The sequence below is a fragment of the Ambystoma mexicanum genome, chromosome 9 (assembly GCF_040938575.1).
Source record: "Ambystoma mexicanum isolate Mex_15411 chromosome 9, UKY_AmexF1_1, whole genome shotgun sequence".
NCBI lineage: Eukaryota > Metazoa > Chordata > Amphibia > Caudata > Ambystomatidae > Ambystoma > Ambystoma mexicanum.
The window spans coordinates 1,476,254,580-1,476,755,365 of NC_090931.1; the positions used below are offsets into that span (position 1 = coordinate 1,476,254,580).

A 500,786-nucleotide genomic window follows, 5' to 3' on the forward strand; every position below is an offset into this window, starting at 1 on the left:
AAATTATAAAATATTCGATATGTGTTAATTTTTTATAAAATATTTGATATAAAGATTGCATACCAATATTTACATATGTTCTTTGATTAGCAACGTCATATAAAAATGCAATCCACTGTTATTTTTCATGTTGATAATTTCCAAAAGTCTAAATTGCAATTTCTTTCATTAGGAAAGAGCAGTAATTTAAATGGTGTACGTTTCATTTTACCCATGTTCACTTGTGACGTCACTACATAGCGTAAGTTGTTGGGACATCACTTCATATTGTAGCGACCCTACCCACCCCCCCTTACCCCATTTATTTTTCAGGACTTGTGCACTGATGTCATCTGAGGCAAGAGTGGTTCCAAATGCACTGTATTGTACGAGCCTTCTCAGTGAACTGCAGCCTTTATTTAGGCCTAAAATAGCATCTGACAAAAAAGAATGCACAGACATCTCCCTGGAAGCAGCCGGAGAGGGCTCCCCTCTCCCTAGTAACTGCTGAACCCATATGCATGCAACTTACATTGGCCGACCCCTTACCCTCCCAGTGAATGAGTTAGAGCACACAGTTTGTCAAGTGTTGGCAATAAAAGGCTGTTTATTGTGCAGATATGGTTATGGAGACAATAACAATGATCGCATATCATAATAATATCATACTTTTGGGCACCGGGTCCTGAGGTTACCCCCTCTGGCCCGTGCCGCCTTGTCCCACGACTTGTAGTGGTCACCGTCCAGTGTCCTCCTTTGTCTTTTCTTTGTTCTTCTCCCTTCTTTTGTAGGGTGGGAGGGTTTTGTGGTAAAGAAACAGAGTGGAAGACGTTGAGTGAACAGAGAACCTCCTGTTCGTTTGGGTCCCTGTTCAGGGTCCACAGATTGTGTTTTTCTTAGCGCTTGCTGCTCTTATTTATGGACCCAGGCAGTGTTCCAGATAAGATTTTGAGGTAGGAGTATTTTACTCCCTTTTTTTAAACTTTAAGAGTACATGTGATTTTAAGAGAGTAAAAATGACTTTTCTCCTTTGCAAGAGAGTAAAATGTATGTGACGTCCAGCGACGCATGCACTAACTGTATGGAAATCCTTACCGTACGGCAGCTTTCTGCACTGTGACAGAATACACCTTTTATTATTTCTCTAAGGTCTGTCCATTTAATCTCTCCTGTATATATATTTAAATGTTGAAATCGCAAAAACCTAGCCGGCTTCAGAGAAATACATTCTGTTTCAGAGGTGGCTTGCAATTACGTCCATGTAGATAAAAATCAAAAGAAGCCTTCTGGTTTCTGTCAAGTAACCTGACCTTTGCACTGCCCTCTGCTCTAAATCTGTGTGTAAATGTACACAAGAAAATAATAAAGCTGTCGTATTTGCAAGATTTTCATGCGTAAAAAGGCCTCGTACACACCTTATCTGGAGGCCTGGACCCAGGGGAGCCTTGGGTCTTTGATGTGCATAGTGGGGGCTGTAGTCCAGCCCCCAGGCTGGTGTACCCTACTGTCTGGCCCCCTGAGTGGGGGCGGGGGGGCAGGTCCTTGAACCTGTGCCCTGCCTGACTGTTGGTTTCTTTCTAGGTGCTTAGCACCTTGTTGCTTAGAGGAAGGGTGAGGTGATTGTTCACACCTCACCCTTCCCAGGCTTTGTGTGGCAGAGACTGCATGTCTCTGAGTCCATGGGGGAGAGGAGCAGGCTTGGCGGTGGGGGCTGCCCCTCTCCCTGCCCTGCTGAATGGTAACAGCAGTTACCCTGCCTTGCCTTGGGCGGACCTGCTGCATGACCCATATGTGTCGGTGCATTTGATCTGCACCCACCTGCAGGCCGCGGCAAGCGCTGCTCGTATTGAGCATGCAACAGGAGGCTGTTTGCAGGTGCTTCCCCTTAGTTAGGGTACCCAGATGTCCCGGTTTTGCTGGGACTGTCCCAGTATTTGGTGCTCTGACCCTTTATCAAAGATATGTTCCCACTGGAAACTGCAGTGGTGCCGGTTTTTGTTAGTCGGTCATTATAGCTGACAGGCAGGAAAGCACAATCTCGCACAGAAGAAATGCTACATTTTACAACTTAAGATGGTGTTACTTTGTGATAAATTAATTATATTTGTTTCTTTGAACAGTCACACTTAAACCCCCTTCTCCTGCAAACGCTACAGAAGTGTAGCGCCTTGACAGCCACTTTCAAGAGTCAGTCCTCCTACTATGGACACCCTACCCTTAGTGAGCCCCCGGCAACTGTCTGAGGGGCTGTGCCGCCTCCAGGTGCTGCCGTCCATGTTGATTCGGCGATTCCCTTCTTCGGGGCTCTGTGTCTGGCTCGAATTGTTCAGAACCCTGCTTTGTACGTGGTCTAAACTGGGTGTGTGGTGGCTGGGCTGGGCCTGACCGGGTTCTGCTTTCGTTTTTGATAGTTACGTGATTTCTTGGAAACTAGGCCGCGTCTGTTCCAAGAAATCGCGTGACTTTCTCAAAAACGAAAGCATAACCTCGAACGCCCCATCCTCACTAACACTTCGAAAAGGGGTGTGGGGGTAGATGGGCGGGCGGTAGAGATAGTCCATGCCCTATTAGGTGCTTATAAGCAGGTAAGGGGGGTAGAGCAGCCTCATTCCCAGCTGCTGAGAAGCAAGAAATACCAGTGAGAGGAGTAGGAGGTACGCGTGGGGGAGGGATGAGGAACAGGCCTCTTCCTTGGAGTGCGGCCCATATGGCCTTCTGTCAGTACCCACCTTCCCTTGCTCACCTCATTTGGAGTGGGTTGCATGTGGGATTTTATAGTCAGGCGTGTAATTTTAAACAAACCATGCACCAAATGAAGCATGCTGTGTAGTGTGTGTGTGGGGTGAAGGACGTATGCGCAGCTTGCGGGGGGCGCCCTGCCGTGGGGGAGAAGTGATTCACGGGAGGGCCTTTAATTTAATGTATGCTTGTGGCTTTGAACTGTAAAGCGAGTGTATAGCATATGCTCTCAGGTCGCTGGAAGGGTCGCCCAGCATGAACGTGTTAGTGACAAAGTATAATTTCTAATGGGGCACCGTACAGCATTAGGAAAAGCACAGGACACACGCACAGCAAAGAGGCCAATCCTCGTATGGGCAGCTGTTAGGCAACGGGTGCCGTAATGCGCTGAGGTGCTTGGTAGGTAGAGGGCGATATTAATTAAGGACTATGACAGGGTATACAAGGGCAGGGTGGATCATCACGGCATGTAGTGGGGAATTATAGCCATATTTACAATATTCTTAAATGTGGAACCATTAAGGAATTGCACTGCTTGTGGGAAGGGGACGGAAGCGGGCAATCGGGAGTGAAGGGGGAGTATGCTTTTGTGGACTGTACTCGGCACAGGGCTTGGGTGGGGGACGCCTGCCAGTGAACAGCGGGTCTCGGTGCAGTGTACTGTACTGAGAGGTCGGTTTCAAGGTGCCCCTTGTGTGGTAACCAGTGGACCCATATGCCCTCAAGGTGGTAACATGACCTGGGTGGCACTGGGCCCAGTCCCCATGCTATTCCCGGCCCCCCAGGAAGAACGCAATTATTGGGTAGGTGTTGGCAATAAAAGGCCGTGGGATGTTAATGCACAGTTATTTTATGGTCATAACAAAACATAATCATAATTACAGTAACCATAATATGTAGTACTTTTGGGCATCGGGTCCCGAGGTTACCCCCTCTGGCCTGTGCTGCCACAACCTGGATGGGTTACCGGCTGTCCAGGTTTCCCCCAAAAATTGTTGCTTGTTTTTTCCTAGCTGCATTGTCTGTTCCCCTTTAGTTTAGGCTAGTCCTTTGATATGCCTGGCACTGGCCCCTGTAGGGGTTTGGCTTGTAGTTATGTGTGGGACAGCATTGTGTGCTGGCCTCTGGATTCCCTTTGTACGGATGCTCTAAGTTTTTCTTTTTAGTGGCACAATCAAGGCCTGTATGTTTGGAAAATTTGACGTGGGCTGCCCTTTGGGTGGGATGGATCCTGCTCTGACTGCAGTCTTAGCTGGTTCTGAGCCCCCGTCTGTTCTCTCCACTTGCCGCAGTAGTTACATATCGCCCTGCTCGGAGGGGCATTCTGGCCCGTCCGCGGAGTTCTGCTTTGTAGTTCGATTCCCACCTAGTGTCTGCAGATGTTCCCGACTAGCCCCGCTTGGTTCCCCGATTTTCCAGTGTTTGCTCATAAAACTAAACGGTTTGAATTAATCTGTAGTTTAGCTGCCTTCTGGCCCCGGCCTTTGTGGCGTTGGCCTGTTTATCTATTTTTAAAAAACGTTATGGTTTGAGGCTTCTAGAAGCGTGGCCCCGGACCTTTGTGGCATTGGCCTGATTATTTATCCTAGAAACATTATTGAGGTGGATTTTTGAAGAGGGGGTGGAGCCCTGGGAGTATTTGTTCATACTGGACCCTGGAACATGTTTCCAATGACCAAGGTAACTATATCTTAACTTGGTGGGGTAGCTCCCCCCTGTACCCTGAGGTTCGGTAACCATTGTGGAATTTCACAGGTTTTCTAAGGGACGGTCCACCCCTGTTTTACTCATGTTTGTTAACAAAAGGTAGTTTTGTACCTGCCTTTTGGTTCCGAGCTACGTTGTAGCTCCCTGGCCCTCGCCCTCGGGCATTTGTTGTTCCCGTTGTATCATGCTGTGTGGTGCTTTCCCTCCACTGCTTATTAATTTTGTTGAACCTGTTTTCCGGTTCCGTGCTACTTGCAGCATTCTGGCCCCCGCCCTCGGGCGTTGGCCTGTTGTGCTGCACAGTGTTTATTCTGCACTGCTTATTAATTATGTTGAACCTGTTTTCAGATTCGGTGCTGTTTGTAGCACCCTGGCCCCGGCCTTCTGGCATTGGCCTGTTGTGCTATGTGGTGTTTGTTCCCCACTGCATCCTAATTTTGTTGAAACCGTTTTCAGGTTCTATGCTACTTGCAGCACTCTGGCCTCTGCCCCGGGCGTCGGCCTGTTGTGTTGTGTGGTGTTTCTTCCTCACTGCTTATTATTATTGTAGAACCCGTTTTTGGGTTCAGTGCTACTTGCAGTTTTCAGGCTCCAGCCTTCGGTTGTTGGCTTTTTTTGTCTTCTTCTATTTCTTGCTCGTATTTTCCTCTGAGTATTTTTGTTGCCTTGCGGGCTGTGTCCCCCTAAACTCTGACATCTTGATGTACTGTCTGCCTGACTTGTGATGCTACCCATGTGTTAATGGTCTTTCTTTGTGTCTTGAAACATGCACTTTTCCTCTTGTATGTTTCGCTACCTCTTTTGTTTTCTTTCTCTATTCTGTTCTGCAAGCACATGCTTTACATGTTTTGTTTTTGTGATTTATCTGGCGCTACGGACCCTCAGGCATCTGAGCGCTGCTAATTTCCCACGGTATGTGGGCTCATTTCTTGACCTTGGAGGGAATTAAAAGGCTGGGTTCGGCCCTGCCGGGGTTCGAAACTGCGTCAGCAGGCTCAGCCTTGATGTCAAAGTGAGCGCTCTACTTGCTGCGCTGTCTGCTAGCTGTACCGTTTTAGAGGGTGTTGACTATGTTTTGGAAATATATCCTCTGTCTGTTACCTGGGCTGGGCTGGCCTGGCAGTAAGTCTGGGCTTTTATTCTGGCCCCTGGTTTGTGTTTGTTTGTCCTGTTATCTGTGTTGATGTTGTTTCTTCTCCTGCCATGGCCACCTCGAACCGCTGGAGAAGCTGGTCATCCGCTTGTGTACAACCTGCATGTTGCGGGTGGTCCTGATGGTCTGGAACACTTCTCGTTTGTTGGCGCCTTAGTTTGTGGGTTTGTTGTAATCCTTCGGCTCTCACTTTGGTTATGTGTATTTATTATTGCCCCTGAACTGTGGCGCTGTTTTTTTTGCCCTTGTGAGGGGTGAAGGCTAAGGGTTGACCCAGCCGGGTTTTTGAAATTGCGTGGCCGGCTCGGGCCGATGTTAAAGGGAGGGCTCTGATAGTTGTGCTAAAAGGCCCTGTTCTGTCTTTCTGTGCGGGTTTAGACCTATGAGATGGATACATCTTTTAATTTGTGGAGGCTGTTTCGGCTGTGTTTGGTATGGCCTGGGCTGGCCTCTGAACCCACCGTCTAGTGCGGGATGTAAACTGTAAAACGCTCTGTTTACTGTGTTACCTGACTGTTTAGTTCTGTCCTGTTTTAGCTGTTTGTTTCAGCTCTTTAAACTGTTTGTATGGCTGGCTCGCTATTCGCCTGCCTGCGTATGTCTCTTTGGGACCCTGGCTGGTTGGGTGAACCAGCGGTGGGTGTGCAGGATCGTGTGTCTTCTGGTGCCCTCTTGGGGTTTTCTCTTACCTTGCAGTGGTGACTTTGGTGTCATCGCCCCTTCTTCACCTGGCTCCTTACTGCTAGCCCCCGATGTCCTGAATGCTTGTGTGCGTGCATTTTTGCAGTATTTTCGTCGCCTCCTTTCATGCCTGTGGTCTGGTTCTGCTGCACTAACTCAGTAGTGTTGTTGCAACTGGGTCCCCTGAGTACAGGTTTTGCCCTTGTTGTGCGATGATTTGAACCCCGTTTCAGAGTTCTGGTTTATTCTGCGTACACAGAAATATTTGGCAAGCTCCCTTTTGAATAGCGCTTGTAGTTGGAGATCCCTTTGTACGGGTTCTCCTTTTCATGCCTTTGTTACTGGCTGGTGCTGATAGCTTTGGTTTGTGTTGGCTCTGCCAGGCTTCAAGCTGCCTCAGTAGGCTATATCCGGGTGTACAAAATGCGAGTGCTTACGCCAGTTTTTGTACGTATAGTTTCCCAATTCGTTCCTGAGGTCCAAGGTATCCTCTTGTCCCTTGGTCTGCCCTCAAACTTTCTGTGTTATGAGGGAGTCTTGCGTCTTACATGCTGCTTTGCTGTAGTCAAATTTTCTGCTTCGAGAAACTGCCATGTTTGGTAATTTTGGCAGTTGCGTGCAGAGCATGGTCTACCCCAGCTTGCTATGTGGCATGTTCCCTGCCTTGCTGTGTCCCGAGTCAGGGTACTGGGTTGTAGATATAAATTTGTCTCATGGCTGGCTACCCTGCTTTGTAGTGCTTGTGTAAGGAAACTTGCTCCGTGTGTGATTATTCTTGGTTTGACTAATCGATTTGCCCTTCCTCTGTCATTTTAGGTTTCCTTTGTCTGTGGGGTGGCTTGGCACTTGCATGCTGTTACTGATCAACCCCTGGTCTAACTGTTAGTTATTGGGGAACACCCAGGGATTTGATTATTGAAAGTTTGTGTTTCTGACACTGGTTGTGTTTCCGATATTGCTCAAATGGGCACACTGTAGATGGTGGTGCCCCCCCCCCCCCGGAATGGGTTTGTGCGCTACTATGATGACTGTTGAGGTTAATCTTTCCTAATAACCAACAGGCGGACTGTTTTGGTTGGTTGTCCTACCGGTTGGCTCTGTGGTCAGCCAGCGCGTGGACCAACTAGCACTCCTTGACAAGCTATGGACCGGTAGGTGCCCAGATGATGGTAAGGATTTAGTATTTATGTACCCAGCCGGAAAAAGCGGGGGTGGTTGTTGTGGGCGATATTCGTTGCTTTTGTCTCTAACTTGCTTAGGTGTTCTGGGGTGCTGCACGTGATTTGGAGCTTTCCGCTGTTTATATTTCTGGGTGACATGGGTAACTGTTTCCCTTCAGTCCCTAACTGGAGCGCCCTTGGTACGCTCGTTTCGGTGCTTGTACTAGAGGGTTCAATCACCCCAAGGTCTAACATCTTGTTGACCTCGGTCTTAATATAAGACCGTACTTTATCCGACATCCTGTATCCCCTACTTTTGGTAGGTACACTGTCTCCTGTGTCAATGTTATGCTTGCACCAAGGTGTCAAACCAGGCGACTGTGAAAACAGGGGGGAAAACTGCCTAAGCAAACTTTTCACCTCAGCCTGCTGATCAGAAGTCAGGTGAGAGGCCACTCGGACACCCTCAACGGAGCTATCTGAAGGACCGCTTTGGAACAGGTCGGGAAGAGGTTCTGACTCCTCTTCCTCAACGTCTGACGCCAGTAGCAGTGCTGCGATTTCGACTCTTGGGACGAAAGCCTTCAGCCTATTTACGTGGAACACTTTTGGAGCCTGTCCAGGCCTTCCAAGGTCCACTAAATAGTTCACCTCACCCAGGGGCTCCACCACTGTGTAAGGGCCTGACCATTTGTCCTGTAAAGCGCGAGGCCTTATGGGGTTCATGATCAGGACTTGCTGACCAGGTGTAAAGTGAATTAAGGAAGCTTTCTGGTCGTACCAATGTTTCACCAGCGCTTGTCCTGCTTTCAACTTTTCACTAGCCAAGCCCATCAGGAGTACCATCCGTTTTCTGAGCCCTAGCACATAGTCAACTACATTGGTAGTAACAGGGGGAGTGGGCATCTCCCATCCCTCTTTGACGATGGCTAAGGGTCCCCGTACGGGATGACCGAACAGAAGTTCGAAGGGGCTGAAGCCAACACCCTCCTGTGGTACCTCTCTGTAGGCAAACAACAAGCATGGTAAAAGAAGGTCCCATTTCCTCCTCTGGGGCTCCTCCAGAGCCCCAATCATGCTCTTTAGCGTTCTGTTGAAACGCTCCACCAGACCATTGGTCTGGGGGTGGTATGCAGAAGAGAACTTGTAGGTGACCCCACATTCTTTCCACATAGCCTGCATATACTTCGACATAAAGTTGCTGCCACGATCTGACACAACTTCTTTAGGGAAGCCAACCCTAGTAAATATGCCGAGTAACGCTTTTGCAACTGACTTGGCAGTTACAGTCTTTAATGGGATGGCCTCAGGATACCTGGTTGCATGGTCGACCAGCACCAGGATAAACCTATTGCCTGAGGATGTTTGCGGGTCAAGGGGACCAACGATGTCGATCCCTACCCTTTCAAATGGTACCCCCACAACTGGGAGCGGTACCAACGGAGCTTGGATTGTCGCGCCAACCTTACCAGACAACTGGCAGGAGGCACAACTCCTGCAGTGACTTTCTACTTGCACCCCCATCTTGGGCCAGTAGAAGTGCATAGATAACCTTTGCTTGGTCCTCTTCATTCCAAGGTGACCAGCAAGGGGAACTTCATGCGCCAACTGCAGGAGGAAGGGTCTAACAGAAAGGGGAACCACCAACCTCCTATGGTCTCCTTCTGTAGACTCTGTGGGCTCACTGTACAGGAGTCCACCTTCCCAATAAATCCGATGCTTCCCAGGAGGTTCACCCTCAAGCTGGGAGCAGGCCTGTCTCCTTAGGCCTTCCAGAGATGGGCACTCACGTTGGCCCTTACTGAAGTCGTCCCTATCAGGACCTCCTTCAACTAACAAGTCTTTTAGTTCAGGATGGTCGTTGGGGTCGAACACTTCAGGCATCGCCACCTCCTCGTCAGGCTCGGGCGATTGACCAACTCCCTCCACCGCAGTGGTAGGCGAGTTCGGGGGAATATTCTCTTTCCCCCGTCGGGACTTGTTGACTCCTTTCGCCTTGGGTTTCCCCTTCGGCTGGGGCGGCGTATTGGACTTGGCCAATGCTGCCCGTGCTTGAGACCGTGTGTAGGGTCTTTCGGCAGTGTCTCCTACGAGCCCTAGAGCTCTGAGATCATTGCCCAACAAGACCTTTCCCGGGACGTTTCTCTGAATGCTCACTGGAATCCTAACTGCTGTACCATTTAAAGTTAGATTAACAGGGATCACGGGAAACATACGGAGGGGGCCGTCAGCCAACTTAGTGGGCATCAGAGTAGCTCTGGCAACTTCCTCTGAGTCTACCAAGGTAGAATCCACTACAGTTCGACTGCACCCACTATCCCTAAGAGCTGGAGTATCCACTCCATTGATCAGCACACTGTCTTTAAAGTAGTGCTTGGTATTATCCGGAATCCTAGCATACGCCTCTGCGACTTTAGGCTCCCAGGAACCCAGGGACACTAAAACTACCTCAGCCTCTATTCCGCTGGGAAATGAGTCTGAGGAGAAGGATGCTCCTGTAATCTCTTCTTCCTCGTAGGAGGAGAAGGCCAGATTAGCGGAGTGGACCCCCAAAGGTCTAACCTTACAACGGGGATCCCCCTTCACATGGTCAGTTGCTCCACAAGAAAAACAAGCCCCATTGGGTCTGTTTACGTAGGGAGGCTTATTATAACCAGAGTTCTGTTTCGGAGGCGAACCTCCACTACCCTGTGAGTTCTCGGATGGCTTACCCTTATTTTTCTTTTTGTGGCCCTTATGGGAAGAAGATTTAGCAGATTCCCCACCCTCCACATCTTTGGACTTTTTCCCTTCCTCCTGCTTACCAGGATGAGTTTTGTCCTTATGGGACACTCGATGTGACACCCATAAATCTGCTGCAATGGCCAGCTTCTTAGGATCTATCTCCTTCGAATCGGCCAAATGCTGCTTAAGCTCCGGGGAAGAAGAAGCAAAAATGTGTTCCAGCATGACCAGATTGATCATGCCTTCGAAGGTAGAAACCTTATAACCTTCAACCCAGCCAGTCAAGTTTTTCAGGGACTCAGCTACATACGACACCCAAGTACCACCTTCCTTTTTCTTATACTCTCTAAACCTTTTCAAATATTGGGTCGGAGTCTTCCCAAACTTTAAAATGAGAGTCTGCTTCAACATTGCAAAATCAGCGCGCTCAGCCTTCGACATTTCCATAATGGCACTGCAACCAGAATGGGGCAGTCTGCTGAGTAACCATGCAATCTTATCCGCATTATCAACCTCTTGAACCTCGCATGCATACTCAAACGCATTTAACCAGTCCATAATGTCATTTCGTTCCTCATACACACTGAGCAGATCTTTTGGAAACCGTGGATGAGAGGAAGCCCCAGAACCATGTCCAGGACCCTTGGACCCATTTGCGAACTGAAGCTTGGCCAGTTCCAACTGGTGATCCCTGTCTTTTTGTTTTTCTGCCTGGTCGATTTTCAGTTTGGCTATGCTGAATTCAAGCTCCTGCTGCCTAAACCGCAGCTCTTGCTTCTTGAATTCAAGCATAGCCTCCCCATCAACACTGGCAGAGGAAACGTTAGACATTACATCCTCCCTGTCCTCGTGGTCGTGATGGATCAGTGCAGCGGCAGAACCGTCGGTTCTGCCAGTGAGAGCAGCCCCACCACCTTCTGCACTGTCCTCGGAAGTTATAGCGTCAAGCTGCGCTTCTTGCCACGCCACGATTCTCTGGATCATTTCCAATTTAGTGCCTTGAGAGGAAACCCCTCTCTCCGCACACATCTTCTTCAATGTTTCAGATTTCGAAGCATTTAAGGTTAATAAAGTATTCGTTTCCATACTGTCGATAGGACTATGGCCTTTTTAACGTTATATTCAATACTTTACTGCGTGTCCTGGTTGGAATAACCTGAAAACGCCTTAGCTCGTGCGCAACACTGGATACCTTCAGTCGTATCCCACCGCTGCCACCAATTTGTTAAGACGGATTTCTGAACTCTGTCCTGGTGGCGCAGAGGTTCAGAAGGCCAACCTAATTACTTGGAACAGGGTAACCTCTGGACAAGCCAGACCAATCAAGGTAGCGATCGCGGCGGTCAAGACTAGGTCTCAAGAGGGGTGAGGGTGACTGAAAGCCCGCAATGAGCACACAAAGCAAGAGCGCTTACAAACTACTCCAAACAGTTGTTTATATCAAAAATAGATACACATTTATTATAAGGCCTTGAAACTAATAACCACAGTAAAAGCAGCAATATACAACGATATTAAACCAACACATACACTATCCACCCAATATATATACAGAATACACAGTTTCACAGCATTAGCAGCACGAAATATGTTATCCACCTGCAGGGGAAGGAAAACAGGCAGTGCGAACCAATGCGAGTGATATGTCCGCCTTCTGAGGCCCCTAACTGGATGGTAGTCCAATCCCTACGAAGAGTGGAGCCTAGCGCTCAAAAGTACCTGCACACGCCGGTGCCAATGGGCAGAAGGTGAAGCTCTTCGGAGGACGTTGAACAGCTCTGTAGGGAGCTCTAATGAAGGAGAACACGGTCCGCGACTCTAGCGCAGCCTCCACTGTGAGGCAGAAGCAGGGCGCGAGTACGGACAAGGGGTGCTGTATTTACAGCGGGGAAAAGCAAGAGGCACTGCAGGAGGGCGACCAGATCCTAGCTAATCTACTCACCGGTCCCCGAAGCAAGCAGGCCCGAGCTCCTCCTCGATAGATGCAGCTTCTGGCAGGTTCTGAAGAGCAGGGAACGTCTCGTCGTCGTGCAGAGTAAAAAGACGTCCCGATCGAAGAAACAAGCACAGTTTTGTCGCCACAGCAGGGCAACGGAACGGCCGGGTGTATTCAAGCCAAACGAGCACTGCTCACCTCTAGCTTAGGACTGCTAAGCAAACGAAGCGTGTGAGCATGCCCCGGACTCAGAATACCACCCAACCTGTCGGCGATTACAGAGCAGGCCTCCTTAGTAAGCTGGTCAGTCAACTGGATGGCCCAGAGACACTTCCGAAGGCTTACAGCAGGAGTTGATGAAGGTGCCGGGAATAGCTGGTCCTGCTATTCCAATAGGTCGAAGCGCCAGTACAGGCCTTCTTGTTCGATCTTAGGTGGAAAGGGCTTCACCGGACGACAGCAATGAGGAGCAGAAGTTCTTCAGGGGGTCACCAGCGATTCCTCGGTCCAGCCTCGTGTTCGCAGGATACTTGGCTCCTGTATCCCTGGGTTCGTAAGAACTCAGGAGATCGACATGGTAGTGGTGTTTCCAGCTCCCTCTTATCCACGGTTCCCTTCGCGCCAAAACGGAGGGGAGCCAATGGGAGATCCGCTCATCAACACACATACCATACGTGGACCAATCACGGACCACAGTGGTCCCAGGCATTCACACCACCCTAGACTCTCTGGCACCCAGGATGTGTATTGGGACCAGACAGCCCAGCCCACATCCTGGGGGCACTCAAACGACATGTAGAAGCCCGCGAAAGCAACCGTGTTTCGCGGGAAACTACATGCCCAAATAAGGAAGGCCCCGGGTCGCCTGACCCGGGGGAAGGTAAAGGGAGCAAGACGGACAGTGGACGAGACAAAGGAGCCTCGTGGTCCGGCCATTTTGGGTAGCCGGGCCACCCTTTTGTGTTCGCGGCAAAAAGGTGCTCAGAACGGCAAAAGGAGCTCAAAATAAACCAAATGATCGCTGCCACCAGCCCAGTCCCTGAATGACTTGCACCGATCCAAAAACCATCCTATAAGAGTGTCTAGGGTCTGTAGAAGGCTAGAGACCCAAGAGAGCTGTAACTTAGCTTACAGTGCCCTCTTGTGTCGTGTTGCACTAAAATGGCGACACGATAAAAGAAACTACGGGAAACAGCGTTCCCCGGTACTGACTGTCTTAAGGGCATGTCAGTTTCCCCGTAAGAAAGGAGCGAAAGCCCAGAGGAGTACAGCAGAAGGCTGCACTTCTCTGGCAAAGTCAAGACAACAGGTTGAAAACAATAGCAAAAAGTTTAGGGGTTGCCACATGGAAGGAAAGTTCCCTACAATAACGAAATCTTTCCTAACAAGGCGCTTCCTGGATTTTTCCATGCCGGGCAGAGAGATGGCGTCTCTCCACACCCGCCTTTGCACCATTTCTGACCAGAATATTTCCATGCCTGGTAACTCGTGCGCCGCTATGCGCAAAGTCACCTGTATTTGAGCGAGCAGGCGTCCACGGCCCAATTTAGCCAGATCATTGCCCCCCAAATTAATCAACAGCCACCTTGGTGCACTCCTCCACTGTAGCCGCCATTGAATGGCCGGTATCAAGGAATGCCACTTCATTCCAGGAGTGCCCAGCCACACACACTCGGTACCCTTGAATCCCAAGTTGTGTCCGATCGTCCATTGCCTAGCCCTTTTTTCCGCCCGTGTCACAAATGAGTGGCCGATCAGCCACACCACATCATCTGTGGGGAAAAACATACCATAACATAAGTTTTGTGCCTACCTGTGTCCAAACCGCCCCCCTTCCTTGCCCTGGCCCCTGAGTGCTTTTGGTATCTAGTTTTCTTCTGGGCATGCACTGTGCTGGGGGCGGACATAAAGTCGATAACGGCCAGACTCCCACCTACCCACCTTCATGATAGCCCGGGGGGACATGCCTTGTTGAAAGGCTGTGGTGGCTGCCCCTATCCTAAAACTATGTGTGGACCAACCTACACCCTGGATGCCCAAGGCTCTCAATGCTATTGACAGCACCTTGCGGAATTGAAATATAGAAAGTGGGGACGTATCCGCGTGAATTAGCAGGGGGCCCGCACCTGTGGTTCTTAACTGTACAAATGCCTTAAAAAGGAGCACCGGGCAACATTCTGCCTGGGGGGCCCCATGCAAGACTATGTTACAACCTTTCCCTTCCTGGTCCGTTTTGCTTTTCCTTAATAATATACTGACCCCTTCACCGGTTTCTCTTTGGAAGAGAGATACATCCCTTAAAGCAGTGGTTCTCCCCGATGTGTCTTTCTTGGATGAAGAAACTAGCTCGCTAATCCTAAATGCCCCAAAAAAGGCCCAAGCAAATGCCAACCTGAATAGTGCAATTTCGTACTCACTGAAGCATATGCTATGTAACTTGTCCAACAACTTCACCAATAACCCAAACTCAATTGGTTTGCGCACATCCTTAGACCTTGGTTCCGAACGGGCACAGCCTTTCAACTATTTGTGGGGTCACCCCTCCCCTCCAATTTGAAGTGGAAGGCAACTGCAGCCAACTGGGATGCTGTCCAACTCCTTGACATGCCCTCTGTGTGAGCCCAGACCACAAAAGCGCGTATCTGATCCTCTGCAGTATGTCCTTCCACCTGCAGCTGAGAAATCACGCTCTTGAACTTACCATAACCTTGCTGGTATCTATGTCTTACTCCGGGCGTGAGTGAGCGCTCACTCAACTCAGCGAGCGCCCTGTCCACACCACCAGCTGCCACCACTCCTTTTTGAACTGCGCCCCCTCGAGTCTGGCCACCAGGTGGGCCTTCCGGAACTTGGACCACTGAAAGCGAGAAAGAGCGTCAGCAGCAATATTTGACGTGCCCGGCACATGTCGAGCTCTAAATTCAATGTTGTGGTACAGACATATTTCCACCAGTTTTCTCAACAAGCTCAACATTGCAGGGCAGGATGCAGACTGTAAGTTAATGGCTTGAACTACAGCGTTGTTGTCCGACCAAAAATGAACCCTCTTGTTGGCCAGCACAGTAGGCCATAACAGCAGTGCAACAACAATTGGAAACATCTCTAAAACCATTATGTTCTTTGTTCTGCCTTTCTTATGCCACTGCTGTGGCCACTTCTGCGCACACCACTCAGGCCCTAGGATTACCCCGAAACCTTCACTCCCTGCAGCGTCTGAAAACAACTGTAATTCAGTGTTGGTTTCCCAAGGGGTTCGCCAGATTTGTACGCCATTGAAGCTGTCTAAGAATCTGTACCACATCTTTAAATCTTCTTTAAGGGCGGTGCTCAATCTAATATGGTGTTGCTTCTTAACCACACCATCTGTTGCCCTGGCCAGCCTTCTTGCAAAGACCCTGCCTGCAGGTATTACTTTGGCCGCAAAATTCAGCTTTCCCAAGAGTTGTTGCATTTTTTCTAGGGTGGTCCTCTCCTTTGACAAATTATTTTCAATCTCAGCCTTCAATCCAACAACCTTATCGTCAGGCAGCCTACAAGCGCCCTTAACTGTGTCTATCTCAATGCCAAGGAATGTCAGAACCTTGCAAGGGCCCTCTGTCTTCCCAGGAGCTAAGGGAACACCCAACTCTCCCATCAATTGTTGGAAAGCAGACATTGCTATTGCACAATCCTGTGACCCGTCCTTGCCAGAAAATAGAAAGTCATCCAGATAGTGAACTATTGTTTCACACCAGGCGGGAGCTGCTGGAACAAGGACTGATGGCCAGCAGCTCCCGCCCTTATAAGTGCCCCCGGGGTGACCTGGCCGGAAGCCAGGTGTCGCAAAAGGACCCCCCCTTTACGCCTCCCCAAAAAAGGGGGAGGGGGATGGGGAGGAAGAAGAGAGGCATGACCTGCGCCCGGAAAGGGGTGGCCAGAGGGGACAGCCCGCTATGTAGGCTGTCCCTCTAGCGCCCCCTGCGGGGGCCGGTCAGCCTCTAACTTTGTGTAAGGGGGGCCCGGAGAGGTGGGCTAAGCAAATGAAGATGCTGAGTCCACAGCAAACTTCAAAAAGAAGAGATTGAGTGCACAGAGTACTCTTTGATTTGGGTCCCGTGCAGGGTCCACAAACTGATTAGTTTTTGGCAGCAGCAGCCATTATATAGGACCCAGGGGCTGTCCCTTGGGTCATTCTGTGTGGTGGGGGCTGTGGTGCCAGCCCCCAGCCACCCTCTGCTGACAGCTAATTGCACCTTATGGTGCCTCAGCCTAGCTCCCCGCCCACTTCCTGCCTTTGGTGGGCCTAAGGTTTTGCATCCCTGTGTGGGGAGGGCAGGGTGTTGATTAACACCCTGCCCCTCCCTCTGTGTTTCCTGGTGCAGTGACTGTGCTTGCCTTTGTAGTATTGTGGGGGAGAGGGGGAGTGCTGGCCCATTTGTTGGGCTGCTGCTCCCCCTCTCCCCTGCCTAGGCAGCCATGGGGCACCGGTTACCCTGCCTCACTTTGGGAGGCCCTGCAGCATTGCCCATCGCAGGCAGTGTTATTTCATTTAGGTCTGGGGGGCCGAGTGGTCCAGTGTTGCCAGGTCCGCTTATTATAGGCGACCTTGGGCTTCTTTTTACCCAAAGTTGTGTACAATTTCTGCTGGTCGCTTGTTGCGGTTTTTGTCTGCTTATTACCCCTATTAACCGCTTATTGTTGTGCTTGTTCAGGTCACTGATTAAGCGCTTAATAGGGGTAATGAGCCGGCAAAACCGTAACAAGCAGAATTACTTCACCGCCAGGGCCCTGCTGCATGTTGCATGTCACCCCTGTAAGGGGACATGGTGTCTTCCAGTGTGTTCATCCTGGTCACGTGGGGAACCACGTGACCAACATAATAAAAAGGACGAGCCGTTTCCGGGCTCGTCAGTCGAGACCAGCGAGACTCCGTGTGTGTTTTGTGTCCGCGCCATGGCGGCGCCCCACCACGTGCGCTGGGCCCAAGGAAGGGGCCCAGCTGCAGGACGGTGCCCCTGCCGGGCAACGCCGTCCGGACGGTGCCCCTGCCGGGCAACACCGTCCCTGTGTGTTTCCCTGGCCCTGTGAGTCGGGCCAGGTAACCTGAATGAAATTCCCTGGGCCATCAGCCTTCCTCATTCCAATCCTCCCTGCTGCGCAGCGACCCCTGCTGCTAAGTTTCATTAGCAGAGGCGCTGTGAAGAAGCGCTACCATAAGCCACGGGGGAGTGAACTCTTATTTAAATCATGGTCTAGGAGTTAACATCCCTGTGGCTCACTGGGGCGGCTTCACTTTTCCAGATGCAGAGCGGCTTTTGGATTCTACGGAAGTCCTGCTTTTTTGTCATCTACCCGTGACTTGCACCGCATTGAGAAGGTTAAGGACACTCTCCTGGTACAGAGGGTGGTGTGTCTGAGTTAAGCTCTCCCTGGGTGGGTGCGTTAATATAAGTCTAGGGAAGAGTCATGGTCTGTTGGGAGGATAACTCTGTGTCCGAAGCTGGAGACCCCCTCCAAAAGGGGGCGAGTTCAGATGTGGGCCGATAGGTAGCAATGAGACAGGAGCGCGGTGGCTTAAGTGGCACTACAAAATGAGCCGGGGCTCAGCAAGGGGACAGAACCTAAACGCAGGGGTCCTGCTGGCCCGTGACGAGCCAGGCAGCCTTTTGTAGAGATCAGCACCCTCGCCCCATGGGGGAGAGGGTGCTGACCTCTGCATTTATTTTCTACAGGCTTGCCTGGCAGGGGACAGGGCCTCGCCTTTTCAGCCTTTATGGTGGCGCTGCCTCTCGCCAGCTGTGGAGGGGCAGCGCCACCATTAAGGCTGAAAGGGTGAGGCCGCTGGAAGCAGAGGCCTTTTTCCTAAAGACTGAAACTCCCGCAAATGAGCGGGAGCTTCAGTATTTAGAAAACAAGGCCTCTGCTTCCAGTGGCCACATGTTTCTCTCCATAATGGTGGCAGCGGCCCACAGGCATCTCTTGTTTAAAGGGATTCCTCGCAGGTGCGGCGCCACCATTATGCCTGTAGACCACTGATATTGACTTTTTACTAACTCTTCTGTCTCTTTCAGAAACTTGTAAAAATCGCTTTCGGCGATTATAATCTCGTAAATAAAAAAAAATGTAAAAAGTCCTTTTTTTCCTGAAGCTCTCACACTAGTGGCTGTGACAGCCAGAGGAGATTAGTGAGCCCCGGCAGGACCCCGCCTCAAAACGAGATTTTGGAGCCTGCTGTGTCTCAGCCCCGCCAGGCCCCGGCACACTTAAAGCCCTGGACAGGAGAGATGGGTTACCTGGCGGGCATTGTTGGGATTTCAGGGTGTGAGACCTGGGCAATAAGAGGGTGTTGCCTGGGTATCTGGGGGGTCGGGGGGAAGTAGCCTATACATGTAGCAGGGCAGTCGCAGGAGAGGCTGGCAGCTTTGGCATGAGGATTGAGTGCGATGGGTTCCCTTGAGGTTAGGCAGTGACAGTGAACCGGCGCCCTAGGTTTGAAGCATGGGCTACTAGGGCATTCTGATTGGCAGGGAGAGAATTGACACACAAACTGGCAGGAGGTTGCATGGACAGAAGGCAGGATAGTGACAGAAGTGGAAACCACCAAAACAGGACACGTGACAGGAGAGGAATCAGCCTGTCAATGTTGGCAACCTGGGCATGAGGCTGTACAGTTTTCGCCGCCTTGGTACGAGGCAGTGCTGGTTGTGGGTCTGCTGGGCAAGTGATGAGCATCTAGAGCCGAGGTATGATCGTGAATCTGGGCAGTAAGGTGTAGCCTAAGTAAGTGGTGGGGGCTGCAAGCAGTGAGTATGGACATTCTTTGTAGAAGCACAGGGCGTGAGGGGGACTAGCATAGCTCTCGAACTGTAGGTTGACGGTGCAACATATGTGCAGAGGTTTATCCAGGCAAGCAGTATGGATAACCAGTCAGTGACAGGGCAAGGATGAATCTTTTAGTAGGTACAGCATATCATAATCAGGCATTAGGGTCTAGGAGCATTCACTTATGGGGAAGGAGAGTGATTACTAGTAGGAGCAGTGGTTAGCTTTGGCAGTAAAGGCAAGCGGAGGGCCCTAGGACCTGTCACTCACTGGAATGGAGGTCAATCCCAGGTAAGGGCGAGATGCAGGCAGGTGCTGTCGTACTAACACAGGGCTTCTCTTGAGAGCATCCTACACAAGAGCACCCAGGATAATACCAAGGCACACTTAACATGTGTGGCCAGCCCTACATAAAAGGGGGTATATTGGCCACTTTTACACCCTAAAAAATTGGCAAATACTCCAAAAACAGAAAAATGAGTAAGTATACTCCGAGCAAAAAATAATGATGAGGATAAGGTCAACGTGTGTTTGTGCGTGGGAGTGTGACGTCTCAGGCAGTAGACTGCAGAATGATGGGACAATTAAGAAATTACATAATTATAGCCAACAATGAGATATGTTAATGCGTGCTGGTTTTATACGAGGGTGGGAGTAGAAGCAGCCTTTGACAGTAAGGGCCATTGTGTTCCATGGGCTGGGGAGCGACACGTGTGCGGCCCTCACAATTGGCGCAATAGGTATGCAGCTGCGTGAAATACTCGCAAGACTTATTACAGCCCAGGCTGGGATGTATTCACAAGGTATGCGGTTCCACGTAGTTGCAAAAGCTCAGCGTGACACTTCACCACTGCACTATATAACAGATGAAAAATAACGACCTCAAGGTGAAATGTCTCATTTGGTACTACAAGTGCCAGGGAAATAGGTTGTATTAGTTCTTGGAGTTTAAAACATACACACCTTTAAAGTGTTCAAAAGCACTATTAGAAGGAAATATCCTCTCTTGTTTTGTTTGGAGGGAGAGGCCACGCCTAACAGAACAATTCAGTATAGTCCCCTACGCAGCTGGTTTTGATAAACAATTGAATAATTCAGTACAATCCTAAAACACAGTTAGATCTGAGAGTTCTCCAAAGTGGGAGAGAGGCCTACGGCTAACAGAAGAATTGAGGTTGTAGCGTGGTGCACTCCCTGTTTGTTTATTTGTATTACGCACCAGACCCGAAGGTATCAGGGTGCAGAAGTTGCAAGGAAGTTCACAGCTTAGGTTACAGAAATAAACTACACATGGCAAATATGGAACAAAGTCAGGCAAAAAGTAGCAATTGCACGTCATCACAAACAGAAATAGGAGCACGAGCAGGAACACTATGTCTAAAACCTAGTAGCAGCATCTTAGAAGACTATGTACAGTGTGGTGAGGGTAGCAGGCATTAGTGGTCTGTTGTCTTAAGCCAGTTAATGCAGTTAAAGCTAAAGTTCTGGTATGATTAATCCGCTCGGAGTGAAGGCGGCAAGGAATTCCGAAGCTGGGCTGCTTTGACAGGAAAGCTGCTGCCCCCAACCTTTGATAGTTTAAACCTGGGAATAAAGAGGCAGTTAGTGTTGATCAGTCTAGAACGTCTAGTAGAGGTGCTCCTGTGGAATCTCTCAGAGAGATAGCTTGGCCCAGCATTATTCAATGATTTGTGAATAAGCAAAGCGGTTTTGAGCTGGATTTTGTCATTGGTAGAAAGCCAATTGTTTTGTCGCCTAATCTCAGATATGTTCTCTCCTGGCTATGCCGAGGGCCGCTCTGAGGGCATTATTTTGGAGAGTTTGGATTCTCCTAATGATATATTTGTTGGAACCAATGTAGAGGGCGTTACAATAGTAAAGTCTGGACATGATGAGGGTTCTGGCCAGGATGATGCAACTGTTATTGGAAAGATGGTTTGCCGGTTCTGATAAGTTTACAAGTGTAAGCGGTAGCGGAAACCATGGCATTAACTTGTTTAGTAAAGGTGAGAGTGGAGTCGAGGTAAAAGCCTAGGGTTTTTACCTCGTAGGCAACTTTGATGAGGTTGCTATCAATTATGAAGGAGGTATATTCATGGCCTAGTTTTTTGAGGTTAGTTGGGGTACCCAAGATGATGAGCTCTGTTTTGTCATCATTCAGGCATAGACCGTGAGTTGCCATCCATGCCTGATTGATGAGGTAAACTCTATTCACTAAGGCCAAATCCTTAACATAATCCCCTGAAAGTGGGAGGAGAATCTGATTATCATCTGCATAGTTAGTGTAGGTGATACCAAGATGGTCCAGATCGTCGGAAAGGGGCTTAGTGAATATGTTATACAAGGTGGGAGGGACGCACGATCCTTGGGGCACTCCGCAGGTAATAGGAATAGGGTCTGCAGCTGCTGAGGGGGAGAAGACTCTCATGGTCCTATCGCTTAAGAATGACTCGATCCATACTATTGCCTCCTTAGAGAAGTATACGGCTGAGTCTAGATGGCTACATAAAACCATATGGTTCACAAGGTCAAATGCAGCCGAGAGGTCGAGGAGGAGAAGGAGGGCTGATTTCCTCTTGTCCCTTAGCTCGTCGACATGGAACAGAAACTGCCCTCATCGACCTGAATGCCCGTGTTGGGGACGGAAGCCTGATTGGCGAGCTCCTAAAAGGTGTTGTAGTTCCAAGTACTTCTGAATTTGTAGATATGCAACATTAGCCAAGATTTTTAAGAGAAAAGGTACTGTCGTGATAGGCTGGTAATTAGTTGGTATCGTTGGGTCTAGGTTTTGTTTTTTTATCAGTGGGAGCACCTACGATTCTTTGAGGTTGCTGGGGATGGTGCCAGAAGCGAATGAGGCATTGATGAGCTTTGATATGAAGGGAGCTAGATCCCTCGCTGCATCCTTGATAAGCTGGGCTGGACAAAGTTCACCCTAGCAATTAGAGGGTTTGAGTGATAGTAGTACTTTTTCCACCTCAAGAATAGAGGTTTTAGAACAATTGAAACGAGTGGGTGGGCAGTCAGAGGTCCGAGGGGTATTGTTAGGAGGACTTAAGGTGGTTAGGGATGCTTTTTTTTGTGGCTATTTTGTTTTGGAGGGTGGTCACTTTATTAGCTAGCGCGTGCTGGATGTCAGAGTACCAGGTTTTGTCTTTGGTGCAGGTGTCTGGCGTGGGGGTAGGGGTCTCTAATTCTTTTAAGATCATAAATAATTCCTTCATGCTGGAATTGGCTTGTGAGATGCAGTTATTGTAAGATTCTTGTTTGGCCCAGCAGATTTCTTTTTTGTAAAGGGGTGAGATCTTGGTAAGTTTGATTCTGTTTTCTTCTGAGGGGAGTAGTCTCTAGGAAGCCTCACAGCTTCTTTTTTTTAGCCGTAGGTCTTTTAAATGGGGGTGAACCACTTGTTCAAATGAGCTTTGGGCTTATACTTTGTCTCAAATTGAGCGGGGAAATGGTATCTAGAGTTGTTGCCATGATTTTATTAATCTCATCGACAAGCATGCCGGGATCGGTGCTGTCTGGTAGAGAGTTGAGGGTGGGGAGAATAAGAGGAATTAGTCTATCCGCTGTAATATTCTTTTTGTTCCTGGTTAAGGTAGGTGGAGTGGTGGGAGTGAGTATGGGGAGGGGTTTGGTGGTGATAAGTGTAAATGACAAAAGGCGGTGGTCAGTCCACGCTTGCAGGGAGATAGAGGTGGTATTGTATTCTAATGAACTATGTATAGTGTTGAATTCTAATGAACTATGTGTAGTAAGGCTGGAGTGTCTGTTTTCCTCCTCGGATGTCAGAGCAGGAGTTGTGGTGTCCCCTTTCCTACTATCTATGTGAATTGTCTGCTGGAACTTCGGGGGTGGTACAGGCCGGGATGCTATGGGTGAGTCGTCTGTGTTCAGTCTTATATGTCCTCCTCTTGTGGCTATCTCTCATTATGTCTTATTGTATGTCGTGGAGTGCGTTCCTTGGATTCTGTTCGTGTTCGGTTGTTTGGTGGGAACCGGGATCGGTATTTTTATTCATCGTTGTTTTAGCAGTGTGGGCGTTCTTGTGGTTGGTCTTCTAATTATGCAGTGAAGAGCCAGAATTTGAAGTTTCCTGAATAATAGATGGTTTCTTATGTTCTGTATATTCGTTGGTAAGTCATTCCAAGTTTTCGGGGCCTGGTGAGGGAAAGAGGATCCTCTGCATTTTCTTCTGTTGTAGGGTGTCGGTTCCAGGCGGATGTCGTTGCTTGATCTGAGCGTTCTTGTTGGCTAGTGTAGGCGTAGTTTATCTCTCAGGAATTTTGCGCCTTGGTTGTGTATTGCTCTGTATGTGATGCACATTGATTTGAATTTTATTTGTTGCTTTATTGGTAGCCAATGTAGTATTTTTAGAGCGGGTGTGATGTGTTCTCTTCGGGGTAGTTTAAGGAGGAGTCTGGCTGCTGCATTTTGTTTGCATTGTAGTTTTTTTAGAAGTCGTTCAGGTACACCCAGGTATAGGCTATTGGCATAATCTACTCTGGACATGACCAGAGCGATGATGGTAAGTGTTTGTTGGCGAATGACAGGACCGGTAGGATTCTTTTTGCCGCTCACAGGAGGAAGAAGCATTTCTTGAGTAGAGCATTTACTTGTGGCTCTAGAGTGAAATTATTGTCCATCGGGACCCCCAGGTTTTTTACAATTGACAATGGCGCTGGGGTCGTACCGAGTTCTCTTGGCCAAGGGATGTAGTCGATGTCTCCTCCGTCCTTTGTGACTATCATTATCTTTGTTTTGCCTGGGTTATTTTTGAGGTTGTTCAAGTTCATCCAATTGAATATATCACAAAGGCATTTCTCTAGTGTTGTGTTTTCTTCTCGGGTGTCTTGTATTTTGAAGATAATTTGTGTGTCGCCGGCGTAGTTGTAGCAGGTGAGGCTGTGTCTTTTGATGATTTTGATTAACAGATATAGGTAGATGTTGAATAAAAGTGGGGAGATAGATGATCCTTGTAGTACTCCGCATGTGGAGTCTCTTGGGTTGGACTTGAAAGGTTTCATCCATACGGTTTCCGTTCTGCTTGTTAGGAAGGATTTGATCCATAGTAGGGCGGTGTCTGTTATTCCCAGTCCTTCTAATCTCATTATGAGGATGTTGTGGTTGACTGTGTTGAATGCTGCGGATAGGTCTAGAAGTATCAAAGCAGTACTGTTGTCCAAGTCTGCGTTTGCTTTTAGATCGTCCCATATTGAGAAGCGAGCCGATTCCGTTCCTCTCATTGGTTTGAAGCCAACTTGTGCTTGGTCTAGTAGACTGTGCTCGTCTATCAATTCTTGGGTATTTTGTAAACATATGTTTAAAGCAGTTTGGCTATGTACGGGATATTGAAGATGGGTCTGTAGTTGGATAAGTCCTCTATGTTTCCTGCTGTGTCTTTGAGTAGCGGCCTGATGTACGCCGAAAGCTTGTGGTACTTTACCTGTTGAGATCGAAAGGTTAAGGACATTCCTATGGTATTCCATGGGAGTTCCTTGTTTGAGAATGGATTTGTATATGTCCGGGGAGCAGGGGTCTTCGGGAAAGCCTGATTTGTTGCTTTGATTTACCAGTTTGACGAAAGTCTCCACTGATATTTCGGGAAAGATTTGTAGCTTGTTTGCATGTTCCTCGTGAGGAAAGGTGGGGTCTGTAGTGTGATCGCGTGGTCTGCTTTGTATGGTTTGTAGGAAGGTAATGATTTTATTTTTGAAGTGGTCTCCTAGGTCATTGCATAGTTTCATCGATGGAATTGGCGTGTTGTTGCATCCCGGTGGGTTTTTGATTTCATTTCTGATTTTGAAGAGTTCTTTTTGTGTGATTGGTGCTTTTGAAGATTCTGTTATCATAGTGTTTCCTTTTTGCTTTTTGTATTTCCGTTTTGTATGAGCGGATCTGTTGCAGAAATTTCAGTTTGTTTGCAGCGTTGTTGATCCTTCATTTTGATTCTAGTTTTCTTTTATTTTCTTTTCATGGTGCCGAGTAGTGGGGTGAACCATTTTGCCATTGTTTTATTATGTAAGGGAGTGAAAGGTCTTTCTTTGGCAATGTCATCTAGGGTTGTTATGATCCAGGTGTGGAGTAAAGCTACTTTTATTTTCCAGGTCAGCTTCTTTCATAGTTGTTTCTTGTGGTTTGATTAGTTGCAGGAGTTCATTTAGGTTGGAATTTTTGATGGTTCTTCAGTTTCTTTTCATGGTAATCGGGGGTTTGTCTTGTTACTTGTTTATTGGAACAGCCATTGTGATTATGAATGGAATTGAGGTGGTCGCTCCAGAGTATTTGAATTGGGGGTGCCGTGGTAATGTGTTCTTTATTTGCGAAGTTTGCATAAAGTGTATGCCCTGCCGAGTGTGTCGCTCCTTTGACTAGATTCATTGCTGCTAGTTGGGCGGTAAAATATTTTTTTGTGGTTGTGGTTTCTTCATCAAACCAGATGATGAAGTCTCTGAGGATGATCAGATGCTTGTGCTTGATGGCTAGGATGGTGATAGTTTCCATGAAGGCGTCTACGAAGGTTGCGTCATAGGTTGGTGGTCTGTATATCAGTATGTAATTCAGATTTGTTTTGGGGTTTTAGGCATAGAATTAAGGATTCACGTTTTTTAGTGGATCTTCCAGTTTGATAGCCAGGTGTTCCTCATGGATGACTGCCAGCCCCCCCGCCACTCCTTTAGTTTTCCTGTTTGCTTGGATGCATTTGAAGTTATCAGGCACTCAGTTGTCGAGGGTGACCTTGTAGATGTCGTCTAGCCATGTTTCAGTTACAAATAGGATGTCGATACCTCCGTCAGATAGGTCGTATATTTCAGTTGAATGTCTGGACATTGACCTAGCGTTTATTAAATTACAGTGCATTTTCTTGGTGTGGTTTTGTTTATTGGTTGGTCCTTGTTCCGGTTTGTAGTTCCTTCATGGTGTTTCTGTATTGATGTTCATTGGATGAAGAATAGCGACGGCTGCTTCTTCATTGAGGCGGTCCACTAGGTTGATAGCATGGCTGTTAATTGTGGTACTTTTCCAGTGGTGACGATTGGTTGAAGATCAGCGATGGCTTCTTCGTTGAATCGGGCTGTTAGGTTAATGGTAGGGTTGTTGGTTACCATGGCTTCATCGTCTTGTCTGGTATGCTGTGGGTATCGATGGTGCCCCTCTGATCTTGTGATGTATGGGCTAAGGGGGTTGGAAACTTCCCCATCTCTTATTGGGGGCTTCCTTCTTTTTTCCTGGTGTTTCAGGGGATCCTTTGTATGTGTGATTTGCTCAGGATCACACCATTTTGGTAAAGTGGGTCATCCAGTTTTCTGATACATTTTTCCTGTTGCCAAATTACATGCATGCACCTTCAACAGTTTGGCACAAATATCCCATAGACCCATTCAAATAGGAGGCATTGTCTTTCGAAGACCCACTTGTTCGGAGAAGCCTCATGTCTCCACCTCTCTACCTTCACGTCTTCTTTTACTCCTTTTGTTAACATGAAGAGCCTAGCTTCGCTGGATGACATCATACATTTACAGGCATTGCAGCTCTTGGAATTTCCATGCATGGTTACAGTGTCCAAGAAAACTTGTTATGTTTTGAGACTAGAATATGAGGGCATGAGAAAAGCTCCAGGGTTAGCGAGTGGAGAGGAGCTCCCAGAGGCTGCGGGTTGTCTTACCGTTTATACTGAATAAACTCCTGTCGCACTATGCAAAGAAGTAGAAAGTGAGTTATTAAGGATGGAGAGTGAGGGTGTTATAGAGAGTACAAACTTCAGAATGGGTTAGCCCCATTGTAGTGGTCAGGAAGGCCAATGGACAAATAAGACTGTGCATTGACCTCAGACATCTCAACAGCATGGTGGTTGCTGATATATTTCCCCTCCCGAGGATTGACAATTTGCTAGTGGGTGTGTCAGGTGCGACAGTTTTTCTGATACTTGATTTGAAGTCGGCGTATCACCAGGTAGAGCACCATAAGGACCTGACAGCATTTATTTATTTATTTTACATTTTTAAAGCGCTCACACAGCCTGCAGGCATCGAGGCGCTGTTACAGGAATTGTTTTTTTGTTTATTTAGTTGCATAATAGGTTTTTTTTTGTCTTAGTTGCGTATCTATAACGCACATAAACACCCATAGGTTTCTAAGCGCGGACCCGGGTATCGAACCTGTGTTGCTTCGTGTAGTCTTGCTTCCAAGGTGTGGACGTTGCCGCTGAGCTATCCTCCCGGGATTTATAATTCCTATATGATTGTACAGGTGTGTGAGGATGCCTTTCAGACTAGTGCCTGCCGCTAGTGTCTTCTAAAACATAATGTACAGGCTGTTGGGGGGGTGAATTGGTAGTAATGTGCTACCAAGATGATGTGCTGGTCTGATTCACGGTTAAAGAGGGTTTTGAGAATTCTGGAGGAGGCTGGGTTGACATTTGCTAAGGAAAAATGTACTTTCAGAGCAAGTAAGGTGGTCTACCTTGGGCACAAGGAAGATGCGGTGGTGATTAGAAACATGATGTCTCCCAAGAGCAAAGCTGATGTATTGTCCTTTCTGGGATTAATTGAGTTCTATGGGAAGTTTATTAGAGGTTTGGCAGACAAAACAAGAAGCATGTGGAGATTGACAAGGAAGGGAGTGAACTTTAGCTGGGATGAGAAATGTGAATTAGAATTCAAGGAGATAAAGGCGTCAGTGGTCAATGCCATTCTGGAAGGATTTGAGGAAGGTAGGAAGACCATTCTATTTGTTGATGCAGTGATCACGTGCTTGGTGCAGTTTTGATGCAACAAGACAGTGCAGGTCTACATACCATTGCTTTTGTCTCCAGGAGCCTCAAAGATCCAGAGACCAGGTATTCGGTGGTAGAAAAAGAGGCACTGGCATGTGTGTGGGGCGTAGAAAAATTCAAGAGGTTCTTGTGGGGGAGAGAGTTTGTGATATGCAGTGACCACAAACCATTGGTAAGCATATTCTCGAAAAAGGGATTAGAAGGCGTATCTCACTGCATAATGAAATGGGGGAGTTCTATGCAAGGATTGAGGTTTTCAATAGTGCACATTTGTGGTGAGAACAATGTTGTGGCAGATGCCGTGTCAAGGTGTGTTGAACAAGACAAGACTGATGCTGGAGAGATGAGTCAAGAAGAAGACTCAGTAGAAATTTTTCAGGTTCAGAACAGCATTCAGAAAGCTGTGTGGGATGCTGCATGTAGGAAGGCTGGGTTGTACATGAAGGTTCTCAAAGTGATAACAAATAATATCAGGGGGCAGGATGCCAGTTTGGAAGGATTTGCCAAAGTGAAGGAAGAGTTGTGGGTAGAAGGTGACTATCTGTATCGCGGACATCAACTAGTAGTCCCGACCGGCATGAGGAGTGCAGTGATCGACCATGTGGGCCATTTGGGCTACCATGTGGGCCATTTGGATGTGGCAAGAACCAAGGGGTTAGTGAGAGTTGATTTTTGGTGCCCAGGGTTAGATAGGGAGGTGGAGGCACACGTTCTAGCTTGTTAGGAGTGTATAGAAGGTGACAAAGGACTTACTGTCCAAAAGGTTCCCACGGTTGTTCGGGACAGTCCCAGACTTCCGTGGGATGAGGTGGCACTCGATTTGTTGGGGCCCTTTAACATCAGGGGTTATAGGGACATTTATTTGCTGGTTGTCATTGACCTCCTTTCAAAATGGCCCGAGGTTTGCGTACTGAAGGAAATCTCAAGTTTCAAGATTATTCAATTCTTAGAACAGTTGTTCTGGAGGGAAGGTTTTCCCAAAAAATGCATAACAGACAATGGCACACAGTTGGCGTCTAGAGAATTCAGAGAATTTTCAGGAAGTATGGCGTCGAACAAGTGACCACGGCACTATACCATCCCCAAGGGAATGGTTGTGTCGAGCGGTTCAATAGAACTTTCATGGAAGCAATAAGAATAGCAGCGGCCACTGGGGGGGATTGGCTCAGGATGGTAATGGAGAGAACATTTCAATATCGTCTGGCTCCTCATAGTGTCACTGGTGTGTCTCCTTTTGAGGTTTTACGCGGAAGGAAGCCAAATACCAATCTGTGTCCTGGCTGGATGAGGAGGTCAAGGATGGTGAATGTTGATGTGGAGAATGTGAGGGACAGGATGCAGCTGAGCGGGAGGAAAGCCAAGCTTTGTTATGATCGAGTAAATTGTTGCAGGAGGTTAACAGTCACGGAAGGTGATTGGATCAAGGTAAAGTTGCCCACCAAGGTGCGGAAAGGATCAGCTGTGTTCTCGGAACCCAGGCTCGTGGTGAAGGATTTGGGTTCATCTGTACTTGTGGAGGGAGGAGCTCTATGGAACAAAGAAAGAGTGGCAATCGTCAGGAACAGTGTGAAAGGCAGGGAAGAGGAAGGATGATGTGGAACAAGTTCACAGGTGACCCTTGGTCCCATCCGGGCCATCACTACTTGGGGCACCTGCAAGCTTTATGTTTGTTTTATTATTAAGCGTGCAATTGTTGTTGTGTTCAATTATTGTTTAGGTAATGTTTATTGTTTGCTGCATTTGGAAAGAAGGGAGGTGTTAGGAGAAGCCTCATGTCTCTACCTCTCTACCTACACGTCTTCTTTCACTCCTTTGTTAACATGCAGAGCCTAGCCTCACTGGATGACATCATACATTTACAGGCATTGCAGCTCTTGGAGTTTCCATGCATGGTTACAGTGTCCAGGTAAACTTGTTATGTTTTGAGACTAGAATGTGAGGGCGTGAGAGACGCTCCAGGGGTAGCGAGTGGAGAGGAGCTCCCAGAGGCTGGGGGTTGTTTTACCATTTATACTGAAGAAACTCCTGTCAAGCGTTTCTCCTGTGTGGTTCCTGTGTCAGCATGATTGCGTCCCAACACCACTTTACAGAAAATCTCCCCCAACAAACACAGCAAAACATTTGGTTGGCTTTTCTTGGGAACAACTGAGGCTCATATGTGAATCTGGCAATATACAATATAGAAGGTTATGGAAACATGTTATGCAAAACATGTCCAGTTTGTTTTTAGAGGAGAAACGACCACAGGAGGAAATGTATATCTTCAAACGTTACGCCGTAAATAACTCTACCAAGTGGCATGTCAAAAATGAGGAAGGACACATGCTGAGAATTAAAATTTGAGAAGCAGACAAACTTAATGAAACAAACCCCACCTCCACATTTCAAAAAAGATTAACTGTTCATTTTTTTTTTAAAGAACTGAGTAATGTTAAAGCATGCTCCCAGGTTAAAGGGCTGAAGACAGCTGTTGGCACTTAACTCTCATTGAATTGCCCCCTTTCCGCCCAACCACACCCTCCACAGCCTTGTGTTCACGAGGTGTGAATTGTCCTGCTGGAGGGGCTGACTATTAGGCAAGCATGCATAAAAAGAAATCAAACGAATGTGGGCCAACTCAAAACAGCAGCTCCAGGTGCCAGATTTGCCACACCACCAAAAAAAAGAAACAATTATTGGCAATGCCAAAGGTTTGGGACTTTTAGCAGACATGGGAAAGGCATTTGCCAGGCACTACCGTAGTGGTATTACCTGGCCATTGATGGTAGCAGGTGCAAATGGTGCGAATACCTGGGCATATAAGTGCAGTGCCTGGCAAATGCCTAATACACGAGTCAAAACTGTTGACTTTGCCAATGCTTGTTTTTAACAGGACTTCAGTGAAGGAGAGCATAGTGCTTATAAATTGAGTGGCGGTAGGCAGGCCTGGTAAGAAATGTTTATTATATCAGTAGCACATGTACAGCTCAAATTAAGTGAATAACTCTCAGAACACTGCTTTGAAAAAACATTGGTAGGCACTACAAGTGCAAAGTTGTATGGTAAGGCTTGAGTAAAGCGAGCTCAAAAACATCCCAGGAGTGGATGCGTTTGGGCAGGAGTTGGGTTGGCATGGCCATAGGGATTAGCATGGCCTTGGGTAATCAATAGGAGGGTCAATAAGCAAACAACACCAACAACCTTTGTGTCCCATCTCATACGCCATTGCTCCCCACTCAGATGCAATAGTTTGGATTATCGGTGGTGCTTTCCAAAACAAAAAATACATGCTCTCATCACATGGCCTGCGTAAAGTCCAGGACTGCAGGACAACTGCCCCTTCTGCCCGCCACCTCCATCACCATTGTGGCAGGCCTGGGCCAGACTGCATTTTATTCTTAAAGAAATTGTAACCAAATCTACAGTTACCATAAAGTATCAGTTGACTGAAAGCCCGGGGCTTGAAAAAAAAAGGGCAAACAGGCACAGACAGGCTCTTTGCCTGGTGGGGCATGGAGGAGTTGTAGACGTGGGTATCTTCTCAGCATCCCCCCTGCATGTAATCTTGTGGGTTGTCGTGGACCGTGGTAACCCTAAGATTTGCTTATTGCTAAGCCACCTCTCCTTCCTTGTAGCCGGGCAGCAGTCGCAGGGGACATGGAAGCTCAAATGGCCACTCGTGTCCCACGCAAGCAGATGGGGCCAATCGGCCCACCCGGCATGACCATTGCAGAGGAGATTAGATTTACCGGGCATTGGATTATCGTATTAATAGGTGAGAGGGCAATGGGTCAAGGAGGGGGGCATTGCTGTGAGATCTGGGAAGAAAACAGTGGGAACAGGACAGGAGGACAAGAACAGGAAACAAGAGAAAGAGAAAGGGGGGCATTGGAAACATGAGGGGATCAGACAGGGACACACACATCAAGGATGATGCAATGGTAATATGTGGATAGGGCATACGGGCAGGTGAGTGGCGGCAGAAGTGGCTGGACAGGGGGGTGCACTAAAAGACACCGGGATGAAAGGTGGAGACAGAAAGGCATATAGACTAACGAAAGGGAGATGGCATCCCAACCACACTGTTGTGGACACGAAGATGTGGCAGAAGGACGGATGGTGTTAGGCAGAGCCACAAAGGCACGTGGACAGAAAGACGAAATAGGGGAATGCAGTGAGTACTAAGGGCAAGGGAGGGTGTGAGTAAAGAAGGAAATGCACAGGCGGTAGAGAACGGGAGAGGAGTGGAACAGTGACAGAAGAGCGGAGGCGACTGGGACGAGTACACAGGAGCAGGGCACATAGTGGGCAGCCAGGCAGTGACAGGAAAGTCGACATGCTGCATTCAAGAATAGGGTCGGCCGGTGGCAGCGAGGACCATGAGGTGGGCAACTGAGAGGAGAGCAGGGGTTGAGTGTCCTGGCAGGAGCAAGGGTAGAGTCATAGCAAGGTACAAACTTCCGTCCGGGCATAAGGATTATGCAGTCTATGCCAATGATGTGAGCAACTCATACAGCAAAAGCTCTATAATAACAAATTATCAGTAAATTTCGTAAAAAACAGATTTCATTATTTTCCATAATATTGCTGTAAGCCACAGCGGCAGACTTGAGGCCACCACCCGCCCCCTGAGGGGCTCTTACTGTTAGAGCCTGCAGCCTGAGCCATTGTAGGCCAGGCATTGGCATAACATTTAATTAAGACAGAGGGTTGGGGGGCACTGCATGCATGATGCACCGTGGTGTTGGTCGGCAGTAGTCGGCGATGCACCTCGGCCCTCAGCTGCGTCGGACTGTTATTCTCTCACTCTCTCAGCACTGCACAGCAATGGCCTGGCCCCGGGCTACTCTCACAGGCGCAGCAGGGGCCGCTGCTGCCACAATGGGTTGGGTAGCCTAGTACGGGCACTGGACTGGCGCGCACCGCACAGCAAAAGGCTGCTGCAGGCCTGCAGCTAGTGCAGGGTGCACAGACGGTCACCACATCTGACAGTTGGACCAATTCAAGTTAATAGGCTCAAGGGGCTCAGCAAGGCTGCACAGTGCACTGCAGCATTCACTGGCTCATACCATCGAATCGACCATCGGTTGAGGGGGCACGTGCAGTGCTTTGTTGTGTGCTAATGCGCAGGTGCCAGCGCTGCCATGCCAATGCCACTCGTGACCCTGTCCGGACCCTGAGTCCCAACCTTCATGGTGCCAACTGGTCTGCTGCTTCTGCAGCCAGCCTGCATACAGTGTAACTACAGGGCAGGGCCGGTGCTATCACAGGCAAGTCAGTCATTTGTGTGGAGGTGTTAATGCAGCATTTTGCTGCTCTAACATTTCCAACATATAGGCAAGCACCTAATCTTACCTAGTGATAGCACCGGCCCTGCCTACAGCTAGATTTGAGAGCCCTGTATAGTGGGCGAGAGGCCTATGCCCAATGCAGAGTAAGTTAACCGCTTCCTGGAAGGTTAGGCGCATCACAATGTCAGAGGAGAGAAGAGTCATCCAGGGAACCGGGCAAAAGTCCACATGAGCTGAAGCACCTTCCGCAGGCAGGCAAGAAAAGTCTTTGCACAATGTTCTAGAAGTCTTCGAAGAAAATTAAGAATCAGTGAAGGGCCACAAGCTTTGAGACTTGTGAGTGGTAGAAGATGCAAGCAACTCTACAATAAGAAATTGTACATTTTTGGAAATTAAAAACCTATGAAACACAATAGATTGCATTTTTATATGACGTTGCTAAGCAAAGAACGTATGTAAATATTCCCATCCTGCAAAGAGAAAGACTAGAATGAAGCATTTTGTGTGCTTTGATATCTTCGTTTTAATGTGGTGAAGAGTTCAGGCCTATGTCCCAGCGATCTGGGTTCGAGTCTTGGCTCAGCCGTACACTAAACCCATTAATTAAGTTAAACGGAAATGAAATTAAACAGAGCAAGAGCAAACTACTGTTTTGTAATGTATTGGTTGAAGGCAGGGCTAGGACTTAAACCCTAGTCGTTGTGCTTTGATGCCAGAAACATGCACACTAGGCCCCCTGGGAAATATGATGACTGACACTGGTGACAAGGCATGTCTTGTTGGCATAGTGCTATGCTGGGACTGTGAAAGGACTGTGTTAATATTGAGATTTGGGCTAAGAAGCTGCTGGGATTTTATACTTTCCATGCAACGTTTTTATTAGGTCAACAGAATAAACTTCGCATATTTCCCTTTTAAAATATGTTAACGCCCGGAAAATCTCGTAACATTGTGTTTTGTATTGATTCCTCCCATTTTAATTTTTTATTTTACGAATTGCGCCATTCTGCATGCAATTTACTCTTTTCAGTTATTGTTTACAAGTACATCACATGGACAGGAACCAAAGTGTATGTGTGCATAGGGCTATGCATGAAAGCTTGCCTTGGTGTGCCTGCTCGTGTGTTTTTTTCATAGGTAAAGGGTACTGAAAAGGGGTTCTCTTTGAGTATGACACGGGGCCAAGCCTGATTTGCATATGGTTGCTCACCTTTTCTAATGGCTTGGCAAGTGAAGAACGCTGCTCTGGAGGGTTGCCCAGAGCAATGGCAGCAGTTAAGAATTATTCTAAACCTTCCAGCCATCACCTCTTTGTTTTGCTTTGTCACCCCGAGTTGGAAGGCTATGCTCAGATGTAGGTCCCGTGCCTGCTGGGCCTGGAGACCCAAGCTACTCCTCACTGATGATACCCAACAAGGCTGAAACATGTTTGGGGATGCTTGTCAACTAGTGCAGAAGGGATGTGACCAAGCAGTTTGGACTGACTGCCCCTTTTGGTGTTGGACCAAGCCTGATTTGCATATGGTCGTTCCCCCTTCTGTAATGGCTTAGAAGCGTAAATACATGACCTGGAGCGTTGCACAGGAGAAATGCCAGAAGTTAAGATCAATTCTAAACCTTCCAGCCATCACCCCTTTTGTTGTGCTTAGTACTGGCCAGATTATTTTAGTACATCGGTTAAGAGCTTGGGTGTGAAGCTCCTCTAATCAGGGTCTAGTGAAGCACAGTCCACAAAAGTTTGTAGCACTGGCTTTGCTAAACTTAAAGTACTTCGGAAAGTTCTTCCGTTCCTACCCACGGATTGTCAGATTAAGGTGGTCACCTCGTCAATCATGGGATCGATAGTCTACTGCAACAGGATTTACTTAGGCCAACCGGCTTTCTAGACCCAACGCTTGCAAGTGCTCCAGAATTCTGCAGCAAAACTAGCTCTGGATGCCCCTAGACTTACTCCCTCTGTTGCAGAAGCTCCATTGGCTGCCTGTGAAAGCTGAAATTGAGTTTACAGTTTTATGTAATACTCATCGAGCTATTCACAATACGGGTGCTGCCTACCTACAATCTAGACTTGAGCGCTACCAGCCCACTAGATGTTTACGCTCAGGATCCCAAATGCTGCTAAAAATTCCACGCTTTCAGAAAGTGCGGATTGGGGGCCGGTCCTTCTCAGTCCTTGCCCCCACTATTTGGAACACTTTGCCTTTCATTCTCCGGGCAACTACACAGGATATACAGTTTCGAAAAGCCTTAAAAACTCACCATTTCTAGGTTTTACCCATGACTGTTGAGTGCACCACTGTTCTTCTATGGCGCTTAGATGCCCTTGGGCCATGGTCTGCGCTACAGTACATTACATCACTAAGCGATGGCTGGTGCTGAGTGCAAATATTGCACCCTGTTTTTAAGTATTGAAAGTCGGACATTCAGAACTATTTACACCTTGCTGCAAGAGCAGGGAAATAATGTGAATTTGATTTAGTCTAAGTTACGAAACTACTGACTGGGCTGTGAAATCCCAGCTATACCACTTAATAAAGTGTGTGTGACCCTCAGCAACTAATCGTATAAAGCTTTTGAAATTGACTTAAAAAAGTATCGATGAGGCCACCAGGGGACGCAGGCGAGATGGCCGCCTGAGCCCACAGCTCCGTCCACAGCCCCGGTAATTCAGTGGAGTTACTGCGGAGAGATGGACCCACCCCTCGTTACACCTTGATAAAAGACTGTTGGAATATAGGACCTGCACGGGGGTGAAACTCTGGTGTCCGAAAGTGCCCCCTACCCTGAGATACGCAACTCTTGCTGCAGGGGCGTTGCTAGGGGGGGGGGCTAAGGGGTCTATAGCCCCTGATCTTTTGGTTGTAGCCCCGGATAGAATCTCAGGAGCTACAGCCAAAAGGCTAGCTAGCCCCCAGTCCCAACAGTTCCGACATCAGCGTAGCCCCGGGTCTTTTCCAGACCTAGCAACTCCCCTGTCTTGCTGTGAGACTGCCCTTCCCCGGCCCGCACTCCACGCGGCGGCCGCTGAGAAGCCATCCATACGGACGCCGGCCGGAGAGAATACAGCGGGCAAAATCCACATGGTTATCCTGTTGCAACGCAGGATCTGTTGGCCTGCTGCATTGGGGATCAGGAGTGGTCTCCTCTGCGGGTGAAGTCACCTGCTCACCCGATCCGATCTTCCTGCTCTGAAGGTGGCGCAGAGGCATTGAGGACTGCACCTGGTGCCCACCTCCGGAGAGAGCGAGAGAGGAAGTCGCGGGACGAGGAGCCGCTCTTCGGGTGCAGCGCCACACTGTGAGCGGCCCGGGGGTGCCCTTTGGGGAGTGTGCCCCAGGCCCAGCGTCATGCAAAGCACGACGCGATGGAGGGCCTGGGGAGTTAGGCGCGGGGTGGGGGGACAAACGGCGCGAAAAACAAGGGGAGGGGCAGCCAGGCGGCGCCCCCACCCTTGGTGCCATCCGGGGCAGGACAATGCATGAGAGGCTAGGTGTGAGGAGAAACAGCAGGGGGGGGGGGCACAGGAAGTCCGGCCCCACAAGGAACAACAAAGGGGCTGGGGGGTATAAGAGACCCCAAGTTAGCCAGGTAAGCATAACCAGGCCAAGGAGCTCACCTCACTCGGGTAGGCTCCAAGACCTGGCGAAGAAGGAGCAGGAAAGGTTTTTGCCTCTACGGGCTTATTTCGTTACCTCCTTCATTTAAAGGACCAAGTTTGCCTCTGTGGGCTTATCTGGTGCGGGTCTGCAGGAAAGCGAGCAGCGCGGCGTGGCAAGGAAAGGAGGACTCGCCGCGGCGGGGAGCAGCAAACAGGAAGCTACGCGGCGGGCGGCGATGCGGCGGGCTCCAGCTGGAAGAGGCGGCCGAGTGAAAGCGGAGGATCAAGGACACGACCGCGTGCAGCAGAGGAGCCGCCACAAAAACGCCGCGGACCAGACCAGGAAGAAGCAGGACGACGAAGCGGGCGCATCGGAAGATCGTCCCGGGTAGACCGAAAGCAAGACGGAGTGGCGGCAAGACAAGGGGGCGTGGCCGAAGGGAGGAAAAAGTTCAACAAGGAGCGGACGCGCTGGGGATTTAAAGAAACAGGCGCACACGAGAGGTCACGAGGCTGGTGGCACAAAACACTAAGTGCCCAGACCAGTAATCGGAAAGGGGAGGTTCAGGCCAGACCCCCGGAAGATTGCCAAAATTCTAAAAGGGCTATATAAAAAAGTAATCTACTGGCCAACAGAAACAGGAACAATAGATAACGAAATATATTTTTTTAAAATGGCGGAAGAGAGAAGAAAAAGAGCAGAAGAATTCACACAATGGGCCAGGAAAGCGGCAAACGAATATGGAGCACAATGGGTGCAGGAAGTAATGAATAAGGAAGGTAAGGCAAGGGCAACTTCGCCTGTGCTATTAGAGGAGTCCAGCACCAGCGACGAAGAGACAAGGATAACACCAGGTCAGAAAAGGCCAATAGAGGTGGCAGGAGGATCACAACAGCAGACGGAGGAGGCAAGGAAGAAACAGAAGAAAGTCAATAATACAGGTACCGTAAAATTCAATAAAACAATGGGTAACAACATTTTTAAGATGTTAAAAACATGCATCACGGTTCAGGGTAAGTCACCCAGAACTCAGGGAGCAAAAAAGAAAAATGGCGGGAAACGCGCAGAGGAATGGGAAACAAGCGAGTCTGATGAGAGTGAGGACGAAGAGAGGGAGCATTTAAAGGCATGGGTGAAAGGGAAGGCGAAGATACAGAGGAGAAGAAAAGAAGGGGGTGAGGCACCAAAGGACAAGACAAATAATGATATGGTCCCAGTAACTAAAGGGGTGGGCACAGAGATGACAAAGTATGGCAGGCCTACAATCGGGAAAGACACAGTAGGGCGGGCCATGAAGGCCCAGACTTGGTATATCAGTGAAAAGGTAAAAGAGAAAATATGGAGAAAGGAATTTATTGACATATATTCACTGTTAGATTGCCAAAAAAGGGGTAGCGATATACCATTGGAAGACCTAAAAGAGGATGAGAAAAGTTTGTTGAAAAAACCAACAGTTACTAGCAACTTTGACAACTGGTTGGCAGCATTCCAAATAATGTCCAATATCATATTACTAAAATTCCCAGAGGATGGGGGAGCATTGATCACATACCAACAGAGAGTATTGAGGGTATACAAAGCATTTGGGGGGGACGCTTGGAAGGAATATGACCATGAGTTTAGAAAGGATATGGATTGCTTCCCAGACATAGGGTGGGACGAGGAGAATTACAATCTGTATGTATTCAATCTTTTGAAAGAAAAATGGGACACCAAGGAACAGAATGGACAGCAGAGAAGGCAGTATGAGTACAGAAGAGAGTACAGGTATAACAACAGGAGGTATGAGAACAATTATGATGGGTCAAGGGAACAACATTTTCGGAGTAAGCAATATGACACTCAGAGAAGTTGGCAGAGCAGCTTACCCCCAACAGCGCAAGGAGGGGGTAGAGGTTCACAGGGGTCAACAAGATCTGAGGCAGGGCAATGCCGAAACTTTGAGAGCGGGACACCATGTAGCTGGGGGAAGAAATGCAAATTCAGCCACAGGTGTGAGAACTGTAAAGGAGAGCATAGTACAGCAAAATGTACCCGGGCAAGAACAAGCACACCCAGAGGGACCGAGAAGAGAACCTAAGGGAAGGGGGGAGATTGGAGCCACACCTGTCAAGATTAAGAACATGGAGAAGTGGTTGCAGAGTTTTCCAGATCAAGAGGGGGCCGAGATAATCAGGAGAGGTTTCCTAGAAGGCTTTACTATCCCATTCAAGGGTCAGGGTTCCCAAAACACCCCAAAAAATCTAAAATCTGCTCTGGAAAACAAAATAATAGTCAGCATGAAAATCAAAAAGGAAAGAGATCTGGGCAGGATCGGGGGCCCATACAAATCCCCCCCATTTGATGAATACATTTGCTCACCATTGGGCTTGGTCCCAAAAAAGGAAACGGGGGAATTCAGATTAATTCACCACCTATCATACCCCCCAGGGGCATCGGTAAACGATGGCATCCCACAAGAGGTTGTATCAGTGAGTTACTCAGACTTTCAGGAAGCAGTGGAGGTGGTCAGAAAAGCAGGAAAGGGGGCATGGATGGCCAAGGCCGACATAAAGTCAGCATTTCGGCTACTACCAGTTCACAGAGAATCACAGAAATGGTTATGTATGCACTGGGAGGGAGAATATTTTGTGGACAAATGCCTCCCGATGGGATGCGCAATATCATGTGCATACTTTGAAAAAGTAAGCTCCTTTTTACAGTGGGCAGTGACAAAAAACATGGAAGCAGCACAGGTAGTGCATTACCTGGACGACTTCCTATTTGTAGGCCCGCAGGACTCGGACCTCTGCAAGGCCTCATTAGACGAATTCATAACAGTAGCAGAGGATTGGGGCTTCCCCTTAGCGGATGAAAAGACCACAGGGCCTACACAATCAATCCAATTTCTAGGAATAGAGATTGATTCAAACAAGGGATTGTGCAGGATACCAGAGCAAAAGGTGGTGGATTTGTTAAAAACAATCAAAGACATGAAGGGGAGAAACAAAGCAACAGTAAAAGAATTGCAGTCATTGGCCGGGAAATTCAACGTTGCAGGGCGAGTCATCCCACAAGGAAGGATATTTCAAAGGAGCATTGAGTTAAGAACCAGAGGGGCAACCAAAGGACACCACAGGGTAAGACTAGGTGGTGGGATTAAGAAAGACCTGGGGGTATGGGAAGACTTCTTGAGGTCCTTTGAAGGGGCAGTAATCTGGCGGGTACCAGTAAATGAGGAAAACAAGAGGGTGTTGTTCACAGATGCTGCAGGGGGTTTTGGCTTTGGGGCGATCATGGGCAGAGAGTGGTGCGCAGATAAATGGCCATTAGAATGGCAGGAGGCGGGTTGGACAGACAACATCACATTGCTGGAGCTTTTCCCAATATGGGTGGCACTATGCGCTTGGGAAGGGGACCTAAAGAATACAGAATTAAGCATATGGTCAGACAACATGGCGGTAGTGCAAGTGATAAACAAAGGATGCGCTTCATGCCCCTTGGTACTAGAACTAATGAGGGCAATAACACTGGGCTGCCTGAGGAATAATGTAAATCTGAGGGCGAGACATATCGCCGGAGAAGTAAACATGGTTGCTGATGCCTTGTCTCGTTTCCAGTGGGACAAATTCAGAAATCTGAGATCAGATGCAAGATGGATAGGAACGCCTACGCCAAAGAAGGCATGGGTCCCACTAAGAAAGCTGGAAAAAACACGGTCAACTACAAGGTTGACACAGAAGAGGAGAAGAAGCAAGGCCAGGTGATTGAATGGCTGGCATCAAACGCCATAACATATAAGACTGGTAAGCAATACAGAAAGCATGTCATGGAGGTCTTAAGTGAAACTGGTATAAAAATAATTGGGGGTGTTACAGCGGCCACTATGTGTGATTTTGTGGAGAAAGCATTTGCTTAAGGGAAAAGGAAAAGTTGGGCTGCAGCACACTTAGCAGCAGTGGCATACACAGCAAAAGTAGCCGGGCTGCCAGACCCAACAAATGGGCCACGCTTAAAATACGCTATGAAAGGTTGGGGCAAATTGGAAGGGAAAAAGGCAGACAGCAGAAGGCCATTGAATTTTAAGAAAGTGATAAGGCTGTTACAATTATTGCAGGTCACATGCAGTGATGAGTATGAAACACGGTTGTTTAGGACGGCATTTGCACTAGCGTACTACGGGGCTTTCAGAATCGGGGAACTGGTAGCCAGTAACATGGTGGCAGGTGATGGGCTGACAAAGGATGACATAAGCATAGGGTCAAAGGGGATGTCAATACTACTCAGGAAGTCAAAAACAGACCAGGAAGGGAGAGGGAGGTTAATAGAGTTGAATTGCATAAAGGAACGTGACCACTGTCCCAGATGCATAACACAAGAATTTCTGGAAGCAAGACCAGTGGTCAGTGGCCAACTATTGATCCATAAAGACGGAAGGGCGCTCAGCAGATACCAATTTCAAGCAGTATTAAAGAAGACTATTACAAAAGCAGGCTGGGACGCGGCAGAATTTGGTACCCACTCATTTAGAATAGGGGCAGCCACATCAGCATGGGTAGGAGGTCTAGGAGCAGAAAGGGTGAAGTTGATTGGAGGGTGGAGATCGCAATGTTTTAAAAGATACGTAAGGGAAAGCCTAATATGATTATCCCCCTCTCACCCCCCCACAGATATGGGCCCATACAAGTCGGCATGGATAGTCGGCCACTCTTTCGTAACAAGGGCAGGCAGGTGGATTGAGGACTACAAAGAGGGGCTACATTTTAACAAAACAATCACCTCCTGGTGGGGCCTCCCAGGGATGCACTGGGAGGACATCCACGACAGACTATCCGATCTGATTGGGTTCAGGGATCCACCGGAATACCTAGTGATACATCTGGGGGGTAACGACTTAGTCAAAACCAGCAGAGCAGAGCTGATGCGCAGCATGTGCGAATCACTAAAAGCCATCGCGTACTGCTGGTGGAAAACTGAGGTATTCATGTCAGAAATCATCCCCCGCAGGCTATGGCACGGAGCGCATAGGAGGCACGCCATCGAGACATCGAGAAAAAAGCTGAACAAAACAATAGAAAGGTACTGCAAAAGCACCGGCCTCCACTTTATAAAACACAGTATGTCACAGAACAATCCAGAATGGTTCCACCCTGACGGGATACACCTATCCAACAAAGGGATGGCACAATTTACAGAAAACATTGTCCAGGCGCTAGCGGAACGGGGCTGCAAATAAGCGGTTCGTTTTGGGGGGGACCTGAGCGGCCGAGGCAACACCCACTCAGGTGTGGCGGCACGTGGCCAGGAACGGATGCCCCAGGGCAAAGAAGAACAGCCTAGGACAAGGCTGGGCATCCAAAAATCCTGGAGACGAAGTGCCCAAAAGCGAATTATGTAATATTTGGTTTTTGTTATGATATGCGAGTGGTTGTTATTTTCTGTAGAAAATAAAACAAGCCTACGGCCTATAATTTTCCACTTACAAAGTGTCTGTGCTAATTTATGCCCATAAACAGGGGTTGGGAATGTAATGCATGTGGGGAAGTACGGGAGCCAGGGGGGGCCCACACTACTCAGCCTATGCGAGAGTCCCGTGAGCACACCTGTGCACCGTCAGTGCCTGCCGAGGTAGTTCCCCTGGCCTGGACCGTTGCTGGAGCGCGCCCTGAGCAAGGCTGAGGGGGAGACCGCCTCTGGAGATACAGGTGATACGGCCCAGAGGAGGCCCCTGCAACGGCAGGGACAGCCCGCACACGGTGATCAGCCCCCGCTCCCAGTGCTAACGTGAGCGGCAAGGGGCTGTCCGGTATCTGCTGGGAGAGCCCTGTTGGGCAAGAGAGGAGGAAGAACGAGGAGCAGGACTGTGGACCTGCCCAGCTGGTTCCCCACATATGGGGAGTAGTCCCTGAGGCCTAGACTACAATCACACCGGAGCATCAACCAGGGCTATCTCCCCATTACCCGGGCTGCCGCGTGAGCGCGCCCGGGGCACCAAATGAGGGGGTGAAGGCAAACATCCGTACACATAGGGTGAGAGGGTTCTGGGGTCCGCACACCTGCCCGCCTGCAAAAAGAAGCTCAAAGACTCCTCCAATGCTGCAACCCCAGAGGGGAGCAGGGCCAACGTTGGGACTGGACTGATGTCCTGAGGGGAATCCTCGGGCCTGGTGTCCCCACACCCTAGGCACAGGAGTGAACAGTGAGGGCCTCCCAGACAGAAATCGAGGCGGGAGCCTCAGCAGTCCTGCATCGGCCGGCAATGGGGGCTGCAACCGGACGGAGAGGGCCTGCCCAGTGGAGGTGGGAACGCTCCCCCCCTGCCATATACATAGCGCAGGGGGGTCGTGGGGCCCCAGCTGCACCAAGGGAGAGAGTCTGGTCACCCATGGTGGGAGTAAGGAGTTGGTAGGAGTCCACCCCTGATGAATGCTCCTCGCCCGGGCTGTCACGGGAGCGCGCCCAAGGCACTATGCACAAGAGAATCAATAGGAACCGGACAGACAGGGTGTAGATCTGCTGGGGACTGGGACAACCCCCCTCTACCCCCTCTTTCTTGGACACTGGGTTTCGCTGCCTACACTTGTCATATCGGGTACCAGAGACCAGACCCACACCTTAGCCGGATTGAGGTACAAACCCCTGGTGAACACAGGAGCCCCAGGGGGAGGCGACCTATCAGTTGGAACGAGGCCCTTGCTATATATGAGTTCCAGGCAGGAGATATCGACATGGCAGCTGGGGCCCCATCAACACCTGCACCAGACCTGGGCACCATGCAAAATAATATCCAGATGTTCCTAGAAGAAATAAGGGGGATACAAACAGAATTGGGGGCTAAATTGGCAGACCTCACGACTAAGGTGTCTACATTAGAAGACCGAATGAATGGAGTTGAGAATAACCAACTGTCCACAGAACTCCTGGAGACTCAGATAGAGGTGAGATTCATAGAGATGCAGCGCCGCGAGGAGGAGCTTTGTTTTAAAGTGGACGACATGGAAAACCGCGAGAGGAGAAACAACCTGTGCATTTTCGGCTTGGTGGAAGCAGAAGGCAAGACCCCGTTGGGTCTGAAAGGCAAGGTGCAGGACATAGTAAGGATAGTCCTAGGGGTTGACGCTGAAGAAGGAGCCATGATGGATAGAGTTCATAGTGCAGGGGGGGGCGAGAGAGGACCCCGCACAGTGCTGGCATGGCTGCACTACTATAGAGACAAAACCAAGATTTTGGAGAAGGCAAAGAACCTTCGGGACATACAATATGGAGACTCCAGAGTGGCCATCTTCCAAGACCTCTCGGCCCTAACGCTACTGATGAGGAAAAAAATGTGGGGCCCTCGCCAAATGGCTACAAGAGAAGGGGGGTCCCATTACTGCTGAGGGCACCCGTTATATTTGGCTTTAAAATGGCAGGGGGCGAGGCATCACCTTGTAGCCGAGGAAGACATCCAAAGAGTTACGGAAGACCTGGTTGGCGGCCGTGCGGGCGCCTCGGGTGAGCGGACAGAGGTAGACACGGGGAAAACATAGGGAGAAAGGGTCCTGGAAATTAAAAAAAACTAAACACCCCATTGATGCCCCTGGAGTCCATTTGAAGTGAAACAAAGTTGCTTTATATATGTTCTTTATGCTATTGTGCTCTCTCCCGTTCCAGAAGGGACACTGGAGGCGAGGTGGAAGGCATTGCCCAGGCGAAGTGCCCCAGATGGCTTACTGTACCTTCTATGTTTAAGTTGTCACCGCTGGGGTTGCTATGGCGCTATTTGTAGGGTCCCAATAGTTGTTGTTCACGTGATGGACCAAAAAGTTTTGTGCTTTGTTGCCCTTGGAGGGACCCCAGTGGGCTAGGGGGGAGGTGGGGCACAGGCATATAACCTTAGTTGGCTTGTCTTTGTGGTTATGTTAGTACCGGCACCGCTGAGACCGATGGGGCACTGCTCGAAATGTTTGTACGGTGGCACAAGTAGTTGATGATGGAATGGGCCAAAAAGTTGTTTGAGTGGGGTAGGCGGAAGGGATGTGGGGACTGAGAGGCGATATCCTGGGAGCCACCACCCAGGGCCATTGGGACATGACAGTCTTATTGGCATAGTCTAGAAGTTGGGGAGCGAGGTCCCTATTAGACAAGTAACCCGGGGCTTGGGACGAGCCACTGATGGTTCGCCGACCGATCCCAGGAATCCTGGGTGATGAAGGCGGATGCCTCAACAAGGGGGAGGTGGGTGTGGGGTGGCAAAGGTGGAGGGGGTGGGGGAAGGAGGGTTGAGGGATTGGAATGCAGGGGGAGGGACTTTTTAGGGTTAAGCCATGGATCTTTGAAACACAGAAGCCCTCGAGTCAAGCGGACGCGTGGAGTCTCTTGAGAGCAGGATTAGCGACGACAATGGTTGAAGGACGGGTGGGTACACTGAACGTTAAGGGCCTGAATTCACAAAATAAATGGTCCCTCACCGGCAACATGTTCCGCAAAAAAACTGGTGTTCCTTTTCCTACAAGAAACGCATTATAGGCAGGGGGCTGAATCGACAATAAGGGGGAAGGAAATCGGGAGGAACTTCTGGGCTTGCCATAAATCCTCCCAAAAAGAGGGGGTGGGCATACTTTTGGGTAAATCTTTGCACCTTACGGATGTTGAGACAAAGAGGGGTTTCGGAGGGTGATTCTTGGGTATTAAAGGAACATCCAAGGGCGAGCGGATCACCCTTGCCACTCTTTATGCGCCCACTATGGGTCAGATAAAGTTCCTGCGTAGGGTGTTTAAGGTAATGGATGAGTGGACAGAGGGAGCCATGGTCCTTGGGGTAGATGTCAACCTCATAGCAGACCCCTGACTAGACTGGTGGTATGCGAAGGGGGTGGGGTGAAGGAAGCTACAAATGACAACTTGGCCATGAAGGACCTCCTGCAGGATTACTATTGGGTTGATGTGTGGTGTAAGTCGTGGCAGGGCCCTGTAGGTTACACTTTCGTCCCCCCCCACATCAGATATACACAAGAATAGACTTTTTATTGATATCGGAGGAGGGGGTGGTGGTAGGGGTCTCGACTGTAGAGGCCATTACCTGGTCGAACCATGAGCTCTTAGTGGTGGATTGGCTGAGGGCCACGAGCAACTACAGATGGCGATGTAACGATACCCTAACGAGGGACCCAGTATTCAAAGAATTGATGAGGAAAGAAATGGAGGCACAGTTTGAGATTAATGACAATGGGGAGACAGAGATGGCGGTAGTATGGGAAGCAGCGAAGGCCACCTTCCAGGGCCGCCTCATAGCGGAGGATCATAGTAGAAGCGCAAAAGGGCACTGGTTGAGAACGGACTCCGTGAGGAGCTGCGGGCCATGAGGGCGCAGCTCACCCGCAAGGATGTGAACTGGGAGGCTCTTCTGGGAGAAATGTGGGAGAAGAGGCAGGCTCTCCATACAGTCCTTATTGGGGAGGTAGTTAAAAAGATGCAGTACACGCGGCAGAGGTATTATGAACGGGGGATATGGTGGGGACCTTGCTAGCGCACAGAACTAGAGTCAGTAGGATGAAGAGGAGGGTGGGAGGGATTAGGGTCAAAGGGGGGTGTCGGGGGTCTTGATCCACGTTTGAGTCATTAAGCTGCAACATTTGGTGCTGTGGGCTTAGAAAATCCAAGATGGCCGAAAAGCCCACATTGCGCCAGAATCCGGGAAAACCGTGCAGTTTTGCTCACACCAAAATGGTCGCCTAACCTGCCACCCACCAGTGCGAGCGTGATGGACCGGAAGCGCCATGGGTGAAAGGTGGTGCCAAAGGAAAAACAGCAGTGCCTGTTAGCTCAAAAGTATTTTGAAATCCCCTCTGTTTCTCTGAATGCAAGCTCAAAATGCCCATTTCAAACATTGCAAGATAGCTAATACAGGAGACCATCTGTTTAAAATCTGTTTTTATTAATGTCATAATTTGCGAAAATCATGGGCATGAAACCACCAAACAAAAATCCAACCCTGGTTGAGTGTTCTACTTTACTCTACTGCAGATCCACATCAATTCCATGTTAAGCAAGGATCATATACTATCAAGTAAAATCCCCTTTTGGAAATGTATTGATTCAAGACAGATCCCAAAAATGGGTGCTGTACCGGCATTGGACACAAACCGGCGCTAGCAGTCTAAACTCTGACTGGGGACCTGTATTGCAGAAGCTAAACAGCATCCTGAGCTAGCTGGGACTTCAAAGGTTTGTTCCCAGGAGGCAGCCTGATTCAATTAAAACAGTTCAAAGGGCCTCTGTCCATGGGAAGCATTCACACCAGCCATTACCAGCAACAGCCCAAGAGATCACATGGTCATGCTTACCAAATGCAGAGTGGCCCCCTGGTCTGCTGACCTCAGTCAACACAGTAGACCCTTTCTATTGAATAGGGTATGCTGATTTTGGGTGTTTACTGTCAACACACTGCTCTGGGAGAAGCCAGACATAGGATCTCTGACTCGCCAAGCTTCTGGGGGCGGACCCAAACATTGAAGTGAATTGAATTGAAGGCAAATATATGTTTTTATAAGAATACTGATAACTAATTGTAACCAGATGACAGAAATGTACAACTTTGGGATCTTTAAAATGACACATTCACTCCCAGTTCAAGACTAGGCTGGTCGCTCTGTGATGTTCTGAGGCAAAACCCCGGGAATTATGAATGCTGCAGACACTGTATTTATGCTAGAGACACGATAACTTAGATTAATATGCTCAGGGAGAGGGTACAGGTCTGTGTAAAGATTTGATGAAAAACCAATGTTGCAAACGCTACCAAAAACGAAAAAATGTTGTCATTTCTTAATCCAAGCTCTTAGAAACATCAGAGTTGGAACAGAGACTACCTTATGTGATATATGATGTGTGTATGTAATTTCAACAAATTGTGTATCTGGGAAATATGTATTTGGATCAGAAATAGATTTGTGTGCAAATTGACATGGGGAGTGTTCTTTCTGTATGCCATAAAGATGACTCACTCTGACTCACTCTGACACACTATCCCTTCTCAAATCAGGGACCAAAGAATCCCTTGACCTATCAAATCATGAGAGGGTTGGGCATGCAGAATGAGCCAACCCCCCCCCACTTTCAAAACACATAAAAGGAGACTGCTTTGGACAGGCAAGAGATTCATTTTTCATTTTCTTGCGGAGCATTTTGATGGACGACTTCACATCCAGACACCAGAACTTAACTCCAGAACTTGTAGCAGAGAGGCCTAGTCCACAAACTGAATCCTTTTCAGAGGCCACAGCATCCAGCAAACCTAACCAAACTATTCTACAGCCGGGCGAGCTGTTGGATCCTTTGCCAAGAACTTTTGCCAGAACCGGTAGCAGACCCAGAAAGCAGTGCTGTATCCAGAACCACAGACCAGAACCAGAGACCAGACCGCTGTGAAGTGCCGCTAGCAGACCCAGACCAGATTGCTGTAAACAGAACCAGTACCAGAAACCGCCCGGAGTCCAGTCCAAACCTGACCAGACCTTGACGGCCTATTTCAAATTTATAGTGTGAGTACTCAGCCAGAACTATGCAACACCAATCTCTTAGTTTAAAATAATCTAATTCAATCCAATTTAACCTGTCCAGAACTGCATCATAGAATTGTGTGTCCATCCTGTTGATCCAAAACCTTCCACAGTGCATCTGTCATTCTGAAACTGTAATTTCATTTCTGAATATCTACCTTCACTAAATCATCCGTATCTCTGGAACCGTTTGTGCTAGAAGCGCGTTTTAACTGTCATTCTAAAGCTAAGAACCAACTTTCTGTTCCTTATACTTTTTCCATAATCGCGCTCGACGCACTCGTTAAAAGTGCCGCGATTTGCGATTTGGCTCAAATTTCTTCACTTGTCAAAATAGCAGCTTCTTGCTTTCCTTTGCTGAAATTCGTTTGCAACCTGATAATCATTCATAGAGCATTGCTAAAGTGATCCTGAACTAATACAAAGTAGCTGTCACCCACCCTGAACCTCTAGAGGGAATTAAAATCATTTTAGCATATTTTTCACTTCATTGCACACCACATCTAAAGTATTTGTGCCTGTGTTTAAAATCATCCCTGTTTCTCTAAGCTTGCTGGGGGGAACAGGAACTGAATTGCATTTGATTGTATTCCTGAAAACTGTGGGCTTTACTTCCATCTCCTTAGATTGCATAGGGGGGAGTGACTTGCCACAAGGGGAAAAGTGAACATATTAGCTCTTGTTGAACCCATATCAGTTTATTCCTGTGTTGCATTTTTTCCATCACTGCATTCCTTGAAATCATGAAAGTATTCTCAGCTACCTTGTCCTTTCCATACCAACTCCTAAGTAATAAAATAAGTGTGCTAGTATAAGATTATCCATTGTTGAGCAGCATCAAATTCTTAAGTGTGATATCAAATATTAATTTATTATAAAAGTGTGATATATATATTGTTTAATTTTCAATAAATCTTTTAATTGCAAAACAAACCTACTTCTTGGCTCAGTGAGGTCAGGGGGATTCAAAGAGAGGGGCGTTATATAAGGGTTTATCATCCAGATTATTACTTGTCATAAAAATATATAAATAAGGGCTTCCCTTGAGCAATCCCAGACAAGGCACTGACTTAGTGGGAGTGCTTGATTGGAGTCATTAACAGGGGGGTGTGGAAGGAGGGGGTGAGTGTAGCAGAATGTTTTGCGGACTTCTACTAAACAGAAGGGTGAATCGCTAGAAGAGATCCGCAATTATCTGGAGGGGCACCACCTACCCAAACTTAAAGAGGTGGAACGGGAAGCCCTGGAGGGGGAGGTATCTGAAGAAGAGGTGAAGGGGGCGATTAAAAAGCTGAGGACAGGAAGGGCCCCGGGGCAGGGGGAGGGGTTGATTGTTACACGCCGACTTTTTTTAAACACTAGCAATCCGTCCTGGTGAAACCAATGGCCAAATTGTTTAACCAGATCAGGGGGCAGGACACAATTCCACCGACATTCTTGATCGCAGTGATACTTAAACCGGTGAAGGACCCGACAGACTGTGGCTCCTATAGGCCTGTCTCCATCCTAAACATGGACGCAAAGATCTTTGCGAGGATACTGGCAACGTGTCTGGAAAAATGTCTTCCCCGACTGGTCCACCCGGATCAGGTGAGATTTGTGTCAAATAGACAGGGAGTGGACAGCATGTGAAAGACCATCCATGTGCTGAATACAAGGGCGGTCCGGGAGGAAGGGGCTCTTCTATCTTTGGCCACTGAAAAGGCCTTCGACAGGGTGAGCTGGGCTTTTATGGGGGAAGTTCGGACATCCCTGGGAATGGGCCCGAGATGGTTGGGCTGGGTGTCGGCCTTGTACTCCGACCCTTCAGCAAGGGTAGTGGTGAATGGTAATGAATCAGGGTCGTTTCCATTGGGGAGGGGTACGGACAGGGCTATCCCCTCTTTCTGCTCATATATGCATTGGTGATGGAACCATGGCAGATATCTGTCTGGGAGGAGGAGGAGGGGATCAGTGGGGTGATGGTGGGAGGCACACATTTCAAGATCAGTCTGTTTGCGGATGATGTGTTACTTAATGTGACCAACCCATCCCAGTCGGTGCCCCGGGTGCTTAAAAGTCTGGAACAGTATGGTAACCTGTCGGATTATAAGGTTAATTTGGGGAAATCAGTGACGTTCATGATAGGAAATCTATCTGAAGTTGAAGGGAAATACGTGGAGGGGCTCCCATTTAGGATACAGAGGGATAGGTTTTGCTACCTTGGGATACAAGTAACACAGGACCCCAGCAACCTCTTTCGCAGTAATTTCCTTCCCTGGTGGTCTGCTGTGAAGCGAGATATTGAAAGGCGGCCGGGGTCGGGCCTCTAATGGATGGAGCGTCTTAAAGGCATGGTCTAGTAAAATTTTGTATTGTCCCTATGGGTCGGCCATGTTTTTTTAAGCCTAAGTGGCTCGATTTTAGAAAACTTTCCTATGGACCTTACCCGAGTTTTCGTCCATTAAACGCACGCGAAAACAAGCACCAGGGAGCCACCATTTTCTGATAATCCTATCTTTTCCCCGATCGCCCTGGCTGACCTGCTTTTGCGGCACTAAATCAATTCCCCCGCCCCTGAGCCTGTCATAAGCAGACTCGTACCGCCCATTTCCCAACGCCAAAGCACGTCTCGTGTCAACATTCGCTGCGCTTCAGCTAATGACGTGTCGCCATGGAAATGGCAGGACGCCTCTCTCCTCAATAAGTATAAACAGACCGTTTCACAACACACAGCAGCCGATTTTTGATTCCATTCCTCTCTCTGTTTTACTTTGAGTATTCTGTGACTCGTTTCTGTGCTCTGGTCAGCTACCTTCGCCGCTTGTAGCCCGTGTGAACACCTGTACCATCTCTGTAAATTATTTTACTTTGTTTACCACACAATGGCTACAATAATGCCCTACATGTACGAGCCCGAGTATACGGAGGAGGAACTACTGGAAAGGGAAGCACGCGAAAACGATGGGGATTCGGACGGCAGTTGGGAGGACGATTCAACAGATGAAGATCCTGGGCCTAGTCGCATGGACGGCGTCTCCACCTGGTGCACATGCAATCGGTGCAAGCTAATGCCAACCGAGGATGAGAACTGCTGCTGCCGAGAAAACTCGGGATGCCTGGCCTACATTTCGGAAGGCGAGCCACGACCGCAATGCATCACCGAGCTGCCAGACTTCAGGGCAGCCTGCCTCACACGGGCCGTGTTGAGAATAATGATGGTGCTTATGCACGAACTTCGAGCAACTGTTCGTCCTCGTAATCCGAGTAACGAGTAAGTATACTCTGCTTGTCATGCCACTCCTATTTCATGTTCTTCTGCTATATCCAAAATTACATCTACATATCATTGTAACGCATGTAAGTCATTCAATAGTGTGCATTGTCTAGATAGCATTTGTCTGTGTAAAATGCTATTAGTTACAAGAATTGTCATTGACAACAAACGTTTATTAAACTTATCTGGGTCATTTAAAAACAGTTTGTTTCATTCCTTTTCACAGGTGGTACAGGCTGGTGGCCTATCGTTCCTTTACATGGTGGATTCACGGGAGGCTTGGACACCGCGTTCGAAGAGTGATACCCGCCTGTGCCGTTCGTGCCATTAGAGACACGTTCCCGAGTGACAGCGGTCAGTACAGGTCAGTACAGGGGATTTTCTCTCGCTGTGCTGTAACCTGACCTGTATAACCTTTAAAGTCTTCTATTTTTGTGTCATGAAAATAAGATACAAAATAAAACCACCACATTTATTTTAACAACGTTTGTCTCGATGTTTTAAATGAATCAAGTGTGTCTCCATTCAAGGATGGACGTCAGACACCTGTGCAGGGTGGTCACTATCTATCTAAGCTAACATAACATATTATCGATAATGCATGCACCAAATAACACTTGTTCAAAGTCTTTCAGTAGGTTATGTCTATATAAAAGTCACACATATATCTATACTATCAATTACCATTGGATTATACATGCCCTAGGGTCTTGGCCACTATAATACACCGGTTGAAGTGTGGGTCTGTGCTCACAAGAATCTCCGGTATGTGGCATTTGTTATTGATAAGCAACGATATACTATCATTGATATAAAGGCGATATACTGTATATTGATATAAAGGCGGTTCGAGCCGGTGGATGCGCGCTGGCATGGGGGGGCTGTCCGGGGCACGAAAGGCCAAGGTGCCAAACTGCATGTACACTTCAAAAGGTGTCCCACGCCAAGGGGCCATCGGTCACATGGCCTACTCAGACCCCGTGTCTACAGGCAGGCCTCCCCCGAGGCAGGCCGCCCCCCTGCAATCCACATAAGTGTGTCTCCATTCAGCAGTCTTCCTGTGCCTTATCTGCACGCCCCAGGGCCATCCATCCCACCCCCCTGTATCAAAGGCGGTTCACACCCGGGGATGAGCGCTGGCATGGGGGGCTATCCGGGGCGCGAAAGACCAAGGTGCCAAACTGCATGTACACCTCAAAAGGTGTCCCACGCCAAGGGGCCATCGGTCACATGGCCTACTCAGACCCCGTGTCTCCAGGCAGGCCTCCCCCGAGGCAGGCCGCCCCCCTGCAATCCACATAAGTGTGTCTCCATTCAGCAGTCTTCCTGTGCCTTATCTGCACGCCCCAGGGCCATCCATCCCACCCCCCTGTATCAAAGGCGGTTCACACCCGGGGATGAGCGCTGGCATGGGGGGCTGTCCGGGGCGCGAAAGGCCAAGGTGCCAAACTGCATGTACACTTCAAAAGGTGTCCCACGCCAAGGGGCCATCGGTCACATGGCCTCCTCAGACCCCGTGTCTCCAGGCAGGCCTCCCCCGAGGCAGGCCGCCCCCCTAATACCACGACATACATACGTCATTCATTCCCAAACACACCCCAGTTTCTAATACTTTAAAAACCACTCGATATGTCTCATGAGAACATCTTTGTGCTTTGCAACTCAACTCTTGAACGTGCTACCTGGGAACCACTGAGATCTATGCTAATCTGCTTGTCATCGTGCTATCCGTGAACTCTGTGACCGACCGCTTCGAGCATACCCATCAGTGCGCTACCTGTGGCCATCCACCTATTCTCCCGCAACATACTGCTCTGCTTGCTGAACCCAACTGTTTGTTGGTCAAGGTAAGGCCATGTATCCTGGTTATATTTCGCAGATTTTTAAATTTCTATCTATTTTCCAGTAGAGTACAAAATAGTGCTATGTTCATTGGTCTCATTGGTATTGACTTCAGTTTCCATTGCTATGCTATCAATAGATCTATTTATTTTCATCTGTGACTATTGTGATTGAATTGCATCCTTCGGGGGTCCAGTCAATAATGTTAGCATGTTTCCTTCTCGTGCAAGACAGAACATCCAAGGAACGAGTCACATGTTCAGATGTCAGACACATCAATTATACATTTCTGCAACTTATGCAAATACTAAGCAGCACATAATGAACTGGTATAGTTCCTGCGACCAAAACAAACCTTGCATTGATCATTGTATGATTCATTTACTTTTGTATCAAATCTTTACTCTTGAAGATTGTATAATAATGTCGATATTTACTTTTCAGATTTATCAACAATGCCTGCCTGTTCGATTAGCGGTTGCCCTTCGAAGACCCATGCGAAATCTGAAGGAACTACAATGCATGTATTCCCGAAAACTGTTGATCGAATAAGAGAATGGGTCAGACATTGCGGATATCCACTGGATGAGCTGGAAAGTAGAGTCCAACAAGTCTTAGAGGACAAGAGGGGTGATCGATACCGCATCTGCAGCCGGCACTTTTCCTTGGACATGTACACAACTTCTTGGGTAACAAAGAAGAATAAACGGCGAACGACACGGAAATTGCGCGAAATCGCTATTCCCACTCTATTCGTCCACATTCCGCCACCGGTGAGTCAAGTGTCCCGATTTAGCTTTAGGCCTTGCGGTAGTGTGTAGCCGAATGGATTAATAGATATTGTAGGTGTTCTATCCCTTGTAATAATTTCGATATTGATATGAGTGTATAGTTTTTTGAATAATGACATTTATCAATATTTTCTTTTTCGATTTCATAACCCACAAACGCAATGTATATATATATGGGGACAGGGAACTGTGCTGTATTGAGCATTTTTCAAGTATTCTGTCGCCTTACATGGCTATTTTTAATATTGGCATTTCATTATCAATCATTAATTGACCTTTACAACTTCTTGACTATCCCTTGAATTTGAAGCAAGAACATTCTACATCCTTGACGTGGTCGCAGTTATCAACCACTTCTAGCGCGTATCAGGTAATCTTACTAGGCTAATCCGCTACATACTTGTTTTATGCATGTCAAGTAATAGTTTTATTCTATCGTGTAATTATTTTACCGAATGTTTGGTTACTGCTTTCCAATTAATATACACCTTAGTTATCGTCCACTGGTGTTTGTTTTCAGTTATAATTAGTGTTATCCATACTAATGCAAGTACTGTCTTTCAGGGAGATGCTGAAGCGTCCGCCACATCTACAACGTTTCTAGATGTTCCTCACCAGCAGGAGGTATGGATACTGACAGCTCCATCGAGCGTCATCATCAGAGCTGGAATTCTTGTCGTTTGATTGTTCTACACAATGTTTCATTCGTGGTTAGCCGTTGATATGTACCTGTGCTGTCGACCCCAGGTGTATGTTATGTTTTCACAATTGTAATCCTCACTAATGCAAGTACTATGTTTCAGGCAGTTGATGGAGCGTCAACCCCTACACTTGATGCAGAGCCTGACATTCAAGTATACGAATCGGCGCAACAGCTTTTCGGAAGTGCGCACTACATTTGCAACATCCATAGATATTCTTCAGCAGCACGAGGTATGGATACTGACAGCTCCATCGAGCGTCATCATCAGAGCTGGAATTCTTGTCGTTTGATTGTTCTACACAATGTTTCATTCGTGGTTAGCCGTTGATATGTACCTGTGCTGTCGACCCCAGGTGTATGTTATGTTTTCACAATTGTAATCCTCACTAATGCAAGTACTATGTTTCAGGCAGTTGATGGAGCGTCAACCCCTACACTTGATGCAGAGCCTGACATTCAAGTATACGAATCGGCGCAACAGCTTTCGGAAGTGCGCACTACATTTGCAACATCCATAGATATTCTTCAGCAGCACGAGGTATGGATAATGACAGCTCCATCATGTGTGATCATATAACGTGATTCCATTTGCTATACTTTCTTCCCTATTAACGCAAGTGCTGTGTTTCAGGGAGACGACGAAGCTTCCACCACAATCACATCTCATTTAGATGATGCAGATGTAAAGAAATCGTTGAAATAAGTCGATGAAATGTGATCATATTTGGATTTTCCTTGATTCTTTTGGACAATGCATCTTTCGCGGTTATCTCTTTATATGTACCTGTGCCGTCGACCCCAATTGTGTGTTGTGTTTCCAATATTGAAAAGCATACTAATGCAAGTACTGTGTTTCAGGGAGATGCGGATGCCTCCTCTCCAATACAACCATTCATGGCAGTCCATGCAGAGCCAGAGGTATGGATACTGACAGTTCCATCGAAATAGATCATCACTGGTCGAATACTTGTCGTTTGATTGTTGCACACAATGTTTAAATCGTATTTGGCTATTGAGATGTACCTGTGTGTTCGTCCTCACGTGTTTTATGCTAACAATATTTTGATACATAGTAATGAAAGTACTATGTTTCAGGGAGACGATGGAGCCTCATTCCTTGCTGTCTATGCGGATACAGAAAATATAGTCCTTGTAGCGCAAGAGGAAGGGAGGGCATGCGGAAACTAATCGGAGCTACAGCGTGCAGATGTTGAAGGTCGAGTCAAAAAAGTTGCAAAGAAAAAAAAACAAAAAAAGGTTAGTTACAAACAGTTAATATCTTTAAAAAAAATTTTGTGGTGGGGACTATTTTATGTTTTTTTCCAGTCAATTCTACTACACTCCATCTTGTGTTTAAACTGAACATCCCTTTTCCAATCTCTCCTCCAGTTTCCCGTGGGCGTCAGAACTATACACAAACAGACAGTGAAGCGAATGAGAGATGTGGCTTGCCAGACCATGTACACTATGGAGGAACTATTAATTGAGGCAAGGCGTGTTCAGGCTCGAGATGCTCATGTCCAATGGCCAGAACATGAATTAGCTGTGTTTGGAGACTACAGCAAAGTTGCATTGGACCATAGCTACAGTGCGACCGGACCACCACAAGAAGATGTTATTGAATGTATTGAAGATAGCTCTGAAGTAGTTGCAGATCAATTTACACAATCTACACCCGCCAAAAAATTGCTACCAAAAAACATGTCGACATTGTTGTGTTCTCCCATCAATGTTGAATTAGCAGATGTTGAAATGAGAGAGAATGAGCCAGCCGCAGCATCCATATACGCAACAATACTTGATAGCAGCGATATTACTTTCCAATGTGTTGACATCTCCACAACGTCAAAGGCCGAAACAACGTTCACGCAGGATGACAGTATAATGAAAGAGAGCAAATACATTGTATTCGACAGTTGTTTGATGGAAATTATAAGTATGCTGAAATGTGTATGTGGGAAGCCATTGATTAATGTGACTCGTCAAATGAAAGGCAGAAACGTCAAAATAAATGCCGCCTGTAGATTAAATCATAGGTTCTCATGGTCTGCACAACCAATGCTGGGGAAAATGCCAGCAGGCAATCTACTGTGTGCAGCTGCATCACTTTTTAGTGGCTCCAGTTTTAGAAAGTTAGAGGCTTTCTTTCAGTTTGTGGGACTCCATTTCATTTCTAAAGCGCTGTACTACACATACCAACGTGATTATCTGATTCCGGCCATTAGTGATGCTTGGAGAATTGAACAATTGTCTCTAGCAAGTACATTCGAAGGCAAACGATTCAGGCTAGCCAGCGATGGACAGTGCGATAGCCCTGGAATTTCTGCCAAGTACTGCACCTACCACTTTCAGGACATGGATAGTAAGAAAATTGTGAGTTTGGAGGTCGTTCAGGTAACACAGTGTACATCCTCAGTGGCCATGGAGAAACTAGGATTTATAAAATCAGTGGAACATCTACAATCGAGGGGGATGCACATCGACCTCATAGCCACGGATAGACACGTTTCAATTGCCAAGACAATGAGAGAGCAGTTCCCACATATTAAACATCAATTTGACGTATGGCATCTTGCTAAATCAATCAATAAGAAAATCTCGGCTGCAGGAAAAAAAAAATGGTTTTGAAAGTATTTTGCAGTGGTCACATTCTATCACCAACCATCTTTGGTGGAGCTCAAAAACTAGTGAGGGGTCAGTGGAAATACTACTTGAAAAATGGCGGTCACTGATGCACCACTGTACCAACGTTCACCGCTGGACAGCTGTCATGATCTCTGCTTCCAAAAGGTCAGGGTTTTCCCAACTCCCTTGGAAGCAGATCCATAACCCAGGTTCTGAGTGCCAACCAGTCCCAATTGGGACCTTTTGGACCCAGTCCTGGCGCCAGTGGCACCAGGCTCATAAATATGCCCAGTCCCAGCGCTGGAAGCGCCGGGCTCATAATGCTTGGGTGGACTTACCTGCAGCAGACCATGCTGCTTACTTGCCTGCCAGTTGAGCCTCTGATCCTCTTCTGTTTGGAACTACTTTTCCTGTTGGGTGGGGCAGGAGCCACTCCCTAGATTCAGAACACTGGAACTCTTCTGGAAAGCAGGAACTCTTTTCTTACCTAGGCGTGGCTGTGGAAGGAGACACCTAAGCACTACAGGAGGCTATTTAAACCACACCCGATGGATGAATCTTGCTTTGCGTTATTCTGCATCCTCTGCAGCAGAACGCTCATCGTGTCTTCTGCATCTGATCCTGGGCCTAAGGGAAAAGGCTTACCATCCTGAATCCAGTCTTCAGCAACACCTATAAAGACAAGAAAGAACAGGTTAGCATTACGGTCTTCAGTGTCAGCTCTTCACTTACCTGGTCCATCGGCTGTCACCAACGCCTCGCGCTGCATTCCGGAATCTGAAAGACAAAGGCTTACCTACTCTTCGTGCGCTCCGGAGGTCTTCACACTGCATTCCGGCATCTGAAAGACAAAGGCTTACCTACTCTTCGTGCGCTCCGGAGGTCTTCACACTGCATTCCGGCATCTGAAAGACAAAAGCTTACCAACTCTTCGCACGCTCCGGAGGCCTTCGGTGCTGCATCCCGCATCTGAAAGACAAAACAAGGTGCGTTTAAAGACATTGGGGAACTTGAATACTCACGTGCCATTACTCCTTTCCACATCTAACCCAGTGGGTATTCCGGCACCCTGCAGCCGCTCCGAACTCTTTCCTGCAAAATAAAAAGACAGTTAGAGCGCATCGTGAAGCAGGCAACAAGCGCTTACTTACGTGCTTCCAGGCGCTTCTATTCATCACACGGGCTCCATTTTCAACTCACTTCAGCCCGTCATCCGCCATCGCCGGAACCCTGCAAAACAAGAGACATCATTACTAAAGACTTTAAAGACATTAGAATTACTCGAAACTTACCGTTCGTGCAGTAAATGACGGACAGCAGTCCTCTGAAGTCAAGAGGCCTGCTCCCCTTATCCAGTGAAGAAACTGGTTACAGCACCCTGCCCCGAGGCAGATGGAGAGCACGACGTTCACTTACCTAAGGTGAGAGCGTTAACCTTTGGGGTTCTACAGGAGAAGAGAAAGGGAAGAAGAGAGAGACATTCAATAACCCAGTTCCTTAATCCCATATTTTCTATCTGCAGACATCTTACCCTTCGAGTCAGACATACAGTGCACAGAGGTCCAGCCCAAAGAGCCAACCGTGTGTTACACATCACCTTTCAAGATACGGTATACGCCCAGTCAAGACCGGCGCCTCTACGGGAATCAGGTGAGCGTTACAGAACGCAAAGCCTACCACAAAACTCTCGTCCAGGCGCTATGGAAACCTCGGATACCGACCAGCTAGCCCAGTTACTTGGGGAACTAAGGGCAGAAGTGCATGCAGCCCGTCAGGAAACGAACGCTCTAAGAAGGGAACTGATTATTTCCAAGGAGCGAACAGATGATCTCGCTAGACAATTGCTACAGTCACAAGCCGGACAGACCCCGTTACCCGCATCTGGGGGAAATCGTCCTTCTACATCCTCTATGAATCCAGTGCAGATCAACCTACCTGGGAATGTACCTCTGCCTCCGCCCGAATGATTTTCTGGTGACCCAAAGTGGTTTGCAGTATTTATCAATCAGTGCCGGTTGCATTTCTTATGCCGGCCAGCAGCCTTTCCAACTGATCAAGCTAAAGTAGCTTTCGTGCTTTCGTACCTTATTGGCAATGCGGCAGACTGGTCAATCCCTCTAGTAAATCAAGATGATCCGGTCCTCCATGATTTTCAAGCTTTTCAGCTCAGTATGGAAAAACTGTTCGCAAGACATTCACAGGGGCAGGCCTTGGACAATGAGCTTCTTTCGTTGCGACAAGGTAATCAAGACCTTTTGGCTTATATTGCGTCTTTCAACAGACTGATAGTGGAAACTCAATGGCCTGAGGACAAAAGGATTACGCTGTTTTATAGAGGTCTACGTGGAGAGCTCAAAGATGTGTTAGCCCAAGTAGTGAATCCCCCACAAGATTGTTCGGACTATATAGACTTAGTCGTTCAAATAGATCACAGACTGCAGAACATGAAGGCCGATCGTTCCAAGTTTGATGCTCGAGTATTTTCCAAACCACCAACTCCTTCCAAAGGAGTAGACTCCGGGGAACCCATGCAAATAGGGGGTCTGAAAGGTCCTCTAACACAAAAGGAGCGGGAAAGGAGAAAACAGTTGCAATTATGCCTCTATTGCGGAAACTCAGGGCACTTTCTTCAAGACTGTCCGGTGAAACCTGCCAAGAAGGCAGTAGGAGCTGCAGTTACCAAAGTTACAAACTCTGAGCAGGGAAACGACCTCGCCCGACAAGAATAGAGGTCCTCTTGCCGAGCGTGAAAACCAGTTCCGTGACCTCGCATTTCGTGATACCTATGGTCCTCATTAGCCCTGATAATCCGGATCGATTACATGCAATTGATGCTTACGTCGACAGCGGTGCCATCGGCAATTATGTGGATCATGAAATGGTTTTGAGGATGAATCTAACTCTTTGTCCCAAGGCTGTAAAGGACGTCATTACTACGGTGGATGGTACGGAGATAGCCTCCGGGCCAGTAACGCATACCACTCAAGAAGTGACACTAGTAAGTCAAGATGGACACCATGAGAAGATCGTGTTCGATGTGATCAAGGCCCCTCAGTTTCAGATTATTCTAGGAATACCTTGGTTAGAGAAACACAATTCTCTGATCGATTGGCGAGCAAGAACGGTCCAGTTTCCAGAATGTGTCTCTACTTGTCACCCTCCACCTGGTGTTGACCTGGCAGCAATTTCTTCAGAGACTCCCCAGTTACCTCCCGAATACCTAGAATACCAAGATGTTTTCCGGAAGGATCAGGCTAACTCTCTACCTCCTCATAGGTCTTATGACTGCCAGATATACCTGATACCTGGATCTACTCCTCCTTGTAGTAGAATTTATGCCCTCACCGAGCCTGAGAACCTTCACCTTCGACAATACCTGGATCAATACCTGGCAAATGGGTTTATTCGTCCTTCCAAGTCCCCTGCTTCTTCAGCTTTGTTCTTCGTTCCAAAAAAGGAAGGAGACCTTAGAACTTGTAGAGATTATCGCTCCCTGAACCAGATCACCGTTAAGAATAGATATCCGTTACCTTTGATCCCTGAACTCCTGGACCAAGTCAGAAAAGCATGCATATATACAAAGCTAGATCTTAGAGGAGCTTACCACTTGGTACGAGTAAAAGAGGGCGATGAATGGAAGACGGCCTTCCGCACCAAGTATGAGCTATTTGAATATCAGGTCATGCCCTTCGGACTTTGCAATGCCCCGGCCGCCTTTCAATATTTTATGAACGATGTCCTCAGAGAGCTCATAGATGTGTGTGTTGTTGTTTACATTGACGACATCCTCGTTTATTCTTCATCGGAATCTGAACATCGGAAACACGTGAAAATGGTCCTCGAAAGATTGCGTCAACACAAACTTTTCGCTAAGTTGGAAAAATGTGTTTTCAACGTGACTGAAGTTGAATTCTTGGGATTCATATTATCACCTGGCGGAGTGCGTATGGATTCAAAGAAGGTCGATGCAGTTCTCAAATGGCCATCACCATCCTCCGTAAAAGGTGTGCAAAGCATGCTAGGCTTCGCTAACTTTTACCGCAGGTTTATCCCCGAATTCTCTCGAATAGTCCAGCCCATCACTGCCTTGTTAAAGAAAAACAAACGTTTTGAATGGTCTACCGAGGCGGAACAAGCTTTCCAGGATTTGAAGACTAAATTTATCTCTGCACCAATCTTAAAACACCCTCGCCCCGAACTCCCCTACATCGTGGAAACTGATGCTTCAAGCCTTGCCATGGGGGCAGTTCTATCACAAAAGGACCCGGTAACCAATCAGTTGCATCCCGTGGCATTTTGGTCCCGCAAATTCTCGCCTCCTGAAATCAATTACACGATTACTGACAAGGAACTTCTGGCTATCAAGTCTGCCTTTAAGGCTTGGCGGCATTATCTGCTGGGGGCCCGACACACCGTTACTGTGATTACGGATCACCGAAACCTGCAATATTTGAAAACCGCAAAAGCCCAATCCTCTAGACAACTCCGTTGGGCATTATTCTTTGCCGAGTTTGACTTCATAATTACCTATCGACCTGGTACAAAGAACGGTAAAGCTGATGCCCTTTCTCGATGGGAGTGGAAGAACACTTGATCAACCCTAAACCTGTACCAATCATTCCCGAACAAAGAATTCTGGGTGTAATCGCCACAGAATCCATAGAGGAAGTTAAGGATAAAGCCAGGCAACTTGTAACTCCAGCAGACATACAGAATTGGCATCTGCAGGGAAAGGTCTTTGCAGTAAAAGACAACTTATTGTATTTCCAAGAACGATTATACCTACCCAGCACAGATTTACAGAAAAAAGTAATCTCTTGTTATCACGATTCTTTAATGGAAGGACATCCCGGTATGGCCAAGACCTCAGAAAAGATCAAGCGCTACTTCTGGTGGCCGTCTTGGAAAAAAGATATCAGAGACTTTATAATGTCCTGTGGAGTATGCGCCCAAAACAAGAGTCAAAAGGAAAGACCAGCAGGCCTCTTACGCCCTATTGACATCCCACCTCGCCCTTGGCATACGCTTTCTATGGACTTCATCACCGATCTACCTCCATGCTCCGGATACAATACGATTCTAGTAATCGTGGACTTATTCTCCAAGATGGCGCATTTCATTCCGCTCAAAGGCTTGCCAACAGCAGCAACTCTGGCCTGAGAATTTCTCGAAAACATCGTCCGACTGCACGGTTTTCCTTCGGTTCTAATTTCGGATCGAGGTAGTCAATTTATTTCTCATTTTTGGCGAAGTTGCTGCCGGTCGGCTCAAATTGATGTGAGACTATCGACCAGTCACCACCCTCAGACCGACGGACAAACCGAGAGGACCAATCAAACTCTGGAACAGTATTTACGCTGCATGCTGCAACAAACTGAAAAAACCTGGAAAGACATCCTTTGGATAGCCGAATATGCCTACAATAACTCTGTCCATTCGGGAACTGGGAAAACCCTGTTTTTTGTTTTGTACGGCAGTCACCCTCGAACCTCAGAGTTGGATCCCCTCCAAGATCTTGAAACACCAGCAGTAGACTACCTGCATTCTACAATCACCCAAGCCTTTAAGGAAGCTGTTTCTCACCTTCAAAGGGCTAAAGAACAATACAAGAAAGGAGCAGATCAACATCGGAAGGAAGCCCCTCAATATCAAGTAGGGGATCAAGTCTGGTTATCCACCAAGTATCTACCTCTAAAAGGCCCACGCACATTCAACCCAAGATACCTTGGTCCCTATTCCATCACTACCATAGTAAACCCAGTAGCGGTAAAGTTGGACTTGCCCCCGCACATGAAGATACATCCGGTCTTCCACGTCTCTCTATTAAAACCCGTGCAACCTCAAACCCGACTAACTAAATCTCCAAAACCTATCCTAGTTGATGGAGAACTCGAGTTTGAAGTCAAAAGCATTCTGGACTCCAAGATCTCCAAATCTAAACTATTTTACCTAATTGACTGGAAAGGCTACGGCCCCCAAGAGAGATCCTGGGAACCTGCTGAATATGTCCACGCTCCTCGCCTAATCAAAAGATTTCACCGAACATTTCCTGACAAGCCAAAACCCCCGGAGAAGCCCGGTTTGGGAGGGGCCTTGAGGGGGGGTACTGTCATGATCTCTGCTTCCAAAAGGTCAGGGTTTTCCCAACTCCCTTGGAAGCAGATCCATAACCCAGGTTCCGAGTGCCAACCAGTCCCAATTGGGACCATTTGGACCTAGTCCTGGCGCCAGTGGCACCAGGCTCATAAATATGCCCAGTCCCAGCGCTGGAAGCGCCGGGCTCATAATGCTTGGGTGGACTTACCTGCAGCAGACCATGCTGCTTACTTGCCTGCCAGTTGAGCCTCTGATCCTCTTCTGTTTGGAACTACTTGTCCTGTTGGGTGGGGCAGGAGCCACTCCCTAGATTCAGAACACTGGAACTCTTCTGGAAAGCAGGAACTCTTTTCTTACCTAGGCGTGGCTGTGGAAGGAGACATCTAAGCACTACAGGAGGCTATTTAAACCACACCCGATGGATGAATCTTGCTTTGCGTTATTCTGCATCCTCTGCAGCAGAACGCTCATCGTGCCTTCTGCATCTGATCCTGGGCCTAAGGGAAAAGGCTTACCATCCTGAATCCAGTCTTCAGGAACACCTATAAAGACAAGAAAGAACAGGTTAGCATTACGGTCTTCAGTGTCAGCTCTTCACTTACCTGGTCCATCGGCTGTCACCAACGCCTCGCGCTGCATTCCGGCATCTGAAAGACAAAGGCTTACCTACTCTTCGTGCGCTCCGGAGGTCTTCACACTGCATTCCGGCATCTGAAAGACAAAGGCTTACCTACTCTTCGTGCGCTCCGGAGGTCTTCACACTGCATTCCGGCATCTGAAAGACAAAAGCTTACCAACTCTTTGCACGCTCCGGAGGCCTTCGGCGCTGCATCCCGCATCTGAAAGACAAAACAAGGTGCGTTTAAAGACATTGGGGAACTTGAATACTCACGTGCCATTACTCCTTTCCACATCTAACCCAGTGGGTATTCCGGCACCCTGCAGCCGCTCCGAACTTGTACCTGCAAAATAAAAAGACAGTTAGAGCGCATCGTGAAGCAGGCAACAAGCGCTTACTTACGTGCTTCCAGGCGCTTCTATTCATCACACGGGCTCCATTTTCAACTCACTTCAGCTCGTCATCCGCCATTGCCGGAACCCTGCAAAACAAGAGACATCATTACTAAAGACTTTAAAGACATTAGAATTACTCGAAACGTACCGTTCGTGCAGTAAACGACGGACAGCAGTCCTCTGAAGTCAAGAGGCCTGCTCCCCTTATCCAGTGAAGAAACTGGTTACAGCACCCTGCCCCGAGGCAGATGGAGAGCACGACGTTCACTTACCTAAGGTGAGAGCGTTAACCTTTGGGGTTCTACAGGAGAAGAGAAAGGGAAGAAGAGAGAGACATTCAATAACCCAGTTCCTTAATCCCATATTTTCTATCTGCAGACATCTTACCCTTCGAGTCTGACATACAGTGCACAGAGGTCCAGCCCAAAGAGCCAACCGTGTGTTACACATCACCTTTGAAGATACGGTATACGCCCAGTCAAGACCGGCGCCTCTACGGGAATCAGGTGAGCGTTACAACAGCAAATGAACATTTCCACCAATGTGAACATGGCCCTTTGTCCCCAGAGGAGGCACGGAAGAAGAAGTGGTTGATTCCATCTTCACCGACACACAAAGCCATTGAGAAGATTGTTTTCGACAAAACTCTATCAAGAGATTTGAGAGGACTGACAGAATTCTGTCACACAGGAGATTTGGAGTTGTTCCACAATATGTGCCTAAAGTACAGGCCAAAGCGCTTGCATTTTAGCTTTCGGGGCATGAAACACTGCACTCTACTAGCGGTCTTGGCCCATAACAGCAATGCCGGACGTGAACAAACTAGGACTAGGGGTAAAGTAAGGATGCCTCGCTACACTAAGGTGTTTTCAAAACGAAGTAAGCAATGGGTGATCAAACCAGTCTATGATGAAATGCAGTTCGACTTTGTGAAAGGCCTTATTGTTGCTGTGTTAGAGAAGCACAGATATGGAATTTTGGACGGTTCTGTATAGAGCAGTGATCCATTGCCACCAAACATTGCGACTGTGCCATGCCCACCCGATGCACAGCTGATTGTGAAGTACAAATCGCGGTTTAAATAATTGCAATACGATTGTCTTTTTGTAAATAAATGTTATTGTACAGTGTACCTGTAAACCTAACCCCTAACTTCACCATCATGGGTGGCGAACAAGCTGGGTGTCATCTTTGAATTCTCTCTATTCACCTCACATATGTGTATGTATATATTTTTCTCATGTCTCATCTCATGTAAATGTAAATGCTGCGCACTGTTAACGGAGGGGAGGCTTGCGTATTGCAATTAATAAAACAAACAAACAAACAATAAATCTCACTTTTAACTCAACTCCTGTGGTACTTTATACTTTCCCTGACCTTCCGCCAAAAATTAAATGTCTCAATTTGGGCTGCAAAGCTCGCAGACAACGGGGACAAAATTGGGGCACTTAGAACGTGCAGGCCAAGCGGGCCGTGGCATTTGGGAGAGAAGCCAGTTCGCATTTGCACATTGAGGTGCACTACATAGACGGATTCTAAACTTCATGTTCTCATAGATGCCTATACTACGTGATGTTGCAAATAAAGAATGCGAAGGACAGTGCCCAGATGAGGCCCACAAGTCGCACTGGAAGTATAAGGGTCTATTGTTTTTTGACCTTGAGACAGGGACCATGCCGAAAGAACTACATTTGAAGGGAGTGCGCAATAACGTAAGCGACGATAAGGCAGAAAATTCTGAAACTAGACCGAGTTTCAGTTTTAGGTCAGTATACGAAAAATCATTGTCAAGAGCACGGTCCGTTTTACAGACTGCATTACGAAGAGACACAATGGAAATTTCAAATATAATGTAAGTAAATCTTTACACGCTTTTATACCGGAATGAAGATTTAATGAATGGATGCATGAATAAATGAATGAATAAAGAGCTAGGAAAAGCAAGTAAAACTGTTCGTAGTGGGCACATGGGCATGCAGGTCCACTGGTCTCACCGATCTCGCTCCTTGGCCCAGCCACTTTTCCCTGCACTACGGGACTGTCTCATTATCCTTCAGCCCCTTGTCCCGACATTTACCTTGCACTTGCCACCAGCTGGCCCTATTATTTAATTTGTATTCAACTATCCTTGTACAGCCCATCCCCATGCGCGATCAGAAAGACACCTGGCCTAGTAGGATCGTTGTCTGTCTGCCCTTGTTCCCCACCTGCCTCGTCACGCCTAGAAACACTTGAGTATACGCGCGTTACAAATGCCATATCATATATCATATCATTCCTCACGCATGTAGACTGTCGTTTATCATTGTGGGTTGGCCTCGATTTATCTCGTTACTTTTCGCATTTATGTTAGAGACGAACATACTCCATTGAACTACCCTTGCAAGCAAATAGTTTCTGATCGGCCGTAATAAATAAAATGAGTAATATTAATGAAGTTCGGCTAGCGAGACTAATTATCATTTTTTTGTTTTCATAACAGGTATTTGATCCCTTACTGCCACTGCCATCTATTTGAGACACCGGCGGATGGATTCTTCAGCAGACACCTGCAGCTTCGTGTCAACAACTGGAGCACGATCACCATATTATGGGACGATCGCCAAGGGCCCACATGCCCTTACGCTGTACTAGTGGCTAGAAGCAACATAACAACCTTTAGGCTGGACTAGTGCCTAGTTGATGGAACAGCCTTGCGGTTCACCGGGCTTCCAAAGTGATTCTTTTTACGAAAATGAGCACCCTGTGTGCCATAAAGGAACAGCGCGTGACTCAAGATGAAACGGAACAGTTATTGCGGATACAGATAAAAGAAAATAAATGGCTTCCGGAGTTCATATGTCAATTGCTGAATATTCTCTAAACATTTAATGCCAAATAAATGTACTTTACCAAATGTACCGTGTTGCTGTTTCATTGTAAAGTACAGTTTCATATTCCGAATTGTGGCGCGCTGTGTTGTGAGTTGATCTGTGTTGGTTTCCGGGTTCTGTGTGGAGTCGCGCAGAAGACGACTGGGCGCGTTTGCCTACGCAGCACAGTAACGTCACGGGGAGAGGCGGGGAATATGAATGTTTTGATAATGTCAGGCTCAGGGGCGGGGGAATTGATTTAGTGCCGCAAAAGCAGGTCAGCCAGGGCGATCGGGGAAAAGATAGGATTATCAGAAAATGGCGGCTCCCTGGTGCTTGTTTTCGCGTGCGTTTAATGGACGAAAACTCGGGTAAGGTCCATAGGAAAGTTTTCTAAAATCGAGCCACTTAGGCTTAAAAAAACATGGCCGACCCATAGGGACAATAAACATTTTTACTAGACCATGCCTTTAACTCAGTGAAAATGGTTGTCCTCCCCAAGTTCCTGTTCTTGTTCCAAATGCTTCCAACATAGGTGCCTAAGCCATTCCTGGCGGAGGTTAAACAGGCCCTGGTATGCTACCTCTGGGCGGGTAAAAAGCACCAAATTTCTTATGAGGTACTGACGAGACCAAAGGAGGAAGGGGAAGTGGGATTCCCGGACCTTGAAACATACTACAGGGCCTCCCAGTTAAGAATCTTGGTGGACCATATCGCATCCGGATACAGGGAAGCAATGGGTGGTAATGGATAACAAGCTCTTGTCGCCAGTCAGGCTGGACGAATGGCTGTGGGTTGCCAAGTCCCGCATTCCAGGGAGGGTCGTGCGACATCCTGTGCTGGGTGTTTTATGGTCAGTTTGGAGGGAGGGAGGTGACTACAGAGGGCTCACAACATGGCCCTCACGTTTGAGCTGCATCTGGGCTCCCCCGCCTCGGGACAGGATAGTGGAACCACTTGAGTTCCAGCAGTGGTATGAAGCAGGTCTCACTAGGGCTGGACAGTTATGGGTGGAGGGGACATTCATGTCTCTAAAGGAGTTGGAAGAGGCCCTGGGTTTGGTTAACCTTTCGCCTTTTTGCTATTTGCAACTCAAAGTGGCTCTCACTGAAGGCAGATGGGGTGACACTCTGAGGAGGGAACTGACAGACTTTGAAAAATTCTTGATTTCATATAAGGGGTCCAAGGGTGTAATATCCAGGCTCTACAAACTACTAGCGACCCCGAGGGACCAGGCTCTGAAACTGCTGCACAGATGGCACTATCCCCTACAGTGGATAGCCCGGATGATTGAGGGGTACGGCCCGCATTGCTGGAAGTGTCATGTCTACCTGCACATGTGGTGGAAATGTCCAGTGGTGCAGATGTACTGGGAAGAGGTCCTGTCCTGGATAAAGGGGGTGGATGGAATAGGGAGAACCTTGTCCCCGTGGCTTCTCCTTTTTGGGATTGAAGGGCAGGGGGACCATGGTGCGACACATGACCATATGCTACAGGTCATGTTGGTAGCAGCTAGGTGCTGCCTTGCCCAAAGATGGAAAACCCCTCGAATGCCAGGGGAAAAGGAGTGGGTCACAAAAGTTCGAGCAATTTATGACATGGAGTTTCTAGCACACCTCATGGATGAATCCAGGTCGAATATTGATGTAATGTGGCTCCCCTTCTTTGAAAAATATGGACGGTCTGCATGATGTGCCGGGGGAGTACCCAAGGAGGGTTCTGAGTACTGCACATGAATGGGGGGACATGGTTGATGATGGACATGTTGCCTGTGATAGAAATGAAAAGTGGGGGTTGCCCAGGGTTCTAGCGTACAAAGAGGAGCTATCCTGAAAGGGATGTGAACCGATGTGTAATGCGTCTGACTTTTGATGTAATAACAAGTGAATGGTACATGGCGCTGAGGAAGGGGGAGGGGGAAAGTGTTATAATTGAAATCAAACAAACTGTTGTTTGTTAGTATATGATGTTATAACTCAAATGCTAATAAAACTTAATTTTCAATAAAAAAAGTATCGCTCATGGTTCGAAATTGGAGGGAGCTGGGTGCTGTTGCCTAGAGGATCCTGGTTAGCTTTATACCAACCTCTACCAGGAGCTACTTTTGGCTCCCTAGGCCAACTAATGTCTAACAAACGCACCTATGTGAAGCCTTGGAGTGGAATTACTACTATTGTGCTTCTATATCTTTATGGAAATGAAGGCAAGCGCCCCCAAAACAGCACGATACTCCCCGCAATGAGAGACAATAAAGGACTCTCCCGTAATGGGAATAAGGCCAAGACAGAGTGCGGGTGAGCGTAAGTGGGAGTTTATCAATTAGAATAGGGCATGCAAAGAACTCTGCAACCTCCGAGAGCGCTCTGTCTGACAATCGCAAAGACAGGCGTATATCTAATACAAAAAACGTCATCAGAACCTACATACTATAGGGGGCACAAGTTCATTGGGATTGGGTAGCGACGTCTAACTATAGGTGTTGCTGCAGCGTGGTTGGTCTTGGCGGGAAGACGTCACTGGTCAGCCTCGTGGGTTGGGCTGGGCCTGGCAGGTCGGCTTGAGTTCATCCGGGCGGTGTTGGTGTGCTGGGGCAGCCTGTGACAAAGATGAATACCTTCCCTGACTTATTTGCCCTAGGCCATGCACATTGCAGTTATTCAATTCAATGACATGTTAGTCTCTGGAGTAAATCTTTCAATAGGATAGGTTATCTTACAAATAAACGCAACACAGGAGGAATGCACCTTGTGAAGGGTCTGGTGGCTGTTCGTCATGGCGTGATTTACCTGTGTCCTGTTGACCGGTATTATAGGTCGAGGGGCTGGGCTCTGGGGCATGGGACGGGCGGTACATGTCTTTTTGTTTCGTTAGAAGTTGTTATGAATGGGCCGCTGTATCTTACCCCAGTGTTGGGGGTCTCGCTTGTACCGAGCCATGAATCTTAAGGTGGTCTGGGGGATAGTGGGGTTTACGAGGGGGTGCTGGTGGGTCTGTAAATTCAAACAGAGGTTTACTGCCGTGTTGTAAATAACGCAGGTGGCGGGCTGTGGCCTTGGATGCTGTAGTGGGGCTTACGAATCTTTGAAGCGGCTCCAGCTTGGTTGGGGGAGGTGGGGCAGCGCGGCGCAGGCCTCAGCTCTCTTGTCTGGCAGGCTTCGCAGGGTGGGAGGGAGAATGGCCTTGCACATATTCACAAAGGTATTTTTCTCGTGTGTTGCCGACTTTTGAATGAAGAACATTAATGACGTTTGAACATTCTTATAATACTTGTTTGAACTATTCGTACACACATATATTTCAACTTCATTAAACATTTCTTTTACACAGTCAGTCTGAGTACCTTATAGCTGTAAAGCATTCTATCCACTACATTATTTGATTATTTATATACATTTGCATTATGTGAGGTAGCACTTGGTCGTGGGACACAGAGAATGACGCCCGCCACTGTGAGTGACTGGGAGGACATATGAGGGTTGAGATGTCTGCCCACGACTAGAGTATGTACATGTCTACATTATAAGTCTCATGGCATAATTGTGTGCACCCTCCTCTGGTATCTAGCAGCGTTAGTTCAGTTATGGTGAAGGGCCGCGGGGCGTGGGCCCCTCATTGCTGGTATCATATAAGCATACACGTCTATTATCAATACACAATTTTGCAGGTTCTTTTTACGAGAAGTGGTTCTTTAACAATCATACTTGGATTATTTTCCTGCTTTTTTTCAGATGGCTATGCTGCAGTTCTCCCCGTCGCCCTGGCCTTGCTGACTGGGTCACACGGGGAGCAGTATTACATTGTGGAAGGAGAAGTGTTACAGTGTTAGTATTTCGTGTTAGCTCATGTCCCTCTTATTCGTGGGAACGTGCTCACAGCGGATCTGCCAGGGTGCTGCGGCGACAGGGATGCTTGTAACTCTCCAAAGGTGGGGGCCGCGCTACAGTGCGCTGAACTCGCGCCATCTTTACTAGACAAGATGGCTTCTAGGCCTGACTAAATTTTAGTACATGCGGACAATCAGTACGTGTGGGCAATGTCATCAGCGGGTGAACCCTCCACCACCTGGGCCCGGGTGGCATGAGGGGGCGCCCACTGAGCCATGGTCCTCACCTGCGGAGAAGATGCAGGCGAGGGGGGTCTCCAAGACCAGTCCTCCCCTACAGTAATCAGGGCCAAATGGGCTGGAGTCTGGTGAAGGGGTGTAGTCTGGCCAAAGGGACACAAAACCCTTTATTAACCTGGGGTGTGGAATTGCAACCACTGAATGACGCCATTGTTAGCTGCTGGCGCCATATAGAGCACACCTACAAGCTGCGGGATCACAGCATCACAGGATCACAGCATCAAACACGAGCCCTATTTAAGCAATTGCAGGACTGCCGGAGACCAATTCACTTTCCATCAGTGTCCGTCCACGATAGTCACTTCCACGGGTCATGGGCAGTCCATGGCACAATCCACAGGCCAGAAAAGCTGCACCTAGGGGCACCAGGGGCCACATCAGCCTAGTCCCTTGATGTTGGGGTAGAGAGCGAGACGCGGGTGGCATGGCGTCCAGGCTTCGCCACACGACTTTAACAGGGCATGGGGTGACAGGATGTTATTTACTCCCCTTTTCTCTGGCTACGTTCTGCCTGGCAGGAGTGTCTCTTCACCTTAGTGGGACAGGAGGGCGCACAAGCACTCGTCAGAGCTGCAACCCTCGACTGCCTCATAGCACTTCTTCCGGGTGGTGGGTTTGAGGGCTGTGAGATGTTGGTTTGCCAGACACAGATATCAGGGTGTCTGTATGGGCCACTTCTTCTCCCCCCAGGCACGAGTCACTGCTGCTGATGGTGCAGGTGATGTCCCAGTTTGGGGTTTGCAGGGATGGCACCCAGGGCCACATCGGCCTGGTCCATAGATGATATGATATGATATGATATGATGATATGATATGATATGGCATTTGTAACGCGCCCATACACAAGTGTTTCAAGGCGCGACGAGGCAGAGAGGGGGGAACAAGGGGAAGACAGACAACGATCCTACTAGGCCAGGTGTCATTCAGATCGCGCAAGTGCAGGGGTAGGGGGGAAGGGAAAAGTGCAAGGGGAGGGGGGAAGTGCAGTACAAGTAGATGGTGGGCCCGGCAGGGTGCACGCCAGTGGCAGGGCGATGAAGCCACTTGCAGTTTTCTCCCCAGGCAGGTATGCAGGCCAGAGGGCGCCCACCCGTGGCAAAAGGGTAACACTGGGGACAGGGTGTCGCTGGTGGCAGGATGTTAGGGCCACTTCTTATTCTCCCGTCTGGTAGGGGCCGCTAGCAGGGCACAGCTGGCATGGGGGCACACAAACCCACCTGTGAAGCTGCAACCCTCCCAGACTTCTGCCTTTTTTGATGGAGCTGTGCAGGGAGGTGATTACCATTTTCTTTTTCCAGTCCATTTCTACTGCAGATGCAGTGCGCACGAGGCTCATGTAATCATGGCCCGCAATGCTGATGAGCACAAGGGTGGCTGGTCCACTTTAGGAACAATGCTGCCACTGTAGGTGCTGCAAAGCCCTGCTCTGATGTTACATGCCTACTTTGAATGCAAGCGCAGAGTCCTTTTGTTTCCTTAGCTCCTTTCACCCACAGCCAGCTGGGCCCGGTATTCTATTGGGGCTTCTCGTCCCACATCCTCGACACCGGAGCATTATGCATTTCTCCTCGGGTGGGAGGCATGTTTATGTTCCCTTGTGCCTCCACACCCACACGATGCACGTCACCTTTTCACCTCCAGCGGCCCAGGATTTGATTGCAGATGGGGCGGCTAGCACAACGCTGCAGGGGTCTGCCTGCCCGGCTTCGGCAGGGCGGCAAACTGGAGGATCTTGTCACCGCTTACGGGGTGGGCGGGCACCACCTTCTCCTTCCGCTTTTGAGGAGTTCCGATCACGGTGGCGGGAGAAATCCGATGCTGGGTTACGGCAATGCATAGCTCTCAACCATTTGTGTCGCAAAGGCGGGTGAAAACACCCGATTTTAATTATGGCAGGTGAGAGGCCCATTGAAACGAATGGGCGTGCAGGAGGCTTGACGGGTGAGTCAGCTGTTTACAAGGCAGGTGACACTTGCCAAAAACGTGTGAGTTGAGAGCTATGGGCAATGCCACAGGGCCGCAGGCTTCCCCACTCTCTGGCCGCACGAGCACCCTCGCCACAGAGGGCCGCGAATGAGGAGGGGTCTGCTGGCCAGGTGCTGGCCATCCTTCACCTCCTGTTTCACGGTGATGGATGCTGCATACCACATTTTCCCTCCCCCAGCAGGGGAAGGCTCTTTTCCTCCTTTCCTCGTGGTCATGGCCGCTGTGGTGTCACGTGCCCTTTAGTTCCGGGTCACATGACACTAGTAAAAATAAAGGAATCACCGGAACTGGCGTGAGCGCGCCAGTCCGGGTTTATGCAGCGAACTTGGTGGTCCTGTCTTCCTTTGGCTCACGCTGCGCGCAACCCCTGGCCTGCCTTTGCCTACCACTGGAGGTTGGGACAACCTGCATCCCGGCTGCACAACATCACACTGGCGACGAGGAGCAAAGAATCCACGTGCGCCCACACTCCTGCCTCATCTAACGGCAGTCGGTGACTCCGCGGAGCCGTGTAGTCACACGCGGACAGCACAACATTCCAGCTCTCACTCCGATCGAGTGTGACACCGAGTGCCGAACATCGCACGCACGCTGGCAGCATACCACCAGATTGAAGGTATTTCTGCATTAACAACAGCATCTTCAAATATAAACATTCCGAATCTGACGCGCATCATACGCGCATGAATCATGCTCCAGGACGCGTGTCATACGCGATCCATCTGCACGTCTCCAGCTCCCCACGGGTCACAGGGGCAACTTTCAGGCCGCGTATCATACGCGCTCCAGCCCACACGTGTCTGCTGTACAGAGCACTGCTGCCCACTGCATATTTCAACTGTGACCGCGGGACAACACCACTGAAACATAAAGGGAAAAGAAACAATCCAGCCTGTGATCCCTCAGGAAATACCCAGACCTGGTTAAATTACTGGACCCAACAACGTGCCATGCCCTGTTCGCCTGCAAGACGCAGAGAGCAGAAAACGCCGGCAGGGATCCTCATCATAACATGTCCAGCTCAGAAACCAGCCCCCCGAGGGCCAGCACAAGTTTTTCCTCCAGAATGAGCCTCACCACAGACCACCCAGACCCAACAATGACCACGTTGATGCCGCCTTTCGACCCTTTCGCCACAGGTGCGGCCATCAGGTGGGAAATTTGGCTACAACAGTTTGAGATGCACCTTGATGCCAGAGACATCACTATAGCAAAGAAAAAAACGCACTTTTCTCCTGCTCAACGTCGGGGCTGCTACCCTACGCTTTTTCAACGCTATCCCAGACCGCGGAGACAACAACAACTACGACACAGCCAAGATGGTACTCACAAACATGTTCAAACCTGACCTCAACCCAGACTACGAATGCTTCCATTTCTGCATGGCTAGGCAACGTGAGAAAGAGACTGTAGATAAATTTCATGCTCGCCTTCGCGAAATGGCAGTAGGCTGCGAGTTCCCGGACGAAGAATTCGCAATTCGCCTCCAAATAATCAACGGCATATCCTCGTAAAAGCTAAGAAGAGCGATACTCTCAGAAAGAAACATGCGCCTGTCCCGCATCCTAGAAATGGCGCGCCTTCGAGAGCAGACGGAGGACCAGGTAGCGGTGATTGAGGCAGCGATCCAAAGACTCCCGTTGGACAACCCTAAGCCGACAGAAGATGTCGCAGCCATATTAAAACACCAGAACACGCGCATGAAATACGGCCAGAAAACACACGTGCCGCAAGAACGGAATAAAGCCTGCAAATGGTGTGGCGGCCCATGGCACAAAGGTGACTCATGCCCCGCATGGGGATCCATGTGCAGGAAATGCAACCGCCTCAATCATTACGCGGCAATCTGCCTGAACCCACCAAACCGGAGTGACAGAGAAACGGGGTCGAGACCTACACCAGAACGCCGGAAAAAGTTTGATCCGAGAGAACCTCCACACCAACGAGATCGGAGAGGAAAAGCCAGAGCCGTCGACAATTTCCAAAGATCCCCGGACACAAGTGACAGCGTCGACAGTGATGACAGTGGGTCTCCCGAGAGGAAAGACAGACGGAAAAAGGGAAGCAAACGGACACACCAGGTACACCTTATATCAGCCGTCGAACCGCACAGATCACGGCAAAGGAAGAGGCCATCGTGTACCGTCATCTCCAAACGAGAGCCACTGAAGGTAGTCATTGACACTGGCGCAACTGTGAACGTAATGCCTATGACCGCGTTCAGCAAACTGTGCCCGAAGCCCATGCTTCAAAAGAAGAAAGTCCGACTATACGCGTATGGATCCAAGAAATCCCTACCCGTGCAAGGATCTTTCAAGTCAGACTTCACCCACAAGAACGCCAACTGCCGGGCGCGCCTCTACGTGGTAGATGCTGGCTGTGAGACCCTGCTCAGCTGCAAGACAGCAGAAAAACTAGAGCTAATCCACTTTGCGTTCAACCTCCAACACAACGAGCTCGACGAACTACTACTTCAACACAAAAAACTATTCCAGGGCATAGGGTGCCTAAAGGGCCGAACCATCAAACTCCACATAGACCCCACTATAGAGCCAAAAGCCGTACGACACCGACGGATACCCTTCCACCTGAGAGAAGCTGTGGAGAGAGAACTGACTAAGCTTGAGGAAGCAGGGATAATCAAAAAGACATCAGGACCAACCCCGTGGGTATCACCGATGGTGGTAGCCCAGAAGCCCAAACAGCCCAACGCTGTTAGAATTTGTATAGATATGAGACTTCCCAATGCAGCAATTGGTAGAGAACGCCACATAACCCCAACAATAGACGAGCTCAATGTGGACCTCACCGGAGCGACGATCTTCAGCAAACTTGATCTAAGATCTGGTTACCACCAGCTCAGACTAGCTAGAGGCTCAAGATACATCACCACGTTCTCCTCTCACCTTGGGCTAATGAGATATAAACGACTCAACTTCAGAATATCGTCAGCGGCCGAGGTATTCCAACATGAAATCCGCAAAGTCATCACCGGCCTAGATGGCACTATGAACATCAGCGACGACATTCTTGTGTACGCAGCAAACGAGAGAGAACACCACAAACGCTTGGCAGCAGTCCCGGCCAGGCTGGAAGCGGCAGGTTTAACGCTAAATGCGGAGAAATGTGAGTTTGCGAAAGAAGAGCTATGCTTCTTCGGATACATCTTCAGTGCCAAAGGCGTGTCCCCGGACCCTTCCAAAGTCAACGACATTAAGAACACAAAAGCGCCCCAATCCGCCACAGAGGTGAGAAGTTTCATGGGGATGGCGACATATGGTGCGCGTTTTATTCCAGACCTCGCCAATATCGCAAGCCCACTCCGAAAACTGACCAAAAAGGACCAGAAGTGGGAATGGACATCGATCCACCAACAAGCCTTCCAGCAGGTTAAGGACACCCTGACAACGTCCACAACCATGGCGTTTTTCAAGGTAGAAAGGCACACCGAACTCCTAGTAGATGCCAGCCCAGTGGGCCTAGGAGCAGTACTGACCCAAACAGACAATGAAGGGAACGTGCTCCCCATCGCATTCGCCAGCCGGGCGCTCACCAAACCAGAACAAAACTATGCCCACATAGAAAAGGAGGCCCTCGCCATCCTTTGGGGATGCCGCCATTTCAAGGTATACCTGCTTGGCAAGAAAGCAAAGGTTTTGACGGACCACAAGCCGTTAATCCCGATATTCAGAGGTTCTGCTCCCCATCCGCCAGCATGCATAGAGAAATGGATGCTACAGCTGCAGCCCTACAACATAGAGGTTGACTATCGTCCAGGGGCAGACAACCCAGCAGATTACTTGTCCCGTCACCCGAGACCTGCCTCCGTGGAAGAACAAAACCAGTCAAAAGAAACTGATGAACACGTGTGCCATGTGGTTGCCTGCGCCCGACCATGGGCTCTCACTATACAAGAAATAGCCTGCGAAACAGAGGCAGACACCATCCTGCAACACACCACTGCTGCCATCCAGTCAGGCAACTGGAAGACCTACCTCACGTCCATTGCCCAACGCACCACTGCAGCTCAAACCAAACTCTGAGCACTGTTTGGCATACGACACAAACTCTCTGTCGCCCCCGAAGGAGTACTCCTCAAAGGCCACCGCATAATAGTACCAGAGTCTTTGGAAAAGAGAGCCCTCCGGCTAGCACACGGCGGACACCAGGGCATCATCAAGACAACGGCATACCTCAAGTCCAGAATGTGGATGCCCAATATACAACAAAGAGTTATGGAACTAGTAGAATCATGCGCTGCGTGCCAAGCATCCAGAAGACCAGAAAACCCGGAACCCATCAGCAGCGCTCCGAGAAGCCAAAAACGGTGGGATGCAGTCAGTATGGATCACTGTACAATTGCTGGCGAAGGGTACCTACTCGTAGTGATAGATGAGTTCAGCAGATATCCAGAAGTAGAACACGTCACATCCACAAACGCAGAAACCACGATCCTCACGCTGGAAAAGATCTTTGCAACACACGGGATTCCAAGAAAGGTGAAGAGCGACAACGGTCCATCGTTCACTAGCCAAGAACTACGAGACTTCTTCAGGGACATCAACGTCAAACACCAGCGCATCACCCCCAGGTGGCCTCAAGCGAATGGCGGCGCAGAAAGATTCATGGGGTCGCTGAACAAAGTAATTCGCATTGCCAAAGAGAAGGGGCATCCCTGGCTGAAGGCCGTCTACCGGTTCCTAAGAACGCACCGGCAAACCCCGCATTCATCCACCGGCGTCAGCCCCGCTGCCCTCATGCTAGGGGTACCAATACAAGCAGAGCTTCCTATACACCCCCTGTGGGTAGCCCCCGAACCAGATATTCCAGCCATGGACGCGACGCGACTGAAGCGGAACAAACAAGAAAGCTGTGCCCGGCGAGCCCGCCACAGAGAGCTAACTCCAGGTGATACGGTCATCGTCAGAAATCGAGCGACACCCAAGAAAATGTCAGTCAATTTTGAACTTCACCCATGGACGGTCAGCGCGACAAACCACAGCATGGTCACCGCCACCCGAGGAAGCGAGACTGTGACAAGAAATGTGTCACACTTCAGGAAGGTACCAGCCGAACTATGGGAAGATCAACCAGTGTCCCCAAAGAGCGATGCGACCACACCACACACACCCCAGAGCCAGGCATCGCCCCAGGCCTGCGCTACAACACCAACTTCCGAAACACAATTCCAGCAAGAAGACCCGGCCATGCATGCAACCCCAAGAACGAACGCGCCTGAAAGGAGTAGCACTCGGTACCTTCTGAGAGAAAGACCCAGACCGTCATCCCGTCTTCGAGGATACGTAGTGGATGGAATCTACGGACAGGAAACCCGCCAAAACAGATGCTGAAATGTTTAAACCAGTTATACCCTGTTATGAATACTCATGTTGAATAGTTGCGCAAAACACCTCCAAGTTGGGGAGGAATGTGGTGTCACGTGCCCGTTAGTTCCGGGTCACATGACACTAGTAAAAATAAAGGAATCACCGGAACTGGCGTGAGCGCGCCAGTCCGGGTTTATGCAGCGAACTTGGTGGTCCTGTCTTCCTTTGGCTCACGCTGCGCGCAACCCCTGGCCTGCCTTGGCCTACCACTGGAGGTTGGGACAACCTGCATCCCGGCTGCACAACATCACAGCTGCCACCCGCCGCAATCTCTTCCCCTAACGGGGACAGCTCCTACCCTCCTCCATCAAAGAAAAGGAAGGAAGAGAAAATAAACTTTCAAAACTCAGAGACCACAGGGACTGGGAGCCCTGCGGGGTCCATCTTCGTCGCCAATGTTGTGGGGGCGGCGAGGCCACTCGAGCCGGGCCCGTTACTGCTGGAGACAGCAGCACCTGGGTGGAGGCACAGTGCCTCAGACAGTTGCCGGAGGTTCACCTAGTATTGAAGAGAGGCAGGGCGAATCCTGCCTGGCCTGTGCGGACCCTGGCCATCATGCAGGCTACAGGGCACCACGGCACCATGGCCTGCAGGCCCATGCTCACACGGTGTGGGCCTGCAGGCCTGAAATGAGGCACAGACTCAAGTCATTCCATTTTGGAGTCTGAAGCCGGTCTACCCCACATGCCTGCAGGGGATCCTTTAATTTGATTGGGCCATGACAAGGTCATTGCCTATCTTAAAAGGGCAATACACGTGGGTGGGTCACTCATCACAGAAGGGAGAACTGCACAAAGGGAAACCAACAAGGAACACAGACATGCCAAGACACACACGAAAGTGCTGATGTCCTAAAACAAGGACCAATGAGTTGGAGTAAAAAAAAGGGCATTGCACTAGATGAAAAGCTGCCATTGCGAGGGAAAGCAGAGCTGGAGAGCAGATCTGAGCTAGATACTTAACACAGTGCCCTGAAGACATCCAAAGCAAAAGAGGTGAAGGTTTAGAATTAATCTTAACCTCAGGCATTGCTCTGGGCAACTCTTCAGTCCATCGTGCTTCGCCTGCCAAGCCACAACAAAAGGGGAAAGTCCAGCCCAAACTGCTTGGTCACATCCCTTCTGCAAGAGACACCACGCAATCCCAAAGATGTTTCAGCCTCATTGGGCCTCATCAATGAGGAATCAAAGGTCTGGTCCTGATGTCCTGCTTGTAGCCCCCAATATTAATTTCACAGCCATTTGAGGGACAAGCATGAATTTCGAGGAACTGAGCTCATGGCCACAGCTCCAGTTTTCCACAGTGCAGATCCCACTGGATTCCACGTGAGGCTGTCTGTGGAGTGCACGTCAACTGTCTCAGTATACAGTAAGGACTAAAGAGGGCTGACACTGAGCTTGTGCAATAGTAGTGAATCAGGGCGGTGCCTACCCCAAATTCCATCATTTGACACACATGATGGTGCTTTGTTAGTGGGACCGTGCTGGGCAATGTGCACAGGCCTTCTTGCCACAAGAGAAACAGACCAAGGCTTGAACCGGTCACTTTTACCCCTTTGCTAAGCAAAGTTGTTCATGAGGTGCCCTGGTCCTTGCTGAACACCAAAAATCACAATGACTATAGCGCAGCGACAGCTTTTCTCAAGGCGCTCTTTCATACACAGGTCCATTCCGAATGATTATTTTTATTTGTATTTATTCAGCAATGTGGATGCCATGATGCCATGCCCAAATGATGATGGAGTTCACTGGGTAGGGTTCCTTTACCATATGCAATGATTGTCTGGTTGAAAATACACCAGGTAGGGTAGTATAATGGGACACAGAGAGCGCTGAGGCTATGGAACAGACTTACATGTGATGTACATTAAGGGCCTAGTGCCAGAATCTGTCAATGCAATTGATATATATATGCATTTGTGTCTGACATTGTCAGGAGAGGTGGGCTGGGGGGGTCAGTTGTGGAGGGGTAGTGTTGGGTAGGATCCCCCTATACCCAGCTAGCAAGTGGAGCTTGAGTGGGGTCTTGAGTTCTTCCACTAATGGGCTGCTTTTGATGGCTGAGGGTGGGGGGCTTTCCTGGGGAAGGCGGTGAGGTGCGAGAAGTATAGAAAGATGGAGCAGGCACTTTGGGGTCAGGAGATAAAGGTTGTGGAAAGAGGAGGATCGCAGAAGTGGGAAGTGGTCCCATGGGCTAGGCTGGGTGGGGTGATGGGACTGGGGAGACCACCTGCTCCTTTATGAAGGGCCAGGAAGATATAGACATAGGATTCCCTCAGGCTCCCCGGTGCTCCCCAGTTCATCACTTGTTTAAGGAAAGCCACCCCTTCACTGAGTCCTTGGGGTCACCAAGACTGGTCAGAAGGGGAACATAACAGGGATGAGAACGATAAAAATAAGGAAAAACCGGGGTAGGAACAAGAGACCAATGAGCTCAGCAGAGAAGAAGCATTTGGTAGAGAAAGAAGGTGGCTCGTTGGGCCAGGGATTCATTCTCCTGGAGAAAGAAGCCCACCCAGTCACTCACTAGGAAAACACCCTGGCCACTTCCAAATCAGCCTGGCAACCCATGACCTGTTGGGCTTCGCCAAACCTCCCATTCCCAACATCTTAATGCCCCAGGTCCTCAACATGGATGAACATGGGAAGGCTTTATGTGGACATCCATGGTCTCCATCAAGCCAGCATCTACAACACTACCCAGGAATTTGCCAGCAGAACACTGGCCAGCACCAAGGATACAAACTGGCAGATGCTGGCTATTATTATGGCATTTATTGAGCGCTGACCTAGCTTCGAGACACAACAGAGCGCTTCACAGAGGTATACAACAATACAGATACATAACAGAGCACTTAAGAGGTATACAACAGTACTGCTGCATAACAGAGCTTTTCAGAGGTAACAACAGAACAGATATACACCGGGGGTAGGATACAGAGGGGCGCAGAGGAGGGGGGTACGGCTGTACAGGGTGGGAGGGAGGAGAGGGGCGGATGGCGTCTAGTGAGCCAAGTGCCACGAGGGGGCGACGTGATGGCCTAGGTGTTGAGGAGAGACTCTTTGAAGAGATGAGTCTTGACTTCTTTTATAAACTGTACAAGCATGGGGGCAAGTCTAATGCTGACAGGGAGGAGGTTCCATAGCCTTGGAGCGTAGGCGGAGAAGGCTTGTCTTCTAGTCCTTTCCTTTTTGTAGCAGCAGATTTCAAGTCTGGCTTCTGGTGCTGCACTGTCTGCCAGAGATGCAGAGTTTCTCTGCGAGGTAGCTGGGTGACTTGAGGGCAACTGCCTTATAGATAAAGCAGCAAGGCGTGAAGGTGATTTGGGCATGCAGTGAAGGTCCATGGGGGCCGGGGTGATGTGGTCATACCTGCGTAGACTCTTGATGAGGCATGCAGCCGCGTGTAGCACATTTCTTAGGGGCACAAGGTAAGAAAACGAGAGGCCTTCAAGGAGGGCATTGCCTCCATCCGGATGGAATAGGACCAGTACTTGAACCGTGGATCTAAAGCTGTTTGAAGGGAGGAAGGGCTTGACTTTGCGCAGGGGGGAGAGATGATACCAAGCTGTCTGAGGTTATGGGACCTTTATAGGAGGGAGCCAGCACAGAGGCCTGCAACCTGGACACAAACCACATTCTATAATTCTTTACCATAGGAATTGTCTGGCTGCCACTGAGCACATGCCGATGAGCCTGGAGACTAGGTGCTCCGCGGATGCCTGAGAGAGATCTGCTGGTCAGACAGCCAGAGTTCTGAGGTATAGCAGCGCCCAAAACATTGAAAACTTGACAAGATGGCAAACCGCTCTCATAGGCTCAGTCCACGCCACATTCACACGATCACAAACAAGCAATTGAAAAAGATGAGGAAACAAGTTTGAAATCCAAGCTCCCATTTCCAAGCTCAGCTCAATATCAAATGCAGACTTAGCAAGCAGGTCCACACAGCTATAAAGAGTGTTGGCGTGTTACACTAGGTTTGGTTGTTAGTGGATGGAGAGGCAGCAAAAGGAGGTGACAATACAGAGCAGTGTGGAGGTGTTATCGGAGAGCAAGGCGGGTGGGCAGGAAGAGAGGAAGACCTGTGGTGTTGGAGCAGTGCAAAGAGGCAGAGGGAATTATGGAGGTCAGGGAGAGAGCAAAGGGCAGTGTGATGAGCCAGGCATCGAAGACGGACAAGAAGACTTGGTTCAATAGGTTTTATTAAAGAAAAGAAAACCTAAACAAACCCTATATCTATGATGGTGGGGTTCCCCAACTTCATGCTCATCAGGATGTCTCACAACATTTCCATCCTCTGTCCAAACCTATTCTATCCTGTGTTCTACCCCTTCCACTAATAAAGTCAACCACATGAACTTGAATTGCCTAAGTAAGTTGGCTCCCGTTCACCTCCTCTTGAGGTACTCTGCAGGTTAGCCCCTTGGTTATATCATCTTTATTTTTATTTCTTTATTTATTGGGTATTTATAATGCACCTATACACAAGTGTTTCAATGAGCAACAAGACAAGAGAGTGGGGGGGAAAAGGAGGACAAACCAAACACGCTCCTACTAGGTCTTGTGACATTTCGGATCATGCAAGTGCAGTGTTTTTAGCACGGGACAAGGTGGGACTTTAGAGCACAGCACACGCTCCAGCCTTCTCAGCACGAGCCAACAGTTCTGTATCGGCTATCCGGTTCTTCGATGGTTGTCTCTTTTCAATAAAAGTCTCTTGCCTTCGAGGGCCTGATATTCTCAACAAACAAACACAAAGTTCTGTTCCACAAATACATTGGGTGATGGCTTCACCCATGGGCTCCTCTTCTGGGCGCTGACCCCTCACAATTCGTATTCAACAAATCCCAACAGTTTCTTTCTCAATGAACTTTGGGTGATGACTTTTGTACCCCTGGATCTCCCTCTGCCGGACTTGGACCCCAAATGACAAGGGGGACAATTCACTTCTCCTTGTCTTTCAATACTTCTTATTTCACAAATCTTAATGTTTCTTTAAACAGTTCCTCAGGGTTCACCCCTGTTGTTCGGCCTCCCTCTGCCGGGTTCACTCTGGCTGCCTTTTGCCCAACAGTTCACTGTGGACATATCTCGGTAGGGTTCACTCCTGTCAATACACTGTCATAGGGACTTTAGACTTCACCCCTTCTCATTAGCATCCCTCCACCGGGTTCACTTTTGCCAACCTTTATAAACAGTTCACTATGGGACTTTAGACGTAGCCCCCACTCGTTCGCATTTCTCCACCAGGGTTCACGCTTGCCAAACTTTATAACACACTGTTCATTTACTAATTTCACCAAGCAGGATTAATTTCCTTTCGCTTTACAATCTGTCGGTCAAAGACATTAGACGGTACAGAGGATTTTGCAAGACCCTTGTATGACCACTTTGACCCCCTTTTCACCTTCTTCCAAGGCCTTCTGGTTATCGTAGTTTTCAATAATTGGGTACTCGCCAGAGTTTCTTAAGTGAGCACCCACGTGGTAACGGACTCCTCTGTTGCTGGGTTTCCCACTCTTTTATCAATAGTTTCTTTATATTTTCCAAAGTTCAACATTAGCAGTTGGCTATTTTCCGTTCAACACAGTTCAGTTTCTTATCAACACTCCCCGCGAATCACCGGCTGGGATGAACCGCTTGGCTTTCTTTCTCCTTGGAGTCCAGGTTTGTACCACAGAGACAAACGTCTCTCACCGGCTTGGCAATCAGCAGAGAATGGTCTTGTGTACCGTTGACATCTTCAGCAACATATGCTTATTATTCCTTCTATGGAGTTTCCACGGGTCTTGGTCGGAAAGGGCACCCTCTCGGTCTGTGCCGTCTTTCTCCTCCCCTTGAACTGCTGTGCTGAGTTAGCTCTCAATGCGTGCAATCTGCCTTGCTCGTCGTGGGTTCCTTTGCTCCACCTTGTATCCCTGTGGGGAAGGGAAAGGGCCATCCAGTGTGTCTGATTCTGGTCAACTGTCTGACTTTGCCTGATCATTGTATTGGGACATGTCAGGTAACCGGTTCTGGTGTTAGTCCGTTGTCTTTCGTGTTGTGCGAAAGTGTTCGTGTCCGAAAAGGAGAGCAGCAGTTGTTTTGGAATAACCTGTGTGGTAGGATGCGGAAAAGGTGTTGAAAGACTGGGGTTGGTTGGTTAACTCGGAAGGATGAGATGGCTAGGGTTTGTGAAACATACGGGACTGACCGGGACTATCGTGAAACAAACATGGGGAATTGTGGGAATGGTAGTGTTTTGTCCATGCCGTTTGAGAGTTCGGAAAATGACAATCAGACGGACGGGATTGCTAGGGTTTTGTCAAGGTAGAATGGGTGTTTGGGAAAGAATAATCATAGGGACGTGGACCAGAATGGTTGGGAGTATTCGGGCGGAAAACAGGTATACAATGATTCTGGGAGTTGTGGTCTTTGAGGGTAACAGGGTTCCTAGTTGGTCTACCAGAGTAGTCGGGGTGGCAGGATTTTATGAAGGGAACTTCTTTGGTTGGAAGGGAGGTGGATGCAGAATAACCAAAGAAAGACTTCGTCCCTGCTAGAATTCTGCGTCTCTCCTGGGGTATTCCTCCAAGCATAAACCCAGGCTCCCCTACCCAGGTGATCCTCGCTCATACGCCCCCAGGGTTGGGATCTGAGAGCACCAGCCCTTCCCTGGCCACCTGAATAAGGGATTCTTGAGGACTACCTGGAAGAATACCCTTGGGTTTCTTACAGCTCTCAGGCCGTCTGATTCTCAGTTTGCCTTCACCCCCTCATGGGTTATTCTCTGGGCCAGCCCTTCATGGGTTCTCCATCCTCTGAGGTGGTCTGATTCTCAGGTTGCCTCCACTCCCTTGTGGGCTTCTTTGGTGCCTCGTCGCCCTCATGCCACTTCTTCCATTCCGCTGTGTACTTTTTCTCCTGAGGCAATGCTCATCGATGGAGGTGGCTTCTCTGGGTGCTGCGCAACCGCGACTTCAACGTCTTCATGGTTGGATCTTCACCCTTGGACTCCGGCGGGTGCTCATTTCTCCCTCGGGTAGGCAGCTTTGGGCTCTCTGCCTTCTTTCTGGAATCAGTAGCATTTCCTACGCCCACTATGTCGACAATGTGGACCTGCCTCCAGGCTCCTCCTGGAAGGGAGAAGCCCCCTCCTCTGCACTCTAGCGCAGACCGCTGTGTTTCGCCCTCAGGCTGGCTCTCTCCACCTCGACATGGCCTCCAAGCCTTTTTTTTCCTTCCTGGAACGAGAGACGAAACACTGTTGGTTCTCTTCTTGTAGTAGGGGCGTTAACATAACTGGGTCAGAAATCAATTCAGTCACCTTTAAAGGGCCCTGGACAATTAGGGTATTGCTCATTCCTCATAAATCCAATATGTGCTTGGGACTCAAGTAAAAGAGAGGTGTTGTAGCAGATCTTCTTGGGGATTCCTTGTACCCTCAGGGGGGCTCACTGCAGTGAAATCCCGCTTGCCCTGTTCCGTAGGAAGTGTTAAGCGTAGTGGGCTCGCCTCTCTAGTCCCAAAGGGGTTGCCTTCTCCTTGGGAGAAGGGATAAATTCCCTAGATTCGTCACAACTGGTTGTAAATGTCTGGGGAGAGTGGAACCAGAGGTGGAGAGACAAGAAACAGAGCAGAAAAGGTTGGACAGGAGTTGTTTTATCTCAAAGAGGAGATCAAGTATAAGGTTAGGAGAGGCAAGCAAGAAAAACAAGAGTGCAACAGTGTTAACATCGGCAAGGGAGGGAAGAGACTGTAAGGTAGGAGGAAGGAACGAGCACGTCCTCAAAGGCAAGATGGGAAGTGAAGAGGGCAGATTGTTGTGGGGAGTTGGGGAGGAAACAGGGAGGAGAAAGAGTAATGAAAGCCTGTAAGAGGAAATGTCCAAGCCAGGGACTCTCAACTGGTGGGGTGGCAACCACCCTAAGATTGGTGGAGACTGTGGCAGAGTCGGCCAAAAACACATTGCCACGCCATGCCCAGAGAGGTCTGGAGCTCATCATATCTGTGTAGAACCTTGGCGGATGTCCTAGGGGCTGCTGGAGCACTCACTGTTGTACTGTAACATCCTGTTTAGAACAGTTCTGGAGAAACTACTCTGCAAAGCCAAAAAGGAAATGTTGGCGCACTTAAAAACCAAAAGACTCCGAGTAACTTTCCTCAACTGCTAGCTGGTGGAGCCAAAGGGAAGTGAGGGGTGGACTCACCCACTGTGATCTTAAACCAACTGAAAGGCTTATCCGTGGTCTCTTTAACTATCATACAGTCTTGATTCCATTCCACCAAAACCATTGGCAAATTTTGTTTGAAAAATAAACCATTATATTTTCTGTGTAGTGGGTTTTCTGTTGATACCTTGCCAATGACCAGAGGGAGAGTAAAGAACAATGCGGTCAACAAAGTAATGGAGAGTAAGACCCTGGATAGCCATTTGACAAGGTGTCATTGTGTAGAGATGGGAGAGGATTTGTATAGGTTGTAGAGGGTGTGAGTGGCAAAGTTTAGAACTTTTTATGAGAGTGAAGGAGTAGAGAGGTAGAGTAAGGAGTAGGCTCGGGCAGTAATCCAGTTTGGTGAGCACAAGGGTAGAGAACAGAGTTTTTTTCGCTGGGTGATGGGTGAGGTATGGGCACAGCTCCCTTACATTGAGAAGCGTAAGCCTGGCAGCTGAGGTAGTGGCTGCAATAAAACGTTGACATCTTAGGTCCCTGTCAAAGTGAACCCCAAGGTGGCCAAGCCTTGGGTGAGGGAGTGATGAGAGGTGGAGATGGCGCTAGCATTGGAGGCATCGAGAATGATGACTTCATCTTAGAGGGTTTTAACATTAGGCAGTGTAGAGACGTCCAGTGATGGATAGCAACGAGGCAGCTGGTGATGCGCTCAGAGATAGCAGATGCAAAGCACGTCAAGGAGAAAAAGATCAGCGTATCATCAGCAAAGAGGTGGGAATGCAAGCCCAAGAAGAGGAGGTGTAGATGATGACAAGGGATGGCTGAGAAGTCATCCTTGAAGGACGTCTATTCGAAGGTGTGTGGGGAAGAAGGTGTTTGAGTTCCCTGAGATGGGCCATCATCGAGATAAGAGGCTACCCAATTGATTATCGCATCCGTAAAGATAAGGGAGGATGGGCTTTGCAGGAGGCAGCGGATGGTGTACATTGTTAAAGGATGTAGAAAGATCAAGTAGAACGAGGATGGATTTGAGTGAAGAGTGATGAGAAGTGGTTAGAATGTTAGAGGCGTGGGTGAGCCGTTTTGTTGGAGTGTTAACTAGGGAAATCTGAATGGGGGATCACATGGTGTGTGAGCCTCAAGGTAATTGACAAAATGGTTAATGACAACTCGCTGAAGGATTTTGAGGTGTTGGGGCCGGGGAGAGACAGGTCTGTAGAAAGAGAGATTGTATGTGTCTACGGTGCTTTTTTAAAATATGGGTATATATTTCCAAGAAGACCGAAAACACCATGTCCAACTCGATGTAAGATCATTAGGTTCTATTCCTGCTTATCTGATTAAATTCAGGAGTGTATACTGGTGCTTCCAGCTTCTGAGGTTATAGTTAAACCTTCTCCCTACTAGAGAAATCTTGGGGGCCAGGGAAAAGATGCAGCTGGAACACTGGACTCGTAGATTCTTTGAAATGGAGGGACACATTGAGACTTTGTTTAGTTTAGTTTCTTTATTTGTACCGCGCACCAAACCCTCAGGTAACTGGGTGCTTAAAGCTTATACAAGAGTTACAGACAATTTAGACAATAACCGCAAAGATAAACAGGAGAAATAAGTGCAGGTCGACCATGGTTACATGGTGATCGAACGATGAGAGAATCAGTTACAATACAAAGCAGCTAGTGTTACAATAGGCATAAGAAAGAATAAGCAGGCAAGGTGTACACAGGGTGAGGTAGCTGATCACTACTGTTTCTTACCGAAGAGCCAACCCTTTACTTTGGCTCTAAAGATCCAGAATGAGGGTTCCAATCTGAGGCTAAGGGGTAGGGCATTCCACTGTTTGGCAGCTAACACAGGGAAGCTTGCCCCCCCTGCTCTTTTTAGAAGAAATCTAGGAACGGCCAGGCAGTGAGAGTGCATGGCTATAGTTGGTCTAGTTGGTTCACGTTTGTGGACTTTATCTGGCAGATATTTGGGGGTGGAATTTGAGAGGCACTTGTGGGTGATGACGAGCGTGCAAAGGGCAATTCTGTCCCATCCTGGGAACCAGTGGGCATCTTGCCTGATACTGGTGATGTGGGTACATCTTGGTATACTTTTTTTTAAAAAACAATTTCTATTAGTTTCAACAAAACAAAACATAACCATCACGCCTGACATCTTCAGTTACAAGTTTTTGCCGTGCAATTACATGTCATTTATTGATGTCTTGCCCCTCTACCCCCTTTTAACTCGAGTTTCCACTTCAATCCTGGGCTTCCCCTCTCCCAGGGTTATTCCCCTTGCCGCTCTCTGGCGTGTCACAATCACTAGAATTGGTCTGGGAAGTACCTGACAACGTGGCTACCATTTGTCTCCATGCTATCAGAGGTCCAACTTCATCATCCTCCCCCCTGGTAGCTGCCTCGTAACATGCCACTGCCTCAGCGTCTGCCCATTTCAGGAGATCATTCCACCATGCCTCTAATCTGGGTCTGCCGCCTGCTTTCCAGCTCATAGCTATTCTTCTTTTGGCCAGGATGTAAGCCAGGTCTTTAAGTTTGCATACAAGTTTCAGATTGCGTGGTAAATCCCCCCAACATGCAAGCCCACACAGATTCCCCATCTAGGTTGATCCCCTTCTCAGAGAGTCGTACCTTGATCTCGTGCCAAAATGTTCCCACCTCCGGGCACGCCCGAACATATGGATCATCCTTGCATCCACCTCCCCACACTTGGGACATTTTTGTACTTTTGCAGTTCCAAACCCGGCGATTTTTCGGGGGGTCATGTACGCCCTATGGGTGACATATAACTGGATCTGCTGTAACCTTGCGTTCCCTGGACACCTTTTTATGGTATCTTTTTGCTCTTTCCCCCTGTCCGTTGTGATGGGTTCTCCCGCCTCCTCCTCCCATTTCTGTCTCAATTGGAGCAGATCCCTGCCCACTCTGGTCATTACCAGTTCGTAGATCCAGGATGTCTCATGCCCTCTGTCCGAAATATCATACATGGTTTCTATGGCTGTATCTGGTTCCTCTGCTGATGCTATTCCGGGCCACGTTTCCTTCACCCATCTAATTATTCTGGTATATGTAATGTGTTGCCCCATGTGTATTCCGGTTTCATCAACTAGCGTTTGGAAGTCCAGTGCCTCCCCATCTCGCCATATGTCGCCCAAAGTCGCTAGGCCTACCGGCTCCCAGTATTTGCAGATCCCTTTCCTAAATTGCTCTTCCACCCCGTGGAGTGCCACAAGTGGAGCCTGCGAGGAGCATGGGGTCAGGTTTCCTATTGCTCGACACATCTTTTACCACGTCTTCCATCCCATTTGCAACAATCTCGATCGCTCTTGCATCTCTGGTTTGGGTAGCCATATCAGTTCTTTTAGGAAATAAGGGTCGCTTTCACCCCTCAGCAATCTGGATTCTGCTGTCTTGTCTTCCGACAGCCACCTGGTGACATATTTCAGCTGCGCCGCCATATGGTACACTTCAAAATTTGGCAGGTTTATACCACCTCTGTCATACGGATTTTGTAGTTTCCATAGGGCCACCCTATTTCTGGAATTGTGCCACAAGAAGCCTCTACATAAACTCTGGAGTTTCTTAAAGAATCGTCTGGGTGGCATGTATGGGATATTCACATAAAAGTGTAGTAGCCTAGGCAATACCACCATCTTGAGCAGAGCAGCCCTTCCCACCATGGCCAGGGGGAGCTTGGCCCAGAATCTCATACTGTTCTCAATACCTTCCACTGCTCTTTCTGTGTTATATTTGTACTCGTCTTCTATGGTATATGTTGATCCCCAGGTATCTAAATGTTCGGGTATGCCAGGCTATCTGCAAGACAGGTAGTTTTTCTTGCGGGACTCCTCTGTACCTCCCCAGGGGGAGCATGCATGATTTTTTGGTGTTTACCGCTATGCCTGTGAGGGTCGCGTAGCGCTCCATCACCTCCAAGACATTTCGTAAATTTTCCTCTGGGTAACACGGGTACAACAGCATATCATCCGCATACAATTATATCAAGTGCGGTCCCCCCTTGGTATGGACCACTCTTTCTTCATACTGCTGTCTCAAGCAGATCGCTAGTGGTTCTAAGGCGAGGATATACAGCATCGGGGACCATGGACATTCCTGTCTCATGCCTCTACTGAGTTGCCATTTGTCTGATATTATCGCTCCTGTTTTGACCCTGGCTATTGGGGCGCTATACACCATTTTCACCCACCTCAGGTAACCTGTCCCATCCTGTACTTTTTCAGGGCCGCTATCATCCAAGGCCATCTTACAGAATCGCAGGCTTTCACTGCGTCTAGTGAAACTACCGCTATTTCACTTGGGTCTCCCTCTACCTGTTCTATGATATGGTGGAGCCTTCTGTGGTTATCAGATATGCTTCTACCTGGGACATAATCGGTCTGATCAGGGTGTATGAGTTTATTTATTACCCGTTTAAGTCTATTCGCCAGCACTGACTTAAGGATTTTGCTGTCCTGATTTAACGTGGACAGTGGTCTATATGAACCGCTGTCCGTGCCTGGCTTGTTGGGCTTAAGGAGAGGTACGATTACCGCTTCCCTCAGATTCCGGAAGTTTCCCCTTGTGGAAGGCCTCGTTTAACATTGCTAATAGCGGGGGGAGCACTTCCTGTCTATATGTTTTGTAGAATACACTGGGATGCCCGTCCGCGCCAGGGGCTTTGCTCGTGGGCAGTTGTGTTACTACTGTTTCTAATTTCTCTATTGTAATAGGGGCATCAAGGTTCTCCCTATCCTCCTCACTCAATTGGGGAAGTCCAATGTCTTCTAGCATCTCCCCAGTTTCCCGTTCTGCCTTCTCCCGTGTATCTTCATATAGGTGTCTATAGAATCTAAGGAATCCCTAGTTTACACCTTCCTGGGTGCTAAAGACCTGGCCCTCTTCTCCTGTTATCTCCCTGATTGCTGTCCTTGGTGTCTCATTCTTGTATAGCCAAGCCAGCAGACTCCCTGGTTTGTCTCCCCCCGCTTATTGTCTCTCGATGTATGTTTTATAGCTTAGGTTGCATAGTCTCTCCCAAAGCCCAGCGCATGCCTGTTGTAGCTGGCTTACCCGTTTGGCGTCCTCCTGTGAGGTACCCCTTTTTTCAGAAAAGCTTCTAGTGTCTTTTCTGTTTCCTGTAACTCTCGCACTATCCCCCCCTGAAGCCCTCTGGATTTGGATATAGCCGCCCCCCTCACCACCACCTTAAAGGCCTCCCACAGGGTACCCTCAGAGTCCACGCTCCCTGTGTTATTTTCAAAGTAGGCAAGTATCTCCTCCCTCAAATCCTCCCGGAAAGTGGTGTCCTTCAGTTCCTCGGCTCTAAGCCTCCATGTTGGGATCCTGGCTCTGGGGGGTTGATGCCGCCATGTCAGAACCAGGGGGGAATGATCCGATAGTATTCTCGCCTTATATTCCGAGCTCATCATTTCCCCCACCTGTTCCAGAGCGGCGAGCATGTAATCCAGCCTTGTGTACAGGTTATGTGGGGCGGACTAGTGTGAGTATTGCCTGCCCATCCGGTGCTGCTGCCTCCATATGTCTTCAAGCCCAAAGACTCCCAACTGGGCTTGTAACGTCTTTGCTGCGGGGATGGGCTTATCTAGTTTCGTGTCTGATCTGTCCATTTTGAGGTTTAACATACAATTGAAATCCTCCCCCATATAACCGATCCTCCCACGTGGGGGCTGATCTTATTATATAGTGTCTTGAAGTAGGCCACTGTATCCTGGTTGGGTGCATATGTGTTTATGATGCACAAATTCTGTTCTCTAGCAGTCCCCGGATCGCTTTCATCCTCCCATCCAGCTCCGCAGTGACCTGTAGCATCTGGCAGGGCACATGTGGCGCCACCCATATGATTACTCCCCTGGCATATGCTGAGTATGCTTCTCCCATGGTAGTCCCTCTCCACATTTTCTTCACTGCCTCCTGCTTCTCTCTATTGAGGTGGGTTTCTTGCAGAATGGCTATATCTACCCTTTGCCTTCTAAGGTACATCATGACTTTTTGCTCTTCAGGTAGCTATTAAGACCTCTGACGTTCCAGGTTACTATTCTAAGGTCTCCCATCATCGTCCAAGTCCTGTCCCTCCCCCCTCGACCTTTATTCCAGTTGTACTTGGAGTATACCATGCGATGGGGCCCTTGGGTGCAAGCTCGTTCCCTAACAACTACCCCTTCTACTATAACCATACACACTGCAACCCCCCAACACTCCCCCTCCCGCCTCCCTCCCATTCCCCAACTGTAGCCCAGCTCCACCCCTGGATCTCAGGCCTGCCCTCATCCGGTCCTGCCCTGTGTATCGGTGCCAGGAACCCAGCAGGGGGTTGCCGTACTACTGGCAACCCGACTAGTCTGTCTAGTGGGGTATAAGGTGGGTCCTCTGTGCCTCCTGCAAATAGCTTCAGTATTCCTGCCCGCCGTGTATACATCCTACCTTTTTCCCCAAGTCTATACAAAATTATATTCAACTCCCATTGTCCTTATATATACAGCACCTCAGTGTTCCAGGCTGATTCTTCACTTCTCATCTCGGCTCTCACGTTGTTCCTCTGCCGCCTGTGGGCCATTCTGTGCATCCAGCCAGTCCATAGCTTCCTCTGGGGTCTCGAAGAACAACGCCTTGTTTTTGTGAAAGACTTTCAGTTTCGCCGATTACATCAGCATGTATCTGAGGCCTGCAGCCCGCAGCCTCCTCTTGGCTACTCCGAGATCTCGGTATACTTAGTGCCGCTCTTAAGTCGTTATTTTGAAGGACCTGGAGTTTGTTGAGGTTCCTTTCAGATGTGCCTAAGTAGAGGGTGTTAACAGTAGTCAATCTTGGATAACACTAGATCCCTGGCTAAGGTAATGCTACTACTGTGCGAGAGGAATGACTTGCAAGCGTTCATTAGTTTGTTGGTGTAGGCCATGGAAGAGGCAGTGGCATTCACTTGCTTCTTGAGGCAGAAGGTGGAGTCTAGGGAAACCCCCAGGGTTTTGATTTCTTTGGCCACTTTGATTGGGTTTCCATCGATGTTGATGGAAACATAGCAGGGGTCTAATTTGTTGAGGCGGGTTTGGGAGCCGACTATCAAGAGCTCGTTTTTTTTGTCATTGAGGCAGAGGCAGTGTTCGGCCATCCACGCCTGGATTTCCAAGTAAATCTCGTTAATCCTTTTACAATCATCTACATAGCACCCTGAGAGTGTGATGAGAACCTTGGTGTCATCGGCGTAATTCGTGTATGAGACACCCAGGTTATCAAGACGGTAAAAAAGGAGCTTAGTAAAGATGCTGTAGAGCGTTGACGAGATGCTGAAGCCTTGTGGTGCGCCGCAGTGGATGGGAATTGGGTCCGCTGAGGCAGAAAGAGCAAATACCCTAGTGGTGCGATTGTGCGATTAGACAGGAATTATTGTATCCAGGTAGAGGCGTTGCCGGAGAAGGCAGCTGCTGTGGACAAGTGATCGGTGAAGATCTGATGGTCGACAAGATCGAATGCTGCCGATAAGTCTAACAGGTGCAGGGCAAGCTTACCCTTGTCCTTAGCCTCATACATTTGGATTTTGAGGTCCAGGAGGGTTGTTTCTGTTCTGTGTCTTGGCCTAAAGCCGGATTGTCTAAGAGCTAGTAAGTTATAATCCTCCAGGTGTTTCTGGATTTGCAGGTAGGCCACTCTATCCAGGATCTTTAGAATGTAGGGAACGGTGGTGATGGGCCTATAATTAGTGGGAATATTAGGATCTAGGTTGTGTTTTTTTTTTAAAGGGGCATGACCTAGGTCTCCTTAATGATGTTGGGTACCGTGCAGGTCTTGAAGGAGGATTTGATTAATGTCGAGATGAATGGGGCCAAATCCTTGGCGCATTCCTGAATGATGGCCGCTGGGCAAAGATCTCCTTGGCATCTGGATGGTTTGAGGCTTTTAATGATCTTTTCTACTTCAGTATCCGAGACTGGCGAGAAGAAGGGTGGGCAGTCAAGGGTGCCAACATGCAGAGAAGAGGTGGGGTTGGCGTTCTTGGCCAAGTTGATCTTTTTTTGCTCAATTTTAGATTGGAGCGTAGCAATTTTGTCTGCAAGAGCTTTCTGTATGTTAGCACACCAAACTATGTCTTCGACACAAGTTTCCGCAGGTGGTGCTGGGGACTCAAGTTCCCTGCAGGGCAGTGTGGGGAGTTGGTGTGTAAACCTGTTATATCTGAGTGCATGAAATGGTGATCGGACCATGCGGTAGGAGCATTTTGAAGGATGTGGTAGAGCAGTTGAGGTCTGCCTACCAATCTAGTGTTGTTCCTTTATTATGCATTGGGGTCATAACACAATGGTTAAAGCCATGGTGGGAAATAGTGGTTTTCAGGGATGAGGCATTGAGGTCGTTAGGATCAGAGAGACCCAAGTCAAAGTCACCAAGTAGGATTATTTGTGATCCTGGTTTAGTGTTAGTCAGTATATCAGAGATATCTTCCTCAAAGGAGGAGATATGACTTGAGGTGCATGAGGATAGTTTGGGTTGCTGATAGTGGGATCTTGACTGGTAGAAGTTCCGTAGATGTGGGGCTGGCAGCCGGGGTGACTCTGAGGCCTAGGGAAGTTTTGGCAATGAATGCTAATCCGCCTCCTTTGCTGCCCTCTCTATCTTTGCTTATTATTGAGTAGTCATCTGGGATGGCTAGTGATAAAGCTGTGCCTGCTGCCTGATGCAACCAAGTCTCAGTAATTGCTAGATATTAAGTCAGCAATGTCTAACGCGTGGCTGACCAGAAATCGGGCATTAATGAGTGCACCTCTAATGATAGGTTGTTTAGCTGGGCTAGGTGTTTCAGATGTTGTTTGTGGTGGGTGTCATGATGCCCGCTCCCGGGGAGCCGGTTCAGGCCCTTCGTCCCCGAAAGCAGACATCCAGTCCCCAGGGAAGGACCCAGCAACCCCTTATAGGGGCCCTTTGGACATTGATACCAACGCGCCCCTGCATCAGAAGCAGGATGGAGAGCTCGTCCTTTCAGACCCTAAGGTGAGACGCTACGGGGAATCACAGAAGGGTTTCGAGGAGGGTGAGAGGGGAAAGTGGGAGGCCGATTGCATTACCCCGCAGACAGTTAATCCCCTATTTTCGCCTACAGAAGGGTACCTCTGCGAGCCAGACAGTCAAGATTTGGGGGCCCGGTCCAGTCCGTCTTCCAAACCCTGCGCATCACCTTAGAAGAGGTCACAGCAGCGCAAACCAGGCCAGCGCCTCCGTGGGAGTCAGGTGAGCGTTACAGTGGGTGGGCGGGGAACTGGACTGGTGGGTGTAGATTTAGGCAGGCGTGGTAGGTGGACCCTCCTATGAGGAGTTCTACATTGTGGAATCCGAGAGCATAGTCTTAGGTTCCTTGCCTTCACTGGACAAGGAGTCGAAGGTGTGGGTGGTGATGCAAGGCAATGGATCCATTCAGCAGGGCTAAAGGTGGAGTTGGGTAGGAAGTCTGTTTTGCAATTATTGGGATCTGAGAACTCTCCATAGGGGTGATGTGAATGCACCAAAGAATATGGTTGCAATGGAGGAAAGATGTCCAGTGGTAAGAATGCATTGAGAAGCGGCAGGACAATTGCCATATTTATGGTGACACTGTAAAGGTAGGCCATATAGGCGGGGCTTCTCAGAGCGCTACTTCGATAGTGGAGCAAAGGCTAGCTCAGATCTAAGTGTAGAGCAGTTAATGCACTATGGACGTGGAGAGTGATAGTCTCGCAAATATGTTGTAGGATGAATCTAGGATCTCGGATCAATGGGTGGGCATGTTCACGTACAGAAACTAGTTCACTGGGCGTACAGTAGGTTAGTTTGTAAATAATGCAGTAGGTTCGTTTGTAAATAATGCAGTAGGCTAGTTCACTCACAGTAGGCTAGTTCACTTAAAATGCAGTAGGCTAGTTCACTCACAGTGCAGTAGGCTAGTTTACTTCTAATGCAGTAGGCTAGTTCACTTCTAATGCAGTAGGCTAGTTCCTTTATAGTGCAGTAGGCTAGTTCCCTTATAGTGCAGTAGGCTAGTTCCCTTATAGTGCAGTAGGCTATTTCCCGTATAATGCAGTAGGCTAGTTCCCTTATAATGCAGTAGGCTAGTTAACTCACAGTGCAGTATGCTAGTTCACTTATAATGCAGTGGGCTGGTTCTCTTATAGTGCAGAAGGCTTATTCACTTATGGTATAGTAGGCTAGTTTGCTTTGGGACAGAAGGCTAGAGCAGTACAGGCACAGTGTACTGGTTTGTTTTAAGCAATGGGCAGGCTAACGATGAACAGAACAAAGGCATAGTTGCTGTGACTACCGTGGACTAGAACAATGCTGTTATGCTCACCTGGCTCCCACAGAGGCGTCGATTGGAACTGGACAGCTGCGGTCTCCACCAATGTGACGCGTAGGGCCGAGATGACGGACTGGACTGGCCCACCTAGCTTCGTTTGCTTGGCCCGTAGGAATAATCTTCTGATGATTTGAAAAGATGAGCTCTCCATCCTGCATTGAGCACAGGGGCGCGTTGATAACCAGTTGCTTCACTGGCTTGAAGGAATTGGTGAGTTCCAGAACAATATTGACTCTGAGATTCCCGGCAAGACGCCGTAAGTATCAAGTTCGTAAGAGTTCAAATGCCTGACTTTCACTCTTGTCCGATTCCTTGCAGGTTGCAGCTTGACCCTAATGAAGAGTTCCTCGTGGCAACCGGTAGTATTCTGGTAAGGATTTGTATTTTCCAACACAGTTCGATAAAATAATGTCAATTTTTAACCTGTTGCTTTCTCCCTTATTCAGGCGCTGAGAGAAAGTATAAAGTCTCGTGGGAATAATACCTCCGGCGGTAAAATCAGGTAAGTCTATTGTGGTGAGGAGGGTTCCCCTTGTTAGTCCCTTTGTTTCACCTTGCTGTCCTTTTGTTTCCCCTTAGGGGCCGGGGTTCGGCGAAGATGCAGTGGAAGCTGCGCCGACCCGTGAAGAGGAATAGTACCCCCGGTGGTAAAATCAGGTAAGTCTATGGGGGGTAACTAATATTCCTCTGTGTATTCCCTTGGCTCACCTTGCTGTTCTTGTCTTCTCCTTAGGTGCTGAAATGTGCGGCGGGAACATGCAGGAGGATGCGGTGGAATGTGAAGATGCTGCGAAGGCCGGTGAGTTCAGTGCGGCGCTGCAGCAGGCGAGGCGACGCGCATAAATAGCTTCTTCCAGCTCGAAGACACGATGGATCGGGAATTCAGGTAAGGATCAAAGGTATTGCTCTTGTTCTAACCTTCTCTCTTTCTTTCTCCCTTTTTCTAGGAGCTCCAAACTCGATGCGGGCGTGGCAGAAGGCTGGATGCAGACTTGCAGGGAGGCGGGCGTGGCAGAAGGCTGGATGCAGTCTTGCAGGCATGGTGAGCGTTGCGCTGCTGGATGCAGAATAACGCGAAGCGTGTGCTGCTCTTCGGACGTGGTTTAAATAGCCTCCAAAGTAGTCCCAGGTAAGTATTCCTTCCCAGCCCCGCCGGAGTAAAAAATAGTCCCTAAGTAAAGTAGTCCCTTCCAAGCCTCTTTTGGCTTGGAGCTCTTCCAGCATGGTCTGCATCAGGTAAGTTTGCAGGATGGTCTGCATCAGGTAAGTTTTAATCTATGAGCCTGGCGCCTATGGTGCCAGGACTGACTCTCCATATGAGGCGCCATGACTGGACCCAAATAGCCCCTAGCAGGGGTTGTTGGGCTTGCTTGGGATAACTTGATGCCTGCTTCCGGGGTTGCTGGACTTGGTCTCGGTCCACGGGGGTAGGCATCATGACAAATGCGTGCGCACTAGGCGAGTGCAATTTTCTGCACATTATATTGGCACAGCCAGAATGCAATGGTCAGGTTTGGTGGTACAGAGGCCCGGGAGTGGGGCATGTATCAGTGAGCATATAAATATGGCATATGTGGCTATGGTAGACCAGTAGCTAGCAGGACTGGGGCGGTCCAATGTCTAGCGAGCGTGATGGACATATCATATATGAACAGAGTCAAAGAAAGTCTAGGTCTTAAAAGAGGCCAAGCGTGTGTGGCGGGATGAAGATTGCATACAGAGATGACTCGTGAGAGCACTTACCCCATGAAAGTTGGAGGCGGCTCACAACGGCAGAAAACAGGAGGCAAACAGGGCCTTTTCCTTGGCCTTCTCCCGCAGCTGGCTTCCGCCTACCGGTGCTGGGTATTGGGTGAAGAGAGAGGCGGTTGCTTAGCAACCAAATGCAGCCTCACTCCCCACCCACGATGCTCCCGCCATTTTGGGACAGGCGGCGCTCAGCAAAAACAGGTCGGTGGGGCTGGTTCGTTGAAATAAGCAGCTGTGCTGCTACAGACTTAAAAATCAACCTGATAAAGGCCACAGGTGATTGTAAATTGGGCTGTAGCTGCAGAGAGCGCATCGGACTTGGACGTCGATCGGTGCAGCTCAGATCAGCTGTGCTGATCAGCGGTGGAGATGGGCTCCTGCCCTCTCGCTGGTCGCTGAAATAAAGAGGCACAAAACATGGGAGAAGAGAAGAGCTTTATTTGAGGCCCCCAGGTAGCTGCAGTGGAAGCACCAACTGGCGAGGCACTCTCAAATGGAATCTACATGCACGAGGTTCTGAAGGAGACTCGTGCATGTATTACCATAACATCTCCCCCACGTGAGGCAAAAGAAAAAAGGAAAAACAGGTGGGGGAAAAGCGGGAAAGTGGAAGGGAAAAAGGAGGGTGTCAAGTGGGAGAGGCAGAGGGAAGATGGGTAAACTGGGGTACATTAGTAATAAACATAGTCATTGTTGAAGTTTTGGATGATTTTGCGGTTCCTTCTGGACATTCTTCCAGTGGGGACTCCTTGATGCATGGAGTGAGGTCTGTTATTGTCCACATGTTCACAGAAGGATTCTCTTGGGGAATGTGAGGTGTGTTGTGATGGTTTGTCAGGACTGCTGTCCTTAGATATGCTGGTCTCTTGGATGTCTTTTGTTACTTTTATGAGATCATCTCCAGACCATCTCTTTCCATCATCGAGGATGACAGACTTCCCATGACAACTCACAACTCTCTGTGGAGGTCTGAAGATGGATTCACCCTTGAGAGTTTTCTTCGGTTCTTTGACACATACCCAGTCTCCTTCAGGAACCATCATCTCTTTTACTCCATGTCTGGAGTCATATTGTCTTTTGTAATTTGCTTGTTTTTCTCTTACTGTCTTTTGCAGTAGATCCATGTTCACCCTTGCTTCTCCCGTGTATAAGAACATCCACGCCGGTCTAAATCGGTTAGTTGCAACCCTACCTCGCATGAGAGTGAAGGGCTCTATGTTTGTGGTGGTGTGTGGGGTAGTTCTATACGCATGCAAAGCTTCTTTGAGGGTTTCTGTCCACGGGAGGTTGTTGGCCGTGGCCAGTTGGACTACGCTCTTCACGACCCTGTTCATGCGTTCCACAAGTCCGTTGGAAATTGGATGGTACAAAGATGTTGTTATGTGGCTGATGGACCTTTTCTTGAGGAAATCAGCAAATTCCATAGACATGAACTGAGACCCGTTGTCCGAAACCAATTCCTTGGGGTCTCCCTCCCTGTTGAAGATCTCTGTCAGGAAATCTATGACTTTCTTTGAGGTCACATTGTCCTCAGCTATTCCCCATTCTGTCCATTTAGAGGTGTAATCGACAAGTACTATGATATATACTTTGACTGTTTTGAGGTTCTCGAATGGACCCATGATGTCGATTGCCAGTTTAGACCACATATGTTTGGGAGGTTCAATAGGCTGTAAGGGGGTCTTTCTTAAGATCTTGGACTTGTCACTCATGGCACACGTGGAGCAATTTTTGACCAGTTCTTCTGCTTCTTTCCACATTCCTGGCCACCAATAGTTGTTTCTCAACTTGTTTTTCGTCAAGCTTCTTCCTAGGTGACCTTCGTGTGCCAGTTGGAGTACTTTTTTTCTGAGTTGGGTGGGTGGGATTACTCGATCGCCTCTGAAGATATGCTCATCGTCCATGGATAATTCTTCCTTGAAGGGAATGAAGGTTGTTAAAGCCTCTCCCGTTTCTACCCAGTCATTAGCTATCGCTTCCCTGATTTCTCGCTGTTCCGGATCAGTATTGGCATTAATTTTCCATTCATCTCTCGAGATGGCAGGGTTTACGACAGCTATGATGTCCTCATCTGGAGATGCAATCTCAGTGTCGATGTTGGTCGATAATCTGGAAAGACAATCTGCTACTTGGTTTTGTGGACCAGGAGTATAGCATAGTTGGAGGTTGTATTGCATGATGTCGAGGAACCAACGTCTTATTCTCGGTGATATAAGGTGAGGAGTTTTGGACTGAAGGACATTTACTAGAGGTTTATGGTCTGTTTTCAGTATGACGGGTAAGCCCCAAATTAGGTTCCTGAAATGCTGAAGAATCCACCTCAGACCCAGAGCTTCTCTCTCAATGGTGGAATAGTTTAGTTCGGCTCCCCTCAGTACTCTTGATGCGAATGCGATCGTCACGATGTTCTTATCTTGTTGCTGTTCCAGGACACCACCCAGTCCGGTTTTACTTGCATCTACGGATATGATGGTTTTGGCTTTACAATCGAACATTCCTAAGGCTGGGGCTTGGTTAATTTGAAATTTGATTTCTTCGAATTCGTTCTTGCATTCAGTGGACCATATGAATTTGGCTGCCTTCTTCAAGATGTCCCTCATGTTTTTGGTCTTATCAGCATAGTTGCTTATAAACTTGGAGTAGTATTCTGTCATCCCGAGGAAACTCCTTAATTGGTCTTTATTTTGAGGCTCGGCGATATTCATTATGGTGTCCATGAGTTTCCTCTTGGGGCTGATGCCGTTGGCGTCAATGGAATGGCCCAGGTATGAAACTCGGTCGCACTTTATGTTGCATTTCTCTAATTTGAGTGTGAGCCCACTTTTTTGTATGACCTGTAGGACACCCACAAGTTTTGCGTTGTGCTCTTCTTCTGTACTGGCTGATATGAGGATATCATCTTGGAAGCAGTGTATGCCATCAAGTCCTCCAAATAGATGTGACATGAGTCTCTGAAAGACTGCTGCGGCTGAAGCGAGTCCGAATGGCATTCTGTTAAACATGAATGCACCGAGAGGTGTGACAAAAGATGTTAGGTTCTTTGAGCTCTCTTCCAAAGCAATCTGGTGATAGGCTGAGGAGAGGTCCAGAGTTGTAAAGTATTTTGCAGGTTTCATGGTCGATAGGAGTTCAGATATATTGGGAAGTGGGTGTCTGTCAACCCATATGTTTTTGTATAGGTCTCTCAAGTCGAGGCACATTCTTATGGAATCGTCCGGTTTTTTAACTAAGACAATTGGGGCAAGCCATTCTGAACTTTCGATGGGCTGTATGATATTTTCATCGCAGAGGCGCTTAAGTTCTTTCTTCAACGCCTCTTTTGTTCCAAAGGGAATACTGCGGACTCGGTGGGCCACTGGGACAGCACCTCTTTTGAGGATTATCCTGTGTTGGAAACCTTTTAGGAGTCCAATCTTGCCGCAGAACACCTTGGGGAATTGTTTTGCTAGATTAGATTTGATGTCCATATCATTATTGAGCACACTCAGCACAGGGATTTCTTCTCCAGGGTGTATTCTTAATCGAAGGGCGGCTTGTTCTTCCCATCCCACAACGGAGGAGCCATCTTTGGCTACAAAGAGTTTGCAATATGTTTCTCTGTCATGGAACTTGAGGTTCACCCACACATATCCCATTATCTCGATGGGCGTTTTTCCATAACCGGTAGCTCTTACACAAGTGCTTCGCAGGTCATGTATCTTGCCAGAGAGTACACTCAAAAAGGTCTTGAGATCCACGATGGTGTAGGGGGAGCCAGTGTCTACCATTACAGGTAATGATATGCCGTTGATTTGCATTTTGACCCATGGACCGTTGCTCTGTTGTTGGGATGTAACAGTGAGTATTTGTACCTTTTGTTGCATTGGACTGATAGATAACATGTCATTGTGCTCTTGGTTGCTTTCGATTACTCTCACAGAGGACGGTCTGATGAAAGGTCGCCTGGTGAGATTGCCATATCTGGTTGTCTTTCCCTGTGTGTTCTTGCAGACTTTGGCAAAGTGTCCAATCTGGCTGCACTTATAACACTCCACAGCGATGGCGGGGCATTCTCTGTCAGGATTTGCATGCTTGTACCATCCGCACCTCTGGCAGCGCGTTGGATTCTGGGAGTTGTATAGCCTCGCTCTGTTTGAGCCAAATTTCAAACCCCTTGATGGCGGAGCCTTTCTTACTGCTGCTACTAGAGGCTCGTAAGGCTCAGACTCAGGGCTGACACATTTGATCTCCACACTGGTCGTGTGGTCACATCTTTCCCTCATGCATCGATCTCCCAATTCCATGCTCCTTGCTATCTCCGTGGCTTGGTCCAGGGTGGGATTTTTGGTTTGCCACAATTTTTGTTGGATGCGTGGATCAGCCACATTCAGCACCAATGTGTCTCTCAAATACTCATCACAGACACCTGTGAAACTGCAGGTTGACATAAGCGCCCTGAGGGACGCTATGTATGAATCAATAGACTCGCCTTTGAGCTGCTTTCTGGAAAAGAACCTGTATCTTTCCAGTACTACGTTGGTCTTGTTGCCAAAATGACTGGTGAGTTTGGCCAATGCTATGTCAAACTTGCGGTTGCCATCTCCTCCTATGTTGCCAGGTTCGGGAAGGGTCCTGAACAGTCTCAGTGCTTCTGCCCCTATACAGTTCAAGAGGGTCGCCTCCTTGAGGTCATCATTGAATTTGCTGCCCCCAATGGCTCTGAGGTAGACATGGAATCCATCGATCCATTGTTCCCATGGGCAGGTTGGGCTCCCAGGGCATGGAAGAAACTTTGTGGGAGGCGGAACGCCCTGCATGGTGGTGTGCCTGATTCTAGGTTGTAAGTGGTGAGGAATGGCGTTGAGTGGCACCAGTTGCTGTAGTGTAGGCAGAGGTTTGCAGTACTGTTGGCAGTTAGCAAGGAGGCGCTGATATACAGCCTTTATAGAATTGCTTGCATGGCAGGGTGGGACCCGATTCAGAGAATGCCCAGGTGTACCTGTACTGCAGAGTCTTTAGGCTTCAGTGTATGGATGGTCTTTAGTACAGATTGTGACCTCACAATGAGCTGGGAGCGCAGGTTGGCTGGTTCAGGGAAGACCTGATGGAATGTTCAGTTGTGATGTCACAATGGACCAAGATAGTGAATGATTAGTCCCGGAAAGTCAGAGTAGCCATTGAGAGAATGAAGACTGCTAATGCTGTGTGTGTGTTGCTGGGCAACAGCTAGCAGCTTTTGAAAATGATGTAGGGTTCCGCTCAGGGCAGCGGTGAGGGTTTTACACAAAAAAAATGCCAATAAAAGGAAAGCGTACGCTTCATTTTGTCCGTTTTACACATAAAATGCCAAATGAAAGGAAAGTGTGAGTTTCACTTCGTCCTCCCCCCTCCTCTGACCTGATAGATGGACAGCTCCTGCTGTCTGAGGCACTTTTGGAGTAGGGCAGGAGTGCAATGTGCGCCGCTCTAAACTCCCAGCGGGGAGGAGCGGCACTCTTTACAGTGGAGAACTGAAAGGTGATGTTGAGGCCTCTCTTGGCTGTTCCTCTTGGCTGTCCACAGCTGACAGGCAGGCCGCTGCAGGCGCCGGCAGCAGAAGTCGGCGGCAGCGAAAAAAGGGGGGGGGCTGCGCCCAATCAGGTGACCTAATACGCTCCCGGGGGCCTCGGGGTACAGTGCCTCGTCGCCATATGAAATAAAGAGGCACAAAACATGGGAGAAGAGAAGAGCTTTATTTGAGGCCCCCAGGTAGCTGCAGTGGAAGCACCAACTGGCGAGGCACTCTCAAATGGAATCTACATGCACGAGGTTCTGAAGGAGACTCGTGCATGTATTACCATAACAGTCGCTGAAGAATGGGTCATTTATTTTGGGTCATTTATTATTAGAATGTCCGGTTCTAAATTAACAGCATTTGTTCTGTTTTAAACATTGTTTAGAGGACTTTAGAACGCTATTGAGTGCAATAGTGTGGCAATATGTCATGAATTCAAATAGTTAAACACATCTAAAGTCACAGTGTTAACACATTCTGTCTCAACCCACTCTTAGTATAACACGTCACAGACAAAACAAATGTATTCAAAAGTTATTCCTACGTCTAGGTGTTCTCATCTCCCTCAAAGAACATAAGAACATTGTCTATGTAACAACGCCAACTCAGGATGTTTTGAGAGTATGGATTAGACTGATAGTAAATGCTACAATTCGCTTTCTACAGGACTATATCTTTGGCCAATATGGTTACATTACAATACTAACATAAAACGGCTCAGGGTGATGTCCTGATCCCCGAGACTCATACATATTAGTAGTGAGCTTGGTTAAATTATATCATTTTATAAAAGAGTAAATACCAAGATACACCTGGAATGATTAATCTATCCATGCGACTGCTTTTTAAATAGATTTAGTAATGAAATAAGTCACGCAGAATGGAAGCAATATTAATAAACGTTAGATGAATTGACTTCCAAACAGTGTGCTCTATGTTTTAGCAACTCAGAAAAGTAGTGAGTTGGGATAGGGCGAGCCTCTCATCTATCACCTAACCTAGATAGGCGACACACTAGCGCTTTACTAGGGTAAGACTACACATGAAGGTGGTAGTGAGACTCTTTATAGCGACATTTAGTTAATTGTAGGGAATCTAGACGTAGGAATAACTTTTGAATAAATGTGTTCTGTCTGTGACATGAATTCCAATAGACCCAATCGCTGGTGCTTTGCGGCACTTCTGTTTTTGAAAGAGATCAACATTCAGGCCTGTAAAGAATTTTGATAATGGACTAATAGAGTTAAAAAAATAATCCATGCAGATCTTGAATTCCTTTGCTATTTCTCAACATTTGATTAATTGTGAAATTGTTTCCGTCTATATTGACCGGGATTTAAAAATGTCTATTCATATTGTACAAATCTTGTATGCTTATTCAGATGTGCGTTTTCTATGTATTGTTTTTTATACATTGATGAAATTGTATACAGGTTTGATGCTGAATTTGAATTTGTTAAATGTTTTCTTTTTCAACCAATCACTAAAATAAATTCATAAATATGGGTGTAGATGTGGCTATCTTGTAGCAAGCAAGAACTATGCTTAAAGAGGAGAGGAATGTGGAAGCTCTGTGATCTTTTGCAGTGTGAAGTGATCAATCGAACATCAGTTTGAGTTGGCTGATCAGACAATGGGTATGATTTCAGTCGAGAAGTGATAGAGAAGTGGGATAGTACGAGAAGCATGGGATGGTGTTAGGCAAGATTGTACGTAGTAACCCTGTAGGAGACTACACCAGCCTTGTCCTTTGGCAATAGATACCCAACTATTGGTATAGGTCCGTAGTACACAATTTGGTAGAGTGACTGAGCAGCCAGACTTTTCTCAAGAGGGGAAATTGTGAGCTGTAGAGGTGTACCATAGAGTTTCACAGATGCAAGTAGTCAAATAACACTTATACTCAAGCTTTTCTAGTAAAAATGATTATTTAATTAATTTAACGATCAGTTTTAAAATAAGTCTTCTTTAGAAAGGGCAATATGCAACAATAAAATACACTACACAAACAGTACCTCAGATTTAAGTTCAGCAAGTAGATACCATTTTTTGGATGTCACACAAACACTTCCTACACCCTGAGGTGACTTCAATAGCTAGGACACTGTGGACGTTTAACACTTAATGCAATACTGAGTTGGTGAAAAAGGAAAAGGTTAGCAAGTTCTCTAAACAGGTGAGTACTTTACAATGCCACAATGCAGTGTAGGTTAACCTTTTCCCAGCAATACAAGTAACATATGTACCACCTGCGAGGGATAGTTAAACACTGAGTCAATGGGTCAGAAGAGTCTTTAGGGAGCCAGGACAGCCAATGTCAATTGAAACAATGTCTAGGGGAGCTGAGGCTGCTCTTGTGGATAGCACAAAAGTCTTGCACAATGTTATATAGAGAGTTTGTAGAAAAGAATCACTGTTGGGCCACAAGCTGTAAGGCTTGTTAAAGCAAAGCTGCAAGCAACTCTGCAGAAAAAGCAGCTACTGTAATTCTCCAGTGAGACAGACAAGCTACAGACCAAAAAGGTAAGTATCCCTTTAGTCAAGACAGTACCTTAGGTGGGACGAAGAGGATCCAGCTGGCTTCTGTTCAGGTTGCAGTCCTGCAGTTCTTGGGCCTCAGTCGTGGAGACAAGAGGGAGGACTCCTGCACTGCAGTTTGAAGGTCGGCGGTGTCAAAGGCCTCTTTCCAAATCAGCAGCACTTTGTGGTTTCAGCTATCGGTCAATAGCACCACTGCAGTTGTTGGACACCTTGTGGGCTTCCTTTGCTTCTGGGGTCCAGCACTCTGAGGTGGCTCGGGTCGTCCTGATTAGAGAGGATACTTAGGCTCTTCCTGGGGTTCAGGTCCAGTGTAAAGATTAACTCGTTCCTGTCCCCTGGCGCGCAGTTTCAGTAGCAGCAAAAAAGTACAGCCAGCAGGGAGAGGGGTTCCAGTCAAGTTCGTCTTGGGGTCAGTTGGTCTCACTAACCCAAGGGAAGAAGTTGGCCGTTCTGGGCTTCTCTAGTCGATACGAAATGTGTAGCTTCAGCAGTGCAGCAGGGCTTCACCAGGCAAACCAACGGTCCAGGAGGGTGCAGCAAGCTTCTCTTCCAGTTTCTTTCTTCGGTTCCTTCGTCCAGTGGTTGACTTTGCCTTCTGTCCAAATGACCTCGCCTTTTATGCAGGTTTCTCCCATTCATTTGCAGCCTAGCTGTCACTCACACTGCAGGGTGGCTGTCCTCCAAGGACAGCCAGCCAATAACCTTTGGGTGCATTCGTGTAACCAAGGAGACTTAAGCACAGGGAGTTTCGGGAACCTCCCTTGCTTCCTGCCCTGCCAGACACGCTGGAGCCTGAGGCTGGTTTCAGCACTGCCACCGAAGACAAAATGAACAAAGGAAGCAAACCTGGTTTGGCATGCAGAGTAAAACCCAAGAAAGACCTCACGAGCAAGAAATGGCGAAAAAAGACCGGGGAAATTTTGACAAAATGGGCACCAATGGGTGCACTACTACAGCTGAGGATTCAGTCTGCGGTAAAAACGTACAATGGTAGGAATATTAAACCACTCCCACCAGCCATTTAAAGTAGTGAGGTTAACATAAAAATGTTATGAGTAAATAGAAAAAGGTGATACTAAGCAACCCCCCAGTACTTCCACATAAGATGTGCTATACTGGACCGACATAGAAAAAACAGGTGAGTAAATTCAATTTCACTTTACTACTCTTGGGAACAGTAGTTTACCCAAGAGAAGGTATCTAATTCTTAAGAGAAAACCCTAAGGACTTCTCTGTGACACTGCACTGAAGGTGCTGTGTGTTACAATAAAAAAGGTGATACCTATGGAGTTTGTCAGACTCCAAAACCAAAAGAAACACAGTCCAAATCAGATCAAAAATACGAGAGTATATCACTCCGGGATATAAATTAAAGTCCTACAGTCCAGCAAAAGAGCAGAGGGTGTCTAAGGTTGAAGGGCACAGAAATGAGAATTCTCCCTAACAGATGGTAGCAGCTGGTGAGAAGTAGGGAGGATGGAGAAGCATGTGTAGAAAGAGTGTCACACATTTCAGTGATTTTGGAGAAGAATTCGTGGCAACATTGTCACCAGAGGGAGAGGAGGACATGGAGTGAGGGAGTATTTCTTTGCTAAAGGCAGCATGGCAAGGAGGCTCATTGATCATTTGTGAGAGCGCATGCAGAGAGAGGATATTGCGGCAATTTAGCAGAAGAGTTCATCAGAGTCAAGTGCAGTGTTAGAGGCGTAGAGAGAGTCTTTGCAGGCAGCGATCGGGTAATGAAGGGATCTTCTTTCCAGTGACGTAGGTGGGGACACATGGTAGGTCTGAGCTCTTGGATAGCTGTAGAGATCCATGAATGAGGGCGCTGTCGAAGAGTAAAGAGAGAGCGGGATAGTGATAATCGAAGGACATAGCCAGTGCATTGTTGAACCCTTCAAAGGCGGGTTTGAGGGAGTAGGAAAGTGGAGCAGAGAGGGTTTGAAGGAAGTAGTTGTCTTGGTCCAGGTAGGGAACCATGGAGTCAGGTATGAATTTTGTTCTGGTGATAGATGAGGGAAGTGGGAATGGAGGCAGAGATGATGGGATAGGGGTGGAATCGTACAAAAATGTTGGCCTCAAAATTACAACGGCCGAAAATGCCAACTTTCTTTTTTTTGGGGACCCCCTTACACCACATATATATGTGGGTGGTATATAATATTAATATGGGGGGAGTCCTGGGGTCTCCCCCCACATATATATGTGGTGTAAATGGGTTGTTTTTAAAAAGACGGCCTTTTCGGCTGTCGCAATAATCACATAGATCCGATAGGGGTCAATGAGTGAGCAGAAGATTTAAGATTGGAGCAGAGGAAGATGAAATCAGGGGCGCTCTCTTGGGTTTGAGTAGGAAGGTTATTAAGTTGATTAGGGAGTAGTTGGAGAGAGTGGAGTACAGCTGTCCTTGGTGGGCCTTGATCCTATTGGAGAGATTGAGGTCACCCATTATGATGGCAAGGACCATGGTTGGTTTTGCCTATGTCCAGCATGAAGGATCAGGTGAAGTTGTGTCAGTTACCACATGCTGAAATTAAAATTCATGCTCAAATAATCCAAAGATGCCCGTCGACCCACCTCAAGAAACATATTATTTAGGAATCCTACATCTCTCTTCTGAAAACCCTAGAAATGGTGCACTACCATGAATTGTGACATCAGCCCATGAAGCACAGAGCAAGGGCTGGACTGACCAAAAAGAAGAGTGATTAACTACCCCCCAAAATTCTAGGGTGTTAGACACCCTAGGAGCACAACACACCTACTTTCCCCCTTCTATCTACCTTGGTAATGAAAGGCCCAACCCTACTCATCTGAAGTATCTATGCTGCACATGACCGGAGGCAATTTCTTTTGCAGCTTTTACAGCTTCCAGGTGGATGGTGCGGTCTGCTGAAGGAGATGCAGCTGCAGGTAAGGCGTTGTCACACTTGCGGGGATATCGGGCGCACTGTTGTAGGTTCATGGCCCCTTTGGGTACTTACTTTGTCGCATTTCTAGAAGACTGGGAAGTAGGGGGGTAAGGGCCCTCTTCTGTTCCCCAGGACCCAACCTGCCATCCTGCAGCACACAGGTACTCCTGCCCAAGGCGCAGACGTGTATGGTGTAGACCTTCCCTGTCATGTAATCCTGGCTACTTCATTGGTGTGGTGAGACTGCGCTGTTACAGGTACCTTTCCTGGGAGTTTGCTTTCTACAACCTGAAGGTATTCCCAGATTCTGGTTACCATATCTTAGCCAACCAAATAAGGGAGGTGCTCCCAGTGACAATGCTCCTGTGACCTAGCACTGGAATGGGTGTTTGGGCCAAAGTGTACAACTGAAAACACATATTTTATGCTTCTAGGTAAGAAGGCGTGGAGAGCTCATGACTTCCTCTTCATCATATTTTACTTGCATATACAATCACTGTTAACTAACATGCAATGTCCTCCAGTTTCAGAATCGTGGCATGTGCCAATGTTTCCAAATAAGGAAATGGGCAGTTATCATGGCTCATCACTTTCTTAATCATGCAATATCGAAATGTTTAGTAACACGCAGAGCCTGACCATGCATGTCTACTAGTTCCATAATCATGGCACGTCCTTCGGTTTTCTGGTTGTGACATGTCCCACCAATCATGCCATTCCCAGAGCCGCCATGTTACTTCTCTCTGCCTTTGCTTTGGCCCCATTTTCCTCCTTCACTTCGCCCTACTGCACCTACTACTCACTTTGCTTGGGCCTACCTTTGCTCGGTCTGGCGGGCCATAACCGCACACACTCCCTACAGCCCCACTCCTAGACCAATTTTGAAGAATTTGCAACCGCTGTAGAAGGCAAGCCGGTTCAGCACCTTGCTATAGTCCAAAGATCCAGATGTTAAGGACACAACCAGGGGGCAAAGTGGAGAGGGGAGATAAGGTAAAACCTTATGAAGAATGGACATTTGATAATGAACTGACTGGCAGACTGCGCTGACCTGGTCCTTCATTGACAGTGAGGCAGAGATCTCCACGCCGTGGTTCGAGACAACTGGGGAAGGTGAGGGCAGAGGGCCAAGTTCAGCAGGCCAGAAGGCTGAAAACCACCCAGAAGATTCAGGCGTCGAGCCAAATATAAGCGCACCTGTTTTTTTCCTCTCCATTAAGGCAGAGTCCATTTTTTTCCCATTCAACAGTTGACTGCCGAGAGACAGGAGCGGCACTGCTCAGCAGTAGCTAGCAGAGAGAGATCGAGCCGCACCAGAATCTGTGGATCATCAGCATAGGTAAAACAGTGACAACCAAAAGAGTGAATCCGTTTAACCAGTGGAAGAATATACAGATTGAAAAGATGGTGGGAGAGAGCAGAGCTTTCGGGAACAACACACGTGAGGAGTCTAGCAGCCGAAGGAAAGGGGAAATGGAGAGAGACAGAACGACCAGACAGGAATGACCCAAAATAGTTCAGTAACCCGGCCTGGCCTAAGATGCCAGCTGCAGACAGCATCTCCATAAGGATACCATGATCCACGGTGTCAAATGCGGTGGAGAGGTCCAGCAGGATCGGGGCCCCAATACCACCCTGATCCACAATCTGGGCTAAGTCATCAGCTACAGACACCAGGACCCTGACTGAAAAGGGTTGAGGAAACCAGAGTCCTTAAAAAAAGGAGCAAAGGAGGGGTTAACCAAGACTGCAAGGAGCTTAATAGGGAACGAGAGAAGAGAAATAGGCCGGAAATTAGAAGGAATGGAAATGTCCAGGTTAGGTTTTTTAGAAGAGGAATAATCGGAGCATGCTTGAGTGTAGCCGGAATGTGTGCATTGCGAAAAGATGCGAGGAACGGTGTCTTTAAGGATGCTGAGCAGATTGGCATCAGCAGGAAAACAGGATGGGGTAGCTTGGAACAAACTTTCTCTGGATATAAGAGAAAGTCAAGCAACACATTCTTTCAAGAAGAAACTGAAAACCCTCCTGTTTTGCTAAAGTTAGCAGAGGTGCATACAAATTACCGTAGCCTAGGGTCTTTTCCTGGTTTCCTCCTTGTCTTCCATTGCTCTGTATGTCTTGTTACATGTTGCGCCCTTAAGCCTACGGGTAATCGGTTCGGTGGGTAGAAATGTGAAAGTAAAGAAAAGTAAAGGGGTAGTGCCGAAGGCTGAGGGGTAGGAGAAACATTAACAGAAAAAGGGATGACCACATGGTCAGACTAAATAACTTGCAAGTGGGCAAAAAGCAAAACCGGAGGGGGAGGGGCAAAAATAAGATCAAACAATGTGTAGGCCCCACCACTAGCTGGGACAAACCAAGGTCTGTGAAAGCAGAGATAAGGCGGCCCGCCTGCACATCACGAGGGTCATTGGGGTGGAAATTAAAATCCCCAAGGACTATCAGAATCCCATACCAATGTCTAAGATCTGCCACCATCTCCGATATGGCAAGACAGAAGCCAGGGTCCAGGCCGGGTGGCCGATCACATGTCACACTACTTTTGCCTCCTGGACAAACCTCATAGCCCTCATCTTTACCTTCTTAGGGCACATGCATTCCACATTCCTGCCTTGCTCTCACCTATCCATCCCACCCTCCTTAATCACTCCCCCATTTTTACCTTCTTAGGGCGCATGCATTGCCAATTCCTGCCTTGCTGTCGCCTACCCATCCCATCCTACTTAATCACTGCCCTCATCTTCTCCCACAGATGTTCCTGCTACTACTCCAGAGGCTGCAGGAGGGGTGGAGTCCAGAGGGACAACTTGTGTTCTCTGTGCACACATGTATTACATCTTTGTCAATGTTTCTGGGGCTCTCACACCTGATGAGGTTGCTAGACAAGTCCGGTCTATGAAGGCTTCATCCAAATAGGCTGACCCCTGCCCCTCCGAAACCATTAAGGACAACATTGATATCTCGCTCCAGCTTTGGCTGATCTCTGCAATCTCTCTTTTGTCACTGGAGTTTTCCCAACTTCTCTTAAGCACTTCATTGTGCACCCCCTACTTAAACACTCTGACAAGCCCTTAGTTCCAGCAAATTACCGCCCCATTTCTATCACCTCTTTCCTTAGGCAAACTCCTGGAGAAGCTGGCTATCTCCCAGCTAACCCTCCACACTGAATCTGCTGGTTGCCTCCATGACCATCATTCTGGCTTTAGAGCATCCAGAAGCACGGAAACGGCTCTTCTGAACACCTGTGAAGACCTCCTCTCAAAACGTGTCACTAACACTCTCTGTCCTCATTCTTCTTGACCTCTCCTCTTCCTTTGACACGGTAAATCACAACATCCTGATTGCACATCTCTGTGACACCCTAGGAATCACTGGTCAGGCTCTGGCATGGTTAACGTCTTTCCTGTCTGACCGCCCATCTCAGGTGGAACTTGGGCCCTTTCTCTCCACTATCACTCTTTCAATCTGCGGCGCCCCCCAGGGCTCTAAACTTTCCCCCTCTCTCTTCAATGTCTACATGGCTGCTCTGGCATGTGAGATTGACAGTTTCACCTCTAATTTCCAGTGTTGTGCAGATGACGCGTAACGTCCCTTCAGGCTACCTTCAGCCACCTCCTCTACCTTGCCTCATATCTGACTGTCTGTCCGTAATTCAGTCATGGTATGCTGCAAACGACCTCTGCCTCAATGCCAGTAAGACTGAGATCATTTGCATTGGGACTCCTGCTCCCGCTTTACCACTCTCACTCTGGCCGGCCTCCCTTGGCCCTGCGCCCGCACCCACATGCGAGGCAAAAAACCTTGGGGTCATCTTCAACTCCACTCTCTCCTTCTCCACTCACACTTCGGACATCTCTAAAAAGTCCAACTACCAGCTGCACCTCCTCAGAGGTACTCTTCCTTTTCTCACTTTCCTCCAGTGGCTCACTGTCTCCAGAGCCCTGATTCTCTCAAGGCTTGACTACTGCTACAGCCTCTTTCTCAACCTCCCTGCCTCTGCTCTGTGCCCTCTGCAACACATCCAGAACAGAACAGAACAGAAAGCCTTATCCTTGGCTTCGAGCCCTGGGACCGCATCTCTCTGGTGCTGAAATTCCTCCACTTGCTCCCTGTGGCTGCAAGGATCAATTTCAAGACCCTCTGCATTGTCCACAAGGCTTTATGGGGTCTGGGACCCACCTATCTTCAGCAATGCCTTCCTAAATTACGACCACATGAGTCCTCCGCTCATCTACCTGCAACCTTCTGCGAGTGAGCCGGTTCTCTCAGCAGAGATTTCTTTATCCTCAGCAGGGGCCTCCCTCTGGAATAGCCTCCTTGCCGCCCTCCATCTCGAGTCTGATCTCCTTAAGTTCCGGAAACTCCTTAAGACATTCCTCTTCTCCTCTTCCTTCGTTCTCCCTCTACCCTGCTAACCTCTCTCTCCGTTCTATCCCTATCTCCTTCCTTTTCCACACAGCATGCCGACTGGCCGCCGGGAGAACCTTAGTCTCACAGGTCCCTGGCACCCTCGCCAGTCCTCCAGCACTTGCCTCAGGGCCTGCATTTGCCTCATTGCTACTGCACTCTATCAATTACCCATTAAGAATAGCGTCTCTCATCACTTACCCAGTTTCTAACCAACTGGGTTTAGTTTAGTTTATTATTTGATAATGCGCTCCAAACCCTGGGGTAGCCGGGCGCAGCGGTAACAAGAATACTTAAGCTTGGTTACATACAGTAGATGCATACATGTTATTACAGTATTTACAGTACAAATATACGAGCTGTCGGAGCATCACATCACACAGGGGGAATAGAGATAGTCTATAGTACAAGTTTCAGGATAGTACAGGTTTCAGAATATTTACATGCAGAAATCCAGGGTCTAAAGCCGGGGACCAATTTGGTGGGTGTCATTGGTCCAAAGCCAACTTTTCATTTTACATCTGAATCTAGAGTATGGCTGATCATCTCTTAATGCAGACGGAAGTGCATTCCAGGCACGGGCAGCTCTAACAGGGAAGCTCGCACCGCCCAATTTTGTGAGTCTGAACCTAGGGGTTTCTAGCAGAAGATGGTTAGAAGCTCTGGTGTGGTGATTGGAGGACTTTCTAGTCAGTCTAGCCGAAATATATGGTGGCGCAGTATTGTTGAGTCCTTTGTAGGTGATAGCGTCTTGAGGAGAATTCTGTCACTAATTTTTAACCAGTGGTGCTCTTTCCTGATATTAGATATATGCTCTCTACGGGGTATGTCCAAAGCTGCTCTAAGAGCCTTGTTCTGCATTATTTGCATTTTGTTTATGACAGTTTTATTGGCACCTGCATATAGGGCGTTGCAGTAATCTAATTTAGACATTATTAAGGCATTGGCTAATGTGATGCAGTTAGTTTTGGAGAGGTAGGGTCTACAGGCCCTGATTAATTTGCAGGTGTAGGCTGTAGATGAAGCCAGGGAGTTGACTTGTTTTTTAAGGGATAGTGTGGAATCAAGGTAGAAACCTAGTGTTTTTACCTTGGTTACCACCTTGATTATATTGCCATCTATATTGAAGGCCGTGTAGCTGGGGCTGAGTTTTTTGAGGTTAGAGTCGGAACCCAGGAACAGTATCTCTGTTTTGTCGTCACTCAGGCAGAGGCCGTGGGAGGCCATCCATGCCTGAATGAGGAGGTAAATCTTGTTTACTAGAGCTTTGTCTGTGACAAAGTTGCCAGATAAGTGGTATGAGGAACTGCGCGTCGTCCGCGTAATTAGTATAAGTTACCCCCAGTCTGTCAAGTTTGTCGAAGAGTGGCTTAGTGAAGATGTTGTACATTGTAGGGGAGACACATGAACCTTGTGGGACACCACAGGTGATTTGTATTGGGTCCGCTGAAGCTAAGGGGGAGAACACTCTCATCGTACAGTTGGCTAGGAAGGATTGTACACAGGCTATAGCTTCACTTGAGAAATGTGCAGCAGACGCTAGATGCTTGCATAACAGTGCATGGTCAACCAGGTCGAAGGCCGCTGATAAGTCGAGGAGGAGGAGCATAGCTGTTTTACCTTTATCCTTCAACTCGTCGATTTGTGTCTTGAGGTCAATTAAGGCTGTTTCAGTACTGTGTTGTGGTGTGAATCCAGATTGGCGTGATCCTAGTAGTTGGTTCGTCTCCAGGTACTTTTCAATATGGAGGTAGGCTACTCTGTCAATGATTTTAAGGAGGAACGGGACCATGGTGATGGGCCTATAATTAGATGGGCCTATAATTTTTTGAGGAGAGGCAGTACCCATGATTCTTTGAGGTTGGTGGGCACAGTACTGGATCTAAAGGAGGCATTAATTAGCTTAGAGATGAAGGGTGGTAGGTCTCTAGCTGCGTCCTTGATTACTTGTGCCGGGCAACTGTCACCCTGGCAGTTCGATGGTTTCAGAGATGCAATAACCTTTTCAGTTTCCAGTATGGAAATGTTGGTAAACCTAAAAGTTTACAGCTACTTAGTCCATCTGTACTTGGTGTATCTGTCAGAAGGGTGGTATTAGTTCCTGTGGAGCTCAAGATGGCTTTCTTCTTTGGCTTTCTTCTTTGCAATTTTGGACTGTAGAGTTATTATTTTATTTGCTAATGCGTTTTGGATGCTAGTGCACCATTGTTTGTCCTTGGGGACATTGTCCGTGGGAGCAATTGGGTTTTCCATTTCCTGGAGGATGGAGAAGAGTTCTTTAGAATTAGAGTTAGCTTTTCTGATTCTCTCATTGAATGTATTTTTTTGGTTTGGATTATTTCTTTCTTGTATTTGTTCGCAAGGTTGGCAAGTAGAGTTTTATTCTCAGCTGAAGGTGAGTGCCTCCAGATTGCTTGGAGTTTGCGTTTTTGGATTCGTAGTTCTTTGAGATTGGGGGTGAACCAAGAATTGAGGTGTGATTCTTGTTTACTTTTACGTAGTTTGATAGGGGCAATAGTGTCCAAGGCTTTGGACATGGAGATGTTAAATGTTCCAACTAGTGTATTTGGGTCAGAGTTGTTGGCGCTAGCAGTAAGAGCTGGTAGGAGGAGGGGGAGTCGTTTTTCAACTAATTTCTTTTTTGCTTCTGGTAGGCTACTATTTCACGAGTATCTGCTTTAAAGGGTTCTATGATAGATGAGAAACAGATAAGGTGGTGGTCAGTCCAGGTTTGAGGTATGATGTTAGCGATAGTGGTAGTGCAGTTCAGATTGGCTATCCAATCTAGTGTGCATCCTTTTATATGTGTGGGAACTAGGACTTTTTGTGTAAGTCTATGTTCGACTAAAATTGATTGGATAGATTGGGTCTGTTTGTCCTCAACATCATTAAATACCAGGTTAAAGTCACCTAGTAATAGGAGCTGGGTGGAATCTTTGATGTTGTTAGTGAGGAGGCTGGAAAGGTCTTCCTCAAAGTTCCCTAGAGGGCCAGGTGGTCTGTACACCAGGAGAATAGTTAGTGTACTATTATTGGAGATGGGTAGTTTAGCTGAGAGTAGTTCACAAGATGTGATGGCTGGTGATGGGGTAAGTCTTAATGCTAACTTAGTTTTGGCAATAATAGCCAGGCCGCCGCCTCTCGAGTTGGGCCGGTCGACTCTAAGTATATTGTAGTTGTCTGGTATGGCAATCATAAGTGCCGGACCTGCCACATCATGTAGCCAGGTCTCGGAGACAGCCAAAAAGTCTAGGTTATCCATAGTGAGTATGTCGGCAATTTCCGTGTTATGTGCTGTGAAGGACCTTGCATTGATGAGTGCTCCTGATAGGGTGGGAGTAGTATTTCTTTCTTGAGTGGGTTTTAGTTTGGGGTGCTTGGATCTCTTCTGGTTATGAGGAAAGTAAATCTGCGTTTTAGGGGGTCTTTCAACAGCTATGGCAGATGGGTTAGGGTTAGTGGCAGTTAGAATGGGTGTATCAGATTACTCCCTTCACTTATCCCCCTCCTCCTCCTCTCCTCTCCTGCACCGTCTGTGCACTTGCACGATCTGAACTTACCATGCCTTGAAGATCATCTATCTTTTCCTCCCTGACTCTCTTCCTGCATGGTTGGCGCCTCTATGCTCTTGGAAAAACTGCAGAATCGTCGTCAGACCAATTTGTTGTTATCTACACTGTTAACTGTATTATATGCACTTACTCTGCCTGGGCAGACTGGTTATCGTTCAGAAACTCAAGGGCTCTGAATGACTGTTGTTTTTCTCCCCTGTTCCCTCCATCCTTGAGCGCCTTGAAACACTTGCCTTGTGTATAGGCCCTTTACAAATAAACATTAGCATACTATACCATACCAATCCTGGCAGCTGCTCCCCAGGGAATGTGAATCTGGGTTGTACCACTCATCATTCCATGCCCTTCATTCAGTAAATGTAAATAGAATAAAAGCAGTTTCTCCACCCACACAATTTGAGGGGGTTCCGGGTCTAATGCTCGACCCATAGAGCTCGGTCCTGTAACTGCTCATCAGCAAGTAGTCGCTACTTTGGACTTGTAGACTCTTTAAGCAGGTAGGTCGACCTGTCCAGCTGGTTGATCACCTAGTGACAAGCAGGTATCCCAACCTAGAAGGTAAGGATGGGGCTGGTGTGGGAGGGCTGGGGGTAATGCATGTTGGGGGTATAATTGGAAGGTGGTGTGAGGAATACGACCATCCGCACAGGAAGAGTGTGCTCACCTGGGCTTTTTTGATTTTCTTTTTAATAATGAAAATGAATGATGGGAGATCAGCCTCGTAGAAATGTGCAAGGCCATTCTGCACACATTTCATCTGCTTCCCGCACAAAACACATAGGCACGTGTACTCCGGGAAGACACTGCCTACAGGCGCTGTCTTCCACTGTCCTATTCAGATGGTATGTGACGGCCCCGGGTACATCAAAGCATCTCAAGAAGGGGCAATGCCACACCTTCCTCCAGCCATGGGCAGCCTAATTTTAATGTCAAAGGCGCCATGGATCTGCATTCCTTTTATCTACTCCGACTAGTGGCAGTGCACACTAACGAGGTAATTGAAGCAAGCCTGAAGGGGCTTAGTTGCCGGATAGACAACCAGAAAGGCGGGGCTAACGCCCCTTTAGTAAGCAATGTGTCAACGTGAAGCTAGTTCTCACCTCTCTGTATGAAAGGCAGTGAATGGCCTGTCTGGGTCCAGCAGTTACTGCAGAGCAGACCCCTTTTAGAGGGGAGAAGTATGTGATTTGGGGGAAACAAGAAGCCTGCTCTCGCCACATACTTCAAGGGAAACCAGCGGTTTAATCAAGAGTCACAGAGGGCTCAGTTAATCAGAGAGACACTTTGATCTAAACAGACAGGAAGATGGGTGGGGTTTAGGTATATGTTGTCACCCCTTGTCCTGTTGCAGAGCACGCTGGTCCTGACCTCATGCATAAGAGAAGATTGTTGGTGGGGACTGTAAGGAACTTATGGTGGTAACAGTAAAGACAGATTCAAGTGATCACAGTTCTGTCATGACTCTTGCCCCTGGCCCTCACTGTCAAGTCAGCCTTCCAGTTAGGGCCAGGTCAAAGGCCTTAAAACCTCATCAAAGACTCTCTTGGAGTCAGTCCTGGAGCCTTTGGCGCCAGCCTCATAACCATCATGAAGACCAACATTAGAATGGGACTATTTACTTGGGGCTATTTAACTTGGGGGGGGGTTCAACCAACATGGAGGCACACACATAGCTCAGTTACAAGGAACTGAGCTATGCAGTCTAGTCTTTTGGGTGTGGCATGCCTGGGACTACTTTACCTGGACTACTTTGGGTGTGGCAGGCCTGGGACTATTTTACCTGGACTACTTTACCTGAGACTATTTAAACCGCACCCAAACAGCAGAACATGCTTTGCGTTATTCTGCTGTGGGCAGCGTAACGCTCACCGTGTCCAGTTCTTTGATGCCAGCTTACCTGAAAGCAAGGACCTGCAGAGAGAAAAAGAATACTACGAAACTTACCTGGAAAAGTATCCTGTCTTCAATCCATCGCCGACTTCAGTTCCACTCACCTGAAGGTACGAACTCCATCATCCGGCACTGCATGCATCCTGGAATACCATAACCTGGAAAGAGGAGAAAGAAAGACAGCATTAGTAAGCGTTTACTCACGTTTCCTCCCGAATGAAAAAGCCACACAATTCTTACTTGGGTAGTCATCTCCTGGTCAGTATCATTGCTGAAACATTATGGCGCTCAGCGAGGAACATCGCAACCCGCAAGGAGAGAAAAGACACAGGTTAGCAATATAAAAGGTGAAACAGCGCCGCTCTTTGCACATTACTCACCGGACAGCATCGCGCACACTGCTCTTAGGAGGGATTTGATTGTTACTAAGGAGGGTACCGATGAAATAAGTAGACAATTGCTCCAATCACAGGCAGGACAGACCCCATTGCCTGGTAACATTCCGCCAGCACCTGTACCAACTTCTTCCACCAATCCAGTACAAATAACCCTTCCTGGAGCAGTTCCTTTACCTCCACCTGAACGATTTACAGAGGACCCCAAGAAGTACGCAACATTCATGAACCAATGTCATCTTCATTTCCTTTGCAGACCTGGGGCTTTTCCTAACGACCAAGTGTGGGTTGCTTTTGTCTTGTCATATCTGAGTGGCAGTGCTGCGGATTGGTCAGTACCATTGGTAAGTCAGGATAACCGGTTGTTACATGACTTTGGGGGTTTCCAGATGAAAATGGAAAAACTCTTTGCTCATCATACCCAAGGCCAAGCATTAGACAACGAACTTTTGTCACTCTGTCAAGAACGTCAAGACTTGCTTACATATATAGCAACATTTAACAGACTAGTCGTTGAAGCTGGGTGGCCTGAGGAAAAAAGGACCACACTCTTTCATCGGGGTCTACAAGGGGAACTAAAGGATGTCCTTGCTCAAGTGGTTAACCCACCTAAAGACTGTGGAGAATTCATCAACCTTGTTGTGCAATTAGATCACAGATTACAAGACCGAAATGTGGACCGGATAAGGTTAGAAACTCGAGCTGTGTATGTCCGGTCAAAGGATAATGTTCCACATACATTGGAAAACACAGTAGAACGCATGCAAATTGGAGGTGTACGGCCCCCTCTAACTAAAACTGAAAGAGACAAGAGAAGGCAACAACAATTATGTTTATATTGCGGAAAATCAGGCCACTTCCTCAAAGAATGTCCAGTGAAACCACCAAGGAGAACTGTTGGAGCCACAGAGAAGGAAGATAATAACAAGGAAGTCAGAAAACTACCAAGCCCGGCAAGCATAGAGGTCCGCTTGTCGAGCTTGTCGAGCGAGAAGGATGAGCCACAGACCTCACACTTTGCATTACCAGTAATTTTGATTAATCACCAACAACCGTCTCGGATGCATGCTGTCCAAGCATACATAGAGAGCGGAGCAGTTGGGAATTATGTAGACCAAGATCTGGCAGCAAAGATGAGGCTTCCCTTATGCTCTAAGTCAACTACTGAAAAAGTTACTACAGTTGATGGGACAGAAATAGCTTCCGGACCAGTAACCCAAGGCACAACAGCACTAACCCTACTGTGCCAGAATGGACACCGAGAATCTATTGCATTTAACCTCATCAAAGCTCCTCATTTTCGACTAATGTTAGGGATGCCATGGTTGGTAGCTAACAACCCTCTAATAGATTGGCGTGCCAAGAAGTTGGCCTTTTCCGATGATTGTGCTTGCACCTGTTGTTACCAAGAAAAGGGGAAAACAGACTTATGTACATCTGCTACTCCCAGTACGGCGGTGATTGTACTAGGTGTGACCAGTACTCTATCAAATGAATACCAAGATTTTCAAGACGTGTTCCAGAAAGAACAAGCCAATACTCTACCACCGCACAGGCCCTACGATTGTCATATCGACCTTATACCTGGTGCGCAAATTCCTTGTGATCGAATCTATGCACTTACTGAACCAGAAAACCTCTATTTCAAATCTTATCTTGATCAGTACCTGGCAAATGGATTTATCCGCCCATCAAAATCACTGGCAGCAAGTCCCTTATTCTTCGTACCAAAGAAGGAAGGAGATTTGAGGACTTGCATCGACTATTGCGCATTAAACCAGATCACAGTAAAAAAACATTATCCACTGCCCCTTATTCCTGAATTATTGGATCAAGTCAAAGACGCCCAAATCTATACCAAACTGGACCTTAGGGAGGGCGTACCATCTTGTTCGAGTGAAGAAAGGAGATGAATGGAAAACCGCCTTTCGTACCAAATACGGCTTGTATGAATACCAGGTAATGCCTTTTGGACTCATTCCAGTACTTTATGAATGATGTTTTGCGGGAGCTAATCGACGTTTGCGCCCTGGTTTACATTGATGACATCTTAGTGTATTCTGCTACAAAAGAAGACCATGTCAGGCATGTTCGCTCCGTCCTTGCTAAACTCCGCCAACATAAACTGTATGCTAAACTTGAAAAATGCTCTTTTCATGTCACCGAAGTGGAGTTCCTCAGTTTTATCCTCACACCAAAAGGCATCAGAATGGATAGGCACAAGGTAGGTGCCATTCTTAACTGGCCGTCACCAACTTCATTGAAAGGAATCCAGAGTATGTTGGGCTTTGCAAACTTTTACCACCGATTCATCCCAGATTTTTCCCAAATAGTGCATCCAATGACATCACTATTGAGAAAAAACAATAAAAAGTTCCATTGGACCGAAGAAGCAGAGAAGGCCTTTCAAGAATTTAAGAAAAAATTCACTTCTGCTCCAGTTCTACGGCATCCTAGCCCCGACCTCCCTTATATAGTTGAAACCGATGCCTCTAGCATGGCTATGGGAGCTGTTCTCTCACAAAGGGACCCAGGAACTGGTCAGTTACACCCTGTGGCCTTCTGGTTATGTAAATTCTCACCTCCCGAACTCAACTATGCTATCACAGACAAAGAACTCTTGGCTATAAAATCAGCTTTCAAGGCATGGCGACACTATCTCCTTGGTGCTAGACATACTGTCACGGTCATAACTGATCATCGAAACCTGCAATACCTAAAAACAGCAAAGGCTCAATCATCCCGTCAACTGAGGTGGGCTCTTTTCTTCGCTGAATGTGACTATGTGATCACCTACTGGCCAGGAGTCCGAAACGGAAAGGCTGACACCTTGTCCCGCATTGGGTGTTGATGAAAAGGTATACATAACTCCAGATCCAGTAACCATCATTCCAGAAGACAAACTCCTGGGTCTTACGACAACATTGACACAGGGTGAACTCCAAAACAAGATCCAACTCTTAATGGATCCCACTTTCTCACAAGAGTGGTGTACTCAAGGAGAACATTACACCATTAAAGACCAGTTACCATATTTTAGGAACCGTCTATACTTGTCAAGTAAAGATTTACAAAAGCAGGTTATTTCAGGTTATCATGACTCCCTGATTGAAGGTCATCCTGGAATTGCCAAAACTCTAGCTAAAGTAAAACAAAACTATTGGTGGCCCACATGGCGTAAAGACATCATACAATTTATCCAATCTTGCGGTGTGTGTGCACAAAACAAGTCCCAAAAGCAGAAACCAGCTGGTCTTCTCCAACCATTGGAAATTCCTCCTGCACCATGGCACACACTGTCCCTTGATTTCATTACAGATCTACCTCCCAGTCAAGGATTCAACACCATCTTAGTAGTTGTAGACTTGTTCTCTAAAATGGCACACTTTATTCCTTTTAAGGGTCTTCCTATGCATCCAATTTAGGAAAAGTATTCCTGGAGGATATCGTACAGCTACATGGCTTTCCATCGGTCTTGATCTCAGATCAAGGTAGTCAGTTCGTATCCAACATCTGGAAGAAATGCTGTTCAATGGCCCAAATTTACATTCGACTTTTCACAAGTTACCATCCTCAAACAGATGGCCAAACAGAAAGAACAAACCAAACCCTTGAGCAATACTTACGTTGCATGTTACATCAAGTGGAAAGAAATTGGAAGGACTTGTTATGGATAGCTGCATATGCCTATAATAATTCATTACACACCAGCACTGAACAAACCCCTTTCTACACTATATATGGTAGACATCCACTTACTTTAGAATTGGATCTCCCAACCCCTTTGGAAATGCCAGCGGTTAAGACCCTACATACGACCATTTCCCAGGCCTTCAAAGAAGCAGCAGAACATTTACTCCAAGCCATGAACAGACAAAAGAAATTCGCTGACCAACATCGTAGTAAAGCCCCCGACTATCAAATTGGAGACAAGGTCTGGTTAGCATCAAAATATGTGCCCATAAAAGGGGCTCGGACCTTTAGTCCCCGATATCTGGGACCTTATTCTATTGAATCCATAATAAATCCAGTGGCAGTTAAATTAGCCCTACCACCCACTATGCAGATTCATCCTGTGTTTCACGTATCACTCCTGAAACCGGTACAATCCGGTAATCGGGTTACAACACCACCAAAACCAGTATTAGTTGACAGAGAACCAAAGTTTGAAGTAAAGGATATCGTAGACTCAAAATACACCAGATCCAAACTATACTTCTTAGTTGATTGGAAGGGATACGGCCCTCAAGACAGATCATGGGAACCTAGTGAATACATCCATGCACCTCGCTCAATTAAAAAGTTCCATCAGAATTACCCAGCCAAACCAGGGCCAGGCAGAAGTGCCACCGTGAGGGGCCTTGGGGGGGAGTGCTGTCATGACCCTTGCCCCTGGCCCTCACTGGCAAGTCAGCCTTCCAGTTAGGGCCAGGTCAAAGGCCTTAAAACCTCATCCAAGACTCTCTTGGAGTCAATCCTGGCGCCTTTGGCGCCAGGCTCATAACCATCATGAAGACCAACATTAGAATGGGAAAACTGAATTGAGGTATGTCGTTGACATGAGGCACTGGGACTAACGGTGAGTTAAAAAGAGTGAGATGATTCTTCAAGCAATACCTGAAAAATAATTGAACCAAGGGTTGCCGCAAGCATGAGGGACTGGCAGTTACCTCAAAACTGCTGGTTAGATACAAATACAAATTCAGATTTGTCACCTCTGAAACGTTGCGCAGCCCTAAAACTAGTCAGCTAATAAGCAGATATGCTGGATCAATTTCAAACAGTAAAGCACAATGCAACACGTAATGTAGTAAAAAAAAAAAAAAAGAAATTGTAAGCCAAAGAGCTATTTGAAGTAGTTTTATGAGTCAGTGTGAAACAGAGCTGGCGACACGTGTTTCGACCCTTAACAACAGGTCTTTTTCAAGGCAAAACTGTTACGAGTACAACATAAACATTACATAGTATCATTTACGCATGCTATAGAAGTTAAAAAGAACACAAAAAGTAAAATTGAAACAAAATTGGTACCAACATATGAACATCAAAGGAAGAGATGGGGCCAGAACCCATCAGGATAAGGCAAAAGAGAAGCAAATTAATGCATAGAATCAAAGAACCATGCAACGAAAGTAATAAAGGAAATATCAGGTTTGCAATTAGTAATAAAAAAGTTATTACCAAGAAGTGTCAGACATATAGTGGTCAGGTTCCAAAAATAAAATGTTCAAAAGATGCAACCATGTGAAGGGAACAAAACATATAAAACAGACCATGAGCTAAGTATCTTGGTATAAATACATTCTTAACAAATTTTGTGCCAAATCTCAAAATGCTGTGCATTGTACAAATTATATCTCTCACGAGTGTGTGGCCAGAATCCAAACTGTCCATCCGTTAACCACCAAAATGGGTGCACAACGTGATAAGAAATACCATGGTTACGACATTCCCCTAGGTGTGGTGAGAATCGATTGATGAGTTTGAAAAGGTAAGTAGATTACCGTATGGTAGATCGTCTGGGTTAGGCAATGCGAAGCGTGTCGTGACGATGCAAATAAGGGCAAGTATAAGGATTGCCTGCTTGGTCGAAATGTCACATTTATATGCTGTATAGCGAGGAGTTATGTTATCAAAATGCAATCTGTAAAGGGAACCAGAGCATATGTATCACAATTACATTTATGAGCATGTATTGAGGCCGAGATAAAGTACGATTTCTAATGTAATAGGTTTACCTTAATTATGAGTCGTATTTGTTTGAAATATGCTGGATCATTTCCCGAATCCAAGTTTTCAAACGAAGGCTGCAATCAGGAACAAATACATTTTAACAAAGTCTGGGCAAGTGGACTAATTTAACATAAACGGGCCGGTTGGCGTGCCACGTTCACACAGAGAAAAATGTAAATGCCTGCAAATACACACAAACAAATTCGTACCTTTGGGTAATGGGGTTAGATCCCCTGTGGAACTTTCCTGTCGGAAGGACGAGATGTTAGAAATACGCGGATGTTTTACCTGGACTACTTTACCTGAGACTATTTAAACTGCACCCAAATAGCAGAACATGCTTTGCGTTATTCTGCTGTGGGCAGCGTAACGCTCACCGTGTCCAGTTCTTTGATGCCAGCTTACCTGAAAGCAAGGACCTGCAGAGAGAAAGAATACTACGAAACTTACTTGCCAACTTTCACGACAGTGTACATGCTAGTTTCACCATACGGGACTCTCTCCCTTTCCTTCATCAGTATCTGTTGGTCAAAGACTTCACAAGTCTGAATGTCTTTTCAAACAATTATTTGTGGACATTCCTTCCGTCGTGTTCATTCTTGTCATTACACTGTTCATAAGACTTCACCATGCGGGATTCATTCCCTTAGCTTTCACAATCATCTATCGGTCAAAGACTTTCAACGGTACAGAGGATTTTACAAGACCCATGTATGACCCTTTTGACCTCTCTTTGCTTCTTCCCAAGGCCTTCTGTTTATGGTAGTCTCTATCTTCGGGTAGTCCAGAGTTTTCTGTCTGAGCACCCATGTGGTGCCGGACGCCTCTGTTGCAGGCCTTCCCCTCACTTTCTCAAAAGTTCCTTTAAGCTTTCCAAGTTCAAATTATCGGTTTGCCACTTTTTGTTGAACATGCCCCTGTTTCTTATTGACTCTCCCTCGCATCACTGGCTGTGGTGAACTGCTTGGCATTCTTCTCCTTCGAGTCAAGGTTGATACCACAGAGACCAGCGTCTCTCCCTGGCTTGGCTAACAGCGGAGGAGGTTCTCGTGTACCATCGACATCTGCTGCAACACAAGCTGGCCTTTGTTCAAGGTCTTATGCTTCCATCTGCAGAGGTTTCACAGGCCTTGATAGGAAAGGGCAAGGGTACTTCTCCCCTTGTCACCCTCTCGGTATGCAATGTTTTTCCGCCTCCTCTTGAACTGCTGTGCTTAGTTAGCTCGCACGTCGTGCGGTCTACCTTGCTTGTCCTGTGCGCTCGTGCTCCATTTATCCATGTGGGGAAAGGAAAGGGCCGTCAGGTGTGTGATTCTGGTCATTTGCCTGACTTTGCCTGACTCTTGTATTGGGACATGTCAGTTAAATGCTCGTGTGCTAGTCCATTGTCTTTCGTGTTGTGCGAAAGTGTTCATGTTGAAAAAAGGGGTGTGGTCAGTGTTTTAGAATATCATAGTTGATAGGATGGGGAAAAAAGGTGTTGAAAGAAGGGGGATACCGCATCTCACCCGTCGGCGTCACACTCCCCAAGGACCGCCCCTATCAAGGTGAAACTCCCTCACTGGTCCGCCCCAGGAACTGGATCCAATAGTGATGGTTTTGTCCTGGCCACCTCAATGACGAATCCTCTGGGACGAACTAGGGAGACACTTACAGGTTTCTCACAAGACCTAGGATTGGTTCATTGAGGTGGACTTAGCCTGCACCAATCACTGGGGCCCTTGGCTTTAAAAGAGAGCTGAACCCCTCACTTAGCAGATCATCCGACTACTTCGAAAGGAGTAAGAAGGACTCATTTGGACCCGAGCTGAAGGTACAGTCTACCTTACATCTTCCGCCAGTGAAGGAAGGCCCGGAGTTCCAAGAGGGAGGCAAGATTCCTCCCCTAAACATTTCCCAGGGAACAGAGGGAGATGGCAGACTCGGAGGACCTGTCCAGCAGCTCCAGAGCTGGTACCCAGCCAGCACGCAGCGTGCCCTGCTATGTTCTGCCAGCAAGCTTCTTAGGTGGGAAGTGCCAGAGAGTCTCTGGACAAAGGACAAGGCCATTGCCTGCAACCACTCTCCTGAGCTTTGGGCTGTCTGCCTTGAAAGGACATATGCACTGCGAAGAAGCTCGGAGGAGTGCCACACAAGCATCATCCAGCGTCCATCTTTTAAGAACATTTTCGAGTCCGTCGAGTCCTCAAACTGCATCAGTCTGTACCGCTGACTGTTGTCATGCCGCAGTTGCAAGATCCGTCAGAGCCGCCTCAACCAGCATCCAGATCCGCCAATCAGCACAGAGACAACGATTCTTGGCCCTGAGCTGCCACGCTGGACAGCCGCGCTTGCTGCCTGGTACCCGCAGCTAACTCCCCCCACTAATTCTGTCTCAAGGACCACAAAGCGCCTTGGAACCAGCTCGACACTATTGAGCACCAAGAACTTCTTCAGCACCAGGTACATTGTGGTTCTCTCCCCCTGGTCCTTCTCTGAAGGCCCCTAGAGACAGTTACAACCCTTTTCCCCCTTGGTGCTGGAACCAAATAAACTTGAACAGTAAGACTGATTACTGTACCAACTACCCTCCTGTCAGTATCCAGAGTGCATCCCTTTCCTTTGTGAAACCACCTGTCCTCTGTGTTCCTATACATGATGGTCATATTTGTAGTGTGAATTGTCTGTTGTAGTAATAGTAAAGTAGATAATTTTATACAACCTTGACTGGACAGTCCCTTTTATCATTGGGTAATAATTGTATGTTCGCTTTGTTGCAACTAACCTCGATTCACGACCTTGGTGGAAAGCATGTTGGGGGTCTGTCCATAAGGTGTGTGAGGGCATGGGTGAGAGAGGTGGCGTATTGCATGGTGGGGGTATGTTTGTATTGTGCGAGGGGGGCCTAGGTGGTAGGTTAGGGTGAGAGCTGTGGGTAACTACAAGGCAAGAAGGAAAGCAGTGATGCAGCTCAGGGGTAGTGGGTGAGGGGAAGAACTGTGGGTAACTATAAGGAGGAATGTGGCAGGGATGGAAAGGGGTGCTGCCACATAGGGGTAGTAGGTGAAGGAGTCTGGGTGCATTGAGAGTGGTAGGAAAGTGGGATACAGGTGGGGGACCTCCCTAAATGTAAAAGAACAGGGATGGCATTGGTGGAGAGTGATAAGAGCATAAGGGGAGTGGTAGGGATTAATTTAGGTGTGGAGGGCCGAGCAGTTGCATATGCCAACCACCTGTGGTCCACCCATATACAACTGCTCATAGGTAGTAACAAGGGGCAACAAGTGGCGGCCACCCACCCGAGGAGTCAAGTACTTAGTTGTGTATACTCAGACATGCAACTGTACAGGGGGTCTTCTTAACATCAAGCTTCTGGCATCTGTGAACACTTCTCAGAGGCAAAGGCAGAAGAAAATCAGGTACCTGGGAGTTTTTCTCAGAATTCTTTATTAAGTATGGTTACACGACACACTCTGGAAAAGCACTCAGCAACATTTTGCATTCAACCTGCTTATATAGGCTATTTGGATGATGCAACATTCTCGTGCAAATGACTACTTGTTTAGAGCATGTTTCTGATAGGCCCTCTTTAGCCAGAGGAGAAAACCTCACTGTACTATGATTGGATAACTTATCTGAAGCACACCAAGCCCACATTAGTCTGGCAGACACTATTTTTTTCTGATAAGCTAATCTTAGAACTGACTGGACACATTATGACAGTTCTCAACTCCTTCCAAAAACCCATTCAGTACACCAATGTTTACCCCTTATCTGATTCCCGAGGTCCTGCCAAGTTTAGTTAGTGTCTTATACCATGGAGAAATGAATAACCTCTATTTTATGAGGCCAGATACTGCAGCTGATCTTGTCAAATTGGTCTACACAAAGCACATTGCCCTTCCCATTATGAATCTTGTCTGCTTTTCCTGCCAAGTTCCAAGTTTAACATCTCAGACTCAATGATCTCACTGCAAGATACTGCCAAAGACCATTTCAGGTGTCAGCCTCTGTTGCTTATCAGCATGAGGCAGGGTTTCCACACCTGGCCTTAACACTAGACACCACTTTGTGCTTGAGGTATCCATTTTGAAATATATCTGTCTGGAGCCATTATTTAAGCATTTCTCACTCTGTATCCCATATTCATAATATATCTTTATATACTGTGTGATATTTAAAACACCCTTCATTTCCTGGGTCATTTTAACCCAACTATGCGCAGTGCCATGTGCACTTTTTAGCTTTAAATAAAGGCATTATAATCCTGATTTCTGCATTAATGGAACCATTTGATCCGCCTATCATGTTATCTGTACTCGGTTGAGTATCCCTATACACACCTCCCTCTAGTCAATATTCGACCACTGTTGAATATATGACCACTACACCCAGTGTCCACCCTCCCCCATATACAGTGTACCTATGCATCCCTAACCCTGGCTGTTCAGGTGGGCTAGATGTTCCTGTATTCTGACTCTGAGCTCCCAAATGGTGCTTCCTACATACACTTTCTTGCACTCACATCACCGCCTACATCACAAATGTAGTCTTGCAGTTCATAAAGTCTTTGATCTCAAACTCAAGTCCTCCATGGCAGGTGAAATTCCTGATGGGCGATAATGCATATTTAAGTGCCAAGGGTGAGGTATCTCATCCTTGGGATTACCTCCCTGTTGCCAAGGACGAGATACCTCATCCTTGGCACTTAAGGGGTTAATGAAACAGAAAACGTTAGAAGGCATTGAATGGCGAAATACCAAAATCGCCAAAAAAGGCCTTGGCACTGGGGGGGGGGGGGAACCCATGGCCGTTAAAAGGTTAAGCAATGTATAAATATTACTACTGTTACTTGAATATTTAGTAATGAAGTTAATGATGTCCAGAAAAGTACCTTTCTTGAAAGGTTCCTGGTTGAGTAATCGATGTCAGTTTTCATCAAAGCTTGATCAATAATTTGAGCAGGGTACCCTCGTTTCTTGAATTTATCGCTGAGCAGTGTACATTCTGTTTTAAAAGATGGATCTGTACTACAATTTCGTCTAGCCCGAGAGAATTCACCCTTAGGTATATTATTGATAATACCCTTTTGGTGACAACACGTCGCACGTAAGACTGAGTTCACAGCTGTGGATTTTCTATCGCTGCTGGTAGGCAGAATATTGTTCTTAATGTAAATGTTAAGATCTAGAAAAGTGATCATTGTCTTTTCAATTTGCCCTGTGAATTCAATCCCAAAAGTGTTATTATTGAGATATTTGAGAAAAGCATCAAATCTGTCTGTGGAGCCGTCCCACATGACCAGAACGTCATCTATATACCGTTTCCACAGGTCAATTTCTTGTGAGAATGTGTGTGCTTTGTAGATATATAGATGTTCAAAGAAAGCCATAAACAGGTTTGCGAGGGGCATATTTCGCTCCCATAGTAATGCCACTGGTTTGAAGAAGGTATTATTGGTTGAAGATGAATTGATTATGACTAAGGGTGAAATCTAAGAAGGTTTTAATAATTTGCACGTGTGTGATATGAAAAGCTGAAAAGGCCTGGAAAGAAAAGTCAATGGTATCTAACGCTAAATGGTGCTGCATTGAAGTATACAATGATTTCACATCCAAAGTGGCCAAATAGAATCGTGGTTCCCAGGTGATTTGGTGTAGCAAGTTCAGTGTGTGGGTTGTGTCTTTCAGATATGCTGTTATTTTGGGTACCACATTTTTAATAGCAGAATCAATGTATTTGGATAGGCCTTCGGAGGCCCAACCTTGTCCACTCATGATGGGTCCTACTGGAGGTAAACAATCATAGGCTATATGTACCTTTAGCAGGAAATAAATTGTTGGCATCATTGGTTTGGATCTGATTAGAAAAGCCTTTTCATGGTCTGTTAGTAGACCTTTTGTGGACCGATGTTGTACTAGTATTGTCAGATCTTGAACGGTTTGTGAAGTTGGATTGGAACTAAGTAGTTTATAACATCCTAGTGTTGATACATGGTTGTTGCCCACACGTATATGCTCTTGCCTATTTAAAAGGCTGATGTTGTCACCTTCATCGGCTTCATAACTATATTGGTGTCTTGAGCTAATTCACGTAGGGCTGTTCTTTCAATTCTAGTTAAATTGTGTTTTTTGCTTTTGAAACCTCTAGATTTGCCAACTATGTAGTCATGAATATCATTTGTAATCGCTTGATTAAATATGTCAACCACATTTTCAGTCGTAGAGGGTGGTGTGAATTTGAATCGCAAACGATGTTCTTGAATGTCTAGATTACTCTGATGTACTCACAACTCCTGTTGTATTTCTGCCATTGGTTTTGGTGCATCATTTTCTAAAGAGAGTAGTAACTGGGTGTTTTCAATGTCTGAAATACTCTTAAGCACACAGTGGTCCTGTCTGGTAGTTGGTTGGTACATTTCCAGCTGACGAAGATGTAGTTGCTGGTCTCCTCCTCTGATATGTGATTGAGCTTGCTGCATACACACAAATCTGATGTCTCTACTGTTGTCACTTTGATGGTGCATTTGCCAGTTTAGGGCATGGGCAAGGTTCGGGTCCTGGCTGTTCAGGTGGGCTAGATGTTCCCGTATTCTGACTCTGAGCTCCTGAATGGTGCTTCCTGCTTACACTATAGTCTATGCTGGGCACTGCCGCATTATTGCCATACGCTGTGAGATTTCCCTCTTTTCTATTTTCATCCAGTATGTGATGCTCATAAAAAACACCATTTCATCATCTGTTTGGTCTTCTCTAAACATGTCGTCATCAGTGATGTCAGTCAATCTATACCCTTCTTCTTTACTGTTCTCCATGGTCTTCCCTCATTGTCCATTCCATCGAGCATCACCATCTGACGAATCTGACTTTTTAGATCATGTATGTAACATAATTGATTCAATGGAAAGTGAGGAACAAGGAGCCAAGATTATATTATGTGGTGACCTTAACATGATTTCTCTTCATTTGGCAGATGCCAAAAAAGGCCCACTAGCTCAAACCCAAAAAGATCCTTATCTGATTAAATCAGCTTGGGTAGAGGAAATGGATGCAAGGAAAATGCTACTCCTGAATGGGAATGTAAATGGAGACATAACGCCTAGGAATACTTGAAGTAGTGGAAGACAGCATTCCATTCTGGATTACATCTATGCCTCAGAGTTACTTATTGGGCAAATAACAGCTCTAAACATTACAGAGATGACACAAAGCGATCATAATCTGGTAATAGCAACTATAAATGGATACCATTGTATCACAGCGGACCTTTGGCAAATCCCTATTACAATTGAACCAGGAAGACACAGAATTCGGGTGAATGAAAAGAAAATCTCGCAAATGGCAAATGCATTGAAAAGAGCCCGATCCAATGGACCCGATAATGTCGAGGAATACACAGCTTTGTTTCAGCAATACATTGAGAAAGTTAGCGGAAATAAAAAGCCACATTTTAACCACCAACATAAGTATGGCCAAAAAATAGTTCAGAAAAAACGCGAGCTGCGAAAAAATAAAAGACTCTTAAAGAGGGAAGGAAACCCTGAATGGTGGATTGAATTTAACAAAAGCAAAAAAGCATATAAAAGCTGATTAAAATCGTACAAACATAATATGCTGCAACACGATGCTGAGGGGATCTTAGGGTTAATGTTGAATAGGAACCTTAGCAAGTTCTGGACAATCATAAATAATGTTGCTGCACCCCAAAGAGCACTTTTGTCAAGTTTAGTGTCAGAATCCCAATGGTTTACCCATTTTACGAAGTTGTTACGTAAGCAAACTGAATGTGACTACAAACAACCTGAAGTAATGAAAGACTGGGACTTTGAAATCTCAGAAGATGATATTCTAAAGAACATAAAAGATCTTAGTTCTCCTAGAGCCCCTGGCCCGGACGGGCTCGCTAATTCCCTCCTTAAACAACATCCAGAAGCATGGGTAAAATTCTGTTATAATCTCTTCCTGACCATTCAAGTGAATAAGAGGGTTCCGGATTCTGGGAAGAGCATTATTGTTCCAGTATTCAAAAAAGGAGATCAAACCCAGCCCGTGAATTTTAGACCAGTAGCATTACTCGACGTAGTGAGAAAGATATTCCCTACACAGATTCTAAAACAGTTGGTCCACTGGATAAAGGAAACAAAGACATATGACACAAGACAAACATGGTTTGTAAAGGGAGTCGGGTGCTGCCTAAACTTGTTTATGCAAAATATCCTAAAGATGGAAGTAATTAAAACGAATAGCAAGATCTACGTATCATTTGTCGATTTAGCATATGCTTTCGACAGTGTTGATCGCCAAATCCTGTGGCAAAAATTAGAGCTCTATGATTGCCCGAAAAAGGTTATGACAGCAATCCATGCCTTGCACTCAGAGACATCGATTAGGATCAGGTTAAATCAAGCTGGTCTACTTTCTACTCCAATTTTGACAACAAGGGGCGTAAAGCAAGGATGTCTCCTGGGAGCCACCATATTCAACTTGCTAATTTCTGACGTTGATAAAGCCCTATCGGAAATTCAATCCTTCCCCCCTAAGATCAATGGGAGAGAATTAGGGCATTTGGTCTATGTAGACGACTTGGTCTTGTTAGATCTAACTCCTATCGGTTTACAGCGAAAAGTGACTGCTCTTAAATCTTACACCGAAAAAAATTGATGAATCATTAATCCAAGTAAAACGGATATCTTGGTCTTACAAAATCTGAGGTGTACCAACCGGAAATTATTTTTGAAAGAACATAAGTGGCATATTGGGAATGATCCAGTTGAGTGTGCCAAACAGGTACTATATTTGGGTGTAACCATCAACTCAAATATAACTGATGAGCCTATGCTACAAAGAATAAGACGGAAGTGCAGAATGCTGACGGCCCAAGGTGCTGTCATCAACAGAAAATATGGCAATTCAGCCGGTCATGGAATTTTATCGAGCTAAAGTGATCCCATCACTCATCTTTGGAGCTGAAACTGGGCTGCACATATAAAATATGGCCCTGGTGCGAGAACATCTTTTGGTCAATGATTCTCCGTCTACCGAAGCTGACACCGATTGCCTGCCTCAGATATGAACTCAGTATGCTCTCGATAAATGTATTAATATTAAAGGAATCAGGATGAGAGATCCAAGTAGAGCTGTGTGGTTTTTAAACTATTTTTTTTTATTTCAAACCAATTTTTTGCACAGATTATTTTTTTAATTATTTACAAAACTTTCGATAAGCACGAAAGTGACACGGACAGGTTTACATCAAAAATTTGTGGTGTCAGGTAGTGTTGGAGGTGTGTTTGTTAATTACCCCCCAGACTAAATACAGTCCTGGGTAGCACCTTGTTCAGTCTTGTTTTCACCCAATTGTCATATTTGCCTGTGCTCTATTTTGGAAATTTTACCTCAATATTACAGAGGTTGATACTTACCTGTATTTCCTATGTTTACCAACAAACCTGTCTGTGTCACTTTCGTGCTTATCGAAAGTTTTGTAAATAATAAAAAAATCATCTGTGCAAAAAATTGGTTTGAAATAAAAAAATGTTGTTTCAAAACCACTCAGCTGTACTTGGATCTCTCATCCTGATTCCTTTTCATATTATTACATGTACCCTCTAGATATATTGCTCTCGATAAATGCAAGAATCCAGTGGAACACCTTGACTTTATATCGGAAGATCATGGGTGCTGATAACTTAATGCAGTTCCGAATACTAGAACCCGGAAGCCATCAAGGAAAAAAATCAATTTTTGAACAATGGATAGAGTCATGTGAAAAAATGCTAAATTTCCTGCCATCCAATGTTGATATGTTAATTCAGAATCCCGATAAAATCAAATGGAAACTATGAGATCAGGATTGGTTTGAAACAGCTGAACAAAGAAGATCCCACAGATGTATGAAACATGCTCCTCCTGAAGCCCGAGAATGCCATAAATTACCAAATTACTTAGAGGTTTCCCGCTAAGATCAAGAGAAGAACCTTTATGATGTTTCGATTAAATCTTTATCGTACCAAAGAGAAAATGAACATTTGGGGCAAAACTCCAATCTATGATGATCAATGTCGTTTTTGTGAAACCTCCAATGAATCATTAAAACACCTAGGGCCTCATTACACGGTAGGCAGTGAGCCATGGCGCTATTAGCGCCATGGCTCATGCCAGTAAAATACCGGCACCGCCTTGGCGGAAAGGGAATTTATGGCCCCATTCCAAGGTTGGCGGGGCGGTAAATCCCCTTTACGCCATTGCCCTTCCCCATTCCCATTTCTGCCCCATGGGAATGGGGAAGGCGCTAATTACGGCACCGCAATTTTGCGGTGCCGTAATTAGCTCCGAGTTCCCTTTGCAAAAAGCAGGCGTTAAATTCCCCAACCCGCAAAGGGACCTCGTAGTAAGGCGGTAAGGATACCGGTACCGGTAAATCCTTACCGCCTACCGTGTAATGAGGCCCCTGGTCTTATACTGCACAAAATTCAAGGAACTGAGGCTAAGAATTTTTGGAAAAGTAATTGGATTAAAGTCCTGCTAAAATGCGGAAGATGTCTAGAGTCTACTGAACGAAGGAGGAAACAAACAAGTGATGTTTGCATTGACATTCCTTTTAGAAGAAATTGAAAGAAACTTGAGTAGCTCAGAAGAATGACATCTAAAATAAGAAGACTCAAGGATTCTGATGCCTTTTTCCTTTTTTACTTTTACTTTTTTCTTTTTCTTATGTTCATTTTTTTCTGTGGATTCATTTTTAAAGTTTGTAATTAACTAAATGAAAATAAATAAATAAATAGTGTATTCCTGGAGTGGAACATACTATCCCTTGGTCAGTGAATGAAATTGTCATGTCAAGTTTTGTCATTAAATCTCTTCCCAATATCAAGCTGAGGACACAGTGATGGAGCCCGGGAATGCCCACATAGCCCCGGCGGAGCTGGGCACTATAAAAACAGATATCCAGACTACCCTTGTGGAAATCAGGGGGATGAGAACAGATATGGGGGTACGACTGCCAGACCTCTCAGCCAAAGTTACTACGTTGGAAGACAGAATAGACAGGGTGGAAGCCAACCAGGTATCCACCGGACTCCTGGAGACACAGATGGAGGCATGCTTTATGGTAATACAACGTCGAAAGGAGGAGCTACGCCTCAAGGTAGACAATATTGAGAATCATGAGAGGAGGAATAATCTCTGCTTCTTCAGACTGGTGAGGGCGGAGGGCGAGACCCCGTTCAGCTTGGAACATAAGATACAGGACATAATAAAGATAGCCCTCAAGGCAGAGGTCGGAGAGGGGGTCACAATAGACAGAGTTCACCGAGCAGGGGGAGGAGCAAGAGGCCCCCACATGGTCCTGGCACACATGCACTATTATGGAGACAAAGTGAGGGTCCTGGATAGAGCGAAAAGCCTAAGGGAAATCGAATATGGAGACTCTAAAGTGGCCATTTTCCGGGACTTTTCGGCCCATATGATGTTGAGAAGGAAAAAATGATGGTGTCCTCAGGTGGTTGCAAGAGAAAGGGGTCAGGTATCTTTGGGTACACACATTCTGGCTGATCTTCTAATGGGACGGTGAGACACCATCTGGTTGCCAAGAAGGACATCCAGAGGATCACAGAGGACCTAGTTGGTAGTCAGGAGGGCACCACCGCAGAGCAGGATGGGGGGCTAGACCCCGTCCAGAGGCCCGGAATCAACCCAGGGGAAATGCAGGGCAAGAGGAGCCCGGAAAGTCCAGAAGCTGAACAGTCCCCGAAGCCCCAAGATCGAGGGACGCTTGAAGTGAAGGGGGGATATGTCAGGATGATGCTGCTCACCTACACTTTTCCCACGCGGCCCTCGAGATACTTGTGGGCCCAGCGAGATGAAGTTGACCAAGAAAGTTGCCACTGTTGGCTCATTTGCTTTTTTTGTTGCTGTGACGAGGGCCAGTAGTGCATTGTACACAAGGCCTCACCTTTTTAAAATGTGTGTGATGTTTGAAAGGATGTTCGCGTGTGGGTGGGAGGGGGGAAATGAATAGTTGTGTGGCCTCTGGGGCCCCGGCTCGTAACTAATGGGGTATGGGGTTCAGTGGGTACACCGGACTGGCCTGAATACATGGAGGTGACAGACCTGCTAAACAGGATACTTGGGGCGGGGGACGAGTACCTGGTGGTTCGTTGACCATGCCCGGTTACACTGGGAGATGGAGACAGATGCCTCAATGGATGGGGAGGAGGGAAGGTACGGATGTGGGGATTGGAGAGGGGTGGGGAGGGAGCTAGGGGGGGAAGAAAGGGGGAGGAGGACAGGGAATGCCATGGATTCTTAATAGGGGCAAGGCTTCGGGCCAAGCGGGATGCAAGGGGTGCCCAGGGCGCAGGGTGAAGAGAGATGATGGTTGAGGGACGGGTTGGTAGGCTGAACCTTAAGGCCTTGAATTCTCAAAATAAGTGATCCCTCACTAGTAACATGTTCTGCAAACAGAATTTGGTGTCCCTTTTCTTACAAGAAACACACTACGGGCAAGGGGCGGAATCGCTAATAAAAGGGAAAGGTTGTTAGATGCATCTGAAGGAGATGCGCCATCACTTCCCGTCATGCTTGCGGCATGGTCAAATGACATCACTTCCTGTGATTTCATCAGAGGTCAACGATCATGTGATGTCATGTCCGCTGCCCCATGCATTTTGGTGAAATGACATCCCTGGTCCGTTCCTGTCAAAATAGTCTTGGATCTGTGGAATATTGTCCCTGAAGAGCACTGTGATGGGTTCGCTGAGCTGTTGGGATGGTCTAGGTTCTGTGTTGCAAGCTGAAGTTTAAATCTTTAATCTTGAACATTTCCCTCTGGCTGTGCTGTGCAGGCTCTATATGGTGTGCATAGTGAGCTTTCCATACCGTGAATGTTTCTTTTCCTAATAACACGTAATTTTTTCATTGGTGGGTAGCTTTCTCTCCAGGTTTGTTTAAGCCTCCTGTTTTCTTTCTTGCGCTGGTTAACTTTGTGGGGGAACCATTCAGCACTTTGCACTTCAAAAGCTTCTTTGTGGCTCATGCATCAAGATTTGGAATGCACATGTGTGAATGTTATGCAGCCCTTCATCTGGTGTTTCTGACTGGTTGGTGTGTTGGGGGCGGTAGGGTTCGGAGGTGTCAGGTTGTTTAGGAGCATGTCTAATTTGACATACTTCAAGAACCCACCGCTTTTTGGTAGTGGTGCGAATTGGGTGAAGACAGTGAACGGGATTGCGAGGTGCTCGCCCCAGGGCACAAGTAGCGGAGGTAAGACAGTGGTGAAATTTGCATTCCAGAAAATTTCTCTCAAGGTTTTCTGGTGATGTATGTTGGTCCTTTTACTAATTGTTTAAGGTGCAGGGTGGCCAAGTACACAGAAATTGATTTTGTGGGGTCATGTGGTCCACTTTTTCGAGCCAAAGCTTGACATCTCCTAGTATGGTGAGATGTTGGTCGTCTACTGATAGTTTAGCTATGGCATGTAATAGGTTAGCCGGCGAGCCAGACTTGTATGATGGAGTCTGTAGATGAGCAAGAACCTCAGTGGAGTGGTGTGCGTGGTAGAAGTAGGAGTAGTGATTCGTAGACCTGGATGATGTCATTGGGAGACATTTCAAAATGTATCAAGTCTTTACCTATCAGGGCGATTCCTTCTCCTCCTCCTCTCTTGCCAAGTTTCTGTTGGTCACGTGAATAATCTGAGTAGTCATCAGTAAATCTAGTTTTTCTTACATGTATGCATGTTATGGGATTTATAAAGCGCTACATATTATATGGCATGGCACTGAGGGTTCCTATTATATCTGCAACACTTTTATTTGCTCCATAGAAGTATGAACATTGCTCTGCTGCTCAGAGATCGTTTCAGTGGCTTTCTGTTGCCAAACTGTTGCATTCACATCATACTCTGCGATTATTGCATTCACTTGCTGCTAAGAGACTGTTTCAGTTACTTTCCATTCCCAAATTACTGCAGTTGCCCTATACTCTGTGAATATTGCAGCTAATTACTGTTTAGGGATTGTTTCACTGGCTTTCTGTTCCAGGGTTTGTCCAAAGTCAAAGGTGCGCCTTTCTCCTTTGCTGTGGCCAAAGTAAGATCTAGTCCATTTTCCCGTATGCTCGGCCAAAGTTTAATCTAGGTGTTTATACAGCAGTGCCAAAGTTAAATCAAAGTGTTGTCCCCTGATGTGCCAAAGTAATTTCTGAGTATTCTGCTTTGCTGTTGCCGAAGTAAGATCTAGGCCATTTCTCCCTTGCTCTACCAAATGTTAATCTATGCGTTTATATGGCAGTGCCAAAGTTAAATCAGAATGTTTCTTCTGTTGTGCCAAAATTAAATCTAGGTATATCTATTGCAGTGCATTCCAGGCAACATCTAGCGGCCACCAGCATGACCCACACCATGTGCCCATCTTCCACCTCCTCCTGCTCCTTTAGCCACACCCCAAAAAGGAGGAAGCATGGTGAAAACCCCTGGTGTATCCCATCAACCCCATTGATCTATGACAGAACTTCTCTCCAATAGGCTTGCACCATAGGGCATCCCCACCACATGTGTCTGTAGTCATTTTTCTCCCTGTTACACTTCCAACAATGCAGATCGTATCCCTTACACATTTTAGCCAACACCTCCGGTGGGTAGTGCCACCTGTGTCGCAGTTTCAGGGCCTGATGTCTATACTGCAGAGGGATCGTCCAGAGAGAAACTATTCTACACATCAGCGCCCGCAAAGCCTCATCTATATCCTTCCCCAAATCTTGCCCCATCAAAGTCTAGCTGTGGCTGGGTCCCCAGGCTCTGCCAACAGTTTTGTGTTATACAGCCATGCAATAAGCCCCTTTGAGCCCTTCAAAGTCAGTCAGTCCCCTCCGTAGGGTCTCCCCCACTGACCGTCCATTAGTACACCTTTCACCTGTAGGTATTGGAATATCAATAGCTTTCCCACACCCAGTCACTCCTCCAACCTGCCCCGTGAGATAAAAGCCCCCTCCTCCCACATTTGACCAGACCTGCTCAACCCTGCCATCCCATCGCACAAGGATGCGGCCCATATACAGCTATGGGGTGAGGGCCATGTGGACAACCACCTTTTCTTCCCCCTTCCTTCCATAGGGACAACAGGACCTCCAGAACTGAATGATACAGCACTCTCTTCGGGATACAGGGTTTTGGCATCCAAAACCATTTTTTATCGGTGAGCGGATCCAGATGGCCCACCAATATACAAAGCTGGGCAGCCCTATAATAAGTTGAGAGGTCTGGGAACCCCATTCCTCCCTCTTCCTTCGGCAGTATCATTGTCCTATAAGCAATCCTATGCTTAGCCCCTGCCTAGAGGAATTTCAGCAGGGCTGCCTTAGCGCCCTCAATAAAGGATCTCAGAACCACCACCTGCAGAATTTAGAATAAAAATGGAAGCTTGGGCAACACCATTTTGATACACTTTATGCGTGCCATCTATGTAAGTCTTAACCTCTCCCACCTCTCCATGTCTTTCCGCACCACGGACCATAACGGTAGGTAGTTCTTGGAACGAGACCCCCATATTGGCACGTCACCTGCCTCCTAAATACCAAAAAGAGCCCTATTGCACCTGGAATGGAAACCCTTTTATGTATTCCCTCTCTGCCCCTGACAGCCCTCCGACCATGTAGACCACCGATTTCTCCATGTTGAACTTAAAGCCTGATAGCTCCCTGTATCGTACTAAAATCCCCATTAAATGTGGCACTGACTGCACCGGTTTAGTGATGTAGAGCAGAGCGTCATCCGCAAACAGACTGATTTTACACGTCAGCCCCCCTATTCCCTCATTCATCACCCCTACACAGCTCCATCACCCTTGGCTGGTATCCGTTGCAGCGGGAAGGCCTATGACATACCCCGTTCACCACCACCATAGCCATTGGATCTGAGTATAGTGCCACGATCAACCCCCCTCCATCTTGGCCCCATCCCTATAGATGAGAGGACTTCCCCCATGAAGGCCTAACTCGCCCAATCAAAAGCCTTCTCAGACTCTAAAGCCAAAACCAGGGCCCCTTCTCTCGCCACCACCGGGGTGTTAAGGATGTGTAGTGTCTTACGGAGATTGTCAGCACCTTGCCTTTGCTTAATAAAACCTATCTGGTCTGCATGAATCAGTCGAGGGAGGCATAGCTCCAGGCACGATGCCAGCTCTTGGGCAAACATTTTGGCATCCACATTTCATAGTGAGATGGGTCTGTATGAAGCACAATTGAGTGGATCCTTCCCTGGTTTTTGAATTATTTCTATTAAGGCCTAGAGGAACGTCAGTGGTATGGAGCCCACCCCCACTATAGAATTAAACAACTTGGCTAACCGTGTCACCAGGAGAGATTAGTGCTGTTTGTAGAAGTTTGTGGTGAACTCATCTTCTCCCAGGGCTTTACCTGCCTTTAGGTTTTGTATTGCACACAGCACCTACTCCTTGGTACCTCCTTATCAAGCGCTTCTGTGTCGGCCCCTGTACGTTTGGGGAGCTGCACACTCTCCAGGTAGCCACGCACCTCCTCCCCTGCCACCTCCACTGGTCTGGCATATAGGTCCTGATAATATGCAGCAAACTGGGCCGAATGGTTTCTCTCTCTACCATAGCCCCATCAGTCCCTCGTACGCTGTCTATTCTCCTCTCTGCACTACATTCACTCGTCCTGTTTGCCAGGATTGCACCAACCACATCTCCGCATTCATAATATTTCTGGCACGTGAACCTCATCCTCTTCACCACCTCCCCTATTGACACTGAGTGGAGCTCTTGTCTCTTATCCCTCATCTCACCCAGGAGCCTCTCCCTATCTGCGTCCTTTTGGACCAGCTGGGCTCTCAGCGCTTTCAAGTCCTCTCGAAGTCTGGACTCGACCAATCCCCTTCCCCTCCTCTTCCTTACCCCCCTCAGCATTGAGTAGTCCCCTGAACATGACCTTCACTGCCTCACACACTGTGGCCATACAGACCTCTCCAGTGTTACTGGTTTCAAAATATGCCCCTATTTCGTTCCCTAGGAAGTCTCACCAACATATCAGTACACTTACAGAGTGGCTGTCGCCGAGATGGCTTTACCAGCTTCCATTCTGCCACCATCAGCTCGTGGTCTGACCAGGTTACAACCTCAACTTGAGGTTCCCTCACCTCACCTGCCTGTTCCTCAAGTGTATAGCCCCTTGGCCTTGGACAGTGACCCTGCAAGAGATCCACCCAGTAGTAGTATTGCAGGAGATTCTGAAAAGCAATGTTTTCCTTGCCCGCCACCCTCGTCCTCCCTCCATTTACCGACCAGCAGTCCAATGCTGGGTCTGCCACCGGGTTAAAATCCCCCCGAAAATCATGGCCCCCCTCTGCCCAGCATTCCAGCACTGCAAATGAGCTTATGCCCCTTTGGTTAGTGCATATGTAATGGATCGGATTACACCAGAAAAATTCTGAGTCCAAATAACCAGACAAACTCAAGAAGATGGCAAGTCACTGTTTTATTAACAATTATCTAAAACAGGGAGGTTATAACGAACATCAAAGGACGTCCGCTCAGGCTCTCGATGTCCACAACAAAATACAATTCTTATACTCAATAGTGCATCAGAGTGACGTCATACTACGTGGCAATAGTGAAAAACCTGTCAAGAGTCGGGACTAGTTAAGGGAAACATCTAGATATACACTTATATAGGATCTAGGATTGTTATTGGCTGTCCTTTATCAGGTGGACAACTTATGCCTACCTCTTAAAACAGGTAATTTCAGAAACATTAGATACAGTTTCTCATTGGTTTTACCAGGGGCGTTGCTAGGGGGGGGCTAAGGGGGCTATAGCCCCTGATCTTTTGGTTGTAGCCCCTGATAGAATCTCAAGAGCTACAGCCAAAAGATTAGCTAGCCCCCAGTCTCAACAGTTCCAACATCAGCTTAGCCCCGGGTCTTTTCCAGACCTAGCAACTCCCCTGGGTTTTACAATCTATAAGGTCCTTCGCTATATGGACTAAAACAATTGGTTGGGACGCTTCTGCCATGTTGGGAACATTCGGTTCATTTAGCAGCACGTAAGCCCAGACCCAGGTGCAGGGAGATAGGACATGAAGCAACCTCACCACCCAATTAGCCCAGCACCTCTCATCACCCATGTCTTCTGCCATGAAATTGTCTTTGTACTTGGCCTTGTAGAGTATTGTAATTGGTTATTTATAACACGCTTAATACCCAGAGGTTTCTAAGCGTGGACCCGGGGCTCAAACCTGTGTTGCTCTGTGTCGCCTTGCTTCCAAAGCGAGCACTTTGCCCCTGCGCTATCCTCCTGAGAGGAGCTATCCTATTCTCGTCTTGGGGAATGCACTGGAGCGAGGGCACTTGCTATCATGTCTGGGACTCAAGTTCAAGCTCTATTTCCATCCTTGGCTGACGTGACAGGAGACCACTATCTGGTCCATTTTTCAGCTTTTAAATGCTCTAGATGAATGAAAACGTGGCATCCTTTGTGTTATTTCTTGCACCTTAACGTGAGAAAATTAATCCTCCACACACTTGTTCTTCTTCAGAGTAGATAGCTGACCTAGATTTCTACGATTACGATCTTGACTTCTGGCCAGGCAGCCTCGCCACACAGCTCCATGAGCCTGTTATTCTGCTGCATCACAGCTTTCCCCTCTCCCTTCATGGTTTCTGGCTTATTTATTTTATGATACCAAAGTCCAGTTTCTTTACAATGGCGGCTTCGCCTGCATTCTATTTACTACTCATAGGTAGCCTCTATAATGACTTGATCCACCTTGCGTTTCAGCATCTTTCCATTTATTGAACTTCTGTTTTCTGCAGCACTTAGTCAATGGCCCTCACAATAAGGGCACGGCTACCGCCATAGTTGTTTTTATTTCTGGCACCCGCGAATGGGCAGTAACCAGGTCATGCCGAGTTTGGCAGACCCGGTAATTGCCCATTAGCGGGTGCCGTTATGGCCGGCCTCCCGATCCCCATTCTGCCCTATAAGGCAGAATGGGGGTTGGGAGCATGGTTGCACCGGCTCCGTTTATAACTGTGCTGTGCAATCATGAGTTCTGCTTGCGGGTGGCAGTATACACGCTTGGTCAGACCAGGCGTGCAGTCCAGTACCGGTGAGCAGAACTCGAAGTGTGGTTGTTAGGCAGAATCCTGTGCAGTTCCCTTAGGGAGCACTACACAAGATTAGGACTACAGGTGAGAGCAATAAATCCCCTTTGGTATCAGTCTGTACCACAAAGATTTAGTTGGTAGCTGTGGCTGAGCAGTCAGACTTATCTCAGGCGGGAGATGAGCGGTATTCAGGGTTTACACAATAGGCCTACAGTACTATGGCACAAGAAACCACTGACCAAAGCCTTGCATTTAAAAAGTAGTTATATATTTATTTTATACACTTCTAATAAAACTCATGTATCACAGTCATCAAGCAAGTTAAGTTAAGTCAAAGGAAAAATATACACGCTCCCAAATTGAATTGTAGACCAAGTGAACCAGAGTGAAAACTGAGCAAAACGGCACAGTGACAACTACACACAAGGGATCCTCTAGCAATTCCTCACAAGGGAGGGAAAGCACAAGTTATCTAGAAATAGTCTCTTCTACACCCTAGCAATACTTCCCATTAGTTTGTGAACCCGTTCAGCAAGACAGTGCATCAGTATAGGCAATATTTAAAATGAAAACTGAGCAAAATGGCATTTCACAAGGTTTAAAAATGGGAAGCAAAGGGTAGTTAAAAGAAATAGGTGCACCAACACGGTTCTCAGTGAAAATATAAAGAAGGCAGATCTAACAAATGTGACCAGAGTCAGTAGGCCTGTGCCAGAGTCAGTGGTACAGGGCAAGGGCCCAGGAGCAAAAATGTTCTTGTAGCTGCAGTCAAGTCTTTGGTTAACGATTTTGAAAAGGTGGATGCAGGAAGCGCAAGACAATGTTACGAGAGAGGGGCGTCCAACCCAACAGGTAGGCGAAGGATTTAAAACACCTTTAGTGCTACCGCGAAGAAAGGGCGGCCTGGCGGAACAATGTACCTTTAAATGAAGAAGTGGCTCCTGCGGTGGCGGTTGTTCCTGGTAGTTCGGGTGATCCAGTGGAGGAAGAGGGGCTCTCGTCGTGAAGGAAGGTTCGAGTTACTGCACTACCCAGGGATGAAACCAGCCACGGTGCTGCCCGACAAATAAAAGGTACTCTCCTTTAAATCGCGGTCTGGGTGGACTGGTGCCTGGCTATCCGGCCTCCAAGTACAGGGTACGGGAGATTCGTCCAAGGCAGATCCAGGAAGGCGATTGGCAAGCTGGTTGGCCCCACCAGCTCAAGGGAAGAAGGCTCTTGCAGATGAAGATCTTCTCTCGTTGTGTGGAGAAAAGTGGTGAGACGCTGCAGCAGGGCTTCACCGGTGGTTGAGTCGTTGCAGGTGTCTTTGGCTTCTCTCCTCTTCGGCTTCTTAGTTCCAGTGGCGACGTCTTGCTCTTCCAGTCCTCAGGACCCTGCTTTTATGCAAAAAGATTCCCATTCATACAGCCTAGCTGTCACTCACACAGTGGAGTGGTCATCTTGGCGGGAGACCCTCCAGCCTATCAGGATAGAGTGTGACATGGGTTGCTGCAGCAACCCTGTCCAGGGGCCCTATTCCCCCTCCCACACAATGGACCCACCCCAGACTCAGTGGCACCGAAAGGAGGGCTTCTCGGTAGAAGCCCACTAAAAGGACGAACAAAGGATCCCCGACCTGGGTTAGGAGTTTAGAGAAAGACATGAGAAAGAAGTTATATTCAAGTTCTGGCAATAAAAACCTACCGGAGTAAAGTTAATATTAAAATACACCGGCGGTATGTTAGAGGCTGTCAGAAAAAGTGGTAGCCTCGAAAAATGGGATAATCCCATAGGGAAATATTTAGGGTTGAATATTTATGGTAGTAACCACTGCCACCAGCCAGAAACTTTTGATGGAGGGACTGTACGGTACACTCTTGAAAATGAACATAAGGGAAAAACTATTAACCCTTTTCAGTACCTCCATAGTAAGATGGGTTGTACTGGTTTAGTTCATAGGATTCGACTAGTAAAGTCAATGGGGACTTTACATGCCCTGGGAGACAGTAGTCCGTCCCAGGGTATGGAGTCTATGTTTGATGGTCGCCCCTGTGTCTGTGCTGTGTAACACACGTGAATAAAGATGGTTCCTACGGGGTTGAGAAAGATCCCATAGGCATTAAACACAAAAATAGCCTAGAACACACATAGCAGAAATGCCTAAGAGTGGGAAAAAAAGAGTCTCACTCTTAGCAGGTAAAAAGAAACAAACCCTTCAAATCCAGCAAAGCTGCTGGGGACTCTATAGGTAAGGGAAATTAGCCATAGAATGAGAATTCTCCCTAACAGTGTGGAGAGGTAACAACGGCGCCGGTAGCACTACAGCCGCCGTTGTTGCCTTTCCGCCACACTCATAATGAGGCCCAATGTGTAATATTTCTTTTCCACGTTGATTTAGTTTACTCGATTCTTTACTTCGTCATTTGTCTGGGATCCATACATTATCTTCAGTTAGTATCTCGGGACGTCGTGCACACTTTCTTATGATGTCATCCGTTCATTTTCTTAGCTCTTTCTCATATTCCTTCAGGGAGGTCCTCCTCTAGGTTGTCATCACTTTGGGGGTACATTCGATAGGGTTGTCTCAATGGGTATCTCCTTCAAAATACTTGCTGCACTATTGGTACGATAGCTGGTGTCAGGCAAGGCCCGGTCTCATGTCTCCAATACAGGGGATGTGGGGGGGGCGGGATATCCTGCAGATGTATACATCTGCTCCCCTATACAAATATCTGACGTAGGAATCTCATCTACCCTGCGTTGGGCGCATATAATGTGGCCATGTGACCCATACCCCTTCATAGAAACCTTTAACCCCCAGGAACCGGCCTTCAAACCCCCTCTTGATCTGGATTTTCTTCATCCTGAATGCCTTTCCTATCAAGATACCCACACCCTCCTTCTTGCGGTCCTTATTGGAAGCCCAGTAGGTTTTACTGATATTCTTACCCTTGATTCCGATCTCTGCCCACTGCCAATAGTAGGTCTCCTGGAGAAAGAGAACCGCCAGGCGTTGCCAATAGAACATATTGCTGGTTAGTGATCTCTAATTTTGGGGGTTGAGCCCCTTTACGTTTAACATGGCCACCCTCAACTCAGCCATAGCCCTCCGTTACTTTTCACTGCTTGTCCTTCCAGTATCCCCATAAATAGCCTACCCTCTCCTTCTGTAACATCCACTGCATTAAATCCCTCTCCCCCTCCTCCCGTACTTCCTCCTCTCTCCTCCCCCCCAAACTGAGGCGCTCGACCCATAGTCCAAGCATCATTGTCCCACCAGCAGAAACAGGGTACCTACTCTCCATTGCCGCAACACAGCTCATGGCCATCCGAGCTACTACCCTACGAAACCAATATCACCACAGCCCCATCCCAGCACCCCATTCTGTCGCCTTTCCTCCCTAACTATCCCACCCCACTTAACCTTAACACCCAACAACCCAACTTTGAGCACTCCAACATACCAACACCTCCCTCCCCACTTCCTTCTCCCCCTTCCCCTTTCCACCGAGAAGGAGGAAGACCCCAGAAGCAAAGCTGGGGCCCATAAAAGAATACAGGCATCGTCACAATCATCTACACAGCCTTCATGTACCGTCTGTCCACGGTGATGAGGTAATGAGTTTCTGCAATTTCACCCCCCCCACCCCTGAACTTTGCGTCTTCCCGATGTGGGCTTTGGTTCCCAGGGCTCTCGGCGCGGGTCTGCTCCACTGCTGCACTCCTCTTGGGGGGTTCCACTGCAAGTCCCCACCAGCTCCTCCGTGATACTCTTAATCTCCTCCTCCGTGACAAGATGATACCGATCCCCTTCCCATTTGAACATCAACGCAAACCGGTAACCCTATCTGTACCTTGCCCTCTCTCTTGAAGCCATCTGGTGAGGGGCCTGCATTTCTTGTGTCTCCATAGCGTGTAAGCTGAGAGGTCCTGGAAGATGGCCGCCCCAGAGTCTCCGTAATCAATGTCCCCCATACGTCATGCCTTCTCCAGGATTCTTGCCTTGGCACTGTAATAGTGCAACCATACTAGGAGCAAGCACGGTCCTCTGCTCCCCCCATCAGCATGATGCACTCTATCCAGGGTCACCTGTTCGCCCTCCTTGGAGCCCAGGACCATCCCTATTATTTCTTGGATTTTCTGCTCCAGGCCCTTGGGGGATTCCCCTTCCATCTCCCTCAACCCGAAGAGGCAGAAGTTGTTCCGCCTCTTGATTCTCGATATCGTCCACCTTGAGACGGGGTTCCTCTTCCAGTCGTTCCACCTCCAGGAAGCGGGCCTCTGTGTGTGCCTCGAGGGTTCCCATCGAGGACAGGGTTGCTTCCACCCTGTGGATACTCTCGCCTCCAGAGTAACCATCTTTGCCAAGAGATCGGCCACCTTTCCCCCTATGTCCATCTGCATTCCTCTGATCTCCTCCAGGATGGCCTGAATGTCACTCTTTATTGTACCGATCTCCGCCAAGCAGGGGTGTGGTCCTCCCTCTCCTTTGGCCTTCGCCATCTCCTCACCATCCTGATGACGATACTGCACGAGGGCACCTCTCCAGCTCATACGCCTCCGCCCTTCCTTATCCACACGGTGTGTAGGGGCCCACTCAGATGAGTTTGTTTCTTTCTTTGTCGCCTCAACCTCGATGTCTCTGCACTCCCCGGAGGGCGCACCAGCCCGAAGAGCTCTCCACGGCCCCAGCCTTCCTTTGCTGGGGAATCCCCTAAAAGGGGTTCCCAGTGCTTGCCCAACTCCCCCGACTTCCTCAACAGACCGGTCAACTCCACGCCATACCTGCGGCACAGGGGGGGCTCTGCTGGACCACCGGCCTGGGGAACTCACTCTGCCCTCCGCGCCTTTGGGACTTCACTGCCTTTAGCCACAACAGTACCTGCTCCTTGGTCCACCCTTGCCGTGCACCTCTGGATCATTCAAAACAGCCTGTCTAGGGGGTGCTTCTGTCTGCCACCCCTGCCCCCTGAAAGCACCCCAGGCCATCCCCCCAGCCGGTCCCCAGAGTTCTCCCCTGGGCCTGAAATGCACTGATAAGGCCAGCCAGCCCTTGCAGTGGTCTATTGTGAGGGCCAATTAATACCCACGTGCCAGTGATTCGGTGGCTGTGGTAAGCTCCCCTGGATCAGGGATCAGCTCTCACACCTTCTCAAACCGCTGAGGAGGGGCACCACCATTATGTCCCTCGCCGTTCAGCATCCAGACTTCCAGGGGGACTGGCTCCTCCACAGTTATCCTCCAAGCAGCCTCACACTCATCTTCTCGTCCTGTCTTGTCCCACTTGCTGCACCTTCAGCACCACCATCTCCAACCTTCACTTATGGCCAGTGTCTCCCTCAGAGTGTTTCTCCCTCCTGGGACGCTCTTTCTGCTGTGACTCAATCGCCTGGTTCTCCTCTTCAGCACTGCCCCTTTTCTTGCCTCCTGTAACACTCACTCAGGGACCGTGACTCTCTCAGGATTCACCCACTCGAGGTGCTCATGGCCTCCAGCGGGGCCTTCCACGCCGGGATCGTGGCCTCCAGTTGCTCCAAGGCAGCTCCCTCACTTCAGCTCAGACGCTGCCTGGGCTGCCCAATACTCTGCCTCTGCTCCGTGAATCCGACTCCACATGGCCCCCGGGGGACTGCCAGGGCCCTCTCCACAGCCGTTAATGCTCATTATTAAGCCGCCTCCTTCTCCACTCAGGCTCTGGCCAACATCTCTGGCCCCACTGACTTTTCTCTGAGCTCCCAGTTACCCAGGACGCTGAGAATCGTGCTGTGGGGGTATCCACTTGTGCCACCCGCTCTTCCTCCTTAGAAGCGGGCTGCTGCTTCAGCTAAGGTGGGCTCTCCCCGTCCTACAATGTAGGGTTGCCACCATTGTCGCAGTCCGCGACCGCCACCCAACGGCTCTCCCTATCTGCCCACGAGCTTGTGGTGTGCGGCAGCCCTCGCAGTGCGGGTGTCTGTTGCAAGGCATGCTCCTCTCCTGTTAGCGGAGAGTTTGCCTCTCCACCTCCACATCGTTTCTGCTACACCACTTCAGGCGCCTTTCTTTCAGGGCTCTGGGTGCTGCAACTCCGCCAAAACCCCATAGCGGTGTCAGCCCCCATTGGCCCCCCCGGCCCTCTTTTGTGGGGGTTACCAGACCTTGGAACATAACCTTTACTAACCAATGAGATACAGACACTAGTTTTACATTTGGAAACCACAGGTCACAATTTATTGGAGCATACAACACAGGGGGCAGTCCCAGCCATAAAGCATCATGGTTCACAACCATACCTTTTTAAAGTGGCCCAAAGCAGGGCAAAGTTCAAATTCTGAATGTTCTCGGTGTCCCCTTGCCGCCGGTGGCTTTCGCAAAGGCACCAGACACACTCCAGATTTGTACTGCACAGAGTACTTCCTACTCGGGCCACTGAATCTTGCAGGTGAGGAATCTCAAGTGTCCCTAAGAGACTCAGTGCCCATCGTCTGAGTTTGGCTTGAGTGCGGCCATTGGGAAACCTGCCCACGGTACAAGCCATGGCATTACTCTCCTCCCGGCAAGGACTGCCTGAACTCCGCCACACTTTGGGGGTGGCCCCCCCGCTCTCCCCAAAACCCCCATGCTACTTACCATCCTTCTAGCTGCACCTGGCCATCAAGGGTGCCCCAAGGATGGCCGTGAGCAGAGGCGTTGCAAGGGGGGGCTAAGAGGGCTATAGCCCCTGGTCTTTTGGTTGTAGCCCTGGATAGAATCTCAGGAGCTACAGCCAAAAGGCTAGCTACCCCCCAGTCCCAACAGTTCCGACATTAGCATAGCCCTGGGTCTTTTCCAGACCTAGCAACACCCCTGGCCATAAGAAACAGGTCGTTCCCTTTATCTGACAGATGTAGCCCGTCTGTTGTATAGTGGGAAGGAAGAGAATTTAGGTAAGTGTGCCTTACGAAACCAAAACCATCTGATTTTGCACATTTTTCAATCTCACTGTTGAGCCTGCGCCTGGACTTCTCCATACCCCTGTGCGAGTCTATCCCACGCCATTGCAGCCTGGGCACCACCTCTGACCACATGATTTCGGTGCCCAGCAATTCCTGTGCCAGTGCGCGCAGGCCTACCTGGATCTGGGCCCATAAGTGCCCCCTTCCCATGATGGCCCGGTTATTGCCACCCAAGTGCACTGCCAACACCGTGGGCGCAGGCCTCCACTGCAACCGTCTGTGCACCGCTGGTAACAATGAGTGCCACCTCATCCCTGAAGCCCCCAACCAGACAACCTTGTTCTTCTCCATTCCTAGGTTGGGGCCCAGGTGCCATCGCTGGGCCACAACCTCTGCCCGTGTTATAAAGGAATGGCCTACCATCCATATGGTCTCATCTGTAGGTACAAAAATTGTTTGGTCTGAGAAAACATTTTTGGGAAAACAACAAGTCCAACAACATCAAATACGTCCGTTACTGGATGCAGAAAAATTACCCTATGTCCCACCTGCCATGGACTCTACTCTCCTGTGGCCTTACATAAAGCTGAAAGCAGTTTGATTGCCATCTCCCTATTCTCTGAATAGCGGGTGCTGGCATGCCCTGCAGACAAGCCACTGTGGCCGCACCTATGTGAAAACTGTGGGATGACCAACACCGCCCCTTAACCCCTACTGCCCCCATGGTGGTTGACAGAATCTTCCTAAACTGGTAGTTGGTAAGTGGTGTCCCATTTAGGTGCACCAGGAGGGGTCCTGGCTGCTGGGATCTCAAAGTCAGGTACTCTTCTAACAATGTTTCCGGGCAGCTGCTGCCGTGGCTGGATTGGTGGAGCACAACAAGCTTCTCTTTTCCCCTTTGGTCAATTTTACATAGGCGCTATTTAATTGTCAAGACCACCCTGTCTGCTTTAGGACAGAACCGTACATCACCCAAAGCTAGACTCTACCAGAGAGGTCCCCTTTGCCCGCTGCCACCAGTTCACTGATCCTAAAGTCCACAAAAAATGCCAGTGAAAATGCTGCGCCTGAGGAGTGCCACCTCAAAACCATCAAAGCATATCTCGGGCAGTGCGCACAGCAATTTCTCTAGTAATTCAAAGTGAATGGGCTTCCTTCCGGGTGTCCTGCTTCGGGCCCCCTAACCCGGCCCCATCCCTTCAAAGCTGTGCGTACCACAAACCCTTTGTAGGATCCCCCAATCCCTTCAATTTGCAATGGAACGCAATGGCAGCCAGGTGACCCGTTGCCCAACACCTGCTCTTACCGTTAGCATGAGCCCAGACAACAAATGCCGGTACCTGTTCCTCCAATGAAACTCTAGCTATGTCCTGAATCTCAGTCGTGCGGACAAACTTACTGCAGCCCTGCCGGTACCGGGATCTAACGCCTAGTGTGAGCAATCGCTCTCCCAATTTCCAGAGCACCTGGTCCACGTCACCAGCTGCCACCACTCGTTCCTGAACGCCATTCCCTCCATCTTTGCAGTCGGGTGCGCTGCCCAGAACTTGTACCACTGAAAACGAGAACGAGCATCAGCAGCCACATTTGCAATGCCCTGTACATGCCGTGCCCTAAACTCAATGTTCCTTCTCAAATATGCATCCACCAACCTTCTGAGTAGGCTCAACACCGCCGGGCAGGAGGCTGACTGCAAGTTAATGGCCTGAAACACGGCCTTGTTGTCACACCAGAAACATACCCTGCAGTTGCCTGGGCCACAGTGTGAGTGCAAGGACAATGAGAATTAGCTCTAAAGCCATTATATTCTTAGTCCTATACTTCTTGTGCCACTGCCCTGGCCATTTCTGGACACACCACTCCTGTCCCAGTATGACCCAAAAACCTTCACTTCCTGAAGCGTCAGAGTATAACTGCAGTTCCTCACTGGTCTTCCAGGGGCCCCTCCATAAGAGTACCCCATTGAAACCACAAAGAAAGGCCCGCCACATGCGCAAATCCCCCTTCAAACCTGCCCCCAGGCGGATGTGGTGGTAGGCCAAAATCATCCCTGCTGTTGCCCTGGCTAACCTACGTGCGAATACCCTCCCTACGGGGAAGACTTTGGCCGCAAAATTCAACTTTCCCAACAGTTGTAGCACCCCTTCCAGTATGGTCCTGTCTTTTGCTAAAGCACCCTCTATTTCTTCAATCAGTTCAGATACCTTTTCTGGGGCAACCTGCAAGACCCCTTTATGGTGTCTATCTCATTCCCTAGGAAAGTCAACACTTCTGTGGGTCCCTGTGTCTTCTCTGGCGCCAGTGGGACACCCATCCTGGCCATCAAATTTTGAAATTGAGACAGTGCGAGCATGCAATCCTCGGATCCCTCCTTTCCCATAAACATTAAGTCATCCAGATAATGGACCGTTTTCCACCTTTTTTCTAACCTGCGGGCAGCCCACTCGAGAAACGTACTAAAGGCCTTGAAATATGCACAAGAAACTGAGCAAGCCATTGGCATGCATTTGTCCACATAGAAATTACCCTCCCAATGAAACCACAATAGGTGAAAACTATCCGGGTTGACTGGCAGAAGTCTAAATGCAGGCTCAATGTCTACTTTTGCCAAGAGGGCCCGTCGCCCGTGGCAGCGACTATCAGCATGGCCTGATCAAACGAGGCATAGTGCACTGAGCACCGGTCCTGGTCCAGCCAGTCATTAACTGAATCCCCTTTTGGGTAGGACAGGTGGTGGATTAACCTAAACTTGCCCTTCTCTTTCTTGGGCACAATACCAAGGGGGGAGACAATACAGTTTGGGAGTGAGGGGGTTGGTGGGTGGAAAATGGGCCCGCCACCCTACCCAGCTCCAATTCCTTACCAATTTTCTGTGTTGCCACCTGGGGTTGGTGGAGTGCAGGCGGGAGGTTCCTCGCGATCCGCCCCATCAAGGGACCTTCGTAGGGGTCCTAAACCCCTCAGAGAAACTTTCCCACAGTAATTCCCTATCCCCAACTTCAGGTACTCCAGTAGGAATTCCAGGAGCACCTCTCTGTCCACCCATCAACAGCCCACCGTTACTGACCCCCCCTTATGCTGTCCTCCAGCCCTGGGTGCCTCTTTGGTCTTAAAGCAGGACATTATCGAGTGGCTGCCTCCACACTTAAAACATTGATGGGGGAATTTGCACCTGTTCCCCCAAGTGCAAGACCATTTATTGAATGGTGTACATGGTTTACCGCCATGGAGCCCTTGCATGCCCAATTTTTTTATTTTTTACATTTTTTCCCCCCTTTCTGTCCTGGGGGGGCTGATTGAAAGGACCGACACTCGTTCTTTTTATTCTGTTCCCTCTTACCATAACATGGCTTCTTCACTCCCTTGTATACATCGTCATTTGGCCTGCTGGTCCTCTCCTTACCTCCAATGAAAGCAACTCATGCTTCCATACCCTTCTGAGCCCAAGTCATTTCTGGTGCCAGTGCCGTTTTCCTTCTAAACGCCCTATCATAGTCAATCCAACCCGTGGTCCCATATTGCCTGTATTCCATCGTGATCCCCCTTTCATATGTCAAAGCCTGGCCCTGGTTGGGGAATTTCTGCAACCAGACTGCTGCCAAAAGATCAAAAGCCAATTCCCAATTCTGTATATTCTCCTCTGGTTTGAACCTTCTGTGCCTCTTCTTGTCCTCTTCCTTGCTAATGTTAAAATCCGGGCCTGCAGTTTCGGTCTCTAATATGCAAAATATGTCAAATTGCTCCCTTGCCCAGATCATTTGTTTAAATTCCATGGGGATATGCCACGCTGAGGCGGATTTCAACCCGCTGGAGGGTACCCTCAACTCCTCCACCCACAGGATGTCAGCCTTGGTGGTTGCACCGGCTGTTCTCTCAGGCAGCTGGGCAGCCCTCAGTGTGGGTGTTGCTGTTGGAGGTACTAGGGCCTCCCCACTTATACCTGTACCTGAAGCGCTGCTCCCAGTGTCTACCCCTGCACTGACCCCCAGACTGCTGCACTGGCTCTGACCCAGAGGAACCAACCCCTTTATCAGCTAAGACTTGTAACCCTGTGCCCCTGAATACTGAATGGTTTTGCAGTGCCAGTGGGCCATGTTGGGTGAATCCCACAGCTGTCGCCCAGGTCCCAGTGATGACTGCTGGCTTTGGGGGGGCTCCCCACAGTTCCCCCATGACCGTGCTGGGTGCACCTGGCGTAGGAAGCATGGATCCCCGCAATAACTTCAACATTTCCCCCAATGTCTCATTCATTCTTGCGCTCATCCCCGCCATAACCGCTAGACAGGAGGAGATAAAGTACCTGTAGGTGTTAACCCTTCTATGTCAGAAGCAGGTTCCTGTGTGTTTTGGGGTGGATTCCCCTCACAGGTGGGTGCTTGTGGCGGGACCGCCTTAAGCGGTATGACCACTGACTGTTTTGCCCTGCTCTTTCTAGCCACCCGTTTCCTTGGGGTTGGTGTGGTCTCCACCCCCACCACCGGTTGCAATAACTCACCAATAGGTAAAACAGGCATTGTCTTGCCCTTTGTGCCCCTTGGTGCCCTCTTAGGTTTGGGTGTCAAGACAGCCGGTAACTCAGTAGGAGTTGGGGTGTCAGGAAACGCACACACTTGCGCCTGGACAATTTGCTGGTGAGGGAGCAGCCCTTGCCCCCCTTCCAGCATCTTTTCTGCCCAGTCCTTCCGTCTTTTGCGCATCTGTTCTTGGAACCTTGCAAACAATCTGGCCTCCTCATCGAACCCATTGCCAGAAGTGTCGAACGATGTCAATCCCAAAAAACATGTCCGGTGATCCCAACTGAGACATGACCGCAACCTGCAGTTTGGGCAAAAAAAATCTGTTTATTCTTGTTTATTTTTGTCAGGCCTACTGCCCTCTATGGATGACGCAATCTACAAGTTCTACTTTGACTATCAGTACCCTTTAATAACCGCCCTCTTGAGGCCAGTTAATGAAACCCTCTGTGGCCAGTCCTGTACCCTTGACAAATTCTTTTCCCGTTAAATGCGTGCAATTTATTTCAACAATCAAACACCTTACCGGCCTAAACCTGTTTATGGTACTAAAATAAATGTATTACTTAAACATTTTTTTAAAAGCCACTTTTTTCCACAGCTGCAAATAAGTAACTTGCAGGCCACTGCCGCATGGCGGCCATCCCACACCTAAATTTCATGAGCATTGTACAACTATCCTGTGCTGGTCAAATTAAAGAATAATAATCCGACCCTTGAAATAAATTCCCAGCGTGCGTACTTATTCCCTTTGCCATCCCTGTACCATACATTCGGAATTTTCCTGATGACATCCCATCGCCCACCCACCCGGGCATGAACATAACTGGTAAATGGTGGCATATCGCTTTGTGATTAGTAAACCACCTAAAAATTGCCAATCCCCATAAGCGCTGCCCCCTTGGCACGGTGGCCAGCCGGAGCACGAGCCTACACCTCCTTTTTTTTCTAACTGCTTTGAAACCCATTGTGTATAGGCGCTATATAAATAAACTGTCACGCATCTCATATCCCAACATGCTTAATCTTCCCCAATTGCAATAACATGTGTTACGGCTGCCGGTTGCTGTATTGCAAACGAACATAATAATCTATAACCGTAATTGCAAGGAAAAGAAAGACTCAACAGTAAATTCCCACGTGGCACCGCAGCTGTTCGTGGACCGCACAATGAACGGCTGACTGTTGGAGATTGATCCCGCAGTCAGATATTTTAAAACAAAACATCATAACAGATTTTCAAGATGTAACTAAAACAGTGTCTGAAATCCCCTCACCGACATGTCCAGTGCCTTGCAGTGCCCACATCCTGGTACTGTCAGTAAATACTAGTTCACCGTCAAGATCATCCCTGTAACTAATATCATGCGTTTACTTTTAAAACAAGCATAGCTATTCCCCCCTGGAGTTTACTGTCACCAGTGCACGTGCACGTGCTATCCAGAAATCAATTTTACGGGTTAATACGCACTGCTTTGCTCCTGGGTATCTAATTTTCCCTTTACCACTTCGTGACAATGCACTGAAAATGAAGGAGCAAGATTCTGCATTCTTCTCTTTTCCGCAGTCAACAACAACTTCGAGTGCCTATCAGGTAGTTTTATTTTGCTTTTTGATTACACAAATTTATTATGCATGACATTTTAAATAATATGAAATAGTTTAGGTGTCCGGTCATTTGTTTACATAGTGTTTTATTTTTGTGTTTTTATTTATATGTACCATTGTCTGCATCCGATTGTCTTTGTTCAATTTCAGTGTTTTCATCCATACTAAAACAAGTACTGTGTAAGAGGGTGATGCTGGTACCTCTACTACAATTGCAAAATCCTTTGGAGCTGTTCCAGAGTATGAGGTATGCGTACGAACAGTTCCCTTGAATGAAAGAAAGTAAATTCTACATCGGATACTGTTAGACAGTGACATTCATATAGACGTGCATTGCTTCAAACTTCTATCATTTCAGTTCTATCGTTAGAATTTCTACCCTAATGCAGAATGCAATGCAAAATGCTTGAGTGCAACATTAGAATCAGTTTGTTTTGCATGGTGATCTCTGAAAGAGTACACTTGCCATCAATCAGGTGAAATGTCTATTTTGACTAAATGACATACACTGTTTACGACGGCATGTATGTAAGTGACGTGTGTGATGAAAGAATTTGATTTCAAATATGATTGACTTTTTTTAATGAATATTCGATTCAAGGGATGTATACAGGGGGGGAATTAGAAGAGGCACAGGAATCAGAGGTGGTGGACCAGCTTGGTGGTGCGGTTGGCACACTGAAGAAGACGGCTGCACAGAAAATCAAGAAAACAAGGGTAACTTACAAACCAGTTTGTTTACGAAAAGGGTTTTGTGCTGGTGTTGTCTTCATAATATGTTTTTTTAATCTAAAGTGGATTTACATTGAACATGTTTTTACAACCCATATCCTAGAGGCCCAGAAGGAAAAGAAGTATAAAAACACAGACAACAAATTAAATCAAAGATGTTGCTTGCCAAACAGATCTCACAATGGAGCAACTATTATTTGAGGCGCAGCGTGGTCCAGTCAATAAGCAGACTAGAGATGCTTATGTCCAATGGCCTGAAAATGAATTGAATGTGACCGGCGAAGCAAGCAAAGTGTTGTTGGACCATTGCTACAATGCGAGAACTGGACAAGATGAAGATGATACTGAATATAGGGAAGATGCTTTTGAATTACTCACTGACCCCTTCACGCAATCTACACCCGCAAAAAAGGGTCACCCAATAAACAATCGACATTGGTGGTTTCTCCAATTTGTGAGCAATTAACACAAGATGAAATAACAGAGACTGAAGCCTCAACGGATTTGACCGAGGAACTTGCCAAAGATCTCGACTTCAGTGTGGGCAGTTTGCCGGATATGTCCACCACAGTTGAGTCAGAAACCATATTCACGCAGGGCGATAGTCTAGTAAAGGAGCACATTGTATTCCACAGCTGCCTGGTACAAATTATACTGACGCAGAAATGTGTCCATCCAGTGAGGGAGGTAGAATGCAGGAAGCCATTAATGAATGTTATTTGTGTATTACAAGGCACAAACCTGAAAATCCAAGCCACCTGTGCCCTGCTCCATGCTACATTTTCATGGTCTGCTCAACCGATGCTGGGCAAAGTGCAGGGCCGGTGCTATCACTAGGCAAGGTTAGGCACTTGCCTATATGTTGGAAATGTTAGAGCAGCAAAATGCTGCGTTAACACCTCCACACAAATGACTGACTTGCCTGTGATAGCACCGGCCCTGCCCTGTAGTTACACTGTATGCAGGCTGGCTGCAGCAGCAGCAGACCAGTTGGCACCATGAAGGTTGGGACTCAGGGTCCGGACAGGGTCACGAGTGGCATGGGCATGGCAGCGCTGGCACCTGCGCATTAGCACACAACGAAGCACTGCACGTGCCCCCTCAACCGATGGTCGATTCGATGGTATGAGCCAGTGAATGCTGCAGTGCACTGTGCAGCCTTGCTGAGCCCCTTGAGCCTATTAACTTGAATTGGTCCAACTGTCAGATGTGGTGACCGCCTGTGCACCCTGCACTAGCTGCAGGCCTGCAGCAGCCTTTTGCTGTGTGGAGCGCCAGGCCAGTGCCCGTACTAGGCTACCCAACCCATTGTGGCGGCAGCGGCCCCTGCTGCGCCTGTGAGAGTAGCCCGGGGCCAGGCCATGGCTGTGCAGTGCTGAGAGAGTGAGAGAATAACTGTCCGACGCAGGTGAGGACCGAGGTGCAGTGCCGACTACTGCCGACCAACACCACGGTGCATCATGCATGCAGTGCCCCCCAACCCTCTGTCTTAATTAAATGTTATGCCAATGCCTGGCCTACAATGGCTCAGGCTGCAGGCTCTAACAGTAAGAGTCCCTCAGGGGCGGGTGGTGGCCTCAAGTCTGCCGCTGCGGCTTACAGCAATATTATGGAAAATAATGGAATCTGTTTTTTAGGAAATTTACTGATAATTTATTATTATAAGCGCTTTTGCTGTATGAGTTGCTCACATCATTAGAATAGACTGCATAATCCTTATGCCTGGATGGAAGTTTGTACCTTGATATGACTCTACCCTTGGTCCTGCCAGGACACTCAACCCCTGCTCTCCTCTCAGTTGCACACCTCATGGTCCTCGCTGCCGACGGCCGACCCTATTCTTGAATGCAGCATGTTGACTTTCCTGTCACTTCCTGGCTGCCCACTATGTGCCCTGCTCCTGTGTACTCGTCCCAGTTGCCTCCGCTCTTCTGTCACTGTTCCACTCCTCTCCCGTTCTCTACCGCCTGTGCATTTCCTTCTTTACTCACACCCTCCCTTGCCCTTAGTACTCACTGCATTCCCCTATTTTGTCTTTCTGTCCACGTGGCTTTGCGGCTCTGCCTAACACCATCCGTCCTTCTGCCACATCTTCGTGTCCACAACAGTGTGGTTGGGGTGCCATCTCCCTTTCGTTAGTCTATATGCCCTTCTGTCTCCACCTTTCATCCCGGTGTCTTTTAGTGCACCCCTCTGGCCAGCTTTCAGTCAACTGATACGTTATGGTAACTGTAGATTTGGTTACAATTTCTTTAAGAATAAAATGCAGTCTGGCCCAGGCCTGCCACAATGGTGATGGAGGTGGCGGGCAGAAGGGGCAGTTGTCCTGCAGTCCTGGACTTTTACGCAGGCCATGTGATGAGAGCATGTATTTTTTGTTTTGGAAAGCACCACCGATAATCCAAACTATTGCATCTGAGTGGGGAGCAATGTCGTATGAGGAGGGACACAAAGGTTGTTGGTGTTGTTTGCTTATTGACCCTCCTATTGATTACCCAAGGCCATGCTAATCCCTATGGCCATGCCAACCCAACTCCTGCCCAAACGCATCCACTCCTGGGATGTTTTTGAGCTCGCTTTGCTCAAGCCTTACCATACAACTTTGCACTTGTAGTGCCTACCAATGTTTTTTCAAAGCAGTGTTCTGAGAGTTATTCACTTAATTTGAGCTGTACATGTGCTACTGATATAATAAACATTTCTTACCAGGCCTGACTACAGCCACTCAATTTATAAGCACTATGCTCTTGTTAGGAAAGATTTCGTTATTGTAGGGAATTTTCCTTCCATGTGGCAACCCCTAAACTTTTTGCTATTGTTTTTAACCTTGTTCTTGACTTTGCCAGAGAAGTGCAGCCTTCTGCTGCACTCCTCTGGGCTTTCGCTCCTTTCTTACGGGGAAACTGACATGCCCTTAAGACAGTCAGTACCGGGGAACGTGGTTTCCCGTAGTTTCTTTTATTGTGTCGCAGCTTTAGTGCAACACGACACAAGAGGGCACTGTAAGCTAAGTTACAGCTCTCTTGGGTCTCTAGCCTTCTACAGGCCCTAGATACTCTTTTAGGATGGTATTTGATCGGTGCAAGTCATTCAGGGACTCGAATGGTGGCAGCGATCGTATTGTTTATTTTGAGCTCCTTTTGGCGTTCTGAGCACGTTTTTGCACTGAACCCAAAATGGTGGCCTGGCTCCCAAAATGGCCAGGCCGCGAGGCTCCTTTGTCTTGTCCACTGACCGTCTTGCTCCCTTCACCTTCCCCAGGTCCGGCGACCCGGGGCCTTCCTTATTTGGGCATGTACTTTCCCGCGAAACGTGGTTGCTTTCGCGGGCTTCTACATGTCGTTTGTGTGCCTCCAGGGTGTGGGCTGGGATGTCTGGTCCCAATACACATCCTGGGTGCCAGAGAGTCTAGGGTGGTGTGAATGCCTGGGACCACCGTGGTCCGTGATTGGTCCACGTATGGTATGTGTTTTGATGAGCGGATCTCCCATTGGCTCCCCTCCGTTTTGGCGCGAAGGGAACCGTGGATAAGAGGGGGCTGGAAACACCACTACCATGTCGATCTCCTGAGTTCTCACGAACGAAGGAATACAGGAGCCAAGTATCCTGCAACCAAGAGGCTGGACCGAGGAATCGCTGGTGACCCGCTGACGGAATCCTCCTTTGCACTGCTGTCGTCCTGTGAAACCCTTTCCTCCTTGGATCGAACCAGAAGGCCTGTACTGGTGCTTCGACCTTTGGAATAGCAGGAACAGCTATTCCCGGCGACTTCATCAACTCCTGCCAAGTAAGCCTTCGGAAGTGTCTCTGGGCCATCCAGTTGACTGACCAGCTTACAAGGGAGTCCTGCTCTGTAACTGCCGCCAGGTTGTGTCGTATTTCGAGTCCTGGTCACTCTCCCACGCTTCGTACGCTTGGAGTCCCCAGGTCTGAAGGGAGGAGTGTACATTTGGCTTGAATACACACGGCCGCTCCGTTGTCCTGCTGCGGCAACAAACTGTGCTGGTTTCGTCGATTGGGACGTCTTTTTGCTCTACACGACTACGAGGCGTTCCCTGCTCTTCTGAACCTGCCAGCTGCTGAAACTAACGTGGAGAAGCCTGGGTCTGCTTGCTTCGGGGACCGGTGAGTAGTTTAGCTAGGATCTGGTCACCCTCCTGCAGTATCCCATTGCTTTTCCCTGCTGTGTAAAAACAGCACCCTTTTGGCCGTACTCGCGCTCTGCTTCTGCCCGCTGTGGAGGCTGCGCTTGAGTTGCGGAACCTGTTCTCCTTCTGCTGGGCACTAACCCGAACTGCCTGACTTCCTCCGAAGAGCTTCCCCTTTTGCCCGTTGGCACCGGCGTGGCAGGTACTTTGAGCACAAGGCTCCACTCTTCGCAGGGCTCGGACTTCCATCTAGTTAGGTGCCTCTGAAGGCGAACTGAGTCTAAAGCGTTATCGCACTGCCTGTTTTCCTTTCCTTTCAGGTGGACTGCATATTTCGTGCTTTAAACGCTTGCGACTGTGTATTTGTATATATATTGTGTTGATATGGTATGTGTTGGTTTAATATTGTGATATTGTGATTTTCTCGCTACGGTCGTTGTTTTAAAGGCCTTAAAATAAATGTGTATCTATTTTTGATATAACAACTGTTTGGAGTAGTTTGTAAGCGCTCTTGCTTTGCGTGCTCATTGCGGGCTTTCAGTCACCCTCACCCCTCTTGAGACCTAGTCTTGACCGCCGCGATCGCTACCTTGATTGATCTGGCTTGTCCAGAGGTTACCCTGTTCCAAGTAATTAGGTTGGCCATCTGAACCTCTGCGCCACCAGGACAGAGTTCAGAAATCCGTCTTAACAAATTGGTGTACAGCGGTGGGATACGACTGAAGGTATCCAGTGTTGCGCTCGAACTAAGGCATTTCAGGTTATTCCAAACAGTACACGTAGTGAATTGTTATAGTATAACTTTAAAAAGGCCATAGTCCTATCAAACAGTATGGAAACAAATACGTTGTTAACTTTAAATGCTTCCAAATCAGAAACGCTGAAAAAGATGTGTGCGGAGAGAGGTGTTTCCTCTCAAGGCACGAAATTGGAAATGATCCAAAGAATTGTGGCGTGGCAAGAAGCGCAGCTTGACGCTATTACTTCTGAGGACAGTGCGGAAGGTGGTGGGGCTGCTCTCACTGGTAGAACCGACGGTTCTGCCGCTGCACTGATCCATCGCGACCACGAGGACAGGGAGGACGAGATGTCTAATGTTTCCTCTGCCAGTGTTGATGGGGAGGCTATGCTTGAATTCAAGAAGCAAGAGCTGCGGTTTAGGCAGCAGGAGCTTGAATTCAGCATAGCCAAACTAAAAATCGAACAGGCAGAAAAACAGAAAGACAGGGATCACCAGTTGGAACTGGCCAAGCTTCAGGTTGCAAATGGGTCCAAGGGTCCTGGACATGGGTCTGGGGCTTCCTCTCATCCACGGTTTCCAAAAGATCTGCTCAGTGTGTATGAAGAAAGGAATGACATTATGTACTGGCTGAATGCGTTATATGCGAGGTTCAAAAAGTTGACAGTGCTGATAAGATTGCGTGGTTGCTCAGTAGACTGCCCCATTCTGGCTGTAGTGCCATTATGGAAATGTCGAAGGCTGAGCGGGCTGATTTCGCAATGTTAAAGCAAACTCTCATTTTAAAGTTTGGGAAGACTCCGGCCCAATATTTAAAGCGTTTTCGAGAGTATAAGAAAAAGGAAGGTGGTACTTGGGTATCTTATGTCGCTGAATCTTTGAAAAACTTAACTGGCTGGGTCGAAGGTTATAAGGTTTCTACCTTCGAAGGCAGGATCAATCTGGTCATGCTGGAACACATTTTTGCTTCTTCTTCCCCGGAGCTTAAGCAGCATTTGGCCGATTCGAAGGAGATAGATCCTAAGAAGCTGGCCATTGCAGCAGACTTATGGGTGTCACATCGAGTGTCCCATAAGGACAAAACTCATCCTGGTAAGCAGGAGGAGGGGAAAAAGTCCAAAGATATGGAGGGTGGGGAATCTGCTAAATCTTCTTCCCAAAAGGGCCACAAAAAGAAAAACAAGGGTAAGACACAAGAGAACTCACAGGGTAGTGGAGGTGCGCCTCCGAAACAGAACTCTGGTTACAATAAGCCTCCCTACGTAAACAGACCCACTGGGGCTTGTTTTTCTTGTGGAGCAACTGACCATGTGAAGGGGGATCCCCGTTGTAAGGTTAGACCTTTGGGGGTCCACTCCGCTAATCTGGCCTTCTCCTCCTACGAGGAAGAAGAGATTACAGGAGCATCCTTCTCCTCGGACTCATTTCCCAGCGGAATAGAGGCCGAGGTAGTTTTAGTGTCCCTGGGTTCCTGGGAGCCTAAAGTCGCAGAGGCTTATGCTAGGATTCCGGATAATACCAAGCACTACTTTAAAGACAGTGTGCTGATCAATGGAGTGGATACTCCAGCTCTTAGGGATAGTGGGTGCAGTCGAACTGTAGTGGATTCTACCTTGGTAGACTCAGAGGAAGTTGCCAGAGCTACTCTGATGCCCACTAAGTTGGCTGACGGCCCCCTCCGTATGTTTCCCGTGATCCCTGTTAATCTTACTTTAAATGGTACAGCAGTCAGGATTCCAGTGAGCATTCAGAGAAACGTCCCGGGAAAGGTCTTATTAGGTAATGATCTCAGAGCTTTAGGGCTCGTAGGAGACACTGCCGAACGACCCTACACACGGTCTCAAGCACGGGCAGCATTGGCCAAGTCCAATACGCCGCCCCAGCCGAAGGGGCAACCCAAGGCGAAAGGAGTCTACAAGTCAAGACGGGGGAAAGAGAATATTCCCCCGAGCTCGCCTACCACTGCGGTGGAGGAAGTTGGTCAATCGCCCGAGCCTGACGAGGAGGTGGCGATGCCTGAAGTATTCGACCCCAACGATCATCCTGAACTAAAAGACTTGTTAGTTGAAGGAGGTCCTGATAGGGACGAATTCAGTAAAGGCCAACGTGAGTGCCCATCTCTGGAAGGCCTAAGGAGACAGGCCTGCTCCCAGCTTGAGGGTGAACCTCCTGGGAAGCATAGGATTTACCAGGAAGGTGGACTCCTGTATAGTGAGCCCACAGAGTCTACAGAAGGAGACCATAGGAGGTTGGTGGTTCCCCTTGCTGTTAGGCCCTTCCTCCTGCAGTTGGCGCATGTCGTTCCCCTTGCTGGTCACCTTGGTATGAGGAGGACCAAGCAAAGGTTATCCATGCACTTCTACTGGCCCAAGATGGGGGAGCAAGTAGAAAGTCACTGCAGGAGTTGTGCCGCCTGCCAGTTGTCTGGTAAGGTTGGCGCGACAATCCAAGCTCCGTTGGTACCGCTCCCAGTTGTGGGGGTACCATTTGAAAGGGTAGGGATCGACATGGTTGGTCCCCTTGACCCGCAAACATCCTCAGGCAATAGGTTTATCCTGGTGCTGGTCGACCATGCAACCCGGTATCCTGAGGCCGTCCCATTTACAACTGTAACTGCCAAGTCAGTTGCAGAAGCTTTACTCGGCATATTTACTAGGGTTGGCTTCCCTAAAGAAGTTGTGTCGGATCATGGCAGCAACTTTATGTCGAAGTATAGGCAGGCTATGTGGAAAGAATGTGGGGTCACCTACGGGTTCTCTTCTGCATACCACCCCCAGACCAACGGTCTGGGGGGGCGTTTCAACAGGACGTTAAAGAGCGTGATTGGGGCTCTGGAGGAGCCTCAGAGAAGAAAATGGGATCTTCTTGATTCATGCTTACTGTTTGCCTACCGAGAGGTACCACAGGAGGGTGTTGGCTTCAGCCCCTTCGAACTTCTGTTCGGTCATCCCGTACGGGGACCCTTAGCCATCGTCAAGGAGGGATGGGAGATGCCCACTCCCCCTGTTACTACCAACGTAGTTGACTATGTGCTAGGGCTCAGAAAACGGATGGTACTTCTGATGGGCTTGGCTAGTGATAAATTGAAGGCAGGGCAAGCGCTGGTGAAACATTGGTACGACCAGAAAGCTTCCCTCATCAACTTTACACCTGGTCAGCAAGTCCTGATCATGAATCCAATAAGGCCTCGCGCTTTACAGGACAAATGGTCAGGCCCTTACACAGTGGTGGAGCCCCTGGGTGAGGTAAACTATTTAGTGGACCTTGGAAGGCCTGGACAGGCTCCAAAAGTGTTCCACGTGAATAGGCTGAAGGCTTTCGTCCCAAGAGTCGAAATCGCAGCACTGCTACTGGCGTCAGACGTTGAGGAAGAGGAGTCTGAACCTCTCCCCGACCTGTTCCAGAGCGGTCCTTCAGATAGCTCCGTTGAGGGTGTCCGAGTGGCCCCTCACCTGACTTCTGATCAGCAGGCTGAGGTGAAAAGTTTGCTTAGGCAGTTTTCCCCCCTGTTTTCACAGTCCCCTGGTTTGACACCTTGGTGCAAACATAACATTGACACAGGAGACAGTGTACCTACCAAAAGTAGGGGATACAGGATGTCGGATAAAGTACGGTCTTATATTAAGACCGAGGTCAACAAAATGTTAGACCTTGGGGTGATTGAACCCTCTAGTAGTCCTTGGTCCAGTCCTGTGGTGTTGGTTCCAAAGGCAGGCACTTCTGAATTGAGGTTCTGCGTGGATTACAGGGCTCTGAATGCTGTCACCAAGACACATGCCCACCCCTTGCCTCGAACAGATGAGCTGGTGGATACTTTGGGTGCCTCCAAGTACCTCAGCACGTTTGACCTCACTGCTGGCTATTGCCAAATAGCTTTAGCAGAACATGCCAAGGAGAAGACAGCATTTTCTACTCCAGACGGCCTTTACCAATTCCGGGTAATGCCGTTCGGGTTGAAGAATGCACCTGCCACTTTCCAGAGGCTTGTGAATCATGTGTTGAATGGGTTGGACGAATTCTGTCTTGCATATCTGGACGATATAGCAGTTTTCAGTGCCACCTGGGAAGACCATGTGAAACACCTCAGGATTGTGCTCCAGGCTCTTCAGAAAGCCCACTTGACCATAAAGGCTAGTAAGTGCCAGATTGGACAAGGCTCAGTGGTTTACCTTGGACATGAAGTAGGTGGAGGGAGGATACAGCCTCTACCCAGTAAAGTACAAGCAGTACAAGACTGGCCTACCCCCACTACACAAACCCAAGTGAGAGCCTTCTTAGGACTCACGGGGTATTACCGCAATTTTGTGGCAGACTATGGTACCATAGCTGCTCCTCTGACTGCCCTCACAACTCCGAAGAAACCCAAGAAGGTAACTTGGACCGACGAGTGTGAGAAGGCCTTCAATGGCTTAAAAGACTCCTTGTGCCAGGCCCCTGTGCTCAGGGCCCCTGATTATCAAAGACCTTTTATCGTGCAGACGGATGCCTCTGACACTGGGATAGGAGCTGTACTATCACAAGTAGATGAGAAGGGTAAGGAACACCCTATCGGTTTTATTAGTCGCCAGCTTAAGGACAGAGAGCTCAGGTGGTCCACGGTAGAGAAAGAATGTTTCTCTGTTGTGTGGGCCCTAAGGAAGCTGAGGCCCTACCTCTATGGGACCCACTTCACTGTGCAGACTGACCGTAAGCCCTTAAAGTGGCTAATGAACATGAAGGGGGAGAATCCAAAGTTGCTTAGGTGGTCCATAAGTCTTCAAGGCTTCGACTTCACTATTGAGCATAGGCCAGGTGTCCAACATAGCAATGCTGATGGGTTGTCCAGAATGTTTAACCGACCTGAACAAGAGACTCATCCAGGGGTGGATTAGTTCCCCCTGTCCATAGTCTGGGAGGGGCGAGTGTTAGGAAAGATTTCGTTATTGTAGGGAATTTTCCTTCCATGTGGCAACCCCTAAACTTTTTGCTATTGTTTTTAACCTTGTTCTTGACTTTGCCAGAGAAGTGCAGCCTTCTGCTGCACTCCTCTGGGCTTTCGCTCCTTTCTTACGGGGAAACTGACATGCCCTTAAGACAGTCAGTACCGGGGAACGTGGTTTCCCGTAGTTTCTTTTATCGTGTCGCAGCTTTAGTGCAACACGACACAAGAGGGCACTGTAAGCTAAGTTACAGCTCTCTTGGGTCTCTAGCCTTCTACAGGCCCTAGATACTCTTTTAGGATGGTATTTGATCGGTGCAAGTCATTCAGGGACTCGAATGGTGGCAGCGATCGTATTGTTTATTTTGAGCTCCTTTTGGCGTTCTGAGCACGTTTTTGCACTGAACCCAAAATGGTGGCCTGGCTCCCAAAATGGCCAGGCCGCGAGGCTCCTTTGTCTTGTCCACTGACCGTCTTGCTCCCTTCACCTTCCCCAGGTCCGGCGACCCGGGGCCTTCCTTATTTGGGCATGTACTTTCCCGCGAAACGTGGTTGCTTTCGCGGGCTTCTACATGTCGTTTGTGTGCCTCCAGGGTGTGGGCTGGGATGTCTGGTCCCAATACACATCCTGGGTGCCAGAGAGTCTAGGGTGGTGTGAATGCCTGGGACCACCGTGGTCCGTGATTGGTCCACGTATGGTATGTGTTTTGATGAGCGGATCTCCCATTGGCTCCCCTCCGTTTTGGCGCGAAGGGAACCGTGGATAAGAGGGGGCTGGAAACACCACTACCATGTCGATCTCCTGAGTTCTCACGAACGAAGGAATACAGGAGCCAAGTATCCTGCAACCAAGAGGCTGGACCGAGGAATCGCTGGTGACCCGCTGAAGGAATCCTCCTTTGCACTGCTGTCGTCCTGTGAAACCCTTTCCTCCTTGGATCGAACCAGAAGGCCTGTACTGGTGCTTCGACCTTTGGAATAGCAGGAACAGCTATTCCCGGCGACTTCATCAACTCCTGCCAAGTAAGCCTTCGGAAGTGTCTCTGGGCCATCCAGTTGACTGACCAGCTTACAAGGGAGTCCTGCTCTGTAACTGCCGCCAGGTTGTGTCGTATTTCGAGTCCTGGTCACTCTCCCACGCTTCGTACGCTTGGCGTCCCCAGGTCTGAAGGGAGGAGTGTACATTTGGCTCGAATACACACGGCCGCTCCGTTGTCCTGCTGCGGCAACAAACTGTGCTGGTTTCGTCGATTGGGACGTCTTTTTGCTCTACACGACTACGAGGCGTTCCCTGCTCTTCTGAACCTGCCAGCTGCTGAAACTAACGTGGAGAAGCCTGGGTCTGCTTGCTTCGGGGACCGGTGAGTAGTTTAGCTAGGATCTGGTCACCCTCCTGCAGTATCCCATTGCTTTTCCCTGCTGTGTAAAAACAGCACCCTTTTGGCCGTACTCGCGCTCTGCTTCTGCCCGCTGTGGAGGCTGCGCTTGAGTTGCGGAACCTGTTCTCCTTCTGCTGGGCACTAACCCGAACTGCCTGACTTCCTCCGAAGAGCTTCCCCTTTTGCCCGTTGGCACCGGCGTGGCAGGTACTTTGAGCACAAGGCTCCACTCTTCGCAGGGCTCGGACTTCCATCTAGTTAGGTGCCTCTGAAGGCGAACTGAGTCTAAAGCGTTATCGCACTGCCTGTTTTCCTTTCCTTTCAGGTGGACTGCATATTTCGTGCTTTAAACGCTTGCGACTGTGTATTTGTATATATATTGTGTTGATATGGTATGTGTTGGTTTAATATTGTGATATTGTGATTTTCTCGCTACGGTCGTTGTTTTAAAGGCCTTAAAATAAATTTGTATCTATTTTTGATATGACAACTGTTTGGAGTAGTTTGTAAGCGCTCTTGCTTTGTGTGCTCATTGCGGGCTTTCAGTCACCCTCACCCCTCTTGAGACCTAGTCTTGACCGCCGCGATCGCTACCTTGATTGGTCTGGCTTGTCCAGAGGTTACCCTGTTCCAAGTAATTAGGTTGGCCTTCTGAACCTCTGCGCCACCAGGACAGAGTTCAGAAATCCGTCTTAACAGCTCTCATTCACTGAAGCCCTGTTAAAAACGAGCATTGGCAAAGTCAACAGTTTTGACTCGTGTATTAGGCATTTGCCAGGCACTGCACTTATATGCCCAGGTATTCGCACCATTTGCACCTGCTACCATCAATGGCCAGTAAATACCACTACGGTAGTGCCTGGCAAATGCCTTTCCCATGTCTGCTAAAAGTCCCAAACCTTTGGCATTGCCAATAATTGTTTCTTTTTTTTGGTGGCGTGGCAAATCTGGCACCTGGAGCTGCTGTTTTGAGTTGGCCCACATTCGTTTGATTTCTTTTTATGCATGCTTGCCTAATAGTCAGCTCCTCCAGCAGGACAATTCACACCTCGTGAACACAAGGCTGTGGAGGGTGTGGTTGGGCGGAAAGGGGGCAATTCAATGAGAGTTAAGTGTCAACAGCTGTCTTCAGCCCTTTAACCTGGGAGCATGCTTTAACATTACTCAGTTCTTTAAAAAAAAAAAATGAACAGTTAATCTTTTTTGAAATGTGGAGGTGGGGTTTGTTTCATTAAGTTTGTCTGCTTCTCAAATTTTAATTCTCAGCATGTGTCCTTCCTCATTTTTGACATGCCACTTGGTAGAGTTATTTACGGCGTAACGTTTGAAGATATACATTTCCTCCTGTGGTCGTTTCTCCTCTAAAAACAAACTGGACATGTTTTGCATAACATGTTTCCATAACCTTCTATATTGTATATTGCCAGATTCACATATGAGCCTCAGTTGTTCCCAAGAAAAGCCAACCAAATGTTTTGCTGTGTTTGTTGGGGGAGATTTTCTGTAAAGTGGTGTTGGGACGCAATCATGCTGACACAGGAACCACACAGGAGAAACGCTTGACAGGAGTTTATTCAGTATAAATGGTAAAACAACCCCCAGCCTCTGGGAGCTCCTCTCCACTCGCTACCCCTGGAGTGTCTCTCACGCCCTCACATTCTAGTCTCAAAACATAACAAGTTTACCTGGACACTGTAACCATGCATGGAAACTCCAAGAGCTGCAATGCCTGTAAATGTATGATGTCATCCAGTGAGGCTAGGCTCTGCATGTTAACAAAGGAGTGAAAGAAGACGTGTAGGTAGAGAGGTAGAGACATGAGGCTTCTCCTAACACCTCCCTTCTTTCCAAATGCAGCAAACAATAAACATTACCTAAACAATAATTGAACACAACAACAATTGCACGCTTAATAATAAAACAAACATAAAGCTTGCAGGTGCCCCAAGTAGTGATGGCCCGGATGGGACCAAGGGTCACCTGTGAACTTGTTCCACATCATCCTTCCTCTTCCCTGCCTTTCACACTGTTCCTGACGATTGCCACTCTTTCTTTGTTCCATACAGCTCCTCCCTCCACAAGTGCAGATGAACCCAAATCCTTCACCACGAGCCTGGGTTCCGAGAACACAGCTGATTCTTTCCGCACCTTGGTGGGCAACTTTACCTTGATCCAATCACCTTCCTTGACTGTTAACCTCCTGCAACAATTTACTCGATCATAACGAAGCTTGGCTTTCCTCACACTCAGCTGCATCCTGTCCCTCACATTCTCCACACCAACATTCACCATCCTTGACCTCCTCATCCAGCCAGGACACAGATTGGTATTTGGCTTCCTTCTGCGTAAAACCTCAAAAGGAGACACACCAGTGACAGTATGAGGAGCCAGACGATATTGAAATGTTCTCTCAATTACCATCCTGAGCCAATCCCCCCCAGTGGCCGCTGCTATTCTTATTGCTTCCATGAGCGTTCTATTGAACCGCTCGACACAACCATTCCCATGGGGATGGTATAGTGCCGTGGTCACTTGTTCGACGCCATACTTCCTTAAGAATTCTCTGAATTCTCTAGACGCCAACTGTGTGCCATTGTCTGTTATGCATTTTTTGGGAAACCTTCCCTCCAGAACAACTGTTCTAATAACTGAATAATCTTGAAACTTGAGATTTCTTTCAGTACGCAAACCTCGGGCCATTTTGAAAGGAGGTCAATGACAACCAGCAAATAAATGTCCCTAGAACCCCTGATGTTAAAGGGCCCCAACAAATCGAGTGCCACCTCATACCACGGAAGTCTGGGACTGTCCCGAACAACCATGGGAACCTTTTGGACAGTAAGTTCTTTGTCACCTTCTATACACTCCTAACAAGCTAGAACGTGTGCCTCCACCTCCCTATCTAACCCTGGGCACCAGAAATCAGCCTACACTAACCCCTTGGTTCTGGCCACATCCAAATGGCCCACATGGGCTAAGTCGATCACTGCACTCCTCATGCCGGTCGGGACTACTAGTTGATGTCCGCGATACAGATAGTCACCTTCTACCCACAACTCTTCCTTCACTTTGGCAAATCCTTCTAAACTAGCATCCTGCCCCCTGATATTATTTGTTATCATTTTGAGAACCTTCATGTACAACCCATCCTCCCTACATGCAGCATCTGAACCTGAAAAATTTCTACTGAGTCTTCTTCTTGACTCATCTCTCCAGCATCAGTCTTGTCTTGTTCAACACACCTTGACACGGCATCTGCCACAACATTGTTCTCACCACAAATGTGCACTATTGAAAACCTCAATCCTTGCATAGAACTCCCCCATTTCATTATGCAGTGAGATACGCCTTCTAATCCCTTTTTCGAGAATATGCTTACCAATGGTTTGTGGTCACTACTTATCACAAACTCTCTCCCCCACAAGAACCTCTTGAATTTTTCTACGCCCCACACACATGCCAGTGCCTCTTTTTCTACCACCGAATACCTGTCTCTGGATCTTTGAGGCTCCTGGAGACAAAAGCAATGGTATGTAGACCTGCACTGTCTTGTTGCATCAAAACTGCACGAAGCACGTGATCACTGCATCAACAAATAGAATGGTCTTCCTACCTTCCTCAAATCCTTCCAGAATGGGGGCATTGACCACTGACGCCTATATCTCCTTGAATTCTAATTCACATTTCTCATCCCAGCTAAAGTTCATTCCCTTCCTTGTCAATCTCCGCATGTTTCTTGTTTTGTCTGCCAAACCTCTAATAAACTTCCCATAGAACTCAATTAATCCCAGAAAGGACAATACATCAGCTTTGCTCTTGGGAGTCATCATGTTTCTAATCACCACCGCATCTTCCTTGTGCCCAAGGTAGACCACCTTACTTGCTCTGGAAGTACATTTTTCCTTAGCAATTGTCAACCCAGCCTCCTCCAGAATTCTCAAAACCCTCTTTAACCGTGAATCATGTTCACTCATCAGAACTACAGACAAGCACATCATCTTGGTAGCACGTTACTACCAATTCACCCCCCAACAGCCTGTACATTATGTTTTGGAAGACACTAGCGGCAGGCACTAGTCTGAAAGGCATCCTCACACACCTGAACAATCATATAGGAATTATAAATGCTGTCAGGTCAGTGGATTCCTTATGGTGCTCTACCTGGTGATACGCCGACTTCAAATCAAGTATCGGAAAAACTGTCGCACCTGACACACCCACTAGCAAATCGTCAATCCTCGGGAGGGGAAATATATCAGCAACCACCATGCTGTTGAGATGTCTGAGGTCAATGCACAGTCTTATTTGTCCATTGGCCTTCCTGACCACTACGATGGGGCTAACCCATTCTAAAGTTTGCACTCTCTATAACACCCTCACTCTCCATCCTTAATAACTCACTTTCTACTTCTTTGCGTAGTGCAACAGGAGTTTGTTCAGTATGAACGGTAAGACAACCCCCAGCCTCTGGGAGCTCCTCTCCACTCGCTAACTCTGGAGCTTTTCTCATGCCCTCATATTCTAGTCTCAAAACATAACAAGTTTTCTTGGACACTGTAACTATGCATGGAAATTCCAAGATAAACAAAAGAGGGACTCCAAAACGTACAGGCACTCAAATGGAGCAGACAGACATCTATAAACACAAGGGTGTGCCTGAACATACAAAGTCAAAAAATATCATTTGTGGAGCTAACAGTATTATTCTCCTGGTAGCCTAAACAATAGATTAAATCAAATTCAATATTTTAATTTACTGGTCTCTCACCAGTCAAAGTAACCTTTATGAGAAAAAAAGGGGAAAAAAGAACATTGGCATAAAAAAATTATAAACTTGCTTTAATTGTTAGTTTGTAACAAGACAATGTGTCAATTTGATAAGTACATACAACATGAAAAACATACAAAAACAATGCAATTTACAAAGAGAAAAACAGGACTATTTAGTCCCTACAATCAATGCGAGCAGAATTTATGCAAAGGTTCACAGAAGTAGGGGTACAACCCCATTAGGAAATAAACATGGGAACCCAATATATGGGAACTGACAAAAAATGATTTGGTGTTAGCAGAACAGTGAATACATTTTAAATCATAAGAGTTTTCCGAGATAGCTCATAAAACTTAAACTATCCCTAGCTGACCCTTACTTGTCTAAAGGCTCAGATTGAACAATTTCGTGAAAATGGCACAGTACATGCGCCAACCAGAGCCTGATTGTGGCTACAACAAAAAAAATTATATATCACACAGAATATTGTCTGCTAAGCCTAATTTTGGCTAACCATATAAACAATGTCGCACAGTGCTGTGTGTTAAGCCAGATTTTGGCTGAAAAAAAATTCGACATATACAATGTCACCCAAACAGTCATTTATCTGCTGTGTTGTCACAGGCTGAAAGGGGGTGTACTACGCCTACCGCTATAAAGCGTGTATGTCCATGATGCCAAACCGCAGGAGAATGTAGTTCCTGCGACCATTACATAGGACTAGTTGGCGTTTCGTGGTATATTGATGGGTAGCAACCACCTTCCTCAGGTACTGGGATCTTCACATTCATCCTTAATACAGACAGCCTTAATGTAGGGGGTCCTCCTGAAAAGGTAGTAACAGGGGACATTTTGTGAACTCAAAAGGTTTAACTTTAAATGGGAAGAGAACTAGAGAATATACCAATATATGGTGAAGGCATCAGGCCTCAGTGCCCCAGAACCAAGTTGGCAGTACCCCCAGACAGAAAACTTGAAGGTTACCAGAAAGGCGCCCTTAAAGTGTAAAGAGCGTACCCAAAAACTAAGTCACCTCGTGAGAAAAATATGTGAAAGATGTGATCATGTAGTGAAAAATGTGTGTAATAGAAATTCCAAGAGCTGCAATGCCTGTAAATGTATGATATCATCCAGCAAAGCTAGGCTCTGCATGTTAACAAAGGAGTGAAAGAAGACGTGAAGGTAGAGAGGTGGAGACATGAGGCTTCTCCGAACAAGTGGGTCTTCGAAAGACAAAGGGGGTCATTCCGAGTTGGGTGGTAAGGGAAAAACGATGCCGGTAAAGGACTAACGGCATCGTTTCCCGTTACGGCCCATTCTGACCCACCAGACCATTATTTACGGCGTCGTAAAGTACGAGGCCGTAATTAGCGGTTTAGTGGCGCGCGCCCGACACGCCATGCCGGAATTAGCGGCATGGCGTAAACCGGAGCTGATCCCATGTAAAGCGGACATGGAAAAAACGGCCTCCACAAGACCGCAAAGTACCTTACCGCCATGGAGTAAATACCAGCATCGCCGAGAAGGTGTAAAGAACCCTGAGCAGTGTTTCCAAGAGTAACAGGTGCACTCATTCAGCACAGGTGGAGGCAATGGAGTCTGGCACAGCACCAAAAGGAGCACACCCACACACCACACCCCCTCCCACACCAAGATGATACCAAATGTAGCAGCATTCCAGGAGCTGGAGGCCCTGCTTGCAAGGCAGCAACTACAACAACAGCAACAACAACCACAGCCCCCACCACAGAGGATACACAGGAGGAGAAGGAGGGTGAGACAGGCCCAGCATGCCCTACCGGTGCAGCCACCATTACCACGCCTGCAGCTCCCAATCCCCCGCATCAGAGCCACCTCCTTCAAACTCACACCAGAGCAGATCCACACCCTGTACCAACTTGACTGGGACACCATTACCACCATAGTGGACCTGATACATGAAGATATAGTGAGCCGTATAGAAATCAGCACTGCCATCCCCCCCTCTACTGAAGGTATTGTCTGTGCTCCACTTCCTTGCCACAGGCACCTACCAGCATACAGTGGGGCACATGCATGGCATTTCACAGCCCATATTTTCACGGATACTCAACCAAGTGCTGGATGCCCTCCTCACCCACACAAGGGACTACATATCCCTACCCCAGACTCCCCAGGAGATATATGACACCAAAGTTGCCTTCCATGCACTGGCAGGCATGCCAAATTGCATAGGTGCCCTCGACTGCACCCACGTTGAATTAGTGGTCCCGCATGCCATGGAGGTGCCGTATCGCAACCGCAAGCAATACCACTCCATCAACGTCCAGATGGTGTGTAATGCCAGTAAAGCCATCACACATTGCAATGCTCGATACCCCGGATCAACTCATGACTCCTTGGTCCTGCGGAACTCAACACTACCACGCTACATGGAGCGACATGCTGGATGACATGCCTGGCTGCTTGGTGAGTAACCTGAATCGGCCATGGCAGTGCATTGGGGCTGTGAGTAGGTTGCCTGCATACTCCACCTGGGTGGGAAAGGGGGGGAGGGATGTATACTCCACCTGGGTGGGAAAGGGGGGGATGCATACTCCACCTGGGTGGGAAAGGGGGGGTGCATACTCCACCTGGGTGGGAAAGGGGGGATGCATACACCACCTGGGTGGGAAAGGGGGGGATGCATACTCCACCTGGGTGGGAAAGGGGGGGGATGCATACTCCACCTGGGTGGGAAAGGGGGGGTGCATACTCCACCTGGATGGGAAAGGGGGGGATGCATACTCCACCTGGGTGGGAAAGGGGGGGATGCATACTCCACCTGGGTGGGAATGTCCACGCCAGTGCACGATGTTCACCTCACAGCACACCGTGCCCCAAGGCAAGTGACACGGCACATGACCACATAACCACACAGTGATAATTTTTGAGCCGACACCTAACACTACATGAGTAACAGGAAACCTGGCCAGATACCACAACACATGCACCACTCATCGGCGGACCTTACACACCGTAGCGGCATCCATGCAGTACAATGTCGCTGACTCCTGCATCTCAACACACAGGACAGTCATCCCTGGGAGTGCATAGAAGTCAGTCTAACAGGGATCCCACAGCGTGTCACTGGTCCTGCACCCCCATAGGATTGCTGCAAGTCACCATGTTAGGGATCCGTGCAGAGTGACGAGTATGCTACCAAATACAGCCAACACCCCCTTACACCAAGTCTCACGCAAGACATCAATGAATGCAGTCCAACACTGCTGCATGCATATACGATGCACATGCAACACGACGTGAGTGCACACCATGACCCATCAGTGAGAAGGTACCCCCTCCATTATTCCATTGCACATGACACATAGCCGGTCCAGTAATGGGGTGACTGTATCCTGGGACATGTGTGTATGGCCAGTAATCACCTGCGGCCATGTAAGACTAGTACAATTCTCCACCATGAATGCACAAACACTTACCTTCATTCCACTCTCATGCAGGTGATGCTGGCTCCCCTTTGAAGCCGTGGCTCATGACCCCGGTCCGCAACCCACAGAACAGGCACGAGGAGGACTACAATAGATCCCATACCCGTACACGGCTGGTGATATAGCAGACCTTCGGCCTGTTGAAGGCACGATTTCGTTGCCTCAGCCGGTCGGGTGGGGCACTCATCTACAGCCACGAGAAGGTGTCCAAGATCACCATGGCATGTGTAATGCTACACAACATGTGCATCTGTCGGAACGTGCCACTGCCCCCTGACGTGGAACTGCTACCACCAGATGATGATGAGGGGGAGGAGGAAGGAATGGCAGGACAGCATCACGGTGCCGATGCACAGGAGGGACGTTCAGTGCGTCAATCATGGATTGGACAATATTTCTGACTCACAAGCCAGCTGAGGGTGTGAGGATGACAGGACATTGGGCACTGGGTGCGGGGATACATGTACACCATGCACTGTGCGACATTAAAAGACACATGCACAATGATCAATGTCCACTCTGTTTTTTGGGAATGATCAACCAGTGTATTTAACAATAATGTAGAAACGTGTACAACAAAACCTCCACCCTACCCACCTCCCCCTCCCCCCAACTCCCACACACACCCTGACCCCCTCCCCCCCAACTCCCACACACACCCTGACCCCCCTCCCCCCAACTCCCACACACACCCTGACCCCCCTCCCCCCCAACTCCCACACACACCCTGACCCCCTCCCCCCAACTCCCACACACAACCTCACCCCCCTTCACCTTCCCCCACAACAACCCCACAATAGTCCCATCAGTGCAACATAGGCCACATGTGTGTGGCAGTATGGTCAATGTGTACTCCCAGAGCCAGGGGGATCCATGTTGTGGCGGCGCAATGTACGCAGTGACCGACGGACAGGGCTGGTCTGCGTGGAGGAGCTTTGGGAGGGTGGGTACTCCCACTGGGGCTGTGGTCTGGGGGGTGCTGCCTCCAGGGCATCTGCGATCCGGCCCAGCACCTCACAGAGCCGGTTTGTGCTGGCAGTGATCACCTCGCCCAGAGCCTGAAGGTCATTGTGCCACTCCAACCTAGATTCGCGGTTGTCCCGGATAAAGTCCTCAATCAGGCCCGTGAGGTGCTGGGAGCGCACTGCATCCATGGCTGGTGTGGCCGATGTGCTTGGCAGGCTTGGTGTAGAGCCTGCAGCCCTTTCGGGACTTTCTGCAGGGGAGGTGGATCCAGGACAGGCAGGTGGTACTCCTTGGCCTGTGAGGCCTGGGGTGTCACTCTCCCCGGAGTCGCTGTGTGCCACCTGGCTGTAGGATGGAGTGTCTGGGCTATGTCCAATGTCATTGGGGTCCTCCACGTTGGAAACGGAAATTAATGTGGGGCTATCTGGCACATCGAGGAGGCACATGGCAGCATTCTCCCCTTCCACACTGGACTCCTCAGAGTGCACCGTGGGGCATGTCTCCGACGGCACTGCAGGCATGGGTAGGGGTGCGGGTGTGGGGGTTGTGCACCCTCCATGGGGGTTGCTGGAGCAGGTGGTGTTGCCTGTGTTTTCTTCCTTCCTGCAGGTATACGGTGTCCCCTGGCTGTGCCCCTGGAGGTACAGGGCTGTGTGGCTTCCTGGTCCTCACTTTCATGCCCGCTGCCTGTGGGGGGGAAGAGAGAGATGGCATGAGCAATGATTTGGGGGTCAGCATTTCTTCAAGCCTATGGTATAACAATGGGATTGCAGCGTTTTGTTGACATTTGGGTGGTGAGTGGGACAGTGATCTGGGCTTGGATGGAAAATGCATGCAGATGTCTGGGTCACTCATGTTGGCGGAGTACTGTGCTGACTCACATTGACTGCCTCTTTGTGTGCTATGGCCAGTATGGGTTGGAGCCTTGCACCTGACATCAGCCTGGGTCTCACTTGTTACGGCATGATTTCATTGGGGGGGGGGGTTTCCCATACGTGATGTGACAGCTTGCCCAGCCCTTGGCGGTGCCTTACATTGGGAATGCATTTACTGTCTTGACTCATGACACTCACCTCCATCAGCGGATGACGGAGCACCGCACTCCATTTTGCCAACCCCCTCTATGGCTTCTGTGCCCATCATGTCCGCACACGTTTGCTCCCAGGCCATCATCTTGATGGGAGAAGCTGGGCCTCCTCCTGTCTCCAGGGCCTGGGTTCGGTTGGCCGATAGGATGGCCCGCACCCTGAGACGGAGGTCATCCCACCGTTTCCTGCAGTCCTTCATTGGGGGGGGTGTTTCTTACGGCGCTCACCCTCTGTGCAACCAAGTCCCAGATCTCCTTCTTCCTGACAATGGTGGGCCTACGCATGTCACTGCTGAATACTATCTCAGCATGTTCGTGCAGAGTGTCCACCAGGACCTGGAGCTCGTCCTGCGTAAAGCGTTCCTTCCTTATGCGGGCGGCACCTTTTTTCAGTGCTTTCGGCATGATACTGGTCTGTAATGGCTATTTTCCAGGTCCAAATATACCTCCGGGTCCTGTATGAAGAGGATGGCAATGGATTGTGTTTTTAAAGATGGCCGCCGCGCTCCTTCCCGTTCCTGTGCGATGACGTAATTTCCGTATCCGTTAATTAGTGCTGACCGTAATTTACGGTATCCATAAATTATGGTCACCGCTAAGTACGGACAGCGAAGCTTTGATGGCGGTGTTGTAATGAACGTCTCGCTTCATGCCGCTAAGGGGTTTAACGGGCCCTTTAGCAGTATGCTGCTAGGGGATTTACCGGCATGGCGGAAAGCTCGTGCCCGCGAAGTCGGAATAGCCTGTAAATAGCGGCGTGGTACCAGATTGGACTCGGTCTTTCTGCCATGCCGGTAAAAACCAATACTTACCGCCAACCTCGGAATGAGGCCCAATGCCTCCTATTTAGATGGGTCTATCGCATATTTGTGCCAAACTGTTGAAGGTGCATGCATGTAATTTGGCAACAGGAAAACTGTATCAGAAAAAAATTAGAAATTGCAGAGTATTGCGGTTTCCTTTAAAAATAGTTTTGTATTCAGAATTGTGACGCGCTGTGCTGTGAGAGGATGTGTGTTGCTATTCCGTGTTCTGCGTCAACTGACATCAGGACGTGGGTGATGACTGAGCGCGTTTGGTTACGCTGCACAGTAGCGTCACAGAGATAGGCGGAAAATATCGCTAGGAATGGCGATGTCAGCTTCAGGGGAGGGGTATATGATTTAGAGCCGAGAGGGCACTTGAGCTTAGGGCGATACAGCAACGGATAAGATTAGCACAAGATGGCTGCGCTGTGCTGCCTGATTTCGCATGTGTAAAAGTGAGGAAAACCCTGGTAAGGTGCATAGGAATTGTTTTACGATCGATCAATGTATGCTTAAAAACACATGCCCGAACGCTCGAGACAATAATATTTTTGAGCGCACTACTCCTTTAAGACATTGTATACGCTCTGTAAATCTCATTTTAATGCCAAACTAGAAAAAATATATCTTCTATTACTTGAACTCCAGTATAAGCAGTTAGCAAACTAGTAGAAATGTGAGTTTTTCTCAACCTTATCGCCTGCCTGAAGTTTAAGAGGAATTGCCACTGTAGCCGCACCATTTTAATATACCAATGGATATCAGGGTGTAATCTAATAACACAAGTTTAACAATACTTACCAAGGCGTGGCCACTCAAACATGTGCTTGAGAACTCGCCACAGCCACCTACCATTGCCTAGAACTTTCCTGATTCTGTGTTCTTATTATTTGCTAGAGGCCTCCCAAATGAATTACGAATATGGTAGTTTGCTAGCATGGTCACTGATTATATGTTGCACCGCTACACACAGATTATATGTTGCACCGCTACATACCTTCTTTTCTGTCCTCCCACTGCACTCTGAAGTGGCTTTCCCTGCAATGGGGCATCATACAACCATGTGTGTCAAGGGGCTCTGCTTACACCACTGCACTTTGTGAGGCAGCTTTCATTTTAACGTGTGCTCTGCCATTAGGCATCCCAGCAAACATGTAACAACATTCATTGGACTAGCCTGAACCTAGTGGCTCCCTAGAATGCAGGAGTAAAGAGGTTCTACGCTGGGTGCCAAGTGAGTGGAATGCGCGCCTCATAGGACATTATTTCATGGGTGCTACATGCGTGTCTTACTCGGGAGAATGAGGCAATATTCATTTTTGCTGGTCTACTGCTCCCCTCAACCTCTCTCTTCCATATGTTCTATCTTTGGAATGACATGTCTTCTCCTTTTCTTCCCCTTTCCAATCACTCTGGGTTATCTATTGACCCCGAGGCCTCCTTGGGTCTTTCTATGATGACGTTGAATCCCTTCTTTCCTTAGTCTCCATTCCTGACTCTTCTCTTATTGTCCTTGGTGACTTTATCATTCATCTTCCCTTTGCCCACCTTGATCCTTCCTCTTGGCCCCTGATTTTCTCCTGTTTCTTATAACATGACTCTGCTTCCTTCTGCTTTCACTCACGCCAAGTGCGGCACCTTTGACCTGGTCTTTATCTCTGCAGATTGTAGCGTTATTGATCCCATCCAAACTAATACCCTTCCTCCTGCTGATCACGTTTTGCTTTCTAACACCTTGATTCCTCCTCCGCTTGTCTCGCCTGTAAGTCCCCCATCTAGCTCTTGTTTCCTGTGATGAGATTTTCGCAGTCTTAATCATTCCACTTATCAGACTCCACTCTTCCCATTTACAAATAATATTGACTCTGCACTTGATATGTTCTACGCCATTGCTGCATCTCTTGATTCCTTCTGCCCTTTATCCTGTTCAATCCTAAATGTAAGCCCCCCCCCTAAGCATTCAGACTCCCTTAAGCATCTTAGGATTCAACTATCTAGAGCTGACCAAAATGGCTGAAAATTAAAAGTACTGTCAACTATCAATATTTTGCCTCATTACTGGTCTTCTTTAATCCCCCCTCAAGCAAGCTAAGGCTAATTATTTAAATGGTCTCCCAGTCACAGAGCTCCTCTCCACTCTTAACATGATACTTACTTCTGCCCCCCATGATCCCTCTGTTTCATCTTTTCTCATCTCCAATGACTTTGCAAACTTCTTTCTGTCAAATATTGACAATATCAGAGGTTCATTGACCCCCCCCCAAAGTCGGCCTCTATCGCAATTGTCAATTCTGTTAATTCCAACACTGCTCCTATTTGTGATTGCACTCTTTTTACGTTTTGCTCCATTTCAGAATCCGAAATCACCAATTTCATCATTCAGTCACATACTACGCCCTCTCCTTCTGATCTCCTACCCGCCTCTCTCAACACACCTATTTCTGCTGCTTTTGTCTACATCTTATCTTCTCTCTTCAGTTCCTCTTTGTCGTCTGGGTTTCTCTCCTCTTTCAAATCTGCTACTGTTCTTCTTATCAAAAAGCCTTCTTTGGATCCTGCTGACCCCTCCAACTTCTGCCCGGTCTCCTTCCTTATCTTTCAAAACTTCACAAGCGTCTTGGATACTTCAATTGAGTTATTTTCTTAAACTACTTAATCTTATCCCCTCTCATCAATCTGGCATTTGTTGTGTTTTTATTTCTACCGAAACAACCCTTTTTTCAGTTTCTGATTCTATTCTTCACACACTCCACTGTAAACTCTCCTCTATTCTTTTTTTAGTCGACCACCGTGCGGCTTTTGACACAGTAGACCATTCCACACTTTCATCCCATCGGTTTTCTGACACTGCTCTTCTTTGGTTGTAGTCTTATCTGTCTAATCGCTCAATTAAAGTCACTTTTAAGGGGTCCACTTCCCAATCCCACTCTCTTTCTTACGGTGTCCCCAAGGCTCGGTCCTTGGTCCTCTCCTCCTTTTTTCACTCTATACCTCCCCTCTAGCATCACTTATTCTTGAATTTGGCTTCCATGGACACTTGTACGTTAATGACACATTCTGACTTCCTTTTCGTCCTTTGAGAACTCTATCGATAGACGTCTTTCCTCTTGTCTCACTGCGGTCAAACACTGGATGACTAGTCTCCTGGTTCTGCTGTCTTAACCCTAACAAAACCAAAATATTCTTTCTTGCTACCCCTTTAACCTCACTCCTCAGTCTAAATTGTCCCTCCCCTAGAACTCGATCGGCAACCAAGCACACAATCCTGGTTTCCTTTTTGATTCTTCTTTCTCACTTCTACCCCAGATTGCGTCTCTGTCGTTAGATCCTGCTGGTGCCACATTTTTAATGTTAAGAAGATCCACCATCTTCTAACCTTTTCTTCCAGCAAATGACTTCTTGAAACGTTGGTTCTTTCTCATCTTAACTACTGCTGTTTTTTATACTTTGGTCTTCCTAACTACGCCATCCTTTCTCTGAGCTTAATCCTCCCCTCCGCAGTGAGAATCTCGTTAAACCTTCCCCGTCTTCTCGATTTTCTCCCTATCTGACCCGCCTCCACTGGCTTCCAATTAAGCTCCGATTTAAATTTCACTTCCTCTGTCTAGTTCACACCCTGGCTACACCCTATCTCAGCTCCTTGATCTTGCTGTTCCTCTCCCCTCTCTATCCCTCCCCCTGTTGCTTCTTCCCCTTTTTCGCGCTTTCCAACTTCTTGCCCCTTGTCTTTGGAATGCTCGACCTCTTGAGATTCACTCATGCCCCCACTCTTAATCTATTTTAAAAGGGTCTCAAATCTCACCTACTTCAGTCTGTATATTCTCAAACTATCCTTTCTCTTGAAGTCTTGCAATGTGAGTTGTTACTTGGTTTTTATCTTTTCTCCGCTTCTTTTGTACTGATTATTACTATGTTCAGCCGTTTGGATAAAAGCGCTATACAAGCTTTGTAAAATAAAATAAACGATTAACCTTTCTCTGATTTTCTTTATTCTCAGTGAATCATTGAAATGGCCCACGGGTTATTGTCTGAATGGATGCGTGACAGGATCACTGGATTGATTAATGATTTGGTGCTTGAGGATACAGCACTAGCGATTGTGTGCAGCAAATATACGGATGGGAAAAAGTGCAGAATTGGCCTGACTCAAGATGGCAGCGAACCTCTAACACGTAAAGACGAATGTGTGGCTGCAGAAGCCAGACGCAATACTGTGCACATTCTAAAGGACACACTGAGGAAAAAAGACCAACTATTGATGAATTCTCCGGAGCACCTGGTTACTAAGGCCAAGGTACACTGGATGTGGCGCTACACTGTGCTCACAGAACAGAGGGTTAAGAACCTGATAACAGTGCTGGAAAAAGCCAAGTTCAAGAAGAATGATAGTGAGGAAAAACAAAACACATATGCATATGTCTACCCTAAAAGCAATGACAGAACTATTTACCTGTGCCCACAGTTCTGGGCGGCTCCGAAGCACCTTAAGAAAAACTCCCAGCTGGGTACCCTAATCCACGAGGCCTCCCACTTCCTGGGCACCGAAGACCTGGCCTATGGGAAAGAGACCAAGAGGATACCGTTTGGCTGTGGGGGCACCGTAGTGAGGGTAATATTAAAAGGTTTGGTGGAGGTTACAGCGAATGCAGATAATATCGAATATGAGTTCGAAGTTACACTGAAGCACAAGGGAAACTATATCCGGGTCATCACTGCCACATCTTCTTACCATGAATACAACTGCTGTCTAGAAAGAGCTGAACACTCGGTCTGTATAAAGGCGGTAAACGAGGACTTCTTTAAATACTACAAAGTAAAAAAGTGAGTAACTTTCATCACATCTTCTTCAAGTATGGTGCATATTTGTATTTTTACGTTTCCCAAGCTACTGCTCGCCCGGTTCAGTCGACTCTTGCATATATGTATAGGTAGAAAGGAAGTAGTGACCTGCAGCCTCATTGAAAGCTTTTGTACAGAGCAGACAGCGAGGTGTTGTTCCATGCAGGTTTGCCTGCTTTGCTTTGGGAGAGCTTATAGAGGATATTGCCTCAGGCAGGTACCCATCTACGCTGTCAGGCAAACCTGCAGGAGTGCCATGTTCCATTGCTGGAGGCTCCCCCGAGTGGCAGGAGACTTGGCAGGTGCATGTATTCATTTTCCCTTCCCTGAATTCTCCACTTTCTTTATTTTCAAGTTATTTGCCTTTCCTTCTCCCGTCACAGACCTCCTCTTTCCTGTCTTCATCCCTCTCTCCCTTGCCCAAGCCTCCTCCTGTCCCCGCCTTGGCATTGTCTACCTCTTTCTGGCGTTTCAGTCTCCCTTCTGTGCCATCCCTTGGCCCTGGCAAGATTCTATGGTGCTTACATTGTGCCCCTGTTGTTAAATAAAACAGCCCCTGCTGTGCCCACAAAGCTCCCCGGGCACCTGCCTCCGTCACTCCAAGAAACGGGCCTGCTTATTGGGAATGCCACACTTACTGGGACCTTATTCTTAATTTTAAGGTTACTAGGTAAGTCAAAATGGGATCTTACTGGGAGCACAATAGGTTAGTACGTCAAGCTTCCTGGGAATATCCGGTTACTCTGAATTGTAAAATGGGAGCTTACTGGAAATGTCAAGCTTATTGGGAGTGTCAAACTGGTAATGTACAGGGAAGGTCAACACTTGAAGATTAAGTTTAGTTTGAATGTCAAACAGTTTACTGTGAATTTCAAACTAGAAGCTTATTAAAAATGGGTAGTTTTATATTTGTATTAATTGACACGAGGGATTTTATTTAAAAAAAAGGAGGCCCTCAGTAAACGAAGGGGACAGAGGCAGTCTCTGAGTAGGGTGACTTTTCAAAAGATCGTGGCTGTCTCAGTGGGAGTAAACCAGTTGATGAGGGGGTAATGTAATGGGATTTAAACTGAGGACAGAGGCAAGGGAATGTCAAGCTCCTTGGAAGCCCAAGCTGTGAGTTTACTGGAAATGTCTGTGAATCTGAAACTGAGCATATTGGGAATGCCAAACTCACTGGGAAAGTGAAACTGGGAGCTTAGTGGGATTGTCACACCATACCGTATTATTGCATATCATCATCCTCATCATCATATCAGCTTTATTTCAGTAGAAAGTACCATAAAAGCACATACAAAAAATACATAAAATGAAGCTTAAAATTGTACAATTCATATACAATACAAAGCTTTCGTGCAAATCAGCATATAAAACAAATGCAATACTTTATATCAGTTGTGCAAGTTAAAAACATAGGACAAGATATTATGCCATGACCTTGTATTGTGAAATATAACATGACATGACATACGACATAGCACAACATGGGCGAGCATGATGTGGCATATTATTGCGCAACCTCTCAGGTTGTGATTTATTATGGAACGAGGTGCGGTTGTTGGCTTGGTTTGACGGTTGTTGGCATGGCATGTCCTCGCAGTACACATCAGGACATAACATGCTATATCACAACATGATGTGACGTGCTCTACTGTAACATTACAAGATATACCACAATATCATGGCATGGTGTGGCATATCATGACATACAATGAAGTCATCTGACTTTCTGGGTGATACCTTTTTTGTATTTTTGAAAGGAACTCGGGGTTGGTCACCCTAGACCAGACGTGGACTCCCTGCTCACTGTGCTTAGAGAGGCTCAGCTTCACCTCACTGATGAGGCCCAACAAGGCTGAAACACGTGTATGGGGTTGCTGATGGTACTCTTGTTCAGAGAGGAATTGCCATAGCATTTCGGTGCTGGACTGCCCTCGTGGGTGGGACAAAGACTGATATGCAAATGGATATTTCCCATCTGTGAAGGTACAGTGAGCAAAAAGCAATGGCTGCGAACTCTCAATGTGGTTAATACCCACTGAACAGGTTATCATGCCTTGTTCTTTCGAGAGAGGGGCGCCTGCTACCTTTTTTTGTACTTTCTGGGTGATAGTTGGTGTGGTCAAGGGGAATGGGTGCCACCACCTGCGGTGCAATATTGTGCCTGGGATGGCATGGGGAGGATCCCCTGGCCAATCCCACCAGACCCTGAGAATGAGGCAGGGGATTGCCACTGAGAGTGAGCTGCCCCCTTTAAGTACCTATGGTGTGGGTGCAACTCATGTCCAAGACTAAAGTAGACTTGCCGTGCCCAAGGCCAGATAAGAAAGCCTACTGGGGAGAGAAGGAGTGAGGAAGTCTAGCATAAGGCATCTGTGGCCATCCGCTCATAGGTGCCGTCAAGCTGGGGCCCTGCGAGCAGAGCTAGACCTTTCCACAGCTTGCCCACAGAGGAAACCAAAACCAAAATAGCAGGAGAGCCTAAAATGGTCTCAGCGTGCTCTGCCGCATATCAACGCAAGACAGTAATGCATACAGGTGCAGAGACGCGCACAATCTCCATAAACCATTCCCATCCAAGAGTCCAAAATCACCTACAGCTGAATTGCTGGGAGAGGAGTTCAGTGCAGGTTGCGCATATGGTATAGGGTGCGTATTTGGAGACGATTGGACTAGCAAGAAGAATTAAGTAGAAGGAATTTAGAGAGGAGGAGAACATAAGTGGAGAAAGTGTGTAGACATAGGAGAAAGGAGAAGTTTGAAAGCAGGTAAGATGAGGAATGAAGGAATATCACGACAGAGGAGGAGGTTAGTAGTAAGGGAAAGCCTTTTCCTGAGAAGTCTGATGTGGCAAAGTGGTAAAGGCCGAGAGGTGGAATGTAAACAGCCTCAGCAGTTTACTGCCTTTTGCTTTCTGCGTTAAGAAAACTTAATTGTTCTAACTAGCCTCGATATACTGCTCTAAGCCTGCCTACGTAACCACCACTGCTTGAGGGGGACTGTACAAACCCATTTAATTTGCTCTGTAAGAATTGTGGGCAGACACATTTCTTGCTCTGCCTCTCCTGCTCTAGCAGTGCTAGCATTATTTTGAAAAGTGTAGAGCAACACTGCAATGAACCCGTAGGCCCTTTAAGACAAGGAAGCGCTCTATGGAATGGATGGGGATGCAGAAGTTACTCAAACATCAATGATAAGACCGACTCAGGAAGTTGGCAAATAGTTAGCTGTTTTAATAACAATTATCTAAAACGGGGAGTACAACGAACATCAACAGACGTCTCACAGCATAGATCTCAGCAATTTACATAAAAAACATTAGATAGTAAAAACTCATCATCACTGACGTCAAACTATGTGGCAAAATAAGAAAACCTAAACGAGATTGTGGTAGGATAACAGAAAACATCTAGCTTCACTTTCTATGGGCTATGGGATTGTGAGTGGGTCTCTACTGTCAGGTGGACAACTAAGCCCAGCCCTAGTGCAAGTCATTGTCAGTGTCACAAAATACACAACGTTTTATTGGGTCTCAAACTATAGGGCTCTTTGATACGTAGCCTTATACAATTGGTTGGCACACTTGTACCCTTCTGGACTATTCCACTCGCTAGCAGCCCACAAGCTGGTTCCACAGGTGCAGGACGGTTAGACTGGACCATGCCTCCCCACCCAATTAGTCCATCATCCGTCGGATAGCACAGTGAGTAAAGCGCTTGTTTTGACATCCGTGCACAGCCGGCCGACGCAGGTTTGAATCCCGGCAGCGCCAAACTCAGCCTTTTATCCTTCTGAGGTCGATAAAGAGCACCACACACCGTGGGTAATAATAAGCAGCGCTCAGATGCCTGAGGGTTTGTAGCGCTAAATTATTATTATTATTATCACTAAAGCTGTCTGCCATGAGAATAGTCTTTGAACTTGGCCTTGTAAGTATCACCTAGACGGGAGTGTGAGCATACCCCTTATCTTCAAGTCTCGGTATAGCTTGCCCAAAGTCTATTTCCACCTAGGCCATGTGACTGGAGACCGTATTTTGAGCTCCTTCTTTGCATTTTCTTCTATTAAAATGAACAAAACTTGGCACTGATTGTCTTTTGTCGTACCTTAACAGGAGCTTGCCTCGCACGTTTATTGTATCGTTCCATGATAGATAACCAGAATCTTCGTTGTCTCAACCCTTGACACTGGGCCAGACAAGCCTTCCCGATTCTTCCTCCATCACCAGCCGTGCTTATTGTACGGTGCCACACTTTCAGCCCTTCTGCTCATAGGATCGCAATTTGCTAAAACACGATGTGGAACATCCAGATTCTATATATGTATATACACTGGCGGCAGCGCCTGCAGTCTATTCATTACGTATAGCCAGCCTTCATGAATACTTAGTCTACTTGCGTTACTGCATCTGTGCACCCCCGATGCCAACATCACCTGGCAGGAGCCTGCGCTGCACCCCTGACGCAGATTACAGGCAAGGTAAGCCCACGAGGGCACCCCAGCTCCATTGAGACACGTGCCCTTCCATGCACGCAACGCACATCCGTGCCCACCCGATGCGCTGCATATATTTAACAGCAACATTATTAAGCCCATACTGAACGAAAGTGCTGCTTTGAAATTCGACCCCATCCACCGGCCGTGTGAATGCCCTGAAACTCGTTTTCCATTCTATTCTGCATTGTATGTGCCATTCCAAAATTGCGGCTCCACGTGCAACGAAGCACTGCCTAACCTGCTGATTAGGCTGCTGCTGCCAACGCAGCCTCATTGGCCCCCAGCCTGCTTTAGCAGGCCAATCACAAGCCGGCAGGCACAGCCGGCCCTGACCCCGAAGGCCCGCACCTAAGGCCCTGTTGGCGCCCCTGTTAGCGCTCCGGAGCGCGAGGGTGTTTACCACTACTTGGCTCTCTTCTGCTTTTATCTACTCAAGGTCTGACTTTATCCACAGCTAATACAAGCATACCACGGTATTGTTTACCCTATGGCATATGTACTGTCTCCCATAACAATCCTTTGTTGAACATCCCATGTCACAACGACACGCTATGGATATGCTACATCCATCACATACCATTACCACTAGCCTACCTACTAGGCAAATCACACTCTACCTATGCATTCGTTCCATTGTAGTTTATGTGCAATTATCAACTATGCAACATTTGTCCCCCTCCCAAAACTACATCTAGTAAACCTAGTGTAGTTTTACTTGAACTATTGCCATTTGCAACCGATTAGACACACTGCGAACTCCCCACCTAGTCCGCACTATATGCTCTTTCTACACTCTACTCATTCTTCTCTGGCAACTCGAATCTAGGTGATCGACTGCTTATGTACTTTGACCTATTGCCTTTATGGCTCCAACCACAAAACACTTCTCTATCATGCGTGGGATCTGCTTAGCCCCCACAGTACAGCGCATGGTTCTCATGCATCCGTCTCTATCAGATTTGATTGACTCATGCTGCCACATATACTAATTGCCAGCAGCCCTACACTACAAAATCCTAATGTTTGCGCATGCATTTTTAGCCCTAGTTTGAATTCTGTATTTAGGTGAACCTTGTGAATTCTGTATTTAGGTGAACCTTGTGAATTCTGTATTTAGGTGAACCCTGTGATTTCTGTATTTAGGTGAACCCTGTGAAATCTGTATTTAAGTGAACCCTGTGAAATCTGTATTTAAGTGAACCCTGTGAAATCTGTATTTAAGTGAACCCTGTCTGCACATGCATTTTAGCCCTAGCGTGAATTCTGTATTTAGGTGAACCCTGTGAATTCTGTATTTAGGTGAACCCTGTGAATTCTGTATTTAGGTGAACCCTGTGAATTCTATATTTAGGTGAACCCTGTGGATTCTGTATTTAGGTGAACCCTGTGAATTCTGTATTTAGGTGACCCCTGTCTGCACATGCGTTTTTAGCCCTAGCGTGATCTCTGTATTTAGGTGAACCCTGTGAATTCTGTATGCAGGTGAACCCTGTCTGCACATGCATTTTAGCCCTAGCGTGAATTTTGTATTTAGGGGAACCCTGTGAATTCTGTATTTAGGTGAACCCTGTGAATTCTGTATTTAGGTGACCCCTGTCTGCACATGCGTTTTTAGCCCTAGCGTGATCTCTGTATTTAGGTGAACCCTGTGAATTCTGTATGCAGGTGAACCCTGTCTGCACATGCATTTTAGCCCTAGCGTGAATTTTGTATTTAGGGGAACCCTGTGAATTCTGTATTTAGGTGAACCCTGTGAATTCTGTATTTAGGTGACCCCTGTCTGCACATGCATTTTTAGCCCTAGCGTGATCTCTGTATTTAGGTGAACCCTGTGAATTCTGTATTTAGGTGACCCCTGTCTGCACATGCATTTTTAGCCCTAGCGTGATCTCTGTATTTAGGTGAACCCTGTGAATTCTGTATTTAGGTGAACCCTGTGAATTCTGTATTTAGGTGACCCCTGTCTGCACATGCATTTTTAGCCCTAGCGTGATCTCTGTATTTAGGTGAACCCTGTGAATTCTGTATTTAGGTGAACCCTGTGAATTCTGTATTTAGGTGAACCCTGTGAATTCTGTATTTAGGTGAACCCTGTGAATTCTGTATTCAGGCGAACCCTGTCTGCACATGCATTTTTAGCCCTAGCGTGATCTCTGTATTTAGGCGAACCCTGTGAATTCTGTATGTAGGTGAACCCTGTCTGCACATGCATTTTAGCCCTAACGTGAATTTTGTATTTAGGGGAACCCTGTGAATTCTGTATTTAGGTGACCCCTGTCTGCACATGCATTTTTAGCCCTAGCGTGATCTCTGTATTTAGGTGAACCCTGTGAATTCTGTATCTAGGTGAACCCTGTCTGCACATGCATTTTTAGCCCTAGCGTGAATTCTGTACCTAGGTGTACCCCATCTGCTTATGCATTTTGCATCTCTGCAACTAACTAGCATGCCTCCCCTGCTCAGTAGTTGGCTTGCCTGCTCTCTGCTCCTTTCAATCGCCATAGTACTGTCCAACATGCCGCCTCAACATCCAACTACCATGAGTGCGACCTTACCTAACTCCAACTTATCAAACAGCTTACCGCTAATGATAATTGAGACACCTCTAGTGCTACCGACTAGCATCCCCTGCCCCACTATTGACAGGAATACAAGACTCAGAGCTAGATTAGCCAAAATCCACGAACCACTTGCCCGCTCCATGCCCACCACAAAGAGACTTAGCTCCACTCCCACCAACCCAAACAACTTCAAACCTAAATTACCTCTGAACCACTATAATACATCTCTACTTCATCCCACTAACCAGAGAAGTACTAAACCCACTCAGTTGTCAGCCTCTACTACCACTACACCCATAGTGAGCCCCCAAATCAAGGGAGCTCTAATCAACGCTAGATCACTAGTAGCTCATGCAACTGAAATTGCAGACCTAATTATCAAAGAAGACCTGGACCTCCTTGCTATCACTGAGACCTGGCTCCACCTGGCAGCAGGCCCCATGCTTATGTTAGCAGTCCCGGATAATTACACCATCCTGAGACAAGACCGTCCTAACTCCAGAGGAGGTGGTGTTGCCATCATTCATAAATGTAGCCTTCCTATAAGAGCAGCTACCGCCATCAGTGTCCCTTCTTGCGAACTACTCTCAGCTAAAGTTCCCATTACCAATGCCCAAACCCTTAACATCCATGTGATCTATCGCCCTCCAGGCCCACTAGGCACATTCGATGAGGATCTTAACACTATCCTATCCACTAACCTAAAAAATGCCACACAGGTGCTCACCCTTGGAGATTTCAACATGGGCTTCAACGACCCCGAAGACCAAGCCGCCACCACCACGCTTAACACCCTCACCGAATTAGGATTTACCCAAAGAAACCTGAAACCCACCCATGACAAGGGCAGAATACTCAACTGGGTGGCTGACTTTAACTGTTTAGCTAACATCACTGACATTTCACCACTAGCTTGGACAGACCACCACCTGGTATCGTTCTCGCTGTCCACCACTAGACCTCCTCCTATGCAGTCCAACAGGGCCCCACCCACACTCACGAGAAACAAAAAGAGCATCACAGTGGAGAGACCTATCCCCAACCTACTCCCCACACTCAACTCACTCCCTGACAACCTGGGTCCTGAAACCCTGGTTGAGGAATATAATAAAATTATGTCCACTTCCCTGGACTTAATCGCCCCTCTCAAACTCAGGCCAAGCAAGCCCAAAACACAACTGAACAAATGGTACACACCATTCCTCAAAAACTTAAGACAGCAAAAAAGAAACTGTGAAACTACCTGGAAAAGAGACCCATCAGTAGTCAATAAAATCAAACTCACCAAACTAGCGGCCCTGTATAAAAAAGAAATCATCCTAGCAAAACGTACCTCCTTTGACTCCCGTATCTCCCAAGCAAGTTCAGACATGAAGGAACTATTCTCTATTCTGAAAGAAGTGGAAACCCCCATAGCACCACCTGATACCTGTATTAAAGACAAGAACTGGTGCACCGATATCCAAAATGCCCTAGCCAATAAAATTGCCATACTGCAAAACAAAATATCTTGTAAAAAAGCATCCTTGAACAACTCTGCCCTGTCCAAGCTACCCGAGAAGCAGACTACAAGTGAATATACTCGATTCAATTTCACTAAAGTGACCATATTCGAAGTTGAAAAAATCATCTTGTCCCTGAAGCCCTCTAACTGCCAGGGAGACCTATGTCCAGCACAGCTTATAAAAGATGCTGCCCGCGACCTCTCCCCATTTATCACAAAGTTAATCAATGCCTCCTTCTCCACTAGGTCCATCCCAACCAATCTAAAACAATCCTGGGTACTACCCTTACTAAAAAAACCTACTCTTGACCCAGCTACCCCTACTAATTACAGACCCATAACAACAGTACCATTCCTCTTGAAAATCCTGGACAAGGTCGCCTATGTTCAAATACAGAAGCACTTGGAAGAACACCACCTGTTAGGAGCCAGACAATCAGGCTTCCGATCCCAACATGGGACTGAGACAGCCCTCATCGACCTTAAAACACAGATCGATCTGCTCAGAGACAATGGCCAAGCAGCATTACTCCTCCTCCTCGACCTCTCTGCAGCATTTGACCTGGTCGACAACTCGGTCCTATGCACTCACCTACACACGGCCGCCCACTTCTCCTCCGAGGCTATTACATGGATTAGATCTTTCCTCGATGGCAGAACCATGAGGGTTTTTTCACCTACAGATGCTGCAGACCCCATACCCATCACCTGTGGCGTACCTCAGGGCTCCTGTGTCTCCCCTACATTGTATAACATATTTACCAAGCCCCTTTTCGACGATCTGGATCATCTCGGTATCAACTACACTAACTATGCAGATGACACCCAGATCCTCCTTCCGCTTTCTGGAGATTATGGAAAGGATTTGGCCGTGCTAAATAGGGTATACATCATCATCCAGGCATGGATAGCCACTCATGGACTATGCCCGAATGATGATAAAACTGAACTCATCACCTTGGGTACCACTGCCAGCCTAAAGAAATTAAGCCCAGTATACTCATCCTTCATGATCGATGGCAACACTATCAGAGTGGGACACGAAGTGAAAACATTGGGCTTCTACCTGGACTCCAACTTCTCCTTTAAAAGATCGGTAAACTCACTAGCCTCCTCCACGGCTTACACGTGTAAATTGATCCGTGCAGCCAAACCTTTTCTATCTGATATCAGCTGCCTGACCCTGGCCAGAGCCCTCTAATTTATCCCGCTTAGACTACTGTAACGCGCTCTATCTTGGGTCATCCCAGTGAAAGCGGCTAAACTGTGGAACTCCTTACCACCCACTCTTAGATTGGACCTACCCTACCAAAATTTCCGCTCCAAGATGATGTCTTGGCTGAAGACGGCCACCGTCTAAACATACTGAGCCAGGCTCTGCCTCTCCCTCTTGTCACTTGGACACACCGGACATACAATTGTTAACTGTATATATGTATATACCCCTTGCTTCCCTTCATTATCACTGTGTATATGCCATGTATATATTTTATTGTCTGCAACTAAGTTTCGCAAATTCCTGAACCTGCTGCGCCCTGTTACCCTAGGGTATTCCGGCGCATTACAAATAATAAACAAACAAACAAACAATTATAAAATGGCTTGCATTTTCTTCCGTGCTCTTTACACGTGCAATCTTCATTCCGCACGTAAAGGGTCACTCCATTCTTTATTTTGTCATCAAATTTCACATGGCCTGTTCACCTTCTCTCTTGTCATCTCTTGTCATCTCTTCTTTGCGTGTCACCTTGCTTCAGGTGACGTCACCAATCTCCTCTTTCATCCGTCTTTACATGCTCTTCCGGGATCTCTTTTGAGAGACTATCAGCTCTTCGTGGATACATAAAGAATGGTTTTCTCAATGGATACCTTGCCTCAAAAGCTTGTCGTGTTATGGGCATCATCACAGGTGTCGTACTTGTCACCTTTTCGAGTTCCCAACATATAGGCAAGATAGGGACGGGACTTCGGTGGAGGCATTTGGCTCCTCCTCTACAGCAATCTAATTTTCATTTATTTATATATTACATACGTATTTAGCCAACAAAGGCTTTACTTATATTTATACAACACTAAAAAAAGTCCCAAATTTAAAACAGCTCAGCGCTAAATAAAACGGATCATGTAAAAGGAGCCAATTTAAAACAGGCCATCCGATAGTTGGTCTAAGAATGTGCAAACATAGGTCATAAAACTTCATCCTATGAAACATAAAATTGACATCATCACCTTTTAAAAGATTTTCCCACATTTTATTGACATATTCAAAGTCACACGTATTATCATAGGCCTTCAGGTATTTCAGTCTTAGGATATCCAAACTCTCACAGTGACATATAATGTGTTACGCAGTTTCGATTTTTAAAACCCCACATAATCTACACCACCGATTAATTCTTGAAATTCCACGTTTGGCACCGAATTTTTCTAATGTATCAGACATGTTAAATTTAAACAATAAATATTGCCTGATCGATTTACTATCTGGGAATGCAGACAGATATTTAGGAGTTTCAAGGCGTCTCAACCAGTATTGTTTAAATGTTCCTCTATTAGTCTTAGTTGCCAGGTATACCATATCTCTTTCTTTGCCTGTCTCAGTAGGCATTTAATTCTAGCATGTTTGATATATCCACTCATTTTCATTCTCCTTGGCCCATTTAATATAGGCAGCTCTAATAAATCCCTCCACACAAAATGTATCACTGGTAGTGTCATTATCTAATGTGCCTAATTTGGCATAGCATGGCGGCTTTATATTCCAGTGTGTGGCCTATGCGCAACATTGCAATCTCATTTTCTTGGTTTACAAAGGATTAGGGGCATGGAAATATTTCTAGCATGATGGAAATAGATGGTGAGACAGAAATCTAAAATGCTTTTCAAGTAATACGCTTACCTTCCATGTTTTCAGAGTTAATGATTCTATACTCTCAGTTCTTCTGTAAATTAAGGTTTCACTGAGCACTTGTATATTCCTACTCAACAATATTAGGAGTAGTTATTGCTGCAAAGAATCCTGTTTTCCCTGAAAAATAATTGTGTGTATGTAGAATTATTAAATTAACTGGATCTCCTTAAACTGCACCATAATACAGTGAGGCTTTAAATATTTATTTGCATGCAAAGTATTTTGGGTATGCAAATAGTCCAGTCAGTATTTCTACTGTTCTTATATCCAGAGGAGCTTACCTCAGTTTTTACAGAGCCCGGTCTATCTTTCTATGATCCAATTATCTGAAGGTGCATTCCCTGGAACAGTCAGCTGCTTTTACAAAGTGTTTTAATGTGGCCCACAGAGCTGCAGATTTCAAAGCCATACCTCCCGTAGCAGAATGGACCCCCAATAGTAAAATGTCAATTCCTGCTTTATGCATTAGCCATTTAACCCAACCTGTCAACGGACAACCTTAGAGCGGGTGCTATGGTTTGCAATAAGAGGACAGCCGCTGAGAGGTCATCGGAGGTCTTACCGACAAAGTATTCTGCTCGTAAAATTTGGGACAATGCACCACACAAAGCTTTGAGTCATTATTAGAATACAAATATTAAACAGAAGTGGATGTACCTTTTAGTTTTGCGTTAATAAAGAATATAACTCTTTCTGGAGTATAGATTTTACTATCGACGGCTAAAGCTCTAACATCAGATACTTGTTTTCTAGAAATCAAACAGAGCAACATGGTCAGTTTAGCAGACAATTGCTTAAGGCAAATGCAATTATCAGGCCATGACTGAAACAAACAAAGCACAAGGTCACCGCCCCATAAAATGGAATACTTTGCCTTAGCGGGAGCTTTGACCTTGATTGAACGCAGGGTTCTTTTAATCAGAAAATGTCTACCCACCGGTTTTCCCATCACCAGAATATACCCTGCTGAAATAGCTGGCCTGAAGGCACTAAATGCCTTGTAGGCTTTCCCTTCTTTGAACAAAGAAACCAGAAAGTTCACTACTTCTAATGGAGGGGCAATAATGGGATCCAGGAGTCCATCCACACACCAGTGGTACCCATCTAGCCCACGGGGCGGAATAGCTCGTTATTGTCATAGAGGCCGAAGAATATCTGATGACCTGGAAAGTGTCAACTGAAAAAGCCCAGGAAGCGCTGACATCTTCAAAGCCCTGAGGAATAAGTGTGCTGGGATACCATGTCATGAGTAAGACACTCTGGGAATGCGAGTAGAGACGGGTGCATCGGGAAAAGCCTGGGAACATCTGTCGCCAGCTCTAGAAGGGCCATGAACCAGACCTCAGATGGCCAAAATAGAGTCACCAAAATCAAGAGTGCCTTTTCCCTGCAAACTTGTATCAGCACCCTTGCAGTTATTGAAAAGGGTGGGAAGGCACACCCAATCTCTTGGGACTAGTCCTGTAGAAGGCATCTACTGCTAGTGCCTCTGGGTTCAGGCACCAACTGCAAACAGTGGGAACCTGACTATTGAGATGAAGCAGATAGGTCTATTTTGACTGGACCCTAAAGTGTCTCTAGGAGGAGAAACAGGGAGGGGTTGAGTTTCCAGTCACACCTGTCCTGCAGATATTTGCAGCTCCATTCTGTTTGCTAAACCTGGAAGGTATTCTGGTTGGAGAAAATGTTTGTCTTGCTAAAAGTGCCAGAATTCTTTGGCTAATTCTGCCAAGCCCTTGGATTTTGTCCCCTCTCCCCAAGCGGTTGATGTAACGAACCACTGATACATTGTCCATGTGCAGAAGCACACAACAGATCATTCATTCTTTCATGAAACTCTTTACTACAAAAGAACCGGCTTAGAGTTGCAGACAATTGATGTGAAACAGTCTTTCCTCTGCTGATCACATTCCCCCATTGAAATATCTCCTTCCCTCGCTCCCCAACCCAGTGAACTGGTGTCCGATTCCAAAATGACATCTGGAGAAGGACCAAAAATCACTCTGCCATTCCACGCTTCCATGTGCTCCAGCCACCAATAAAGTTCTTCCCTGGCATCTGAGAAAGATGAATCAGCTGGGAGTATGACAGAGCTTTGCAAAGCTATCTGGCCTTTAATCATTGGAGGGCCCTGTAGAGAAAGGAAGATAGAAAGATGGCTTGAATGGAGGCTAACAGCAAGCCCATAGTTCTGGCCGATAGTGTCAGCGAGAAACAATCCTTGCTGAGGATTAATCTGATTTTGCGATGAATCCTCCTGACTCTGACTCTTGAAAGAAGCAGGATACACTGCAGAGAATTTATATTGAAGCCCAGAAACATTGAGTAGGTACGAACATTAACTTTGTTGAATTCATTACAAATCCTAGACTTTGAAAAGTTTGATTCATTGACAGATGCTGTGATAGTATGCTTCGGTCTTGGGCCAGTATTAACATATTGGCCAAGTAAATAATTATCCTTTTTTCTCTGTATCTCAAGAAAGGTATGACTGGTTTCAGCAGCTTAGTGAAACACCATGGGGCTGAGGACAGCCTGGACAAAAGGGCTGCAAACTGCTAAGCATGGCAACTGCACAGGAACTGAAGAAACTCCTGATGAGGCTGAAAGATGGGGACAACAAGGTAAGCATCCTTGATTTATTTTCCCCATCCAATTCCAGAGGAGGAGAGTGCCCCTTACTAAATTAATTCACTTAATTCTGAAGTGACGATAGACCACACAAGCATTGAGAGCCTTCAGATGTATCACCGGGCAAGCTCCTTCGTTGGGTTTGTGTACTAGAAAAATCCAATTATGGAACTGAGATGACGCATAGGTTGTCAGGACTACCGCCCCTTTCTGCACAAAGGCGTGTATTTCCAAATCGAACAGCCTCTCCCAGTCTCTGGCAGAAAAAAGGCGAAAAGGAGGTGCTAGCTGCAGCACCAGGAAACAAGACTCTATCGGATAACCCTGCACTGTTTGAAAGATCAAGGGCCTGATGTTAAATATTCCCAGGGTGGAATAAATCATGTTATTCTTTCCCCCAGACCACCCTGGAAAGAAATGTTTGGAAACAAACATCTTACCTGTTAAGGCAGAGAACGGCCTGTTCCTCACATGAAGCAACCCATCCATTGGTCTCCTCTTCGGGGAAATAAGGACTGACTTCCAGAAGTGACGGAGGATGAATGCGCTCCTCTTTGAGAAAACTGACGAGGTAGGGGCGAGCCCTGGGAGAAGCGGCCAGCGGAGCAAGCTCTACCTCATCTGGCCTTTTCAAAAACCTTAAGAGCAAATATTCTCCTAATGTTTGTTTGCGCCCTTGGGCCTCAGGCCTGCCTCAGTGGTAGCCATTTCCAGGAGCTGAGGCTCAATTCTCATCAGCAGACCCTTTACGTCTTTCCACTGATAAAGCTGAATTGCCATTGCCAAACAGGCAAACCACACGCTGAACCCATCCCCTGAGTGTTTGGACATACAGTGCCACTTTACGAATGGCAGTCTTCAACCAGCTCAAAGACCTGCATCAAAGGGCCCACCATACCCAGGAGTTTATCGGGCAGGGTTTTAGTGCTTTGTCAATGACCGTTCTAGGATCGTGACCTTATTTGGATAGGTAGGAAAATAGCCGTAGGGTTATCGATTTCAAGGGTTTCCTCAATCTCATCTGGGAGAGAGGGCAGAGGACATTCAGGTGATGCTTGTTAAGGTTGTCGTTGGCCAAACGTTTCCTCACCCAATGCCTAAGAAAAGAGGCCACATATGGGAGCCATGCAGCCAACCTAGGATGTTTAATTAAGGCTGGGTCAAAAAAGGGGACCTTCAAATCATCCATATAAAAGGGATCCCTGTTTAAGGCAAGTAAAGGAAACTCTTTTTTTGCATTTAGGGAGGAAATCAGAGTCTGAGTCCTCTGAATCTGAAAAAGCCGAACCTGATATAGTAAGGACCTGAGGGCAGGGGCGGAGCCAGTCTCAACATTTTGGGGGGGGGGGCTGGATGGCAGTTTTGAAAACAGTTAGTGAGACGGGACATTACACCTATTGTGCTACTCATTATCCCCACCCAAGCCCCTCCATCCTACCGCCCCCATCCCAAGCCCAGGAGGCTGAGTAGATATTACGTTTTCCTTTAGACCATTAGATGCATCTTTCACTCCATCTCACCAGAGGGGTAGCCGTGATTCTGTAACAAGTGTGGCCTGGAACTAATGTAGTAGGGGCCCACACTAAGAAGAGCCCGCAGAAGGAACCAACCCAACACTAGAATCAGCAACAGCAAACAACAAAACACAACCACGCAGAAGAAGAACGGACATCACTAGAAATAACAAAAACATAATCGATGCAATAACACCTTACATCACCAAAACAAGAGGAACTTCCAAGCGACACCCACAATTCTTGGAAGAAGAACCTGATAAAAACAAAAATCCAACACTGAACCTAGAAGAACTTTTCGATGACACAGATGCACCTGTACCAACACCTCAACTAGAGATCGACCTGAAAGGAAACCTCAAAACCGATCACAAGACGACCCCAACAATGAAGCCCAAACCAAACCACAGCGCTAAACTCCACTGCAATCTAATAAACGCAAGATCCATGTCAAAACACTCAACAGGGATCTTTGACCTACTCAATGACAACGGCATAGACATCCTATTCATTACAAAAACATGGCTAGACGACAACCACAAAATCACACTCCAAAGCTGCCTCTCAACCAACTTCAAATGCCTTCAAGCAAACAGGAAAAATAAAAAAGGAGGAGGCCTCGAAATAGCATTCATAGGACACCTGAAAATAAAAACAGACAAACCTCTCAACATCAACTGTGAAACCATGGTCATAGACCAATCAGCAAACCCAAAAACCAACATCACATTCATCCTGGTGTACAGACCACTGACATACGATGCAACCATCAACAACTTCATATAAGCCATCACCAACTTGGCCATCAAGCATGAACATTTAATCATCCTGGGGGACTTCAACATCTGGTTTGTAGAAAGTCACACCAACTCCCAAAACTCACTGATTGGACAACTTACAACCATGAAACTACGACAGCTGGTCAAAGGGGCAACACACTCGGCAGGACACACCCTCAACGCATTCTTCACCAAGGAAAAACTTATCACCACGGCATCACCGATGCAAATACTTTGGAGCGACCATCTCATCATCCCATTGGTAATCAGACTACCAATTCAAGTCTGCACCCTACCCCCCAAACTCACAACCACCACAAAAAGAAACTGGAAAAGCGTCAAAGCAAGCAACCTATTTGAACTGGAGATGACCAAACCCTCCACTGAAGAACTAGAGCTGGCTGACCTAGACGGGAAAGCGGAGCTACTACACAAATGGATTGCTGATACAATTGATAAGATCGCCCCGGTAACACCATTCACCCTGTCCAAAAAAAAGAGCAATAGCAAAATGGTTCACCCCACTACTAAACACCTTGAAAAAGTAGAACAAGAAGATGGAACTGTAATGGAGGAAAGAATACAACCTAGACAAAAAAAATACTGTTCCAGAAACAAATCCGTGCATAGAAGGAAATACAAAAGGCAAAGAGAAGGCATTATGATGACAGAATCACCAATGCCACCAACACACAAAAGAAAATGTTCAACAACATTAAAGAAATGAGAAACCCACCAGGCTGCGACAATGCCCTAACCCCCTCAAAGAAACTTTGCAACGACCTGGCAGACCACTTCAAGGACAAAATCAACGCCATCCGACAAATCCTACAAAACAGACCAACCAACCACAACATTCAACCAACTAGACCTAACACAGAGCCACAGCACAACTCCAAAACTTTCCTGAAATATCAGCAGAGGAATTCGTCTTGTTGGTAAAACACAGCAAGAAAGCAGGATCACCCATGGATCCCTGCCCCCCTGACATCTACAAATCAATTCTCGCACAAGGAACGCCATCAGAACATTACAGAAACCTCCTAAATCTCTCACTAGCAAAAGGGACTGTACCAAGAGCCTTCAAATCTGCATATATCAAACCGCTTTTAAAAAACACAAGCCGCGACGTAGAAGACCTCCAACTACAGGCCGATCTCAAACATTCCCGACCCAGCAAAACTCCTTGAAACCTATGTATACAAATTAACCCAGGAACATATAGAAAAACACCACCTGCTAGACCAAGCACAAGTCGGTTTCAGACCCGCAAGAGGAACATAAACAGCACTACTATCCATCTGGGATGACCTAAAAACCAACACGGACTCCGACACAATCTCAGCCCTGATTCTAATTGACCTCTCTGCAGCATTCGACACAGTTAGCCATGACACCCGAACCAAAAGACTAGAAGACATAGGCATAATGGACATGGCACTACTCTGGATTAAATCATTCCTAGCAGACAGAACAGAAACCGTATGGATAAAACCCTTCAAATCCACCCCAGAAATCAACGACTGTGGATTACCACAAGGATCCTCACTATCACCACTGTACTTCAACATCTACCAGACTCCAGTAATCAGAATCTTCAAAAAATACAACATTACATGCTTCAACTACGCAGATGACACTCAAATCATCTACAAAATCGAAGGCACTCAAGCCGACCACTCAAGCCTAATCGAGTGTCAAAAAGAAGTCTTTAACTGGATGAATGCCAGCAACTTGAAAATCAACCCAGGAAAACACCTACATTCCATGGCCAACGGAAATGGGAACCGCCCCAATCCCATCTAAGGTAGTAAAAAGTTGATGGACAACACCCTAACCTTAGAACCACAAATAAATGCAATCATCAAGAAATGCTTCTTCCTCCACACGGCAAGAAGAATCCTACCTTTCCTCTCCATAAAACACTCATAATCGTCGCCCTCATGTCAAGAATCGACTATGCAAACAGCCTCTATCTCGGGTTACCAGAATACCCACTGAAGAAACTACAACGGATCCAAAATACAGCAGCCATACTGCTCCTCAAACTATCCAGAAGAGACCACATCACTCCAGCCCTAAAAACACTTCACTGGCTCCCAGTCAAACATCGCATCACCTTCAAAACAATGTGCATAACACACAGGGCAATCAGTGGACAAGGAGCTGAATTTCTGCAAAAGAAATGAACAATCTACAAGCCAACGAGACGCCTCAGATCAAGGAACGAAATCCGCCTGGAACAAAACCATACCTAAAGAAAACACTTGGGGGCTCCTCCTTCTCCCACTTAGCCACAAAAACCTAGAACAACATCCCGAAAGAAATAATCACCAAAGACCACCTCCAATTCAGAAAACTACTAAAAACCTGGCTCTTCAACACCACAGATTGAAACTGAACAACCGAACCCGAAACACAAAGAAAGGATGACTACATTTAGGATGACACTGACAACACCCAGAACCGACCAGAAGAAACCCTTACTACAACGCTAAGTAGAATAGGACACAAGCGACACCCATGAGGACGGAAATCGGCATCCCTGGCCAACTTGAGCCAACAACCTCACCCGCCCCATAATTGCTACCAGGTATCATACTTGGATAGAGTTGCGTGAATGTGGGCACTTGCCACACTTAAACTAAGTCATTGACATTGGCATGGGCATTGACGGTATGTAGTTGTGAATGAAGGCAGGTGCCGCCCCTGGGCGTAATTGCAAGAATTGGCATGTGCCACGTTTCGAAGGGGCTTGGAACGATAGCCTTCATAAACAACTGAATAAGATGATGAATGCCAACCACCCGCCACATATGGATGGAGTAGCCCTGACTAGTCGATGCCGTGCACTGACTGAATTGGGAATACTCTCTGGACCATATTTGTAGGCACACACAATGCCTGCCTGCCACGCATACAGATAGGTGGCTGAGGCCGAACTTGGGTAAGGTTATGAATATGAGTGGATGTCATGTGTGAAAGGGACTGTGAGTATTGGACGTCCCAGATCAGGACAGAGACGCAGAGATGCTCCTGCACCCCTCGTGGAGAGAATGCAGAAATTTAGCACCTCAGATCCAGAGCCAGACAGCAATGCCAATTAAGCAATCCATTGTCAATTTCACCCCTCTGCATACACCTCTCAAACTCTAACCAAACACAACCACAAGTCTACAAAACAACAATCTGCACAAACTTTACTACACTGCAACAACAAAACAAACCACACATAGCGTCGCACAACAGCACACAAGGACTACTGACTATAAAACGCCCCAAGCGCAGCCAACGGACCCACCGGGCTGAGGCCGCCAAGAGCACATCGCTGCTCTCTTGCACTTTTCCAGTTTACCCCCCACTAACTCACCCCCTGCACCCCCTTCGCCTTTCTTTCAGAGCCACCAGAGTGCCATAAGACCACTCGGGTGGTGATAGTGCGCGGTACAAATATCCTTTAACATTAACATTCCATTCCACAGTAAGACACAGCCAGGCCAGACCCACTGTAGTATGTCCTCTCTCCCCCAGGACCCCAAGCCCCTCCATCACACAAAAACACTCAAGTTGACTTTTCTTTGCCCAAAAACGGCAGTAAAACATGGCATGCTCTTGTCAAAAAATGTTCATGCTCCAATGCCCTTCCCAGGTCCCAAAGTGCATACACACCGAGATATATACACATTCACCCACCAGTCACGCACTTGCACAGCTCATCTGTCATTCACAGGAGCACCCATAACATTTAGACTGGGCGCTCATTAATACGCACACTGTACACCATTCACACTGCATTCATTCATAGGTGTACAGGCACCTCCTAGCATACAAACATACACCCACTTACACACTCCTTCGCATGCATGCACGCATACATTCATTTATTCATTCATACATACAATCCCAGCATGCACACAAACTTTTTTTTAGTAAATGGTAATTATTGAAAGCATAGGTCATGCAAAAGCTGAGCCAGCAGTTAAGCCTTTAGCTGCAACAACGGGGGGAGGGGTGGGGTAGGAGGGTCTACTGATATCCCCTGGGCAGGCTTTTGTCCTCTGCCTCTATGTTCACTTCAATGACTGTTTTCTCACCTGGAGAGCAGTGTATTTGCTTAAGTAAATACACTGCTCTCCGAGGTGAGAAATGTGACAGGTTCTAGGGGTCTGATCCTCTGGTTGGGTTTAACAGTCTGCTGTGTCAAAGTGGGGGGACTTTATCCCTCCCAAGCCCATGCCTGGTGTCGCCCCTGCTGCCTAAGGGGAACCCGCCCTTACAAGCGTTCCTCACAGGTCAGTGCTACGAAGGTGTACACAAAACACAGCGCATTGTACGCGCATCACATAACAAGCGGAAGAGCTTTACCGCCACTGCACGCCACTATGAGACACAGGTGGCTCGGCTGTTTGGCAGCTTTAAACGCAGCCTAGCAGTATTGCGCTATGGTAACATTTTAATATTGAAATAAACGCTGTTCAGTGAAACATGCACTGCCAGCAACATTTGAAATCCAACTAGATGAGCAATAAAAAATAAGCATGAATATAACTTGAATCATATGCATAAACATATTATTATAATTCCAAAGAAAGACTACCGAACGAGAGGTTTCTTTGGCTACTATCAGCGAAGAAGCGGATGAAACCATATGATATGATATGATATGTTATTTATAACGTGCCTTTACACAAATGTTTTTAGGCGCCACAAGACAATGGAGGGAAGACAAAGGGAAGACCAGACTGTTGTAGGGCTGGCGGCAGTCACGCGGCAGGCCTCATTGGTGCTGGGAGGCCCAGAACCATGCTGAGATGCTGGGGTCATCCGTACTTACTTGATGTGGCAGGCCAGGGACCTGTGAGGCTGTGGGGCACAGCCTGGGTGCCAGAGCACCAGGGATGCCTGGAGCACATAGGATGGTGGGTGCCTGGGCTGTAGTAGCCAGGGCACTATGCTGGTCTGGGGGGCCAAGACCAGCTCGGACCTGCAGGGCTGTGGTCACGCAGCATGGGGCTTGCAGGCCAGAGCCGCAGGACCGTGATCACACGGTGTAGGCCTGTGGGCCCACAATGACAGACGGACACAGATGTTCCATGGTTGCAGTCTGCAGCCGTTCTCCTGCATGTGCCTGCAGGGGCTCCTTTTATTAGCTTGGGCCATGACACTGTCATGGCCCATCATAAAGAGGCAATACACATGGGAGGGACACATCCCCTTAAAGGGGCAATACACATGGGAGGGTCAGACATAACACTCCTCCTTTTTCATAAGCAACAAAACAAAACGTTTCTGAGACATACATAAATCCCACCCGTTACAGAATGACAAAGTACTTTTCACTTTAGAAATTGTGGGGTGGGCAGATAGGAGGATATGCCACTGACACATAGATAGCTACTCAAGTAGTTACAGACATAACACATACTAACCCATACTAAACATACTCAGCGGGTGACAGTCGTGGTCGTTGAGCTGCCAGTGAAATCTAGGCAGTTCTACCACAGTTTACAAAAACCCTTTATTAACCTGGGGTTCGGAACTGCAACTACTGAAAAAGACGCCATGGTTGGCGGCTGGCACTATATGCACGCCTAGTAACTGCAGGATCACAGCTTCACATTATTGTTCTTTACTGAGACCACTTTAAGCATGTAGTTACTATGTGGGATCACAGCATCAAAACAAATATGTTTACTGAGTCCTCTTTTAGCAATTGCAGTACTGCAGGAGACCAGTTCGTTTTCCATCAGCGTACGTTCAGGAATCACTTCCCGGGTCCAGGTCCATTGATGGTACAGTTCACGGCCGGAAAAGCTGCACCTGGCGCGTTACAAGGGCCACATCGACATAGTCCCTGATGTTCAGAGCAGGGCAGCGAGATGCAGGTCGCAGGGCGTCCAGGCTGCTCCATGTGGTGTTGATGGGGCACGGGGTGACAGGACATCACTCACCCCACTCTTCGCGATGTTCCCCCAGTCAGGGGTGTCTCTTTTCTCCAGGGGCACACAAGCACTCATGATGAGCTGCAATCCATACCCTGCCCGTTGCACTGGTTCTAAGTGTCGGGTGGCAGGGCTGCATGGTTTGGTAGGACATAAGTTGTTGCCTGAACTCAGTGGGACCGGCAGGTACCTCCCCCAAGCCCACGTTGGCCTGGTCCTTCGACGGCATGGCATACAGGGCAACACCAATTGGCAGGCAGTCCAGGAACCTTTGTGGCTCGCATGGTTTTGAGGCCACTCGTAGGGCAGACTGGGTGACTGCAGTGGCTTGGTGTTGGGGCCACTCGTAGGGCAGGCTGGGTGACTGCAGTGGCTTGGTGTTGGGGCCACTTACCGGGCAGGCAGTTTGACTGTGGTGGCACAGTGTTGGGGTTGCTTGCTGCCTAGGTCTCTCCCTCCTCCAGGTGGGAGGTGCTCCCCTTCTCTCCCCACAGGTAGGCGTCTACGCACTCGAGGAGGCACTTGTGCAAGGAGATGATTACAGGTGCAGTGCCCGTGCAGTGCGCAGTAGTTCACAACCATGCTTGTGAGCCTGGGTAATATTGGGCATCCTTTACCATTCAACGTGGAACCTGCTTTCTTTTATTTTTTTCTCCATAGCCCAGACTTGGGGCTCCTCTGAGATTCTGTGCCGGGCCCAGGATCTTTAGAAGGCCCTCCTCTTTATCCGAATCCTCTCCGGCAGGGAGCACGCATTTTTTTTTTCCCTTTCTGCTCCTGCCGGAGCACAGTAGCACTCACCGCCAGCGGCCGGGGCTCTTGCACGGGAGCCTCACTTTTCTTTGATCCCAGCCAGAGAACCTCTTCTGATGTCACTGCTGGGTCCAGGATTGCTGTGGGGGCTCCAGCGGTGGCACAACACGAAGCAGTACTGCTGCCTACAGGCGGGGGCCCCATCTGTCATTCGCTCCAGACTGGAGCATGCTATCTGCTGCCCCGGCAGCCCAGGACCGCCATGTTTCCTCCTTCCCAGCTGGGAGGTTGTTTCTCCTTTCTTTCTCCCCCCCCCACAGTGGATGATGCCACGGGGGGTTGCAGGCTGGCCCCCTCCCTGGCCGCACAAGCACCCTCGTTGCCGAGGGCCGTGGCCACGGAGGAACTGGGCAGGGCTCCTCCATGTATCGGCTGCCCCTTCCTATCTTGGTGGGGCAGCGACACTCTCCTTTTGTTGGCAGCAGCCACGCTTCATTCTCTTTGAGAAGGGGTAGGAGCCGAATGTGACATGTGGCACATGCCACAGCGTGCCACAGCATGCCACCAATCTCTGGACTGGCTGATGGAAAATGTGCAGTTTTAAGGAGTTCAAACACATTCTACAAGTGAAAACTACCCTCTCAATCATTGTGGGATTGTTTTATATTGAAACACTTTCAGCAAATGCATAGTTTAAGCACGTATCATGCCACAGCATGTCACCAATCTCGGGACTAGCTGATGTCAAATGCACTGTTTAAATGACTTTAAAGACATTAAACAAGTGAGTAAAAAGCCTCACAATCATTGGGAGATGTTATAAATGAAATTAAAAAAAAAGAAAAATGTGAATTTTGACAGCTTCCTAGAACTTTCAACCTCGTTCACTGTAGTCAGAAGTTCTACCTTTGCACCAATGCTTTATACTGGATACTGCTGGTGCTAGTTCTTATGACCTATTCAAACAGCAAGGCCTGAAAGTCTCTTTTCAGTGTCAATTACAACGTGGCATGCCACCTAGATATTTCTTTATATCTGCTTCAAATAAGTGTTTTCATTGCTTCAAAATTACTTCAGGCACCTCACCTCTTAGTCTCTTGTCTTATGTTTCATACCTTTCAGCAATTGAATGTTTGAAAGCACTTGGAACTCCAGCATGCCACAGCATGTCACCCCTCTCGGGACTAGCTGATGTCAAATTTACTGTTTAAATGTCTTTAAAGACATTAAACAAGTGAATGAAAAGCCTCACAATCATTGTGAGATGGTATAAATCAAATAAAAAAAAAAAAAGTAAAAAATATACTTGGGAAGCTTCTTAGAACTTTTAACCTTGTGCACTGCAGTCTGAAGCTCTACCATTGCACCAATGCTTTACATGGGGAGAGTCTTGTGCTAGTTGTTATGACCTATTCAAACAACAGGGCCTGAAAGTCCCTTTTCAGTGTCAATTCTAACGTGGCATGCCACCTAGATATTTCTTTATATCTGCTTCAAATCAGTGTTTTCATTGCTTCAAAATTACTTCAGGCATCTCACCTCTTAGTCTCTAGTCTTATGTTGCATACCTTTCAGCAACTGAATGTTTGAAAGCACTTGGAACTCCAGCATGCCACAGCATGTCACCCCTCTCAGGACTAGCTGATGTCAAATTGACTGTTTAAATGACTTTAAAGGCATTAAACAAGTGAATGAAAAGCCTCACAATCATTGTGAGATGGTATAAATCAAATAAAAAGAAAAGAAAAGAAAATGAATTATTTGGACAGCATCATAGAACTTTCAACCTTGTGCACTGTCGTCTGAAGATATAACATTACACCAATGTTTTACATAGGAAATTACTGGTGCTAGTCCTTATGACCTATTTAAACAGCAGGGCCCGAAAGTCCGTTTTCAGTGTCAATTTTAGCGTGGCATGCCACCTAAATATTTCTTTATATCTGCTTCAAATCAGTGTTTTCATTGCTTCAAAATTACTTCAGGCACCTCACCTCTTAGTATCTTGTCTTACGTTTCATATCTTTCAGCAATTGAATGTTTGAAAGCACTTGGAACTCCAGCATGCCACAGCATGTCACCCCTCTCGGGACTAGCTGATGCCAAATTTACTGTTTAAATGACTTTAAAGACATTAAACAAGTGAGTAAAAAGCCTCACAATCATTGGGAGATGTTATAAATCAAAGAAAAAAGAAAAGAAAAAATGGATTCTATGTCAAGACCGGAGGCTCGGATTATGCTTATCTCTTCATCTTTACTGTCAGCAGCAAAGAACAACAACCTGAACAAAAGGATACAAAAACAAGAAAAACTACAATAACCATGATGTTTTTCGTATTTTGTAGTCCATCCCTATAGGTCCTTAAACTGACCACGTGTTCTCAACAATCCAATAAACAAAAACCGTCCTCTCAAAAATCCTTGTCCTTCTTTTATTCTCCCTCTTTCTTTGCTGCTCGGCAGCGAGTTAAGTACCCTTTTCTTATTGCATGCGTATATGTGTGTGTGTACTGAAAGTGTGTTTAAACATTACGTTGACTATCATTGTGCCTGCGGGCGGAGCATATCCGCTACTTTCACGGTTCGCTGAAGTTGCGGGCGCGACGGGGCTGGGGCACCGGCGACCGCAACTTCGCAAAGCCGTCAGAGAGGGCACTGCGGTATGGAAGAAGGAGCGCGACGGGACCGCGTAGTTCCGGCGCTCACTTCTTCCGTGCCGAGCTATATTGAGGTAGTGTCGGGATCGATCATTCAATTATTTCCGAACTCAAATTGAATTCAGCATCATTACGCACCGTTCATAGAACGTAGCGTAACGGCCTGTGTCAGGAACACTATAGCGCCCCTGCAGGCAATCAGTGATACCGCAATCATACGGGCACAGTCCCAGGTAAAACCTGTATTGATATTATAACTGTATATATATTATATACTCAGAACCAGGGATTAAATTTATATATATTTTCTTTTGGACATATTTACTCTCTGTACTGAGAGAGGGTGAATCCCTGGTATACAATTATAACATTATTATTACTATTTGTTTTTTCCCGGGGCCTGAGAATAATGAGTTCCTCCAGTGATGAGGGGAAGGCTAGTGTTAGCCAAAAGAGGAGCCACATGGCCATGACAGACGTCCTACACAAAGCCCTGGGGGCTTCATTAGGACATGATCCTCAGCAGAGAGCGCTGATGGAGGATTGGCTCCGTTTTTCTCAGGGCCGGGAGGAGATCAAGAGTTTGAAAGCTCGAATGAAATCCAAAGGGGGCAGTAAAGCAGCCCGTAGGGCGGAGGAAGCCCACCCCCCCCCCCCCGGGCAATCCACCAGAGAAAGGTGGAAAGAGAAAAAGAAAAGGTAAAGCGGTGCCTAGCAGGGGACGAGAATCATCTCATACCTCAGATGAGAGTGAGAAAGAGTGGGAGGAGGAGTACCCTGAAGAGGAGGAAGTGCTATCAATATCATCTTCAGGGGAAGAAAGCCATGAGGCGATAAAGAAAAGGAAAAGTGAGGAGACGGAGGGGGACGGCGCGGATGATGAAGATTTCGATCCAGAGGCACTGATTCATCCCAGATCGTCAGAATGGGAACCCCCCAAAAGAATTGCGTCATATTTAAAGAAACGCCTGTGGGCGCCGCTAGCCAAAGAGGCTAGAAGCAAAATGAGGGCAGAATGCCCAAGACCACTCCTTCCTGAAGGGGCAGCTGATACGCCAGTGATTGACGATAAAATGATTACCTTTATGGGTAAATTCACAAAAGATGTGAGGAAAGGACTTGATAGATCCTGGCGATCCTGTCAGGACAAGATGCTTGATGTGACGGGACCCCTCACTAAGATCCTCCAGATGGGTGAGGACGCAAAAATAAAAGGGGAACCGATAGACCCGACAATCCTCATAGGTTGGGCCCAAAGGGCGATATGCATGCTGGGTAATGCTAATCATGCCATAACCACCGAAAGGAGGAGATCGTTGTTGGTCAAGATCGACCCAAAATTGAGTGAGTTAGCATCTTCTGACTCAGCTTCGTCAGCTAAAGGAAAACTATTTGGAGACTCCTTCATTAAGGAGCTCACCAGATTTGTGAACTCCTATGCAGCCTTGGATAAGGCGCAAGCATCGCTGAAGAGAGTTTTTGCGAGACAGGTTTTTGGACGGGCCAGCAGAGGTAGGGGTCGCTCGGCTGGCCGGTACCATTTCAACCGATCCTTTCAAGATAGAACAAATTGGCGCGATCAAGAAGAGCGCAGACAAACGCCCTTTTTCCCATCGAGGGGTAGAGGAAGAGACAGAAGCTGGCGAGGGGAGCATCAGCAAAATAACACAGGTGAGATTGCCTTGTACAAATACAGTGACCCCAGAGGTAGGGGGGAGGACCGCTCAATTTTTGAAAAATTGGTTAGACATTTCAGGGGATCCCTGGGTGATTCAGACTGTTCAAGGTTTTTATATAGATTTTATAGAAACTCCTTATCAGAGGGAACCACCGAGAAGTTTAGAAATGAACAACGAAGACAAGGCCTTACTGGAAAAAGAGTTACAGGCTTTACGAATCAAACGGGCTATTCGACCCGCGACGGTTCAGGTAGGAGGTTACATAAGCAATATGTTCATAGTAAAAGGAAGACGCAAGACGAGACCAATCATAAATCTGAGAGGCCTAAACGGTTATGTGGTATACAGACATTTCAAGATGGAAGGGATACATCTGTTGAGAGATACTCTTATTCAGGGAGATTGGTTGGCCAGAATAGATTTGAAAGATGCATACCTGACCATTCCCATCGCAGAAGAACACTGCAAATTTCTAAGGTTCTTCTGGGAAGGAAAGATTTGGGAATTTCGATGTCTACCCTTCGGCCTGGCATCAGCACCGTGGTGTTTCACAAAGATGCTGAAACCCGTGGTGTCTCATCTCAGAGCTCAGGGGATCAGACTGATAATCTATCTAGACGACATTTGCCTGATGTGTCAAGAGAAGAGATTGTTGATAGAACAGATTCAGATAACTATAGAGATGTTAGAGAATCTGGGTTTCCTAATAAATTGGGAAAAGTCCAATATAATCCCGGTACAGTCAATAGAATTTCTGGGCTTCATTGTGGACTCGTTACAGGGAACTCTCAGTTTACCTATTGTCAAGGTGAACGACATCAAGAAACAGCTGAGACATACTCTAGCGAGAGGCGAGATGTCATTGAGGGACATAGCGAGATTGGTGGGCCGACTAGCGGCATCAATTCAAGCGATTTTCCCAGGGCCTCTGCATTACAGGGCACTCCAGAGGTTGAAGATATCTCACCTCAGGAGGGGCGTTTCTTACGAATCAAGAGTGAATATTTCTCAGGATGTGAGAGAGGAGCTAGAATGGTGGCTCCTTCATATGGATGCATGGAACGGGAGAGCCATATTTGGTTCATCCCCGGACCTCATTATCGAGTCCGACGCCAGCAGATGGGGCTGGGGAGCCAGATGTGGGAACGTGTCCACAGGTGGCAGGTGGTCAGACCAGGAGACGAGACTCCACATAAACTGCCTGGAGTTGTTGGCAGGGTCCTTTGCAGTGAGATGCTGGACTCAGGAGAAAGCACATTGTTGCGTCCTACTGAAGATGGACAATGTCTCCGCAGTCAGGTACATCAACAGACTGGGGGGGACGATGTCCAAGTTATTGGCGGAACTGGCAAAAGAATTTCGGGAACTCTGTCTAGAGAGGAGAGTTTCGGTGACGGCGGAGTATCTGCCGGGACAGATGAACGAGGTGGCCGATTGGAACTCAAGATACCTCAGAGACGCCAGCGATTGGAAGCTGGACGAGGTAGTGTTCCAAGAAATTATGACACGGTGGGGTCCTTGTCAGATCGATCTGTTTGCTTCGAGGTTGAACAGACAGCTTCCTCGGTTCTTCAGCTGGAGGCCGGATCCGGAAGCGGAAGCGACAGACGCCTTCCTACAACCCTGGGAACATCAGAGAAATTATGCGTTCCCTCCATTTTCAATGATAGCGAGGACGCTAGCACAGGTGAGACGTCAAAAAGCATCCATGATTCTAATCACGCCAGACTGGAAGGGACAGGCGTGGTTTCCCAGTTTGTTAGAACTGACATACCACAACCCAGTACTTCTACCAGACACAGAATTTATCATTCGAGATCCCAGAGGGGGCAGTCACCCACTGGTGAGGTCAGGAGGACTCAAGTTAGTGGCTTGGGCGATTTCAGGAGATCTTGGGCTAGGCCAGGTTTATCGCATGAAGCTGAAAACATCATTAATGAATCATGGGCCCCAGGGACTCACAAAGCTTATAGATCAGCATGGGACAAATGGTATAGCTGGTGTATGGAAAGGGATATTCATCCCGATAGAACAGATGTGGTACATGTAACCAATTTTTTAGCTCAGATGGCTGCGCAGGGCAAGGCGTACAGAACGATCAATACAGCCAGGTCAGCGATATCTGCGGGACACCCTAGAGTAGAGGGTAGAGCGATTGGGGAACACCCTTTGATTTGTAGATTGTTAAGGGGAATAAAGATGTTGAGACCACCTAGTGTTAAATATAGCCAGTTGTGGGATGTAGATAAAGTTTTGAAACTGTTCTTATCTTGGCCAGATAATCAAGACTTATCCCGGAAAGCAATTTCCGGCAAATTATCTATGCTCTTATGTCTGTTGGCATTCAAGAGATCTTCTGATGTGAGAGTGTTGGAGATTGACAGGAAGAGTATATCTCCGAATGGAGTGACTTTTCTTATAACGAAAAGGACCAAAACAGGTTTGAGATCTATTTCCTATGAATCTTTTCCGGACCAACCAAAATTGTGTCCAGTTAGGTGTATAGAAGTTTACGAGGATATGACGAGGGAAGTTAGACCTCCAGGGGTGTCGCAATTGTTGATAGCGATCTGCAAACCCTATAAAGCAGTGGTACCGGCCACTATCGCTAGATGGCTTAGATGGGTGATGGTTCAAGCTGGCATAGATGTTGAGAGATATGGTGCTCATTCAGCTAGAGGAGCGATGGCGACTAAAGCTTATAACATAGGAGCTAGGATAGAAGATATTATGAGACCTGCAGATTGGTCGCATGAGTCGACATTTAAAACTTTCTATTTTAAACCCATGGAAAGTGCATCATCGTTGGTGGTAAGTAAGCTTGGAACAAGCATAATCCGAGCCTCCAGTCTTGACATAGAATTCAGATTTTCCACACATTCGTTACAGAAAGTCATAATTCTATTAAAGACACGGAGGCGAAGGATCATCCCACCCTACCAATCGTATGAGATGTAATCGATATTTATCATGTTGTGTTTTCATATGTACTGTTTATGATAAGATATTTCATGATTGATAATATTGCTTGATGAGCCGGTAGTAATGTTCTGATGCATACGATTGTCCACCCTTAATTTTGGTATATAGCCACCTGTTACCTGCTTTAATTTGTAGGAGGAGCGACGGATAACAAACAGACTGGAGTTTGATGCAAGACATGGATAAAGTTGAAGATGTACTGAACACACCCTCGCAGGATCAAAGAAAGAGGGAGAATAAAAGAAGGACAAGGATTTTTGAGAGGACGGTTTTTGTTTATTGGATTGTTGAGAACACGTGGTCAGTTTAAGGACCTATAGGGATACAAAATACGAAAAACATCATGGTTATTGTAGTTTTTCTTGTTTTTGTATCCTTTTGTTCAGGTTGTTGTTCTTTGCTGCTGACAGTAAAGATGAAGAGATAAGCATAATCCTTCGCCTCCGTGTCTTTAATAGAATTATGACTTTCTGTAACGAATGTGTGGAAAATCTGAATTTCCAACAGCTTCTTAGTCATTTCAACCTCGTGCACTGTAGTCTGAAATTCTACCATTGCACCAATGCTTTAGATGGGAACCTTTCTGGTGCTAGTTCTTATGACCTTTTCAAATAGTAGGGGCTGAAAGTCCCTTTTCAGTGTCAATTCTAATGTGGCATGCCACCTAAATATTTCTTTATATCTGCTAGAAATCAGTTTTTTCATTGCTTCAAAATTACTTCAGGCGTCTTACCTCTTAGCCTCTTGTGTTATCATAGCTCTCAACCATTTGTCTCGCACAGGCGGGTGAAATCACCCGATTTTGTTTTTGGCGGGTGAGACGCCCATTGGAATGAATGGGCGTGCAGGAGGCTTGGCGGGTGAGTCAGCCCTTTGCAAGGCGGGTGACACCCGCCAAAAGCGGGTGAGTTGAGAGCTATGTGTTATATTTCATAACTTTCAGCCACTTGGAACTCCAGCATGCCACAGCATGTCACCAATCTCTGGACTAGCAGATGTAAAATGTACTGTTTAAATGACTTCAAAGACATTAAACAAGTGAAGAAATAGCCTCACGACCATTGAGAGATGTTATAAATGAAATTTAATAATTGAAAGCCTGTACGTCACCTTGCGGCTGCTAGCTGTCTGTCTCCTGTGCATTACACAATATGGCCTGGGTATAAGTAGAATCCTCTGACAGCGAGTAAAGCAGAGAAGGGCCTTCAAACATTCTGCAGGACCCCTCTTGGGACAGCTGATGGACAAAGCAGCATGGGCAGGCCTAGGGCCGCTATCCCATAAACTGGACTGTCTCCTGGGCTGGGTCGCCTTCTCGCAAGGGGCGACAGCTGTGAGGCCCAGAGCCTGCAAGAGACAATGGCAGGAGGAACATAAGGCCAGTGGCGAACCACTGTCCGAATCACGCAAAGGACACACAAAAGAGAGGCATGCTAAGGGAAAGGCGTGATGGAAGGGACAAGGTGAAATACCCCTTAGCCCACAGGAAGACCAAGAGGGCACCAAATGGGATTCCAGCAGCACTGAGAGTTCTCACCTTTCTGTGAGCTTGGCCACTCCTCAGGAAGGAGAACCGCGCAAAAGGCACAATAAGAGCGTTTAGAAACGCAGAGATAGTTCCCTGGTCGTCCCCTTTCATCCAGACCTGCTACTCCACCCGAGATCCTCGGAGGGGAAGCCCCCACTTAAGGCCAAAAGGTACTTGAGCAAGTGACTGCGCACGCGTCTAAATAAGGAGGTGAGAGGCTAATTGAAGGCACAATATCCCAGACCTTCTCTGCCGGATAAAGTAGCGGACACTCTGGAGGTGGACTCATTCATGGTGAAGCACACCAAGGACCTGAAAAGGGCATTGACCGCTCATGGATAGCATGCCAGGACACGCTCCCCGATTCCATAAGTCCATTGGCCAAGATCATTAAAATGGTGGAAGAGACCAAAGAGGCCCTGCCTATGGATGTGCATATTCTGGCTAATTGGGCACAAAGAGCAGTTTGTTTAATAAGTGATACCAACTGTACAATAGCAGCGGAGTGCAGAAGATCGATTGTAGTAAAGATCGACCTGAAACTCGGGGAGTTGGCATCCTCTGAGGCCACTGCAGCAGCTAAAGGGCTTTTGTTTGGAAAAGCTTTTGTCAAAGACATGTCCAGATTTGTTAACACCTTTGCTGCTCTGGACAAAGGTCAGACATCGTTAAAAAGAGTGTTTGTGCCCTGTGTATCCGCCATGGCGGCAGAAGCAGAGGCGTCTCCGCCAGCCACTGAGGATGCCAGAGGCCCTATAGAGGAAACAACTGGTGACAGCGGGAAGACAGAAGGCTGAATCCTTCCTTCCCCTCCCGTGGAAGAGGCAGGGGTCGGGGTTGGCACTGCAGCAGCAGGTGAGAGTACAGTCGTATGCACACAGCGCAGCAGCAACCAATGCAATTCCCGCGATAGTTGGTAGGCTAGCGATGCACCTAAGCGCTTGGGAGGAGCTTACCGTGGACTCTTGGGTCGCAGAGACTGTGCAGGGGTGTTGTCTGTAATTTTTAAAGAGCACAAACTAAACTGCAGCACCCTTTCGCAATTTCAGAGTGTTAGGCAGAATCACATGCAGTACCCTTTGGAAACACTACATGCAATTAAGACTACAAGTGTCAGTACAATTTCACCTTTGGTACAAACCTGTACTACACAGTTATGTGGTAGCATTGGCTGAGCAGCCAGACTTATCTCAAGAGTTGAAGTGAGCAGTAGAACAAGTTACACAAAGGGACCAACAAATACAGTGGTTCAACTCAAGGTTTCTTGGTAAAAGAATACACATTTATTTACACAGTCAATTAGAAAACATTACACTAGCAAACGCAGCTTAATATCATACACTAATACACCACAATACACAACCAATAAGTTACTGAACAAGTTCAGCTCCCCTGAAGTGGGAGCAAAATGGCACTTCAGTTACGTTAAAAAGGGGTAAAAAGACAAGGTTATAAGAAATGCAGCCCAAATACATTCATAGGTAGGGCAAAGGGTTTCAGTTAACTACAACCAGCAATTCAATTCGATAGGCCTGGGTCAAAGTCAATGGTTCAGAGTCTTTGTATAGGATAGCACAATTCTGGTAGATAACGGTTAAGACTTTGCCACGGTTTTTAGAAGAATTTGGCTAGGTGAAAAGTTAGACAAATGTTTAGGGAAGGACCAGCCTTCAAAGAGGGGAAAGTTTCACAAACTTTCTCTGTGGTCGAAAAGATTTCCGGACCGCGTTTGCACAGTACCTTTAAAGTGAAGAAGAGCTGTAGCTGAGGCAGTTGTTCCTGGCAGTTCGAGCAGACCTCGCTGTTCCTGTGCTTCAGTCGTGGGGACAAGAAGGAGGACGTCGGGAGGTTCCTGCACTGCCCAGGGACGAGGCCACAAGCTTGGCTAAATGTCAGTTTAAGGTATGAGTGCCTTAAAGAACACAAACTGGTATCCTTCCCACTGGCTATCCGGTTTTCCACAGCACTCTGTAGAAAATTCGACCAGGAGCGGACGGTTTCCAGGTGGCTTGTGAGTTGGTTGGTCCCATCAAATTCGAGGGAAGAAGTTAACCTTGAAGGGCTTCTCGGTCGATGGAGTATCAGGCAATTCAGACCTGCAGCAGGGCTTCACCGGTCGTCCAGGAGTTGCAGCAGTCCTCTTCCTTCAGCTCGTCTTCGGTTCTTTCATTCCAGTGGTCGACTCTGCTTTCCAAGTCCCAGAGACCTGCTTTTAAACAGTTTTCCCCCATTCATTCCAGTCTGGCTGTCACTCACACAGCAGGGTGGCTGTCGTTGCCGGACAGCCAGCCAGCCAATCACGCCAGAGTGCATTCAGGTCTCCTAGGAGACTAAGCACAGGGAGTTACGGCCACCTCCCTCACATCCTGTCCACCCCAGACACTGAGGCGCCAGAGGAGGGCTTCAGCACTGAAACCTGCCAAAGGACAATGAACAAAGGGACCAAACCTGGTTAAACACAAGAAGGACCTTTCCTAAAAGAAACAGTGAAAAATGTCGACCGGGGTCTGTTTTTACAGATAGGTCTTGGGAGCCATCTTGAAAAACATGGCTGACCCGATTTTTTGCTACCGTTGTTCGCGGTCTGGTAAAATCATGATAGTTTGATCTAAACCACTGCCACCAGCCATTTAAAGTAGGAAAGGGTAACATTTGACTGTTACATGAGTGTTTTGACTCAGGGGCTGCTAGACAACCCCTCCAGCACTCTATAGGAAGATAGTGCATTCTGGGTCAGTAAATATAAAGAGACTAGTAAAGTCAATTTAACTTTACATGCTCTGGGAGACAGTAGTCAGTCCTAGAGAAAGTGTTTAAACCCTGGGGTGTCTGAAAGACACCCCTTTGCCACTGCACTGAAGGTGTTGTGTGACACAAAGAAAAAGATGATGCCTATGGAGTTGTTTTATAACACCATAACCAAAGAACACAAAAGTAAAACACACATCAAAATACATGGAAGAGTGGGAAAAAAAGGCTCACACTCTTCCCAGGTAGAAAAATCAAATCCTAGAAATCCAGCAAAGTTGCTGGGGGTCTCAAAAGGTAAGGGAAATAAGCACATTTTGAGAATTCTCCCTAAACACAGAGGAGGAACAAAGCCTTATGGACAAGGAAATAGGAGAGTTTCTAAAGAAAAGGGCGATAAGACCAGCGCAGCAGGTGGTGCAACTCTTCTTAAGCAATGTCTCACTGGTGAAACAGTAGCAAAAGGTCAGGCCGGTGATAATCTCAGACAATTTAACACCTTTCTCGTGTACCGACACTGCAAGATGGAGGAAATCCATCTCTTCAGGGACATTTTGCAGAAAGGGCACTGGCTAACCTGCATAGATTTGAGGGATGCCTATCCAGCAGTACCCATTCCTGAGATGCACCAGCAATTTTTAGAATTCCTCTGGTGATGGCAAAGGTGAGAGTTTATGCGTCTCCCTTTTCGGACTAACTTCAGCACAATGGTGCTTCACAAAGCTACTCAGGAGTCAGACTGATTTTATACATCGAGGATATTTGTCTCATGGCGCAGGATCCGATGCGGCTGCCAGAGCAAATGGTCCCAATGACGGGTCTCCTAGAGAAACTGGGGTTTCTCATCAATTGGGAGAAATCCGAAACCAGGTCACAGCAGAAATGGAGTTCCTGCGGTTTATCACAGACTCATAGCTGGGGCACTGTCTCTGCCCCTGTAGAAAATGAACGATCCTTTGAAACATCACATTATTGACTTTCCATTAAAGACTAAACTTTACTTGACAGTCTTATGTTTGCTCAATCACCTCTTCTGTTTAAAAGTTCTTTTAACTAACTGATCAATTTCCCATCAATCATATCTATGTCATAACAAGTTGCATTCGTCAGTAATTTTACAGTCACTTATCTAAGAAGGAATCTGCTGAACCTCCAAGGGAACCTGACAGCAGGTGCGGACACTAAACAGGCAGACAACACATGGCGGATCCCTGCTGGAGTTGGAGGCGGTTCATTATAGGTTTTGTTCTTCGCTATACCCTGTTCGAGATGGAGTCATTCATTAGGAAGCTACAGCGAGACAGTGAAAGAAAGAGGAATTGGGGATGAGGAATTGTGAGGTGATAGGACCATAACGTCGTGATTCATGGACTAGGACAAGTGTCATGCCTGTGGGCAATAGAGTTTCAAACTGCAAAGACTACATTGACACAGAAAATGTTTTTTCTTTGATTTTTGTTTAATGTTTTTTTTCTTTTTAAGATTGCTGCTTGAGTTTTAACAAAGAAGAGTATGCATAATACGAGCCTCTGTGTCTTTAATAGAATCATGACTTTCCTGAAAGAAAGTATTGACAATCTGGACTCTACCACGGTACCAACTGCCTCAATTAAGTTTACCATCAGACAGCATTTCTGGCTCGTCCCTTTTTTTCTGGCAATGTATTCCATATTGTGTCATGGAGTGCCCCCTACATTTCTCTGTCAACAGAGCTGCCAAGTGTCCCTAAAATCGTGGCAGTCTCTAGCAAAAGGAGACGGACACCTGCAGTCTTGAATTTGAGCCGGACTTTCTTTCTACATCTGCAAAGATCTTCAGCTGTGCCTCAGACAGTCCCTTTGTTTGTGGCAACCCTGGGTTGAAGTAAGTAACACACTGCTGAACACAGCACTCAAAAGCACATGCCGGTCTGACTGGGGCTAAGCTGCGTCCTGTGCTCCTCGACTGCTGAATTTCCAGCTGATCTCAGTGGCAACTTTGGATAAAGAGGGATAAATGGGATAGATATGATGATCATGTGTGTAATTACAGCACAGGTGGTGTGCGAGAGGCTACACAACCCATGTGATGGTCTGACATGTATATTCTGGCACACAAACATGACTGTAGTGTCTGACAGGACATATTCTTGCTTTGCTTCTAAATATGATTAGAAACCACATCCTGCAGTCTCATATGAAGCACAGTCTAGGGTTTCTAAGCCAGACCTTTCGTTTTTTAATGTTAAATCAGGAAAGGAGAGGACCTTGCAATTCTCTTATTGATTTCTTGTGCAAGTTCATCACTACCAGGTCGGTGCTGCAGACCCCAGTCAATGTCAAGGGATAGGCTTCACGGAGGGACTACTTCACCTTAATGTCTACTTTCCTTAAGCCTCATCCCGAGGAAAATACAGACACTTCCCAACAGACTGGTCCCTCTGAATGTCGCTGTGGCTGATATGTCTCACACTCTGCCCGACCTCTATTGTCCTTCAAAGGCATGCATGAAATGGACAACTGCCCTCAGGGCCACAGCTTTATGGAAGAAATGGCAGCCTTATTGCCCTAGTCCATGTTGGCAAGAGAGTAACAATATTCTTATACTGCAGGCCCATGTGAAATATAGCTTTCTCTTAAAATCTATGTATCATATGTTTGTCCTTCTGTAGGCTGTTGATTTCTTGGAGTCATAGATGTGTGTGATGTGTTGCATTTTGATAAGTTGTTCATTTTGTAAGGCCCATTGCTTCCAAGTCACATTTTACATGTTACTGTGTGGGATCTCAGCAGTGGGTCAAAGAATAGAAGAAAAGCATGACAGGGTTTAGTTAAAAGCAATATTTCCAGAGACACATGGGCTAGATGGAGCCTGGGGTCCCCTGCTATATTAAACAGGCCAGGCATTTCAGGAGCCACATAAGGAAAGAAGGAAGGCCATTTACCCTGGAATAGGGGGTGCAGAGAGTGGGGGCTCCCAAAGCATTGATACAAACAGAAATTCGACATTCACAAATAGAGTGTGAGGTGTTCCTTGGTCTGTTGTAGTGTCGTCATGTCCACCTTTACATTTTTCATCACCCTAACATGATCGTGATGGACCCTACTGCCAATTTTCCAAGGGTAATTTCTTCGCACACCACTCCCATTAGAGCACTTGATTGCAACTGTCAGATTACATGATCACTGTCCATTTCAATGCAGTGGCTGGCAACCCCATGGACTACCTGCTGGGTTATCCAGGTCTTCGGGCGTCGACATCGGAGGCAGTGGAAGTTGAGGCGAAAGCTCTGGTTAGCATGGTCAGATCGATGACTCCTCTAAAATATTTATCACTTTGATTGTCCTGCTGCTATTTAAATTCGTTTTCAGCTGTGTGCACATCGTGATTATCCTGCTGGTGTTTAAATTCATTTTCAGCTATGTGCACATCTTGATTGTCCTGCTGTTGTTTAAATTCGCTTTTAGCTGTGTGCACATCTTGATTGTCCTGCTGCTTTTTAAATTTGTTTTCAGCTGTGTGCCCATCTTGATTGTCCTGCTCCTGTTTACATTAGCTGTGTGCATAACCTGCTTTTTATGAGAATGTGTTAACAAGTCCACCCCTCTGCACTCTGTCTAGTCTGCTACCGGTTCCCTCACCCTTCCTCAGTCCCATTGTCCCTCTGTGCTGTTATTCCCCTCAGCCATACACCCACTACGTCCCCTTCCTCTGCGTGTTCACTGTTTTTCTGTGCATATTACCTCCACCAGCTCCCATTGTTTTTTCCCAGTCTTGTTCCCTGTCTCCCCCCTCTACCTTCTGCTCTCGCTGCGCCTCTCTGGCCTCAGCCTGGTTAAGTGTACCTCACTCTCTGCAGTTTGCTACAGCGCTATCTATATCTCCTATCTTCTCAAACTGCTTCTCTATCTCTTATCCTTCACCCCTTGCTAAATCTGTCAGGGAGAACCTCAAGAAGGACATACTGAGCTCTAACCCAGGCTTTCCGATTGCAGTCACCTACGTCATTGCCTCTGCCAGAAAGACTCTCACAGACAACTCTGTTGTTCCCTCACCTGTCCTATGGACTCTTCATATGATTGCTCTTCTCTCTCCTTTCTCTTCTTTGCCCATCAATGGTGGCACCCGCTGCAAGGTCTTTCTTGCCCTCTCCACCTCCAGGGTCATCATCAATGTCTACTGCAATGGTACCATCATGGTCCAGGGTCTTCAAATCAACCTTCTACTCTTTCATAGGCTCCTCCCCCGCCTTATCAACCTCCCTCCGCCTTTTGCACCAGCTCCTTCAGCTGCCCTGGCTCCCATGCCAGCTGTGCCCACCTTGGCTCCCTTGCCACCTCCTGACCACCCTTCTACCCTCACCATGGCTTTCTTGCCACCACCCCACACATTGACAACCCCATCTGCCTTCTCCTCTTGGGTGAACCAGTCACCCACTAACACTGTATCTGGGGCTCCCTTGCCTAGCACTGGCTCCCTCCTCACCCATTATGGTCCCGGCTCCCTTACCGGCCTTGGCTCCTCTGCCCCCTTCTATCTCTGTCCCTCAGGTACTATCGTCACTTAGGGGGGCCCACTGTCCCCTGCTCCCCCCGTAAGTCTTTCACTGATTGCAATCTGCTCCACATTGCCATGGTAAGCACTCGCTCAGCTGTCAAACACTCCTCTGACATCTGCAACCTCCTTGAACTCGTGGATTATGATGTTCTTGCCATCACTGAAACCTGGTTCAAGGATTGCTCTGTCACAAGTTTTGACACACTTCTCCCAGAAGGCAACACAATACTCTCTCTTCCTAGAACAAACAGACTAGGTGGGGGAGTAGCATTGATCTTCCCTGAGTGTATCCCTGTGTCTCTCTCCTGGACTGATCATTTTCGCTCTCTTCTCACTTGAAGCTCTCTTCTCCCGTTGCATAGGTAAACCCGCCACTGCCTCCCGTCTACAAGGTCATCTGACCCATGAAAAGAGTCTCAGTAGCTGCCTTTGCCTCCACCTATCATACTCCTTCCACTCCTGCGACTGACTCCCACCCTGCCACAGCCCTCTCAAACTTTAACCTCTCTGTTTCCAATACTCTTTATATTCTTGCCTCTGTCATGAGGGTACGATTGAAGCCTACCAAAAAGTGCAACTCTTGCTATGACTCCAAATCAGCTTCCGTTAAACACAAGTGCAGGGCAGCCAAATAGAAATGGGATTCCTCTGGCGCACCCTCTGACAAACTGGCCTGCCGCCTCCTCCAAAGGCAGTATAGACTCTGCATCTGCTCCCAGAAAAGAGTCTTTATACAAGCCCGCATCTCTGCGGTATCCAATAACACGGACACACTTTTCAAAGTCTGCAAGGAATTAGCCAACCCTACCGCAGCCTCCTCTACCACCTCGCACCACCACCTCGCACCATCCACCACACATGACACAAAGTCAGGCACGCACACAGTGTCAATGAAAGGGAAGGGGTGCCTGAAAGCAGACATGGATGCGTGTCAAAGGGCAAAATAACACATATACTGCATAGCACCTGCATCACACACAAGCATGTGACTGGCATAGTCCTTCCACAAACATGACTGATGCCAATACACAGATGGCACGTAGCATAGCCATACCAGAATTGTCAACCAGCCTCAGATGGAAGTTGAATACTACTGACCATGGGCCATGTACAATGCATGTCAGATGACATTTCATGGAATTCACTATTAGAAAACACACATGTGTCACAGGGTGCAACAACGCTAGGGTGTTGTAATACATGAGGGCAGGCATACGGATTCAATAATGCTAGGTCACATTGACATCACGCAAGTGAATAGGCATATTGAAGGGGATAACAGGGTTTAGAAGTGTGTGGGTGCAGTGCAGTACATGGGTACGGCCTCAACTACGAATAAAAACACAGATCCAGTAATGTCAATGTCGTGGCCTGGTGGCAGTGTAAGGGTAAGTGCCGTCATCATGTGTAAAGTGTTGGTAGTGGGTTGTAGGGATACAGTAAACCCCACCCCCAAGGGCGGGGGTGGCTCGGAGGCAGTGCATGGGTTTAAATGGTTGCTAAAAGTACTGTGTCGTAGCAGACAGTGTGGGCAGGTGGCAAGTGCATTCTCTCAGTCATCTGGGACTACAGCAGGGGAGAGGAGGACAGAAAGCACAACACATGAGGAAGCATCAGAAGTGCCTGCAGACCCGGAGAAGCTACACCTCCAGTTACATAGAGGCAGGGAGGCTGTACCAGAGGGAGGCCCCAGCTCAACACAGATGTGAACCACAAACTAATTTCCTTGATGAGCAACTGACCCTGAGGGAGTAAGAAAGGGATGATCAAAGACCATGAGAATGAAGTAAATACTGGAGGTGGAGTTGAAGGAATTGCTGGCCCAGGACCCATAGGGTCTTGCTAAGAATGCACAGGGTTCGGGAATGAACACTCATAGCCACTGTGAGCCTGTGCCATCATCACAGTCCTAGGGAGATACCTTGCACCAAGCCTAAAGGACTTTTCACACAGTCCAGGACTGGCAGAGTTGCAGAGGGAAGAGTGTAGAATCATAGAAATCCTGGTGAAGCCTGTTGCAGTAGTCCATCAAAGGAATTACCAGTCCTCTGGAGACAGTGAGCTGCTGGGGGATGGAGAGGAAAGGAAGAATGCCTCTGAGGATGAGCAACCTGCGGGGTGACCTCACAGAGATGTCAGTCATGTGATGATAGAAGGCAACTGTTGAGTGGAAGATCATCACAGGCTATCTGCGACCACTGGTTGGAGCAAGAATAGGGCCAAGAGAGGCTGGACAGAGAGTGTCATGGAAGGAGGGAGCAGGTATGGTGATGAGGATTCCCTCTGTGTGCAGCATATGGTTTGTATGCAGTCTGCATGACAACAAGCACATATTAGTCCAACATCACATGGGTCATACATGGCAGTCATTACAATGTAGCCTGAACTGGCAGACAATCATAACACATCACCCAAGCAACATACAAATGGCCTGTACACACACACATCACCACTCACCGGACATTCCCTCATATATTGGCAGGTCTCCCACGCCTTGGATCTGCTCCACTGCAATGAAATCACTAGCGATCTCCTCATGTCCAGTGAGTTCATCGTCCTCTGGTGGTGACCCACTGCCAGTCACCAGAGTAGAGGCACACTTTGTAGCCAGCTTGTCTTTTGCTCGGTGTTGGAAGTCATTCCAACGCTTCACAACGTCACCAGCTGTGCGCCTCTCATAGCCCAAGACGCTAATATGGTCAGCAAGGCACTGCCAGTGGGTCATACGCTGAGCAGGTGTATGTGTGCTCCTTGCCTGCACCAGCATGTCACGGCCATGTTCCAACATGTAGTCCACGAGCATCTCCAGTTCCTCATCATAGAAACTCCTCTTTCTCAACGTGTGGGACTCCTTTGCCGTGTCTGGGGTCTTAGCCTGTACTGCTAGAGCATGCTTCTGCTTCTTGTGAGGTGGTGCAGACCCTGAGTGGCGTGTACCGCTCAGGTCAGTAGGGGCTGGAGTACAGGTGGACTGGCCTATGGAATCAGCCCCCAATTTAACTACAGAAGGTCAGCTTGCAGGTATCAGTAGCTGGGTGCTGTTGCCAGGACTCTGCGCCACAAGTGTCTTGGCCGTAGTGACAAGGGACTTGGCCCCTGAGTCACACTGGGCCTGGACCAATCCATTCCTAGCTGGGTGACCCTGAGACAGGGTGCCGGTTGCTACAGCTGCCCCTGCAGCTTCCAGACCCTGGCCGGTGTGAACAGCAGATGACACTGCTGCTCCAGATCCCCGGGTGCCGGTGCCTGGAACTTGCACAGCACGTGTCTTGGCCTTCTGGACATGGAAATCGTCCATTGAGTCACCCTGTCCCTGTGCCGGGGCCACTACCGTCCGGGCTGGCTGACCCTGAGCCTGGGTAGTGGTAGCCGCAGCTGCCCCTGCAGCTTCCACACTCTGGCTGCTCTGACCAGCAGATGTCACTGCTTGTCCAGGACCACAGGTGCTGGGCATGCCAGCAGCTGCTGCATCTCCCTGGCCCGGTTGGGTGTGGGGCATAGTTCTCCCTGCATGGTCCTGCACACCTTGCCCACGTGGACCACCTTGGCCACCTTGGCCACCCTGGCCACGTCGCCCACCTTGGCCACCTCTGGCAAGTCGCCCTCCCAGTCATGGCACTGATGGACTAGCGCAATGGGAGGTGCAGCCAACAATTGTCCTGGGCAATTGGAGTGAGGGGCCAGGGTACGTGATGAAAAACGTACCACTGTGCTCCAGAAAGGCTCTATGTGACTCCTGGTGAAAAAATAACGGGTCGCGCAATGCTCAGGCACCCGAAAAACAAAAATCAACGTGTAGGTGACCACTCGGTAGCCCACGTTGAGTAAAAAACATCCTGCAGTACACTGTGTCACCCAGCAACACAAAAAATGTGTATGCGAGGAACACATAGGCTACTATAACCTCGAAAATGGGGTATGCGTCACACAGGGGCAACCATAGTGGGAAAAATGTGTGCACGACTCACCGTCTGTCTGGTAGAATGAAAAAAAATCACACGTGTGTGTGCGCGTAGGCAACTCCCGCGCAAAACAAGAAGTACGCACTGCCACAGTAGTGAACTATTTGCGTGTGAACCCACAAAAATATGAAGTTCATGCATCCGTCCCCACGAAAAGCATGTACAGTGCACTGTTGTCCTACGCAAACCTTTACCCCCATACTGATTGACAACGCTCAACGTCCAGCGCATGTCACGTAACATACGCGCTTAAGGCCTTTCCTCTGATTACACGCTAACGCACTGTTTACGCATGTGCGGAGTCACTCTGTTTATGGCTGGCCACGCGAAAGAATATGGAAAAACCACGCTCCTGCCTACAAGGACATTTACCTGCCTCCAACTGCCCAAGCTGCCTCCTACGAGCCATCTGCTGATGCCAGCCCACTCTGTGTGCCTGCTGCCCACATGCCCTGCATTTTGGTGCCTGCTCATCAGCCATTGCCAGTGATCCTGTCGTTGTGACCACCTCTGCTGTTCCTGAAGACTCCTGACTGCCATACCACCGCTCCACAGCCCAGCCCCAGGACCACCTTGCCCACCCACACCTACCTCAGGGGTTGCCATGTCTGACACCACACCATCTGAGGCAAGTGGCAACCCCCCAGCAGAGAGGCAGAGGGCTGTCAGCTTCTCACCCAGGGAAGTTGGCATCCTGGTAGAGCAAGTCCTGGCGCATCATGATGCCCTCTTCCACGGCCCATCGCAAGCTGGCAATGAAGGACGAAGAAGATCTAGGGGGACATCGTTGGGCCATCAATGTAGAGGGGCTGGCACCCCGTGACTTCCGTCATGTCCACAAGTGCTGGGAAGACTTCAAGTCCAGGACCCACAACAAGGCCCGGTGCCTCATCAAGGCTGGTGATGATCGAGTGAGGTGCCGGGGCCGGTTGACCACCGACGAGATGAGGGTCCTGGAGCCTACCCAGTGCTGTACCCCCAGGTCTTGGAGTTGGTGCTCCATCTGAAGTCGAATGGTTCATGTGTTCTTGTCCACCATTGAGCATGTGCATGTTGACATGTGGCTGGAGTGTGCACCTTGGCCTTATGTCTGGCATGCCTCCTGTACAGATGTCTGTGTGCATGTCCCTGACAGTGCTGCATGAGAGTCCATTCAAGCGTGTCCCACATCAATGGTGTCTATGTTGCGCACCGGCATGTAACGATGCACACATGTTTGCATACCTGTGTCTGGTCTGGGGCATGCGAGAGGTGTGACACATAAGTGCTTATGTCATCATCATGGACATGCATCGTGTACATGTGCGTGTGCCTTAGTAGTGAGTGCGTAACTGTCCAACACCCCGCACGTATGTTACTTGAGTTCTTGATTTGTGATTGCCTCACGCTGCCAATTTGCCCTTGAGTGCACTGTGACGTGATAGCTCCATGGCCTGCCTCATGACTGTCAGGTGATGTGTGTGAATGAGATGTGTATGTCCCATGATGTGTGTGAGCTGAATACAGAATTATGATCTTGTGTCAGTGCCTTGTGCATGGATGTGAATGTCTGTTGTGAATGATACACATGTTTGTGAAAGTGTGTGAATGGCACTTCCCTGTGTGTAGTGGAAGGTGATGATGGTTGCGATCTTTGACAGTGATACTGATGTACATTTGCATTGTGAAAAACACACATACACACATATGTTCAGTAGCCTGATGTTTGTGTTCTATGTTTCCCTATCCACAGTGACGATGGAAGAAGAGGGCGGAGAAGGCGCTGTGGAGCACTGCAGCAGGGACGCCTCCACCAGGCACAGACGCAGGGCCCAGTCCTCCTCCCAGGTACCGTCATCTTCCGGGAGCGAGGAGACTGGTGCTGCGTCCATGACAATGGCCTCAGCTGCTGAGAGGAGGCCCAAGAGGGTGAAGTTGGTTGTGGGCACCTCAGCAGTGGGAGGGACAGGTGAGTGCACACACGGGCAATCCTATGCAGAAGACAGCGGGGAGTCATCCAGGTTGGTGGTGGTGAAGGAGGAGGAGGAGGAGGCCATATCAGCCCAGCACATGGGGCCTGGTTGGGGTGATGAGGTAGGTGTGAGTGGTGCAGTCCAGGATCAGGGGCCGGAGGCAGTGCAGGTCACGTGGAGGGGCCTGTGACTGATCTTGTCCCTGGAACTGCGACTGCACCAGTATGCACCTGCGGGCATTCCTCAGGCCGGACCCCTCCACAGGTGGCAGATGTATCCATGCAAACAGATCGTCCACTACCTGCAGATGAAGCAATTTGTCACAGGGTGGATCTGTTGCTAGCCGTTGCTAGCCGGTATTGCGAGGCGTACAGGCACCATTCGTGATGATGTGCAGGCTTCCAATCGGGGGCTTGCACATCATCACAATGAGGTCTATCGCCTCATTAACTAGCTAGCTCAGTTCCTGGTCACAAATCTGGTACATGTGCTGGCCACTGCTGCAACCCCCTCTTCCTTTTCCTCCTCTGTGTGCCAGTCGTCCTCCCTGCCATCTTCTGGCCCAGATACCACCAGGGTCCCCTGTGTACCTGTCCCAACCCCGGTGGCAAGTCTGGTGGAGATCACATCCCTGCCACAGTCTGGAGTCGAAGGAGGATCAGCAGAGGTTGTCACGGCAGCGACAGGAGCTATGGCAAGGGAGGAAGTGCAGGCACCAAGAAGGAGGGCACGTGCACGACAACCCCGGGTTGTGTTATCATCCCGGAGGCTGTCCTTGTGGCCAAGGTACCAGGCATTTTGGCAGCAGCAGGCTCAGGAAAGGAGGCAACAGGACTCGGGGAGTTCATCATCAGAGGGGCAGGTATCGGCCATCGGGCAGGAGACAAACGTGGACCTTACGACAAGGATGTCTTCCGTGTTGGAGCGTTTGGACCGCCAGAACGGGACAGAGCGGCAGCTGGCACAGGAGAAGCAACTCACCATGGCCAGGGCGGAGAATTCACTGCGTCGGGCAGAGAGGCGGGCGGAGGTCCTCGAGGAGACTCGCAGGGAGTTCGAGAGGAGCATGAAGGAGTCCCTGCAATCACTCGAGGGGAAGCCGAGGCCCGCCTACTGGAAGTGGACGCAGTGTTTGATGACGCCCTGGTGGAGAATATGAAAGAGCATGGTGAGGAGATGGACTGGCCCGCTGTCTTTGTATATAGTTCTTTAGGAGTAGGTTTCATTTGTTTTTTTCTCTTTATTTGGAGTTCCTGGACTTTGCTCCGCATCTTGTATATAGTTATTTTTGTATTGTATTTTTAGGATGTTTCTACATGTTTTGGGACCATGGACCCTGGATCTTTGTAAATATTTGGATTTTAATTTGGAATGGTTTTCACATGATATGTGATTTCATTTGCACATACATTCATGGACAAGGACCACATTTTTGCCTCTTTCATTTTTTACATCACATTGATTTTGGTTTTCACTTTATTTTGATTTTTCTTTTGGTCCATGCATGTTTAATTTGTTGTTTTTACTGTGTGTGACTTAGATACATGTTTTTTAATAAAATTTTTTGACATTGAAATCGAAGTGGTATCTGGTCTCAACGGTTTAGTGCATGTTTCACTCCTCCTTGACGCATTTGCGTGTCCCTGCTGTTCACCAATGTTGTTCATGTGTGTGCACATGCATGCATGTGTGATGTTAGGATTCACATGACATAGGGAGCATGACTAATGGATGGGTGTTGAGGTGCACCAGGGGGATGCAGCGTGTGGTGGCATTTTAGTTGGCATGTGCTGCGTGGTTGTATGTTGGTCCAATGTGTTTTGGGGTGGGGGGCGGGGACATGAGGCGGGGCCTGCCGGCAGGTTGCTGTCACTGGTGGGGACATGTGGCGGGGCCTGCCTGCAGGTGCCGTCTCTGTTGGGGGGTGGGGACATGAGGCGGGGCCTGCCTGCAGGTTGCCGTCACTGGTGGGGGGTGGGGACATGAGGCGGGGCCTGCCTGCAGGTTGCCGTCACAGGTGGGAACATGAGGCGGGCCTGCCTGCAGGGTATGGTCATGGGTGATGGGGTGCCCGTGTGGTGTGGGCTGCCTGCGGAGTATGTTCACTGGTGATGGTGTGGGTCCCATGTAGTGTGGACTGCCTGTGGGGTATGGTCACGGGTGATGGTGGGGGTCCCATGTGGTGTGGGCTGTCTGCAGGGTGTGGTCACAGGTGATGGGGGAGCCATGTGGTGTGGGCTGCCTGCAGGGTATGTTCACGGGTGATGGTGGGGGTCCCATGTGGTGTGGGCTGCCTGCGGGGTATGTTCACAGGTGATATTGGGGGTCCCATGTGGTGTGGGCTGCCTGCGGGGTATGGTTGTGTGTGATGGTGGGGGTTCCACGTGCTGTGGGCTGCCTGCAGAGTGTGGTCACAGGTGATGGGGTGGCCATGTGGTGTGGGCTGCCTGCAGGGTATGTTCACGGGTGATGGTGGAGATCCCATTTGGTGTAGGCTGCCTGCGGGGTGTGGTCATGGGTGATGGGGGGGCCATGTGGTATGGGCTGCCTGCGGGGTATGGTCCACTGCTGGGGTCTGGCTGTGCGCAATTTCGCTGGGGCGCAGACGGAGTACACGCGGGCCTTCCCACGTGATTTCGCGAGTGGGGTACATGATTTTGCTGGGGTGTGGATGGGGTACGCGTGGGCCTTCCCACGCAATTTGGCTGGTGCAATTGGGGTACGCGATTTTGCTGGGGTGCGGCAGGGTACGCATGGGCCTTTTCACGCGATTTGGCTGGTGCGAGCGGGTTACGCTCTGATTTTTCACACAATTACAATGGGGGGGATGTGTGCTGGGTCACGGATGGTGCGGGGCGTTGCGCCGTATTGGGCATTTCACTGTCTTTTGCCTGTGCATGGGGGTGTGTTAGGGGCGTTGCTGGAGCTACTTGATGTTCATTGCGCCACGGTTATTGATGCCTCAGAAAATCCATGAATACGCATGCCGCGCAATTGCTGGTTTGTGCCGTAGCTGGTGCACGCATGGCACATGCTCCTTCTCGGCGTGCAGCACTTGTGCTGCTTCTGCGCTGGATTCTATGAATTGGACCTTAAATCTGAAGATTTAGCAACATTTGTAAATTATGTTTTCATGATCGTGTATATACTCTGATATATAAGTTATACGTATTATCAGTAGGATATGGTTGTACTGTATTTATCACAGTTCGTACAGTCAAGTGTGAAACGCATGAATTAATGTACAAACACACACACTTTAATATTGCGACCATACTGTTTTGGAAAACATGTACACAATACATGTTTGACATTTAAAGCATTACACAGTAACAGGTTTTGGATTGAACTGTTTTTTACATTTAGTATTATGCAAGAAAAGCACAAGATGCAAAAACTTTCAGTCAATTGTTTCTATCCTACAAACTTTCAGAATTGTACATGCAGTTTGTTTTAAGATGTAACTTAAAATAAGAAAAGGAACAGCCTTGAACCATGTAAGAGTACCCATTAGAGGTAGAATTTGAACCTTGAACGTCGTGAGACGTAAGGGTGCAGTGCTTAATGGAGCTATGCTCATAACAGGAGGTCATGAGTTTGAATTTTCTGTAGAGCCTCTCAATTCTATTTTTACAAAAAAGGAATACAATTGGCGTTTCGTATTTTTATTTTTAAAAGGGAGGATTATAATTTGAAAAACGAAGAGACAGACTTACAGTGACACATGAAACCTTTTTTTGGGGCATGGCATATGACACCTGCTAGTGGCACGTGTCACTTGTAGTGGTGACATGCAGTGTCACGTGTCACTGGCATATGACACATGCCATATTCGGCTCCAACCCCTACTGTTCTCGTTCCCCTGGGGGACAGCTCGACTCTTCTGCTTGCGGCGGATGCTGCGGGGGGAGGGGCAGCACGACTCTCTCCCTGGTGGGAGGTCCCTCATTCTTCACGGCAGCGGCTGCTCATTACCTCTCCCCTGGGGGTGCACAGTTCTTTCTCTTGTGGCGGATGGCCACGGGGGAGGGGGGCAGCTTGACTCTCTTACTTTGGGTATACTGCGGCAAAGGGGGTTTGCCTGCATGCTTCGATCCTGGCCGCACAAGCACCCTCCTTACAGAGGGCCGGGGCAAAGTCCAGCTAGGGCATCCTTCACTTCTCCTTGGCTGTGGCCTGCCGCTCCTCCTCCCTTCTCCCTCCTCTCCCCTTCCACCAAGAGGGAGACAAACACCATAGAGGGGCAGGGACATCACAGGGCTCTTCATTCTCATCGCCATTGTTGTGGGGTTGGCGGCGGTCACGCGGCAGGCCTCTTTGGTGCTGGGGGGCCAGCACCATGCTTAGATGCCGGGGTCACCCGGACTTACTTGACGTGGCAGGGCAGGGCCCTGAGAGGCTGTGCAGCACAGCCTGGGTGCCGGAGCACCGGGGATGCCTGGAGCATCCAGGATGGTGGGTGCCTGGGCTGGACCCAGGTCCCCAGGCTGGTCTGGGGGGCCCAGACCAGCTAGGACCTGCAGGGCTGTGGTCACACAGCATGGGGCCTGCAGGCCAGAGCCGCAGGACCGTGATCACACGGTGTAGGCCTGCGGGCCCACAATGAGAGACGACACAGATGTTCCATGGTTGGAGTCTGTAGCCGTTCTCCTGCACGTGCCTGCAGGGGCTCATTTTAAGGGGCAATACACGTGGGAGGTACACATCCGCTTAAAGGGGCAATGCACATGGGAGGGTCAGACATAATACAGACAAACATTCCTACTAGGCCTTGTGACATTCGGATCATGCAATTGCGACAACAAGCCCCTAAGTACGTGGTAGGACCGGAGGCAGTGCAAGGGAGACTGTTCATAGAGAAACCATGACCTAGCTTCCTTTTATGGACTGAAGTGCAATGTGATTGGTTGAGCTGCATCATGTCTAACAATGCCATCTTGCCTTGGGACTACTCTCCTTGTCTTATGAACTGTTTCCGAAGAATTGGTGCAGCTGCGTGGGGTCGCCACTGACCAAGCTCTCAAAACACACATCCTCCTACATGATTCAGTCATGTGCAGTCTGCGGAAACACTCGAACAGCACTACCATGCTCTGTCGCTGCGGCTGTGGTGTCTCTTCTAGGTTATATACCACCAAACCAGGCACTGGAAGTCTTTTTTGGTAACAGGAAGCCTATGGCTGCTCCCCTTTCCCACAGCCTGATCCAGGGCATATTACTACAGTGGGTGCTAGAGCAGGGACGTAATTTTACCAAAATGCCTGGGGTAGTGAAAGTGACATCACATGACCCTTGACCTCTGATGACCTCACAGTAAGTGATGTCATTTGACCACACCCCAAAGTGATATCACAGGAAGCAGTGGAATGCGACCTTTCACCACTCGACAAAACAGGAAGTGGCATCACATAGCATTGTTTCTAAGTAAACTACAACAAATATGGTTACGATATCACTGTAAAGTGATCTACATTTCATACAAGAATGGATCACCATAGGTATCATTAATTTCAGTGCGTACAGGCCCATATTACTAAATCACTGTGGATGCAAGCAGATGTCCACGGCCAATCGATAATGTTATTTTATAGCACTTAAAGCGCTTCCTATAGAAAAAATATACATACAGTATCACCCAACCTGTGTTGGTACTCATTTATCAACCTCGGCAGGATGAAAGGCTGAGTTGACCTTGCTGGGAGTCGAGCCTGCAGATCACACACACCTTGCAGCAGCCCGCGCTCAACCCACTGAGCTATTTTACCGGCTATACCTATCAGGAAACCAGCCACTCCAGAAACAAAAATAATTTTTTGTTAGGGTGTACAGGAGGCCCCAGACATGGCATACACCCCAACCCCACAGTTTGAGGTACCAGGAACATACTCGCCAAAGTATGTGACGTACGAAGAGCAATTAAACCAACAGAGAGCTATACTGGGTCTATGCCTGGTGCCCATCAGAAGAGCAATACCTGTTGAAGTGCCTATAACCAGACAGCCATGGGCAGCTCGGTACCCACTGAGGCAACCGTACCAGCAGCTAACACGAAATGAAGACTACTTACAAGCTGTCCATGAAGAGACCCAAAAAGCCTTAATGGAGGGTAAATGGTGACAACATAAGAGCCTGGACAGACGTACAAATGAACATAAACGACGAACAAAAACTGACACGCAAGGGCGAAAGGCTAAGAATAACGATGTGATAGACGTGTAAGAAGAAACGATGTTAATATAAAGAAATGTAACCATGAAGTGAGATGAACAAACGAAAACTGACTGGAATGCCTGTAAATAGGCTTGGAACGCAAGAAGCTAAGAAAGCGGTACTGCTTGCAATGCTTAGTAGAAGAATAGAGCGGCATGCACCAATTATATATCTATCTCAGTGAAGCACGCTATACAAGTGCGACTCCATTTTGTAAAGTAGAACTAAGCCCAGGCTGCAATGGGCCATCAAGGCCGAGATTCATATTCCAGCTAAAGGCCAGAAGGGAAGAGCGGAATCGAAACTCAGCAAGAGGCCTCTCATGCCTGGGAATTCGAGGTCAACTCCAGGAAGCGAGGAGAGCAGCAACTCTGAAGAATCGTAACTTCAGAGCATGACTGCCAGCCAGTGAAGGTCGAGATAAAGAGGCCCCAGGCAGGTGGCGAGGCTGAACAAAGAATTAAATGCACGAATAGAAGGAATAGAAGGAAAATGAAGCAGATTCACAGTGAACAGACATGTGACCGGCCAAGGGCAAAGAGGTACCAACGTCTGATGTCACCCAGAACCCGAGGATGCCATAACTTTTCCTGATAAGAAGCTACAGTTTCGAGGCCATCCTCAGCCAACTTATTGACACATAGCCTTAAAGTACTGATTGATGGATGGGAGGCAGGGTGAATCTTGGGGCACTCCGCATCTGAGTGTCCATTCTGCATGCTGCTAATTAAAGTGGAGATTTATGCCTAGGGGTGAAACACACCCAATCACAATGGACCAAATAATCTAGGGTCCTATAGTTTGTAGAGCCAATCAGACGTCGTAGTTGTAGTGACGGCTATCACGAGTGATGTAGAGGGATGGGCGTAGACGCCCACCTGATGAGTTATCCAATCCTCACGCTCTGTTACCATATACAGATATAGCACCTATACTTAAGTTACCTTTTCCAACCAATAGAATTGCATGTAAAACTTATGAGTTTTACACGTCAATGATGATGCGAATTTGTTATAAAAGTTACTGTCTGCATGAAGAATTTGGGAGTTGAAGCGAGACAGGCGATCGCAACACTGTTGATTACCATTTGTTTCCCCGTTTTTTGTACTTGTCATTAAATGGACTTCCCTTTGCCAAACCGTTGACTTGTCCTTATTGATTGGTGTTGGAGTAAGAGAATCCCGCACCCCATCCTCCTGGAGGTGCGGCTATCATGTTTTAAAGGTACCTGAGGGTGATTTCTGACCTATGGGCCCGTCGGAGGACGCTCCGCCCTCCAGTACACTTGGTAGCGACGAGGATGGTTTACTGACCATCGAGCAATAATTAACTATTGATAAGACACCTATTGACCGCCGACACAAATTAACTTTAGGTTTTCGGCAATATCACAAGTCCTTCGCCATCCGGCTGAGTAGACTGAGAAGCTTCCTGTGGACAATGATAGTATGAGCCCATAAAACTGCAGTGGGTCTGAAGGAACCTGCCTTACAGAGCATTAACCCTTCTCATTCCTACGGGCAGTCAATCAGACGAAAAGACCGGTGAGGCAGTAACGACGGAGGGGCTAGTGATCCTGAAGATCCAGAGAAACATGCGAGCGGTGAGTGAAGGAAAAGACTCAACACTTTGGCAAAAGTAAGGGAAAAGGTCACGGAGGGTGGCGGAAAATAAAATAATCAGAAGTAGAGAAGAATGTATATATATATATATTTCTGAGGCTTGTGGAATCTGCTTAGATCACATGCTGTGCATAGGCCGACATCTAGTGGAAGTTGCGGAGTATTACAGTTTGTTTTTCGAAACTCGAAAATGGGCGTCGACACAGGGCGTGCCAGTAATACTATCCCTAGTGTGACGTCCCCTGTACCCATGATCCCTCACGCGTGTAGGACCCTCAGATTGTTTTTTTCCGCCATCCTGGTCGGAAGCATTCCGCGGAGTTCCTGGCACTAGCCATAATTTTGCAAAAATATTGGTATATTTGCCCCATTTTCTCCAATACAACGTCGAGTTTCCAACATCCAACACTCAACGCCATCAAGGAGAGAGAATCGACCGTCGACAGCTGCATGACGGATTGGGCCTTGGAAGGCCTCTGGCCTCGGCCCGGGCCTTGGAAGGCCTCTGGCCTCGGCCATTGAAGTAAGGAGAGTGGGGGGTGGATACTCTACGCTCGTATTTATATGTATACACATCACATATAGATATATTCCTACTCTTTATAGCCCGTTGCCGATAGGTGCGTATGGAGGGTACCCCTTTCCAGTTCTGCCCAAAGTGCAACCGCAAGTACCCTTAACGTCGGAGGGGCTAGTGATCCTGAAGATCCAGAGAACCATGCGAGCGGTGAGTGAAGGAAAAGACTCAACACTTTGGCAAAAGTAAGGGAAAGGGTGGCGGAAAATAAAATAATCAGAAGTAGAGAAGAAGCATTCCGCGGAGTTCCTGGCACTAGCCATAATTTTGCAAAAATATTGGTATATTTGCCCCATTTTCTCCACTACAACGTCAAGTTTCCAACATCCAACACTCGACGCCGTCAAGGAGAGAGAATCGACCGTCGACAGCTGCACAACGGATTGGGCCTTGGAAGGCCTCTGCCCTCGGCCATTGAAGTAGGGAGAGTGGGGGGTGGATACTCTACACTCGTATTTATATGTATACACATCACATATAGACATATTCCTACTCTTTATAGCCCGCTGCCGATAGGTGCGTATGGAGGGTACCCCTTTCCAGTTCTGCCCAAAGGGCAACCGCAAGTACCCTTGGGTTGACAGGCACGCTACGTGCAATCTCTGCCTGCCAAGGGATCACCCTGAGGCAAATTGCAGAGCGTGCAGCAGATTTAAAGCAAAAACTTTTAAAAGACCGTTCCATCAAGCGTTGGGCCCACCACGCCAGGCGTCAAGAGGCCATGGCCGCGGAGGGTTCCTTCAGCGACGGCAGCGACGCCGAACTTTCGGACGGCGAGGGCATTATGGCGTCGAAGGACAGCCACGCGCAGGTCCCCGACCTTGGAAGGTCGTCCGACAAGGCGGCTATGAGGAAGACCCCCGGCGACGCAAGCGCGTCACACACCACTTCCAAACACACAAAGTCCCACCGAGAATCGACGTTGACGTCGAAGTCTCGGAAAGAGGCACTGAAGGAACGGTCTGAATCGGCATCCTCTGGGCGTTCACGTTCTAGATCGCCACATGATGCCAGGCAAGTATCCACCATTGCCAAGAGTGGCTCGCTCCCCAAGGTCACCGAGGTTCGGTCGTCAGGAGACGAAGACGACCTCTTTCCAGAGTCTGCTAATCCCGGGTCACAGTCGAAGGGTTCTACCCACTCCGAAGCTAGACACCAGGCGTCGAAAAGCTCAGAGGGCCCCAAGAAGCAGGGTAAACACTCTTCCACTCACAGGGAGGGGGGGAAACAGAGAAAACAGCCTCAGTCTACCCACACACCACAAAAACAGTCCACTCCTCTGAAACAGCCTACCTCTAAGGCAGTTCAGACTAGGGAAACCCCAGTTAGGAATATTCCCAGTTCTAAACAGTGGTCCTGTGAGGACATAGATAGAGTCATGTCAAGGATGTCTTCTTTAGCTGATTTCTATTCTAAAGATCCAGGACATTTTCTCACATATAATCCCGACGGGTCAACACCCTCAGGCTCCAAAGATCCTGTCCCTATAAGTAAAAAGCCCAGAGTCGAAACTAGGCCTTCGGATACCTCTCACTTATTCCCTTTTTCTCAGGGTGAAGAGGATCCTTCCTTTTATGAGGATACGGATTTGGGCATGGTTGAGGAACAGACAGGGACAGATTACTATGGGGGCGATGAGGAACTGGAGGAGGAGGAGAACGACCCAGAAATGTACAGGGTAGATTCCCCAATTGAAAGAGAACAGCCCATTACCGACTCACCCGTCGATAATCAAACCCTCTTAAATGAGGTCCTAGCTAAGGCTGCAGCTCACTTCCAGATCGACACGCAGGGTGCCCAGGAGGAAAGAGTTTTCGCAGAAGAGTTGGTGGGAGAGAGGAGACCTGTTGCTCAGGCCATCCCTATCCTTAAGTCCGTCCAAAGACGGATAGACTCCTCGCTTGTAAACCCCAATCTCACCAGGGCAGTCAACCCTAGGATTGAAAAGTTATTCAAGGCGGCGCAATCAGACCCTCTGTATATAAGAGGGCATCTGAAACCAGACTCCCTAGTGGTAACAAACACCCGCAAGAGGGCAGGAACACCGTTATCATCTTCAGAGGCTCCTCCGGACAAGGAGAGCAAAATGATATATGGGTTCGGCAGAAAGCTTGCCTCCACTTCCGCCTACCAAGCTAGGATCGCTAACTCCACCACCCTACTGGCTAGTTATAATTGTCACCAGTGGGAGGAGGTCGCGGCACTTATAGATTCCGCACCAGAGCCCCTTAAGAGCCAGTTAGCACGAATCTCAGCAGAAGGAAGATCGGTATCCGGTTGTATTCTCAAAACAACCTTTGACGCCGCCGACAACGCCGGTAGATTAATAGCAGAAGGTACCTTTATTAAAAGGCACACCTGGTTACGGCAGTCCGGTTTTAAAGCTGAGACCCAAGCATCTTTATTGGATAAACCAGTGGAGTCTGACCTATTGTTTGGTAAGGCGGTCGAGGACGCGCTTAAAAACGCAAAGGACGAATACGAGACTCTAAAGTCTCTAGGTCAACTCACTACTAAACCCCCAAATCAAAGGGGCAATGGGAATTTTCGCCGCTCAAGAGGTCAAAACTCCCAGCGAGGTTCCTATTCCCAAGACAAAAGTAGGCCATGGAACAATGGCAGCCAACAATCCAACCAGAATTATGGCAGGGGAAATAAAAGAGGACGTGGCAAGGGTAGAGGCACCCCCGGTAGAGGCGGGGGCACGCCCCCACCCAAACAGTGACGCTCAGTTCAGGGTCCCTTCTCATGCAACCCCAGTAGGGGGACGCATCTCCAACTTCACCCAGGCATGGGAAGGGATAACATCCGACAGATGGGTGCTGTCTACAGTATCCGCAGGGTACTGCATCGAACTTCTACAGCGTCCCCGAAACCATCCGCCACGGCAAAGAGTGCACTCTCTAGACCACCAAAGGATCCTCCTCGAGGAGATCGTCAATCTGCTACAAAAGGACGCGATAGAACTCGTCCCGGGACACCAGGTAAACAAGGGTATTTATTCAACTTACTTCCTTGTGCCCAAAAAAGATCTGACAATGCGCCCAGTATTAGACTTACGGCCTGCAAACAGGTATGTCAAGCCCCAAGAATTTCGCATGACTACTCTCCAAGAGGTCATTCCCCTCCTAAAAAAGGGGGATTACATGGCAACATTGGACATGAAAGATGCCCATTTTCATATGTCCATGTTCCCAGCGCACAGAAAGTACTTGCGCTTCAAGGTGGACAGTCGGCACTACCAGTTCAAGGTACTGCCCTTCGGAATAGCTTCGGCTCCAAGGGTGTTCACCAAAGTACTGGCGGTGGCGGCAGCACACCTACGCAGGGAGGCAATCCCGGTGTACCCTTACCTGGACGACTGGCTCATCACGGGGGAAACCCCTGTAATTTGCAGGACAAACATTTAAAGAATGATCGACCTCCTCTTCCAATTAGGCTTCTCAATCAACAAGAAGAAATCAAGTCTGGTGCCAAGCACCTCCAAACAGTTCCTAGGAGCTGCCCTAAACACTCAAGAGGGGTTGGCCTTTCCATCAGAGGAAAGAATTCGGAAAAAAAACTACTGCAAATTCCGCTTTATCTGCCCGGTCGCCAGATAAGGGTGCGCAAAGCGATGCGTTTGCTAGGCATGATGGCGTCATGTATTTACCTGGTCCCCCACGCGCGCATGCGCATGCGGCCCATGCAAGAATGGTTGGCGAAACAGTGGTCTCAGGCAAGTGGTCAGTGGGATGATCTAGTGGTCGTTTCGCCAACACTTGTACTAAGCCTTCACTGGTGGAAGAGAGAGAATCTGTCCAAGGGAAAACCTTTTTACGATCCCGAGATACAGACAGTAGTCACTACCGACGCATGCTTAACAGGGTGGGGAGCCCACCTTCTCCAACACACAGCTCAGGGTCTCTGGCCTTCCTCAGTGGCCAAGAATCACATCAACCTGCTAGAGCTTCTCGCAGTATTCAGAGCGCTTCAAGCGTTTGAGCCCTACCTACTCAATCTATCAGTGCAAATCCGGACGGACAGCACTACAGCCATGTTCTACCTGAACAAACAAGGAGGGACTCGTTCACCAAATCTGTCCAAGCTTGCCCAGAAAATTTGGATATGGGCACTCAGACGGAACATCTTCCTGTCATCACAACATGTTCCAGGGGATCTCAATTCGCTAGCGGATGCACTGAGCAGAGATCCCCTCCCAAGAGAACACGAATGGTGTCTACACAGAGAAGTCATAGAAGATATCTTCTCTCAATGGGGTTTCCCCACTATAGACCTGTTTGCCACAGACGAAAACAAACAGTGTCCAGGATTCGCATCCAAGTTCCCCCAACCACATTCCCAGGGGAACGCCCTGTGGATGAACTGGTCAGGGATGTTTGCATACGCTTTTCCACCAACTCCTCTCATCAGGAAGGTGGTCAACAAGATGAACAGGGAATCGATGACGCTCGTCCTAGTTGCTCCCATGTGGGCGAGACAACCGAGATTCCCACACTTACACAGACTAGCGCTGTGCGAACCCATCAAACTCCCGAGCTGGTACAACCTACTGTCCCAGCACCAAGGTCAAACACTGCACCCTCAGCCCAACTCAATGAACCTAGCAGCATGGCTCCTGAGGTCATAGAGTTTGGACATCTCAACCTACCTCAGAGATGTATGGATATCCTAAAGGAATCTAGGAAGCCAAACACGAGGCACTGCTACTTTGACAAATGGAAAAGATTCGTTATCTGGTGCCAGAATAAGCTAATCAACCCAGTTGATTGCACTCCTTCCACTATAGTTACATACATGCTCCACCTGCTGGACGTAGGTTTAGTCTTTAATTCACTGAAGGTACACCTGGCAGCGCTGTCAGCATACACCACCTCTCATAACAAGGTGTTGTGGTGGAAGATACCAGTGGTTAAAGCTTTCATGGAAGGAGTAAAGAGACTTCACCCTCCTATTTCCAACCCACCACCAGCGTGGGACCGTAATGTAGTGTTATCTAAACTCATGGGCCCCCCATTCGAGCCCATGCACAATGCACAAAAGCAGTCTCAAACACCTGACTTTTAAGACAGCCTTCTTAGTAGCTATTACATCCATAAGAAGGGTCAGTGAAATTCAGGCTCTGTCAGTGCAAGATCCTTTCTTTACAGTTCATAAAGATAAACTGGTTTTACGTAAACACCCTAGGTTCTCACCTAAGTTTATCTCAAAATTCCACGTAAACCAGTCCATTGAGCTCCCGGCTTTCTTCCAAGACCCACAGAGCTCAGCTGAAGTGAAACTACACACCTTAGATGTGCGTAGGGCAGTCCTCTACTATGTAAACAAAACCAGACCGCTAAGGAAAACAGACCAACTGTTTGTCTCCGTAGCTCCAGGCACAGAGGGGGATCGCGTCTCTAAAGGTGCTATCTCTAGGTGGATTGTCAACTGTATCCAACTGTGTTACTCCCTTTCTGAAAAAACTCTGCCTTTCACGCCAAGAGGCATTGGGGCCACTCTGGCTTTTATTGCAAATGTACCCCTTGACTCAATTTGCAAAGCAGCTACTTGGAGCTCTATTCACACTTTTACTCAGCACTACTGCATTGACACCCATTCCAAGACAGATACTCAAGTGGGACAAGCGGTTCTAAGACATTTATTTGCTCATGAGCCTCCTCATATCCCACCTCCTTCTAATACTGCTCGCTAATATATGCACAGCATGTGATCTAAGCAGATTCCACAAGCCTCAGAAGAGATACATTACTCACCGTAATCGTATTTCTGATGCTTGTATCTGCTTAGATTCACATGCGACCCACCCTTCCTCCCCTCTGAGAGAAGGCGCATGGATTCTTGTAGTCTTATCTTTCTATCTATCTATCTGCTTGGATTATCTGTACTCACGCTACTCCTCATGCTACCTATGTCAGAAAAATACAATCTGAGGGTCCTACACGCGTGAGGGATCATGGGTACAGGGGACGTCACACTAGGGATAGTATTACTGGCACGCCCTGTGTCGACGCCCATTTTCGAGTCTTGAAAAACAAACTGTAATACTCTGCAGCTTCCACTAGATGTTGGCCTATGCACAACATGTGAATCTAAGCAGATACAAGCATCAGAAATACAATTACGGTGAGTAATGTATCTCATATATAAGGGGATAATGACTCGAGTATAACAGAAAACAGTGGTTACCGGGATAGATACCCGAGAAAAAAACAGTGGTTACTGGGATAGATACCCGAGAGAAAAACAGTGGTTCTCCAGCATGGGGTCTGGCATGGATTCACATGCTCATGAATATTCCCCGTCGTCAGGCTGGGAATCCTCGGTAAAGAAAAATCAGTATCAGTTTCGTTTCTGATCTGTCTTTCGTAGTAGTAACCAATCACTGATCTCTGCGTCATACTGACCACAGCCAATGACTGCCCTCTCCCTAAGCCCCGCCTCTGGCAGCCATCCTCAGATTTTTACCGCACGTTCAAGTGTTGGGATCCTCGTGCTATTGCTCTCGAGCTTTAGTGCGTTTTTCGCGCTTTTTCATAGGAAAATTCTCTCTTTTTTCGGTCAAAAGAGCCTCAAGCTCCACCGTTTCTACATCCGATCAACGGGGACCCGTGTCGGATTCTTCTACGCCCCTCAAGGGTGAAGATTTCGTCGAGCTACGCTTTTGGAGGACTCCAGAAGTTTCTCAGGCCCATCTCGGACATGGCCCAGGAGAAGGGAAGCTCGACGGCCGGAAAGCTGTTCAGGGTCTGCCCTGGATGCCAGCTTCAGAATGTCTTCAAGGAGGACGAACACTCCCTTTGCCTCTACTGCCTGCATGAGGACAAGAAGCACGTGGAAAAGGACTGTGTGTTTTGCGGGAACATGTCGGAGCGGACCATGAAGGACTGCCATCTGCGTCTCGCCAACTGGTTGGAAGGGAAGAGCCCGTCAGGCGAGAAAAAGAAGAAGAAGTGTGAGCGGTCTTCTAAGACCTTTGAGGGCGCCCCGGCAACGGGGGCCCAAGAGAAGGCCAAGCACCGCGAGTCCGCTGGCACCGGGAGCGCCGAACGGTCGGGCTGTTCGGTTGCCAGGCAGGGCGCAACCTCCCCGGCGCCATCAACCACTAGCCAACGCTCTGGCTTGGGTAAGAGGAAGTCCGAGCACCCGGCGAAGCTTCTGGAGAGGCCCAGGTCGAGCTCGAAGGCCCCATCGGAGGGGGAGCGAGGCGGTGACCCTCCCCCCAAGGAGAAGGCGGTGAGCGCACCTAAGGTGGTGAAAGCCTTGATCCACCCTGCCAAGGCCTCTATTGAGACTGTTGCGGCGGCCCTGGCTCAGCCTGTGGAGGCTACACCAGTGGAGGCGACCTCAGGGCCCAGAGTCTCCCTGCCACCGCGGAGGGAGTCCTCTTTCAAGCCCATCGACAGGACCCCCGTGAAACCTCCGACAGAGAAGAAAAAGGGGGGCAGGAGGCCATCGTGGATTTGGCCTCAACCTCTGAAGAGGAGCTGATCGAAGTCTTAAGCCACGGCATGGGCGTGGAGGAAGACCAGCCTGTCGGGAGGGACCCCAACGAAGGAGACGACGAGAACGTCGAGGGTGCCGACGAGGTTCCTGACCGCCCGTCGGAATCCCCTCAACCAGTGCCGCAAGACAACTCGGCGGCCATTTTGTTGGCTATACAGTCCTTATGCTCGGAGATAAGGACGAGATTGCCATTACCACCAACGGAGGAACCGCTCCCGACGGGGGACCCGGAGCCAGGCCCTTCTGGGAGCCCTCCTCCTAAGAGAAGAAGGATTCATCCTCCACCTCCTTTTCAACCATCGTGCCCTGCTCAGCCCTCCTCCCCGTCCACGACCCGTGGGGATGATACAGGGACAGACACGGCCGCGACGGGTACAGACGACGAAGTTAACGGTGAGGATCTTCCATCGTCACCTCCTCCCCGGGCTTCCCCGCCCGACGAGATTGGATCGTTTCATGCCATGATCGCCAGGGCATCCGAGCTTTTCCAGCTCTGCCCGGAAGAAAAGAAGAAGGAAGGTTTCCTTTATCAACGGCGCGAGACCAAGAGGAAGACGGTCCTCGCTGTACCTCTACTGGATGATATCTGGGATGAGGGTCTCGCCCTCCTCAAGAACCCATCCACAACGCCTGCAAGAAGGGATCGGTACGAGAAGAAGTACCGGGTCCCGGACGCGGCCCCCTTGTGCCTTAGGGCACAGCCGACCCCGGACTCGGTCGTCTCTGCGGCGGCCAGGAAGAAAGCGGGGGGGGCATCGGCCTCTACGTCAACATCCACCCCGGACGGCGAGGGAAAGAAATTAGACACGATGGGACGCAGAGTCATCTCATCGGCAGCGACGACGATTAAGGCTGCCAACACCTTGGCTATCGTAGCCCGCTACGACAGGGAGTTGTGGTACAAGATCGCCCCCCCTGCTGGACTTCCTACCGGACAAGAGGGCGGAGGCCCTAGAGATCTTGCAGGAAGGAGAAGTGGCGTCGGACCACGCCATTACGGTAGCGACGGACATCGCTGACACCGGTTTTCGCCAGTTGGGCAACGGCGTGTGCCTTAGACGGCGTGGATGGCTCAAGGCAACGTTCTTCCGGCAGGACATGCAGACCAGAGTTTTGGACATGCCGTTCGACGGGAACAACCTGTTTGGGAAAACGGTGGACGATTCCCTGCAGGCCATCAAGGCGGACACGGAGACGGCCCGGGCTCTTGGTGTTCTCCAGCAATGACGGCCGCCAAAGGTTCAGGCGGCGGATATTCCACCTACCGTCAAGCGGCCTGTTTGTCGTCACAGGAAGCTTATAGGGGACGAGGCAAGTCGGGCGGACCCCGCCGTCGTCGCCAGGGAGGACAAGGCGGCAAAGCCTCGTCGAAGCAGGACTGAACCGGCCGTGGGGTCGGGCCCCCACCGAAGCACCCCAGTGGGAGGCCGGCTGGCGAACTTAGTCAGCGTGTGGGAGTCCATCTCCACCGACCGTTGGGTGCTGGACGCCCTGGCCAAGGTCACGCGCTCGAGTTTCTAAAGAAGTGCCCGCGCATCCCCCCCGTGGCCAGGAAGGAACATCACGCCCCTCAACTTCACTAGGAGGTAAAGGCGATGCTCAAGAAAGGCGCCATCGAGCTCGTCCCAAAGAGGCTTCGGGGCTCCGGAGTATACTCAAGATACTTCCTCGTCAGAAAGAAGACAGGAGGATGGCGTCCCATCCTGGACCTACGACGACTGAACAAATTCATCAAGGCACAGAAGTTCCGGATGGTCACCCTCCAACACGTTCTGGGTCAGCTGGAGGAGGGCGATTTCCTGTCGTCGTTGGATTTGGAGGATGCCTACTTCCATATCCCCATCCTAAAGGGGCACCGAAAGTTTCTCAGATTCGTGGTCCAAGGGCGGCACTACTAGTTCAGAGCCCTCCCCTTCGGATTAAGGTCAGAACCCAGGGTGTTCACCAAGTGCCTCGCACCGGTGGCGGCGGGGCTGCGCCTGAAGGGGATCCATGTCTACCCCTACCTGGACGACTAGTAACTGCTCACGGACCTGGGATTCTCCATAAACTATGCCAAATCCCACCTAGTGCCCGCGCAAGACGCACTGTTTCTGGGAGCGAAACTCGACACAGTGGCGCTTCTGGCCTCGCCGTCGGAGGAAAGGACGAGGGCCATCTTGGGCAAGGTGCAGCGGATGCTGGTTGCGGACGTGGCCAGGGTGAGGTCCATGAAATCCCTCCTCGGAATGATGTCTTCTTGCATTTATCTCATCCGCCTGTGCAGGCTTCGGATGCGCCCATTACAGGAGTTCCTGGACGCTCGCTGGATCCAGACGACGGGCAGCTTCGAGGACAGGATCACACTCGACGAGAGTTTCCGACGAGCGATCCGGTGGTGGGGCACCCGCACGCATCTGACGGTGGGCATGGACTTTCAGACCCCTGTCCACCAGGAAACAGTGACCACGGATGCCTCTCTGGAAGGGTGGGGAGCGCACACCGGAAATCTGCACGCGAGAGGCCTTTGGCTTCCGACAGAGAAGTCCCTCCATATCAACGTCCTGGAGCTCCGTGCAGTGTTTTGGGCCCTCAGGTCCTTCCTTCCGTCCCTCAAGGGCAAGGTGGTGAGGATCTTCACCGACAACACCACCACCATGTTCTACATCAGGAAGCAGGGCGGTACCAGATCCCCAGCCCTGTCCAAGGAAGCACAGGATCTGTGGCATTGGGCCGTCGCCCAAGGGATGTTTCTGGTGCCGTTTCATCTGGCAGGAATAAAAAACACCATCGCCGACTCACTCAGCAGAGAGCTGCGCTCGTGTCACGAGTGGGAACTACGACAGGATCTAGTGGACCGCCTCTTCCGATGGTGGGGCACACCCCAGATCGATCTGTTCGCGACGGCGACGAACTCCAAGTGCCGGAGGTTCGCCAGCAGGTTTCCCCAGCCGAGGAGCATGGGCGATGCTTTCTCGTTCCCCTGGGAGGGCCTGTTTCTATACGCGTTCCCTCCGTTGCCGTTGCTGATCCAGCTCATCAACCAGCTCAAGAGGTCCCATTGCAGGATGAGCCTCGTCGCACCGGCATGGCCGAGGCAGATCTGGTTCCCGGACCTTCTGGACTTGTCGGCATCCTCGTCAATCAAGCTGCCAGTGGACGCGGATCTTCTCTCCAGGGAAGGAGGCGCCATCCTCCATCACGACCCGAAGTCGCTGAACTTGCAGGCCTGGCTCCTGCAGCGCTAGAGTTTGGAGGTTACGACATACCGGCCGACTGCAGAGAGGTTCTTGCAAAGGCCAGGGCGTCCTCAACTCTTAAATGCTACGGACACAAATGGAAGAGGTTCTCTGTCTGGTGCCACGCACAGAAGATTAACCCTCTACGGATTACGGCTCCTCAAGTACTGCCGTACCTACTGACGCTGGCCAAGGCTGGTTTAGCGCACGCTTCCATCAAGATTCATCTTGCTGCGATCTCCCGATACACCAGAACCACGGGACGGACGTCTTTGTGGTCTCATCGTCTGGTGAAGGAATTCATGAAGGGACTGTTCAGATCGTTCCCGCCGGTGAAGGCTCCGGTCCCGGCGTGGGAGCTCAACGTGGTGCTGACCAAGCTCATGGGACCTCCATTCGAGCCTCTGCACTCAGCGCCGTTGAAGTTCTTGTCGTGGAAAACTGCGTTTCTTGTGGCCATCACCTCTGCACGACGGGTGGGAGAGATCCAGGCCCTTTCCTGCAAGCCCCCGTACTTGACTTTTCACGACACGAGGCTAGTGCTCAGGACGCACCCCTCCTTCATGCCCAAGGTGCCGTCGGACTTCCACCTCAACGAGCCCTTGGTGTTGCCTGTTTTCTTCCCGTCGCCTTCATCGCTGGCTGAAAGGACTTTGCACTCGCTGGATGTGGCTAGAGCGCTGAAGTTCTATGTGGACCCCACGAAGAGTTTTTTCGGAAGACGTCACAACTTTTTGTGAACTTTGGACCTGTCAATCAGGGGAAGGCTCTCTCAAAAGCTTCCATTTCCAGATGGCTCTCCGGCTGTATCATGTACTGTCATCGGTTGGCAAACTGACCGCTGCCCGGCCGTCCAAGAGCCCATTCCACCAGAGCGGTCGCAGCTACCACGGCGTTCCTATCTGGTGTGCCCCTGCTGGACATCTGCAGGGCTGCTACGTGGAGGTCGACGCACACCTTCACGAAGTTCTACTGCGTCGACCGGGATTACAGGGAGGAGTCCAGGGTCGGCCAAGCAGTGCTGCGCAACCTGTTCGCTTAAGGTGAGCCTGGTGAGGAGGTAAGAGATGCTTAATGTTGAGTTGTTGTATTGCTTAATGTTGAGCCTGTTGCCACCTCCCGTGGTTGTGCATGTGTGTACTGCTATGTATTCTTGTATTCATGAGCATGTGAATCCATGCCAGACCCCATGCTGGAGAAGGAACAAGTTACTTACCTGTAACTGTTGTTCTCCAGCATGGGTCTGGCATGGATTCACATGCGAACCCTCCCGCCTACCCCTCTGCGGCTCTTCACTTGGTCATACTGCCACTTTACGTGCTACCAAATCTGAGGATGGCTGCCAGAGGCGGGGCTTAGGGAGAGGGCATTCATTGGCTGTGGTCAGTATGACGCAGAGATCAGTGATTGGTTACTACTACGAAAGACAGATCAGAAACGAAACTGATACTGATTTTTCTTTACCGAGGATTCCCAGCCTGACGACGGGGAATATTCATGAGCATGTGAATCCATGCCAGACCCATGCTGGAGAACAACAGCTACAGGTAAGTAACTTGTTCCTTACCGGGAGGACACCCGAGAGAAAACAGGGATTACCGGGAGGGCACCAGAGAGAAAAAGCAGAGGATACCAGGAAGGACACCTGAGATAAAAAAGTAAGAGGATTCGCCTTGTTCCTGCACAAATAGGCTACGATGACGATTAAAGGCGTCATTAAAGGAGTTTGTTTAAACTCCATGTCGGAGTAGTGATTAGAAGGCAGAGATATATGTGCCCAGCTGGTGTCTGTCTAGCCTGTCAAGTGTCTGTCTTGCGTGTTCTGTTGTGTGTCACATGCAAAGAAATGTATCATTGATTGTTTAAAATGAAGTTTGGGGTTTTACGCGATTCTGTAACTAAGAGGGAATCGCACATGGATTGATGTTTTTTAGTAAATTGATGATATAGAATTTTGGCGGGAAAAGATTGGATTGGAGCTTGCATGTTTGTGCTCGCTCATAATATTGAAAGTACTGAGATTGCATGAAAATATTGTTGGAAATAGAATTCAAGCATGGAGGATATTACACCACTCGCCCACTTATGTAAGCAATTGCCTAAACATGCACTCAAGCTTAAGAAGTATAGTGCGGAGTGGGTTAAGGGTACCGCCCACAAGATGTTTATGCCGTGGCCACAGAACGGGTCCTTATCTAAAGCCGTCTTACAACATATGACAACTTATCTGCATGCCACATATACAGGTAAAAAACTAGAGAAACGTCTTGCTGTTCTAGAACTGTGGAAAATGTTCAAACAGCCAAAGGAGGAAGAGCCTCCTGCAGATTGGATATTAAACGTATGCACGAGGGGGGTGAGACACCTACCACGCCACCAGCCCTGCCTGAGCCAGAGATCAAGGGAAGTAAGTCAGAGGGACTCTACCCATTAAGAGAGCTTAAGGCAGCCACCGGGTATAGCAACCCCGCATATGAGTCACCTACGTACAGTAGTGACGAAATCAAGCAGAAGGAGCAGGAAATTAATCTTACCTCCGTAGTCCCAAGGGACAAGGAGAGACGCGATAATGAAAGAAAGGACCAGGCACAGATTGGTGCACCTCTCGATAAAGAGAGAGAAGGAAAGAAGTGGAAAGGAAGTGAAGACAGAAATGATGAGATAGCATTCGCAAAAGACGAATGGATGGGAGGACAGATATTGTTGGAACTAGATGGTAAAGGAAGTGATGATGTGAGACCGAGAGAGAGTTCTGATGAGGCACAGAGAAGGGAAAAGGAAAGGGAAATAAGGGACGAGAGAATAAGAAAGAAAGATAGGCTGAGGCGAGTACACCCGTATCGCGAAGAGCAAGAAAAACAGCTCAATCGCAAACAGAATGCAGCCTATGACGAGCAGTGGCGTTGCTAGGGGGTGCCCTGGGGGGGCCGGGGCCCCCCCCGTGAAACCATGTGCCCCCCCCTTGTGCCCCCTGCCTAAGATGAGCAGTGAGCATGTTCTCCCCTTACATTTGTCTGTGCCCCCCCTACTTTTGTCTTTGGCCCTCTCTGTGCCCATCCTAAATTTGATTCCTGGCGACACCACTGATGACCAGTATAGACCGAATCAGAAAGGTTTGGAAGAAGAGCAAAGAGTACGTGAGAAAAGGATAAAAAGGAGAAAGGATGAGGAAGTTAGAAGGGGCAGATAAATGTAGAAATGAAAGAAGAAGGGAAGGAGATAAGGTCCGAGAAGAAGCAAGGAAACGCAAAGAATTTGACGATGATATAGAATGTAAGCGTAGACAGAGGGCACGCGATCTCGAATATTTGGAGAGGGAAGTTAAAAAACCCAATCCTGTTGTAGAATGGGAAGATATTGAAGAATTCTTCCCTGCGAACGAGTCAGTATCAGGCACGAATGGGGCGATTATCGAAGATGACTTCGACACCAGAAGCATCGGGGAAATGATCGATAAAGTATATGATGAAATGGGACTGGAGCGGATATCCCACGGGGAAAGGGAAGACGAGCACTTGGAGAGCACTCAGTTATATGATACAGAGGAGGTCAACGAAAGTAGTGGAAGCGGGAGATTGTCCCTGGACAGGCTAGAAATTAGTAAGAACGATGAAGATGTAAGGAGTTGTGTGGGTTTGGAACAATCAATGTCCGACTCCGGTGGGGAGACGGAGGACGAGGCACACAAAGGAGGGAGATGGGGCGAGAAGCGGCTCCCAAGGGACAGAGGGGTGCGATGGTCAGACGTCAGTGAGTCTGCATATAGGGCATTATAGTCTGCCACGCAGCCTGACCGACATGAAGGAACACCCCACAGTCTGAGGTAGCGACGAGGATGGTTTACTGACCATCGAGCATTAATTAACTATTGATAAGACACCTATTGACCGCCGACACAAAGTAACTTTAGGTTTTCGGCAATATCACAAGTCCTTCGCCATCCGGCTGAGTAGACTGAGAAGCTTCCCGTGGACAATGATAATATGAGCCCATAAAACTGCAGTGGGTCTGAAGGAACCTGCCTTTACAGAGCATTAACCCTTCTCATTCCTACGGGCAGTCAATCGGACGAAAAGACCGGTGAGGCAGTAACGACGGAGGGGCTAGTGATCCTGAAGATCCAGAGAACCATGCGAGCGGTGAGTGAAGGAAAAGACTCAACACTTTGGCAAAAGTAAGGGAAAGGGTGGCGGAAAATAAAATAATCAGAAGTAGAGAAGAATGTATATATATATATATATATATATATATATATATATATATATATATTTCTGAGGCTTGTGGAATCTGCTTAGATCACATGCTGTGCATAGGCCGACATCTAGTGGAAGCTGCAGAGTATTACAGTTTGTTTTTCGAAACTCGAAAATGGGCGTCGACACAGGGCGTGCCAGTAATACTATCCCTAGTGTGACGTCCCCTGTACCCATGATCCCTCACGCGTGTAGGACCCTCAGATTGTTTTTTTCCGCCATCCTGGTCGGAAGCATTCCGCGGAGTTCCTGGCACTAGCCATAATTTTGCAAAAATATTGGTATATTTGCCCCATTTTCTCCACTACAACGTCAAGTTTCCAACATCCAACACTCGACGCCGTCAAGGAGAGAGAATCGACCGTCGACAGCTGCACAACGGATTGGGCCTTGGAAGGCCTCTGCCCTCGGCCATTGAAGTAGGGAGAGTGGGGGGTGGATACTCTACACTCGTATTTATATGTATACACATCACATATAGACATATTCCTACTCTTTATAGCCCGCTGCCGATAGGTGCGTATGGAGGGTACCCCTTTCCAGTTCTGCCCAAAGGGCAACCGCAAGTACCCTTGGGTTGACAGGCACGCTACGTGCAATCTCTGCCTGCCAAGAGATCACCCTGAGGCAAATTGCAGAGCGTGCAGCAGATTTAAAGCAAAAACTTTAAAGACCGTTCCATCAAGAGTTGGGCCCACCACGCCAGGCGTGAAGAGGCCATGGCTGCGGAGGGTGCCTTCAGCGACGGCAGCGACGCCGAACTTTCGGACGGCGAGGGCATTATGGTGTCGAAGGACAGCCACGCGCAGGTCCCCGTCCTCGGAAGGTCGTCCGACAAGGCGGCTATGAGGAAGACCCCCGGCGACGCAAGCGCGTCACACACCACTTCCAAACACACAAAGTCCCACCGAGAATCGACGCTGACGTCGAAGTCTCGGAAAGAGGCACGGAAGGAACGGTCTGAATCGGCATCCTCTGGGCGTTCACTTTCTAGATCGCCACATGATGCCAGGCAAGTATCCACCATTGCCAAGAGTGCCTCGCTCCCCAAGGTCACCGAGGTTCGGTCGTCAGGAGACGAAGACGACCTCTTTCCCCAGTCTGCTAATCCCGGGTCACAGTCGAAGGGTTCTACCGACTCCGAAGCTAGACGCCAGGCGTCGAAAAGCTCAGAGGGCCCCAAGAAGCAGGGTAAACACTCTTCCACTCAAAGGGACGGGGGGAAACAGAGAAAACAGCCTCAGTCTACCCCCACACCACAAAAACAGTCCACTCCTCTGAAACAGCCTACCTCTAAGGCAGTTCAGACTAGGGAAACCCCAGTTAGGAATATTCCCAGTTCTAAACAGTGGTCCTGTGAGGACATAGATAGAATCATGTCAAGGATGTCTTCTTTAGCTGACTTCTATTCTAAAGATCCAGAACATTTTCTCACATATAATCCCGACGGGTCAACACCCTCAGGCTCCAAAGATCCTGTCCCTATAAGTAAAAAGCCCAGAGTCGAAACTAGGCCTTCGGATACCTCTCACTTACTCCCTTTTTCTCAGGGTGAAGAGGATCCTTCCTTTTATGAGGATACGGATTTGGGCATGGTTGAGGAACAGACAGGGACAGATCACTATGGGGGCGATGAGGAACTGGAGGAGGAGGAGAACGACCCAGAAATGTACAGGGTAGATTCCCCAATTGAAAGAGAACAGCCCATTACCGACTCACCCGTCGATAATCAAACCCTCTTAAATGAGGTCCTAGCTAAGGCTGCAGCTCACTTCCAGATCGACACGCAGGGTGCCCAGGAGGAAAGAGTTTTCGCAGAAGAGTTGGTGGGAGAGAGGAGACCTGTTGCTCAGGCCATCCCTATCCTTAAGTCCGTCCAAAGACGGATAGACTCCTCGCTTGTAAACCCCAATCTCACCAGGGCAGTCAACCCTAGGATTGAAAAGTTATTCAAGGCGGCGCAATCAGACCCTCTGTATATAAGAGGGCATCTGAAACCAGACTCCCTAGTGGTAACAAACACCCGCAAGAGGGCAGGAACACCGTTATCATCTTCAGAGGCTCCTCCGGACAAGGAGAGCAAAATGATATATGGGTTCGGCAGAAAGCTTGCCTCCACTTCCGCCTACCAAGCTAGGATCGCTAACTCCACCACCCTACTGGCTAGTTATAATTGTCACCCGTGGGAGGAGGTCGCGGCACTTATAGATTCCGCACCAGAGCCCCTTAAGAGCCAGTTAGCATGAATCTCAGCAGAAGGAAGATCGGTATCCGGTTGTATTCTCAAAACAACATTTGACGCCGCCGACAACGCCAGTAGATTAATAGCAGAAGGTACCTTTATTAAAAGGCACACCTGGTTACGGCAGTCCGGTTTTAAAGCTGAGACCCAAGCATCTTTATTGGATAAACCAGTGGAGTCTGACCTATTGTTTGGTAAGGCGGTCGAGGACGCGCTTAAAAACGCAAAGGACGAATACGAGACTCTAAAGTCTCTAGGTCAACTCACTACTAAACCCCCAAATCAAAGGGGCAATGGGAATTTTCGCCGCTCAAGAGGTCAAAACTCCCAGCGAGGTTCCTATTCCCAAGACAAAAGTAGGCCATGGAACAATGGCAGCCAACAATCCAACCAGAATTATGGCAGGGGAAATATAAGAGGACGTGGCAAGGGTAGAGGCACCCCCGGTAGAGGCGGGGGCACGCCCCCACCCAAACAGTGACGCTCAGTTCAGGGTCCCTTCTCATGCAACCCCAGTAGGGGGACGCATCTCCAACTTCACCCAGGCATGGGAAGGGATAACATCCGACAGATGGGTGCTGTCTACAGTATCCGCAGGGTACTGCATCGAACTTCTACAGCGTCCCCGAAACCATCCGCCACGGCAAAGAGTGCACTCTCTAGACCACCAAAGGATCCTCCTCGAGGAGATCGTCAATCTGCTACAAAAGGACGCGATAGAACTCGTCCCGGGACACCAGGTAAACAAGGGTATTTATTCAACTTACTTCCTTGTGCCCAAAAAAGATCTGACAATGCGCCCAGTATTAGACTTACGGCCTGCAAACAGGTATGTCAAGCCCCAAAAATTTCGCATGACTACTCTCCAAGAGGTCATTCCCCTCCTAAAAAAGGGGGATTACATGGCAACATTGGACATGAAAGATGCCCATTTTCATATTTCCATGTTCCCAGCGCACAGAAAGTACTTGCGCTTCAAGGTGGACAGTCGGCACTACCAGTTCAAGGTACTGCCCTTCGGAATAGCTTCGGCTCCAAGGGTGTTCACCAAAGTACTGGCGGTGGCGGCAGCACACCTACGCAGGGAGGCAATCCCGGTGTACCCTTACCTGGACGACTGGCTCATCACGGGGGAAACCCCTGTAATTTGCAGGACAAACATTTAAAGAACGATCAACCTCCTCTTCCAATTAGGCTTCTCAATCAACAAGAAGAAATCAAGTCTGGTGCCAAGCACCTCCAAACAGTTCCTAGGAGCTGTCCTAAACACTCAAGAGGGGTTGGCCTTTCCATCAGAGGAAAGAATTCGGAATATACTACTGCAAATTCCGCTTTATCTGCCCGGTCGCCAGATAAGGGTGCGCAAAGCGATGCGTTTGCTAGGCATGATGGCGTCATGTATTTACCTGGTCCCCCACGCGCGCCTGCGCATGCGGCTCATGCAAGAATGGTTGGCGAAACAGTGGTCTCAGGCAAGTGGTCAGTGGGACGATCTAGTGGTCGTTTCGCCAACACTTGTACTAAGCCTTCACTGGTGGAAGAGAGAGAATCTGTCCAAGGGAAAACCTTTTTACGATCCCGAGATACAGGCAGTAGTCACTACCGACGCATGCTTAACAGGGTGGGGAGCCCACCTTCTCCAACACACAGCTCAGGGTCTCTGGCCTTCCTCAGTGGCCAAGAATCACATCAACCTGCTAGAGCTTCTCGCAGTATTCAGAGCGCTTCAAGCGTTTGAGCCCTACCTACTCAATCTATCAGTGCAAATCCGGACGGACAGCACTACAGCCATGTTCTACCTGAACAAACAAGGAGGGACTCATTCGCCAAATCCGTCCAAGCTTGCCCAGAAAATGTGGATATGGGCACTCAGACGGAACATCTTCCTGTCATCACAACATGTTCCAGGGGATCTCAATTCGCTAGCGGATGCACTGAGCAGAGATCCCCTCCCAAGAGAACACGAATGGTGTCTACACAGAGAAGTCGTAGAAGATATCTTCTCTCAATGGGGTTTCCCCACTATAGACCTGTTCGCCACAGACGAAAACAAACAGTGTCCAGGATTCGCATCCAAGTTCCCCCAACCACATTCCCAGGGGAACGCCCTGTGGATGAACTGGTCAGGGATGTTTGCATACACTTTTCCACCAACTCCTCTCATCAGGAAGGTGGTCAACAAGATGAACAGGGAATCAGACTAGCGCTGTGCGAACCCATCAAACTCCCGAGCTGGTACAACCTACTGTCCCAGCACCAAGGTCAAACACTGCACCCTCAGCCCAACTCAATGAACCTAGCAGCATGGCTCCTGAGGTCATAGAGTTTGGACATCTCAACCTACCTCAGAGATGTATGGATATCCTAAAGGAATCTAGGAAGCCAAACACGAGGCACTGCTACTTTGACAAATGGAAAAGATTTGTTATCTGGTGCCAGAATAAGCTAATCAACCCAGTTGATTGCACTCCTTCAACTATAGTTACATACATGCTCCACCTGCTGGACGCAGGTTTAGTCTTTAATTCACTGAAGGTACACCTGGCAGCGCTGTCAGCATACACCACCTCTCATAACAAGGTGTCGTGGTGGAAGATACCAGTGGTTAAAGCTTTCATGGAAGGAGTAAAGAGACTTCACCCTCCTATTTCCAACCCACCACCAGCGTGGGACCTTAATGTAGTGTTATCTAAACTCATGGGCCCCCCATTCGAGCCCATGCATAAAAGCAGTCTCAAACACCTGACTTTTAAGACAGCCTTCTTAGTAGCTATTACATCCATAAGAGGGGTCAGTGAAATTCAGGCTCTGTCAGTGCAAGATCCTTTCTTTACAGTTCATAAAGATAAACTGGTTTTACGTACACACCCTAGGTTCTCACCTAAGTTTATCTCAAAATTCCACATAAACCAGTCCATTGAGCTCCCGGCTTTCTTCCAAGACCCACAGAGCTCAGCTGAAGTGAAACTACACACCTTAGATGTGCGTAGGGCAGTCCTCTACTATGTAAACAAAACCAGACCGCTAAGGAAAACAGACCAACTGTTTGTCTCCGTAGCTACAGGCAGAGAGGGGGATCGCGTCTCTAAAGGTGCTATCTCTAGGTGGATTGTCAACTGTATCCAACTGTGTTACTGCCTTTCTGAAAAAACTTTGCCTTTCACGCCAAGAGCCAACTCTACAAGAGGCATTGGGGCCACTCTGGCTTTTATTGCAAATGTACCCCTTGACTCAATTTGCAAAGCAACTACTTGGAGCTCTATTCACACTTTTACTCAGCACTACTGCATTGACACCTATTCCAAGACAGATACTCAAGTGGGACAAGCGGTTCTAAGACATTTATTTGCTCATGAGCCTCCTCATATCCCACCTCCTTCTAACACTGCTCGCTAATCTATGCACAGCATGTGATCTAAGCAGATTCCACAAGCCTCAGAAGAGATATATTACTCACCGTAATCGTATTTCTGATGCTTGTATCTGCTTAGATTCACATGCGACCCACCCTTCCTCCCCTCTGAGAGAAGGCACATGGATTCTTGTAGTCTTATCTTTCTATCTATCTATCTGCTTGGATTATCTGTACTCATGCTACTCCTCATGCTACCTATGTCAGAAAAATACAATCTGAGGGTCCTACACGCGTGAGGGATCATGGGTACAGGGGACGTCACACTAGGGATAGTATTACTGGCACGCCCTGTGTCGACGCCCATTTTCGAGTTTTGAAAAACAAACTGTAATACTCCGCAGCTTCCACTAGATGTTGGCCTATGCACAACATGTGAATCTAAGCAGATACAAGCATCAGAAATACAATTACGGTGAGTAATGTATCTCATATATAAGGGGATAATGACTCGAGTATAACAGAAAACAGTGGTTACCGGGATAGATACCCGAGAGAAAAACAGTGGTTACTGGGATAGATACCCGAGAGAAAAACAGTGGTTCTCCAGCATGGGGTCTGGCATGGATTCACATGCTCATGAATATTCCCCGTCATCAGGCTGGGAATCCTCGGTAAAGAAAAATCAGTATCAGTTTCGTTTCTGATCTGTCTTTCGTAGTAGTAACCAATCACTGATCTCTGCGTCATACTGACCACAGCCAATGACTGCCCTCTCCCTAAGCCCCGCCTCTGGCAGCCATCCTCAGATTTTTACCGCACGTTCAAGTGTTGGGATCCTTGTGCTATTGCTCTCGAGCTTTAGTGCGTTTTTCGCGCTTTTTCATAGGAAAATTCTCTCTTTTTTCGGTCAAAAGAGCCTCAAGCTCCACCGTTTCTATATCCGATCAACGGGGACCCGTGTCGGATTCTTCTACGCCCCTCAAGGGTGAAGATTTCATCGAGCTATGCTTTTGGAGGACTCCAGAAGTTTCTCAGGCCCATCTCGGACATGGTCCAGGAGAAGGGAAGCTCGACGGCCGGAAAGCTGTTCAGGGTCTGCCCTGGATGCCAGCTTCAGAATGTCTTCAAGGAGGACGAACACTCCCTTTGCCTCTACTGCCTGCATGAGGACAAGACGCACGTGGAGAAGGACTGTGTGTTTTGCGGGAACATGTCGGAGCGGACCATGAAGGACTGCCATCTGCGTCTCGCCAACTGGCTGGAAGGGAAGAGCCCGTCAGGCGAGAAAAGGAAGAAGAAGTCTGAGCGGTCTTCTAAGACCTTTGAGGGCGCCCCGGCGACGGGGGCCCAACAGAAGGCCAAGCACTGCGAGTCCGCTGGCACCGGGAGCGCCGAACGGTCGGGCTCTTCGGTTGCCAGGCAGAGCGCAACCTCCCCGGCGCCATCAACCACGAGCCAACGCTCTGGCTCGGGTGAGAGGAAGTCCGAGCACCCGGCGAAGCTTCTGGAGAGGCCCCAGTCGAGCTCGAAGGCCCCATCGGAGGGAGAGCGAGGCGGTGACCCTCCCCCCAAGGAGAAGGCGGTGAGCGCACCTAAGGTGGTGAAAGCCTTGATCCACCCTGCCAAGGCCTCTATTGAGACTGTTGCGGCGGCCCTGGCTCAGCCTGTGGAGGCTACACCAGTGGAGGCGACCTCGGGGCCCAGAGTCTCCCTGCCACCGCGGAGGGAGTCCTCTTTCAAGCCCATCGACAGGACCCCCGTGAAACCTCCGACGGAGAAGAAAAAGGGGGGGCAGGAGGCCATCGTGGATTCGGCCTCAACCTCTGAAGAGGAGCTGATCGAAGTCTTAAGCCACGGAATGGGCGTGGAGGAAGACCAGCCCGTCGGGAGGGACCCCGACAAAGGAGACGACGAGAACATCGAGGGCACCAACGAGGTTCCTGACCGCCCGTCGGAATCCCCTCAACCAGTGCCGCAAGACAACTCGGCGGCCATTTTGTTGGCTATACAGTCCTTATGCTCGGAGATAAGGACGAGATTGCCATTACCACCAACGGAGGAACCACTCCCAACGGGGGACCCGGAGCCAGGCCCTTCTGGGAGCCCTCCTCCTAAGAGAAGAAGGATTCATCCTCCACCTCCTTTTCAACCATTGCGCCCTGCTCAGCCCTCCTCCCTGTCCACGACCCGTGGGGATGATACAGGGACAGACACGGCCGCGACGGGTACAGACGACGAAGTTTACGGTGAGGATCTTCCGTCGTCACCTCCTCCCCGGGCTTCCCCGCCCGACGAGATTGGATCGTTTCATGCCATGATCGCCAGGGCATCCGAGCTTTTCCAGCTCTGCCCGGAAGAAAAGAAGAAGGAAGGTTTCCTTTATCAATGGCGCGAGACCAAGAGGAAGACGGTCCTCGCTGTACCTCTACTGGATGATATCTGGGATGAGGGTCTCGCCCTCCTCAAGAACCCATCCACAACGCCTGCAAGAAGGGATCGGTACGAGAAGAAGTACCGGGTCCCGGACGCGGCCCCCTTGTGCCTTAGGGCACAGCCGACCCCGGACTTGGTCGTCTCCGCGGCGGCCAGAAAGAAAGCGGGGGGGCATTGGCCTCTACGTCAACATCCCCCCCCGGACGGCGAGGGAAAGAAATTAGACACGATGGGACGCAGAGTCATCTCATCGGCAGCGACGACGATTAAGGCTGCCAACGCCTTGGCTATCGTAGCCCGCTACGACAGGGAGTTGTGGTACAAGATCGCCCCCCCTGCTGGACTTCCTACCGGACGACAAGAGGGCGGAGGCCCTAGAGATCTTGCAGGAAGGAGAAGTGGTGTCGGACCACGCCATTACGGTAGCGACGGACATCGCTGACACCGGTTTTTGCCAGTTGGGCAACACCGTGTGCCTTAGACGGCGTGGATGGCTCAAGGCAACGGACTTCCGGCAGGACATGCAGACCAGAGTTTTGGACATGCCGTTCGACGGGAACAACCTGTTTGGGAAAACGGTGGACGATTCCCTGCAGGCCATCAAGGCGGACACGGAGACGGCCCGGGCTCTTGGTGTTCTCCAGCAATGGCGGCCGCCCTTTCGGAGCACCGGAGGCAAGCAGGGTTCCTCCAAAGGTTCAGGCGGCGGATATTCCACCTACCGTCAAGCGGCCCGTTCGTCGTCACAGGAAGCTTATAGGGGACGAGGCAAGTCGGGCGGACCCCGCCGTCGTCGCCAGGGAGGACAAGGCGGCAAAGCCTCGTCGAAGCAGGACTGAACCGGCCGTGGGGTCGGGCCCCCACCGAAGCACCCCGGTGGGAGGCCGGCTGGCGAACTTAGTCAGCGTGTGGGAGTCCATCTCCACCGACCGTTGGGTGCTGGACGCCCTGGCCCAGGGTCACGCGCTCGAGTTTCTAAAGAAGTGCCTGCGCGTCCCCCCCGTGGCCAGGAAGGAACATCACGTCCCTCAACTTCTCTTGGAGGTAAAGGCGATGCTCAAGAAAGGCGCCGTCAAGCTCGTCCCAAAGAGGCTTCGGAGCTCCGGAGTATACTCAAGATACTTCCTCGTCAGAAAGAAGACAGGAGGATGGCGTCCCATCCTGGACCTACGACGACTGAACAAATTCATCACGGCACAGAAGTTCCGGATGGTCACCCTCCAACATGTTGTGGGTCAGCTGGAGCAGGGCGATTTCCTGTCGTCGTTGGATTTGGAGGATGCCTACTTCCATATCCCCATCCTAAAGGGGCACCGAAAGTTTCTCAGATTCGTGGTCCAAGGGCGGCACTACCAGTTCAGAGCCCTCCCCTTCGGATTGAGGTCGGCACCCAGGGTATTCACCAAGTGCCTCGCACCGGTGGCGGCGCGGCTGTGCCTGGAGGGGATCCATGTCTACCCCTACCTGGACGACTGGCTCATCCGAGCAAGGACAAGGGAGCTCGCCGCGGAGCACACGGCGAGGACCGTCCAACTGCTCACGGACCTGGGATTCTCCATAAACTACGCCAAATCCCACCTAGTGCCCGCGCAAGACGCACTGTTTCTGGGAGCGAAACTCGACACAGTGGCGCTTCTGGCCTCGCCGTCGGAGGAAAGGACGAGGGCCATCTTGGGCAAGGTGCAGCAGGTGCTGGTTGCGGATGCGGCCAGGGTGAGGTCCATCAAATCCCTCCTCGGAATGATGTCTTCTTGCATTTATCTCATCCGCCTGTGCAGGCTTCGGATGCGCCCGTTACAGGAGTTCCTGGACGCTCGCTGGATCCAGACGACGGGCAGCTTCGAGGACAGGATCACACTCGACGAGAGTTTCCGACGAGCGATCCGGTGGTGGGGCACCCGCGCGCATCTGACGGCGGGCATGGACTTTCAGACCCCTGTCCACCAGGAGACAGTGACCACGGATGCCTCCCTGGAAGGGTGGGGAGCGCACACCGGAAATCTGCACGCGAGAGGCCTTTGGCTTCCGACGGAGAAGTCCCTCCATATCAACGTCCTGGAGCTCCGTGCAGTGTTTTGGGCCCTCAGGTCCTTCCTTCCGTCCCTCAAGGGCAAGGTGGTGAGGATCTTCACCGACAACACCACCACCATGTTCTACATCAGGAAGCAGGGCGGTACCAGATCCCCAGCCCTGTTCAAGGAAGCACAGGATCTGTGGCATTGGGCCGTTGCCCAAGGGATGTTTCTGGTTCCGTTTCATCTGGCAGGAATAAAAAACACCATCGCCGACTCACTCAGCAGAGAGCTGCACTCGTGTCACGAGTGGGAACTACGACAGGATCTAGTGGACCCCCTCTTCCGACGGTGGGGCACCCCCCAGATCGATCTGTTCGCGACGGCGACGAACTCCAAGTGCCGGAGGTTCGCCAGCAGGTTTCCCCAGCCGAGGAGCATGGGCGATGCTTTCTCGTTCCCCTGGGAGGGCCTGTTTCTATACGCGTTCCCTCCGTTGCCGTTGCTGATCCGGCTCATCAACCAGCTCAAGAGGTCCCGGTGCAGGATGATCCTCGTCGCACCGGCATGGCCGAGGCAGATCTGGTTCCCGGACCTTCTGGACTTGTCGGCGTCCTCGTCAATCAAGCTGCCAGTGGACGCGGATCTTCTCTCCAGGGAAGGAGGCGCCATCCTCCATCACGACCCGAAGTCGCTGAACTTGCAGGCCTGGCTCCTGCAGCGCTAGAGTTTGGAGGTTACGACATACCGGCCGACTGCAGAGAGGTTCTTGCAAAGGCCAGGGCGTCCTCAACTCTTAAATGCTACGGACACAAATGGAAGAGGTTCTCTGTCTGGTGCCACGCACAGAAGATTAACCCTCTACCGATTACGGCTCCTCAAGTACTGCCGTACTTACTGGTGCTGGCCAAGGCTGGTTTAGCGCACGCTTCAATCAAGATTCATCTTGCTGCGATCGCCCGATACACCAGAACCACGGGACGGACGTCTTTGTCGTCTCATCGTCTAGTGAAGGAATTCATGAAGGGACTGTTCAGATCGTTCCCGCCGGTGAAGGCTCCGGTCCCGGCGTGGGAGCTCAACGTGGTGCTGACCAAGCTCATGGGACCTCCGTTCGAGCCTCTGCACTCAGTGCCGTTGAAGTTCTTGTCGTGGAAAACTGCGTTTCTTGTGGCCATCACCTCCGCACGACGAGTGGGAGAGCTCCAGGCCCTTTCCTGCAAGCCCCCGTACTTGACTTTTCACGACACGAGGCTAGTGCTCAGGACGCACCCCTCCTTCATGCCCAAGGTGCCGTCGGACTTCCACCTAAACGAGCCCTTGGTGTTGCCTGTTTTCTTCCCGTCGCCTTCGTCGCCGGCTGAAAGGACTTTGCACTTGTGGAAGTGGCTAGAGCGCTGAAGTTCTATGTGGACCGCACGAAGAGTTTTCGGAAGACGTCACAACTTTTTGTGAACTTTGGACCTGTCAATCAGGGGAAGGCTCTCTCAAAAGCTTCCATTTCCAGATGGCTCTCCGGCTGTATCATGTACTGTCATCAGTTGGCAAACCGACCGCTGCCCGGCCGTCCGAGAGCCCATTCCACCAGAGCGGTCGCAGCTACCACGGCATTCCTATCTGGTGTGCCCCTGCTGGACATCTGCAGGGCTGCTACGTGGAGGTCGACGCACACCTTCACGAAGTTCTACTGCGTCGACCGGGATTATAGGGAGGAGTCCAGGGTCGGCCAAGCAGTGCTGCGCAACCTGTTCGCTTAAGTTGAGCCTGGTGAGGAGGTAAGAGATGCTTAATGTTGAGTTGTTGTATTGCTTAATGTTGAGCCTGTTGCCACCTCCCGTGGTTGTGCATGTGTGTACTGCTATGTATTCTTGTATTCATGAGCATGTGAATCCATGTCAGACCCCATGCTGGAGAAGGAACAAGTTACTTACCTGTAACTGTTGTTCTCCAGCATGGGTCTGGCATGGATTCACATGCGAACCCTCCCGCCTACCCCTCTGCGGCTCTTCACTTGGTCATACTGCCACTTTATGTGCTACCAAATCTGAGGATGGCTGCCAGAGGCGGGGCTTAGGGAGAGGGCAGTCATTGGCTGTGGTCAGTATGACGCAGAGATCAGTGATTGGTTACTACTACGAAAGACAGATCAGAAACGAAACTGATACTGATTTTTCTTTACCGAGGATTCCCAGCCTGACGACTGGGAATATTCATGAGCATGTGAATCCATGCCAGACCCATGATGGAGAACAACAGTTACAGGTAAGTAACTTGTTCCTTACCGGGAGGACACCCGAGAGAAAACAGGGATTACCGGGAGGGCACCCGAGAGAAAAAGCAGAGGATACCAGGAAGGACACCTGAGATGATAAAGTAAGAGGATTCGCCTTGTTCCTGCACAAATAGGCTACGATGACGATTAAAGACGTCATAAAAGGAGTTTGTTTAAACTCCATGTCGGGGTAGTGATTAGAAGGCAGAGATATATGTGCCCAGCTGGTGTCTGTCTAGTCTGTCAAGTGTCTGTCTTGCGTGTTCTGTTGTGTGTCATATGCAAAGAAATGTATCATTGATTGTTTAAAATGAAGTTTGGGGTTTTACGCGATTCTGTAACTAAGAGGGAATCGCACATGGATTGATGTTTTTTAGTAAATTGATGATATAGAATTTTGGCGGGAAAAGATTGGATTGGAGCTTGCATGTTTGTGCTCGCTCATAATATTGAAAGTACTGAGATTGCATGAAAATATTGTTGGAAATAGAATTCAAGCATGGAGGATATTACACCACTCGCCCACTTATGTAAGCAATTGCCTAAACATGCACCCAAGCTTAAGAAGTATAGTGCGGAGTGGGTTAAGGGTACCGCCCACAAGATGTTTATGCCGTGGCCACAGAACGGGTCCTTATCTAAAGCCGTCTTACAACATATGACAACTTATCTGCATACCACATATACAGGTAAAAAACTAGAGAAACGTCTTGCTGTTCTAGAACTGTGGAAAATGTTCAAACAGCCAAAGGAGGAAGAGCCTCCTGCAGATTGGATATTAAACGTATGCACGAGGGGGGTGAGACGCCTACCACGCCACCAGCCCTGCCTGAGCCAGAGATCAAGGGAAGTAAGTCAGAGGGACTCTACCCATTAAGAGAGCTTAAGGCAGCCACCGGGTATAGCAACCCCGCAGATGAGTCACCTACGTACAGTAGTGCCGAAATCAAGCAGAAGGAGCAGGAAATTAATCTTACCTCCGTAGTCCCAAGGGACAAGGAGAGACGCGATAATGAAAGAAAGGACCAGGCACAGATTGGTGCACCTCTCGATAAAGAGAGAGAAGGAAAGAAGTGGAAAGGAAGTGAAGACAGAAATGATGAGATAGCATTTGCAAAAGACGAATGGATGGGAGGACAGATATTGTTGAAACTAGATGGTAAAGGAAGTGATGATGTGAGACCGAGAGAGAGGTCTGATGAGGCACAGAGAAGGGAAAAGGAAAGGGAAATAAGGGACGAGAGAATAAGAAAGAAAGATAGGCTGAGGCGAGTACACCCGTATCGCGAAGAGCAAGAAAAACAGCTCAACCGCAAACAGAATGCAGCCTATGACCAGCAGTGGCGTTGCTAGGGGGTGCCCTGGGGGGCTGGGGCCCCCCCTGTGAAACCATGTGCCCCCCCTTGTGCCCCCTGCCTAAGATGAGCAGTGAGCATGTTCTCCCCTTACATTTGTCTGTGCCCCTCCTACTTTTGTCTTTGGCCCTCTCTGTGTCCCTCCTAAATTTGATTCCTGGCGACACCACTGATGACCAGTATAGACCGAATCAGAAAGGTTTGGAAGAAGAGCAAAGAGTACGTGAGAAAAGGATAAAAAGGAGAAAGGATGAGGAAGTTAGAAGAGGCAGATAAATGTAGAAATGAAAGAAGAAGGGAAGAAGATAAGGTCCGAGAAGAAGCAAGGAAACGCAAAGAATTTGACGATGATATAGAATGTAAGCGTAGACAGAGGGCACGCAATCTCGAATATTTGGAGAGGAAAGTTAAAAAACCCAATCCTGTTGTAGAATGGGAAGATATTGAAGAATTCTTCCCTGTGAACGAGTCAGTATCAGGCACGAATGGGGCGATTATCGAAGATGACTTCGACACCACAAGCAACGGGGAAATGATCGATAAAGTATATGATGAAATGGGACTGGAGCGGATATCCCACGGGGAAAGGGAAGACGAGCACTTGGAGAGCACTCAGTTATATGATACAGAGGAGGTCACCGAAAGTAGTGGAAGCGGGAGATTGTCCCTGGACAGGCTAGAAATTAGTAAGAAGGATGAAGATGTAAGGAGTTGTGTGGGTTCGGAACAATCAATGTCCGACTTCGGTGGGGAGACGGAGGACGAGGTACACAAAGGAGGGAGATGGGGCGAGAAGCGGCTCCCAAGGGACAGAGGGGTGCGATGGTCAGACGTCAGTGAGTCTGCATATAGGGCATTATAGTCTGCCACGCAGCCTGACCGACATGAAGGAACACCCCACAGTCTGAGGGGGGTGTCAGCACATGCCTACGTAGACAGATTGAGGACATTGCCAGGTAGAGAGCGATGCGGGAATGATACTCCAGTAATAAACAGGAGAGCCATGGGGAAAGAAAAGGAGGACTGCGCTTTCCAATTCCCGCTACTAGAAAAGGTGTACTAAGACCACAATATATTCCATGGCCACACATGGGCAGAGAAAACCTGAAACACAAGCTTCCAATGTTGACATCGGGAGCCGGGAAGAGGATACACGAGTTAGAAAAAATGACAGGGGGTGTCACGTTAGCTATAGGAGACATTAAGGGTCTCCTGATCGCCATACTTGGTGAGAGAGCAGACGATGTATGGAAACGAGCTGGGTAACCAAGTGTAACAATAATTAACACTACCCATGATGGAGCGCTATTTAATAATTGTAGAGCAGCGGTGTGGAAAGCACTATGAGTATTGTACTCAGACACTTCCGATATGGGAGCTATAATGACTCGGAAAATGAAAGAGTCAGAGGATCCATTGATTTATATCCAGAACTTTCAAAAAGCATGGGTGCTCGAAACGCATGAATCTTGGACGAAATCTATCCCTGTATTCTACCATATATTGTGCCAAGGGTTGCCTGAACCGGTGCAGAAACAGCTCAAGAAATTGGTAGGAGTAGAAGCTAAACCATGGGCCGAAATACAGTTGACGATTGCACATTACTGCAGATTGTTGCAAGAAAAGAATCGAAAAAAGGAGGCAACTCGTTAGGGTGAGGATGCGAAGCTGGTGCAAAAGAAACTCTCAAAGTATGCTCTTGAAGGAGCTATGCTGATGAGTCCAGCAGAATCGAACTTGCAGCAGGCGAATAGCACGCCGCAGAACAACCAGGGAAACGCAGGATTTTACCCGAGGGGCAGGGATTCAGAGGAAGAGGATGGCAGAGTAATCAGGGAGGGTTCCAAGGTAATCAGGGAGGTTTCCAGAATAATCAAGGAGGCTTCCAAAACGTGCTGATAGGTAATCCAGATATGTCATATGGACAGATAGCCTGACCACCACCAGTTTGTTGGCTGTGTGGTATGACAAGGCATGTGGCACGCGCGTGCAGAAGCCAAGGCACGTGGCAAAATGGACAAGGAATGGGAGCAGGCACGGTGAATCTGCCTGCTATCCCGCATCAGGGCAGTGCACAAAATCACACAGTGCAGCAGCAAGCACCAGGCTTGCAGCGAGGTGCACAGCAAGGGGTTCAACCCTCGAACATGGGGAACGCCCCACAAGGGCAATCCCAACAGGCACCACCACAAATGTCCCAGGGAACAAACCCCAGAGGGGGAGTCAACCCTGGAAATGAAGGAAATCCACAAGTATACAGTGGACAGAACTTATACGTGAAATAGGGCAGCTCGCTGGAAACCCTGATGTGTTCTATCCTATCAGTGACACCAGACCCTAACAGGGAACCAAGGGTAAATGTCATAGGGGGGAAAGAATATTCCTTCTTAGTTGACACGGGTGCAACACGCTCGTGCATACGAGAAGGCAAGTTTTCCTTGTCCGGCCAGGCCATAGATATTCAGAGTTTTACAGGAGCTCACAGCAGAGTTCCCTTTACGGATAATCTCCCAGTCTCTGTAGGAGAGTGCGAAATGAATGTACCATTATTATATTCACGTCAGACCCCAGTAAACATTTTGGGTCGAGACTTAATGACAAAGTTGAATATGACTATCTCGTTCACAGAGGAGGGCATATGAGAGCTACACCATTAGAACCAGAAGTCTTCGCATATGACGTGCGTGTCCTTATGGTGGAATTGCCAGGCCTCGCAGATAGAACTATGAGAACCCCTGATGAGTTTGTGTTCAGGCCAAGAATACCTATGCATGAAGAAGAGGGACAAGTATTTCCCTTGACGATACATATTGCTGCAGTACGAGGGAAAATAGCAATGGTCAAAGGGTTCGACGACGAAGGCAGACAATGGTGTGCAATTATCGCCATTGAAGAAAAATATCAAGTGACAGACGTCATAGATGACGATCTGTTCGAAGAACACCCTGACTTAGAAGAAACAAGGGTGGAAGTAAGTCTCACGTTCTGGGTCAAAATGATCAAACGAGAAGTGCCACAGAGAATGATGTTGGCACTGATCCTTCCTGTATACTTTGATGGTGATATGGCCCTGGTGCCTGTCTCAGTATGGACTACAGGACCCTATGACATAGGCTTCCTAAAAGGGGCAGGAGAAGTAAAAATTAAACTAAAACCAGGAGAAATTTTGCCAAGGGCACGACAATATCCCATGTCCAGAGAAGCGGATGAAGGGATCTCAAAGACAATTTCCGCCATGATGGATCAGGGCTTCCTAGTGATGTCAGAATCACCCTGTAATACAGTGATTTACCCCATTAAGAAATCAAAGGGAGCGTCATGGCGTTTAATCCAAGATTTAAGAGCATTAAACAATATTGTTGAAGCCGAGTTCCCTATAGTCCCTAATCCATCTGCGATCTTGTGAAACATACCGATCGAGGCAAAATACTGTGATTTATTTGAAAAATGCTTTTTTCTCAATCCCGCTGCACCGTGACTCACAAGACCTGACATCATTCACCTTTAGACAAATGCGCCTAAAAAGTACGAGGTTGCCGCAGGGGTATTGTGAGTCCCCATCCATTTTCAACAGAGTCTTGCAAATGAACCTAGGCAATATTACAGTAGACAGTGTTGTTTTGCAGTATGTGGATGACATTTTGATCTGCAGCACCACTGAAGAGCAATGCAGGCGTGATTCTATCCAACTACTGACTATACTGGCTGAGAAGGGATATAAGGTAGACAAAGAAAAGTTCCAATACTGTCAACAAGAGGTGATGTACATAGGCCAGCTAATCTCGCATGAGGGGAAAAAGGTCACCCCAGAAAGGGCTAAAGCTATCATGAACACGGCTAAGTCACTCATGATAAAGCAAATGCAGCGCTTCCTAGGCCTGTGCAATTATGTTAGAGCATGGGTCTTCGACTACAGCTCGTATACCAAGCCCTTGCTCCAGGCCCTCAAGAAGGCCCGAGCGACAAAAGAAAAAATTCAATGGACTGAAGCAATGGAAAAGGGGTTCACAGAACTCGAGAGCAATTTGCATGGCTGTAGTTCTCGGGATTCCTAATTATGCAGAGGAATTCTACCTGTTCTCGCACACGAATGGCAACGTTATGACGGCAGTACTTGGTCAAAAAACCTTGTTGGGGTACAACCCCCTGGCATATTACAGTGGGAATCTGGACCCAGTGCTGAGAGGCCAGTTCCAATGCGAACAAAGCTTAGCTGCCGCAGCGTTCACCATTGAGAAGGCGACAAGCATTGTAATGGGATGCTCCATGACGTTATACGTCGAGCACTCATTATTTGCCATATTGGAGAAACCAAAAGGTACATTGACATCTCAAAGGACTTCTGCATATGAAGTGATTATATCTAATCCATCGATCAAAATAGTTTGATGTAAAACAGTGAACGCAGCCACGTTCATAGCTGAACCAGTCACTGAAGGCGATCCGATACATGACTGTGCAAACTACAAAGAATTCTATGATGAAATCCCCAGGGTGAAAGAAAATGCCCTAGCGGGTAGTGAGATCGTTTTCATTGACGGTTCTTCAAGAATCGACCAAGAAGACGGACAAAGATATACAGGCGTGGCCGTAATAAAACATATTGCAACCGGAGAATTCCAAGTACTCGTCAGTGCACAAATACCATCTCATTATTCAGCGCAGGCTGCAGAGCTATTGGCATTGATACTCGCCATTGAGAGTCACGCAGACCAGAAAGTAACGGTGTACAGTGACTCTGCCTACGTGACGTCCGCAGTGCAAGCAGGATTAGCACGCTGGAAAAGGAGGGGCTACCACCAAGCGGACGGCACGCCAGTGCAACACGAGCCTTATTGGACAGGTTGATAAAGGCACTGCAGCTCCCAGTGGGCATGGCGGTCGTGAAATGGGCCACCCATACTCACGGCACAGATTTTGTGTCACTCGGAAACCATGCAGCAGACACGGAAGCCAAGCGTGTGGCATCCAAGCCACACCAGAAGCCTATAGTAATATGGGGCGGACTCAACTGATGGAGCTTCAAGGGGAGGCACCACAGGACGAAAGAACATATGGAAGCGTCAAGGGTGTTCTTTAAACCCCTCAGACGTTTTGTGGAGGCAAGACAGCAATGGTAAACCAGTAATGCCTGTAGCCCTACTAAAGATAGCATTGGAGCAACTACATTATCCATTACACATGTCCAAAGAAAATCTTGCTGCAACCCTCGCAGAAGACTGGTTTATACCGATTTTAGCGGAGCATGTTGCATTCTTCATGGTGAACTGCATATTCACCGCTGGGCACACATTAAAAGTAGTGAGAGGAGTCATCCCGCAGCCAAATGGGCCTTTTCAACACTTGCATATCGACTACATCGACATGATTCAAGTATGTAACGGGTACAGGTAATTAATTGTAGTGGTGAGTCCATTCTCTAGATGGATAGAAGCAGGTTCATGTACACACCCAGACTCTACCTGTGCTGCCAAGTTCCTGGTGAGGGAAGTGTTCCCTAGATGGGGGGTGTGTGAGGTGATGAGGTAAGACAACAGGGCTCATTTTGTTAATGCAGTCTTTGAGCAGATCAGCTTGCTGCTTGGTATAAAGCACAAGTTCTCCTTGGCGTATCATCCGGAAGGTAACGGTATTTGTGAGAGGCTCAACGGCTTGTTAAAGGAGAGGATGGCCAAGTTGAAGCTTACTCTAAAGAAGGGATGGTTGCACTGTCTACCACTGGCATTGTATGCTCTTCGGAACCAACCAGGCTCCGACCATCATCTTACACCGCACGAGATAGTCAAGGGAAGGAGAATGAGGACCCCCCTTACCCTTCGAGATAGAGCTAGATGTGATTCCCAGCCAACCCGAGAGGTCCTGGGAACTGAATTATCGGAATATCTGAACTGCATGACATCAAGCCTTCTTATCGTTACAGACCAAGTACTGCGACGACGAAAAGGGAGCAGCACAACACAAGACCCAGCAGAAGGTGCTGAAACAGACACAGTTCAAGGTCTATGTGCGCCAATCATCTTCCCTGGTGACGCAGTGCTGGTGAGAAACCACACAAGGAAAAGGTGGGATGAGCCAAGATTCAACGGCCCGTAGAGGATTGTACTCCCTCAGCCGTCAAGCTGTAGGGCAGGAGAGCATGGATATTCCTCAATGACATTAAATCCTATATCGACAATATCCCTCTAGCTGCACCCCACCGCAAAGAAACTACAGACAACGGGGAAGAACCTCAGCACGTGCAGACGAGAGCCATGACGAGGAAGGACGCATGAGCAGAAAAACCAAGACAAAGAACCTGTTTGCAAGTTGTGGCTTAAACTGGACAGTTCCTCTAAGCCAAAGGGGGATAAGGACATAACGGACACTCTATGCATCTCAGTTGTAGGGTGATGAAGACAATTGCGCATCCAAGCCACAACACGTTTAATGACTCAAACTTTTTGAAACAAGCCACACTTAAGCATTATTGGAAAACAAGACTTTGATAGACTGAGAGCAAAAGTTAAGAGCATCACTGTCACCTGAATCAACCAACACTTAGACTTTGTTTTACAGAACTTATGACATCCCCCAACAGAAATTTCACAAGGGATGTGCTGTCCTGTTTCCAGTTAGTACTAGAGACATATCCATCGCTTGTAGGGAGAGTCACCAGTATCACAGACTTTGTCCAAGATCCTACCAACAAGAAAGTAATCTGGCAATTACTGACTGTCATCGCGGAAGCCTTCATTGTACTGCCCCACTTCAGTGATAAGGACACAGATGCTTCCACCACAAGTGATCATCGATGAACTCACGTACACGCTTTTCTTTCGCATCATAGAGGAGTGTCCAGGACTCGTAGGGAGAACTACAGATACGCTCACCTACATTAGAGACCCAAGAAACACTGAACATTTTAACCAACTGTGGACCAGGCTCAACTACGTGGTCGCAATCCACGCAGCAGGAAAGTGTAAAGACTGTTCATGTCAAAAGAAAGGCCTGTGATCCAGAACCCAGCAAAGCAGGACAAATGTTGTTGTCACCAGAAGACAGCAGATATGCATACCACGTCTTCTTTCACTTCATCGAGAACTTTCCAGAGCTAGTGGGAAGACCAACCGATGTTGACGTACTCACATTCCTCAGTGATCCAGTGAAGAATACTCAACTAAACATGCTCTTGCATGCTATTGTAGCTCAGATTAAAAACACTAATGTTTATCGACTCCTTAGGAGATTCCAGTGAAACCTTCTGCCGAGGGACAGATCAAGAGAGCAGTGACAAGGACTCCACCGTCTATTTTTGTTTATTTTTATTTTTCTGACTCTGATGTAAAGTGATTGCTATTCCTTCAATTTTGCATTGAGTAGAACCCAACATGTCTTCCGGACTAAAGCAAATTCGGGGGGTGGACTGGGAATTGACCTATTTTGAATATGCTCAATGAATGTGACTCAACAAAGGGGCTAGTATAATCTTTTTCCATAGTCTAGCAAGGAAACTGCATCCCGTAACCAGAGACAATTGTCACCCTCGAGAGGGGGGACACTTACGAAGCACAAGACACTTTATGTTACAGACTTTCTGAGAGACAATAATGAAGTAAATGGAAAAGAATAGAACTCTATAGAGCTTCAACAATTGATATGATTGAAATGGGGGCCCAGAACAGTAACCTAGTACTCCCACAGATGGAGGGGCGCCCCCACTTCCCTGGAAGTAAATGCTGCAAATTGTCATATCGAACGATAATGTGCATATGTATAGTGATTATTATTGTTTTTCTGTCACTAACGCTCAGAACTGCATTCTTTATTGGTGCACGAAGAGTACCAATTTCATTGCACCCACCAGATAATGTACGTACAAATTCCACGAAGGCACCCAGACCCTATATAGTCATTCCGGTTCCAAGAAAATCTGATGTTAAGGTAAACAAACTAAAATTTAATGTAATTAGTAGTGATTCATACACACTTGAGGTAACGAATGAAAAGGAAAGCTGGAGACAGGGTCAGCACGGAATGAATGAAAATATAGCACTGACCACTAAATGCACACATACACTGAATGCACACAAACAAGGGCAAATGTCAATGGCTGTAGAACCTCGAACAAGGACAACAGAAAGCACGAGACTGCCCTCCGAACAACCAGTCCCTGGAAATAATAAAGGCGACCGAGAAGCAAAAGAAAGACCAACAAAAGAAGATATTGCAAAAGCTCTCAAGAAGACAGAAGCGGCAACGAGAGAATTCACCACAAGGACACAAATATTGGTGGATCATTTATTTCCATTTATAGCCGAAGCAAAGACACTACACGAGGAGCTGAAAGATAAAACTACAGAGACTAGAGTGACAAGCATGCCTAAGAACCCTCCAGCAAGGAAAATTCACTCAGATGCGTTTAGAGATGTAGTAGACGACAAAAGGACACTAAGAATCAAGAGAAACCCACATGAAGATAACAATGAAATGAAAGATTACCTGGACAGCACAGCACATCCAGGAAATAACATTTGGTACCAACACATGAAAGAGGTCGGAAGAAGAAAAGCTGAAGGAGAATGCTACGTCTGTGCACTTCTACCGTACAGCATGGGAAAATTCAAGATCTTCGTGGCTGTAGAAATTGATGTCCCGACAGTACACTGTTTGTCACACGTGGCAATGTGCAACACCAGAGGACAGTTCATGGGAAGAGATGCCTCACTGATATGGGCAACAGAAACAACATACCCCGATGAAGATGACTATATCCAAGACATTAAGACAAGAAACAGAGCTCACACCAGGAATCACGTGATTAGGTATGCAAAGCCAGAAGCACAAGGAGCAGGAACAAGATGGGAGATAAACCCGAGACTGAACGTCCAAGGAAAAACTCCAAAAGAAGCCCAAATTTGGAAAAATAGAGGCCAGATGCAGATTTGGGGAACAGTGCTTTCTCCAGACGGATGGGAAGCAGGAGTAGTGATATGCCGAGCATGGGTGGTCCTTTGAGCCTGCATGGAAGCAATAGAAAACTCACAAAAACTGTGCAAACCTCTATGGCCAAAGTTGGTGAAGTTACTAACATGGGTCGAAGATAGAGGAGGACCCCTGCAGATAGTGCTACTGGAAAGCCCAAAATTGTGCTTTAGGAACAATGACACGAGGAAGATGGGAGAGAATCAGAACTGCGGACGCATCTTTGAAACTCCAGGTATGATTCACGGAACCGCAGTTATTATGGATCATTACTGGACGTGTGGATCGAAAGCATACATAAGGCTGCCGAAAAACTGGGGAGGCATATGCACGATAGTGAACGTCCACGTTCCAGCACTAGTGATTCCAAAAAGTGACTTGAGTATTGACAGCTTCCCAAAAACAGATGCTCACATGAGGAAGAGGAGGTCTGTGGAACTGGTATCCCGAATGAAGAGAGAAAATTACTTTTCTGCCAAATCAGAAGAAGCATTTTATGCAATACCATATGAACACAGGCTGTTTAGCCTCACCTCAACAGTATTCACAACACTGCTCTTGCCACACATCCAAGTTGGAGTAAATACGAAATGGTTGCAGATAACCAGATGGGTGTTATTGCAGACCATCAACACCACCATAAAAGGATTCAACGCAATCAAAGAAGAATTAAGAGTAATCCGATTGATGACCCTCCAGAACAGATATGTACTCGACATGATCACTGCGATGGAGGGAGGTGTTTGCACAAAAATTGGAGAACCATGTTGCACATTTATACCTTCGCATGACGAAGAAAATGGAACCCTAACAGAAGCCATAAGTATGCTGACAAACCTACAGAACCAGATGAGCAGTGAAACTGACGAAATAGACGATGACCGCTGGTTTGGAATACTATTTTCATGGGTCCCACAATGGATGGCAGACATATTCAAGTTTCTGGGAGCACTGCTATTGATGATACTACTAGGATTTTGTGTCATCAAGATAATCATCACACAGTGCCAGAAAACTGCGAAGAAAGCCATTGGGATAAAAATCATGGTCGATGTCGAACCAGGATGGAAGCCCAGAGACCTAACTGATGAAGAAATAAGAAACTTTTTGAAGGCCAGTGAATTTGCGCCAGAAGGAACAAAGTTTGCATACCCCAGAAAACGAAGAAGGTATGAAGGGAAATGGATCTACTGCAGCCCAAATGGGCAATGCCAGCTAATGACCTGGAACAAAGACGAACACGTAAAGACAACAGGAAGTTTGAAAGGAGTGATAAAGATATGGACTCCAAAGATGCACACGTTCACACCATCTTGTACAAACCCTGAAGACGATGAACAAGATACAGAAGAACCAAGGAAAATTAATACAAAGGAGGAAGCAGAAGTGGTCGATGAACCAACCAGAGGGGGGAGTGTAGAGGAGGTCCCAGACATGGCCTACACCCCAACCCCACAGTTTGAGGTACCAGGAACATACTCGCCAAAGTATGTGACGTACGAAGAGCAATTAAACCAACAGAGAGCTATACTGGGTCTATGCCCGGTGCCCATCAGAAGAGCAATACCTGTTGAAGTGCCTATAACCAGACAGCCATGGGCAGCTCGGTACGCACTGAGACAACCGTACCAGCAGCTGACACGAAATGAAGACTACTTACAGGCTGTCCCTGAAGAGACCCAAAGAGCCTTAATGGAGGGTAAAGGGTGACAACATAAGAGCCTGGACAGACGTACAAATGAACATAAACGATGAACGAAAACTGACACACAAGGGCGAAACGCTAAGAATAACGATGTGATGGACGTGTAAGAAGAAACAATGTTAATATAAAGAAATGTAACCATGAAGTGAGATGAACACACAAAAACTGACTGAAATGCCTGTAAATAGGCTTGGAATGCAAGAAGCTAAGAAAGCGGTACTGCTTGCAATGCTTAGTAGAAGAATAGAGCGGCATGCGCCAATTATATATCTACCTCAATGAAGCACGCTATACAAGTGCGACTCCATTTTGTAAAGTAGAACTAAGCCCAGGCTGCAATGGACCATCAAGGCCGAGATTCATATTCCAGCTAAAGGCCAGAAGGGAAGAGCGGAATCGAAACTCAGCAAGAGGCCTCTCATGCCTGGGAATTCGAGGTCAACTCCAGGAAGGGAGGAGAGCAGCAACTCTGAAGAATTGTAACTTCAGAGCATGACTGCCAGCCAGTGAAGGTCGAGATAAAGAGGCCCCAGGCAGGTGGCGAGGCTGAACAAAGAATTAAATACACAAAAAGAAGGAAAATGAAGCAGATTCACGGTGAACAGACACGTGACCGGCCAAGGGCAAAGAAGTACCAACATCTGATGTCACCCAGAACCCGAGGATGCCATAACTTTTCCTGATAAGCTACAGTTTCGAGGCCATCCTCAGCCAACTCCTTGGGGCACTCCGCATCTGGGTGTCCATTCTGCATGCTGCTAAGTAAAGTGGAGATTTATGCCTACGGGTGAAACCCACCCAATCACAATGGACCAAATAATCTAGGGTCCTATAGTTTGTAGAGCCAATCAGACGTCGTAGTTGTAGTGACGTCTATCACGAGTGATGAAGAGGGATGGGCGTAGACGCACACCCTATAAGAGTTATCCAATCCTCACGTTCTGTTACCATATACAGATATAGCACCTTTCCAACCAATAGAATTGCATGTCAAACTTATGAGTTTTACACGTCAATGATGACGCAAATTTGTTATAAAAGTTACTGTCTGCTTGAAGAATTTGGGAGTTGAAGCGAGACAGGCGATCGCAACCCTGCTGATTACCATTTGTTTCCCCGTTTTTTGTACTTGTCATTAAACAGACTTCCCTTTGCCAAACCATTGACTTGTCCTTATTGATTGGTGTTGGAGTAAGAGAATCCCGCACCCCATCCTCCTCAAGGTGCAGCTATCTTGTTTTAAAGGTACCTGAGGGTGAGCTCTGACCTATGGGCCCCTTCAGAGGACTCCCCGCCCTCCTGTACAAGGGGTAGCAAGGGAGACCACAGGGTTAGCAAGGGCGACCCTTAAATGACTTAAATGACGTCCATGCGCTAGAGCAGGGAGTTGAGTCACCCTAAAGTTTGCTTTGATGTCCTTAGTTGAATGTTCTTAAACCATACATAACAACATGCTGGAGGTTTGTGATGAATCTCCAAACCTAAGTGAGTTTATGACACAACTTCTTTTATTGTGTGTCTTAAAGTGCTGAAAATAAAGTGGCTAAATAGATATTTTGCATTTTGCATTTTATAGTTTTCCATTCAGGATGTGGAAAATAAAGGTACACTGATATTATTTTGGCCCAACATGCTCCTATAAGCATTTACATGTTGTCATGATGCTTTACTATGCGATTTGTGTATTTTGCAAGTACATTCTTTAGGACAGTATTAGTGAAGGTCTTAACACCCAAAACTTAAATATTTGTTCCTAGTAAAGCGTGGAAGAAGGTGGCTTTGCCCAAATTGCAGAGTGGTTTAAATCCCTGCTTCGCTGTTTAGCATAAGTGTGTGATCCCGGGCAAATAATTTAATCTCACGCTGACTTCAACTGCAAAAATTTGAGTGTAGGGACAAATTAGTGTACCCTGGTGCTCCTCTGCTCCAATACTTTCACATTATTGCTGCACTGGCCCTCCCCACTCTCATAACAGTTGATTTGACAGTCAGACATAGTCTCACCAGCCAGTCAGTGCACCAGAGATTCTAGTATAGCGGACTAACTGTGGTAGAACCAACATTACATGTTTTCCCCTGTTGCTCCCAGCCACTGAAGTCGCTTGGCCCGTCCAGAGTACTGCCCCACACTCTGCAATGTCCTGTTATGCTATGACATTGAGTCTTTCATTGCACACCATCTGCCATTTTCAGACGTTTTAGGACCTTCGGGATCTGCAAAAAGTAGGTGTTTTCAGACTTAAAGGCGATAGTTAACTGATTGTAACATTGAAGTTGCACTAGAATAGTCTCATTACAATGAGCAATGAAGTTAGATGCCCCTACACAAGTAAGTTTACCACTCATCCGCCGTCTCTGAAGTTAGAGCCTCTCACAACATTGGAAGGCTTAGCACCTGCCTACATTTTTGTCTAGGCGCAACTCTGCATGTGCGCACTTGCATTTTGTTAGGCAGAGAGGTGAGGGAAGCCTTTCCCCGAAAACTGCGGTGTTAAAGTTTTACTGTCTTTGTTCAGAAAAAGGTACTTGAACAAACGTAGTAAAACTTTAAAGCTGCTACTTTCAAGAAAGACGTCCATTGCCTCTCTGCATATTGTGATTTAACATATACTATTTGATAGTTGGTCCCCACACTAAACCATGCAGGGAGGGGGGTAGAACAGTGGGGGCAGCGGAGTCTCCAAGTTTGCCCTGCCTATTTTCTGAAGTGGCCCCTCCCATCACCACTTAGCCCCCTCCCCCCCCCCCTCCGAAATGTATGTTTTGTTGCCCTCCTGCTCCAGTATACCACGTCCAGGCTCAACATCATGCCATGGGTGATGGCACCCGGTCACTGTAACCAGCCCATCTACCAACCTAGAGCACCCAATAGTGGGTGTAAGCAGGAAACGGGGTGCAGGTGGTGTGACGTTGTGCCCCTGCAGTGTCTATCATGAGTTAAGCAGTTGACTCTTCCCAGGGTTCCCGTAGCCCAGGAGGTCCTCGGTCCTTCATCCACATCTGCTCCAGTCCATGAACACAGAACAGGGACCAGGATGGTGTTCTGTGTCTCCCTAGCTCTGTGTTACACCATATGGACTGTGACTGTGCGGTGTCTATAGTGTGGGCCGCGTTACACATGTATGAATGCCCGGCTCATGTATCAGAGGGGCTCTGGCAATACCTCCATATATACCGCCTTGAGGTAGCGGATGGTAACCATGCTCCCCAGAGCACCTCTGAGCCCCAGCTGAGGCGTAATGTAATTCAATGTGAATTTGTTAAACCTGATAAATAGGTTGTTGATGCCCGTTTCTTCTATTTTAGGGGCCATGCTGAAGATATTAAACGGGATGTAGCGGAATTACTGAAAGCTGTCGATACCCTGCAGCAGTGGCAGGGGGCGCTCCAGGAGGAGGCAGATATAAGGCCTGCTCGAGAAACCTCCTGCGCACTAGAACTGCTCCGAGAAAGATCCCGCAGACAAGAACTGTTCCGAGAAAGGTCCCAGAGACTAGAACAGCTCCGGGAAAGCTCCCGTGCACTGGAACTGGTCCGAGAACAGCTCCGAGAAAGGTCCCGAGAACTAGAACTGCTCCGAGAAAGGTCCCGAGAACTAGAACGGCTCGGAGAACTGTCCCTGAAACCAATGTCCTTGGGTGCAGCAGAGAAACGGGCTGGAGAAGCGGCCGCCAGTGAAGAATTGCCTGTCGTCTATGAAAACTCAAGTGATGAGTCGGAAGATGAAGAGGCCGGTTTGCCCTCCCCTGCACCCAGTGCAGGAGGCGCAGGTACACACGAGCCTTTCTATATGGGTCTGCAGCCTACGCCTTTCACCTTGGACGTCATTGTGAGAGAGTGCTTGCAATGCCTGATAAATATCCGGGACTACACAGAGCGCCTCCGCACCACGCTCGAGGAGTTCCACGACTTCCAGTGGGCCGGGGCCGACACCTTTGCATCTCCTTTGACCTCCCTCGTAGTGGAATTGGAAAGCTGTTTTATTAGTCTTAGAGAGAGCTCGCGCACATCTGAATATGTTTTTGGGCTCATATTGGGAAGGTGCCGTGTCCAGGTGAACTCTGTAGTGAAAGAAGTGAAAAGCTTGCAGGCAGCGGTGCTCGCTACTGAAGGCCTGGACATGTTCGACCCCGAGTAGCTCTCTGCCTCTCCGCAGCTGCAATGTTGTGAATCATGTCGATGTGAGTGACAGTCCCACAGTCCCATTCCAGCCCCCCTGGCCAGGGGTCAAGTCCTAAAAATTAAAGTGGGGGGACTCATCAACAAACGCAATGGGATGTGAGGTCGCCAGAAATTAGCATATCAAGGTGAAATATGCACATTTAATTAAATTGGCTTTGCATAACCACCCAAATTGCACAGGACGAATGACATTTATCTTTCATAAAATCAACATACACCCAAAACCAAGACAGGATATTTACTTCTAATCGTGTTTTTGAAAACGTTAAAAAGTGTGCATGTTTTAAACTCCAAGAACCAATACAAGTGTTTTCCATGGAACATGCACTACTAATATTTCACCTTTAGTTGTTTGTTAATTTTCATCAGGTTATATAATACAGTGGTGAAGTGTCCGGCCTACAATCCTGATGTCTGCCGTTTGATACCTGAGGTTGGTTTTAATTCAAAGAGGCCATCCAATGTTTATCTTTTAGCTGGGGGGGAGTGAGTCCACCCTCTGAATGAACTGGGGGGACTCTGTCCCCAAACGTGTACCCTCGACTTGAGCCCGGCCCCTGGCCTGCCAAGAACAATCTGAGAGTACCCAGCTCCCCACCTGTCAACTTTCCTTTCCTTCACTTAAGACTCCAATGCTCACTCTTTCATCCGACAGTATACCGCCTCCTGTCTCATTCTTTGTGTAGGACTCCTAACCAAAAGTCATCATTCACTTACTTCGGAAATTGCGACAAATTGCTGTGCTGTGGTATTATAAATGCGTGAACATCATATACACGTCACTGGCCAAAGTCACTAACGCCCCCCACCTGTCTAGTTAGCTGCACACACTCTGCTCTCGATATTCATTTACTAGCCCACAGCAGGCCCGTGGCCGGGTCCAGTGGCTAGTGGGAAGCAGGCCCAGCTCCATGTATATTATATTTATTTCATGTGATACAGTTTATAAATAAACTTAACACATATTTCATATACATATCATAAACATAATCATACTGATAACTCTACATAATGAATAGTTATTATAAAGGAATAGTATTCATACTAAAATATAAATATACGATAAAATATATAAACCGAGAATACGCACAATACAGAAATAATTCTTTAGCAAAACCCTCATATCACTTCATATAGAAAAGAAGATACACTCCAGAAACAGATTCAGTTGTTAGCATCACATTTCCTAACCATTCATTGATAAATATGACAACCAGTTAATCACAAGTCATGATCAGCACTATGTAGTGATGGGCTGAGGCCTGTGATCTGATCGAGTAGCATTAGGAGTTCTTAGAGAAGAGATTCCCACAGTCTATTCTATCTTCGACCAGACATTGTATATTATACAAAATATACAAGTTATACAAATTATACAGGAGAAAAACAATATATAGGCATTGCATCAGGAGAGAATATACACATCATACAAGTTGTAAAAGAAATACAGTATATGTACAGATTACAGTAAAGGACATAGCAGAGGGCTGTTAACAATATAGTTGTGGCTCATGGGCCAAGGAACACAGTCAAGGCATGTCTTGGGCAGACAACCAGGTTTTGATTTTGCGCTTGAATGCCGGGAAGGTAGGTTCAGCTCTGAGAGGATTAGATAGTGAGTTCCTAAAAATATGATAAAGATAGATCCTTAGTTGTCTCTATTATTTCCCTATTTTTACATATCTGGCAGTAGTGATCTAATGGTGGCATCTGGCTTTCAATACCAGTGACTGCTAATACAGGTAGATGATCCAGTCTCATAAGCAAAATGAATCGTCTAAGTCTAGTTGAGGGGCAGAGGTTGAGATATTGCTGCAAGTTCTTAAATGTATATAGTACGTATGATACAAATGGATACTTTTTAAACTGTTAAAATTAGCGTAATTTTCTAACCAATCCCATAATCATATACGTTTGTTTAATGAAAATTTCATTGCAGCAATATCGCTCTGCCTTCTAGGGGTCCACCATATCTCACTATAGAAGCTTTCCATAGTTTTCTTAAGACAACAATTTGTTGACTCCTTCAATGTTTCTTGATACACAGCTGTCAAGAGACGATTTTCAGGATCGTTACTTATTATTTAAATATACCTCAGCCCGCTTTTTTGGACAATGGATTTTAATAATATGAGCCCCAATTCTAATCTAATTATGGCCATAGGAATACATAAGGGGAGGCCTAAAATGGTTCTCCAAAATGTGCCCTCTATAACTTATAGCCATTTTAGGTCAATCAATAGAAGGGATTCTAGGCCATAGGGGCGAGTACCTGAATATATAGCTGTTGCGCACCCCAGATAGTATATCCACCATGGTCAACAGTGAATTGGTACACAAACGCTGTAATCTGGGCAGTTCTAGCCATACATGAGTGTTTGCAAGTAATGTAATCTCCCCTGACATCTATCTCAATACCTAAATATTTGTATTGGGGCTTATAGTAAATCTCTGAGTCACAGACCATTAATCTTGGGCGAGCAATCTTTCTGCCAGTGAAGACCATCATTTGAGTTTTCTCATGGTTGATTATTAATCTGTTGATTTCCGCATATGCCCATAGAGCTTCTGTGGATCTAAGGAGACTGCTAAATGTGTGATCTAGAGCAACTAAATCGCCAGCGTAAGCTAATGCCGGGCAGTGTGCAGAACCGATCATCGGTGGACAGTTATGTACTGTTGAGATAGCCACAGGGAGGTCATGCACAAATAGACTGTAGAGTAATGTTGCTTTCATGCAGCCCTGTTTAACTCCTCTATTTTGTACTATCTGTTTGGTCATATTCTTCTGGGAGTCAAGTTTGAGGGACACATTAGTGTTTTTAGTAATCACCTCAAATAATACAGCAATCCATAAGGGCAGTTCCACAGACTCTTAATTTTAGCCATACATTTTCTCTAGGTACCAGATCAAAGGCTGCTTTGAAATCCACGTAGAGGGCATACAATGGTGGTTTGCCACTTGTCCTAGCTCTTGTGCGAAGTGTATCCATAATTACAAGCTTATGCGTTGTAGAGTACCCCTGTCTAAATCCACATTGGACTCGACAGAGCATGCCTGTCTTCGCTACCCATAATTGTAGCTCGTTCAATAAGAGTGTTGCAAAAAGTTTGCCTGTACAATCTAACATAGACAAGAGCCTGTAGTTGCCAGGCTCCATCTTATTGCCTTTCTTGAATACCAGAATTGAAATGGCAGTCTGCCAAGATAAAGGTATTATTCCTTCAGCTAGAACTTTTTCAAAAAGGATTTTTAATAACCCTGCCCACAATTCTGGCTTGCTCTTAAGTACTCTATTAGCAAGACCGTTGGGCCCTGGTGCTCGAGACGATCTTAAGCTCTTGATCTTAGAAAGTTGCCAATCGTAGGACACTTTAAAAGGAGGACTAGTCGGGGCTGGATTTACTACAACTGTACCTTCTTCGCTAGCCGATCTATTGCGATTTTCCTATAAGCTCACCCACTGTTGAGCACCAATGGGGTTAATTGGCAGAGGTTTCCTATTGCCCATAGCTTCCCCCAATAGTACCCAAATAATTCTTGTTTTTTGGAACACAGCACTTGGACCGTTTTCTGCCATCGAGTGATCTCTAAATATCTCTTTAATTTAATCCCGGATCTGTACTTATTCTTAATTGCCCTACAGGTGGAATGATAGGACTCATGTGTAACGCATGTTTTTTTGCCTTAAGGATTTCCGCTCTAAGTTCTCTTTTGGCGTCTCTTATATATCTATCGTAAGGTTTACTTTTAGTAGACTAATTTCCTATCATCCCCACAGTTGAAGTAGCATGGGTGCTTGTTAATGAAGAGATTCAATTCTCTATAGCGCTCACTGACATTGTCCTAAATAGACTATAGTTAAAGATAGGCTCTGCAGACACCGCTTGTGCCACTTTGTCTATATTTCTTTCCGACCAGCAAATGCGGGTCGCAGCATGATTTACTCGCATGTTACCCATCGGTTTAAAATGATGGTGGACTTCATCAGCGACGCATTAGGATTTAAATCATATCCTTTACACAGGACGCTGTTACGGGGCTAATGAATATGTAATAAAGCGTACTCTGGGCATTGCTGCTTTTCAAAGTATGATTCCCAGAGTAGTCGCTAGAAGTCCTCCCATTCACCATTTCCAAATCCCAACTACAGAAAAAGTTCAGCCAATATGATCCCTCAGGGTCATTGATCAAGTGAGTAATTAAGCTCTTAGATTTTAGATGGGGATTAGTTGAGGTCCTCTCATCCCCATGCATGGCCTCCTGCATACACTCTCTCAGATTAGCCCCTGGCGGATTATATAGGCTGATTAACAAAATTCTTTCCATACTACCACCATGGTAACTTTCTACTTCAACAGCAATAAGGTGAACGTCACAATTGGTATTTTTACAACATGATTTTACAGTGTGTGATACTCCGATGATTAACCCCCCATACGGCCTTCCGTGTGGGCCCTTTTTTGCCAGTGACTGATATAGCAAATAACCATTCAATATCGTAGGAGAAGTCAACCACGTTTTTTGGAGGCATATGCAAGTATGGTTCATGATGTGCGGGAGACAGCCTGCGGGGGAGAATAAATGAGTAAAACCTCTGCAATTCCAAGAAATAACTGTGCACTATCAATGTTTTTGCACAACCACTGGAAGCGATTCTGCAAGCCACTTTAGTATGTTCTGAATATCTGTCGTCTCGACCTCTTTCCCTTTCGCGAGGTGAGGCACACTTAGCACATTCTTAGCCTCCTTTTTGACCTTCTAAGGCCAATTTGGGTCTTCTTGCTCGGGGTCTACGTTACTCTCAACATCAGCCACCAGTAGGTTCTTCTTGTAACTACATATCAATTGTTCTGTTGCTAAAAACTTGCAATGAATTGCTGATTCGTTCGGGTTGAGTCCTTTAAGTGGCTCAACAAATTCAAAATCGTCCGACTTCAGTACTCTAAGCTGCCGCACTGAGTGTAACCTGATCAAAAATTCCGATCTTGTTAACGATTTGCATTCGCTTTCTTGATACAGGTTCTTAATTATACAAATTCGGTTGCCAGGCTGCCTGGAAAGATTCACTTTCTTTATAGAGATTGGTGTAGGTATTTTTCTTGCCAGAGGGACCATCCTTAGGCTCTTATTTGGGGTAGAAGCATTCTTGTCTGGATAATCATGGGGTTGTGGCAACTTAGGTTCTGGTATTTCCTCATCAAGAGATTTGTTACCTTTATCAGGAATGAGCCAACTAGTCAGACGGACCACTCCGTTGGAAATAGGTTTTTTAGCTCGTGGTGCTCTTTTTTTTCTTTTTAGCTTTTTTTGTGCATTTTTCCGCTAGAGCAGTTTCAGGGAGTGGAGAGGCAACCGTACATGGCCATTTATTCAGAGGCCCCCTTCTCGCCAGTCGACGTTGTTTCCGTGAGTATAATATTACTGAATTGCCCGTAATATTCAGATCAGGCTCCTCTAAAATACGAGCTGCTTCAAATAGATTACAATCGGCCTCTTCTTTAGAGTTGTCAATTGTGGCATTTGATGGAGAAACATTCCTTGTATTTTCCAAGATACGACCGCACATTTTTAATAGAATTTTCATAGTGAATTGCAAAGGCCATTGATGATTGTAGTTCCACCACATCAGCGGAGCATGGAAACGAGTCTTCAGTTACCTCCAATGCTGTTCTGGCAGCCTTCTCTGCCATATGTATCGCAAGGTTAGGTGAGGCCGATAATTTAGCTGAGGGCAGTGAAGAATGGGAGTGTTCTTCAGCATGTACTTCTTGCAGTTCTTGAAGATTATTCTCCTGGGGTTTCAATGGGGCTGGGGTCATTGCCCTGCCCTTTGCATGGTGAGGCATAAATCAAGTAGAGTTATTGTCAATATACCCATAATTGGTCACATCTTGGGGATTACTGCCATTGTGCCCCGTAGGTTCAATTTCTTCCAGTACCGTCGAGTTCTTCTCGGGCTGAGCGCTTGTAGGAAAGAAGGCAGTTATTACACCTTTGCTTAACTGTGTTTGCTTTTTCACTTTAGTATTCGTTCTACCACTGCCCGCTGTATTATCAGCAGTTTTTGTCGTAGTATTGTTGCCTTTGCCTTTCTGATTCTGTAGATTATATTTTGTTTGTGAACTCTTCTTGTTGGCTGGCATACTGGATTCTAGTTATAAACCGTTCAGAAAAATTAGGAAATTCCTCTCTAATAACCCTTTTCCAGACGATGCTGAGAAAGGAGGGGGGTCCTATCGCAATCTGGGATAGGCGTGAAACTATACACTTCCATGTCTCCGCTAAGAGAGGAGACGAATAGACCACCCTTACCGTGCGCAGCCGAGATCAAAGGATATAATCCCACAGCCTGCCAGCCACACTAAGTTAGTAAGTTAGTCATTTTCACTGTGAGATTCAAAGTAGGAAGTTTTACCTTTAGGGGTCGTCCAATGAGGGCGATGGAATGAACAAGTTCAGGCAGCAGTTTTCCATAGGCCACCTCTTGATTCTTGGATCCTCTAGACCTGACTCCCTCGGTACCCGAGATCACTTCCCATCCACTTCTGCTCCGCGGCGGAATGGACGTTTTAAGCAGTTGTTCCAGCAGCCAGCAATAGAAGCCACGCCTCTGCCCAATGCAAACATACAGAGACTCAGAGTCAAAGCAAGTCAAAACAATCGCAGATCACTTCCCGTCCATTTATTTTAATCCGGGTGGGCCAGGTTTGTGATCAGGGGGGCCCAACTTCCACTGTGTGTGGGTGTAGGAATGGTATACACGCATTCCTCTGACCTATTTTTCATTGTGGGACTTTTCATCGCCAACATTTTTCATCGCCAAAAACCCATTTTTAAAAAAATATTTTTTTGGGGGGTATTTTGTGGAGTTGGGTGATGATTATATAAGTAAGGGAGAGGTCTGGGGGGGAACACCCCCCAGAAATAAAAAAAAAATATAGGGTTTTTGGCAATGAAAATGTTGGCGATGAAAAGTACCACGATGAAAAATAGGTCGTTGAAACAACGTAGAACTGTAGGAGTACCCTAAAACATTGCTGCCATTAAGCCATGTTTCTCAGATACATGATTCAGCAAAAAATGCTTCCTCGATCTGGAAAAATCAATTTGCACTCTTCGATTGGTTTAGTCTGTTGGATTGCTTTATAAGGTACAGAAGCATGGATTCAAACCCAGGTTGTTAGCACCAGGGTTGACACATTTACCCGCAAGACTACGTGAACGTCTGATAAGGATGCTTATTAGGATTGAACTCTGTGGTAGATTTAAGGTAAAAAGGTTCTTGGGCAAGGCTGTCAAATGGTCCCGGCTGCGTGGGGCGTGGGTGTGGAGATTATGGAGGGAGTAGTTAATGGCTGTCATGATTACAACAAATATTACATGTTTTTAAGTTGTCTTTTTCTGCTATTGGAGCTGTGTGTTTAGGGGTCTGACTTGCTGGAAACAGCCTGTTCACCTCACCAGGTTTTGCTGACAAAAGGTGATTTGCCCAGGATCACACATTTTTTTCAAATGGGAAATCTGCTCTCGCCTTCCACCTGCTCATCCCTTCCAAAATCACAGGCTCCTTTATTTCCTTCCATAACCTCCCTCACTACTTTGACCTTTCATTCACTACTCACTTCATCTTCCATACACCCCCCATCTCCATAAGGAAATATATTGCCAAAGCATGAAAAATTAAAGCTTTATACTGCAGATTCATTACCACATGTCTGGGATTATAATCCAATTAATCATGCCCTAAGAGAAATGTGTTGTAGCTTTTTTCAGTATAATGCTATAATTGAGATATGAAAAAAATGTACAAAGTAAAAGAGAAGCAGAAAAAATAGTGTGCCAATATCAATCTACCTATCCCCCTTCTAATCCATTGTCCCCTTTCTATTCTATCCACCCCTCCTTTCACCTTTTACCTCCCTGTCACCTTCCATCGGCTCCACCTGACTACCATTCCTAGTTACAAACACTCTTACCTAACACCCCTTTGTCTTCTTGGCCCGCCTGGGGAGAATCATGGATGATGTCATCTCCTCCTCTGCAGGGGCTGAGCAACGAGGCCCCTAGTCCTTATTCCATCTAATATGGTGTGGCTCAACAATACCTCCCTGAATTCTGTGGCTATTTCCCTAGACCCCTCCCCACTCCTCCTCGAGAAATATTAAAACTAGGAATAGGATATTTTGTTTCTTAGAAAATGACATTTTGATGCACAAAATTCTATTGTTGTAATTTTGCAGCACATTTTAATTGGGTTGAGGGTGTGTGGGTGCGCTAGCATGGAGGAGGGCGTAGGATCAGGAGGTAGACAGCGCAGGTTGAGGGGTTTCCACCTTCCCGGTATCACTCCTGGTTGGATGTGGCGGCAGGGAGGAGGGGCTGCCGCTCCCCTCCCACCCCCTACACATCATTGTCTGGTACATACTGTTTACATACTATTTATAATCTTCAATTGTCCATGAAGACTTCTTTTTTGACATCTTTACTTTGCTTTGCTATTGAATGTCACAATCTCGTTCAATAAACGTGGCCTTATATTTTCTAAAGAAAGATGTGTGCGTGGGACTCCTTGGCGGGCCCTGCCCCCTGCGCTGCCCATCTATTAAATCGTGAGTGGGGCTTTTTTTTAAATTGCTCATTCTGCAAACCGAATCACTTCTAAGGATTTTGGGAGGAAACACACATCGAGATGAAATGACTTGCCCAGGATTACACACTGTGGTTAAGCGGTAAAGCCAGAATTTGAGCCTTGCCTGAAATGTAGTTACTTGACCACACATCTTTCCAGCTCAGGTTGGTACAAATATGCATTTAAGTTTGGATTTCAATACCTAAAATAATAAAATTCTTAGTCTTTGCTCACAACTCACCTTTTGTACAGAATATTAAATTATACTTTTACACCGCTTACCATAGCTGCTACTCTCTTTTTAATAGAAAATGTAAGTGATAGGGATGATTTATAGGGAAAATAATGTTATTGTTATGAATTGTATACTTTTATACCAATGATTGTAAATACGTTATATTAGAAAGTGTTTGCTTAGGAGTATAACATGATGTGCAGATCTGTATGGATGCTGAACATTTTATGATGGCCCCATGAAAATGTTATGATTTTATGACTAGCCCTAGAGGATTAGAGAATACATATACTAGAATCGTTACAAATAGACCATTTAGGAGGGCAGTAAGGTGCCAGCCGTTAAATGGCATAGCCTGCAATAGTAAATATAATATGCAATTATCTTAATATTATGGGCATATATAAGGTACACACATAAAAGTCAAATTGTACGTTACTATAATGCACGGGACATTCCAATATGGAACACATAGGACTGTCCACTCACGTGTTTACTATAACATTCGTGTTAACCTAATGTGGAATCTTTAATATAAAACTGTCAATTACCCTTTAAATTATGCCACTTTTGAGTCTTTGAGTCTTAGATTCCTACTGAGTCTCATTGGTAAACTAGAATGGCATGAACGCCATGGAAACAGTATATGTATTTTATCTCTTGCACTGTTTTTATGGAATGTTTTGCACATCTCTGAAATAAACATGATTATGATGATGATGATGAAAATGAAATGCTTTTATTCGATTTTTCTCTTTACTTTTCTTTTTCCATTTATTTAGTTTTTGTTTCTTACTTGGCTAACCTCTTTTGTAAAGGTTTGTAATAAACCAAAAACAATTAAAGAAAGAATACTCAATTTTATACAGATTAATTTAAAAATGCATAAGTCACATGATAAACCAACCCGACAATGTGTACATCCTTGTAGAAATGGGTTGATGAAAAAGAGTATTGGGGTATTTTTGTTTTGAATCCTAAATTGCATGCAGGGGAACACTCCTGTTTTCACTTCTTTGCAAAAGGGCCCCTACAGAAAATTTGAATTATTTCCACAAAGTACTTTAAAAGTAAATAGCAAAATATAGGCAAAATTGCCTTTTCTCTTCACTTTAACACTAAAGTCTGGAAAAGTGTAAATCTCTCCCACAATTAATGATTTTGCATCCGCTTGCTTTTACCAATAAAGCTACAACCATAGGTGGTAAGTTTGGACAAAGTGGTGGTAAAATGATTTGATTGTAGCTTTATCTTCCCCATCCTAAATGGAAGCCTACAAGCTCCAGAATTCAAATTAATGAGAGTTTACAAAAAATCTCATACTAGTCCTACTGTTAAATCCACCTCTGATTGCACTCTGCAGGAAATATTTCAATACTGTTTTTTGAGGATCGACCCCTTAACTGCCATCGGTCCCGCCCCCAGCCTCCTCACTGCCAAGGCCTTTTTTGGTGATGTTGGTATGTCGCCATTCAATCCCTTGTAACATTTTTGTTACAAGAGATATCTCGGCCAAATGTGGCCCCTTTTTTCCCACCTGTAGTTTGCTGTAAGGGGGTCAGAGAAAATAAATAAAAAGGGAGAAAATGTTGGGTTTTTTCAAAAAATGCAAATAAAATGATGTACAAAGAAGCCTTTGGTTTTTTCCTTGTAAGTGCTAGGAACAAAGCTGAATTCCCCATTTTCCAGGCTTTCAAGAACAGGTTGAGTGGAAACCAGAAAAACATATTCTGATATGGTTATCAACCGTTTCGTGAGAGGTAGGTGATTTTGGCTTTTTTTCCAATAGGACATGCATGGACGGAATGGAAGAAAAGGGTAGGAAAGCTGAATGGGAGGACGGAAAGGCATACATTTCTGAAAAGTAGACACAATTCCAAGTTTAGGAAGGGGTGATTTGCGCAGGTCATGCAACAACTATGTAGGGAAAAATTCCACAGTTTGGGGAAAAAGCGGGAACATGACTGAAAAAAAGGTATGTGGTGGACATGGTTGGCCTGGTACGTCAATGGCTTCTATGAATTTTGAGAAGAACAATGCTCCGCTACATTCTCCCCAACTCTTGCAGTTAGGAATTTTGTAATGTTTCACAAAACAAGCAATACCACATACATGCCATGGTACACAGGAGTGTTATGCTTACGGCCTAAACAGACGTACTTAGCATGTGTAAATAAGGAAAACAAATGTGGTGAGGAAGGGCAAGCATACATTTTTTGAAAGAGCACAGGCAGTCCTTTTGAAGGGTAGGTGACTTGTGCAGGTTACAAAAGTGTATAGTGCCTAAAGCAGCGACTAAATGTAGGTCACATTTGGGAAATTAAAGGGTTGTGTGACAAAGCAGAGCAGCAAATGGGTCACAACGTTGTGAAAACCACACAAACACAACAAATGTCATACCTTTCCACGTTCCCACAGGTGTCCCGATGAAAACGGTACCTCACATGTGTGGGTGCACCTACCTGAACGCAAAGGGAAAAGCCTAAAACACGGGTGGCCCCAACTCTTTTCGCACAGCAGATTTTCAGGAATTTGGCTCATGTGCACAAAACACAGATTTGTGCCTAGGGTGTCCAAGCCACCAAGGAAAACTGGAAACCCCATGCATTTCTGAAAAGAGGACACCCGTGGGAATCCATAGAGGTCTGACTTGCGTGAATCGGGCCAGATTTTATTACCCACGTGCCCCAGCAAAGTCTGAAATTTGGCAGAAAAAAACACAATATCTGCACATTTCACTCTGGTCACCCACTGAAACACGCTACCAACAACACATGGCCTACCTTCCCGCATTCCCACAGGTGTCCCGACAAAAACGGTACCTCACATGTGTGGGTGCACCTATCTGGGCACAAAGGGAAAAGCCTAAAACAAGGGTAACCCCAAAGTCTTTTCGCACAGCAGATTTTCAGGAATTTTGCTCATGTGCACAACATACAGATTGGGGCCTAGGGTGTGCAAGCCACCAATGAAAACTGGGAACCCTATGCATTTCTGAAAAGAGGACACCCGTGGGAATCCACAGAGGTCAGACTAGCGTGAATCGGCAGAGAATGTATTACCCACAAGCCCCAGCAAAGTCTGAAATGTGGCGAAAAAAACACAATTTGCGCACATTTCACTCGGCTCACCCACCGAAACACGCCGCCAACAACACATGGCCTACCTTCCCACATTCCCACAGGTGTCCCAATGAGAGGCAGACCTTGTATGCGTGGGTGTCGTACCTGGGTGAGAATGGGTAAATCATTTGTACAGTAAGTGCTATTTAGTACTCTCAGTAAAGAGTAAAGTGCTGTCAGTAAGGCCATTCACATGCTTCCACTTCTCATACTGTCTCATAATGTCTGACCGTGCTGCAAATCTACTTGTGGCCTACCTCTAGTGGGCGACCATGCATCAGTCTTAGACAAACTCCTAGGGGGGTATGGATCACTATGCTCCCCCTTTGCTCTTATATCTCAGGGCCTTTGTGCACTGTGTTACTCCTATCTTACACCCAACAACATACTCCTATCTTACTCCAATGGACACATTAACATAAGACACAAAGAAAACACATGAATCGATTCAAACAATAGAAACACTTTTATTCATACATAACAATGCATGATGCAAGCACTACTATAATGCAAACTCGAATTTGCACCTTTTATGCTTTTGGTGCAAATCTACCATGCAGTGAAATGACTGTAAGCCCATCTATAGCTCTCTATGAGTGTCTGTTCTAATCCCCATGCACGCATCTTATTCAACAATACTCCCCTTTTCCTCTTTCTTGTTTTGCTCTGTCTCTCCTCTCCCGCTAACTCTGCAACCAGTCAGGAAGGGCCAGGCCTCTCCCTGCCAGCTCTGCTGCAGAATGTTTCCCCAAACTTCCTCTCTCAAAGTCATCCAAGCGTCTCTCCTATGCCACCACCAAACATCTCTCTCCCATCTTAGAGTCAGCTCCCTCGATCTTAGAACTGCATCTCCAACAACATCCCATAGAGCAGAGCAGCAACTACTTTCAATCTTCATCTCCAACAACTAGAAACTCCCTCAGCCTCACCTCTCATTATACTGTTCAATGACGTACACATATCCATGGTTACATTAAGCATTCCCTCGTTTCTCTGTGTGTCAGCATTTCTAAATCCGAGCCGTGCCTAAATGTCTGTGTTGCATGTACTTTACTTTGCAATCACTGCGTGTTCTTTGTCAATGTGACATTTCGGCCTATCTATATCATGGCCTTCTTCTGCCTGCGATACACCATCTTCCCATCTATTTCTGTTTCTCCATTCATTCCCTCTATCCTCCTGCATGCAAAGCTCTCCCTGCAAAGCTCCTCTCCCTCTCTTCATGGTGCTGCCCCCACCTTTTCTCTGTCTGCGAAGCACAGCCAGCCACGCTGATAAAGCCGCCATCCCTCTCCTCTCAGACAAAGGTTCATGTTATCTCTGTCTGCCAAGCAAATGTTTACGAATACTTGTACATTATAACTCATAACAATCTCTCTGCACTCTGCGGAACAAACAGCTTCTGTGTGTCTCATTTCAGGAGGGCTTTATAATGCCATAGGCCTCATGCTTTCTATTATCGAATGTAGTGCCTAACACATTAATTCATACCAAGCACTATACTCAAAGCTCAAGGCATATTCTAAGTGCACACTCAATGCGTGTCTCTCTACAATTCATACATAATACATAACAAAATATCTCTACATGTGTCTCTAAATATAACATGTCTCTACATGGCAATTCAAATAACAGGCCTCATTCTATTTCAAATTGCAAATGCATACAAAGTGGCAGAATAATTATGTCACTACTAATCAGTACTAATCAGAAAGAATGATGGATAAATGGATCCCTAAATGGGTAACAATGAGTAATGATTCCATAATGATAACAAAACAGGCCTCTCCATACTATCAGGTTTCACAATACATACAGGTCACAATGAACCGTATCACTGGCCATTCATATATGTTTTGTGTCTGCAGTCAGTAGGCATCCATTTCAGCAGTCGCACCTCTACCAAATCACATTACGCCAGAGCAAGCGTATCTACACACTTATAGCATGTGAACATGTGCTCACAAGGCAACCGTGTCTCTAGCAATATCTTGCACATCTTTTTCCAGCACTTGCATATGAACTGTGTCTGCATTCAATGTGTCACCAATAGTATCTGCACACTTACAGCAAGTGGACATCTGCTCACACTGCAAACGTGTCTTTGCCACTATCTTTCACATCATTTTACAGCACTTGTATATCAACTCTGTCTGCATTCAAATGTCACATGTCTCCAATCGTATCTGAACACTGATAGCAAGTGCACATTGGCTCACTTGGCTACCTGGCCTACAGGCACTGTCTTTCACACCAATTTATAGTATGCCCATAGCAAATATGTTGAAACATTCATATGTGCAACCTTACCCACACTAAACACACACCCTCTAACATGCTAATCATTTCTGCAGTGCTGGGAAAGTGCATTCACAGAAATGACATCTGCATGTTCTACGTAGCTTTACCTTACTCACACACCAATTGTATCCAAGTAATTCCCACAGAAGACATTTCAGTTACACCACACATAACATTAGTTGAGGTAAAACAATAAAGAAGGCAGGGTGGTACGAGGTACGCAAGACACCGCCACCATATAGATGGTGTTCAAGTACCACGTTCATGAAACTTGGACTTCAAGGGAGGGAGTCAAAGTGGTGTGTGCTATTTTCAAAAGACAACCCTTGAGTGGAGAGAAATGGTGTTCCCATCTTCTCCAATGCACCCCTCGAGTAGAGGGAGAGGGACTGGCGTTTCTTTGCATGGCAAGCCTTAGATGGAAGGAGCCGGAATCGCGTTCCTTTCCAATGTATGCCTGAAGCAGACGGAGCTTCACTGATGTTTCTTTCTAAGGCAGGCCTCAAGTGGAGTAAGCACCTCTAGCATACCTTGCCAAGACACCCCAAAGGGGAGTGAACCAGAATGGTGTTCCCTTCTTCTCCAAGGCACGCCTCAAGTGGAGGGAGCTGGAGTGGCATTCCTTTCAAAGATGCTCCTGAAGTGGAAGGAGCCTGAATTGCATTGCTTTGCAAGTCACACCTCGCGCAGAGGAAGCTAGACTGACGTTTCCTTCTGAGGCCGGCCTGAAGTGAAAGGTACCGGAGTGGTGTGCCTTTCCAAGGCAGGCCTCAAGTGGAGGGAGCAGGACTAGCATTGCTTGCCAAAGCACACCAAAGGGCAGTTAACCACAATGGACTTCCTTTCTTGTGCATGGCACGCTTCGAGTGCAGGGATCAGTAATTAATTTTCTTTCACAGGCATGCCTCAAATGGAAGGCGCCTGAATCGCGTTCCTTTGCAAGTCACACCTTTATATGAGGGAGCTAAACAGATGTTTATTTCGAAGGCAGGCCTCAAGGGAAAGGTACGGGAGTGGTGTGCCTTTCCAAGGCAGGCCTCAAGTGGAGGGAGCAGGACTAGCAATGCTCGCGAAGGCACGCTAAATCAAGTGAAGTGAGTTGAAATGCTGTTGCATTTTTATTGAAGGTGCACCTCCAGTGCAGGGAGCAGGAGTGCCATTCCTTTGTAAGACATGCACAAATTCAGAGCCTATGGGTCCCTTTCAAGGAATGATGGGCATTCCCGGAAATCAGTCGATCTCCCATTACTTTTCCTTTGAATATGCGAAAGGAAGCAAGGGTGTAGGTAGAGGACAGGCTTGGAAGGGCATTGGTGACAGTACACCCGCATATCCTTCCTCTTTCCTTGTTTTGTACACACCTTACATTTTCTGTAAGGTTGTGTCTTCATGGCTGTGGCAGGAACATAATCTGCAAAGTGTCGCCCTTTCAATGTGGCCACATCTTCTACCTCGGGAAAGGAGGGAATTTGTACATGGACCATAGTCAGAGATTGAACAACTTCTGTTTCAAACTTCAGAAAGGAGAGTTTGTTTTGTGGAGAAGCCGCATAGTACACCACATAAGCATTGTTGCTACATGCATAATGTGTGGGGCCAACATTTTGTCCCACATGCACGACTTGCGTTCATCATGGTATGGCTGAAGCACTTGGTCTGCTTTATCTACTCCACCCATGTACTTGTTGTAGCCCAGAATGCATTTAGGCTTCCACACTTGCTGAGTCTGCCCACACGGAGTAACTGCTGAAGTACTTTCATCATGAATACTACTTAGCATGTAGACATCCCTTTTGGAGCAGAATTGTACTGCCAACAGTTCATCCTGCCTCAATGCCATAGATGCTCCCTTGTCCAACTTCTTACACACAAGTTGTCTGGGGGAAGCCTTTGCGGTTACTGCGGATTGTACTGCTTGCCAGTGTGTCCACATTGTACAATTCCTTGAACAGTGGAATTCCTGTGAAGAAATTGTCCACATACAAATGGTGACCCTTGTGGAGCAATGGTGTGAGAAGATCCCAAACAATCTTCTCACTTGTCCCTAAATGGGCTGGGCAGCCCGGAGGGTTTAAGGTAGAGTCTTTCCCAGTGTAGACTCTCATGCTGCAGGCATACCCAGTGGTACTTTCACACAACATGTACATTTTGATCCTGTATCGTGCTCTCTTGCTAGGAATGAATTGCTTGAACACTAGCCGACCTTTGTACAACACCAATGATTCATCGATGGATATGTTCTGGCTAGGAACATACACCTCTGCAAATCGCTGAGTGAAGTGCTACAGAAATGGCTGTTTTTACAGCCTGTCAAAATGTGGGTCATTTCTGGGTAATGCTGCCGAGTTGTCATTGAAATGCAACATACGTTGCAGTGCTTGAAACTGATTTCTACTCATTGTAGCTGGAAAAAAAGGGGTTAAATATACTGCTTCATTAGACCAGTACATTGAGATAGACGGCTTCAGCGATATTCCCATGAGCACAATGAGACCCCAACATTTTTTCATCTCAACATTGGTTGTTGGAACCCATGCATGTGCTCTGGAATGGGGTTTGAGAGTGGGATTCCGTGACCTCAGAACTGTGCAGTGAACAAATTGGTTTGCTGAACCACATCTGCAATGAACCCATCATCAAAAAAGGTTGAAAAAGTCAATAGGCTGAAATCCATCTGTATTCACTGTGCACCCTGATATACCAGTGAAAGGGGGCACAACAGGCTGAGCATTGCTGGAGGCACCCACTGCGACTCAGCAGCCATGTCAGTATCTAGCACATTCCTTGCATGTCCTGCATGTCCCCTCACCCTTACAGGTCCCCTGCGTGTGGGAAGTGTGGGAAAGGGTGCACATCCTCTTTCATCCTCTTCATCATCAGATGATGAGGAGGAGCTACCATCCATGGAAAACTCACTTCCCCAATCACCTCCCTGCTGACCCTCAGAAGCACTATCTGTTTCATATTGCATATCCAGCTCTGTGCCTTGCTCCGAGCTGGACTCCATCACTGCAGCGAAAGCCTCTGCACCAGACATTGTTCGATGAGAAGCCATGACTACTGTCGCTATGGAACCCTTCACTACCCAAAGAACAGATAAAGACTGAAACAATAAAAATGTGTGCTTCTCAAAGTATGTAACCCAGTAGAGTAAGTGGTATTCAGTGCCACAGACCTACACCACACAAGTACGCCAAAATGTCAAGACTGTGCTCACAAACTGTAGCAGTCCTCTGCAATATGACGTACTCTCAGCACACTACAAAAACGGGGTACTATTTTGCAAACACTCACGTGAAATGCTAAGGACCAGCTCACTGCTTTCTTACAAGTGGGTAGACAGCTACAACACACCTGGACCTACAACAAGGACAACAAAAAATGTAAGTAAAATGTCCTCTTCCGCTACACCTTTTACAAATACAAGTGTGGGGACCAGGATTGAACCCACAGTACCAATTCAGAGACAGCCAATGTGCGTTGCACTCTCCATCCTGACTAGGGTACTGGTGGATGGTAAATGGAGCAGAGAAGCAACCACGTTACATATAAGTGATTGGGTGAGTTGAAAAGGCAGTGGTGATCAAGACGCAGTCAGTGAAGATAGGGAAAATATATGGCAGGCCCTTCCAGACAATTGCTGGCACACTTTCGACAAAACCCCCCGCTCATTCACATAGGGTTCTGTGTTGGAAGGGGGAAGGTCACAAGGACAGAACTACTGCAAGGGCCAGCAAGTGGAATTAGGCTGCTGACAGTGGTGATGGTTCGCAAAGAAATAAGCAGCACCAACATAGTGAATACATTGACATGCCATGAACACTAATCAATTGCTAGGAAGTCAGAGTCTCACTGTCAACATATTTACTCACAATGTTATTAACATGCCACACAATGCAGTAAATTCATTAGTTACTGGTCTCCCCCCAGCAACAATGTCTGCAATGAACATGTCCATGCCTCTTTTTCAAAGGTGCACCCCGTCTCGGTGAAACATCAGTTCACCTTTGATGAACCCATGGTGAATTGTCCGAAACCTATCATTGCCCTTTGTCATTCTTGCCAGCTCCCCATTCAGTCTCCTCACTGAGGCGTTGATGGCACTTTCCTTCCCTGGAGTTCTCCAATTCCTCCTGAGAATCATCTGGGACCAGGCCACCACAGTGTTTGGAAACCTCTGTGCAATCCATTCCAGTTCCACCATCAGTAGCTCCCATACTAATTTCCGTCCCATAGACGCCAAATTATTTCCTCCCAGGTGCACCACTATAAGGTCAGGGGGCGGGACATCTTGGCTCCTCTGAGGTGCTGAAGGCGCATCCCCCCGACCCCAAACCAGTGCACTGAGAGAGCATCCCTTCGAGACCCAGATGTGGTTGGCCCTTGGAAATGTCCTGCAGCCCTTTGGATGAAAGAGTGGCTGATAATCCACACAACGCTCATCCTCACTAAGAAATGGAAACAGGAAAATCCCCATGAATATGGGCCGACACACAGTTTACCAATTAGCACAACTATTGCTTCATCACATGTTCAGACCCACATGGGAGACTGGCGCCCAAGGCCAGCGTCATCACCCCCTGACTGTCCTGGCCCTCTGGCTGGCCTCCGTTGCAGCTTTGCCCCCTGCAAAAGGATGGGGACCCTGGCGGGGGTCACTGGGACCATTGCTGGACTTGGACGACACAAATGGTGACAGTTTCAATAAAAGGAAAGCGCTCCATACCAAGTGCGCATTGCATACTCAGAAGAATTGACCATCTGCATTACTTGCGCAAACATATTTCAAAAACTGGTGATACTTATGTGCACTACATTTCTTTCCTACAAAGCAGGCAACTTCCTCTATTTAGGACACACACATCATTGCCCACCTGACCTCCCCACTACCTGTTCCCACTCATACCACTGACACTACAGCCACAGTCCCTCCCACCACAGTAACCATCCTCCCCCACATTACAGTGCATACTAACAAAAGGACATTTTTAACTACTTCCATAAGTAAGCGGAAGCTTTCGAATAGCCAGAACTGCAATGGAAACAAAAAAGATTTACAATCTGTACTCAGCCCACCAATAACAGATGCAAACTTTGAGGCTGCTATCTGCAAATTTTTCAATTACTTCCACCAGATACATGGCACATCCCAGTCATCTACCACCACGGAAGGCTGGACTGCACACTGATAGGAAATGGGAATAAGACCAATGGGCCTATAAAACCCCCTACCTCAAAGTAAACCTTGTACAGATGGTTTAGTGGCAAACTGCCCTCCCAGAGGAACAGCAGTGTTCAGCTGGTCTGGGGGGCAAATAGTGGCCTACACCCGCAAGTGTGTCCCTGCCCAACACACTATCTCCCCCAAGCACCCACTCCCGCTCACACCACCAACACTCCTGCCCCAGTTCCCACCCACCCAGTAGCAATCTGCCCTCCTGTGTAATATAGAATGTAGAAATAACCCAAATTCCATACTTACAAAACAAAGGAGAAGCTTGAACTGTACAAGACCTTTAAAGGGGAAAAACACATATATTATCTGTGTCAGCCCATACTCCAACAGTATGATGTTATCAAGGCAGTACTCATCTGCCCATTTCATGAAAAGTTCTGTCCTGGCAGGCTAGACTTCCACACAGAAAAAGATACATACGATTTATGTCAGAACCCCACCAGTAAGTATTGTAAGCAAGGAAGGGGCAAATTGCCCCCCCCATACATTCTACACAAGATGAACCGCTTGCTCTTGCACTAGTGGGGACCGCCTCCATCGCCCTTCTGCTGGAATGAGGAATAAGGCCTCATAAGGCAGATGGGCAGCAGGTGCAAGTGGAGCTAGGTCACCTGGCCTAAGCCGCACCTACCTGGTGCCTTCCTGCCTGCTGCCCTTTTTCACCACTTAGCTAGCCCCACCCACCTGGTGCCTTCCTGCTTGCCGCTCCTTTTCACCACTTAGCAAGCCCCGCCCACCTGGTGCCTTCCTGCTTGCCGCTCTGTTCCCCTACTTAAGGAGCCCTCCAGCCTCTTTTCCTTGCAGATGGTGAGCAGGTGCAAGTGGATCTAGGTCACCTGGTCTAAGCACCACCCACCTTCTTAGCCCTGCCTCTTCCTTCCTCCTCTTAACTCTTAGATCAAGGGCGTCTCTCGCAAAGGGCAGACGAAGAAAAGGTCCCCCTGTGGTCCACTTGTGATGTTCCCTTGTGCCCCCCCTTCTCGCACACAGGTGTTGACTGTTTTGCTTGATTCTTCTGCCCTGCTCCCCCTCAACCTCCTCCAGCCTACTTCTGCAGGAGTCTGTCCTGATAAATTCTGGTTTCACCATCACCGTCTTGTGGCCAATGCTGGATTTTACTTTTATGGACTTCATTCATTCACAGTGCGTCACCCTTTCTCAACTCTCATGCTGGACTTCCTTTGCATCTTGTACTCCTGGTGGCGCTGAATCATGCTGTTCCCATCTTCATCTTGCATCCTGGCTTACAACATTATGTGTTACTACTGACTTCTGCAATTGTATTCGCTCTCCACTCTTGCTTCTCCACTCTTTTTCACTGTTTACTCTCTGTTCTCTCCTCCTTTCCCTTCTCCCTTTTCCTATCTCCTCCCCTTACTTTCTTCTATGCACTTATTCTATCAGAATTGTCCCTGGACCTAATATCCTAGCAACCTTGTCTGTTTCCTCCACCCATCCATTACTGTTTTTATCCTCCCCACCGCCCCTCCAGCACTATCTGAAATGTCGTCAGGCCTAGTATGATAGTCGCTTGTTTTGTTCCTCCCCTCCGTTTCTGCACCCCTCTCCCTGACCTTTTTGTTTTATCCAGCTCTACCAGAAATGTCGTCAGGCCTAGTACGGTAGTCGCTTGTCTGTTTCCATTTCCTTCCCACTCTCCCCCTCCCTTCCTTATCTATGTCTTAGCTCTTGCACTATCTGAAATGTCGTCAGGCCGAGTACGATAGTTAATTTCACATCCTTACTGTTCATGGCCTGTAAGAATGTCATTGTATTTTCCCTTGTTCCCTCCCTTGCCTTGAAGCGCTTTGAAACACATTGTGTATAGGGGCTATATAAATAAACTATCATATCGTATAGCTGGAGCAGAGGTGGGGCAAGACACACTTGGACTCCATTTTGTGTGCCCTCAACTCCATCTTTGGACTAGGCCGTGATTCGGCACTATGAAGTCTCCTCTCCCCTCTTCATAGCAGCGTACAGCGAGTACCAACTGCCCCACCTTTTCTGCGCGGCCCAATTCCCTTTCTCACGGATGCACAGAAGCTAACTGCAACAATTAACACTATGTATCGTATCATTCTTCCTCTGAGATCACTGTCCTGTGTGTGAACTAGCCTGAACCATGACTTGTAGCTCATCCATCTCCACAAACCTGCTCCTCCACCCCTCACCCTTGCTGTTGGAAAATTACTGCTTGTGTAACCCTGTGCCCTCCTAAGGTATTCTCTTGATGTAACAGAAGTGTGCCTCCATTGTGCTGACCACCCCAGATTGCCCCAATAAACCCAGACCCCTGTCACAGTATATCCTGTCCTAAACTAACATGTGTCACTCCACCCCGTCTCGCCCTGATGTGCCAGACCAGCCCAGTCCCCAGGTTATCGCAGAAAGCAATGACCCAATGTGAAATTATGTAGTTATGCATGTACAATTTATAAGCCTCTAAGATTTACTCAAAGGTATATTGATACTTATTGTTTATTATATGTTTAGAATACGTGTTCATGCCAGCTTAGCTAGTTTCAACAGTATCTCCAGCTTGACCCGACACTCACCCGGACAAGTCCAGCTGAACCACGTGAGGCTCACCCTCCTGCCAAAGGAGCAGCTAATCCTGACGAAGCAGCACCTACAGGCACCTATTCATCGTCGCCTCGCAACCAATAACACTGTACTTTGTAACCCTTATAGCTGATGTCACTAATGATGCCTTTTTGTCTTATAATCCATTGTAAGTGTAATGTTTGCCAGAGCGCTCACAGGGTAGTAGAGTTCTCTGGATGCCGAATCTTATATAAATCTTTGGCAACCTCGCAATCTGTTCTCCTGGTCTCATTCCCTACTGGGATGTGTCATTTATTCTGAGTTTATATTGGTAAAGTGGGGAGTGAGCACTTTCATTTGGTGACCCCCGCAACGTGATTGAGAACGTGCGCCAAGAGAGGCCCCCGTGCAGCGAGATCCGGGATGCCCCCAGCAAAACGATTGCCTCCGCGGTTGACCTGTGTGTGCACAAAACAAAAGGTTCCAAGGGACCCCGTCATCTTTGCAAATACCCCACTGCTCGCCAAGGCGGATCAAGGCTTGGTTGGGTTGCGGTCCCGATTGTGGATAGACCGTGAACGGAGGCTCTCGGATCACCCTGGACACGTGAGAACCGGTAGCGAGATTCTTAAAGAGGGGAAATTTAGGAAGTGGCTGGTGTAAGGGTAAGAATAACATAACAAGGGGGAAGTCGGATTTTGGGTTTAGGGAATTTTGATGGTTTGCCTTTTTTCACATATACAATTATTTAGCAATAATTCATCAAATTCAACATGTTGTGCAAAAAACATATCACAAATGCATTAATGATTACATTATCATGCGCATTGACGAAATTGCAATGAGTTGTGTGGAAAACAGGGGGCGGGGGGAGGTGGAGATTGTATGATAATACCAATTGTGAAGTCTCCACTGAGAATGTGTTTGATTATCATGATTTTAAAGTCCCCATAGACATGGATTGTGATGTTGTCGATGTGGAGGTCCTAACAGAGAGTCTGCGTCATGATACTGAGTTCAGGTCCTCACAGAGATGTGTCATGATTATGCTAAAGTCCCCACAAAGATGGTGTGTGATTATAATGATGCTGAAGTCCTCACAATGAGGGTGTGTGGTAACGAGGATGTTAAAGTCTCTCACCAAGTTGTTGTGCTATAATAATATTGAAAGTCCCTGCCAAGATGGTGTGTGGTAATAATGATGTGAAAGACCCCACAGAGATCTTGTATTATAATAGCGATGTTGAAGTCTCCACATAAACAGTGTATGATTATCATGATTTTAAAGTCCCCATAGAAAAGAAGTGTGATGTTGTTGATTTTGAGCTCCGAATAGAGATTGTGTGTCATGATACTGATGTTAAGGAGGTCCTAAAAGAGATGGTGTGTGAAGATTATGTTAAAGTCCCCACAGAGATGGTGTGCGATAATAAGGATGTAAAGGTCCCCAAAGAGATGGTGTACGCTTATAATGATGTTTAAGCCCCGACAGAGATGGTGTGGTAATAAGGATGTAAAAGTCCCCACATATATGATGCAAGGCAAACATTTTTTGAGCAGCAAATATTTTATTAGCAATTGTGTACTAATATTGTTAATGTCAGCAGAAGTTATCTGTACCCAAGACATGAAATGAGCCTCAATACAGCAGTTTTGCGTACCGCTGAAATAAGACATTAGTGAGAGGAGCCAGCCTTGCAAATTTCATAAAATTCTGCTAGACCTGCAGGTCGGGTAACTTAGTTTATCTGTTCAACCTAAGAAAAATGCACTCGACCCATAGCAACAGAGGACCGTTGGGTGCATTGAAAGGCCACAAACTGAAGTCCCTTTCACAGGAAAAGCAAGATTTTTCAACACTGACACAAAAACGGCTTTTCCTGTGGCTGCAAGTCAAAAAACTGAAGGTCTCTTTCACATATAAAGCAGGACATTTAAACACTGACACAAAAACGGCTTTTCAGATTAAATGTGAAAAATGTACCACTGCTGGCAGAAAAATGTCAGGGAAAAAGATGTGGTGTGTGTTGACAAAAAGTAATGCATATTATGTTTCACATACAAAATACCAGTGGCATTTGAAAACCCACTTTGTTTTCCATGGAAAATGTCTGGAGGCCAAATGCAAACCCTTTTACTGGCTATGGGACACATGTCACCAGGAACTTCAACACTGGAAGGTTGGCATACTAGTGTTTACAACAGCAATACAATGTGGCCTCTGAAAGATGTTGTACCTGGAGGCTGGGTCAGAGACAAATGGGTCCTGGCTAATGCATGACCAGAATGTTGACAGTGGGTGTGACAAGGGTGTCTCCAACTTCAAAGAACATGCTTGCAACACAAAGAGACTGCTACAAAAAAAACTCTGGTTACAGGCTGACACAGTGAAAAAAAATGGCTGAAGGCAGGATAATTGCCATGTGGCCACAGGAAGATTTACAATTGATTTTAAAAGGACTATTATCATTTAGGTCTTTTTCCCAGCAACCATAAGGAGGATTTGGTTCATTTATATATCAATTTTTATGTAATTTCCAGGCGATTGTAGCGATATTAAATTCATTCATCAGCAACTCGGGGAACTGTAATGGCCATTTAAAATGGGTTTGTGGATGATCTGAAAATGTTCAAAATTTGAGAGTTGGGGAACGGGTGAAGGTAAAAATTAGTAATATGGGTAATACATTACATATTCATAACTGTTATGCTTTTTATAGAAACAGCAGAAAAGTGCCACAAGGCCATGCAAAATGGTGCAGACCTGGATGTTGTCTTATTTAATTGCCATGATTAGCTGATTCAGAAAATATCTATATTATGGCAGTTGCTGGTAAAATTATGAAGTTTTGCCTCATAACTGGATGTTTGCCAACAGTTGACATAAGAACAAATGGGGCTTGTAAGTTAAGCTTCCATATGTCTGCTCCAGATCCTTAAACCAATCCTGAGTGGGAGGGAGTTTTGTGACCTCTGGCAGGGTACACCCCAAGATTGTAAAATTGATGGTGTCATCACTGTTACATAAGGGGACTGCAGTAGGAGGAGGGGACAGAGCTATGGAAATTTACTATCAGAAGGGCTGTTGAAACTTAACACCTGACAGCTGCAAGGAAGCACCAGAGGGGATTGCTGAGAGTGCATCTGGGTGGAGCGGTCTATTTCTAGGAAGGCCTCAAGGCTTTCTGTATAAGTAGAACTGAGCCCTACGGATCCCAAAGATGGGGGAATCTGCGTGCTTTGAATCCTTTCCCTGTATAGCTGGCAGGGGGAGCAAAACTGTGTAGATCCTTAGCCTACTTAACTAAAAAGATTACTTTACTTAACTTTACTTAACTCCCTACTTGGTGGAACACTACGGGGTGATTTTATTTAAATTCGAGATCTGACCTGGCGGGAGTGACACCTCCCGCCTGCAGAACTCAGAATCAGGGTCGTAATGAGGCCCATGTTTGATACCCTCACCAAAGCAGCAAGATTTAGGGAGAAACCTGACCTTTAGGTGGAAATGAGAGACTTTCAAGCAGCCTTCGATATGGTGAACAGGAACAAGCTATGGACCAAAATAAATTCTCTTGGCTGCCCGCGAAATCTATTGCCAGCCATAATGGGTCTATATGAGGACACTTCGGTCCAAATCAGGTTAGATAGTAGGGGACTTGTCTCTGCACCAGTCAAAATGAATAGAGGGGCAAAGCAGGGTTGTGTGCTTGCACCCCTGCTTTTAACATATGTATTGCTGAAATACTGAAAGTGCTTGTGTCCATAAATATCTGCCCCCCCAAAAATCATGGAGACAAAGTTCTCGTGCCTCTCATATGCAGATCACCTAGTCTTATTTGATCACACCTTTGCAGGCCTCAAGAGGTCACTTGAGCTGCAAAGATTTGCAAAGGAGCATGATCTTATCATGAATTACAAAAAGACTAAGGTCATGCACTTCTCACACAGACCAGTATCTTTCCCTAAATTGCTTATTGACGGAAATACCATTGAGCATGTCATTACGTACAAATACTTGGGGGTGGAATTCACAACTAGGACATATCATAAAGAATTGATTAACATTAGAGAACGGAGCGGGGGAGTGGCCAGCGAGCACGCAATGAGGACGTGAATCTTCGGCGCTCCCGCGGCCGCCTGAAACATCCTGCAATATCCTGCCATATGGATTGTGTAAAAGCAAAATAAAGATAATTCTGGGCGGCGGAACTGTGGAGCAACGCCTGGCGGAGAACGCAGCTCAGTTTATGAAGGGAAACGCGAGATATCTGCGCTGAAAGTCTCGCCTGGGAAAGCCCCCGCGCCCGAACAAGATGGCCACCCTCAAGACCCGCTGAAGTCCGACAGGGACCTGCAAATGTACACCACGAGCCCCGACAACTGAATGCAGCAACTCCGGGGCGATCCGAGGCCGCGCCGCTGCGGAATCCTGTCATCTGTCCCCTGTGCGGTCGAGGCGGGGAAGTGCGGAGTGGGCGAACCCCGGCCTGCGACATCGGCTGGAACTGCTGCCGGAGCCGCGTGGTGTGGCCCGAGGACAGGGTGCGGACGACTCGGTCCGCCCCCGGAGGAGGAGAACCGATCCCCCCCGGAGGGGGAAACCGATACAGGCGCTGATGGCTGGGAGCCCACCCCTCTGCCCCCGAGGACCTGGGACTAGATTGAACGGCTACGGGTAAGCTGCCACATGGGATTTGCCAGCCCGTACTCGACAAGCCCAGAGGGAGTGGCCCTGGGGGCAACAACACTCGCCCACACATGCAATAAGGGCAAGAGCATACCGATACCCCCAGTGTGCAAGAGAAGCCAATCCGGGCGAACTGGGTCCCCCTCACTGGCACTGACAGAAACGCGGGGCCCGCACAGCGCCGCCTGGGGTGCCCTGATCCAACTGCCGGTCCCTGGTTTTGTGAGCCCCCCCAGACAGAGGCGGAGAAACGGACAGCTTCGCAGAAGCACTACGGGACGACCCGCGGTACTCCTCCACTAAGCGCAATACTCCTTCCCGAGCACCCGGGGGGGGAGGCGAGACGACCAACCGGGCTATTGGCGCCCTGACATGTCAGCCATCACCAACAGCTAACACGAAGTGCTCGCTGCGGCTGCAATTGGGGACAGACCCGGCCCCTCCCTGGGATGGGGAAACAACCCGGGACTAGGAGGACCTGCCCGCCTGATTGGGACAGTTGGAGCGGAGTACCAGGGGAGGGGAAGGAAAGGAAACATAAAGACCGACAACACAGCAGAGGCCCTCACTGTTGGCAGTTGCTCCACACCTAGGCCCAAGCGAACAGGAGCCCTATCGTGCTCTCCGAGAGACTATCGCCGCCCAAACCTCAGCGCGGAAGTAACACAGCACAGGCACAGTAAGTCCTGATAAAAGACTGGAGAGGAGGGAAAATCACAAGAAGGGGTGCTTTCCCAAACTTGCACGGAGCGATACGTGCAAAGCAGCATCATGGGCAAAGAAAAAAGCAAAAAGACCTTGACGCAATGCACCATGGACCAAAATGCCACAAGCACATCCACCGTAGAGAGCACCGAGGACCATGGGGTAAGCCCCCCGCCAGACGAGACCCTGTCACTCAAAGACGTGATGGCCACCATCGCCAGCTCGCGCTCCTCGGTGGAGCAAAAAGTGGACGCTATCTCTACTGAGGTCTCCTTCCTCCGCCATGACCTCCAGAAACTGTCATCCCGAACCGGGGAGGCAGAACAACGTATCTCCGGGGTGGAGGATGACCTAGGCGGGGTGCACCAACAATTGGCACAAGCATTGACCAGATTAAAAACCCTGGAGGCCCGAGTGGACGAGGGAGAAGGCAGGTCCCGCCGCAACAATATTCGCATCCTGGGACTGCCGGAACACGAAGAGGGACCCAACATGGAGCTTTTTCTGGAGGAGTGGCTGGCAGATCTTTATGCGCCAAAGACCCTCTCAAACTTTTTCTCGGTGGAACGTGCACACCGCATACCCGCAGGCCGCCCAACCCCGGGCGCACCCCCAAGGACAATCATTGCGAGGCTCCTCAATTATCGCGACAGAGACACCATCTTACAAATGGCCCAAACCAAAGGGTCAATAACATATAACAGAGCCAGAATTGCATTCTATCCAGACTATACCCGCGAGGTCCAGAACGCCAGACAATCCTTCGAGCACCTCAAACGGAAGCTCCACTCCATGAACGTGAGGTATGGGCTGCTGTTCCCGGCCCAGTAAAAAATTCAGCATGAAGGTAAAACCGTCCACTTCACTGATCCTCAGGAAGCCTGGAAATGGGCCGAGACCCATATCGCAGGTGACTGGACTGGACCACTTCAGAACCGCAGAGGTAGACCAAGACCCCGACCGCGGGAAGATGGACCCAACCAACGACCCATACCGGAGATCCCAGCAGATCCGGACGAAGACCACGATCCCTGATAAAGTTCCTGCAAAAGACATACCGGCCAGAGGTAGGAAAATATAGTACCATCTGTGTACTCAACGACCAATCCTTTCCTTGGCAACCACTTGCAACGCAATGCCCCTTCTGGTGCTGGTGTGTTGCCAGTGGTGAGATACCGTCGCCCCAACATCATTGATCAGAGAGCAATAGGCGACCATCGCTAACACACCATGCCACTGGCGACCACCACGCCCCTGACCCGAGACACCAGACCCACAGACAAGTAGTAAGTTGGTGGGAAGGTGACTACAGTTCATATTAAGTTAATCTGGCGATATGGTTTTGAGCGCCAGTAGAGTTTGGGCGACAGATACTTCATGTTGGGGAAGAGTATGGGGAGGGGGGATGGGAAAATGTTCTTTGTTAGTTACGTTCTGGGAAATCACATCACATCTACATTGATCGAGATGCCACCGATCACACCATGTCTGCTGCTCACGCCTCCACCTTACACCTGCGCTATACCTCTACGGCCACACGCATCACGCACCCATCTGGCACAACAATCTAGATCCCTAGACAGCAATGACCACACAGCACCAAGAAGACCCCACTCATGGAAATGCACCAGCCCCAATGACACATAACGAACGCCATAAGTCTTTCAAAATCCTTACCTGGAACGTAAACGGCATGGGCTCGAGTATAAAACGCCAACTAGTCACGCAATTCCTTAACAGACGCTCTCCTGACGTAGCCCTCCTAACCGAGACCCACTTAGCGGGTTCAACCTGCCAATTCTTTCGCAGAACTAATTTCTGACTAGCATACCATGCAGGGTACACGATGGGATCCCGGGGCGCCCTGATCCTTTTACATAAGCGACTCCCTTTTGATCTATCTGCTGTGATACAGGACCCCTCAGGCCGTTTTGTGATGATCCGGGGCATGCTTTGGAGAGAGACAGTGGCCATACTAGCGATATACTCCCCGCCGGGGCTAGGGGAGGGTCTCCTGAGGGAGGTGACGGCCCTGATGGCACAACAGCAAGCAGAGGTGTGGATCGTGGGGGGGGGGACTTCAACAATGTTATGTGCAACACACTTGACCAGACCCACATCCGCAGTCGAAACCCGGACCGGCCCACGCGACTGGCGACCTTTACATCAGCGCTTGGTCTGAGTGACGGGTGGAGAGAACTTCACCCCACAGACCAAGGTTTCTCCTTCCACTCGGGGGGGTCCATGCATCTTTATCCAGATTGGATTACCTTTTCCTCCCGTCCCCAGAAGCATATAGGGTTATAACGGCAGATTTCCTTCCCCGGGTCATATCAGACCATTCTCCCCTGGAGGTGACGCTCAGTACGGATCGTCCCCTGTCGCCCAAAACATGGCGGCTAAACGGTTACTACTTGGGCCTCCCCGAGTTCGTGGAGCATATCACGGAAAAATCTGACTAATTCTTTGAGATCAATACGGGCTCGGTAGAAGACCCCGTGATATTGTGGGAGGCACACAAGACAGTGCTCAGGGGGGAAATGACAGCTTGGATCTGTAATAAAAAGAGGGAACATCATAGAAAAGTGACGGAGGAGGAAGTAAAGAAATGGGAAACCAGATATATTTCTAACGCTGCCCCAGAAATACACCGCTCCCTCCTGAAGGCTAGAGCATTCCTCCACAACACGGCGCTCGATAACGCACGGCAAGCGCACTGGGAAACAAAGACCAGAATCTATGAGCAAGGTGATAAAGCCGGCAAACTATTGGCATGGCTGGAAAGACGGGAGGAGGGGCACAGACACGTCAGACAGATTACTGACAGACAAAACGAGCCCGCCCGAACAGATCCAGAAATAGCGGAGGCCTTTGCCAAATTCTATTCCACGCTTTACGCTGCCCCCACGGGCCCCATAGACACATCCCTTCTGGATGAAATCGTGCTCCCGCAATTATCGGAATTGCAGAGTACTCATTTAGACAGGGAATTAGACAAATCCAAAATAGCGGAGGCCATGACGCAGCTACAATCTGGGAAGACAGCTGGTTCAAATGGCTTCCCGGCTGAGACCTGGAAGAAACGGGGCAGCAACAAGATGGCCGCCCCCCTCCGGGACCTATTCCTCGCTGCTAGGGAACAGGGCACCCTCCCACCAGACCTACGAACAGCCAACATAGTGGTCATTCCCAAAAAAGGCAAACCCCCCGACCAGTGCACATCGTATAGACCGATATCGCTTCTCAATAGCGAAACTAAAATCCTTGCCAAAGTACTGGCCAACAGGCTCAAAGGGGTAATATCCTCACTGGTCCACCCAGATCAAAACGGCTTCATGCCGCAAAGATTGAACAGAATGAACTTACGCCGATTACATCTGCTATTGGAAAAAGCCCCAACCCTCAACACTCCACTCGCGCTTCTCGCAATTGATTTCGAGAAAGCGTTCAATTCAGTGGTGTGGGCAAGCCTCTGGGCAATACTGAGGCGCATGGGCATCGGCGAAACCTTCTTTAGCTGGATTCAACTCCTATACGAAACCCCACTAGCTACAGTTAGGGTGAACGGCTGGACCTGCGGGACCTTCCCATTAGGTAGAGGCACCCGGCAGGGCTGTCCTCTATCTCCCCTCCTTTTTGCCCTAGCAATCGAGCCACTGGCCCGCTGGCTTCGACAGGTCACTACGTGGTTCGGATTCCATTGGCCAAATGGACGAGAGGACAAGCTCTCCCTTTACATGGACGACCTATTACTCTACCTGAGAAATCCGAACCACGCATGCCCAATCATAACATAAATGTTAAAGACCTATGGGGACTTCAGTGGGCTTAGAGTAAACTGGGGGAAATCAGTTCTCTTCCCAGTAAAAGGAGATGATCTAACAATCCCCCAGGACTCCCCATATCGAATAGAGAGAGATGGCTTCCGCTACCTGGGCATATGGGTCTCCGGGGTTCTCTCAGACTATGTGCGTCACAACCTGCACCCACTAACAGACTGCTTTGCGGGGGACGTACGACAGTGGATGCACCTCCCCCTCACACTCATGGGAAGGGCGGCCCTCTTCAAGATGATGGCACCTCCACATTTTCTTTACATACTGCAGAACGCCCCACTGGCCATACCAAATGCGGAATTTGTTAGGGTGGAACGCCTCCTCAGGGAACTGATATGGAAGGGAGGACAACCTCAAATTGCGCTTACCACGCTGCAGCGATCGATCTGGGAGTGGGGTATTGGAATCCCACACCTTAAGTCCTACTATTGGGCCAGTCAAATAAACATAGTCAACGACCTCCTCCATGGGGACCACGACCTACCACACATTAGAGCAGAACTACCCTTTAGGCAGGACACCCCACCACTTGCTACAATGTATCAGTGCCTATCCAGACCCCCTGCACAGACAATGTCCTCTCACATCGCGATCATCTGGAGGCAGGCACACAAGCACATAGGCTGGGGGAATAAGATCACCACGGCGCAACCACTATGGAATAACCACATGTTGATGGAAGTGCGGAAGCTCCCCGCCTGGACCCGGTGGGTGAGGGCCCAGGATAAACACGATAGGAGATGTCTTAATAGAGTGCTCTATTCTTTTGTTTGAAATGCTCCAGCGGGAATATGGTATTTCGGCTGCAGAACACTACCACTACACACAGTTATCACATGCACTCAGTGGCCACAGGCAAGCACTGGCCGACACCCCAGATTACACACCCCTGGAACGCAACCTACTTCCACAACACATCCCCACCAAGGTAACAACCATTCTATATAAAGCCATTAACGCATTCGCCACCCCAGAGCTGACCAGCCTCTAAGACAGATGGGAACGGGATGTTGGGAACATTGAACCCGAGGACTGGATCCAGGTTCTCATGCACCCACGCGAAATCTCAATAGACTCCAGGATAAGACCGGTACAGCTCAAGATACTTCATAGGGTGTACCACCCCAGAGTGGCTCTTTTTGGGTGGGGAAGAGCAACGGACCCCAACTGTTTGAAATGCCGGGGGGAAGAGGGCACTTTCATCCATCTCCTCTGGGAATGCCCCAAAATCAAGACCTTCTGGACACAATGCTTTCAAATTTTGGAAAGAGCACTGGGGCGCATGATAGCACTACGACTCGCAATAATGTCACTGCGGGCCCCAGATGAGAACATATCAAACAAATGGGACGGTATTCTTCTCTCCATAGCAACGGGCCTGATAAAACGTGATAAAGCACAGAAATGGGGAGCCCCGGAGGGCCCAACAGCGGCTCAATGGTCCAACGAAATGGACATCTGTGCGGCGAAAGAACACAGAATATATACAGCATGGGGCTGCCCGGCAAAGGCCACAAAAATCTGGGAAGAATGTATGACCTGAGATCGGTCAGGGGGGGAGAGTGGGAGACGCAGGAGCGCAACATGGAACACGGCAATGAACATATTACTGGAAAGGTGATGCACAGTGGCAAGAGACGAGCAGATCGACGATCGACCCGGGAAAAGGGGGAGGGAGTGTGGGGGGAAACAGTTTGTATGTTGTATGTTTGTTCAAAAACCATCAATAAAATATGTTATTAAAAAAACATTAGAAAACGGAATGCAATATCTAAAATATGCATGATGTACAGGTGTGTGAAAGCAGCCTCTGGCAACAGCTAAGAAGGCATTCTCTGTAACGCTCACCTTTTATCCACAGAGAGGCCACCCGACTGGTCTGGAGCGCTTCTGGGACGGATTCACTTTCCCAGGGTACTTGCGCTGTCGTGTGATTATTCTGGAAGACAGGAGTTCAGTTTTAGCCACAATCAACTTCTCTCTGGGCCCGCCTCCCACGTGTTCCCTTGCCACCCCTTGGAGCCTCTCTCACCTTGTATTTCGATAAGGTGCGCTCTCTGTCCTGCCGTTCTGTGCAGGGGCGCGTCGTGGCTGGGCACCTTTCCGCTGAGTTACTTTACTGGCGTGGGCCCAGGAGTCCAGGCCGGCTGCAACTCCACTCTTGAGTTAAGTCTTTCGTTTTTAAAAGAATGAGTGTCCCCAATTGTTGTTGCCCTGTTGACCTTCTCCTTCTCTCGTTGATGCAGAAGGGGTGATGGAGAAGTTGAGCTGATGGAGAGGGCAGTACTCGAGAAGGTAAGAGAATGGGCGAAGTGCGGTGCTATGAGCGTCTTTGAATAAGGCTAACCTGTGCTATCCTTCCTTGCAGGTCGCCGAGAAGTTCCTGGAAGAAATGCGGCCAGATGGAAGCAGAGCGTAGAATGGAAGATGTCCGGGCGGCGGTTGAATTTCCAGGAGAGCTTCAGTAAGTTAGCGGAGTCTGGAGGGGATGGAATCGGAAGACGAACGCTTACTAATTTGTCCTCTTCTTGTCTCTCCTCTCTAGGATGTTGCTAGCAGAAGAAGACGAGTTCCAGGGAAGGTTCCGGAGTGATCGAGGAGCTGGATGCAGAACAAGTAAGGAGGAATAACGGTGTTCTTCTTCTCCCTGAAGATGCAGGCCAAGGATGCTGCGAGCAGGTCTTGGTGAACGTCACGCTGCAAGTGCAGAACAACGCGAAGCGCGTGCCTCAGTTCGGGCGTGGCTTAAATAGCCAGCAGGTATCCCAGGTGCCTCCAGGGCAGACCAGCCCTGGATGCTAGACTGCATGATGCAGTTCCACGTTGATCCTTGTGGGGGCAGCCATGTTGGTCCATTCCCCAATGAAAACTCCACCTGCCATATGAGGCTGGCGACAAAGGCGCCAGGACTGGCTCCAGGACAGCCGAGAGGGGCATGATTGGGCCCTTGGGGCCTTGCAGGAATACTGTGGTGAGGGCCAGAGGCCCTGAGTTCCCAGGCCAGGGGTTAAGGTTGTGACATTCTCACTCTTTACAAGCAATGCTTTTGTACTTCCGTCCTCTATAGTTTGGAATCACTTGGCAGGAAAGATCTGTCTTGGCTAGAAGTGCTAGAAAGCAAATTCTGGCAAAGAATGCTAGGACTTGGTCCTAGTGTCCCTGTAGAAATCATCTGTATGTAGTTAAGTTTTATTTTAACTTCAACTATGGCATTGAGAAAAAGGATAGTAATGTTTCCTAAATCCCTTAAAACACCTAGATGTCCTCTTCTGCACCTGTTGGGTCAACAAGCCTCAAGTGCACACTATGAATCATTGACTTCCCTGGCACTTGAGAATATAGAAACACTGGGGTGAAAACTGGTTTGGGAGGATATTCTACATGAAATAATCAAGAAATCAACCAGGAAGCTTGAACACCAGGACTGGTGTGCAAACTACTCCCACCTTGCTACCCTGAGGAGTTACTGCTTACATATTTGCCAGGTAGATTATAAATATAAATCTTCTCAAGGGTACATACAACTATTTATTTATTTTTTATTTGATATGGTTGAGAAACTCAACCTTTCAATGAATGAAAAATAGAAAACATTTTTACATTTATCATTTAAATAAAATGTAACACTCATTATAAAACAATCATTAGAAAATGAAACACAACACCTTTTCCAAACTTTCCAAATGATCACCACAAAGTATACGTGAAAACCTTAGGCCACTTACATCTGACTTAACCGTTTTGTCACTATGAGGACGTTCCCTTTCTGTCATCCATATCATCTCTATCAAGTTTTAGCTCATTCAAAAAATGTATCGATGCATACCCAACTGATTTTGAATACACATGGAATATGTACTTCCATAGATCTTCTGGTCCCATGTGTAGTTTGTATTCAAATAAGGTTTTAAAGTGCTTAATTCTTAAGTGTTCTAACACATCACATTTCGTAATGATGTGCTCTAAGGATTCATCCTCAATACTGCAAAACTGACATGTAGTAGTCACCGTTATGTCTTTAGCCCATTTAGCTGTTAATACTCTCGTATGCCATAAATTCAATCTTAATCGCATAAATCCTGCACAATGGATGATGCTGGGGGTTTTTAAAAGGTACATCTCAGTATTACCATAAGCTTTAAGGGCAAAAGGATTTTGGATGACATTTTTGTACTTATAGCACGACTCTCTATTTTCTATCCAATCCATCTCCCACATTTTACATTTGGCTTTATCAGGATTTCGGATAAGTAGGTTGTCTGTTATACCTGCATCTTGCAGACATTTCGGCACCTATAATTTCCATTGAAGAATGTAGGCGTCATTAGAAGTTTGTATATAATGAGCCAATTGTACAACAAGACCGTTCCTGTGCTTGTCCAGGACACATTTCCTATAAAGCATACACGCTTTCCATTTATAGATGGCATATAAAGATATTAACCCAAATTCATGCCTTATCAGGGCAACAGGTACAGATGGAGGCAAACATAATAAGGATCTCCAATAAAACCCTTCCTTCTTATCCCAAAAGCTATTGGTTTGAATTGGTTTAGTTTCTGCACCATATAACACAATTGGCATAGCTTTTTGTTTGTAGAAAACTAAAAGTGGAGCAATAGTAAACTTACAATATTTACCCCTAATGATTTTTTACTGGGATATCAGGTTCTTCCACTTTGAGTTTAAACTGGAGTGGTAGGGAGAATCAAGGGGATTATTACTGATGTTTATGCCCAAATATACATATTCAGATACTGATTCTACTGCCTCTCCATACAGTTTCCACTCTATTTTTTTGGTTCGTTGTTTACAACTGCCAAATTGGATCACCTGGGTTTTCTTGGTATTGATAGTCATTTTATTATGCGTTGTATAGTACTCCACGACCCAAAGCATGTTTCTGAGACCCATTGGCGTTTTGGATAACAGCAGAAGGTTGTCGGCATATAACAACCATTTAACCTCACACAAGCCCAACTTTGGGGAGTCAGTCATGATGTTATCAAAGTCTTTACCAATGTAAAGGATAAAGAAGTTGAAAATAGATGATGCAAGGATACACCCTTGCTTAAGACCTCTAGAGCTGTTAATCGGGTCTGATAAGCTCGCATCGTTGGACAATCTAATTTGTAATGAGGTTTGAGAGTGTAGATCAATGATCCATTTAAGAATGTTCCAAGGGCAGTTATTTTTCATCAACTTCATAATGAGAAGTTCCCTTGGAACCACATCAAAAGCGGTTCTAAAATCTAAAAAAGCCACATATAAAGGAGATTTTAACTTGGCGTGCTTAGCAATGATTGCATTTATACATAACAAGTTGATCCCTGTGCCTAGACCCTTTAAGAATCCCGTTTGCCATGGATCTCATAATCCCTCGCCATCAAGCCATCAAGCCATACATTAAACTCACAAAGCACTAAACACTAAACCGGGCAGTCGAGGAGGGCTATGGGCCTGTAAGAGGCCAGGTCTAATCTATTGCCTTTTTTATATAACGGTATGAGAATGGACTTTTTCCATGAGGGAGGCACAACCCCAGATCTCATTGCTTCTTTAAATATTTGTGTGAGTATACATGACCATATATTAGGATTCTCCTTAAGCATTTTGTTATTAAGTCCATTGGGACCAGCAGCCCTCGAGCTGCTAAGTTTTGCTATATACATTACTATATCGTCCCGGTCAAATGCAAATAGATGATTCCAATTTTTACTTTCTCTTTCAAGGGGAAACTGGCTATCTCTCAGAGGAGTTTGATATATCGGGCGGAAATACGTGCACCAGGTTTCAGCTGGAATGGAGTTTATCTGAATAGAATTTTGGTCCTTATATGTAGCCTCATTTAACGGTTCCATGTCATTTCATCACCGAATTTTCATCCAGTGTTTTTTTACCGCTGTTTTTTAATCGAAAAACTCATCGAATTTTTTTTTTTTTTGGGGGGGTTTGACCCCCGAAACCCCCCCTTTTCTTTTTTTTTTATATTCCCTTATACCCACACCCATTGAATTTAATTTTTAAACTCCCCCCAAAAAAGTTAGATGAGTTTTTTTCGATGAAAAATTTGCGGTAAAAAAACACGGGATGAAAAAACAGTCGATGAAATGACTGTATACCCATTTAACACACCCCATATTTCAGCCGTTGATTTGGAAGCAATCTTTCCTAGCATGAATTCACTATCTCTTTGAAAGCACAATGCTTTCCTTCCTTTTTGCCAGTTTCTGTATCTCATACGGTGTTGCTTTGTTTTTAGCATCCTTTCCATCCCTCTTCTGAATTACATAGGTTTGTGCTGTTGCTGTGAGTGGGCAAACCTCTGATAATGGCATCCGTTGGTCCTGAGTTGGGTGTCCCTAAGAGAGCAGATCCTGCCGCTCATGTTGGCTCCATGGAACACTTGAGACGGCTCAACATGCACTGACGAGGTGCTTCATATATGGGCCACTCTATATCGAACTGCTGGGACCTTATGTACACGATTACAATGGCATCAAGAGTGAGGCCTTTTGGTGGTACCGCCTTAATACAGGAAATAAATCTGTAGATATTTAATTTAATTGATATTTTATGTCTATTGCGCTCGTATACAAGTGTTTCAGAGCGCGGCAAGGGAGGGGAATAGGGGAGAACAAAACAATGATCTTAGTAGGCCACGTGACATTGAGAACACGCAAGTGCATGGGAGAGGGGAAAAGTGCATGGAAGGGGGAGAAGTGGAAAGTGCTGCAAAGGAGAAACAGATAAATGATAATAAAAAAATAATAAAGGGAACAAACAGTGGTAGTGCAGCCAACAAGTGGCAAGTGCTGGGTTTAAGGCAGCAGACAGGCTAGGTCTGATAAGTGCAGGAAGAAAAGGAGGGGGGCTGTATGGGAACAGATACAGACCTCAGTCAAGGGGTGGCCCGGAGGCAGTGTAGGAGGGTGGCATGGTGGGCAGGTACCTGGGCCCGGAGGACAGAAGGTGGCCAGGTGCATGGTGCTGAGAGAGAACAGATCAGCAGGGGAGAGGGGGTGAAGACAGAAGCTAAGAGGAAGGTCTTGAGGTGCTTCCGGAACCAGAGATGTTTCTCCTCAAGTTTCAGAGTGGCAGGAGGCTGTTCCACAGGGAGGCTCCAGCTGAAGACAAAGATCTACCCCCAGCTCGTTTCTTTGAAAAACGCCTGACCCTGAGGGAGTTAGAGGTAGAGGTCCGTACCTCTGAGGAGGTGCAGTAGGAAGTTTGACTTTTTAGAGACAACAGAGATGTGGGCGGAGAAGGAAAGTGTGGAGTCAAAGATGACCAAGAGGTTCTTAGCCTCGTAGGTGGCGGTAGGAGGAGGGCCAAGGGAGGCTGGCCAGGGAGTGAGGAGAAAGGATGGTGAAGGCATGCCAATGAGGAGGATCTCTGTCTTGGTGGCATTCAGACAAAGATCGTTAGCGGCACACCAATCTTGAATGGCAGTTAGGCAATCAGAGATGAGAGAAGGAGAGGAGGTGGCCGAGGGGCACCCTGAAATTGAGTTCAGTGTTGTCAGCGTAGCACTGGAAATTTGAGCAGAAAATGGCAATGCAGTGGGCGAGAGTTGCCAGGTATTGGTTGAAAAGCCATGGCGAGAGGTTAGACCCTTGAGGAACACCACAGGTAGAGAGGGAGATAGACGATAGGAAGGACCCAAGTTGGACCTGGGAGGGTCGATCAGAGAGGAAAGAGGTCAGCCAGGCCAGAGCCTGATCGGTGGTACCCAGATTATCACAGAGACGGTTGAGCAGGATGGTATGGTTGACCGTTTCGAAGGCAGAAGAGAGATCGAGTAGGATGAGGACAGAGGGAATGTTAGAGTCATGGTTGGAGAGCAGACCTTACCAGATGTTTGGGAGAGCAGTTTCCGTGCTTTTGGCAGCTCTGAAGCCAGACTGGTGGTCATGGAGACAGCCAACAGAAACGGAATGAAGGTTAAGCTGAGAGATGGGAACAGAGGAAGAGGACCCAAGATTGGAGTCCTCCCGCCCCCTGCACACTCTGGGGCTACGCAGCAAAGGCGTAATTATTTAGGGAACAATGTCAGTGTTCTATTAGAGAATTTTGTGAAGTAACATGTTAGATTTTGGTGTTCCTTATTGAAATCAAGCGAGAGTACTGTTATGGTGTTAAAAAATAAAGGAGAAAGATCTCCCATTTATTCATAAAGGGTAATTGAAGCAGAAGCAATCACGAATAGCAGTACATTGTCTACATAATCACAGTTGACAGAGACTCCACTTTGGATGGCTTGACGCGTTTTGAGGACAATCCTCTTCTTCAGAAGCCTCTGTGGAACTATTGTTGAGCATAGTATATACATAGAAAAAGCAAAGAAAATATAAAAGAAAGAGTGTTGTTAGACATAGCTCCAGTAGGTTGGTAACTCATTCATTGTGAAATCACACATAGTGTCTCTTACTGTATAGAGACATTAATTTGTTTGAAGTTTGTACAGGTACCATACCTTTCTAGACCTTAATCTATTCTAATACATGGCAAACAGGGTGAAAAGTATATCATATAACATTCAGGGAATTTCAGTGGACCTATAATGACCATGATCGGGGATGCTGGCTTCAGTTTCAAGGAGGCGTCCTGTTTTTTTAATTTTTTTAAAACTCTTTTTATTGAATTTCACAACAAGTCAAAATCAGAAAAAGCATTCCCTCCCCCCTCCCTCCCACCCCCCAAAACAAATAAACAATCAACGAGCATTCAACAAACTAAATCTTCTTATGACTGGACGGTTCCTCTGCCTCATTGTAACTCCAACAGTCTGAGGCGTTGCGGGCACCACATCACTCTATAATCATCTTTGAGAAAATCCATCACCTCCCCCCAGTCCGCAGCAAAGTTCTGCACTTTATCCTCAATGGCATAGGACGCCCATTCCATTGCAGCGATCTCCCAAATTTTACGGAGCCAGTCATGAGTAATAGGGATATCGGGGCTTTTCCACCTCTGGGCTATTAACATCATAGCTGTGAGGATCAGGATCACTTTCGCTTTCTCCCTTCCCCTGATTCCCCCTCCCTCCAATGGCTCCCAAAGGCCCAAGAGGATCTGTACTGGAGTTTGTTCATCTCCCGAGCCAAAAACCTGACTTTGCACCCTTTGAACCTCCCTCCAGAAGGGCTCGATTTTGGGGCACTTCCACCAGATATGTTCTGCGGTTCCTACTAGGCCACAGCCCCTCCAACAACTACCCGATCTTGTGGGAAACATCCTGCGGAGCCTGGCAGGGGTATAATGCCACCCAACCAGAATCTTAAACCATGCTTCCTGTAGTTGGGTCGCTTTTGCCAATTTAGGTAGCGTCCACAACCTCCCCCATTCGTCCTTACTAATGTCTCTGTCAGTGTAATCTGTTCCCATTTCTGCATGTAGGACCAATGGGGATCAGTGTGGGAACCATTCAAGATCCTGTAAATATTAGAAATGAGGCCCTTCGTTCCATTGTTAGAGAGTAAAAAAGCCTCAAACTGCGTTGGTTCTCTAGTGGCCGCCCTTTTGACTTCCGTCTGGAGTGCCCAGTGCCTCAGCTGTGCATATCTCAGCATTTCCCTTTCTTGTATGGTGAATTCCCGTTTACATTCTATAAAGGACAGTAACTCTCCGCCTCGAAATAGGTCACATAGCTTCCTACAGCCTCCTTCCCGCCAGCTCCTAAACGCTCCTTTCTCCAAGCCCGGGGTGAAATCCCCATTATCAAAGAGGGGGGTGAATGGGGACTGGTACGTAGTGATACCCTTGGAGCCCACCATCTTATCCCAGGTGTCTGCCATTAGTTTGGTTATCGTGCATTCATACAGATATCGTGCTTTCATACAGATGCCCAGAGTTTATTTTGCTGAGGATCTTCCGCCTTCAGCCATTCCCTGATGATGCGAAGCTGAGTGGCCTCATAATATCGTCTAAAATTCCTTGAAAAAGCTAGCGGGAACAGACTGCGGAATCGCCTGAAAGAGGTACAGTAAATGCGGGAGCGTCACCATCTTGACAGCCGCAATCCGCCCAAACCATGACACCCGCAGCCCCCTCCACCTTTGATAGTCCCTCTGAATTGTTTTTAGAAGAGGGGAAAGTTTGCTACGTACCACCCCTCCAGCTTTGCTGTGATGCGGACCCCCAAGTATCTTATCCCTCCCCGGCTCCAGAGAAGGTGCGTGCCCCCCTTCAGCTCATCCCACTTCCTTCCCCTTAATGTTAGATTTAGGACTTCCGAATTACTAGCGTTGATTTTTAACCCTGATGCCTCCCCAAATTGTTCCATCAAGGACATACTAGCTTGGAGCGATGCTCTCGGCGCCGCCAGCATTAGCAGCATGTCCTCCGCAAAAGCTGCAACCTTCTGCTGTTCCCCCCCCCCCCGAATGGGATGCCCCAAATCCCCTCCGTTTCTCTTGTTGCTTGCATGAAAGGTTCTAAATAAATCGCATAGAGGATTGGGGACAACGGGCAGCCTTGTTTTGTCCCCCTCTGTAAGATTACCCTTCTGGGGGCTATCCCGTTTACCATTATTCTTACGGACGGATCTCGGTAATTAGCCAGCACCATGGTCAAAAATTCCCCCCGTATGCCCATCTTCTCCATAACCCAGAACAAAAAGGACCACTCCACGCGGTCAAATGCTTTTTCAGCATCAAGCGCCACCAAGACCGCGGGAGTGTCCGTTCTCTGCGCCTTTTCTACTAAATGGGCCACCCTTCTGATGCTGTCGGCGGTTTGTCGGCCTTTAACAAAGCCCGCCTGATCCGGGTGTATCAAAGATGGGAGAATGCCGTCCAGACTGTTAGCCAAAATTTTTGTAAAAATCTTAGCATCTATATTAATTAAGGCAATGGGCTGGTAGGCTGCCCTCTCTTCCGGGTCTGTATGTGGCTTTAGGACTAGGGTTACTTTTGCTTCTTCCATGGACGGTGCAATTCGACCCGACTGCCGGAAAGAGTTAAATAGCGAGGTTATTTGAGGGGCCAACTGCGTGACAAACAGTTTATAAAATGCCGCAGTAAACCCATCCGGGCCCGGGGCTTTATTTGTAGGGAGGGCCCTAATTACCCCTCTAACTTCCTCTTCCGTGATTGCCTGATTGAGCTCTTCCTGCGCCTCTCTATCTATCTCCCTTAACTGTACCAATTGCAGAAACCTGTCCTGCTTTTCGCTACAAGGATTCTGAGATGCATAAAGAGAGTCATAGTACCCTGCTAGAGCCTCCTGTATTTCTTCCCGCTTTGTCACCCTCACCCCGGACCCCAACTTTAACTCTGTAATGGAGTTTCTTACCGTCTTACCCCTAAGGAGTCTCGCCAGAAGCGTGCCCGCTTTATTAGCCTTTGCATAAAATTTCTGTCTCACTGCCAATAATGCCCCCTCTGCCTTCTTAGTACGCAGTAGATCCAACTGCCCCAACGCCTTCCTATATGTCCGCATGGCTGCCCGGGAGGGAGTCATGCCCGTCACTTGTCTGGCCGCTTCCACCTCCAACTCAAGTTGGGCCTCTAAGGCCCTCAGTTGCTTTGCATGAAAGGCGGTCGCCGCAATCAGGTCCCCCCTAATAGTAGCTTTAAAAGCATCCCACCTGACCCCCTCACCCGTGTCCTCCTTCCTGTTGAGTGCAAAAAAGGTCCTGATCTTCTCTTCAATGTCCCCCTCGTACTTCCGGATTCCGCAGGATCGCCCGTGGGAGCTTCCAGCTCCATACCCCCCTCACCCTTTTACCTAAGTCCAGCACCGCTGAGACAATCTTATGATCCGCTATCCCTATTGGCCCCGTAGCCACTTCCGGGATACCTCCAACCAGTTCCGCCGAGACCCATATGTAATCTATTCTAGATTGTGACCCATGGACTCCAGATAAGAATGTGTAGCCCTCCTCTTCCCCCTTTATTTCTTTCCAGACATCCCTTAGACCCAGCTCTCCAAACCTGTCATTCAGCCCCGCCGACATTACCGCCCCCCTCCTCTTATGTAGTTACCGTTCCTATCCCTAGCGATATTCAGATCTCCCATCAAAGCAATCTGCCCCCATGGTTGTTCTTCAAGCACTTTCAGGAGCCGGAACAAAAACTTTTCCTGGCCAGTATTAGGGGCATACACCACCGCAATTACATAAGGAGCCTCCTGCTACCTCCCCCTGACCACGATAAATCTCCCCTCCTTATCCCTAATTACAGCTTCAACTCTAAAGTCTACAGTAGTCCTAATGGCCAATGCTACCCCACATGCTTTACTGGGGCCGGAGGCATGAAGAATCTGCTTGAACCCCCTCAACTTCAACCGTCCCTGATCCTTGAGTAAGAAATGAGTTTCTTGCAGACCCCTAATATCGGGTCTTTCCTTTCTCGTAAATTGCTCCAGCTTTTTCCTCTTCAGCTGGGAGTTCTGCCCCCTCACATTATGTGTTAACCACCTAAGAGGTCAGAGTTAATTCTTGGAACATAACTTGAACTCCCGTCCTCCTGGCTCTCCCCTTGTTGAATGACTCGTTCCCCCTTTCCCTTGTTCCTTCCCTCCTCACCTCCCTCCTCCCCTCCCCCCTCCCTGGAAGGCTAACTCCTTCCTGCTTGCTCCCCGCTCTCATCTCGGGCATAACCGCCCTTTTCGTTTCCAAAATGGTTGCTCCTCCGACAGCCAACATTCCAATTCTCCTTTTGGTGGCCCACCACCCCCTTACTGCGATCCAGGGTCATGAGGGTGTTGGGGTCCTGCTCCGTTCCCCACTTGGATTTCTCTTTCGCTGCTTCTTGCCTTCATTGCCCCCTCTTCTCCTTTTCTCGCCTACCGTTGTCTATTCCCAAGGTTTCAACCCAGGACGGGCTGTTGCCCCCTGCACCCCCGATCTCGAGGGGGTCTCCTCCAAATCCAAATGAAGAAGATCAGCCCCCTCCTGGAGGGACGTGATGCGTTTTTGAACTCCTTCCCATTCAAACAGGAGGCCAAACTGGAATGTCTATTTGTATCTAACATCCTTCTCATTTAACACTTTTAGAAGAGGGCCCATTTGTCTCCTTTTCATGAGCGTGCAGCTTGCCAGGTCCTGGAATAATGAAATTTGCTGCTCGTTGAACTTAAGGGGCTCCCGCTGCCGGGCCGCGCGTAGTACTGCCTCCTTTTGGGCATATCTCGCAAATGCGGCCAGAACATCCCTGGGCCTCGCCATTTGTCCTTTAACCACTCGTCCATCTCTATGGACTCGTTCTAGCTCAATCTTCTCCAGGTGCTCTTCATTCAGGATGTCAGCAAAGATGCCTTGAACCACCGCCTTCAGATCTTTATCTAGAACCGACTCTGGCAGCAACTTCACCCTGATATTGATCCTTCGGGATCGATTCTCCAAATCTTCCATCTGGATTTCCAGATTCTGCGTTGCCACATCCAGTCTCTCGATGGCGACACTGTTGGATGTGGTTTCTTCCTCAACCTCTTGGAGGCCTTTCTCCAAGATGTCCGCTCTCTCACCCAGTTGCCGCATGTCCTGTCTAATCTCCCCTAAGGCTTCATTCAGGTCAGCTTGCATCAGTTGAAACTGGTCCTGAAAGGTTTTTGCCAAATTTGACTGCAAGGCATGCAGTTCCCCCAGGAATTCCTGTCTAGACATTCCGGGTTGTTCCTCCGACCCCTCCTTGTCACAGGTCCCCCCTGTGGACTCCCGTGAGGCTCCCAGGCCTTCCCTCTGGGTGTGCGGTGGCCAGATGGCAGGGAGCGTGCCCACCGTGTCACTCGTAGATTGAGTCACTTTTCCCCCTTTCCCTTTATATTTCGTAGCCATGTCGCACTCTTCCCCACTTCTTGAGTGTCTATTGCTTCCCTGTTAGGGCGTCCACTGTCACCATGAGCGACCCCAGTCCTCCTCTATACCTGCTGAATCGGAAGGTACAGGCCACAATCAGGCGGGCGTCCCGCTACCAAAAACAGTGGCAGGCGATTAGATCCCTGCGCTCCGTCGTGGAGAGGGGGAGGCGGGGGAATGATGGCATGCCAAATGTAGGGCCTTGTAACCCTGGCGCTGGGTTTCTTGTACTGCGCGATATCAGGGCTCCCCTCGGGAGTTCCCCCTCCGAGACCGCACTAACTTCTCCTCCAGCAGCCCGGGGAAGAGCCAAGTCCACGGCGCCCTCTTGCTCCGCACTGCGTCCTTCCCAAGAGGCCTTCCCCCAGTCCTGCCCAGGTCTTAAAAGACTCCCTACTTGCCACTGCCACCAGCCGGGATTGAGACCCCTCTCACACTTCGAGCTGTTGTCTAGTCCTGGGTTCAGCTGCGTGAGCTCTCTCCCTCCATGCCGTTACCTGTAGCCATTCGCCACAAGTCACGGGGCCCACGACAGACCCCCCGGCACCCCTGCACCCTGTCATGACGCGGAGAGGGCGGACCGCCCTTGCTAGATTATCTCTTCTCGCCGGGCCCCTTTGTCGCTCTGTTGAAAGCCTTCCTTCTTCTGGCTTCCCTGCTCCCCGCAGCGCAGCTCCTACCCGCAGCGTTCCCTCCGGGGGTTCCTTCTCTTCCCGCTGTGTCGGGGGGGAGGGAGAGCAGGGCCACCAAACACCACAGCCACGGGCTCGCTCTCCGCACGACCGGCCTCCACAGCCCCCGGCACTGCCCGCTTACCACTGTGCCGCTTCAATTATCAGTGCCTCCCGGGTCCACTCAGTCCAGCCCCGGAGCCCGTAGCTCTTCACTCACCGTGTCAGAAGGGGGAGGGGCAGCTGGGGAACCAACACCAGCGCCGCGGGTACGTCCACCCGCACAACCTGCTCCCAATGTCCCCGTTATCACCAGCTCTTCTTGATGTCCCTCTACTCCTCAGAACCTCCCGGTCTCGGAGCCCGCGGCTCTCCTTACATGCGCGTGCTACAGGCTCGATCGCAGCCGCTGTGCTCTCCACCACTGCGCTGAAAATAATAATACTTCAATAGTTAAGTGGATTGAAGTACTGATAGGTAGGATCCGTGTCATGCGGGGGATCAACAATCACAGTCCCGGTAGGATCTGATGGATAGCGTTAGGGCACTACAACAAAAAAAAGTGACCAAAAACAATGTTTGAAGCTGAGAGATGGCCAGCTTTTCCAGCAGTTTGCCCAGAAAGGGAGTAATGGAAATTGGGCGATAGTTAGCCGGACAAGAAGGATCAGCTGTGGGTTTCTTGAGAAGAGGATGCACAAGGGAGTGCTTCAGAGAGGAGGGGAAGGAACCTGAGGCAGAGGATAGGTTGCAAAAATCAGCAAGGGCCGGAGCGAGGGTAACAATGTGGTTCTTGCTGGCTTTAGAGGAACAGGGAAGAACCTGTTTTGATGAGGCTTTCATAGATCGGACTTGTCTAGCAACCTCCTCAGGGGAGAAAAGAGGAAAGGATGAGAAAGAGGGTGGGGTGGCTGAAGGAGGGTCAGCATGCACAGGCGGAGGGGGAAGGGAGGAGAGGGTGGACAGGATGTCCTGGGTTTTTGAGATAACGTGAGAGGCAAGGGCATTGAAAAGAGCCTGGGAGGCAACAGGAGGGGTAGAGACTGCAGCAGGTATGGGCAGCTCCTTGCAGATTTTAAAGAGTTCGGCTGAGTTGTTAGATGCCGCAGAGACACAGGCTTGAATGTGGACTCTCTTCTTGGTGAGGACAGAGAGTCGGTATTGCCTTTGGAGCAGGCGAAAGGCCCGTTTTTCAGAGGATGAACAAGCCTCCCTACACTTACGTTTAAGTGTAGCTAGGACAGAGTCATACCAGTAATTGCACTTGGCTTTGGACTTCAAACGGATCCTCATGACAGGGGCAAGAGCATCAAGAGTATCAGAAATAGAAGGGTAGAGCAGAGACAGGGCTGTGTCAGGATGAAAGTCAACTAAAGGTGGAGGGGGAGAGAAGGTGGCAGCGAAAGCCTCAACTGACACACACTTCTTGGGCCGGATGTCCAAGAAGGCAGGTGGCAATGTTGGTGTAGGCTTGGCTTAGGGGGGAAGAGAGGGAGAGATGAGAGGAGAAGAGGGAATGATCGCTCCAGGGGAGAGGAGTGGTCAGAGGGATGCAGAGGGGGAGGTCAGAGAAGATTATGACATTGAGTGTGTGCCCTGCAGAGTGAGTTGGGCCAGAAGGGAGGATGGACAGGGAGAGGGTGTTGCAGACGTCACGGAAGAGTAAAGAGGAGGAACAAGGAGAGTCTAAATGGATATTGAGGTCACCAAGGAGGAGGAGTTGAGAGGCAGAGGCCAGGATTGAGGAGGAGAGGTCTGCCCACTCTGAGAGAAAGTACGATTATTAAGCAGATAGAACAGTGATATTCAAAGGTGGTAGGAGTGAGTCCAGAAGGAGGGAACTAACCCATAGTTCCAAAGTTGACAATGTCAAGGCAGTCTGGATTTCTTAGAGGAGTGAGGTGGCAGCATCATTGTGGTTAAGGTGTAGGGAGGACCCCAGTTAGCGTTCTGGAAGCGGAAAGGGAGCAGACAGGGGCCTTAGGAGTTGGCCTTGCTGAGGGGCCAGCTAAAACTGGCCGGTCCCAGGTTGGATGGAAGAAGACACTCAGCAACCAATTGGAGTGCTGCAGAGGGAAAGGCAGCTCAGCCAGCCTGCCTTCACAACAAAGAAACAATAGTGGCCATCTTTGAAGTACCAAAAATCAATATAAGCAGGCAATAGTGGGAAAACCCATGCTTTTAAAATAGCAAGGCAGCTTCAGGTATTAAAAAGCTCACAAAATGGTAGTGCAGTGTAAATGTGCAATAAAACAGTGCTTTTCCAACAATTTCAAGCGAATTTCGTTTTATCTCCTTTTTCAAATCTCAATAATTCCCCTGGAGGTGTAGTAATGCACAGAAAGTGCACCTACCTAATGGAGGGGGGCAGCAGCCAGGCAAAAACGCCACATGTGCAGAAACAACAGATGGCCATGTGGGTGGAAGCAGGACCTCACACTCAGTGAACAGCAGATGAAAGAAAAAAAACATTGCATTGTATAAAATCTGGAAGGAAATACACAAGCTGGGAAAGGTGGGAAAAGTGAGATAAACATGAGAGGTTTTCTTGGGCATGATTGAGAGATATTAGATGACATGCACTGACATTCTTATTTGAGGATAAGAACAAATAGAAATTGACAGACTGTGAACCTGTACACGGATTGATTGCTCTGCTCTTATTGCACTGCCCCATTATTTTTTCTTTCTTTCTTTCTTTCTTTCTTTCTTTCTTTCTTTCTTTCTTTCTTTCTTTCTTTCTTTCTTTCTTTCTTTCTTTCTTTCTTTCTTTCTTTCTTTTTTTCTTTCTTTCTTTCTTTCTTTCTTTCCGTCTTTCTTTCTTTCTTTCTTTCGTCCTTTTTCTTCCTGCCTGCCTTTCTTTCTTCTTTAGTTAACTAAACTGAATTCATTAATTGAGCATCTAAATGAATGGATATGTAATGTATTTAAATTACATTTTATATGTACTGTCGTTTTGTATTATTATAAAGCTTATTTGAGCTATAAACATAATACAACTTAATAATTATTCCTTGAAGTGAATTTTGTAGAAAGTAAAGAATTGTGATTTGTGTTATTTTCAACTAATGTTTGTTATTTATTTATGTTGAGAGAAGTTTCTGTTGTGCCACAGATAAAATGGTGTTTCACATTTTAGTGCTATAACATTGAATCAAAATAAACCTAAATATATTTCCTGTACACGAGCCTGGTACTTGGCCCATTGTTCGCTCAGGGGGAGGGATACAAGGGGGGGTTAGATGAATTCGAGATAGGTCTAAAAGAAAGATCCTATTAAACAGTTTGTTGCATGACACCTTGAGTGGGAAGGGACGGAACTCCCTGTGTTGAAAGGGGCCTCTCAATAAACTGTTACCAATTGGGGCTCGTGGCCGGGATTTAGCTAGCTATTTCCAACTCATGACAAAGTGCATTGGGACAGACTGTTCATTTTGATGCAATTGCATTAAGGTGGAGGGAAAGACATCTTTGTTTTTGTTAAAGTGCCGCAAGGACTTGACCCCTGAGTCCCAGGGATGTGTTTAGGTGAAAAATTAAGATTGTGCAAGAATTGATTTGTGTGAGGAAATCAAGCGGGAACAGGGTGATTTTTGCTCCTGCATAAAGAAAGCTTTACTAATGTGCAAAAAGCCATTGTGAAAATGACTACTGTACAAATTGGTGAAGAGCTAAATCATTTCTTAAAGGAGAATGGGTTGAGGATGATGCTGGGAACTGGGAAACCAGAATTGTGTGGGAAGTTACCTCAGTAAGCAATGATATTTGGCTTGAAGGTGGAATGTCACACCGGGTGTTTGAGGCATTTTATATGACCACAACTGCTTGTGATGAACAGATAGAAATGGCTCAGCTAACTTCTTAGTTATATTTTCATTTGCTGTTAGTAGAAGAGCGTTGGCAAAATAGTGAGGCTAGTAGAATGAATCAGGCTGGAGACCTGTCACAGGCCCTGGATCCCATTGAACAACTCAAAAATGAGTTGAATACCCAGCCGCAAGAGAGTGCAGAGCATGTAACAGTGTTCTGCACTGCATAATGCAAGTAAAATCTTAGCACACTGCGACATAAGTCTAATGATCAGACTAGTTATAATAGAGTGTTATTAGGTAACATTATGGCCCTCAAACAACAAATTAGGACCTTAGAAAGGGAACATAGTAAGTCTATCATTAAACAGATGGACTCACAAAAGGAGTTTGATGGAATACACCAAGGTATATGTACTCTGAAACATCAGAGGATGCAGCTGATGATTCAGGAAAAAGACCTCTTGAATCAGAACAGCGTCCTATTACAGAGGATACATCAGTTGGAAATGGAGGTAGAAAGAAAAGGAACAGTCAGGTTCTTAGGAACTGACCAGAATTAGAGAAGAAAGGAATGAGCTAGAAAGGCGTGTAAGACAAATAGAAGCCAAACTATTAGCGGGAGAGAATTGTAGGAAAGAGCAAGAGAAAGAGATTAGTCTCCTGAAGGAAAAGCGCCTTGAATATGCACACAGCATACAAGGCTCACAGAGGGAGAATGAATTACTTCAGCATGAAGTGCAGCAAACAAAGGATTGGTTGGCAGCTCAGATCAGGGTGCATGAGATTAATCAGGCCTTAGTTTCAGAATTAAAAAGCCAGCTCTCTGACTACGAACAGGAAATAAGGACAGAGAGAAGCAGGTGCTAGAGTCTCACCAAGGAAATTGAAAATTATAAACAGGCCTTGAGGCCCCCCGACCAATCAGGATATGGGACAATGCCCACTAATCAAGTTGAGGTACCCTTCCCATCAGCGGCCTCATGCCTGTCATTTACAACCTCTGAGGTACAAATGGGAACTGATCTCATGGATGCTACCTTTCAAGAACAGGGTGACATGAGGCAGTTAGACTTACCCAGGCTTAGCACAAGTGATCAAGAAGGGCAGTGCCTGTCTGATATTGATGAGTATTCATCTCTTCCACAGAGGAAGGAAAGTGGCCGGACCAGTGTGTCCTGGGAAGTAAGGAATAATACTGTAAGTAATTTTGACCCGGACAAGATCAGGGAGTTAGACTTGCAGAAGTTGAAGATGCAAAGAGACCACTTACTTGCCTCGCTGGAGAAGAACATTGAAAGCTTCAGCCCAGGAGGGACATTCTAAAAGCCTCTGTACATTCAGGGGAAGGGGGAAATCCCCCAGACTCCCTGGTAGGAGGGATGAGAAAACTGGGCCTAAAAGGAACTCCAGGGAGAGTGGCCCTGAAAGTTCACTTTGGTCAAGGCGACATGAGTCCAGACACTGTGGTTCTGGGAAATATGCCCAGTCTCATAAAGATAAGGAGTGCCTAGAAGACAGGGAACAGAGTACAAATAGCAGCTCTGAGTCAGAAGGTGAAAGGACTCTGGTGCAGAGGAAGAAAAATACAGAGAAACAGAACAAGAGATTTGTGAAAGACCCAATAATGCAAATCAAGGCCATAAAGAGCTTCCTGACCTCATACCATAAGAATGACAAGTATCCAGTATGGGAACACTTGGAACTTTATGAGCAGATGATGGCATCCTTCCAGATCAGGAATTATGTGAATTGTATAGCATTTTCAAAATTGAATTTTTCACCTGAATACTCCAGTTTCTTTGCGGGGAGGACCAGGATCATTTTAAATGGTCCACCTATAAGGCGGTCATTTTGAAACATTTTCCCACACACAGGAACCCACAAGAGGCCCATAAGGCTGCATATAATTTGCAATGTGTGGAGGATCAGGCGCCTAGGGAGTTTGTGCAGGAATTAAAATGTGCATTTGTGCAGACTTCCAGGCCAGTGAATGTAAACAGTAGGGAATGTGTGACCACTTATTTCCATGCGCGTTCCAAATATATAATGACTCAATTGGTGCGTGTCTTCTCTGAGCGCAGGGCACTGGATTGGGTCATAGAGCATACCACCAGGATCTACAATGTCCAAAAGCCTGCTCAGAGTCACAATGCTACCAAAACCTCCAAACCATCTAACACCCCTGCAGCTGCAAAGGTGGCACAGGAAAAAAGACCCCTCCATTGGATCTGGAGACGGGGGGCCTAAAAGTAACCATTCTGCCAACAAGCAAAATGGAAAGCAGAAGGGACCCCCCAACCGGCCCAATCGAATGGTAGTCCAGCGGGGGCCCAGAACAATGATCCCTCTGACCCTGCCGCCTATAAAAGCCCTTGGTACAAGGGTACCAAACCAATCCTGGGGTATGTATACACTCCCCCAGCCAAAGGGAGGGAACTGATCAGGTAAGAACTGCCCTGGGAAACTTCCCTCCAAACTTCCATCAGGCGAAGAGTATGACTCCACCTCCCAATCTGAAATTTTTCACCAGATATCCCCCGAACCAGAACTTCCAAAACAATCCTCCTCTCTCTCCCCGGTTCCAGGACAATAGATTCCTGAACTCGGGAGAAAGGAGATTCAGGATGGAAAATTATGGGGAAAATCTCCAGTAACCGCGCTACTCCGGGAAAAGTGACAGTCCCCGTTTTCGAGAGCAGCAGAGGTATGACTCAAGGCTTCTCTATCGCCCAGAGAAGGTCGCACAGCTGGAGTGACTGACCACTGACCTGGGATGCATGCTGAGGGCTCAATCCAACCCGGAAACTAACCGTACTACGCAAAATTCTCCAACACCAAGGGCTGATGCCTAAGGGGGGAAATGATGAGAGGAAATTTCCGACAAACCACAGCAAAGGATAAGTAGGAGAGGCCAAAAATAATGTTAATGAGTTATTTATACAGCGCCTTTATCCAAAGCGCTTTACAGAGCACATATTTACATACAATATCACCCAACCGAAATTGGTACTCATTTATCGACCTCAGAAGAATGAAAGGCTGAGTTGGCCTTGCCGGGATTCGAACCTGCGACCTCAGAACGCAGCAGTGAGTGCTCAAACCGCTGAGCTATCTTACCGGCTGGTAAAAATTAACCCACTTTGTGGAGTAACTCCGGATTTTCCCCTTTGAAAGAGAAGAATCGATGAAGGATTCAGGTAAGCAGACCTTCTCTTTCAAAAAACAGGGGGATCCCTCCCAAAGAAAAAAGGGTCCCAAAAGACACTTAGTGGGACAGGGTAAGTATGGGGACCAACTCAGAACCAGAAACCATTCAACCCCAAACATCTGAGCCAGACAGAATGGAAATGGAGGGAGTGTCCTTTCGCCAAATGGGTTGTGAGATCTGTCGCCCGGTAAAGGTGGACAGCCGAGGAGCCGGGGAAAAGGAGGATTCCTCAACAACTTCCATTGTGAGTTGCAAAGTTTTCTTAACAGATTGCCAAACACTTTGCCCAAGATCACACAGTGTCAGAGTTCAATAATAAGAAAATGACCACGGGCTGTCAAATAACTCACACTTTCTTTGCACCTTGGAGGAGAAAGAAGGCCAATTTTATGCACCGGTCAAGGTGCAGGGTCAGTGTAAATTATCAGCTCTGGTGGATACTGGATTCTTAGCCATTCTCCTGTCCAAAAATACCTTCGACCAACTGAACTCAGGACGGGGGAGGGCCACCAAATTCCCCTCACACCCCTTCCCGGACAACTACAAAATTTTGACTGGAATGATATTTCTGTCGAAGGGACTGCGGATTTGGAAATAAAAATTGAACGCATTGGCTGAAACATCCGATGATATTCGTGACTCCAGAGGGCACAGCTTGTTTACTCGAGAACGATCTCCTGAGGAGGTTATCACCTCTGATCAACTGTGCAAACAAAGTCCTCTGGACTCAGACTAACCACTCTATAATATAAAAAATGAGTACCAATTATGTAAGCAGGAATGGTACCTGTCATTTAATTGATCAACACTCTGAGAATGTAGAGTTCCATTTCAAGAATAACCAAGTCGCAGGCATCACTATCATCTCTGAAGGAGAACACACTGGTGATGGGAACCCTTCTCCATTCTTGAAAATCTACCTTCCTCCCAGTTTTAAGTGGCAATCCACACTGGAAGGGAACACCCTAAAATTTTACACCAGTCCAAAATAAGAAGAAACATCAAGTCCTATGAAACCCAGCAGGAAGAATCTGCTCAAAGTCTAATGGACATTCAGAAAAAGGGCGAGTGGTTGTTTTTCCCCATTCAATTAAATGAGGGGGAGGAGCCGGTGCCCACCAGAGTATGCCTGAATAATGGAAGGAGCTTCATCCGCGAAGAATTATTCAGGAAACGCCCAAAAGATCAATCCATTCCCACATTTAAATTGATTGACAAATGGGAAGTTGGTCTGGAAAAACCAAATACCAAACATCTCCTGCCTAGCAGGTGTATTCTAAAAGTTTACATTGGCAACAAAAGCATAGCTCATAATTGTTGGGTTGTGAGAGATGGCCCTTCCGCCTTTTATTTAGGCAGTGACATTCTCAATTGATTTGCAATCAATTTGGACCTAATAATAAAGCCTGGTGCCGACTGGGGTAACCCCATGGCCTTGGACAACACTGAAAAAGCATTCTGGTCAGCTCAATAGCTGCCTTATGCCATTGAAGTTCAAGTGCGAGAAGAGGTTAACATCCCAGGACAGGTGCGACAATTTACTCTTTCCGCCAAAATGAAGCGGGGACAGAACCTCAACATCAGGACGCATATATCAATCATAATTCCCATCTCCAACAAGAAGGTCTGTATTTAAATCCGACACCTCAAGTAGACCTAGAACACAACATCATTCCAATATTGGTGGATAACAGCCACCCTCGAAGTATCACTTTGGGTGCAGAGACCTTTATCGGAATGGCGGTTGATGCCCAACATTATTCTATTGATTTAGGTAATGAAATTATGGGGCCAATCTCAAATGACTGTTTCAACCTCAGCAATGGTATTGCTCCAGAAAAGATCATACTAGGCATGGGGGGAATTTCATGGTATACTCTTCCTGTGGAAGAGGTGACCAGTGACATTAGGAGGGAGGAGGTAATGTCCAGAGTCAAGGATCACTTCCTCAAATCCCCTGTCCAGGTCAATACCATCAAAAGAGATCTCTCACCCAACTGGAAAATACAGCAGAAATTGCTAACCCTGAGGTCTTTCAGGGTTTTAAGCAGATGGTCGAGGAAAGGATGAATCTTGCTGATGCCTGTGAGACTGAGGATCAAAGACAAAAGCTAAAACAGGTCTTCCTAGAATTCCAAGATATTTTTCAGTGGACTCATATGACTGTAGACGCACATCCATTCATTCAACCACCATACCCACAGACCCTTAGATGGCTCCAGTATTTGTAAAACAATACTGGTTACCTCTCGCGTCCATGGAATCAATCATAGAGATTATTAAGAATTTAGAATCCTATGGGATATTTCTTCCGATCCACAGGACCTTCAACAACCCAGTACTGGGGATACGCAAACCAAACAGTCAATGGAGACTATGTGAGGAATTGCGGGAGTTGAACAAATGGGTCCACATGTCAAGATGGCTTACATCGATCAGGGACTGGGCAAGATCCAAGGGTCAAAGGTGTACTCCACCATTGACCTGACCAACGGTTTCTGTACAGTACCCATGAGAAGGGAAGACCAGGACAAGCTTGTGTTTACCTTCAGGGGGCAGCAGTACATGTGGACCCAAACCCCATTTGGATACATAAACTCTGGCAATGAGTTCAACATCTTCCTACATAAGGCCATGCCCCATTTGGGCGAAAGGGGAAACCTGTGGATGATGTTTTGATCAAGAGCGCAACTGTGGAGGAACATATAGCAGAAATCCACTATGTTCTAACCCAGTTGCAGAAAGCTGGTGCAAAACCTTCCCTTCAGAAGGCACAGTGGTGTAAGACTCAAGTGAACTTCTTAGGGCACAAGATCACCCCTGAGGGTCTTAATCCCCTGGTGAATAAGGTAAAAGCCTTATTGAAATTAAAAGACCCTACCTCTGTGTGAGAATTAAGAAGCCTTCTTGGACTCACTAATTATAGTCGGAAGTTCATTGAAGACTACGCAGAGGTCACTCGACCCTTTGTCCGGAGACAAGTGGGAGTGAGGTCCGGAACAATCTGAGGCAGTTAAACAACTGAAAAGAAGCCTCTCCCAGGCTCCTTGTTTGGCTTACCCCATAAAGAACAAGAAGTTCTTCTTTGTGACATGGTTCTCAGATACTTGCGTAACAGCAGTATTGTACCAAAAGCATGACAAGTCAACAAAGTCATCTCATATGCGAGCAAGACTTTGTCCTCTGTGGAGGAAAAATCCAATGACTGCCAGAAGGTACTCATGGCAACGATGTGGGCATTGAAAAATTACTGCCCATTCATCCAGGGGGAGCACATCATTGTTGAGATTTTCTCACCAACCCTTGCAATATCTACAAAGTGACAGAATCCGGGCAGGGAACTTTAGTAATTCGAGAATTACTTCCTGGATTCTGTCCATGCAAGGCTTTCCTGTGGAGGTCAGATATGGCCAAAACAAGAAGAGTCCACTAGCGCAAGGGTTAGCAGACTTGCATGATTACACTCAAGAAAACTGTCTCGAGGACAAAAGTCTAATGACCAACAATAACATAGAGGCATACTTCCCCACACAAGGTCTATGAAGAAGACACATGTCAGGGGATACCTACAGTTTATGTGGATAGGTGCTCCTGCCATGTTAATAGCAACAGGGGGAAAAAACTGGTAGCTGTCCTTGGGAATGCCTGGGTGAATGATACCCTGGAACTCTCTGCTGGTTATAAAATAGGACCCCTATGTAGTCAGGTCGCAGAATTGATGGGCGTTTATCAAGCCATCCTCACTGCAGTGCACCACCAATTCAATGAACTGGTCATAATCACTGACTCAGATTATGTCAGGAATGGGTTTGTGGAGCACATGGTTAACTGGAAAAATTGAGGCATACTTTGTGCCAACAACAAACCCCTAAAGCATGCCAAACAGATCCAGTCAATTCATGATCTGGTGACCTTCAATGAGATGACCATCTGTTGAAAGAAAATAAGGGGACATTCCAAAATAGAGGGGCCAAATGAGACTGGGGATGACCTGGCTGACCAGCTGGCTAAACCCAGAGCTCTGCAGGGGGATTTTATAGAAACAGAATCCCTGCTGCGTGAAATCCAAGTTGCTGCTGTCACCAGGTCACAATCCCATGCTAACAGCGAGCTCTCGACAGCCCAGCGGAGTAAAGATACCCCAGATGCAGATTTGATCATTGATCAGAAGGAGGACCCGGTCATTAGGAAATGTTATCGACACATTGAAGAAGCTTTCCTCTAACAGAGTTGGAATATACTGGTAAAGAGGATCTCCGGATGTTCATGAAGTTTTCCAAGATGTTCCAGATCCAAGACGCTTTGTTGGTAAGGAGAGCCCTATCTGGCTGTGACCAGTGGGTGGTAGCTACCTCATTCCAAAGCCTGATGTTAAATCACACCCTGCTGGTCATAGGGGGTTTCACACAACATTAGAAATCTTGCGCAAGGTTGCCTACCAGCCACATATGGGCCAGGACCTCGACACCTACCTAAAGGGGTGTCTTGTGTGTGCTCAATTTCAACCCAGTTCATTCACACACAGAGCTCCCCTACAAAAAAGGGGAATGACACTGCTTTGATCAGATTTGAATGTCGATTTCATCGGGCCAGTGATTTGATCCTCTAGAGGAAACAAGTACATGTTGACTGTTACATGCTTGTTTACAAAGTTGGTAGAATATCTTCCAGCCCCGAATTGATAGGTGGGCACAGCTGCTGCACTAATTATTAATCACATCTTCTCTGGTTTTGGCTTCTCGCAAAGGATTGAGTCGGACCGAGGAAGCCATTTTACCAGTGAGCTGATGGCAAAGATGTGGTAGATTCTAGGGGTAAAAGGAAAACTTATCATTTCCTACTGCTTGACCTCAAGCGGGGGCGGGAGGGCAGAGAGATGCAACAAAAGTGAGTATCTTAAAGAAGTTTGTGGCAGACTCAGGACCCAGTTGGGACATCTGATTACTGCTTGTCCTGATGGCTATTAGGTCTACCCCATCTTCTGCAACAAAGATGCCTCCATTTGAGCTCATGACCGGTTGAAAAATTGTGTTACCCTCGCATCTGCTCTATAGAACTCAAGAGCAGACACTGATAAATGCGTCCACTACCAATGAATACATTGAAAATTTAAGGAAGCACCTCCAGCATGCTTTTGCTTATACTCAGCGCAATTTAGTAAAGTCGGCTGAAGGAATGAAGACCTATTATGATCTAAAGACCAACAAGAAAGTGTATGAAGTAGAGAAAAAGGTTTACTTTTACAATTTTCAAAGGAAGCAGGCCAAGGAACTGAAATTCCTTCCATCGTGGCGTGGTGAATTTGAAATTGCAGATAAAATATCACCTGTTGCCTACAAGATTCGCATCTCAAAAGCTAGAACAGACAGAAGAAAAATTGGTCCACATAAATCAGTTGAAAAGCTGTCATCTCAGACACGCTTTACGACTGATTGAGGAGGCAAAAGTCGAGCAGAGGAACCATCTGAAGAATGAAAAGGAAGGATGAAAAATCAGATGGAATCTAAGATGAATATATATATATATATAATGGGTATTTACTTGATGCTCACTGTGAACAGAATGAAAATAAATAAAATATGTTTTGTGAAATGGTGAACATGTCTTGTGATAGCTGTATGTTGTTGTCATTTCTATGTAGAGCTTCTGGGGAAATATGTGTGTAAAAAGTACGGAACCTCTTTATCTTTCTATAGAACTAACCTCCTTACATCCAGCCTGGAGGCTAAAGGGGAGTCCGATAAGAACCCAAGGGACCCCATAAAGAAGGAAGAAAGGGGGTGCCGGCACTGCCGTGCTACACCCACAACCCAAAGATGGGAGGGGAGACTGAAGTGCCCTCTCTTTAATGAAGGAAATTGAGCTCCACAGGCTCCAACAGAAAATTGAATATAAAGAAAAAAAAGGGGGACCCCTAAGGAAACCCCATTCTGCCCATCTCTTCCCCCCAAAGAGTAATGGAAGAACAGGGGGGGCATGTGGGGTGCATTCAACAGCCCCAAACTGAAGTCCCTTTCACATGAAAATCAGGATTTTTCAACACTGACACAAAAACGTCTTTTCCTGTGCCAGCAAGTCAAAAAACTGAAGGTCCCTTTCACATGAAAAGCAGGACATTTAAACACTGACACAAAAACGGCTTTTCAGATTAAATGTGAAAAATGTACCACTGCTGGCAGAAAAATGTCAGGGAAAAAATGTGGTGCGTGTTGACAAAAAGTTATGTATATTATGTTTCACATACAAAATACCAGTGACATTTGAAAAGCCACTTTGTTTCCCATTGAAAAATGTCTTTAGGCCAGAGGCAACCCCTTCAACACTGGAAGGCTGGCATCCTAGTGTTTACAACAGCAATACAATGTCGCCTCTGAAAGGTGTTATCCTTGGAGGCTGGGCTCATACAGAGACAAATGGGTCCTGGTTGATGCATGACCAGAATGTTGACAGTAGGTGTGAAAAGGGAGTCTCCAACTTCAAAGAACAAGCTTCCAACACAAAGAGACTGATACAAAAAAAAACTTGGTTACAGGCTGACCCAGTGAAAACAAATGGCTGAAGGCAGGATAATTGCCATGTGTCAATTAGGAAGATTTAAAATTAATTTAAAAGGACTATTATCATTTAGGTCTTTTTCCCAGCAACCATGAGGAGGATTTATTTTATTTATGTAACAATATTTATGTAATTTCTAGGCTATTGTAGAGATATAAAATTCATTCACCTGTGACTCAGGGAACTGTAATGGCCATTTAAAATGGGGTTCTGGCCGATCTGAAAATTTTCCACATTTGGGAGTTGGTGAACGGGTGAAGGCTAAAATTAGAAATATGGGTAATAAATTACATATTCATAACTGTTATGCTTTTTATGGAAATGGCAGAAAAGTGCCACACGGCCGTGCAAAATGGTGCGGACCTGGATGTCATCTTATTTAATTCCCCATGATTAGGTGAATCATAAAAAATCTATATTATGGCAGCTGCTAATAAAATTATGAAGTTTTTGCCACATAACTGGATGTTTGCCAAAATCTGACATAAGAACAAATGGGATTGCAAATTAAGCTGCCATATGTCTGCTCCAGACCCCTAATACAATCTTGAGAGGGAGGCTGGGTTGGGAAGGAGATAGAGGGGTAACTGTCCAATTCAAATTTTGTGACCTCTGGCAGGGTACTCCCACCAAGATTGTAAAATTGATGGTGTCATCACTGCTATATAAGGTGGACTGCACTAGGAGGAGAGGGCAGAGCTGTGGAAATGTACCATCAGAAGGGCTGCTGAAACCTAACATGTGACAGCTGCAGGGAAGCACCAGAGGGGATTGCTGAGGGTGCATCTGGCTGGAGCTGTCTATTGCTAGGAAGGCCTCACAGCTGACTGGGTCCTATGGTGGGGGGGCAGGCTTTCCTGAACCTTAAACAGAGGCTTTCTATGTAAGTAGAACTGGGCCCTGGGAAACCCAAAAGGTGGGGGTATATGTTTGGCTTAAATCCTTTCCCTTTATAGGGGTCGGGGAGAGGAGGGGTGGAACTGTGTAGATCCTTAGCCTACTTAACTAAAAAGATTTATTTAATTAATTCCCCACGTGGTGGAACATGACAGGGTGATTTTTGTTAAAATTCGAAATTAACAAAGCTCACTTCCCAGTGTCGGCTGAGAAACTATAGCCTATAATTTAATTGGGTAATCCCTTTTGTCCTGTTGACCCTGACTTCTTTAAGGAAGACAGGTGTCTTTGTTTTAAATGAGTCCACTCTGTTTGTCCAACTTTCCCCAGCACAGTCCTTTCAGTGGAGGGGGGTCCAATTGAAAATTCCCAGATCATTCCAATTTTTCTGTCAGTCTTCCACAACCCAGACAATATTAGAGCGTTGAAAAACAAACCGCTAAATCACCCTGTGTTTATTTTAAAGCGAAAGTGTGGATGAAATAATAATTGACATTTGCATTTGCATACATTTGTAAAAATTAACTGCTAGCTGTTAAGTGCGCAGGAGAATTGAAATTGCACATGTGTTCACTGATCAGTTTAATTATTCCTTGAAGTGAGTTTGGAGAGCATGTCAACATGATCATATGCGCAGATGCCATCGTGATTTTGGATTTAACCCCAGTCGGTTTGCAAAGGAAGATAACAGCTTTGACAAGTTTTAAAAAAAGAACAAATTGGTAATTAACGTACAGAAATCGGAGATCTTAATTCTAAAAAATATGCAAGGATCTCATAAGCAAAAAGCCAGTCAAAAGTTTAAATGGAATTTGGGTGACAATGTTTTGAAAGTTGTCAAAGAAACTAAATATTTAGGCATCACTATGAGTGCAAGCATAAATGACGAGCCCATGGTAAAAAAAATAGGCTTTCAAATGTAAGCAATTAGCGGCGCAAGCTGATAAACTTCACGCCAAATATGGGAAATGGTCCCAAATTCCAGTTGTGTGTTTTTTCAGAATAAAATCATCCCTGCTTTGACCTATGGAGTAGAGACCATGTTGGGGTGCGTCCATGAACTGTGGTCAAGATTTGAGCACGTGATATGGAGAAGGATCCTTAAACTGCCAAAGGGTTTTTCCAACTGCCTGTATGAGATACAAGATGAACACATCATCTGTAAATGCGATAGTGATGTGGAACGCTCTAACCTTATACAGAAATATAGAAGGAGCCCATGTCATGCCTGTGCCTCCTCCCCATGGAGTACACAACACTCCTGCACCTCACACTACGCAAGGTATGCATTATGCATACAGAAAGGCTAGACCATTCTACACACGGTGGAGGCTTTTTGACACACTTCCGGGAAAATGGCGTTGGCAGCTGATACGCTGGTAAAGTCACGTCTTTCCTTGACACGTACTTAGCAGCACGTCAAGCGTACGTTCGCTGCTTCTGATTGTTTCAATCTTGGTCGTAAGCTCCGACTCTCCCAGTCATCTACTTTCAAGCCATCTACAGCGCTTCTGGATTTCAACATTTCTGTCCGTGTGTTTCACGGAGTGTTCGTGGGTGATTCCTTCCTAGCATCTTATCCTAGCGAGGCTTTTGTTATACTTTGGCAAATTTCCTCATAACAAAACTCTGCCTCCTCGAACACTTATTTCTCGCATTCCGAGCGGGTCCTTCCAAGTAAGTGTTCTTCCAGCGAGTTCCTTTTCATTTCAATTTCTGCATTCTATAGACACCTTCCCTCGCAGTCTCGAGCGAGGCGTGCTTATGCACACTGTTCTCTGGTGATTCTACGTGCTATCTTATGCTGACGGCTGCCTTCCGGTTCACTTCCTAATTCTTTGCCAGCTGACTTTCTGTTACGCCCAATCTCCCAATTCCTGGTCTGCGCTAGGTGTTGACTCGTGAGCTGATTCCTAAGTTAACTACTCCCAAGGGCATAGGAACCATTACTACTGCATTGGAACATTTATCCGTGAGTGGATTTTCTGTTGGTTATTACCCTGACCCATTACTGGATATACTTACGTGCACATTACTTTTGGGACGATATCCAGGGGTGCACCAACCCAACACTAGTGCGGCCCTCGCGCCTTTCGGGATTAGTTTCCATACTAACCTTCCCCTTCCTAGACGTTGTTTCCTTGTGGATTTCTATATGGACCAACACTGGATTTCTGACTTCACCAACAGGTCAGTGTGTGTCCAGATGCGTTGTTATATAGTTGTGAGTGCTTGAGAAGTATATTGATAGTTTCTTTATTTTACAGATTGGCGTCTGTTGAGTGCTCCTTGCCCTTTCCATTGATTATTCATTCTGTCTGTGTTTACGTACCAGACAGAGAGCTTCATCAATTGGAAGGTCTATTGTTTGATCCCATTATCATCTCACAGCCGTGTCCACCAGTGATCCGATCTCAGACTCCAATTTGGTTGATGGTGCTCAAACAACCTGTATCCTTTACCAAGGTCTGACCTTACCACCTGTATCCTTTGCTTTATTAAGTGGTCTACTGAAATAAGCATTAATTTCATGACAGCCGATGACATTCTGCAATTCCGCCTTTTTAAAAACAACAGCTTATGTGCCTCGAAAGAACTCCTAGGCAGTGTTCCCTCTAAGCTGGGCGCATGTGCGCCTGCCCAGCTTCCTTCTGGTTTCCACTCAGAACATTTTTAGCAGCGCACACAGACAATTCTTACCTATTCCAAAATATTTAATAATGCACAAGCCACAGCAATTAATTAATTGAAATTTGTGTTCTCTTAAAATAAGCAACTAGTCTTGATATTCTGCTAATTTGCATTACACTACTATGCAAGGGTGATCGTAAACACCAAAAATCCCTAACAGCAAAATACACACATAAGAGGTTAAAAACTAATATGAAAAACTTGCTCCATGAATAGAAGAATCTAACCAGGATATGCCTGCACACATTAACCAAATAATGTACCCTCCCCACCTACGACTCCTAAGCTTGATTCTGCCACACTTTGACCATATGACTCTAATTTCTGCCCCAGAACACATTCAGATAGTACCGGACAACCTTGACTCCTCCTCTCTTGGCTCTGTGAAAGGTTGGCAGACGTATACCTACATCCACTTCTTTTATGTTTGTTGTAATATGAATGATATGAATGATATGAATAACGTTCACGTGCCAGAATTTCTGTTACTTATTGTGCCTTACTAAAAGCGCCACCCACACGATACAATCAAACTACCAGCTAAAATATTGGATACTGACTGTAAGTTTGCAGGCTTCCTTGAATGTGTAACCTTATCCCATACTTCCTCTTCTTTGTACATATGTCACACAAGTGCTTTGACGCGACCCCCTTGCAAGTTAACACATTATAAAACTCAAATATTAATTTGCCCTGTAAGGATTTTGAGAAGTCAAATGTGATGCTCAGCCTCTCCTAATTTAGCATTACTAACATTATCCTATAAGTAGAGAGCAACATTGCAATATCATTTACTTTGCCTTCAAGGGATAATGGGTATGGACTATGCCTGGGATTACTCATCCATAGTATCAGGGCACGGGATATTCAGACAAGAGAATGATCTTCACACAATCTGCTTTGTTTCCAAGTGTTCAGAGTTCCTTTGGGCATAGACCTTCACATATTATATGGTAACTCAGTTTCACTGAGCACTATGTAATCTTACACAGTGATATAAGGGTGGGGTACTTTGCAAACAATCTTGTATGCACTGCAAAAGAATTGCATACATGCAGAGTCATGACATTCTTAAAATGCAGATAATATGTTGAGGCATTAAATATGCATTGCTTGCAAAGTATTGTAGGTCTGCAAATATCCCAGTGAGTGTTTACTGCTACAATCCCTCACTTTTTACAAATAGCATTGGAGGCAAGCACAGGGGCCAGGGAAGGGTATGGGCAGAAGAGCACAGGTCATCACTCCTTGCGGGTGATGAACAAAGCAACACATTTCAAAAACCAAGGCAGAAGTTTCGGCAGTACACCAAAGGAAATGTGTTGCTTTTTTGCTAAAGTATAGGACATTCTAGTACCCGTCTAGACAACAGTACCTTCTTTTTCTTTCCATGCTCAGCTTCTGAGGTCTTTTCAATATAACCATGTGCTCAGTATCCTCTCTAGCATGTCCCTGCATCTTTTTTAATTCATAACAAAGAATTACAGAAGAGGGATCCATAGTTACAGACAAAGGGACTCAATCTGTTCTATCTCTTGAGATTTGATGCCATTAACTTAATAGGCATATATATGTGATTTTCTTACATAGGGATCCATAGTAAACCTCAATGAAGCTGTTGTTTCATTTTTCTAGGCGCTGGTGCGGAAGAGTGGTCAAAACTGTGGACTACATTATGTTCCCTGTCATTTCACTTTCTATGTCAGGGTTACAAGCAAGGCTCTAATCAGATTTTGCTCCCTACTTGGAGTCACATGATTTTTCAGGGTGTAAAAAAGTTATTAGCTTTGCCAATAGGGATACTTTCTGCTTATTAAAAGTGGTTCTTTGCCTTAAAATTCCTGTTGAGTTCAGGCATTACTATTATTAGAGTTCCTTCCTATGCCACTGCTCTACTGGTCATTAATTCGAACAAATATCAGTGGAGCTTTGTGGGTTGAAGCAACACAATGTTTGTTGTTTCTTGGTTTTGTTGGGCACATTTTCATATTTAGGGAGTACAAATGGATGGTGTTTATGTCTCCTAGCTGTAAGGCTGGTCTTATCACTACCCAAAGAACAACCTAATGTGGATAGTAAGCAGAGGCACAGGAATATTTGATCATCATATTCTGAGGTGCAGTTATTTCGATGCAATTATCATCCTTATACAAATTATTAGAAGCATGTTCTCCTGGCCTTTGAATTATTACTTCATTAAAGTGGCACTTGAACCCCTACCAGCATGTTTTTGACACATTGCTTTTAATTGACATTAATCCATCAGCAAATATCCTGTCTGAATTTCTTGACAGCCACATCAGTTTATGACGAGCGATATTTGTGTTTTGTATTACACATGAGTGATTTTCCAGTGGCATAAAACGTTTGCAAGGTACTGTGGCAGATGTTGAAGTCTTGGACTGGTTGATGCGTTTTCTGTTTATTCACATGTGACATATTCTATTTTAGCCCATGCGTTTGTAAAAAAGTGTTGTAAGATTTGTCAAGAATTGCAGTGACTGGGAAGAGGAAATTCCTTTCCAAACTCTCTTCTGCGACGGTAGTTCACTATATACGCCTGCTCAGGAAGTGGCATAACTCAGTCAGTTGCGCACATGGAAAATAATGTGCGCACAACAGCAAACCAGTTCCGCACACAGAGAAAAATAATTAGAGGGAACATTGAGGTCAATGGAGATCTGTCTGTGATGACATTCTAAAACAGCTGAACACCGATAGGGAAACGCTGCTACGAAACCCGAATGCAGTCAAAAAAGGAAACAAAGGACATCGAATATCAGAAATGGGAGAAAAACTGGCGAGACAAATCATGTCGTTTTTGCAACGGTCCAGAAGAATCACTAAAACATCTGGTGATGATTTGCCCTATGATGAGTGAGGACAGAAGTAACTGTATGGGACAGGAGATGAAGAAATATCCCACTCGCACTGTGGAAGAGTGGTGGACAATGACGCAAGCGGGCGACAAATTAGCAAAATAACAGATGACAAAAGTGAATACCTAGGAAGTACTGTGGACTAGTATCTAATATACCTCCTATGTCTTAATGTCTGGCAAATGAGTATATGGCTAATAATTAGTGAGAATTTTATTTTAACTTATGTTCCAGAGATTTGCCTGTTTCTCTTTCTTTCCTCTTGATGATTTATTTTATGAAAGCAACTGCAAAGATGGATTTGTAAAGAATTTGTAAAAAAAAAAAATGTACAGTTTGTAATAAACTAAAAAAAAATATTTAAAAAAAGAAGTGAGTTTGGGAGAAAGTAAAGAACTGTAATTTGTGTTATGTTCAACTCATTTTTGTGATTTATTTATGTTGAGAGAATTTTTTGTTGTGCCACAGATAAAGTGGTGTTTGACATTTTAGTGTGAGTTTTGTAACATTGAATCAAAATAAACCTAAATATATTTCCAGTACACCAACCTGGTTCTTGGCTCATTGGAAGCGCAGGGGGAGGGATCCAAAGGGGATAAGATGAATTATAGATAGGGCTAAAAGAAAGACTCTGTTAAACAGTTTGTTGCATGACACCTTGAGTCGGGAGGGAAGGAACTCCCCGTGTTGAGGGTGGCCTCTCAATAAACCGTTACAGGACAACAAATGTAAAATGGGATTTCTGTAAAATTGTTCATGTCGCAACAAGCCCCTTTATGTTTGACACACGGCTGACAGCCAGAGGCCAGCCATGCACAGTGAAACTTGTATTTGACAATTACTGCAAACATAGTAAGTGATGAATAAAGGTTTCAAACATCTCTTGCAAATGCTACTCGCCCCTTCATAAAATCTACTCGACTAGGCGAGTGGACGAAAAGTCTTTGTGAGCCATAGCTGAATGCCTGTAAAATGTAAAAGGCTAGCTGCATGAATGGAAACAAATAAATAGATATGATAAAAAGGCTCTGAAAACAGTTTGGTCAGCTGTCTCCTTCAGGTGGTAATATATAATTCAAAAATAATCAAAAAGCAAAGCGAGATCTGGAGGCTACCTACAGTGTTTGGTATTGCAGTAGATCTGTAGATGTACAGACTGGATGGAACTATTGAACAGTACTTTGCGTAAGCATACTGTTCTCTTTCTGAATTCATTTTGTAAGAGGAAAGAAATAGACTAAGCAGAGTGGATTGTGTAGCAGACAGAGAATTGGGAAAACTAGGTGGGATATTGTAGCTTGTGGTCATCTCACTTTCAGGGTACCTGGTATAAAACAACACAGTTATAATATAGAAAGTCAAGGAGTATGGGTTCGCTCATCGGTTGAGCACCAGTTGCAGGATGTATGCAACCTGCAGGTTACAGAGCTAGGTTTGCCATCCAAAAGCATTTGATCATGTGATCATGTACATTTTCAAAAGTGTTCACTCGTCAATATGATGCATCTTCCTCAACAAAATGAAATATAGTTGACACTATGACATTTAGATACACTAACCTCAACTTTACTGTAAATCATGGAGATGATGCCATGTTTTACAGTATCAATACTGCAATTATGCATTATGTAACAACTTACATTTTAGGAATGGAATTGCATGACTGTCTTTAAAAAAATATAAAGTTGACACATACTGGTCTTTGTCAGACAGGAAATAGAAAGCTTAAGAAAAGTATCATCACGGTTGTTGAAGAATGGCTTTTTGATGTGCAGACTCTTTCTAATTATGAGAAAATTATGTTTTCTAAACAACGCAAAGAAGCAGTATATGATGAATTGTGGGGACCTTTTAATGAACTCCATGGGTGACATTGGACTGAAGTGTGGAGTAGCATTGTAGTTATATGGTATGGGGGTTCTAGGAGAGGGGTTGTATTTGTCCTGTCTTATGTTTTGTTATGTCCTTGTCGTGTGGGTATTTTAGGTTTTTGCTCATGATTATATTCAAAGTTAGGTCTGAGTCAACGGGTGAGTTGTTGTATACTGTTAATTGCTTTCTTTGATCTTGTTTTATGGTTTTGGAATTGTTAATGATCCAATGACCTACTTCATGTTTACTATCGCGTTTTGATGTTTTGTTGCAAAATAAGAAATAAAGAGTTTATTAAAAAAAATGAAAAGTATCATCCCGATTACTTCTGTTTGCAATTATTTGAAAAAGAAAAATACATTCTTGCCTAGCACTCCCACACATGCCTTTGGCACGTAAGTTAAGAGTGGAGGAGATGATTACTGCTGCACTTTCTCTCCATTTGCACTTGAAGTGAACAGAGAAAAGCTAACTTTGTGACACAAGTGTCCATTTGATTAGCAAACCTACAGAATTGCATAGCAAATTTCTAGGCAACACTGTTTATTTTATGCCTTGTGGTGTGTGATTATAATACAAATGACCACACCGATTGCATGATAATACCGTTGTTGAAGTCTCCACAGAAATGATGGGCGATTTTCTTGATTTTAAAGTCCCCATAGACATGAAGTGTGTTGTTAGTGTTTTTGAGGTCCGAATAGACATTGTGTGTCATGATACTGATGCTCTGGTCCCAAAAGTGACGGTGTGTGAGGATCATGTTAAAGTCCCCACAGAGATGGTGTTCGATAATAAGGATGTAAAAGTCCCCACACAGATTGTGTGATATTATAATAATGCATAAGACCTCACAGAGATATTCTGTGATGATGGTGATATAGTGTGCGAAAACAATGACATTAAAGTCCCATAGTGATGTGTGAGAGTGTGTGAGAGTGTGAGGGTGTGTAATGAGTATGCTGTTGAATTACCTACAGAAATTATGTTTTTTTTTAATTATTTGCAAGTCCTAACATTGATTGATGGTGTTTGACAATGATGATGTTACACTCCCTGCAGAGATGTTGTGTGATTATGATGATGTTAATGTCCTCACAGAGATGGTGTGTGTTAAGATGGATTTTTAAACTCTGACCTAAGGTGCAGCTATTTAGGAGGCCACCCTAGTTTAGTAAAACAAGGAACCTTCTGGACAAGCCAGACCAATCTACGGTAACTTGGCAGGCGGTCCGACTAGGTCTCAGGCGGGGTGAGGGTGATCAGAAGCCCTCAATGAGCACACACAGTAAACAAGCCACAAATTACTCTTAGACAAGCGTATAGCAAAAATAAATATAAATTTATTATAGGCCTTATAATTAAACATGATTTAACAACAGTAGAATAAAACAGTTACCACACATGCTTTTCACTGTTAAACATATATATAAGAGTACAGTTTAGCCTAATGCAGTAGAAGGGAAAATGCAGCCACAACCTGTAACAGAAGGGAAAGCTATCACAAAATATAGCATTAGGCACTCTTCAGGATCCAAGCCCTGACTTACTCATTCCAGCCCTACGAAGTTAGGAGCCTTGCACTCAAAAGTACAGCAGTGCATTTAAAATGCATGGTTGTGCTAAAAGACCAAAAGCAGGGTCTCTTCAGGGGGCTGTAGCACTTCAGAAAGGGACTTGAGGCGATGAAGAATAAGTTCCAACTATTCGAGGAAGGTCTGCCCTAACAGGCAGAGCAATTTCTAGGAATCGGGAATAGCTAGGGAGCGCAACTATGCCAGCCAAGGTGAGGATCTTTTCAAGGATTTGCGTGCGTAAAAGACAATGGTTGTGCCTGGGGGCCACTGGTAAGTGATGCAAGTGCTCACCGACACTCGACACAATCCAGACCAAACTTTGCCAGTTTAGTCAAGGTCACTTGTAGGTTCATCTCCTGCAGTTACATGTCGCTCTGGCACTCAGTGACTACGGGACGGGACGATTGTCTGTGGCAGGACAGTAGCCTTTTCTCAGCTCACGTTGAAGAAAAGAGGACAGTTCCAGTGCAGCACGTCTCATGGCACAGGCGGGGAGGCCGGCAAGGCACCTACAGTGACCGTCAGCACAGCAGGGCGATGCAGGGACTGCAGATGCTTGTGACGTGGCACACTCTCTTAACTCGTGACCCAGGGGAGCTAGGACAACAACATTTGTCAGGAGAGGGCTGAGAACCAAGAGCTAGCAATTCCCTAAGTCTGGAGTGTCAACTTAGGACGGTGGTTCTCCTATGAGATACCCTGTGTTTCAGCTGGTCAGTTCGTTGGATGGCCCAGGAACACTTCAGAGAGGGCTCTTTCGGAGGGTAATCAGGAAGTGCTGGGAGTAGTTGTTCCCAGTACTCCAAAGGGTCAAAGTGCCCTTGTAGGCCTTCTATGATCGATATGAAAACAGGGGTCCGACAGGACAACAGCGGGCTCAGGGTGTCAAACCTTCCAGTGCATCTCTGGCGGTTCCACAGGTCTGCTTTAGCATTTCAGGATACTTGCCTCCTTCTGTAGTTCAGAGAGAACTTCAGTTGATCGACCTGGAATGGATGCAGAGCCCCTTCTCTTATCCAAGATTAGCTTTGTGCCAAACTCTGGGATAACCAATGGAAGATATGCTCTCTTGCATGCACTCCAGGCTTCGGCCAATCACGGCCCACCATGGTCCCAGTCATTCAGGAACACAAGACAAACTGGCACCAGTAATGTGGATTGGGACCAGAGAGTCCCAATGCTCTTCCTGAGCACTAGCACACGTGACATGCAGGAGCCCACGCAAGTTGTGGTTTTTGTGGGAGTCTGCATGCCCAAATAACGAATTCTTGGGTCAGCTCGATCTGTGGGAAGGTATTGGGTCGAAATGGCCACCGGAAAGAACAAAAGAATTTGTGGCACGGCCATTTTTGGCAATGCCACCAATGTCCCTGTAATTATTTTTCTCTAAGTGCGGAAATTCTTAGCCTTTGTGCGCACATTATGTTCCATGTGCTCAACTGAATAACCATATAAGCCACTTTGTGAGCATTCGTAGTTAGTGAGCTACCATCTCTGAAGAGTTTAGAAGTAAATTTCCCATCCCAACCACTGCACCTCTTTACAAATCAGTTGTAAAAGGAGCATCTTACAACTCTTTTTCCAAACATATAGGCTACAAAATCAAATATTTATATGTGATTATAAGGAGAACTCACTAACCAGTCCAAGACTTCAATATATGCCATAGTACCTACCAAAAGTACTACTGTGCATAGGGAAGAACGTGTATGCACAAAAAAGCTTTGCATGCTCAGGAGGAACAATAGGTTTAGTTGTGCCTATTCATTCGTCAACACTGCTCAGAGACAATGCAGAAAGTGTTTAATGCCATTGGGGGAAAAAACTCATGTTTATTACAAAAAACAAGTATTGGTAATCACTGATGTGGTCGTCAAAAAATTCAGACATTATGCAATTTTTGCAAATGGAATAATTGCAACTGAAAGGAATGTGTCAGAAAACATGCCAATAGGAGTTCATGTGCCACTTTAATGGAGTAATTCAAGGGCTAGAAGAAAATGCCTCATAATTTATGTAAGGATGATAATTGCATCAGAATAACTGCACCACAGAATATGATGATCTGAATTCCTGGCCAGCTGCTTACTATCCACATTATGATGTTGTTCTGTGAGTTATGACATTTAGTCAAAACCAGCCTTACAGCTAGCAGGCATATACTATTTTATTAAAAACAGGGCCATGTACTCAACAAAAACGGGAAACCATGAACATATGGGAATCTACCCCCTGCTTCTACCCACGAAGTTCCACTGATCTCTTTTTGAATCAGTGACCATCAGAGCAGTGTCATTGGTAGGAACTTTAATAATATTACTGCATGATCTCAAGAGGAATTTTAAGGGGAAAGAAAATATTTCAATAAGCATGAAATATCCCTACTGGCAAAGACAATTACTTTCTTACTCCCTGAAAAACCTTTTGATTCCAAATAGGGAGTAAAATCGTATCGGAGCCCTGATTGTAACCCTGACTTAGGAAGTGAAATTACAGGGCACATAATACAGCCTATAGTTCTGCCCACCCTTGATCACCACAGGCTAGACAAAAATCCTCAACTTTTCTTCTGGCGCCCCGTTGAGGAAAATCAGATATATTTGCCCTTTAAGTCAATGGCAGCAATGCTCACAGTTACGGCATATTGATTACCTCCTTCTTTAACTATGGACCCGGGTTGGCCGACGGTTCTTGTATTGGAGCCTCCAGAAAGCAGGAAGACGTAGTAAGTGACTTAGTGTCTGTTCAGTTTGAATTTAAATTCACGATTACTTGTTCCACGAAACGGATGTGGTAACAATCACGTGACTGTGTTTAGGGGAGACCACTGAACACCCTGTTGTTGAGAACCTAAGGTGCCATGCGACATGTTAGTTTGTACGGCAGCAATGTTCTTCGCTACTTAACTGTAGCTAGTTGCAGCTGCCAAGTACCATCAACTGCTGTCTACGTGAACTACTTACTCTGTTACTCCTGAACCATGGCAGCTGCTCTGCGCAGTAAGCGAGCGAAAAGTATTGGAACTGGACAGTTCCCAAGATCACACCAGGACTAAAGCGACCACTGGAAAAGTGGATTTTTGTCTGCCAACAGCAATCTGGTCTGACAATCTGGTTCTACAAAAACCCCTCAAACTAAACAAACAAAAATATCATTTTCTGGTCAAACTGGTGGAAAACGTATCTACAGCATGACGACTTGCTCATTGTCTAACGTAACCTCTGCTCAGTACTGGGCAACTAGAACCACAAATAAACCATTCCAATATACCTGGGTGGTAGGGTTGCCTTCAACAGGTATTCCCAAGCATAAGGGGTCAGTGAGTGAGGGTTTAGACCAGGTTATTGACTTACCCTACACAGATACTTCAGCAGTAACTTTTGCAACTTCTGTTTTCGTGCATCTGGCGGGGGATTCCAGCTTAGGGGAACTGGGTGTGGAACCAGCACAGACTGCATTGTGTTAAATTACTCTTGCCCAAATTGACCTTGAGGAGTCGATCATCCTGGATGAATCTTTCCTACGATGATTTAGGGACTTGGGTGACCTCAATGAAAATACAAGGAGTGTTTAGGACCACACAACCAACATCTCCCCTGCTTTGGTGCAAAAAGTAAAACAAATTACTGGTCGCAACTCAGATCTACTACAAAGACCTGGCACCACCAAGTGAATTAATTCCAATGACTTCTTCATGCCACGGAATATCCAGCACAGGTCGAGACTCTAACATGTAGCGAATGCAGAGCCTCTGGGTCCTGCCTCGATTTCTGCTGTACATTTAGTGCTCGAGTCCCTACTTCAGCGCTACGACAACATCAAGGAAACGGTGCAAGACAATTCTTATCAAATTATAGGAATTGACAAAAAAATATCAAAAATTGCTCAGTCAAGAAAAAAAAAAGAAGAAAAGAAGAGGGAAAAGTCCGGCCAGGTTGATATAATTGTCTTGAACAATGACAGCCTGGTCATAACGTCAGACCTAGATACATGCTTGGATCCAGAAGCAATGAGCTTACACCCAACAGCCCATCGCCCCTCATTGATTGCCACTTGGGGAGCAGTCCAATATTGACACCACACAGCACTCCGATAGCGTATCCTAATGTGGACCAAGGTGTTCCAACTGTATTGGACCAAGCCTCTTCCCAAATTGGCACGGTTAACAAACGGAAATGCAAGAGCAAAACTAAAAAGAAAGCAACGGCAGCAACAAAAAAGAAGACAAAAACATGGCAGCACAAAACATCAACAGAAGAAAATCCTCCTTAAAGGTTTTGAGATCGCTGCCGATAGTGGAGGAATCTAACAATGTATCCATTCAGGAAATTCAGGCTTCTCCACAACCAAGTTCAACTGGCCAAACAAACCATGAATACCATATAGCAGTCCAGTGATGGGGAACAAAGCAAATCCACAAAATATTAATTATTTTCTAACATTTTTTTCACAAGCCACAGAAAGGCATAATGATCTACTCACTGTCAAACAACTGACCCCGTATAAAGAAGTCAATAACCCTGATAACAACATAATAGGTGCCCAGGGTGCAGTCTGTCATCACAGATCGAAACGGACCTGCTTCATCGACTGTTCACCTGAGAACGGTAGACATTGGTCTTCCATCAAATCAAGAAATACAAACTGAAGACACGAAATCGACCAATAGGCTGGTTACCAAATCAATTGGATGGGCAAACAAACTCACATTAATGGAGTCCTAGTTATGAACAGGAGCAAGGTCTTGGAAGAGTTCCAAGAAATACCAGCATTGCAGCTTCTATGTTCTAGTGACATAGATTTCGTAGAATTTTCCGAAACAGTCAACAATCGGCTAGTGTGCCATTTCTATTCCAACTTGGTCATCAGACTGGTCTTTGAAGAGTGAGCAACTTTAAGATCTCTTGATTTTGATCTATATGAGGTCAATAACAAGGAAGACGCTAGGATCTTTCTATCAGTGCCCAATAAAAGGGCAGCATCAACGAATAAAGATCAACAACAAGAAATTACTGTTCTAGTAGCCTCCCAGAGTGGTAACCCAACAACAGTTGCCAACATTGGGTTGGGTCAGGATCGGTCGTGTCTGGAGGCTGCTCTTAAGATGTTTGCGAGTTCAATACCAGTTCAACAACACCTATAACCCCTGTAACCTTTCATTAACCTGTTGGAACATCTGTGGATATAGTAATTTAGACAAGGCTTCCAACCAGGCAAACTTTCTCCAGGACAAGCACATTTTACTCATCCAAGAAACGAAGGCTGTGTCTCATATTAAACCAGAGGGGTTTCATACCTTTTCTAAATTAGCTACCAGAGGCCGGACAGGTCGACCATCGCCCTTGGTCTGAAAGCCAAATATGAGGAAATAGTCACCAGTCGTGATGACCTACTAGCTGCTGCACTCCTACTAGAAAACCCAAAGCTAGACCTCTTGATCATCAATCTTTACTGGAATCCGCAGAGGAAGGCATCTAACTCTATGCATGAAGGTCTTACCTACTTAATTACAAGGTGGCTGAACTCGGGATACCCCCCAATATCATTTAATACAAATTGTGCGGAGGGGGCCAGATTAAACAACAAACAAGCGATCCCTATAGGGACTTTGGGGGGTATCATTGCACGTGGCCTCCAATTGGACAGTCTTGCAAAAATGGGGCCTACAATTGGTTTTACCCCGGAAAGGACACGAGGAAGGGAGGGGGGGTGAGGACTTGGAGCAAAGACGCATCGTCCTCCTGCAGTTTTCTCGCTGAATGTCAAGGGTTTTGTTATCTTTTCCCAGGCCCACTCACGTTGACGGCATTCGTCCTTGGCCACTCTCCATGTTCCTCCAATAGTAAAAATAGACAGAGGACCATGGCCCATACCCTCTGCCTAGTAACTAACCAGATCCCACCGGCCATGGCCTTGCAGTGCTCGTCACCCAAGGCACCCTTTTTCTTCACATCCACTAATTTCTACTCTCTAGTCTGCCCGGAAATTCCTGTGGTCATCTCCATGTCTATTTGTAATAATTGGAGGAACGTGGAGAGTGGTCATGGCCGAGTGCCATCGCCGCCAGTGGGCCTGGAGAAAACGACAAAACCCTTGACGTTCAGTGAGAAAACTTTAGTTCAGTCAGAGTTAGGATGATCCGATTCATGGCAAAAAAAACCCCAAAAAAACATGAAATTCAATGGGTTTGTTAAGTGGCAAAGTGTCAATAGATTATTAAATACGGCAATAGGTAGTCATTTGATAAATAGCTTCTTAAATAAAGAACGATATTTCAATGTGATGTAGATAACATTTAGGCATTGCCATTGTTATTAATAGTGTATTACATTTTGTTTCTCTGTCATGTTTTGCCATCTAGTGGACTTTTATGGCATAACAGGACAGTTAAACAAAATGTAAAATCTAATTTCCCTGACATATCATTGCAAAATGTGTCTACAGGTATTCAAACTGTGGGGCACGCCCAACCAGTATATATATATATATATATATATATATTTTTTTTTTTTAGATTGGAGGAATTGGGCTCACATGGTAGGACTGGAGCATAAAACTGTCTCAGGCACCAATGAAAAAGTGTCAGTTGCAAATGGATATTCCTTTAGTCACAGACTGTTTGAATAGTACCCAACGGGGTGTTTTTTTGTTAAAATGTAAACAAATTGTGATATTTAAAGAATATTTATTAAGCAACAATGGTCAAAACGACTAGCTGCATAGTGAAGTAACTCATCAAACTAGCCCACATTGGCCAACAAGTGGCCCATTTTGACTGGACCACACAAGAATTTGGCATTGTTAATACGAGCATTGCACTATAGGCCAGTCCGAGCCTGGCAGCTCATCCATAATGGGCGAGGGGGCGTCCACCCAGTGGACCCCTCACCCATTATGGAGGAGCCGAGGAGCCAGCCCAGTGAAACAATGAGCACTCCCTCTGCTGCTTTTTCCAGCTGAGGGAGTGCTCCTGGGCTGGCTGAACTGTCAAAGGGAAACATTGTTTCCCTTTGACAGTTCAGTTCAATTCCTCAGCCGCACATGCTCACTGAGCCATGCAAGGCTGGGGGCATTTTGCTTCGCCAGCCTTGCATAGCTCATTGGAAATGCCGGCTGGGGAACTGCATGTCTGTATGTGCAAGGGGGAGCTCCTGTGCCTCCTCGCACATTTGGACAGAGCAGCCTGGAGCGGGGTGTTTCAGCACCCACGCGCAGGCCCGTGCAGAATGTACATTTAAGTTCATTTATTTTTTATTTAAATATGTGTATGGATGCGTGTATGCTTGTGTTATGAGTGAGTGTATGGTGATGGGTGCTCGTGTGAATGATAGAGTGATTGCTGTGTGAATGTGTGTGTGTGTTTGTTTTGGTCAGTTGAGCAGATTTTGGCAAGTGGGGAGCAGAGCGGGGAAGGAGGGTTGTACAACAAAGGCATTTTAAAAATACTTTTGTTGCACAATCCCCCTACCCACCTGCCAGAATCAGCTCTCCTTCTGAGGCGCTATGGAGCCCAAGGGACAGGGATGGTATTTATTTACTGGATATCTATCATAGATGTCCAGTAAAAAATATCATGCCTCCCCCCTGGGCCCACCAGCACCAATTGCAAACTGTTTGGCTTTTTACCCATTTTATTTTTAAGCATGCTCTAAAAATGCAACATTTTAACCCATTATTTTCAAAAAATTCACAGGGGCCCCCCCCCCCCCGCCGAACTCCCTTTGATTGGTTCAGGCTCACTTGCTGCGCTCGGTTTGGGCTCACTTGCTGCGCTCGGTTTGGGCTCCCTCGCTGCGCTCGGTCGCTATGTCATATGTGGGGGAAATATTTATGCCCCGCCACTTAAAAAATTCACCAGCCACCACTGGCCCTAGGACTGTGCTGGGAGCAAGATGGGGGAGCCCAGGGACTGTGCTGGGAGCAAGATGGGCGGGAGCCATGGAATAGTGGTGGGAGCAGGATTTGGAGGGCCCAGGGTCTGTGGTGGGCTGAGGAGAGCACAAGGACTGGGCTAGGAGTGGGATGAGGGAGGCCAGAGACTGTGATGGGAGCAGGTGGGGGAGCTCAGGGACTATACTGGGAGTAGGGTGTGGTGACGGCGCGCAATAGTTCATAGCCATTTGGATTTACTGTACATTTGACATTTTTTGGGGGGCCCGGCATGCCCGCATTGTGCTCGCGGGAGGGGGGGACAGGCCTAAAATGTTTGAAGACCACTGACCTACAGTATCACATATACTTTTTTATTTATGGGGGCCACCCCTGAGCCCGATTTACTGCCCTTTCCCACCCACTACACCCACCACCATCCCAAACCTTTACACAACTAGAGCCCACCTTACTTCCCTTTCCCTAAAACCCCCAATGCCTTTGCTTTAAAACGGCATCCAGTCATATTATCGTTGATAATCACATTACGATGATTTTTTCAAACGAAATTTTATAAAAACGATATTTTTTGCACTTTATTTTTTAAATAGAGGTTTTTTACACCTATAATATGATAGGATACCATTATATACACTTAAGCCACTTGATCTAATTCTGGAAAGGAACACCCGGAGCTGAGTTAGAATCACTGCGGCCACTCACCTATGCCAATGGTCCACTTTCAGGAGATTATGGGGCTCCAGTTGACATATGTGTCAGGTTTGGGTCCGGCTCGGGAGTAGTTCAAATCTCCAAAGCAGATGTGATTCCAGGAGACTCCCACCCAGCGGGACACCCCACCCTGGACAATGGACACTGCTTCTCCCAAGATGAGCATGGACCCCCCCAGAGCAGCACAGCAGGTTAGGTGAGGTGGCAAAGAAACCCTGGTCAGAGTTTGGCAGTCCTGGTTCATGGCGGTGATGGAAATCTTGCTGCAGGTTGGTCCCTCTGCCATGCAGAGAGCACCTGCTGCAGGTTACACATTTCCTGCAGCACAAGCTGAAGGTCTGCAGCCTCCCCAGCGCCTATTCAGGACGGTGTCCTAGTGCAGCAAACAGGTCTGGTCACTGGAAGGGCATCCCCCAAGATGGTCATGGGACACTTCCCAGGTTCACCCATGTCAGGGCAGCAATAAAGTGCACAAGACAGGAGGGTTCCAAAAGTCTAGGGGAGAAGGGCACTAGCAAAGGTCTTCCCTAGATGCTGGAGATGAAGCAGAGGGTCATCAATGGATGGCTTTGGCAATGCTGGTTGCTTCTGCAGCAGTCGCCATGGTCCTCTCTGTATTGTCTTCTCTCTCTGGAACCTTGGTTCTATTGGGTGAGCTACAGAATGGGGCCAGACACTCTCCTCTTATACACATTTCCAACTGGGGATTACATCAGCCCTCTTAAGGGAAGGAACTGTGCCATTCAAACTGGCAGTGGGAGTCCAGTCATGGGCAGCCAGCTATCCCACATGTGCCCAGAAACAGACATCCACTGGGAGAAATGTGAATTGGAATCAGACAGGCCCAATCCCAGTTTACACCTGTTTTAGTCACACAAATCAGTCACACAAATCAGTGATTGAGAGTAAAGAGCATAAACTCCCAAAAGTGTAGGCCCTGATTGAGATGTTTTCACCCAGAGGGGGCAGGAAGACAGCCAAAAAGCAAGATGGCCAAAGGGCAAGTCTTAAAACACACAGGGCAGCCATTTTAAATATATGGTCCCCAAAATGGCACTATTGCTGTAAAGAAAGGTGGTGCCAGGTAGGAAACAGGAAAACAGGTTGTCTGCCACCAGCCGGTCTTAGGCACATCACAAAGGCATACACATGATGCCAGATGTTTTTAAAAAAGGGACACAACGTGTCTTTGTAACACTCCACTTACTGTGAAGGGTTTGTTACAAAATCAAAACACAGGAAAATATGAGTGGGAGAACAGCATTTCGGAACTAGAAGCCTAAGGGGGTGACAAGTGCACCCCAAATAAACGAGTTAAGGCGTTACTCACGCCAGCATCCCAAAACATCCACAGACGTGCTGGGGGTTCTATTGACACCAACAGAGGGAAAGTTGCAAAAAGAAGAAAGTCCCTTACAGCATCCATCATAATGACCACGCTATGCACTACTGTTGATGGCAGTGGGCAAGTGCTGTGCAATTGAGCAGGACGTTTGAATTCTAGGGGTTTCTGTTGCACGGGTCATCTGTAAGAACTTCCCTTTTCCTTGGTGTCTTTTTCAAATAGCAGTGCAGTTAAATCTCCATAAAGAGGTATACACAGCAATATAACTATCAGTGGCCCAACCAAGACCAAGGACACGTCAGAGCGATCTACATACAGACATCTGTGTAAGGAAGAGGTCACCAAGCAATGCCACATCCATGTTTTTGGGGAGCCAAGTTCCACATGTATTAGAAAATACTATCAGAGTTAAAGGCTCCATCAGGTCATATAATACCTTAGAAATGCAGCATCAAGGATCACTTTAATGAATGTGTACCGGGAAAGATTAGTGATACTTGCTAGTCTCGCTTAGGAATCTTACTGTGTGCTCATCTCACAGCCACATGGGGAGTAATGTATCACTTTCATATTAAGATTGAAGAGGAATTGCGTTTTATGTTTAATGGTCCTACATAATACTGAGGGGTCCCAATGGCTCAAAGCATTGTGGGTCCAGTCTCATGGAAGACCCATTGCTGCTGCTCTGGATGCCATGAACCCATGTTGCACTTACGCAGCAGTTGTGGTGGTTGTAACCTTTTTAAAGTCTGCTTGTAAGAACAGAAGGATTCTTTTAGATGAAGCTGCTCTGGCAGTCTATACTCTTCATGTCGCATTGTACAGAGAGGCCGGCATAATCGTCCCCTTTTAATGCGTTGGAAGTTATGCTTTTATATCTGTTCTCGTAGAGATTATTCAATATGTTGTTTGATTATCTTTTAAAATGTCATTCATTATATTGCACCATAGATTGTATGATATGTTTCTTTATGGCGATTCTTTCACCGAAATCCCGAATATGACGATGATGAAGACCTATGAAAACAGAACACGAATAGACCTCCTTATGGACAGCTAGTTCCCAGTGCTATGTGTACATATGCATTGTTTGCGTGTGGGTATGTGTGTGAGTGCATACATGCTCCTCTTGCTTCTCCAGTCTTTTGACTGCGGACTCTCTGTTCTCTCCTCCTCTCCCTTTCTCCCTTTTCCTACCTCCTTGAGCCCAGCATGAAATGTAAAAAAAATAAAAATAAAACAGTTTTTTTTTAAGATTGGAGATAATGGGAAGGGGCAGCTCACATGGTCAGACTGGGCCATAAAACAGTCTGAGGCACCAATGAAAAAATGGCCAGCAGTTCTAAATGGATATTCAGTGTTTAGTCACAGACTGTTTGAATAGTACCCTACCCAAGGGGTTGTTTTTTGTTCAAATGTAAACAAATGGTGATATTTAAAGAATATTTATTCAGCAACAATGGTCAAAACTACTAGCTGCATAGTGAAGTAACTCCTCAAACTGGCCCACATTGGCCAAAAAAGTGGCCCATTTTGACTGGCCTACACTAGCATTTTGCATTTTCGGTACGGTCACCGCCCTATTGCCCTATAGGCCAGTCCAAGCCTGCCGGCTCATCCATAATGGGTGAGGGGGTGTCCACCCACTGGCCACCTCACCCATTATGGAGGAGCCGAGGAGCCAGCCCAGTGAAACACTGAGCACTCCCTCAGCTGCTTTTTCCAGCTGAGGGAGTGCTCCTGTGCTGGCTGAACTGTCAAAGGGAAACACTGTTTGCCTTTGACTGTTCATTTCCCCAGCCGCACATGATCACTGAGCCATGCAACGCTGGGGGTGTTTTGCTTCGCCATCCTTGCATAGCTCATTGGAAATGCTGGCTGGGGCACTGCATGTATGTATGTACGTACGAGGGGGTGCTCCTGCGCCTCCTCGCACATACGGGCAGAGCAACCTGGAACGGGGCGTTTCAGCACCCACGCGAGGTACGCTTATGGCGATTTATTTTTTATTTAAATGTGTATGGATGTGTGCATATGCATTGTTTGCGTGTGTGTATGTGTGTGAGTGCATACATGCTCCTCTTGCTTCTCCACTCTTTTGACTGCTGACTCTCTGTTCTCTCCCTTTCTCCCTTTTCCTATCTCCTCCCCTTACTTTCTTCTATGCACTTACTCTATCAGAATTGTCCCTGGACCTATTATGATAGCACCCTCGTCTGTCTCCTCCCCCTCACCTTACTTGTTCCCCCCCACCCCTCAGCACTATCTGAAATGTCGTCATGCCTAGTACGGTACTCACATTTCTGTTTCCATTTCCTTCCCACTCTTCCCCTCCCTTCCTTATCTATGTCTTAGCTCTTGCACTATCTGAAATGTCGTCAGGCCGAGTACGATAGTTAATTTCACATCCTTACTAGAGGACAAAAACATATGTTGACAAATCCCCAATCAACGTAAAGGGTTTTGAGGCGGCTCTTGCTGCATACCCAGACAAAAGCATCAGTAAAATAATCGAGAGGGGGGTTCAAAGAGGGTTTCTACATTCTCTTGAAGGGCAAAGGGTCCCCTAAAATACCAGAGAAGCTAAAATCTGCAAGGGAAAACCCCAAGATTATGAGAGAGAAAATTGAGAAAGAACTAAAGTGGGGCAGAATTGGGGGACCATGGGAACAAATGCCTTTCAAAGGATATATATGCTGCCCGCTGGGGCTGGTGCCCAAGTAAGAACCAAGGAAAATGAGAATGATACATCATCTATCATACCCACGAGGGCAGTCGGTAAATGATGGAACCCCAGAAACGGAAACTACAGTGACTTACACTCATTTCCAGGAGGCACTCTGATTAGTCAAGAAATGCGGCAAAGGGGCACTCATGGCCAAACTGGATATCGAGTCGGCTTTCAGACCCTTACCAGTGTACCCAGAATATCAACCCTGGCTAGGTTTCATTTTTGAGGAAATATTTTATGTGGACAGGTGTCAGGAGTGGCACTCTATTAAGAGTGGCACAGGACACCCAGAAAGGGTTTGGGTGGTTGTGCCAAATAAAATGGACAGACAAGAACACACACAGCGGAAAGGAAAGAGAACGAAGAGTAGGCAAGAGTAGCAAGGGAAAAGATACAGAATGAATACCCTCTTGGGGTGTATGCAGATATAGGAAAAGAGTATTCCACGAACCTTGGAAATACTCTAGCCTTCTGCACAGTTTGCTATAACAGAGGCCCACGCTGTTTGCTCATGACTTGGAACAGCAGCTATGGATGTCTGTAATGTAGAAACGAGACAAGGGAAGGGGCAGAGGTTGACTGATGGGAACCAACAGACAAGCTCTGTACAAAAGGGTCTACAAACAGTACAAGAGAAGATACTACAGACAAATCCAGGAAAGGAGGTGATAGCAAACTAGCAGAAGGAAATGAAGGGAAAGTCGTGTAACAGGATAGGATAGCAGAGGACAGTAAGGAACAAGGTTGAGAGCTCAGAGGAGCAGGGAAGCAATGAGTAAGCCCACAGGAGTAGGACTGTAAGGTAGAAAGCCCAGAGGAAAAGGGCTTAGGGCAGCAGAGTAAAGCAGACTGCACGGCAAGGATCCCGTAAGGGCCGGGCAGTAAGGAGTGAACCCTGAGGGACAGGGCCGCTGAACGTAGAAGGTAGCAGAGGACTGTAGAGGGCTGCTAGGCCGAGAACCTAGCGGAAAAGGTAAGTAGTAGGCAGCGGAGCATGATAAGCTGCAAAGTAGGAAGGCCCAGAGGACAAGGGCTGTAGGTAGCCAGAGTGAGGTAGGCTGCAGAGCAGGGAGCCCAGAAGACAAGGGCTGAAGGCAGCCGGAGTGAGGTAGGCTGCAGAGCAGGGAGCCCAGAAGACAAGGGCTGAAGGCAGCCGGAGTGAGGCAGGCTGCAGGGCATGGAGCCCAGAGGACAAGGGCTGAGGCTGGAAAGCAGCAGAGCGTGATCAGCTGCAATGTAGAGGGTCCGCAGGGCAAGGGCGGAGGCTGGAAGGCAGCAGAACGTGATCGGCTGCAATGTGGAGAGCCCGGCAGGGCAAGGGCGGAGGCTGGAAGGCAGCAGAGCGTGATCGGCTGCAATGTGGAGAGCCCGCCAGGGCACGGGCGGAGGCTGGAAGGCAGCAGAGCGTGATCGGCTGCAATGTGGAGAGCCCGGCAGGGCAAGGGCGGAGGCTGGAGGGCAGCAGAGCGTGATCGGCTGCAATGTGGAGAGCCCGGCAGGGCAAGGGCGGAGACTGGAAGACAGCAGAGCGTGATCGGCTGCAGTGTGGAGAGCCCGGCAGGGCAAGGGCGGAGACTGGAAGGCAGCAGAGCGTCATCAGCTGCAGTGTGGAGAGCCCAGAGGAGCAGGGCTGTGAGGCAGGGAGCCTGGAAGGCTATGGCTGGAGGCGGCAGGGTGGAGCAAGCAACAAGGCAGGGTCCAAGCAGGAGTGAAGGTAAGCAGCATACAAGATCCGTAGGAAGATGCAAAAGGTGGAGGAAGGACTCTCAGATGCAAGAGGCTGAGCCACTGCAGGCAGCAGCCTTTATACTGCCTAGCCCAGCACAGGGGCAGGCTAATTGGTTGCACCTGGCGAAGCACACCTGCAGGCAATCGGCCACCTCCCTTTCTGTTCCTGGGCTGGTGGAAGCAGGGCAAGTCCCTAGGGCTTCTGGGGGGTGTAGTTCCTTTGATAACCAATAGGAACAGCCAGGAATCGATGCTTGTAGCCAGGTGCATTATGGTATGCGTAGTTTGTTGGAAATAATAATAAAGCACCAAAGTCTCGCAAATGGGAAATAAAGTTCCCAAAGTAAATATAGATGGATCCAAGAGTCTGTTGTAAATAAATGATAAACATATAGTCCAAATTGAGCGTAAATGGATGCGCCCATGGCGCAGGCATGACAGTATGCCCCTCTCCAGGCCCCTCTCCAGGCCCCTCTCCAGGCTCCCTGAAGACCGACCTATAGGAAGAATGTCTGTCACACCGTACAAGAGTCTTAATCCAAAAAGGCACATCATGAAGCACCAGAAACGGGTTGCAAGGTGAGAGTCTTGAATGACGGAGATAGTACCAAAGTTCTGAACTTTTGATGTAGAAATCAGAATAGACGGAGTCTTTGGAACACAGACCCCAACTGTGTGTGCATGAAGAGAGGAACTGCGAAAAACTGCTGCAGGCTCCATGATAGATTTTGCTTTGACGGGCAACACTATGGTGCTGGAAAGTGGAGCCATAGGTACAGCAGAGTTGGTAGCTTTAGGAAGGCTTTCCAAGACATCCGGAGCAGCAATGGCAACGTTAGGGTTAGCCGCAGAGAGTTCAGGCGTCACAGCGGCGGTTTTCCCACGATTAGTAGACAGTTCAGAGGTAACAGCAGCAGTGAGATCTTGAATGGCTGTAGAGAGTATCAAGGCTGTAGCAACTGGGTGTGTGGGTGTCATGAGAGAGCCAGCGGGCTGGAACGCACCTGAGACTGGTAGAGTAGAGTCTGGCAGTCTCAGTGCTATAGATACACCAGCAGGAACAACTGGAGCAGTAGTCTTAACAGGAAACCCCTTCGCTGACTTTGCACAGTTAGCATGGCGGATGTAGGATCAGGAAGAGAAGGTGCTGAGGGATCAGGTTGTGTAGCAGATGATTCTGCTGCAGCGAGCACAGCTGCGAAGGAAGTAGAAATCTGGGCATCGGGAGCATCAGAATTAGCAGTAGCTTCAGGAATCACAGTAGCTATAGCAACCTCAAGATTTGCAGCAGAGACTTGAGGAGTCTCAACTGTGGCAGGGAGTTTAGGAACCACAGCAGCAGGAAGATCATGAATTGCAGTTGGAAGTTCGGGTGCTGTAGCAGCTACAGACAGTTCAGGTGTTGCAACTACTGGTAGATCGGGTACCACAACCACTGGCGATTCAGGGGGTATCGAAGAAACTGAAGATGTTGATTGCTCAAGAGTGTTGTCTGATAGCACAGCCACACTTTGGCAAGCCCGGCTTGCCACTTCAGCATGCTCGGTGTGAACTGCGCCAGTCTCTTCAGCTGCCATTGTCATTTCAGAAGAGGTTGTAAGTGTGAGTACTGGACAATAGGCAAGGGTGAGGGCGGAACCATCCTTTGACTCAGAGGGATTTCCAATCAGCAGACCACCCTTGTTTTGGGGTGTAATGGCTGTGTGCGTGATTTGACCCACCGGAGGAGTTAATTCTTTTCTGTCAGTACAACAACCTGAGTTTCTGTGGCTGGGAGGTGAAAGAGCTGTGTCAGTCTTTAGAAGGGATACATATGCTATATTTAGGTCTTCCATCTGCTTGGTATAAGTCTGTATACTTTTCTGTATGGCAATTCCAGGCCTTATCATGTCGATCTCTAAAGATAAGATGTCAGGTGTTGGACATAGTGTCAGATGGTCTGGTGACTTGTGTCCCTTCATAAGATTCTTATAATACAAATAAACAAAGTCATCATAGAGGTCTTCGGTCTTTCTTTTAAGGCGTAGGAGTTGTTCGTGTAGCAGGTAAGTATCATTAGTTTGATCTAAAGCTTCAGAAGCTGGTGTGGCAGAGAATTCAGTTGTAGCAATGGGAAGACTGACCTTAGGGCTATTGTGGTTAGTAAATACTGTGGAAGCATTAAGACAACCGATGGTTAGTATAGGTCTTTTGTACCCAGGACCAGATGCACAAACCTCAGGATAATGACTGCCTTGTCCTGTCCAATAAGGGTTTCCAGCATTCTGGGGAGCTTGCCAAGCTGATCTTGCGCATATCACTCTGGCAGCAGCGTATTCTGGTTTAGAGTCTCCCACAATGAGTGCTATATCCTTGGCTGTTGTGGTGTTAGAAGGCTTGTCAGAAGACGGAGTGTTTTTCACTGTTTGGTTTAACAAGATCTGTAAGAACTCATTATCTTGCTGTAGCTCTGCAACAGATAAGGACTGCGGGTCATAGTAGCAAATGTCATAATAATTGTACATGGAAGAAGGGTCAGCTAGCCAGTGAGTATAGTACCGTGCTTGTAAATCTTTGTTTACTGAGGCGCGACTGTCCTTTAGACTAAGGTTCTTGTTTGCTGTCTTTAGGGAAACCATAGGTTTATGCAAAGGTTTCTTAACCCAAAAGGAAAGCATCTTTGTTCTGTGTGTGCCTTTCCGGCCTATGGAACAAGAAATTTTTGGCTCTTGCATTCTGTCAGGAGTGGCACTCTATTAAGAGTGGCACAGGACACCCAGAAAGGGTTTGGGTGGTTGTGCCAAATAAAGTGGACAGACAAGAACACACACAGCGGAAAGGAAAGAGAACGAAGAGTAGGCAAGAGTAGCAAGGGAAAAGATACAGAATGAATACCCTCTTGGGGTGTATGCAGATATAGGAAAAGAGTATTCCACGAACCTTGGAAATACTCTAGCCTTCTGCACAGTTTGCTATAACAGAGGCCCACGCTGTTTGCTCATGACTTGGAACAGCAGCTATGGATGTCTGTAATGTAGAAACGAGACAAGGGAAGGGGCAGAGGTTGACTGATGGGAACCAACAGACAAGCTCTGTACAAAAGGGTCTACAAACAGTACAAGAGACGATACTACAGACAAATCCAGGAAAGGAGGTGATAGCAAACTAGCAGAAGGAAATGAAGGGAAAGTCGTGTAACAGGATAGGATAGCAGAGGACAGTAAGGAACAAGGTTGAGAGCTCAGAGGAGCAGGGAAGCAATGAGCAAGCCCACAGGAGTAGGACTGTAAGGTAGAAAGCCTAGAGGAAAAGGGCTTAGGGCAGCAGAGTAAAGCAGACTGCACGGCAAGGATCCCGTAAGGGCCGGGCAGTAAGGAGTGAACCCTGAGGGACAGGGCCGCTGAACGTAGAAGGTAGCAGAGGACTGTAGAGGGCTGCTAGGCCGAGAACCCAGCGGAAAAGGTAGGTAGTAGGCAGCGGAGCGTGATAAGCTGCAAAGTAGGAAGGCCCAGAGGACAAGGGCTGTAGGTAGCCAGAGTGAGGTAGGCTGCAGAGCAGGGAGCCCAGAAGACAAGGGCTGAAGGCAGCCGGAGTGAGGCAGGCTGCAGAGCAGGGAGCCCAGAAGACAAGGGCTGAAGGCAGCCGGAGTGAGGCAGGCTGCAGGGCTGGGAGCCCAGAGGACAAGGGCTGAGGCTGGAAAGCAGCAGAGCGTGATCAGCTGCAATGTAGAGGGTTCGCAGGGCAAGGGCGGAGGCTGGAAGGCAGCAGAACGTGATCGGCTGCAATGTGGAGAGCCCGGCAGGGCAAGGGCGGAGACTGGAAGACAGCAGAGCGTGATCAGCTGCAGTGTGGAGAGCCCGGCAGGGCAAGGGCGGAGACTGGAAGGCAGCAGAGCGTGATCAGCTGCAGTGTGGAGAGCCCAGAGGAGCAGGGCTGTGAGGCAGGGAGCCTGGAAGGCTATGGCTGGAGGCAGCAGGGTGGAGCAAGCAACAAGGCAGGGTCCAAGCAGGAGTGAAGGTAAGCAGCATACAAGATCCGTAGGAAGATGCAAAAGGTGGAGGAAGGACTCTCAGATGCAAGAGGCTGAGCCACTGCAGGCAGCAGCCTTTATACTGCCTAGCCCAGCACAGGGGCAGGCTAATTGGTTGCACCTGGCGAAGCACACCTGCAGGCAATCGGCCACCTCCCTTTCTGTTCCTGGGCTGGTGGAAGCAGGGCAAGTCCCTAGGGCTTCTGGGGGGTGTAGTTCCTTTGATAACCAATAGGAACAGCCAGGAATCGATGCTTGTAGCCAGGTGCATTATGGTATGCGTAGTTTGTTGGAAATAATAATAAAGCACCAAAGTCTCGCAAATGGGAAATAAAGTTCCCAAAGTAAATATAGATGGATCCAAGAGTCTGTTGTAAATAAATGATAAACATATAGTCCAAATTGAGCGTAAATGGATGCGCCCATGGCGCAGGCATGACAACAGGTGTCTACCAATGGGATGCGCAGTATCATGCTTCCTATTCGAACAATTTAGCTCATTCTTTCAATGGGCCTTTGTAAAACAGTTACCAGAAGCCCAGGTAGTACACGACCTGGACGAGTTCATGTTGATAGGACACCCAGGGACACCTTAACAGTAATGACAGAAATGGGAGCACAACGGGGCATACCATTGGCAGAAGAAAAAAACGACCAAACCAGCGACAAGCATAATTTTCTTAGGAATAGAAATAAACTCCAGAGCTGGGGTCTGCAAGATACCACGCATGAAGGAAGAGGAGCTACTAGAATAAATCAGGGGCCTAAGGAAAAAAGGGCAAAGGCACAGTGAGAGCAATGCAATCCTTGGCGGGGAGTTTACATTTTGCAGCAGGGTAATACCACAGGACAAAACATTTGCAAGAATCTGGAACTAAGGGCAAGAGGCTGCCAAAAACCACACTTGCACATAAGGCCGAGAGAAGAAGTTAAAAAGGATTTACTAATATGGGAGGATTTCCTCACAAATGTCAACGGTACAACACTATGGCGCACGCCATTTGAACACAAGCAGTAAAAGAGTGCTTTTACCGACGCAGTTGGGAGCAAAGGCTTTGGGGCCATTCTGGGAGCAGCATGGTTTGCCGGAGAATGGCCAGACACATGTCATACGGCAGGCTGGACCAGAAATATCACGCTTCTTGAAATCATACCAATCTGGTTAGCACTACACATCTGGGGCGGGCAATTGGCAAACACAGAACTAACCGCTTGGTCAGACAACATGGCGGTGGTGGGAATTATTAATAGAAGAACCACCAATTGCCAGCTAGTGTTAAGAATTTTAAGAGAGAAAACCAAGATCATACTGTCTGAAAACATCATGGTAAGCGCGAAACACACCGCAGGAGCGGGTAATAACATTGCAGATGCCCTACCTCGCCAAATGGCCCCAAGTGCCCAGAGAGATATGACAGATATTCCAAGGGACTGCTGGGATATTCTTACAGGCAGATAAGAATGGCATCAACGCCAGCGCCAAACTGGCGAGGCCGGGATGCACAGCCATCAACATCACACACCTCAGACACGGGTGAATGCAGGCGGGCACTGCCATTGAAAACCATAGACCATGCAACGGGGTTGCTTTTAGACCTTGCCAAGGAGGCACTGGCAAACAACACCACAGCGCAATATAGTAAGTGTCTGAAAACGGTACTGAATGTTACAGGTTTAGCACATGTTGAGTTGATAACGACAAAAGATATCAACACATTTTTGGTTTGGGCTTACAAACAGGGAGTAAAAAAGGAATGGGCAAAAAGGCATCAGACAGCCAAGATACAGGGAGGGTCGGACCCGACCCGGAGTGCATTCATTTCATATGCCCTTAAAGGGTGGGGTAAATTGGAAGGGCCGCATAAAGATGAAAGGGGCCCTCTAGATTTTCAGAAGTTAACAATTTTGACAGGTCTGTTGGAAGGGATATGCTCACACCCCTTCGAGGCATTACTATTTAAAACAGCTTTTTCCTTAGCATATTTTGGGGCTTTCAGGGTGAGCGAGCTCAGAGCATCAAGCACGAAAGCCAGCAATGGTTTTAGGATGATGGAAATAAGGGTAAGGGTAGACAGCATCACCATTGAAGTCCAGAAATCCAAGACAGGATGCAAGAGGGAGATAAATATCTACTGTATAGATGATACAATAATTACCCAGTGTGGACCACCAACAAATACAATGTCCAGCATCCACTAGTGGGGGGCCAGTTTTTGATTCATAGGGAGTCATCTGCCCGGAGCCAATTTCAATTCAAAGCGGTGCTGATAAAAGCCATAGGGAAAGCCGGGTGGGGCCCTAAAGAGTTTGGGACCCATTCTTTTAGAATAGGCACAGCAACAACTGCCTAGCAAGAAGGGCTGGGGGCCCAACAATTAAAAGCAGTAGGGGGATGGAAATCTGAATGTTGCAAACGGTACATAAGACCATAACTAACAGATTGCGACGCCCCCCTCAAATCAGCTTGGATATTAGGACATTCCTTCGTGTTCAGAAAAGGGAGATGGTCAGAGGAAACAAAGGAGGGAACAGCCTTCCAAAACACCATTACCTCGTGGTGGGGTTACAGGGGGCTAACATGGCCAGACATTCATGACAGGCTGGCAGACCTGGTAGCTTACAGGGACTCAACTGAGTTTCTGATTATCCATATGTGGGGGGGTAACGATTTAGTCACAATGGGGAGAAAGCAATTATTGGTAGACATAGCCGACAACTGGAAAGAAACAGACATGTTTTACTCAGCAGTGCTCCCCAGGAAAACATGGTTAGGGGCAAACTCTTATAAAGCCACTGATATCGCAATGAGGCAATTTAACAGAGGAGAAGAGAAATTCTGCACAAGCAGAGGGTTCATTTCATCAAGCATAGCGCAATAGCCCAGGCAAGCCCGAAGACTTTTTCACAGGGTTGGGACGCACCTGTCGGAAAAAGGGATGGAACATTTTAACTGGGAAATAATTGCCAATTTGGCAGCAAGAGGAAGTCGGTAGCAACTTTTGGGGGGAACCTGGAAGGCCAATATCCCATCCAGGTGTGGCAGCATGGGCCAGAGGGGGTAACCTCTGGACCTCGTGCCCCAAAGTATACATTATGTATTATTACAATGATTATGTTTGGTGTTATTACATAATGTGCAATAAAAAACCCACAGCTGTTTATTGCCAACACTTACACAATGTTTCATGTGGTTCATGGGGGATGATGGGGTCAGCCACTAACCTCTTGGGTCCACCGGGTAATGGTTTCCTGGCTCGGTGGTGACTGGCTGGGGCTGATGAGGTTATGCTTTCGTTTTGGAGAAAGTCACGTGATATCCCAGAAACGAGGCTTCTTGCAAACTTGAGTCTGTGCCACGTGCCCTAAATTCTGTACTGTGGCGGCCAGTTCCGCTGCACGTACACCTGCCTTGGCAATATGCTCGAAATTCACGCAGTGTTCAACAAACTACAGAGAGTCCCTGTAGACGCTGTGAGTTCTTAGGTATTTATAAGGAAAAGCAACATCCGTTTCACTTATTCTGAATCTAATGAAATCTGTCCTCCCACTGTTCTCCTCTCGACCTGGATTAATAACTGCACAAACAGGCTCATTTGTACATGCAGTTAGTTGTTGCTTAGCTTGCTTATTTCTCGCATAGCTATCATTGTTGCATAGCTATGTTTACTTGATGCACTGCACAATGAACTGCTGCATAACTATATTCATTGCACACCAGATGTAAGGTTCTTCACCATGAATTTCTTATGCAACTACCAGTTTATATTAACTTGCAGTTTACTGCACTTATGCATATCTCTTACATTCTTTATGCAAGGTTCATATATTGTTTAATCGTATTGTAAATGAACATCCTGTTTTTAGTATATTCATAATGCTTACATAGACCTCATTTTAATGGTTTACTTATTGTACAACTTTTGCATTCTTAATGAACTTAATAAAAATATGTAAACAGAAAAAAAACAGCCCCCCAGATCATTGGCTGGACTATGGTGTGCCACTATCCCTCGATGCCCGATGGCCGTGTTGCATAGCCATGTTTAGTTGATGCACTGCAAGATTCATTGCTGCATAACTATATCAATTGCCCACCAGATCATTGGCTGGACTATGGTGTGCTACTATCCCTCGATGCCCGATGGCCGTGTTGCATTGCATGCCCAGCGTTAAGAGTGACACTTGCTGTGTTATTGCCCCGGTGAGCCGTCTCATAAAACAGTTTCTCCCCCAACCGAGTCCAGTTCCTTTGGAGGAATAAGTTTGGAAATCCTGCGGCCGATCGCCACTGTCGGCATGTCCTGGCAGCTGAGAGCAGAGCCAGAGGGGAAAGAAACGCATGTGCGAACGGAGAGGGGCTCGTAGTGCCTGTCTGTGAACTCCCGGGGTGGGTCGCCTGATCAGTCCTCTGCAACCTCGGCTCCAAGGACATCAACACAGCAGGGACAGCCCACAGTAGCATTCCCCCCACAGACTCAGGCTTCATCCACCACACCAGTCATACTGGATCCACACTCCCGTTATCCCCACACCTCCTCTTGTGGTTTCCCTGAAATAAGGAGGTAGGACCAGTTGTCAAAGGTGGAAGTCACAAATGCTGCAGCAAGCTTTATTGAACATCAAGCCAGGGGTTAGCTTCCTGGTGACCCGTTTCTCCACCACACCTCAGGATTCTGCACTGGGCGTGTCTTCCTAAGCCCCTCTACCCACCGAAAATGTGGTGGCAGTTGCGACCCGGCAGTCTTTAAATGTTGTGTGGGTTTTACGGTTGCTGACAATGTTTGCCCTGCAGTGTCTGCCAATGAGCATATAGTTTGACACTAGGAGAGAACTGTATGGATGTTGTGCTTTGTGGTTGACAGTGGTCGAGTTTCCACGGGTTGGCATCAGAGGCAGAAGAGCTGTTAGAGTGGTTACCAGAGGGATGCTGGAGGTTGGGCCAGCAGCCCACAGAAGGCCATTGGCACAGTCCCTTCAAGAGACATAAGCAGGCATGGCATTGGGCAGTGAGGCAGAGAGGGCAGAGGGCAGTGGGAGATTCAGAGAAGGGATAAGAGACAATGTCACTACTTTTATTTTGGGTTTGATTGACAAGAAATTGTCCCCGCCCACCATTTGTGCCAAGATGGCGGTTGTTGCATTTTCTGGCAAATGGAAGTAGGGTTGCAAGACCTAGGGGGGGAATGGTTAGGAGATTGCAGGGAAGGTTGGGGTATGTTCTAGTATTAGATAATGAACTGCCTTGGGGCTGTTGAAGAGGATAGGGGGGCCCTGGAATGGGGTTGTAGGTTATGTTTTCAAACATTGTTATTCAAATCTATATTTCATTGCTAATTTGATGCCTTGCGGGTATAGGCACTGGTTGGGGGCAACTGGAGATAGTATTCAGAAGTTAATCGACTTTGTTGAGTTATTAATGTCAATAGAAATACAATGCGAGTGTGAGCGCCCCTCCTGGTCTCACACAGTTCTGTGCTTGCTTTATTACTACAGGTGTTGGAAGGAGCAGTTAAATTGGGGTAGGCCCTGAATAGCACTATATAGGGGGTGGGAGTGTCTGGGTGCCTGAATTTTGACAGATTTGTGGTGGTGCAACATTTTAAGTTGTACAGTACAATAGTAAAATATGTTTAAGTGTTAATTAAGGAGGGGTAGAACCCCCTTTTTATTTGGCGATTGGGGCATGAGGTCACCCTTGGCATTTGTGGTCAGGTAGACTGAAAGGTCAAAGGGCGGATCTTTGAAGGAAGGAATTAAGTAGGAGCCTTGGGGTCAGGTTATACAGGAGGGGGGACAATAGCTCACTGTGGCCAGAAGGTTTGAAGCAATAGGCCTGAGTGATTATTTGAATGAGGGCTCAGGTGGAGGGGCTGTTTTGCCAATGGTGGTGGGGTATTAATGCTCACAGCGGGGGTCGCTGGTACTGCCTCAGTACTGGTTGGAGCATGTTTCGTTTGCACAGCGATGGAGCCGAGGGTGTGGCACGTGACCACCTCCAGTAAATGCCACCTTTTCCCAGAAACCCATGGCGTGTTTGTGTGTAAAGCGCCGAGGCCAAGGGGTCTGTAACGGAAATCTAATTTTACCTGCAAACAACACTTCCATCTGCCTCCACTCGTTCCCCACAGCGACGCCATTAGCCACCGCCCAGAGGGGATGAAGGTGGGGCCGGACAGTGCGGGGGTTTCCCAGCTGTGCTCCCAGCCTTGCAGTGTGCTGGGCTGATGAGATCACCGATTCACTGGCCACCGCCGTCCAGTCCTGGTAAATGGATGGTCCCATACTTTCACCAGGAGAGCAGATATTCGCTCACTATTCATTGAAAATAAAGAGTGTAGATGCAATTGTCCCTGTTTCTAATTCCGTTTTGTGAGCTTGTAAACCGAGGGCAGCGACCTACTAGTCTGTGTGTTTGCTGCTTCTTCTCTGTGACAGTCGGCCTGAACCAGGCTGCAGAAAAGAGTGTGATGGGCACTCCTTCACTTGCCCGTTCCCCATTCCCACCTCCAGCAGCAAGCGCTGGATGTCCTATTCGCGGACCTGGCAGCTCAACCTCCAGATGTATACCCGGGTGGTACTAGGTTATCAGCCATCTTCCCACGGGATGCCCTCACCAAGTCACGAGAAGGGAGGCCTGCGTCTAGAAAACAGATCACTGCACAGCAGCTGGAAAGTCACACAGATAAGTGACATGTGACAGTGCTCCTGAATGGGAGAAAGTACATAAAACAAGCCACTATTGGATTACATCCGTGTAGTACAACATGAAGGAACACTTAGTGCATTGGCCATTGTATGCCACAGCATTTCCAGTTGTCATGCCAACCACAAATACTGCTTCTTGCAGCCCTTGGCTTCTTTAGCAATGCTTTGGTGACATTTGGTGGCTTATGCCACCAAAAAGCGCTAAAACCAAAAAGGATTTGCTGTGCCCCAAGGTCATTATTGGGGGTGTGTAATGGTTCTGGCTCCAAAGGGAGTGCTAACATAGACAAGTTACAATCTAGACAGATGGTAAAGGGTTAATGTTAAGGAGGCAGGCCTTCCCAGAATGACTGACATTCATGATGTGTAAAAGAAGTCAGTGGGGTCCTTTTCTTTAATAGGGCTTTGGTTTATGTTTTTGTTGCTAGGAAACAACAGAGGGACAGGGTGAGAAAAATGTCCGTTACGAGTGGGCTTACTGAGTCATAGCCCCACAGTAACAACAAAAAGAAGAAAGTTTGTTGCACCGTTGCGCCCTGTTCAGAGTTCTGATGAGAATTGAATGCCTTAAGAAGAGTACACCGCTTCGCTTCCCTCGCGTAGTGACAGCGATTGAGAAGTGTAGAAAATAGCGGAGCGAAGGAAGCAGGAAGGCGGGGCCTATCAGCTGATTGGCCGTTTCCTGTAACAGCTGCTAGGTTGACGTGCAGCAGAGCGAAAGAAGCAAAGAGGCGGGGCCCTGTCAGCTGGTCGTCCCCGCCGCTGAGAAGTTGACAGGCTCCAGGCCGAAGGTGAGGAATAGACGGAGCGTGTTCGTCCTTGTCGATTGATGAATGTAGTATACGAAATTGACATGGGAAAGCGAGCAGAAGCTATAAGGAGGAAAAGATCAATGCGGCTTGGGAACAGTGTTAATCTTGCCCTTACCCACAAAGCCAGGGCTAACCTTGCACTATCCTACTTTTCTAACCAACTTACTCCACACACATCTACAAGACCACTTCGAAAGCTCAAGCAAACACTATGTCTATACCGAGATTCAAACTCCATAACTCGGGAGGAGTTAGTTTCCCGGTACAAGCGTCAAAGCTATGGAACACACTACCTGTTCCAATCAGATCTGTAACCTCTTTCAACCTATTTAAACGCAACACCAAACGCTGGCTTCATGACCTGGACACATCGACAGCTTAACATCCTAGAGCTCAGATTTACTGCCTACCCACTGTACATATTGTAAATAAAATCACTATCTGTCTCACCTTCGGCCCACCGCCTTAAATTGCAACACGTATGCTTGTACCTGTAATACCAATGTATGTATTTATTCGTAACCACAACTATTGTAACTGTTGCCTACTGCTTGCTAATGTAACTGTACTCTTATGTAACCTGATCTAAAAACGTATGTGCCCGTATGCCCCTGGGCCTGGTTGCGCTTTATAAATAAACCAAATACAAATAATCTGATTACCAGAGCCGGTTCTTTAGAGAGTCAGTTACAGAGGGAGCCACCAATTCGAAGGCATCCATTTAATGAACATAGGAGCACATAACAGATGAAAGCTGCATACTGAACACGGTGAGACCGTCCGATGAAACTGAATATAGTGCAACGCTAATTCTCAGAAGCATAATGTTGCTACAGAGAGGTGCTGAACTGATATAGTTTCATCAGTTTTGTTTATAAAGGTGAAACAACTATTTGCCAGTTGAAGATCATCCTCCAACTTGACCTTTGATGCCAACTCTGCAGCACCTATGTTTTGATAACGATTTCTCCTAACCAAGTGAAAGAAAAATCCACGCTACAGTATCCTTTTTCTTAATATTTTAAGATGTTTAATTAAAATTGTGTTGGAACCTCTAGACATGTCTGTGTGTGCTCTTATTCCCACGACAAAGTGTGACAGGGTGGTGTAGATGACATCAAAGGCAATACAGCCCCCTCTATTCAGCAGAAGCTGGGGGTGCACTTACTCGCTTCAAGTACCATGGAGCGGATGGGTCTACGGTCAGTTCCTGGTGCATCAACAGTTAACAGCTGCAAAACAACTGGTTACTGCCTTCTCTTAAAGCTCACTGGCACCATTGACATTATCATGGCCAAAAAGGTAAACCATGGCGGTGGAGACCCTCGCCAGCTCTACCGTGGGCAGGGTCAGAAGATTTGCAGACAATATTGATGGACCTTTTGTGCCCAGAGACCCTTAGGTCCCAGCAATAGGTTTGGTTGCAGTATCTTCATGAATGTACTCAGTAGGTAGTGCTGGGAAGTCGACTCTTGGCGCAGCGCTGAAAAGCGCAATGGGGCGCATTTTCAAACCTACAGCGTCTTTACTACTTTTTTTTAACACTTTGGGGGGATTTTCTGTGCTTTTGCGGTTGCGTTGAGGGCACGTAACAGGATATAATGTTTGCTTTTATGCCAACGCTACATTTTCATGCTGGCGTAAAACCAATGGATTCCTTTGGCGCCCGCCTGCTGCCCGCACCTGCTGAAAGGAGACGGGCAGCATGCCAATTACTCTAAAGGGCGGCATTTGCACTCATCATGAAGAGGACTGCAAATAAAGAGTGGTGTGAGCCTCGCCTGTTTAAACACTTGTTTTTTTAACCTCTTCCTATAAATGTGAAGAAACTGCCTGGAGGGGCCACAAGTGTACAGAATTGCAAACATGGGCAGTCCCATTCACGCAACTATCACATTCAGGAAAATGGCGGCCATTGGGTTTTGCCAGTCTCGCTGGAGGGCAGCCAGCGGGCTCAGTGGGTACCAAGGGAGATAACATGGTGGTAAAAGAAGCTGGGCTTATACTGACGATGATGATGACACCACAGGTTACTGGATGTATCTGTTAGCCTTGACAGGCTCAATAACACGAGTTCATTAAACGTGAATGTGGAGTCCCCCAGGGTCACTGGGAATTCCGAGAAAGGCGTGCAATTCCGAGAAAGGTGTGCTCACGAGTCAGATAGAAAGCGAAAGTGTCAGCAAATCCCAGATTCTTTATACAAAAGGCAGGGCGGGGATAGGACTTATCTAAAAAACGCTGTCTGCTCAGAAGCTGTTCACAGAAGCCCCAGATCGGGGTCTCACAGACAGAGGTGTCTTCAGTACTGGCACAGTCCAGGTACCCACCCGAGGTGAGTTTGCACCGCATTGCCCTCTCCACTGCCACCTGCACTGCCCCCTCCTGCTGCCTGCACTCCTTCAGGTCCTGCTTTGCCGCCTCCCACTATTTCACTTCACTGCCCTCTCCACTGCCCTCTGCACTGCCCCCTCCTGCTGCCTGCACTCCCTCAGGTCCAGCTTTGCCGCTTCCCACTGGGTCACTTCACTGACCTCGCCACTGCCCCCTGCACTGCCCCCTCCTGCTGCCTGCACTCCATCAGGTCCAGCTTTGCCGCTTCCCACTGGGTCACTTCACTGCCCTCTCCACTGCCCCCTGCACTGCCCCCTCCTGCTGCCTGCACTCCCTCAGGTCCAGCGTTGCCGCTTCCCACTGGGTCACTTCACTGACCTCTCCACTGCCCCCTGCACTGCCCCCTCCTGCTGCCTGCACTCCATCAGGTCCAGCTTTGCCGCTTCCCACTGGGTCACTTCACTGACCTCTCCACTGCCCCCTGCACTGCCCCCTCCTGCTGCCTGCACTCCATCAGGTCCAGCTTTGCCGCTTCCCACTGGGTCACTTTACTGCCCTCTCCACTGCCCCCTGCACTGCCCCCTCCTGCTGCCTGCACTCCCTCAGGTCCAGCTTTGCCGCTTCCCACTGGGTCACTTCACTGACCTCTCCACTGCCCCCTGCACTGCCCCGTCCTGCTGCCTGCACTCCCTCAGGTGCAGCTTTGCCGCTTCCCACTGGGTCACTTCACTGCCCTCTCCACTGCCCCGTGCACTGCCCCCTCCTGCTGCCTGCACTCCCTCAGGTCCAGCGTTGCCGCTTCCCACTGGGTCACTTCACTGACCTCTCCACTGCCCCCTGCACTGCCCCCTCCTGCTGCCTGCACTCCCTCAGGTGCAGCTTTGCCGCTTCCCACTGGGTCACTTCACTGCCCTCTCCACTGCCCCCTGCACTGCCCCCTCCTGCTGCCTGCACTCCATCAGGTCCAGCTTTGCCGCTTCCCACTGGGTCACTTTACTGCCCTCTCCACTGCCCCCTGCACTGCCCCCTCCTGCTGCCTGCACTCCCTCAGGTCCAGCTTTGCCGCTTCCCACTGGGTCACTTCACTGACCTCTCCACTGCCCCCTGCACTGCCCCCTCCTGCTGCCTGCACTCCATCAGGTCCAGCTTTGCCGCTTCCCACTGGGTCACTTTACTGCCCTCTCCACTGCCCCCTGCACTGCCCCCTCCTGCTGCCTGCACTCCCTCAGGTCCAGCTTTGCCGCTTCCCACTGGGTCACTTCACTGACCTCTCCACTGCCCCCTGCACTGCCCCGTCCTGCTGCCTGCACTCCCTCAGGTGCAGCTTTGCCGCTTCCCACTGGGTCACTTCACTGCCCTCTCCACTGCCCCCTGCACTGCCCCCTCCTGCTGCCTGCACTCCCTCAGGTCCAGCTTTTCCGCTTCCCACTGGGTCACTTCACTGACCTCTCCACTGCCCCCTGCACTGCCCCCTCCTGCTGCCTGCACTCCCTCAGGTCCAGCTTTGCCGCTTCCCACTGGGTCACTTCACTGCCCTCTCCACTGCCCCCTGCACTGCCCCCTCCTGCTGCCTGCACTCCCTCAGGTCCAGCTTTGCCGCTTCCCACTGGGTCACTTCACTGCCCTCTCCACTGCCCCCTGCACTGCCCCCTCCTGCTGCCTGCACTCCTTCAGGTCCTGCTTTGCCGCCTCCCACTATTTCACTTCACTGCCCTCTCCACTGCCCTCTGCACTGCCCCCTCCTGCTGCCTGCACTCCCTCAGGTCCAGCTTTGCCGCCTCCCACTGGGTCACTTCACTGCCCTCTCCACTGCCCCCTGCACTGCCCCCTCCTGCTGCCTGCACTCCTTCAGGTCCTGCTTTGCCGCCTCCCACTATTTAACTTCACTGCCCTCTCCACTGCCCCCTGCACTGCCCCCTCCTGCTGCCTGCACTCCCTCAGGTCCAGCTTTGCCGCCTCCCACTGGGTCACTTCACTGCCCTCTCCACTGCCCCCTGCACTGCCCCCTCCTGCTGCCTGCACTCCCTCAGGTCCAGCTTTGCCGCTTCCCACTGTGTCACTTCACTGCCCTCTTCACTGCCCCCTGCACTGCCTCCTCCTGCTGCCTGCACTCCCTCAGGTCCAGCTTTGCTTCCTCCCACTGGGTCACTTCACTGCCCTCTCCACTGCCCCCGGCACTGCCCCCTCCTGCTGCCTGCACTCCCTCAGGTCCAGCTTTGCCGCTTCCCACTGGGTCACTTCACTGCTCTCTCCACTGCCCCCTGCACTGCCCCCTCCTGCTGCCTGCACTCCCTCAGGTCCAGCTTTGCCGCTTCCCACTGGGTCACTTCACTGACCTCTCCACTGCCCCCTGCACTGCCCCCTCCTGCTGCCTGCACTCCCTCAGGTCCAGCTTTGCCGCTTCCCACTGGGTCACTTCACTGCCCTCTCCACTGCCCCCTGCACTGCCCCCTCCTGCTGCCTGCACTCCCTCAGGTCCAGCTTTGGGGCTTCCCACTGCGTCACTTCACTGCCTTCTCCACTGCCCCCTGCACTGCCCCCTCCTGCTGCCTGCACTCCATCAGGTCCAGCTTTGCCGCTTCCCACTGGGTCACTTTACTGCCCTCTCCACTGCCCCCTGCACTGCCCCCTCTGCTGTCTGCACTCCCTCAGGTCCAGCGTTGCCGCTTCCCACTGGGTCACTTCACTGACCTCTCCACTGCCCCCTGCACTGCCCCCTCCTGCTGCCTGCACTCCCTCAGGTGCAGCTTTGCCGCTTTCCACTGGGTCACTTCACTGACCTCTCCACTGCCCCCTCCTGCTGCCTGCACTCCCTCAGGTGCAGCTTTGCCGCTTCCCACTGGGTCACTTCACTGCCCTCTCCACTGCCCCCTGCACTGCCCCCTCCTGCTGCCTGCACTCCCTCAGGTCCAGCTTTGCCGCTTCCCACTGGGTCACTTCACTGACCTCTCCACTGCCCCCTGCACTGCCCCGTCCTGCTGCCTGCACTCCCTCAGGTGCAGCTTTGCCGCTTCCCACTGGGTCACTTCACTGCCCTCTCCACTGCCCCCTGCACTGCCCCCTCCTGCTGCCTGCACTCCCTCAGGTCCAGCTTTTCCGCTTCCCACTGGGTCACTTCACTGACCTCTCCACTGCCCCCTGCACTGCCCCCTCCTGCTGCCTGCACTCCCTCAGGTCCAGCTTTGCCGCTTCCCACTGGGTCACTTCACTGCCCTCTCCACTGCCCCCTGCACTGCCCCCTCCTGCTGCCTGCACTCCCTCAGGTCCAGCTTTGCCGCTTCCCACTGGGTCACTTCACTGCCCTCTCCACTGCCACCTGCACTGCCGCCTCCTGCTGCCTGCACTCCCTCAGGTCCTGCTTTGCCGCCTCCCACTATTTCACTTCACTGCCCTCTCCACTGCCCCCTGCACTGCCCCCTCCTGCTGCCTGCACTCCCTCAGGTCCAGCTTTGCCGCTTCCCACTGGGTCACTTCACTGACCTCTCCACTTCCTCCTGCACTGCCCCCACCTGCTGCCTGCACTCCTTCAGGTCCTGCTTTGCCGCCTCCCACTATTTCACTTCACTGCCCCTGCTCTTCACCGCCCACACTCTTAGCACAATCCTTTCCTACAAATTCCTCCACTGTGCCCCCTCCATTCTGATGCAGCCTCCACATCCCTTCAACCCCTGTCTGTCTTAGAGAGAAGGGGGTTCTGAACTGAGAATATCTAGTTGGCATAGAAACCAGAAATGCCACGGCATGAAAATGCCAAATCACGAAAGTTTCTTTTTCCAAACTACTCTGCCATGCTACCCAAAGAGTAGTTCCCTGATAAAATGGGCTCCAATCAGTAGCTTTGTAAGAAGCAAGTCGAGTGCTGGGCTCTCCATTTCCTGCAGTGATTTGTAAGGTTGCAAAATTGGGCTATTTCCCTGCACAGTTTGACTATTTTGTGCTCAATTGGGCTATGAATACGCAAGGTGTGCAGGACTTTATGGGAACTTCGATAGCAGATCTGTTTTTTTAGTCCTCCCAAGGCTGGCTCCCTACCCGCGACCCCACTCTCTCAAGCCCCACCCAACCCGCCCCCATTACGTGTGCTGGTTGGGTTGTGTTTGGGCTATTTTGGGCTACTTCCAAGAAGTCCTCCTGAGGCTGCTTTCTTCTTCATGTTTTCTGCTCCCAACCAACTTCCATCACCCACCCCACCCCCACTCTCCCCGCCCCCACTCTTTCACCCATCCCCCCACTCTCTCTACTCCCACCCAAACACACTCTCTGCCCACACTTACCCCCCACCCAAACACACTCTCTGCCCACACTTACCCCACCACTCTCTCGACCCCCCTCCACTCTCTTTACCGCCACCCACCCTATCCCCACTCGCTCTACCGCCACCCACACACCTTACCCCCACTCTCCCCACCCCCACTCTTTCACCCATCCCCCCACTCTCTCTACTCCCACCCACCCACTCACCCCACCCCCACTCTTTCACCTATCCCCCACTCTCTCTACCCACACTCACCCCACCACTCTCTCGACCCTCCTCCACTCTCTCAACCGCCACACACCACCCTACCCCCCACTCTCTCTACCTTAGCCCCACCCTCTCTACTCCCAGCAACCCACCCTACCCACACTCTCTCTACCCTAACCCACCCCACCCCCCTTTTCCCACATCTGTTGTGGGATGTTTTTAACCACGCATCCAAGCCCTACCTAAAATCTGTGCAGTACTGACATGGAAAACATCATGATGGCCAGAGCTTCCCAGAAAATGCCCAGGGAAGTACATGAAGAATAGGCTGCCACCCATTTTGCCGATGTTATGGGCACAGAAGGGCACTGCCTAAAACCACCATTGGACTACCCACACAGTAGTCTGAAACCATTGGGAATGGCAATGCTGATTGCCAAAAGCATCCTAGAATTGTGGGGAACTCATTTTCTTAAATCCCAAAAAGGGGTGCAGTACCAGTACTCACCACTATCAGAAAGCTGGCGTTTTAAAACCACCAGATTTTGTTTAAAACTGAATAGATGAACCCAAAGCATGCCAAAGAAAGACTTACTGAGAGGTGGATCCAATGTAAAGTTATATTCTGAAGTGACTTGAATGTTCATAACAAGACTGGCTGAGCTCTGCAGGTCTGCAGCAGCCTAACTGAAACTGGATTTAAAACTACCAAAAATCTAAATGTTTAAAATAAATGAGTGACCTACTTTTGAGTGTCACATAGGTTGCAATTGTTTACATGTCATAGTTTTAAACTTAGAATCAGCATCCTAGCTGCATATGTAAAAAATTGTCTTGACTTAAACTGGGGAACAAAAGTGACATTAGCTGGGGCCTGGCTTAAGGAACTGAATTCTGCCCACCAGCTACCCCCGACAGGAGTTGAGACTTGCACAACAGCTGTGTTCCCAGGCCTATCTGCCTTTTGCTGCTCCCACCAAAAGGGATATGACACTTCTCTGATTGAATTACCTGGGCTCTGCAGGAAATTGAACAAAGCCCTGTCCTGACTCAGGCAAATGTTTTATTATGGGGCCGTAAAAAGTGGCTTCCTCCTGGAAGTAAAGGGGAGGAGCACTGCCTGTGAGAGCAAGCTGGCTTGGCAGAACTGGAAAAAACAGAAATTCAACCTTGTGCTGGGGGGAAACCACACCCCTGTAGCCAGAATATGGTTTTAGAAAAAGATGGATCATTCATAGAGCAGACTTGTGAAAATTATTTAAATGATACCATAATTCTTGTGATTTTTCTGCCCACATTTTAAGAGGTTTTTAGAACCGGTGGCATGATCTGGGGGCAAGCTAGCAGTTAAGAGGGTATTACTTAAAATGTATGGATGTTAAAAATCTGACACTTCATCAATTAATGTCCATACTTCTTGCGCACATGTGTGTAAATTTGGGTTAATGTCCGATATTGCGAAACCAGTTAAAAAGTGCAAATGTCGCCATTTCTGAATGCAAGCTCCCAGGAAGAGCAGATTTGGACAGGGTATACCTCCTGTGATATGTGATGGGTGCATGTAATTTTAAACAAATGTGTACCTGTGCAAATATGTCTTTTGGGTCAAAATATAGATTGTGTGTAATTTGACAGGGGTGGGTTCTCTGTATCATAAACAGACCTCATCATGATGACACTTCATTTCATTCCCCCAATCAAGGGGAAGAGGATGAAGTGGCCAATGACAAGTGGAGAGGGGTAGAGCCTAGTGATGCTGCACACACACCCATTTTCAAAACACATAAAAGCAGACAGACAGGACAGATAGGGACCTTCAAATCCATTTGCTGCGGGACGCTCTGCCGGGAAAATCCATACTTTACCTCCATCAATCTCTAGAGAAAGCTGTGCAGAAAGATCCAGACTTCAAACCCATCAATCTCCAGAATCCAGAGAGAGAGCAGAGCTGACCCAGACCACTGTTAGCAGAACCAGAGAGCTGACCCAGATCACTGTGAAGTGCAGAGACCAGACCAGAGTCCAGTCTAAAACCTGACCAGATCCGTGGCGAGGCCCATTCTAATTCAAGAATATAGTGTGAGTACCTAGCAGACTGTGCAGAACCAATCTTCTAGTTAAAATAATATAATTCAATCTATTTTAATCTAAGTAGAACTGCCTCCTAACTGTCACCTGTCATTTGTAAAGCTGTCACCTGTCATTTGTAAAGCTGTCACCTGTCATTTTCTAGTTGCTAGCTGTCACTTGTCTTTTTGAACTTTAAAATTTCAAATCTGAAAAACGACCTTTACCATATCGCTCATATCTCCGTGACCCTTTGTCTTAGAGACTTGCAGTAACTTTCCTCTGAAAGCTGGGAATCGTGGCTTTTCTACGAACCTGGAACCGCATTCCTACCCCAGATACTTTTGCCGCAATCGCGAAAAACGCACTCGCGAATTTGCCACGATTTGCAAATTTCTCAACGTGTGAAAACAGCAGTTTTCTTGCTTTCAGTTGCCAAAAATTTGTTTAACCTGCTAGTTACTCCTAGATCCTTGCTAAGGTGAGCCTGGACTAATATTAACTTGATACCACTCACCCTGAACCTCTAGAGGGAATTAAAAGCATTTTAGCATATTTTTCACTTCATTGCCAGCACATATAAAAGCATTTTGGGCCTGTGTTGTAAACTTCTGTAGTCTAAGCTTGCTGGGGTGAACTGAATTACAGTTGATTGCATTTCTGAGAACTGTGTGCTTTCCTTCCATTTCCTTGCATTGCATAAAGGGGGGAGGGGATTGCCAGAGAAAAGTGATTACATTGTTTTGTTGAACGCATATTGAGTATTTTCTGTACTGCATTTTCATTCCACCTTGCATCCATTTGAAACCATAAAGTATTGTTGCTATCTTATCCATCCTATAACCACTCATCATTGATTATAAAGAAGTGTGCTAGTGCCAGACTATCCATTATTGATTACTGCTCAGATTCAGTGTGATATTCAATTATTAAATTATTATAAAGTGTGATATATATATTTATTGTTTAAATTATCAAATAAACCTTTTAACTTGCAAAACAGAACTACTTCTTGGCTCAGTGGGGTCAGGGTTATTCAAAGAGAGGGGTGTTATATAGGGGTAGTCATCCAGAACGCATGAACTGGACATAAAGATATATCAATGAGGGTTTCCATTCAGTATCCCAGACTAGGCATTGACTTAGCTGTAGTGTTGAATTGAATCCTCTTACAAATTGGGGGCTGGTGCCGGACGTTTGGATTAGATCTATCACTTGTGCAGATTAATGCAGCGTGCCAGCTGACCAGATACACATATCCGGTCGGAGCACACGCTGTGTTACGCTGTAAAGCACTCCTCAAAGGAACGCTCTAAGGAAAAGGTCTGTTTTGCAAAAATATAATATAAACTTCTGTAAGTCAGGAAGGAACTCAAATTCCAGAATGACGACCTTGGTAGATATGAAAATAGCCAGAGAGCACTTCTTACATAAGTTATTTGTGAGAGGTGAGTGGACTCATCAGGACCAGACGGTCTGGTTGCAAGCAATCGCATCCCAGATCACGGAAACAGGGTCAGATATATGGGGAGATCAGGGTCCCCTACATGTGGCCCTGAGTGAACTATATTTGGCCCCGAAGGCTAAGGATGAACAAGACAAGATGGTTAGGATAGCGGCATACCTGTACCTATATATGGGAGACATGCAGGATAAATGTACTGAAAGCCAAGATCTGGCGAATAAGCGACAGATGGCGTTAGAGAAGGTCCAATCTGACCTGGTCTCTTCTGAGCAGAGGCTGCAGGGGAGCCAGGAGTCAGAAAATGAGAGTAGACAGCACATCATTAAAATAAAGAGGGATATGGACATCCTGCAACAGGAAAAGGCTGACCAGGATACCAGATTTCTGGCCTTGCAGAAGGAGTACCAAGAAGGTTTGGACTCCCTACTGCAGAGCCAGAAAAAGCTGGAGCAACAATTAGACTTTAACAGGGCATGCACGGAGCAGGTCGCCACCTTGCAAAGTCATCTAGATAGAGTGAAGGCAGAGAGCAACAAGCTGATTTTGAAAGACCTGGATACCTAGGCAGAGTTTGATGAAGAACGCCAGAAAGCTGGTGCCTTTCAAAGGCAGAGGGACGACCTGGCGGCACAAATGCAGGCTCTTAGCCAGGAAAGAGACGCCTTAGGCCAGGAAGTCTGCCATTTAAAAAGAAAAACAGAAGAAAATCACCTGGCCCACCAGGGACTGGGTGACCTCCAAAAAGAACACCAGGACTTGCTAGAGCACACCAGGAGGGTGGAGGAGGCTCTGGCAAGACAGGAGCAGGCCAATAGGGACACAGCTCAGGAGGTAACCCTCCTGCAGCAAAGACTGGCCCAGTGCTCCAGGACCAATCAGGAAACACAGAGAGAGAATGAGGCTCTCTGCCAGCACAATGATAGGCTCCAACAACAGGTAGTGATGCAGGAGAGACTGATAGAGTCTAGTAAGGCCTTAACTGAGGAACTGAAGGCGCAGGCTCTTGCATTGCAACAGGGAGCAGGGGCGGATAGAGACCAAGTTCGCTGGGAAAGGGAAACTCCTGAGCCTAACCTCAGGAGCCCTAGTACCAGAGGCCTTTATCTCTCTCAGTCCCTGGACTCTGCCACCCCCATGTCCCCTGGCGCACATGAGCACAGGGCCACAGGGATGGCAGATTACTATCCAGCCAGATGCATGGGGCTCATAGGCCAGTACCACCCAGGAATGGAGGGGCGGGCATCCGGGTATGGGCACCCAAGCACAGTGCAATTTAGTGGGGAACCCCAGGAGAGTAGGCCCATTAAGGGCATCCTGAAAACCTCTGCCCAGTTGGGTCAGTGGGGGGGGGTACCCATCAAATCCTGACAGCAAAGAGGAATCTGAAGACTCCTCTGAACGGTACAGGACACATGAGACCAGGTCCCCACATTCTGCCAGCCATTACCAGGCTCGCAGAATCCGGGAAAACCTGGAAGATCAGACAGGAACCTCTGGGAGCAGTGCCTCTGAGTCAGAGGACGAATGGACAAGGGTTACCCGAACCAAAAAGGCCAATAAGGCAAAAAGGGCCTTGATTAAGGACCCATTGAAACAGATTAAGGCAATCAGGAGCGTCATCACGCCGTATCATAAGAATGCCAAGTATTCTGTTTGGGAGCACTTAGAGTTGTTTGAGCAAATGATGGAGACTTTCCATTTGAAGGACAGCCAAAGCTGTATCCAATATGTAAAGTGGACATTCTCCCCAGAGTACTCCAGTTTCTTTGCAGGGCTGGAGGACCAAAATCATTCCAGGTGGTCCACCTATAGGGCGGCCATATTAAAACATTTTTCTGTTCACAGAAATCCCCAAGAGGCTTGCAAGGCAGCCTACAACTTGCAGTGTGGGGAGGATCAGGCCCCACAAGAGTTTGTGCAAGAACTGAAACGTGCCTTTGCGCAGACCACCAGAAGGGTGCGCACAGACAGCAGAGAATTCGTCAATACATTTTTCCATGCCTTGCCCAAATATATAATGACCCAGCTCGTGAGAGATTTTCATGAGAAAAGATCTTTAGACTGGGTCATTGAACAGGCTACCCGGATCTATGAGGTACAGAAGCCCATAGAAAATAAAAGCAATACCCAGAAAAATCCCAAAACCAACAGCACCCCTGCTGCTGCCAAGGTGGCAGAGGTAAAGGTCACCCCCGTTTTGGATTTGGAGATAGGGGGGCCTAAAAACCTACCTGCACCTAATAATGCTAGGCCCAGAAGGTCCTCGGGCCAGTCACAGACAGGGAGCCAGGGAGGCAGCCCCACAAATGGGGTCCCTCGCTCTCCTGACTATGTAAGTCCCCGTTACAAGGGAAATCGACCCATCCTGGGTAATGTGTGGACTCCTCCAGCCCAAGGGGGGGGATCCAACCAAGCACCTAACCCAGGGAACTTCCCTCCCAACTTCCCACAGGAGGGCAGAAATTCTCCAAATCCTGGGCAGAACTTTTTCCCCAGGTATCCACCCAATTTCCAGCCCCAAAATCCTCCACCCTTCTTTCCCCAATTCCCTGAGCCCAGACAACCGAATCCGGGAGAGGGGAGGCCAAGGGCGGAGGGGTATCCAAATCTTCCCAAATAGGGGTACTACCAAAGAAGGGATAGCTACCCTTCCCGGGATCAGCCCAGGGGAGAAAACAGGGCCCCGTATCAGCCTGAGCGGGTTTCCCAGTTAGAGCGCCAGGTGCAAAACATGGCGCGGGATCTGGGTCACATACTGAGGGCTTACCAGAACCCTCAGATCAGCATGCCGGCGCAGAACGCACCCAACTCTGGACCTGGTGCCCCAGAACAATGACGGGGGCAGCACCCCGATAGCTCACCGGTCCCCAGGGAGGAGGCACAAAGGGAAGGGGGGTGTAAAGCCTTGGAGGAAGCTTCCATCCTCACTTGTAAACAGCCCCTGGAAACCCAGGAACCGGAAACAAAATCTCTTGCCCCTGAAAGCCTGCCTCCTAAGGAGCAGAGGGGGGTAGGAGAAACAAAAGACCCAAACAGACTCAGTTTGAGGAGGAGGTACAGATCTTCCAATTTGAGGGAGAGGGATCCTCAGAGGATCCTGGGAAAAGGATCTTCTCCTTCAGAGAGGGGGGAACTCCTCCCAAAGAAAAATGGGTCCCTAGGGATGCAAATCCAGACTGGGGAGATGTGGAGACTGAGCTACCGCCGCCCACCATCTCATCCCAGAACCAACAGCAAGAAAATCCCCTGGTTCAAACCCATCCTGGTGACTGCCTCCAAAAAGGGGGGGGCGGCCCAGAACTGGAGCCAGGGGAACCCACAATGGCTCTGATCTCCAGTTGGCAACTTTTTCTTTCAGATTCCCAAGGCTCTCCACAGAATTCTGCCCAAATCTCTTCTCTAGCGATGTCCAAAACCATAAAGTTAGCCCACCAGTTGTCCAAAAATGTGCATTATCTGTGCCCCCTTGAGGAGAAGGAGGGAAGATACTATGCCCCGGTACAAGTACAGGGACAGGGTACAATTTTGGCACTGGTGGACACGGGATCTCAAGCTACCCTTCTGTCCAGAAGGGCCTTTGATGAACTGAATGCAATAAGGGGAGGGAATTACCAAATTCCTCTCACCTCACTTCCTGGACAACTCCAGAACTTTGACGGGAAGGAAATTCCCGTTGAGGGGACTGCAGACTTGGACATTAAAATTGGGCGACACAAGTTGAAATACCCGGTCATAGTTGTGACTCCAGAGGGCACCCCTTGTTTACTAGGGAATGACCTCCTGAGAAGGTTGTCACCCCTAATAGATTGTGTAAACAAGGTCCTCTGGACCCAGACTAGCCGACCCATAAAATTAAAACAGAGTGTCAACCATGTTAGTTTAAACGGCACCTGCCACATGGTTGAACAAAAACCTGACCAAGTAGAATTTCACTTCCAGAACAACCAAATTCCAGACGTGACAGGAATAGCAGTAGGACAACAGACTGGTGATGGAGGGTCCTCTCTATTTCTGAAAATCAACCTTCCTTCCAGTCTAAAGTGGTACTCCACGCTGGAAGGAAACACTCTGAGATTCTATACTAATCCACAATCAGAAACTCCCACTCCTATAGTCCAGAAAGATGTGAAATCAGCTCAGAGCCTGGCTGATATTCAGCAAATTGGAGAGCAGTTGTTCATCCCTGTCCAATTAAATGATGGGAAGGACTCTGTTCTCGTTCGAGTGTGCGTGAACAACGGTAAGAGCTTCATCAGCGAAGCCATGTTTCGCCAACTCCCAAAAGATCCAGCCATTCCCACATTCAAACTGATAGACAAATGGGAAATGGACCTGGAAGCACCTAATTCCAAACATCTCCTGCCAAGCAGGTGTATGCTCAAAATCTCCATTGGCAACAAGAGCATAGTCCACAATTGTTGGGTCGTGTGAGACGTCCCTGCCGCCTTTTACTTAGGCAGTGACATTCTCAATCGCTTTGCCATTAGTTTGGACCTAATAAACTTCAAAGCTTGGTCCCGATTAGCGGATAATCCCATGGGCTTTGATGATCCAGAAAAAGCATTTAGGTCAGCTCAATTGCTACCTTATGCAGTTGAAATTCAGATCAAAGAGGAAGTCACCATCCCAGAAAGGACCCGACAATCCTCCCTGGAAGTGAAAGTTAAAAGAGGACAATATTTGCAAAACCCTGATGCTTACATACATCTAAACGCTTCTCTCCAACAGCAAGGGTTGGGGGTAAACCCAACTCCATTAGTCAACATAGAACATGACACCATTCCAATAGAGGTGGATAACAGCGACTTAAAGAGTATTACTCTAGCCGCAGGCACCATTATTGGAATGGCGGTTGATGACCGACATTTTTCCATCGATTTAGGTAATGAACTGTTAGGACCAATCCCCAAGGACTGTTTTGACAGTGACAGTGAGGACAATACAACACCAGACAGGATTTTTACCCGGCATGGGGGGAACTTCCTGGTGTACACTTCTTGCCCTTATGGTAAGGAAGATGTGACTTGTGACTTCAGGAGGGATGAGGTGATTTTCCAGGTCCATGAGGGCTGCCTTTCCCACCTGAAGCCTCCAGTCCAAATCAGCACTCTGACCAGGGACTTCTCCACCCAGCTGGAGGAGGCCGCTGAAATAGCCAAACCAGAAGTCTTTCCAGGCTTCAGGCAGATGGTGGAAGAGAGAGTCAACCTAGCTGATGCCTGTGTGACTCTGGAACAAAAGCAAAAGTTGAAACAAGTTTTCTTGGATTTCCAAGATCTCTTTGCGGTAGACTCATATGACTGTGGTCGCACTGACATCCACACAACAACAATCCCCACGGAACCCTGGCATGACTCCTGTGTTTGTGAAGCAATATTGCTTGCCTCTCGCATCAATGGAGTCCCTTACTGAAATAATTAAGAACCTTGAGTCCCGGGGAATATTCCGTCCAGTCCACAGCACCTTCAATAATCCGGTGCTGGGAATATTGAAGCCAAACGGCCAGTGGAGACTCTGCGCCGACCTCAGGGAGCTCAACAAACGGGTCCATACTTCCCGATGGCCTCTTCCCTACATTGACCAGGGGCTGGCCCAGATTCAGGGGTCACAGGTATTCACTGCAATAGACCTGACCAATGGATACTGGACTGTGCCTGTCAGTAGGGAGGACCAATACAAGCTGGCTTTTACCTTTGGGGGCCAGCAGTACACATGGACCCGGATTCCCTTCGGATACCTTAACTCCGGTAATGAGTTTAACATTTTCCTACATAAGGCCATGCCCGACCTGGGTGCGAGGGGTAACCTGGTTTATGTAGATGATGTCCTCATCAAAAGTTCATCTGTGGAGGAACACATAGCGGAGATCCGTTATGTTCTGACCCAGTTGAGGGCCGCCGGAGCAAAACTTTCCTTTCAGAAAGCACAGTGGTGTAGAACCCGTGTTAATTTCTTGGGGCATGAGATTACTGCTCAGGGTCTCTGTCCCCAGGAAAAGAAAGTGGAAGCACTTCAGAAACTGAAGGACCCCACAACTCTGCGGGAACTAAGGAGCCTCCTTGGACTGACTAATTACAGCAGAAAGTTCATTGAGGGCTATGCAGAGATCACCAGACCCCTGATTCATCTCCTGAAGGGGGGGGTCAAGTGGGAATGGGGTCCAGAACAATCCGAGGCGGTAAAACAACTCAAAAGAAGCCTCCCACAAGCGCCTTGCCTAGCTTACCCTGTCAGAAACAAGGAGTTCTTCCTGGAGACGGGGTTCTCTAATGCGTGCTTGACAGCAGTATTATACCAAAAGCATGACAAGGTCAATAAAGTAATCTCCTATGCGAGCAAAACTTTATCCTCTGTGGAGGAAAAATTCAACGATTGTGAGAAGGCACTCCTGGCAACGGTGTGGGCATTGAAGAATTACCGCCCGTTTATCCAGGGGGAACAAATCATAGTGGAGACTCCACACCAGCCTCTGCAATATCTCCAAAGTGATAGAATCCGGGCCGGAAATGTGAGTAATTCCTGAATTACTTCCTGGATTCTGTCAATGCAAGGCTTTCCTGTGAAGGTCAGATATGGCCAAAACAAGAAGAGTCCCCTCGCGCAAGGTCTGGCTGACTTGCATGATTGTGCCAGAGAAAACTCTCGAGGACGAAAGTCTAAAAATCAAGGACAACACGGAGGCATACCTTAATTCCCCACACAAAGTCTTTGAAGAGGACAAGTGTGAGGGAATGCCCACTGTCTATGTGGATGGATGCTCGTACCATGTTGACATCGACGGGGAGAAAGAACTGGTGGCCGGCGTAGGGAATGCATGGGTGAATGAGTCCCCAGAACCCTCCGCTGGATACAAAATTGGTCCCCGAAGTAGTCAGGTGGCAGAATTGATGGCTGTGCATCAGGCCATCCTCACTGCTGTCCAGCATCAACTCCACAAACTGGTCATAATCACAGATTCGGATTATGTACGGAACGGGTTCGTGGAGCACCTGGTTAATTGGAAAACCAGAGGCATGTTATGTGCTAATAACAAACCCTTGAAACATGGGAAGTTGATCCAAAACATTGATGATCTGGTCACCTCGAATGAGATGACCATCTATTGGAAAAAGATCAAGGGTCATTCCAAAGTAGAGGGACCAGACAAAACTGGAAATGACTTAGCTGATCAGCTGGCCAAAACCGGGGCCATCCAAGGGGATCTAATTGAGATTGAGTCCCTGTTGGGGGAAATCCAGGTCACTGCTATCACTAGGTCCCAGACAAATGCTCACAGTGATCTTTCAACTGCCCAATGGAGCAAGGAGACCCCTGATGCTGATTTGATTACAGCTCAGAAGGGGGATCCAATTATTGGTAAGTTTTACCAACACCTTGAGGACCCTGAGAACATTCCCCTGACGGATACCGATTACATTGGGAAAGAGGACCTAAGGGTGTTGATGAAATGTCCAAAAATGTTCCGGATCCAAGACGGTTTGCTGGTAAGGAAATCCAAAGCTGGCCACGATCAGTGGGTGGTTCCTACCTCATTCCAAAGCCTGATGTTAAGTCACGCCCATGATGCGGCCACCGCCGGTCATAGGGGGTTTCACACAACACTGGAAATCTTAAGAGAGGTTGCATACTGGCCACACATGGGGCAGGACCTTGACCAATACTTGAAGGGGTGTCTTGTGTGTGCGCAATTTCAGCCGACGTCCCTCACACACCAGGCGCCTCTCCAAAAGCGGGGGATGACACTGCCATGGTCAGATTTACAAATCGACTTTATAGGCCCCGTGATTCGCTCTGCTAGGGGGAATAAGTACATGTTGACTGTGACATGCTTGTTTACCAAGTGGGTGGAATGTCTCCCAGCCCCAAATTGCAAGGCAGAAACTGCAGCTGCCTTGATGATTAACCACATCTTTTCCCGTTTTGGTCTACCTCAAAGGATTGAGTCAGACAGAGGTAGCCACTTCACCAGTGAAGTGATGACAAAGATGTGGGAGATACTGGGGGTCAAAAGGAAGTTGCATATTGCTTACAGGCCAGCTTCTTCTGGGGCAGTAGAGAGATATAACCGAACCATTGTGAGCATATTAAAGAAGTTTGTGGCAGATTCTGGGCCAAGTTGGGATATCCGATTACCTCTGGTCCTAATGGCCATCAGATCTACCCCTTCATCTGCAACCAAAATGTCACCATTTGAGTTGATGACTGGGCGCAAGATGGTGCTTCCTCAGCATTTGCTCTACAGGACCCAAGAGCAGACCCTAATAAATGCCTCCACAACTCACGAGTATGTGGAGAATTTAAGGAAACACCTTCAACATGCTTTTGCTTATGCTCAGCGGAATCTAGAAAGATCAGCTGATAGCATGAAGACCCACTATGACCTGAAAACTTCCAGGAAGGAATATCAGGTGGGGGACCGGGTCTATCTATACAATTTCCAAAGGAACCAGGCTAAACAGCGAAAATGTTTGCCTACATGGAAGGGACCCTTTGAGATTATAGACAAAATCTCCCCTGTGGCCTACAAGATCCGCATCCCCAAAGGCGGTTTGGCAGAGGGGGAAGACAAGTGGGTCCACATTAACCTGTTGAAGTGTTGCCATCCCAGGCACACTCTGCAACAACTGGAGGAATCCTCTGGAATCCTAGAGGGTACTGTCTCAGATTAATTCAGTTCTAACTTAAAATATCCTACATATCGCCTATCCAATTCTGAGTTTCTCAACGTGGGTGTTTTCGTTTTTGAATGCAAAAAGAAATGTGCATGTCCATCTGTTTTGACTATAAATTTATATGCCACCCCACTATATCAATGGTGGGGGAAAAATGTCTATGAGTAGGTATTGCCGCTCTTCCTTTGTCGTCCTAGGAGAAAGAAAACCTGGATCCGGAGACAAGGAGGACGATCCGGAGACCGGGAGCAGAGACGCAAGGGGCCCGGGGTACCGCCCAATCTTCCCATCAGGACCGGCGAGGAGAACCGATCGATCCGACCGGATGGAGAAAAAGATGCTGAACTGTGCCATCTATTGGAAGAAGATGAGGAACCATCCCAGGTCTTGCGAGTTCCATCAGTGAAACAGAATGGCCATCGCAAGAGGGGGGCTTGTGGGATGTTTTTATCCATGCATCCAAGCCCTACCTAAAAACTGTGCAGTACTGACATGGAAAACATCATGATGGCCAGAGCTTCCCAGAAAATGCCCAGGGAAGTGCATGAAGAATAGGCTGCCACCAATTTTGCCGATGTTATGGGCACAGAAGGGCACTGCCTAAAACCACCATTGGACTACCCACACAGTAGTCTGAAACCATTGGGAATGGCAATGCTGATTGCCAAAAGCAACCTAGAATTGTGGGGAACTCATTTTCTTAAATCCCAAAAAGGGGTGCAGTACCAGTACTCACCACTATCAGAGGGCCGGTGTTTTAAAACCACCAGATTTTGTTTAAAACTGAATAGATGAACCCAAAGCATGCCAAAGAAAGACTTACTGAGAGGTGGATCCAATGTAAAGTTATATTCTGAAGTGACTTGAATGTTCATAACAAGACTGGCTGAGCTCTGCAGGTCTGCAGCAGCCTAACTGAAACTGGATTTAAAACTACCAAAAATCTAAATGTTTAAAAGAAATGAGTGACCTACTTTTGAGTGTCACATAGGTTGCAATTGTTTAAATGTCATAGTTTTAAACTTAGAATCAGCATCCTAGCTGCATATGTAAAAAATTGTCTTGACTTAAACTGGGGAACAAAAGTGACATTAGCTGGGGCCTGGCTTAAGGAACTGAATTCTGCCCACCAGCTACCCCCGACAGGAGTTGAGACTTGCACAACAGCTGTGTTCCCAGGCCTATCTGCCTTTTGCTGCTCCCACCAAAAGGGATATGACACTTCTCTGATTGAATTACCTGGGCTCTGCAGGAAATTGAACAAAGCCATGTCCTGACTCAGGCAAATGTTTTATTATGGGGCCGTAAAAAGTGGCTTCCTCCTGGAAACAAAGGGGAGGAGCACTGCCTGTGAGAGCAAGCTGGCTTGGCAGAACTGGAAAAACCAGAAATTCAACCTTGTGCTGGCGGGAAACCACACCCCTGTAGCCAGAATATGGTTTTAGAAAAAGATGGATCATTCATAGAGCGGACTTGTGAAAATTATTTAAATGATACCATATTTCTTGTGATTTTTCTGCCCACATTTTAAGAGGTTTTTAGAACCGGTGGCATGATCTGGGGGCAAGCTAGCAGTTAAGAGGGTATTACTTAAAATGTATGCATGTTAAAAATCTGACACTTCATCAATTAATGTCCATACTCCTTGCGCACATGTGTGTAAATTTGGGTTAATGTCCGATATTGCGAAACCAGTTAAAAAGTGCAAATGTCGCCATTTCTGAATGCAAGCTCCCAGGAAGAGCAGATTTGGACAGGGTATACCTCCTGTGATATGTGATGGGTGCATGTAATTTTAAACAAATGTGTACCTGTGCAAATATGTCTTTTGGGTCAAAATATAGATTGTGTGTAATTTGACAGGGGTGGGTTCTCTGTATCATAAACAGACCTCATCATGATGACACTTCATTTCATTCCCCCAATCAAGGGGAAGAGGATGAAGTGGCCAATGACAAGTGGAGAGGGGTAGAGCCTAGTGATGCTGCACACACACCCATTTTCAAAACACATAAAAGCAGACAGACAGGACAGATAGGGACCTTCAAATCCATTTGCTGCGGGACGCTCTGCCGGGAAAATCCATACTTTACCTCCATCAATCTCTAGAGAAAGCTGTGCAGAAAGATCCAGACTTCAAATCCATCAATCTCCAGAATCCAGAGAGAGAGAGAGCTGACCCAGATCACTGTGAAGTGCAGAGACCAGACCAGAGTCCAGTCTAAAACCTGACCAGATCCGTGGCGAGGCCCATTCTAATTCAAGAATATAGTGTGAGTACCTAGCAGACTGTGCAGAACCAATCTTCTAGTTAAAATAATATAATTCAATCTATTTTAATCTAAGTAGAACTGCCTCCTAACTGTCACCTGTCATTTGTAAAGCTGTCACCTGTCATTTGTAAAGCTGTCACCTGTCATTTTCTAGTTGCTAGCTGTCACTTGTCTTTTTGAACTTTAAAATTTCAAATCTGAAAAACGACTTTTACCATATCGCTCATATCTCCGTGACCGTTTGCAGTAACTTTCCTCTGAAAGCTGGGAATCGTGGCTTTTCTAAGAACCTAGAACCGCATTCCTAGCCCCGATACTTTTGCCGCAATCGCGAGAAACGCACTCGCGAATTTGCCACGATTTGCAAATTTCTCAACGTGTGAAAACAGCAGTTTTCTTGCTTTCAGTTGCCAAAAATTCGTTTAACCTGCTAGTTACTCCTACATCCTTGCTAAGGTGAGCCTGGACTAATATTAACTTGATACCACTCACCCTGAACCTCTAGAGGGAATTAAAAGCATTTTAGCATATTTTTCACTTCATTGCCAGCACATATAAAAGCATTTTGGGCCTGTGTTGTAAACTTCTGTAGTCTAAGCTTGCTGGGGTGAACTGAATTACAGTTGATTGCATTTCTGAGAACGGTGTGCTTTCCTTCCATTTCCTTGCATTGCATAAAGGGGGCAGGGGATTGCCAGAGAAAAGTGATTATATTGTTTTGTTGAACGCATATTGAGTATTTTCTGTACTGCATTTTCATTCCACCTTGCATCCATTTGAAACCATAAAGTATTGTTGCTATCTTATCCATCCTATAACCACTCATTATTGATTATAAAGAAGTGTGCTAGTGCCAGACTATCCATTATTAATTACTGCTCAGATTCAGTGTGATATTCAATTATTAAATTATTATAAAGTGTGATATATATATATATATATATTGTTTAAATTATCAAATAAACCTTTTAACTTGCAAAACAGAACTACTTCTTGGCTCAGTGGGGTCAGAGTTATTCAAAGAGAGGGGTGTTATATAGGGGTAGTCATCCAGAACGCATGAACTGGACATAAAGATATATCAATGAGGGTTTCCATTCAGTATCCCAGACTAGGCATTGACTTAGCTGTAGTGTTGAATTGAATCCTCTTACACCGTCCACCCTACCCCCTCTCTCCCTGTCCCCCACACCCATCATCCCTCTCTCTGTACCCCCAACCACCCTAGCCCTCTCTCTAACTGCACCCACCCTACGCTCTCAATTCCCCCATCCACCCGCCTTACCCTATGTCTACCCCCATATACCCCACTCACCTCTCTCTACCCCATGCACTGTACTCCCCTCTCTGTCTCTAGCCCCATCCACTCACCCTACCCCCTCTATTCGCCAACAAACCACCCACCCAGCCCTTCCCTACTATCTGTATTCCCCCACCCACTCATCCTACCCCCTCTCACCCCTCCTCTCACTACCTCGCTTTGTTTTACCCTCTCACTCTCACCCTTCATCGCTCATATTTTCTCTAGCTCATCCTCGGCCTCTCTCAATGGCTTCCTCCATTGCTCTATTCCCCTTCTCATTCTATTGCACACCTGCACCCCTTCTCGCAACGTCCACTGACACTTTGCACTCTCCTCCTTGCACCCTGGTGCCTATAAATGCAAAATGCAAAGAACAACAGTAAACACCCAAACTATTGGCTTTGCCACTGCTTGTTTCTAGTCATTCCGAATCGTGTAGCCCTTGGGTCTAGAACAAGGCAACATTATGTAAGTCTTGGTTAGTAAGGTATACTAAAGGTCCCTCCAGAAAAGTGCTGGTTGATACACGTCCACCTTCAGCAAGGGCAGAGCAGTGTGTGGTCTGTATCTGCCATCAGTGTTTCTGTTCAGTGCCGGAGCAGTGTGCGGTCTGTATCTGCCATCAGTGTCTCTGTTCAGTGCAGTAGCCGTGTGCAGTCTGTATCTGTCATCAGTGTCTCTGGTCAGTGCCGGAGCCGTGTGTGGTCTGTATCCGCCATCAGTGTCTCTGTTCAGTGCCGGAGCAGTGTGCAGTCTGTATCCACCATCAGTGTCTCTGGTCAGTGCCGGAGCCGTGTGCGGTCTGTATCTGCCATCAGTGTCTCTGTTCAGTGCCGGAGCAGTGTTTGGTCTGTATCCGCCATCAGTGTCTCTGTTCAGTGCCGGAGCCGTGTGCGGCCGGTATCCGCCATCAGTGTCTCTGTTCAGTGCCGGAGCAGTGTGTGGTCTGTATCCGCCATCAATGTCTCTGTTCAGTGCTGGAGCAGTGTGCGGTCCGTATCTGCCATCAGTGTCTCTGTTCAGTGCCTGAGCCATGTGCGACCGGTATCCACCATCAGTGTCTCTGTTCAGTGCCTGAGCCATGTGCGACCGGTACCCACCATCAGTGTCTCTGTTCAGTGCTGGAGCACTGTGCGTCTATATCCGCTATCAGTGTTTCTGTTCAGTGCCAGAGCAGTGTGCAGTCTGTATCCGCCATCAGTCTCTCTGGTCAGTGCCAGAGCAGTGTGTGGTCTGTATCCGCCATCAGTGTCTCTGTTCAGTGCCGGAGCAGTGTGCGGTCCGTAACTGCCATCAGTGTCTCTGTTCAGTGCCGGAGCAGTGTGCATTCCGTATCCACCATCAGTGTCTCTGCTCAGTGCCGGAGCCGTGTGCGGTCTGTATCCGCCATCAGTGTCTCTGTTCAGTGCCGGAGCCGTGTGCGGGCTGTATCTGCCATCAGTGTTTCTGTTCAGTGCCGGAGCCGTGTGCGGTCTGTAACCGCCATCAGTGTCTCTGTTCAGTGCCGGAGCCGTGTGCGGTCTGTATCTGCCATCAGTGCCTCTCTTCAGTGCCGGAGCAGTGTGCGGTCTGTATCTGCCATCGGGGCCTCTGTTCAGTGCTGGAGAAGTGTGCGGTCTGTATCTGCCATCAGGGCCTCTGTTTAGTGCCGGAGACCCTTTGGTGCCCCTTAACCCTTTTAGCTGCCCCAGGCCCGTTTTGATGCTTTTCTTGATCCCCCAGTCCCATTTAGCCCCTTTGGTGCCCCTTAACCCTTTTTGCCCCTTTTTTTAACTCCCGTCCCATTTAGCCCTTTGTGTTGCCCCTTTTCTTGACCCCAGTCCAATTTAGTCCCTTTTGTTGCTGCTACCCCTTTGCTGCTCCAGGCCCGTTTTGCCCCTTTTCTTGATCCGCCAGTCCCATTTGGCCCCTTGTGTTGCCCCTTAACCCTTTAGCTGCCTCCAGGCCCGTTTTGCCCCTTTTCTTGATCCCCTAGTCCCATTTGGTTCCTTTTGTTGCCCCTTAACCCTTTTAGCTGCCCCCAGGCCCGTTTTGCCCCTTTTATTGATCCCCAGTCCCATTTGGCCCCTTGTGTTGCCCCTTAACCCTTTAGCTGTCTCCAGGCCTTTTGTGACCCTTTTCTTGACCCCCACCGGTACCATTTACCCCTTTTGTTGCCCCTCATGCCTTTTAGCTGCACCCAGACTCTGTGGTGCCCCTTAACCCATTTAGCTGCCCCAAGCCCGTTTTGCCCCTTTTCTTGATCCCCACGTCCCATTTGGCCCCTTCTGTTGCTCCTTAACCTTTTTAGCTGCCCCCAGGCCCGTTTTGCCCCTTTTTTAACCCCTGTCCCATTTAGCCCTTTTTGTCGCTCCTTTCAGCTGCCCCAGGGCAATTTGTCCCCTTTTCCTGACCCCCAATCCCATTTAAAACATTGTGTTGCCCCTTAACCCTTCCAGCTTCACCCAGGCCCATGTTTCCCCTTTTCTTGACCCCAGTCCAATTTAGTCCCTTTTGTTGCTGTTACCCTTTTAGCTGCCTCCAGGCCCTTTTTGCCCCTTTTCTTGACCCCCCGGTCCCATTTGGACCCTTGTATTGCCCCTTAACACTTTTAGCTGCCCCTGGCCCGTTTTGCTCCTTTTCTTGATCCGCCAGTCCCATTTGGCTCCTTGTGTTGCCCCTTAACCCTTTAGGTGCCTCCAGGCCCGTTTTGCCCCTTTTCCTGATCCCCCAGTCCCATTTGGTCCCTTGTGTTGCCCATTAACCCTTTTAGCTGCCCCAGGCCTGTGTTGCCCCTTTTCGTGATCAGTCCAATTTAGCCACTTTTGTTGCCCCTTAACCCTTTTAGCTGTCCCGAGACCCTTTGGGGCACAGTGCTCTTTTCACTGCCCCAGGCCCATTTTGCCCCTTTTCTTGACCCCCAGTCTCATTTAGCACCTTTTGTGGCTCCTAACCCCTGTTCTTGCCCCTTTTATTCCCTGTTCTTGCTGCCTTTAGCCCCATGGTGTTGCCCTGGACCATTTTGTTGTCCCATCACCCTATAGCCCATGTTCATGCCCCATTTGTAGCCCACAAACCCTTAGCCAATTGCTGGCCACCAGTCCTGTTTAGCTATTTTCTGCTGCCCCTAGCATCTGTTCTTGCCCCCTTCTGCCCCTGTTCTTCACCCTTGATCCCCCAGTCCCATTTGGTCCCTTGTGTTGCCCCTTAACCCTTTTAGCTGCATCAGGCCCTCTTTGACCCTTTTCTTGACCTCTGTGCCATTTAACTCCTTTTGTTGCCCTTCGCGCCTTTTAGCTGCACCCAGACTCTTTGGTGCCCCTTAACCCTTTTAGCTGGCTTAGGCCTGTCTTGCCCCTTTTTTTGATCCCTGTCAAGCTTTTGTCGTGGGAATAAGACAACATGTAGGCAGAGTAAATTCTTTAAACATAACTTTTATTAATTTGTATTTCTGAAAAGGATACGTATCAGTGAAACTTCTTCAAGTTTAAGTGGATTTTCTTTACCCTTCTGATGGATAAGATGTGGCATAAGGAATTCTGTTCCTTATCTCCTTGTATTTCAGTCACCTTAGATATTTATAGAGGAACCAGCAAACCTCTGCTCTTTCATTTAAGTTCTCCAGTTACCAAAGTCCATCCAGTCTCTTTTTGTATTCCGGAGGTTTTCCAGTTCATGTGATAAGCACGTTTCTCTGGCGTGTACTATTCTCTTTTCTATATGTCTCTGTAAGAGGTTTTCTCACTTTGAGCTAGCTTTGGTGCAGTCCGGGCGTAACAATGTAGGAAATCCCCCTTCACTTGCCTGGTTTCAGTTTGTTAGTTTTATAAAAAATAAAACCCTTTGAATACACTGTATTGTAGAGCTACAAGGATGCAGCTTAGCCTCCAATGTTTTCCGGTGAAACGGATTGTATATCCGCCACTCTTGTAAACCTCTTGCTGTTCGTAGAGCCTGATACAGTCTCTGTGAGTTTTGTTTACGAATCCGTACCTTCGGAGGGGCCGAGCCCCCTTAGTACACACCTCCATTCACAGGCGTCGTCTACGCGTCAGCTTCCGTTTCCTCCCTCTCCGCACAGCTGATTGAGGGAAAGCTTTCTGTTATACGGCCCGCCTCCTCAGGCTCCGTTCGGGGAACCAGCGCTAGGGCCGCTCTTCGTCAGCTTCACAACAGGGCACCAGCGCTGACGAATGGCTACTTTTCTTAAACCTCTAAAACAGATGCTTTGGCGCAACGATTTCTCTTTCCTCAATAAATAAACGCAGCAGGGTTGGAAACAAAGATTCTCGTATTACTTTCTCTTCTTCAGTTACGCGGACGTTCATTAATAAGTCCACTCGTAATGGACATTTTCCTCCTCATTGCCCTCAAGTGTTTCTGGGCAACCAAAACAAAGAGAATTAAAGAAAAGAACCCGGCCCCCTTACTGATACATGTTCTATTGTAGCACCAAAGTGTCCATCAACAAACTAAGCACCGCCCACTTCATGTTATCCTTTCACCTTCTGTGATGCTGGAAATGCATCAGAGGGACAGGGCCTCTGAATCCTTGTCCTTTACTGCTTTTTATCGTGTGTTCTGTCATGTTTTCTGCCCAGGAGTCCATGTGGGACTCCTGGCAGTGCAGCTCTCTCTTTTGGTTTGGTGAACAGACCCATGGGATACCTTTATGGCACCCATGGGTAGGGGTACAACCCTGTGCCCCTAGTGTATGTTTTTGGGCACCTGTGGGTGGCCCACAGAGGAGGGTATGGGCTGGTGGCAGCTCCATGCTGAATTTGACAGGTGCTCTGGGTGTCCTCCATTTTGGGATACCCAGGCCCTGCCATTGGGATCAGTTGATTCCTGATAGGAAACAAGATGGCCCCTGTGGCCTCTTGCTTTCTATTGCCTGTTACCTTGTTTTCCCAAAGTCCTGGGAAGCCCTGACTCTGTCCCTTCCCCCTGACTGGCTGTTTGGTGGAAGTTCCATATATGGTGTTGTTGTGAAGGCCCAGCTAGACTGACTGGAGCCTTCCCAGTGACTGCATGTTGTGGGTACCTCCTGTGGGTGGGACCTGGGTGAATGGAGTGTGTGACCAATATACACTCCTTGTTGTGGTTGTCTGGTTTCTGGCATGAGAGACAAAGACTGAGACAGCCCTGCCCGAAACTGGCCTGAATGCAGTGTGTAGTGTTGAATGGCTGGGTACTTGTCCCAATCCACATTCCTTGTTGTGAGTGTCTGAAAGGGAGGAGTGTGGCCTGAACGCACTGTGTGCCTGATTGGCTGACTTACTGCATGAATGCCCTTCTGTATGATTGGCTGCTGAGTGTGTGCCAGCAGTGTGGATGAGAGACAGAATAGTATATCTGGGGACCTCTCACCACTGGTAATTGTTCAGGAACGTTCAGGAACGTTCAGAAGCGTTCTGGAGTTGAGTCTCCACTCTAAGAGTAACTGGAACTGCTGATCCTCGACGTCCAGCTGGAAGAAGAAGACTTGCTGTTGCATTTGCTTTGACCGATCCGAAGGCTGCCGAAATCGTCGAAGACTGACCCGAGAGAGGACCTGGTAAGGCGCCCTCTTCCCGTGCTCCGAGGGACCATCGAGCACCGCTCCATGTTCGCCGAAGCGCCCTGGAAGACAGACCCTCGAAAGGCTGCCGACCCGAGACGGGACCGCCGAGGAGATCGAAGTGAAGCACCCGGACATTGACGCCGTCGAAGTCCATTGCCGTCGACCAGGGTTCGCAGGTTTGTGTAACCGCTGGAGGCCCGTCGAAGTTGTGTTGCCCAGCCGTGGGAACCACTTGACGCCATGCCGCCGACAACCGGAGCCGTCCGCTCCTTTGCCTAAGAACATTCGAATTGAAGGACTCCCTCGTCCGCACCGTCGACCGCTTTATCCTGCCGGAGAAAGTCGAGGACGACCAACGCGCCGAGGAGAAACCTGCCGGTGGGTTTCCCGCCACCCAAAGACCACAAAGACTCGAACGACTCGACGCCCTTGCTGGGCCCCCGTCTCCACAATCTTTGCGGTCCAGAACTATTGTCACCGAGGTGCCCCGCACGCCTCTGCCTTGCAGGACGCCGACGCTCCGACGCCGACGAGCACCGCTCGGACGAAGCTGCCGCCTCATCGACGCCGTTCTACCCTGTTTGTCGACGGACGTTCAACGCCCCGTGCCTCCCACTTGAAAGGGGAGGCATTCAAGAAGGGCCGTCGATTCCCCGCCGCCGAACGCTGAGTTCCTCAACGCTTCTCGACGCCTCTCGCCGATCCGTGACTCCCGCTTGAAAGGGGGTCGCTCAAGAAGGATCTGTCGACGCCTCTTCGAAGAACTCGACTCCACCAGGTACATTGGGGGGGTAAAAACATTATAGGAGGGAATAAGACCTACAGAACAATATATGGACTGGGCTTGTGATATATCTTTATTTTACAGGTTGCCCAGGTGGGGGGATCTCCACACAGAACTGTGTCTAGTGGTAGGGGCCAGTATTCTGCCTATTGTTCAACCATCTTATTTTCTCTCCTCTCTCTATTGCTGGTTTCACTCTATTGATCTGTGTGACATTGTTACAGTATTGTTGATGCACTTTAATGAGATCTAATACAGAGGGTGGTACCACTTTAGAATTGTATATATTTGCCATTGTTGATTTTCCTAAGTACAAAGTGAGTTATTATGATAAGTGTACATAACCCTGAATATTGATTATATAAAGACTGTGTTCTAACCAATACAGTGTCTGGACATTCCTTTGTGGGGGCTTGGGGACTACACTGTACTTAAGAACCAGCCTACATCGCCTCCTGAGAAGCTAGGCCTTGATTGCTCGACCATAGCTACCGAATAGAGAATCTTGGCTGGGGTCTTCTGTGCCTCTCCTCTACCATATAGAGAGCAGAAGTACAGACACCCCCTACCAGAGTCTTCACACCTTCTCCCTGCCGTGCAGCCTGTTATTGTTGAAGACCTCCTTGTGATTAACCCTTTCACAGACCCCCCCTTTCTGGGTCTTACGTTCGGGAAGGGCATGGGCACGTGACAAGAAGCCTGCTTGGGCCATCAAGCGACCCGGGTGATGAATAGTTTGAAAGGAGAAGGGCTGAAGAGAGAGTAACCATCTTAAAACTCTTGGGTTAGTGTCTTTGTTCCAGGCGATCCATACCAAGGGTGCATGATCCATTACCAAGGTAAAATGTCTTCCCAGTAGGTAGTTCCTAAGTGCCTCGATGGCCCACTTTACCACTAGACATTCTTTCTCAGTGGTTGCGTACCTCATTTCATGCTAAAAAACAAGATGGGCCTCTCCGCTTTACCTTGGTTTTGGTACAGAACTGCCCCAAGACCTGTTCCAGATGCATCAGTATGCAAAAAGAAAGGAGCCGCATAGTCAGGACCCTGCAGAATAGCTTTATCTGTAAGAGAATTTTTAAGAGAATTAAAGGCTTCTTCAGGTCTTCTCATTCCGCCACTCCCTTCGGGAGGGAACAGATGATCTCAAGAGATCGGTGAGAGGAGCTGTGATGGTTGAAAAATGAGGACTGAATCTCCGATAGTACCCTACGAACCCCAGGAAGGCCCGGACATGCCTGGCATTTGCTGGGAATTGTAGCTGTTGAATTGCTATCAACATTTCCTCTTGCGGTCTGATAACTCATTGGCCTACAAAATACCCCAGATACTTTGTATGGAAATTGGCTCGAAAAGTCTTCTTTGGATTAACGTCAAGGCCTGCTTGTTGTAGTGTCTTGAGGATGGCTTCCAGATGTGACAGATGTTCCGGCCAAGACTGGCTGAATACAATGATGTCATCCAGATAAGCGCCCATGTGTTGTTTATGACTTTTGATGATCGAATACATCAGTCTCTGGAAAGTTGCAGGCGCCCCATGTAGACCAAAAGCAAGAACTGTGAATTGGTAAACTCCTGTGGGGGTGGCAAAAGCTGTTTTCTCTTTATCAGGTGGATGCAACAGTATTTGCCAATATCCTTTGTTGAGATAGATAGTGGTTAGAAATGTTGCTTTTCCAAGCTTATCTAGGAGGTCTTCTATTCTGGGCATGGGATAGGCATCAAACTTTGAAACTTCATTCAGTTTTCAGAAGTCCATACAAAAATGAGAACTCCCCTCAGGTTTGGGGACGAGGACCACCGGAGAACACCAGTCACTGTGGGAGGGTTCTATCACTCCCAGCCCTATCCTTTCCTGTACTTCCTGATTGATGGCCTGTATCTTGGCTTCATGAATTATGAAATTTCGTAACCTAACTGTGGTTCCTGGAGGCGTTGTTATGTGATGGAAAGCCAGGGTGGTCCTTCCTGGAATAGACGAAAATACATCTGTGTATTTATCCACTATGGATGATAGATCCATCCTTTGCGCTGGGCTCAACTCTGGATTTATATTCAAGGATTCTTTCCCGCTACTCTTCTCAGTCTGTGGAAAATGTTCAGCCTGCAGTTCATTGGTATTAATCATGGCTAAGGTTTGAGCAGGTTCTACCCATTTTTTTAATAGATTCACATGATAAGTCTGTAAAGGTACTTTCTTGCCTGGTTGTCGAACCTTGTAGGTCACTGATCCAAGTACCTCCTCTACTGTATAAGGACCTCTCCATGCTGCCAACATTTGTTTTCTGAGGTTGATGAAAGAACTAACACCTGGTCCCCCACCTGGAAACTTCGCATCCGAGAGTTATGGTTGTAATACTGTTCTTGCCGGCCCTGAGCCTGTAGTAGATTGTCTCGAGCCACTGATTGCAATTTTTCCACTCTCTCTTTCAACTGGTAGGCATATTCTGTGAGAGAAATCTCCTGTGAAGGCTGTTCCTCCCAACTTTTTTTTAATATATCCAACAAGGTTCGCACTGGTCTACCGAAGAGAAGCTCAAAGGGCGAAAATACAGTTGATGACTGTGGAGTGTCGCGAAGTGTCAGTAATATCCAGGGTAGCAGTCTATCCCAATTCCTCTCTCCTGGTGTAGTGGATTTCCTCAACATTTGTTTGATTGTTTGGTTATATCTCTCGGTCAGGCCATCTGTTTGTGGGTGATAGACTGCCGTCTTCAGTTGTTCGATTTGAAGAGTCTCACAAACATGTTTAAGAATGGTGGACATAAAATTGGAGCCTCGATCTGTCACAATCTCTTTAGGAATGCCCACACGACTTATAAATGGAACCAACATGTCACATATTTGCTGGGCATTGGTGGACTTCAACGGGAAGGCCTCAGGATATTGTGTGGCATAATCTACGATTCTGAGGATGTATTTGTGGCCTCGAGTAGTGGGATCAAGGGGGCCCACAATGTCCATATCGATACGATTAAATGGTTCGAGAACTATCGGCATCGGTTGTAAAGGTGCATTTGAGATGTTAGCTCTATTTCTTTTCATCTGACGCTCTCCACATCCCTGGCAGAACCTGGCGACTTGGGCACATACTCCTGGCCAAAAGAACCTCGCCAAAATCTTCTGGGTCGTTTTCTCAGTTCCCAAATGCCCTTCTCTGACTTGTAGGTGTGCCACTTCCAGTACCGCCTTATAATATTTACTGGGAACCAACAATTGTCGGTTTGTTTCCTTTCCTGCATCTTGCGTAACCTGGTAGTATAATCCCTTCTCTTGGATGAAATAGGGTCGCTTCCTTGTTGGATTCTCCCCGGCAGCCGTTCAAGCATATTTCAAAAGTGGATCCAGATCCTGGGACATCCAAAAACTATCACCCTGTTCATCCAACTTCCAGTCTACAGCGATTGGTAAGACATTTCGTCTCCCCATTCACTCTTCACTCTTCTTCTGTCGGGCCGACTCTTTCGCTCTTTTCCGAGAGGGCTTTCAATTTCTTGGTCATGAAAGGGGGCACTTTCTAACCAGTTTTTTTCCATGTTTTGTACCAGACGGGAAAAATTGGGTACATCAGACCCGACTAGAAGAGGCTCCGGCAACACAGGCATTACGGCAGCTTTTACCCCTATTTGCTCCCCAGCCATTTTTATCTGGATTTCTTTAGTTGGATAACTTTTCACATCCCCATGCACACATCGAATTGGTATCTTTCTACTTGATTCAGTCATTCCACCTACCAGTTCAGAGCTGACTGCTGTCTGCAAACTCCCGGAATCAATCATTGCTCGTGTCTGCTTTCCATCGACCTCGGCATCACACGTATACAAATATGAAGACTTGGTTGAATGAGTAGATTCCTGGATATCCCCCACCTTTGAGACCTCGAATGTTCCCACATCCAATGGTTCTGCTTGACTCTTTTGGGGCACAACCTGGCTAAGTGCCCCCACTCACCACACTCAAAACATTGTGGACCTCTCGTGTTTATGCTTGGTTGCCAAATAGTGGAAGGGCCTTCACTGGAAGGTTGGGGTCTGGTATTTTCCAAGTCTGCTCTTCTGATCATAGAATTCGGCCACCTTTGTATATTTGTTGGTCTGTCTGTTGAAGGAGAAGGTCCAGTGATGGGTCTAGCTGTCCCTGTATAGGTTACCAGTCGGCCTTGACCCACTTTCTGGTTGGCAGATGCGATATTGACCGCTTCCATTAAACTGGGGCGATGATGCTGTCTAACCCAGCATTGTATGGGCAGGGGAAGTGCTTCTATGAACTGTTCCAACACAATTTTGTCAGCCATTTCCTGTGTAGTCGTTGTAACTGTTTGCAACCACGTGTCCCCCAGCTCCTTCACACGGTAGTACAACTGACGGGGAGTTTCATCACCTTGGAGTTTGATTTCCCTAAACTTTATTCTGTAGGCCTCCTCATCATGACCCAGTCTTTCGAGTACTGCCCTTTTCATATCAACATAGTTTGTGTATCTAGTAGGGTTTGCAGCTTGGTGGGCACTCTGCATCTCCCCCGTCCTTAGTGGAGCGGTGTAATGGCACCATCTATCTGCGGGTCTCTGGGCATTTCTTGCCACCCGCTCAAAATTTACAAAAAAATGGGCAGGGTCCTCTCCTGAAGTATACTTCTGAAGGACTGATGTGGGTACCTGTGAATGTCTCTGTATATTCGTGGCATCTATTAGCTGAGCCTGCTGGACCTGCAGGGCTTGCTGGAAAGCCTGACAATCTGCCTGTCCTTGTTGGCTTCGCAGTTGTAGATCTTGTTGTAAAAGGTGCTGACCTTCACTTAAAGTTTTAATTAAGGTCTCCATGGTGTACAGTCTTATCCCACCGCTGCCACCAAATGTCAAGCTTTTGTCGTGGGAATAAGACAACAGTTAGGCAGAGTAAATTCTTTAAACATAACTTTTATTAATTTGTATTTCTGAAAAGGATACGTATTAGTGAAACTTCTTCAAGTTCAAGTGGGATTTCTTTTCCCTTCTGGTGGATAAGATGTGGCATAAGGAATTCTGTTCCTTATCTCCTTGTATTTCAGTCACCTTAGATATTTATAGAGGAACCAGCAGACCTCTGCTCTTTCAAGTAAGTTCTCCAGTTAACAAAGTTCATCCAGTCTCTTTTTGTATTACGGAGGATTTCCAGTTCATGTGATAAGCACGTTTCTCTGGAGTGTACTATTCTCTTTTCTATATGTCTCTGTAAGAGGTTTTCTCACTTTGAGCTAGCTTTGGTGCAGTCCGGGCGTAACAATGTAGGAAATCCCCCTTCACTTGCCTGGTTTCAGTTTGTTAGTTTTATAAAAAATAAATCCCTTTGAATATACTGTATTGTAGACCTACAAGGATGCAGCTTAGCCTCCAATGTTTTCCGGTGAAACGGATTGTATCTCCGCCACTCTTGTAAACCTCTTGCTGTTCGTAGAGCCTGATACAGTCTCTGTGAGTTTTGTCTACGAATCTGTACCTTTGGAGGGGCCGAGCCCCCTTAGTACACACCTCCATTCACAGGCGTCGTCTACGCGTCGGCTTCCGTTTCCTCCCTCTCCGCACAGCTGATTGAGTGAAAGCTTTCTGTTATACGGCCCGCCTCCTCAGGCTCCGTTCGGGGAATCAGCGCTAGGGCCGCTCTTTGTCAGCTTCACAACAGGCACCAGCACTGACGAGTGGCTACTTTTCTTAAACCTCTAAAACAGATGCTTTGGCGCAACGGCACAACGTTTTCTCTTTCCTCAATAAATAAGCGCAGCAGGGCTGGAAACAAAGATTCTCGTATTACTCTCACTTCCCACTCGTAACAGACATTTTCCTCCTCACTCCCCTCAGCTGTTTCCTGGCAACCAAAACAAAGAGAATTAAAGAAAAGAACCCGGCCCCCTTACTGATACATGTTCTATTGTAGCACAAACTTGCCCATCAACAAACTAAGCACCGCCCACTTGATGTTATCCTTTTACCTTCTCCCGACCATGCAGCCTGTTATTGTTGGAGACCTCCTTGTGATTAGCCCTTTCACAATCCCTCAGTCCCATTTGGACCCTTGTATTGCACCATAACCCTTTTAGCTGCCCCAGGCCCGTTTTGCCCCTTTTCTTGATCCCCAGTCCCATTTGGCCCCTTGTGTTGCCCCTTAACCCTTTTAGCTGCCCTAGGCCGGTGTTGCCCTTTTCTTGATCCCCAGTCCCATTTGGCCCTTTGTGTTGCCTCTTAACCCTTTTAGCTGCCACAAGCCCATTTTGCCCCTTTTCTTGATCCTCAAGTCCCATTTTGCCCCTTAACCCTTTAGCTGCCTCCAGGCCTGTTTTGCCCCTTTTCGTGATCAGTCCCATTTAGCCCCTTTTGTTGCCCCTTAAGCCTTTCAGTTGCCCCGAGACCCTTTGGTGCCCCTTAACCCTTTTAACTGCCCCAGGCCCGTTTTGCCCATTTTCTTGACCCCTAGTCTCATTTAGCGCCTTTTGTTGCCCCTAACCCCTTTTCTTGCAGCTTGTAGTCCCTGTTCTTGCTGCCTTTAGCCCCATTTTGTTGCCCTGGACCATTTTGTTGCCCCATCACCCTATAGCCCATGTTCATGCCCCATTTGTAGCCCACAAACCCGTAGCCAATTGCTGTCCACCAGTCCTGTTTAGCTATTTTTTGTTACCCCTAGCATCTGTTCTTGCCCCCTTCAGCCCCTGTTCTTCACCCTTGTTGCCCCAGCCCCCTTTAGCCAATTGTGTTGCCCCCAGTACTGTATATACCCTTTTCTTGCTCCCTTTAGCCCATTTTCACACCCCAGTCCCTTTTATTTATTTATTTATTTATTATTTATTTATATTTATATACCGCGCAAGCAGCCCAAGGGCATTGAGGCGATGTTACTTACAAAAAACTTAGTTACACAGGTACAGGCATAGTGGCGGTCGTTGATACATTATGAATACTACAGAACATCATACTGTTGTTACAGACATTTCAATTGGTCATTGTGTTACAACTTATGCATTGGGTCATGTGGTGAGTATTCATGCTAATGTGTGGGGCCTTATGTGAAGAGGATAGTTTTCATAGCTTTGCGGAAGGTGGTGAGGGAGGCCTCACCTCGGATCGTGGGGGGTAGGGCATTCCAGTGAATGGGTGCGAGATAGGGGAAACTGGATCCGCCCACTCTGGCTTTTTTTCCTAGTGGCACAGAGAGCATGTTGGTATACGGTGATCTAGTTGGCTTGGTAGTGAAGACCGGTGGATTCTTTTTGAGAGGTAGGCAGGAGCAGTGAGGTGAATGCACTTGTGGGTCAGTGTCAGAGCTTTAAAGACGATCCTTTCCTTTATTGGGAGCCAGTGTGCTATTTTCCTAGCCTCAGAAATGTGTTCTCTTTTAGCAATGCCTTGGGCTGCCCGGAGAGCATTGTTCTGTATGACTTGTAGTCTTTCTAGGTTTTTATTGGAGGTTCCTAGAAAGAGTACATTGCAATAGTCTAGCCTTGAGCCCATGATGGCTCGGGCTATGTTGGTGCAGTCCTCTCTGGAGAGAAAGGGTCTGACTGCGTTGATTAGTTTGGCATGACATGCAGCTGAGGAGGCTATTGCGCTGACTTGTCTATCCATGGATCGGCTGGAATCCAGGTAGACTCCAAGAGTTTTGACAGAATCTGAGACAGGAATTTTAATGGTGTTGATGGTGAAGTGGCTGAATTGTGAGTCTAGGTTTTTGAGCATGTCGGGGGAACCTACCAGGAGGAGTTCAGTCTTGTCGGAGTTGAGGCATAGTCCATTGTCTGCCATCCAGGCTTGGATGGTGTTGTAGAGGTTGTTGAGGGTCAGGGAGTCAGTGCCATAGTTACCAGTGAGGGTGAGGAGGATCTGTGTATCGTCGGCGTAGTTGGTGTAGGAGATGCCCATAGCGTTGAGTATAAGGAAGAGGGGTCGTGTGAAAATGTTGTAGAGAGTAGGGGAGAGGCAAGAGCCTTGGGGCACACCACAGAGTATGATGGTTGGTGAGGCGGAGGCTAGGTCGGCGAATACTTGCATGGTTCTGTCTTGTAAGAAGGAAGTGATCCATGCTGTGGCCTTTGGGGAGAATTTGGACGTGGAGGAAAGGTGGTGGCATAGGACGTCATGATCTACGAGGTTGAAGGCCGCGGATAAATCAAGGAGTAGGATACGTGCTGGTTTACCGTGTCTCTAGCATCGTCCATCTGGTTTTTCAGGTCAAGAATGGCGGTTTCAGTCCCATGTCTGGGGCGGAAACCAGATTGGCAGAGTCCAAGGAATTTGTTTTCTTCAATGAAGGGCTGAACCTTCAGGTAGGCTGCTTTGTCCAGTATTTTGAGGAGGAATGGGACGGTGGTGATGGGTCTTTAGTTGTTGGGGGAGGTGGGGTCAAGAGTTTTTTTTTTAGGAGAGGGCGGACCCAGGATTCCTTGAGGGAGGTGGAAACTTTCCCTATCGTAAAGGAGGCATTAACGAAGGCTGTCAGGAAGGGCGCTAGCGCTTCAGTGCAGTCTTTGATAATGGAGGCCGGGCATGCATCCCCTTTGCAGTTTGAAGATTTGATGTTCCTCATTATGTTGATGGGTTTGAAGGAGAAAGGTTGGGGGGTTCCGGAGCAGGTGGTGGGACAGGGATGTGTTTATTAGGAAGGGCTTGTTTGGTGGATAGTATTTTGTTTTTGAGGAGGCTTAATTTGGTTTGCAGGGCCTTTTGTATGTCATCACACCAGGTTTTGTCTTTGGTGAAATTCTGAGGGGTGGGAGTGGGTGTCTCGAGCTCCCTAAAAATGGCGAAGATTTCTTTTGTGCTAGATTGAGCTACCGAGATTCTGGATTCAAAAGATTTGACCTTTGCTTGGGTGATAGCCTTTTTGTATTTAGTGGAGTGGGCTTTAAAGATCATCTTATCTTTGTCAGTGTGGGACGTTTGCCACTGTGTGAGTGCTGCCTTTTTCTCATTGCGGAGAGTAAGGATGGCCAGGGTGAACCATGAGTTGGAGTGGGTAGTGGGTTTGGATTTGTGGGGTTTGAGAGGGGCAATGGAGTTGATAGCTGCTTTGGTGGCATCATCATAGGCTGTTGCGAGTGTTTCTGGGTCTAAGGAGAAAGGTGGTCTGAAGGCTGGGCCTTGGAGGAAGGGCAGTAGCCTTTCCTTTGTGAGCTGGCGGGAGCTTCTGGCGAGGCAGGGTGGGAGGGTGTGGTGAGGGGTGCTAGCGGGGGTGCTAGTGGTGAGGATGCTAAAGGTGATGATGTGGTGGTCAGACCATGGGTTGGGAGTGTTACCGGTGATGATGGGTGGGCAGTTATGCTGTGCAATCCAATGCAGAGTTCTGCCCTGGGTGTGAGTTGGGCTAAGGATGGTGTTCTTGTAGCTCAGAGCCTTGAGGGCTGAGTCAAGGGATTTGGCTGCTAGGTCCTTACTATCCAGGAGCCCTAGGTTGACATCCCCAAGGAGAATGGCTTTAGACTGTTTTTTGAGGTTGTCAGAGAGGAGGTGGATGAGAGAGGCTTGAAAGTCTCCTGTTGGGCCTGGAGGGCGGTAGACAGTGTGCACAGTAATGGTGCAGTGGGGGTAGAGGGTTAATTTGACTTGTCGCTGTTGTTGTGCAAGGATTTCTCTACCTTTCTGATAGAGAGGCAAACTCTGGCAATAATTGCTACACCTCCACCTTTAGCGAGGCGATCTTGCCTAGTGATAGAGTAGCCAGGGGGTAGGGCGAGGGAGAGCGCAGGGCCGGAGGCCTCATGTAACCAGGTTTCTGAGATCACAAGCAAGTGGAAGTCACGGGTGGTTAGGAGGTCGTGGATGTCTAGAGCATGAGCATTGATGGACCTGGCGTTAATCATGGTGCATTTCAGATGGGGTTCAGAGGCGTCTGGGGGGGTACATGGGGAGAGGGGGTGAGGTGGAGGGTGTGGTTGTGCTGTGGGAGTTGCACACCACAGATTTTACACTGGGGGGCTCATTTTCAGTGGTGGTGGGCACATGTGAAATAGCATTTGGCACAATAGCATTCAAAATGGTGGTACAAGAATTGCACACCAGAGATTTTACACTTGGGGGTCCATTTTCAGTGGTGGTGGACAGCTGTGGAGTTATATTCAGTATGGAGGCGGTACACTTGTAAGTGGGGTCAAATACTTCATTAGCCGCTATATTGGCAGACCTTGTGATGGCTGTGGGCTTGGAAGTTGGGCGGAGGAGTCTGGCCTTGGAGGCAAATAGAGCGAGTTGCACGGTACGCAAGCATAGCCTGGTATTACGGGTGCTCGTGGGGATGGGCTGTGATCTGACGGTGGCTTGCATAGTACGGGCACGTAGTCTAAAGTGCCTTGCGGTAGAGCATGGGTTAGCAAGTAGATTGCAATGGTTGTGCTTCTTACCTTCCTGATGCGGCATAGGTTTACCTTCCTGATGCGGCATAGGTTTGGGGCAGACGGTGGATGAGATTGCACATTTCGTTGGTAGTGCATCCAAGGAAATGGGAGCCATTTTGTAAGGGCTCGATGGTGCTTCAGCACACGTGTCTGGAGCTTGACTAGAGTGTCCAGCGAATTTCGGCGCACGTCGGCGAAGAAGGCAAACAGGGCAGGCCTTTGTCTGGCCTTCGTCACCGGCTTTCCGTCTGATGGCAGATGTTGGTTGTAAAAGGCTACGAGGCATTGCTATGCAACATATTCAAGCCTCGTCCTGATGCCGTGCAGTTGCCCCCCAAACCTATTGCCCCAATCCCTTTCCTTCCCCACAGCCCCTTTTTTTACCCTTACACGGGGGCCTCCTCGTTTTGCACGAAGAGCCTGGCCAGCACCCAGGCTTGGCTCTTCCCATGAAATCTCCGGCTCCTCCAGGTCTCCCCTCAACTGAGGTAAGGTCTGTCCCTTTTTCTAATTTGATAAATTGCTACTTAGAGGAAAGGCCCTTTGCCATTCTCTGTCTCACTACACTTCCCTCCCCCACTGGGGAGTTTTAGTGGAAGGAAATCCCCCTTTGTTCCATTGGTTCTGTGTGCACAAGGGTTAGGTTATTTTCTTCCATGTATTGAAATGGATCGGTGGCTCACGCCCTCTTTCTCTCAGCCAAGATAAATCAACACAATGGTTAGTTTCGTTCCTTTGTCAGAGATACTTGGCTGAGGCTCCCAGGGACTGGCAGCGCCAAGAAGTCTGTTTACCTTTGTAGAAGCGGTATCAGGCCCATAACCAGCCCTGTCTCTGCTGCAGCTGCTTCTCCAGGAAGGTGAGTTAAGTTGCTGCCCAGCAGCAAAGGCAGCTTTTGGTGCCAGAGGGGGTCGGATAATAGGCTTCCAGCGGGAGTCTGGTGGGCGCACTAGACACCGGGGAGCTATTAGGGCTGCAGCCCCGTTGCGCCTTGGCTCCACCACTGCTGCTGCCGGGGGAGGAGAGTTGACTGGAAGCCGGGGCTCAGCAGCCCCTCTCCAGGAGCGGGCCCTGTCGCTGATGCCGGGGAGGAGAGTTGACTGGAAGCCGGGGCTCAGCAGCCCCTCTCCAGGAGCGGGCCCTGTCGCTGATGCCGGGGAGGAGAGTTGACTGGAAGCCGGGGCTCAGCAGCCCCTCTCCAGGAGCGGGCCCTGTCGCTGATGCCGGGGAGGAGAGTTGACTGGAAGCCGGGGCTCAGCAGCCCCTCTCCAGGAGAGGGCACTGTCACTGCTGCCCGCGAGGAGGGTTGACAAGAAGCTGGAACTCAGCAGCCACTCTCCAGGAGCGGGCACTGTCGCTGCTGCCCGGGAGGAGGGTTGACTGGAAGCTGGAACTCAGCAGCCCCTCTCCAGGAGCGGGCACTGTCGCTGATGCCCGGGAGGCGAGTTGACTGGAAGCTGGAACTCAGCAGCCCCTCTCCAGGAGAGGGCACTGTCGCTGATTCCCGGTAGGAGAGTTGAAACTGTCGCTGCTGCCCGGGAGGAGGGTTGACTGGAAGCTGGAACTCAGCAGCCCCTCTCCAGGAGCGGGCACTGTCGCTGATGCCCGGGAGGCGAGTTGACTGGAAGCTGGAACTCAGCAGCCCCTCTCCAGGAGAGGGCACTGTCGCTGATTCCCGGTAGGAGAGTTGAAACTGTCGCTGCTGCCCGGGAGGAGGGTTGACTGGAAGCTGGAACTCAGCAGCCTCTCTCCAGGAGCGGGCACTGTCGCTGCTGCCCGGGAGGAGGGTTGACTGGAAGCTGAAACTCAGCAGCCCCTCTCCAGGAGCGGGCACTGTCGCTGATGCCCAGGAGGAGAGTTGACTGGAAGCTGGAACTCAGCAGCCACTCTCCAGGGGCAAGCACTGTCGCTGATACCCGGGAGGAGGGTTGACTGGAAGCTGGAACTCAGCAGCCCTCCTCCAGGAGAGGGCACTGTCACTGATGCCCGGGAGGAGGGTTGACTGGAAGCTGGAACTCTGCAGTAAGGGACTGGGGAATAGGAAAGGGAAGGTACCTTAGGGGCAGACTGATTTCCCACTGCCTCTACTACCCCCTCCAGATTGAGGAAAACAACCCAATCTCTTTCTCGTGCATTGGCACCAGAGAGGGGCAAAGGGTTTTGCTGCCCTTGGAAAAAGTTGATTTTGGTGACTAAATTCATGCCACATGGACTGCGCCAGTAGCAGCGAGTATAAAAAAGGGTGGGGTAGGAGGGTGATGGTCAGGGCATGGGCAGACTGTGCGGCTGCCCAGGGCCTCGCGGTCATAGGGGCCCGCAGTCACCAGCTGCCTGCCTCCAGCATATAAAGCTGCCTCCCTGCAGGAGGCTCCCTTTTTGTTGTCCTAGTGTCACCTCTCAACCTCCTCTTTATAAAACAGAGTATTGTTGAAAGCCAAATGTGGGGTGAAAGGTGAAAGGATGAGAGGGCAAGTGAGTCATGAATATGTGTCCAGTATGTGCCGCGTGAGGTTACAGTCCTGAAGACTGAAGGGGCTATTTTCTCTGGTTCTGGCCATGTGCTGGTTTTCAAGGCACATGTGGGCGGACAACGTCTGCCTACGTTTTGCAGATGGTGGACGCAACTGCTGAGGAGTGTTTTTGAGGCCAGCATTAAAAAAAGGTTTCTTGCCCAAGCGTTCGGCTACTATGATTTCACACCATCTTGTCATGTTTCCAGTGCAGCCGCTTACCTACAAGACCACATAAAAGCGTCATTAAAGCACACATCTCATGTTTTCATTTTATTTTCCTTGGACAAATTCATAATTAATTGTTTGGTTTAAAAGGTTGGCCCCTTTTATCCTTTGCCAGCATAGGCATTGGAAATTCTCCTCTATTTATTTATTTATTTTTACATTTGTATAGCGCACAAACAGCTCTTGGGCTTTGAGGTGCTGTTACTTGCAGGGAACTTAGTTACAGGGGGTACAGATACAGGTAGGTAATGCATTTACATGTTATACAATAATACAGTAGGGTGCATCTTACAATAACTTATTGCAGGTTACCAAGAGATGCGTACCGCAAATATGGGTGATGAGTGAGGTGCCCATCAGGTGAAAAGTGCTGTTTTCATGGCTTTGCGGAAAGCCATGCGGGATACCTCGCTTCGCAGAGTAGGAGTTAGGGCATCCCAGTGTGAAGGTACAAGGTAGGGGAAGCTGGCACCACCTGCTCTAGCTCTTTTTACCAGGGGCACACTCAGCATGTTGGCTTGCGGTGTCTTGGTATGCCTTGTGGAAGTGGAGGGGAGGGTCCTTTGCGATAGGTAGTTGGGTGCGGAGAAGTGGATGCACTTATGGGTCAGTGTCCGCACTTTGAATATGTTTCTCTCTTTTATTGGGAGCCAGTGGGCTGATTTTCTGGCGGCCGTGATGTGCTCTCTTTTGGAGATGCCTTGAGCTGCACAGAGCGCATTGTTCTGGATGACTTGCAGTCTTTCCAGGTTTTTGGTGGAAGTCCCCAGGAAGAGTACATTGCAATAGTGTAGCCTTGACCCTTTGATGGTTCTGGCTATGTTAGTGCAGTTCTCCTTAGAGAGGAAAGGCCTTGCTGCGTTAATTAGTTTAGCATGGTACGCAGCTGATTATTTTTCCAGGTCAGTACATTTTTTTGAAAGGCAAATGCTAATTAGTCTTGTCCACTTTCATCTAAGAGGCAAGGTCAATCAAACTTAATGTGTATTTTTCACTCTAAGATATCGCCACTTACTGTGCATAAATGAATGTGTGGCAGCTTTGGATTTTCGCTATGGGGGCATGGGTCACAGATGCGCGAGGGAGCTGAACCTGTCTCCAGGTCGAAGCAACACATTTTACAGCACACTTTGCAGGAGGAATAGGCTGTGCTGCCTCCATGGAGAAGGCTCGCGCTTTGTTGTCCCAGTGAGACAACGTATCACTTCTCAACCTCCTGCTGCAATGCGCTCGAGACAAATATCCCCCCAACCCTCCCCAGCGGCCCACAAGACACTGCTGGCCCCAGTGAGTGCTGCTTGTCTTGAAAGCAGATCATCTAAAGTGGGAATGATTTACAAGTGATGGCCCATTTAAGAGACCCTTTTTTTGGACAAGGCGTTCTTAATGTTGCCAAGAACTGCAAACAGACACTTTTATTTCAAAAGCACTTGCAAAGCACCGGTTAGTGCCTGAATCTATGCCCTCCTCCAGGACAATTACATATGCCACACAAAGCATATATTAAAACCATCTTCCTTATTTTCACATGTTCATGCTTAACACCCCCCCCTCCCTTTTTCAGAGCCGCCAGAGCGCCAGGGGACCACTCCGGTGGTGATAGTGCAGGGTACAAATATCCTTTAACATTAACATTAACACCAAAACGCGTTTATTTTAGGTCGAATGTAATATCGGCCCCACATTATATATGAAGCACGCCTTGGATTGATTTGATTTGCGTTATTTATAACGCGCACAAAGATAAACCAAATTGTATGGAGGCATAGATGGTCTAATGGTAAGAGAACGAGCAGTAAATACATAGCATTGGTCAAAGAGGATCGATTTATCAAGGGGAGCCCACAGTCAGCATCAGAGAACAAAGCGCCTGACATTCCTATTACTTAAAGAAGAACATTTTCAGGGCTCTACGAAACTGGTGGAATGAGTCCAGAGACCTAGTTTCTCGGGGGGTGCTGTTCCAAAGCTTAGGATCATAGACAGCAAATCTTCTGCCACCCCTGGTGACACAATGGGATCGGGGGATGTTCAGTTGCAGGTGGTCCCCTGAGCGTAACAGCCTAGTCGGTTGGTATCGAATGCGCTTGCCCGCTAGCGATCTTGAAGTTGATCCTATCGTCCACTGCCAACCAGTGTAGGGTGCGCATACAGTTGAGACATGATCATATCTGTTCAAACAGCAGATGAACCTGACCGCTGCCTTCGGAGCCTTTTGCAGTCTCTGCTGCTGTTTTGTGGGAATTTCATCTAGAAGGCTGGTGCTGTAGTCTAAGTGTGAGTTTACCAGTGATCCCACTACACAAGCATGGTCACTGCTTGGAACAAATGGCAAAACCTGTCGCAACATACGCAAGGAGTCAAAAACTGCCTGAACCTTAGCGCTAACCTGACTTGCACTGGCAAGATTATTTTGCCAATTACATTGAAGATTTTTTATCTTGGTGGCAAATTTAAGATCCGCCCTGAGAAAATGGGAATCCTGGGGGCATTTTCCTGCAGTGAGAAGGTTTTTTCGCCCAAAAAGGGCCACCTCAGTCTTAGCTGGATTTAGTTGCAGCTGATTTGCCGACATCCAATGACTGACGTCCTCTAGGCACTGATTGACCCTGAGAAATGTATGTTCGACATCCTCTATTTTGATGAAGACCTGGCTTCCAAAACGTCATCCTGCACTGCCAGTAGCGCTGTCTCTGTCCCAAAACCTTGGTCTGAAACCCAGCTGAAAGAGGTCCAACAAGAACTCTCTTTCAACAAAGCCCTGCAGTTGGTTGGTTTGTCCAACATTGAAACACAAATAGGTAACCTTTTCACACATGACCTTCTGTTATGTGTCTTTAAAGCTTGAAAGTACATTTTCAAAACTCCACAGACATTTTTTTTACTCCTGCTGAATTGAATTCTGGTATTTGTAGTCTTGCATTCGGGGGAGGGAGGGAATAATACAAGAATTGTAAACTTTTTACCTAGCATATTTTTATACCAATTTATATATTTGTGTCAGTACTTTACTATGGTTTGTGAACTTTTCAAGTTATCTTTATAAAGTAGAGTATTTTTGAAAGCTAAATGTGGGGGTGAGGAGGGGAAAGGATAAAAAGAGAAAGTGAGTCATGAATATTTGTCCAGGATGTGGCACGTAAAGTTACAATCCTGGTGACTGGAGGGGCAATTTCTCTGGTTTTGGCCGCATGCTGATTTTCAGGGCACAAGTCGAGGATACATGAGGGTGGGCAGCGTCTGTCTACTTTTTTTCAGAGGGCGGACGCAACTCCTGTTGAGTGTTTTTGAGGCCTGCATTAAAGAAAAAAAAAAAAGGTTTGCTTGGTCAAGTGTTTGGCTACTAGGTTGTCATATTTCCAGTGAAGACGCTTACCCACAAGACCATATTAAAGTGTCATTAAACCACACGTCTCATGTTTGGATTTTGTTTTCCTTGGAATATTTCATTATAAATTGTTCGGTTTAAAAGGTGGGCACCTTTTAGCTATTGGAAATTCTTCTCTCTCAGATAATTTTTCCAGGTTGATAATATGCTAATTAGTCCTGTGCCCTTTCTTCTAGGGGGAAAGGTCAATTAACCTAAATGTGTATATTTCGCTTTAAGATAGGGCCACTTACTGTGCGTATATGAATGGGTGACAGTTTTTGATTTTCGCTACGTTGGTGGGGGAGTCACAGATACCCACATTGAGTGATGTGAGGGAACTGTACTCATCTCCAGGTCGAAACCACACATTTTACAACAAATTTTGAAGCAGGAATAGGGAAAACCCATATGACTTGCAGTAAGGTCTAAACTTATAACATCTCAGCAATAGTCACCTAACCTGCTTGGTTGTCTTTGCAGCATTCTTCTGTAGGATCCTCTGCTACTCCTCCACCCGCAAAACAGATTTAGCCTGCCCACCCCTCCAATCAAGGGCCGGGTGTTCCATTAATGAGGCTCCCTACCCCATTTTGAAGTAGCAGCAGTTGCTAATTTTGCAAGATGCATGCTAACACATCACCAAGCCTGAACCCAGCAGGAGAGGATACAGAAACCCTGCCAAAACCAGTGATTTAAACGAGCATGGAAAGAAGAACGGGTGCAACTACAACCTCTGTCCCCATGTAATCAGTGCCTATGCATATATTATTGAGCCCCCCGCCACATGTTTTTTTTAATACTGGCGCCCTGTTAATTTTGATAACATAACAACTAGCCTGACAAGGAACTTGCAGGAACTTGGAGGTTTTACAGCGCGGCTTTTCTCCAGCTCTCCGGCTACTGCTACTACTGCAGCATCCAGCACACGGCTCCGAGCAGAGAGCGGAAGCGGGACTGGTGGACTGGTGAACTGGTGGAATCGCTCCGTTGGTGGAACATCCGGGCAATTTGGCGGCATCGCGGCTCCGTAGCTCGGTGCACACTGTGCCTTGGTGTAGCACCTGGAGCTCGGAGGGCCGTTTACAGTGTGTCAAGGTAAACACTTTTGTTTTGATGCTTGCTGTTTCCCACCAGCTGGTAACGCAGCTAACGCTGCTACGAAGCCCATAGTCTACAGCTTACAGCCGCTTTGCGGAGTCTGGGTGGGTGGCTGGCACTTGCAGCGTCTACCAGATAGAACCAGATAGAAAACTGGATAGAAATCGTTTTTAGAAACTTCACGCCCAAACTCTGCCCACAGTACTTTTACTCCTTACAGCACTGCGAGCCGTGCCAAGCTCTTGCTGCATTCGAACTCGCTTCCTGGAGGGGGCGGAGTTTGCAACGGTTCACGTGACTCTCCTTCTGCATTTACTGCCGGCCCAACCACCCTTAACAGCGTAAGCCCTGGTGGCAGAAGGGCTGGTGCTGTTTTCTGCGTTCTGCACGTTGCCCTACCCCCTTGGCAGAGAGTGATTGGAGCAACGTAATTAGTCGATCACAGCAAACAAATGACTTCCACATACCCTCGCCACAAAGAGTTCTGGGTAAGAGACAACAAGCACCGCATGGGCTACAAGGTGGGAGACTGTTGAGGTAAGTCCTCTTTGATCCCATCGGGAAGTCAGTGTGCACAGTAACGTGGAATATTTCTTAACGGGAAAAGAGTACACATTACAGGTGCTTGGTGGAAAGGAACCAAAGAGAAGTAAAGCCAGTGGCTGTTTACTTGATCACAAAAACTTCAATCTTGATACTAGCGACATAATAAAAAGTGGAAAAATGAAACTACGAAGTAATTCATTGCAGGATGACACTAGGTGCCCTGAGTGGGGCGGCTCTTACTCCGAAGACCTATTATAAGTCATCTCCCAGCTGATATAATTACTGCACAGGTTCATTCTGGTCCTCCGGGCTATTTGCCAGCTAGTAGCACCCCGTCTGACATGGTACAGTCATGGAGAAAAGGGCTGGAATATACTATTACTACAAGTAAGATTCAAAGGAAAATTGATGAACACTTTGGCAAGAAAAAACGAAGCCAAAGCGAAAACGTTATCCGCAGTAGCAGCATAGAACTCCTAGATAATGATGTAATTGAATGCTCAACCATATTAGATCCTCCCTTACAATTTCCCTTGCAAGCAATCGCTGTACCTGAAAGGGAGGTAGTAAATGGAGAGGAGGTACTAGGAGAGGAATCTCTCTTACAAGCACATAACCATGAGGGAAAAAAAATGGCTCCATGGTAGAGGTATCCCAAGAGGTAAATAATTTAATAGAAGAAGAAACCCCAAAAGAGCCAAGCACTGCTGCTCTTGGAGCTTTGAATTTCGTTTTAAATTCACTAGTTACTGTCTTTGAGGCACTGAAACTGGAAGTCCAACTACAAGCAGGCAACCTGATGGAAATGACCAAAGATTTAACCCGCTTGGATTCCACAGTAGTGGGGCTGACTTCATCAATTAACACAGTTATAATACCGTCACTAGGAGAGCTGAGAGTGGAGCTTGCAAGACAAGGCCCAGACCTTTCAGCTTTAGAAAGGTCGTTGGCTAAATAAAAAGAGGAGGAAGATACACATAAGTGTCTGCTTGAAGAAATTCTACACCTAATCAAGCCCGAGAAGATAACAGTGACTGGGTCCCTGGAAACCCTTAGAGAGGGGGAGAAGGCAAGTAGCCAGTTTGATGACACTCCCCTTTCGGAGTCAGTCTTGGAAGAATTCAGAAGGCTTGCCCATGGTGTAGAAGAAGGCAAAATGGTAGAAATTGAGCCCCTCGTAAACAACCAGGAGATCTTGCCAAGCGGACAGGAAGTATGCTCTGCTGAATGGCTGGCACCTGGTAAACTGTCAAAAGGAAGAAGAAAAGCAAAGAAAAAAGAAATGAGAAAAAAAACAGCACAATGGCATTCCCAGTTACCCTTCGAAAACAAAAAAAAAGGTCAGCTAGATGTCCAAAAGACAAAAAACCCAAACGAGGAATCACCAGTAGTTAAAGAAACGAAAACTTCCTCTCGGAAGGATTATCAAGGAAATGTCCCAAATATCTTGGACACAACAAACGGAAACACGAAAGGTCCCCAGGCAAAAAGTGGGAAACCCCAACGTGGTCCTGATAAAAAAAAGTACAGAAGGGATCCAGAAAGCCACTGTGGTACCTGATATGCAATGTCCGACAAAAGTAAAGATTATGAGTGCAAGTGTTGGACTACAGACAGATCCTGTAGATCATTAAGTAGCTCCATTAAAAACTTCATCTGCAGGAGCTACGAGTATCACGAGTCCAACTGGGAGAAGAGAAGTGAAAGGTGGGATGAAATCAATCTTAAGTTGTCCATCACAGAAAGGCCCACCCTGGGCTCCAATATTTCTGGGAAACAAGAATGGAAGTCTTTCCAAAATACCACAGGCAACAACAGAAATAACGTTAAAAATCGCATCAATATTTCTAAAACAAGACATCAAGAAAAACATAAATATACCACTGTTGGATGAAGTTAAAAATGAACAGGGAACGATGAAGGAATTGACCGAAGCACTGAAAGAAAAAGTTAAAAATCAGATAGAGTTAGCTGAATTGGAAGTGGGCTCATATGAGCAATCTTTGGAGGAAGACCTAGAAATACAACAATATGCTGTCCCAAGGCTCTGGCTAAAATCACTAAATAAAATACCAAAATATACATCATTATGCAGAAGTGCTATTTTGGACTACGTTAAAAGAGTTCCCAACCTCTACCTGTTCAGCTCTGGAGACATGGAATTTGTAAAGTTTCCAAGCAGAAATGTGAGGACTATAGTAGAGGTGGGATTTTCATCACAAAAAGCATGGAAAGCTATTAAAAGCAACAAAAAAGATTTAGAAAAAATCAGATTGTTGATTTTTGAGAAGCCTCCGGGTGAAGTGCAAAGTGACAAAAACAATGAAGGAGCAAGCTGAAGAGCTATGGAAAGCCAAAATCAGCAACCAGAAGTATCCCTTCGGGGAAACTCTGGAGACACTAAGGCCAGTACCTTAGCAGCACTCCCAGAGATTCTCACGCAAGTCCTACTGAAGCTGGGCTAAGTCAGCAGAGCCTTTAGGCAAAATGAAACTAACATCACAAACTGGAATACCCATGGACCAAAGACCTACACTGCCAGCAGCAGAAAGAGAAACCTTTTTTTAAATTCTGATGCCATTCTACTCCAGGAGACCTGGTATACACAACCAATAGAAATAGAAGGCTACACGATATTTACAATTTCGGCAAGTCAGAAATCTAAACGACGACCGTCGGGTGGTCTGTTGCTTGGGATTAACAACTCTTTCAGTAATAATGTCACACTTTTGCATAATGGAAGGGAAGGCATCTTGGCATGTGAAGCCAAGCTACAGTCCTCTCAGGGATTTCTTTCCTTTGTAGTAGTGAACATTTACTGGAACCCAGCACAATGCAGTATTGAGCAGTTTCATTGGTCGCTGATCTTGGGAGGTGACTTAAATAGTCAGTGTATAGCGACTCAAGATACGAAGAACTTGTCAAAATGGGCAAAAATCTCCAAGACAGGGAGACAGTGGATAGAGTATCTGAACTCATGGGGCCTCTTTATGTTAAATGGCGCTGTAGAAGGCGATTGTCCCTCAAAACCAACATGGGCCCGTGGTAACTCGTTCTCCACATTAGACTATGTTTTTGTTTCTGAAAAGCTACAGATGAAGGAAACATCTATGGAAACAATTTGGGGAGAAGGCAGTGATCATGCTCGACTAAGAGTCAAAATCAAGAGCCCAATGGAGGTCCAACTCGAAAAATATCCACACGACCTACAACTGAGGAAAGGTAAAGCAGTCCTGGTGAAATACAAAAGAGAGGGACGTAATTTGAATGAGAAGGTAAATCTTATCTCATTAGAAGAACAAAAAGAGAATTGCAAGCCTGACTGCTTTAAGCCATTTATTTGGTCGGTGCAACGCCCATCTACAGGAGCCTTCAGAAAAGAAACTCATCATCAACATTCGTTTGATGAAGAAAAGTGGATTCAAAAAAGGACCTTAAGGCAAGAAGTTAGACGGTTGAAGAAATCTATCATGAATCCATTGGAACTTCAAACAGAACAGAAAAAGCTCATCAGAAATTACAAGCAATGGTCACGAGCAAGAAAGGTCCTTCATCACCAACAAGATAATGAACAGATGTTGGGGGCTCTATGTGACAACAGCACTCGTAATTTGTGGTCGATCATCAACAGCAAAGGAAAGGAATCAGCCAGCAACAACACCCAATGTAATCTGGTTCCAGAAAAGAGATGGCTAGACTACTTGACAAAAAACTTTAAAAACATGTCTACCACCCTGGAAGAATATCAGGAGGATGTCAAGTGGGAACTCGATTTTGACATAAAACTAGTAGAAGAACTGATTATGAGCGCCTCATCATCAAAGGCAGCTGGCCCAAATGGGTTAACTAATCAGGTTTGGAAGAACAATGTAAATACTTGGGCGATCCTTCTTGATACCCTTTATAGGGAAATACTAGAGTCAAAATGCTTTCCTCCTTCCTGGAAACAAGCAGTTATAATACCATTCTACAAGGGGAGGGATAGATACCAGCCTGAAAATTATAGGCCAGTTGCGCTCTTGCATATTGAAAGCAAGATGTTTATGCGGATCCTCTTGTTAGAGCTAGAGGATTGGGCCAAATCAAATAACATAGTTTCCAAATTTGAAACGGGTTTCAGACGAGGAATGTTGATAACCCTAAATGGCATCACCCTGAGTCTCTTAGCAGAACACTCCAAGAAATATGGAGAGGGCCTGATATATGGAGCTAGGGTAGACCTCTCCAGAGCTTTCGATCTGGTAAATAGGGAGAAACTATGGGCTAAATTGAGGAGGTGGGGTCTCTCAAGCAAGCTCCTGGCTATATTAATTGAGCTTCACAAAAACACCTCGCTCATGGTTAGGTTAGATGACGCTGGTCATCTTACAAATAAAATCAGCGCGGAGCAAGGAGTGCGACAGGGGTGCATGGGAGACCCATTTCTCTTCAACCTTTATTTGTCGGATCTTGGTGATTTTCTTCAAAATTGGACCATGCAGGTCCCAAATTCAACTCCACCAAGGTTCATTGGCTCGCCTATGCAGACAATATCGTCCTGATTGACAGGACAGCAATAGGCTTGCAGCACTTATTGAATGGTCTAAGCCAATACACCAAACTTAACGGTCTACAAGTAAATCCAAAGAAGTCCAAAATTGTGGTGCTGAAACATCCGAAAAAGCAAATTAACTTTGGTAGATGGTTTTTTGAAGGTGAAGCGATTATAAGGGTAGATGAATTAGTCTACTTGGGCTACACGTTGTTTGCTTCACCCTCATTTAGCAAGGTGGAACTAGAAATAAGATCCAAGGTTGAGAAAACAATACCTCAGATGAAAAAGATCTTCTTTGAGCTGTGCAAATTCTCACTCAAACCATTAATAAAGTTTTATAATGCCAAAGTAGTTCCAATGATATTTTACGGACTGGAGGCCCAACCAAAGCTTTAGGACATAGACTGGCTAAAAGTGGAAAGTCAGATTTGGAAGAGCTCCTTGGGACTGCCTAGTTGTCTTCCTATTCAGGTCTTAAGGTTCGAACGTGTCCTGAAGTCATTGCAGCAACAAGTAGCCTGGAGATTGCAATCTTTATACAGGCTAATGATAATCCTGCAAAAAAATTCCCTCTATGAATAGGTACCATCTCCAAATGGACAGTTCCAAGATTCTCCAACAGTTGGATACAAAAGCTAAAAGCAACCTGGCAGGAGCAGACTAATCGGTAGCAACCCTGAAAGAGAATCCCACGAAAGCAAAGAAAGAGCTGGAAATAATGGATTGGATCAAAACAGGGCTGGAAATGAGGCTTGTAAAACCAAAGAACAGTTTCCTAGTAGTGGAAAAAAACTGGGAGAACTGCCTAAATATCTGCTAAAACATCCAAGCAGCGAATCAAGATCTGTTTTTCTTAGGGCACGCCTAAATCTAATTCATACAGGCGAGATTTTAAACATCAGAAGGCAAAGTCAGAATTTAATATCGTTTTGTAAAATATGTGCAAACCAAAATAAGCAAAACCTGCATCATTTTCTCTTAGAATGTGAAGGAACTTGGGAAACCAGTGTTCTGTACTTTGGGAAATTTGTCCATAGATTGGAATGCTTGCATTCAGAGAACTTTTGGAATCGTTTGATCTCGGGGCAAAACACTGCCTTGACGATTGCAGTGGGTCAGCTTCTTTTAAAACTTGGCCTGACCCAAACAGGCGTTTGGCAGACTGGGACTAAAGTTTCTTAAGAAAAACTGGTTCAACTTAGTGGTAGAATTTAATAACTGAGGAGGAGGTGCAGGTTTTTCGGGGAAATGAAGGCTCTCCTTTTCATTTTCTTCTGTTTGTTTTCTCTCTCTTTTTCTTTTAAAGGTATGTCTTCTGTTTGGTAGAACTGTAAAAAAAGAACTGTAAATTCAATGTTGATCTTAAATTGGCAATAAGTTTGTTTTTAATATTTGTAAAGATCTAATTTGATCAAAACAAATTAAAAAAAAATTACATTTGAAGACCTGAAAAACAGCTTGCTTCCCTGCCTCAAGCTCTCCCAGGGAAATAGGCTGTATTGCACTATAAGGCCATCCTGCAGTAGACCCAACCTACCCAGACTGCCCCAGGGCAGCCAATCCCTGCCCTGACATGACATCCTTGGAATCTGCTTGGAGTTTATTTCTTTTGACAGCCAAGATAATCCTCATCTGTAGCTTCTGAAATAAAAGCATATTGCTAGTTTGGACAATGCGGCCAGATATATACACAATAAAAATAATTGGGAAACGCCTGCAAAAACAGCAGCTAACTTCAGTGACAAAGCCACAATCACCATATGTTTGCAATGCCTTCCACAGTCAGATGGTGTCTTCAAACAAGTTTCAAAATAACCTTTTTTAAGCAGAATTTATACCTGTTACATCTGGTAGGATATATGTTCAAGTTCCCGAATTGCAGACCCGTCTCAAATCCCTGCTTTGCCACTTCACCACAGCGTGTGCTACCGGGCAAATCCTTTTATCTCACAATGCCTTATCTGCCAGAAATAAAAGTCTCTTAAAGGTGTTCAGATCACAGTGTCTGCTACTTGCAAAAAGACTCAGACCTGATATTTGCACACAGGTAAATATTAACAGTGACAATTCATATACTGGCCGTCGGTTCATTTCTCTCCTGCCTTACTCATGGCAATGTGTGTTGAATTTAAATTCCCATGATACCGTTGCCTATTGAAGACTCATTCTATAATATCATTTCTGTAATATCACTGGTATCACTATTTATGCAAATAAAGGGGGGTCCCCTTTATTTGCATAAATAAACACACCTTTTGTTGCCCAGGGCCCCGCCAATCCTAGAGCTGGCCCTGGTGGCGGTGTGGGGAGGGGTGGACTAGCCTTATGTGGGACAGAGATTTTATCCAGTAGGCTACAGGGTCTGGGAATTGGTTTGGTCTGCTCCCAGTGTCGGGGGATGAGAAGAGACCAGTCCCCCCAATAATGAAACTTACACTGCACTTTTGAGTGTGCACCATGGAGTCCATGTGCTGTGTTGCTCCGGGTGGTGGGGGCGGCCGGGCGATTTGCAAGTACTAAACACTCAGATTGCACTTTATTGTTGCGTTCGATAAATCTTCTTGAGCAGGAGGAAAGAATAAAACTTGCTGCATAATGATTGAAAGGTAATTCTGCAGGCTCTGGATTTATACAGGGTGTCACAGTCCAGGGTGCTTGCGGGAGGTGTGGGGTGATGCCTTCCAGCCATCACCTCTTTTGTTTTGCTGTAGTCACCCCGAGTCGGACGGGAATGCCCAGACAGGGGTCCCATACCTGCTGGGCCTAGAGACCCAAGCTTCTGCTCACTGAAGAGGTAAAATAAGGCCCAAACATGTCTCGGGTTGGTTGTGGTGACGTGCACAATTTTCTTTTTCTTTCATTTTTTTAATTTGGTTATTTATAACACGCGTAATACCCAATGGTTTCTAAGTGCGGACCCGGGGATCGAACCTGGGTTGCTCCGTGTCGTCTTGCTGCCAAGGCAGCGCGTTGTCCCCGAGTTATCCTCCCAAGACGTGATCAAGCAGTTTGGGCTGGACTGCCCCTTTTGGGGCGGGTCGAAGCCTGATTTGCATATGCTCTTTCCCCTTTTGTAATGGCTTGGCTGGTGAGGAAGGATGGTCTGGAGGGTTGCCCAGAGCAATGCCAGAGGTTAAGATTAATTTAAAACCTTCCATCCATCACCTCTTTTATTTTGCTTCGTGTTCAGGATCATTTGCAGCCAAAAAGGAAACTTATCCTCTACTGGTAAGGAAACTCCCAGCTCTTCCACCTAGTCAAAAAAGAGGCTAGCAACCATCTATTGAAAAGACAGAAATGGAAGAAACACTGACTGGCCCCCTCCAACCTACACATCAGGAGGGACCTGAAGACCATACTCTTCAAAGAACATCTCACCAATCGCTGATCTCTTCACTCAATACTACTTCTTCCCCCTCTTCAGAGCTCCTGCCCTCCCCTGTTCCACCTACCTATACACGCTTCTCTGCTAACCCCGCACTGTTACATGCAAACCGCCCAGGTGCTGGTATCTCTAGTCTCCCTTCACATGGCAGTAATCCATATGGTGTTCTGTCCATGGTAAACTTGTTCAATTGGGCCTCTGGATAGTGTGACCATTAGCTGTTTCAAAACATAATGTTTTATTCAATATTCCATTGCTATAGGGGCCGAGCAGTGACAGTTCGTCCTGATGAAGGTGGTTGTCTACTACATAATCCACCGAAATGCCCAGCCTGCTGCTCACATTGATGCCCAACTTTTGATATACCTGGTCATGACAATAGTGGTTGGTGCATTGTGCTAAGGTTTATTAGTGTATTCATGTTACTGTAATAGCAGGAGGAGTAGACGATTTTCCAATTCGGTCTTAAATTACAGCCTTTTTCCGGCACCTCCCTAGTAATGCAATTCAAATAATTCGAAGTTGACCGACTTTCGGTCTTTGGTGAAAATATATGTCTATTTATGCATGTGTATTGTGGTTAGTCAGGGCAAGTTAGTAATGGTGCAAAAGTCATTGCACCTTTATTGCCATTTTTTGTATGGAGTTCACAATTTTTGCACCCAATTCGTCATTTACGTTTCAAATTTTCAACTCTTTACCTTCAGCCCCAATAGGTATTAGATTTTTCTTTTCTGTATTTTTCTTATTTGTAATACTAATTTGTCTATTGTCTATTATTACTTTCCCTCTTTTCAAATCTGCCTCGTATTAGCTATTGTGAGGGTTTAGTCCAACCAGCAATGTTTAAATATTCATTCAGTCTTTGACCTTTGTAAATAAAACCATTGGCAACTTGAACGATGTTTTGATTTTTCCACTGGTGGTGCAAGTTCATGCATTGCATTTATTGCTTACATTGTGCACTTGCACTCACGCCATGTTCATGATAAATCTCATTATTAAGGTCGTTTGCCATCTTTAATGCTGAATACATTCTAAATCTAACTTCACTTCTCCACACGGGAACACCCTTTGCTGCCCATGTTTCACTGCACCTCTCAATTCCCGTGGTATAGGGAGCCCCCTTTTGTTAGGCGCGCGAGAGAGGGAGACCGAACCGAGACCTGACCGAGGAGTGCAAGAAAGAACGAAGGGGAAAGGAAACCTAATTAGAAAATGAACACATAGCGGGGAACAGTAAAAAAGCCGGGAAATGACCAGTGACTGAAGCAGAGCTTTAGTGGGAGAGAACGCGAGCAAGTGATTACATCTATAACTGACTTTCTGTTGCTTGAAAACCTGGCAACTGGGATATGAGATCTTAAAGACTGAGTCTTTGAACACATACCATCTGGAGACTGGAGAACCTTGTCTTTGGTGACCGAGTCGACTAAACCATGGTCGCTTCCATAACGTCTAGGGTGGACACCCCATCGCTCCTAATGTGGCTCCAGAAGATCTGGGTCCCTCTCCCCTTAGAGCAGGTGACATTAACCAATTACTCCAACCGCACTCACTGCAACATGGCAACCAGTAGCAAGACCTGCCCACAGCGCTTGCGAGCTGCGACCATACTCAGCTGAGTGCCTGGTAAGGCTGTTTGTACATAAGGAAGGTTGAGTAGACTTCCTCCCTTACTTTTTGCATTGAGCACATCAGTGTAAGGACGCCATTCCACAATTAACGCTAAACTGTCCTCAGTCCTAAGAGTATCTTTCTTTATAATAAGATGTGATGGAGGCCATTTAGTCTGGACCAAAGACAGAGTGAAGGAGGGGAGTGGGGTGGGGATCGGGGGATGTCTGAAGTTCTTTATTATTCTTGAAAGCATTATTTTCACGAAGTGGCAATACAAAGTTGTTTATGAGAGTGAGTGGCCACCATTGGGTTGGAGGAGTTGGCATGCCAAGTTTGCTGTTCCATGGTTGGTGCTTGGGAGCGTGGAGCAGACATGATGCATTCCTGACCTTTCTCTATTTTTCTTTGCTTTTTCATTGAATCCTTGTATGTCCTACACGTATCTCTGCCCCGCGGGGTCTGGATGGAGGAGTGACAAGAACCCGAGGCAGGTGCATTGTGTTCAGCTGTCAGCAGATGCCAAAGGGTGCCAGACAAGGCAGGATCAACATACAGCTGAAAGCGGGTTCAGCATGGCTCTCAAGGCTGTGAAAAAAGGATTGGCAATTCAAGCCGACACGCTGCAGGGTGTACTAAGACGGCTAAATCTGCAGATGAACCCCACGGAGCACGTTGGCGATGACCGAAACAAGTATTGCATGAAGCAAGACACTGTGCTGGCAGAAGACAGGGAGCAAGATCTGAGAAGACTGCCCCCACAAGACAAATGCATGGAGGATATCAGCTTTATATTCGGAAATGATATTACATGTGTCGCCATCATTGGGAATCCTTGGTGTTGTCTAGGGTCGCTATCCTTCCTATACGCCAAACGCTGGAGACAAGACTTCTGCAAAAGCTGTGCCATGAGGAGAACAGAAGTCTCAGCAGATGGTCGGAAGGTGGGCCTAGAAGAGATCATAACAAACGCAGACAACGTTGACTATGATTACGCTTGGATGAGACGCGACCCATTGACCTGCAGCGTTGAAAGAGCTGAAAGCCTCAGTCTGCATCAAGTATGGGGAGCTTCCTGGACATGGAACAAGAGGATGAGTGTCCGCTGTGGAAATACATTTTTTTACAAAATACCGATCCACTGGTTACGCCCTGTTTTCAATGTGGGAAGCAATACGCCTTATCTGCTGGCATCGAAGAGAGCTACCAAGCGCGTGCCCACACATCTGTTGCAGACTGAGCCTTTGTTTTTGCTACCTCTGCGTTCAGCAGGTCTAGTGTTCCCAGAAGTCCAGCCTCTGCTGCCAGGTGTGGTGACTGTGGGGGTGGAGCCCTTTGAACCACTGCCCATTAAAGACAGACTTCCTGCGCATCAGCAGCAAGGCGCGCAAAGCGCTCAAAGCGCGTCGCCGTCATGCCATCATCCATTAGTCCACGCTCGAATGTGGCATGTGGTAAGGATTCTTCTTTTATTGAAGTTATTGACGTTCACACATCGCCTCCAACCCCAGAGAGATACCCTAATGAGAAGGGTGAGACACCGCCAAGTCAGGTGACAGACAACAAGACTCTTGGAGCAATGGCAACAGCTACCTTGGAAGATGCAGATTTTTACCCTGAACATTCAGTGCTACGGAGATGTAGATATTCCACACTTAACCATTGTAAGGGATAAGATTGTTGTTAACATGGCAAATTGGGTATGTAGTATATCCCTTGGGAATGCTCGAAAGGAAGGAAGGACTACCAAATACTACACCCAGTGACATGGAGGCGCAGCACTTAGAGTGCAAGGCAGACACAGCACTTAGAGTGCAAGGTTTGCTTTTCCTTAACAACATTGACCACCTGCATAGATCAGCTCTGGTACTACTGTTCCCCGACTGCGTGGCTTTACTACAGATGAAATCACACCTTGTAACGCTCACCTGGTTCCCACGGGGGCGCTGGTCTAGTCTGGGTTGCTGTGGCCTCTTCTAGCGTGATGCGCAGGACCCAGAACACCGATTGGACAGGACCTCCAAATCGTGCTTGCCTGGCCCGTAGGAATATCCTTCTGCAGATGAGAAAGGGGATTAACAGTCTGCAGAATAGTGTGCTAGCTCCCCCCTGTCCCCCTTCGTTCCTCTCTAACTTCCTCCAAACCCCGGTTTAAGCTCACCTTATGGTTTGGAAGGATGAACCCTCCATCCTGCTTCTGGTGCAGGGGCGCGCGTTCGTCCAGTTACTTCACTGGTTTTCAGAATGGCGCTGGCAAAATCCACTTGACTTTCCTGAGCGATGCGCCGTAAGTATATAAGTTCAAAGTTCAAGTGAGGCCCCCTTTATGTTGTCTTTCTAACCTGTGATCTGTCCTTTATTTCAGGTGCAGAATGAAGGCGATGCGTCGAGGGGTTAAACTGCCGAGGTGAGTAGTGATGAGGGCGATCCCTCTAAATGTCCTTATCATTCCCCAGAAATGTCTCTTGTCCTTTCCCCATAGGGGCCGGGGTACGGTACCTGCCAACGGGGCGGCGCCGACCTGAAATGTGGAAGAAAAGCTGGTAAGTATTATGGCTGTTAATCAGACTTTCCTTCTGTGTTCCTTCTGCTCACCTTTTGTTTCTTCCTCTCTCCCCTAGGTGCAGAGATGTGGCGTCCGATGCTGACAGCCGCGACGGAGCCGGGAGATGTCTCGAGGACAGGTGAGTGAAGCGTGGCGCTGCAGCGAGCAACGCAATGCTTTTAAATGGAAGTCTTTCTTCAGGGATGCTGGCGAGAAGATTCCGGATGCAGGTAAGAAGTTTGAAATAGTCCTTGGTTTTCACCTTTCTCTTCTCTTCCTTCCTTGCAGGTCTTCCAGGTTCGAGGCGGGCGTGGCTGGAGTCCAGGAGCAGGAGCAGACACGGTGAGCGTTAAGCTGCAGGAAGCAGAACAACGCGAAGCATGAGCTGCTGTCTGGGTGTGGCTTAAATAGCCTCCAAAGAAGTCCCAGGTATGTATCCTTCCCCAACTAAGTATGTATCCTTCCCTGGCCACGCCCAAGCGAAAAAATAGTCCCTATGAAAAAATAGTCCCTTTCAGGTCTCAGGGAGGCCTGAAGCGTGCAGCATGGTCTGCATCAGGTAAGTGCACAAAACACCTCCCTTTATGAGCCTGGCGCCTATGGCGCCAGGACTGATGTCCAACATGAGCCTGGCGCCAAAGGCGCCAGGACTGAGTCCAAAGAGCCCCTATAAGGGGCCACTGGGCTTTTACCCGAGGGCATGATGCCTGCTTCCGGGGGTGCTGGGCCTGGCCTGGTGCTCCGGGGGTAGGCATCATGACAGCACTCCCCCCCAAGGCCCCTCCCAAGTTCGTTCCTTCTGGAGGTTTCGGTTTGTTTGGGAAATTCCGATGGAACCTTTTTAACAGCCGAGGTGCATGTACGTGATCACTGGGTTCCCAAGACCTTTCCTGAGGCCCGTACCCTTTCCAATCAATTAGATACAAAAGTTTTGATTTTCAGATCTTAGAATCCAAAATGTTCTTCACCTCGAATTCAGGCTCCCCATCTATCTGAATCGGTTCTGGTGGCTTTGTTAATCTGGTTCCTGGGTGCACTGGTTTCAAAAGTGACACATGAAAAACGGGGTGAATCCGCATGTTAGCTGTTAGATCGAGCTTGACTGCCACTGGGTTGATTATAGCTTTGATCGAGTAAGGGCCTAAATACCTTGGATTAAAAGTTCGAGGCCCCTTGAGTGATAGGTGTTTGGCAGCCAACCATACTTGATCCCCTATTTGGTATGGAGGCGCCTCTCTTCGATGCAGATCCGCATTCTTTTTGTATTTCCCTTTCGCATGTTGCAAATGTGCAGTTGCATCCTTGAAGGCTTGAGTAATCGTAGAATGCAAATGGTCCACTGCGGGCATTTCAAGGCTCAGAGGTGAGTCCAAGTCTGAAGTATGAGGGTGATGTCCATATAGGGTATAAAAGGGGCTCTGACCAGTTCCAGAGTGTATTGAGTTATTGTATGCATATTCAGCCACCCATAAAATGTCCTTCCAATTACCCTCCGATAGGTGCAACATACATCATAGATATTGTTCAAGGGTCTGGTTCGTTCTCTCCGTCTGACCATCGCTCTGTGGGTGGTGGCTGGTCGAGAGTCTTACGTCGATGTGTGCCAGTTGACAACACTTTTTCCAAAAATGAGAAATAAACTGGCTTCCCCGATCGGAGACTAGTATGGACGGGAATCCATGAAAATGGATGATATTTTCGAGGAATTCCTTGGCAAGAACAAAGGCTGAAGGTAATCCTTTCAACGGAATAAAGTGGGCCATTTTGAAAAATAAATCCACCACGACTAGAATAGTATTGTAACCATTACAAGAGGGCAGGTCCGTGATAAAATCTAGTGACAGGGTGTGCCAAGGTGCTGGTGGAATGTCTAAGGGCTGAAGAAGACCGGCGGGTCTTGTCTTTTGACCTTTGTTTTGGGCACAAACTCCACGGGACATCACGAAAGATTTAATATCCTTTCGCCAGGAAGGCCACCAGAATTGTCCTTTAACCTTTTCCTCTGTTTTGGCAATGCCAGGATGTCCTTCCATCAGGGTATCATGATGACGGGAAATAACCAGTTCTTGCAATTCCTTTTCTGGCAAAAATAAGCGTCCTTAGAAGTAAGGTAAGCCATCCTTGACTGAAAAGTTAGACCCCCTTTTGATCCAATCCTGCAAGGCTGAAGAGTCCAGGAATTGTTTCACTCGGGTGCGCGTTCGTCCAGTTACTTCACTGGTTTTCAGAATGGCGCTGGCAAAATCCACTTGACTTTCCTGAGCGATGCGCCGTAAGTATGAAAGTTCAAAGTTCAAGTGAGGCCCCCTTTATGTTGTCTTTCTAACCTGTGATCTGTCCTTTATTTCAGGTGCCGAATGAAGGCGATGCTTCAAGGAGTTAAACTGCCGAGGTGAGTAGTGATGAGGGCGATCCCTCTAAATGTCCTTATCATTCCCCAGAAATGTCTCTTTTCCTTTCCCCATAGGGGCCGGGGTACGGTACCTGCCAACGGGGCAGCGCCGACCCGAAATGTGGAAGAAAAGCTGGTAAGTATTATGGCTGTTAATCAGGCTTTCCTTCTGTGTTCCTTCTGCTCACCTTTTGTTTCTTCCTCTCTCCCCTAGGTGCAGAGATGTGGCGTCCGATGCTGACAGCCGCGATGGAGCCGGGAGATGTCTCGAGGACAGGTGAGTGAAGCGTGGCGCTGCAGCGAGCAACGCGATGCTTTTAAAGGGAAGTCTTTCTTCAGGGATGCTGGCGAGAAGATTCCGGATGCAGGTAAGAAGTTTGAAATAGTCCTTGGTTATCACCTTTCTCTTCTCTTCCTTCCTTGCAGGTCTTCCAGGTTCGAGGCGGGCGTGGCTGGAGTCCAGGAGCAGGAGCAGACACGGTGAGCGTTAAGCTGCAGGAAGCAGAACAACGCGAAGCATGAGCTGCTGTCTGGGCGTGGCTTAAATAGTCTCCAAAGAAGTCCCAGGTATGTATCCTTCCCCAACTAGGTATGTATCCTTCCCTGGCCATGCCCGAGTGAAAAAATAGTCCCTATGAAAAAATAGTCCCTTTCAGGTCTCAGGGAGGCCTGAAGCATGCAGCATGGTCTGCATCAGGTAAGTGCACAAAACACCTCCCAAAATGAGCCTGGCGCCTATGGCACCAGGACTGATGTCCAACATGAGCCTGACGCCAAAGGCGCCAGGACTGAGTCCAAAGAGCCCCTATAAGGGGCCGCTGGGCTTTTACCCAAGGGCATGATGCCTGCTTCCGGGGGTGCTGGGCCTGGCCTGGTGCTCCGGGGGTAGGCATCATGACACACCTGCAGATCAATTGGAAGAGCCCTTGTACGCTACTGCCGTAGTGTATTTTAATTCAACAGCAGCTCTTGATCATGTGATGTCCTATGATATAGAATTAGGCAACCTGGGTTATGACTGGGCTATAATTAGGAGACCAATGATCGGAGAGCCAGCAGTAACCTCCAGGCGTGACGTGGGCCCCACTCGGCCATGTTCTTGCCGACTACGTTGCGATAGTCAGCATTTTGCAGGACAACACTGCCCTTATAGCGGATGTAATAATGAGGAAAATCGTGTTACTACTACTCGAGGAAGCAGGCCCATAGTTGGTTACTGCTTCAGGGGCCGAACTGTACCGGCCACTGAGGTAGCTACATTGGAAAACACAAGGCGGCAATATGGCTACCTTCGATGTTACAATGAAGACAGCTGTGTCATCCGGCCTGCCTGTTCTAGTTCTTTACACGTCCCCTTGCCAGTTTAGCGCCATGGTGCCTTCAGGCGGACGTGCACTCTATAAATATTCATAACATAACATAACATCCCTAACAAGCTTTCGCCATATCGTCTTGGAACACACCGGGCTTTGCACATTATAATGAAGGGGCGGGACTGACTCCTAATTCATCCCACTTCCCTGTGATAGTCCTGCAAGAAACATGGCTGGCTGACAGACTGGCATTGGACAGCAGACACATGCCGCAGGCATTGGCGCTTAAATGTGATAAGGGCGGCCCAAAGGAGCATTACTACTGAGTGTAATACACAGGAGAAGGTAGACACCAAATACGTACCAGCTGCCATAATAAGATGGGCAACACCGGAGGGTAAATCCATTGCGATGGTGAAAATTAATGTATACGACCCACCAACCAATCACGAACATTCGACTATTGAAGCCACGATTGTGATCCGATTAGACCAATACGCAAATACTCTAACAGTAATACTTGGGGACTTTAATGCACTCATTCCAACTGGACTTGACATTTTGGGATATATGTAAGTGTAGATCAGAGCCCTCCTCTCTATTTAAAAAGTCCACAAATAGTGGGAAAGGAGGTTGGGAATGGGCCAATTTACTCTATTCTTATGGTTTTACGAGGGTGAATGAGTTCCCCCCGCCCCAGCGATTCACCAGCACATTATACAAGGAGTGGGGGGGAGAGTGCTAACATCATTGATTACCTAGTCACACATCACTCTTTAGTCAATAATTGGATGGACATGAGAGTAAAATGCAGAGCGGAGTGGGGCCATGAGCGGGCTGTTCCCCGCTCTTTTATACCTATCCACTGCAGTGACTTGCAACGAGTGTGGCTCCCACATGGAGTCCTTCAGAGAGACTGGTTCTGCTCAGCAGCTGGGTATGCAGTTGCTTTTTCCTTGCTTCAGCCTGCCCTGCCTCCTTCACTATATTCCTGTGGAAGCGCTTAGAAGCTTGGATGCTGGGGCTACCCTCTACACTAAAAGCAGGACTAGGGCGCTGCCAGCTGGAGTTAAAACCTTGTTCTGGCTCAATCTTGCACTACCGTGAAGCACTGTGTACCAACGCGTACCGTATGGCAAGAGTTGGTGGGGAGTTGATGGGAAGTGACTTGGAGTGGGCAGGAATCTTTTCTTCTGCTGATGGTGCTGCTGAGTGAAGATCAGAAGCCCACTCCTGGGAAAGTGAGCTGCCTCGTGTACAGCGCGGTCAGGATCCTTTGACGTCCACCCACGGTGTGTGGTTAACGCACTTTAATTCTGGAGGCAGAGACTTGGGGCCAAGGAGCCTTGAGCTGCCTTGGTCTATGAGCTCATGTGATCCTATTTGTGAGAACTAAACGTCTTTCAAGGGAACTATGAACTCTGGGGCAATGACTGCAGGTTAGGTGACCTGTGATCTACCCGAGCTGATGGGTTACTTATTAGATGTAGTATTGTTTCAAACACTTTTTAATGAACTCTAGCGCAAATCATCGTAGGTATATGTATTTTTATCTTGTTTTTCATGAAATAACTTTTCCATACTTTTTTTTAACTAATATATATATTGATTGATATTATTATCTTTGGGATTTTATCTAATCTATATGCCAACATTGTTTTATATATTTGCACAATTGCTGCCATTGCATAACCAGGGGTACGGTGACATTGCCCCTATCCTGGTACATAATCTGTGGGTCTTTATTGGTGATTGAAGATGCTTATTTTACACATATCTATGCATATGTTCGCATATTTGTTTATATCTTTGCATCCTGGTAGTCAGGCCCCTCTCTTTTCCCATTTTCCGGATTGTGCAAACACATATTCTGCATGCAGGCATATACTTTCTATGGACCAATACCATAAATTAGGATATCCAAAAGAAAAGCCACTACCTCCCCGTCTCCACACAATGTCCCCAAAAGGAGCCATACTATTGCAACCCCCATTGAGGAGGCCAACGTCTTTAATATTGAGCTTCCATACCTGCTATTTTCTCTAGATGATAATATTAATGCCAATTTACCCCCCCCAGGAGTTAATTCAGCCGCCAAAAATTGCATAATAACAGAAACCGTTGACACTCTTGAGGTTTGTAACACCCAGAGTTCTTCTAGCAGGTCCCAGGAGAAAGACAGAAAATGTATAACTATGGCACATAGGAAAAAGGGCAGTAACAAGCAAGGCTCGATAGATGTTTTTTTTAAAAAGGAACCTCAGCTAAATCCATATTGCTTTCCCGAAAGAGGAAATGACTTGGATACTTTTGAGGTACCTAGAAACCAAGAGCAAGAAGGGTGCAGAATGACAGCATTCCTGTAGAAGTGCACCCTGACGCTATGGATAATGGTGCAATTAGAACGATATTAAGTGGAGAGGAATTCACCCCCGGTAATGATTTGTCTGAGAATCCTCGGGATAACAATCGGAGGATTGATGAAGCTGTACTTATACCCAACATTCCCATTTCAAATAGATATGCGGAACTTGCAGATACTCCTGAAAATGGTTTTCCCTTGGGTACTTCGGCTCTGAGTGAAATACATTGGCACGAGCATAGGGCTAGGGCTGTTGCTGATGGCCCCAGACCAACTAGGCCAGAGACATCTACTCTCCCTCTTGCTCTGGAGACCCAGGACATAAATACCCAGGGTCTCCCATGCGCAGGAACTAAAGGGGCACCAGACGTGCAAAGTCTACCGGAGACCCACATCTCCCTGCAAAATCTGTGCGATATAATACAAATTGGGGAAAGTTGCCAAGTCTGTGCTGGCAAACAAGTAGAGATGAATAATCTACTTACTACCATGAAATGTTTAATGGAAGAGATGCCCAGTATTAAAAAGGACATTGGTGATATCAAAGGCCTCCTCGCTAGAAATAATGGACAAGGTGGGAACAGTAACTCAAACCCTCAGGCAGCAGTCAATGATAGCAGAACACCCCACACCCACTGGGGGGAACAAAGTAGAAGTACAATATGAGTGCCAGAAGCCATTAGCCAAGAAAGATTGCAAACCAACGCTCAACCAATTACCCACTCGGAATGTAGAGAAAACTAAAAAAGTAAACCAAATTGCTACACTGTTCCCTCTCTGGATGTATCTACTAGAGCTAGAAAACAGAAAGAAGGGGTGTTGTATAGGGTAAATGCTCGTAGTCTATCACCGGGACAAGTGGAGGGGAAATTATCCCTAATAAACAAGATCACCCACTGGATACGCCATAAAAAGGGGTGTTGTTCAGTAATTAGAGGTGATATAAACGATGTTATCCATTACCAATCTAATGAGTATATGAATAATGATTACATCAAACTAATTCTGACAGATGAATCGCTCTCCTCTGGTTTACTCCCAATTGATTCTCGAACATACCCACCCAGAGGACTACAAATAGAACGTAGAGGCACTTTACCCGTATCGATCAGAAGAGGGGACTGTGAGCACTCGCCCAACCGAGAACAACATTATCATCCGTAGATGTAGCCAGCCAGTAATCAGTTCCCCCACTTGCCCACTAATTCCCATCTAACAAGCCACCAAACAAAGTTTGGTAACACTACAAGCAATAGTGATGTCGACATTAGCGTGGCACCATGGAATATTGCAGGTTTGCAAAAGAATGCAAATGACCACGAGTGGGTAAAGTTCATTTGCAACTTTGACATTCTAGGTTTTCAGGAAACATGAGGCCTAACACAAATTACTATTGACGGCTACTCATGCTATGATGTCAAAGCAAACTTGGGGTCCCGTACAAAGGGACGGACAAGTGGGGGGCTTACTGTTTGGATACATATTGGTTTAAAGGCGAATTTGTCGAACTAAAAACGGATTCACTAGATATTCAATACCTCTTTTTGGAAAACTTATTCGGAAATGGAGTTCTTTTATGTAACTTATACAACCACCCATGTGGGCCTAGGGGAAACATAGCAGATAAATGCTTGAGCTCACAGAAGATGGCACCCGCAGGAATTCCCTTAGGGGATTTTAACTTGCAGTTTGCTAAAGAAATGGACGACCTAATTGAGGAGCAAGACGGAATTTGGGATCTTTTACCCCTACGTACCCCCAGGCCAAAGCACCAATATAAGTGCGCTTTAGAAACTGTTAACATTTTGTTTAAATTAGGTTTACGAGCATGTAATGGCAGGATAATTGGGGACGTTCCCCCTTTACCTACTTTTTTACGAAGAATCAAAGTAATCTTTATTGATTATATATTGATCAGTCTAGCAAATGGAAGGATGTAAAAACTACAAATGTGGTTCATAGGTGCGAAATTGACCGTGATATGGTAACAATAACTCCACCAAATCATTCTAATAGGACCCAAAAAAATGAGAAGCTACCCACTTTGGGTGGTTGTAGCAGCCAGGTCCTAGATGCTTCCAGCAATAGGACAAGATTGAGACTAAACTGGGAACATTTAGAAATATCGTCACTGGCACCTAACATGTATGAACGTCTAATACCACCTTTGGAACGAGTGCTAGATCCATTGAATACCAGCAGTAAAGATATTTGGGATTCCTACTCACTAATAGTCAAGATTTTGAAACACTTCCTAACTAAACCATAAAAGTGATGAAATTACAAAGCAAAAAAGATGGCTGGTATGATGGGGAGTGCAGGAGAAAAAAGAGAGATTTAATTAAGGCCTGTTACGCTCTCCTGGCTCCCACAGAGGCGTCGATCTGGACTGGACTGCTGCGGTCTCCACCAATGTGACGCGTAGGGCCGAGATGACGGACTGGACTGGCCCACCTAGCTTCGTTTGCTTGGCCCGTAGGAATATTCTTCTGCAAGTGGAGAAAGGGAATTAACCACCCGTGGAGTTGAGCGTAAATCCCCCCACCCCGCTGTTCTCCCCACTGATCACCTTGAATGTTCGCTCTTATAGTCTCACCTGATGATTTGAAAAGATGAGCTCTCCATCCTGCATTGAGCGCAGGGGCGCGTAGATAACCAGTTGCTTCACTGGCTCGAAGGAATTGGTGAGTTCCAGGACAATATTGACTCTGATATTCCCGGCAAGACGCCGTAAGTATGTAGTTCGTAAGAGTTCAAATGCCTGACTTTCACTCTTGTCCGATTCCTTGCAGGTTGCAGCTTGACCCTACTGAAGAGTTCCTCGTGGCAACCAGTAATGTTCTGGTAAGGATTTGTATTATCCAACACAGTTCGATAAAATAATGTCCATATGTAACCTGTTGCTTTCTCCCTTATTCAGGTGCTGAGAGAAAGTATGAAGTCTTGGGGAATGATGCCTCCGGTGGTAAAATCAGGTAAGTCTTTTGTGGTGAGGAGGGTTCCCCTTGTTAGTCCCTTGCTTCACCTTGCTGTCCTTTTGTTTCCCCTTAGGGGCCGGGGTTCGGCTAGGATGCAGTGGAAGCTGCGCCGACCCGTGAAAAAGAATAGTACCCCCTGTGGTAAAATCAGGTAAGTCTATGGGGGGTATTCCTCTGTGTATTCCCTTAACTCACCTTGCTGTTCTTGTCTTCTCCTTAGGTGCCGGAGTGCGGCGGTAACCTGCAGGAGGATGCGGTGAAATGTGAAGATGCTGCGAAGGCCGGTGAGTTCAGCGCGGTGCTGCAGCAGGCGAGGCGACGCGCATAAAATAACTTCTTTCTTCCAGCTCGAAGGCGCGATGGATCGGGAATTCAGGTAAGGATCAAAGGTATGGCTCTTGTTCTAAACTTTTCTCCTTCTTTCTCCCTTTTGCTAGGAGCTCCAAACTCGAGCAGGGCGTGGCAGAAGACTGGATGCAGACTTGCAGGCACGGTGAGCGTTACGCTGCTGGATGCAGAATAACGCGAAGCGTGTGCTGCTCTTCGGGCGTGGTTTAAATAGCCTCCAAAGTAGTCCCAGGTAAGTATTCCTCCCCAGCCCCACCTGAGTAAAAAAATAGTCCCTAGGTAAAATAGTCCCTTCCAAGCCTCGTTTGGCTTGGAGCTCTTGCAGCATGGTCTGCATCAGGTAAGTTTGCAGCATGGTCTGCATCAGGTAAGTTTTAATCTATGAGTCAGGACTGACTCTTCATATGAGCCTGGCGCCATGGGTGCCAGGACTGCACCCAAATAGCCCCTAGCGGGGGTTGTTGGGCTTGCTTGGGGTAACTTGATGCCTGCTTCCGGGGTTGCTGGACTTGGCCTGGGTCCCCGAGGTAGGCATCATGACAGGCCCTAAAAAACAAAGGTGGGATCGACAATGAGGAAATTGCGAGTATTAGAACTGAGTACAAAAAAGTAACTCTAGTGAAAATAATTAAAATAACAGAACAGCGGCGGGAATCCCTGATGCATGGCTCGGAAACTATAGATATGAAAACCTTCTGGAAATTGATTATGAAGACGAATATCAGGAGGAGGCAATAATCGAAGCAGCCATCATAGAAGATACATGGTACATCCATTTCTCTAACTACTATAAGAAGGAGAGAGTATTCACTAATGATAATATAAACGTAATTATAGATTCATTGGTGAAAAGTGAAGGCTTTGTCTCCCTATCATTTAGCCTAGAAAGAATACACCAGGCGATTAAAAGCCAAATAATTAGCAACGCACCAGATCTCTCAGGAGGATAGCTCAGTGGCAACGGGACCACGCGGAGCAACACAGGTTCGATCCCCGGTACCGCACTTAAAAACCTCTGGGTTTTAAGCGCGTTATGAATAACCCATTACATCCTGACAGAATTCCCATGGATTTGTGCCTCATATTTTCTAAGACTATTTAATGAGATTGTAAAAATAGGTAAAACCCCAGATTCTTGGAAAAAGGCAGAAATTGTTACATTAGATCTGAAACGAAAAAGGGGATGTCTACTCTATATGAGTGGATACGAGCAAAGAAACCGGATGACTGTGCGGAACCATCAAGAGGGTTGTCCTACTTGACTAGAAACATGAATATGCAATAGAAGAGTATTTGGTATCGATCGATTGATCAAGCCTCTGCTCGAACCTTCATGTTAACATTTAGGCTAGGAATGTTAGCACGAGCCGGTTCTACTGTATGGGGGAAGCAAGAATCCTCGGACAATTGCCCCTTTTGTCCAGATTGTGTGGAAAATATACAGCATTTCCTGATCGCGTGCCCTGCTTATACATGTAATTCAAGGAGAAATTTGCTGCCACATTTGGAGAATCATGGGGTGAGAAATAGGGTATCGCTTCCTTTTGCCGACACCCATTTTTCCGACGGGTGTTTTGCCGCGGGAGTTTTGCCGAAAATTCCCATCTAATTTGTTTGGGGGGTAGGGAAGGGTAAATAAAGGGTTGGGGGGAAGGTAAATAAAACATTTATAAAATTAAGGTGGGCTTGGGGGCGGAACCCCCCCATAAATAATTTAAAAAAAATGTTGATGAAGTTTTTTGGCAAAGCTCCTGCGGGTCGGCGAAATGACATGGAACCAGAACTAGAATGATAGCTGAGGAAGTGTGTATGAGAAATCCCTCTGCAGATGTGACCTTTGCAGTGTGCCCCTTCATCTATTCTGCATTCCAAGTACAACTGACAAAGTGATTGCACTGACATGATCTGTGTATTCTTTTAAGCGGCCAAGTCTAGGATGTTGGATCATGCTATGTTAGTGCCTGCATAGATGACTAGATTCGACAGCGATTGCCATATATGATCCTTTGATATCTGCAGAAGTGCTGCCCCAGCCTGAGCACTGGAACCCTGGGGTCTGCACCCCTTTTACTGCCCAAACGTCCACACCTATTGCATGTGATGTCTCAGTTATTGCATTTATGTCTGCGCTGCTGCTGCTATGCCCTTTTGGCTGAAATCAAGAAGCAATCATACGGGAGGAGAGTGATCATTGCCCTCTTCTGACTCATTGGGATGTGGCGAAACCTATTGATAAGTGTGAGAAGATTGGTGCCATCACTCTCAATAGCGGCTTAAACCGAATTAACTGCGGTGTACCCAGTATGGCTAAAGCTGCCCAGTTAATAAATACCTTACAGTGCGGATCCATTACTAGAGAAGACATCGCTCACAGCGATCACATCGCAGTGCAGTACATAAATCCCAAGGAGAAGATTGTCTCTAACATTCGCACCTGGGCGGTGGGGTGGGGTGATGAGCCAATCACAGCAGGCGAGAATACACATTCTCCCACCGCTGTTCCAGCCACCTGAGGCCCTTCCCCGGGTGGCTCCATTTTTCTTTTTAATGTGGGGAGGCAACTGGGAGCCTCTTCACCCCCCCCCCACCCCAAAACAGCCCCTTGCCGGCCCTCTGCCTCCCCATTTACCTGCTGGACTTGAGCTTTGTGCTCCAGGCCCGGCTCGCCACCCATCTGCCGGTTGCTGTCAAAGAAATGGAAAAGGTACTAAGGAGAGGTTTGAGGCAGTTTCACTGTTTCAATTTGACGGCATGTTCTTTAGCAACATGCCTACAAGACAAGGAGGTAAAGGAGGTACAGCCGGCTAATCACCAAATGAATGGGGCTTCCATGGACTCTTGGGTTGCTTTCATCGCAGAGACAATAGGAATTAGTACCTCACACACTGCCAGTACCTGGACGACTACTGACGCATGGCCCTACACTCGGCAGGTTTACCAGATGTAGAGGTCATTAAAAATATCAAGCAGCACCAGAGCCCGACGGACTATGTAATCGTTTACTCAAAAAACAACCACTATGGTGGGCCAATATCCTTCACAAATTATTTTCTGTAATTAGTCACACAGGCCAGATACCTCAGACATGGACTGACAGTATAATCCTCCCTGTCTACAAGGGCAATAGGGATGATCCCAAAAAACTAGGATACTGGCCATCCTAGACGCTCCCGCTTAACTTTTCGCGCATATTTTACTTGTTGAATTTACCAAATGGATCACAACCAATGACATCAGTCCTATGAACCAAACTGCGTTTAGGAAGGGGTCAAGTACCGCTGATAACATCTTGCTCCTGGCCACGGTTGTACAAACCTTCTGGGTCCCTCGCAGGCAACCTGTATCCGCTGCATTCCTAGATTTCAGTGAACTCTAAACTCCTAAAGTGGAATGTTCCCCATGGCCTTCTGTATATGAATAGGGCTCTTCATGAGAACACTACAGTTAGAGTAGACTGGACGCCGGGGGTAAAATCACAGATCAACTTCCAACCTCTGCAGGATTAAAACAGGGGTGCATATGCGCACCCACATTGTTTCATCTATATTAAGCAGATCTAGCAGAGGCGATATGCATCAGAAAAGTGCTTCCCCTTTAGTTAGGGCCAACGCATATACAATGGCTAGGGTATACCGACGACCTTGCATTGTTACACCCTAGAGGACTTCAGTGTCAATTGAATCTCCTTAGTACTTATTCACATAGTGATGATGTTTTTAGGATGAACACCACTAAAACTAAGGTGATGGCATTTTGCCCCAGGAAACACCATAGTAGCGATTGCTACAGGTGGGTACTCAATGGCGAAAGAGTGGAAGTAGTATCCCACTACCAGGATGTAGCAGTCGATGACAAGTTAGACTGGACACTACAATTAAATAGACTATCTACACTAGGCAATCAACAACTATCCGTTCCTCGAGCTTTTGCCTCCAAATATGGGGGTTATTCTATGGAAACAGTCCTCAATGTCTACAAAGCAAATATCGCGGCCATTATGACATACGCCCTTGAAATCTGGGCACAAAACCATCGCACAAGTTTAGAACTCCTTGAAAGCAAACGTCTAAAGGCCTTGGCTAGACTGCCTGGTATCGGGCGAAAATGCTGACAAAACAATGCTGCATTTTCTGCGCATTCAGGTGTGTTTACAAAATACTGACTCCCATTACACCGAAAAAGGGGAGCGGGGTTGCAGGGATGTCCCCTGCTCCCTCAGGGTTGTGGGGGGTGTCCCTTTCTTCCATTACATGGATAGCGGGGGACAATAAAGTAAATTAAAAGGAAAGAAAAAAGGACCCTGCGGTGCCAGTTCCGACCCACGTTACTGGAAGGGAACCAACGTCGGCGGTACACACAGAAGTGTGCCACCGAAAGGGAAGTAGGGAGGGAAGAGAGAGGAGGGTTTGGGGATGCGGGAAAAAGTGATCTATGTGATCACTATGCCGTGTCGTTTTGGTAATCAGCATTTATTTGTTGACATTTTCGGTGGCGCAGTGATCACATAGATCCGACTGCCTTAGAGCGATCCAATTGAGTACTTACATGCAGAATATGCTATAAGGAGAATCAGCACATCTATTACCTCTTGATGTGTACGCCGACACAGGAAGCTTTTCAACGCCCCTGATGATAGCACAGAATGAGCTGAAGTAGCCTCAGGTTGCACCCACTTACATTTACTTCTGAAAGGCTGTATGATCTGGATCATATATAACACTGCACACGCCTGGCACTCTGGCCTAAAGCTTGATAATGATGGGTACAGCAGATACTGCTTATTATGCAAGGCGGGCATTACTGAGTTAAACAGAAACCAAATGCTTGTTGACCTGGGATCTAAAGTAAACAGTGATCAATTCATTGAGCACCTTGACTTGCGCTGTAGTTATCCCCAGTAGGCCTGCATGTTCCCCACTTATTGCACGTTCCCCAATTATCCAATACTGCACGAGTATATTGAAATTAAATTAAATCTGGCCGATTCTCTAGAAATCATAGGGGGGAGGAAATGGCTCTGGGCAGTAATGAAAGGAAAGGGACCCCCAGAATAGCAAGACCCTGTAGGATCTGTGGCAGTAATGAAAGGAAAGGGATCCCCGGAATAGCAAGAATCTGCAGGCTCTGTGGCAGTAATGAAAGGAAAGGGATCCTCAGAATAGCAAGAACCTGCAGGCTCTGTGGCAGTAATGAAAGGAAAGGGATCCCCAGAATAGCAAGATCCTGCAGGCTCTGTGGCAATAATGAAGGAAAAGGGATCCCCAGAATAGCAAGAACCTGCAGGCTCTGTGGCAGTAATGAAAGGAAAGGGCCCCCTAGAATAGCAAGACCCTGTAAGATCTGTGGCAGTCATGAAAGGAAAGGGATCCCCAGAATAGCAAGACCCTGCAGGCTCTGTGACAATAATGAAAGGAACAGGATCCCCAGAATAGCAAGAGCCTGTAGGCTCTGTGGCAATAATGAAAGGAAAGGTATCCCCAGAATAGCAAGACCCTGCAGGCTCTGTGGAAATAATGAAAGGAAAGGGATCCCCAGAATGGCAAGAACCTGCAGGCTCTGTGGCATTAATGAAAGGAAAGGGATCCCCAGAATAGTAAGAACCTGTAGGCTCTGTGGCAGCAATGAAAGGAAAGGGATCCCTAGAATGGCAAGTCCCTGCAGGCTCTGTGGCAGTAATGAAAGGAAAGGGATCCCCCAGAATAGTGAGATCCTGTAGGATCTGTGACAGTAATGAAAGGAAAGGGATCCCCAGAATAGCAAGACCTTGCAGGCTCTGTGGCAATAATGAAGGAAAAGGGATCCCCAGAATAGCAAGAACCTGCAGGCTCTGTGGCAGTGATGAAAGGAAAGGGACCCCCAGAATAGCAAGACCCTGTAGGATCTGTGGCAGTAATGAAAGGAAAGGGATCCCCAGAATAGCAAGACCCTGCAGGATCTGTGGCAATAATGAAAGGAAAGGGATCCCCAGAATACCAAGAACCTGCAGGCTCTGTGGCAGTAATGAAAGGAAAGTGATCCCCAGAATAGTAAGAACCTGTAGGCTCTGTGGCAGCAATGAAAGGAAAGGGATCCCCAGAATGGCAAGTCCCTGCAGGCTCTGTGGCAGTAATGAAAGGAAAGGGATCCCCCAGAATAGTGAGATCCTGTAGGATCTGTGGCAGTAATGAAAGGAAAGGGATCCCCAGAATAGCAAGACCTTGCAGGCTCTGTGGCAATAATGAAGGAAAAGGGATCCCCAGAATAGCAAGAACCTGCAGGCTCTGTGGCAGTGATGAAAGGAAAGGGACCCCCAGAATAGCAAGAACCTGTAGGATCTGTGGCAGTAATGAAAGGAAAGGGATCCCCAGAATAGCAAGACCCTGCAGGATCTGTGGCAATAATGAAAGGAAAGGGATCCCCAGAATAGCAAGAACCTGCAGGCTCTGTGGCAGTAATGAAAGGAAAGGGATCCCAGAATAGCAAGACCCTGTAGGCTCTGTGGCAGTAATGAAAGGAAAGAGATCCCCAGAATAGCAAGACCCTGTAGGCTCTGTGGCAGTAATGAAAGGAAAGAGATCCCCAGAATAGCAAGAGCCTGTAGGGTCTGTGGCAGTAATGAAAGGAAAGAGATCCCCAGAATAGCAAGAGCCTGTAGGGTCTGTGGCAGTAATGAAAGGAAAGTGATCCCCAGAATAGCAAGACCCTGTAGGGTCTGTGGCAGTAATGAAAGGAAAGGGATCTCAGAATAGCAAGATCCTGTAGGGTCTGTGGCAGTAATGAAAGGAAAGGGATCCCCAGAATAGCAAGAGCCTGTAGGGTCTGTGGCAGTAATTAAAGGAAAGTGATCCCCAGAATAGCAAGATCCTGCAGGCTCTGTGGCAGTAATGAAAGGAAAGTGATCCCCAGAATAGCAAGAGCCTGTAGGGTCTGTGGCAGTAATGAAAGGAAAGGGATCCCCAGAATAGCAAGAGCCTGTAGGGTCTGTGGCAGTAATGAAAGGAAAGGGATCCCCAGAATAGCAAGAGCCTGTAGGGTCTGTGGCAGTACTTAAAGGAAAGTGATCCCCAGAATAGCAAGATCCTGCAGGCTCTGTGGCAGTAATGAAAGGAAAGTGATCCCCAGAATAGCAAGGACATTTAGATCATATTAGATCATATTATTTGGCCTATGGCAAGATGAAAGTGATACACAACAGTGCTGAGCAAATCTGGAACCTATTTATGACGGGCAAAGACAGTCTTTTTTAATTTATTAACACAATTATGGATAGCGGAGCCAACACACTTGTCTAGGAAGCAAGACAACGCAGAGCAAAACAGGTTCGAATCCCGGGTCTGGGCTCAGAAACTGGCCCTCCAGCATTAGGCTAGTTATAAATAAAATATTATAATTATATTCATTGATTACTTTTTGAGTGACTTGTACTAATTATAATGATTATTGTAAGGTTTTTACTGTTATGTGACTGTTTAAAGTATATAAAATTCTTCAATCACAGATATTGAGGTTTGTTCCTTTTCTTTATGTGTAATATACAATGATAATTGACTGATTGATTTTGTTCAGTCATTTCTAGATGGTTCATATCATTATCTCTATGAGTGCATTGGCCTATTAATGCTGTTGATACCATTCTGAAGGCCCATAATCCAAAGTCCAGCGTAAAGAAGGGCGCTGGCAACCATCAATGGACAAGCGGACAATATCAGAGAGCGCAACTCACCAGGATCATGCTGCTGTCATTACAAATATAGTCAGTCATCTGGTAAACTTCTTTCAATAGCCTGCACCCTGAAGGGACACTCCCCAACATGAATTCAGTGCTTGCGCTGCTTCTTGACATCGCTCAAGCGCTAGCACGCCACACTCACATCTTACAGGAGCGCAGTGCAAGCCTGACATGCTGCCATCTTGCAACTAAATCAAACGGGCATTTAATGGTCTCTCATTAAATGCGAGTCCCAGTATTGCTCACCAGCATGGACCGATAAATGGTTCTTCCACAAAAGTAAAGCGTTGCTGCTCTGACAGATGCCTCTCCACCCCAGCAATCTTGCGCTTTGTGATGAGAATTCCTCGTGCGCCTACAGAGGATCCACCTACCACACACCGCATGGCCAGGATGGAATTGAGAGTTGAGATGATTGGCTAGTCGTTCACAGTAACTCTGCGAGTAATAGCCAATGTGCCGCACACAAGATAGCAACTACTGACGCTATCGTCACACGCTACTGTGATTGGGGGCATTGGGTGATATCTTGCTATTTATTGGGGGGGGGGAATTGCTGCCTCCATGGACAAGACATGGTGTGGACTCTCCTGCTCCATGACTGTGTAGTCTGATCATCCCCACTAGTTAATGTTCGTCCTTCTTGATTTGCCGTTTACCTCTGCATCTCTTGTGTCGACATAACACTCCCCCAAAGGCTACTGCACGCTTTACAAACACTGCTCTGTCTGAAAGGGCCCTGATATTGCCTCCTTTATCACAGGGATCCACTCCAAAGCCTGTGACTGTCGCAATCATTGCATTGAAATCTTCTACAAAAATGGCTGACCCAAGTATGCATGAAAAGATGTTTCCTCCATGCTTATGGAGGGGACTAAACTGAAGTCATCACACCCTCGCCGTCAACAAAAAAATGACATTTAGAAACTCTCTTTAGCCGAGTTTGGGCCTCATCACGAGTTGGGCGGTATCCGAGCAGTTATTGCTCGCAACTCGGTCCGGCGCAATTTGCACCGGATCCCGAGTTGCGGTGGCACTGTTAGTCCCCGTTTATTAAGAATCCATAGGACTCTCTGGGGCTTTTTGGCGCTACTGCTGCCGGCGGTAATAGCTTCGGCGGTAATAGTGCCAAAAATGGGCGTAATCTGGAGAGTAAATCTCCAGCTTTCGACTCAGACTTGGGATTGGGAGGAGCGGTAATGCAACGGTTATAGCGTTACCACCGCATTTTGACTGCTCCATCCAACCTGTGATGAGGCCCTTTATGTCTGAAATCAGCACCCTAAACCTATTTGTGGAACAAACTAATGGAAATATAGCTAAGATCCAACAAATCAAGCTGGGGCTCAAAAAGCTCTAAGACCGAGTTGTGGCTCTCGAAACCCTGGCGATGAAATGTGAAGAGGAAGAGGGCAAGAGCATGAAACTCACAAATTACAGAAGCAGGTCGAGAGTGTTGAAGCTTGAAGAGAGATAGATGGAAGCAAATCAAAGTATTATGGTCCTTCAACATTGAAGCTTGAATATATGTTCAACAGAACCTGACTTGAACGGACCATCAAATAATTAGGTGATATTCACTAGCAAGATAATATTAGGTGAATCATTGAATTTGCAAATTACAGAAGCGGGTTAAGAATGTTGAAAACTGGAGCAGATGCAGCAACTTCTGTTTTTGTGGCATCCCAGAAGGCCGAGAGGGAGGTAACATCACAGCATTCTTAAATAATTTCCCGACTGTACTCCTTGAGACCCACACATTTGCATTTTCCATGAGCACATAGTCTGAACCAGAGAAAGTGCACAGCTGTGCTAAAGAATCCCAGAGGCACCATTATGTAGCTGCTGGAATATCCACAGGTATTAGACAAACTGGAAGCAGCAAAAGACCTGGGTCAGCTCAAATGGATGGGATGCAATGTACAGATGAAGCAAGAACTTTCCAACAGTTCAGCAAAAGGTAACTTTCCCTGGTGGCCACCTAGCGGGACTTGGGGTTGAAATACGGTTTGTTCAGCCTTGCAATGATTGCGATACCCCAGGAGAGAAAACAGCTTATAGACCTTTGTCAATTTGCTCGTGCTTGAAAACAATGTGGACGAATCTTTAAAAGGCACCAGAGGAGGATCCACTCATTCTGCAAAAACATCAGCAGAGCAATATTTGCTGTATGACTTGTGGAAGATGGAAACATGCCCCCCCCCCCTTTATATGGCCACTGTAAACACACCCACTGGGTCAACTATGGTTTGCAGTTATCTACATGTAGCTGGCTGTGGTTTGCTGGCTGACACAGTCCCCTGCCTGGTGATAATGGTGGGGGACAGCCACTGTGGAACCAGGCTTGACACTGGGCATTTAAGAGCTGCCCTAGAAAAAGGGCCTTTCCTAATCGGCCCTGAGGATAATTCCAAGCGTCCCCTGTGCCCCAGTGGAATTAAGGCAACAAGTAGAATAACCCCTTTAAAGGAATTGAAGAGCAGTGGTCTCACAGAACATGCAGAGCAGGCAGCACCTGTGTGCTTGTCTCCCCTCACACAGGTGCAGAAACCTCTCTTAAATCTGTAGAGGGCCATTTGCGCTATGTCGAGTAATCCGGGAGGCAGTCAACCAGCCCCAAGCCCTACCACAGAACTGTAAGTAACCATCAGGGTAGGGACCTATCAGCCAACTCCCACACAATTTATCTAAAAATGAAGAAATGTGGGGGTGTGAAAGTGCAAAGAGGGAGGGTGGGAAAATGTGTGAGGGCAAGAAGAGATTGAGGGAGAGTGTAACAATGCAATGAGAGATCTCGGGAGAGAGACCATTGTAAAGGTGGGACCCTTTTACCATTCCAGTAAACAACAATACTCAATAATGGAGTACTCAGAGTGCACGAAAAGCTACAAATCCTTCTTTGACGGCAAGGGACTGATGAGGAGGAATTGTGTTAAAAGGATCCAAGGTGATAATCCGTGACTATTTAGTGTTTCAGCTCCCTGCTGGCTGGCAGTCTCGTGATAATCGGCGGCACTTAACCGCCAGGTGTTTTTATTTGTCTCTGTTATAAAGTATGCACGCCAAGGGGGCCCCAGACTGTTTTCAGCTCGAAGGGGGGCCCCCAGCCATTATGTTGAAATAAGGATGATCGTATGGGATCGTATGTGAGACTGCCCATAATGGGAAAGTGGCACAGGTGATGGACAAACATCACTCAGAAACAAAAGGGGACCCCAAAATGCCTGCTGTTCAACTCAAGCCCAGAAGAAAAGTTGAGTTTATGATGTTTTAGGACACCCCTGTCCATTTGAACCCCACTTTGTTTGGAAATAATATTGAGGAGTGCATTTCTGGGTGCGCACACGCCCATGTAGTGGTAGAAACACAGATCACCCATTCTTAGGACGGCTTTCTGCCGCATTTAATCCAAAAGTGCAACAGAGAATCAGCACCTTCTGCAAATCGTGAATTAAGGTGTCATGGAGGAGAGCCATGAAAGTCACTACATGGCTTCAAACTTGATGACATGCGGGAGAGGATGACGCCATCCCGTCCTCCCTGTCCCGGGAACAGTGCTGGGAAAACAGGACAGCAGCGCGTAGGGCCGCCTAACCCCAGTCCCATTCTGCCTCCCAGGGGTCCTCCGACGGCGCGTCTCCACCACCCACTTACACCACTGGGCCTTACTGCAATTTCCAGCAAGACAACTGCTGCCTGTGCCTGGAAACCTAGCCTTTTAGGTGTAGCGGGGGGGAGGGGGGGTGGGGGGGTCTACCATGCGCCTTCTTGGGAGACAGGCGTAGGCAGGAATGCAATCTACTTATTAACTATGTTTAATGAAGACTTGGCCCGCCTCTTACCTGTCTTCAACCCCTGCCTACCTGGGTCCAAGTTCACCCCGGTGAATGTGGAGGAGGAATGAGGAAAGATTGGGGCAGGATTTTCCCAAACTACCCCCCAAGGAAAAAGACACAAGGTTAAAGTTACTGGCCCACAAAAGGAAAGCTGGATACAGCAATGCTGGTGGATGGTTCTTTTAGTTGTTGTGTGCTTACTTATACCTTTCTCTTCCGGTACACCAGCAGGGTGTGGAGAGGTATTTTTTTAAAAAAGGGGAAATCACATGACGCTGTATACAATTAACTTAACCCAGAGCAGCTGCATATCTAAAAAACACCTGCATCAATACAAAAATAGTACTTTAAAATCGTTCTTTAAAAATGTTTGAAAGTCTTTAAAAAGTATATACAAAGTTCATACCATGCACTGTATCAAAAATACTCTATATGAAATCACCTTACTTCAGAGACAACCTGGCTTGGGGTTTCTCAGGGTCTTTGCTGCTGCCCTCTCTTGATGTTCTTCTGTCTTGCGCTCTCTTGGGAGGTTCTCTTGTGGCCGACAGTCAGCAGCAGGCAACAGCAGTAGCAATGGGTGGGGGTCTCAAAGTCTTTACCTGGGCTGGGCTGTGTATGCAAGGTGCAGCCCAGCAATCAGATGCAGCGTGTGGAGCCCCACAACTTCCTTACATCTGGGTCAAGTCAGCCAGGTATGGCCCAAGGAGTCTTGGTGGGACACCTGTCAGGGGGCAGCCCCTTTACTTATACGCAATACTTGCACCGTACCTATTTGGAGACTTCTAAACATGGCAACCAAGCAGAGGTCCTTGAAGGAAACCAAAGCCCAGGTATAGTGGTGAATGTGGTGGTTTCCCCTTTAAGCTCCCTTGTCATGATGACGTCATGACGTACCCTTAATAAAGGGAGACTCTTGCCGGCTCGTGGAACAGTATGGCAGCAGACTCCATGACCAGCACTTCTGTCTCTGTGTCTCATTTCCAAGGTGCAGGGTGACGCAGTGTGATCACGTACTGCATCGCCACACTGATCTGTGTGCCCACGGATCTGTATACTGTGCCTCAGTGCCCCCAGGCCACTGTCCAGCCATGTGCTCACGGCTCCATTGAAGGGCCGTGATCCCCCAGGAACTGCCGCCCGCTGTGTGACCAGGGGTGGACTGGGAACTAAAAGAGGCCCTGGAAATAATGACTGGGGACCAAAAGAGGCCCTGGAAAGAATGTCCAAAGTGGCCCCATATGACACATTTTCAGCAAGCCCAATGCTTTTCCTATGGGAACATTTGGAAATACCACACAAAAGAGGCCCAGGGTGCAGAGGCCCACCAGGAAATCTCCAGAGTTCCCTACAGGCCAGTCCACCTTTGTGTGTGATCACAGCAACAGTACAACCTGCTGGGTGTACCCAGCGCTGATCAGGACGGACCGTGTTCCATGGGACCACCCTATAACAGAAAAAGTCTCCACATGCACTGAATACAGGGGGGTCAGGGGAATTTCTTCTAACATGCGACAGCACCGGCACCAAGACTGCCAACAGTGGACAGAGTCTAAACCTGGTGCTGATCAAAGCTACCGAACAACGTGAACAAACCACTGAAGTACTAACAAGGTGTGCCTCCCTGCCTGCCTGTCCTCGAGGCATAGCCAGTGTTAGAACAAGCTGCATTGAATGTATAGCTACACATGTTAAAAAAATTGAACAGGAAAAAATCAAAATCGTGCTTTATATGCAGGGCTGGCGCCAGGGCCTTTCTACTTTTTTCAAATGAAAGGGGCCTTAAGTCTCATTGGGGGCCGCTGCAACTGTTCCCATGTTGCCAATCTGCATGTTTGTAATACGGCAATAGATTACTTCATTTGCTGGATACTTTCAGGTCGTCACGTGCGCTTTGCGGTGCTCGCTTATAAGCTTCATTTGCTGGAGTCATTCAGGCCGTCACTTGGAATTAGGGACCTGAAAGGTTCCAGCAAATTAAGCCTTTGACGCGAGTGCCGCAAAGCACACATTTAAAGCATAGAGATGCACCCGTGGGTTATTATCCACTGATTATCACCAGACGACCAGCCAGCAGGGAGCTGAAATACTGAAAAGCTATAAATCCTTCTTTGACAGCAAGGGACTGATGAGGAGGAACCAGTGTTAAAAGGACCCAAGGTGATAATCATTGAGTTTTTAGTGTATCAGCTCCCTGCTGGATGGCAGTCTCGTGATAATTGGCGCCTCTTAAACCGCAGGTGTTTTTATTTGTCTCTGTTATAAAGTATGCACCCCAAGGGCGCCTCGGAATGTTTACAGCTCCAAGGGTGGGCCCTCAACCATTATGAAAATGGGCCCCTGCACATCTTCAGCCGGACCTGATCGTATGTGAGACTGCCCATAACGGGAAAGTGGCAAGTGTGATGCACAGACATCACTCAGAAACAAAAGGTGACTCTCAAGAAGCCTGACCTTCCACTCAAGATAATGTTTTAGGACACCCCCATTTATTTGAACTAAGGTTTCTTTGGAAAAAAATATGGATGGTACATTTTTTCAGAGACCATCATATGTGATACTTGCTCCCCAAGGGTTGGCTTTGGGGAGCAGGAAGGGCGTTAGTGCATGGGGGGTAGGGAGGGGTGCAGGGATATTGGGAGAGGGGGTGGATGAATGGGGTTAGGGAGAGTGGAGGGTGGTTGGTGGGGGATAGGGAGAGGGGTGGTTGGAGGGAAGGGGGTGGGGGATGGGCAGGGAGAGGGGGCAAGTGGGGGGTTTGAAGGGGGTGGGAGGGAGTAGGGAGAGGGGGTTTAGGTGGCTGGGTGTACAGAGGGCAGATGGGCGAGCGAGGGAGATGGGTAGGGAGAGGAAGGGGGAGGGGGTGTGGTAGAGAGGTGATAGGGTGTATGGGTAAGGGGTAGGTGGGTAGGGTTAGGGGGTGGGTGGCTGTACGGGAGGGGGAGCTGGCTTGGTGGGGTTATTGAGGGGGGTGGCAGGGAGAGGGGGTGGTTGGTGTTAGGCAGAATCACATGCAGTACCCTTTGGGAACACTACACACAGTTAAGACTACAAGTGTAAGTACACTTTCACCTTTGGTACAAGCCTGTACTGCACAGTAATGTGGTAGCAGTGGCTGAGCAGCCAGGCTTATCTCAAGAGTAAGTGAGCAAAGGACTAGTAATCACAGTTGTTCAAACAAACACTTACTCAAGGTTTCTTGGTAAAAGAATATACATTTATTTACACAGTCAGTTGGAAAACATTCCACTAGTAAGAGCAGCTCAATATCACAATCTAATATACTACAATACACAACCAATCAGTTCCTGAACAAGTTTAGCTCCCCTGAAGTGGGAGCAAAATGGCACTTCAGTTACTTTCAAAAGGGGTAAAAAGACAAGGTTAAAAGAATTAAAGCACCAATACTTTGCAGAGGTAGGGCAAATATTTTCGGTTCACTACAACCAGGAATTCAATTCAAAAGGCCTGGGCCAAAGTCAATGGTTCAGAGTCTTGGATGAGAGAGCACAGTTCTGGTAGTAAACGGTTAAGTCTTTGCCACGATTTTTAGAAGCAGTTGGTCAGACGAAAAGTTATATGTCGGTTTAGGGAAGGAAAAGCTTTCAAAGTTGGGAAAGTTTCACAAACTTTCACCGTGGCAGAAAGGATTTCCAGACCGCACTTGCACAGTACCTTTTAAATGAAGAAGAGCTGTAGCTGAGGCAGTTGTTCCTGGCAGTTCCTGCAGATCTCGCTGTTCCTGAGCGTCAGTCGTGGGGACAAGAAGGAGGACGTCGGGAGGTTCCTGCACTGCCCGGGGAAGAGGCCACAAGCTTGGCAAAACGTTGGTTTAAAGTGTGAGTGCCTTAAAGACCAGAAACTGGTATCCTTATCACTGGCTATCCGGTTTTCAACAGCACTCTGAAGAAAATTCGACCAGTATAGAGACAGTGTCCAGGCAACTTGCGAGTTGGTTGTTCCCACCAAACTCAAGGGAAGAAGTTAACCTTGAAGGGCTTCTCCGTCGATGGAGTTTCAGGCAATTCGGACCTACAGCATGGCTTCACCGGTGGACCAGGAGTTGCAGCAGACGTCTTCCTCCAGCTCGTGTTCGGTTCTTTCGTTCCAGTGGTCGACTCTGCTTTCCAAGTCCCAGAGGCCTGCTTTTAAACAGTTTTCCCCCATTCATTCAAGCCTGGCTGTCACTAACACAGCAGGGTGGCTGTCCTTGCCAGACATCCAGCCGGCCAATCAAGCCAGAGTGCCTTCAGGTCTCCTATGAGACTAAACACAGGGAGTTTCGGGGACCTCCCTCACATCCTGTCCACCCCAGACACTCAGACGCCAGAGGAAGGCTTCAGCACTGAAACCCGCCAAAGGCCAACGAACAAAGGGACCAAACCTGGTTTGGCGCGCAGAGACAAACACTAGAAGGACCTTGCCTTAAAGAAACAGCGAAAAAAGTAGACGGGAGTCTGTTTTTACAGATAGTTCTGGGCGCCATATTGAAAAACATGGCTGGCCCGATTTTTAGCTACCGTTGTTCGCGGTCGGACAAATCATGGTAGTTTGTTCTAAAACCACTGCCACCAGCCATTTCAAGAGGAAAAGGGTAACATTTGACTGTTATATGAGTGTTTAGACTCAAGGGATGCTAGGAAATCCCTCCAGCACTCTATAGGAAGTTAGTGTGTGCTGGGTCAGTAAATTTAAAAAGACTAGTAAAGCCAGTTTACCTTTACATGCTCTGGGAGACGGTAGTCAGTCCCAGAGAAGGGTTTTAAACTTTGGGGAGTCTGGAAGACACCCTTGTGCCACTGCACTGGAGGTGCTGTGTGACACACAAGAAAACATGATGCCTATGGAGTTGTTTAAAACTCCATATCCAAAGAACACAAAAGTAAAACACACATCAAAATACATGAAAGAGTGGGAAAAAGGCTCACACTCTTTCCAGGTAAAAATTAAAATCCTAGAAATCCAGCAAAGTTGTCGGGGGTCTCAAAAGGTAAGGGAAATTAGCACATTCTTGATAATTCTCCCTAACACTCGTCTCCCCCCAGACTAACGGACAGGACAATTTAATCCACTCCTGGATGAATCTCCTTACTCCAGTTGGTCAAACATCCTGGAGAGACCATCAGCATTTTGGTGATGCCACCCTGACCTGTGTTCAATGGTGAAATCAAACCCTTGCAGGCTGATTGACCATCTCAGTAGTTTAGGGGTTTCCCCTTTCAATTGCATCAACCATCTCAAGAGTTGGTGGTCAGTCTGAATCACAAAAGTAGATCCATCCAATTATGATCTTAACTTCTTCAGTGACCACACAATAGAAAAACATTCTCTTTCAATGGTTGCCCACCTTGTCTCAGGTTCCTTCAGCTTCCTGCTGAGGAAGCAAATGGGTTACTCCCTACCTTTATAATCCAGCTGACTCGGAACTGCACTTATACCTGTATTTGAAGCATCTGTCTGCACAATGAAGGTTTGGTTATAGTCAGGAGCTCTTAAGACTGGAGCTTGACAAAGGGCTTTCTTAAATCCTTCAAATGCTTGAGCGCACTCCTCATTCCACCTGACCATTTTAGGAAATATGGGTGAGGAGACCACATTCAAGGGAGAAGCTATGGTCCCATAGTTCTCTATGAAGTTCCTATAATAACCAGTGAGGCCTAGGAAGGCTCTCACCTGGGTTTCCTTAGTAGGGGTGGCCCAGTTTGTACAGCTTGTACTTTGCTAGGCAATGGCCTGATTTCACCTCCTCCTACCTCATCTCCAAGGTAGACCACTTTGCTCTGACCAATTTGACACTTACTCGCCTTTACGGTCAGATGGGCCTGCTCAAGAGCCTGCAAAACATATCCTAAGTGGTCAACATTTTCTTTCCAAGTAGGGCTGAACACTGCAATGTCATCCAAGTATGCCATGCAGAAGTCCTCCATCCCATGCAGAACCTTGTTATCCATCCTTTGGAATGTTGAAGGTGCATTCTTTAGTCCAAAAGGCATTACCTTAAATTGGTAGAGGCCTGCTGGGGTTGAGAATGCAGTGTTCTCCTCGGCATGGTCTGTCAGGGCTATTTGCTGATAGCCTGACGTTAGATCAAATGTACTGAGGTACTTGGCTGAACCAAGTTTGTCCACTAGTTCATCTGTCCGTGGTAAAGGATGGGCATCAGTCTTTGTGACTGCATTAAGAGCTCTATAGTCCACACATAATCTCAACTCCTTGGATCCTGCCTTTGGCACTAGTGCAACTGGACTTGACCATGGACTTCTTATATGGCTCTATTACCTCCAGATCAAGCATCTTGTTGACCTCTTCCTTTATGTGGGTTCTTACATGATCTGACATCCTGTAACCTCTGTTTTTAACAGGTTAACAGTCACCAGTGAGAATATCATGATGGCCCCACAGGGAGGCAAACTGATTTAACAGAAGCTTGCACTCCTCCTGTTGTTCAGGTGTCAAATTAGAAGAGAGATTGACTCCTTCTATCTTCTCATCTAAAGACTGTCCTCTGAGTAGGCCAGGTAGAGGTTCACTCTCCTCATCCTCTTGAGCTGAAGCTAGAAGCAAAACTCCTACTTCTGGTCTTGAGACATAAGCTTTTAGACGGTTGGTGTGAAAGACTATGGCAGCCTCCTTGGGATTGCCTAAGTCCACCAGATGGTTGACCTCTCCACGTTTGCCCACCACATTGAAGGGTCCTATCCACTTGTCATTTAAGGCCCTCTGCCTTGTAGGAACCATAACTAGAACTTGCTGGTCTTGAGTAAACTCAACCATGTTGGCCTTCTGGTCATGCCAATGCTTCACCAGAGCCTGACCTGCTTTCAAGTTATCTGATGCTTCTGCCATCATGTGATATTCTCCTATGGAGACCTACCACATAGTCAGTGACTCTCACGGGCTTGGGGGACAGAGCATTCTCTAACCCCTCCTTAATCAGGGCCAAGGGGCCTCTAACTAGATGGCCATAGAGAAGCTCAAAGGGACTAAATCCAAGTCCCTCCTGAGGGACTTCTCTATAAGCAAACAGAAGGCATGGAAGTAGAAGGTCCCACTTTCTTCTAAGGGGTTCTTCTAAGGCACCTATCATGCTCTTCATGGTATGGATAAATCTCTCTACCAATCCATTTGTCTGTGGATGGAAGGCAGTTGAGAACTTGTAAATTACTCCACAGTTCTTCCACATGGCCTGCATGTAGTGGGACATACAATTGAATCACCTGTCAGAGATAACTTCCTTAGGAAAACCTACCCTGGTAAAAATACCAAGTAGGGCCTTAGCCATAGCCTGAGCCGTAACAGTCCTCATATGTATTGCTTCAGGATACCTAGTAGCATGGTCTACTACAAGCAGGATAAACCTGTTTCCTGAAGAGGTTGGAGGGTCTAAGGGACCAACAATGTCGATTCCTACCCTCTCAAAAGGTACTCCCACCACTGAGAGAGGCACCAAAGGTGCCACATTCTTGGCTCCACTCTTGCCAGAGGTTTGGTAAGTGTGACAGCTCCTACAGAACTTGTCTACATCAGGCCACAAATTAGGTCAGTAGAAATACAGAGATAAGCTTTCTTTGGTTTTCTTGAAACTCAAATGACCAGCCAAAGGTTTCTCATGGGCTAACTGCAGGAACTGGAGTCTGCTTTCTAGGGGCACTGCAAGTCTTCTGTAGTCCCCTGGGATAGACCCAGTTGGTTCACTGTAAAAGAGGCAGATAACAAGGGGGTCCTGGGAGACTCTCTGCCAGGCATGAGTCCTGGTCACAAGAGCCTTACCCAGAGTCTTTAGCTCACTGTCTTTCACAAAGAAGAAATATCCCAAACATATCAGTCTTTGTCCTGCCCTGGGGCAGTCCAGAACCGAAATGCTAGGCAATTCTCCTCTGAACAAGAGTACCAACAGCAACCCCAGACATGTGTTTCGGTCTGGTTCAACTTCATCAGTAGGGTGTAGCTGTGCCTCTCTAAGAATAGTGAGCAAGGGGTCCACGTCTGGATTCCCCTAGTAACTTAGGGTGAGATCAAAAGTTACTTGAAATATGCAGATAACAAGAGGGGTCCTGGGAGACTCTCTGCCAGAAATGAGTCCTGGTTACAAGAGCCTTACCCAGAGTCTTTAGCTCACTATCTTTCACAGAGAAGAAATATCCCAAACAGATCAGTTTTTGTCCTGCCCTGGGGCAGTCCAGCACCGAAATGCTAGGCAATTCTCCTCTGAACAAGAGTACCAACAGCAACCCCAGACATGTGTTTCGGTCTGGCTGAAACTCATCAGTAGGGTGTAGCTGTGCCTCTCTAAGAATAGTGAGCAAGGGGTCCACGTCTGGATTCCCCTAGTAATTTAGGGTGAGACCCAAAGTTACTTGAAATATGCAGATAACAAGGGGGGTCCTGGGAGACTCTTCACTGTAGAAGAGGCCATATTCCCAGTACAACCTATGCTTCCCTGGCTCTTGCCCATCCTGCTGGGAAGCTGCCTGTTGGCAAAGACCTTCAAGAGTAGGACACTCTCTTTGCCCTCTGCCGAAGTCTGCCCTACAGGGTCCACCTTCTGCCAGTAAAGGCTGCAGATCAGGATGGTCTGCAGAATCCAGATCTCCAACAGGAGCAAGGTCCTCTTCCAGCTCTGATTCCTCAGCAGCTGATTCAACCACACTGGGTGGTTCCTCATACTCGGCCTCAGCTGGTGGAGGAGTCACAGGTGTGATTTTGGACAGTCCTCTCAGGGATGTCCTTGTTGGTAGCACAGGAGTGCTGGCTGATTTCTTCCTGGAGGTTTTAGGTTTCCCCTTTTTTCTTCCTTTTTCTTAAAGATTGCAGTCAGTAAGTCCTGTGGACTGGGGGTTATAGTTTCTTCTATAAGTTCCACCTGGAGAGCCCCTTAAGGTACTCTCTCTGGCCTTCGTAGTCTGCTCTTGTTTCCTTTTGCTGAGGTGCCTGGGGGTGCTTTAATACAACTCCAAGAGTTTTTAAGTCATTCACATCCTGTCCACCCCAGACACTCAGGCGCCAGAGGAGGGCTTCAGCACTGAAGCCTGCCAAAGGCCAATGAACAAAGGGACCAAACCTGGTTTGGTGCGCAGAGACGAACACAAGAAGGACCTTTCCAAAAAGAAATGGTGAAAAAAGTTGACCGGAGTCTGTTTTTTACAGATAGGTCTTGGGCGCCATATTGGAAAACATGCCTGACCCGATTTTTAGGTACCAGTGCTTGCGCTCAGGAAAAATAATGGTAGTTTGTTTAAAACCACTGCCACCAGCCATTACAAGTGGGAAAGGGTAACATTTGACTGGTACATGAGTCTTTAGACTCAGGGGAAGCTAGGCAACCCCTCCAGCACTCTATAGGAAGATGGTGTGTGCTGGGTCTGTAAATTTAAAAAAGACTAGTAAAGTCAATTTAACTTTACATGCTCTGGTAGACAGTAGTCAGTCCCAGAGAAGGTATTTAAATCTTGGGTAGTCTGAAAGACACCCCTGTGCCACTGCAGTGAGGGTGCTGAGTGACACACAGAAAAAGTTGATGCCTATGGAGTTGTTTTAAAACTCCAAATCCAAAGAACACAAAATTAAAACACATTGAAAATTAAATGTACAAAGTCCCAAAATATAGCAAAAGAGCTGGAGGGCTCTAAGGTAGAGGGAATTTAGCACTTGGGTGAGAAATCTCCCTAACACTGGTGGCGACAGGCATAGTAGCCATACGTAACGGAATAGGCATGGTGGGTACACTAGGTACTGGCATACAGGTGGCGACAGGCATAGTAGGCAAACACAAGGCAATAGCCATGGCGGGTATACCAGGCACTGGCATACAGGTGGTGACAGGCATAGTAGGCATACGTAAGGCAATTGGCATGGCGGGAGGCATTAGCATAGAGGTGGCGACAGGCATAGTAGGCATACGTAAGGCAGGTGCCCTGTATTCTGGGAAGTGGCTGGTCGGAGAGAGGGTTCTGGTAATAGACTCCATGGCAAGAGCAGGGGGGACACTAGGGGGAACGCAAAGCGTTTCCCCCCCGGGGTGATTTTTGGCGCTGCACAGGCCAGCGAGCTGGCCTGCGCATAGAGCGCCCGCCGGGGTACTTAAGGGGGCAGGGAAGGTTCTGGAGCAGGCGACGGTTGGGATGTGTGTTTGACCCAGGTCGCCTGCTCCCGAGCCGTTCCTGCGTGGGGCCGCATATTTTGGCGAGTTCGTAGGTGAGGCTGGTTTTGTTAGCTAGATAAGGTGGGCGGATAGGTTTATAGTAGTGAGGGCATTTAAAAAAAAATATATATATATATATACTCCTACTTTTGCAAATCTATATATGGGTGCATGGGAGGAAGAAGTTTTCTCGAATGATAATCTGAAGGAACATACAGACAACGTCATTATGTGGCAAAGGTACATTGATGATTTATTCATCATTTGGAACGGGACGGCTACGGAGTGGACTAGTTTCTTTCACATTTTAAATCAAAATCAACAGAATCTGCAATTTACAGAACATCACAGCAAGACGGAAATAGTCTATTTAGTCTATTTAGACATAAAGGTGAAAGTTATTGAAAACAACATAAGTACAGAATTACATAGAAAAGAAATGAGTACTAACACACTTTTACATGCCACAAGTGCACATCCACAGTGTCTCAAAGACAGTATCCCTTAGGGTGAGTTCTTGCGTATTAAGAGAAATTGCAGTGAAGACGAAGTATGGAAAATCAATGCTAAAAAGACCGTGGCCAGATTTGTAATGAGAGGTTATAAGAAAAGAATCATAAATAAGGCCTATGACCGCAGCTGTAATAAAACCCGGGAGATGATTTTGGTCAAAAACAGCATGTCTAAAGAACAGACTAAGGATCAAACAAATGAAGATGGCTCACTTAGGTTTATTACTACATTCAATTCTGGAGCTAAAGAAACCAAACAGATCTTGAACAAACATTGGTATCTTTTCAAACGAGATTCTGATATTAGCCCTCATCTGGCGTTGCATGCCACTGTAACGTATAGGAAACCGCCATCTATGCAAACAAAACTATCTCCCAGTATGTTTCAATCGCCCAAACCAAGCACTAATACCTGGTTAACCACAAAACTATCAGGTTTTTACACCTGTGCCAAATGCAAAGCATGCCGTCATGGAATAAACACCAAAGTTTTCTCACATCCTTGAACTAAGAACGAATTCAAGATTAAACAAGATTTGAGGTGTTTTACACAATTTGTTATCTATGTGATTACTTGCGCATGCAATCTATGGTATATTGGCAGCACCAAATTGCAAACCAGGTTACGAATACTACAGCATTTACGTGCAATCAAGAATCACGATATGTCCTACCCACTTGCCAAACACTTTGAAGAGGCTCACCATAATGACATTAGTTCATTTAAGTATTTTATCATTGATTCAGTGGGAATCCACCCAAGAGGAGGGGACAGATTGCGGACATTGAGACAAATGGAATCAAGATACATAGTTGATTTTATTACCAAATATCCGAGAGGTCACAATCGTGACGAAGAATTATATGTATTCCTGGGATCTTAAACCCTATGACTTTCATGATTATTATACTATATTGTATGTATATCTTCGTTTTTGCCAGGTTTTTTGACTGTGAAACCTTTCCACCAGTTTCCAATTCTCTGTAAGCAGTGTACGAAAACACAACCGGTGAAGGTTTCTAGTACACTATGTACGATTTGGACACTTACTCAGCAGAATGCAGTTTTTTGCATTTATATTTTATTGATTTTTCCAATAAATATATTTTATCATAATTCTATATATGCACTTTTTCTTGGAAAACAGGAGAGACTGGTATGCATTTATAGACTAAGTGCTTTGCTGTCATTAGTATAGAAAATACATCATCTTTAAACATGTGCTCTCTGTGGAAATTCAAGCAATATATTGGATTGTAGGGATCCTATTAATATGACCAATGAGATCAAGAAAGGGACAATGTGATATATTTTATGCTTTAAACACTGTTACCATAATGCTCAAACATGTAGATTTTAACATATGATTGTATTATTCAACATCTTGTATCTTAATCTGTAACCCTCAGCTGTTTTTAACAATTTAGTGACTCTATTTGTGAAACTGTGGGCTATTTATCATAACATGCCTGCTTCCCTATTATGAGATGTAATTCTAATCTATAGCATTATGCACTTTAACACATTAGAGATGGTACTTCAATAATAGGAGAGGGTAACATACAGTCATAGTACTTACCATTGCTGTCCCCCTCTTTCCACATTACAACAGTGATCTTACTCTAGTGTTTGATCCGAGCCAGACACCCGCAAGGGTAACAAACTGTCTATGCTCTGATTATGGCATAATACCACAAATCCCGTCTTGTCTTTGCCTAGAAAGCCTTATCAGGCTGGTCAATTTATATTGTAGAGGCACCCGCGAGGGCAACTTACAGCCTCCTTTGTCCCAACAGAATCTATTGGGCCTTACTAATAGCTCATGTTTTGATTATGGTATAACATCTCAAATCCCCTTTTGTTTTAGTTTTGAAATCCGTTATCTAGGCTAGTTAATTTATATTGTAGAGGCACCCGCAAGGGCAACATACAGCCTCCAACGTGCCAATAGAATTATTTGGGCCATAGGATCCCTAAGTACTTTTAGTATAATATTTTTAAAGTACACACAGCACACTCTTAGACCGATTGAGGCAACCGTAAAGGGTAACATACAGCTTCTCAGGCCAATATATGAATTATACGTATTTTATTAATTTTGAACTTTGATAGCACATAGCACCTTACCATTGAATAGTTCATCTGTGTTTACACAGCACGTAGCACTTTATTATTGAACAGTTCATCTATGTTAACATAGCACAAAGCACTTTAATATATATTGACACATATCAGCGTATATGTACCTTTCGAAACTTTATAACATGCACCTCATAAGCACATAGCAATTCGCTGTATTATGTAGTACCAAGTTATTAACTTACCCACTTGGGAAGATGAATACTTCAAAATGTCGGACATTTGAACGGATGATATGTGTATAATATTTTTAAAAAACTTTGTAAATTATAATTGAAAAAAGTTGTTTTGAAAAATTAAGAAATTTCATATAAACAATCCTGCTCTAACCCACTTGGGATAATTGAGTTCTGGGATGACTTTATGAATAGCTATAACAGTGAACTGTTAGTACTTTATACAAGCACAAACATTGACAGAGAACAGAAGTAATGTTCATTTTGTTCCAACATGGCTGCCTGTCTGTTGGTTTGTTGTTTCTTTATCAGCCAACTCACCTACGTGCCAAACACTGAAAATGGACTTACATATGATAGTCTATATTACTGCAGTCCTCTCTCCATGTTACCTACCAGACAAAGCCCGAGCAGGGTGAAACGCGTCGTTCCTCTTTTTTGTTTTAAACTGCTGCTGCCTTCCTTTGTCCAAGTACTTTTAATTAATAAAGGACGCTTTGGCTGCACGGAAAACACTGACTGCTTGTGGATTTGTGAAGAAGATTGATGTTTTTCCTTCCGAGCATAGCCGGAGTGCCGTTGCGCCTTGGATTGGATTCCAGTCCCTCTTTCTGTTTAATATATATATATTATATATATATGTGTGTGTGTATATATATATATATATATATATATAATGTTCGTATATAGTCGGAGGTGCCGTATATAAGGCACCCACTCCTACCTTAAGTAGAACGCTGTTTTTTGGCTGCGTTGGTGGGGTTTTCAGCGGGGCGGTCCACGGTTGAAGGGGGAGTAGCTTCCGCTTCGGGTTTGCCGGCGCCAGCGTGTGTAGGCTGTTTCGGTCCGGGCCAGTTCCGTGTGGTTTCTGGGAAGGGGGGGGTCTGGGCGGTGTGCTTTAACGGGCGAAGTAAGCAGTTTTCTCTGCTTCGGCGCGCAAGCTCCGTCCACGGCTCACAGTTTCAGAAGTGCGGTCTCCAGTGGGGGCCAGAGGTGGCAGTGCTAATCACCTTAAAGGGGCCACACGTTCAGGGAAGTGAATTGTCTGAACGGGTCATTGCGGCCTGCGGCACGCCTTCAGGTGGCAATTTTAGCTGGTAATTGTACCGGATTGGGTACAGGGACAGTTAAACACGGTGGGGGGGGTAATTGTGGTAACGAATAGCTGCAAGGGGCATTTTTTCAGATTTCCAGTTAGGAAATATATAAAAAAGAAAAAAAAAATATATATTTATATATATAATTTTACATTATAGGTTTATCTATTAGGGACTGCTAGCCACGGAGTTTAGACTGCAGAGAATTTTACCATAGATATATTGTCCTGCTTTTCTGTTCTGGGGGCTTGGCATGCGGGGACACAAATTAAATAAATAAAAAGTATATTATGGGAACAATACATTATTTTTGGCGGGCCAGGTAAATTTGGCAGCCTGCTGTTTCTATACAAGTTTGTTCGGATTTACTCCTAGGGGCCATTGACGGTTTTTCAGCTTCGGGTTCCACAGGTTGCCCAGTGCTTTGTAGGGGGAAAGGCTTGGGACCGGTTAGGTAGTTCAGCGGGTGTTGCGCAGGTGCGCAGTAGCACTTCTCAAGCAGGGTGGTGGGGCAGGAAGCAAAAATGAAGGGGCTGGTGGATGCTAAGGCCCTTAGGGAAGCCTTAGAGATCATTAGCAGGGCATCCAAGACCCAGCTGGAAGGGGCTGTGGTTGAGGTTACGGGTGAAGGGGAGGAAGGGGGAGGTAGGCCGCAGCATAGAGCAGCGGCAGACGGGCTCCCGCTTAAGTGGTGGATTGTAGACCCGCGGCAGGCAGAGGTGAGGTCTGGAAATCCAGGGGTAGGAAGACGAGGAGGGAGATAGGAGGGCGTCTATGGGGGAAGTACAGTTGGGAGGGGGTGCGGAAAGGGGCTTGGGGGCTAATGAATGGGTGGAAGAAGAGGACGTTCGGAGTGTTCAGAAATGTGTAAGCCGGCCGGGGCATGAAGGTGTAGGTGACGGGGTGCAGAGAGGGTTAACGGGGCAGAAGGGCAGGGGTGGAAAATACCTGCAGAAGAGTGCAGGTGGGAGAAGGAGAGAGAGGTCCCCATTAATTAGTGAGGTTAGGGAGGGGCGCGGAACGGCCCCACCGGCTGGGAGGATTTTGGGCGGAGAGCACAGAGCAGCCCCTGCTGTTGCAGAGGATGAATATGAGAGGGTTTAGGAATGGCCCCTCCTCGAACTGCGCGAGGACAGTCTAGAGGGCACAGCACGGCCCCTAGCGAGGAAGACCACAGGGTATAGGAGAGGACACCTCACCCGAGAGAAGAGGAACAGGAAGGGGTTTCTGCGGCCCCGCTAAGAAGCTCTGGGCTCCGGGCTCACAAGAAGAGGATCTACTCGACCCGACGATGTGCTTGCAGCAGCAATGGTATTTCATGGCTGATGATGAAGGGATGGAGGAATATATGGGGCAGTGGGAGGATGAAGGATATAGTGTTACGCTCACCTGGTTCCCACGGGGGTGTCGAGCGGAACTGGACAGCCACGGTCTCCACCAACATGATGCGTAGTGCAGGGATGACTGACTGGACTGGCCCACCTAGCTTTGTCTCTTTGACCCGTAGAAGTAGTCTCCTAAAGGCGGAGAAAGGGAATTAGCCACCCGTGGATTTGAGTAACAGCCCCTCACTGCGTCCCCATTTATCACCTCTGATATTCCCGTTCACAAAGCTCACCTTATAGTTTTGAATGATGAGCTCTCCATCCTACGAGGAACGCAGGGGCGCGTTGATGGCCAGTTACTTCACTGGCTTGAGGATATTGGAAGAGTTCTAGACAAATTTTGGCTCCAAACCTCCTGGCGAAGGACCGTAAGTATATAGTTCTTAAGAGTTCAAAAATGTCTGAATAATCACTCTTGTCCAATTCCTTTGTTTATCTTGCAGCTTAGACCCAAAAGAAGATCATCTTGTGGCAGCTAAAAGCGTTCAGGTAAGATTCTGTGTTATCCCACACTGTCCGTTAAATGATGCCAAGGTTTAACTCGCTGCTTTCTCTTTTCTTACAGGTGCGGCGTAAGAAGATTTGGCGTGCTGGTGAATAATACCTCTGGCGGGAAAATCAGGTAAGTATCTGGTGGCAAAGAGATTGTCCTTGTTTGTTCCCTCGGCTCACCTTGTTGTTTTCTTGTCCCCTTAGGTGCTGGAATGCGGCAACATATTGATGGAGACAGCGCCGGATCGTAGAGATGCTGCGAGGAACGGTGAGTATGGCGCGGCGCTACTGCTGGCGATGCGACGCATTTAAAATAAAGTCTGTTTCTGGTTCAAAGGTGCGATGAATCCGAAATCAGGTAAGAAACCCAATAATGTTCTTGTTCTAACCTTTCTTCTTCTTTCTCTTCTTTCTAGGCGCTCTGGACTCGAGGCGGGCGTGGCAAGATGCTGGATGCTGACTGCAGGCACGGTGAGCGTTACGCTGCAGAATGCAGAATAACGCGAAGCGTGTGTTGCTCCTCGGGCGTGGTTTAAATAGCCCCAAAGTAGTCCCAGGTAAGTATTCCTCCACAACCACACTGAGTAACAAAATAGTCCCTAAGGTTAAGTAGTCCCTCCCAAGCCTCACATGGGCTTGGATCTCTTGCAGCATGGTCTGCATCAGGTAAGTTTTAACATATGAGCCTGGCGCCCATGGCGCCAGGACTGATGCCCCATATGAGCCTGGTGCCATAGACACCAGGACTGTACCCATATAGCCTCTAACAGGGGTTGCTGGGCTTTCTCTGGGTAACATGATCCCTGCTTCCGGGGTTGATGGACTTGGTCTGGATGCCCTGGGGTAGGCATCATGACAGCACTCCCCCCCAAGGCCCCTCTTAAAGTTGTTCTTCCCCTTGGTCTTGGTTTGTCTGGGAAATTCCGGTGGAATCTTCTCACCAACCGAGGTGCATGAACGTGGTCACTAGGATCCCATGACATTTCTTGTGGTCCGTAACCTTTCCAGTCGATTAAATAAAAAAGTCTTGACTTAACCATTTTGGAGTCCAGGATACTTTTAACTTCAAATTCGGGTTCCCCGTCTATAAGGATGGGGTCAGGTGGCTTGGTTAGTCTTGTTCTAGGTTGTACTGGTTTCAGAAGTGACACATGGAAGACGGGGTGAATTCGCATACTAGCAGGTAATTCCAATTTGACGGCCACCGGGTTGATAATGGCCTTAATATTGTAAGGTCCCAAATATCTAGGGTTAAAGGTCCGCATTCCGTTTAGAGGTATGTGTTTTGTGGCCAACCAAACTTGATCCCCAATCTGGTATTGTGGAGCATCACTTCTATGCTGATCAGCATTTTTCTTGTATTTTTCTTTCGCTTGTTTCAAATATTCAGTTGCTTCCTTAAAGGCTTGTGTAATAGTAGCGTGCAGATGGTTCACTGCGGGCATTTCTAAGTGTTGAGGTGAGTCAGGTTCTGAGGTTCGAGGATGGTGCCCGTATATGGTATAAAAGGGGCTTTGTCCAGTTCCAGAATGTACAGAGTTATTGTATGCGTATTCGGAAATCCATAGAATGTCCTTCCAATTACCTTCAGTCTGGTGTAACATACAACGCAGGTACTGTTCAAGAGTCTGGTTGGTCCTCTCCGTCTGACCATCGGTCTGTGGGTGGTGACTGGTTGATAACCTCACGTCGATTTGCGCCAATTGACAACATTTCTTCCAAAAATGTGAAATGAATTGACTACCTCGGTCAGAGACCAATACGGAAGGATATCCGTGCATTCGAACAATGTTTTCGAGGAACTCCTTGGCCAGAATTGAAGCAGAAGGTAATCCCTTCAAAGGAATAAAGTGGGCCATCTTGGAAAAAAGATCCACAATAACTAGAATGGTGTTAAATCCATTACATGGAGGTAGATCTGTAATAAAGTCTAACGATAAGGTGTGCCATGGTGTAGGCAGAATATCCAAAGGTTGTAAAAGGCCAGCTGGTTTTTTCTTCTGACTTTTGTTTTGGGCGCAAATGCCACAAGACATTACAAATGACTTTACGTCTTTTTGCCAGGTGGGCCACCAGAATTGTCTCTTAATTTTAGCTTCAGTCTTTGCAATACCTGGGTGCCCTTCCATCAGGGTGTCATGATAATTGGAGATGACTAGTTCTTGTAGTTCCTTGTGTGGCAGAAATAGTCACCCTTGATAATAAGATAGGTCATTGATGACTGAGTAGTCCGGGCCTTTCTTTACCCAGTCCTGCAGAGCTGTTGAATCGAAGAGTTGTTGGATCTTTACCTGAATATCCTCTAGTGTCTGTAGAGTAGTTATGCCAAGAATTCTTTGTTCTGAAATTATAGGTACCGGTTCTGGATTCACATATGCTTCTCCCATCCCTATTCGGGATAAGGCGTCTGCCTTGCCATTTTTACAGCCTGGTCGATAAGTGATCACGAAATCGAACTCTGCAAAGAACAATGCCCATCGAAGTTGGCGTGACGATTGGGCCTTGGCTGATTTTAGATACTGCAAGTTCCGGTGATCGGTGATTACAGTAATGGTATGCCTGGCACCGAGCAGATAGTGCCGCCAAGCCTTGAAGACGGATTTGATGGCTAATAATTCTTTATCGGTAACCGCATAGTTTAACTTGGGTGCCGAGAACCTTCTGAACCAAAATGCTACTGGGTAAAGTTGACCAGTTTCAGGATCCTTCTGGGACAGGACAGCTCCCATGGCTAAACTGGATGCATCAGTTTCAACTATGTATGGAAGTTCAGGGCGTGGATGCTTTAATACAGGTGCAGACGTGAATTTCGCTTTCAACTCTTGGAAGGCATTTTCAGCTTCTTTGGTCCAAAAGAAGCGTTTGTTTTTTCCGCAAGAGTGCTGTGATAGAGTGTACAACATGTGAGAAATCCGGAATGAATCTGCGGTAGAAATTAGCAAATCCGAGCATGCTTTGTACTCCTTTAACTGAACTGGGTGATGGCCACTTGAGAATTGCGTCCACCTTTCGAGAGTCCATTCGGACTCCTTTTGGAGTCAGGATAAATCCAAGGAATTCAACTTCCATAGCATGAAAAATGCATTTTTCCAATTTTGCATATAACTTGTGCTGGCGTAGTTTCTCAAGGACTGCATGAACGTGCTTCACATGGTCTGATTCTGAAGAGCAGTACGCTAGAATATCGTCTATGTATACGACAACACAGACGTCAATGAGTTCACGAAGGATATCGTTCATAAAATACTGGAAGGCTGCTGGTGCATTGCACAACCCGAAGGGTATCACCTGGTATTCGAATAACCCGTACTTAGTGCGAAAAGCAGTCTTCCATTCGTCGCCTTCTTTACACGTACCAGATGATATGCCCCTCGGAGATCTAATTTAGTGTAGATGCAAGCGTCCTTTACTTGGTCTAGTAATTCGGTGATCAGAGGCAATGGGTATTGGTTCTTAACCGTGATCTGATTCAATGCGCGGTAGTCTATGCACATTCTGAGGTCACCTTCCTTTTTTGGCACGAAGAACAAAGCTGAAGATGCAGGGGACTTGGATGGACGAATGAAGCCATTGGCAAGGTATTGGTCCAAGTATTGTCGTAGGTGACGGTCTTCAGGTTCCGTAAGGGCGTAGATCCTACTACATGGAGGTTGTGCACGGGTATGAGATCGATTTGACAATCGTATGATCTGTGAGGTGATAAGGTGTTTGCCTGTTCTTTTTGGAAAACATCCTGGAATTCTTGATATTCCTGAGGTAACTGCACGACTGGAGTAGCGACTGTGGCCAGGCCTTTGTTCAAGGGTTTTTTCGGGTAACAAGTATGTGCACAATCCGGGAAGGTTATTCTCTTCTCTCGCCAATCAATACAAGGATTATGTGTTTCCAACCAAGGTATCCCCAGTATTATTTGGAACTGCGGGGCTTTGATTAAATCAAACACAATAGTGTCTCAATGCCCATCCTGACCCAATAGTGTCATCTCTGCGGTGGAATGAGTTACAGGCCCAGAGGTAATTTCAGTTCCATCGAGTGTGGTGATGACATCCGAAGTGGTCTTTCTGCAGGGAGGTAGATTCATCCTAGAAGCCAATTCGTGGTCCACATAGTTTCCTATGGCCCCGCTATCAATGTATGCTCTTACTGCGTGCATACGTGATGGCTGCCTTGGATCTATAAGGACCATTGGTATGATGAAGTGCGAGGTCTGAGTATCCTTCTTCAAGCTCGCCAAGCGGACCTCTACGCTTGTCGGGCGTGGTCGTTTCCCGAGTCAGACTCGATATGGCTTTTATCAGCAGCTCCTACCACTTTCTTGGGTGGTTTTACAGGGCAATCCCATTGAAAATGTCCCGAAGTTCCACAGTATAGACACAATTGCATTTGCCATCTCTTTTCTCTTTCCTTCTGAGTCAAGGGTCCTTTAACTCCTCCGATTTTCATGGGTTCTGAGGCATCTGCTCCTTTGGGGGTAGCGTTGGGTTTAACCAACACTCGGTTCTCGAACTTGGCTCGGTCAGCCTTTCTATTCTGAAGTCTGTGATCTAACTGGACCACTAAGTCTATATATTCAGCACAGTCTTGAGGTGGTTTCACAACTTGAGCCAAAACATCTTTGAGTTCTCCTCGAAGTCCTCAATGAAATAACGTAATCCGTTTTACCTCAGGCCATCCAGTTTCCACCACCAACCTATTGAAGGTTGCGATGTAGGTTAGAAGGTCCTGGTTACCCTGTCGTAGGGACAAAAGTTTGTTATCCAGGGCCTGTCCTTGGGAGTGCCGGGCAAATAGTCTCTGCATGCTCATTTGAAAACCCTGAAAATCCCGAAGAATAGGGTCATCCTGATTGACTAGTGGAATTGACCAATCCGCTGCACTGCCGCTGAGATATGATAATACAAAGGCTACTTTGGCTTGATCGTTTGGAAAGGCTCCAGGTCTGCATAAAAAGTGCAAGCGGCATTGGTTCATAAACACAGCAAACATTTTCGGGTCCCCAGCAAAACGTTCCGGCGGGGCTAAAGGAATGCTCCCTGGTAGAACCACTTGCACAGGATTGCTCGATGAAACAGGAGTTGGATTCCCCCCAAGTCCAGGTAATGGTGTTTGCCCAGCTTGGTTTTGCAGTAATTGTCTAGCAAGATCATCAGTGCATTCCTTAGAAACAATCAGCTCTCTCTTGAGGGTATTAGTTTCTTGGCGAGCGGCATGTACTTCAGCCCTAACTTCCCCTAATAATTGGGCCACTTGGTCAGTTTCTGAGGTCTCCATGACACCCGGGTGAGGATTTGTAGGAAGGCTTCGCGTTCTGTTACGCTCACCTGGTTAACACAGGGGTGTCGAGCGGAACTGGACAGCCCCGGTCTCCACCAACGTGATGCGTAGTGCAGAGATGACCGACTGGACTGGCCCACCTAGCTTCGTCTGCTTGACCCGTAGAAGTATTCTCCTAAAGGCGGAGAAAGGGAATTAGCCACCCGTGGATTTGAGAATGATGAGCTCTCCATCCTGCGAGGAACGCAGAGGCGTGTTGATGGCCAGTTACTTCACTGGCTTGAGGATATTGGAAGAGTTCTAGACAAATTTTGGCTCCAAACCTCCTGGCGAAGGACCGTAAGTATATAGTTCTTAAGAGTTCAAAAATGTCTCTTGTCCAATTCCTTTGTTTATCTTGCAGCTTAGAACCAAAAGAAGATCGTCTTGTGGCAGCTAAAAGCGTTCAGGTAAGAGTCTGTGTTATCCCACACTGTCTGTTACATGATGCCAAGGGTTAACTCGCTGCTTTCTCTTTTCTTACAGGTGCGGCGTAAGAAGATTTGGCGTGCTGGTGAATAATACCTCCGGCGGTAAAATCAGGTAAGTATCTGGTGGCAAAGAGATTGTCCTTGTTTGTTCCCTCGGCTCACCTTGTTGTTTTCTTGTCCCCCTTAGGTGCTGGAATGCGGCAACATATTGATGGAGACAGCGTCGTATCGTAGAGATGCTGCGAGGAACGGTGAGTATGGCGCGGCCCAATAATGTTCTTGTTCTAACCTTTCTTCTTCTTTCCCTTCTTTCTAAGCGCTCTGGACTCGAGGCGGGCGTGGCAAGATGCTGGATGCTGACTGCAGGCACGGTGAGCGTTACGCTGCAGGATGCAGAACAACGCGAAGCTTGTGCTGCTCTTCGGGCGTGGTTTAAATAGCCCTCCAAAGTAGTCCCAGATAAGTATTCCTCCACAACCACACCCGAGTAACAAAATAGTCCCAAACGTAAAGTAGTCCCTTCCAAGCCTCACATGGGCTTGGATCTCTTGCAGCATGGTCTGCATCAGGTACCTTTTAACATAGGCGCCAGGACTGATGACCCATATGAGCCTGGCGCCATAGACGCCAGGACTGTACCCATATAGCCCCTAACAGGGGTTGCTGGGCTTTCTCTGGGTAACATGATGCCTGCTTCCGGGGTTGATGGTTGCCCGGGGGTAGGCATCATGACATATAGGGCAGTAAGGAGGAGGGGGAGGGCAAGAAGGGGCCTTAGATGGGATTGCGAAAGACAGGAGCAAAGGGTTTGGGGGGCAAGAGGTTGGGGGAATAACTGGCTGGGTGAGACCGCTGACATGTTTTGTCCCCGCAGCAGGAACCCATTAAGGAAAGAGATGAGGAGCGTCGGAGTAGAGGCCAGGCTGCAGACGGGCGATGGCAGGGCTGAAAGAGGTGAGCGGGAAGGGGACTGGTCAACTGCATGGCAGAGGGGGGACACGAGAAGGGGGGCAAGAAGGGAAGGGTCGGGAGTACAAGGGGTGAGGAGAGAGATTGGTGTACAGGCTATTGGAGCCTTGGTTGAAGAAAGGGAAAACTGCTTGGTGGAGGTACAGACAGACAAGGTGATTGAGCCATTGGGGATCGAGGTAGAGGTTTCAAAAGAAAAAGAGGTAGAGGTGAAGGGCAAGGAGAAAAAGCTACCATACATGGGCATCACAAAACCATTGGGAGCACATTTGATGACAGCAACTAAAGATAAGATACAAGCAGGGGAATTTGTGGATGTGTTTAAGTTGCTTCATAGAGAAGTGAGAGCAAAAGAGGGGTCTAAGGAGGAGGAGAGGGAGCTGGCCTCGCGCCCAAGGGTACCGGTGATGATCGAAAATTGGACGTCGGCATTTATTATCTACGCGAGTGTCTACTGTGAGTGGTGTGTGGCTCTGCTAAAATACATGGATGTGATTAGAAAGGCAATTACAAGTTTTGGGGGCTTTGCATGGGTGCGTTACGGTGAAGAGTTTAGGGTAAGGATGGCAGAGGACAGCCAGGTGGTCTAGGGTGAAATAGACATGGATCTATGGCTGCAGCGGATGGCACCAACGATACCTGCCCCGACATTGCACAAAGCAAGTGGTTTGCCTGTGCCTTTCAGGCCCTTTCTTGGCTGCCCCACCCACGAGGGGGTGGGGGGAAGAGGCAGAGGGCATCCTTCAGTGGCATGCTGGGCCTTTAATAAGGGTGGCTGCACAAGTAATGTGTGTAGGTTCAGACATGAATGTAGCAAGTGTGCAGGGAAGCACCCACTTACTAAGTGTTTCCAACAAGGAGACAGGGGGAAGTGGAGAGGATCCGGCAGAGGGGCTGTGGGGAAAGTCTTTTACTCCAGTTAAATTGGAAGTGTTGGAGATGTGGTTGGAATTTTATCCGGACAGGGAAAGGGCTGAGATTTTGGGAGATGGTTTTCATCATGGTTTTAGGCTGGGTTAAGGGTGCGTCGGTGGGCGGAAAATTTGAAGTCTGCCAAGGAAAATGTGGAAGTAGTGAGGGAGAAATTGGGCAAGGAGATAGCGGTAGGGAGGGTGGTAGGGCCATTTGATGATTTGACAGAAGATTTAGTGGTATCTCCACTGGGAGTTGTACCCAAGAAGGTCTCGGGGGAAATTTAGAGTGATACACCACTTATCATGGCCTGAGGGTATGTCTGTCAACGATTGTATTGCTCTGGAAGAGTGTGGGGTTGTATCGCAAGTGTGGACCAGGTGGTGGAGTTGGTGAGGAAAGCAGGGTGTGGGGCCTTCATGGCCAAGTGTGACATTAAGGCGCTTTCAGGTTGTTGCCGGTGCACCCGGAGGATTTTTGGCTACTGGGAATGCAATTTGAGGACCGCATCTACATCGACAAAGCTTTTCCAATGGGGTGTGCAATTTCTTGCGCCTTGTTCGAGTGTTTCAGTTCCTTTTTGCAGTGGGTTTTCTCATACAGTTCTGGTTGGGAAGGGGTACTGCATTACAGATAGAGAGAGGGAGTGCGGGGAGATGCTAAAGATGTTTCAGGACCTGATGGGAGAGTTGAGGGGTGCCCTTGCAGAGGACAAAACAGAGGGTCCGGCAGTGGTGTTGACCTTTTTAGGGACTGAATTGGACTCAGTGGCTATGACCTCACGCTTGCCGCATGACAAGGTGAGCAAACTGGTAGGATTGCTGGGGAAAGCGATGATGCTAGTGGAAATGCAGAGTTTGGTGGAGCATTTGAATTTTGCATGCAAGGTGGTGGCGCCAGGGCAGACTTTTTGTAGAAACATGGCATGGACTATGGCGGGAGCAAAGTGCCCACATCATCGGGTAAGGGTATCAGGTGCAGTGCGGGCAGACTGTAGGATTTGGCTGCGTATTCTGGAAAGCTTTAATGGGGTGTCCATGTGGTTGCAGGGGGATCTGGTGTCCTGGGAAGTGCAGATATTTTCAGATGCAGCAGGTCCGGGAGGTTTTGGTGTGTTTTGGGGAGGAACATGGTGCGCGGAGAAGTGGCCATTGCGTTGGTTGAAGGAAGGGAGGAGCATAGCATTTCTTGAATTCTTTCCTTTGTTGGTTGCAATGGAGTTGTGGGGGAAGGAGTTGCAGAACAGGAAAGTGAATTTCAACATTGACAACGAATGTGTGGTTCATGTAGTGAACAGGCAGTCAGCAAGGGATCAGAGGGTGGAGAGACTGATGAGAGAGTTTGTTCTGCATTGTATGGAATGGAATGTGGTGTTTAAGGCAACACATGTGCCTGGGAAGGATAATGGCATCGCTGATGCATTATCTCGTTTTCAATGGCAGAGATTCCGTGGATTGGCTTCAGGAGCGGAACAGGAGGGGCAGCGGATTCCAGAGGAGCTGTGGAAGATAGGAAGCTGAGCGCGCTTTCCTTGGTGGAGGGTCCACTTGCCCCGGCGTCTAGGGAGGCATACAGGAGAGCTTGGGAGGACTTCGTAAAAGGAGGAGCTCGGAGTTGGAAGGGTAGGGTAGGGGGGATGCGGAAGAGCGGAGAAGGGATGATGTCACTAATTTCCTCTTGAGGTGCATGGATAAAGGTTGGTCTCAGGCAACTATAGCGGGAAAGATGGCAGGGATCGCTTTCTATGGGTAATGGTTTTGGGGTTTTCAACCGAGCGGTGGAGAAATGGCGAGCAGGATGTTGGAAGAATGGGCAAGGGAGAGTAGGCGGGAGAAGGACAAGAGGAGACCAGTATTGGCGGACCTACTAGCCAGGTTGTGTTAGGCTGTGGGGGGTGGGGTTTGCTGGTCGAACTGGGAAGGAGAGTTGTTCGCGACTTGCTTTACATGGCTGTTCTTTGGGGCTTTTAGGGTTTCTGAGCTGGTGGGAGGAAAGAGTGGGGTAGGTGGACTGCGTTGTGGAGATGTTTATTTTACGGAGGGAGGGCTGGACATCAGGATTAAGAGGTCCAAGACAGATCAAAAAGGAAAGGCTCTTGGGTCTTGCTGGCCCGAGGGAGCAAGGAGTTGTGCCCGGTGCGGACAGGTTTGGCGTGGAAGGAGCTAAGTTGGACTAGGACGGGTTTGGTTTTTCAACATGAGGATGGGGCGGCAGTATCAGCAGCGCACGTTTTGGGGGTGCTTTGGAAGGTGTTGGTAGCGGTAGGGGAAAATGCGGAGGAGTTTGGAACTCATTCATTTACGATGGGTGCAGCATCTGAAGGTAACAGATGGGATTTATCGGAGGATAAGGTGAAAAGTTTGGGACGGTGGAAGTCCGGGAAATACAAAGGGTACGTCAGGGACTTGGGTAAAGGTGACGTTTGAAATAAGGTTTTGGTGGGATTTCAGGAGTGTCAAATGGGTAGGGTGGCTGTGATTTGAAAGTGATATTGTAATTTCTTTTTCAGATGCTGCTCGGAGGCCGGGGGAGATGCCGTAGATTTGGATTATGGGCCACTCTATTGTTAAGTGGGCGGGTAAGGAGGCAGAGAAAAGGGTTTTTGGCAGGCAATTGAGTTGCAGCTATAAAGTGGCGTCGGTAAGATGGTCCAGTTTAGTGGGGCTTCGCTGGGATCAGCTGCTGCCTATGTTGGCGGGTTTGAGGGAACGCTATGGGTCTCCAGAAGGGGTGATCATTCATGTAGGGGAAAATGACCCTGTAAGAGATACAGGTGTGGCTCTTCTTAGAAAAATGAAAAGGGGTTTGGTATGGGTCCGGGAAATGTGGCCACAAGCATGTGTAGTTTGGACTAAGTTGTTGCCGCAGAGAGTTTGGAGGGGAGTTAGAAGTGAGGGAGCAATAGAGCAGGCAAGGAAGGGAATAAATAGAGAGATGGGAAAATGTTGTTCCTCGGAAGGGGTGAAGGTTTTAGAACACAAAGAAATAGTTTATGAAGGTTTCAAGATCTTCAGAGAGGATGGCGTCCATTTGTCAGTTTATGGGAATAGTTATTATCTGGCGGATTTGGCCTTGCAGGTGGAAGAGATTGTTAAGGAGTTGGAAATTGAAAGAAGTTGTAGGGGTGGGGCAGAAAGAACACCTCGGTTGGTGGGTTTTTCCTGTTGCCGTGGGCATGGCCCCTTTAGATGAGAGGGGAGTGAACCACAATGGGGGAATAGTGCGGGAAAGGATGGGGGTGGTGCTGTTTGCACAAACGGGCTACCCCGGGGGAACAGGTATTGAACCTGGAGCGCCCGTCAGGGTACTTAAGGGGGCAGGGAAGGTTCTGGAGCAGGCGACAGTTGGTACGTGTGTTAGACCCCGCCCTCTTTTTTTCTCTGGTAGTCAAATGGTGTTAATTTCTAATGGGGGGGTCCGGTTAATTTGGAGTTTCTGTTCGGTTTTTCCCCCCGTTCATATTTTCATGGGTTTTAGTCTCTGTTTAAGGGCCTTATTGGGTTTTTGGGCAGTTTTTATGTGACAGGCTGGGGCATTAGTTGGGGAAGTTGTGATGTTAAATTTCTGTTGCTGATATGGCAGGGCTGCAGGTCATAGGAAGGGGAGTTTGGTGTCAAGGGGATTTCTGTGGTATTTGAAATTATTTGGTTGCCGGGCGCATGGCCCCTTTAGATGTGGGGGGAGTGAAGCACAATGGGGGAATAGTGCGGTAAAGGATGGGGGTGGTACTGTTTGCACAAACGGGCTACCCCGGGGGAACAGGTATTGAACCTGGAGGGGCATGGCCCCGGGGAGAAAGCGGGACGCCTTGAGAAGATGGTAAGGAGACGGTAGGGACCAAGGGATAGTTAGGGAGGAAGTGGAACTATTTAATTATTTATTTGGTGGGGAAATGAAAGTGTTGAATTATTAAATTGGTTGTTAAAACATTTTGTTAGTCTGTAAGGCCATGGGAGCCAGGTCAGCGGTTATTTGTGAGCTTTGGCCTGTCACATTAAAGCAACCTTTTCCACTACAAGCGAGTCTGGGTGTTTTGTGCAGTCAGCCAAAAAGGCCACTGGAGGAGACGCATATAGGAAGCCATATTGGAGACCGTGATAAGAACCTCCAATGGCGTAGTTCTACTGGTGATGAGGCGACTCTATTTCCTGTGGCTAAATTCTTGTACAGAGATCGGTAGAAAAGATCGAAATTAATATCCCTACTTTATTTATATTTGCCTGGTGGAAAATGTATAGTCTGCATATGGTTTTATTTAACTAAGCATTACGTTTAATTTATCAGTGCAGTTCCATGTCATGCTCCTCGTTTGTTTATGATATCGCCACCTGCAGTATACATGCAATATTGTACAATGTATAGGGCGCTGATCAAAGCTCATTTTACATTTGTACCAATGAAGTAGGATTATTATTACACTTTATACTGTGGGTGATTTGCAATGTTTTTATCTATGACAAGGGGGGCCTCATTACGACGCTGGCGCTAATGGGTTAACGGTGCCGTAAAAGGCTGCGGCGCCGTTAACCCATTAGCGCCTAATTACGAGGTCCCTTTGCGGGACCCGACCTTAACGACTGGTCTAGACCAGCCGTTAAAGTAGGGACCCGCAAAGGGACCTTCGCGGTAAGTATGGTACCGCAATTTGCGCTACCGTACTTAGCACCTTCGCCATTCGCTTTATGCCCTATGGGGCAAAAATGGGAATGGGGAAGGGCCATGGGGAAATGGGGAAATACCGCCCCGCCAACCTTGGAATGGGGCGGTATTTCCCCATTTCACCATGGCGGACACGTTACGATAGCGCCATGGTTCAGCGCCGGTATCGTAATGAGGGCCAAGATGTCGATATGATAATAAACTTAACTGAACGAACCACTTGCTAAATAGAAAGCAACATTGCACAAGATTAGTCTACTATGAGGAGAAAGCTGCCACAACATGCATGTATAAACCCATGTAGGAGATCTAGACAATAGGGTGTGTATTTGTCACACATGGCTGCTCTAATTTGAGGATCCAACTGGATTGTTTGGTGCTTTGAGGGTTGGCTTTGATATGATATGATGGCCAGGCTGAGGGAAATCCCTCACATAATCCCTCACCTCCCGTGGGACCCCTCCTCCTTAGTCAAGGCTTCCCTGTCCCTAGCAGGATCTAACAGTAGACTAGAGGTCGGTAACCCCTATTGTCCGCTTCTAGCCTGGGCTTCTGGGGAGGGCCTGGAGGGCAGAGCCTTTTCTATCTTACTCTCTCTGGACCTTGCTATGGTCTCCTTGCTCAGAGGGGTCCCCATAGTGTAGCCAGGGATGTTAAAGCCGGAGCCCGTCTGCTATCACTCCCTCTCCTCTTCCCCATCTTACCCCTTTGTCTTTCTCTCATCACCGCTCTCTCCTCCATCCTTTGATCTTCCTAGGTCTCTCCACCCCCCTTCTTTCTCACCCCTCTCCCTGCACATCCTCTTCTCCTCCGTCCCACCTCTTTCCCCCACTCCCTCCTATCTCTCCTTTGCGGTCTCTCTGATCTTGATCTTCTCACACCTCTATCCTTCTGTTCCTTCCTGCCTCTCTACCTTTTTGATCTTCTGACACGCCCCCTCTTCTCTCTCTCCTATTACTGCCTCTCTCCTACCTCCTTCCTTTCTCTTTCACCATCTCTCTACCACTTTCACTGTCCTCTGTCTATGCACACCCTTTACTCTTTTCTTTCTTTCACCCCTCCCTCTACTGCCAATGACTTTAACACTTACTCTCACAACCAAACTCTTCAATCTCTCAGGCCTGGTACCACACTCGTTCACACAATACCTTAACTGAACTCTCATCAAACACTTCCAAAATCGCTTCAGCTCTTCGCCACCTGGTCTCTGGGTCCACCAACACCCCTCCCAACCTCACCCAAACATCTCCTTATTGTCTGGCTGGGCTTTTCTATCCCAGCCTTCCCTGCATCATTCCTCCCCGGGTTCCAATCACCTGTCCTCTGGGGCCAATCTAGCCCTAGTCTTTGCCCAGGAGTTTGGTTTTGCAGGGTACATCTTTTAAAAACCCAGGTAAGCCGCACCCCCTTCTCTCCATCGAGCCGCGCCACTTTCTCCATGGCAAAGTTGACTTGTTTTCACTCGCTGCACAGGTTTCCTATGCCAAGTAAAATTACCAAAGTTCTTTTCCTTGTTTCCTTATATGTGGCAACCGTTGTAAGCCTTGCAGAGATGGGTTGGCAATTTGAGGTGATGAGCACTCTATCTAACCAGTTTTTTCTTGCAGCAACCTGGGGCCTTCTGGGAAGGGTAGTTCTGAAAGGGAAAGAGAAGAGACGTGGCCAGAAAAGAGGCTCGAAGACAGGTTGCATGAGACAGTGATACCAAAGCTGAACAGTACAAGGCACATCCAGGGGGGCCAGGGACTGGACCCTTCCCCCCAACTGCCTCCCCCCACCTCTGGGGGAAAATCAGCTCTGGCATACATCCTGGTAGGCTGCATACTCCTGGTTGGGAGGGGTGGCTGTTTCCCCAGACCCCCTACAACAAAATGATAAGACATATGGACAAATATTTGAAATATATATATGTGGACACGAGAGATACCCCAGTGGGCTGAAAGTGAGGACCCGAAGGGGATAAGGCAAAGCAGCAAAAACAGGATAGAAAATGGCTTACCTAAAAGGATGTCCATCCACAGCACCAGAGCTGCGACAGAGGCATACTCCCTGTAGTGTGGGGACATTTTAGGTGGCTGCCAATTCGTGAGCCTCATTGCCATATTTATGCTGTGGCCTCATTCGGAAAACCAAAATGGCCAGTCTTCGAAATGATTGGCAAACGGTGTGGTGCCAACCAAATTGCCACCAGAGTGAATAAGTAAAAAGTATAGCGTGAGCCCCTGAATTAAGAGGAAATAATGCAAAACATATTGTAACACTGATGGAAAAAAGACCTAAGTGGGTCTTAAAGATTATAATTAGAAATCAACTATATGCGGAGAAAGAAAAGGGGGAGGTGCTTGTGCAAGCAATGGCTGTCATCCATTGAATTGCCAACCAATCGTAAGCCATTCATAAAATGTCGAGATGCACTCGCTTGAGATAAATGGAATATGAGGGAGGGAAAAAAGTTGTTGTGACCGTGAGGGATAATCTCAAACGTTCTGTGTAAAAGTCCTCAGAGGTCCTCCACACAGCTTTTTGGGCTTATACAACATGCCAGTGTTGGGATGGAAATGAGTACATCCTACCCCCCTAAGCGCTTTCAGGTGAGGCGAATCCCCTATGAGGTCTGTAAGGGGGGAGAGAACCGTACCATGAAACTCGGTGCAAAAGCAATATTGTGCAACCAGGAGATGCATGGCATTAGGAGGCACATACAAAGAAACACCATTTTGTAGTTATGGCGAAAACACAGGCTTGTGTGACTGCGCTGCACCATCCGAGCTCCATGGAAAGATTTCACTAGCGACAACACCCTCACGGCAGAGTGAATGCACACCGCCAGTTCCCACGGATGTCCACTTCCCCCCTGTTGTAATCATTTAGTATCGTTCAGAGGAATGCGCCCTGCAAGAGCGCGAGACAACACCAGGCTCTGCACAGCGTCCATTAATCACCACTAAGCCGCGAGCAGGCCTCTAACCCCTTCCCAGCCAACCCAGAGTCAGCCCTACACCACTGACCCAACCCCCAAAACTCTGCATTTGATGATAAGCAAACGACCCTCCTGTCCCAACAAAAATCAAGTGTCCATAAAAGAACTAAGCATGCGCAACTGTTTTTCTCCCAGCATAAAATACATCCTTTGTAACACAAGGAACAGGGAGGGATACATTAAAGATCAAACCTAGGGTGGAGACCTTGAGTGCGGGAGGTGAGGTATCAACGAAGCCCTGAATGTGTGGGTCAGCGTGACAGTATTTTATCCTCCCTTTCCCCCGGCACCGATTCCCCAAGCCACCCAGGTGCATGCCACAGTGATATAGTACGTAGGCTTAGCATATTAGTTTAGAAGCAACGTTGTACTTTGCGAGTGCCCTGACCTTCAACCAGCCTCAAAGATGAGCCCAGCTGACCCACGTGCAGCCTGACTGACGGCGATGGACTAACCAATGATATTCTGGCTGGAGCCTGTCTGTGTCTGCCTATTCACTTACACCGATTGCCCACCAGACGCCAAGGCACCCGCAAGCACATCGCTGCACTGTGAAAGTGCAAGCAGCTCCAAGGATCCTTCCACCATTATCAGTAAGGAGCCGGCAGGCCTTTCGAAGATAGCCGCCACCATCTGTTCCAGGCAGCATTGCCTTGAGGACCGGATCAGGAAGCCAGATAAGGGGCTTGTGCTCTGGGTGGAGAAAGGGCAGGATGCCAGGTATGGGGCGTGTAATCTTGGTGTTGAGGGGCAGGATGCCAGGTATAGAGCTTGTTTTATGGATGGTGGGCAGGCATGATGTCAGGAATGGGTTTGCTCTTAGGGTTATGGTGGATGGATGTCAAGTATGGGGTGTAAGGGATTTCAATCAGACACTCACCCAGGTCTCGCCTAGCATGTAGCGCGCGATGAAACCCTTATTTATTTTTGTCTATAAATTCAATATTCTGAATGATATACCACTCATATCACACCCGTCTCAAAATACCCCCCAGGTCACACTGAACACGGAATCAGGCTAGTTTGTAAAGGTAAATATGTATTTATTTATTTAATATTCAAATCACACTTAAGTTTAATATATGTATATATATATATAGGGCAGCAATCACCCAAAGGGTGACAATACAATTCAGGAAATAAGCAAAGCAATTGAATTCACTTATAATGATGCAGGGTAGAAAACACAGAAAAAGAACAGTTTTGTTTTGTGAACAGATAGCGTTTAGGTTACTATTTCCCCCTGCAAAGTTTTGTTTAAATACAAATGATCAATCATACAGCAATGTGAGTAATCAGCAGGTATTCAGGAAGGAATGACAAGGTCTAAAGTTTAGATGCCAGCTTCCCTCCCCCAACAAGAGAGAAAACCGTTTTTGGAAATGGACTCCTTTTTTCTTTGCTCTCGATCCAAATTAGTTCGTCTTGAGGGAAGCGATGTTCGTGTGCAGTACACAGGGTGTTGTTTTACGATAAAAATAAGCTCTTCGGTCGCACTGATAATCGCATGGCTGTTCCAACAACGAGGCACTAGGCCACCACAACGGTAGGTATGTTGCATCTAACCGTTAGTACCGCGTAAGGGCATACTTGTACTTGGCGATCGTCCCATAAAATGGTCAGGGTGGTAACGTTGTTCACGCAGAGAAGCAACTGGCGGCTGTAGAAGCCGTCCGCCGGTGTCCGGTACTCGTGACACAGACAGTAGTGAATGATGTACCTAAAAACATAAAAAATGAAATTAGTCTCACCATCAGATCCTTATTAAAATCATAGCGAGGACAGCGCTACTGGGTGTACACAAGTGTTTAAAGGCGTGGCGAGGCAGGGAGGGGGGGGGGAGTGGAGTACAAGGTAAGTAGCATAAAATAATAAATAAATAGGGCCAGCTGGTGGCAAGTGCAAGGTAAGTGCAGAACAAGTGCTGGGAAGGGGGGCTGTAGGATACTGAGACAGTCCCCCAGTGCAGGGGTTGACAGGGAGGCAGTGCAGGTGGAGAGTGGAAGGGCCCAGGACCGAGGTCGCAGACAGTGGACCAGTTGTAGCAGGGGAGAGGGAGAGAGAAAGCAGAAGCAAAGAGGAAGGTTTTGAGGTGCTTCAGTAAAAGCAGATGTTTCTCCTCAAGTTAGTGCGCGGTAGAAAACAATATGCCACATAGAACGAACAAGTACAACTGAACCCGTCTTTAAAGCCACTGTATAGTAATGAAATTGCGGTATAAACTCATCAAAAGTTACTTACATTATATTTGCATTTTCCATTGTGTCTCTGTGTAGGGCAGACCCGAAACACCACTCCTTCTTTGCCGACGTTACTTCTTCTAATGAACGTGGCTCATCGTTTCGTTTCTGAAATTTTATTCATTATCTTTTTTTTTCAGGATCGTCCCGGCCTGTCAAGGTCAAATCACAATAGAACCTTATACTGGGTCGTGGGCCGTTCCGCCACCCGAGCAAAACATCAAAGCAGCTGACCTTCACTTTGAGCGAGCACACATTTCTAGTTAGCTGCAGTTAGTGTAAGGGCATCTTGTCTGCGTGCCTTTTTTTTTATTGTCCCTATGGGTCGGCCATGTGTTTGTAATACGGAAACATTCTATAATTTTTGTAAAAATGATTTATATTACTGTTTGGTTTAATTGCAATGGGCCTGCAACATGAGGAGACTCGAGAGAACAGACAATCAAATTACAATCATTTAAACCGTGATGTGTATTTCTCAATGAGCTCTGCTTTAGGTGGACATGGAACAGAGGCAATGTTGGGTGGCAATGCAGTTGTCCCCTGCATAGGTTCGTTCACCACTCCATGTCTGTGCCTATCGAGGACATCTACGATAAGTCTCTCAATAAACTCATATTGCATATCCTCAAACACTGGTTTGATCACCCATTGTTTACTTCTTTTAGTGAAGGCCTTATTGTAGCGAAGCGTCCCTAAAGTTCCGGTCGTCCTACTTTGTTGACGGCCAACATTATGGTTATGTGCCAAGACCGCTAGAAGAGTCCGATTTATCATGCCTTCCATGCCAAAATGCAATCTTTTGGGCCTGTACTTTAGGCACATATTGTGGAACACCTCCAAATCTCCTGTGTGGCAGAATTCCGTGAGTCTCCTCAAATCTCTTGTTATAGTTTTATCAAATACAATCTTTTCAATGGCCTTGTGAGTGGGTGATGAAGGAATCAACCACTTCTTCTTCCGTGCCTCCTCTGTGGACAAATGGCCATGTTCACATTTGTGGAAATGCTCATTTGTCGACCATCGATGTACGTTGCTACAGTGCAACATTACTGACCGCCATTTTTCCAGTAGAATTTCCAACGACCCTTCACATGTTTTTGAGCTCCACCAAAGATGGTTGCTGATTGACTTGGACCACTGTGAAATACCTTGCATATCTTTTTTTTTTCCTGCAGCCGACAATTTTTTATTGATTGTTTTTGCAAGATGCCATACGTCAAATTGGTGATTTATATTTTTGTACTCTTCTCTCATTGTCTTGGCAATTGAAACGTGTCTGTCCGTGGCTATCAGGTCGATCACCATTCCCCGCGATTGTAGTTCTTGCAATGATGCTACAAAGCCAACTTTCTCCATGGCCACTGAGGATGTACTTTGTGACACCTGCACGACCACCGAACTCACAATTTTCTTACTTTCCATGTCCTGAAAGTGGTAGGTGCAGTACTTGGCTGAAAATCCTGGGCTGTCGCACTGTCCATCACCGGCTAGCCTGAACCGTTTGCCCGCGAATGTACTATCAATAGACATTTTTTCCATTCTCCAAGCTTCGCTAATGGCTGGAAATAGATAATCGGTTTGGTATTTGTAGAACTGAGTTTTCGCAATGAAATGGATTCCCACAAACTGAAAGAAAGACTCTAACTTTTTAAAACTTGAACCACTAAAAAGTGCAGCCGCTGCACAAAGTAGATTGCCTGCTGGCAGTTGCCCCAGCATGGGTTGTGCAGACCATGCGAACGGATGATATTGTGTACAGGTGGCATGTATTTTAAGGTTAGTGCCTCGAATTGCACGAGTCACATTAATCAATGGCTCCCCACATACTTCCCCACCAACCCAATGCCCACATTTCATCATCATAATAATATCCATCAAACAGCTATCGAATACAATGAATTTGGCCTCTTTCCTTATACTGTCACTCTGCATCCCAGCTGGTTCGGCCTGTAACGTTGAGGACATGTCACTCGCATGAAAGGTACAATCTCTGATATCGTCTTCCGCTATGCTGAGTGATATTGATGGTGTTTCATTGTCGTCCACTTCATTCTCTTCCATTGCAACATCTGTTCCTTGTCCGGAGATGGGAGAAAAAAACAATGTCTTCAACTTTCGCGCGCTCTTATTTTTTGCGGGTGTGGATTCTGTGAATTGATCTCCGACTGCATCCAAACTACCAGGAGGACATTCACTATCAATGGCTGGTGGTGGTATAGCTCCGTTGTCAATCACTTCATATTCTTCCCATTGGCACGATGCATCTCCAGTCTCAAGTCCCTGCCAAAAGGTTTGACAAGCAACATCTCTCGTTCGCTTCACTGTCTGTGTAGATCTAGTTCTTACACCCACTCGCAACTAGAGGACAGATTAGAAAAGGGATGTTCAGTTTAAACACAACTTACAGTATTGAACTATTGACAGTGAAAGACAACATAATATAGTGAACAGGACACTAACCTTCTTTTGCTTTCTTTTCTTTGAAACTTTCTTGCCTCGAACTTCAACATCTGGACGCTGTTGCTCCGACTCGTGTGTGCATGTCTCCACTTCCTCTCGCGCTGCAACGACTATATTTTCATGATAAGCACATCCATCACTCACTGAGGCTCCATCGACTCCCTGAAACATAGAACTTTCATTAGTATGTATAATAATATTGAAAACACAAAATGTACTTGGGGACCAATACCCATACGTACATCTCAATAGCAAAACACGAATGAACGCATTGTGTAGAACATTCAAACGACAATAGTTCACGCATTGTTGATCTAGTTAGATTGAACTGTCAAGATCCATACCTCGGGCTCCGCATAGACTTCCATTGATGATATTATTGAAGATGACGCTTCAGCAACTCCCTGAAACACAGTAATTGCATTAGTATGGTTTTCTATTTTGTTTAAAAGAACATAAACTTTCTGCAGGCGTCAACGGCTCATCTAAATAGACCTGCACAAATGATCAGTTGTCTAAAATAAATAATGGATATCTAAATATGATTCGATTTGCTCCATCGTTGGAAGTGTCACCACCCAGAGATCTGCATCAACTACTAGGGGTGATGTTCTTGTTGAAGAAGCTCTGTCAGCTCCCTGAAACATAGTACTTGCGTTAATAAAGAAGGAAGTATAGCGGATGTAATCACGTCATTTGATCTCGCATGATTGATCTGTCAGTATCCATACCTCGAAATGCATAAGAACATCAAGGGACGCTGTAACTGCGGTGCACACTTCTGCAAGCTGTTGCGCCGACCCGTAACTGCATGCTCCCCCTTCTTCTTGGACTAATGCTCCATCGACTCCCTGAAACATAGGACTTTCATTAGTAATGAACACAATATTGAAAAAAGAAGACACATAGGAGGGCGACGACAGAAGGACATACCAATGGCTAAAAACGAAAGAAACATTGTGTGTAACAATCACGCTACAAGAATGCAAGATCTGATGATCTCCATCGATGGAACTGTCCGGAAACGTACCTCGAGCATCTGAGTGACATCTACGGTTGTCGTCAATGCGTTGGACTCCTCAGCATCTCCCTGAAAGACAGTACTTGCATTATTTTGGATAACAATAATTATAACTGAAAACAAAGACTAGAGGACGAGTACTGTGGTGTACCATTAGGTAAAATAATTACACGATCAATTAAAACTATTGATTTACATGCCTAAAACAAGTCAGTGTCAGAATAGCTAAGTAAGATTACCCGATAGGCGCTTGAAGTGGCTGATGACTGCAATAACGACACGGATGGAGAATCTTCCGCCTTCATATTGAGTGGATACATAAATGGGGAAATTATTGTTAGCTAATGCTACACACTACCGCAAGGTCGAGAGTCAAATACGTAAACTTGACTCACCAGTGGAGGGATGTGGACGAATAGAGTGGGAATAGCGGTTGAGAGCACTTTTCGCCTCGCTCGCGGTGTTTTCTTCTTTATTAGCAATGATGTGGAGTACATGTCTGGGCTAAAGTGCCTGCTGCAGATGCGGTATCGATCACCCCTCTTGTCCGCAAAGACTTCTAGGACTCTACTTTCTAGCTCAGAGGCTGGATATCCGCAATATCGGACCCATTCTCTTATCTGATCTATTGTCTTAGGGAAAACATGCATTATAGTACCTTCAGATTTGTTATGAGTCTTCGAAGGGCAACCGCCAATGGAACAGGCAGGCATTATGGAAAGTTCTGAAAAGTAAAGATCAACAATTCTCTATGAATACCAATGTGTTAAAACATTAAATGACACATAAAAGGTTCAATGCAAGGTCCGTTTTGGTTCTTGGAACTATACACGTTATTCACATGCGGATAAGTATTTCAATAACTTTCAAAAAATAGAAAAAGTAATTTGACTAAACTCAGAACATGTGACTAGTTCCTTGCATGTACTGTCGTGAACGAAAAGAAAACATGGATGCAATTTGATGACTACTAGCAAATAGATATAAATTAAAAAATTGGACGCAAAATGATTATGGTACATGGACTTACCTTGACGAACAAACAGTTAGATGCAGGGATCAGAGTAGTTTCTTGTCGTAGAACAGGGAGCAGTTCACAGGTTGCAAACTGACGAGTTTGCTCAAAGTGGTCACGGAAGTTCACAGAGACGAAGAGCAGATAACCAGCACCTTCACGGGTTGACTAGCAAAGCGCAAAGAAGTTCTCATTAGAAATATGAAGTGGGTTATAAAGAATTCGAAACAGGGGTGTGTTTGTGAATGAATGACGTGTATATGTCGTGGCATTATGCGGATTGCAGGGGGGCGTCCTGCGTGAGGGGGGATGCTTGGCAGGAGACACGGGGTCTGGAGGTAGACATGGGAACAACAACCCATGCTCTATAGACCACTTTGAAGTGTACATGGTCTTTGGCACCTCTTGGCCTTTATCGCTCCCTGACAGCTCCACTTGCCAGCAGTGCAAGTACCCTGGTGCGAACTGCCTTTGATAGGGCGGGGGGGGTGGATCGGGGCGGTGGTCGTGCAGACAAGACACAGGAAGACTCGTGAATGGAGACACACTTATGTGGATTGCAGGGGGGCGTCCAGCGTGAGGGGGGATGCTTGGCAGGAGACACGGGGTCTGGAGGTAGACATGGGAACAACAACCCATGCTCTATAGACCACTTTGAAGTGTACATGGTCTTTGGCACCTCTTGGCCTTTATCGCTCCCTGACAGCTCCACTTGCCAGCAGCGCAAGTACCCTGGTGCGAACTGCCTTTGATAGGGCGGGGGGGGGGTGGATCGGGGCGGTGGTCGTGCAGACAAGACCCGTTTGCCGCAGGGCCTCACCAAGGAGAGGCCATCTAACTGAATGTAAGAGGATGGCTGCAGGATCTACTACATGGAAGGCAGGGGGGTGAGTTTATAAATACCTCACCCTCCCAGGAGAATATACACTAGATTCATTTAAAAAATCAAAACAACCATTGTTAAAATATATGTTGGGCTTTATTTTAGATTTTAGTTAAACATAAATAATAAACATTACACATTGTAAAGTTGAGGTTGCAGCACATCGAGGGAAAATCTGCGGTATTGTCCACTGTCACTGGGGAAATGTTGTCTAATGGCAAGTACCGCACAGGCAGGTATTACTCTCCGAACGCGGTGTCCGAGCCTCCCGTGAAGCCACCAAGTGAAGCAACGATAGGCCACCAGCCTGTACCACCTGTGAAAAAAAAAGATGCAAACTGTATTAAACTGACCAAACTTTCTTATCAATGTCGATTCAGGTAACACATGTCATTTTTCTTAGAAAAAAATTATATCTAGAAAATTCACTATATGGAACCAATTTACATGCGTTCGAATGATATGTAAATGTAATTTTATATGTGGGAGACGACCATGAAATAGTGGTGGCATCACTGACATCACAAACAGAGTATACTTACTCGTTACTCGGATTACGCGGACGAACAGTGCCACGAAGTTCGTGCATAAGCACCATCATCATCCTCAACACTGTCCGTGAGAGGCAGGCTTCCCTGAACTCTGGCAGCTCGGTGATGCATTGCGGACTTTGCTCGCCTTCCTGCAGACTTTGCTCGCTTTCCGAAATGTAGGCCAAGCACCCGGAATTTTCACGGCAGCAGCAGTTCTCCTCCTCAGTTGGCATTAGCTCGCACCGATTGCACGTGCACCAGGTGGAGACGCCGTCCATGCGACATGGTCCAGGCTCTTCATCCGTTGACTGGTCCTCCCAACTGCCGTCCGAATCCCCATCGTTTTCGCGTGCTTGCCTTTCCAGTAGTTCCTCCTCGGTGTACTCGGGCTCGTACATATACGGCATTATTGTGGCCATTGTGCGGTAAAGATAGTAAAATAATTTACAGAGATGGTACAGGTGTTCACACGGGCTACAAGCGGCGAAGGTAGCTGACCAGAGCACTGAAACGAGTCACAGAATACTCAAAGTAACACAGAGAGAGGAATGGAATCGAAAATCTGCTGCTGTATGTTGTGAAACGGTCTGTTTATACTTATTGGGGAAAGAGGCGTCCTGCCATTTCCATGGCAACACGTCAATAGCTGAGGCGCAGCGATTGTTGACACGAGACGTGCTTGAAATGGGCAGTACGCGTCTGCTGATGTCAGGCTCAGGGGCGGGGGATTTGATTTAGTGCCGCAAAGGCAGATGAGCCAGGGCGATGCGGCGGAATGATAGGATTATCACAAAATGGCGGCTGATTTCGAGTGCGATAATGGGCGAAAAGTCGGGTAAGGTCCATAGGAAAGTTTCCTACGATCTACCGATTTATGCTTACAAACACATGGCCGACCCGTAGGGACAATAAAAAAAAAGTCCCGGAACTATCCTTTAAGTTCTGTGGCAAAAATAAGTAATTTCCATTCAAAATCCAGGCCAGGTTTTTTTTCTTACTTCCCAAGTGAGCAAATGGCCAGTCCTTTGAAGTTCACTGAGAAACCTCGTCCACATCCTGCCCCTCCTTTAGGAGGATGGGTGTCCAAGCCTTCCTTTGTCCTTGGGTCAGCCAGGAGACAAATGTCTGAGGTTCTCTTTGTTTTCATTATGCGGGAACCATTAAGCAGCCATTAAGCCTTCCTGTAGTAACTGAGTGTCAAGCTGAAATGTGAATCTTCCCAGGCTGGGCTGTCAAATCAGAATTAAATAGTTGATTAGCTCCAGACTGGGTTCCTATACATTAAAGTCTTTTCAATTCACATATAAAATACAAGCACGATTTATAAGGGATTTGGACATTTTAAAAGAATTAGCCCTTCACAAACATGCTTTCAATGGGTGAATTTGGACATTCTAATCAGGAAACAGATACACCTTTAAACTGGGTTTGACAGCTAATTTTCTGATGTAGCTATACGTCAGTGAGGCCTGGATTACTCTGACTGCAGTGGAGAATCTATGATTTCATCACACTTTCCTTTCAATAATTCACTAGGGAAAATTACTGAATTTTTAAGGGCATTTTCGTATTAGGCCCTTCGGATTGACAGGTGATAGCAGTGATTCCTGTTTTTACACCAACTTTGCCTGTGTGTGTGACAGAGTGTGCAGCTCTTTTGTGGTTTGTGAACCATGCACAGTTTTGCAGATTTGGCGCGCACGGGGTTATCGCCTCCATGTTTTCCAGTTTTCTTTCCCCATTGGCAAAGGGTGCAGTGTGGCGCATTGGTGTGGATAAAAATATTCCACAGGGGCTTGTGCTCTCGGTTGTGGTGGAGCAGGATGGCAGTAATGATGTTTGTGCTCTGGGTGGTGGAGAGGCAGAATGCCTGGTATGGGACTCGTGCTCTAAGTTGTGGGGAGGCAGGATGCCAGGCATCAGCTTGTGCTCTGGGTAGTGGGGTACATGATGACAGGTATGGGGCTTGTGCTATGGGTGGTGGGAGTGAATACCAGGTTGGGTACGTGTGTTCTGGGTGGTAGGGAGGCAGGATGCTGGGTATGAGGCTTGTGTCTAGGGGGATAGGATGCCAGGTATGGGATTTGTGGTCTGGGTGGTGGGTGTCAGGATGCCAGATATGGGGCTTGTGCTCTGGTTAGTGGGGCACAGAATGCCAGGTATGGGGCTTGTGCTCTGGGTGGTAGGGGTGAATGCCAAGTATGGGTATGTTTGCTGGGTGGTGAAGAGGCAGGATGCTAGGCATAGAGCTTGTTTTATGGGTGGTGGGCAGGCAGGATGGCAGGTATGGGGCTTGTGTTCTGGGTAGTGTGGGCAGGATGCCAGTTATGGTGCTTGTGTTCTAGGTGGTAGCGGGTCAGAATGCCAGGTATGGACTTGCTGTCTTGATGATGTAGGGCAGGTTGCCAGGTATAGAGCATGTGCTCTGGGTGGTGGGGACAGGATGCCAGTTATGGTGCTTGTGCTCTGGGTGGTGGTGGGGCAGAATGCCAGGTATGGGTTTGCAGTCTTGATGATGGGGGGTGGGATGCCAGGTATAGCATGTGCGCTCTGGATGGTGGGGACAGGATGTCAGGTATGGGAGTTGTGCTCTGGGTGATGAAAAGGCAGGATGCCAGGTACAGAGCTTGTTTTATGTGTGGTGGACAGGCAGGATGCCAGGTATAGTGCTTGTGCTCTGGGTAGTGGGAGCAGGATGCCAATTATGGTACCTCTGCTCTGTGGCAGGGCAGAATGTCAGGTATGGGTTTGCAGTCTTGATGATGGGGGGCAGGATGCCAGGTATAGAGCTTGTGGTCTGGGTGGTGGGGGTGAATGCCAGGTATGGGAGTTGTGCTCTAGGTGGTGAAGAGACAGGATGCCAGGTATGGGTCTTATGCTCTGAGTGGTGGGAAGGCAGGATACCAGGTATGGGGCGTGTGCTCTGGGTAGTGGGGTACAGAATGCCAGGTATGGGACTTGTGCTATGGGTGGTGAGGAGGCGGGATGTTGGGTATGAAGCTTGTGTCTAGAGTGGTGGGTGGCCAGGATGCCAGGTATGGGATCTGTGCTCTGGGTGGTGAGGGGTTGTCAGGATGCTAAATATGGGGCTTGTGCTCTGGGTAGTGGGGTACAGGATGCCAGGTATGGGGCTTGTGCTCTGGATAGTGGGGGCAGGATGCCAATTATGGTGCTTGTGTTCTGGGTGGTGGCAGAGCAGAATGGCAGGTATGGGGTTGATGTCTTAAAGATG

The 500,786-nt window shown here is 47.6% G+C and overlaps 1 protein-coding gene across 1 annotated transcript; it reads left to right on the top strand.

The window, feature by feature from the left end:
* Nucleotides 1-2,593: 2,593 nt before the first annotated feature.
* Nucleotides 2,594-292,570, top strand: LOC138489242 (uncharacterized). Its single transcript, XM_069616939.1, has 3 exons — nucleotides 2,594-2,633; nucleotides 185,086-185,909; nucleotides 282,093-292,570. The coding sequence occupies exons 2-3, from the start codon at nucleotides 185,098-185,100 to the stop codon at nucleotides 282,922-282,924; spliced, it is 1,644 nt and encodes a 547-aa protein (XP_069473040.1). The 5' UTR covers nucleotides 2,594-2,633; nucleotides 185,086-185,097; the 3' UTR covers nucleotides 282,925-292,570.
* Nucleotides 292,571-500,786: the final 208,216 nt, after the last annotated feature.

What these genes read in the sequence shown, in the direction of transcription:
- LOC138489242 (XM_069616939.1), top strand. Translation starts at nt 185,098, where the DNA reads ATGGCCCACGGGTTATTGTCTGAATGGATGCGTGACAGGATCACTGGA. An exon ending in AAATACTACAAAGTAAAAAA is followed by an intron (nt 185,910 to 282,092) that starts GTGAGTAACTTT and finishes CTTCTATTTTAG; the next exon opens with GGGCCATGCTGAAGATATTA.